At 34.7% G+C, this 576,716-nt stretch overlaps 1 long non-coding RNA gene and 1 other non-coding gene across 2 annotated transcripts; both read left to right on the forward strand.

Moving 5' to 3' along the window:
- The first annotated feature begins 233,716 nt into the window (after nucleotides 1-233,716).
- Nucleotides 233,717-233,823, forward strand: LOC111561513. Its single transcript, XR_002744164.1, has one exon. It is a non-coding gene; the product is annotated as a U6 spliceosomal RNA (small nuclear RNA).
- Nucleotides 233,824-417,158: 183,335 nt separating this feature from the next.
- On the forward strand, nucleotides 417,159-417,971 carry LOC123386837. Its single transcript, XR_006601280.1, has 2 exons — nucleotides 417,159-417,238; nucleotides 417,726-417,971. It is a non-coding gene; the product is annotated as an uncharacterized LOC123386837 (long non-coding RNA).
- Nucleotides 417,972-576,716: the final 158,745 nt, after the last annotated feature.

Consider the following 576,716-nt stretch of genomic DNA (forward strand, 5'->3'; position numbering starts at 1 on the left):
CTCTTTTGATTCCAAGTTTTCTGCCAGACCCTATTGTTCATAAGCTTTAATTTTGAAACTAGAGGCTGTGGAAATATATTGGGTAGGCTGGAGGTAAAGTCTAAGAGAGCCTCTCATGAAAAAAAGAACTAAAAGGGCCATTCCATCCACATATGAGTAAAGGCAAAATGTATCTACCCTTCTTCCCTCCTCATGTGACAACATGGATGAACCTGGAGGGCATTATGCTAAGTGAGATAAGTTAGACAGAAAAAGACAAATCCTGCATGGCATCACTTATACATGGAATCTTAAAAAAAAAAAAAAGGACAAGAAAGAAAAAAAAGTTGAATTCATAGAAACAGAGTAGACATGTGGTTGCTAAGAGCTAGGGTTTGAGGAAAAAGGGATAGGTTGGTAAGCACACAAACTTTCCGTTATAAGATGAAGTTTGATAATTTAATATAACATGGTAAGTATAGTTAAAAACACTGTATTATGTAATTAAGATTTGCTAAGACACAACTTAAATGTTCTCACTAAAAAAAGAAGACGAAAGGTAAATATGTGAGGTGATAGATGTGTTAATTAACTAGATGGGGAAAATCCTTTCACAATATGTATGTATATAAAATCATCATGCTGAACACGTGAAATATCTTACAGTTTTACTTATGACTTATACCTCAATTAACCCCAAAATAAATAAAATTACAACTAATTTCAGATTATCTAATGTTCTGTCTCATGAATGTGATTTTCACATCCTTATAAATGAAAATGACTGTTTTGATTCTGTGTGGGTAAACAGGAACATCAGCAATATTAGGATTTTTCCCCCAAAGAATGGTGATGAATTTCTGACACATCCATCCCTTTTAGCTAGAAGTCATATAAAAATGGAATTCTTTTATAGTATGTTATAGTGCTCCATGGGCAAACAAAATTGCCTTCATGAGATTAAATCTTGGTCTACTTAGCTCCTACTCATAAATATGTTGGTTTCCATTTACAATAAATGAAAAAAAAATACCTGTTCTCTCAAAACCCATTCCAATCCTTGTTTTGCAGAATGTAGAGATTCTTTGTAGCTAGGGTTCCAGATGTGATTTAGATCTGGGAAGTCAGATATCTTAATATAATACTTTGGTTTGGATCTGAGTCACGAGGCAAAAAAAGAATATGTTTGGGGCATCCAATCGTTGGCATGGATCATGACAGTGAGCCCCCTAGGGGCTCTGTGCCATTGTGGAATTAAAAGTCATTTTGGAAATCCATCCAAGAGTATGTCTTCAGCCCTCCCAGAAATTCTGTGAGCTATGTCTATACCTATTAATAGCCTTTGGCACTTCCCCAAGAGTGGAGTTTCTTGTTTATAGTTTCTTATATGTAGGGGTGTATCAAGAGGATATGTCGAACACTTGAATCTACAAATTAAACAGAAAACTAAATGCAGTAACACTTTATTCAAGGGAAAAATAAGTTGATTGACCAATGACCTAGACATTTCTATTTTTGTTCTATTTAATTATATAGACTAATATATAATTTCATCAAATAAAATAAGATATTTTAATATAAACAACACATGTGGAAATCTACTAGAATGCTTTCCATACTCATGTTACCTGAGAAAAGAGGTGAAGGTTAGTCTCATTAACCTTGATAATAATTATAGCAAATAAAAACACTTTTAATGTATCATTGGACCTTGGAGATTTGTCATTATGAAATGATCTTTTTTTCCTTATGAATGTGAATGGTTAATATAACATAGTATGCTGCCTATTGTAACACTGCTATTTTAAGAATTTGTTACTGACCTCCTTCCTTTGTCTCTGAAAGTTTTGATGGTTCATCCTATTAGCTGAGCTACAGCAACAGTGCCAGGAAGAAAAGGAAAAATTAATGTTAATAGATTTTTGTGACATTTATATCACTGCTAAGATGTGTATGGTCACCTTGCTAATTGCAGCACGTTTTTTCACTGTTTCTGTTATGAGTTACTTATGTGTATATGTTTATCTTCTTCTCAGCCACCCCAATGTCATTTGCCTGTTGTTATCTTCATACAGGGAAGTATATGTCACAGCAGGAGTGTTATCACCATTGGACTAAAAAAACCTATTGTTAGTGATGCAAAGAAATGGAACATAACATAAATTTAGTTCAACGGAATGACGACCTTTTCTCCATGATCTGCATGTTCTTATTTCTTATTGCAATATCCAAACCAATGTGTATTTTCCCAGAAATCTGTATAAGTATCTGAAGAAATGTGTAGTATTTAATTAGCATCCCGAAACCTCACTTATTTAATTGATGTTTGTGTATAGTACTTGTTTGAACAATTAGAATCTCCACATATATAAACCTAGAATTAAAAAAAAAACATAAAAATGTATTTCATAAGAAAAAGAGTGAAGGAATTTATAACTAATCTTTGTTTTTCTAGAAATGCCCTCACAAATCTACGTGGGTGTTTAGATGTGGGTCCATTCAGGCAGAAAGGGAAAAAATAAAAGAAAATCATTTAACAACCTATTTTGGAATAGCAAAAGCTTAGAGTTTGAATGTGTCTCTAAAAGTGGATCAGAATCAGCAAGGGTTCTCATTTTATCTAAAATAGTTTCCTTAAAACTTGGGTACTTCCAGTGCATCAGAGATTCCACCCCTTTCAAAGCTTCTTCTGATTTAATCAGAGTCTAGAAGCCAACGTAGAGGAGAGCTCCACAATGTGCGTTCTTGATGACTTTAATTAAATCCTTAATCTATGCTTTATACTGAACTCCCTTTGCCAAGAAACACTGAACTCAGAAAAATTCTGAATTTCTGAAAAATTTTTTGTACCTTTTTTCTGTTTGGACAGATGTTAGTAGGTGGCGTATGAAAGACTCTAAAAAGACCTAGTTTAATATAGCTCCATGTAAGCTGTTGGAGAAAGACAAGAAACAGCGTATTTTGTTTCATATGATAAAGTTTTCTAGCAAGAGAACCAATAAACAAATCTACCTGTTTTAAGAAACTATGTTCTAAGTAAAAATGAATTCATTTAGTTATATGTTAAAATTACATAAATGATAATATCATAAAGTTCACTGGAGGCTCTGGTATTGATGAAGGAGTTTCCTCTGGTTTATTAAAAATGATGAATGACACTAAAGTGGAAAAGGAGTTATTTTTAGCAGGAGGCTTTATCTTACCAGCACTCTGGCCAGGGGTTAATGTGTGCCTTTTCAGGTGAAGCTAACTCAGTTCAGCATCACTTTCTCATTTCCTAGGAAATAGGACAGCGGTCAATAACCCTGCTAACTCTGAGTCCCATCAGTGGGACTACGAAATGGCCATCGGTGTCATTGTTTTTATCATAGAAAGGCATAGTTTAGAAAAGAAGGAATAAAAGAAAGAGAAGCAAAAATGTAAAATGAGAAGTTGGTAGAAAAGAAAAGGTAGGCGATAAGAAAAAATTTAATTATTAGAAATACCAATAACAATTGACCTTGGGTCACTGAGATTTTCCAGACCTAATACGTAAATTTATAAGAATTAGTTCTGCCAAGTAATCCTTATTTTTGAGCTCTTTGTAGGCAGGTAGAAAAAGGGCTATGCAGAGAAAAAGAAAAGAATGAAGGGAAGTGTCTCCCAGAAGAATGAAATGTAGTTAAAAAATGTCACTCTAGCTCCTAAAAACATAGCAGATTTTTTTCATGACAACATCTATTCAAACTATGACAAGTTTGGTTAGATTGCAGAATACATTCAGAAGTTTTTTCTAGTGTATAACTAACATTTTTGTGGATTACAACTGTTTTCCCTCAGAATCAGATCTGATGGGGCATACATAGGAGCACATTAGCTTAACAAAATGATACCTACTCCATTGAAGATATCTTGGCTATTTTATTTCAGACCAAAATTAGAAATAAAATGGCAAAGCATATCATAATATCTCCATACTTTAACCCCTGGCTAATTCTCAGTCTCTAACTGACTTTAAAAGGCTAATTTTGAGGGGAAGAAAGATACTGGCTTAAAATGAGTATTCTGAAGGACTAATCGCTGGCCTACAAAGCACTTAGAATGAAGATATTAGAACTTCTGCAAAAGATTCTATATTTTATGCATTGCTTTATATATTCACAATGTTAGTTCACAATTCCATAGTGTGGGCATAATCTGTTGTTGTTTATTAGTTTGTTTTGGGTTATCTTTATAATGGGGCCCTAAATGTGACAGCTATGAAACATCCTAGTTGTTATCAGCACATTTTGGCAGTCTCTTTGGTAATGTTGGTTCCAGTCCTTGCTCTGTTTGTATTTTAAAGAAACAATGGGAAATAGGATGATTGCTCTTATCACAAACAACAGAAGGACACAGAGCAGAGCTGCATATTGTATTAGAGATGTATTATAGCTGATTTAATTCAGTTGATGAGTAAGCAAGGTCCTGTTGGTTCACATTTTTTGTCTGCTCTTTTCTTTTCAGTCTGATAATCTCTTGGGGTTTGGAGGTTTTTGTTTGCTGGGGGTTTTTGTTTTTGTTTTTGTTTTTAGTTTTTCCTTTCTTTGTTCTATAATATTCCCGGTCTGTTTTTCCAAAGTTGAATAGCACACTCATTCTGAACATTTAATCTACTCTAGATTTTTTTGTTTGTTTGTTTATTAGGATTTCCTATCCCTTATTTGTTCCATACCTGTACCATTTTTAGAAAGTTATAATTTCCTCGCATATTATAATAAGACCATTCTACATTCCTATGAATTCTTCTCCCATGTTAGAGACAGCCTCCACACTCATTTGTTTAAAATGAAGAAGTATAAAAATTTTACCTTGAAATTCAGTTATTTTCAAGACTTTCAAATTTCCCATCTGGGAACCCACAAACGTTTTTCCAGAGGACAAGCCACAGGGCTGGCAACAATTTTCTTTTCAGCATGCAAATGAGTTCAAAGACTAATGATCATCAAGCCACGCCCCATAGTTCCTCTCACTGAGCATTCCCCAGCAAACTTTTACAGTTCCTAGGTGAGGGAGCTCTTCACTGTAACATGTATGTTGGATGTCATGTCGTTGGCACAGCTATACTGCACGACTTGTTCCACTGTCTCTGTTTTCCATCAGAGTGAGAGGGTGTGTAGGGACCTGAATACCTGGTGTGACTTCCATGTCCAGGTGGTCTGCTCACAGTAACCCGCCTGTCCTCAGCTATCTTTTGTGCATTGCTAACTGTTACAATCTCCTACTTCCCAGTCTGGTGCATTCTCCTTGCTCTCCATAAATGTCCCTCCAAATTCCCAGGAGGTGCCTGAAAAATGTCTTCCTAATTTGGTGAGAGAATATGACTGTTTGTTATATGAATTTTTCAGATGAAAGAAGTTACCATTCTTCTATATAGTCCAGTCACCTTAGCATTAATGCATACCTGCTGATTTTGTATCAATTCCTGATACTAACACTCCATCTTATTTTGAGCTTGAACTGAGCATGAATAGGACATTCCTTAAAACTGATGGACAAAGTAAAGTGTTTACTGAGCAGCAATTTTGTGTCATATATGTTTACATATATTATTTCATTTAATTCCCCAAATGACACTGTAAGATAGGCATTTCTGTTCCTGGGCTTATACATGAGGAAATCAATATTGAGAAATAAGTGATGGAAGCAGACTTAAAAGTTTCTATGTGATCAGAAATCTCATGATCTTTTCATTAAAACTTGCTTTCTCCTTATTACAAAAAAGAAAGAAAGAAAGAAAGAAAGAAAGAAAGAAAGAAAGAAAGAAAGAAAGAAAGAAAGAAAGAAAAAAAAAAAAAGCAGAAACCTTCCTTTAGCCCAAGTCTGAGAAGAAGACTGAGTGAATATCCTTTTGTTAGGAAATAATTCCCATTTCATTTCATCACTTGGCAGATTACCTTGGTTGGTAAGGCCACTCATCCTAAAACAGTCCTAACATGTGTCCATAGAAGCCATCATCTCCTATTTTTACTCCAGCCTTATTCCAACAACGTTTATTTCCTAAGCAATGATCTATTTTCATGTTTGTTCTGAACAAGCATTATAAATTTTTTCCCGTTAATTGGGTTATGTATAATTTTAAGTCAAACAGATCACAGTGGGCAATAGATCTTGTATTAAAATCATAACAAATAATATTTCTGGAGCTTACTGAAACTGTATTATTTAAAAATTAGTCATAATTTCTATGCTATCTATATAATTATAATTCCCATTTACTCTGAATACATATATGCTTGTACGATCCGTTTAAAATAATCGTCCAAAAGATGAATAGGTATCCTTCTGATTTGACAAGGATTCAAATATCTTAGAAATTGTTCCAAGAGGGATTATCTTCAGTATTAAGAACTACTGCTTGTTATTGGGTGTCTGTGTTCATGCCAGGCACTGTCCTAAACAATAAGAACCTTATCTCTAATCCTCATAAAACCCTGCAAGGCGGATGTAAATAGCCTCATTTTCTAAATGTGAAACTCGAGCTTAGACTTTAAATAACTCATGTGAGGTCACAAAACTGTAAGTGGCAGAATCAAAAATCAAACACAGTGCTGGTTATGAAATTCCATGTAGTAAGCCATCCAAGCAGGTCTTTTTAATTGGTTCCATCTTTTTTTGTCCAATGCTTCAGTGCGAGTCAGGGACATGAGTCCTGAGGCCCAGAATCAGGGATGGGTATATAAGACTCTACTCAATTGTGTGACCCCGTTTTACCTATAATAAAACAGGATATTTTCTGATACTTATTTGGTCCCCAATGTTTATATTTCACATGATTGTTGGTGCTACGCATTTAGCATTCACAACATTCCAACACCAAAAACCAAGTTTTCTAATTCCAAACTTCTGCCTGTTTCACTACACTGTTCTCTTTCTGAAATTATTTTTTAATTTCAGGTGATAAATCAGCTATTTTTCTTCTTTGGATATAATTCAGTTATACCAAAATGTAGAGAATAATATAGCAAGAAGTCATATCCCCACCACAGCATTTATTTTGCTTCTGACTGTACAATTTGGGCAGATCTAAGTGGGGCTAGCTCATCCCTACTCCCCTTAGCGTCAGGTGGTACAGCTCAAAGCCTGAAATCATGTAAAGTTTTGCTTCCCACAGATGACGGTAGCTGTCAGCTGGGAATTTAGCTAGTGCTGTCAACCAGAACACATACATATATTCTCTACATGAGGCCTAGGTTTCCTCACAGTATAACGTCTCCATTTCAAAGGTGAGCATTCCAAGAGAGAGAGCCTGCTAGAAGCTCCAATGCCTCTTCTAACCTATTTAAGAAGCCCCATAGTATCATTTCCACTACATTCTTGCATTCTATTCATTAGAGACAAGCCTCTACATTCAGCCCATATCTAAGGGGAGGGGAATTAAACTCTGTCTTTTTATGGGATGAGTATTAAAGAGTTTGTGGAGGGGTGTGTGGGTGGCTCTGTTGGTTAAGCGTCTGACTTTGGCTTAGGTCATGAGCTCACGCTTTGTGAGTTGGAGCCTCATGTTGGTCTCTCTGCCGTTCACACCGTGCCTGCTTCAGACTCTGTCCCCTTCTCTCTGCCCCTCCCCTGCTGGTTTTCTCTTTCTCTCAAAATAATAAATAAATTTAAAAAAAATTTAAAGAGTTTGTAGACATATACTGAAATTATAGATATAGATGTATATGTATAATTATACATATTCTGTACTGTAATTATAAATACTCTATCGTAAATGTTATAAATTAATATATTATAAATATATATTTTTTAAAATAAGATATAAATACTCTATTGTGCTATTGTGTTTTGTTCAGCATTATGCTTTTAATTTGTCCTTGCTGATTTCTTTTACAGAATATTATTCTATTCTAAGAATATCCTATAATATCAGTATAAACTTAGGTTTATTTTAACATATGAGCAGATAGATACATAAATAAACATAAATTTGTGCATACTCATGTGTTAATATACATACACATATTTCTTAGCTGTCTGCTGAAAGGGCCTAGAAACAATGACACCTCAATAGCAAGTGCTCGGATATTGGTATCTAAATAATATCATCCGGTACAAGGAATCAGAGTTTCTTTGGAGGAGTGTCTAATTTTAGGGTTGAAGCAGGGAAAAATATAAGCTGAATTTGGGGCATGTGTATGCCAGAAAATAAAGAAGTACTCAAAAACAAAAAGCTAGGGGAATGTCAGAGAGAGGAAGCAATCTGAAAGAGCTCTCCATGGCCAAAGCAGGTACAATTAGAGCAAGAAAATCAATAGCAGTGTATTGGATTATAACCTAAAGTAATAACAAATACAAATATGTCTGCAGCAGTAAAAATAAATGACTGAATAAATAGACAAGTGAAAGGAAACAAGCAAATTTTCTTTCAGAGGAAGTCTAAATTATATAGAGAGATATTACGTCCTCCAGGAACAGGTAAAACTTAACCCCAACCCATCTTACTTGAAAGTAGGTAGGTCCAAGTTATTTGCTTCCAAAGAATAGAGTTTGAAAAGGTAAAGTAACTTTCACTAGAAACCTGGTAGTGAGTACCTCAGCCAACAGATAAAGATTAATATTAACAGTGATGTTACACTGATATCATGTACCCCCTGTACAATGTGATAAGAGAACACTTCACTGTGATATTTTCCCACAAAATCCACAGTCCCAGTATCATCATGACAAAAACCCAAATTAAGGGAACAGTCTACAAAATAGGTAACCAGAACTCTTTCAAATTATTAAGGTCATGAAAGATAAACACAAAAGAAAGCACTAAAAAACTGTGCAAAATCAGAAAAGACCATAGAGACCAAATGACTAGATGAGTGAGGTATTCTGGATTGGATCCTGTAACTGCAACAACAACAACAACAAAAGGCAATAATAGAAAAGCTGGAAAAATTCAAATAAAGTCTTTAGTTTCTTTTTGCACCAATTTATTAATTTCTACCATGATTATGTAAGATTTTATCATTGTTGCAAGTTGGTTGAAGGGCCTAAAGGATCTTCTTGGGCTATCTTTGCAACTTCTCTGTAAATCTAAAATTATTCCAAAACAAATTTAAAAACTGGAAAAGAAGACTATTCCACAAGTTGTTTTTCTTACCCCTTTTTTTTTTCCAAAATGAAAACCTAGATTCAGCTTTCTTTGCAGCTGAGGGTTGCCAATTATGGAAATGAAACATAGAGGGAACTTTTATAGTGCCACTTCTCTTTCCTGTTTTACTTCTTAAAATTCAATCAGCGACTCAAGGCAATCTTAAGTTCACTAAGAAGAAAACCATGTGTTAAGTAAGGAATGATGGAGAAGGAAAGTAAAAGAAGCCTGATTTCTTTTACTGATAAGTGTTCTGATTACATGATGGACACCTTAATTTTATAGCATTCATCACATCTTCATCCTTGTATAGGTCTCTCTGTACATATGTGAGCAGAATTGGTATGTAATAGGACACACACACTCTTACCTTTACTAAGTAATACCAAACTTCTCTACCTGAGCATAAGAGTTCAAATTTTCTCATCTCTTCATTAGGGCCTCAGAATTGTCAATATTTTCTTTTATGTATTTTTTTTACTTTTTTTTTTAATGTAGCCTTCCATGATCCAAACGGAAAATACATTATTAGATTCTGTATTTTTTTAGTATGAGCATAGCTTATTTGATGTTTATATCTCAGGGGTATTTTAACTATTTATTTTAGAATTTCTCTTATAACCCAAAATATAAACTTACTTACCTGTATTTTCTTTTCTGATTTTTAACAGGTAGGAATTTATGTCAGCTGAGATTTACTATTGTTACAAGTTTTAAGATGTGATTTAACTTAAAAACTTTCCCTAAACTGACAGCTCACGGACTTAATGTCATTTATTTAAATAAATGACATTTGACTAACATTTGACATTTATTTGAATAACCTCCTGACTTGAAATAATATCACATACTTAATTCCCATTCACACAAGTTTTGTCTCATTTCTCTGTTTTGTTTAACTGCCTGATTGGTTTATTAGTGCACTGATGTATTCTTTAAACTATTACAGCTTATAAATAGTAATAATTATAATTAATCTTAATTGAATACTGAAAATGTGCCACTTTTCTAAATGATTTACATATGTTATTTCAATTAATCCTTGCAACAAAATTATGAGGTAGGCACTATTGATTTCCACATTTTATAGATGATTAAATTTAATTATAAAACGATGGAGGCAAATTACCCAGATTATATATTTAGGAGACAATTTTTGATTTAAGCGGTTTTTTTATAATTTCTATTTGAAATAAAATATATTTTCTGTACTCTTAAAAGCATTACAAAGTGAGATATATGTAATAGTAATATGCTCAAGTGATCTTAAAAGTGGGGTTTCTGAAACCCTAAAAAAATGACTATTGATTGGTATTTGTTACTATTACTATTAGATTTCAAAATATGTTGCAAAGCTACATTACTTAAGATACTGTGTAAATGTTATGAGGACAGAAAAACAGAAAAATAGAGGAAAAAAAGAGTTCAGATATAAGCCTACAAATACGTTGTCATTCGTTTTTCAATAAGGGTGCCACCACACTGGTCTTTTTCCATAAATGGTTGCTTTCATTAAGCGTCTATATAGGAAAAAAATGATGACCTTTGTTTCTTGCTACTCATCCTAACCAAAAAATAAAATATAATTTTAGATCATAAGCCTAAATGTGATTGCTAAAATAATAAAGCTTCTGGAAGAAAGCTGAGAGGAATATCTTTGTAGTTTTGTGGTAGGGGATAATTTCTTGAACATGAAATAAAAGGCATCAAATATAAAAGAAGATAATCAGCAAATTGGACTTTACTAAAATAAAAATATATATTTATCAAATATACCATTAAGGGAATAAAAAAGGCAAACTGTAGATGGGGAGAGCATCTTCAAAAAGCAATATCCAACAAAAGACTCGTATTGGAAATATAAATATCGCTGCTTCAAATCAATAAGAAAAATTAGGGGTGCCTGGGTGGCTCAGTCAGTTGAGTGTCTGACTCTTGATTTTGACTCAGGCCAGGATCCCAGGGTGGTAAGCATGGAGCATGCTTGTGATTCTCTCCCTTTCCCTCTGCCCTTCCCCTACTTGCATGCATGTGTGTGCTCTCGCTCACTCTCACAAAAAAAAAAAAAAAAGATAAAGAAAAATTAAAAGAAAGCAGACATACATATACATTTAGGTCTTTGATAGAAGGTATTTAAATGGCCTTGATGTTTTCTATGAAAGAAATTCAAATTAAGACCACAATGAGATCCTAATTACTGCCCATTGAGATTGGCTGAAAAACAAAAAACAGACTGTTAATTTCAAAGTTTGGGAAGGGTGTGGTCAGATCACCTGGAAATGGAAATGGAAATCATAAACATTGCTGGTAGTAGTAGAATGTGAATAGCTACTTTGGAAATCTGTTCAGCAGTACCTACAAAGTTAAACGTATTTCTATACCATGACCTAGCAATTCTTTTCCTAAGTATATAATGAATACTCAACATAGATGGGCATCTGTTTAATAAAATGCTTAATGACATGTACAGCAGTTTTATTCATAATATAAAAAAATTGGGGGAAAAAAACAAATTTCCAGCAAAAGGAAAACACATAAGTAAGCTTAATTATTGTGTTAAATTCATACAATGGAATATAACTCAGCCACTGATATACTAAGCATGGATGAATTTCAAAGATATGTTTAGAAACAGAGGCTGGAAGCACTTGTTTCTTTAGTACATACTGTGTGACCTGCTTATATGAAGTTCAAGGACAGGCAAAAGAATTTTTACTGGTTTTGTGTGATTCAAACACAGGAGACTCTACCTATATATAATTGGTTTATGCAATTGTAGGGGCTATAGCTATGCAACTTCATCGGCCATTCAGTCATGGGGAAATTTCAAGCTGGAAGCCCAGGCACAGGGTTTGAAGTTTGTCTATTTTCTACAAGCAGAAGTTTCTCTCTCCCTTGAGGGAAGTCCTAAGCTCTCTTTTAAAGAACCTCTGGTTGATTAAGTCAGAATGACACAGGGTAACATAAAGCCAACTAGTTAGGGACTTTAATTATATCTATAAATTTCCTTCACAGTGATACTTATATTAGCACTTAACTAAATAACTGGGAGAAGGTGTGTGTATGCCACAAAATGGCTGCCATATCCCTTCTGTCCTCTCTCACTTATCTCTTGTCCACCTTATCTGGAAATATACTAAAAACGGAATTGGGGAGAATGTAATTTAGCCTATCCAAGAGACACCCCATAAAATTATGAGTCTCTGACAGTGACTGAAAGTCACAAAATTATTTCCTTGTGGGTGGTAGCTATTGACCAGAAAGGAGCAGGAATGCTTTTGGAATATGAGAAATCTTTTATAGTTTGACCCGGCTGGTGGTAATGCAGATATTCATACATGTAAAAATTTAGCAAACTGCACACTAATATTAGTAAAGTTTATGTTCTTTATTGTATACTTGTTATAGCTCAATTTAGAAAAAAATGAGAAAAATAGTAGGCATAGACTTAGACAAAGGGATTGTGAGGGTCAGATGAAGAAGGGAAATAGATCTCATAGATTGAACATCTTGTAAGATGCCTTGGAAATAAGAGAAGCTTCTCTTACTATACTTGTTATACTGAAGGACTTCAGTATAATGAGCATAGATTTGGGATCAAGTGAGAGACAGTAGGCTATAGTTCCTGGATAAATAAGAAAAGCACAGAATTTGAAAAGGCCTTATAATCCACGTAAAAGAATTTGGACTTTCTTCCAAGGGTAATAGAAGGATATCAAAATAATTTAAGTAGGGTAATCACATAATCAAATGGATTTTTATAAACTCACTCTGGCTGCTGTGTGGAGAATTGATTGGTAAGCAGCAAGAACGGAGTGAGGGATTCTAGGCTTCACAAACTATAGAGCTGTGACATTCAGGATGTCACTTAACCTGTCAGTGCCTCTGTTTTGTCAACTCTAAAATTACCTGTTATCAAGTCTGCTTACTTACCTCACTGGATTGCTCAAAAGCTTGGTGGGTACGGCTGTTTACAAATTGTATTTTAAAAGTATTTGTTAAATGAAAGAAAGAATGAATGAATGGATTTGCACAAGATGCCTAAATTGTTAATGAAGTTGTAACGTAGCACTGGCTGCATCACCCTGTGTCAGAAACTGCTCATTTCCCCTAATATTTTTCTCTCCTTTTTTTCTAAAATGATAACATGTTTAGCCAGGCATACATACAAAAAAAAAAAAAAAAGATCTTATCACCCAAGCATTTAAAGATAGATGACTAAGTTCTGTCCAAATAGGATGCAAACATATGTGATCTGTAGCAGTTTCCAAGAATTTCCTTAAGAGACATCTAGAACAAAGCATTCACATTCTCTTCTTTCTCTCTTTTTCCATCTTGTCCTAGAATGCACATGCTGCCTTGGAAAATATGCATTAGAGATGACAGAAAGGTGAGCTGGAAATATCTGGAGTCCCTAAACCACTTTTCTACTGCTAAACTATAAAGTTTCTGATATTTATACAGGTGAAAAATAAATTTCTCTCTTATTTAAAGCTGCTTTAACTCCAGGTTTTTATATTACTAGCTGCTAGAAATAATGCTAAGGAATAAAGAATTTGGTACTAGCAATGAGATGTTTAGATTGGTGAAATCTGAACCTTTCTCACTGGCTTGACTGAGTTATTCATGTGGCAACAACTCGGATACTGCAAGCTTGAAAACCAACTTCATTCTTTTTTTTGCGATACATTTTGTGATACTGTCTCCTGAATTTTCTAAGGAGGCTGTGGGTTGATAAAACTATAGTGTTAGGAGAGCTAATAGAAAAGAATTTAAATTTGGTGGGTTTTGACTAGTTTTGCTACTTTCCCAAAATACTTACAAAGTGAGATGAACACATATGCAAGTAGAAATCTAAGGAGACATAGTTCTACTAAAGATAGCATGCTCTGCCTGTGACAAGCAATCCAGGTTGGTAAAGATTGTGGTGACTTGGACACTTTCCAATTTCAAAGTACCTCCAAATGAAAGCCTTAGCAAAAGATAAGTCAAGAGCCTTGCTGTATGAAGGTTAATAGCCAACTGACAAAGACGATATCAAATGTGTTATTTTCACACTGAGGACCGTTTACATAGATGGCTTTAACTTAGACATCATTATATTGAAACAGCTGCGTGAAGAAAACACAGAGGACAGTAGAAAGGACCAAAGTTTAAGTTTAAAGTCTATGTCTAGATTGGATTTGTAACTGTGGTTACTTACATACGAAATTAAGTATAAGCTAACTAAGATTCTGAGAGAGTCATATTGTCAAAGAAATCAATCGAGTCTGTGATTTTTCAACTAAGCAACGCATAGGTCCTGAAGACTAAACTGGCAAGAGGTAGCCTGTGAAAGTTTGAATCCCTAACAAAGACTCCAATGACAGTCATCATTGTGGTCAGGGAGAACAACAGACAATATATTTCCTTCTAGAGATCAGAATCAGGTACTACCAGATCAAGAAAAAAAAAAATCAAAGATGTTACTGAACTATCAGAGAATAGAGGCTTTATAATGCCTACTTAGGAGAGTTTTATAATGTCAATGGATTTCTGACTATTTCCCTTTATTTTCTTTCCGAAATGAGTTTTTACTGATGTTATCCTGTTCTCACTCTGCCATTTTATCCTAGGATAGACACAGGCATCTTGTCTTGTAGTATAGAAGTTAATGTACCATGAGAAGCTACATGTCATCTACCCTGACATGATAGAAAAAATGCCACCAGGGGCGCCTCGGTGGCGCAGTCGGTTAAGCGTCCGACTTCAGCCAGGTCACGATCTCGCGGTCTGTGGGTTCGAGCCCGGCGTCAGGCTCTGGGCTGATGGCTCAGAGCCTGGAGCCTGTTTCCGATTCTGTGTCTCCCTCTCTCTCTGCCCCTCCCCCGTTCATGCTCTGTCTCTCTCTGTCCCAAAAATAAATAAAAAAGTTGAAAAAAAAATTAAAAAAAAAAAAGAAAGAAAAAATGCCACCAGAATTCCTAAAGTTTGAACTATATGCAGTAATTGGATGGACCATTGGATTGAATTGCTTGAGGACAGAATGAGTGTGTTGTATATGTGGGAAGAAAACTGTGGGCAGTTATTTGAATGTCCAAAATTCTGGACTGTTCAAAATGTTGGACTGTCTGACCAAAAGAATGTAAAAACATATATCCCATGGCAGCTTCTGGAGACTTCCCTCAAGAGGCAGCAGACATAAGGCATTTGCTTTCATAACTGTTCCATTTCTCCATTTTGGTACCTAAAATGTAAATGGGAATGTTGCTGGACTATAAAGAAAATGGGCACCCCTCAGGAATAGGGGAATGGTAATCTGGAAGAAATCTGAATTCTGAAGGATTGTTAGGGCAGAATTCACATTTTTTTTGAACTGTAAATTTCCATACTTTTATGTAGCCATAGTTATTTTGGACTTTTCTATATTTGTAGTCAAAACCTAATGAACCAAGAGAGCCTTAAAATTCCCCTCAGCTTGAGCATTACCCCTTTAAAATACCTTCCCAGCTTTTTAGATTTTACAACCAAGGGATGTCTTTCTTAAGGACTTGGGAGCCATTCCTTTTAGATATAATCAAGAAAGATGACACTCCCAATTTCTGTGAGAGGGTAGGACCCTAATGTTGATAAATACCAATTAACAAACACAGATGACTTAATCACACTGACCACCCTCTTCCTAACATCCTTCGATATTTTTCTACCTAGCTCAGCCAATGTTTAAAAACTCTCCTGCTTTTTGTTTCAGTAAAGTTAATTTCAATTTCTTTTCCCTATTGTAGTTGTCTTAAATATAGTCTCCCTTGTCTATTTAACTTTATCCAGTACATATTTTCTTTGACACTAGTCCTGATTAATATATCTTCTGTGTAAGGAAAGACTCCTGTCACAACATGCCAAGCTCTCTGTTCATTATATCCATATTGACATATCCAATAAGAAATTTTACCATGCTGGAGGAGGAAAAAAAAATGGAATAAACGTGTCCAAGTGGAAAAACTCTGGAAGAAACAGTGAGGTGAAAAGATAAAAGGCAAAACCAATGCAAAGTAATAATGGAAGAATTGAAAGAAGTAAAAAGAAGAGGAAAACCTAAATAATAACATTACAATGGTGCTTTAACAAAAAAGGTGATTGTTTAATTCCTTCACCCAGACTTTGTAGGTATCAGCCACAAATGGAAAATTAGTGAATTCTTTCCAGGTTTCCAGATAATCAGAATACATCATATTATTCTCAAAGAAAAAAAAGTAATATACCCCTACAGCTCTGTATTGAAGTTAAACACAAATATTATAAGAGATTAGTGGCATGAATACATTTCCCGTAAAATGAGACAATAAAATAAATATGGATATAGCTTAAAGCTCCTATCTCCCTCACACTTATATGGTGTAGGCTATTTATGATGGTTGTTTTTATAACAATTACTATAATGCTATTTAATTATGATTGTTATTATGTAAATTTTATGCAAATTGACGTGATTATTATGGAAATTGAAGGTAAATCTCATTTGTATTCTATTAGTAATGCTTTGGATGAAGATGTAGGTTAATCACAAGAGAGTTATTTGAGATTAGCTTTAAAGAAAGGAAGAGGTGAGTTTCTATTGAAATCTCTAAAAGCATCCATACAAATAATAGTAAATGCATAGACTTCAGTCCTTTAATTTCATCTTTTTGATGAAGTAATGAATTGATCAGTACATATATCAATGTACTTCCTGTGGCTGGAACTTAACCTATGCAACTCTAGAAATTTCTTATTTTGGAAAGAGAAATTTCAATGCCTTATTTTATCTCATATGGGGTTATAACATCTTAATATGCCATGCATTTTTGCTTTTTGACTTTTAAAATACTAAAGTTTAGGATCCAAAGTTTAAGTTAAGTTTAATAAAATGAATAGATAATCACTTATTCAACCAAACATAAACCTTTTTACACTTTCTTTTTAAAAGATTCTACTATTTAAAATATTTCTACAGTAAAATTTTATTTGCATAATCAAAACTGTAACATCATATGGTAGAACAGATGGCTAGTAATAATACCTTATTTGTATATACCATAACAGTTTACAAAGCAGTTTCATTTACATTATTTCAATTAAATTCAATGAGATGATTAATGGTGATTTTGTTTTCAGTAGTCTCTTTAGTATAAAAGCAAGAAAGGGAACAAATTCAATGTTCACTCTAATTTTCAAAAGAATTTTTTATTTTTACAAATGCCGATACAATAATTTCATTTTAACATTAAACTTAAAAAAATCTTAACTTTGTGCCTGAAGTTTACTGTATAGAATTACTTACTTACCTAATTGTTCAGCATTTAATGAGTATCTGTTATTTTCCACAGATAGGATTAGGGAGTTCAAATATTTTAAAGAGAATTTTTAACATCTAAAATTTTTAATGATAGCACATAGAGAAGGAGTCATCAGCTCTGTTCTGAGTCAGGATAAAGAACTTGTAATGAAAGGTTACAAATATTTATACTAAATTGAAGAGTTGATTTGACTTATAGGAGAAAGGGCAAGAAGGAAGCATTCATATTGGGCAGAATATAGGGTGATCTTTGGTCATTTAAATTTTTACAACCTACACTGTTCCTCGGTGATTGGCATCAGATGCAATGAAAATTTGTGACTGACTGTATCTCTGGTTTTCAGATTATCCAAATAAATCTAGTCAGCATCTGAGAAACTATTAAGATAGGCAAACTTGTCCATTTTGAAGGTGCCACTTGGCTCCTACAATTGTTCTACTCAGAGCATAGGTGTCCATTGGAAATTTAATGAAACAGAGAAGTGACTTAACAAAGAGGAACCGCTGATAAAATGAAAACCAACCTTTTACAGTTCTCAGCAATAATCTTTTTTTTTTTAAGATTTTTATTTTTAAGTAATTTCTCTACCCAACGTGGGGCTCGAACTTACAACCCTGAGCTCAAGGGTAACATGCTCTACCAAGCCAGTGGGGTGCTCCACTCAGGAAAAATCTTACAAATTTATTTTTATTTCAATTTTCTTAATTCCACAGCATTATTACAACTGGCAGCAATAATAATATCTACATTTTTTCCAAATATTGATTGTGCCTTGAGAATGACTATGTGATTCTACCCATGATGATTCTACCCATTGGGATAAAGCCTGTTTCACTACCAACTTTACAGAAAATAAAACCAAGTTTTTGACAGATTAAATAACTTGCCCAAGTGTCCCATCTGATAATGGAAAAGCTAGAATAGGAAATCATAGCTGGTCTGACTACAAAGCTTTTTTTCTGTCCCTCAGTAAGTTATTCTTTCAATTCCTTTTGAATTCTATTCAATTCTATTCAATTCCTTTTGAAAGACAAATTGTTAAGTAAAGAACTTGGTATTCAAAGTGCTAGGGGAGTGGGGCTTTGGGAGTGAGGTTTATGACCAGGCATATAAATAGCTGCTGGATTCCTCATGTTGCAAGGATAGCAAAGTCAGCATCTGAACCTATTTGGTTTTTTTTTTTTTTTTTTTGTTTGTTTGTTTGTTTGTTTTGGGGGGGTGTTCTGTGAATCTAGGAAAGAGGCAGAGATCCACCTTCTATTATTAAACCATAAGTCATCGTGATTTAGATTAAACCAATGAGATTTTCCCATGTAAAATCATAGAAAATACAGAGATAGCCAAGAATCCTAGCCCTAAAACAGCAGTGCCAACTATCCCAGGATAACATATTCAGGATGGTCACCCTCAATAATCTGTTCTCATTGTAAGAAAATAGTGGGATTACTCTTGTCCAGTTCTTCTTGGTTCCTACCTAGCTTTGAGCCTATTTCAGTTTTTTTCTCGTAGGTCTTGGACTCTGGGAAGGCTATTATTTTATAATTTCATGGAACTGAAGGATTACTGTGTTTTAATTGAAACTAATATCGAAGAGGCAACATGATCTTATTTCCTTGTAACTAGAAAAAAATCCACTAAATTTTGTATTATGTTTTCTATTAGCCTTTTTATTAATTCTTATCATTTATTTATCTGAAAGGCTTTCAGTAAATTGTTCTTTCTATTCAAGTTATGCAGAGTCTCTTGCTGCTGCTTTCCACCAAGAACCCTTGACTGACAGAGAGAAGAAAGAAGGGATTCAACATCTCATTTTAATGCATCAGCTATTGGGTGTTTTATCCCTCACTTTGCCATTAGAATGTTATTATGGGAAATTAATCAATGCAGAGTCTTAGAGAATGTTCCCTTGAAAATCATAAGCAGAGTTTTACTTTACTTTCAATAGTTTATTTCTCAATTCTGGTTTATGTTAAGGATTCTTTTTCAAGTTTCTTTGGATACAGGTGAATATAAATTAAGAATAAGTAATTTAAAAAATTCTCTACAATAAGGCATACTTTATTTCCCTCCTCCCCTTGTTTTAACTTGGATTTTGCAAATGGGATTCAAAATTGGTAGAGATATTCCAATAAGACAAATTTCCTCATAAATGTAAACTTATTTATGTATTTTGTTAAGAATTAGAGTTTACTCCAGGACAGATTACATGTTAAACTGCAAAACAGGTTTCAATACTTTTAAGAAGATGTAAATCATATCAAACATCTTTTCTAACCACAACAGTATGAAACTAGATATAGATTATAAGAAAAATCTGGAAAATACACAATACATGTTGGTTAGCATCTTTTCTAACCACAACAGTATGAAACTAGATATAGATTATAAGAAAAATCTGGAAAATACACAATACATGTTGGTTAGCTTCCAACATGCTACTAAACAACCAATGGGTCAACAAAGAAATCATAAGAGTAATTTTTTTAAAAAATGCCTGGGAAAAGGAGTGTCTGGGTGGCTCAGTTGGTTGAGCATCTGACTCTTGACTTTCGCGCAAGTCCTAATCTTTCAGTTTGTGGGATTGAGCCCTGCATTGGGCTCCATGCTGACAGCACAGAGCTTGCTTGGGATTCTTTCTCTTATCTCTCTTCCCCCTGCCCCCACAGTCTCTCTCTCTTTCTCTCAAAATAAATAAATATTCATTTTTAAAAAATACCTCCAAACAGATAAAAATGGAAACACAATAGTTAAAAATCTTTGGGATTCAGCAAAAGGAGTTCTAAGAGGGAAGTTTATTGCAATGCAGGTCTACCTCATGAAACAAGAAAAATCTCAAATAAACAATCTAAACTTATACCTTGAGGAACTAGAAAAGGAAAAACAAATAAAGCCTAGAGTCAGTAAAATAAGGAAGTACAAAGACCAGAGCAGAAATAAATAAATAAATAGAGACTAAAAAAGATAATAGGAAAAAAAAAATAAATAAAACCGGGCTCAATCTTTGAAAAGATAAATAAAATGATAAAACTTTAGCCAGACTCATCAAGACAAAAAAGAGGGCTCAAATAAATAATATCAGAAATGAAAGAGAAGTAACAACCAACACTACAGAAATGCAGAGGATTATGAGACACTAGTACAAAAAATTATGTGCCAACAAATTAGACAACTTAGAAGAAATGGATAAATTTATAGAAACATACAACATTCCAAAAATGAATCAGAAAGAAATATAAAATTTGAACAGACCAATTACTATCAACAAAATTGAATCAATAATCAAAAAAAAAAAAAAAAAACAACAACAAACAAAAGTCCAGGATCAGATGGCTTCGCAGAAGAATTCTACCAAACATTTGAAGAGGTAACACCTACTTTTCTCAAACTGTTCCAAAGAATAGAATAGGAAGAAAGTCTTCCAAATTCATTCTAAAAGGCCAGCCTTACCCTGATACTCAAACCAGACAAAGACACTACAAAAAATAAAACTGTAGGCCAATATCCTTGCTGAACATAGGTGCAAAAATCTTTGACAAAATATTAGCAAACCAAATTCAACAATACATTAAAATGATCATTCACCACAGTCAGGTGGGACTTATTCCAGGGATGCAATGATGTGTCAGTATCTGCAAATCAATTAACATGATGCACCACATTAACAAAATGAAAGCTAAAAATCATATGGTCATCTCAGTAGATGCAGAAAAGGCATGTGACAAAATTCAACATCTATTCATGATAAAAAAAAAACCTCCCAAAAAGTGGGTTTAGAAGGAACACATCTCAACATAATAAAGGCCATATACGACAAGCCCACAGCTAACATCTGTGGGCTTGTATCAATGGTGAAAGCTGAGAGCTTTTCTTCTAAGATCAGGAACATGACAAGGATGTCCATTCTTATCACTTTTACTCAACATAGTACTGGAAGTTCTAGACATAGCAATCAGAAAAGAAAAACAAATAAAAGGCATCTAAATTGGTAAGGAAGAACTACAACTATCATTATTTGCAGATGACATAGCCCTATATGCAGAAAACCCTGAAGACTCTGCCAAAAATTATTAGAACTAATAAATGAACTCAGTAAAGTTGCATGATATGAAATTAATATACAGAAATCTTTTTCATACATCAACCAAAAAAGTAGCAAAAAGAGAAATTAAAAAAAAAAACACAATTACAATAGCACCAAAAGGAATACAATGCCCAGGGATAAATTTAATCAAGGAAGTAAAAGACTTGTACTCTGAAAATTATAAAATATTGCTGAACAAAACTGAGGGTGACACAAACAAATGGAAGGATACATAATGCTCATGGCTTGGAAGGTTTAATATTGTTAAAATTTCCATACAATCCAAAGCAATCTACAGATTTGCTGCAATTTCTATCAAAATACCAATGGAATTTTTCACATAACTAGAACAAATAATCCTAAAATGTGACTGGAACTATAAAAGACTCTGAGTAACTAAAGCAATCTTGACAAACCAAAAACAAAACTAGAGGTGTCATAATTCAGATTTCAAGAAATACTAAAATATATAGTTACCAAAACAGTATGATACTGTCACAAAAATAGACACATAGATCAATAGAACAGGGTAGAGCGCACAGAAATAAACCCATCCCTATATGGCCAACTAATCTATAACAAGGGAGGTAAGAATATACAAATCTTTAGTAAATGGTGCTGGGAGAGATGAAGAGCTACATGCAAAAGAATAAAATTGGACCACTTTCTTACACAATACACAAAAATACATACACAGTGGATTAAATACCTAAATGTGAGACCTGAAATGATAAAACTCCTAAAAGAAAACATAGGTAACAATGTCTTGGAAATCAGCCTTAGCAACATTTTTCTGAATATATCTCCTCAGGCAAGAAAATCAAAAGCAAAAGTAAACTATTGGGACTTACACCAAAAGAAAAAGTTTTTGCACAACAAAGAAAACCAACAAAATAAAAAGGCAATCTACTGAATGGGACAAGATGTTTGCAAATGATATATCCAATAAGGGGTTAACATCCAAAATATATGAAGAACTCAAGCAACTCAACACACACAGAAAAACAAATAATCCTATTTTAAAATGGGCAGAGGACCTAAATAGACATTTTCCCAAAGACATACAAATGGCCAACAGACACATGAGACGATGCTCAGCATCACCAATCATCAGGGAAATGCAAGTCAAAATCAAAATGATGTATCACCTCACTGCAGTCAGAATGGCTAGTGTCAAAAAGACAAAAAAATACAAGTTTTGGCCAGCATGTGGAGAAAAGGAAACCCTGTGCACTGCGGCAATACAAATTGATTCAGCCACTATGGAAGACAGTATGGAGGTTTGTCAAAAAATTAAAAACAGAAACACCATATGATCGAACTAATAATTGAATCGTTGTATATTTACCCAAAGAAAACAACAGAAAAACTGATCTGAAAATATATATGCATCCCTTTGTTTACTGCATTAGTTATAATAGCCAAGATATGGAAGCAACCCAAGTGTTTATCAATAGATGAATGGATAGAGATGTGATATATAATGTATTATATATAATGGAATATTACTCAGCCATAGAAAAGAATGAGATCTTGCCGTTTGCAAAAACATGGATGGACCTACAGGTTATTACGCAATGTGAAATAAGTCAGATAGAGAAAAACAAATATGATATGATTTCACTTATGTATGGAATCTAAAAAACAGAAAAAATGAACAAAGAAACACAGAAAACACAGAAACAGACTCCTAAATACAGACAAACTGGTGGTTGCCAGAGGGAAGGGGGTTTGGTTGAATTGGTGAAACAGGTGAAGGGGATTAAGAGGTACAAACTTCCAGGTGTAACATAAGTAAGTCAGGGGGATGTAATGCACAGCATAGGTAATACAGTCAATAATATTGTATTAACATCTTATGGTGACAGACAATAAGTACAGTTACTCTGGTGAGCACTGTGTAATGTATATTGTATGTGAACTATACTTCAATAAAAATTTTAAAAAATAATTAAGAATGTTTTACTAGAAATGTTCATTTCTATTCTATTTTTATTTGCTCAGCAGAATGTTTCTGAAGACATAAATCTCCTTCTTATAGGAAGGAGAAAGTGTAATTGATTTAGTTGAAATATAGGCAGACTTCACAATCCACATTGTCAACTATTTTCAGCTCTTCATGGCAACTCCTGGACTGTGGGGATGCTGTTATTTTACCATCTCATGGAATAGCAGGATTTTTTGGTTTGTTTCATAAAACTATCATCAAAGAGGAGAGAGAACCCAATTTCCCTCATGGCTGAAAAAAAAAACATATTATCATATTTTCTATGAGTGCTGGAGGAAAAAAAGAATCCTCATAGATTTTCTAAGGAAAGAAAATCCCACCATTAGTGACAGTCTTGAATAAAAAGGAAGCAACATTTTTTAGTCTGTTTGTTTTGCAATTGTAACTTACAGACCCTGGGGCAGTTCTAAAAAGAGTATATCTTGGGTTTCCCAAGCAAGCCTGCTAGCATGGGCTGATAACTTTCAGTGAAAGACCTCTTAAATTATCTATATTTAATACTTCCTCTGAATAACTCTTAACTAAAAAAAAAAGGAATGTTGGAGTTTTACTGCGCAAAGAGAATGTGCTGCACATGAGCAGTGGAAAGCAGAGTGAGACAATTATAGATTAAAATTATTTTATTATGCATTACATAGCAATTTTATAATTGAGGATAAAACTGGTGACTATGTCTATTGTAACTAAGAAAGCAGAAGCTTTTTAAAGGGTTTTTCTAAAAAAATAACAGTTTCAGGAATTTTTTTTTCATATCTGGCTGACTGTAACAAAAGGAATGGTTGTAAGAGTTTTAAAAATAATATCTCAGTAGTAGTTTAAAAATCTTCCCACGGTGATTTTTCTACTTCTCTGCCTCTTTTTCTTTTAATTATCTATTATGAAAAGAAACGTAAAAATTAGAAAAGTATGATGAAACTCAATGTATTTATGTATTAGTCAATTTCAACAATAATCAGCATTACCAATCTTTGTTTATTTATACTCCAACCCATTTCCTCCAACAGTCATCAAATCTCTACCTAATAAATATCAGCCCATCTCTACCCAACACTATCTCATCCCCACAAGTTTATTTTGAAGCAAATATAGACTTTTCGTCATTTTTTCCATAAGTCTTTGAATATACTTCTCCAAAAATTACCCCCTGAAATATTCAAAATACTACCATCACACTGAAAATGAACAAATAATCCTGTAATATCTCAAATATCTAGTGAATGTTCAACTTTAAAATGTTTTTTGGCTTTCCTTTTATTCTGCCTCCTCTCTCTATCTCTCTCTCTCTCCCTCTTTTTCTGTGTCTCTCTCTTCCCGCCCTCTCTGCTTGTTGACTGAATTAGGACCTGAGTAAGTAGCATACATTGCAACTGATGGAAATATTTTAGATCCTTTAAAATTCTTTTATTTTTATCATTGTTTTTTCCATGTGAGTTATTTATTGAGGAAACAATTATTTACTCTGCAGAATTTCATACCATGTAGATTTTACCATTTTATACACATGCTATTTTATAAACTGTGCCCCTCTCTCCTATATTTCTCTATACTGGATATGACCTAGAGGCTTAACCAGACTCTAGGTCACTGTTTAAGATTTTTATTGTTGATCCTTGGCTTTTTTTTTTGAAAGAGTGATTGTATACTTCCATTATAAAATATCTGTCTCTCTTTTTGTGATGTAAGCTGCCATTGATTCTCATTAATGCCCAGATGTGTTAATTCATTAGGGATTATAACATTCTGATGTCCCAGTAAAATTCTCCTTTTATTCTCTGAAATATTTCTATAATGTAAACATCCCCTCATCTACTACTTCATTACACAGAGGTACAGTTTTTAGAGAAAAGGCAGAATAAATCCTAGATTAGATTATATTATGTTACTTTTATTTTCTGAAAATTGCAAATTAGTTCTCTACCATGCGTGAACAATTATGTTTTTTGTTTGTATGTTTGTTTGTTTGTTTGTTTGAGTATCCCTATGAATCAGTAGATATTTGTGTTTGAATCCACAGCAGTTATTATTTTTAAAGATGTTCAAATTCTCTGAATTTTGATCATTAGAACTTATCCAATTGACTCCTACATACTTAGATAGTCTTTGATGACTTCCTTGTTTGTTAGTGTGAAAATGTTCATCTGATACATTTCCTGCTCCAGATCTCAAATCAGCCATTTCTTCAAGAAGTCCTGTTTTGCTTTAAAAGAAAATAGTACTTGAAGAAAGGGGAAACTCGCTCATTGTTCTTAGGACTTTTCAGTGGACAAAACTATTTTTGAGGGGCACGTCTGAATGGCTCAGTAGGTTGAGAATTTGACTCTTGATTTCAGTTCAGGTCATGATCCCAGGGTCATGAGATTGAGCCCCACATTGGGCTCCATGATAATTGTGGAGCCTGCTTAAGATTCTCTCTCTCTTCCTCTGCCTCTCTCACTTGCTCACACTCTCTATATATAAATAAAAATAAAAATAAACCTACTTTTTTCTAGGAAAAAAATATTTCCTGAGCTCATAAGAATACCTCCAATTCTTATTTAGGACTGTAGGTTTTTTTCTTAACCTCAACAATCTTAGATCTTTATATCTTGTCTCCCATGCTAAATATCTTGGTTTTTAACAACACCAACACAATTACTCACTTTCTTTTTATCTTAGCATAAAAATAAATACACTAATTCATAACATAAAAGCTGAAAATAGTTTAAGACTGTTTTTAGTCTGTTAGTCCTTAGGGTATATCCCATTAAATATATATCCAAACTATCATACTCAAAGGCACTTGGAATTGTCCCTGTATTAGTTTTTTATTGTTGCTATGAAAAATTACAAATTTAGTCGCTTAAAACGTGACAAACTTATTATCTTACCATTCTGTAGGTCAGATGTTCAATACCGGTCTGAAATCAAGGTGTTGGTAGGGCTGCTTTCCTTTCTGGAGGTTCTAGAGGAGAATCCATTTCCTTGCTTTTTCTAGCTTCTAGAAGTATTCTACTTTGGTACCCTTCTTCCATCTTCAAAGCCAGTAATGTTACCGTCTTTCTGACATTTTTTTGTCTTCACATCTCTTTTGAACAAACCTGGGAAAGGTTCTTCACTTCTAAGGATTCATGTGATCCATATTGGACTCATCCAGATAAGCCAGAATAATTTCTGCTTCCTAAGATTTGAATCCCAAGGTCACATGCTCAAAATCCCTTTTGCCAGATAAGGTAACTATTCATAGGTTCTGAGCACGAGGGCCTGGAAATCTGTGAGGGAGGGCCATTATTCTGACTATCACAGTTCCTTTTTTGAGGCTATGCCACCAACTCCATATATAGTTTCATTTGTTTTATTTTCAGAGATTGTCTATCCATATAAACAATATTTTTATAATACATTTCTAGGATTCCAAAATCAAACCTATAAAGCAATATATATTCAAAGGAACCTACCTTCTGTCTACTCTATTTCCTCTTTCCCCTACAGATAAATATTTTTGTAATTTTTATAGTACATTCTTCCATTGGTTTATTATTTAGTATAATATATTGTATTCATTAATGTATATTTATACTCCTCTCATATTGTTAGATAAACAGTAGTATATACTTTACTACACAATTTTTTCTAAACATTATATCTTGATATAACTCCTTCATAGTATACAGTTAGTTCTCATTCTTTAATACGATTGCATAGTACACCATTACGTGGATATTCATGGTTAATCCAACCGGTATCCTTTTAATGGGAACTTGATTGTTTCCAGCCTTGTGATAATGCAAATAGTGCTACAGGGAAAAGTACAGCCTTTTCACATTTTGGCTAGTTTATTTCTAAGTAGTGAGATCGCTAAATAAGAAAGTATATAGGTGTGTAATTTGGCTATTATTTTATGCCAACTCCCCATTCACAGAAGTTGTAACATTTTATATTTCCCAAGTCAATCTGATATGGTTCATAAGACATGAATCTCTGACCTGTGTTTGTGAACAGCAGCTCTAAAACTGGGCAGTAAACCTTTCCTATAAAGACACAGATAGTAAATATTTTGGGCTTCACTGGTCACACAGACTCTGTTGTAACTACTCAACTTTTCTACTGAAGTACAAAAGTAACCATAGATACTATGCAAACACACTAGTGTGACTATGTTTCAGTAAAACTTCACTTATAAAAACAGGCAATAAATTGGACTTGGACCACTGACTATGGCTTATTGACCTCTTCTCTAAAACAGATTTTTAAAAAATATTTTAAAGTAAAATATCCAGAGATATTCCATTTTGTACAAAGTAAATTTTTGTTGAAAAATACAACTTAATGCCATAAGCATTTGAGTCGACAAATGGCTTACTTTCTATTCTGTAAAGAGTAAAACTTAAACACATTTCATAGACTCTTAGAAAAGGGAGACATCTAACACCTCTAGGATCTGGGTCATTGTGAGTCTTTCTCTATAAAGGCAGACTTACTGATTAACTATTTCAAACATGTTTATGTAAATACCTCTAATGCATACTGGAGACTTTTTGCTGTGTATTGTCCACAGAAGATATAAAAATAGCTAGGGAATCAGCAATTCTGTGGCCTAGAATCCTGAATATCTATGGGTATTTTATTTTAGGAAAAAAATGAAATTCCTGATGAGCCAGTAAATATATATCTGATGCAGTCTCCAGTTCTTCATAGAACTGCTCAGACAAGGAGTTATCTGAAATTTTCTTGAAAACTTCTAAAGATGGGCAAGGAGCTAAATGACAGGGCAGTCCATTGTGTGGTAACTGTTAGAATGTACTGACCTAGAATTTGTTGAAATCAATTTACTCATAATTTTACCCATAGAGACTAGTGTCTGGATTCCACATGATACATACGGTTCTTCCTTCTGGCAGTACTTTAAATATAGTGATTTAAACTGATTGAAATCATAAATTACAATTTTTTGACACTCACTAGAGCTTTCTATATTACTCAGTTCTGCTAGTTGAATTAAATATTACATGAGACCATATGTTGTTTTCCTAAATTGTTTATTCCATCCAGACTGGCATCACTGTCCTTAAACACTGTACTCTTATTTGTAATTTCAAGCTTTGTAACTTACTTTACTAGCAAGCAAATGTTTTCCATCCCAGCTCTAACTCTCCCCCTTACTTCCTCACGTCTTATTGAGAACTTGTCCTGTGTCAGGGATTGTGCTGAGGCCAGAAACTTAATAAGTAGAGAATATTTGATGCTTTTTAAAAATATTTTTAATTGTATTATTTGTATTATAATTTATATTATAGAACTGGTTTCTACATGTGTTTTGAATATCAACTCTGTTTACAACCTTAAAACAGTGTGAGGAGTAAGAGGTGCAAAAAAAAAATTCAACATGACACGGTAAATGTTAACCGCAATGGATGTGATAAATGCAGTGAAAAATTGGAAGATTTTACAGTGGAGGTGATGATGCTTGGTCTTGAAGAATAAGTATAAATTTGCTGATGTACTGAATAAATAAAGTCATGGAAAACAAAAGAGGAGCAGGATATGATAATAGATTTCAAGATTTTCCAGTTCTAGTATGGAGGAACTAAGTTGAAAACTTTGAATTCAAGTCTCTCTTTCACTTCCTAACTTCTCTTATTTGGATAAGTCATCTAACTACTCTAATACTTTTGCAACACCTCTGTGTGTGTGTGTGTGTGTGTGTGTGTGTGTGTGTGTGTGTGTATTATTCACAGATCATATACAAGGAGCACCGTACAACCAAGTAAACTGAACGCAAAGAGATCCAATACACATATAAACTGTTGAAAGACAAAGAATCTCAAAAGCAGCAAGAGAGAAGTGACTCTTCATACACAAGGGATCCTCAATAAGATTACTAGTATATTTCTCATCAAAAACATTGGAGGTGAGAAGGGAGTGGGTTGCTACATTCAAAGTGGTCAAAGAGAAACAAAAAAGCATCATCCAAGAATTCCACATCTGGCAAAACGTTCTTCAAAAGTGAGGGAGAAATTAAGACATTCCTGGGTAAACAAAAGATGAGGGAGTTTGTCACCACTAGACATGCCCTTCAATAAATGTTAAAGGGAGTCCTAATGATTAAAACAAAAGGTAACTAGATGTACCTCAAAGCTGTATGAAGAAATACAGATTTCAGTCAAGGTACATACATGGGAAATTATAAAAGTTAGTTCAATTGTAACAATGGCCTATTATTTCACTTTTTGGTTTTTTTTTTCCATTAAGAGACTAATATATTACAAAAAAAAAAAAAAACATATGAGGGGCACCTGAGTAGTTCAGTCAGTTAAGTGTCTGACTCATGTTCTTGGCTCAGGTCATGATCTCACAGTTTCTGGGATCAAGCCCTGCATAAGGTTCTGTGCTGACAGTGCAGAGACTGCTTGGGATTCTCTCTCTCTTTCTCTCTCTCTGTTGTCCTCCTGAATGCACATGTGCTCTAATTCTCATTCTCTCAAAATAAATAAAATAAAATAAAATAAATATATAAAAAATAAAAAAGAACACACAAGTATTTATTTAAAAGCTAGTATTCTTACAACATTGATTTGTAACTTCACATTGTGTTTTCTACATAATTTAAGAAACTAATGTGTTAAAAATTAGTTAATATTTTCACCCAATGTATAAAGATGTAGTTTTGTAATATCTAAACTAGTGAAAGGGGTGGAGACCAAGTTGTAAATGAGCAGTTTTTGTATGTTGTTGAAGCTAAGTTGATATGGATTCAAATTAGAGTTTTATAACATTAGCATGTTAAATGTAATCCCCACAGTAACTATAGAAATAGCTATTGAATGTGGAAAAAAGAATTAAAACACTTCACTGCAAAATATCAATAAAAGAATGGTAGGAAATGAAGAACAAAAAAGTTATAAGGAATATATAAAACAAATAGAAAAATGATGGAAATAAGTCCTTCCTTATCAGTAGTTACTTTAAATGTAAATGTATAATAAAAAGCCAGACACTGGAAGAATGCATTACAAAGCATCTTCTCCAGCTATACTGAACTAAAGTTAGAAATTAAAAAAAAAACAGAAGGGCAACTGACAAATTAACAAATTTATAAAAATTTTAGTATATGTGCTGCCAAAGTGAGTGCTCAAATTTGTAGAAATTAACCAATAAACTCTTACACAACCAACGAATCCAAAAATAAATCACAATGGAAATCAGAAAATACTTAGAAAAAATGAAAACACACTATGCCAAAATTTATAGTACATAGCAAAAAATTCTAAGGGGGAGATTTATAGTTATAAACATTTATGTTAAAAAAGAAGAAAGATCTCAAATCAACAACCTATATTTAGAACTTAAAGAACTAGTTAAAGAACAAATTAAACCCAAAGTCAGCAGAAGGAGAGAGATAATAATGATCAGAACAGGAGTAAATAAAAAATAAAAAGAGAGAATAGAGAAATAATAGAGAAAATCAATGAAATCAAAGTTGGTTTGTCAAACAGATCAAAAAAACTGAGAAAATGCTAACGAGATTAAGAAAAAATGACTATAATTGCTAACATCAGATACGAAAGTGGGGGACATTACCACTGATTCTACAGAAATGAAAAGGAGTATAAGAGACTACATGAGTAATTGTATACCAGCAGATAACTTACATAAAATGGAGACATTCCCAGAAACATTAACTCTATCAAGACTAAATTACAAATAAACTGAAAATCTGAAAGGACATGCTGCATAAAGAGATTTAGTTGGTAATCAAAAATCCCCCAACAACAACAAAAAAGCCCAGAGCCTGATGGCTTCACCCATAAAGTCCACCAAACATTTAAAGAACTAACACCAATCTTTCACCAACTTTTCCAAAATAAAAATGAAGACTTGAGAATATTTTCTAACTGAAGATGAGGCCAGAATTACCTGACACCAAAGCTAGATAAAAACACTACGAGAAAAGAAAACTACAAACTAATATCCCTTATGAACACTGATGCAAAAATTCCTAAAAAATACTAACAAACAGAATTCAGCATGTTAAAAGGGTTATGCACTATCATCAAATGGATTTTTTTTCTGAAATGTAGATAGTTCAATGTATGAAAATCAATCAGTGTGATACACCACATTTACAAAATGAAGCGGGAAAATACTTATGATCATCTCAACTGATGCAGAGAAACCATTGGGTAAAACTCAATATCCTTTCATGATATAAACATAGCCAACTAGAAAAAAGAGGGAAACTGCCTCAACATAATTAAAGCCATATGTGAATCCACAGCAAATATCATACTCAATGGTAAAACACTGAAGATCTCTTAAGATTTTTTAACATCAGGAACACTTTGCAGATTATATTATGTGTAGAAAAGCATAAATACCACACACACACACACACACACACACACACACACACAGAATTAGATCTAATAAATAAATATAGAAATAGAGGATACAAAGTCAACACACAAAAATCAGTCTGTGGGACTCCCCACAGAGCCTGCTTGGGATTCTCTCTCTCCTCTCTCTGCCTCTCCCCTACTTGCACTCTCTCTCTCTCTCAAAATAAAAAAAAATAAGCTTAAAAAATGGTTAAGATACTAGATTTTATTTCACAATAAGTAAAAAAACCTTGTTTTTCTAAAGTAATAATTATAGTATTCTGCTAGACAACAAAATATAGAGTGTATCAAAATAATTCAAATTATGTTAATTTTGTCATTAGTTTAGGAAATAAATTTCTTGCAACAGCTAAATGTTATTAAAAATTCTAAAATCTATACAAGCAAGAATCTTTTCTTTTTCATTCATTGCTATATAGTTATCACAGCATAGGACTTGGAATACGGTAAGTTCTATTAAATAAAATTATGAATAGTTACATAATTTATAGATTTGTTAAGCATTCTTTGAGTATTACAAAATTTGTAAGTATATTATTGCATGTTTGTGTCCATGCTTAAGAAACATAATAATTGTATATGCTTATATTTCATATTATGCAATGTAAAAGTATTTACATTAATGTTTAGTAAGTTCATGTACTACCTTTTCCTAGGTCTACCTTACCATCAAAATATTGATTCCCCATGTACTTTCAAGGCAAGTGATGTGGCAGTTTGTTTCCACTTACTCTACCCATTTAATAATCCTAAATTTAAAACGAATCCCTTGGAAATACTTATTGCTGAGTCATATCTCAGGAGTCTGGGTCTGTGTCATATATCCTTATACTGCTTCCGTGGATTACAAGTGCTGAGCCTTCTGTTTATTTTTTAATTAACAAATGCCTTTTTAGTAAACAAAAAAGGAAAAAAAAACTAAAAGATCTGTCATTTAGGGATAGTTATCATGGGGAAAACACAATATAAAAAAGTGGAATATACAGTTTAAGTGCCTGAGGTTCGCCTTGAGAGTACACTGTTGAACTCCCAAGTAACTGGGGACCTAGAGACTTCCCAGGCAGCAGTCTCCAGGGAATCTGGAGTTACATTTCACTCTTAAATTTTTTTTTAACGTTTTTTATTTATTTTTTGAGACAGAGAGAGAGAGAGAGAGAGAGAGAGAGAGAGAGAATGAATGGGGGAGGGTCAGAGAGAAGGAGACACAGAATCTGAAGCTGGCTCCAGACTGAGCTGTCAGCACAGAGCCTGACGCAGGGCTCAAACTCACGGACTGTGCAATCACGACCTAAACCAAAGTCGGCCGCTTAACCGATTGAGCCACCCAGGCGCCCCCATTTCACTCTTTAACATTTACTTAGGACTTTTCTTTGTTAGGGTAAGCAAAGAGAAGCACATTTATGCTAATGTACCTTTATATCTGGATTATGAGTTGAACAAATTTAATCACTGCATTAGTCAAAACAGAATTTATATTTAAAATTTGACAAAATGGAGAAAAATAATTGGCTTATTAATGCTTTTTCTTTTTTAGCCACAACATTTTTACCTCTGATATTACACTCTGGAGATACAGTTGAGTTATTATTAAAACTGATTTTAACGAAAATGTGCTAATGATGAGTTCACTGAAGCTGTGTCAGAGCGAAAATAAGCAATCTGTATCTAACTTTATGCTGATGATACAGTGGGAAATATGTTTGGTTAAAAAACCATCTGTTATTTTCAGGCATTTTTATGGGATTTTATGGTGGATAACAAAACTATCGTGACTGTAACCTAAAAAAAGGCATATGTTATTAACAAAAGTAAAAGCCCCATATGCCCCTACATATTTGTTAAAGAGCTGATTTTAGTAAACTATTTGAAATGGCATTAGTTGCCTTCATTGTTGTATTCATTAATGTGTGTGCTTCATTAACCTATTAGACTTCCACCATCAAGGTCATTATTTTATTTTTTATTTATCTCATTTTTTTGTTTAAGCATCAAACTTTTTTTTCAAAAAATGTTTTTAATGTTTATTTATTCTTGAGGGAGAGAGACAGAGCACGAGCAGGGAAGGGGCAGAGAGAAAGGGAGACAGAGAATCTGAAGCAGGCTCCAGACCCCAAGCTGTCAGCACAGAGTCCAATGTGGGGCTCGAACTCATGAACCGTGAGATCATGACCTGAGCCAAAGTAGGATGCTTAACTGACTGAGCTACCCAAAAGCCCCTCCTTAAGCATCAAATTTATTATGACTCTAGTAAAAGTGCTTTTAAAATAAATTTTCTTCCTATCATCATTTCTAAAATACTAGCATCTCACAACTTTTTAATTTTTGTTTAGTTTTTATTTATTTAAGTAATCTCTATACCCAATGTGTGTCTCAAACTCAGGAAAGGTCATTATTTTAAACCCAAACTAAAAGTACAACAGGAGAGTGAAACTTTGGTTACTCGAAAGTCCCCAGGTATATTATAGTGAGAGAATGAATGCCTTTCTTTCATTTGGCTTTAATTTACTTTTCATTTGGCTGTCATTTAATTTAATTTACTTTTTCTTTCTCTCATTTGGCTGAAGGCAGGCCACCCCAAGATGAGCCACTTTGGCATGAAGATTTTTCTAACCCTGTGGGCTCAAGAAAAATGTTTACCCCTCCCTTAACTATATAGAAGAACCTAAATTGGGAATCTTCCCCAGAAAAAGGTTTATCAGCAGAGACAAATTTTATCTAAGTGAACCATCTCTATGGCAGGGCAAACACCACATTATCAAATATCTACTCTTCTTATTGCCCTCTAAAGTACATTTGTTTCCTCTGAAGTCTCAGACCCCTACCCCCTTCTCTTTAGTTCAGAATGACATGTACACTCATTTTGCCTGATTGTCTTTGGAATTTCCATGCTGTTGTGGATTTCCTGTATGTACACAATTAAATTTTATTTTCTCCTGTTAATCCATCTCATGTCAATTTGATTCTTAGTCCGGCTAGGACCCTTGAAGGGGATAAGAATTCTTGGCCCTCAATACTGCAATATGAAAGAAGTCAACTCTCAGGTCTTTTATGAATCTAAGGTTTTATGATTCCATTAACCATCTAGAATAGAATAGAAAATATGTGGTTTATAGAGTTCCCTTGTAGCCATTTTAGCACTATACACTATTCATCGTTTTAGAAATTTATTTAGGAGTAACTTATAAACGGTGACTTACACACACACACACACACACACACACACACACACACACCACTGCAAATTTGGTTAACAGTTTGTAAACAGACACTCAAAATCCTTTTCCTCCTAAGCTTGTGTCCATGGCAGATCAGAGAACTGAATAGGCAGTCTTGATCTTTCTGGCTTAGAGCTTTTCTGCCAAGGATTAGCATCTGAACAGAAAACCTACTCAGTCTTGCAACACCCAGTGATGTAGGAGAAACCCTCTGGCATCAGTGTGTACTGTCTGTTTTCCCATGGCATCCTCTTAGGAATGTTGTGCCTGCAGATTTCCCAGTCCAAGGTAGACCTGACTGGAGACATCCTCCCTCCACTCTCCTTCCACGCGCTCTCCCTGGAGAGTCCTCAGTGGCACTCTTCTGTTCTCCTGCTTCATTACACTGGAGTTTCCTTGGAGGGTAAGCAAATTATGCTACCCTTGGAAGCTCACTACATAAGACAATTTTATTTGCATATTCTTTCATTTAAGTATATTTTTGTAAAATTACAGATTTCTTCTGTCTACTTATCATCTCCAACTTTGTCATCAAAATAGAATCCTCCTTAATAATTGTCCAAATATATTTATTTTCTATAGCATATTTAGTAAAAAGGATTTTTTATTCTTGACACCATCTCCGTGTTTTTTAGTATTTTTTTTAAGAACTCTACACTGTAATGACTTAATAAGTGAGCAAAGAAGCCCTCTGCAACCTCATATATCAAAATGTGGCTAAGAAATTATCATTCTAAAAAATATTGAGTATGATTGATTATTTTCCTTGTTTCTTATTAAAGGGAGACAAAGATGCAATTCTTTCATCCAGCCCCTACTGAACACTGAGGGACAGAGAGAGAAAGAGAGAGATACACCAAGAAGGGAAACATATGCTCTCTGGACATGTTCCAGAGGTAGGAATCCCACTCTAATCTCTTTCTGTAAAGAGCTAGGCATTTCTAACTGTTGTTTTCCTTTATTTTTAAATTTTCAGTTATTGTACCCATTTTTTCCTCCTCTCATTTTTACCCAATAGTTCAGTATAGGAAATATCACAATAACAAAAATCCCACACATACTCAATTTCAAATCAAACCAAAGTTATCTGAGACATAAAGATCTTGATCTTTTTAAAAGGCAGACATTTCTCTGGCCGGCCTGTCAAATATAAAGTCAGTGAGCAAATATATCATATCAGTGCATGTGTGAGTTCATACAGACACAAAAGGAAAAGGATCAGAGAAAATAACTAAACTGGAAGAGAAATTAATCACCTTAAACATATGCAGGACTTTCAATAATAAAATAATGCATTAGTTTCTTACATTAACTACAAAAATATCAACATTAGAAATATTCTTGGGCCACTTGGGTGGCTCAGTCTGTTAAGCATCTGACTTCAGCTCAGGTAATGATCGTTCAAGCCCCACATCGGGCTCTGTGCTGACAGCTCAGAGCCTGGAGCCTGCTTCAGATTCTGTCCCCTCTCTCTCTGCCTCTCCCTAACTCATGCTCTCTCTATCTCTCAAAAATAAATAAAACTTGAAAAAAAAATTAGAAAAAAAGAAATATTCTTTTTCTAAGCCTTTCTCATATATATATATATATATGTATATACATATATATGCATTTACATATATATAATATAGATATAGATATAGATAGATATAGATATATAGATATATAGATATAAATATAAATATAAATATTCTTTGCTGATTAGAAAAGAGATTCCTTTTTTCATGTTTATTTATTTTCTATAGAGAGAGCAGGGAAGGGGCAAAGAGAGAGGGGGACAGAGGATCCCAAGCAGGCTCCACAAGCAGCGCAAAGTCCCACTTGGGGCTCAAACCCAGGAACTGTGAGATCATGACCTGAGTCAAAGTCAGACGCTAACCTGACTGAGCCACCCAGGTGCCCCAGAAGAGCAATTCTTATAATGAAAATGAAAGCACCTCTGTGATAACTTCAGTTCCATTTTCTATTGAATATTTCCAGGATGGAGACTGATTAACTAAATTTAGGAGTAATATTTCTTTTTCATTAATTGAATTTTGTATAAAATCATTAAAATGGCTCCTTGCTAGAATATGAATGATATTTGGGGGGTGGGTGGAACAGACTTTGGCAATAATAAAAGGCATTTCAACTGTATAAGAAGTTAACAACCAATTTTCTTGATGCCTCCAATGATAATGTTCATCAGTTCCAAGTTCATTTTCATGGTATAATACTGTTATTAGAATTAGCATAAATTTAAAATGATGGGTAATTCATATCTATTAGACACAAAAGTCATCTTCTATTTACGAAATTCCTGTCACTGTTAAGTAACTCGCAGGCTTTAAATTAAATTTCCTGATTTGCATTAAGTTTAAAACTGTAAATAGCTTTTTAGAATACATAATTGAGTTGATATTGAGTTTGTAGACAAGAGCATCCTATTAAAATACAGAAATTTCTATTAACATTTGAGCTATGATTTCAGAGACACCAAGGGAAGACACAAGACAAGCAATATATTAGTAATATGCACAATGTTGCTAGGTTCTTTCCAACAAGACTCACCAGAGAATCATAAAGGAAAGGGAATCAAATAATAGTACAATTACTGTTCCCCATTGAGCCATATTTTACAGATTACTACAGATGTAATTGGGTGATAGAAAATACAAAGAGAAACAAAAAAAATTAATATTGACTGAAGGAAAAGAAAATCAGCGCTTTGCTAGTCAAATACAGAGATGTTTCCTACTCTTATTTAACACAATAATTGCAGAGGAAACAAATAAGCCATTTGATCTGCATAATAAGTTGATTTAACTAATTAAGTGAAACAGTGATTGAGATTCTGGTATTAAGAAAAATCTGGGGCACCTGGGTGGCTCAGTTGATTAAGCGTCCAACTTCAACTCAGGTCATGACCTCATGGTCCATGAGTTCATGACCTCGCAGTCCAGGAGTTCCAGCCCCAAATGGGGCTCTGTGCTGACAGCTCAGAGCCTGGAGACTGTTTCAGATTATCCCTCTCTCTCTGCTCCTCCCCAACTTATGGTCTGTCTGTCTGTCTGTCTCTCTCAAAAATAAATAAACATTAAAAAATTTTTAAAAAGAAAAAAAGAGGGGGCCTGGCTCAGTTGGTTAAGCCTCTGACTTCAGCTCAGGTCACGATTTCGTGGTCACGGGTTGGAGGCCCCCTTTGGGCTCTGGCCTGGAGCCTGCTTTGTGGATTCTCTCTCCCTCTCTCTCAAAAATAAATAAAACATTTTTAAAAATTTTAAAAAAAGAAAAAGAAAAAGAAAAATCTAAGACATTTACATCTTGAAGTTGGGTTGTTAGCAATTAACACTTGAATATTCTTACCCTTTGGGGTCTGTAACAACATATTTTCATGATTCTTCTGATTCTCCAACCACATCCTCACTACTTCTTTTTTCTTTTTTCAGTTTTCATCTTTAGCCTTTTTCTTTTTTATCTACTTCTGTGATTTGCAACTGTCACTTCTATGCAAAAAAAAAAATCTTTAAATTTGCATCTCTATTTGTGAGCCTCTTCTCTAATTCCAACCCATATTTACTCACAAGAATTTATGGAAATTTGTCCTGCATGCTCCAATGTCACTTCCAATACCACATGGACAAACTGAATCTCCTTATCATCTTCCCTCAAATCTTTTCCTTCTCCTTGTGTTCTATTTATAAACCACTATTATTTTTGTCATATATTTGGCATTTGGAACCCTGGTAGAGTTTTTCATTCTCTTTCCTTTCACATTTAATAATTGCCAAGGCTTATCATTTGTTATTAATATAATACTCTCTCATCTCATTCCATTTTCTGTATTTCTACTATCATTTGGTTTTTGATCTTATACCTTTAACCATCCCTGCACATAGGCACCACATACCTGCAAGGTTTTTGACAAGATAGGAAATCATACATTTGTTCCTAACTTGCTCTGGCATAACTTAATCTATTGTCAGACTTGTCTTCATTATCCCGCACCAATCTTTTAGCTGTAGAAATTGTATCTTATCTCTCTGGCTCCGAAGATAAACTCTTGTTTAAGGGAGTTGACTTATAAGCACTCAGTTCAAGTACTGGGTAATGGATCAAAACCAGCAAATTTAGCTTTTGTAGGATCCCAGTGTCTGCTCTGTATGCCTTCTAGTATCACTGTGTGTTTAGATCTGTCACAAAACAAACAGGAAAGCTAACATCATGTCTGTAAATTTCTGGGGAAGAAGAGACCTGCTACTTGAGTGCATTTGCCTTCTGGATCTAGCAATATTCAGTGGGATCCAGCAGTATTCATTGGGGTCCCCAAAGAAAATGTCTTATCATTCCCTACATATCACTCTTCAGACTTATTCTTTTCCTCATTTATAATCAACCAAACTGAATTTAGAAATCTAAATACAATAGTAAGGATTCACTACCTAAAGAAAACTTATTTTCTTATTTATATATTCTTATTTATTCTCACTTATTTTCCATAAAACCTCCTGACCCAGAGCTGATAATAGAAATATTTTATTTTGTAAAGGTAATACTAACTGCAGTCCTTTTGGTAAACTCCCTACCATTTATGCCTAATTACCCAACAGTGTAATAATGATCATGTAAATCAGCAAATGTCATGTTAAATTGGCTGTAAATTTTGTTTGATTGCAACATTCAGCCTTGTGTCTACTCAGAGTTTACTATGTATTGCTCATTTACTGTGGCCATATACCTCCAACTTAAATCAATCAAGAAAATACTTGGAACAGTAGTAAATAACTCAAGAGAGTAGTAGTGCAGATTCAATCTACAAATTTTAGGAAATTATTCAATTTTTGTTAAAAAAAAAAAAGAGAGAGAACATTAGAATCCACAACAGGATTACAGAACAATCAATAGCCTAAATGCAGATAGTTCTTGGCACAAGATATTTGAGCTTCGAGGATTATAGCAGATTATGATGATGATTCATATTCGATTTCTTAATTCAGAATACTTCATGGGACTTAACGCAATAATTCTGTCTAGCTATTGAATATTGGAAACTCTCAACACGGTCCTAAGCCTTTGTTTGAATTATGCATAAAGAAAACCACCCCAAAATTTAATGCCTTAAAACATTAATCTATTATTTCTCATGTTTCTGTGGATTGGCAGGATAGTTCTTCTGGTCTCATCTGGGTTCACTCACATGTCTTTATTCACTTGGTCATCCTGGATCTATGGAGTAAAAGGTGACCTCATTCTTATGTCCAGAACCTCATCAGGGATAAGTGGGTCTCTGAGACCTCTCTCTCCTCATGGTCTCTTATCACTCAGTACTTTTGCTCATCCTTCTTTATATAGTGTAAAGTCAAAACAAATCATAAGCCAGCCAGATCTCTTTGGATCATGGCCAAAGGCCATGAACACTGGAAGTCTTGGTTAATTGAGGACCTCTATTATCACAATCTACCTGATACCTCATCTTTTCATTCTCTTTACCACTGAGCTCTAGATATATATTATTTTACATGGAAAGTGTTTCTTGAGCATTCACTTTTTTCTAGGTACTATTCTAGACTGTGAGGACTAGATGTAGCCAAGATTAAAAAACAAAATTCCATTCACTTTGAGTTTACAATCTACTGGGGTGAAGGATATGAACAGGTGAAAACCTTCATAAAATAACTTTAAATGGTAATAAGGGCTAAAGGAAAATAAAATTACTATCGAAGAAGAAAAAAATCTCAAGGATCCTTTCTGATGAAGTAATTGTTAAGGTGGAACACTTAGGCTTAACTCCCCAGATTTCTATGGAAGTAGAGTTGCAACAGTGCTTCTCTGGCCTCCCTCTGGCTTTTTACTCACACCTCTCTTCTTCATACCTCCTCATGGAAGAAGCTTAGTTTGGCAGAAGGAACTGGACAGTACAGTTCCACATACAAAAAGAAGGCATTTCTTGCTCTTTCATGCCTTGAAATTTTATAGGATAAGACCATACAGAGAAGCCTGCAATCGTGCACTCTATGTCTGAGTAGGTAAGTTCAATTCTGGGATGTAGAATTAGCACACCAAACTTGTCTTCAGGCTCAATTCACATTTCCAATTATCTTTAACAATAATGATGGTAATTTTTTTTATTTCCATCTGTCTGACTTTCCAGCCTATGAGTTGATTCTGAATTTGAGAATTGAGAAGATGAGTGTCATTTATTGATATCCTAATATCCCAACAGAGACATTTTAATTAAGAATTTCAAATATAAAGAGTTTGCCAAGCAAAGGAATAAAAGTGACTTTTCAATATGGGTGTACCAAAGGCATCACAATCTCAAGAATTACATAGACAAATTTATAATATCCATAAACAGCCCCTAAAAAGTATGGTCCTCTTTCCATATTTCTTAGGACACTGAATGGAAATACTATTCATACAATAATATAGACCAGAGCCTAGAATTCATTTGTGATCATTTTTCTTCTTCATGTGTCATTTAGTTTAGTAAATCTCACTTATCTTCTAAAAAGTCTTGAATCTTTTTTTAATTTGAAATGTTATGTTTCAAGTTTTTATTTAAGTTCTAGTTGGTTAACATATAGGGTAATATTAGTTTCAAGAGTAAAATTTAGTGACTCATCACTTAAATATAACACCCATTGCTCAAAACTACAAACTCTTGAATCTAATAATCTCTTATTTCCATTTCAACCACCATTTTGCTATTAACTTTCAACTCAGCTTATTTTATAAATATACTGTACTCTATAATGAATTTATACCTTATATGCCAAAGTAATTTACACCACTCCCTGTTTGTTACATTTTTTTCCTTAAGAATGTTTCCATTGTTTTATGATAAATACTCAAAGCCATAACATGGTTGAGAAAGCAGAAATGTTAACCTGTTCATCAAATTTTATGGTCCCTTTCCACAGTGTGGGCTTGTCAAGGTAATTACCAAGGATGGGATTGCATTTCCCAGTTTTCCTTTCTTTCTTTCTTTTTTTTTCTAAACTCATTCTCACTAATGGAATATGAGTGGAAGGAATAGTTGTCCTTTGTAGGTCAGGGTTTTATGGAGTCACTGGAGCTTCTCAATTCTCTCCCCTTCCATGTAGATACAGATAACTCGCAAGATCACAGGGATGGCAGAATCACAAGAAAGAAGTAGTTGGGTCATGAATCACACCATGCAAAAAGCCATTCACTAATCACAAACAGCTATTATGGACTTCAGGTAAACAAAAAATAAACTTTGTTATGCTAAGCCACTAACATTTGGGGACTGGCATATTTGAGTAGCTAGTATTATTCTAGTTTATATAGCCTACATAGCCTCAGATGGTCCAGCTTATCTTCTGTCTGCAGCTACACATTGTGCTTTGTCCTGTTTCACTATGTTGTCTTCATTGGATTTTATTCAGTTTCTTGAATGCTTCTATCAGAGGACTTTTGTCCATGATATGCCTTCTGCCTGGAATGTTCTCTAACACTTTTATAAAGCTTACTTCCAGACATCGGTAGTAGATATTGTCAGTAGTCTGTCCAGATCTCCTAGGATCTCTTTTTATGAATTCTATGCACTTCTCCAACCTCTTTCTGTATGCTTTTGTATCTAAGAGCCCACATCTAGTATTTCCTTTGAAGGGCTGCTCACAGTCTACTGCTATTTGTTGTTCTGTCAGAAATCATACACTGGTTTGACTTTTGCCTTCTTTCCTATCCTGCTTTTCCCACTTTTGGGAATACTCCCTTCATAAATCACTTGCAGAAGAATATTTATCATAATATCTGCACTCTGATGAATCTGATCTACAGCAGTATCTCTTAGATCTCAGTTTAAATGTCACTTATTCAGAGCAGTCTTTCCTGATGTCCCAGAATAGATCATGGTCCCTATATTAAGATGCTTTTTGACACTGAGAATTTGACTATAAGGAGTATTTTGTTTTTGCTTAGTACTTGGAATGGATCCGACTGTTAGGAAATACTGAATGAACAAATGAGGCAAAGAAAGAAGGAAGAAAGAACTAAAAGGGAAAGGATAGAATTTCCATTAGTGGTGACATAAAAGAGAACCTAACCTTATAAGAAAAAGAAATTCACTGTAATGTCTGCAAGATATTTTTTAATCTCTCATCCCAGTTGGGAAATCAAATTGCATTCCAATCAACTACATAAATTACAGGAAATGATTTTGAGGAGTTAATTTGGGGGGTGCTTATCATTTCAAGTGTTTTATTAACTACTACCAACCATTTGTTTTTGTTTTTTTTTTCTCCACTGGACCAAATTAGGATTTCTTATAAGCTGTCAACAAATGGCACCTTAAATACTTTTTTTTCCAATTAATAGTTTTTGTTGAGCTCTATTCTGTACTGGGCATTTGGTTAGCCATTGGGAAGACAGGGATGACATAGATATGTAGAGTCCTTAATTTTATAAGGCCTTAAATATAGTGGTTTGGTTATAATTATTCTTTAATATGTGATTATTATGTAAATATTAGGAGTCCTCAAAGGCTCATGTCCTTCCAATGTTTTTTGGGTCCTAATTGTAGTGATGTGAAGTCTTTCTGATTTTCTATTTAGCTATTTCTGAACTCCCAGACCTTTCCAGGGTGGCCTCTAAGAAGTGCTTACTACAACGGTTAGAAATATCTCTGGGTCAGTTTACACTCTCCCAATTCTCTGCAGTATATACTGTGCAGAGAAGTAGAGATGAGAGGGGATTAGAAAGAGATTTATGTTGTACTCAGGACCCTAGGGAAATGGTTGAGACTCCAAATGGACAAAGGAGTAGAAATGTTTTGGAGGCATGCATTTACCTGTAGACCTAGGAGAGTCACCTGAGAGTGAAAAGGTAGTGAAAGGCCAGGAGAGGTTGACTGGACTTCTTAAAGATGAGGCATGAGGATTGGGCTGTCCAAGACCTTGTATAATTTGCAAAAGGTAGGGCAGCCTGACTGAGCAGCCGAAATGCTACACTGGAGAGCAGAGTTTGCCTGAGGTGTTATAAAGCAGCTGAGCAAGGAAATCTGCTGTGCCTGGAGACTGCAATGTGGGCAATCCACCTGTGAATAATCAATTTTTGGCTGATGACTGTATATGCCGCTGGGTGTTTTTGAAATACTCATTCTTACTAGGATAGGGTCTGATAATAATTATAGTTGTTCTATAATCCAGTGCATCTCTCAAAAGTGATTTTTATTAAGCAGAATTACACTCTGTTTTAAATCTAGAAATTCAGGCTCACATGTTATGTATTTGTAATTATTCTAGATCTTTCCTTTTATACCTAGGCAACTCATTATTATATTGTAGTCATTTATATTAATAATGATCATGATGCACAGCTACAAACACTCCTGCAAGGTATTACAATATCAACAGCTGCCAGTTTTTAGGTGAAATGATTTAGTTCATGGGAGTTACTATTCCTTGGGGATTTGCATCTATTTCTTAAGTATATAAGTTAAACTTGCTGAAGCTATCCAAATAGAGTTTGCAGAAGTTTCCCTTTGCATTCGTTATGAGTTACTAAAAGTATTCAAACAGGAAACGATATTTTTATGTGTTCAGAGATGTAGGATATAAAAGAGTTCTTGTTTATTTTAGAACTGCATACAACTGCATACAACATTCTGTACAGGTAAGAACAAGGAAAATTATTCCATTTTAATTTTTTCAAATCAATGTTGAGACTATTTCTACACCGAAAAGGGGAAAAATTGAATTGCTCGAAAGTATTCAAATGAGTTGAATGGATATAGGACAGTTTGAGGCGATCCAAACATATAGGTCACTCCTTTTTGTAACTGCATGAGTTTCAATTTAATATACAACCATCAGTAGTAAAATAGCATTCTGGAGAACAAGTAGGAATAACACGTTTTGTTTAAATTGTCTGATGTAGAAATACATTTCCATATAGTACAGTGCTCTCTGGATTAATCTTAAGAAAAGAATAGTTAAATAAAGTAAAATAAGGTCAGATTTTGCCTAGAATTGATTGAGGATAATTTTGACTTCCCTAAGGGGAGCAGTTTATAGAAGCAGCTGAAAAGGAGCAGATGATGCTGCAGTTTGAGTATCTGGAAAATGATCTGAGAAGATTTAAGCAAAAGCTGGAAGATCAAGGAAGCAGAGGGAGAGAGCATCCTGAAAGAGGGCCAATGGAGGGGAATCCATATGCTGGAGCATGACTTTGTCTTTCTATGGTCTGTCATCTACTTTTGTGACGATCCTTCTGACAGTGAATGCCTTACCACTATATTTAGTGATGGGCAAAACTTCAGCTGGAAACCTAAATTTAAGTTGTGTCATTTTAATGCACTTTTAAACAAATAAATTCACGAATTATAGGTAAAAATGACTTCCTCACAAAAGAGGTACAGATCTAAGGGATCATGTAATATTTTTTACAGTCTCTTTCCTTCTCTTCAGCTATAGGTAAGGGCAAGTATTTTCATTGAACGTTCTTAAATTACACAGAACTTCTGTAAATTATCTAATTTGAGTTTCAAATCAATATCATCAAAAATAACTTCTTTGGCCTGATTTTATGGGTGAAAACATTAAAACTCAAATGTTAAAAGACTTTTTCAAGGTCACAAAAACAGCATTTGATCAAGGCAAGAAATGTGTGTGTGTGTGTGTGTGTGTGTGTGTGTGTGTGCATGTGTGTGTGTGAGAGAGAGAAAAAGGGAGAGCAGGAGAGAGAGAGAGAGAGAGCTTCTTCTTTTAACCAAGAGATAAATAGAAGTGTTTATCACTTTTACTTTATTATGAGACATAAGAATTTCAATAATTTTCTTTTTCCCTTCACTTTTTGTAAAAAAAGGGAAGAGAGTAATAATTTCAAATTAATGAAATCCAGACACAATAAAAAGTTCATACTTACAGATTATATACAAGATAAGTATCTTGGGGAAGTTTTCATTTCATTATACAGTTATCGTATTTTCCTCCTAATCAAAACATACCTTTTTTAGCCTATTATATTTTAAGATCTTTCCTTTAAAGTCTTGAATGTACACATTAATGCACATGCATGCTGATATGTATGTGTACTCTCTGGGATGAGAATTAAGCATACCAACCACAACAATTGTAATAATAACAAATGCTGCATTTTTTTTGTACTTTTACAATGTGCAAAACTTTCTGTACTTAAAAAACCTCTTTTAATATTTATAAGACTTACAGGACAGGGAATATCCTTCTATAATAGATAGCTAATCTGTGGCTCAGAGAGGCTGAGAAACTTGACGTATTTGGTCTTATTTTTTTTATTTTTTTTACATTTATTTATTTTTGAGAAACAGAGTGAGACAAAGCGTGAGCAGGGGAGGGGCAGAGAGAGAAGGAGACACAGAATCTGAAGCAGCCTCCAGGCTCTGAGCAAGAGGTCAGCACAGAGCCTGATGCAGGAATCGAACCCACGAACTGTGAGATCGTGACCTGAGCCAAAGTCAGACGCTCAACCGACTGAGCCTCCCAGGTGCCCCTACGTAGTTGGTTTTATAAGTCAAATATACCAATTAAGCCAATAGGATTCTACAACAAATAAAGTAAAATTGTTTATTGATCTACAAACCACCTAAAGCATTGATCAGACAATACGAAGTATATGGTAAACACTGTTGTTTGAAAAGTGATGCCTGTCATATATAAAAAACGCTTCTTGTATTTTTATTTCTTTCTTTTCCAAACAAGTGCCACAGTGACAGATGACAGCACAGGCACGAGGAGAATGTAATACAGTGTGTTTTGTGTTTTCAGGCCACTGGCAAGTTCTCCAAAGGTCAGGTATTGAACATGACTACGATAATTCTAAACCAGCATTTGGAGCGATCAAATCACATAAAACTCAGCCACATGAAAACAAGTCTTCAGCCGTAAGGGAAACATTTCATTCCCTTACTTCCAAATCCCTACACCTATCACACTGTCATAGAGTAGAACAATTGAGGATTAATAGCTACACCCACAAAGAGCTACACCTACATCTGTGTCACTGGAAATAGAAGAGAATGACCCCCCCCATTACCAAATTTTTGCTGTTTCCTGCCAGTCACTGGAGCCTCCTTTTCCTTTCTCATTCTTTATTTTATCATGACACTTGGGGGTCTCCCTGAGTGACGATTAATGCTGCTCAAGATTGGGTAGCAGCTCTGTTATCTTTACATTTATTTCTGCGTCTTCGGGGACACATTTGATATCCCCATAGGCTTGTGAACAAAGAAATCACAATCTACTTTTTGAAGTAAATTCTTTGTATTGCTAAGATAAATTTTTAATGGCTATTAAAAGGTACTCAATCGCATACAATCATGCAATATTATTGGTTTCTAGGGGGGCTTTCAGCCTGTAGATGTATTTAGTGTTTCCCTTCCCCAGTATCTATTTTTTTTCTTTAATCCACTCATAATTTCCTATAAAACTTGAATTTATATTTTCTTAAATATTAAATTTTTTACTTTCTATTTATTGATGGTTTTAATATATTCTATATTGCATTTTAGCTCTTCCTTATCATTTTAATGGAAACATTTAGTTTTCTTTCTTTTTTAGAATGACTTCTGCACACTGTCTTCATTATTAAAATAGTTTCTAAAGTGATTCATGGATAGCTTTTATTTGTAAAGGATGATTTCCCAGCTCCCACCCTGCTCCCAAGGGATCTTGAAGAGCAATCCCTTTATCCCTAAGTATTATTCTTGAAGAATGAGCAAGGCCTATATAAATTGCTGTCTGACTGAAAGATTAAGCTTGAGAAAGGAGGGAAATAATTTAAGGGCTGAAAGAAGGCAAAGGAATAGAACAGAAGTACAAAAAATATAAAGAATTACTGATGTGCAGAGGTAAGGTAATAGAATAAACATGGAAGAGTTGGAATACCAAATGAAAAAGGTGTTGGAGATTTTTGTCTCAATTACTTCAAACATTGTCCCATCGCTGTGCCATACTCAGCATTCTTCTATCACTCTCTGTAAGTACTTAGTACTGATCTTCATTTTCCTTTACCATTTTTCTCATCCTAATTCTACCCTCATCTCTCTTTGTATGTGACACTACTTCATACAAAACACAGATGCTTCTTAAGACCTTGTTTTGTCATTTGTTTCCAAAAGCTGCTCCTTGGATTCATCAACAGGTTAAAGGTCAGGTGCTGAGACTGGTATGTGGGTATTTCTTGTGGCAGTTTTGATCATTGTTGAAAAACACGAACATTGGGGCACCTGGGTGGCTCAGTCGGTTGAGCCACTGACTCTTGCTTTTGGCTCAGGTCATGATCTCACACTTTGTTGGATCAGAGCCCTGCATCTCACTCTGTGCTGACAGCATGGAGCCTGCTTCAGATTCTCTCTCTCCCTCCCCCTGCTTGCATGTGTGTGCAGGCTCTCTCTTTTTCTCTCTCTTGAAATAAATAAATAAACTTAAAAACAAATTATCCTTCCAGCATACTTTCCTAGTAGTATAACTTTGCAGCAATAATTATATAACACTGCTATGGTACATCTTATCGTGGAGAACAGAGTTGGGTAAGATGTATAGTGATTATACTTATGCATTTTGCAAATGCAAGACAAAAATTAGTAAATGATAGATATGTAGTCAAATTAGTATTCAGAAAGACTACAGATGCTCATTAGTTTTAATTATTTGGGAAATTCCTTATTATCATTTAGAAATGAAAAAATTATGAGACTCAATTTAGGGTATGTTTCCCCAAATCTAGAAATTAGATTCTTATACATTTTCAAGACTGTACTTAATATATGCCTACAATGTGTTTGAAAGTCAAATATCTATGTTTTACATGGAATGGAATGGATGGAATGTATGGATTGATGGCCAAAGTCCTATAAAATCTTACATAATCTCAATTTTGGTTGTTTAAGTGCTGTCTCCCTACAAATTTTATAAATGGCCAGGATCTTCAAGGCAGGAAACAAGTCAAGGCATCATGTTATTGCGTTGAGATATTAAGATCTTGAGATATTGAGTAGACCTTTCCTTACACTGTTCTACTGTCCCATTCTTGTCCTTTTCTTTGGAGAGGGTTTAAGGTAGAAAGCACCATTGCCTCCATCTTTAAATTCACGTGCCTAAAACATTTAGTACCTACACCACAACATCAGTAAGTAGGGCCTGAAGGATCCTTACCTCATATGAATGCTCTTGTCATGTTGCTTTCATTATAAGATGCTGATCCTTAGATTGTTTTCTCTAGCTACACAGAGAAGCAAAGCTCCAGGTTGGAAGATTACAGTTCAGTTCCTTCTCAGGTGCTTCAAGCTTCTACTTCTCTAGGTCTTATGCCATCAAAAATAGAATGTTTTCTTCATCACTTGTCAAGTGTCAATGTTATTAGAAGTGAATAAAATTGACTATAGGCCATGTCCAGCAGTACCTTCCTTCTCTAAGGTAGTAGAAACTGACCAGTTCATCCTAGTGATTAGCCCATAAGGAAAGGTTTCATTACCAGGAAGCAAAATGGTATAGGAGAGAATCAATCATCAAGTATACTGGGATCAGGATCTCTGTTTTTCATGTGGACGATCCAGATTTGTATCACTACACAAACAACTTTAGAATTCATAACCTCACGTATTACATGAAGTTGTAGTATTTTACCAGCATTTTTCAATAGAGATTAAGAAGGAGAAACCATTTAGCTGAGTAATTATTTAGAAAACGTCTGTTTTAACTACCGTATGTAATCCATTTATCCATCAAGTGTGAGATATTTATATATAATTTATGAACCCATTTTTACGAACCAAACTTTTAGAGAAGTTCTGGAAATTTTTAAGAATATTACTTGAATCAAGATTGAAGACTTTTTCCTCCCTCAAAAAAAAAAAAACCCTAGTTTTTAAAGGACCCAGGCATTCCATAAAAAGAAATATCGATCTATAATATTTTCAGTCTGTGAGTGTGTGTTAAGGAGGAGCCAGTCACAATCACAAATATTTACTTAATTATCCTCTGAGAATTATGATAAAAATTATACTCAGAGACAGAGAGAGAGAGAGAGAGAGAGAGAGAGAGAGAGAGAGAGAAGATCAAATCCCAAGGATATGGAAACACTATTCTTTCATATCAGTAAAGAGTTCAGAAGAAACCTTTAGTTTTTAAATGATAATTGTTCTAAGAAGTTTCCAAAGGAACTGTAATAAATAGAACTGTTGGTAATAAAGCTTAAACGTTTTAATAATAATCCAGGCATATGCCTATAAAGAAAACATTGGTTTAACTTTTATTACTCTTACAACTTGAATTTCCTACATTGCATTTTACTGGAAAATAGTTTGTATGCATTGTATTTTTACATAGATATGAAAATTACATAACAGTGTACATTGTGAGCCAACAGTGAAAAATAATATTATTCTATCAAAACTGCAGTGTAGACATGTACTATATGCCTATGAAAGGTGCATCAGGAGCACAGGGCATTTATTTTAAGAATGGCACTGTACACCTTCACTAAAATGGAGTGCCATGTTTTGAAATATAGCCTTTTTATTTCGTTGTGGTAGACATGCCCTACACACATTTTATACAGTGCTTTTGCACCCTTATTGTGAAGTTGCTATTGCTTTGTAGATGGAATCAGTGGTGCAGATGGGGACAGACTTCAAATTTTCAGCCTCCCGAGTCTGAACTATATTTTGAAATAGGTTTCTTCCTAAATATTGTATGCATGCTGAAAGCGCACAGCATTGAAAACGAGACAGTCTTAAAAACATCACACACACTCACATACATAATGGAAGGAATGGATATTTGCTTCCTCAAGAAAGAAAGAAAAGTACGTTTATTTCAGCTTTTTAGTTTCTAAAAATATGTGTTTCTCTCCCCTTTCCTGTGTCTTCTGGGTTCACTCAGTTGGAGAGCATGATTTCTATACTGTTAATGGTGAAATACAGTTTGCTAGCTTTTCCTATAACAAAGCTTTTTTTTTTGAAAATGCTTACTTACCACACATTTTATAGAAAATTTTAGCATCATATCTACTTCAAATATTTATGTATTATAGTAACATACTATGGCTCATGGGTGCCACAAGCATACTGTGTGTTAGAGACCTCTGTTTTGGGGAACTGGATTGTTTGGTGGTTAGTGTGTTTCAAAGGCATGTGTAAATGTAGCCCTTTTCATCTGTGACCCAAACAGTGGAAAGAGAATGGCCTACCTTGGCTCACTCGTGCTCTCTCCATCCACTCACCTCCAATGACACCAACTTGAGAGAGAGGGAGTCCCTCAATAAAGAGAGGGAGTCATTTTACCTTCCCAGCTGAATGAACTGTGTCAGATTCGCCATTTTGGAAAATGTAAAGTGTATCTGAATCACCCGGGGATCCTGTTAAGTGGCAGATTCTAATTCAGTAGGTATGAATGGGATACAGCGTGCATTTCTAACAAGGTCTCAAGGAGCAAGGAACTGAACAGCAAAGATGTTTTACTCTAACTGCCGCTGTGACCCTCAACCCACCCGCAAGGTTGTGAGCCTGTGGTAGACGCTGCCTGTTGAGTGAAAAGGGCAAAAGGTATTTTTGAATACTGGAATACATAAAGATATAGAAAAGCCAGAAGTGAAGGAGGAGCCAGGAAAAGCGAGGTGAGAAGTGACAGGGCAGAAATCGGAACTATAGAACAACTTGGAAAAAAATTGGTATCCATGCTCATGTAAAAAACCTACAGCTCACCTACTGAAGCCGCAGCCAGTTGTATGGCCTGGAGGAGAAGACTGGATGGCCAAAGGAGAGAAGCAAGAAAATCTCAGCAAACTGTAAAGCACAGTGTTGGCAAAGAGCATCCTTTTGAATTACCTCAACTGCCTAGCAGCAGTTGGCTCTGATAGTCTGAACACGCATGCTTGAGAGCCAGAATTCCAAATTTAATATACTTTGTCACGTAGGTGTGGTTTACTACCCAAGCGGGTTCTTTGTCAGTGCATACACTTTTCAGTCAGTGAGTTTCCCAAGGCTCAGAATAGCATTTCCCCAAAACTGTATGAAAAATATTCCCTGTGTCTGAAGTCAACTAAATCTGCAGTGATTGAATATAAACTAAAGAGACCTAGGAAGAATTGTAAATGATTCAACTATCAATAAAGGACTTTTTGTAATTATGAGAATACCATAAAGTTGCAAGTATTCAATTTTCCAGACAAGAGAACTATGCTTTTTTAATTAGTAAAGCACCTATTTTTTTTTCTTCCTTTTAAATGCTCAACTTTCCTCTTGACATTTTAAAAGTGAGTTTGGTGCTTATGATTGATAATAATAACTTTACATTTAGCCATCTTTCATCAGTTTATCGATTTGTCTATTTTCTTATGGCTTTTTTCTTTGATCTCATTTAGCATTTGGGTGCACTTTATTGATTTCACCCTGTGGTCAATTTGCATTCAAAGTTTGCATTCAGTTCAGTAGAAGCACCTATAATACGGAGTATTAACGAGGAGTTTCAGAGACCAATGGCTGAGCTATCTGCTAAGGCTGCCTAAAGCAAATCATAGTGGATGAAGAGGAAATAATTCACATGTGCTAATTAAAGGTTATTTAAATAATGATTTTGAAGATAATACTGCTAAAATGAAATTATTTTAGAATACATTTCTATCCCCAGATCTGGAAGGAGACCTTTGTGCTTTTATGTATGGGGTGGGGAGAGCATGTGAAGGAGGAAGGGGCTTCGGCCTCGGCCCCTGTGTCATCCATGCTTTCATTTCCACTACACATAACAAAACAGAAGAGACTCATAAATATGAAAAACAAACTGTGGGTTACGGGAGGGGGTGTGGGAGGGGGAATGAGCTAAATGGGGAAGGGGCACTAAGGAATGTACTCCTGAAATCATTGCTGCACTATATGCTAACTAATTTGGATGTAAATTTAAAAAATAATAAAAAATAAAACAAATTAAAAAATTCAACTGTAAGTTGTAGAATTTTGCTATTCCTTCAATTTTTCACCTTTCAAATTAATTGCATCAAATACATTTTATTTTTAAGATGTTCATTCAATTCAATTACTAATATGTATAATCAAAATGTACATCATGGCAATAAAGTAGAATTTAATTTTACTAAGACATCATTTGCATTATGGAGCTTTTCTGCAAAAAAAAAAAAAAAACCATTGGCCTAAATTTATTTTAATATGGGGTTTTACCTTATACTTTGGTATTATTGTGTTAAAAGATGAGATGGTGTCCTGGGGGGAAATGCATCTGGAATTGATCTGATCTCTCTCTCTCTCCCTCTGTCTCTCTCTCTTTCAGAGGTAATTCAGTGACAAGCCCTTTAGAGAGATGAATGTAAGGTAATGTTTCTGAACATGAAGATTTGTGTGTTGGGGGAGGGGGGAACCTAATTAACCAACTTTAACTACTTCTATTCAAACACCTCAGGAAGATAACACCAGTCACAAATGTTAAATATCTGTTTTGCTTTACTTTGCTTACTGATGCATTTATTCAACACTTGCTATGGCAGTTTATCTAAAATTAGGTCCAAAGTAATTTAGGCAGCCATACCCTATGTGAAAGACTCTGTAGAAAGCTTTAAATCATAGTGACAGCCATTAGAACTTGCTTAAAGGTAATGCATTTCTGAATAACTCCAGAGGAAACAATAGGGGAAAAAAGCAATAAGTATATCCATAAGGTCTCATAAGAAATTACTCAGCATTTAGCTATGTGCGCCTTTGAAACAAATGGAATTAGGTATTGTTTTCTGTATGTATATATCTATCTTAAATAAAATAATAGCATATATTTGGTGGGCATTTATTCTGTGTCAGGTATGTGTCTTGATGCTTAGATAGCATCATAATATTGAATTCTCAAAATTTCTAAATTAAACAAAGTATTTATATTGCTACCTTCATTTTACTGATGAGGAAAATAGTAGCACAGAGAGTTCAAATAATTTGCCTAAAGTCACGTAAGTGGCAGACGTGGGCTTTAAATGTCATCAGTGTGATTCCAACAGCCAGGTTCCTGACTTCTTGCTGTTTTCATTTCAGTCCTATCACTGATTTCTGTGTCAGTATCATAAAGTCCTTCACATCGGTTTTTCCAGCTGTCACAGGTGAACCAGAGTCATTCTAAAGTGTTTATGGAGACTTCTAGAGTTAGCTCTTTTGTAAGTTTCTAAATCTAGAAAATACAGTAGACAAAGGACTTAATTATCTGGTTATTATGTGAATATTATAAATATGTCCAAAACTATGAAATAATGCACATCTACAATATATCAATTTAACAGTCGAGTGCTGCTATTTTAAGTCCAAGGATGTCGATAAAGTGGTCTAATTTAGAAATATGGGGAATAAATTTATAGTACCATAAAAACAGTCTCAATGTCTTATTCTGAAAAAAAAAAACTCAGAAACTCATTTGATTTTGGAAGATATTTCCTTTGAAGTTGTGTCAAATTGGAGGGCTAGAACATATTAGAATATGAATATTGCAATTATTAAAAATGTTTATCACAAATCTTTCCCCCATATTAGATGCTCTGACACAGAATTTAAAAGAAGGAAAGCTGCTTATAATCTCACGGGGAAAAAAGAGACATTTTAAAAGACTTTCTTACAGAGTTAAGTGTATATGAAACTTTGAGGAGTCTCATGGGTAATAGTCCAGACTGACATCCCTCAAAGAGAGCACCTGAGAGATATATATAAAAAAAAAAAAAAAAAAATTGTTGGACTCCAGAGAAAAAGTTGTAAAGTGTTTTCAGCCTTAGAGTTTTCCAAAGGCAAAATAAAATTAATCTAGAGATATCTTTGCAATTTGCACATTTATTTTTTTTTAATTTTTTTTTTAATTTTTTTTTTAACGTTTTATTTATTTTTGGGACAGAGAGAGACAGAGCATGAACGGGGGAGGGGCGGAGAGAGAGGGAGACACAGAATCGGAAACAGGCTCCAGGCTCCGAGCCATCAGCCCAGAGCCTGACGCGGGGCTCGAACTCACGGACCGCGAGATCGTGACCTGGCTGAAGTCGGACGCTTAACCGACTGCGCCACCCAGGCGCCCCGCAATTTGCACATTTATTTACTTTTATTTATAATCACAGAGCATGACTTCCCTTTCTTGGGGGAGAAAATGGGATAATGACTCATTTAATCACTGAATGAAGAGTTAACTTGATAAGTTAAGGAGAACAGGCTTATTTTGCTACCAGGTAATGGGACATAGTCTCTGCTTTTATTTATTTATTTTATATTACAGGACAGTTAAGGATTACTATTACCTGCTAGAAGAATTCCAGATTCCTTAAAATGGCTTCCTTCATGCAGGCTCTGCTTTGGCCTTGCAAAAATAACTATTATCTTTACCCCAAAATACACATATTGATGTCTTGTTGCTTTTGACTATGGTGAGCCTCAGTCCTATTTTTTAAGGTTCAATTAAAAGTTCACAAAGCCTTTGTTGATGAATTATTTTAGTGGAAATAATTGTTCCATCTCGGAATCTCTAAACTCTGCTCAATCTTTTACTAGAACACTAATTTCATTTATCTTTCAGAGTCCTTACATTTTATATGTATATTCCACATAGTTCTTAAATGCTTATAAATGGGCCGTATTTACTGTTAAATTTCTTTGTTGTAAAGGTAATAGTATGTTTTCTAAATTTTACTGTGTAAAGTGTGAAAAATTATGCATATTTACGCCCTCCAGAATTATCCTCATTCATTTTTCTGCTTTTGTTATATTTATTTATCCTATACACATTTGTGTATCCATATTCATAAGTATCTACACAATAAAATGGAGATGATAGGGATACACAATTTTTTGTGTTTTTTATCACTCAAGATAATTAAATGACTATATTCCTTTATATGTACATGGCACATATTCTTTAACAGCTGTATGAATGTCCATCTTTAGTGTGTATTTTGTTTAATCAGTCTCTAAAGACTGTTTGGAAATTTTTTTTAGTTTTTTTTTTAACTTTATTTGAGAGAGAATGGAGGGGAGAAGGGCAGAGAGAGAGGGAGAGAGAGAATCCCAAGCAGGCTCTGCACTATCAATGCTGAGCCCGACGCAAGACTCAATCTCACAAACCGTGAGATCACGACCTGAGCCAAAATCAAGAGTTGGACACTTAGCCCACTGAGCCACCGAGGGACCCCTGTTTTATAATTTTAAATAAAATAAATGTAATATAACTGTACATAAATATTTTCACAGATTCTGAAATTTTGTAAAGATTACTTCTGTGTACAGAAGTTTGAGTTTTGAAATGTATTGCAACTTTGCTGTCTAAAACTTTGATTCTACTCTGGATTCAAACCATCACAGACTTTCAAACCCTCATCAGTAGTAACAAACAAGCATAATGTTATTTTAAACAATGTACATTTATTGTTTTGTGGATTCCCTGTTTGTATAATTTAGTCATTTTTAATTGCTGAGGCTTTAAAAATTGCTTTGACTATTATTTATAAATTAGTGCTAAATATTTTACTTCTCAGAAATTATAAATATTTTTACTTCTTTTAATTAAAGAATCCTTTATTTAATTCCTATGATGAACAAACTTTTTCAAAGTCATAACAAAGCAAACAAAAATCTCCTAAGTTTGGTTGTCTAATATCTTTTATGGGAAACAAAGAATGCTAGCTCTTGAAAGACCAAGTTCTAATACGCGTCAGTGTTTTATTCACTGTAACAGTAACATAATAGGCAACTAAAATAGTTGCTAAATGAATAAACAGAAGAATGAATTACTGAGTGACACTTTTTCTTTATCTGATGCTTGTGTTAAATACACCTCTATGTATATAAAAATTAAGCTGGAAATTCTTAATGACCAAGATCTTGAGGGAAAAGGAGTATCTTTGTTTATTGTATCATCCTCTAAATAAATTGTAAAAATAAAAGACAACATTTCTTCATCTCACATTTCAAATAAACAAGGTAATATTTTAAAATTCATTGAAACCATTACCCTACAAAGAAATATTAATCACACATGAAGTACTTTAGATATTATGTAAAAATACCATGATACATATCTAAGAAAAATTTACTGAAGTATTTCTATATATCTTATAAACTGCACTGACAAGTATGATATTCTGTGAATCTAATGTTTTAAAAAGCTTGCTTAAAAATAGTAAGCGTATATACAATAGTATATGCAATAGTAAGATAGTATGCCCTGTGCCACTTAATTTTAAAACTAGAAGATACAGATGAAGAGGTCATAAAATTTTTAGTCATTGCTAAAGTCATTGCTTTGAATGTATTTCAAAGTCCATGGAGATCATATAATCAAATAATACATAAAGAAATTAGATATATGTACAAACTAGGATGGAATGGGATTCATTTAACAATGCAAATTATCATATCTAGAGAAAAAAACGGTTTGAAAATAACATGTTTGGATACTGAAGAAACTTAGAAACCAGCAACACTGAGTAATATTGAAAAAATTCAGAGTGTAAAACTAGATCTTAGTATATCTCAGAGTGTAGTATTAACACCACAGAGCTATTCATCATGTTGAGAATATGGTTCAAAACCTTTAATGTGGCTTACTAAGCCTAAGCAAACTGCCTCTTGAGAACATCTACAGCTCCTCCTCTCTACTTGTCCCACTTGGAATATCAAGAATGATTCTTTGAAACAGACTCTTAATTTTAGAGAACAAACTGATGGTTGGTTACCATAAGGGAGGTGGGTGAGGTATAAGTTAATAGGTGACAGGGACTAAGGATGGCACTTGCTGTGATGAGCACTGGATGATGTGTGAAGTGTTGAATCACTGTATTGTACATCTGAAACTAATATTACACTGTATGTTAACTGGAATTTCAATAAAAACTTTAAAAAAAAAGAATACACACACTAATTTTTTTTTAAATTCAGTGTCTGTGACTGTAAGGAAGATCAAGCTCTACCTTGGAAGCACTAAGGTTTTAGTTTTTAGTAATAAACATGCTGATTAGAAATCTATACTTTTGTTGTATAGACATATATACAGAAATATCTTCCCAATAGTCCATTGACTGTAATGGCAAGGCAAGCAGAGTGTTCTGTGCAAGGTGCAAGGCTCTAGGCTGGTCCTCAATTCAGGTCAGGTATGCAAGGAGACTCATGCATCTCCATTTACCCTTTCTCTTGAAATGTCCATAATGTTCCCATTTTGTAATGTAACTTTAATAGAATTAAAATTTTAAATGACTAAGGTCAAAAAAAAGAATGATTCTTTGGCTTTTGGCCTGTGCAATAGGTGAATTTTTTAATCAGCTCAGATGGTAGTGTTATTCTCTAAATAGGGACCACAGGGATAAGACTATAACGCTTTGTGGATCAGACATGTGTTAGGTTTTGTGCTTGGTATGAGTTGGCATCTTGTAAAATCAAATTGTGATACCCAGGAGAAAGTTAAATAGATGAGCCTGGAACCTTTCTGGAAGTGACATAAGCTTTGGTAATGATTTACTTCTATATTTTAGTAGAAGACAAGCTGATATTCAGCTAGTATCTATTTGGCCATATTGGATAACTACAGATGGCCTTTTTTTCAGAACATATGGGATTGTGTCATACCTGTTGTTAATTATTTTGAATATGTTCTTCAAATAGAAGATTGTGACTGGATTTTCACAGAAAGAAATTAAGATGCAGATGGCGGTAGTCTGGGTCCAAAACCAATCCCAGTCCATATCTTACTTTGCCTTAATGCACAGGAGTAAATGCATGGACTTATATAGAAATGGAAGTCTGGCATCCATATTACCTGCAGCTTATCTCCATCTGAAAGGTAAAATCTACTAGCCCTTATAGTTAATGTACCTAATATTTTAACTGTAATTTTCCCAAGGTGGAAGTTAGAGTTATGTAACTTTTCAAACAAATTTTTTTCTAAGAAAGTTGTTAAAAATTGTTAATAATTCCTTATCCATTTGATTATTGGCTGTCAAAATATCTTCCCATTTCTGAACTTGGGGAAAACACTGATCAAGGTGCTCCTCTTTTTTTAATTTATTCAGTTTGGATTTTATATAACTTTAGTAATTTGTGACAAAGCATTTAGTTTTATATGCCCTGGTAGGAGGTTCGCTTTACTTCTTTATTTTTTAGATATTACCATGTTGCAATAGGTTTCCTAGAGTGATTTTCTTCCTTCTATTTCCTACTGTGTTTAAAAGGTTGCATAATTTCTAAATGCACTTACTGGGCGCTCTTGCATCTGATATACTCATCTTTTACTAGAAATCGACCTTCTCAAAAGAAATCATATTCAGTATATGAGGTCATTATTATTCCATATTTTAAAGTCCAGTATATGTTTTACTTCAGAACCTGATTTTCTCGCCATGTGGTTTCATTCAGTTTATTCATAATGTTTATTTTATTCAGAACGAGTTCTAAAGATGGAATGATTGCAGTTGGAAGAAACCTCACAGCACTGTCTTGTCTTTCCCTCTATCACCAAGTACTTAAACTCTAAGTTCGTAAAGGAATATTTCATTTTAAAAAATAAAAGCTTTTACCCACTCACTCTCAAATTTTACTTCTCCCCAATTGCATTCATTATAACGTGTTTATTTGTTAAAACAGACAAGTAGATTTTAAATTTCTAATTTTCAACACAGAGTAAATATATTTCATCATTTTTACCAATTACTATTTTTAGTATATATATAGTGTTTGTATATGTATGTATGTATTCATGAAGAGTAATTGCTATCTGCTGCAGAGTAGGTACCAACAACTTCATAAGAATTTCACTCTTCTCAGGAATGATTCCATAGGAAGTAACATGGGAGGATTCTAAAGGAGGCATATTTCTAATAGCCAAGCTACTATTTGAAGAGCAGAAGAACCTAGGTCCTAATAGCCAGTTGTATCATTTAATTATAATAAAACTAATTGAATATTTAAAGTATACAAAGCACATTAATACATATAATACATTCTATTTTCATTTATTCTTCACACCAACCTTTAGAATAGGGATTGTTATTCCCATTTCCAAGACATCACATCATCCATGGTTGGGGTCAATGTTAAGAATCTGCTGCATTCAAATCACATGAATAACTATAAAAAATATTAAACCATATTGGTAGATAAAAGACCTACCTGTTGTTTCCTACTAAGTGAAATTCTAAATATCTACATAGAATATCTAAATGGAACTTATTTTAGGATTAAAATTGTATGTCATTTATCTCATGCTTATTTCAATAACAATCTAAGATCTTGACTCTCTAACTGTTCTTATGAATCTAGTGAATATAATAACCCTCAGTTATCTCAGTTCTTCAAAAGGAACATTCAGGGAAATAAAAGTGATAATCATAGTTTATATTCCTAACTTCATTTTGGACCAATTAGTTAGCACTAATCCTAACATTAAACTATTTAAGTCTAATATTGTCAAAAATTATCAAACAATTTTTAATCTAAAAATTAAAGGCAGATGGTGGTGGTTAGACATTAGCAAAATTGAGATGATCTTTATCTACTCAGATTATTTTTAATTCAACTATATAGTATGCATAGGAAATAAATATTAATTTTCCCTCTCCAAACTTTTAAGTTTTTCTCTTAAATCTATATTTCTTATCATTTGAAAAAAATTGCATTTTGAATAAACATTAAGTATGTGAAGTTAAGATTTAAAACCATATATGTAACCAACTTTTGGAATTAGTGTGATTAATAAGAAAAGCACATTCATGATTCTGAACCTATTGAAAATATCTTTTCACATATCACTTTTATCATGAACATGATAACACTTATGCTAGTTTACAAACATTTATGTAATTGTGATTATATTGTAATTTTAACTAAAGATGTTTACACCATATATGGAAAGGTGTTACTGAGCAATTAGATAATTTCTTTACCTCTGTATTACATATTTACATAGTTAGTAAATTGTCTGCATAGAAATTACCATACAAAATGTACACTTAAAAAATATTTTATAGTAAATTATGTAGTTGAAATAAAGGATGTTATTAGAACTTAGGGTAACTTAGAAAAGTTTCACGTAAAACATACATTTTCTAAGAAATTCTGCTTTAGGAACAGCTTGTGTTCTTGAGAATCTCTCATTTGCTTACAAAGTACCCATCTGCAAATGGAATAGACTCTTGTCATCTATAAGGTAAATATCCTATGAATTTTGAGACTCTCCAAGTATATAAAAATGCTTCATAACATTTAATTCACCAATTAAATGCAGTGAAATCAATCTGAAAAACGAAAGCAACCTCTGTAGACCCTTAATAATTTTATAAACAGGACTAAAGTCATTTATAAACTATACAAATATATTCAGAATGAGCTCTCACCAAAACCAGTTCCTATATCTTTTTAAATTTTAATAGTTCATATGAATTATTCATGTCTAGATGAACCATTGCCAAATTAGAGATTCCTTTTTTGCTTTACATATTTTATCTATATTTGCTAGCTAAGAACTATCACTTTATGGGTCTTAATTCAACAAAAATTACAGGGTGCTTACATGGGCCAGACACTGTACTAGGCTCTGTGGCTAGCTGTGCTTATTCGCTCTCATAGAATTTCCATTCATTCGTTCTTCCCTTCCACTACCATCACTAGCACTTTGCTTTATGTTGTGTTTACAATAAAATTCAAACATCTTTCGTGGTCCTATAATGTCTTAATCCATCTGCCTCCTCCAACCTCCTCCTTCCTCTTCCCTCTGTGCTTCTGCTATAGCATAGCAGTCTCCTTTTCTATTCCCACAACACAGTCATGCTTAACTCTTTCTCACCTCTGTTTCCTCTGGCTAGGGTTTTCTTTCTCAACTTTTTCATGGCTAAGTTCATAATGTCGTTCAAGTCTCAACTCAAATGTCACATCTCCATAGAGATCCTATTGACTATAAAGTTCCCTTTTCCCTTCCCCATTAAATTATCTACCCTTTACTCAGCATTTAACACAATTTGTGCACCTGTTTCTGTCTCTCTGCCATACAAGAATATAAGATGGAGAAAACAGGAAGTATAGTAAACATTCAATAAGTGATTATTTGATTAACAAATAAATGGAAATTGGGTAGAAATAAATTTTTAAATGTTCCATAATCTTTTTTGAGAAATGCTGCTTTTTATACCTTGGAGATTCATAATACAGATTAGCATATTAAAGGTTCTGCATAATTTGTAGTAAAGAAACCCATTTTATTTGTTTGATTCAGAGTTTCTGAGGCTTTTTGAACATGAAAGCTTTATTTTGTTTGTTTTTTAAATAGTATCTATTAACATGTCTCTTAACTATTGTTCTTTAGAACACTTGATGGCAAACATTAGTCTTTTCTCATCCTATTGAGATTTTCATAATTCAAAATACAATTTAAACATGCATTCTAACAAATATTTGAAAAGAAAAGTTTAAAGTATTGAGAGGGTCAGAATTTGTTTTCTGAGTGACCCAAGTTTAGTTCAAAAAGAAAAAGGCATTTGCCATTAGCTTTCTTGCCCATGGTTGACAGCTGATGGAACAGAGCATGGAGTAATATGTTTTCCTTTTGCTTTCTAAATTTATATTAAGCCCATAGCAAATCTGCAGCAAATTTAATGATGTTGTGGGGAAAATGTGTAATATAAAATATTTTATTATAAAAATACCAAAACATTAAGGTTACACTATATCTGCTTCCACGTTTGACAGCATGGAGAAAAAGTACTATACTTACAGGGAGGGATGCAGAATGTTTTTAGAAATGAAAGTGAAAACCTGAACTGAATCGACATTTTCCCTAGTGCTCAACTCTGAGATGTTTGTATTGTATTTTGTGTTTGACAAAACAGTTTTTTATGTTCAAATTTGGGGGAAGTTTAGCCTGTTCTGGCATAATGGATTAAGTTATAAGATCTCTTGCCATTTCTGAAATGGTACATTGAAAGATATTTCTGAAATGGGATGTTAAAATATATTTACTATAATTCCCTCATGAAAGAGTTTCAAATTTTTAATAAAAAAAGATTCAGCTTTAAGAGATTTGAAAGTCTTTTTCAGGGTCATATTTTTATCTACTTTTCTTTTTTGCAAGGATGATGCGTCAACAAACTTCCATTAAAAGTATTAATTACTCAAAAACTGAATCTTAAGGGGTGCCTGGATGGCTCAGTCTGTTAAACATCCAACTCTTGATTTCAGCTCAGGTCATAATCTCATGGTTGTAAGATTGAGCCCCGCATCAGACTCCACACTGAGTATGGAGCCTGCTTGGGATTCTCTCTCTCTCTCTCTCTCTCTCTCTCTCTCTCTCTCTCTCTCTCTCTCTTTCTCTCCCTCTCCCTCTCCCTCTCCCTCTCCCTCTCCCTCTCCCTCTTCCCCTCTTCCTGGCTCACTCATGCACACATGCAGTCTCTCTCTCTCTCTCTCTCTCTCTCTCTCTCAAAACAAACAAAAAAAAGAATCAAGTGAAATAAAGAAATTCTGCCCTAGGTTTTAGATTTTATAGAATTTCTATCAACTACTAATTTTCAAGACTTTAAAAGAAAAATAATGTCTATCTCCACTAAATCCAGAATATTAGGCTGAAATTCAAGCTACCTGAATTGTTATCTGTTTAAAAAAAAAAGCATGCTTACAAATGGTTGTGTTCCTTGAGAACATGTAGCATAAATACTGCTTCCTTTCTAAAATGAGCTTTAGGTAAGCCTAAAATAAACTAAACCATGTCAGCTGATACTTTTAACCAGATTATTTGGATGATTTAATTAAGCTGGTGGCCCTTTTAAGAAACATTAAGAAAGGCTAAGGGATTGTCTAAGATTCTTTCCAAACTCAATTCCCACAGCTACAAATAACACTAAAGTTCATTCACAACTCTGGGTTCTACCTAAAACCGCTAAGGGTTCCAAGGTGCATATAAGATAGAAGCATTTATCATTCTTATTCTTTTCTTGCACTCTCATTTTGCACCAGGCCCCATCTTAACCACTTTGATTATGTTCTGTTTTGATTCTCACAACTCCAATGTGGACATGAAATACTGTTCCCATTTACGGAGTCAGAACTCAAAAGCAGGCCAGAATTCAAAAACTGCTCTACAGAAACGTAATTGCTTACTCATAACGCATATTGAGGACTAGAGATGTAAGCGTTGAAATAATGTAGAAAGAATTAGTACTTGTAATCAGATAAACGTGCAAATGTCAAGGAGGGAATTATAGATGGGAAAGATCAAGAAGCAAATGCACACTAAGCTTTTTACTTTGGAATACTGGAATTCAGTATGAAAGGGCGAGAGAAGGGTCTCTTTTTAAAGACAAAAAGAAGAGCGCTTTCAGAAAAAAAGATAATAAAATTTTAACAGTGTTAAAGGAGGTATTAAGGTCAGAGTTTTGTACAATTGGACTATATTTTTGAGTTAAGAAGCACTGAGATATCACTAGCACTGCCACGTCATATTCAAATGAGAAACTGAGACCTAGTGAATAATTGGTGATAATCATTTACTGAGCATTTGTTGAGCCCCTACTGTATTCCATGAAGTCTGCTGGCTGTGTTCACATAAAGACACCTGCCCTACTCTTAGGGAACTCGGTGCTTAGAATGTGAGAAAATGGGTGATTATGTTCAACATGATAAATGTAGTAAGAAGTTATGCTCAAGAAGCAGAACTCGGTTATAGGTCAATTCTATTTCAGTAGAAGTTAGTAGGCAAGATCCAGATTTCTTTTTCAGAGAATGTGATCATTGAACCGTGCTTTGAAGACTGAGTAGGGTAGGCAGGTCACATAATGAAGGAAGAACATTACAGGTTGAGGGAACCTGTACGTGCAGGTTGAAGTACGTGCAGAAGCATGGGGCATGAAATACATCAGTGTCTGTGGAAGGCCATATAACATTGGTATGGGCTAACATCAAAAACAACTATTTCCCATCATTTCCTGGTTATCTTTTTGTTTCACCTCCTTGGTGTCATGTAGGAATATAAAAATAGTGTAGCTTTTAATGTAGTATTATATATGACATCTTTAATTTTCTAGCCTATAACTAGAGGAGTTCATTAGAACTTAATACATTTTTATTTCTAATGGTACACACCTTGTTTTACATCACTACTTGCAGGTGTAGTGGCTATGTTTTTATCATACAATATATAGTAAATCATATTTATTCTTCACTTGTATTTGCTCTTATTTTGAAAATTAACTAGAATTCCAAGTGGGTTCTCAATGTATTAAGTTCAAGGTCACAAATGCAACCATTCATTGTAGCCAATGGAGTGAACTCCCTAAGTGAAATGGCAGGATGCCAAGTGCATGTGCATACTTTGTGTGGTTGGTGAAGATGAGGCAGCCTGAGGAGACCGTGTACCTCAAGGAGAGTTTATTGTTACCATGGAGGAAAGTGAAATTGGTTCCAATTAAAAGTACTTTTATAAAAGCACTGAAATATCTTTTTTTGTTTTTGAGAGAGAGAGTGTGTGTGTGTGTGTGAGTGAGCCAGGGAGAGCGGCAGAGGGAGGGAGAGAAAGAGAGAGAGAGAGAGAGAGAGAGAGAGAGAGAGAGAGAATCTTAAGGAGGATCCATGCTCAGCACCAAGCCCAATGTGGGGCTGCATCTTACAAACTGTGAAGTCATAACCTGAGCCTGACTCAAGAGTCGGACACTTAACCTACTGTGCCAACCAGACACCCCTGAAATACCTTTTAAATATTCTAATTGATCAGTATAACAGGACTAGCTTAGGTCAATAACATTAAGATGTCCTTCATTCTTATATTTTTACATTTGAGTAAGTTATTTACAGAACTTTTAGATATTGAATATTTATCTTTATTTTCTATATTTCTATAGAAATTTTCTATTCCTAGGTTTCTTTTGATATGCTATTTGTTTTGATAATTTTATTCTCTTTTCTTTTCTAAAGGTGCTCTACAATCCCTTCTATGTATCAGTTTGAAAAGAGAATTAAATGCATAACATTAAGTTCTAATAGTTTTAACTTAAGTAGACTGTGGTAAGAAAAAGCCATTTAAGTATTCACTGAGGACATCATGGAACAATACAGAACACTGAATGATACTTAATCTACAACACAACATCTATTAGGGGAGACACAAAAACTACAACTTGTTAAAGAGCCATACAAAAACCTAACCAAGTGACTGATGTGCAGTGAAATATTTCCACCATTGGCATCAGAAATAATTAGGTGTATCTGCAAGCTTACCAACTTAAATTTTAGGAAGGCCATATGAGACATGCATCTCATCCCTACTCCCATAAATCTGGTGATATAGTGATTTATTATCAGGTTGACAAAGAGTTAATAGCAACGCAGCTACACAACCCTTAATTAATGCATATAAATTATCCTGTACTCACCACAGTCTATAGTGCTGGATCTATTCTAGTTCAATATGTCACTTAAGAAAAGCACTTAAATACCTAAAACTTTACCAGAAAATATTATAATGAATAATCACCAATGTACATGGCATTTAGAGTAGAGATAAAGCATTTGTCTCTGTGTATGTCATGTATGTGTAGGCGTAGATGCACATACACACTGATAGATATGAAAATATTCACATTGCCAATATACAAATATATATTCATGAATAAAAAGAATAATCCAATTCTATTACTATTTAAGGCTTTAGGGATCATTCACGATGGTGATCAGTCCTGTTATATCTTTCAGTCAGTGTCATCTCTTAGTCTCCATTATTTTGCTTCTCTATAGCAAGCATGACCTCTTATGAAAATTATTTTAAATATGGTTTTGTTACGTATTTGATATAATTTTTCCAGATAATAATGCCGTTAAGAAATCTATCTTATTTCCTTTAATATCATATAACACTTTTCACTATCCAACAGAAGCACAGGGGGAAAAAAGTTTTTGACTCCAATTAATCTATTACAAACCAAGATAATAATGGTCATTTTTTTCTGCTTTCACTTTCTTCTCTTTGCCTCCACAGATATATAGTCTATCTCCCTTGCATCAAATTTAAATAAGATTTACAAGATTTAATTCACTCACAAATTGGTAAATAAGACTATGTTTTCTAAACACATGTATTTCTTTTTTTTTAATTTATTTATCTATTTTGAGAGAGACAGCGATAGCACGAATGGGGGAGGTGCAGAGAGAGGGGGAGACAGACAATCTGAAGTGGGCTCTGCACTGAAAGTGTGGGGCTTGAACTCATGAAACTGTGAGATCATGATCTGAGCTGAAACCAAGAGTCATATGCTTAACCGACTGAGCCACCCAGGTAGCCCTGTATTTCTTTTTTAAGAGAATAAATTTTGTGCCTATTCACAGTCATAACTTAAAGACGTGAAATGGAAAAAAATAAAGATGTGAAATGTATTCACATTTTACATGTCATACATTTCCAAAATGCCTTTAATTGAAAAATTACAAATGAATAAAAAACCAGCCATCAAACAGAAGGTCATTGCATATTTTCTACAACCATCATCAGCTACTATTTGAGCATCTGTGACTGCACATTCACCCGCTTCATTCCTTGTTTCCCCTGTTCCTCCATAGGCTTCTTTTCTGCCTCTCATACCTTGAATTGCAATATTCCCTAAGACTCGGTCCTGGCCTTTTTGTCTTCTCTTTCTGCACCTTTTCTGGCAATATTGTCTCTTATCGTGATGTCAGCAATCATTTCAAATTATATCCCTTGCCATTCTGACAGGTGTGAAGTGATATCTCATTGTGGTTTATTTGCATTTCTCTGATGATTAATGATGTTGAGCATCTTTTCATGTGTCTGTTAGCCATCTGGATGTCTTCTTTGTAAAAGTGTCTTATCATGTCTTCTGCCCATTTTTTAACTGTATTATTTGGTTTTTGGGTGTTGAGTTTGATAAGTTCTTTATAGATTTTGGATACTAGCTCTTTATCTGATATGTCATTTGCAGATATCTTCTCCCATTCCATCGGTTGTCTTTTAGTTTTGCTGATTGTTTCTTTCACTGCACAGAAGCTTTTTATCTTGATGAGGTCCCAGTACGTTCATTTTTGTTTTTGTTTCCCTTGCCTCTGGAGACATGTCTAGTAAGTTGCAGCCGTTGAGGTCAAAGAATTGCTGCTTTCTTTCTCCGCCAGGATTTTGATGGTTTCCTATCTCACATTTAAGTATTTCATCCATTTTGAATTGATATTTGTGTATGGTGCAAGAAAGACGTGCATTAAAGAGGGCACTTGTTGGGATGAGCACTGCGTGTTATATGTAAGTAATGAATCACTGGTTTCTACTCCTGAAACCAATACTACACTATATGTTAATTCACATGAATTTAAATAAATAAATTAAATAAATAAACAAATCATTACATCCCTTACTTCAACTTCCCCCCTTAGATATCATCCCAATAGCTTCCTCTTAGAAATGCTTACCTGAAGATTAAGTTGTCCCCTCAGTGTAATCAGCAAATTCATTAACCTCTATCCCCAGTCCCCTCCTTTGGCTGATCTGACTCCTGTCCATGGCATCATCCTATTCTCAGCTACTCTGCCCACAATTTTCAGTCTGTGTTGTTAGTAAACAAGGAGTTCTCAGTAGTGCCTGAAAAACCCAGTGTGTTATTCATTGCATGGGACTCTGGCTCCTACCTTGTCCTCTTTTTTGACCAAAGCAGCTGCACTTTCATTTATTTGATACCTAGGTTTTCTGGATAAGATTGTATTTGTCAGTAAAATAAACAGATGAACAAATAAGCAAACCTGAAAACCACTGACATTTGAAAAATCTTGAAGCCATTCTTAATCATTTATTAACCACACAACTTCCCTCCCATTAACAATCAACATTTCAATGCTTTTAAACCCATATTTGTTTCTGCTGGAAAATTTGAAGTATTTCCCAATGCCAGATAATAAAATTGCCATTCATTAATGCATTCCCTGAATGTGTTTGGTCTCTGAGGATGGCTGTAACCTGTCTCTGGCCTTAGCTTATCCAAAACCTATCCCTACGCAAAAGTTATTCTGTTCTATCTTTTTTTGATCAGAAATCTCCCTCTCCATAAAGTAAACTGTATCACCCAACTTTACATGTCATACTTGTAAATTCTTTACATGTCATAATTCTATTCATTCTTCAACTAGTAGCACAAAAAAACCTTCCCTGGAAATCCAGGGGAAAATAACATATTTCTTCTTAGAACTTCTATAGAATTTTTTTTACATTTCTCTATTTCACAAATTCCAGTTTATGCTGAATTATAAATATTGATGAACATGACTTTTGATATCTGCTACTCTCCTGGGTCAAGGGGATCTATTTTTATCTTATTCATAAATCCTTTCATACCTATCAGAATGACTAATATAAAAACTTAGAAATATGTTCAATAAATCAATGTATTTCTTTTAATGCCTTTATTTTTCAGACAAAAAGCAAAGAATATAAGTATAATAAGTTTATTTGCCTTCTTTTGTAAAGTTAGTTGGTGTCAGGAGAACTCATATTTTTGAATTCTCCATGCTCATTGCAAGAATTACTCTTTGATATTCCTTGTGATATGCACCTGAATTCTTCACAAATATGTTCGTAGCAAATTTAGTGTGAATTAGCCCAGGCAAGACTCCAAAAAAGGAAATTTCAGCAAGCCATTGGTGTTTTACAATTCAACTTTATAATGGTTTATTTATCGAATAAGTTTTCATCAGAAACAAGCTATAGATTTAGTCACCAAAAGGTCTTTCCCACAGAGTTTCTAATAAGGTCATCAAAATCCATCTGTTGAAGAAGAGTGTATTATCTCGACAGTGGGTGTTGTGTTGAGTTGGTTTTATTGAAAATTACACTTTGGTCTCTCCTCGTTCTGCAGAAAGCAAGATCTCATCACTAGGCTTACCAGAAAAGCAAAGAAAAGAAAAGAAAAGAAAAAAGAAAAGAAAGAAAAGAAAAGAAAAGAAAAGAAAAGAAAGAAAAGAAAAGAAAAGAAAAGAAAAGAAAAGAAAAGAAAGGAAAGAAAAGAAAAGGAAAAAGAAAAGAAAAGGAAAAAGAAAAAGAAAGGAAAAAGAAAAGAAAAGAAAAGAAAAGAAAAGAAAAGAAAAGAAAAGAAAAGAAAAGAAAAGAAAATATATATTTCTGAAAGTATCCCTACAATTGAAGTCTCTGGTTGGCTACTGTTTTCAAATGGTCTATATACACTTCGGATGTTGTTTTGTTTTGTTTTGTTTTGTTTTGTTTTGTTTTTTTCTGTTTTCTAATTTCAATACCAAATGCATTTCCCAATTGACGTATTGTTCTCACAATTAAGAACTGAAGTTGATAGTATTAACCAGTGATTGCTAATGGAGGATAATAATGATCAGTATAATCAAGGTGACTTTTACAAATACACATTCCAAAGCTCTAAGGCCAGGTCTGCTATAGCGAATTACCAGGGAATGTAATTTACATGCACACACACATATATACATATCTTTAGATGTATAGATATTTAAAATGCATATCCCCCTCATCTCCCAGGGTTTCTGAACAGAAACTAGATTTAGCAAACATAGATAAGAATTTACTCTGTGCTCCTTTAGAGAACAAAACTGGACAGGTTGCTATATGTTGATAGATTAAGGTTAAACTCTAGAGGTAAAACAGAAAGAAAACTATCTAGTAGTAAGGTAATGAAGTGAGCTCTCTTTAATTTCCCTAAACTCTGGCAAGATACACTGTTAAGATTACTAGAGTTGTTTAAAGACTGTTCAGAGAATCGTCCTCCAGATTTTCTGTAGTTAAAAAAATTCTCTTAATTTAATTATAGAATTCTATGATTTAATCAAGGTATTATCATTGATGACATTACATATCACTGAAAGAAATTAATAACATCAGTTAATAATTTCTTTTGCAATTTTTTTCATTAATAAGAATTTATTTTTTAAAAATTTATTTCTCCTAAAATAGATTTCCAAAATACATTTCTAAAGATTTTTATCCCAAAACAAAAACTTAAGGTCATGAAATTTCCAAGTAGAAACTGGATATGCCAGGAAAATCACTTGTATGAGGAACTATTTTGCTCAGTTGTTTACATGGCAAATATTTATTTATCACTTTTCAATACAAGATACTAAGCTGGGCACTGGGAATACAAAGAAAGATAAATTATTTTTTGTGGTTCTGAGGCCTTCAGATTAGCATATTTGTTTTTATCTTTTAAATTTTTTCTTCACAATATAGTTTTCTATTTATATGTTAGTAATTTTTTCAGTGTATCTTATGGCAGCCATAACAAATTCCCAAACTTTTTCTTTAAAAGAAGGATATGAACTGTAATAAAATGTTTTAGAGGATTATAGATTATAAAATAAAATACTTAGCATATAAATTTCTATATTTAATTGTTAATTCATTATTTGTGCCGCTCAAGCAGACGGTGTGGTAATTTGCCTATAAAAAATATGTTGATCAATTTTGTGAAAAAGCCTAGCATACAATTTGTTCAAATTTTATGACACTATAAACTGACTTAGGATAAAAAAAATTAGTTACAGAATAAATGTGACAAGCATAAACAACTCTGACTGGCAAAGACTGCCTCCCATCATAGTAAGAATAGTAAAGGTAGAAAGAATACCAAGGCTTCTGAAGAGACCTGAGAGTGGGCTTTAGGAAAATCATTAAGAAAAACACACAGTCTTATTTGGAATTAGAAGAGCAAGGATGGGACATTTCCACGTGATTGGAGTTGATGGAGTTAACTAGGGAAAACCTCAGCACTTTATTTGTGCTCCTATGGACTTCCTCATTCTGAGCAAAGTCAAACACATTTTATCCATTACCATTAAAAGAGTTTATTTTACATTATTTATATTGAGTAATGGTCAGAATCCAAAACAGTCTGGACAGAATGGAATGGTAGGTGAAAATTGGTGAAACTTGATATAGAGTCCTGAAATTAGTTTTAAAAATCATCTGTGAGATGTGGCGCTAGTTGGTTTGTACAGGTGTGGCTCCACTGGTCATTTATAGCAGGCTTACAGTGTCATTGGTCAAGAATCTGTTCTGATTGGTCAGTGCCTCTGACCTCCCTAATGTTAAATGTTTTGCCTATCTCTTCTATAGGGAAGTATAAATGACAATTGCTAGTTACTATAAAATTATGAGTTGTCTCTGGATATAATGCACCCCTTTTCTTTTAAGAGCTCTAAAAGCACGGGTGCATGCAACAAATATGGTAGCAGAGCAAATAGAAATGACTTGGGTTTTGTTTTCTTTTGTTTTCTTTTGTTTTCTTTTGTTTTGTTTGTCTTCAGATTTGCTGTGACTGACAGTTTGATAAGGATTCTAAAAAGAGTTCTGTGATTCCAGAATTTGGAACAAAGGAGAGAAAAGTTCGATCATACTTCCACGGGTATTTTCATCAGCTCACACTGAATCTGGTGTCTTTGTTTATAAGTGTCTTCTACTGGTACACTGTTGGGAGGAGGTGATAGCAATGACATAAGAGTATTCAGGAAGAAAAAAGAAGGATTTCAACCCTCCCCTTCACCCCCCCACCCCGGGAATAAGAAGAGTTAGCAGAATTAAACTGAAACATATAAAATCTTCCTCAGAGAAGTGGATGTAAGAAAGACATCCACTTTCTTAGAAAATGTGAAATTTGAGTGAAATGCCCATCATCCATTTTCCCCTCTCCCCTCACCCATCAACCCTTAGTTTGTTCTCTGTATTTAAGTCTCTTATGGTTTGCCCCCCTATCTGTTTGAAACTATTTTTTCCCCTTTCCTTCTCCCATGGTTTTCCGTTAAGTTTCTCAAATTCCACATATGAGTGAAAACAAATGATATCTGTCTTTCTCTGACTGACTTATTTCACTTAGCATAATACCCTCCAGTTCCATTCACATTGTTGCAAATGGCAAGATTTCATTCCTTCTTGTTGCCAAGTAGTATTCCATTGTATATATAAACCACATCTTCTTTATCCATTCATCAGTCGATGGACATTTGGGCTCTTTCCATAATTTGGCTATTGTTGATAGTGCTGCTATAAACATTGGGGTACATGTACCCCTATGAATCAGCACTCCTAGTAAATATATAAATAAAGTAAAGTAAAAGTAAATAAATTTATTAAAATAAATAAAATAAATTTATTAAAATAAATAAATGATTATTTATTTATAAATAAAATAAATTTATTAAAATAAATTTGTTAAAAGTAAATAAATAAATAAATTCCTAGTAGTGCTATCTCTGGGTCATAGGTTAATTCTATTTTTAATATTTTGAGGAACCTCCACACTGTTTTCCAGAGTGGCTGCACCAGTTTGCATTCCCACCAACAGTGCAAGAGGGTTCCCCTTTTTCCACATGCTCGCCAACGTGTTGTTTCCTGAGTTGTTAATTTTAGCCATTCTGACTGGTATGGTTTTGATTTGTATTTCCCTGATGATGAGAAATTTTGAGCATCTTTACATGTCTATTTGCCATCTGAATGTCTTCTTTTGAAAAGTGTCTCTTCATGTCTTCTGCACGTTTCTTCACTGGATTATTTTTCAGGTGTTGAGTTTGGTAAATTCTTTATAGATTTTGGATACCAACCCTTTATCTGACATGTCATTTGCAAATATCTTCTCCCATTCTGTCAGTTGCCTTTTAGTTTTGTTGACTGTTTCCCTTGCAGTGCAGAAGCTTTTTATCATGATGAGCTCCCAATAGTTCATTTTTGCTTTTATTTCCCTTGCCTTTGGAGACATGTCGAGTAAGAAGTCACTGCCGCTGAGGTGAGTTCTTAATCACAGATACAATTCAACGGGAGCACTAGATGAAGATCTATTGGAGGTAATGAGGAAATGCTGTGTTAGGAGTTCAACTATGTGATTCTTCAGTTGTCATTCGAACCTGAGATTATTTTGTTCTCTGATTGGTTAAAGCAGTTGTTCCCAACTGGGGGGGGGTAATTTTGTGCTTCCAGGAGACATTTGGAAATGTCAGTATAGATTTTTGTATGTCATAACTAGGGTGGTTCCAGTAATATTTAGTGGGTACAGACAAGAGATGCTATTACACATCCTGCAATGCACAGGATAGTCCTCCACAAAAAAGGATTATCCAGTCCCAAATATCAATATGGCCAGGTTGGAAAATAGTAGGCTAAATGAATAGAAAACTATTTGCATTCAGTAAAGTATAACCTATCTCATGTTCATGGGGTACTTCAGTGTCAGAAATATCTGCATTGATTAAGGGGAAAAAAAAAGATACACTCTCAACCACTGGTTTTGTAATACAGTGTTCTACGTTTTTCACATTTTCTGAGAAAAAACTAATCAGTGTTCAAGTTCTAGGGTTCACTTTGTATCATTTTCCCCCCTTTTTACCTTACTTGACATGAATACCTTTTGTTTCCTGACTCTCCTGTTTTGTCATTTTTTTCAAGTTCCATTTCTACAACTGAATTAAGAATTTTCCTATTCTACCTCCTATAGTGACAGTGATACTTTGCTTTTCCCAAAATGCTGGCCAACTTCCAAATAAGTAATTATATTTTACCTTTCAGGATTTATCATGTCGTTTCTGTTCTGAAATGTTGGGCAATTTTCTTACATGCTTGAAGTATGTAATCTTTAGTTATGGTAACATTTCAGGTGACAAAAAAAGGGCAGGGGAGACCAATGCTCATGTGGTGCACATACTTTTTTTTCTTTAATTTCTGCAGTTCTGGGGGTTCTTGAAAAAGCATGGGTATTGATAGCAGAGATTCATCATTTCTGTATATGTCTCTTTGTTTTCCTTATTCATATTATGGTGTTACTTAATTAGTAATAGCAATATCAGTTTAATTTAACAAATAAATATAGAGATTTTTTATTGTTATAGGCACTTTAAAAACATGGACTTATTTAATCTTTATAATAACAAATGAGGCATAGGTATTATTATTGTCTCATTTTACCAATGAAGGAATAAAGGCACAGAGACACTAAAGAACTTGTCTAAAGCCATTCAGCTAATAAATTACAGAGGTAAGTTCAAACCCAGGTAGTCTGGCTCCACAATACACACTTTTAAACACTAAGGTGTGCTGTTTCTCCCAATTTTATATTACATATGATATACTTACATATCTACAGACACACATATACACATATATACACGTTAATGTACATAAACTATTTAAAACAGAGTTATACAAACTATGTGCTATAATTCTTAGCTTATTTTATATGCACGACAATCCTAGGAGATTGGTACATTTATTATTGACCTTTTTGGGGTTGAAATAATGGGTTCTGAGCAGTTAAATAACTTTCCCCAAGTGACACAACTTATCAGAGTGGAAGAATTATGATATGAAGCCAGGAAATTTGGCTTTAGTCCAAATCTGAAATACTATAGCTTCCTATTAATAAGCCATTAACTGGCTTTCCTACCCTGAGTAATCTTTCAGTATAAACTTTAACTGGATAGTGTTCTTAGTCATAGCAAGTTGTTTTCTTAACCTGCTACCCCGCTTCTAACAGTGAGTATGGAGGGGGTACACAGGTAAGTTTCTTAGCCTCATAATCTATATTCCCTTCTTACGTTAGCTGAGGGTGTGTTTCTTTTCTGAACATTATTCCATGCCCTTCTGAAGTTCAGGTAAAATTCTAGCAATGCAGGTATGTCTGAAAAATATATTTAAAATCATTCTATTTTAGTTATGATTTCTCTGTCTTGTATCTCCTTCGTGTTATTTCACCAACTGCTGCTTATGCAAACCATGAAGGTCTTGTTTCTAATAATTAAGAACTGAAATCACGTTTTTAACTTTTTAATACAATATTTGCCATGATGTTCTTCATAATATCTGCTATTGGAAAAATAAAACTAAATACCAGCAAGAAATGTAACTGTTAAGCCAATTACAGTATACCAGTAGGATGGATTAAACTGCTGATCTTAATATATTTATGAAAAATCATGGGAAGCATATTTGTTATGTTACCACATTTTAAAAAAAGGATCAAACATAGTATCTACTCTTTAAAAATAAGCATAGCAGAAAAGATCAACGTACATAAAATATATTTTCTAAATATGTTACTGGAAACTGGATATTTTTCCCTTTAAATGTTAATGCTAAATTTTCAGTGCTAAAACATTTTTCTCTTCAGTTGATTAAGACGACATTAATACAGATTTTTAGAATTCTTCAAAGCCATTTATTTGAATATTTAGGCATTGAATCTATTTTGTCTTCTAAAAGTATTCACTTTCATACAAAATAATGAGTAGAAAATATTTTAATTCATTCAAATTATTGATACATTGAGATATGTGAAAACTTGTACTGGGGATGTTCAAGATAAAAATAATAACAAGGTATGGCCTCTGCTCTCTAGGAAGTCACAGGCAAGTATAAATGTCTCCAACACTCAGTAGATTATAAAAGTTTTATGAAAGTGGTATAAATAAAAACCTGTGGGAACTTAGGTAAGTACAGTTCTGGAGTGGAGATCTGAGGAGGCTTCTATGAAGTATAGCGTCCAAATATAATTTTGACCGATGATGAGGATCTCAGAGAGAGAAGAGGATTTTTAAAAGTAACAAGGAATCCAATTTGTAGTTTCAATATTTTATATACCAAACTCTAGCCATTTTTCAATGTCAACTCCACTTAACTCTTCTAGTATTTTGGCATCTTTTTATTTTGCTTTACAGATCCTGTTTTGAAACCTTATTGTATTTTGTTCTACTACTTTTTTTATTAGCCTAAGTGACAGGATATGAGCATAGGCTTCATATTCATGAACTACTCATTCTTCAGGTCTCATTATTTTCTTTTTTTAAATTTTTGTAACATTTATTCATTTGAGAGAGAGAGAGAGAGAGAGAGAGAGAGAGAGCGAGCCTGAGCAGGGGAGGGGCAGAGACAGAGGGGGACACAGGATCCTAAGTAGGCTCCAGGCTCTGAGCCGTCAGCATAGAGCCCGACTTGGGGCTGGAACCCATCAACTGAGATCACAACGTGACCCAAAGTCGGACACTTAACCGATTGAGCCACCTAGGTGCCCCTCATTATTTTCTAATCTTGAGTTATGATTTGCTGTTGAAGGACCCAAAAGCTAAAGGGGCTTCAAAGTAATAATAACTTGTTTTTCATAAAACATCCCATCCAGTGTTATTACTAATTTTGAATGATCGCCTTTGCTATAAATCAGTAATCACAATAAGTGAAGAGTTAATCTTGCTACACCTCCAAATAAGATTACAGTTCAAAATTACATTTTTAAAAAATATACCAGTTATACAGAAGCAAATGATAATAACAAAATGTTTACTGAATGGCTGACCTAAAGAACTATAATGAATGCTTTTTGGATTTGGACTTGCATTGTATTATCAACTGATTCCCTAAACACTCTTCCTTTAGAAATCCTACTTAAGCATTTCCACTTAATTTGGTCTTTGACAGCATGGTTATTGGGAGAATAAGAGTTCTTAATTTGTCCTCCCATAAGTTATGTCTAAAAAAGTTCCCCTTGAAGATGAAATCAAAGGGTGGAATGAACTGCTTAGGTTATTGATACCTGCCATCACCTAAATCTCAGAGCAGCATATCCTAAATCTTCAAAGGCTCTGCTGACATTTTCATGCCATTTTTATTTCACCCAGACCAAATTTGAAAGTATTTCAAGAGCAAATCCAGTCTAGTCATATTCCTATTTCTCTCTCTCAAAAAAAAAAAAAAAAACCCACAGAATTGGAACAGTAATTCACACACCCTCTCCAAGTGTTTAAAACTTAAAGATAGTTCACTATCTAAATCACTGGGCAGTTTTTACCAGTTTTATGGCAGTCGTATTCCTTTAAACTTCTTTGCCGGATGTTCATTTTGTTCGCATACTTAGTGCCTTGTCATTCTGACTACCCCTGGCTAATGCTCTCTAGCTTAAAAATACGGTTTGAAGGAAATTGGCTTCTGGCTCTTATCATAATAGCACAAATGGCAAGTCTCCAGATGCCCTATAGTGCCATAACACAGAGTATTTGCATACTTCCTCTTACACGATAGACATCAAGAATACCTGACATTGTTAGAACACAGCTCAGAAAGCTGGCAGAAGAGTGGCCCTTACTGAAGTGTCTGGGATATTGAACTGAAAACTGAGATCTAATATATGGTTGAATTAGTGTTTTAAGAAGTAGGAACCGTTCAGTCTACATTATGGAAATATTCCACACATTCACTTAGCGTGCTTATTTAAGGCAAAATTCTTCCCCGTGGTGTCCTTTACCAATGCTTTTGTTTCTTAATTCCTCATACACTATCTGTATACAATCTATATCATATACTCACAGAACAGTTGTTTCTGAAAACCAAAAGAAAGGGATATGAAACAAGACATTATATGAAATACATATGATTACCAAAATGATCTTGGTGAACAACCATGTAATTTAAATGTGTAAAGTTTGTTGTAAGTATTCTGATTATTCATATTCTCTACAGTAAAGTCCACTTACTTCAGAAGATGAAAATAAAATTATTTTTATGTAAGGGGAAAAGCCTTAAAATCTCCTGTTTCTAAGGTCAAGGATCCTCTGCCATTTATGAAACCACTACAACTTTTTCCATTTCCAACATCAGTAGAAACAAGACAGTCAAAAAAAACAAAACAAAACAAAACAACAACAACAACCCTGATTTCACAGTTATTGTTTTTCTCTGATTTGATTTAGCTTGTGGTTTTTATACCTATAATTTCAAGAACTACAAGATTTAAAAATTGCAGGCACACACAAGAAATGTAACATTGAACATCAGTAAATGACAGTCTTGTGTTCATACATTTTTGCCATATCACTGGCTACCTGCTATGTTGCAGACAATTGTAGAATTTTTAATATAGTAATAAGTCAATCATAGCTCTTGGACTTAGAAATGAAAACACCATGCCTGAGGAATATTTCCCACACTTTCAATAAGAATTAATTTAATAAGAAAATATGATATCTATGTCGCTGATGATTTTAGGCTAAACAGCTCATTTAAATGTATTTTGAGAGTAAACTTTCTGAACTTAAAAATAATTCAAATAATTTTGAATTATTTAATGTATAATTTAAATGTATTTTGAGAGTAAACTTTCTGAACTTAAAAATAATTCAAATAATTTTGAATCTTTTAGTTTAAAATAAAATTCTGCCAAATTATTTAGATAGCTAAAATAAAAAATGACTCTACCAAATACCCCAAAACTCTTACATAGAAGTTGTTTCCCTTCCCTTGATTATCTTCCTTTAATAAGCTTTCCCCTTAGGTCTGAGATTCAGAGCATGGAGCCAGAAGGAAATTCACTGTGGTCTTAGTACGGAAACAAAGGGCTTGCCGAAACCTTTGAGGTAGTCTTGAGAAGTGAGTCACTGTGCACCGATGATTTCAGTCTAAATAGCGTATGTCTTTATGCAGTGTGTTTATATAAGTCTTACCTTATGAAGCAAAGGAATCAGGATTGTGTGGGTTGGGCCACTGGAGGAGAGACTAAATGGAGCCTGTTCAAAATCCTCAGGTCTGATTTGTACACGAAGCATCTGACGGAAGCAAAAGAGCAGGTATTAATGGATGAGAGCAGGACTGGAAATTAATGGCTATAACTCTGAGAACTATTTATCTTGATATTTTAGTGTTTAAATTTTATAGCAATAAATAAAGTACAAACATTAAAAAAAAAAAAGACTGTGCTTTTTTGTTGACTTGAATCCCAATCAGGGAAAATAAAATGCCTGTGAGTTTAAAATGAAAGTGGATTTGGTTTTGCTGATCACTGCTGGTAGTAAGCAGCCAGCTAGATATCTCAAATCTCACTTTCAAAAAGCCTATTTTCCATTGGTGATGATCAATTTGCCCCTTGCTTATACTTATCAGTGGGTGTTCAGTTGTTACAGCAGATTGGAAGTGATTCAGTTCATTTCTTGTGTATTTTCAAAAGCAGAGAAGGATTTCACACTCAGTGGTGTGCTGCCTCACCAAAAGTAAAGAATATTGCAGCTTATGGGAGTGATAATTAAAGCCAATAATAACCTAGAAGTCTCCCTGGCTCTGCAATGTTGGGAGTAATACTTTACCATTGTATACCTGTCGGGTTGGAGATGTTCTCGCTGGCTCTGAATCAGGCTGAAACTGCAATTCAAATGGGAAATGCTGAAATCATATTCCTAAGCTTTCATGTGGGGAGTTAAAATATGCAAATACAGGTTGCAATGATGAAGGTAGTGTATAAAGGTAATGTGTCATATAGGAAAAATAATGAAAGGCTACCCAACAGATGAAACAAGATAAGCTCACAAAAGAAAATGTCTAGAATGTTCTAAACATTGTGGAAATAATATAAACCATGTCAAATAGTCTCTTACTGTAATGAATATTTACTCTTTATTTCCCTTATAAGTTGGTGAAAGAGTCATGCCTTACATTAAGAAACACACTAGATGAGGTATCCAAATAAGACTCAGACGAAAGAATAATATTTCCCAAAGAGTAAGTAGAGAAGTCATTGTATTGGTTTGGAATGCTTCCAATATAAAAATAAGAGAATCAGGATCCATCAAGACAGTAACTCTGTATGGACAGTTGATGGGATTCTGACTCTCCAGTGTTTAATTTCACATTTCACACTTTTGTAAAGAAGTAACCAGAAATGTTTCCAGAAGAAAGTACTTTATTTTACACTGTGCTATGGATTTGAAATTACTGTGTATGGGAATCAGGGTAGAAGGTAAGGAGGTAAATTTATAAAACTTTTCGTAGTTTGAATTATGAGTTATAAGATATAAGAGTTTGTAGAATTATGAGTTCTCTTGATAATGTCTTTGTCTCTGACAATGCAGACTTCGAAAGAAACATACATTAGGATAGATCTAACTTCTATATAAATCCTTTTGTTAAAAACAGATGGCTACTTACCCAAATACTGTGTGTTGCCTAAGTATGATCCTTTCAATGTGTTAATATAAATATAGTAGGTTTCAAATCCAGTATCTACCATAAAGACTGTTCAAACTTGGGAAAGTCCCTTAACTTCTTAGATTCAATCTCCACATTTGTAAATAGACATCATAATAATAATAATAATAATTTCTAAATCATAGGATGGTTATAATCATTAATTTATTTAATATATATTAAGTGCTTAAAACAAGGCCTTGTAATGTTGTTATCCCAAATATTACCTGTATTACACTAACTCTTATAATTGAATAAAAACCCCTCTTAAATAACTATGCCAATATATTTCTCATACAGTTATGACTTAATATTTTTTCATTTATTTATTAATTAGAAAATCATTTATTATTTATTCTTTTTTTAAGTTTATTTATTTTGAGAGAAAGACAGAGTGAGCACAAGCCAAGGAGGGGCAGAGAGAGGGAGAGAGTGGATCCCAAGCAGGCTCCACACTAACAGCATGACACAAGGCTTGATCCCAGGAACTGGGAGATCATGACCTGAGCAGAAATCAAGAATCAGAGGCATAACTGACTGAGCCACTCAAGCACGTCATTATTGTTTATTCTTCATGTGCCAGTTACCATCCTAGCCCAGTGAGATATTAAGATGAATAAAAATATATCTCCATCCTTTATCATCTAGCCTAAGCCTAGGCTGTCAGAATACACAGAGCCAACTTAAAGAAGCTTTGAGAAGATGGAAGTTTATTTCCCTCTTGGGTAACATTCTTAGTCAGCAGACAGATCTATTCCACATGGTTATTTAGGAACCCAGTTTCTTTTCATCTGTTTTCACCATCCCAAACTACACTGTCACAGTTAGATAGCCACCACATCTGGGTTGTAGATGTTGGGAAGTAAAAAGAGATATGGAAGAGGCATGCCCACTCTCTTAAGGGACCTTGAGTGAAGTACACACTTTATATCTGCTTATCTTCCATTTGTGAAACTTTAACAAACATGGCAACTCTAACTGCAAGGGATACTGGAAATGTAATATAGATAGGCAGCCAAGTCTCTGGCTATTTCCAAGGAAGATGGGGAAAAGGGATTTTGTTTGACAGCTAGCAGTCTCTAACATATAGCCCTCCGAAACTCACTGTCTCCTTTAGGAGAACAGTGATTACAATGCAAGGTGAAACTGCTAATCCAATGATATGCATATAGTCAATTTAAACAAGTCAGAAAGAGCTGCAAGCTGCAATTTAAACGAGTGTCTTGTTAAATTTCAGTTTCCTTAAACTGAATATATATATATATATATATATATATATATATATATATACACATATATATGTATATAGTAATATAAAATAAACACATTTCAACAATTTCATTTGGTTCATTAACTAATGAAGAAACCAATAAAATGTTAAAACCAAATCAAAGGAGAATTCAAAGAACACAAACAGTTGGGCAACCCAGACAGTTGAAATGAATTTACAAGTGGATGCAAAACTGATCAATATCCACAAGGCAATAATCAGTTACATCTCCACCAGACACAATGCAATTTGTTTACATTTATAGATAAGGATAATTTGCATTACTATCTTATTTCTATAATTTATGTAACTCTAAATAGTTGAAAAGACCATGAAAAGTGGAGATAATCAGAAGATCACTCTCAACAAGATATCCAGTGATCACTCTTGCCTATTTCCAGGTTATTCACAATTTTTTCGGACAATAGTTAAGGGGCTTTGATGCTTCCCCTACCCCCCTATTTTGGCATATCTTCTCACAAGTCAAAATTTAATAATGTAAATTTATTGTGAAAACATTTGAATCCCTATTTTAGGAGTAAATAACTACATGTTGTTTATTACTGTATTTAGTATATTGTTGATGCCCACAAATTATTATCATTATTATTAGTCATTGTAAATATTACACATTTTCTTCATTACTATAAAAGCAGACAGTATGATTCAGTAACTAATCAAGGCAAAGCTTGTGAAAATACAAGATCCATGAACATAATATGGAATCTGATGGAAGAGTAATCTGCTTAAAAAAAAATCTTTATTGTTTGGGATTAACTGCCCTGTCTGGGTTTTTGTCTCTCAGCAAATGTGTAAATCTCTGTTCTCAGGAGGTACTTCCAGAAGTCCATCCAATGTCACCAATTGTTTGCTTATTACAAGAAGACCAAACGTTCATTGGTTCTAGCAACAAAGGAAAAGAGTACATAAGAAATGAGTGTGTATTCTATGTACAAAGAAGTGGTGGGGGTAGGGTAGATGTTGAAAGGTAGTTAATAATGGCAGCACATAGAGGGTTCACTTGGGAAACATATGGAGAACACTAAGCATTTGGCATATTAAATCACAGCAGCAATAAAAACTGTGGCAAAAGATGGGGAAAGTCTTTGAATAATCTAAGTTTGTCTTCTTGTCCAGTAGTTTTCAAAGCTTTAAATCTTAGGATCTCTTAACTCTTCTAAAAAATGTTAAGAACATCAAAGAACGTTTTTTAAAAAATTGTGGGTTACTTCTGTTGAAATGTGTTATATTAGATATAAAAATGGGGATGGTTTAAACTATGAATAATTCATTTTAAAGTAAGAATAATAAACTCACTATATGTTACCTTCAATAACCTTTTTAGAAGAATTAACTAGATTTTTAAAAACAAATATTTAGTAATGAGTGACATTGTTTTAATTTTTGCAAATATCTTATTTAATGTTTGCCTTAATAAGAGATAGTTGGATTCTTATATCTGCTTCTGCATTGTTGCTTGGGTTGGATTATATGAAGAAAATCCCACTAGACATAGTTACATACAGTAAAACCTTAGATTGCGAGTAACTTGTTCTGTGAGTGTTCTGTAAGACGAGCAAACATTTCCAGTAAATTTTTACTTGATAAACAAGAGATATCTTGCAATATAAGTAGCATGTGATGCTGAATGTAACATGATCACAACTGAGCCATTGGTTCTTGAAATTCACTTTGATACACAAGTGCTTTGGATTACAAGCATGTTTCCAGAATGAATCATACTTGCAAACCAAAGTTGCACATACTTAGAAAAGGGAGAACCTCCGGAACCCTGTAAAAGTCTTTGGGGCTATCCCCACTGGGGTCACTGGATGTCATTTTTAGAACTGCTACTTTAGTCCATTTATGCTCACCCTTTTCTAGATAACATAACTTCTGTCTTCAACCTCATCTAAAGATCTTCCTTATTTTATTGAAAAAAAAATATAATCTCTACCAACATGAACTTGTGCTCATACACTCTTCCAACTTTCCTTTTCCTTCAAATAAGTACCTGTGTTCCTTAATTATGATAGTCTGCTTCAGCCCTTATTCTCACATCTGCTGATGACTCTAGGATATTGCATCAGCATTTCTCCTCTTTATGTCTGACATCATCAATGATTTCCTCTAATACATAATTTCCATCAACATATAATCATAGTGTTGATTTTCCAATATTTAAAATAAAATAAAACAAAATAAAATAAAATAAAATAAAATAAAATAAATCAAATCTATCTTGAGTCTACATTCCTATCTACTACTATTCTATTTCAGTTACGACTTAGAGCAAAACCCCTTGTAGAACTTGCTCCAATTGTACCTTGTAGAACTACCTCTAATTTCACTCCTTTTATTCTCAGATGAACTCTCCCTAATAAATCATTTTCTCTACTTTTAAAAAAATATTTTTTAATGTTTATTTATTTTTGAGACAGAGAGACAGAGCATGAACAGGAGTGGGGCAGAGAGAGAGAGAGAGAAAGAGAGAAAGAGAGAGAGATATATATAGAGAGAGAATCTGAAGTAGGCTCTCGGCTCTGAGCTGTCGGCACAGAGCCTGATGTGGGGCTTGAACTCCCAAAGTGGGAGATCATGACCTAAGTTGAAGTTGGACGCTCAACTGACTGAGCCATCCAGGTGCCCCTCATTTTCTTTACTTCTTTACAAAACTGCCACTGTGATGGTCAACAGTGACCTCTACTTTACACAATTTAATGTTGATTCTCAATAGGCATATTATTTCACTTAGAAACAGTGTTTGATGGTTGGCCACTTGCAACTAAATCAATCATTTTTTTCCATTTGGCTTTCAGGAGTCTCTCAAAAGTTTTTTTCTGCTTCATTTGCCTCTCACCCCCAGTCCCATGTTGACTCTCCCATCTCTTCTACTTATTATATATTTGGAGTGTCTTAAAGTTCAGTCCTCAGATTTCTTTGGTTCTCAATCTATATTCATCCCTGATAATGCCAAATTTTAGCTCTCCCGAACCTCAAAATCAAATATCTAAGTGATAATCCACAATCCACTTGAATATCTAGTGAGTATTTAAAATTTTAACATATCAAAACCCATTCTAATGATAATCCCTCCTCCATTTTATTCTTTATCTAATTTTCCCCATTTTGATAAATTCCACTCTATCTGCCAATTATTCATGTCAAAAACTTGAGTTTCATTCTTGGCCTTTCTCTTTTTACTACATCCTATATCCAATTACCTAGCTAAGTTCCCTTTACCCTCCATATCCAAAGCTACTATTCTAGTCTCATGTACCATTAAATATATTAAATAATCTTATTGGCATTATTGCATTACTATTCTGATCTTCTACCTTCTGTACTTGTCCCCCACACTCTAGTCTTAAAATAATAGATCTGAAACAAAGATCATGTTTTTTTCTCACTGCAGAATCCTCTAATATTCTCTGATCCCATGGAGATTAAAAGCTAAAGTCCCTCTTAATCCACTTTACCTATTTTGCCTGGCTGCCCCAACTCCTCCCTGCTCTGGTAACAAACAATTTGTTTCCTGTTTATGAATCTGTTTCTGCTTTGCTTTGTCCATTTGTTTTGTTTTTTAGTTAATGTACAGCATAGGGAATATAGTCAATAATATTATAAATTTATATGGTGGCAGATGGTAACTAGACATCATGGGAATCATTTCACAATCTATAAAAATATCAAATCATTATGATATGCACTTGAAATGAATAGGATATTGTATGTCAATTATACTTCACTTAAAAAAAAAAAGAAAAAAGCTAAAGTCCCATCAAAAACCTCAAGGCCTTAAAAATTCTACTCTTCCCTTACTTTCTGGCTTCATATCCCACCACTATTACTTTATCTTCCTCTGTTCCAACGACTCTGGCACCTTGCTGTTCTGAAGAATACTAAGCATGTTTCCAACTGCCTGATATGGCCTACTCTCAGATCTCCACATGATACCTTGCTCCTTTCAGGTCTTTGTTCAAAGGTCGCCTCCTCATTGGGACCTCCCCTTGCTTTTCTATTTAAAATTACAATTCTTCTCACAGTTATCCCTGTTCACTGTGTCATTTTTCTCCCTATAATTTATTAGCAATTACCATTTTTAACTGCTTTTTTTCCCCCACTGCTATATCTTCAGCTTAGCACCTAGTAAAAGTTTAATCAATCTTTCTTGGAAAAATCAGTCTCTCAACATGTCTGCTCCCTTCTCAGTAAACCAAGGCACTATTAATATAGTAATATAAACCCATTTACATCTGAGAGAGAAGGTCTCAGCCACAATCATGGCCAGAACTTGGTAAAGTCATTATTTCTGTTCAATTCTAAGAGACTTATATTCTAAATTATGCAGGAGCTCAGAAAATACTGTTTTTGAAAATATTGCTTAGAGAATTCTAACCCAATCAGAAAAAAGTCAAAATTAGTAATATAAATAAGAGGAATTCTTATATATAGAAATGTGTTATATAGATACAGAGAGAGAGAGAAATATATATACATAATAGTTAAAAATAATTATTGCAATTGATAGTCACAAGATTGAAGGAAAATAAGTAATTTAGAATTGCAATATAACTAAAGTAAAATACTATGATTATGACAATAATCTTGGTCTATGTTTTCTTAAAAAGCCAACAAATAGTAAAAAGAAAGAGAAAATCATTAGGAATATATATCAGGAATAGCAAAGGAAGTAATTCATTAGGATAAACATGAAAAATCAAACCTTATTCTTTGCTTTTTACATTTGAAAATTAGAGAATTTTTGTGTAAGTACCTATTTTAAACACTTAAAAGACTCATTTTACATACTTATCAAATCAATTTAGAAGACATATTCCAACTGTGAGTTGACTAGATAATTAGAAAAAAAGTATGAACAAATAGCATCAAAGCACAAAAATACTAGCATCTAATCTAAAAAGAATAAGCATAAGTGGTTTAATTTCCTTCAGGTTATATAAGAAGGGAATTCCAATCATACCCTACTTATAAAAGAAACTTCTAAATCTCCACCTTGTAGTAAGGTTGCAAATAAAAATCTAGAAGATGACATATCAGAGAAGTTAAAAATACAATAAAAAGAAAAAGCAGTAATGGCAAAACTGTTCTCCTGTGTGTTTCCTAGGGTGAGGTGACGAAGTATTACAAGCCAGACAGCTTAGACAGGAGAAAGCTACTCTCTCACAGTGTTGAAAGCCAGGGGTATCAGCAAGTCACACTCCCTTGAAAGGTTCCAGGAAATTCTCTGTGCCTCTCTCTCCGAGCTTCTGGTGGCTTTAGGCATTCCTTGGCCACAATCCTTGTGAAGCATTATCTTCTCCCTGTATCTTTTCACGTGGCATTTCCCCTGTGCATGCATGTCTGTGTCCAACTTTCTTGTTTTCATAAGGACATCAGTCATACCGAAGTAGGGGTCTACCCTACTCTAGCACTACATCATCTTAACCAATTTTATTTATAATGGCCCTATTTCTTTTATTTGTATATGTATATGTACACATATTTTTTATTTATTTATTTGTTTGTTTGTTTGTTTATTTATTTATTTATTTATTTATTTATTTATTTATTTATTTATTTTCACAATGACCCAATTTCTAAATAAGGCCACATTCTGAGGCACTGGTGATTAAAGCTTGAACATGAGATTTTTTTTTTTGGGGGGGTGGGTATAATTCAATCTCTAATATCCTGCAAGTAGAATTCAAGACAGACATAATATTAAATGAGAACATAAGTTTGCATTCACAACTATAATCTGTAATGAATATGTGAGTGGTAGTTATGTGTCAAATAACATAACTGCAAAATAAATTTTTAAACATTTTGGCATACAAAGAAAAATTCAAAAGAAACATAAATTAATTGGGAGATAATTTTAACAAATATCCCTCACACTATGACAAATATGATAATCAAAGTAAATAGAGAAATGTACTTAGATAATATAGAATAAAGTTAACTAATAGATTTATAATCAAATTACTTCACTACAAATGAAATAAACTTATTTTATTTTCAGGACCTACCAAACATTTTAAAAGCATGGATGATATAAGGAAAATAATATGTATATACTGTTAATATATTCTAGGTTCTGTTAAGTAGTATCTGTAGTATTCACATTACTTTACATAGAACAAGAAATCTATGAAAGTTTAAAAAAATTTTCTTTTACATTTATTCATTTTTGAGAGACAGAGTACAAGCAGGGGAGGGGCAGAAAGAGAGGGAGACACAGAATCTGAAGCAGGCTCCAAGCTTTCAACACAGAGCCCAACACGGGGTTCGAACTCACAAACCGCCAGATCATGACCTGAGCCGAAGTCAGACGATTAACCGACTGAGCCACCCGGGCACCCCTAAGAAAGTTTAAAATTTAAAAACTGCAATCAGGATATTTTAAAAAATAGGTTGTAAGGCCAATCAAATATGTATTAACAGATTACTGCAAATTCACAAATGGACTTATATCTTAAAATTACACTACTTTACTATTCATAAAGAAACAAATTACTTGATCCATTTAACTGAAGAAGTAAATAAATATAACTACAAGAAATACACAATACAAATACAAATAATTGACCAGAGAACAGACAATAAATAGAATAAGGGTATAAGGTAAAATGTAGTAATGTATGGAAATATGCTTTAAAAGACAAGAAACAGAGATAAAGTAAATTTGTGAGCAAATGGTGACTATATTTAAATAATTATTTTAAAATTTCTGTATTTATTATCTTTCTAGTTGAGCTGATTCTGAGGAAATTCAAGTTATTTTAAACTTCTCATTATACTCCTTGTTTATTGAGTTGAAAAATTAAATGCAGTGAATTATCTGGAAAATAGAAATAATTGACAGACTCTATATCCAATGTAGAGAGACCAATAATCATGGGGAAAATTACTTCTACAGAAAACCATGGACCCAGAGAATTCCTTAGGTGAGTGTTTTCACACTTTCAAGCATGGTTATTATCCTATAATGTGTTTCAGAGGATGAAGAAAATATGAAAAGACATACAGAGATCCCTTTATTTAGCTATATTAATTTTTATACAAAGTTTAAAAATATAAAACCAAAAATATCCGTGACTAATGTCACTTAATGTAAATGTGGACGTTTTAAATAAACTACCAATAAATTGAAATCAGCATTACATTTAGTATGTATAAAACTGTCTTTTAATTTCTGTTTTAATTTTGCCTGTTTTAAATCCATGACCACTACTTCTGCTAACAGTACTTTGTTTCTGTCTTATGAAAAATCATCTTCCTTGTCATGTGGACTTTTTTTGAAGCTGTGAACCAGCACTCCCTACTGTTTTCTCACAAAAGTGAGAAAACTAAGAAATCTGGCTTATCAGACAATTTCATTCTTCCTGGTTACACATTTTCTTTATATATCAATAAATTCACCCACACGCACACACTTTTTTTGCAACCTCTTATTGTTGAGTCTGTTTCATGAAACCAAACCCAAAAATATAAAACCATTACAATCTACCTCAATCAAATAAGACTTAACCTAAGAATTTAATAATAGTTTATTCATTAGAAATCTATGATCAAATAAATAAGGCAAATGAGAAAATATCACCCCAAGAGATTCTGAATGTTATTTAATACTCTTTAAAAATATTTATAAACTTAAGGAAGGAGAAGTGCAGGAGTGTTTCCTTAAAACTGTATAAAATATGTATTTTAAATCAGAAGCCAACATGAAGCTTAATGATGATGCACAAAAAGTCATACTTATTAAAACTAGGAAGACAGCAAAGATGTCTGTAATTGCTATTATTATTTTATATGATTCTAGTTGTTCTGGCCAAAGCATTAATAAATGAAACATGTAAGAGAGAAAACTCTTAAAAAGGAAAGTATAAAATTATGGTTTTCAAGTGACACAGTGATATGTCTAGGAGCCCTAGAGAATCAACTCAGAACTATTAGATTTAATAAGAAAGGTTATCAAAATCTAGATATATAATAAATATACTTGAAATGGTATCTCTAATCTTCTGCATTGGGGATAGGTGTCTGTAGGGGGCAATAATGGAAATGTGTGTGGATAAGTTTTAATATTCAAGTAATATGGTGTGAGAAACCATTACCCATGTTGAAGGGAGTCTACTGTACCACCATGTTATTCCTGAGAATCCCCCAGGAAAGGTGTGTTTACATACCCCACAGAATTATACTTGTAAAGTATGTATGCTTAACAACTCTGTCCTTTCTATGAATAGTTTTCCAGGCTGCTTCAGCTCTTCTCACTCTATTATGCTTCAAATTATTCTATTAATTCCCCAAATCACTGCTAAAATAAGACTACCTTGTTTAACAAGTTTTATCAAATGCTTGTGGACAACATAAAGGAATTACAATCCATATAATGAAATCTGAAAACCAGATAATCAGATTTTATTTCTCCTTTAGTCCACTGGCTAGAACCCTCCCCAGAGCTCTCTTTTCCTTGGGATTAGTCTGAACACTATTCTCTTTTTAAAAATCTGTCTTCCAAAGTGCCTGGGTAGCTCAGTCAGTTAAGCCTCCACTCTTGATTTTGGCTCAGGTCATGATCACACCATTTGTGAATTCAAGCCCTATGTTGGGCTCTGTGCTGACAGTGCAGAGCCTGCTTGAGATTCTCTCTCTGCCCCTCACCTGCTTGTGCTCTCTCTCTCTCTCAAAATAAATAAGTAAAAATAAATAAACAAACAAACAAATAAATAAGTAAAGATAAAAATCTGTTTCTCCCTAGGCTTATAGATTCTAAAAACTCAACTTCTTAGTAGGGTGTCCCTCTTTCCTCTCCCCCCTCCAACAATGAAATAAGAATGAAAGACAAAACTGTATAGCTAATTATCTTATGGAGATGCTCATGTCCCAAAAGAAGATCTAATTTATTGTTAAACTGAATGCTTTAATACCTCAATGAGAAGCATTGGTCTTTGGACAGCATCCCATTTTCAGAACTTCCTTTATATTTGCATAAACATAACGGCTTGCTAGTATGGTCACTCTAAAGAAGAAAGAAGAATATGCCTCAAAAACAAAAGCTAGTTTTTACCTTTAAAACCATGGGGAAAGACAGTGCAGACAATTTGAAAACAGCATTTTGCCTTGGCTACTATCCAACATGTATGCAGACCTGTTGGGCTTAATCTCAGAATAGTACCCTTCCCAGTAAAATAAAATAAAAATTTTAAATGAAATAAATTAAGTGATATTGTACTCTGGGTATAACCAGAAATGTACAATGCATAAAGAGGTCAAATTACAGCTGCCCCCAAATAAATTGCCACCAAATAGCCATAGAAGGAAATGTGTAGAAACACGTGAATAAAATTACAAATCTTTACTGCAAAATGTAAAGAGAACTTGAATAATTTATGACTCACATTTGTATATATTCTTGCCAAAGTTAAGTTGGAAGGTAATTTCAATAAAAAATTTCACTCATATTGACATGGGCAAAGACAATTAGCTGAAAGAATAGCATTCTATAATTTATTGGTAAGATTTTAGATAATTTCAAATTTCAGTATATTGGAAAAAAGAGTAAGGTGGGAGAGCTAGTTGTATAAGATATGATCTAGATTCTAACAGTATAATAATTAAAATTAGTCCTTCCATTGGCTTAAGAGTAGATAGGTGGTTAGCAAGACCACAGTAAAAACACAGAAATAAATACTGGATAGATAGAGAGAGAGATGGATGGATGGATAGAAGGATGGACGGATATATAGGTAGATGGATAGATAATAGATAGCTAGATGATAGATAGATAGATGATAAATAGATAATAGTAGCTAATATACATATATATGATAAAATGAATGGGGTAACAAAGCTCTTTCCATAAATAATTTTGAAACCAATGTTTGACTATTCTTTTAAAAATAAATTTATTTTCAAGTCACATATAGGAGAGGAAAAATTTTTCCTTTACCATTCTAGGTTCTTTGGACTTGTCTATTAATTACATTGATATAATACAGATTAACAGGAGAAAAACATATTTAATTATTAATATTCAGGATCCCCATTAGAATATGAGACCCATAGGCAATAAGACAACTGAGGCCTATATTGAATTCTGGGTTAAGGAGAAGAAGGTAGTGGTCTAAGACTTGAGACTAAATGGATGATAGTTTATAGAAAGATAGGAAGAGCAAAATGTTTGGTAAGGAAATGTTTGCAGTGCTGTGCAGAGAATATATGACACAGGAATTTGATCTCCAGACCCTTCCCTCAGCTTGCCAACCCAGTCCATATTCTTTGTAGTTATCTCCAGGGGTGATAGTTCTCTTCCTGGACAAGACTCTCAATCTAAATTATTTTGGGCAGTGAAGGGAGAGATAAAAGCTCTTCCTGAGTCTTTTGTGCATCAGTTGATCCATATGCCAAAGTGACACATTTTGGGGAGGCTTATTCTGAACCCCTTCGTTAATTTCAGGTAGATTAAAGGGTTGATAATAAAATAAAAAGCAAATTAAAAAAATAAGATGCTATTGAAAATTTATATTATAAAGACTGGCTTGACTACATAAACATTTCTGCAAATTTGAAAGAAAACCATATGAAGAAGCAAGAATATTATATACAAAACAAAGGAAAAACTGGGGCGCCTGGGTGGCTCAGTCAGTTGAGTCCGACTTCGGCTGCATTCGAGCCCCATGTCGGTCTCTGTGCTGTCAGCTTGGAGCCTGGAGCCTGCTTCAGATTCTGTGTCTCCTTCTCTCTCTGCCCCTCCCCAACTTGTCCTCTGTCTCTCTCAAAAATAAATAAATGCTAAAAAAAAATTAAAAAACAAAGGAAATACTAAACAATAAATTAGGGAAATATTTGTAATACAAATGATAAATCAGTGATATTATTAAAATATAAAGGCATCATAAAAATGGTATTTTTACAAAAGTAGAACTCCGATAGAAATAATGGGCAAATTACACATACACACAAACATGAAGTAAATATGGATAGCAATTATTTGGAGGAAAAAAAATCAACTGCCCTTAAAAATCAAACACAGTTAAATACATAAAAAGCAAGTACAGCAAAGCCTTGGTTTGTGAGCATAATTTATTTGGGAAACATGCTTGTAATCCAAAGCACTTGTATATCAAAGCAAATTTCAAGAACCATCAGCTCGGTTGTGATCATGTGACGTTTATCATCATGTACTACTCATTGCAAGATGTCACTCGTTTATCAGGTTAAAATGTATTAGAAATGTTTACTTGCCTTGTGGAATACTTGCAGAAAAAGTTACTTGCAATCCAAAGTTTTACTGTATTTTTCACCTATCAGTGTCCTTAAAATACATATTTTGAAAAAGTAGCTAAGCTCTGAAAAGTACAAAGTAATTAGTTGGCAATTCTCTTACAAAGGTGATGAGAATGTGAATAAGTGAGACTTATTCACAAACTAATTATTCACAAAATAATTATTCGCAAAATAATCTGGTAATTTCTATTAGAAGCCTTACACATGTTCATATTCTTTAACTCAACAGTTCCATTTCAGTGTTTAAAAAATTCATCGGAATCTATTTAAAGAAATAATCATACATATAGATAAAAATTGCATATAAGCACTGAAAGCATGTCTGTGTGCTAATAATAGTAAAAGGGTTAAATATAAAATAATGGTCCAGAAATAGTGAAATTAAATTAAGTTAAAAATGTTAAAAATATCTTATTATAGAAATTTAAATATCATTAAAATGATATATTGAAAAAATGCATAAATTATAATATCGAATTTGGAAAATTTAAATTCATTACAGAATTGTGGATTATATATTTTTATTATATGAAAAAAAGGCATTGGTTCCTTTCCTACCACGCTGATTATGCCAACTCAGTCTCCTGTGCTGTCTGCCTTTCATTTCCTCAACCTCTAAATTGTGCTGTAAATCAAAGCTCTGTCTTAGGAATTCCTCCCTCCTTTATCTGTGCTCATTCCTTGGCACATCTTAAACTACTTTCAGGGCTTTCAAAACTGTCTATGTACTGAATATATGTGTAACCTTGACCTCTCCCCTGAAAATGAGGTAAATATACCTAAAACTATTCGACATTATCATCAGGATATTTAATAGGTGTCTCTAACTTAACATGTGCAGCAGCAAAATTCTATCATCCTCTCCAAATCTATAAATGCCAACTCTATCCTTCTAGTAGTTCTAGACAAATACTATGGAGTTATTCTTGCCTTCACTCTATAGCTCACCAATACTACCATCCAATTGATTATCAAATGTCGTTGCTTCTATCTTCAAAATGTATCCAAAATTAACCATTTGCCACCACATCAACTACTATTATATCACAGATCTGAGTTGCAGTCAGCTCTCACCTGTGTTATTTCAATAGCCCCTAACTCATGTGCATTCTTTCAGTCTTGTACCCACAGCACTGGTGACTGGCTACAATACGGTTATATATCTCTTCTGATCAAATAATCAAACGGCTTCCCATGCCACTTAGAATAAAAGCCAAGTTCCATATGATGGACTACAAAATCCTGTAAGATTGGGCACCATCCTCAGTTCTCTAATGTCATCTTTTACTACTTTCTTTCTTATACTAGCCTTCATTTAATTTCTTATGTACACTGAGGATACTCCTTCTGGAATAGCTTTCCCATGTATGTCTGCAGGCCATTTCTAGCAGGTCCATGATCTACCTTCTCTTTTTCCTGTTTCTCGCCATTTTCTCATCCACTTCTCACCATTTTGCAGACTATACATATATTTTTTTGTTTCCTTGCCTACCATTTGCCTCTCCCGGCTAGAATGTAAGCTCTACGAAGGCTGAACTACTTCGGCTCAGTACAATATCAGACTCAAATTTCTGCTCAATAAGTATTGGTTGTATGCATGAATAAAAACTCACATCACATTAGTATACAATACAAGCCAAAAACATCAAAGTAAAAATTCTACAAAGGAAAATTAAGTTTGAAAAGTAATAATAATTATAATATAGTTTATATCAAACTAGGTTACAGAATAAAATGTCAATAAAGTATGTCATAAATATATAAAGGCATTCAAAACATTCACACCTGAATATTTATACTGCATAAGTTCCAAAAGTCTATATAATACCCACTCTTCCAGATAATCAGAAATATAACAGTGGCCACTATATTTCAAATCAATTTATAGTGACGATACCAAGCCTCATGAATATAAAGATTATTTCTAGTTCATCAAAAATAAATGCCTCCTCTAAAAGTATACATTTTTTATTCTTCCAAGTTTTTATTTAAATTCCAGTTTGACAGCATCACAAACTATTTAACTATTCTTATTTAAAACATTTTATTGTACTTTAAATATTTCCAATTCTTTTTGTCAAGCTAATTTCTAGATGTTGCTCCACATTCAGTATTCAGTATTCAGATTTTTCCAGATCTTTAAGTTGTGCTGCAGAATGCATCTTTATTCTAAATAAGTTTTTGAAAATCAAATTATTTTAGACCTAACACTATCTTTTTTTTTAAGTATACTTATTTATTTTGAGAGGGAAGGAAACAGAGCATATGAGCAGGGGAGGGGCAGAGAGAGAGGGAGAGAGAAAGAATCCCAAGCAGGCTCTGTGTGTCAGCATACCACCCAATGTGGGGCTCAAACTCACAAACTGTGCATGACCTGAGCCAAAGTCAAGAGCCAGACACTTAACTGACTGAGCCACCCAGGTGCTCCTAGACCTAATACTTACCTTAAATCATTAGTTTATGATGGTAAGGTCCAAACATTAGAAACATAGTTAACATATTGATAAATAATTGACACACTGTGTTATACGAGATCCACATATGTAAACATAAGTCATATTAGAAGAAAGACCTTATGGTTAGTAGACTTTTGGTTTTACTGGATCCTATTTCTGGAAATCATCCATGACTCTGGGATCTTCTTGGGAATTCCACCAAAATCTCTCTCTCTCTCTCTCTCTCTCTCTCCCTCTCTTTCTCCCTCACTCTCTCTCTCTCTTTAAGTGCATTTAGAGGAAAGTAGGAGGGTCTTTTCTATTCCCTATATCTGTTTCCTAGACACTTAACATGGATATCTTCATTCTGTTAGAGTTTATGGTAGCTTAATGAATCTGCACAATTATTATGTTATTTTCCTGAAAATAGACACACTTAGCTTACTTCAGATAAAAAGAATGCAAAGTAAATATATATTGGATTATAAAAAATCAAAAATGTTGCAAGACTTAATAAGAAATAATATTTATTATTATTCAGAATCTAATAGGAAATCTAGTAGTTGGATAATAATGCCTTATCAGATATATCATTTGCAAATATCTTCTCCCATTCAGTAGGTTACATTTTCATTTTGTTGATGGTTTCCTTCACTGTGCAAAAGCTTTTTAATTTGGTGTAGTCCCAATAGTTTATTTTTGAGAAGACTAATCCAGAAAAATGTCCAAGAGATTACTGCCTATGTCTTCTTTTGGCAGTTCTATGGTTTCATGTCATATTTAGGGAACCCTTATGCACTGTTTGTGGGAATGCAGATTTTTGGTGCCACCACTATGGAACACAGTATGAAAGTGACTTTAAAACTTAGAAAATAGCAATGCCATATGATCCACTATCCCATTGCTGTATTTACCCAAAGAAAATGACAAAAAAAAAAAAAACACTATAATTCAAAAGGATATATGTACCTATATGTTTATTGCAACATTATTTGCAATAGCCAAGATATAGAAGCAATAGCCTAAGTTTCCATTAATAGATTAATGAATAAAGAAGATGTAGTACACACACACACACACACACACACACACACACACACACACAGTGGAATATTATACAGCCATAAAAAAGAATGAACTTTTGCCATTCAAGCCAACATGGGTGGAACTGGAGAGTATCACCCTAATTGAAATAAGTCAGACAGGGAAAGGAAAATATCATATGATTTCATTTACGTATGGAATCTGAAAAATAAACCAACAAACCAACAAAAAACAGAAACAGACTTATAAATATAAAGAACAAACTGGTGGTTGTCTGAGCAGAAGAGTGTGGGAGGATGTGTGAAATAGGTAAAAGGAATTAAGAGGTTCAAATCTCCAAATATAAAATAAAAATAGGGATAAAAAGGGAATATATATATACATATATATATATGGAATATGGTCAATAATATTGTAATAATTTTGTATGGTGACAGATGGTAACTACACTTATAGTGAGCATTGCATAAAATATAGAATTGTCAAATCACCGTTGTACACCTGAAACCAATAAAATATTGTATGTCAACTATAATTCAATAAAAAGAAAGTGACAACACAGAAAAAATCATCTACTGGCTGGATAAGAGTTCTGGTAATCCAGCAGTATTTCTGGCATTTGGCCTTGAAGAAATGGAATTTCAGTAGGTGTTACTGAGGTTGGAAAGACATTCTAAGTGCTTGGAAGTATTGAAATGTTATACTGAGTTCGGATCCTGAAGGGCTTTGTATCATTTAGTTTATTGGTATGTAACAATACATTATAGTACATATTAGTACATACTAGTATGTACTTAAGTACATACTTAAACAATAAGCCTTTATTATTACATTTAAGTCTTTGTCTCATCTAGTTGGTTCTCCTGATCAGGGTTAGACTTGGCTGACCTCAGCTGGGCTCACGTATGCATCTATGCTCATATTATGTGCTGGTTGGGCTGGCTGGTCCAGGATGGCCTCACTCAAATGTCTCGTGTAGGTCTGCTGTCAGCTGGGACAATGGAGTTTCTCATCCCAGGTGTTTCTCATCACCTGGTAGGCTTATTCATATGATGATGTCGGGGTATAGAGGGAATAGGAGCATGCAAGGTATTTTGAAACCTGGATTTGGTACTGGCAAACTGTCACTTCCAGAACATTCTATCTGACAAAGCAAATATCAAAGTAAAGAAATAGTATTTATTTACATTTTGATGAAAGGAGCAGCAAAATCACATAGCAAAAGTGTGGAGCCAAAGAGGAGAAAGATTTGCTAACCATTTAGTAATCAATCTATCACAATGAGTTTCAAATTAAGGTTTGTGGTATGAATGAGTAGTAGAAAGTTTTTCCATCCTTTGACATGCAGAGGGAGACAGGATCAGAGCTTTGAAATTAACATGGGACCAATGAAAAGTGGATTGAAAGTGGGGATAAACTGCAAGTGAAAAAAGCAGTAGTGATATTATTCAAATATGCATTAACACGATAATGAGGGATTAAATTTTTTTTTTTTAAGGAATAGATAAATTGAGCTGGAAAGGTACAATTGACCAAAGCATGGAACTTCTAAATAACCCAAAGAATAAAACCATTTCTAAATTCTTGCATCTTGGTGTTGGGTAGACTTTCCAAACATGAAAGTCAAAAAGAAAGAATATAGTTCCAAATAAAATATAATGGGACTTAATTTGGCCATGTGTCATTTGATTTTTTTTTTTCCTTCAGTGTGGGGGGAAGAGTGTAATTCCTGCTGGAAATCACTATAGTCACTTAGTAACATAACACTCAAATTCCTTTACAAGGAATTTAGAAAGATTTACAGTCCTTCTACAAATTTACATTTACTCCCATTTCATTCCCTCTGTTTTTTTTTTTTTTTTTCTCTGCATGGGGAAATTCATACCTTCTCTTCATAAGCTTTTCAAAAATATTCTTCAGGATATGCTCTGGAAGACTTTCAAAATTAGATTATCCTCTGGAGGGAAATTAAATCTATGGATTCATAGATTGAAAAAAGAGCTAAAATAGTCTCAAAAATCTATAGATATTTTCTTCTTATAGGAGTCCTCCATTTCCTTCAATTTATCAATAGCTACTTCTAGAACAATACAACTTCTTATTTTTAAATCTGTACTCCTTCAGCAAGAACTGTATCTTATCTTTGTTTTTATTATTGATATCACAGAACTAAGAGGACAAAAAGGTATACTTCCCTTGAATTAGCTCAAGTTCTTAACAAAATTTATATAGTATTTCCTTAAAGAACTCTAAATTCAGTCTTAGAAAACAGTAATCATAAAGTATTGAGTTTTCTGTTACAAGGATATAATGGGTTGAAATATGAAAGCCCAAATTCATATCTTGTGGTCCTAACCCCTAATGCCTGAGAAAGTGACCTTATTTGGAAATAGAATTGTTGCAGATGTAATTAGTTAAGACAATGTCATTAGTATTGGCCCTAACCCAAGATAATTGTTGTTTTTTGTAAAAAGAAAATTTGGAGGGGCACCAGGGTGGCTCAGTTCGTTAAACTTCCAACTTCAGCTCAGGTCATGATCTTGTGGCTCATGGATTCGAGCCTCATATGGGGGCTCTGTGCTGACAGTTTGGAGCCTGGAGCCTGCTTTGGATTCTGTGTTTCCCTCTCTCTCTGCCCCTCCCCTGATCTCTCTCTCTCTCTCTCTCTCTCTCTCTCTCTCTCTCTATATATATATATATATATATATATATATATATATATATATCTGAAAAACAAATAAATGTTGAGAAAAAAATTAATAAAGAAAACAAAAAGAAAATTTGGATACAGAGACATACACATAGTGAGAGCACCACGTGAAGGTAAAGGCAGAGATCTATAAAGCAAGGAATGCCAAAGATTGCCAGAAAACCACCAGAACTTAGGAGACAAAATTGGAACATATTCTTCCTTATCACCTCAGAAGGGAGTCCCCTTAAGAATACAATGTAGAAACACTGGCTAGTTTCCAGGCTGCCGCCCTGGAGAATTCAGACTCGAGACTGCAACATCAATTCATCAAAGTCTCCAACCCGCTGGTCTGCTCTACAGATTCCATATATGCTAGCCATAACCATGTGAGCCAATTCTTTAAAAGAAGTTTCTCTCCTCTCAGAGATAGATAGATCAGTAGATACATAGATAGATAGATCGATTGATCGGAAGATAGATGGTGGATATAGGTAGGAGGGTAGGTAGGTAAATAGGAAGATAGTTAAACCAGATACAGACATGTCTAGATAGATATCAATATCTCTCTATGTATATATCTATATCTCTCTACATATATCTATATCTGTATTTGAGGGATTTACTATTGGTTCTATGTCTCTGGAGAACCCCAAGTAATACAAAGGAATTATGCACTAGGTTAATGAGAAAGTTATAATTGCTCTCATTTTACATATGATAATACTGATATTTGATAATTTTAGTAACTTGCCCAAGGTCACACACTCATAGGTGACAAAAAAGATTCACACCCAAGTCTATGATTTCACTGCTCATTATTTTAGGCACAGTGATATTCAGTTACATCTTAATTCAAATTGTTTTCTATTTTTTATGTGACTTGAGGGAGGATATTTCCCCGTTACTCTTTCCGCATCTTGAGGAAAACTGTAATTGCACTTTTTAGAACACATACTTACAATTTCAGCAATGTAGATGTGGAGATGTGGTGACTCAAAAGACATTTCAGTCAAACTGCAAACATCATTAAAGTTAGTCCTACTGTGAACTCCTACCTGATCCCCATACAGACAAGGCAATGCTTCTTTAGAATGTTGGAATTAGTCACAACCTTTCTTCAGAAATTCTTTAGACTACTCACATCAATCTCAAGATGAGTCTTCATAATCTTAGCCTGTGTCCTGTATCCAATCTGGAAGTCTTTCTTTTATGTATCTAAAAATATACACATGCACTTTGAACAGCCTTTTCTAAACATTAAGAGTTACTTCTGCCATGCTGTGTTTTATAATAAATATATATATTTGGTCATCTGTATGAACAAAATATATTTCTCATATATATCTGGTTTTCATCCACAGTTCCTGGCTCACATCTCCTAAATTTCTCAGAATTTCCTGATTAGTAAGATCAATTGGAGCATCTGTTGTTAAAATGGTCTCTTGTCCTTAGTTTCTGAAAAGACCCTTCAGAGCCTTAAATGTGAAACAGGTGCGTTGTTAACCATAACAGTTCCCTTTCCCCTACAACTGGGTTTATGTTGACGAAGGTGACTTTTGGAAAGTACCTATGGATGGGGAGAGGGTGGTTTCCAGGGGAAACATCCCTGGGAATAGAGGGTTGGAACTTTTCAAAGTCCAACCTTCTGATTTCCAGGAAGGAGAGAGGGGTTAAATCTTAAATCAATCATGAATGGCCAGTGATTTAGTCAATCATGTTTATGTAATAAAGCTTCCAGAAAAAACCCACAAGAATGGTTTGGGGGAGCTTCCAGGTTAGGGAATCAGAACATTTCCATATGCCATTGTGTCAGTTCCAAATTCCATGAAGACAGACGTTCTTTTGTTTGGGACCCTGACCTCTGGATAAAAAGAGAATCGTAGTAAAAATTTGGCAATGAGAACGTACATTTAGCAGGGGCAAAGCTGAATTTGAACAGCTCATATAAATTCAGCCACCCCTAGCTTTCAAACCAACTGACAACTTGCCTTGAATCAGTGCACTCTGGTGAGGCCATAGCAGGGACAACTGCAAAGTAACATGAAAGGGTCACCTTGACCTTACATGGCCAATGTATGTAGAAATGCTTAAGAGGCAGGTGTTCTGAGGATGAAATCACAGAAATTATCATTGATAAGGTGACATTAGTGACATGAGAATGAGTCACACTAGAGCATTCACAAGTGACAGGCTGGTGCCAACAAAGCAAATTGCAAGAGAGTTTAAAATAAATGTTCAAAATAGTCAAGATAAAAATGAAGAACTAAATCCATAACACAAAAAGAAGACAGTTTGAAAATGGCTGTTTTGTAAACAATCACAACAAGCAGATATTAGAAACTGAATAAGCAGTATTTAAAATAATGTACAATAAAAAATATTGATCCTGATGATAATTTTGAAGTTTCTCTCTAGTAATAACTGATAAAAAGAAAGTTTCATATTCTGAACATGTAATCGTGTGTGTGTGTGTGTCTGTCTGTCTTCTGTGTGTAGGTGAAAAATATACTTTTACTGGCATAGTGTAATTAAATAATGGTAATCACTTTGAAAACCATTAGTTGCCATCCCCCTTCCTAAAAATGAGAAAAACCATAATTACAGATTCCAGAAACTATGTTGGATATAAATTCTGGCTACAAAATTTAGTTTTAAGCATCAAAAGAGACTCTAAAGAAAATAACATATTTTGATTTCCAGATTTTTATTCCTTGGATTATGCTTTCTAAAAAGAGATACTTTTTGAGGAAGCTTATTGAGCCATCATTGACTATTTGGAAGTAGTGGTCATGTTGTTTTTATAAATGAAATATATGTTTTTCAACCTTTGGCCCATGAGACACATATCAAGGCCCAACCTGGCTATCCTCTTCCCTCCTATGGATCTTTGTAGCCTGGAATTAATTCTGATAATCACTTTGAAGTGATTCAAAGCAAGTTAGTCAGCCTACCAAATGTATATCTTACTTCTTGTGTACATTCTACTATCTAGAATAAAGCCTTAAGTTAGATTTTTTTCATATTAAATATATGTGATTTTTATTCATATTATTGAACATTTAAATATGTTATTATACATGGATATAAGGAGAGGGAAATCACACTACCTCTCCTTAATAACTTCTAGTGAAATATATTCTTTTAGCATCTAAGAAGAGCATTTGATTACAAAAATGCAACAACTATTAAATGATTTTTCCCCTAGATTTATTTTCTACCTCATCTGGCTGATCATATTTCCTTCAGTGATTTTAATTAGTCTTTCCCAAGGCATGTGGCTATGGAACACTTCGTATAAAATAAAAGAAGTAACACCTATAGAATAGGTTAGTAGAAATGACTTAGACTGCATTGCTGATTTCTTCAAGGCTCTAAGGATCACTTCAAGGGAGAATTGCTAATTAACCATACCAGTAGTCCTCTAATGGAGTGACAGATTGGGTACCCGAGGGCTAAATCAGTGGATGAGAATATAATCACATGATTTTAAATTCTATATAGTACATTTTCTGATACTTAAAATGATCTTTGTTGCTTTGGCTTGAAGCTATTTAGATGTATGATGAAGGATATCTCTAAAGAAATAAAAATTAAAATTGGAATTGTTACCATGCCTTAGACTATCATTGCTATCTACATTTTCTTACTCCTTTCTATTTATATTCCCTCCTCCACACAATGGTTTTACTTTAATTCTTAAATCTATAAATTTCTACCAAGAAGGCTTTCTAAACAAAAATGAATGGATTAGTCTCCATGCTTCATCTTGATTAATTCATTTTCTTAATGAGTGGAGTTTCACCATAATATGAAAAATCAGGAACATTTTCAGTTTTATCTCCAGCTTTTAAGTTTCATATTTTCAAATAAAATTTAAGAATGCTATTTCTTTAAGTACCAACCATTTTTTGAACATTTAGGTAGAATATAAACTTAATGCCCAATAGAACTTCTTAGGAGATTAATCTTTCTTTCTTCTTTTTAAAAATAGTTTATTGTATTCTATCCTTAAACAACTGAGGTTAAGTGCATGTAAGAAGTTTAGAACATGCTGGTGGAATAAGAATGGCAGCTGATGATTCCATTATTACTGAAATATAGAGTCACCAGATAAAAAGATAAAAAGATACCTTCTTTTGCAACTCAATTTTTGGGGATTTTCTATGAGGGAAATGAAAAAAAAGCATATGTATCCTATTCATATATCATATATAAATATATAACATATTTATATATTATATTGTATTCATTTAAAAATGTATACTATATAAGTAAAAATATTACATACAATGAGTGTTTTGGGAAACATATATATAAACCTAACAATATAAAATACATTGTATTCTACAGATGACCATGTTCTTACTTATATTCTTGCTTACATGTTTTATATTTATCAAGTGTACTAAATATTTTGAAAGCAAAATTTCCTTCCTTTTAAGATATCCAGCACTTAAAGTTCAAGACTTAACTGAATATATTATTTTGTCATGCAAACTTTTGTGGAAAAGGTCAAAATTATTAATGTGTTGCTCAGTCTTTGTCTTCTCTTTGCTCCCTGGGATTCTGACCTAGTCTGGTTCTCCAGACTTGCATGGCAAAGATTGTGCAAAGACAAAAGAGTAGAAAGGATGAAGGCAATTCACTCAGAAAGTGGCCAGAGTAAAGGATGGACCACTTTCCATTCCAGCATAGCAGAAGGCATAGCAATCAGTTAGAAGGAGGGACTGGGAATAGATGGGAAAGTGAATTCGGGTGAGGTAGCAGGGTGAGAGCCTCTCAGCAACTTTTAAAGTATAGAAAAAGAAAGATATTTTTAATACGAATTTCTCTGGACAATATACTTGGATGTCCTCTAATCTTATTGAGATGTGATTGCAACAACTGGCATTTATTCAGCTCTAAGTTTGGATCAGATAGCACTTATTTTGATACAGCAACATATTTTAGTTCAAGTAGAGTGGTTATATTATCAGCACCACTCCCTACACACCTTCCCTAAGACCAGTAAATAGACCTTAAAAGGTACAGCAATATACATTAAGATGTTATATTAAAAATCACACTGTAATAACTCTTTGCACAAGAAGATGATAGTTCTATAAATACTTTTATTACTTGGAATTATTTACTAATTTTTATTAAGTAGTATTATTTATGTTTTGGCATTTTCTGGCTCTATTAAAATAATTCTTTGTTTTTAATGTTTATTTATTTTTGAGACAGAGAGAGACAGAGCACGAGCAGGGGAGGGGCAGAGACGGAGAGGGAGACACAGAATCCGAAGCAGGTTCCAGGCTCCGAGCTGTCAGCCCAGAGCCCGACGCGGGCTCGGGCTCAGGAGCTGTGAGATCATGACCTGAGCCAAAGTCAGACACCCAACCAACTGAGCCACCCAGGCGCCCCTCTATTAAAATAATTCTTAAGACAAGATTAGGACAGTATGCCCCACGAGGGGATTAATAAGAGAGTATAGCAACATGTTGGATGTGGAGGTGGTTTTAAAGCAATACTGGGTGATTCTTAAATCCCCTCACCTTGCAAGCTGCACAGTCTGAGTATATTGGTTTTCTTCAGGTACGTTAGGGCAAAAAAGAACATGAAAATTGCCTTTATTATTTATTGAGTAACTGGAGGGAAAAGAAGCAAGGAGAAATCATTGGTATTTGTGTGGCAAGGACCACCAAACCAGGCATTTTAATTTTCCTGATTAAGACCACCAGAAAGCTCATTCCTGATGAAGTGAAACTTGCTTTTCGGGTCTAAGTAAACAGCTGCTTCAAATCATTAGTGACCAAAATGTCTGAGTCAACTTTCATTTATTTAAGACTTCAGATTTAAAATGCCATTTCAAAAGTGATTGCATTTTTATTTAAATGATAATAAGGGCAGATTTTAATTACTGAAAAGAATCACTTTATATTATTATTGATGTCTTATGCATCGAAACCACCATTTTCATATTGCAAGAATAATATTGCGAGAATAATATTGCGAGAATTGCGAGAATAATATTTAATATACTTTGCATTATAAAGTAAATCCTCTTGAACTTGGAGACATTTATTTGTTCGGCCCTTTTGGCAAAAGAAATCCAACATTCTGAGTTAGTCTGATGATTGTGTGGGGAGTATTGCCACTGAACATCGACCTGTTGGAACTACTTCTTCACAGCATTCAGGGTAATCACTGCTCACATGGCATTGAGACAGATCCTAGTCCTGTAAACAGTGTTCAAAGCTGATGCCTTGCACTGGAAAGCGGTTCCTGCCACATAAATCATAGATACCATAAAAACTGCCTGACAGGAGAGGTGAAATTGATAGGCGATTTACCACTGAGAGAATGATTGACAGCAAGACAATGCAAAACATCCCTGACTGAGGGAAATGTGTCCTATAGGGGACTGCTTTTTCAAACCCCAAGAAATGGTTTCTACTAGAATAAACAGGAAAACACTCTTAGCTTAGATATCTCTCCTAACGTGACTAATTATAAGAAAAGGGGGAAAAAGTAGAACTCCATATACTGAGGGATAAAGGTGACTTGAATTTTGCTTCCTAGTAGTGATTCTCAGACCTGTGCATACATCACAGTGATTAGTGGTGCTTATGAAACATGAAGATTCCTCATCCTCACTGCAAACCTAGAGAATTGTAAACTCAAGGGTGGAACCTCGGTCTCAGCATTTTTAAAAACTTCCACAGATGACTGTGATAAACAACCAGATTTGAGAACTACAACTAAGGAATACTTTAAATTTAAATATTTAGCTTTCATCCAACAAAAAGTCTGTGTTTATCATCTTCATTTCCTCAACACCATTGATTTTATACTAATATACATTCATACCATAATAACTTCTTTTTTGTATTATCATGGCACACGCTTTCTAATCTCTAGGACAGATGGAGCATTATCATTTCTCTTTTCTAGTAACTTCAAACATCACCTATTATCTAAAGACCGAGATTCAACCTCCTTTGATAAAATTTGGAATGTTTGACAATTTTTCCTCCATTCTTTCTTTAAATACTTATTTATTGTATGAGATCCTCAGCATTCCATGACCATGCACAGCAATTTCAAATAATGAGGTTGGAATGGAAAGAATATCCATTTCATTATTTTTGTCAATGATTGTATCCCAGAAATAAGAGGTATTTTCAATTATCTAGAAATTTAAAATAGGAACACACACACACGTGCGCGCGCACACACAAACACACACACACAGACATACATAAAAGAGTTAAGAATGAGCATTTGGGACAGTGTTTCAAAGTAGTTAGGATTAATAGAAAGGAAAATAAAATTAGGAAGGGATAACAGGTTGAAATGACTTCAAACAAACAGAGGGAATAGAGGCCAGATGAGCAAATTGTGCAAGCTCAATGGAAAAATGGAAGCAATTGAAAATATGGATGGATAAAAATACCAGAGAGAAATAGTATCAATTTTGTTATAAAATTTTTCTGTAGACACCTGGGTGGCTCAGTCGGTTAAGGACCTGACTTCAGCTCAGGTCATGATCTCAACGGTTCATGAGTTCAAGCCCCACATCAGACTCTCTGCACGGAGCCTGCTTCAAATCCTGTGCCCCTGCCCCTCTACCCCTCTCCTATTTGACTATACTTGCAAACATGCACTCTCTGTCTATCAAAAATAAATAAACATTTTTTTAAAAATGTTCTGGAATTGTGCAAAATAGGCCTAAATTAGTGAGTTATTGCTGTGGTTGAAGTGAAGATTATTGGCTTTGAAATGATATAGCATCTATGCGATAAGAATGTAGAGTTATTCATATAACATGTTAGGATGATAACAAGAGTTTGGGTAAAGGGTAAAACAGTGAACAAGGGACTAAAATGTTCTTAAAAGGGAATATGTGGAAGACTGGAGAATGACTGTGACAAAATTGCAACAGGAAGTATAAAATGATATAACGTAGACTTTAAATAAGGAGTAGTTTTTGAATGTGGTAGAATGATTTCCTGAAATGGAGAGAGACAATGAAGATAATTCCACCATTTTGTCTTGGCCTTAACATGGTATGTGTGGAAAAGTCAATTACTTATAATTAATAAGTTTTAACATGTCAAAAAACACAAATTAATCATTTATTATATGATTAAAACTATGATATATTTTATAAGTAAAAGGGATTGGATAAAATGATAAATAAAATGAATATTTTACCTCTAAGATGAGCTTGTAATCTAGTTAGAGAGACAGATTTTCACACACTATAATGTATGGACAAGAAGTTGAAATAAAATTAGTTGAAAATATTGATTATATCTTAAATATAAAACAATTTTGCACCAGGATTCCAAATCAAAAATCTGCTATGATGATGTAGAAAACCCATTTTTAAGTCCAGGTCAGTGATACAGGAGATGATTTGATTCCCAAAGCAGGAAGTTGGAAACAAAAGCTATAAATTTATAACTCATATCTGTTATTATTTAAATAAAAAATATTAAAGGCCTAAGTTGGCCCTGTGAGTACAGTTAGCATCTATCTTGATGGAAATGGAAACATCTTAAAGGACGAAAACAAGAAATCATAGAGCTAGAGAGAATGAATGGATTCTCACCTTGACTAATTTATTGTGTTAAAGAGAAGATAAAAAAATTTATAATTTTTACTTGTTTGGACTTATGAAGAGAAAAAAAAACTCAGAATGTATTTATTGAATTTATTTATAAAATAACCACTTACAACTTGTTTTAACACACATGTAACTATTTGCAAAACATCAACAAACAAACAAAATTGTTGTAGGTGCTACTGGGTTAGTAAGTATCAAAACTGTAATTAACGGGACCTTTGAAAGTGATTCACATCAGGCTTGGTTCACTTCTGTCATTAATTATTTCATTCAACATTTAAACAGCCATGTTATTATTAAAGTTTAGTGGTGGAAACCAATTATAAAATCACACAAACAAATGTGGAATAGTAATTGTGTCAAGCCAGTCCTGAAGAAGTCGTGCTTGAGCTGACATTCTTAAGGATGAGAAGTAACTAAAGAAAGAAAGAGACATGACAAGGTGTAAATTCCTACAGTGTAAGGAATTACTAGCAAGTTCACAGAACTGGAAGACACCCACGATGACCGGGCCCAGAGAGAATGGGGAGTTTAGTGTGAAATAAGAATGAACACGAGGCAGGGCACAAGCTACATAGCATCTTTTTGGCCATGTCCAAGATATTTTACTTCCTATTTGGACAAATAAGAAACTATTAATATCAGTTATCAATGAACTCAATGACTCTGCATGACAAACAAAAACACATCTCAGCAGCATCTAATGGAAAGATTATTTAGCTCATACAACTATGCTTTTGGCGGGGGGGGGGGTATGTGAGGGGCAGTTAAAATTGTTTCTATGTCTCTTATTCTTGTTTTGGCCCTGGGTTTGCCTGGACAGGTTCTTTTACTGATAGCAGAGGCACTAGAAGGCAAGTGGAATATCACAAGTCTTCTGAAGACCTGGGCTTGGAACTGGATCACATTTACCTCTGGGTTCAATTGTTGGCCAAAGCAAGTCATATGGCTGGAGACAAAGCCAACAGATAGGAAAATAGTCTCCCCTCCTGTACTGGGGAAGGAGAATTAGTTAAAAATTCTGAATATTAATCTAATGTACCACACTATGAGAAAGGTTAGAAATGCATATATGTGTGTACACTTGTGTGTAAAAGAAAGTGGGGAGAGGGGAAAGAGAGAGAAAAGTAACATGATAACATTATCTTTTAAACACTTTTTATTAAAAATGGAAAAATAAGTTTTATCTACTTACCTACCCAACTTCTATCTAGCTTCCTAGGTATCTATCAAAGAGCTTCCTATAGTACTCTTTGTGAGAAATAATGTTTCTTTGGACTTGGATGTGAGAAGTGGTGAAAAATAAAAGTGAATAAATTTGGAGAATATTTAAGAGATACAACCAATAAGACAATGATGCCTTGATTATAGAGATAGAATCATAGGAATTTTGTGAAGATAGTGGTAAGTGTTGTGGGTTGACAAATTGAATATATGATGGTGCCATTCATTGGAAAGAAAAAAGCAAAAGAAGGTCAGATTTAAAGCCCTGGGTCGTGTTCAAAAGTTCTCCTTCAGAAATATATGACGGAAGGTGCTTTTGGCACATACAGAAAGAGATACTAATCAGAAAACTGGATTTTAAGATTTGAATCTTAGAAGGAAACCTCCGCTGGGGATAAAAAGTTTTGACTAGATGGACTCACCTAGGAAGAACATTGAGAAATATTGATGAGCTAGATCTTCATGAAAAGCCCATGTAGAGGAAGGTTGGTCTACAGAGAAGTCAGAAGAAGCAGTTTAGAAGGTTAAAAGAAAGCCAAGGAATTGTTGTGTCATTGGAACCAAGTAAAGAGTGTGCTTCCAAAGAGAAGCAGGGAAACAAGGATCAAGGGCTGCTTTCGGGTCAAATAAAATGAAAACTTAAAGGTTTCCATTCAATATACGGATTTGCTGACATAAAGTAGGGTAAAGAAAAAGGGGATTAGGCTTAAAATTGAGATATAGGGTGGTAGCTTTTACGTAAAAGGTATTCTAGCTTTTATATTTTAATTAATTTTCTGTACAAAAAACCAGTGCCCCCTCAAAAAAAAAAAAAAGAATAAAAAAAGTCAAGCCAATCAACAAACAAACAAAAAAACCCAGGGCTATGCATCTCGTGTCAGTGGGATTTTTTCCTTCTCTCCTCCCTAATTCCTTTTTATGTAAAAGTAAACACTCTACAAAATCTTGCTAGAGCTAAAAATAATATGTGTACAAAAAAAGTACAGATTGGTGTCTTAAGGGAATGTCACATTCCTCTAAGAGCAAGTACAGAAAATAGTAGCATGCCAACAGAAGCAACTGACAGTATGTTGAGGATCTGCTTTTGGACAGCAGCATAGAAGATGTCAGTCACGTGAGTGAAAAAAAAAATGCCCCAATAAAACACAACAGGCATATGTGAAGTATTAGGCTGAAGTGTTAGATATGTAAAATCATACATTTTAAGTTCTTAGTACATATTGAGGGTGGTGAACGCTACCTTTAATCAAGAGGTCAACTTTCTGTTTTAAATGCCTTTACATTAGGGGCTCCTGGGTGGCTCAAGTCAGTTATGCATCCAACTCTTGATTTAGGCTCAGGTTGTGATCTCACAGTGCTGAGACTGAGCCCTGAGTCAGGCGCTATGCTGGGCATGGAGCCTGCCTAAGACTCTCTCTCTCTCTCTCTCTCCCTCCCTCCCATTCTTTGTACCTCCTCTGCTCATGCTTATGTGCATTCTAAATAAATAAATAAATAAATAAATAAATAAATAAATAAATAAATAAATAAATAAATAAATAAAGCCTCTACATTATGTTTGGAACAAACTGCCCTAAAACTATTGTTTAAAATAAGAAATATGTTGACATTCAAATGAATGTGAAATCTTTGTTTTTGACTATAGAGAAGCTACTGTGATCCATTTGATATTAATGATATAAATACTGACTATGAATACCAGAAATGTTCAGTAGGATATGTTTTATGTTTTACATGATTTGGATTCACAATGAATGTTGAACAGAGAAATAGGGTGCTAGCCTTTTTCCCAGATTATCAAAGTTAACACTACTCAGAAAACACGCTGATGCACACAAATCTTTACAATTCTATTAGAAACCAATATGTTGAAATGTTCAAAAATTTTGTGTAATAGAACATATGGAGCAATTCAAAGAATTTAGTTTAAAAACCCCCACGGATATATTTTTACATCCATGATAATAGCATTGTACATTATAAAATATAGATTAGGTTCCTTAAAATGATATTTAATATATAAAAGAGCTACATTAAGTACTAAAAGACTTTTTCACACTATATCTCAAAAACCTATAAGTGACTAAATTAATGAGTAACAAATAAGTGGTGTTGAATAAATATATTCCATAAAATCATGTTCCAACAAAACGAGAGACTTCAGTGTTTCATTCTGTATTAATTCTGAACTGCCAGATGGCAGGTAGATAATATTTGAGTCAGAAGAACTGGTAAGTAATATGTTTAGAGGCTGAAGAACACTTTCCATTTAATATAGAGAGACTATAGGCTTCAGTTTAATTCTTTTGGGGGGCGGGATTCAGGTTAATTCTTAATTTTTTAAAAAAATTAAGTTTACTTATTTTTGAGAGAGAGAGAGACAGAGCACCAGCTGGGGAGGGGCAGAGAGAGACAGAGACACAGAATCTGAGGCAGGCTCCAGGCTCTGAGTTGTCAGCACAGAGTCCAACACAGGATTTAAACTCAGGAGCTGTGAGATCATGATCCGGGTGGAAGTTAGACGCTTAACTTACTAAGCGACCCATGCACCCCAAGGTTAATTCTTAATTTTGAATTTTAATCTCTTGAAATGCTTAAACTATGTACATTTGCTTTAGATGGTTCTTAAAGAGTTTGAGCCATTCAATATGATCTGTTGTGATTTTAAAAGTTTGTTATTGTTTTATTTTCATTTATAGGATAGAAGTGAACTTGGTCACATAATTTTAATATAACAGATGGGTACAACTGTTAATTTGAACACTAAATGCTGCCTTTAAGGTAATCATGTTCCTTAGTTCAATCAATTCAAGAACCTGAATAAACATTTATAACAGTGTTCCATTTATGTCATCTTTGGTCATATTCTTCCATCCTTTCAACCTATATGTTGTGCTGTGCATCATGGAAATAAGTGATAGCTTCAGATTCTTTATTCTTACAACATAAGAAGTGTTAAAAAATCTGTCATGTAAAACACTAATTCTGATTACACTAGGAGCACCTAAAGTTATTGGTATGTTAATTGAATGTGGTTTGGGGAAAAGTGTCATCTGCCTTACAGCATTCATTTGCATATTAATAACAAAACTTTGTTCAGTAGAGACATTTTCTGACGAAAGCGCTAACATAAGAACTTGCTTAGAGATTATATGATCTCAAATTATGATCTGAAATAGTCATAATTTCTAAAGAAAAAGTCTTCTCAGACAAGCTATTTTCATAAAGGAGCAGAGAAACAGATTGACACTACTGATACCACATCTATACCTACCAAAAGAGTAAGAAAGCAGGGTTCTAAGGCATGTTACTGAACATTTCTGGTTCTTCTGAAAAGAAAAGGAAAAACAAAACAAAACAAAACAAAACAAAACATAAGGAAAGGAAAGGAAAGGAAAGGAAAGGAAAGGAAAGGAAAGGAAAGGAAAGGAAAGGAAAGGAAAGGAAAGGAAAGGAAAGGAAAGGAAAGGAAAATTCTCCCTCAATGATTTTATAGAGCTTTATGGTGGGCAGGTAAGGTTTCCATGTGTTCTTGCAGGAAGGACTCTTGTGTGAGCTTTTCCCCAAGAGGTGGGCATAAGGTTGGGAATACTGGAACACACACCCACATGGCCAACAATGACTATGAGACTTTGAATTAGTGCCATCAAATACTCAGAAATATTTAAACTGCTACATATGTCTGGAATACTTCCCAACTGTATGTCTAGATCCTACCAACAGACTCTCCTGTAGATTCTATTTCAGAGAGTTCCACTTCTAATTTCCTTGGTCAACTTCGCTCCATTTAGATTTTTAAATAAATGTGTAAAATTATGTAGATTATACTGATAACTTCGGCAAAGGTTTTCAGAAAACTATGCTTTCTAAAAGATTTCCTTTTTTAAGAACCTTCATTATTTAATCCAGCTGCCTCAGACTGTGCTTTGCAATTATGTAGTTTCCTTTGGTTGAATACACACTCATCTTATCTCATGAAGATCATAATTTTGTATAACTACATTGTGGTTTTATAATTTGTATTACATAACATTCCTTGTGATTTTATATTCATTCATTTTTTTACACTCACTATTTTATTCTTTTGGGAAAGGGGATAAAGTTTGTACTCAATTTGCAATAGCTTACAATTGCAAATATATGGGTATTAGCATACACTATTAACTAGTACCCTGTGGGGTTTTATTAGGTATCATTATATATGTGGCTTAGAATTTTCTTTTCAAGTTAATTTCCTTCAAAATGGGCATAAGATATAGGAAGTTTGACTCCCCAATTTATAATTAGGTTTAAAAAAGATGATACTAATGACCCAACAATTACTCATGGCAATGTATTTGCATTTAAGCTTTCATTCTCTCTTACTTGTCATTGGCATAATTTTACCAGGTAAGTCAAAAAGAAGAAATTAAACTAAATCCTTAACTTGACCTTACTAAAGCACTGAGCCAAGTAGGAAAAGGAATAAGTAATACATGAAGTTTCAAGTCATATTATATTACATTCAGAAAATTATCACATCTTCCTGCTGGACATCTCTAGTTGAATGCCTTAGAGATACTTACATGCATAACACTAAGTTTATTTTTTTTCCTCCTTCCCCAGACCTGCATACCTTTTCATTTTCCCCTATCTTGTTGAATAGCACCATCAGGTATCTAGTTACTGATGTTAGAAAGGTGAGAATTGTTCTCATTCTTCTCTCTCATCTCACTGGGCATAAAGCTCTATCCACTTTGCTCCTTAACGCTTCTTGAATTCCTCCCCTACTCTCCATCCTTACTGCAACTGCTTTATTTCAGACCTCAATCACCTTCCTGCCTCCCTGCCTTTCACTAAAAGCCCCATGATGGGTTCCCATGCCTCTGATCTTATTTTTATCCAATCCAATTTCCTTGCTGTTGTAAGAGTGACCTTTACACTGCACAAATGTGACCGTGCCATTTTTCTGCTACAGATCCTTCAGTGGCTTCTTTAACTTTCAGGCTGAAGTCTTCAAAAGACTTATGGCATGAAGAATCTTTCGTATCTTAACAACTTCTACCTCCCAAGCCTGATCTCTTGCCATCCTTTCTGTAGCTCTCTAATCAAGCCATACTTACCTTCCTGTCTTTATCACATCATTCCCTGTTTTCCTTCTGAGCCTAGGTACATGTTTTTCTTTCAGCCTAAACATGGTTTCTTTTTCTGCTTAGCTAAGCCTTATCCCTCCTAGTATTGAAGGTTTTTTTAACCCTTTCTTGCTACCCTTCTGGGATTCCATTCATTTTCTATGAATTGCCATAACATCTCAAATTTAGTTTAAGTTAGCACTAATTAACTCAAATTATGTGTGCCTTCCATTCATTCAATCTACATATCCTAAACCAAGAGAATTTGTCTTTCATATTGTCTCCTCTAATTGCTAGCACAGTACTCGGCACACAGTTCAAAAACCAAATGTATTTGTTGAATGAGTGATTAAATGAAATAAACCAGATTAATTTATGACTCATTTAATTTTTCTTGGTTTTTCTGTTCAGAGATTTTTATAGCAATACAAACAAATTTATATGCAGCACAATTGATATGTCTGTCTGCCTCATTGAAAAAGGACTCCTACTTGAAACCATTCTATAAAAATAGAACAATCATTTCTACATTATACTCCTTACCATTCACACTGTACCCCAAGCTTAAAACCTCAGAAGTATCTTTGACGCTTTAACTCTTTAATTGTTCACACCTAACGTCCAATATGTCCTTTTGATCCTATCACCAAATATCTTTTTGGAGGCTTTACCTACCTCTTCTTTTAATTCCTACCCCCATTGTATTAGCTCCTGCTTATCATTTCTTGTGGAAATTGTTCCCCCTAAACAGTTTCTCTTGGGTTTCGCCTCTGGGTAGACCAAAAAATACACTTATGCTCTGTAATGTCACTGTGGTTGTAATTATAAATTTGAAATTTACTAATATTATTCATACTTAAAATAATTCAATAGTTTCCTCTTTTACAGTGAAACATAAAAAAATTTTAAATAAGGTATTACAGAGAAAATGCCATAAATATACCAAATCGACTTCATTTTTCTCTTGGGCACATGGCTAAACTTTATCTCTCAGATTCCATTACTGAGAGGCAACATTTCAACTCTTGTGGATCTTGTATCATAGCATGGGTAAACAATGTCATCACTGACATTCTCTGTGATGTCATCACATTTATTATCTGTAAAACAGAGATAATGGTCCTTACTATGTATAAGGTTGAGGATTAAATAAAATGATTTGTGAATGTGTACTTGGTATATTTTATGCTCTTAATTAAGTTAATAGATGTGGTTATTATTATTACACTAATATGAATTGTACTATGGAAATTCCTGACAAGGTATTAGATGATATGGACTCTAATGTTATTATAACCTCAAACAATTCTAAATCTTTAATCATGGTGATCTCTCAACTATCTGACAAAATGCTGCTTATATGAATGTCATCTATTTTTATTTGGGGTGAACAAGGAATGCAGATACACTACTGACCATTTAAATCTTCAAATATCACCCTCTTTCCCCAAAATTTGTAAATAATTAACAAAATGCAAATTGCTTTTTGGTTATGGACCAAGAGGTAGGAGGGGGTGTTAGTCCAAATAATGTACAAACTGACAACTGTTACTTGAAAGAATGAAATTTGCTCTGTATGCTGTTAAGTCTCCATTGTAGTTGGTAGTGACTTTAAAATCCAAGTTACGTTTGCTTTATTTTGTAACTGGTGATTTGATATCCTCTCAAAAAGCTATAATCTAAGATATAACTATATATGGAGAAAAAGGAAAAAAATGGATAATATTCTGTTTAAGTACATATAAGAAGATATTTTAAAACCACTTCAGACTCTGATATTTCTAATTTTATGAGTCAAGAGACTTAAACACTGTCACAAGTACATGATTTTCACTTACAGGTATATTATAGCATATTCAAAACTACAATTGAATTATGAATAATAGTTGTGATTTTAGAAGCTGAGAATAAAAATGAAATAGTATAATATTTACTTCTCCTTAGAGTATATTTAGTCTAGTTAAAGCATGCTGGTATAGATTTGAGCAGGTAATAATTGACTGTATTTTAAGGCTGGAGGCAAAACCCAAGGTACTAACTCAAGCAGGTCATTAACACACTGGTAAAAATGCTCACAGGATATATTATGTCTATTTGTGCATTGTATACATTATATACATTACTGAAGATGCAAAAATTGCTAAATAATACAATTTGGTATAACGTGATAATTTATTAATATTATCTTATAAATTGACCATTTTTCTGTCTGTTATTCTTTCATACTTAATTTTCCTCTTGATATACACCTTATTTCTTTCAATAAAATGAATAACTACAGAGTTGTTTCTAGAACTTTGTCTTTAGATGCTATAAAGTCTATCAGGCAAAAATATAATATTAGATCTCACAAAGTTTATAAATTTATGTCTTACTTGCTAAATGCTTATTGCTGATTGAATTACAAGTATTTGGCATTTAAAATTTTTTTAATTTTTTTTTATTTTTGAGAGACAGAAAGAGACGGAGCATGAGCAGGGGAGGGGCAGAGAGAGAGGGAGACTCAGAATTCGAAGCAAGCTCCAGGCTCAGAGCCTGACGTAGGGTTTGAACTCATGAGCTGAGAGATCATGACCTGAGATGAAGACATATGCTTAACTGAATGAGTTACCCAAGTGTTTAGCGTTTTGATAAGCAAGCCAATATATTAACTATTTTAAGCAATTAGAGTGCTATACTTCTTTTTATTGTTTTTCTTTTTTGATTTGTTTAGTTACATTTATTTATTTATTTATTGATTGATTGATTGATTAAAATTTAAATTCAAGTTAGCTAACATATAGTATAATAATGATTTCAGGAAGAGAATTTAGTGATTCATCACTAACATATAACACCCAGTACTCATCCCAATAAACATCCCCTTTCATGCCCCATCACCCATTCACACCATCCTCCCACCCAACACCCCACCAGCAACCATCAGCTTATTTCTTGTATTTAAGAGTCCCTTGTGATTAGTCTCCCTCTATTTTTTTGTATTATTTTTGCTTTCCTTCCCTTATGTCCATCTGTTTTGTTTCTTAAATTCCACATATGAGTTAAACCATATATTTGTCTTTCTCTGAGTAATTTCATTTATCATAATACCTTCTGGTTCCATCCATATACTTGTAAATGTTCTTTTTGACTCCCAACTAATACACACACACACACACACACACACACACACACACACACACACACACACCATATCTTCTTTATCTATTCATCAGTCCATGGACATTTGGGCTCTTTCCATACTTTGGCTATTGTTGATAGTGCTGCTATAAACATTGGAGTGCATGTACCCTTTGAATCAGCATTTCTGTATCCTTAGAATAAATAACTAGTAGTGTAATTGTTTGCTCATAGGGTAGTTCTATTTTTAACTTTTTGAGGAACCACCATACTGTTTTCCAGAGTGGCTGCACCAGTTTGCATTCCCACCAGCAGTGCAAAAGTGTTCCTCTTTATCCATATCCCTGCCAAAATCTGCTGTTGCCTGAGTTGCTAATTTTAGCCATTCTGACAGGTTGAAGCGGTATCTCATTGTGGTTTTGATTGGTATTTTCCTGATGATGAATGATGTTGAGCATTTTTTTCATGTCTCTATTAGCCATCTGGATGCCTTCTTTGGAAAACTGTCTATTCATGTCTTTTACCCATTTCTCCACTGGATTATTTGTTTTTTGGGTGTTGAGTTTGATAAGTTTTTTTATAGATTTTGGAGACTAACCTTTTATCTGATATGACATTTACAAAACTCTTACCCCATTACATCAGTTGTCTTTTAGTTTTGCTGATTATTTCCTTCACTCTGCAGAAGCTTTTTATCTTGATGAGGTCCCAATAGCTCATTTTTGCTTTTGTTTCCCTTACCTTTGGAGACGTGTTGAGTAAGAAGTCACTGTGGCCAATGTCAAAGAGGTTGTTGCCTGATTTCTCCTCGAGGATTTTGATGGCTTCCTGTCTTACGTTTAGGTCTTTCATCCATTTTCAGTTTATTTTTCTGTATGGTGCAAGAAAGTGGTCCAATTTTCTCAACACCGTTTGCTGAAGACTGACTTTTTTCCATTTGGATATTCTTTCCTGCTTTGTCTAAGATTAGTTGGCTATATGTTTGTGGGTTCATTTCTGGGTTTTCTATTCCGTTCCACTGATCTATGTGTTCCTATGCCAGTACCATACTGTCTTGATGATTACAGCTTTGTAATATAGCTTGAATTCTGAAATTGTGAGGCCTCCAGATTTGGTTTTCTTTTTCAGGATTGCTTTGACTATTCAAGTTCTTTTCTGGTTCCATACAAATTTTAGGATTGTTTATTCTAGTTCTGTGAAGAATGCTGGTGTTATTTTGATAGGGATTGCATTAAATATGTAGATTACTTTGGTTAGTATCGACATTTTAACAATATTTGTGTTTCTAATCCAAAAGCATGGAATATTTTTCCATCTTTTGTGTCTTATTCAATTTCCTTCATAAGCTTTCTATGAAAACTATAGAATTTTTCATTTCTTTGGTAAGGTTTATTCTTAGGTATTTTATGGTTTTTGGTGCAATTTTAAATGGGATCAATTCCTTGATTTCTCTATCTGCTGCTTTATTATTGGTGTATAGAAATGCAACTGATTTCTGTACATTGATTTTATACCCTGTGACATTACTGAATTCATGTATTGGTTCAAGCAGTTTTTTGGTGGAATCTTTTAGGTTTTGCACATAGAGTATCATGTCATCTGCAAAGCGTGAAAGCTTGACTTCCTCCTTGTGGATTTGGGTACCTTTTATTTCTTTGTGTTGTCTGATTGCTGAGGCAAGGAAACCAACACTATGTTGAATAACAGTGGTGACTGTAGACATCCTTGTCATGTTCCTGACCTTTGTGGGGGAAAGCTTTCAGTTTGTCCCCATTGAGGATGATATATATATATATAACTATATATATATATATATTTCATATATAGCCTTTATGATTTTGAGGTATGATCTTTATATCTCTACTTTCTTGAAGGTTTTTATCAAGAATGGAGGCATTTTGTCAAATGCTTTTTCTGCATTGTTGAGAGGATCAGATGGTTCTTTTCTTTTATTAATGTGATGTATCACATTGATTGATTTGTGAATATTGAACCAGCCCTGCATCCCAGGAATAAATTCCACTTGATTGTGGTGAATAACTCTTTTAATGCATTGTTAGATCTGATTTGCTAGTAATTTGTTGAGAATTTTTGCATCCGTGTTCACCAGGGAAATTGGTCTGTAGTTCTTTTTAGTGGGGTCTTTGTCTGGTTTTGGAATCAAGGTAATGCTGGCCTGTTAGAATGTGTTTGGAAGTTTTCCTTCCATTTCTGTTTTTTGGAACAGCTTCAAAAGACTGGGTGTTGACTCTTCTTTAAATGCCTGGTAGAATTCCCCTGGAAGGTGATCCAGTCCTGGACTCTTGTTTGTTGGGAGATTTTTGATTACTGATTCAATTTCTTTTTTGCTTATGGGTCTGTCCAAATTTTCTGTTTCTTCCTGTTTCAGTTTGGTAGTTTATGTTTCTAAGAATTCGTCCATTTGTTCCGGATTGCCCAATTTGGCATATAAATTCTCATAATATTCTTTTATTATTGTTTGTATTTCTGTAGTGTTGGTTGTTATCTCTCCTCTTTCATTCATGATTATATTTATTTGGGATCTTTCCTTTTTCTTTTTGATCATTCTGGCTAGGGGGTTATCAATTTTGTTAATTCTTTCAAAGAACCAGTTCCTGGTTTCAGTGATCTGTTTTACTCTTTTTTGTTTTTGTTTTTGTTTTCTGATTTCTATATCATTGATTTCTGCTATAATCTTTATTATTTCCCTTCTTTGCTGGTTTTTGGGCTTTCTTTGCTGTTCTCTTTCCAGTTCTTTTAGGTGTAATGTTAGGGTGTGTATTTGAGAACTTTCTTCCTTTTTTAGGAAGGCCTGGACTACTATATACCTCCCTTTTATGACCACCTTTGCTGCATCCTAGAGGTTTTGGACTATTGTTTTTATTTTCATTGGCTTCCATGTATTTTTTAATTTTCTCTCTAATTTCTTGGTTATCCCATTTTTTTTTCTTGTGGTTGATTTCAAGTTTCATAGCATTGTGGTCTAAAGATATGCACTATATGATCTTCATATTTTTGTACTTGTTGAGGGCTGATTTGTGATCCAGTATGTGATCTATTCTGGAGAATGTGCCATGTGCCCTCAAGAATATGCACTCTGCTGCTTTAGGATGAAATGTTCTGAATATATCTAAGTACATCAGGTCCAGTGTGTCATTCAAAGCTATTGTTTCTTTGTTGATTTTCTGTTTAGATGATCTGCCCATTGCTGTTAAGTGGGGTTTTGAAGTCCTCTACTATTATGGCATTATTATTAATGAGTTTCTTTATGTTTGTGATTAAGTGATTTTTATATTGGGTGTTTCACGTTGGGGGCATAAATATTTACAATTGTCAGATCTTGGTGGATAGCCTTCTTAATTATGATATAATGCCATTCTTCATCTCTTGTTCCAGTCTTTATTTTAAAATTTAATTTGTCTGATGTAAGTATGGCTACTTCAGCTTCCCTTTGATGACCATCAACATGATAAATGTTTTCCATCCTCTTACTTTCAACTGCAGGTGTCTTTAGGTCTAAAATGAATTTCTTGTAAGCAGCATATAGATGGGTCTTGTTTTCTTATCCATTCTGATATACTATGTCTTTTGATTGGAGCATTTAGGCCATTGACATTTAGAGAGAATACTGAAAGATATGAATTTAGTGCCATTATGTTGCCTGTAGAGTTGGTGTTTCTGGTAATGTTCTCTGGTCCTTTCTCACCTTTGTTGCTTTTAGTCTTTTTGGTTTTGTTTCATTTTTTCTCCAAAGAGTCCCCCTTAAAATTTCTTGCAAGACTGGCTTAGTGGTCACAAACTCCTTTAGTTTTTGTTTGTACGGGAAACTCTATTTCTCCTTCTATTTTGAATGACAGACTTGCTGGATGCAGAATTCTTGGCTGCATATTTTTACAATTCAGCACTTTGAATATATCCTGCCACTCCTTTCTGGCCTGCCAAGTTTCTGTGGACAGATCTGCTGCAAACCTGATCTATCTTTCCTTATAGCTTAAGGACTTTTTTCCCTTTGCTGCTTTCATAATTCTTTCCTTGTCTGTGTATTCTGTGAATTTGACTATGATATGCCTTGGTGATGGATGGTTTTTATTGACTGTAATAGGGGTTCTCTGTGCTTCTCAGATTTTGATATCTGTGTCCTTACCCATTTTGGAATGTTTTCAGCTGTGATTTGTTCACATAAACCTTCTGTCCTTTTTTCTCTCTCCATCTTCTGAGACTCCTATGATTCAGATGTTATTATAATAAGTCACTGAGTTCTCTAAGTCTTGTATCATGATCTTTTGGTTTGTATCCCTCCTTTTTGCTGCTTCATTATTTCCTCCAATTTTAACTTCTATATTGCTGATGCACTGTTTTTCTTCGTCCATCCTTGCCATTGTGGCATCCAGTCGAGATTGCATCTTGGTTATAGCATTTTAAATTTCATCCTGACTAGATTTTATTTATCTACACAGAAAGGGATTCTATGCTTTTTTCAACCCCAGCTAGTATTCTTATTATCATGGTTATAAATTCTAGTTCAGGCATCTTTGCTTATATCTGTTGCTTAAGCCCCTGGCTGTAATTTCTTCCTATTCTTTCTTTTGGGGTGAATTCCTTTGTTTTGTCATTTGGAGGAAGAAAAAAAAAATTAATAAAATAAAAAAATTTTTTAAATTAAAAACAAAACAAAAAATCAAGTAAATGAAACTAAATCCTAGATGTGTTTTGGTCTGCTTGTTGAAAGAAGCTATATAGAATAGAGGAAAAAAGGAAAGAAAAGAAAAAATAAGATAAGAAAAATTTTAAAATTAAAAAAATTATAAAATAAAATAGAATAAAATAAAATAAAGAAAATGCAATAGAATAAAAAATTAAAATAATAAAAAATAAAGTAAAAAATAAATACATAAAAATAAATTTTTCTATTTCTGTATTCAAGAAAGATGAAGAAAAGAAAGAAAAAAGAAAACATTTTAAGCAAAAACTGAAGCAAAGAAAATGAATAAATGAACCAGCAAACAGAATGAAACCTGAATGAAGTTACATCCAGTTTCCCCTAGAACTCAACCTATGAAGCATTCTATAGTCTGTATGCTAAGCAGGTGGAGGGACTTATGCTATTCTTCTAGGGGATGTGCTTGGAGGGCACAGTAGGGCAGGACTTGGTGTAACGGCTCTGTTCTTGACTAGGTGTCACTGCTTAGCTTACTGGGGTGCATAGGAGAGGTTGAAATGGCTTCTCCCAGCTTTCTAGTCTCTGGCACAGTAACTTCACACTTTCACCAACCTGTGATCAAGCACCCCTCCCTTGTCTCAGGCCTCCATGCCACTCCTCAGATTTACCCTGTCCATGTCCAAGCTGTCCACCTACCAGGAGGCACCTCCCTCCAGAGTTTTATCTCAGATGACATTGTGTTTCAAAACCCCACACTTCAGAGTTTCTTGTGGCTTGGATCCACACCAACTCTCTGGGGGAGGGTATTGTTGAGCAATGGCCTGTTGCCAGCTTGCTCCAGAAAGCATTCCTGCTATCATGCAGTGGCAGAGGTTCAGCAATTATGGCAAATCACGACACACAGTCAGCACCAGATTTCACTGCACTCTGGCATTTTTTGTCCCAATTCCAGCAAATGTGGCTGCTTTCCAGGGTCCGCTGGGCCCTTTGCCTGTGGGGAGGCCATATAGCCTATACCAAATGCTCTCCAAGCCAGAGGAACCAATTCACCCCCTGTGGGAAATGGACCCATCAGACCATGCTGCCTGCCTCTGGGGGATTCACCCTACCTCACCAGAGCACCACCAAGCACTGATCTCTGAACCTTCAGACTCTGTGTTCCACTGTTTATAGAATCCTGTAATTTCTTTCCATCAGTGGTTTTGGGGAACAGATTTCTCATTCAGTCCCCTGTGATTCACTCTTTTTCTCTCCAGCTACTTTCAGGGGAGTGTTTTCTTGCATGATCCAGATGTGCCACACTCTCTCCCTTCCTCTTTCTCTGTCCTCTGTCTGCAAAAGCAGCTCCCTATCCTCAGCGACTTTTCTCTCCCCCAGTTCATCTCTCCATAGTGCATACCTGCTGACTTCTGTGGCTCAAGTTATGCAGATTGTTGTCTTAATCTTCGGATCAATTTCCTAGGTGTGCGAAATGGTTTGGTGCTGATCTAACTGCATTTCAGGGAAAAGACAAGCTCAGGGTCTCCATGATGTTCTGCCATCTTAACTCTTCCTGAGAGCTATATTTCTTAAACATGAAAATCTTGCATGTAAAATTCAATTTATTAAATACTTTTAGAAAATAAATCTTCCTCCTGGCTACTCTCCTTTATACACTACTTACCAGGACCATTTTTCATCCTTTCTCATCGTTGCTGGAACTTATTAGAGATTTTTAACCTCTTCCATCTCATTCTCCTGGCACTTATGACTGTTTCATCTGTTTATGAAACCAACCATTTCCTCATTTGAAATCTCTGCCGTTCACTTATTCTTGCACACCTCTATTCCTTACTACATCTCAGCATCTTAAAGACTTCCTACCTTCCTCAGGGGTGATAGCACTTAGTTTAATTTTTCTCTAAGAAGTCACAAATATAAATATTTCAGTATCCAGGCATCTAATGTAAATATTGTGGGTGTTAACTATCATCAAAGAGGAGTTGCAGAGCCTACGGCAAGAATATAGAGCACATTCCATCTAACCACATTCAAATTCAAAACTTATAAAACTTTGTACTTTTCAAACTAAACAGGGATCCTATTGCTGGGTACCAGTTCGTAAACCCTAGGCATGGTATAAAGTACAGACTCCTTAGGATACCCTATACTGCCCTTAAATATCTAGCCCCAACCCTTAGACCCAGCCCATCTTCTCACCATTTTGTGATACACACAAGAATCCAGTTGCACCAAAATTTTCACATCTATCTCTCTCCATCTTTTCTATCAGACTTCGAATTTTCAGAAACTCATCTCTTTGCCTGGTTTCTCTTTCCCGGCAATCTCTTCCATATCTGAGATTGCTTAGAAAACTTCTCGAAGCTTATTAGGATAGTTATACTTAAGATTATATTAGTATAGTCATACTTAAAACAATGCTCTGATCAGATAGAATAACTTCGCAAAAAGGAATTACCTGAATTCATGAAAAGGCCATTTTATATGATTATAGACCCGATGGTCTATTTTGTGACTTTAAAAAATAAATCTCTTTTGATGGAATCCAAAACATATTAGGTTCTTGCCAATTTATGCTCAGTGATGAAAAAAAGATTCTGGTGTATTAATTTTTCTCCCTAATCCATTGCATTATATTTGACAATAGTACATTTGGGAGAAACTAGCATAGAATTTGGAGGGCTATATACTAAATTCAACTTTGCCACAGATTTTGGGACTGTGGGTAAGTTATCATAGTAACATAGTGGCTTAGACTATATTATTTTAAATTTTCTTCCATATTCCAACAATTTTCCAATCGTTTAAGAACTTTTACTAAAGCCTTAAAGTTGAGAACAATAAATACTAAATATCCTCATATTTGAAGCAATGATACTACACATGTCCATGTGTTATTTACTAAAAGACGTCAATGTATGTTAACTCAACTGGAATTTAAATTAAATTAAATTTTTAAAATGTTAAAAAAAAAAAAAACTTCTCAATCTTGAAGTCATTGTTCAAGTTTTATCTCTCTTGAGAAGCATTGACTCAAATAAAGCAAGTGACCTGTAACCCAACGGCTACACAACGATTAAAGAACTTATCTAATTACTTATTTATCTCTGACATCCCCAATGTAAGACTGGCAGTTCTTAAGTATGTGAATGTCTACCTATAACCTTAGAATATTTTGTTCTCATTACTTTTCAGCTAGATATTGACACAAGTCTTTTGTATCAATTAGTTATTCCTTTGTGCTATAAGGTTTTGTTTGCCTCACATAATGAGACAAGAAAGGTCAACCACAGTGCCATCAGAGAACATTACTTCTATCTTGTCAATTAGCTTTCATTAGTTTATACATATTACCTCAAGGTTATAAGACAGCTGCTTCACTGCCAGTATCACAGCCATATTCTGGGCAGGAAGAACTAGAATGGCCAAAAGTAAAAGGGTATGTGCTGGCTGGGGTAGTTCTCTTTAGAGGATTGTTTTTCTTAAATAATCAAATAGTTACTCCCAATTATATATACTGGGACAAAATTATGTTACATGAACACTTATAGCTGCCAGAGAGAGCTAGGAAATAGCAAATTTTTAGTTGGTTCCATTTGTATCCCGAATAAAATTGGGCTTTGGCAGTAAGGAAGGGAGAATAACTGTTGGTTTCCTGATATGTCTTCTGATCGTCATTGTTCAACACTCCTTTGTGACCCTCATAGGAACTTTCCACATGATAATTTTGAAATAATGTAAATCAAAATGAGAGGGAAATCATGGGGAAAAAAAGAAACTGCCAGGACAAATAAAAAGAAAAATGCAGAACAACAGTTTCACTTCTGGAGTTCATTTAGAGTATACAGAGGCATACACTTATCTTTGGAAGAAATGGCATATGCAATAAGAACACCATATACTTAAAGCACTTGTACATGTCATGACTGAGAAAGTCTCTTTCTGGAGTCCTAGTGGGGCTTAGTTCAGTTAGTTAACAATTCTTGTTAGTGTTGTTGCTCATCCACACTGGTTTGGACTGTTTCCCATTTTCTCATATGCGTCTTCTTTTCTTGGTGATATCTAGCTACTCTGCTACCAGACAATAGGTAATAATGGATTAATATCATATCCAGTCTAAATAACATATTAACACATTAACAGAGGTACTTGCAAGCTAGGCTTTAACACAAGGATATGAGTAAATCTCTAACACAAGGATATGAGTAAATCTCAATCCCTGGACAGGTCCATGGCAGAAAAAACTGTGTGGGTATGATTTTTAGCAACTTCAACTCTGAGACAAAGTAATATTCACATAGGTCAGCTTACTTTGTTCCCTGAGATATCTAACATGGATGACTTGATCTGAATTCTCTCCTCTGTGCCATAGTCTCACATTTAGGTGTACTCTTAATCAGTGCTAAACTTATATCTGCTGTGTGCAACCATTTATACATCACAATTGAATAATCTCCGTTACTTTCTTCTCCTATGCTCTTAGGTATAGAGCTCCTAGAAAACATACACAAGCAATTTTTTTTTTACCTACTATGCATTCCATGGACCACCAACCACACGGATTATAGGTTTCCTGTTGATGTACCCTTTTCTGGGAACTCTCTTCCTTGTTCAGATTGTTCCAGAGAACTCACATCACAAAGAAAACTGCCTTCTCTGAATATGCATGGACCAAACCCTGAAAAGCCCTGACCTTGAGTTCTCTGCCACAGCATCTGCACCTGGATTATTGCAACACACTGATAACCAGTCTCCTGATGTCTAGGCTCTCAGTTTTAATTTGTTATCTCCAGGCTATTAGAGATTTTTTCTGAAACAAATATCTGAAACATATCATTCTCCTCTATATATGCTTAAATGATCTAAGTTGTTCAAAATATGTAAGCATGGTATCAAAAGGTGTCAAGTCTAGCCTATAAAATCTATAGAGACAATAAATAGATTAGTGATTGCTTTGGGAGGGAGAGAGGATGGGGATTAACAATAAATGTGCGTGAGGGATCGTATTGGGTGATAAAACATTCTAGAACTGACTTATGGTGATGCACAATTTAGTAAATTTGTCTTAAAAACATTGAATTGCTTTTTTTTTCACTTGAAATGGGTGAATTCTAGGATATGTAAAATATGCCTCAATAAAATTATTTCTTTTCACATGTACATTATGCCTTTCTTAATAAAATGACTTCTCAGTAGGAGCCATTTTCTGCTACTTTGAATTTGGGCAATTCCTTGGAAAACCATATGGAAGTGGATTTCAGTGAATTGATCAAAGTTTCTTTCAAATCCATAAGTTGGATTAGAAGGATGTGTGGATAAATAAAAGGGCAATATTAGTGAAGGCCACTTGAGATGAGGGCATAGTCACCTCTCACCATTCAAGTTCCCTTCCATCTTTCCATGCACAATTCCTTTCAGATTGTTCAAGTCTTCTCTACCAGGGAAATTTTCCCAAGACAAAATCTGTAAAAAAAATTTAAGGAAAATATAAAAAATAATGGCAGAGATACTTATGGGATGTAGTAACCGCCTCTATCTTCCCTAGCTTTAGGGTTAGAATTTGAAAAAGATAATAGCCCTGAGACAAAATGTGGGCTATGGCCTGCAGGCAGAATGTTTTCCTCAAATTCACCTGACCTCAATGCCCACAGTAAAGTCTCATCAAGAATCCAGGGCCCAAACTAGATATCACTAAAACAACTTCCTCCTTTTGTGAGAGGAGCTTGTCATTGAGATCATAACCTCAGTGTAACCATGTGAGTTCTAGACTTAATATGTAAACACAGGTATTTGGACACCAAATGGTGTGTTCTTTTCAGGGAAAAAATAGATGCTAACAGTATCAGTACACATTGAGCTGTTGAGTATGAATTCTTCCAATCTGCTGTCCATTCTTCCTGAACAAAAGATGTAGTCCTGGAGAAAACCTTGTCTTCTTGATGGATGTATTCCATGGTCCTGATTTAGAATATGCCCTTGAAGTTCTTGGCTTTTAAAGCCTGCAGGTCATGAAGGTAAAGGTCAGAGATTTGCACCTTTGTGGGAGAAGGCGTCCTGTTTCTCAATAATAATACCTTGGTTCCTAGTAATGATAAGTCAATGGATATGCAGGGAATACAGGGTCCTTTCAGTAATGAGACACTGAAATAGGTACTTTCAGGGTAGAGTGAACCAGTTGAGAGAGCTTTCTAGACACAAGTTTCATAATCTTATAACTCTCTTTCTCCAGTTGCAGGTCAGAAAGGATAGGAACATTGGTCTGCTAGAAGGCCATGACTATTTTTCTCTATTCCTTTACCTCATATAGAACTCTCAGAAGTCAATCTTGCATATCTACATGGTTCAAAATTATCTTTGTTTTAGAGCTTTGTGTCAGATCATCCATTGTCTTTTTATTAAGAAAAATAAAACATTTTGCTAAGTAATATCTACAATGGCGACGTGCAATGCTTTTACACTTGCTTTTCTTCCTTATCCTGATTTTTTTCCTTCTAGCACTTCAGCACGTAAAAGCATGTTCCACAGCACTATACAAATGATAAATATCATCCCCATTCCTCTCGCTCCTCATTTCTTTGCTAAACCTCTGAAAGTGCAAGATACCATTTTACACTGGCACTCTGCGTATTACTGGCTCTGACACATCTTCCCTGTTTCTGAGAGAAACACAGGAAAATAACAGGGCATCTTCTGGGACCATTATGTGTCTGGGGGAAAAATATCCAGAGGTTGTCTGTAACCTCTAACAGTGCATTGTCCATAAGCATGGGGTGTTGAAAGAGCTATCTTTCTTGATTAGGAGGTACTTTCATTTGAATGGTCTCATATGTCCTCTTCTATACACAGGCAGCACTTACGCTCCATTACAACTGTGACTACTGGGTTGTAACAATAAATATGATTTTATTTTGTTGAACAATTCTCATCATTGCCAATATTGATTCTCTTTGATAGTATAGAATGGAACAATATGAGATATTTGGAAGAGGGTGATTAAATATATACACAACCATTTGACTCTATTATATTCACTTATAAAAAAAGACAAAATGTAAGAAAAAAAGACAAAACTTAAATGTGAGAAGATACAGGAAAGTGCAGGTAAAAACATGAGGATAAACACAGTGTGAGGCATGCCCAATGTTGAAAAGTTTCAAAGAAGAATGGTTTAAGAGCAAACTGAGGGTCGATGGGGGATGGGAGAGGGGAAAATGGGTGATGGTCACTGAGGAAGGCACTTGTTGGGATGAGCACTGGGTACTGCATGGAAGCCAATTTAACAATAAATTATATTTTAAAAAAAGAATGGTTTAAATAATAGCTTTTATTTTATGACTTACACAGATGTTTACTATTTTACTTCTGAGAGATGTTATATTATGTTATGTTAAATTTAACTCTCTGGAATGTTGAGCAAAGTTATTTTTAACCTCAAAGGAAGAAACTTGGATTTATAAACTTAATTATTCAAATTTTTATTTTTATAAATGTATAAACTTTTCAATCACCTAATCTAATACTAAGAAACAATGGCTGATTTTATTTTTACAATTGCAAAAATACTATTAAAAAAGAGGCAGCATAATTTTGTGTTAACATGTTTTCTACCATACACTGGGAAGATATATCATAGTGGGTAAAGGCCATTCCATTTGAGACAGTCAAGGTTTTGCTTAGGAAAGCATAAAACTTCTCAACCTTATTGCTTTCATAAGTATGATTCCATCATAAAATTGATTAGAAGATATGCTGTGAATAATTTGGAAAACCTATTTTTTTAATTTCTTTAGTCCTAGAGAACATTTGTCACAGGTGCATTTGCTGCCCATTTTCTATTGTTTTATTTTTATTTATCATTTTTATACATCCTTTTTGGAAGTGCCTTTGAGTTTCATGGTTAGATCACTCAGTGGAAGTTCACTGGATACATTCCAAAATCTAATTACTGGGCTTAATTGAAACACATTTACATTTGTACTGGATGGCATTTTCTTATACCACAGATAATACTTCAGTTTTTCTCTTCCAAGTAAACCTCCTCCCCCAACCAAGCACACACACCTACAACAAGTAGCTGAGCTGTGACTACCTCCTGCTTATAATTACCAGAAAAATAGAGAAAAATCACAGATTGTCTCTTTCCTGCAGTGTTGCTAAAGGAACACCTCAATCTTAGGGAAAAAAATATGTTTGGTGAAATTTGGAAATAATGAATTGTCAAGATGCCATAAATAAAGCGAAAGTAAGTTTCTATTTTACTTCAAAATATGTAAGCACTTTTTGTGAGGTGTGTTTAGAGTGATAGTTTAAAAATATTTCCTGTAAACAAATATGAAACACTGCCATTTGACATTTAATATAGCATATGGAATAATATATATTCCCTGAAAGAGAAGGAAGGAAAACAACCTTTCTGGGCATATATATTTATGGTTGAAAATTTTATATCTTATATGTAAAAAGAAACATATAAATTATTACCTAAGAAGATGGCAATGGAGAACACTATCAAAATCACAATCAAATAACTGCAAAATTTAAACACACAAGTCAATTAGAATGAAACCAACTTTGCTGAGGACTTGTTCTTATATGGATGCCACTGGCAGTCAATTTCGACACTATCTCTTTTAAGTTTCATAATAACATATTAGGATTGTTGCAACCAACATCTTATAACTGAAAAAATGAAGCTCAGGAAGTTCGAAATCATGTCTACATAAAAACTTAAGAGTCAGGGTCACATCTATTAGTTCAAAGTCCATGTTCCTTTCACCACATTATGTCAAAACTGGTCCCTTTATTATCCATGCAATTCCTCCCAGCCAGTTGGAGGACATTGATCCATGTTACTGCATAGATATTGGTTGTATATTTGAAAAGGTTGGTTACAGGGGGACTTATAAATTATAAGATATGCATAAATCAAATGTTTAATTTAAAATGAATCCTGTTAATTTTCTAAGTCCAAGAACCTTTCTTTGAGTGCAGTTCCAAGAAATGTTTTATAATTTCTTTTTTGCCTAAACCACATGAATAATACATTGTGTAAAATTTCAAATATTTGTTTCTTTAATATGGAATGAGAGAATTAAGAATACTTGAGAAGAAATTTAAATGTATAATCTTTTGAATTTTGTGATTTTTTCCCCCTAATACATACTGACTTAACCACACCAAATTTGGCTGCCTAATTTTTCAGCAACTACTTTTATTTGGAGTTTTCAAAACAATCAATTTAAATTTAACTGGACCATTAAAAGTAATTGCACTTATATATCAGTGGTCTAATTTCACTGGTGCATTTAATATTTAACTTATAATAATAGGATAATTTTCATAAACAGATGTAGAAAAAAACAAATGACTTGGTAGGCATGCAAATTGAATTGTTAGCAGAAAAAAATGCAGAGGTATATAAAAGTGCTAGCCATAAGCATTTAATTTACTATGATTATCAACTGATATACTTTACAGAGGGAATGATGTCAGTTTATCTGGTGAATCAGTTAACTACTAATTGAAATATATAGAATATAGTAATATAAAAAATTAGTTCATTAGCTTAATGCATTTTTAGGTATTCATTTTATTCTCTATATTAATTATTAATGCTAACAGGTATTTAACTAACATCGTGGAGTTAATAAACACAATAGTTAAAGAAAGAAGATAATTAGTATATGTTGAGTACCTCCTATTTGTCAATCATTTTTTAGACATTATCTAATTTTATACTTATGCTCAGAGGAAATATCATTAGCTTTAGTTTGAGCAAATGGAGGCTCAGTAAGGAATGTCATAAAACTAGTTCAGAATTAGAGTATATGCTATTTTTGCACTAACAGCATTCAAAATTCAACAGATGTTTATCTAATACTCACTTTGTTCTAAGTATTTCTCTAGGTGGGTTGACAGTAGTAAGAATGACTACAAAGGCTTTGCTTAATGGAGGTTGCTTGTTAGAGTAAAATCAGAAATTAAATAAGTGAAAAAAAAAAGATAATTTTAGGGGCGCCTGGGTAGCTCAGGCAGTTAGGTATCTGACTTCGGCTCAGGTCATGAACTCACAGTTCATGGGTTCGAGCCCCGCGTTGAGCTGTGTACTGACCGCTTGGAGCCTGGAGCCTACTTGGGAGTCTGTGTCTCCCTTTCTCTCTGTTCCTCCCCCATTCATGCTGGCTCTTTCTCTCTTTCTCTCAAAAATAAATAAAAGCTTAAAAAAATAAAGAAATATGATAATTTTAGATAGTAATGAGTGCAAAAGAAAAAATACACTGTGATGTAATAAGTTTTCAGTAGAATAGGTGATATTTCATAAGGTAGATTCTTAGAATTTTAAAAAACTGTTAAAATAATTAAAATAATGTTTATGGCATTGAAATCTTTATTTTGAAAATATTATTAGGGTTATTAATAACATTAACAAAAATTTCACTACTTAAATACATTTTAACATATATTACCCTCTCAGTTAATGAGTATAAAACAAGTGATTTCAAATTTCTTAATGTAATATAGTCAAATAAACAGTATTTTATTTTTTATTATTTATTAATTTTTAAAGCTTATTTATTTATAGAGAGACAAAGAGAGTACAATTGGGGGAAAGGCAGAGAGAGAGGGAGAGAATCCCAAGCAGGCTAAGAGCTGTCAGTGCAGAGCCCGACATGGGGCTCAAACCCACAAAACTGTGAGATCATGACCTAAGCGAAATCAAGAGTCAGAGGTTTAACAGAGAAAGCCACACAGGTGCCCCAAATAAACACTATTTTAATTTGTGCCAAAGTTGGAAGCTTTATTTTCTGTGATCTTGTGATTTATAGTAAGAAATATATATTTGGTCTTTGTTCTCATTTCTGGCAGAGCTCCTAAAACCCTTAGGCTAGAATACCTAAATAAGGAGAGATGTAAAGGTATCTTTTGTTATATTAATGAAGTGACTTTTAGACCCCACCTAAGGAGGTGAGGTTGCCATGGAACCAACCACGTGATTAGAGGGTTTGAACTTTCTGTCCCACCCTGACCTCCCAGGAGGCAATTAGGGAATGGGGCTAGAGGTTGAATGAATAACCACTGGCCAAAGATTTAACCAGTCATAACTGTAGTGAAGGCTGCATTAAAAAAAAAAAAAAAAAAAAAAAAAAAAAAAGGAGAGAGAGGGTTTGAAGTTTCTAGGTAGTGAACACGTGGAGATGCAGGGGCATGGTGCCCTGGGAGAAGGCAAGGAAGCTCTGCACCTACCCCACTTCCCATACCTTACCCTTTCCCCATACCTTGCCTTATATGTCTCTTCCATCTGGCTGCTTCTGAATCATGTGTTCATAATAAACTGTTAATTTCGTGAGTCACAGAACTCAGCAAAATTAATTACACCCAAGGAGGGGCTGTGGGAATCTGATTTATAGCCAGTTGGTCAGAATAGAATAGATAGAATACCAATAGAATTGGTATCAGAATACCTAAAGATTTTTATATTGAAATTCGTGATTTATAATTTCACATTGAAATTATGATTCTGGTAATTAAGTATTTATAGAATGCTTTAATGGATACCTAGGAAATTAAGGATTGAACAAATTACTAACCACATTTTTTTAGGGTACCATATGGAACTTAAAATATTTTGTCTAGTGTTAGGCAGTGTCTTCTATTTGTATTATAGGGCACTGGTTCTGAAAAACTTTCATTATCGTATTATTAAAAAGTGCAATCAATCAAAAGGAACTCCTGTCACATGATACAAGGTGGATGAAATTTGAGGACATTAAATTAAGTGAAACAAATAAGACACTCATAAAAAAACAAATACAAATACTTTATGATTCTTCTTATATAAGGTGTCTAAAGAGATCATTTTTTTTAAGAGAGAGTGCCAAGTGGGGGAGGACCAGAGAGAGAGAGAGAGACAGAGAGACAGAGAGAGAGAGAGAGAGACAGAGAGACAGAGAGACAGAGAGAGAGAGAGAGAGAGAGAGAATTTCAAGCAGGCTCCATGCTCAGTGTGGAGCCTGATGTGGGGCTTGATCCCATAACTGGATCCCACAATTCTGGGGTCATGACCTGAGCCAAAATCAAAAGTCAGATTCTCAACTGACTGAAGCCACCCAGGTGCTCCTAAAGGAGTCAGTTCTTAGAAATAGAAAATAAAATGGTGGTTACTGGGGCCTGAGAACAGGGAAAATGGTTAATTTTATCTAATGGGTATAAACTTTCATATATGCAAGATAAAATGTTCTAGATCTCTGTTTCACAAAAATGGAAATATACTTAACACTACCAAACTGTACTCTTAAAATGGTTATGACGGCACATTTTATGTTCTGTTCAAAAAAAATTGTTACGTGTAAATATTGTTTATCACAATAATGAAATAGAAGCAAAAGAAAAAAGAGAGTAAAAATTATAACTATGCAAATAAATCCTGGATTTAATTCCATAATAACTGAAGAGAGGTGAGAAATTAACACTGGTAACAGAATATTTTTCTCTTGGCCAAATGTTTATGCAAGACCTACATGATAACCTATTTATTAGAGTTCAATTACATACATAACAAATTTGAAATGCATCTTGATTGTCATTATTAGAAATTAAGAATGAGTAACAGAGTTAAAAAATTTTTGATATCTATTGTATGTATAACTACTGATATCAACAGTATATATAATCTCTGATATATATACTGGTTAACTTACGCCAAAAGAGATATAGGAGAAGTCTATTGGGTAGGTCACAGAATCAGTAGGAAGGCTGGTGAGCCGGTTCAGGAAGGAGGCTAAAGGACAAGGCAGAGAGAAGAGAACAACACTGCTTGAACTCATAGCATAGAATAGAAATGCTTGTGGCTGAAGGTGCTGCTGTTGTTGCCATGGCCCTGATAAATCTGGCCTTTCATTTCCATACCACTGGAATTTTAGTTTTATTCTAGCCATAGTTCCAGGGGAAAAAAGCACTGATAAATTTGTCTGTCTCTAAGATTATTCTCTAAAATTTTTATGTTGACCCAGCACCCTCAGAAATCATCTTGAATTATATTTCATGGAATTTTAACAGGCTGCTAATGCATAATTATTTTAGAGAGATAAGACTTTCCCTTCTAAGTTATTATTATTATTGTTATCATTATTGAAGTATAGTTGACATACAATATTATATTGGTTTCCGGTGTACAAATAGTGATTTGCCATTTATATACATTATGAAATGCTCACCATGTCTAGTCACCATCTGTTACTACACAAAGTTATAAAATGTTATAACTATATTCCCCTTGTTGTACTTTACTTCTCCCTGACTTACTTACTTTATGACATGAAGTTTATACTCCCCCTACCCTCCTTCTAGGTTTTTATTATTAAAAAAAAATATGTTTCTCCAGATGGGTGCTGGAATCTGGAGTTACCAGCTAGGGTCAAGGAATTGTGGACAATGAGAGACATTAGGAGAAATGGTTTCTCTTCTCAAGAAAACTCCATTAGCCAAGGTTGTCAGAATCTTCAAGCCAGCAGAATAATCTTTCAGCAGGAAGGATAAACTAATTTGGGTTTCAAAATACTTCAAGCTTCTTTAATCTCCTATATTCCATTTTTAATAATCAGTATTCAATTCCCTCTCTACACATCTCTTATGTATCACATGAGAGATCTGATGAGCCTGGGAATAATTTTACTTTTGTAATTTGACAGTCTTCTGGAGCAAATGTTGGCTTCTTTTACAGAGACTCTTTGGGTCTTTTTAAAAGGAACCCAGAAAGAAAAGAAAGGAACTTAGAATGGGCTTCTGTTTCAATCTTTACCGTGAGTCAGATTTTAGGTTTCTGAGCTTGTCATTCTTATAAAGTGTGATGGAAATGATTGAAAATGATCATTTTAGTTTCCTCCTGCCATTGGTACTGGTTGATCCCCACCCAGATACCAAAGACTTCCCCCCTCCCCAGTGGGTACTCTATGTCAGGTGGCCATACAAATAGATTAAAGGGTTCATTTCCTTCTGTATGCTGCAGAATCACATATCTCTACCTTTAATGCTGATTGGGTGTTCATTATCTTCAGTCTCCAAAATTCCAGAGACAAAGTCCAGATTTCTCTATGTCCCCAGAGGTCTGTTTTTAGAAACCACTTCAATTTCTATACTAGTCATGGTTTGTAGTTACAAATAACAGAAAAAAATTAAACAGAAAAATACTTTTCTTGGAAGGGTTTCAGGTCGACCATACGTAGAACAAGTAGGAAAGCTAGAGAACTAAACTTGAGCAACAGCCAAGGCAGGCGAGGCACAGTCAGTATGATACCACAGGGACAATATGCATCCCATAGAGTTTTGAGCCAGCTGGATGTTGGCCATTGCCTCCGGAACTGCTGTCGCTGAAGGCTGAGCCTTTCTTGTATTCACTGTATTATCCGTTTCTTTGTGTATGCTTTGCAGATTTACTTCAAGTACGTACACTTGCTAATTAGAAAAGACACCATTTAATCATGACTTACTACGTACTATATGTTAGATATTTGCTAGCTTTTTATATTCATAGCTCATCTAAATATGATTGTCAGGGTTGACGCGTCCTCATTCTGAATAAGAGGAAGTTTGACCCAGAATTTAATTTTCATAAAAACCATGTAACTGATATGGGTGTAGCTGTCTTTGAACTTCAGTTCTGTCAGACTCCTAGATTCATGGTCTCTCATCTCACCTCCTCCACCACTGGCTATATTCCCCGGCTTATTTTTATTTTTGCTTTTGGATGTAAACTGGCTTTCATGGTGTTTTTGTACTACAACCCAAGACAAATGCTTGTGTTTGCTTTGGCTTTAAGCCAGTCCTGGTTGGGTCTACTCCTGCCTATTATGGATGATACTATGTTCTTCGTAGGGGCAAATGTTCAGAAACAAACTAGTTTAAAACATAAGCAACAGGCATCAAAAAGAATGTTATTAGGGAAATTATACAAGGCCCAACTAATTTCCTCCAACTGCCTGCTACAGTGCTGGGAAAGGTAGTTGGGATTTATCTATTCTGCATTTTTTTCTAATCAGGAAATACTTTGGAATATAAATACCTATAATTTTGGTTCCATGAGAAAAAAATATTAAATTGGTAGGATGAAGGAGAAGATTAAGACTTGAATATTTGTAAGAGAATGCTAGCACAACTTTCATGCAAAAGAAAACAAGCCCAGATCTTTAAGTGCCCATGTAGTGTAATCAAATACAGGTGGTGGTTAAGTCTACAATGGCCCACAGGCAAGGCAATGAACTCAGTTGTTCTGTTCTGTTCGGACTTCATCTGTCCCAAAGGTTACGGACTTCATCTGTCCCAAAGGTTTACAACTTCATTTTGTGAAGGTGTAATTTAAGTGAGACAGAGATGAAACAGAAAAACAGAAAAAAAGAAGAAAATAAATGGTAAAGATGGAAAGTTCAACTAATCTTGCTTTTACTTAAAAAAAAAAAGAATCTACCTTTTATTACATGCTCTTTGAATTATTAGCATTTTAGGGTACCTAAATATACCTGCTTTAGAAATTGATTCTCTCCTCTAATAAGATCTGGACCTTTAAAAAAAATATTATTAGATAAACACCATAGTAACTATGTAAGTAAGATCATGAACTATTTGTATTCATACAGACTAAGTTTGAGTATCACCTCTACCACTGACAAGCGGAGTGATCCTGACTGGTCCTTAAACCTAGTTTCTGCATTATGCCATTGGGTTTGTTAAAAGATGAAATGAGATAATGCTTGCAGAATACTTATATTGGTATACGACATACTGTTAGGGCTTCTCAATAAATGTTAACTGTCATCATCACCATCATTATATTAGAACGGTGGTTAAATTAACCATTTAAAGCCAATTGCCAACAACATTATTTAATGACTAATTACTAAAACAGTAGATAGAACCAAGATAAATTCTATCTGCATTCTTGTTAACAAAGAATTGAGGCATGAAACAAAAATCAAAGTGTTAATCATTACAGTGAGGAAAAAAAAGTTTCATTATTAACAGTGTTAGCACTAATATATGTATCACAGGGCATCTATGATTTAGTTTTGCTTTTTTTTTACATTGCTATAAATGAAATTGCATTCTGCGTATATTTCAATGACTTAGTTTTATTCAAACCTGTGATTTTGAAATTCATGCATGATGATATATGTAGCAGCAATTTGTCCATTTTTCATTTCTTTATGTATTCCACTGCATGAATACTCCACAATTCATTCACCCCTTCTTCTGTTGAATGGAAATTCACATTGTTTCTAGGTTTCTTTTTGTTGTTGCAATTCTCTCTCTCTCGCTCTCTTTCTCTCTCTCTCTCTCTCTCACACACACACTTGAAAGAAAGAATATACACTTCCTAGATAGTGCCATTTACCACCTCTCTTTTGCCTAATGGCCCACAATTTTCCACTCTATCTCCTACATCATTAATCTCCCCATGCCCTCCCCAACTGATTATGCCCATCACCATACAAATATACTGTAATCTCTCCCATACTTAAAAGTGCCTTTTTAAAATTCACATCCTTTGATCCAGATACTGCTCCATTATTCTTGTTTCTTCTATTCAAAAATTTCCAGAAAGTGTTATCTATACTTACTGTTGTCTGGTCCCTCTCTGCCTTTATCTCTTCAACCCATTCTGGTCAGGCTTTTGCTCTCATTTCTCCAATGAACCTGCTTATGAATGTCACCATGACACTAATTCTCACATTTTATCCTTTTCCACTGGCAGAATTTGATCCAGTTGACCATTCCCTCATTCATAAAACACTGTCTTCATTATTCTTCCATGTCACACTTTCTTGGCTGACTATTTTACTTTGCTATTTCTCAGTAACTGTTAATATCTTTCCAACTTCTACAAGTTGAGGCATCCTAGGACTCAGTCCTTGTCCCTTTCTCTCTTTTATGTTTATTCTCTTTATGTCTTTATACAGGAACATGGTTCTAATTGTCATTGATACACTAAGAATCTCCAACTGTACATCTTCAGTCTGGACTACCTCTCATTGACTTTAAGACATATATTTAAGTAACTTGATAACATTTCTCATTCAATGTCTAATAAGCATTAGAACATAGTATGTCTAAATTCATTTTTTCCTCACATACCTGTCTCATCAGCCTCTTCCTCATTAAATAAGTGGTCACTCTATCCTTACAGCTTGAACCTTGATGCTACCCTTGATTTCTCTTTCAAGCTCATGTCCTTATCTACTTGTCAGTGAATCTCATTGGCCTACTTTAAAACATACCAAAATATGAACATGTCTTACCACTTCTGTCATTAGTGTCCTAGGTCAAGTCACTAGACTACTTAAATCTCTGTTTGAGTGTCATATTCTCTGTGAATCTTCTCTAACCACCTTATGTAAAAATTCAACAACTATGCACACATCCAAATATTCTCTTCCATGCTACATTTTTCTCTTTTGCATTTATCAATCACTAGCATATTACATTATTTGCTTATTCATTCTCTAAATTGTTTCTCTTTTTTGTAATATAGTTCCACATGGGCAGGGGTTTTGTTGTCTTTTTTTTTTTTTTTTTTTGGCTGGATATACGGGGCCTAGTATATCACTGTCATATATTAATGCTAGAAATTTTAGTTGGAAGAATGAATAAATGAACAAATGAAATGTACAAGAATGTGGTCAGTCTCATAGTCATAACAGTACAAATTAAAATAATCATAAAATCTTATCAGTTTTAAATTAAGACAAAAATGAACTCAGACTAATCATTGTAGAAGGAATAAAGCAATATGAACAAAAGTATTTCAAACATGTGGTTCCTACACTCAACAGTTCTATGTCTGGGAATTTATCTTGAGTACAGGTATGTTCACTGCAGTGATGCACATATATACACAAACAAAATAAATGTATTTAAATAAACTAAATAATTGCTTAACTATTATACTATGCAATGTGTATTTTATTGGACACAGGTTGATCTCTTTCTCTGTCTCTTAATAGTCTTTATTTTTTTGAGAGCATTTTGAAGTTCACAGCAAAATTACGTGGAAAGTGCAGAGAGTTTTAATATACTACCCCCTGTCCCACACTCCCCACTGTCAACATCCTAAGTAGTACATTTATTATAATAGATGAATACACATTGACACATCATTATCATTATCACCCCAAGTCCATAGTTTATACTAGGAATCACTCTTGGAGTTGCATATTCTAGGTTGATTAATTTTTAGGGGAAAAGGCATGTCACACAACAGTGTAAAGCATGCTATCCTTGTTCATTAAAAATACGATTTCTTAGAAAAAAGTCTTAATCTATGAAATAAATATTAACTTTGGTTATCTCAAGACATTAATAATAAAGATTATACTTTGGGCTCTTTGTATTTTATACATTTGTTTGTATAATGGCATTTCATATTCTTCTAAACATGTGCTAACATTTGCTTCTAGATTTATCCTATCATTAGTAATTAATCCAATTATATGAGTGTCATTTTAAAAATAATAAATTTAGAAAACCTACAAAATTATTAAAACTGTCTCTAAATTCATGTAACTGAATTATTTAATACAGTTATTAATGTGTCCACTTTTGTGTCAACATTGTAGTGTAAATGTAACTTAAATCGGATGTTTACAATGAATTAAGATGAGTTTTCAAGTTATTATATCATCAAATGAAAATCTAAAGTCACTGATGATCTTAAACTGATCCAATGTCTAGAAAATAGGATTTAAACTGCAGTCCAAAAAGAAAATACATATAATATCTATTAATCCACTCTCCCTCTTGAATTCAGTGCTGTAAACATTTTTCTCAAGTCAGTGGAGAGGATAACGGCTTTTGGAAAGATCAACTCTCAGTGGAGAAATATTTAAGACACCGTGTTACCTGGTTTGCCTCAAGTTATCAATCCCCATAAGTTGCAAGAAACTAATCAGAAAAGTCTAAAAAGCATTAGTTTCAAGCATGTGAAGTAATTTTTAAAATCTAAAAAAAATGTGAAACCTCTAATATTTCTTGTTAATGTAGGCATTAATGAGACAGTGGAGAATACATGTTTGGATATAAAGAGAGAAAATAATTAATATAGAGTTTGCTTTTGTTTTTGTGATTTCAACATTTCTACATGAAACTTCCTTGAAAATTGTGAATGGTCAGTTCTGTGGCCCGATTGCAAAAAAAATCATATCATCATGTAATTTTATAAATTTGTTTTTAGGGGATAAAGTGATGGTCTCATATAAATTCTCAGAGTGCTTCCTGTTAGCTTAGAGAAGATGGAATCGAATGTAAACTGCCCTTTAAAAAAAAAAAAAGTTCAATACAGTTGTTGTTGTTTTTTTTTTTTTTTTTACTGCTTCTAAGGAATTACTAATCTATCTCAAAATCACTCATTTTATTCTACACTAATTATAGAAGATAAACATTTCCAAAATATCTCAGGCATTTGGTCAGTAGAACAAAATAAATAGTTGTAGAAGTGCCATTATTTTAGCAAAACTGCAGACAGCTATGAGTTTAAAGACATGAGTTTTAAGAATAGTTCTGCAATCGAATAGCTGCTCCACTTGGTTAAGTCAGTTACTCAATATTTTCACCAGATTTCTCTGCAGGAAAATTACTGATTTAATATCATATTATTGAGATATTATATTCATCAGCATTTCATTAAAAAACACAAATGTACACATGTGAGATTTCTAGATTAGATTTGTGCGTGCATGCCAGTCCTTTGTAAGCTTCCTTGATATTTTGGTTGGACACTTTGCTGAAAGACAATTTACCGTCATAATAATTGGGAGATAGATTCTGATGGCTGCATTGAAAAATGAAAACCTTGAGAGATGAGTATTTATCTTGTGATATGTGTTTTTTCTGTAGTGAAGAATGAGTTAAAATTTGATATTAGCTAGCAAAGCAGCATCTAGAATAATTTAAAATGTATCACCCCCAAGATACTCTTTGGGAGATCTAGTTACTACACAATGAAAAGAAGTCAGTGGGTTACAATAAGATAGCTTTGTTTTGTCTGTATTTGGTAGACTCTGTATTTTATGTTTTCTGTAAATATGCATAAACACAATAATTTCAGAATTTTATTTTGTTTTGTTTTACAGACAGAAGGCATGATATTTTTCCATGTACACTTAAAGGGAAAGAATAAGTTATTTGTGTTATCTGTCAGTAAGAACCACACTTAAAATTTTAAGGGCAAAGTTACGTGTCGCTAATTGTGTGACTCCCTGCTAGCTAATATAACTTCCCCAGTGGGATAAATAACTATTGAGCTAAGGAGAAGAAAAGCATAAACTTTACAGTACAATTGCATTATTCAAAAGATGTCATAGTCATAAAAATATTTTTAAAATTAGTTGTTGAATAAGCATCCCATGTAATAACGCATAGAGTAGAGCATGTGTCTCTGTAAAGATATTGCAAAATACTTAATTATCCAGAATTATACACAGAAATGTGTTTGCTATTAAAAATATAACTCTAATAGAGCATGTAACTTATGCTGACCTTGTTGGCGTATAGATCAATCACACCATGCTGTGAATTTGCTGAGGTGCAGAGCTCAGTTTTAACTATTTGTTTATATCCCAAGCAGTGGACACTATACTTGATACATAATTGAGCTACTATTGTGTTTCAGGCTCTTTTAGGTATTAAGAAGATGAAGGTAAGCATAAAAGACAAGACTAGTACCAGTTCACTCTTGTAGATTGCAATCTAGTCAAGGAAATATACAATTAAGCATTCAAACAAAGGTAACCTATGGTCATGACCAATGTTACCACAGTCAACTTTTTTTTTTGTAATAGAGGAATTTAACCTGATTATTAAGGTAAGTAAAACTTTTCTGTGGTAGTAATGATTGACATGAAATCTGAAGGGTACTAGGGGAAAGAAGACATTTCAAGCAAAAGGGACAACTTGTTCCTTTCTTCTTGTGTCAGGAAGAGTTTGTATGGCACAAGAGATTTAAAGAAGTCATATTTGATTACAAAGTGGACACTAAAAAACGATCTAGACTTTAAGCATCCAACCATTTCAGTGTAAAGCAATTCCTAAAGGAATCTGAAAATTCAGTTACCAAAAATATTCTTCAAAGTTGTCCTCCTCTTCTTTTGGGAAATAGTCTAATATTTCTAACACAGTGGTTCTCAATATGTGATCCTCAGATCAGTAGCATTAGCATCACTTTGAGCTCTTTAGAAGTGCAAAATCTCAGGCACAATCTCAAATCCATGGAATCAAAAATTCTGGGGGGAGAGGCAAAGCAAGCTGATTTTCAACAACCCTCCATATTGATGCATGTTAAAGTATGAGAATAATTAACAATCACTGATCTAGGTTATTTTGACTGGAAAGAGGTTGATGTATCTAGATATATACCCCCTATTATGAAGGATCATAAATTACAGAAGGTCATAAATTATTGATGGACAGAAACTGACTCCTGGCTGGGAAAAGTAAGGAAGAGCGTAAGGATAGATAATCTTGCATGGGATGAAATTAAAATTACTTTCCAGAGAAGAGTCAAACCTAGAGAGAAATGCAAAAGCAAAACAATATAATTCACATATTTTTCACAGAATTCAGGTATACAAACTCCTTGGGAATGTTTAAAAATACAAATGTCTAGACTTCACCAGCATTCTTCCCTCCAGAGTTTATTTTGTAAAAATTTCCAAGGTTGAGAAATTTAGCTTTAGTATGACTAATCCTGCAATACATATGCCTATCCACGTGATGGCAGCAGTGTACCAGAATCCAATGATACCCAGGGAGGAAGATTTTTGATTTTTTTTTTTTTTTTTTTTCATTTAGATAACTCTGATGTTTATCGGATTTGGGATTACTGCTTATTCTTACATTCTGGTAATTGGCAATTGAGAAAAATTAGAAATTTCAGTACTTCATTTTCAGGATTATTTTTATTTCTCCAAAGCAGTTCTTATCGAAACAGCTATACTGTCAGTAACTGAACATCTCCAAAACAATTATTACTGAAACAGCTATACTGATAGTAAAAGGACAATTTATGACTAAAATATAATAAACTAGTGATTAGAAACACCAATAAAACTATTTTTTCTTATTTTTTCCCCAATATACTACTATAGCCTTTTTTTTGCCATTCTAGACTCTGTTAATACACTTTTAGGTATAGTATTATTGTCAGATTTGCAATAAAAATCATCTACAGTCTACATTTTGATCAGAATCCATTGATCTCTTTAATTTTAAAAGCAGAATGGAATTTTCTATAGTTGCTACCATCTTTTGAGTCAAATGCCTACAGGATATGGACGTGTGCTCCAGCAAAACAGTTTTTGGCACAAGATTGTGGCATCTCACTCTATATATTACCTTATGGATAACTATATGTAGCAACAAGTATGAAACCCATGGAGAGAGGGTCTGATGATCTTTGGGTAATGTAATTAAGCTACACAGCTTTTCCCCAGGCTATGATTATTTAATTACTTTACATTGTTAGTGATTCCATTTGAAGGTGATTTTTTTCATCCTCTTATAGATACAAAATAATAATTGATGAAAAGAAATACATAATGTTCTGGTATGGAGAGGAAATGGTGGTTATGAAATTAGCTAGCCCTAAAATTTTCCCCCTTCAGTGACAAGCGAGTCACTGAAAACAAAGAAGTTCAAACTGCTACCTCTGTGTGCCAGAGAAGGCTTTGATCAATGTTTTACAATGTGTCATTATCAGGGAACACATTCTTCACAGTAGGTAATTAGCAGGTGATAATGAGAATCAAGACCAATATTTCACATAGGCCCCTAAAAGCTATACTTCCACAGGAAGAAAGAGCTGAGAAATTGAGTTACAAAAATGGTTTTCTGCATAGGAAATAGAAAAGTAAGTTCTTTTTTAAAATCAGAAAGCTGGACAAATGTTAGGAAATCAGAATCTGCGAGCAATTGATAACACTATTGATCATGAACTGTGGATTAGCTATTGCAAGTGGGTGTGTTGGTTGAGCTAATTTTTTTTTTATGTTTATTTTTGAGACAAAGAGAAACAGAGCATCAGTGGGGAAGGGGCAGAGATAGAGGGAGACACAGAATCTGAAACAGGCTCCAGGCTCCAAGCTGTCAGCACAGAGCCCAACACTGGGCTTGAACCCACGAACCGTGAGTCATGACCTGAGCTGAAGTTGGACATTTAACCAACTGAGCCACCCAGGTGCCCCAGTTGAGTTAATTTTTAAAGTAACATGGACTCTTGTTACATACATATCACTGATCCTGAACAAATATTTTAGCTCATTCAAAATCAACAACAAAAGTTAAAAGTTACTGAAAACTGAGCACCAGCTGAATCTACTAGACAATATCTGATGTAATAGATGACATGATTCGTGTTAAGATCTGCCACTTAGAATCTCTAACATCAGATTACCAGACTGGATCACTAGAGTGGAATTGTTCAATTAAGATCACTCTTGGGATTAAAACAGGGAGGAAGTATAACATGGTGGTTAAATTCTAAAGCTCTGGAATCCGAAGTGTTGGGTTTTCATTGAGTCCCATATTCTCAAACTGGGTGACTTTTGACAACTTCTTTAAACTTTCTGAGCCTCTGTTGTTTCCCCTCTATCACTAATGGAGTGAATAAAAGTGAATCTTTCCTACAGAGATGTGAGAAAGACTGGCAAGCATAAAGGTAAAATCCTTAGTAGAATGCTTAGGAATGACAGCTCTATAAATCGTAGCCGTTATTTTATTTTTATTATTATTATTATTATTATTATTATTATTATTATTATTATATTGGTACTATTTTACTATAAGCATAATGTGTCTAGCACAGCTAACATTGACCTAGATACTGCCCACAAAGAGCTGGAATATCAAGCTGTTATCTACCACTAAAAAGAAATGGAATATCAAATTAGATAGCTTTCACCTGACTTGGAGAAGTGTTTTGAGGAAGTGGAATATGTGGCAGGTTTGTTTTGATAAAGCGTGGTGTGGGTAGGGAGAGACTGAGGAGCAGCTTCAGTGCATACAAGAACTGTTGCCTCAAGAAGTCAAGCTTAGATGAATCCTGGGAATTAAGCAGAACATTATTACATGATAACATTGGACTGTCAGAAACAGAATGAATCAAAAGACGAATGCAATGTTTTCTTAAACACAGAGTGGAATTTAGGGAGCAAACCTGAAATCATGCAGGAAGAAAACTTTGGTAATTAAATTAATACTAATTGAGTGATAAGCATTTGTCAAGGACTGTGTCAGGAGGGGTGACAAAGTGGCACTTCTCCTAAGTAACACTGTTGGGTAGAACTTTGATGCATCCATTAAAGACAACAATCTCTATTCAACCTCTAGAACAATTTAAAAATGTGCAAATATACATCTAATTGGTATAAATAAGCACTAGATATAGATATAGATGATAAAGATATAGATTATATAGATGTATAGATTAGATAGATAGATATAGATACAGATATATAGATATATAGATAGAGATAGAGATACATAGATATAGATAGATATCTGAGTTATGGTATAGTATTCATATATGGCATTTGTGCCTATTTTTTGCAGGATTACACAGATTATTTCATCACACAACAACTTGCCTTTTCTCACCAACATTTTATTTTTTTTTTCTCACCAACATTTTAAAAGCCTATTAACGAAACTATTTCCTTCTAGACAACTCTTATTACCTTAGCTAAAATAGATTATGATATACCCAATGAATTTCCAGATAAGATAAAGCAAAGTGACCTTCCACAAGATTCTACAGTAAATCTGTGAAAGTTATAGCTCTATATCTCCCTTAATTGACTCACTATAATAATAATAAAAAAAAGAAATAATTACCTTTTATAACCACTCTGAGATTGCTCACTACGACTCTAAAATTGTTATAGTAACTGGCGACTGAGAAAATGCCAAAGGCATTCACGGAAATCCAGAGTTCATCACAAGGTTCTGCTTTATTAGTCTTTGCTGTTGAGTAAAATGATGCTTAATGAGAGGGGAAACAGGGCAGGGGAGAAAGGTAGGAAGGCAGTGCTGTGTTTTGGATAACTATGGAAACAGTTGCTAAGAAGCATACACATCTGCAATTCTTTTCCAGGACCCACTCCCCAGCCCCTAACCCTTGCTCTGCTTCTGGGATTTTATATTGCCATTTATTGCTGCAATTGGTCAGTGAGCATTTTAGAGAGTACATAGGCTAATGATGGCTGATCTTACACTATCTTGGATTCTAAAGACCAGCGCATATCATTATGATGAGATAGAACTGCTAATGAGAGAAGTAGATGTTAATTTCTAGTGAGAAGACGGCTTTCCAAACTATTTCTATCGCTTAGCGTATTCCTTTGACATGATATTAAACTTTTTGGAAAAAGAATGCTGAATGTCTTTACACCTAGCCCATGTCACCTTTGTTGTCAGCTAGAGAATACAAAGTAAATTTATCTTTAAGAATAGTGGAAGGGGTGGCTCAGTTGGTTGAGTGTCTGACTTTGTCATGATCTCGCAGTTTTTGAGTTCAAGCCCTGTGTCAGGTTCTGTGCTGACAGCTCTGAGCCTGGAGCCTGCTTCGGATTCTCTGTCTCCCTCTCTCTCTGCCTCTTCCCCAGTTGTGTTCTATCTCTCCCTGTCTCTCAAAGATAAATAAACATTAAAAAAATAGTGGAAATTTATCCCAGCAAATTATTATGAATTGCACAATGTTCATAATGTGTTCATATGAGTGTTCGATGACACTCTTTGTGACAGGTTGCTTTTGTGTTTATTCATTTAAAAGTTGCTTTTGCAATGGGAAACACATACTCTGACAATTTTACAGGCCAATGAACAAATCTATATTATTAATTACCACTGTCAGAAAGTGTCTTGATATTTGATTACTGGCAATGGTTCTTGCTGAACAGATTCTTGGTAATAAGATCCTTGATTCTCTGAAAAGGTAGCCTGACGGATTAACCAACCTGTGATTTATCCAATCAAGGACACTCTCAGGAAGATTTGAGTGTTTCCCTCCCTTTCAATCATAATAATGAGACTTGCTAGCCCAAGATCAAGATAGACATTTTTCCTATAAACTCTTAAAAGAAGAATGAAGCCCTACTCACTAGTTCTTATTACATTGAGATATTTATCTAGAAATAAAAAATTGTGAGAAAAAAAATCTTGGTTTAATGAAACTCAACAAATGTCTACTAATTGCTAGTATTATTCTTTCTCAAGATAGGAGTGTTAGTTAAGAAATTATATTATTTTTCTATGGCTGATGTAACCAAATTACCACAGACTGGGTGACTTACAACAACATGTCTAAAGAATGTCAATAAATATAAAATATATAAGTGATAAGAAAATGTAACATAGTTTCACTAGCAGTATTTTTCTTTCCTAATGTTACATAAATAATAGTGTTTTTCACTGATGGCATTTGAACTTTAATAAAACAGTTTATGCATTTTGTTTATCTAGTCTCCTTACTTCTGGGTAACCTACCACCCCAACACCATGTTGGAAGGTCATTTACAGTACCCCATATTTACCACAAGGGTGAGTGGTGGACCAAGTAAGTCAATCAGAATGTTACCATCCCTTCGCTATTGGGGATGTCACTCACGTATCTCCCATTCTCAAAACAAAGGTGAGTAATGATCTAGGTCAGCCACTTAGAATATTTAAACCCTTGGTCATGATTTATTTCTAGATGGACTGGAGAGTAAATTGGGATCAACCAGAGTCTTTCCTAAGATATAATACATTGGTCTTAGAAAAGTTTATTCTGCTGGAATCAGGAGCACCTTGAATAATTTTTACTGGAAACGATTAAGACTATCTTCTTTGAACATGTAGAGGCAGATAATGAGAACAAGATTTAAAGAAATGTATACAAAAGCACATATGAGAAATGGAAAAACATAAGCATTCACATGAGGTCCACTGAGGTCTTGGATCTAGCCATGCCTGAAGAAATGATGATTATGATGGCCATAGCTGATTTCATGCTTAATTTTAAAATATAATTTAAAATCTTTTTATTGGATTAAAAAATATTGTAGTACTTTAATTGAGTTCATACTGAGTTATAACTAAATTTTGGTTGATTAATGTCTTATAACATTGGCTTTTCTTGTTCATAAATGCAATATTTGAATTTCCTTATATTGTTTCCATTTGCTGTAATGCTTCATTAAGCTATAGTCTTGCCCTAACTTGGAAACACATAAATAGGTATTCATTCATATTAATATATAAAGTAAAAAATATGAGAAAAATCTCATACTTAAAAGGCAAAGAAAAAGCATCACAAAATCCAGAAATATAATTTAACTTTTTTTTTAAATACCCTAACGTATTTCTATAATACATTTACTTTACATATATTGGACAAGTATTTTTTGATCATCTATTCATATGATAAGAATTTTTCAATTATTTTAGAGGGAGGAACTATGAATTGGTGTTTCCTTAGCATGGTTGATTTAAATTTGTATTGTCGATAGTTTAAACATGAAGTATATGTGAACCAATTTCTTCACTTACAGTTTTACAAGTTTAATAACTGAAAGAAATTTCCATAGACCAGCTTTTGGCTCCAAACATTGTTTGGCTCAAATCAATTGGCTCAAATTGGCTCAAATTTTGTTTCTCCTCCACTAAACCACAGATTTCCAGAACTGAGTGCCATGAGGGTAAGAGTTTTTCTGGAAGCCATTCTTACACCAGAATTGGTGGCAGTAACTTAACTATACAGGGAAATGGCTACAATTTATATGGGAAGTAGGATTAATTGCTGAGACACTGTCCTCAACCGAGTGAAAATATCTTATTTTTACAAACTTAAAAAATATATAAATCTAAGTGAACACATTGCTGAGGTCCCTCCTATGACCCTGAACTGAGACCATACAAGTGAGTCCTCAAATTCAATCTTCATGAGCTTCCTAGTAAATTTATTTCCAGGTCTTACATAATAATTTTTAAGTATCTCTTGTTTCCTTTTAAATGGTTATCTGAGTACAGCCATTTACATTAATTTTATAAGAAGCCATCCTGCTCCTATATTGTCTATAATATTAATAGATACAGTAGAATCACATTCTTGGGATGATTCCCACTTGGTAATGGTACGTTCCTCCACCACACCTGTCTCTTCTCAGTGGTTGCTTTTGACCATCATCACATTTCTGTAACTGTGAACTTTCCAACAGATTGCTGGTCCACAGAGCAGACAGGAAGGGCAACTTCAGCTGTGCTCTTGTGGCCCTTCATTTCAACATTTTCTCATTTGTCTTCAGTCCATTAAGTTCCTATTATTTGGGTAATTATCACTGTATAATCATAATTATTCTTTTTCCTTCTTTCCCTCCCATGATGCACAGAGATAAATGGTGAACAACTCAAGTTATTTCCCCCTCCCCTGAGACAGTTTGGTGGGAAAGAGGAGCTTTATGTTAGCAGATTTTCCCAGCACTGGTCCAACACCCTGGGATGCCTACTGAAATGCTTAGTCTGCTTCTCTTCAAATTTGAGAGTTATATTGAACACTGGTAGTGCCCTACCTAGATCCTCTTGGATCCTTTTAACAGGTTCTATGCATGTATCTTCAGTCTCTTTGTGCTTTGTTCCCAATGGTTTTATAAAGGGTTACGATTTTATTCTACAGAACTCACAGAAACAATAGCTATCTCTTTGGAAAGACTAAGAGCTTCAACCCCTAGACTAAAGCACCCATTTTTTTCTCTTGTGAAACCCCAAATAACAGAATATACTTTTTCTGACTTTCTCAATCTTACTCTATTTCTGAAAATGGATATTCTTGTCTCACACATATTCGTGTTTCCATGTTTCTTTGTCTTGCGACCAACATAAGTTCCTGAAATACATAAAATGTATGCTAATGGTCACGGGCAGGAGCAATCACAGCCATTGAAATTTTTCTCCTTTCCTTTTTTCTATTTTCTGGTCCTCTTATTTTGGAGCCATTGATAGATCAGAAGATTATCCTTGAATATTCCAGAAAGATAAAACTGGCTGAGATTTCATTTATATTTCTTGAAGCAGCTTATAGCCAGTGATTGGTGCAGGAGTGTTGATGCTCAATTCCATGTCCCAAAGATGGGCTGACTAAGGGAGAGACTGAATGCCAGATGATTGGAATTGGAATCATCTGGAATCACTCTCTTGCTTAGCTTCTATGTCTTACTTTCCCCACTCCTTTACTGGTTTCTCCCGAGATCACTTCCTTAATGAATTACTTTCATGTTAATCCCCATCTTATAATCTGTTTTTAGGGAACTTGAACTAAGACAGTAGTATTTTTGAAAATTTACTAGCATTCTGCCCTTAAGTAACAACAGAACTTACTATTTCTTTCCGTGACTGCAGTTTTCCAGTGTTTGTCCTGGGGTTGCAGCTATTTCCTTGTTTGTCATTATGGCCAACACACACACACACACACACACACACACACACACACACACACACAGCAACCACTCCAAAGCCAGGACAGAAAAAGCAGGACATATGGGTGTGGATGATCTCTGGTTAGTTTCCTATTGTTGATTCAGTTTGGGACACACGGTCTTAGAATATTGGGTACTTAGGTACTTAAGAAATGTTAGCAATCAATAAATGTAATCTTGTTATATTATTAATTAAGAGAATGTAAACACAGCTACAAAAGGAGAGCAGTCCCTACTGGGAGATTTTTCTCTTTATTTTCTTCTATCTTTATCTATCTACCATCTACCTACCTACCTGTCTGTCTGTCTATCTATCTATCTATCTATCTATCTATCTATTTATCTATCTATATCGTTTGCCTACTGCTGACAAACAGATGGGTTATATGATGTACACCTCTCAAGTCACAAATAAAAGGACAAATTGGCCTGTGGCCATTTGATTTTTTTCCCATTCTTCTACACTGCTAATTGAAAAATCAACAGTATTGCCAGTAGCTGACTTGGTTGAGTAGTTTAGCTAGCTGAAATTGGCACCTTTAGTCCACTATGCTGTTACCAGACAATAAAAAAAGCCTAAATGCAATTAGGCCTATACATGTTGTAGAGCTTCTCCTTATGACATATATATGCTTATCTTATTTAAAAACCTTTAGGTTTAGTACTTTTTTTAAGTTTATTTTATTTTGAGAGAGACAGAGACAGTGCAAGTAGGAGAGGGGCAGAAAGAGAGGGAAAGGGAGAATCCCAAGCAGCCTCCGCACTGTCAGCAGAGAACCTGATTCAGGGCTTGAACCCACAAACCATGAGATTATGTCCTGAGCCAAAACCAAGAGTCAGAGGCTTAACCAACTGAGCCACCTAGGTGCTCAGGTTTAGTGCTTTTAAAGTGAGTGGTTGATAAGTGACAAGTGGAAAAGAAAGGTTGAAGTAATGGTACTAAATAAAAACATCTGAAGTGCACTTTATTTTGTAGTGCCATCTAGTAAAATAATATTTATTTGAATATTTCCTATTCAGAGAAAAAGAAAATTGCTAGGAAAGTGGGAGAAGATTCCACAAAAATGCTCATGATTTCTTCTTGGAAGGAACTTGAACTCCCGTTAAGTGGTTCCTGATCTTTTTTTCTCTTCTCTGATACCTATCTTCAGATACATCTTATTCTAATAAGCAGACATAAATTTGGATTGATATTCTCTCTCATTGTTTCTAAACCACTTAATCTACATCTTGTCTTAATAAATATAAAAATATTTCCCCATTTTTGGCACACACTCACATTGGCAAGAATGTGAAATAACAAACTCACACATTTCTGGGAGCAGTGTAAAGTGGTACAATCAACCAAAAAACTGTTTGGCAGAATCTACAAAGTCAAACCTTATGACTCAGCAATTCTCTTCCTAGATATTTGCACAAAATAAATAAAAATATTGTTCACAGAAAGTCTTTCACAGCAATGCACATAGAAGTCTTACACATAATAGCTCAAAATTGGAAACAATTTGAGTGTCCATTAACAGGAGAATTTGAAGCACAAATAAAGGTGAAAACTAATGCTACAATAATCAACAAAGTTGACAGAACTCAAAACACATGATTAGTGAAAGAAAATTGATGGGAAAGCATACATGTTGAATGATTCCACTTATATGAAGTTCTAGAATAATTAAGACTAATGGATAATGATAAGCAGGACACTTGCTACTTTGGGAGAGGTATTTACTGGACACAATCATTAGGAAACCTTCAGGGACTATAGAAAAGTCCTAGGTTTTAAGCCAGATAGTGGTTACACCAATGTACAGTCAAATGCTCTACCCCTGAGCTATACCATCTCTGGTTACACCAATGTATAAATTTGTCAAAAATCATAAAATTGTACACATAAGATATTAACTTTTATGTATGTAAAATATACCTTAATTTTTAAAAAAGTAATGAAGATCTTTAAAAAAAGAAGAAGAAGAATTAAATAACTGTGCAAGTGCTGTGCTAGGCATTTTATATGTGTTAACAATCTCATCCTTATGACAGTCCAGTGAACTATATGTTCTGTCTACTATATAAAGATATCAATTATCAGGTACATTAATTTATTTGACCAATTTATATAAAGCAAATGGAAAAGTCAGTATTTAATCAGAACTTATTATTTTTAAAGCTATTGCTTTTTCCGTTATAATCATGGACTAGGTAATTAAATCTTGCATTAAAATAAAATTGCAAATAGGTTAAAAAGAACACAGAAGAGTTTGTAAAAGACATAAGATTATGAATAAACACAAACACAAGATAAGCTAAAAACAACTATTGAGAAAATGGGAAATAAACAATTAACAAAAACTCTATTAAAAAAGGATTCACTGTTGTTTTTGAGAGATTGAAATATGAAAAAATAAAATTTACAACATCAAAGAAAATGTATTATAGCTGAAAATAAAAAAACAAAACAAAACAAAACAAACAACCCAGAGAGAAAATACCAAAAAGGAAGATACAGGAGGAAGGTGATTCAACACAGGAATCTCCACACAGGCTGCAACTCACTTTTTGTGATTTTTGGTAAGTCATTTAACCTTTGCCTCATTTTCTTCCACATGTAAAAGTAGAAATTCTAATAATGACTTTCCTATAAGACTGTGGGGAGGATTAATTAGGTAATGTTCACAGGAGCTTTGAAGATTAAAAGCCTCAAATAAGTGCTAAGTATAAAATACAAAACCAAAGAGACACAATCAGAAAATACACAAGTCAGAAAGATGAAAGGAGAAAAATAAGCTTATAAAAGAGATGGAAGTTAAACTTTGGAAAGATATGAAAAGGGACACAGGATTTATGAGTTTGGAAAAATTTAACTCTAAATAAACCCATACATGAAATACAATATTTTTTAAATGATGCTGATATATATTAATTCATTAAGAATATGACATTCTCAAAATACAGATCAGTGTTTGTACTGCAACAGAAACTGTTAATATTTTTCTTTGCAAGATCACAAGATGTGCTATTTTCATCATCCCTATCACTTCATAACTGTGTCCTTCATTCTTGTCAAATCTGCTGTTAGGTGTCACATGCCTATCCTGTGTAAAACCTTTGTTCCCAGTTTCTACTTATCCCTACATCTACTCTAAATGTGTGAGATTCACAAAGTCAGCCCAAAATAAGATGGATGGGACTCAGTGACCACAAAGGGCTTCAGTGAACTGTGAAACAGGGAAATGAGCCAGTTGCCAGAAAGAAAAGATTGGATGGAGTGAGAAACTCTAAAGCCAGTTGCTGTAGTGAACTTCCCTCTATAATCTCCTAAAACTAAATGAGAATTTCAAGGAGAGAAAAATACTGTGACTTAATCAGATGGTAGTTCTGTAAAAAGTTTTGGGTTTGGCATGAAGAGTTTAGTTTACATATGAGTTTGGAATAGAACTAGAATATTTAACAATAGATACCACACGGACATTGACCAATTTGAACAGATGCTGGTAATATAAAAATGAGTTGGTACATTCCCAGTGGATATTAATGCTGAGTAGGACCAGTGGTAAACGAAATAGTGAGGTTGGCTTAGTTTAATTTCAGGATCTCCAGCTTTTCTCCGTCAATGACATTTTCTTCTAATTTTCACATACCTGGTCCCTGACTAGTGTTCTTTCACCTGCAAGCTTCCTACTAACCTTTCAAGTTCACTCACTACATCATCCTCCTGATCTTGACTCTATGATCTACATTACCTTTTGGCATCTTATGTTATCAAAATTCCAATTTCTTCTCATGTAAGACTACTTTAAGGAAGAATGTGATCTGATAACATACTTTACACTAAGATATTATAAAGGTACAAAGCCCAAAGGTAAGCCACTCCTTTCATGACCCATCACAAACTGAATTGAAATGGATTAAATGACTCTAAAGTACTTTAAGATAATTCAGAGGGATTCTTCTCTAAAAGCAAAGTAGGCAAGGGGCACCTGGGTGGCTCTGACTTCAGCTCTTCTCATTATCTCATGGTTCCTGAGTTCAAGCCCCACATAGGGCTCGCTACTGTCAGTGCAGAGGCTGTTTGGAATCCTCTGTCCCCCTCCCTGTCCCCCTCCCTGCTTGTGCTCTCCCAAAAATAAATAAATATTCAAAAGCAAAATTGGAACTTCTGAAGCTAAAAATTTTAGCGGGTACTTTGGGGGTAGATTAACCTAGAGACCACAAAGCAAACAACTGATATATCCATATGCGTATTTCTCCTTAGGATGATCTGTAAAATAAATTTCATAAAGATAACACTTATTTGATACCAATGCTTAGCCTTTTCATGAATCTTTCCCTTATTCCTACCTCTCTTCAAAAGTCACTCTATAGTAATTTATATAGTTTTTTTGTTTTATCTTCTGGACTATGAATGACAGTATCCTATCTAATTCATATTTGTATACAATGGTAACAAATCTAGTATATCTGTCAGATTAGATAACTGATACTATATTACCAACACAGTACTAGGCCTTTAGTGTTTTTTGATGTTTGAATAATGCAATGAATAAAGAATGGGTAGGTGAAGGAAGTATGGTCATTATTCAAGAAACTATCCTTTGATGTTGCCAAAGACAAATTAGGATGTCAGATTATCTCCCAGATCACATCTCTGAACATGCTTCTTTCCAGCTTGAACAGCTTCTTAGACTCCCATGGCATGCTAAAACTCAAAGTTCCCAGATAGGAATTAAAAGCATTTCAGGGTTTGGGTTCAAATACACTCTTCACCTTTATTGGCAATTATATACACTTAGGTGCCCAGGGAAGACATAATAGTCAAACAAGATTTTGATCATTTCCTCAACATGCCATTAAATTTCTCATCCTTCACTACATTTTGAATGCAGTTACCACACTCTCCTTCTCACACACCTGTCCAAATTTATAATGTTTAGTAGTGCTCTTGTGAAATATTTTTCTTCCCCTCTTAATGCGCTTTTCACTTCTATTTCATGTTATTTGTGGTTTATTTCTACTGAGGGCAAGGATCATGTCATATTCATCCTTGTACACCCTATTTCATACAGTGTCGTACCTGTGATGTGACCTCCTCTGAGGGATCATGGTGAACTCAGCTCAGTAATGCCCATCACCAGACTTCAAGAAACCAAGGAAACTGCCCCAAGTCCCATTTTGTATGAATGGTTGCATTCAGAATTACTCTGAGATCAACAATCTCTTAAGATTACTTCAAAGTCAAGAAGTAATATAAAACTGGCAAGCCTATAGTAAATTTGGAAGAGAAGTATATCATAAATTATTTTTTATGAGTGAGAAAATTATAGGCATCTTCAAACGCTCACCAAAATATCTGAAAGAAATATTTAAAAAACAGTTTGAAACAAGGTATAACTGTGCCAAGGGATTCTGTGTATGATTACGATGAACAGAAAAAAAACACTCAATTAATATATTTACCTAAACAGCTAGTTTCCTCCTGGAAGGAAAATGGCACTTAATTAATTTGGCTGAATAAGACTCCTAACTGAATTCTCAGCTATGCTGCTAATGGAGTCACCTCCAAGACCAACTAGAAATACAGAAGTTATTGAAGAAAAGAATTGGAAAGATTATGTATAGTAGACCATCTAATTAAAGGCAATTATTCGATAAAGTCATTGTCCTGTTTTAAATGTATTATTAGAGATGCCTACCTAGAAGGGAAATGGCACACAAGCAATGGGATTAAATGTAAGAATCTAGTTTAGGTTCTATTGGTTTGAAAGGAACCTGTTAACTCCTGGCTGTCTTTGGCCTCATCCCACGTTCTCCTGTTAGCAGGTGCAAAGTGGGTCACCCTTGAATCTTATCCTTTCCATCTTATATAAAATGAAGATATTGGGTTGATAAAAATGCATAAAAGGAAAGAAAAACTTCTAGCCATGGCCAGGAGCTATTGAAATCCTTTTTTCCCTCCTGAATATAACATTTTAGAAAGCTTCAGAAGAAATGTTTTCAATAGTGATAGCAAATGCCTTCCTTTGATGTTAGATCAGAGGTACCCGACTTTAGTGGTCAAAGTCATAGAGTATCTAGATAAAACTCAAAATATGAAGGGGCAAATACAAATACAAAATAAATACAAATACAAATAAATACAAAAGTAGGTAAATTTCATTGACTAATGTTACATTGGACTTGCAATTCAGGGACTTTCTGCTAAAGGGACTTAGGTCACCTATGTCTTTAAATCATACTTCTGCTTGGATAGGGTTTAGAAAGTACTATAAATAATTATACAGTGACAGATTAACTTATGAATATCACCAGATATTTTCTTTTGACACTTTCTTATGCCTGTGCCAGATAAACATATTTGTTTGGCATGCAGTAAGGAATTTATGACCTTTAAGGAAAGCCTGATCTGTAGCAGTACGAGAGCCAGAGGGCTAGTTGTATAAAGGGAGGGTTTAGAGCTATTGAAATATGCATCAACAAACAAAAAATAAAATACTTTACATATCTGGCAAATATCATCTGAGGCAACAAATCATAATGTGTTTATCTATTATGTTGCAAAGTGTCTCTGCTTTATATAAAGTCTTCCTTCACTGAAGCAACTGGAAAACTTAAGGTGCTTACAGAAACAAGGAAGAGAAAATAAAGACTCAGAGAGCATAAAACAGATCCAAAACTGAAGGAAAACACTTTCGAGAGAGATTTTTGTTTGTTTTGGGAGAAGAAAAGAAGTTAGTCACAACTTCAGTTATGGTTTATTCAGTACTTAGAAATTCTAACAATCTAAAGAGGAGATGTGACACACTGCTTACCTAAGGCTGCTCTCTCCCTACAGGGCTTACCTCTCAACAGTCAGCTCACCATAGTGGCAATCTGATCTAAATTTAGAGAACGTTCTCATTTCCCTCACGCACAATCATGTTAGAGGTACAAGATAACAAGTGTGGTTTAGCAAGTATTTCCCATGTGTAGTCATGGTTTGATTTTGAAATCATACATAACCCTCATCACTATGGAATCCAATACTACAAATACAAATAAACATTGTGACATATTATATATGTGATATTAACTATCAGCGATGTATGTGGTAGTTAATATCCATCAAATATGAAAAAAAAATCAGTAGGTAGTATTTTGGTTCAAATTTAAACAAATTGTTTTAAAATGCATCTATTTCTAAGGCATTCTTAGAGAAACAACATGTTCTTATATAGAGTGCTGACTGGTTAGGGTCTGTTCCGTAAGATAATCTCTTATAAACATTTTTTTTTGTACTAAATATGTTTTAAAACAAAATTGTTATTTTTTTCCAACTAATTCTGTTACTGGGTGTAACATATGCCACTTCACAAGTTTCCTCCCTTTGAAAGTTAGGTAGGTGTGGTGTCTAAATGGGATTTCTCTTGATTGGTTGGGGATGCCCAGATGTGGGTCGATGATGGGGTGGAAACCTCTGGCCTGGGAGGTGAAAGAATTCATCTGAGGCAGAACAAAGGAGGTAGAAGTTTACTGAACACACCACAAGGGTGCAGAGGACAAGACAGCAAGGAGAGGCTGTCTGCAAGGAGGCAGTGGGAGGGGGCTGCTTTTAAGGAGGGAAGGTGAGGAGGTATGGTGATGTATGGAACTTTCCCTTTTGGGGTAACTGTGACTAGTAGTAAATAGCCCATTGGCCAGTTAGGGCCTATGGCTATTTTGGGGTGGGTAGACTGATGGCCTGTATGTACTCAGCCAGGGGGGTCACTGTGGCCCTTTCTGAATTCCACTGCTCAAGCCTGTTTGCCTAAAAGCAGCCTCCACAGTAGATGGTTTATAACTTTATCATATTCTAGCAATGCCATATTTGAGTATTCTCAGAAGGAAAAACATACCATTTTTTCTTGTTTTCCTTGGGGATGCAGCAAGGGGAGCTTCCTAGAACTGAATTTGCTTATAGAAAATGTGCATTTTAAGGGATGATAGGTATTATAAAATTTCCATTCATAATCTTTTATACCTTTTATACCTTGGTTAAACACCAAATGACTGATGATATTATATCCTACCATGTGTGTTGAAGGGTCTCCCAGTTGGGTGGAAAGGGGGTGTGTGTGGTGAATTAAACATGTTTAAGAAAGAGACAAGACCAAAATGGAGCCATGTGCCTGAAACAACACATTGTTTGCTAATACCTTTTTTTTTTTTTTCCTATTCCTTTTCTGTCTTAAAAACCTTTCTTATTCTACAGCTGGACAAGCTCCTTTCAATTTGCTGGATGGGAGTCTGCCCAATTCAGTTTCCTTGGATAACATTATTTTGATCTCTAAATTTACTCAGCTAATTTTTGTTGTTAAACAGCTCAAACTTTCTATTCTACCCTCACCAGACCTAGTAGAATGGTCTACCCACAAACAGTCTGCTGAGTTAGGTTGTTAAATAAATTGGGTTCTAGTTTGGCCATTTTATACACAATGTTCCCCCTTTCCTACTCACTACCTCTTGTATCAATTTAATTTTCCATTTATATGCCAGTCTTTTCTACTAGAAAATAAATCCCTTTTTTCTCTGTTTTACTCACTTTCATTTTCTTTTCAGTTCCTAGCACAATTTTGAAAATTCTAAATATTCAGTCAGCAAATGTTTGCTGAATAAAATTATCTATGGAAATTTATATCCTAATATACATACATACACTAATATATGTGTTTATATACATGAAGACATATAAATTGATGTAAAAGTTTATGGATATGCAAATATGTATATATAATTTCATAGAAGTCTGGAATATTTCCTGAGTCACATGATAATATTTTAAGCAGGTATTGAGTTCCAAATCTCAAAAGCCTCAACAAAAATGACATTTTTGTTTTAGGGGATTCTTTTTGTATTTTCAAAGACAGCCAACCTTAGATGTTTCTATCTGCAAAAGAGCCTAGTTTAGACAGAAATGAAAAGTGTAATGCAAACTTCTTCATGCCAAACACCCTTGTTGGTTTTTCCTTCCTTGTAATGTTTTCTGGCTCTGCACACCTGGATAGAACCTGATAGTAACTTCCTGGCATCATCTTCTGGGCTTGCTCAGAGTGGAGCTGTGATTTTTCTCGTGTTACAGCTGATGGTTGACAGCTAATCCTAATGGAAAAGCAATGCCACCTTTGCTAATCCTAACAGAGAAGCTAAACCACTTTCGCTTTCAATCTGAACATCCAACATCAGATGAGTTTTTTAAAACAAGACGCCACTCTAAATTCTATCCCAGTACATACAAGATTGTGTGTGTTTATATATATGCATAAATATTCCAAGTCATTTGCAGTGTTTAAGAATGTATTTGAAGTCACTTTTCCCCATGTTATAAAAAAGATAACCATTTTTACAACTCTATTTAAAGGTCCCACAAAATCTATCACAAACTATTAAAAGAAATGACAACTATGCCTTTGCCATGCACTAACCACTTTATTTCTTTTCTTAAATTTTTAGATTGTGGTTTATAATTCATAAAAGGAATGTGAGTTCATATATCGTTTTCAAAATTTTGTTTCTGAAACAAGGTATATAAGGAATCATATAGCTAATTTATATTATTAATAAAAAGTTATTAACAACTAAGATTTATGTACTGTTTTACACGTTAGAAAATATTTTCTCAGACATCTTTTAGAACAATCCACAAAAGAGAAATATTTTATTAGAATATATATTTTGGCATTATAGATGAAATCACCTACACATGAGAAAGTTGGGCGCATGGAGTAGATTGCTGGGAACTGAAAGGGAGGGCCTATACTGGCCAACTCCATCTTGTTCTGTGTCCTTCACCTTGACCACGCCTCCTCCTCTTGAGTAACCTCCCGCTCACCTGCCTAACAGGACTCGGACCCTTCCCCAGCCAATCGGCTGAGGCCACAGCCATTACCTCACAGGCATTACCTCACCAACTGCCCCTAGGCCCCAATAAAACCTTTGTCCTTTTGAAACTCGCTCTCTCTCCCTGGTATCTCACCGCTGCGTCGGTGCAGGTAGGGGACTGAGCTCGAGCTAGCTCAAATAAAGGCTCTTTTGCTTTTGCATCGGACTCGGCTCCCTAGTGGTCTTTGGGGATCACGAATTCTGGGCATAACAGGAACAACGTATACTGGATCACTAAAGCTAAAGGGAGTTCCTGGAGAGATGTTTTACTTAGCCAGACACAAGTGTTTGTCAATGGGCTACAGGTTATAAGGAAATTTGGATCTATCTGCCATTTCCTTCTGCCTTTGTTTCCCACATCACTACGGAGGGGTGATGTTGGGGCTCCAGGAAACGGAGTCTATAGGTTTCTGGAGATTAGGCTATTGGTAAGATTGCCTTTTCTTGCAATTTACTAAGATATTTGTAAATAGATGGAGACTCAGGTCCTGCAGGACTATGATCTCTATCAGTTAACCCTTTGTTTTTCCCCTTTCCTTTGTTCTTGGGCCAGGAGTGACCAAGGAATATTACATGTATCCCACCTGGGGGGTGAGCGTGGTGTTTGCTGCCTATCAGCTTGCCTTATGCTCCCTCATCAATTATCTCATTATTTATTACAACAATCCTACAAGTATGTAATATTTGTTATTAATAAAATAAGAATTACTACTATTAGTATTACTAGCATTCCATAAGTGAGGAAATGAGGCTTTGAAAGCTTAAGCAGCTTGTACAAGATCACACAGCTAATAAGTGTGGGATTTTAAAAGAATCATCAAAACCACCTTTCATTATGCAGTGCAATAATAAACAATAATGTAGACAACATGGAGCTAAACGGATAGCATACTCATTGAAATCTCAGGTGCAATATAAAATGAGAAAATGTTGAAATCAATTAAGGTATATATCTGAAGACAAAAGCTAAAATTATGCATTTTAAGTACATGGCACCATTTTTTCCCACACTCATAAATATACAAATATTAAAGAACTAAATAGAGAGTTATTCCATATCATAGATAGGAAGACTCAACATTGTCAGGATGTCAGTTCTCCTAGGAAGATTTATAGATTCAGTGTAAATCTCAGCAAATTATTTTGTGGCTATTGACAAACAGATTCTAAAGTCTATATGGAGAGACTATATGGAAAGAGATCCAGAATAGCCAGCACAACATTTAAGGAGAAGAACAAAGTTAGAGGTGTAACACTACCTGACTTTAAGACTTACAGTAAAGTTACTGTAATCAAGGAAGTGTGGTATTGGCAAAAGAATTGACAGATAAATTTATGGCACAGATTAGAGAGCCTAGATATAAACCAAGGAATAATAGCCATTGCCTCTTTGACAAATATAATAAAGATAGTCTTTTCCACAAATGGTGCAGGAACAACTAACTGCATGCAAGCAAATAAATAAATAAATAAATAAATAAATAAATAAATAAATAAAAATAATAATAATCTAGACAGAGACCTTAACCCTTTATAAATTTAACTCAAAATGGATCCTGGACCTATATAAAATGCAAAACTATAAAACTCTGTTTTGTGCTGGTCTCAGCCTTTCCACAGTGACTTTATCAGCTAAAAATGCCTGGAAGCATTCACCTGGGCTCCCACAAATATTTCTCTTTTTGGAATCTGTGTCCTGGCTGAACCACCCCCTAGGATTCTTATGATTACAAGGTACCCTCAACAATAACCACTAGGAAACTTTGAGAAAAGAACAACAAAACATCCAACCAAACAAAAAAAGGGTTTCTTACTCACAGCCCTGGAGGTACTTGGCATGCCTGGGACCACACAGTGAGGTTGTGGGTGGAAAGAGAAAAAGAATGTGGGTCTGGGGTTCTACTTTTCTTGGGGTTGAGGGTGGGGTGGCTAGGGTTTTGCAGGTTCACCTTTTATTGGTGAATTTAAAACATAAAGGCAGGAATTAAAGCCTGCAAAGGGAAAAATATGCTGCCAGTTGTCAACTAAGTCAACCAGAAATGTCTAAAACAGAGGAAACTTCAGGGGTGGGATGGCTTTAACTAGTCTGTGGTAAGCAATGTATTTATTCAAGGTAGTTGTCTTTAAAGTGGATGCCTGAGTAATCAAAAGCTTAATGTCAGGCACTTCCATTACAATAGAAACAAAACAAAACAAAACAAAAAACCAATGGAACAACAACAACAACAAAAAACCCAAACCAGTGTCAGGATCTTATACTACAAACTCCTCGAAGATAAAGTAGGAGAAAACCTAGATGACCTTGCGTGTTGCATTAACATTTTAGATCAACACTAAAAGCACAATCTATGAAAGAATTGATAAGCTGGGCTTTAAAATTTAAAACTTCTGCTCTGTGAAAGACACTGTCAAGACAATGAGAAGACCAGCCACAAATGGGAGAAAATATTCACAAAAGACATATCTGATAAAGGACTGTCAACCAAAATATACCAAAAAACAAAACAAACAAACAAACAAAAAAAAAAACTCTTAAAACTCAACACTAAGAACATAAGCAATCTGGTCAAAGAAATGGGCAAAAGGCCTTAAGCGATACCTCACCAAAGAAGATATACAGATGGCAAATAAACATATTGAAAGATGTGCCATATCATATATTATTGGGGAAATGTAAATTAAAACAACAATGAAATACCACTATACACTTATCAAATGACCAAAATCTGGAACACAGACATCACCAAATACTGGCAAGGACATAAAACAGCAAACACTTTCATTCCTTGCTGGTGGAAATGCAAAATGTCACAGCCACTTTGGAAGACCTTTTGAAAGACAAAACAGACTCTTACCATTCAATTCATTAGTCACACTACTTAGTATTTACCCAAAGGAGTTGAAAACTTATTTTCACGCAAAAACCTGCTCTAGATGTTTATAGTAGCTTTTTTTCATAATTGCCAAAACTTGGAAGCAATCAAGATGGACTCAAGTAGGTGAATGAATAAACTGTGGTACATCCATACAATGGAATATGATCCAACACTAAAAGGAAATTAGCTATCAAGCCATAAAAAGACATGGAGGAAAATTAATATTAACTGAAAAAAAAGCCAATATGAAAAGCCTACATATTGTATAATTCCAACTATAGGACATTTTAGAAAAAGGCACAACTATGGAGAAAGCAAAAAGACCAGGGGTTGTCAATGACTGGTGGTAGGAGGGAAAAATGGAGCACAGAGAACTTTCAGGGCATTGAAAGTATTATGTACGACACTGTAATGATGGATAAATGTCATTATACATTTGTCAAAACCCATAGAATATACAATGCTAGAGTGAACTACATGCAAACTATGTGGTGAGGGAGCATAAGGCAAGCTGACAGGCCACAAACACTAAAACCCCAGAATTCACTGCCCTGACATCCACGAATCTGATTCAGGACACGCACAGGTCTCAGTCCTGGTTCTGACCCTAAAAGTAAACCATTTGCTAGGGTTCACACCCTTAAATCCAAGGGTTGGCCTATAGCTATTTGTAGAGGGGAGACCTGCAGTGTCCAATGCATGCTCATGAGGCTATTCATGGTGAGGGGAAAAGAGAGGCTGCTAGTGAAGGGGAAGAAAAAATAGAAGATGGAAGGTGGAACATAATGTGGGTAGAAGCCCAGAGTTACCACTTTTTGAAAGGCCAGCTTCTGCCACAGAACTCCAAAGACTAGCGAAACATCATCTTCCAGAGCATTATAAAAGTATATGTGTCAAGTAGAAAGAACATCTTTAATAGTTTTTCATCTTGATTTATAAATTTTTAAAAAAAAATTTTTTTTCAACGTTTATTTATTTTTGAGACAGAGAGAGACAGAGCATGAACAGGGGAGGGGCAGAGAGAGAGGGAGACACAGAATCGGAAACAGGCTCCAGGCTCTGAGGCATCAGCCCAGAGCCTGACGCGGGGCTCGAACACACAGACCGCGAGATCGTGACCTGGCTGAAGTCGGACGCTTAACCGACTGCGCCACCTAGGCGCCCCTGATTTATAAATTTTTAACATTTAGATTTATAGTTTGTGAGACTCCATTTTCATTTTTGTTCTGGGCTCCACAGACATTCAGGATAGGCTTGCCGCGAGTATTGGTAAATACTTCTCTCCAAGCTTTCCTTAAATATAGGCCTATGGGAAGAAATGAGGCAAGTACTATTATATTGAATCTACTTGTTCAATAAGTTGAAAATTCTTTGTTGACTCTCACACAATTCTATGTGGAGTTACTTTCCTGTGTACCTGTCTGTAGCTCTGGAATCTGTTGAGCAGTGCAAATGATGGAAATATAGCATGTGCAAGTTTCCTGTCTAATGAGCTACAATCTAGTATCACAAATATGTTTAACTTCTGCAATGTGGAATTACTATTTGCAGTATACAAAGAGCAATTTCAAATGTAGATAGTCAATCTACTATATGTATGCTTTAGATTGGGATGGTGATACATTCAGATAAATAACAGCAACAAATCATCCGGGTGATGATTCAAATATCTTAGAGTCAAAGAATTTCACCCATTTTGTTTGTTGATGATTGTATTGGTTCACACACTTTGTATCTACTTTTAGGTATTGTTTTCTTACACAGTTGCAGGGTTTGGACATAAATGTTTTATTAACATTGACATCCTTTACTACTGCTTTAGTTTCACAACTACTGTGTTCATTGAAAAAAAAATATTGGTATAGAAGTCCAATATTTGGGAAAAGAAAATCCCTCAACAGGGTGAAATAAATGTTAAAGATAAAAATTGGGGGTTGACGTTGGTCCTCTATTAGGTAAATAACCTCAGAGCCACAGGTATGTGTTGTTTAAAATATGTATTGTTACATTTAAATATTGCCTAAAGATTTTAAGGCTGTATATAATATATAGTGGAATTGACAATGAGTATAAATACATGGACTCAGATATCTTGTCAGGTAATAACACTGGAAGGTTGATGACCATACACTAAAATCATGACTGAGTGCTAAGAATTACAGGGATTTTTTGATGCTGAACAAGTGAGAGAGAATTCAGGAACCTCGGTGCAAGTGTTTATAAAGAACTAGGCAATCAATTGCTCATGTGGAGCTCTGTTTTCTTTGTTCTCTGCATCAAGCTTAACCTGAGCTCGTCTTCAGATCTATGAATAGGCCAAACAATCACATTGGAATAGAACAAATGCCCTTAGATGATCCAAGAACTAAGTCATGGAACCAGTACAGAAGCTATTTTCCCAAGTTTAGGCAAGGAATATCGTTGTTGTTAGTAATACCACCCCAAAGGCCGAGGAAACTCCATTAATGAAAAGGTACCACTGTGGGTAAACACAGAAGTTCCTATTAAACTGGCAGACTAGTCAGATTTTCTGTGGGACCATCTTGCTGTCTTGAATACAGTAGTGCATACATTTGAAATGCATTGACAATTTCACATGAGGTTATAAAATTTAGATATCCAAAAATATCATATGTGGGACATTATTTTGTGTTGAAAAATATATTTAGAATAACAACTTTTGAAGTCTTATGAGTAGATCATGTTTTTGAAATGTTTAAAATAATAAAAAAGATTTTCTAATTATCATTTGTATTACTTTTTCTGAAGATCTCAGAGCAATCAAATTATGCAAGGTCTTCATAAATTTCTGAATTTTTATCATGGTGTAGGAACAAAAAGGTCCATGTGAAATTGGGTAATAAGTATATAAGAAACAATGAATTAAATTTAAAGTCATATATGCATTCATGTTTGATTAAACTACATGATATATTACTTTAGATGTTGAGACCCACAGAAAATTGTTTCACTAGATTGAAAAATGTGCAAAGGCTCTAAAGTTAATAACACTTCAAAGTTGAAAAGCTATATACTTTAAATTGTATAGGTTATTTCTGCAATATGCTGTTAAATTTTTAATTTTACAACTATGTACAAACTTTAAAATGATCTCACGTTTGGATACATACCAAAAATTAGGAGAAGAGGCTTGTTATTGTAAATATGGCAGAAAAGTACATATTATTTTTCTGAGGTGTAATTTTTTTTTTGTAATCTAAAATCTGAATTTAGAGAGTGAAAAAAAATTCTCAGGAAATATTTTCTACTCTATCAGCTCTATGTGGTATTAAAAAGCATTTGAAGTCCATTTTAAGCTTTCAAAAAATTTTTTTTTTAATTTTTTTAACATTTATTCATTCTTGAGAGACAGAGCATGAGTTGGGGAGAGGCAGACTGAGAGAGGGAGACACAGAAACCAAAGCAGGTTCCAGGATCTGAGTTGTCAGCACAGAGCCCGACATGGAGCCTGAACCACAAACCATGAGATCATGACCTGAGCCGAAGTCGGACACTCAACCCACTGAGCCACCCAGGCGACCCTCCCCCCCAAAAAAAATTATTTTAAATTTAATTTTACACATTAAATAATAATCTTATTAAAAATGTAGAATTGAGACAGATTTAAATACAAATAGCTTCTGGATGTAAAATCAAATTTTCGCCCTCTAGGCCCTCCCACAAAGATGACTCAAAGTAGAGAGCCCACTTAATAATGTGGTGAGTAGCATTCCATTGCCACCAGTCCCCAGAACAATTGCACTGTAGAGCAGGTCACTGCTCAATTTTAGGTTCTGACCAGCCTGAACTGATTCTTTTTTCTTTTCTTCAAAATAATTTCATATTTTTTTTCAAATATTACACATTTATTTTTATTTACCCTTTATTTATCTATTATTCATTTACTTAAAAATAGTTCCCTCTTTTCTATCTTCTCTTCCCCCACCCTACTTTTGTTTGGTAATTTATGTAACACTACTGTTCTTCCTGCAGTATTTTTCCAAGAAGAAAGGGAAGTCATTAACATCTTGTCCTATTGTCACTTTCATAGAAACAAACCTTGCCCACTGGTGATGGTTGATCATGTATTTGCTTATGAGTTAACTTCTTCAATGTCCTCATATGGTTACCTTAGGATACCTACCTCTTTTTAAGAGGTGCCTTTTTGAGCACTTTGTGTGTTCAGACCTTATAATGATATGAAATAGCTCAAAAAAGCAATCAAGGGAAGTGGATACTGCCATTTTCACAGATCAAATTTATCAGTAGAGTTGTTATGAGATTAATATAAATACACACTTAAAATATGTGGTCATTTGTATCTAAATTACAGTTAATTCCTTATAATGCTAAAATATGTTAAATGCTTTATTTAATTTGGTTAAGATGGGGAATATCTTAACAGTGTAATAATTTTAAAAAATTAACTGTGGGATGATAATGGCAATTATACCAAAGCTGTGGATGCAGAACTAATCTAAGATATATGGTCATTTTCTTGGTGGATCCATTAAGTATAGAACTACCATATGTTATTTTACCAAGGAAATGACCGGAATGACATTTTAATATTTAATTCTAATATGATACAGTCTTGTTTATAAAAAGTTATATTTTGATCTCAAGTAATATTTGATTTAATAAGTGAGTTAACTGTGCAGGTTAATATACATATTGCACAAGGGCATGCTAATGCAATTAAAAATTAGCTCAGGCAAAAATTATCATGAAAGATTTATAGAGTGCTAACAGCAAAGATTATTTCTGTATTTACTATAACTAACATTGGTTCTTCTAAGACGTGTTTCATATCCATGTTTTTTTGTAACTTAACTCTTTCTTAGTATTAAATATTATTTGAATTCAAAGATAAGTCTGCATTTTAACAAAAAGTTTCTAAGTCAACATTTACTGAGGCCATAGTGGTTAACTTTCATATTGTTATTTAAAGCTTAAGAAAAAAGAAGTTAAGGTTTCTTGAGAGACTCGTTTGTAACTATGCACGTCTCTAGCCATTAAGTTGATGACTAGATTAGTCTTTTTCATAAGGAAAGGCTATATAAATTTTTCTCTCTCACTCCCTTTCATTCTCTCTCAGATGTTTTTTTCTCATCAAAAGTTTCAGAATTGTTCATTGTTTTGCCAAAGTATGTATATTTAGGCACATTTTTCTTCTGAAAGCTGTAACAAGGCAGAATTGAAAGTGATTTTCTTTAGTCATCTAGAGAGAAAAATAGGAATTGTCATACTGTTATTTGATAATCTCTAGATTAATAGTCATATACCTTTGTGAAAAACAGATATTTTAAAATATCTATTATATTTATTTTTCCATCTTATCAAATGTGTTCAGTTACTATCTACTTGTCATTGACACTGCTTACTGTCACATAAAGAAAAATCAGAGACGTTTCTCATGTTCACTATTAACTTATTTTTAATAAAAGGGTAAAGTTGTTTTCAAGTTTTAGGATGTATAATGATCAATTGTTTTTTGGTAGGGTGCTTTTGTGTTGTTTTTGTTTTTGTTTGTTTGGGTTAGTAGCCCACAAGCAGGAGATCTGATTTATTAGCTGTTGGGTAAGAACCAAGATGTGTGTTTTACCATGCACTTCATGTGGTTCTGATGAAGAGAATTTCTAGAGCACATGTGACAAAATAAGGTTTAAATAAGAAAGAGAACATGACTTTTAAGATCAGAAAGCAAACAAAAACCTGTTTGTGTTCTCTGATATCACTCTTCAATTATAGGATTTAATTCTAAAAAATCAGCTAGGAGTCCTTCATTGTCTTTGCAGATCATCAGTTCTCATAAGTTATTTCCTTCCATCCCCCCATTTATATGCTTCATTCTGCCTTCCCTGAGTAATAGATTACATTACACTGGGCAACCATTATCAGCACCTTTAAGTTCCCCATCCCTGTCTGTCTCAATTCAGAAATGGTTGCCAAATGAAACAATGGGTTTGATCGGGAGGATATAACCTAAGTCATATTTTTGAATCTTGGCTAAGTCTGACAAGGAAAGGCTCTGAGTGAAAATCTTATCTCCTGCTATTTAGGATATAGAAACATTGACTTTTCCATCTCCCCCAGTCTCCTGATTCTCAGTGATTTCCATTACAGACCATGGGCAGAGAGACCCTCACTTTCACTATTGCCAGCAAACTGGCAGATTCTTGCCTGAACTTATTATCTCTTTCTTATAGAATTCTGCTAAAAGTGGTAGGAACGGTCAGAATTCTGTGTTTTTCTATCCTCTTCCCCTACAAACCACAAATCCAAAGGCATTTCACATGACTCCCAGTTGTTATAGGTCATAGTTTATGAAATGTTTTCCCTTAGCAAGTGTCACAAGCATACCAGTATATAGCATATCTTTTCTTCACCTGCTGTCCATATACCAAGACAATGGTACATATTTTTAGTTTTTATTGTTGCAAAGCCCAACTTCCAGGTACCAACTTCTGTATTAGTATTTAGGTTATACTGCTGGAACAAGAGATCTCACAGATGTGGCTTGAATGACAAGGGAGTTTACTTTACAAAAAACAGTACAGAAGTTAATTTTCCAGGGCTTGAGAAACTAATCTGCTCTAAGAAGTCATTTAGGTATCCAGATTCCTTTCATCTTGCTCTGTCATCTCCAGGTGTTCTATCCTGGAGTATGTCACCATTGTTAGCTGGCATCCATATGCACCTTTGAGACAGAAGAAGGTGAATAAGGAAATCCATGTTTGGTGGTTTTGACAGGGAAAAAATCTGTTATAAGATGGCCAACAGAACTGATAGGGAAATTCCAGTCCCCGACCTAAGACTCCCCTTCTGGGTTCTTCTTCCTACCCTGCTTGCCAAGTATGCCAAATTACTACTAATGCAGAATGCGGAATGTGGAAATAACAGACTAGAAATTGTTCCCTCTGCTTATGCTCTTGGAGCTCAGACCTCTGGAGAGTGATCTCCTCTGACCCCACTGGTGTAAAATAAACTTCCTGCCTTCCAAGATCTCCAAGTACCGCTTGTTTCTTCCACTGGGTGATCCAGACCATGTTCCATAACAGTTTTACATTCAAGGTGCTGATCTAAAACTTGTTAATTTAATTTCCTTGCATATACCACTGGCCCGAAGTGAGTACATGGATGCATCTACACTAAAAGAGGCTAAGAAATACATCTTGCTTGGTTATTATGTTGTAACTAAAACTTGGGTGTCCCATTAATAAATGGAATAAAGAGAAAATAAATGTAAGAGCACAATTAGCACTCAATGTCACAAAATGGTACTTGTAAAGGATAATGAGAAAATTGAATAAAAAGTGGATTTGCTATGCACATGCTAGTTTTTTTTAATTATACTATCCATTATTGCTGCAATACTCTTTTCAGATCCATTTTCATTGTGCAATATTTCTCCTATAGAAACTACAGCTTGGCTTTAGTATTTCTTATTCTATGAAATACATGGCCTTCTGAGCAGCCTTCTAGCTCTCCAATGACTGCTTCAACTACTTGTCTATCCTCACCTCTCAAATAATTTTACTAAGCTATTAGTAACACCCACTCATTCCTCCCTTTGTGGGCTTTTTGTTGTTGTTATTGTTAAGCAGGCTTTATGTCCAGCACAGAGCCCAACACGAGGCTTGAATTCATGACCATAAGAGAAGACCCAAGCTAAGATCAAGAGTCCGACTTTTAACCAATTGAGTCACCCAGGCACCCTGTTCCCTTTGTGTTTTTAATCATGGAATTTTTTTCCCTAATATCACCACTCATTTATCTTCATCATCTTCAAAAGCTTATTTGAAATTTTCCTTCTCCATAAACTACCATAGTAACCCTGTATAATTTGCTGTTTCTTACATCATCACTTTTTACTATTTTAATTTGCACTTGTGAAGATGTTACCTTTCATAATTTTAACACATTTTCACATTTATATGCCATTTTCCATCTAGACTGCAAACTTTTCCAAAACAAAGAAAAAGTACTTATGAACACACAAGAATAGCATGGTATTAATGTTCTTTGCTAAAAAAGCATCCTTCTTATGAGAGAATTTTTTTTGGAAAAATCACAAGGTTTGAAGACGAAAAGGCCCTTTCTATATCTACCATTTAACCAGTTGTGTGATCTTTGACATGTAACATGATACTCTCTTTTTTGTTATTGTTGTTATGCTAAAAATGAAGTCAATACCTCTGCCAGCAGAGTTCTTTATGACTAACCTTGGTGACTACAGCATATTGCTTATTCAGTTTTATTGGTTAGAATACTTAATGATATCCTGTTCTTTGTAAAAGTTCATATTATTTATAACTATTTTTTGTTTTATAACTATTTTACATGATTTTGTTTGTTATAATATAAGGCAACATTGGCATGTATATCAATGAATACTACTATCAGTATATTAACTTATTTTTCTGAGTTTATTTATTTACTTTTGAAAGAGAGAGAGACAGAACACACAAGCAGGAGAGGGGCAGAGAGAAATGGAGAGAGAGAATGCCAAGCAGGTTTGGCTTGATCGCACAAACCATGAGATCATGACCTGAGACCAAATCAAAAGTTGGACACCTAACTGACTAAGCCACCCAGGCGCCCCTCAGTATATTAACTTCTAATGACAACACTCTACTACTTTTTCTACAAGCCTATAGGACCATACAAAAAATGAAAATTCATGGGTGCCTGGTTGGCTCAGTTGGTTGAGCACCCAACTTTGGCTCATGTCATGATCTCATAGTTCATGAGTTCAAACCCTGCATGGGGCTCTGTGCTGATGGTTCAGAGCCTAAAGTCTGCTTCAGATTCTGTCTGTCTTCCTCTCTCTCTGCCCCTCCCCTGCTCATGCTCTGTCTCTCAAAAATAAACAAATACTTAAAAAATTTTAATGAAAATTCACATATTAGCCCTATTAAAAAAAGAAATTTACTACTTATCTTACTAAATAAAAAACCATTTGATTAAAGCAATAGATTATACACTGTGACCTAAGGCCCAACAATCTCAGATTTGTAAAACCCAAAGTGAACCAATTCCATATATAGTTTATACTGACTCAACACTTTTATGCAGAAGAATTAATGCAAAATAATATGTTAGGGTTATTTGATCTTTAATGTCCCTTCCAGCAATAACACTTCATGATTCATACTGCAAAATATGAAAGTTTCTTTATATTTCCAAATATTAGTATAACATTCACATTATCATTTTTCTAGTAGATTAACTTAAACCTGTCATATAAAGAACTATACATGAATTTTTTAATTTAATATCTCTTACGTTACAGATAATACTTCTCACAGACATCAAAGCCATGCAGTTTTTGGATCCTATACTATCCATCAAGAAATACTAAAAGTAACTAGCCATTCTGAAAATAAGCCTGGGCACTTTTTTGACTCTACATAATAGGTATTTCATTTTCTATTTTAATGCCCTGAATGCACAATGGTTCTGTATGTACAATAACATTTGTATAGGATAATAACTAGAAATATTAATATTTATTCCTTTCCCTTCTAGTTGTTATTTTTTCTTAGTCAATCAGACACCAAATTTATGTGTCTTATATACATATTCACAGAGGTTCTACATTCTCCTACCAAATTTCTTATTGACTAATCCCAACTAAAAACAATTGACCTTTTGTAATATCCTAAATTTGTATCAGTACAAAATGAAACAGAGATGAAAACATAAGAAACTGTGTTTCAGTTGATAAATCTCAAGACACTTGACTCAGATGGTTAAATAGTTGCTAATAGTAATCTACCCAGGACTAACCTAATTCATGGAATATTGCCTATCCTTTATTGTAAGCCTGGTCCTTCATCTGTTACTTTGGCCTACAAGAAATTTTTATTTTTTAGAATATTTTTATTAAGTTAGTTGGAATTGGATTTGTGACATATAATCAAAGAGCCCAAACTAATCCAATTATTTTTATAACTTTTAAACAGGAGAATAAAAAACCATTGGGGAAGCCCTAGAGCAAAGTAGAAGGTAAAACCAAGCAGACAGATGTTTCAAAACCTCTAAGAAGGTTTAATTTATTCTAGTCCTATATTGAATTAAAGAAATGAGCACCAACAATGGGATAGGATAACACTCTCGGGGATGATGATATTGTAAAGAGACTTTACATTTTTTATTCTAATACATGCGACTTGGACTGCACAGAGACAAGAGTATATGACAATATGACAATAGAACAGACCCTAAGTTAATCATGGTTTTAAAAAATGTTAGCAGACAGGTTATTTAAATTAACTATGATTGATATATTTAAGAAGCTAGCAAAATAAATGTAGAAAGTTTAAAAATGGAAAATATCACTAGAGAACTTGAATCTAAAAAAAAAAAAAGGAAATTCTAGATCTGAGTGATATAGTCACTAAAATTACTAAAAGCAAACTATATACAGGACAAGACTGAATTGGTACAATGAAAGATAGCAATACAAGTGGTAAATCTGAAAATCTGGGAAAAATATAAATACGTTAGTTTGAATCATGTGGAAAACAGAGAAAATACATGTCCTTTATCTCATAATGAAAAGCATCCTGAAAGAAAGGGAGAGAGAAAATGGAGCAGAAACAATATTTGAAGAGTTGAATGTCTGAAAATTGTCCAAAACCACTGAAAGACATGAACCTTCAGATTCAAGAAGAAATTACAAATAATAAGCAGCATGAAGAAGGAACAAGAAAGGGGGGGGGGAAGGAGGGAGGAAGGAAGGAAGGAAGGAAGGAAGGAAGGAAGGAAGGAAGGAAGGAAGGAAGACATCTTATAACTAGCTAGTGGGGGTGGGGGAAGGGGGAGGGAAGAGACTTTACTATCAAAGGAGGAAAAAACACTGGCAGATGATTTGTCAAATTAATGATGAAGGATAGAAGAGATCACATTTCTTTTTTTTTTTTTGAGATCACATTTCTATAGAAAGAAAATACCTACTATACTTGAATTCTACATTCAGTAATAACCTACAAAAGTGAAGATAAGACTGTGTTTCTGACTAGGATATAGAGCTGCAAGAAATCAAGACACCGTGTATCATACTCTAACACAAATAAGCTAGAAAAACTACAGTGTCATAGTTCTCTTGAATATATCAGAAAGCTGAGTACAACAAGAAATCCATATAAACTAAGATGCAGACTGCACAAACTCTTCTTAGTAGTGAGAAATCATGACTGTTTGCATTCTTGGTGAAACAGCAGGAGGAGGAAAAATTTTACCATAAAATGGGGTATGAAAAAAAACACCCGGGACTTCATCATTTATTGATGGAGTGAGACCTCATTCATGTTTTGGAATTCCAAGCACTTCTAGCCACAGAGCAAGATTACACTAATCACCATTTCTAACACTCAGGCCTTCACTGAAAGCTTGGGAATAATATGCTGAAAGTGGAGTGAAGAAGCAAGGCAAGAAAACTGACAGAAAATCACTCTGAGGAATTCTGGGCAGTTACCAAACGCAAGACAGCTGGTGGCATGGTAGTCATGCCGAGACATGAGAATCAAAGCTTTTGGCTTTCTCTGTAGACTTTTCTCTGTAAAAGATATGGTTTTATTTTTATATTGTGTATGAATTTTATTGCTAAAAATAACTATTAAAAATGATTGCTAAGCACTGTCATGAACTTGAAAGCACACTGTGCCTTTCTATGAAGGTTACCTAACACCTGGTAGGCTATTCTGTCTTCCACTTGAACTTGGTATGCAACCAAGGCTATTCTTTTACTGTTCCGATTTTTAGGTAGATTTAAATTTCATTAGATCAGATTGTTTTGTTTTGCTTTTTTGTAAAATGGAACCCTTTTCCTTTTGAAAACTGCAATAGTAATTTGTAGGGAATGTTAAGATACAGCTTTGTTTATGTTGAGGGCAAGTTAATACATCTATTTCTTTTCATTCTATTCACTTGTCAAATGTTGACTATTGAAATGCTTTTTTTTTAATTGGTATGATTCTTCATAAAGACTTTCCATTTAAAGTGAGCAGTTTATAACAATCCTTAAAATCCCTTTGCAGTCTCTTATTCATTCATTCAACCATTTGAATCAACAGGGATTTGTTTGAATGTGTGTTATTGTATGAGCCTTTGTTCTAGAATGAGGAGCCCTGCTGGGTACATTGCCCTCTTAGGTCGGTGGAAAAAAATAGTAAATTTTCGAAGATACAAAAGATGTTAGAATGATGAGCTAAAACATTCCAGAGACAATAAAAACCTTTTTACTTTTATTTGATTATTGGATCATCATCTATTTCATCATTCCCACGGCTTTTTAAGGTGAAAGCCAACTATGAATATGCTAAAAAACAATGTTGAACATATACAGCTATGGTGTATGGATGTCATCTAATCTTCACAATATCTACCCATGAGATAGATAACATTACCTCCATTTTCGGGTTGAGTAAACATAAGCTCATGGTTAAATAACTAGCTCAATATCCCAGAGAAATCCTAGTTTCTCTGACAGCAAAACCCACAGCTTTTTTGTTACAGTGTGCCCTTGCCTTTCCTACTCTAAAGTGACAAATTTCACCTGAGACTACTGGGTTTATTTTTAGTCAAATTAAGTGAGCTTGCTTACCAAGCAGTATGTAATGCATGGGTCACAAATCAAGAAGAATTTATAGTAAATATGGACTGTGCCTTGCCAGCCTCGGAGATGCTTACTACATGGATTTGCATTCAAACATTGCTCCAAGTGAAAACATGCCTGATTCTAACACTGGTGTACATAATAATGATAGAGCTCTGAGTGAGTTGTCAGAGGTCTTTTGGATTGGTAGGGAATTAATTCATTCTACATTCTGAAATAACAGACACTCGTTTCTCTTAATAATGACACTTGAGAATTCATTAAAGTAACAAGTCCATATTGATTGACAGTGTTGATTACTGAACACAGCTCTCTCTGTGTGACCCGTTCATTTGTTCTCTTGCTTTGTTCTCATATCTTTTGCCTCAGTGGAAGCTCTATTTCAATATGTCTGTCTTTTGAAGATGAAAAAGAGAAGTTTTACACCATATATTTTTTTTCTCCTTTAGAAGAAAAGTTTAGGGTAGGAATACTGCCAATATTGCCAATATTTTATTTTTGTTTTCATTTTTATTTTTTCGTTTCTCTTGGATTGTAGGTTTGGTATGTAGACCAGATCAGAGCTCAGTGACTGAAATGGCTGTAGCACAGCTGGTCCACAAATGTCAGCAGGGAGGTGTTGGGGCATACATGTTATTAACTGCATCACTGATTTAACCATGGTAACTGATATTATTTCAAGAGTTGGGGGAAAAAATAGATCCACTTGGCTACAGCTCTAATAGACACAAATTCAGTTTTTTAAAAACTGGCATAAGACTCATTAATTTTAATAAAAACCTCTTTTCTTCACCTCAAGAAAGGCTTTCAGTTTCTGTCATAACTTGAATCCAGATTTGTGATCTCAGGCTTCTTACCTCTGATAATTCATTCAAGAACATCTTGCCTACCAGTATCTTTGTTTCATCATTAATGAATAACATCTGATCCGAGACACATGCATTTACTATGTGTTGGAACATCTATTTGAAAGTCTCCTCTTTTAAAGCCAAAGGTGGAATATTTTTGCACATCCCAGTCCTCTGGAGGTTCTGTCTATGTCTACAGTATGCTGACTAGGTAACATTCTGCCAAGCAAACCTAATTTCCTTCCTTCCAAAATAACTCTAAATGTTTGTATTATTCCTTTCACATTTTTGTATCAAGTCAGTCCAGAGAAAGGGAATAAGGAGTTCAGGACACTGCTCAATTTTATGCCTTATTGCAAAAATGTTTTATTATAATTTCTATACTATTGAAATAATTGTAATATAACTGCATTTAGAGTAGCATTATGGTTATAATTCACACTGCCTGGGTTCTAATCTTAATTTTGCCACTTATAGCTGTGTAACCTTGACCAAGTTAATAAAGCCTTTTGTGTCTCAGTTGCCTTATGTATAATATAGATAGTAATTGTACCTATCTCTGTGGCAAGAATGAAATGTGTTAATACATGTATAGAGGCACAGGATTTAGACTTCTTGGCACATATTTAGACTTCAACAAATGTTATCCATTTTCATGGCTGTTGCTGCTGCTCTTGTCATTAGTCAGGCACTTAGTATCCATGTGTCATGGGTTCATAAGAGGAATTCCCTCAAACTGTGTAGAAAGTCACTTGAGACATCTAGAAAAATAGTGACTACCCCCCTGTAGAGATGGAACAGGTCTTTACAGCAAAATTCCTTTTCTTCTTTACTTATGAATTTTCATGTGGTAATGTAATTCTTCTCTTTCCTCTACATTTTCCTTTATGCCATTTAAATGTGCACAAGGAAATACTAAAATCATGCATATGTCCGAGATTTTACTCTGTCCACTTCAGCAATTCCAAGTATACTTGAGAAGAATTCCAAAATTATTTTTTTTGGCAAATTCTGTTATCCTGGGCTCAACCAGGACCTGAGGATTTTGAAGAAGGAAGGTTTTTATTAGTGATCAAGAGTAATATTTTCTCCTTGATAAGTTGGGATAAAAAAATATGTGTTTGGTACTAATGTCTATAATTCATAGCATTTTCTGGTTTCAAATTCTTATAATATTTAATCTTCCCAACTAGCTAAAGTGGAAATTAAATAGCTTCCTTAGGGGTTGGATGGGCTGTAATGGCTAAAACAAAACAAAACAAACAGTAATATCTCTCATTGGGGGAGAAGTGGAACCAACTGGTGGACATTTTAAGATTACTATGTAGCAGTAAGGTAGACTATGTGACAAAATAATCCAAATCTCTGAGCTTTTCAAACATTTGTTAGGGGTTTGCAGAGGAAAGTAAAGGAGTATACAACTTCTAAGTACCCCCTCCCTTTTCATATTCAAACATCCATGCACCAAATATTTAGAAAGCTATATAAGTGTATTTTTTCCTCCCATTAACTGATTTTTGACATCCTTTGAGATAACCACAGATAATCTTGGTGTTTCTTAACCATTGTTGACAACCACTGGGTGATGATGATTCAGCTAAGGAAAGAAAATTAAGGTCCTTATTTCCAGAATTCTCAAATCAAGAAAAATATTTGTTCTAAGGACAAAGTTTGAGAATTGGAGCAAAATTCTAGCTACTTTTGAAATTATTTCTAAAAAGGACCCCAAAGACCCAGGTACATATACTCTTTCTGTCTTGCTGTTTCCATCTCCTAAAGAGATGCTATCTTCTTGGCTCAATTTCATCACCACACAGTATTTAAGAAAAAATATCGAGAAACTCATGAAATAACACAAAGATAGGTGGTTAACCATGTAGAAGTTTCGTATTTTTTTTTATTCTACACATGCTTATTATAATAGGGATTCTTTCACTTTTGGAATGTTAGATTGCATGGTGCTCATCCCAGGAGTAGACTCTGAAATGAAAGTTTGAGGGAAAGTGGTTTATTTGAAAGGTGCAAGAAACGCTGAAGGAATGTGATAAATGAGACAAGGAAAGGAAGGCAGCAAATAACGAAGGTATTATCAAGTAAGCAACCATTATGGGGGACTGGAGCTTAGATCTACAGAAACTTCGGGAAATGGTATAAAACACCCATCTCAGAGTTATTCCATATGAGAGGCAAGTAAGCTGGAGTCTTTATTTCCTAACTGCTGTTAGTCACTGATGGATGGTTGCCTCTTGGGGAATGGAGAAGAGTATTGTTAATTCCTTGATATTCTTAGCCTGCCAGTCTTGCCACAATAGTTTTCTTCCCCTCATGAGAAAGCTTGCTGGCAAAGAGATTTAGATACTTTTAGTTGCAAGTTGGACAGTAGGCTTTAAAGTGATATAAGCACGGTATAGCCTCCTTTGTGTCTTTTAAATAAAAGGTATTCTATCTCGAGCTGTTCTTCCCATGTGCTTGCATATCACACTTTGGTTTTCATTAACTATATCATTACACTGTGATTGGTTATTTATTTGTATTCTTCCTATTGTTCACCTGTGAAATTCCAGTGCACTACCTTGTAGTTGCTCAATAAATATTTCTGGAATAAATAAAAGAAGAATGTTTTCAGAATCAAGAATGACATTTTACGGTCTTCTGTTACTGATTTTTCCTACTTACCCACTTGCCTAATTCTAACTTATGAGTAGGATTATTCTAATATTTAAAAAAAAATAATGTTAATTTATTTTTGAGACAGAGAGACAGAGCATGAATGGGGGAGGGTCAGAGAGAGAGGGAGACACAGAATCCGAAGCAGGCTCCAGGTTCCGAGCTGTCAGCACAGAGCCCGACGTGGGGCTTGAACTCATGAACGGTGAGATCACGACCTGAGCCAAAGTCAGCCACTTAACTGACTGAGCCACCCAGCCACCCCTGATTAATCTAATATTTTAAACACATTTTATAGTGACTTCTCTTTAGAAGCACGTTTTCAGTCACTCTGTTCTCCTACCCTATGACCGTTTAATTAGAGTTTTCAGCAAAGGAAATAAAACGTCATGCACATATTTGGAATACCCAGACTGAGAGAATAAATTCATTAAACACCAAAAATGAGGTAGTGTAATTACATGAATAATTATCCATTTCCAGGTAAATGCACTTTGTTGGGATGCTTTGAAATTTGAAGGTTGGCAATGCAGAGAAAAGAGAACAGGTTGTGATTGAGATTTTAAATGAACAAAAAGTGTCCCTTCCAATTTGAGAGTGATCTAGGAATATACTTGCAGCAGAAGTGCTGGCCAGTAGAGCTGTGGATGAGTTTCCATGGAGGAGTAAGAGACTCTTTATTCAACTTTTTGCTTTTTGTTGTCAGTACTTACATTTTTACAAGTATAATATTTCCAAATTAATTGAGGCTCAAATAATTTCTCCTCAGTAGTTTTATGTCTTTGGTTCTTAAACTTTGTGCTCTCTATATGTGCAATGGCTTATGTTCTAAAACATAAAATCTCTGGTTATATCAACTACACAGCTGCCATTCAAAAATGTAGTGCTGAAGAACTTTAACTTTCTTTTAAGTAAAGGCACTTTCTAAGGTACTCAAAAGTATTCATTTACACTTATAGCAAATACATTTCAAACCCTGGAGAAGTGTGTGTGTGTGTTTGTGTGTGTGTGTGTGTGTGTGTGTGTGTGTTTACATATCTGTCTATCGATCATCTATCTATCTACCATCAATGAGGAAGACAAAGTATTTGAGGAGAGTTACCTTACTCTTGGGGAGGAAGAGGTGATCTCTTTATTGTTTCCTCTTCTCCCATGTCCTGTTACTTTAAGGCATCCCTCTTATAATACTTGAAATTTGAGAAGCCTGCAAGTTGATAAGAGAGCCATGAATTCTTTGCTAAATACAAAAGGCAAAGATCTCATAGCTTTGAATAGTAGAGCTTCTAAGTTGAGGATACATAAAAAAAGGACACGATCAGAAAATGATCCCTTTAAGTGATTTCCAGACACTGGTTACTAGTTATTTCAAACTTTAATTTAGTAAGCAAGGAGGTAGCAAACAGGGAACAATAATGACCAACACTTGCTGTCATTACTATTTAATAGATGCTGATATAGGCATTTTACATAAATTTTCTCCTTAAATCATAGCCACAACCGAAGAATAGACATTATTCACATTTTAGGAGGGTGATATTTGGAAACTTAAATAACTTGCCCAAGATAATATAGCTAAGAGTCCAGCCAGGCCTCCAACTCAGGAGGTCTGACTCCAAAAATCATACCCTTAATAAAATTTTGTGTATAATTTAAAGAGGAGGAATATAGGAGATATCTTAAAATAAATTATCGGGATCCCAGGCTTCAAATGTCCCAAAAGTGTAATTAAGGACTCTAGTAGAACTTACTGAAGCACACACCTTAGGGACATTGAGAAGTCATCATTAAGTGGTAAGGACTTATATGAAGGTTATAAGTTTGTGAGTGGAAATCTTGAAGGCTTTGAGAGATTAAGGTGACATTGTTTTTGCAATATTAGTTACATTGGTAATTTCCTTTCTATCTGGTAATTGGCCAGATAGAAAGGACTGGAAAAGACTGGACTAACATGTGTTCAACTTCCTAAGAAATAAGTACTATTAGCATGTGTGTGTAATACCATGCTTTTTGCAGTTCAGCTCCTCTGCTCACATTTTGGTCTATAATTACTAGTAAGCAAGTAAGTGATAGAGGGATGGCACAAGAGTGGGAGGAGACCATAAAAACATCACCACTTGCAGAGCGCTCCAAAAGTCAGTCATTAAGCAATATTGTCTGAGAGAAAGAACATTATTGGACTTCAGAAAAATGCTTTCTAAGGCAAGGAGTTAATTTCAGACTATCAGGAGATCCAAGATCCCTTGATACAGTGAGAGATACCTATAAAGTCATGACTGAAGATGTCAAGAGGAAGTGATGATGAGTCTCAGGTATATCTCACATATATGGTTAACTTTCAAAGCATCATGACACGGAGTTTCATTGCAAGTCACACTTAATCGGCAAAACTAATTTTGGATCTCAGACTATATAAATCCAGAGATGAACCCCATATGCTAGAGAAGGCCAAAATCCTAAGTAACCTGTCACCTGTCACCTACAGCAGTGGTTGTCAGTGAGAGATCTACTTTGCCACTGAGAGACATGTGGAAGTGTCTAGAGACATTTTTGGATATCATAAGTAAATAAGATGCTACAGGCATCTATTAGACAGAGGGTATAGATGCTTCAAACATCCTACAATGCACAGGACAGCCCCTGACAATAAATAATTACCTGGCCCCAAATGCCAATAGGTCAAGGTTGATAAACACTGACATATTAATAAAGACTTATTTGGAGGCACCTGGGGTGGCTCAGTTGGTTAAGCATCCAACTTTGGCTCAGGTCATGATCTTGCAGTTTGTGAGTTCAAGCCCCACATTGGGCTCTGTGCTGACAGCTCAGAGCCTAGAGCATGCTTCGGATTCTGTCTCCCTCTCTTTCCTTCCCTCCCTGGCTCGTGCTCTGTCTCTGTCTCTCAATAATAAATAAAAATTAAGAAAAAAAAATTAAAAAAAAGACTTATCTGGAACAATTTCATCCATGAAGGCTTGAGGTCAGGAAGTAAAAGTCTATTGAGAAGGGACAGCAGGTATTGGGATGGTGAAGGCTTGTGCCTCTATTTGTTTAATGACTGTACAAAGCTAATTATTGAGGATTGAGCAGAGATTGTTGGATTATTGGGAATCCTGGATAGGTAACTGAACTTTGGCTTTTTTATGAGAGCTTGAGTAACAAAAATAATAATTCTTAATCTTGTATGAATCAGTTTAGGCAAATAAGCTATAAGTATACAGATATATCATATAAATTATTCAAAGTATACTATAAAACAATATTTACATATGCTTTCAAAAAAGTATTTTCAGTATTGGGGTACCTGGTGGCTCAGTCATTTAAGCATCTGACTTTCGATTTTGACTCAGGTCATGATCTCATGGCTCGTGAGTTTGAGACCCACGTCAGGCTCTGAGCTGACATTGAGGAGTCTGCTTGGGATTCTTTCTCTCTCTCTGCCCGTTCACCACTCATGCTGTCTGTCTGTCTGTCTGTCTGTCTCTCTCTCTCTCAAAAATAAATAAATACACTTTAAAAAAGTATTTTCAGTACTAATGATGTGTTAGGTAAAAGGCAGAGAGAATGGCATGTAAAGACATTGTTTTTAAGATTATTTTTCTACATGGTTTGCAAAAAAATTAAATATCAAAAATCCCAATGAATTGCATTGTTGCAAGGCATTCTTGCTTTCAGCTCACAAAACTACAGTAGGATGTAACAATAATGGTTTTCCCTACAGGTTTGGAAAAATAATAACAACATATCTCAAATATTAAAGAATCTTAATAAAAACATCTCAAACTTTTCTCATAAGGAAAATCATTTCACTGTATATTTGGAGAATGCACTTTGCACTAAATTTTTAACTGAGTGATAATCACAGCAAAGTTTCTAATTCTGATTTATACATTTGATTTCCTAGTCAAATGCCAAATGTCTTGTTTTCTCTGAGATTTCTATCTCGAGTAGTACTATGAAGCATATTTTGTAATTGTGCAAACAATTAGTACTGTTTGTAGTTGAATGCAGTTGAAGGTAGAAAGGCTCTAAATTAAGCATTCTGAATTTGGGGATGGAGAATGGAATTCTGGGGTCTTTAAATCCTCTAAAACTGAATGCAAAATTCCATGTTTGAGTGAACTTTTTTTGCCTATGTAGAAACGGTTTATAGTTTTCACGGGACTGTGTGACAGGGTCCATGGACCAGTTACCTAAAACTATTACCCTGGAGGAAGGTTAGAAAGGGCTTAGCTTAGTCAGAAAGCCTGGTTCTCTCTTTTTTATAGCTGGAAGTATAAAATTAGAATTGCCATTTTCCCTATTGGAGCAGAGAATAAGAAAGGTGAAAATTTCTTTTCACTGTAGACTCATAAGAAATATCTATCTTTCAAAAAACTCATATTTTTACAATACTTTGGATTCCTTTTTAAGCCTAAATTAACAAAATACTATAGTTTTAAAACACTTCTATCTACTTCTTCCAAAGATCTGAGGATACACACACACACACACACACACACACACACACACACTGAATTTAGTGAGTCCAATTTTAAAATAAAAATAACTACAAAACAACCATTTTAGGTACAAGCTGTGGCTCTAAACACTGCAGTTGTAATCACTTACAATTAACCTATTGTTAGTCCCTGTCTCTGAAACAAATTCATAAAGTTAGCAAAAATATATTGACGTTGTAATTCTCTTTTGATTGTTATTTAAGAATGTTCAATTTATTTCCTTTAAGGCATTCCTGTAGCAATCAGTTTGGATCTCTATTATGTTAAACATGTCATTCTGTATTTCATTATAATTAATTGCAAACATGTCTCTCTTTTCCACAGGTTACCTTCCCGAAGTCCAGTATAATTTCTTATTCATGTTTCTTTCTCCTTTATCAGAGTACCTTTCGAAATGAAGGTGCTTCAAAAATGATGGATTTTGTATATTCTAATAGCACTTCAGATTTGGTCAAACTAGTTCTTGAAAAAAACAGAAAACAAAAAGAAATCACTGTGTCAGATAAGAAGAAAGATCTAATCTGTTAAAGGTACAAATGTGTAATCCAGGTGGAGGAATAAATCTGATCCTCCAATATCTTGAATACAAATACATAGTGAGGTAGAGTTTCAAACAAAGGTCTCCTTTCACTAGGACATAAAGAAAGACACATGTGGGAAAAGGTAATATTTTGACAAGTATCTGATTAATAATCACATAAATAGCTTTGCTACTTAGAAAACTTTTACTCCATCTGACCTAAACTTATACTTGGAAAAGTGGTAAATTCTATTTTCCATTTCTCTTTTTCCTTGTCTTCTCTTTTCACAGGAGAGCTGTGGGCAGCAAATACAAGCATCAAAATATCCAGATATTGCAGGCCAATGAATTAAGGACACACTCATTTAGCCAATTTTGCTTCCACAAGATGTACATTTTAATTGTAACTCATAATATTGAAATTTTGTAAAGTTAAATAAATGTAAAATTTCTTTCCCGTGTGCAAAACTTTACTGGGGTAAAACAAAAATTCACCATTCAAAATGTCAGTGTGCCAACTGCAGATTTATGGAACATCCTGAACTGGACTAAGGAGGACTAAATCAAAAACCAATTTATATAATTATTTGATAACTATTCCAGAGCCTTCCCAGGCACTGCAGCTTATTAGCAGGTGCTACATTACCCCAGCCAGCTGTCAATACCTGCTGTCACCATGCACATGCAAAATATACACAGAAATACAGCAAATATATTCCCCTGATATCCTTCACCATTACATTTTGAAACTAGATTGTGTAAACCTTATTATCTTCATTCTGATTCATTACTCTAAATGAAGATCTACATGATGCATGCTTTTTAATGTTGATTTTTCCAATCATTGTTATTATTGATAAACACTGGCAAAACTCACTTTAAGATACTTAGAAATTTGATCATTGATATGTGAGTAAAAACTGTTGATGAATTTTCCACAACTTAAATCATGGGGAAATTTTCCATGAAATTACATTTATTTTCACAGTGTGATTTCCTCTTTTTAGTTACACACTTTTCTTTGATCTCTATGTTACTTGTAAGACCATGGGTTCACTCGCTCCAGCTTTCTCTTTTGTAAATTCTCTATAAAAAATATCTATGGGATAGATACACTAAGAAATAAAGTTAAAACTGATGGAATTCTTTACCCTTCTAGCAAGATAAGGTACAAAACAAAAATTGTCAAATCTTAAAGTTTCCAGACTTTGTTTTTTTGAATTAACTCGCATATTGTTAAAGCACTTATTTTCCCCAAGCTATTTTCATCTGAGATCTCCCATGAGGGGTTTATCTTCCAGTTTCCTTCTCAACTGGCACATACACAACTTTCCAAATTCCTTACTCGACAGTTTGAGCAAACATTATGTTTATTCCTACTCAATTGATCGAATTTCCCCCCAACCATATGTTTAAATTCATGTCTACCATAAGAACAGATTTGAAAGTGATTTTCCTGCAGGTGGTGGCTTCATATCAAAGTCAGTTTCCTTATACAAATGCTGGATCATGGGAGTTGGCTCCTGTCTGACTAGTCACACACACAGCAATGAGGTTCAACAATAGTACTTAGACAGAATGAATCTGAGGAAACGATCTTCTTAACAAATAATTCATTCTACTTCCAAGGTCAGTTTTTGTTAGTGTGAGACCTTTTCTCTGAAGGGTTTTATTATATCAGACAGTTTCCAATGGGAGCAAAAATAGTCTTTTAGGTATTTTGAGCTCTATCTCACTCTCCATCTACCTGATAATCAGATATTACAGATTAATGTAATAATGCATCTGGAAGAGATTTGAAACTACCGTTTCATTTTGTTGCTTTTGTCCTGGTGCTTGAAAAATAAAGAGACTCTCAAATTACAATTTATTTCCTTCTAGGTGAAAAAATTAATAAATCGACAATGTATTCTGATCCTTCCCTGCACATTGGGGTTTCAGGTCGTGAAATGAGAAAGTTTTTAAAATCCATTTCTTCCATTTTAGTCAAGTAAAAATGGCATCTTATATTAAATGATGACTTTGTTAAATGATTGATTTGTTCTCTAGGTATAACTGCATAGATCTGGTTTTCTTTTCTTCCAACCAAGCGACAAGGAGAGATTTAATAATCTCCTATACATAAGCCAACTTAAATAAAATTGTTTTACCTCTATTAAAAAACACTCTTAGGTAAATGTTAACCTCATATCTCTTGATATTGAAACCAAGATATTTAAATAACTTGGCAGGGTCTCAAAGCTATATATTTATACATGTGCCATAAGGCTTTAAAATAGAGGTTAATTGCAGTTGCTAATTGCAAAGCCCATAATCATGTTGCAGATGGAACTCTGTGGCCTGAAGTAATATAGAAAGAGTACATGGATTAAGAAAATAAAATTATAGTGGCACTTTCAGCCACTGACTTGGAGAAGTTGATGGGTTGTGGTGCTCTGAGTCATGGAAAAGATGAGATAATACTACTACTACTACTAAATATATTAGTTCCATTAGAAGTATTAAATCTGAGAATAATATTAATACTATAGAGATGTTTAACTATAACATTATGCACCTGGATAAAATTTTGCTTATTCTGTTGAAATAATACCACTCATGTCATGAGATAGCATCAAGTACAACATCATTAGCTTGTTAAGTTAAAGGTACTTTCTGACATCATTCAACACTAAAAAACCTTTTGTATGAAAAGCTGGGTTTATAAGTTTTGCAGCATATTCCAATTTATACAGCACTTGTATTACGTTGATTTTTTTATTTGCGTTAGTAGGAAAGTAACTTTTCTTTGTTTTTGTCCATAAGGTGACAGGTGATTTGCTTTTAACACATAATTTCCACTTTCAGCTTTGCTCTGATAAGGGGTCAGATTATTATGGTCACTTGTTCCGGAGTTGGCATTATGTTGTTTTACACTGGAAGTGCCTTTACATTGTTTTATCATACGTGTAAATTATTTTACCTCAATATAGCTTTATATTATTTAGTTTTCTAAAAGACTGTACATGCTCACATATGCTTACAAAACCCAGGTATCTAGGTATTCAGTAATGCCTATAAATTTATTAGGTATCATTTTACTTATAAGTTACTGCTTTAATGCTGTGGTTCCCTGTTAAGAAATAATAGGATCCATATTATTATATTCTCTACATGATTGCATTGATTTTTATCATAATTTCCATAAAAATAAAAATCTTTTGGAAGTTTTGTTACTTTGCTTTCTACAGAGGTGATCCCCCTCTGCAGGAAATAAGCATAAAACTGGACAAAATCCTCCCCCCCCATCATAATTATTTCATAGTACAAAAGATCAACCAAACACAGACAACAAATTGAGAAATAATTATTCTTCAAAACTCCAACAGTATTGGGTGAGAAAGGTGGCAAATCTGTAGCCTTCTTGTTGGGCTTCCCCACCAGCTTAATCAGAGAAAGCTCCAGTTTTAACTGTGGTGGAGAGCAAAACCCAGCAACTTTGAAATAAGAGATAGAAGACTCCGTTGAAGACTGAGAGACAATAGAGTAGCAACAACAGGTTTCTGTTGTTGTTGTTTTGGCTGAAGATAGCTGACTGGGACTGAGGTTATAGGCCAAGTGTATGGTGGAGGGAAGAGCAGCCAGAACATAACAGGGAGATTCTAGAAGTGACACAGAAACAGAAATGCTGATATGAGTTCTCCAAATATTTCTGGATAATATCTAAACTTTGCAAATGTGAAGAAACCGGAGAGAACCCTGAAAAAAATAGAAGCCCAGTGAGATTTAGGAAGTAACTTTGACTTTGAAGGTGTTTCTCTAGTCACACATAGCTTAGTTTGCTAAAGGCAGAAGCATTATAGTGTTGAGGTTTATGAGCACAACATCCACTTGAATTATTGGCTAATGACTAAATTATGAAGACATCAGTATGAGTCCTCTTGCCCCTCTCCAAAAAAAAAAAAAAAAAAAAGAAGGGCTGAGCAGAGATAACTATAGCTGCACACTATGAGAAAGTGTGGTTATATAATTTAATTACTGACAAGAGAATAAAACAAAGAAGCAAGAGTGCTGAGAGAAATAAAAACCGAATCCAGAATTCCTATAATTTATCATCTAAAACATCCCAGTTCAGGCAAAATTCCTACATATACTGAGAAAAGAAAACTGTGACACTTGCTTAGGGGAAAATAACAACAACAACAGCAACATATAACAATAACATTAAAACAACTCAAAATGGTCTCATATGGTGTATGTTGGAATTAGTAATGAAGACCTCAAAGTGACTATTATAAATAAGTCCAATAATTAAATATGTCCAAACACTTAAAGAATTTTATAATAACAGTTAGAATATGAATAGGGACTCTAAAAGAGAAATGATAAGTATAAAAAAGGCCAAGTGGAAGTTTTAGAGATAAAAGTTATAATAACTAAAATGAAAAAATTCAATAGAAGACCTCACCTGTAAACTGGAGATGGAAGATGAAAAATATGAACTGAAGATAAATTAATAGAATTATCTATTTCAAAGATTAAAGAGAACAAAGGTTGAAAGAAAATAAATAGTGCCTCAAGATCTTTGTAACAATATCATGTATTTCAACATACATGTGATGAGTGTCTCAAAAGGAGAGGAGAGGGAGAAAGGAGAAGAAAATGAAGAAATAGCCCAAAATTATTTGTCATATTTAATCAAAAACTCGAACTCATAGAGCCACACTCAGACACGTAATACTCCAACTGCTCAAATTCAAAGACAAAGACAAAGTACCCCAAGTAGTAAGAAAAAAAAAAACTGACCCACAACGTGCAAGGAAAAATGAAAACATCATTGTCTGACTTCTCAACAGAAATAATAAAGACTAGTAAGCACTAGAATGAAATATTTAATGTACTGATTGTTAAGGAAGACATAAAACTGTCTTCTGTGGCAGATAAAATAGATACAAAATAATCTTGTATGTGGAAAATCATAATGAATCAAAAAAAGTTTATTAGAACAAATAAACAAGTTTAGGAAGGTTGAAGATTACAAGATCAATACCCCTAACCCAACTGCATTTCTGCTTATTAGCAAAATAAATCTGATAATGAACTTTAGAAATTCCACTGAAAATAGTTATGAAATAGAAACATTGATGATAAAATTTAAAGAAGACAAGTAATTGGATATACATACCATGTTTAATATTTAGAAGATTCAATATGCTAAAAAGCAAATTCTTCCCAAATTGATCTATCTACAGATTTAACACAAACCCTAACAAAATTTCACTAGCTTTTTCTGTTGGGGGAGGGATAGAAATTTACAAGCTTAGCTTATAACTTATAAGGAAACATAAAGAATCTAAAACAACCAAAACAATTTAGAAAAAAAAATACTGTTGGAGTACATAACTCTCTGACTTTCCAGTTTTCTATAAAAGCTAAAGTAATCAAAGGAGATTAGTATTGGCACAAGAATAGACTTATAGATCAACGGAACAGAATAGAGTCCAAAAATGGCCCCCACATATATGGGGAGTTCGTTTTGAACAAAAGTGTCATTGTAATTAAATGAGGAAACAATACTCTTTTAAATAAATGGTACAGAATTATTTGTATATCTATTCGCAAACAAAAAATTAACATCAATCTCTCCTTCACACCATATAAATAATCAGGTTAAAATGAATTATTGATTTAAATGTAGGAACTAGAGCTATAAAATTTCTAGAAGGATCCATAAAAGAAAACACTCTGAGACCGTGCCATAGTAAAATATTTCTTCGGTAGGATACAAAACAGCACAAAAAATAAAAGAAAAATGACTAAAAAGATTTTATTAAAATTAAAACTTTTACTTATCAAAAGACATTCCTGAAAACAGAAAGATAAGCAACAGTCTGGAAGAAAATATTTGCAAAACCTATATCTTATGTATACAGTATATAAAGAACACTTGAAACTCAAAAATAAGAATTCAAAAATTTCCATTAAAAGGAAAAAATATTTTAATTGTTAGCCTAGCCCCACCTTCCAAAAGATGACTGAATGGCGAGAAACACATGACAAAATGATTCATGTCAATCATGTGAATAATTCAATATTCAACATGATTAATCATTAGGGAAACAAATTACAATGACAAGAGATACTACACTAGAATTCATTGAAAGAAAGAAAGAAGAAATAAGGAAGGAAGACTGGCATACTAACTGTCAGTAAGAATGTGAAGAAACTAGAACACTAATGATTTGCTGGTGGGAACATAAAATGCCATGGCCACTTGGTAAAACAATTTGCTAATCTTTCAACGTTAAATTTACATTTACCATGTAACCCACCCACTCAACTCTTCAAAGTCTATTCTAGAGAAATGAAAATATATGGCCACTAAATTCTTTTATGGAAAATTAATAGCAGCATTATTCACAGTAACAAACATCTGGAAACAACCCAACAATCCACAAGCTGGTAAACGGATAAGCAATCTGTGGTATATTAACATAATGGAGTACTATTCAGCAAAAAAAGAAGGAACTACTAATGCATGCAGTAACATAGATCAATCTGAAAAATATGCTATGTGAAAGAAGTCATATATAATTTATATGGATTTTCTGGGAAAGGCAAAATTATAGAGATAGAATCCAATACCTGGTTGTCTGGGACTAGGTATCAGAATGGGGATGTACTGCAAAGAGCACAAGAGGATGCCTGAGGTTATAACAATATTCTAAAACTGCACAAACTGTATGCATTCATCGAAATCATTAAATTGTACTTATAAAAGAGTTTAATTTTTTGCTATATAAATTATACCTTAAGCAAGCTGTTAAAAATTCTCTATTAAAAAAAAGAGAAAGAGAGTGAAAGAAAGAAATTAAGGTTTGGGGTTCTGATTATTGCATTATTTATGTTCATACAGTTTAACATTTTTTGATCACCTACTATGTTCTAGGTTCCCTAAGGAGATTAAAAAAAGAGTCTCTGTCCTCAAGTCACAATAAATGACCAAAATAGGACTGAGTAACTTTGAGACAAAAAATGAGATAAAAAGTTAAAATTGAGATAGGAGTTGCTATAAAAATAAAATTCATTGATTTTAATTGAGCATTCCAAAGAACACTTCAGAATGAAGAATGTGCCTGTTAGTTGTTGAAAAAAATGATCGGATTTAAAAATGCAGAGTTGATGTGGAGAAGACATTTACCAAGGAGGAAGCAGCAGGAGTAAAAGCATGTAGGCTCTAAACATATCACATCATGTTGCTATCAAAAAATAATAGGGATGTCTCTCTAGTAAAGTAAGAGCCTGTAATTTTCTTTTAAAAACAATTTTATTAGGGAGTATACATTGGCAGCCTTTTTTTATTAAAATAAATGAGCAGTATAAATTAAAGTTACAATGTCAAAAATTTAATTACTCTGATCTTGTTTATAATCTCCCTTGGGTTTCAAATATATTTTTAAATATCCCAACCATGCACCTGTAAATCATATTTTTAGGCCATCTGTAATTTTCTCTAAGACCTCATAATATAGGTGATATTTACAATGGAAAATTATGATCACGTAAACAAGAGAAAACCAAAGAAATATAATTATGCAAAATTATAAATAAGTGTACTTCTTTTTAGGAAATGAAGGACATAGCGATATTGTTTAACAAAACAAACTGAAAAGCATCTATTCATGTAGGAATATTATTATTTAGCCAAAAATTTACAGTGGAGTTTGTCTAAGGTATTACACTCAACGTTAAGCTACCAATAAGCAATTAGAATGACTTTACTTAGTTTACGGAATAAAGTTTATCTGTACTTACTTAGGCTCAGAAATAAATAAATCTAGTTAGAGTAATGGAGAATGTAGAATAAGTACCTGAAAGATTGCCTAATGGAGTTACTGCTCCAGCGGAGTCTCCATATTTCTAACTTTTTATGGTTTACTCCATCACGCAGCTTCTGAACGTTTCACTTTGAAAATCACTCTGAGGTTAAGTTCTGATCACACATTTTTTAGTTGACCTGAAAATGATAATTCAGGCCTGATATTTTGGAAGTGTTGGTGTTAAAAGATGATTTATCTTTTTATAAACATAATTACTTTGTTGATCACAATCAACGCTGTCATACAAGATAAATGGGCATGGTGTGTAAAGAAGATATATTTTAAGTCCAAGAACTAACTGCATTGATTGCATAGGTTCACAATTGAAAAGTAAGTTTGCATACTTCCTTTATACTTTTTATATTTTTATATTTTCTAGATTTTTATATTTACATTCATTTATTTTGTCTTCTGAACACAATGTAAAGTTATAACATACCTATTTCTATTAGAGAAGACCTTGAAATTTACAGAAGGCTAAAAGAAAATTTAAGTGCTTATTTGTGTTATAGCAAATCTTTTTTTTTCTTTTTACTCTTATTGCTCTGAATAAGATGGCTTCGATTGACTGAAATAAGCTGAATAAACTAGAGATGAAAGAGTCTCAAGAACTTTCTGGGTCTTCCACTACACTGTTGGCATCATCCAAAAATAAAGATGCAGATGAAAATGAAAAATAATTTCAAAATATTACCATGATGAGAAAATAAAAATAATAGGATAACAATTAATGTTAATTTTTATGAATCATATATAGAATTGGGTAATTTTAGCTGCATTTACTCCCAAGCTTTCATTTTTACCCTTTTGCTAATAATCAACATCAATATACACTGTATAAGCCCCATGATTTGCCTTCTACTGGCACTATATTTTCTTACTAATCTTTGTTAAATGCTTAGGAAAAATACTAAAGTCTTAAATGGAAACATAAAATACAGCAATAATTTTTTAAGTGAAAAGACAATGGCAAGTTTTAACACGGGATCATCATTTCAGATAGTTAAAGTCAGATAAGAATTGAGACAGAGCATGTAAACTAAAATATCTCAAAACTATTTATATGAAAGCTAAGGAAAAGAACATATAACTGAATTATTCCAAATATGCTATATATGCCTAGTAAATGGTACTACAGAGCAGGTGTTTTTCATTATGCTACGACTTTTCCGGTATCATTACAGTTTAATATTTTTTTTTCTATATGTATTAAATTTGAAGCATAATAATTAATCAGGTAAAAACATATATAGAATTCCTAATGAGTATATATTTACCATCTATGCTCACCTTTAAATAATTGTGATATGACACTTATATGTACTCTGCACGTAAAACCATATTTTTTAAGCAAAATAATGGAAAATTGTTTGAGCATTAGACTTTTATGTGTCTACTTATGAGATACTCTGACATAGGCTGTCAGTGAGATATCCAAATAGAAAGTACACATCTCTATTCAGATTGGAATGCAAAAAAATGTACTTAAATACATTTGCATTACTCTATGAACTCCTTTGCTATAGATAAAAATCATATTCCCAACTCTACTCTCCAAAAATTAAAATCAAACTTCAGAGGTCAAAATCCTGGTGGAATTCTATAAACCTGTGTCAGACATCAGACTTGTATCCCAGCTTAGAAGACAAAAAATTTCCAGTGTATAGGTAAAAGCTTACAACCTGACAAATGTATAGTCATTTTTTTGCCCAGAAAGAACAGAATGGAATGTTACCACTTACATTTACTTATCCAAATAAAGAGAGGGGGATAAAAGAGGAGATAATGCAAAACTATAGTTAATCAAAATACACCATATTTAGATTGCAATGGGCTAGATTGCTTTTTTTCTTACCTCACTAACCATGTTTTACTAAAGTGAATTCTGAAGTTTAATTGACAGTATTAGGGCACACATGCTTTCTGAGGTGGCTCAAAATGGCTGAGGTAATATTTTGAGAAATATTCTCAGATCAAGCTATTATTATCATCTTTAAAACAAACTTTTTAACTTATATAATAATAATGGAAGGTCCAGGTTTTGTGGTACCCGAAATTTATACAATTTTGGAGACTCTTTTTAAGTAAAATAATGCAATTGTACAAATATAAAATTAAGTACAAAAGCAAATCTTAACTGAAAGTGGTCTTAACTGATTGTCGTCAAATTTATAGCTGCTGTAAATTTTACAAAAATGTATGAACATATTTCTAGAGCCCTTGAAAGAAACCAGTGCAAATGAGGGGCCCCCAAGCTTGATCTTCATTAGCTGTAGTACAGACCTTCCACGAATCTATAAGCCATTTGAAACATACTTCCAGGCCTAAAGATGTGTAAAGATACAATCTGGATGCTATCCAGCTAGATGTCAGAAAGGAAGTCTTGAAATTGGATGGGATGACAGGAAGGAGAGGTTGTTCACAATTGAATAGGGCTTTCAACAGGGCACAGTTATTTTGTAGAGTTATTCAAGGAGCAGTGGAATTGAGCAGTATAGGATTATGAGTATGGGAAACATGGCAGCAAGATCTTTGTACTTGTTGTGATCATTTTTAAATAACATAAATGAAAGAGGCAAGACCTTAGACAACTTAATCCCAAATGTCCAAGCAAAATGCCTTCTATTTCTGGGTCTACTGGTGTCTTGATGGTGGAGACCATCAATAGTCTGAAAGGCAAGCTGGTGGCACAGAAAAGAAGAGAGGGCTGGTGAGGCACATCTTTGCATCTTTAAGGCATACCATCTTCAAATCCTGTTAAGTGTTAATATATAATGACTCGGTTGCTAGAAGTATTTTTACCCTGACAGTGTTGAGTTATGTAGACCAATAGTTCTGAGAACAGAGCAGTCAAAAATCTTTTAATCTCTTGTTTATAAAAGTTATTAGTCGGGGCGCCTGGGTGGCGCAGTCGGTTAAGCGTCCGACTTCAGCCAGGTCACGATCTTGCGGTCCGCGAGTTCGAGCCCCGCATCAGGCTCTGGGCTGATGGCTCAGAGCCTGGAGCCTGTTTCCGATTCTGTGTCTCCCTCTCTCTCTGCCCCTCCCCCGTTCATGCTCTGTCTCTCTCTGTCCCAAAAATAAATAAACGTTGAAAAAAAAAATTAAAAAAAAAAAGTTATTAGTCCATTGCTGGAATTTAAGAGTGGTTCTTTTTCCTCTCTCTAAAACATACCATCTTATCTATTAGAAAGTAAACATCTTGTCACTCAGGAAGAAAACTTGCTGTAATTTTATTTGGCTCAAAGTATATTCCCCATATATGTTGTTCATTTATCCAATTTGATAATAGGTGAATCCATCAGGATTCTTTAGATAAGAAAGGTTAATGTACAGCTTGTTCCAGACATTCTTTCCTATTACTTTTATCTTTTCCTATTATATTCTTAGCTCCCCCCCCCAATTCTACTCTTTGATTACTCATGCAATCTTGCATTTAAAAAATATATCTCAAGATTATTTTTTAACATGCACCCCAGTACTGGCTCAAGTTATGGATAATTAAACATTCCTACTGCAGAAAGCATGACAAGAATAAAAATATAATACCAACAATAAAAATAGATTTAATTTATTGATCATTTACATGCTGAATGCTTAACATCCACTATTTGGTAGCTATTATTATTTACTCCCATTTTAACAGATGAAGAAACTATGTATTTATGAGCTGGAATAGCCTACTCAAACTTATACAATTAAAAATATAAAATTCCCAACACTGAGGTCATGCTCAATATGTGCTATAATCTAAATGATTTATATATTAATATATTTAATTATTATAATAATACTAGAAATACTATTTATCTCTGTTTCTTAGATGAAGAAACTGAAGCAAAGTGAGGTTAAGTAACTTGGCCAAGATCCCATAGCAACTAAATGATAAACTCAGGCATCATACCTAGCTGATTTGGCCATAGAGCCCATCCTTTTAATTACCGCACTTAAAATTTGCGTACTGAGAAAATAAATCGTAACATTAATTGATCTCAAAATGTGCATAATTAGCCATTCTAAGAGAAACAGCAAATGAAAAATGATAAGAGTTCAGTTCTTTTCTCAACAGATAACAAACTGCAAATGTGTTCTTGTAATTCACATCGAGGGTGATAAACCTAAATCTGATTCTAGACCCAAGTCAAGATCAAAGGAAGATCTAACTCTAAGAAATAAGATGAGATAACATTATATTTGACTGAAGTGTCAGGTATAGCACAAAATATCTGAGATATTTGCTTACTATTCTAAAATTCTTTAAAAACAATTTACATAATGAACTAACAAACGTGTAAAGGATAAGCATTTGAAAAATTCAACATTGACACATGACAAAAACTCTCAGCTATGTAGAAATATAAGGAGCTTCCTTAATACAATAAAGGACATCGACAAAATATACAGCTCAAAATATATTTAATGGCAAAAGAGTGAATAAATACATTGCCTCTAAGTCAAATTCACTCTATGATTTTTGTATATTCATATTTTATTCTGAAAATTTTCTAAAACTATGTATTGGTTTACTAAACTATTTTGTTGATTTCTAAGGATTTCCTACATTGATAATCATATTGTCAAGGCGTGGCTACCATACATTTCTTTTTTTGCCCTATTGTACTCTCTAGAAAGTCCAGTAAGTTGTTGAATGGAAATGGTGAGACTTGATAGGCTAAAGTAAACAAAATGCTCCTAAAATGTCCACCTGGCTGAAATATCAATTTATGTACAGGGCATGGTCAGTTGCAAATAACTGGTTAAGTACTAAGGGTAATGTGGGTGTGCTTTGGTCCAGGGTAGCACTAGAAATTAAAATACTTACGCTATGTGGTTTTATAAAGCATGTCTATCTGTATCATTATATTTCATTCCACTAAAAATCCTTTTTTTTTTAAAGTTTATTTATTTATTTTGAGAGAGAGAGAGAGAGTTGGAGCAGGGGAGGGGCAGAGAGAGAGAGAAAGAGAGAGAGAGAGAGAGAGAGAGAGAGAGAGAGAGAGAATCCAAGTAGGCTCCTTGCAGTCAGCACAGCACCACACACAGGGCTCAATCTCATGAACCATAAGATTATCAACAGTTGGACACTTAACCAACTAAACCACCCAGGTGCCCCTAAATATCCTTTAAATTAAAATCATATAATTTGTGTTATTAATATTTGGGGGCAAGAAGAAACAGCTCAGTTAGAAGTCTTGGCCAGTATTATCTAACTTTGGCTTTTATTCTAAATCCTATGCTTATGTATCACCGTTAGATTCTCTGTATATGCACTAGGAACAATAGACATACACAATACTCAATGCAAATTGTAGCAATAAGACAATAAATAAAAAATGGTTAGATGAGGGAGTAAAGGATATTACATGTTGCTTCTTAGAGAAAGTGAGTGTTGAACCAAATCTTGAAGGAATAAACTAGTACAGATTTGTTAATAGGAGTTTTAGAGAGTCTGGATCACTGAAGATTATTAAATAGAAGCTAAGTAAATATGTGTGGAACTGAAGTTATTTCAGGAGTGTGAGAATCCTATGAGCAAAATCATAGGAAGGGGAGAAAGAATACTTAACATTTCTGTAAAGGTGCTAGTAAGAAGCCTGGACAAATTAAAGGGAACTGCTAAGTGGAGTAGTAGAGCATTACCTCAAAGATCTGGAGAAAGGAAACAGAAGGGGAGGTTTATAAAAGAAGGTTCAGAAAACACATGCATTACCATTTAAAAAGAGAATAAACTGGGAGTTGATGCCTAGACATTGAAGCTAGACTATACAGGTATATTTTGCAGTAATTGTTGTTATAACAGTGGGTAATTTTGTTAGCTCTCCAGGTCTCAGTTTCTTCACACTAAAATGGGACAATAGTATTGTTACAAACGTTGTAATACTTCAGTTTAAGAATTAAGTTGTCCTTACATACAATGTCTATAAAGCCATGAGCAGAGCAATAGTTAGCATCATATAATGGCTTACATTAACAAATAGGAAATAAAATGGAGTTCTGTAGTGTCTGCTGAAATGATTGCACACAATAGTTGTCATTAAATTTTTTGACACATCAATACTGTATTTGATCTACACTATAAGTACCTTAACTAAAAAAAAATAGTGGCTTCTCTAAAGTGATTTCATTTATGTGTTTCTTTTAGTTCTAACGGGGTTATTGGCACTTATCATCATATGGCAGCACATATTATTGCTGCCAGACTGGTTTCAAAGCAAAACATAATTTTTCACTAAAGGCTCTATAATTTAATATTGTCCAAGATATAAAAACTAGTTGTGCATAGCAGTGACTTTAAAGGTATTTTATAATTTAATTGGCCTTTTCTTCTTTCTTTTTGAATTCATTGCAGATTAAAGTAGGCATTATGGTTTCGATGGAACAAAAGAGTTATCTTCAAAACATGTCACAAAGGCCTGGGAAGCTGGCAATAAAAAGCTGCTAATAAGAACCCGCTAATAAGCGGCTCTAAGGTACCTCAGAATAACATTACCATGAGCTTCTCCATCCCCCAATCCAACTTACAAACATCAAAGAGAAAGAATACCCAACAGAAATGCATATTGATTATTACCTGCTTTTTTGTTGTGGGTATCTTTTGTCATGCACAGTTTGAGGAGCTGAATGTGTATAAAACAAGGAATATAGCTTAAGAGTAATGAAATGTGAGTCCTATTGTTAATATAATATTTCTATCCTACTTCACAGGCTGTAAGAACTGAGATAATGCTTTTATTCTTGTCTTCCTTCCTACCTTCTGTCTTTGCCTCTTTCTTGCCCTCTTTTTTTTTTTTTTTTCAACAGAAACCTGAGTTGATAAAGTTTTACTTCTAGAATTCATGATGTGGGAGTGCATTCCAAATAAAATCACATCTGTAATAGGGTTGATGATAAATCTTTATAGATGGGGCCCAAAGGTGAAACTACTAGACTGATTTGGCTAATCATTGGATACGAGTTATATTGCGGCCCAGTAACTATTTCCTCACCATTTTCGTTCAAGAAAATCACACATGTGCCCACTCTCAGACGTGTATCTTGGATGAAGTTCCATATGCCTTTTGACAAGATTGGACAAGTTTACATGGAAAAGGTCTCTTAGAATCAAACCATCATATCCTTGGGACTCACATGACCAGGAAGATGCTCATGTGACCAAGCAGAGTTAATTAAAAACAACGCCTTTTGCTTGAAATTTAGGGAAAGGAGTTTTCCCCTTACTGCTGGCAAAGAAGTTAGGGTTTTGAGGACTGGGCCTTCTGCAGCCACTGTGAGACCATAAAAGAATCTGTAGGAGTATTAATTCAACTTGGATGAACGGTAGGAAGAAATTTCCCTTAATTTAGTTTACTACCTTTCACACTTCTTTTGAGATTTTGCAACAGGAAGAATGTTGATGTTTAACAAAATACTTACTGAATAAAAAATATATCTTTATTTACTTCCTTCAGAGTAAAAGAAAAAAGTTACTTATCAGTACTTTTTGGGTGCTAAATTATAAGACACTCATTTTTCTTTGTATTGAAAGGCAAATATATTATAAACCTAATTATAGATATTACTGAAGTTTAACAATCCTATTGTGATTAGCAGACCTATATTTCTGATAGGGTTTTTTGTTGTTGTTATTTCCTTATTATTATTAACCCATTCTCCTAAGTGCATCTGGGTATGTTGTGAACACAAGCAGCCAAGTATATAAAATATAGCAAATATCCTTTAAGTTGAAAAATCAGCTGTCATCTTTTTGTGTGGTCTTTTAAATTTCAGATCTCAAGCCACTAAATTTGAAAGAGTGAATGAACAGCATTAAAATATAAATTGGTTATTTTAAAGCTAGTTTTTATAGGAAATTGACAGTGAATTCAGCCACATATATGTCACATAGTAATTACTACTTAACTCTAAATATTTTCCTGAAATGCAGTCTTTAATATATGTTCCCTATGGTTTATCAGAGTCTAAATACCTGTGGTAAAAATCAGAGTTAGAAACATAGTAAATGAATAATTAAGCGATGCCTACACACCATACTTCTAAAATAGTGAATTCCAGCTCCAGAAATGACAAAGTAGATTATATTGGAATAACCAGCCAAAAGATAACCATTATAAACTCTGGTGGTGGGAGGAACAATTATACAAAGCTATTAGAGAGCTATCCAAAGCAGGAAAAAACTTTAGGTTATGTAACACTTTACAACATATGTTAACTGGATGAGATCTAAGTACACATATCTTTCTCGTGAGGATATTTCCTAGGTTATTAATATAGAGGCTAGAAGTCAAGTAGAAAGACACATTTCTATCAGTTTAATGTTTCACAAGACAGAATTTTTGGTAACTAGAATGTCTAGAAATTAAGGAGGTAAATCTCAGAAAGAATGAAATCCAGTAGGGTCTATCCCCAAGTATATCCATAAATTCCTTTAAAACCATGGCTTACCTCTAAGCTAAACACACATGTGGAACATTCTGAAGATCCATGTGGTATACATACATACATACATACATACATACATACATACATACAAAGTCTGGAGGACTGAAAGACCAAGAAAGGATTTCAGCTTTTGCTCAAAGGAACAGGAGTGGCAGGAACAGGAGTTTTGAGTCCTGTCAAGTTAGAGGTATTGACTAAAAACCTTGAATTTTCCAGAGTCTGCCCTAATAGAGCATAAAACCAAGCCTCTGCAAGTTCAAGATGAATTGCCAGTAACTTAATTATCTGCCAAAACAAAAAGAAACCATCATCAGTGAATACTAAAATCTAAGAACTCTACAGAGTGTTATTTATAAAGTCTAATATACAATAGAAATGTATAAAATACACTGGTAAGACAATGTGACCAACTGTTCAGGAAAAAAAAAGACATTATAAACACAGTAAGGAATAACCCAATGTGGAAATAACAGTAAATATCTTTAAAGAAAATGTTCAAATATGTTTAAGGACTTAAATGAAAACATGGTTAAATTAACTGAATATAAATGCAGAAAATCAATAGTGGACAACCCAATGGAAATTATAAATTGAAAATTGCAAATCTGACATGAGAAATAAAATTACTAGATAGGCCTGATAACAGAAACAAGAGGACAGAAAATGGGCTGATTTTTAAGATAGACTAATAGAAACTATATAATGTCAAGAACTAGAGAAAAATGACTTAGAGAATGAAGAGAAGCTCAGGGACTTGTGAAGCAACAGTAAATGTTTTCAGACATGTAGAATTGAGCCCAAGAAATAGATGAGTAGAAAAATTGGGACAGATTTTATCAGTGTGATGACAATCATCAAATAACAAACCTAAACAAACCAAAAAACTCTGCAAACCACAAGCAAGGTAAATTTTTAAAATGAGCTGCACCTACTAAATCAGCTGAAATGCAAAATTTAAAAAATCCAGTCAAGTTCTCCATGTAAGACCTGTTCATTTTACATTATGCAAATTTTATGTGAAAACCATATGTGAACAATAATGTGTTTTAACATATAGATTCTTTAGGATCATAAATTCTAAAAAACAAGATCATAAATTTTAAAAAAAGAAGATATGTTCATCTTAATAGATTCATAACAAAAACTCTCAATAAACTATGGATAGAAGGCAAATTCTTCATTAAGATGAAGAGCATCTTAATGGTGAAATATTGAACATCTTTTCATTAAATCTCCCAAATAAGGAAAAGAAATCTCTCACAGTTTCTCTTCAGTATTGTATTAATTGTGCTCATCAGTGCAGTGAGGGGATAAAAAGAAATAGTAGAAATAAAGATTGAAAATGAAGAAGTAAAAGTTCTTTATTCCCAGATGACACAATTGCTTGCTTTTGTGGATGACACAATCCAAAGAAATTTACAGAACTATTACTAGAACTAGTAAATGAATTTAGCAAGACCACAGCTCAATATATTACAATCATTTGTGTTTTGTATATTGGTAGCAATGAGAGAAGAATTTAAAATCCATTAACAGACACATCAAAGTCCATATTATACAGATAAATTTAGCAAAAGATGTGTAAAAGCTCCACATGGGAAACTAAAGAGATTGCTACCAGGGATCAAAGATAACCTAAATAAATGAGAGATGCATCATGTTCATCAACTAAAAAAACTTAATGTTGCTACGATTTTAATTGATCTAAAACAATTAAATGAATTTTAAGTTAAAATTCCACCAAAATTTTAAAATCTTAAAATTTATTTGAGATTAAAATGTATATGGATATTTAAAATATCTTGACTAGCCAAAAATAATTTTGAGTAAAAAAAAAAGTTGAAAGACTCAAACTGCATGATTTCAAATCTTAATATTTCTTATTATGAAGTGACAGTGATCAAGACACTGTGTTCTTGGAGTATGGACAGAAAAATAAATTGACGGAACAAATAAAAAGTACAGGTACACATAAAAGGTCAATTCCTGTTTGATAAAGACACTAAGCCAATTCAATAGAGAAAGAGGAGTATTTTCAAAAAGTGGTTTTATGCCTGCTGGATATCCACATCAGAAAAAAAAAAAAACAAAAAAAAACAAACCTACATCAAGTTTGACACAAAAATATTTGTAAGATGAAATTCATACAATGTACAAGTAAAACAAGAAAGCTCCTACATGAAAACATGAAATACATCTTAACAACCATGGGGGAAGATAGAATTTCTGAGAGAGAATCAAAATGCACTAACTATGAAAGAAAAAAAATACATAGAATTCATCAAAATTAGAACTTCTCATCCAAACATATTTTTTAAGGCCACAGAGAAAATATTTACAATGCATGCATTTGATAAAGGACTTGTAACAATATAAAGAATTCACACAAGGCAATAAAAAGACAACTTAATTTAGGGGCCCCTGGGTGGCTCAGTCGGTTAAGCGTCAACTTCAGCTCAGGTCATGATCTCACAGTCTGTGAGTTTGAGCCCCGCGTGGGGCTCTGTGCTGACAGCTCAGACTGGAGCCTGCTTCAGATTCTGTGTCTCCCTCTCTCTCCGCCCCTCCCCTGCTCATGCTCTGTCTCTCTCTGTCTCAAAAATAAATTAAAACATTAAAAAATTTTTTTAAAAAGACAACTTAATTTTAAAATAATTCAGCAAGAGATCTGAACAGGTATTTCACAAGTGAAGATAAACAGATGGCTAATAAGCACACGGAAAAATGTTCAAGATCATTAATCATCAAATTAAAACCACAATGAAATAATTTCAAATCCAGAATTGCTAAAACCTGAAAGATTGACAACACTAAATGTTAGTGAAAAAACAGGGTTATGGGAAGTCTCATGTATTGCTGGTGGAATGTGAAATGGTATACACCCTTTGCAAATATGGCAATTTCTTAAAAAGTTGAATATATACCTATCTATGACCCATCAATTCTAGATATTTACATAAGAGAAAAAGAAAAAGTATATTCACTAAAGACTGTACAAAAATGTTTGCAGCAGTTTCATTAAAATTAGCTCAAAAATAAATACTCAATTACCTTCATTAAAAATCCTGGGCAAACAAACTGTAGTGTATTTCTTCAATGGCATACTACTCAGCAGTTAAAAGGAACAGGTTACTGATATGTGCAGAAAATATAGGGGGGAATCAAAAATATATGTTGAACAGAAGAAGCCAGGTGCATAACAAACAGAATATTATCTCTGCTTCCATTCATATGAAATTCAAGAATGGGCAAAATTAAACTATGTGGTGGTGGGTAGTGGGTGGTGGGTGGCTGGATAGGTGAGCAGTGATGTGCACATGTATGTTTAAGCACATCTCTGTGGGGTGTAAAAGTGAATTTTAAAAATGTGATTTCCATGTTGTAAATACCGACCTTGCCCATTTCAAGCTACTGTCATGAAGTTATTGAAGACAGAGTCGGGAATGTGCAGTAAGACAATACAAATATGGTTATTTCTAAAACACAGAAGCAATAGACAAATAATCTCAAGAGCAGAACAGTAAAATGTAGTAAAATAATGAATCTGATTTTTGAAATTAACTACTAATTTTTTTTAATTTATTGAGCTGTAAGTTCATATGTATAACTTGCTTTTTAATAATGCCTATTTAATAGCTCACAAAAATTCCTGAAATAGGGTCAATCTCCACTTGCAAATTTTATAAGCCATTCTCAGTATACCCTTGGAAGAGGAACATTTCTGAAGCAATGGTAATGTTCTACATCTTAACAGGGAGGATGGGTCATGGTTGTGTATGTTTATCAAAACTCATCAGTTCTCCACTTAAGACCTGCTCATTTTACATTATGCACTTACTACTGAAAACCATCTGTGACCAATAATGTGTGTTAAGATATAGATTCTTTAGGATCATATATTCTTACTTTTCCCTGAGTCTATTGAGTGATTTTATCTGCTTATTTCTAAATCAGTTAAATTTTTTGGAGTTATAATTAAAAATATTTTTATTAGGGAAAATACGTAACAAGATATACCATTTAACCATTTTTGTATGCGCACGTCCCTTAATCACAGTCACAATGTTATACAACCACCACCGCTGTCCATTTCCAAAATTTTTTCATCATCCCAAACAAACTCTGTTCTATTTAACCAATAACTCCCCATTCCCTCCTCATTTTAACTCCTGGTATTCCCAATATGCTTTCTGTCTTTACAATTTACCTGTTCTAGATACTTCCTAAACATAATCCAAATATAAACAAGTGATTCACTTATGCAACAAATATTATTTTTACATCCTAGTATATGCCAACATTTTTAACATTGTACTTACAGAAATGAGCAAAATATTTAAACATTTTTGCCCTCATAGAGTTTACATTCTTCTTATGGTAGTTTAGATGATAGATATTTTCTCAGTCTGTCTGTCTCTCTCTCTTTCTCTCTCTCTCCCCAGGATTTTAGTGACACATGGTTTCTAATGAGAACATACCAGAACTTGGAAGCATGACTAGAGATAAGCCCTTTTATTTCATGTTCTAAATAGCAGCTACCCTGCAGGAGATGAAGACTTAAAAACGGACACAAACATTAAGGTTAAGTTTTTCCATCATCTTGGTAATTTGTTTTTCAACTCGAGTTCCAGAAAAGACATAGATAAGTTGATTTTGTGGTATCTGGTTCTTTATCCATATCATATTATGATTAGTTCATTATAGAGAATCATTATATTTTTAGCAGTCTGTTACCTAAAATTGTGAATTCCTAACTAAGCTAATAAAACATTTTGAATTTATAGTGCTTTAAACATTCATGTTTATGACAACCTTGTGAGAGACAACACAACAGGAAATAATTTCATGTCTTATCCGTGAGGAAACAAAGATTATATGATTTACCCAGCATCAGATGAAAGATGTGGTACTCAAATCAAGATTAATTTAAGTATTGTTATAATGGACTCTATTGTCTGATATGTGTGACATAACTATCCTTGGCCCTAGTAGATTTTGAGAGCATTTGAATAATGGATTATCAAAAATATTATGTAATAAAAAATTCACAAATGAATTGCATAGTATTTTTTTAATATTTTTTTAATGTTTTATTTATTTTTGAGACAGGGAGAGACAGAGCATGAACAGGGGAGGGTCAGAGAGAGGGAGACACAGAATCTGAAACAGGCTCCAGGCTCTGAGCTGTCAGCACAGAGCCCGACGCGGGGCTCGAACTTAAGGACCGCGAGATCATGACCTGAGCCGAAGTCGGCTGCTCAACCGACTGAGCCACCCAGGCGCCCCTTGCATAGTATTTTTAACTTAAAATTTATGTTATATTTTACTTGCTTTTAATTTTTTGTTTCATTTAAAAACAGGTTTCTAAGTACCATGCATTTAAATGATAGTATTTATGGTCTGAAAATGCATGGTAAGCATAGTGACTCACTATGTCACAAAAGTTAGAACACACTGTCCAACTTTCTATGGTCTATATGGCCTGAATTGTGATGACAATGGGTTTTAATATTATTTATGTGCTTCATTAAATTAAAAGATTATATTCACAATAGCATAAGTAAAAAGTAAACATTGATTTTATGTTAGTGAACAAATTAATCCCACAAAGTTGATGCCAACATCGATATGGTAACATATACAGTGCTTCTTAGAATTTGTGTGCAGATAAACCAGCCTTTTCACAGATATGTGTGTAAAAGATCCGATGTGAACTACTTAAAGAAGGACAACGTAGACCTTTTGAGACTACGTGGCTGTTTTGCAAAAGGTCAGTAAAATAAACAAACTTCTTTTTCAGACATCTTGTTATAGGAATCACAGGCTAAATTTATCATAGATATTCTCGAGGTTGGATATTTGATTTACTGTTTGGCCTAAGACGTTTAACATTTGTACATATATACTTTAAAAGTATAACCATAATTTTGGTTAATTTTGAATACTTTTTATATGATACTCAATAATTTATCAGGATTAAACTTGTCATTGGCAGATCACTTAACATAATAAATATACGGGAGATTAATTTGAAGAACTTAAAGTTAGTAAATATTTCCTCCCAATATATACTCTTTACTTATCTACATTTTCTGTATAAATTAACTTATAAATTAGACAAATTCCAAAATTATTTTTATATACCTAAATAGTATATTTTGTTAAGAGCCACATTCTTAATTTTTTATACTTGTCAATATGAACTCTATATTAATATTGGCTACATTGTTATACTCTCTCTCACCTCTTTTTTTTAGGTTTGTTCCACCATGAAAAAATTCCAAGTCTCTGATAGTAGTAATAACTGGTTTTCACTTTTTTTTTTTTTCATGTGCCAACTTGTTCCCAAGTCTGACAGCTGCTGGTCTTCTCATTAGTATCACTTTCATATTTTCATGCTATAAGAGTTGGCATACCAGACAAGAAGCTACTTTTTCATCAATTTCTTTGTGGGATGCTTGCCAAAATACTGTAGCCCATGCTCTTCTTTTGCACCATTTCATGTGCCCAAATAGCCATGATGTATTCTGTTTAATACTCTCTGGCAAAGGTTACTGGAAAGAACTATGCAATTATCTTTCAGCAATACACCATTTACCATTGTGAGAGATACCCTGATGTTCCCATATGCCCATAAGGCTTTTCTAGTTTCTTTTACTTTTTCAGCCAACCTACTCATAATAAAATTAATACATTGTTAACATCGGGTCCATGGCTATCTCCTATGCCATCCATCTGGACTTGTCTTCTGTAATAGGCAAGATTTTATGAATGGTTTCAGTCTGTGTTCCCAGACCTGAAATATTTTGGACAATAATCCCAAAGTTAAGAACTTTATAAATAAATTTACAACGGGTATTTCTAAAGCATTGGCCATATTATCAAATTTGACCTTTGATATCTTGATTATCCTCAAAATGAGAGGTGTTAAATTACACAGACATCTTCTATGTTCTTCATTTGATGATCCTGGTTTTTTAGGTTTTTTTGTTGAATAGTTTACACGTACTGCTCTTGCCACTGACGAAGTAGAACAGAGGTGACATATGGGCAGGTTTATTTAAGACAGCTTTCAGGAGAAGAAGAGTAAGGGGAGAAGCCAAGCAAATGTGTGGTTTTTGCTAGAGATTTGCTTTAGCAATATTCCACGGGGACATTTATACCACTAACTGGACCAGAGTTGTTTCTACTTTGAGCCAAGGGAGCCAGCCTTCAATATCATTGTGTCAGAATGTCATTGGCTGTGGTCTTCTGAGAGAGGCTGGGCAGATGATCCACCAGTTGAACAATTAAGTAAGCTCCTGTTTGGCCCGAAAAAATTCTCCAGAAAAATAAAGCTGAAATGTCCACCACAGGTGAAAAACGTGGCACACATACAATGGAATGTTATTCAACGTTAAAAGTGAAGGAAATTCTAATACATGCCACAACATGGATAAGTCATGAGAACATTATAATAAGGGGAAAAAAACCAATCACAGAAAGGCAAATACTAAATTATTCCATTTATATGAGGTTCTTAGAATAGTAAAAACCATAGAGACAGAAAGTAGAATGGTGTTTGTCAGGGATTGTGATAAGTAAACGAAGTGTAACAATAGTGGGTGCCTGCCTCTCTGCCTGCACCTCTGTGATGAGAAGCAGACGTAAGTGACCAGGACACAGCTCTGTGCTATCTGGAAGATAGGATCCTTGTTGCCCACCTAGACTCTGGCAAGATGTGTACAAAATGCTCCAGCACACATACATAGTTCCCTTTCATGGAGCTGAGGGAACACATGGGTAATTGCTGAGGAGCTGAGTTGAAACTTGCCAAAATTAACCGAATTTACTATCCAGTCCTTCCCCTGGAAGGCACAGGTCGTTAATAGGCTCCATAGTCCAATATAGTTACATCAAACAGATCCTGCCAGTGTAATTACTACCTGGGTGGGGAGACAGAATCCTGGTACTTCCTACTCTGCCATTGTCGCAGAGTCCTCTCACATATCGTAGCTTTTAAGATTTCAAAGACATTTCAAGACAACATACACATACATTTGGAACAACCCAAGATTTAAAACAAAGTATAATTAAATGAGAATATATAAAGTTCTGTTATAAATTTTAGGAGAGATCAGAAAGAAGCTAGTTCAGTGAGTGCATGCTGATTCCAAAATTTTAATAATGTGTCTTAGATTTTGCATGGAAACATAAGCCTTGAGTAGATGGAAAAACAGGTATCAGGTTACAATATAAAGGGTTAGAGACAGTCATGACCTTAAATAGTAAAAGATCTGTTTATGGAAACTTCATTGGCTGGAGCTGATGCTATCATGTTAAAGTAAAATGAAGACAGACTGAAAAGAACTTTCATCAGTTTTATTCCAAGGACTCCGGCAAGTTCTTGAATGACTTAGTGGGGGAAAATGTGTGCACATGTGTGTGTGTGTGGGAGGGGTGTGGGTGTGTGTAAGATTGCTGAATGAATATTAGAAAGGAGAAAGTAAAGACTGAATCTCAATTTGAAAACTATGGAAAGCCATTAAACGTGATATAAAAACAACAAAGGTGTCAAAAATAATGCTACCTAAAATAGAAGTTAAGTGGTAATTCATATACACTATATTTATATTTTTAAAATTTGCAGATATGGATATTGGTGTCATAGGATTATGGATAGTTTTACTTTTTAAAAAAAAGTAATGTTTATTTTTGAGAGAGAGGGAGAATGTGCACATGAGCAGGGGAGGGGCAGAGAGACAGGGAGACACAGAATCTGAAGCAGGCTCAGGGCTCTGAGCCCTGAGCTGTCAGCAGAGAGCCTGATGTGGGGCTCAAACCCATGAACTGTGAGATCATGACCTGAGCCAAACTCATTGCTCAACTAACAGAGCCACCCAGGTGCCCTTCAATTTTAAGTATTTTCAACATATAAATATCTTTAATATTTTTTTGTAGAAGTATATGTGAGAGATAATGGAGACATAGAATTGTAATGGAAAGAAGTACAAGAGCTGTTGAAAAAATACATTATATATAATTTTTTATATATTATATATAAGAAAAATATAAATAACTTATGTAGCTAGTTTTTTGTCACTCATATCAATATTATAATTTTATTTGCTATACACCTTCTGGGGCAAGTCAGATACTTCAGGAATGCATATAGAGAATCAACTGAGCTTGGGTATGTTGGCTCTGCTTGCTTTCTATCTTAATGTTTTGACTGATCATATTAGTTTTATTCTCTAGTATGTTTTAAATTTCATCTATGATTAGGACCTGAGGAAGATGGCGGTGTAGGAGGACGCTGGGCTCACCAAGCGTCCTGCTGATCACTCAGATTCCACCTACACCTGCCTAACTAACCCAGAAAACCACCAGAAGACTAGCAGAACGGAGTCCCAGGAGCCAGGCGCAGACAAGAGGCCCACGGAAGAGGGTAGGAAGGGCGGCGAGATGGTGCGCGCTGCATGGACTGGTGGCAGGGAGCCTGGGCGGAGGGGCGGCCCACCGGCCAAGGAAAGCCCCTGAGTCTGGATGGCAAAAGCGGAGGGGGTGGACGGTGTGTGTTCTGACAGCAAGCAAGACTTAGCATCTCGGAGGTCATAACTGAACAGCTCTGCTTGGAAAGCAGGAAGGCTGGAGGACAAAGGGAGGGAGAGTTGCTAAGCCACCGGACAACAGAGCTCAGTTTGGTGGGGAACAAAGGCGCTAGCCAGCACCATCTCCCTCGCCCATCCCCCAGCCAAAATCCCAAAGGGAACCAGTTCCTGCCAGGGAACTTGCTCCCTCCGCGCAAACACCCAACGCTGTGCTTCTGCGGAGCCACCCCTCCAGCAGCGGGTCTGACTCCCTCCTGCTGCCACAGGGCCCCTCCTGAAGTGGATCACCGAAGGAGAAGCCAGCTAAGCCTGCCCCTCTTGCCCCCGTGCACCTTGCCTACCCACCCCAGCTAATACCCCAGATCCCCAGCACCAGAAGCCTGAATGTGCAAGTAGCCCAGACGGGCCACGCCACCCCAGAGTGAACCCTGCCCCTAGGAGAGGGGAAGAGAAGGCACACACCAGTCTGACTGTGGCCCCAGCGGTGGGCTGGGGGCAGACATCGGTCGGACTGCACCCGCACACCAACTCCAATTATACACCACAGCACAGGGGAAGTGCCCTGCAGGTCTGCACCACTCCAGGGACTATCTAAAATGACCAAACGGAAGAATTCCCCTCAAAAGAATCTCCAGGAAATAACAACAGCTAATGAACTGATCAAAAAGGATTTAAATAATATAACAGAAAGTGAATTTAGAATAATAGTCATAAAATTAATCACTGGGCTTGAAAACAGTATAGAGGACAGCAGAGAATTTCTTGCTACAGAGATCAAGGGACTAAGGAACAGTCAGGAGGAGCTGAAAAACGCTTTAAACGACATGCAAAATAAAATGGAAACCACCATGGCTCGGATTGAAGAGGCAGAGGAGAGAATAGGTGAACTAGAAGATAAAATTATGGAAAAAGAGGAAGCTGAGAAGAAGAGAAATAAAAAAATCCAGGAGTATGAGGGGAAAATTAGAGAACTAAGTGATGCACTAAAGAGAAATAATCTACGCATAATTGGTATCCCAGAGGAGGAAGAGAGAGGGAAAGGTGCTGAAGGTGTACTTGAAGAAATAATAGCTGAGAACTTCCCTGATCTGGGGAAGGAAAAAGGCATTGAAATCCAAGAGGCACAGAAAACTCCCTTCAGACGTAACTTGAATCAATCTTCTGCACGACATATCATAGTCAAACTGGCAAAATACAAGGATAAAGAGAAAATTCTGAAAGCAGCAAGGGGTAAACGTGCCCTCACATATAAAGGGAGACCTATAAGACTCGTGACTGATCTCTCTTTTGAAACTTGGCGGGCCAGAAAGGATTGGCACAAGATCTTCAATGGGTTCAACAGAAAAAATATGCAGCCAAGAATCCTTTATCCAGCAAGTCTGTCATTTAGAATAGAAGGAGAGATAAAGGTCTTCCCAAACAAACAAAAACTGAAGGAATTCACCACCACTAAACCAGCCCTACAAGAGATCCTAAGGGGGATCCTGTGAGACAAAGTACCAGAGATATCACTACAAGCATGAAACCTACGGACATCACAATGACTCTAAGCCCATATCTTTCTATAATAAGACTGAATGTAAATGGATTAAATGCACCAACCAAAAGACATAGAGTATCAGAATGGATAAAAAAACAAGACCCATCTATTTGCTGTCTACAAGAGACTCATTTTAGACCTGAGGACACCTTTAGATTGAGAGTGAGGGTATGGAGAACTATTTATCATGCTACTGAAAGCCAAAAGAAAACTGGAGCAGCCATACTTATATCAGACAAACTAGACTTCAAATTAAAGGCTGTAACAAGAGATGAAGCAGGGCATTATATAATAATTACAGGGTCGATCCATCAGGAAGAGCTAACAATTATAAATGTCTATGCACCGAATACCGGAGCCACCAAATATATAAAACAATTACTCATAAACATAAGCGACCTTATTGATAAGAAGTGGTAGTTGCAGAGGACTTTAACATTCCACTTATAGAAATGGACAGATCATCTAGACACACGGTCAATAAAGAAACAAGGGCCCTGAATGATACATTGGATCAGATGGACTTGACAGATAGATTTAGAACTCTGTATCCCAAAGCAACAGAATATACTTTCTTCTCGAGTGCACATGGAACATTCTCCAAGATCACATACTGGGTCACAAAACAGCCCTTCATAAGTATACAAGAATTGAAATTATACCATGCATACTTTCAGACCACAATGCCATGAAGCTTGAAATCAACAACAGGAAAACGTCTGGAAAAACTGCAAAAGCATGGAGGTTAAAGAACACCCTACTGAAGAATGAGTGGGTCAACCAGGCAATTAGAGAAGAAATTTAAAAATATATGGAAACAAATGAAAATGAAAATACAACAATCCAAACGCTTTGGGATGCAGCGAGGGCAGTCCTGAGAGGAAAATATATTGCAAACCAAGCCTATCTCAACAAACAAAAAAAACCCAAATACAAAGTCTAACAGCACACCTAAAGGAACTAGAAGCAGAACAGCAAAGGCAGCCTAACTCCATCAGAAGAAGAGAAATAATAAAGATCAGAGCAGAAATAAACAATATAGAATCTAAAAAAACTGTAGAGCAGATCAACGAAACCAAGAGTTGGTTTTTTGAAAAAATAAACAAAATTGACAAACCTCTAGACAGGCTTCTCAAAAAGAAAAGGGAGATGACTCAAATAGATAAAATCATGAGTGAAAATGGAATTATGACAACCAATCCCTCAGAGATACAAACAATTATCAGGGAATACTATGAAAAATTATATGCCAACAAATTGGACAACCTGGAAGAAATGGACAAATTCCTGAACACCCACACTCTTCCAAAACTCAATCAGGAGGAAATAGAAAGCTTGAACAGACCCATAACCAGTGAAGAAATTGAATCGGTTATCAAAAATCTCCCAACAAATAAGAGTCCAGGACAAGATGGCTTCCCAGGGGAGTTCTACCAGACGTTTAAAGCAGAAGTAATACCTATCCTTCTCAAGCTATTCCAAGAAATAGAAAGGGAAGGAAAACTTTCAGACTCATTCTATGAAGCCAGTATTACTTTCATTCCTAAACCAGATAGAGACCCAGTAAAAAAAGAGAACTACAGGCCAATATCCCTGATGAATATGGATGCAAAAATTCTCAATAAGATACTAGCAAATCGAATTCAACAGCATATAAAAAGAATTATTCACCATGATCAAGTGGGATTCATTCCTGGGATGCAGGGCTAGTTCAACATTCGCAAACCAATCAACGTGATACATCACATTAATAAAAGAAAAGATAAGAACCATATGATCCTGTCAATAGATGCAGAAAAGGCCTTTGACAAAATCCAGCACCCTTTCTTAATAAATACCCTTGAGAAAGTCGGGATAGAAAGAACATACTTAAACATCATAAAAGCCATTTATGAAAAGCCCACAGCTAACATCATCCTCAATGGGGAAAAACTGAGAGCTTTTCCCCTGAGATCAGGAACACGACAGGTATGCCCACTCTCACCGCTGCTGTTTAACATAGTGTTGGAAGTTCTAGCATCAGCAATCAGACAACAAAAAGGAAATCAAAGGCATCAAAATTGGCAAAGATGAAGTCAAGCTTTCGCTTTTTGCAGATGACATGATATTATACATGGAAAATCCGAGAGACTCCACCAAAAGTCTGCTAGAACTGATACATGAATTCAGCAAAGTTGCAGGATACAAAATCAATATACAGAAATCAGTTGCATTCTTATACACTAGCAATGAAACAACAGAAAGACAAATAAAGAAACTGATCCCATTCACAATTGCACCAAGAAGCATAAAATACCTAGGAATAAATCTAACCAAAGATGTAAAAGATCTGTATGCTGAAAACTATAGAAAGTTTATGAAGGTAATTGAAGAAAATATAAAGAAATGGAAAGACGTTCCCTGCTCATGGATTGGAAGAATAGATATTGTCAAAATGTCAATACTACCCAAAGCTATCTACACATTCAATGCAATCCCAATCAAAATTGCAGCAGCATTCTTCTCAAAACTAGAACAAGCAATTCTAAAATTCATATGGAAGCACAAAAGGCCCTGAATAGCCAAAGTAATTTTGAAGAAGAAGACCAAAGCAGGAGGCATCACAATCCCAGACTTTAGCCTCTACTACAAAGCTGTAATCATCAAGACAGCATGGTATTGGCACAAAAACAGACACATAGACCAATGGAATAGAATAGAAACCCCATAACTAGACCCACAAACGTATGGCCAACTAATCTTTGACAAAGCAGGAAAGAACATCCAATGGAAAAAAGACAGTCTCTTTAACAAATGGTGCTGGGAGAACTGGACAGCAACATGCAGAAGGTTGAAACTAGACCACTTTCTCACACCATTCACAAAAATAAACTAAAAATGGAAAAAGAACCTGAATGTGAGACAGGAAACCATCAAAACCCTAGAGAAGAAAGCAGGAAAAGACCTCTCTGACCTCAGCCGTAGCAATCTCTTACTCGACACATCCCCAAAGGCAAGGGAATTACAAGCAAAAACGAATTACTGGCACCTTATGAAGAGAAAAAGCTTCTGCACAGCAAAGGAAACAACCAACAAAACTAACAGGCAACCAACGGAATGGGAAAAGATATTTGCAAATGACATATTGGACAAAGGGCTAGTATCCAAAATCTATAAAGAGCTCACCAAACTCCACACCCGAAAAACAAATAACCCAGTGAAGAAATGGGCAGAAAACATGAATAGACACTTCTCTAAAGAAGACATCCGGATGGCCAACAGGCCATGAAAAGATGCATGAAAAGCATGCTCAACATCGCTCCTCATCAGGGAAATACAAATCAAAACCACACTCAGATATCACCTCACGCCAGTCAGAGTGGCCAAAATGAACAAATCAGGAGACTATAGATGCTGAAGAGGATGTGGAGAAAAGGGAACCCTTTTGCACTGTTGGGGGGAATGCAAATTGGTGCAGCCACTCTGGAAAACAGTGTGGAGGTTCCTCAGAAAATTAAAAATAGACTTACCCTATGACCCAGCAATAGCACTGCTAGGAATTTACCCAAGGGATACAGGAGTACTGATGCATAGGGGCACTTGTACCCCAATGTTTATAGCACCACTCTCAACAATAGCCAAATTATGTAAAGAGCCTAAATGTCCATCAACTGATGAATGGATAAAGAAACTGTGGTTTATATACACAATGGAGTACTACGTGGCAATGAGAAAGAATGAAATATGGCCCTTTGTAGCAACGTGGATGGAACTGGAGAGTGTGATGCTAAGTGAAATAAGCCATACAGAGAAAGACAGATACCATATGTCTTCACTCTTATGTGGATCCTGAGAAGCTTAACAGAAACCCATGGGGGAGGGGAAGGAAAAAAAAAAGAGGTTAGAGTAGGAGAGAGCCAAAGCATAAGAGACTCTTAAAAACTGAGAACAAACTGAGGGTTGATGGGGGGTGGGAGAGAGGGGAAGGTGGGTGATGGGTATTGAGGAGGGCACCTTTTGGGATGAGCATTGGGTGTTGTATGGAAACCAATTTGACAATAAATTTCATATATTAAAAAAATAAATAAAAAAAATAAAAAATAAATAAATTTCATCTATGATTTCCCTGGTTATAATTGAAGAAGCTTACTTATTTATTTTTTTATTTAAGAGAGAGAGAGTGCAAGTGGGGGAAAGGGGCAGGGGGGGAGAGAGAGAGAGAGAGAGAGAGAGAGAGAGAGAGAGAATCTTAAACAGACTCCACACTCAGCACAGAGCATGATTCAGGAGTTGATCCCATGACCCTGGGATCATGACCTGAGCTAAAGTCAAGAGTCGGAAGCTCAACCATCTGAGCCACCCATGGTGTGCCCTGAGGAAGTTTATTATAAAGAACGTATTGCTTTGAAAGCTAAGACAATTTTAATTTTATGCTTCCATTTTAAAAAATATTTATAGGGGCACCTGGGTGGCTCAATTGGTTGAGCCTCTGACTTCAGCTCAGGTCTTGATCTTGCAGCTCGTGAATTCAAGCCCAGCAACGGGCTCTGTGCAGACAGCTCAGAGCCTAGAGCCTGCTGCAGATTCTGTGTCTCCCTCTCTCTCTGCCCCAACCCACTCACATTCTGTCTCTGTCTCTCTCAAAAATAATAAAAAATAATAAAAAAAATAATAAAAAAATATAACTATAAATAATGCACACAAAACATCCACAAATTTTAAAATGTATTATTTAATTTTGTAAAGCTATTTTGAGTAATTCTAAAGTTTAAGGTCAACAAAAAAGAAATTTGGCCACTATCATCTGTAGTGAAATGGAAGAAGTGATCAAAAGAAATCAGTCCTCAGTATATAATCTACAGTATAGTGACAATAATTAATACCACTGGATTAAAATATTTCAAAGTTACTAAGAGAGTAGATCTTAAAAGTTTTCATCACAAGAAAAATAACGTATAATTATATGAGATGATGAATGCTGACTTACTATGGTGATCATTTCCCAACACATAAATACATTGAATCATTATGTTATACACCTGAAACTAAATAATGTTATATGTCATTATATATCAATTAAAAAAATAAATGTGGCATTTCTTTGTCTACTGTTACCAGAATATTGTATATGCCTCATGTACAAAAGCATGTATGACTTTTAGCCAATAGTATTTTAATACTTAAAGTGACTTCTATAGTTATGTTCCATAATATTTTCTTCAATATAAATGGAAAAAAGTTACGACTTTTTAATATAAGAGAAAATGATGCATGGTTTCTCTTTATTCTATGACAACTACAAGGATGGTAATGAAGAACTATCCCCAAAATGGTTAAACTGTATTTAATTTGCATGTGGTTAAGGTAATAGTTAATAGAATGTATATCAGTAAATCCTTAACAATCCATTGACCCATTTTCTGGCCTCTTATTCTTATTTTTTCTAAAAGGTTTAGAAAATATAATCATCATAATGATAGGAAAAAGAAAACCTTATCTAACTTGATAAATGTCATAAACTGAGTTCCTTTTAATAATAAAACAGAGGCGCCTGGGTGGCTCAGTTGTTTAAGCATCCGACTTCAGCTCAGGTCATGATCTCACATTTGTGAGTTTGAGCCCTGTGTAGGCTCTTCAGAGCCTTGAGCCTGCTTCAGATTCTGTGTCTCATTCGCTCTCTGCCCCTCCCCCACTTGTGCTCTGTCTCTGTCTCTCAAAAATAAGTAAATGTAAAAACAAATTTTTAAATAATAAAACTTAAATTTAAAATGTGTCTTGATGGTTTGTGTGATTTCTTAAAATTGTTTGTACACAGTTTTTCTTGGATAAATTTTAATCAGCACACTTTCCATCCACAGTAATTTGTAATATGTCATTCTAATTAACAAGAGAGGATATACACTGTGAATTATATCTATGTTAAATAGATGTGCATGTTAAGTTGAGTGTCACACATAAAAATGAATGATGAGCAGCTCAGTCTTCTCAGTACTGTCAGAATTACTCAGTATTTTAGCACTTTGAAAGCCTCATTTAACCACCATCTGTGCATTGTGTGGTTTATACACCTTTTACTTCTTCCTGAAAAGTTTGGGATTTCTTTCTCATTACCTGTCATAACCAATCACTGACCAATGGAGTGTGATATACATCGATTCTGGTGGAAAGATTGTCTTAAGTTAGCTCCACTTCAGACATCCATTGTCTTACTGAACACCGAACTTATTTTACTTGGCCAAGGGAAGTCTGGACCCAGCAAAGTTCAAAAAGGTGAAACTAAGTGCAATGGTAAATGATGGCAAATCAGAAAGAGACTACTCTGAACTATCTTAATTTTCTCATTTAATAAAACTGGCAATATCCTAGCGGTGAGGGTTTTAGAAGGGCAGCATAGGAATTTTAAGTTCTGAATAGCAGAGAACATTTCCCTTCTCTTTCCCTTCCTCATTTTATTAATATTAAGTAATCATATAAATGAAAAGGTTTTTTTTAATTTTTCACATTTATTCATTTTTGAGAGAGAGAGAGAGAGAGAGAGAGATACAGAGAGACAGAGCATGAGTTGGGGAGGGGCAGAGAGAGAGGGAGACACAGAATCTGAAGCAGGCTCAGGCTCTGAGCTGTCAGCACAGAGCCCAATGCGGGGCTCAAACTCACAGACTGTCACATCATGACTTAAGCCGAAGTCGGACGCTTAACCAACTGAGCCACCCAGGCTCCCCAAATGAAAAGTTTTTTTAAACACTTTGTTTTATTCAATTCCTATAACATCCTTTGGATTACATAAGCCTGATACCATTACTCTGCTGGTATATATAATAAAATCAAGGCACAGAGAGAGCATTATATATATTTCAAGATTACAGTCTCAAAGTGAACTATATGTGTATGTGTGGTATAGGCCATCACTTCCCACTCATTTGCCCACAGTAGATGTCACTATGAGTCATGATATAATTCATAAATTACAATTTCTAGAAAAAGGAAAATCTAGCCCAGTGAACTAGCATGCCAGCAATTTTCTTCTAAGGGAAGACTGGGAAGCTGATGAAAATCTTTGATTTAATCTATTCTACTCTTTCTTGCAGAATTCCAAGATACCATAACCTGGAGATTAATTTTCCAGCCAATTGTCTGCTGAAAATATCGTATCTTCTCCCCTTCATCTCAACACTTATATCTCTCTTTCTTCTTTCCCACCCCCAACCTTGTTTTCTTTTGCATTGTAGAGAATTAGCTAATATTGTTTTTATCTTCTATTCTCCAAATCTTTCAAGATTGTTTTATTATAAATGGGGCAACTTTAAGAACTGAATGTTCTATGAATGTTTGAGATCAAATTGAACTAATTAAAAGTGACAAATATTTCCAAACCATTTAAAGTACCTATTATACCTCCCAAATTATAAAGCTTAGGATACGGTCCTGATTCTCCAAAACATTAATGTTATATGACTACACACACACACACACACACACACACACACACACACACACTACTATAATTACATTTACTTATCTAGTAAAAGCAGGATAATATAAGCATATTCCTGTCTCTAGACAGAATAATGGAGTGACTCATGAGATAACATTATTTGCACTTTTAGAAGAAAGCATTGTAATCACCAACCTGACTTAGTAGTCTCTAGTCTGCTTTAATAATTTTAATACTTGCTTTTTAGTGCTTTCAAAAATAGAATTTTTATTAGATTTTTTATTATTAGTAACAATTCATTTGAAGTCTGAAGAGAAATTATTTTTAAGTAACTATTATTTTCTTTGTTACCTATATCAGATTTTTTTATAGTCTAGACATCAAGCAAATCTTGGATTTATTACAGATTTCTCTAAGCAATTACATAGTAGTATTTTTAAATCAATGATAATGATGCTTTAAATTTTACTAAGCAGTTAACAGTTTGCGCCTATTATGCTCTCACTTATCCCCATGACTTTTTGGTTATTCAATATTAAGAGATGTCACAAGATTCTTAATTTCCTCATTTAGTTTAGGAGTGGTTCAGGTCTGATTTTTCCTTCTTTCTTTCATGAACTCTTATGTTTTATACCAAATGGTGGGATCATATAATCCTTTAGAACTCATTCTTCTGTATTTTTCTTACCTTAGGTTTTTTGAAAGAGTAGTATATACTCAATCACTCTAATTCTTAATTTTGCGTTAATTTCTCAATGTACTGCGATTGGAGTAGTTTTGCCTTATTTCATTGAATCTGTTTTAACTTAATTTCCAGAGAGCCTCCTTATATATCAAACCAAATAGATGTCATTCAGTTTCAAACTTTCTTCCTATTTTTCCTTTTGTAGCTTGAAAATAGTATCTATTATTTCTTTATTAAAATCCTACTCATTTTGTGTCAAATATACAACTGGTAGATATCCAAATTTCTACATGAAACTCACAGCTTAATGTTTCCCCCTAGATGTTCTGATGGCTGAACTCCAATATATACACCACATTTATCACTTTACAATCCCCAACCAGTTTTCTCCTTATCTTGGTTTCTACTAGTGGTACAGCTATCAGTCCAGTGGCCCAGATGGAGGCCATCCATATCTTTTACCCATCGGCTATATCCAGTTAGTTACTAAGTACTATAAATCCTCTAAAGAGAGCTTTGATACTCTTTTTAATCCATTTTATTTGTTCCTTCAAGAAATACGTATTAATTACTACTATGTTCCAGCTATTTCTGTAAGAGTTGTCAATATTAGTGAGAAAAATAGGCAAGTCCTGAAAGTGATGAAACTTTCAATAGAAGAAGGTAGAAAAATAATAAACAAATGGACAAATCAATGAATTGTTTCAATTATCTATTGTTGCTGAACAATAGATACATTTTAGCGACTTTATAACTAGTTCATTTTACTCACAACTGTGAGGTCAGGGATTCAGGCAGTGGTGCCTTTTCTTTGCTGCATGATGTTTGCAGCATCAGCTGAGGTAGCTCCAACAACTAGAGAGATTTTAGATAGCTCAACTGGGTCAATTTTCTAGGGCCTCAAATCTCCACTTGGCATTTGATAGTGCTGAAATGTCTAAAATGGCTTCTTCACTGGTACCTGGGCTGGCCTGCATCACTCTCTTTACACGGACACCTTCCACTATCTCAGAGCAAAGTGGCCGGAAGGCAGTCAGATTTCTTCCATGATGGTAATTTTCTAAGAGTAGTAAAATGGAAACTATTGGTCCTCTTATTAAACGATGGGGCCAGAATTGAAATAGCATTACTTTTGCCATATTGTATTGGTTGAAAGCAGTCACAGGCTTGCCCAATAGTATATGGGGACATTTCTGGTTTATTCTGGGAGACAAATGCTCCCACCAGAAACATTCAGAATTCTGTGGACTTCCCTTAAATCCTGCTTTGGTAATCTTTTTTTTTCCCCTAATGTTTAATTTTGAGAGAGAGAGAGAGAGAGAGAGAGAGCGACCACACATGCACACGCATGTGTGTGCTTGAGCTGGGTTGGGGCAGAGAGAGAGGGAGACACAGAATCTGAAGCAGGCTCCAGGCTCTGAGCTGACAGCACAGAGCCCTACATGGGGCTCACACTCAAGAACTGTGAGATCATGACCTGAGTTGAAGTCAGATGCTTAACCAACTGAGCCACCCAGGAGCCCATGCTTCGGTGATCTTGAAGCTGAATGAGGTGGTTGACTAGGAGCACTGCTTTTGTCTGAACTTGCTTTCCTTTCTTCCTCCTTCTTTTTTTTCATCAGCTCAATAGCCTCATAATGAATCTCCTTGCCTCTAGCAATATTTTCTTTCCCTCTATACTACACATTTCAGACAGAGAAATCTTTCAGATTGAAAATATGTCTCATCAGTTTTTGTTTAAAACCACTCAGTGCTTCTCCAAAACTTTTTTGATAATGGTTGAATTTCTGAGCTCTCATTGCTTTCCCCATGAAGTATTCTATATTCTAGATCTCTGATCAAACACAGGCTATGTTTTCATCAGTTTTCTGGATGTGTCATGTTTACTTCAGTACTTCTTAATTCTTTTTTCCTGACTGTAATTCCTAAATAGCTTCTCCATCCTTTTGGTGCCATTAGATATCATAAAGCATTTTTTCTTGCAAATTATAAATGGTATCTCTTCCTCTTTAGTGAATAATGCCAGCACGAGGATGTACAACTTGCCAGAGCATGTGCCAATTTCGACCATATGGTAATATGTCAACATTGCCAGATACCCTTGTGTGGCGATTAATACTTACCAATGTACATGGAGGCACAGCTCTGATATCCTGATGCTGGCTTTGAGTTCACACTCACTTTTCATAACCTGTATGAGTTATCACCTTTGGAAAATACCCCCTGACATGTCTTGGGAAGAAATGATACATCTCTCTTTGTAGCTACTATTGTACCTGCATATATATACTCTTACTCAAACACTTAGTCACACTGTGTTGTTACTTGCTTACATGTAAACACCTATTTTAGAAAGGCAGATTTTTTAAAAATAAAAATTTTAAGTGTTTTTATTTAGTTTTGAGAGATAGAGCTCAAGCAGAGGGAGGGCAGAGAGAGAGAGGGAGACACAGAATCTGAAGCAGGCTGCAGGCTCTGAGCTGTCAGTACAGAGCCCGACGTTGGGCTCAAACTCATGAACCACAAGATCATGAACTGAGCCGAAGTTGGACACTCAATTCACTGAGTCACCCAGGCACCCCATAGGAAGGCAGATTTTCTTTCCTTTCCTTCTTTCCTCCTTTCCTTCTTGAGAGACTCCTTTTTCAGTTCTGTAGCCCTAAGGCCTGGTGATACTTCTGGAATCTGGTTATCATTGTAATAGCAAACATTAATATCACTTTCAATGTGCTAAATGCCCTACTAATGCTGTGCATATTTTACCTCACTTAACACACAAAATGTTATGAGGAATATGATAACCTCATTTTACAGATAAACAAAGTTAGGTCACTTGCTTATATTACCATTGTAAATATTTTAAAAGCCGGCTCTTAGACATCAGTGTTTACAAACACAAGCACACTTGTGTGTGTGTGTGTGTGTGTGTATAACACATAAATATATGTGTGTTTACACATATAAATATGCATACATATTTATATATTAAATATTTATGTATTATAAAATATATACACACATAAATATTTGTTATATACTTATATATACATATGCATATACAAAGTGTATATTTACATATTATATGTAATTAAATATAGAACTTACAAATATATGTGTGCAAATTTAAACTAAAAAGTAATTGCAATGATTGTTTAAAACATGAAAAAGGGATTTTTAGGGAACAGTATTTTCCCAGTGCTAATGTTTATAATTGGAAGTGCATGGTGATGAAAGGGAGACCAAATTTGTTAGTTTTATATTGCTGCCTCTGAGGTCTCTAAGGACAATGGGCTCCACCTACTTCATGTATCTAAAGCAATCACTCCCACTGTAACACACCTCGGACCCCTCAGCAGCTGGCTCTACCCAAAGTAAGGGATTACCTTTTCTGAATTCTCAAATCATTGCTAGGCCAAGTCATGTTTCCAAAGGGCTACATTAATGTAGAGGTGCCACCCCCCCCACACCCTTTTCTTTAATTGCACAGTTATCTTATGAGTTAGAGGTAACTCAGAATTCTAGGCAGGAATAATAGAAGTGAAAAGGCACTTTGGCATGAAGAAGATGACATTCAGAAAACTGGCATTAGGGCTAAGTGCTGAGTGAGGAAAGAGTGAACAGAGGAGGTCATGTCAGAATATCAAAAGCTTAGAGTACTAATCAATGCAAATGTAAGGAACTGGAAATTAATTCTATTTTCTTTGGGGGGATAACTGAAAGTCATTAATTGAAATTTTCAATATGGAAATATCTTTCTGGCCACAGTGTGGAAGATAGAAGGGTAGAGAGTAAAAGTGGAGGCAGGGATCATTAGGAACCTTTTGAAATCTTAAAGAAGAAATAATGGCTCTGAACTAGAACAGGATTACTGGTAAGTGTACACCTTCCACGGCTGCAAAACCAATGCAGCAGCAGCTGAGAAGTGACAGAAGTCAGAATATTTCTGGTGAGAACCCTGAGGTCCCAGATTCTTTGGGAACTGTCTCATGTAGGGACTTCTGTTCCTCTGATACCTCACATGAAACTGAACCATGAGATAAAGTATGTTATGTGAATTCATTGCCGTTTTCAGGCCAGATGAAAAAAAAAAACTTCAAAAATTAAAAACAGATTAATTGTTTTGAACAATTGAAACTGAACAGCTCAAGTCTTCAAAGTACATGTCATCAGACTATGTTGTATATAAGCCCTCAGTGTTGCAATTATTTATCACCCAATAGCTACTGCCTGTCATTTATATCACCCTCTCTCAGCCACTACTCCTGACAGCATCCTTGATGATTCCTTGCATTATAGATGTTGCATTATGATCCAGTTGACTTGTTTGCTTCAAATAACTTTGTCTTTCAGTCCATTCCGTTAGCTACCACATCCGTGCTATCAAATCTGCCATCAGCAATAATTGTACACCTTTTGTCTCACTTTCAAGTATTCCAATCTTTGGGCACTGCTTCTTAGAATTCCAGTTTAGTATTTCTTAAACCTGTAATCCAATAGTTCCTTAACCCTAATAGTGTCTCTTATCCACTGATATCCCTCATGTTCACATCCATTAGCCCCTTCATGTTCTCATTTGCCTTTTTAGCCAATTGATTTCAGTTTGCATCATTAAAATCACTTCATCGCATGTACCTCAATTCTCTTTTCTCTTTTCTTATCATTCTTTCCAAGAACAACCTCAGATATTGTTAAATATAGGGTTTGCATCTACCACCTCTTCTCCCAACCAGCTAAAAATGGCTAGAGAAAACTTTTAAGAGAAATATACACTGGCCTCACTTTAAATGTGTTACCACAAACCGCAGGTGATTCCTTTTAAGGTCCTGGCAATCCTGCAGCATTTCCCAAGGCAATTTATGCTCTTACTCTCTGAGAGGACTATTTCACACCTACTCTTCACTGTATTCTTATTTTACTTGCTTCTAATTTCCTTGAGAAATGTAAGTGATCTGAAAGGAACTTATTCTCAACATCCAGAGCTACTATCCTACTATTTCTGTATCCATATATATTCATCTTATGGTAACGGATGAATTGACTTTACTCCTATCTAAGGCTAAAATCACTGAATGGACACCAGAACCTGTGGCCTGCTGAATTTGAGCAAGAAATAAACTTGAAATTTGATAGCTCTTGAAATTGAGGGTTGTTTCTATAACAAAACCTGAGTTATTCAGACTAACTCATGAATATGAAAATACCATTATATTATTTTCCTATTGCTGCATAACAAATTACTACAATTTAGCAGCATAAATCAGCACACATGCACTATCTCACCATTTCTGTGGCTCAGGTGTCCAGGCACAGCTTAGCCGGGTCCTCTGCTTGGTGTGTCCCAAAGTCTGTAAATGAGGTTTTTTCAGGTTATACCTTCATCTGGAGACTTGACTGGGAAATAATCCACTGGAAAGTTTCTTTGAGTTGTTGGTAGAATTTGTTTCCTTACAGCGGCGTCACTATGGACCCCGACTTAGTGCTGCCTGTTGCCTGAAGTTCTCTCTTGGATCCTTGAGACTGCACACAATCACTTGAAGATAAACTTCTCCAACAGAATCCCTCACCACAAGGAGGGTCTCTGGCTTCTTTTAAGGGCTTTCACCTGACTGAGTCCTTTGAAGGGCTTTCACCTCATCAAGTCTTTTCTTTAAGGGTTTCCACCTGACTGACTAACACCATGGAGGAGCTCTATCTCTTGATTAGTTCACAATAAACCTGGACCTTAATTATTTACACAGAATCCCTTTACGTTTGCCATGTTCTATTGATTAGTAGTTAATCCCCTGCACTCAATAATACCCAGTTTTGAAGTCCAAAATCCAAAATTATCCTTGACACCTATGAACACTATACCATACTTAATTTTTTCCATTGAGTTTACTAATGAAAACTGTTTAACTTTGTCACTTTTTCTCTATGTTTGATTCTCATCACTGTAATCCGATCCCAGTTACTAAAATATTTAAATTATACTCTGAAAATCTCTAACAGCATTGTATATCTTTACCTAATCATATTTTTGTCTACATATTTTGTATTTAATTGATTATATTAGGAAGAATTCTAAGATGGTCTTTACGATTCCTGTAAAGATTCTTGTGTTACAAGGCTGGATATGACACTAAACTAAACAGAGCAGAAGCTTGAGGGGCTTGATATTCAAGCTTGAGATTTTCTTTCTTTCTTTCTTTCTTTCTTTCTTTCTTTCTTTCTTTCTTTCTTTCTTTCTTTCTTTCTTTCTCTTTCTTTCTTTCTCTTTCTTTCTTTCTTTCTTTTTCTTCTTTCTTTTTCTTTCTTTCTTTTTTCTTCTTTCTTTCTCTTTCTTTTTCTTTCCTTCTCTCTCTCTCTTCCTTCCTTCCCCCCTCCCTCCTTCCCTTCCTTCCATTTTTCCTTCCTTCCATAACAAAAGATTTGGAAATTGATTATCTGGTATTCCAATGGTTTGATGCACATAGAGTTTTGCAATTACATTGGATTATGGCAAGCCAATAAAGTTCAGAGTCATCAAAGTTCAAGCAAGTAGCATGGAGTGGGCAAAGAGCCAGACTAGCCAATCTTACATGGGCAAGAATAATGGTTGTCAAGGTAAGATAAATACACAAGCAACTGCAGCATGAAGGATACCTCTATGTGACCTGCTTTTACAAAGTCTGTCGGTTTTCATTAATAACCTCAGAGTATTTTCTAGTGCTCCAGTCCTTATAAGGAGATGTCTTTTCAAGAATATATAACATGTAACTTAATCAAATGTTCACTTATGCCAGACAGCACACACAAAGGACCTTTACTTATAATAATTCTTATTTTCTTTACCTGGACCACAAATGCACCAAAGTAGATTAATTATTAGTTAATGGCAAACTACAAACATGGCCCATATATGCCCTCTTTTATTTGGACTTATTCTATAGCCCTATGATTCTGCAGTTTTTCTACTCTATTTCAGACAGGGTGGGTAAATTTAATTCTGAGGTGATGGGTTAGCCAGTCAAGTGTTTCCAAATTCATAAACTGCATTTTCTAAAATAGCATTTGCCAATGACAAAGCTGATATGTTAATTTCGTCTGTCTTCTTTCTGCATCCATCTCTTAATTAGTTCCTAACTCATGAAGAAAAGAGGAGTTTTATACAGGTATCTCTCAAACTCCATATATAACAAATTGCTTTTGATTGCACCTTGGGATATTGGTGCTTATTTTTTAATTAGGGTGGTCATATAATTTACCATCCAAACATGGATGTTTAGAATGAAAGGGAGCATTAGCGATAATTAGTCATCCTCTTTAGTAACTATGGAATACTGCATCAATTAGTTTTGTGGCATACGTACTACTCCAGGATATAGTGACTTGAAAGAGCTATAATGTATTATCTCATTTTCTGTGGTTTTGCTGGATAGCTTTTCCAGCTTCATCAGTATTTCTAGTCTGGGAAAACTAGGCTGAATGATGTAAGGTGGGCACACGTATGTCTAATAGATGTGGGTAGGCCTCCTATGGGTTGGCATCCCTCTGCTCAAAGTGGTCTCATATTCGCCAGCAGGCTAAGCCCAGGTATCACATGGCAGCCCCAGGTTTCAAATGAAGAGCACAGGAGGACAAATCCCTAAGTATAAACATTTTTCGAGTCTGCTTTCCCAGATCTCATTGGCCAAAACTAGTCATATGAACCAAACCCAGAGTTCATATGGAAAGGGACTATTCGAGGAAATGGATAGGAAAAGACAAAATAAATGAAGACCACTACAAAAACAATCTAGTACCACTATCCTTAATTGCTCTTCTGGAAGTGTATCTGACATGTTAAAAGATACAGCCCCATTCTAAATATTAGCTTATTTAACTGAACAGAAGTCTGAATCATTTCCTTTGATTAGAAATAAAACTAAAAGTTTTAGGTTTGTAGTAGTTTCATAGTCATTCAAGAAATGTCACATTTTTGTTTTTAATTAGTCAGATGAATTTTGCCTCCAACCCTACATCCTAACAGAGAGAAATTTGAAAACTCGTGATACTTGAATTTTCTCCTTCTGTAACAATGGGCCAAATTATTGAGATTTTACCAAATGCAAATGTAATCGGGGTGTCCTCTCCTGGCTCAGTGTGGTTACCACTAAGATAGACAAATGATGTTCCCTGTCATGGTGCCCTCAGGTATACTTACTCTGCTGTTTTCATTCAAGCTGGGGGTAGAGAAAAATGTATGACTTTGGTAACCTTGGCTTATCAACCTACTCTTCTCTCTTAGATGTGCTGGTTGGTCATTTCCTCTGAGATGTTGCTTCCTCCCTTGGAGAGCCACCAGAATCAAAGAACCAAATGCTGTTTCTCCTGCAATCATCAAACTTTTTACTCTGTCCAGCTCATTGGAATTTAAAATAAGTTTCTGGCCTGAAGAAAGTCTCCAAACTCTATTCCCTTCAATAGGGTTAGGATTTCCTGGTGGAGGTGGAAATGAAGTCTTTTTTATTTTTTTAATATCTATAAGTTAAATGATTTAACTTAATTTAATTAATTTAATTGTGGGAAGAATTTGACATGACATCTGATTTCTTAACAAACTTTTAAGTGTGTAATATATTACTATTGACTATAGGTACACTATATTATAGCAGATTTCTAGAACTTATTCATCTTGCTTCATGGGAACTTTAGCCTGTTGATTAGTCTTCTGGAAACATATATGCCACTCTTTGATTCTATGAATTTGATTATTTTAGATACCTCATATAAGTGGAGTCATGCAGTATTAGTTTTTCTGTGACTGGCTTATTTCACTTAGTGTAATGTTCTCAAGGTTCATCAATGTTGTCTCATAGTGCAGAATTTCCTTCTTTTCTAAGGCTAAATAGTATTCTATTGTATGTATATAACACATTTCCTTTATCCATTCATCTGTCAATGGACATTTGTTTCTACATTTTGACTTTTGTGACTAATGTTGCAATGTTCATAAGAGTGCTAATATCTCTTTAAAATCCTGATTTCAGTTCCTTTGTAAAATTACTTTGAAGTGGGGATTATTGGATGGTATTGTGGTTTTATTTTTTTAATGTTTATTTATTTTTGAGAGAGAGAGACAGACAGAGCATGAGTGGGGAGGGGCAGAGAGAGAGGGAGACACAGAATCAGAAGCAGGCTCCAGTCTCTGAGCTGTCAGCACAGAGCCCAATGCGGGACTCAAACCCACAAGCCGTAAGATCATGACCTGAGCTGAAGTCAGATGCTTAACCGACTGAGCCGCCCAGGCATCCCTGTAGTTTTATTTTTAATTAATATTTTTAGGAAACTCCACTCTGCTTTCCATAGTATCTGGGGAATGAAGTCTTAAAGACCTTCTTCTTCTTCTTCTTCTTCTTCTTCTTCTTCTTTTTAATGTTTATTTATTTTTGAGAGAGAGAGAGAGAAAGAGAGAGAGAGAGAGCAGGGGAGGGGCATAGAGAGAGAGGGAGACACAGAACCCAAAGCAGGCTCCAGGCTCTGACTTGTCAGCACAGAACCCAATGCGGGGCTGGAACTCACAAACCACAAGATCATGACCTGGGCCAAAGTTGGATGCTTAACTGAGCCACCCAGGCACCCTTTGAAGACTACTTCAAATTAAATTCTGCTACATCCAAAAAAAAAAAAAAAATCGTTTCCTAATTGCTTGAGAAGAGATAGGGGGAAAGAGGAAAACATAAATGTGTAACTTGAAAAATTATCCAGTTTCATGCTCATATCAAAATGGCCTTTTTATTTATTTTTTAATACTGATTTTTTTAAGTTAATTTATTTATTTTGAGAGAGAGAGGGGGAGAGAAAGAATCCCAAGCATGTTCCATGCTGTCAGCGCAGCTGATGTGGGACTTGATCCCACAAACCATGAGATCATTCATTACCCAAGCTGAAATCAAGAGTTGGATGCCCAACTGAATGAGCCACCAGGTACCCCTCAAAATAGCCTTTTTAGAATTTATAAGATAAACTTTTCAACAGTATTTTGAGTAATAGCAGCATCATTGAAAACCATGGATTCCCTCCATGCTTTAAATTTGAATGGAAAAATACGTGGAAGTATAAACTCTTGTACATTTATTTTCCTCTCAAACTCTCATTAATTGGCACAGTATTCAATGTTTTACTGGGAAATAATGCATTGATGAGTAAGTAAAGCTAGAAGAGCCAAGTAAAGAGCATAGTACTGCAGTACTTTTTGGCATGTTCTTAGATTTTTAGGTTTCTAAATATCATGCTAGGTGTACAAAATAACATTTTTGATTTCTGAGTTGAACTGCTAAGAGAAAATGCTGTGGGATGGAAGAGAAGTAAATAAGCAAAGATAAAAAAAAAAAAGTATGCTTTTAAGTGTTTACAGAGAAGAAAATTTTCAAAAAAAAATTAATAGAAAAGTCGATAGTAAGCCTCCTGTGTGATAAAAAGTGATGGTAAAATAGAGAAAAGAGATTGATTGGCGCCCGTTTACCAGCAGTAAGCCTGGGGGAAGCAGACTACTTCTCTAGGCACCAACAAATCCAGCAACCTGTCAAGTACTCACTCAACATGGCATCTACTTCCCAGATAACAGAGGATAAGGGCAAAATCACCATTACTTTTGGTATTTATGCCTTTCAGGACACAAGTAACTCTGAGCAATTAAATTAAATTATACACATAACTTTTTGATCTGCACATTTGTTTATTTTAACCTGCATAAAGTGAATCCTGGATTATAAAAGCATTGGATTGTTGTTGTTGTTGTTGTTTTTAATTCTTACAGCTTAGTTCTACATTTCTAATTGTTCTTCTAGTTTAAGCAAATGTGCATACTGGATAGCATTTGTACCCATAAACATTTGTTAAAAGGGAATTCTATTTTTTTTTTCAACGTTTATTTATTTTTGGGACAGAGAGAGACAGAGCATGAACGGGGGAGGGGCAGAGAGAGAGGGAGACACAGAATCGGAAACAGGCTCCAGGCTCTGAGCCATCAGCCCAGAGCCCGACGCGGGGCTCGAACTCCCGGACGGCGAGATCGTGACCTGGCTGAAGTCGGACGCTCAACCGACTGAGCCACCCAGGCGCCCCAAAAGGGAATTGTATTTAATTCCTTTCCCTGAATTTGAATTAATATATTTTTATTACCCCAGAAATATTAGTTTATTCCCTAAATATGACTAGGTGGATACTTGAGTTAACTGCTAAATTAGTAGATGTGGAGATTTCATTTTGAGTGCAATTTTGGAAACTGTCTTACCTTGTTCTCCTAAGAATTTGCCTGGTCTCATGGAAATTTATAAGGACCTCATATTTTCTTTGATAAGTAAATATTCTATGTTCTTTTTTCTCACCCTTTTTTAAACCTTACTTAGGATAATTCACATAGCATAGCATAACAAGCATGGTACTTTTGATTAAGCTTTAGTCAGAGATAGCGACATTCATCATTTAATTATATTTTCAATATTAATTACACTTTTCTTTCTAGAACTTAGCACAATTTAAATCCATTTACCATGTTCCAACATAGCACAGCTATTATTGCTGTGAACTTTAATTCTTTTAATATATGTTTTATACCTGTTTAGATAATATTTTACCATATATTATATTAGTATATTTTAGACATACTTTCAATGTTTATTATTCCTTCTTAAATCCAGAAGTTTTTATCTAGGATCATTCTTCTGATTTAAAAATCCTCTCATTCAAAAATTTGATTTGGTGAATGTTCAAAAATTTTATCTATAAATATGTTTATGTCACGTTCATTTTTGAAAACTATTTTACAGGCATACAATTTTAAGATGGCAGTTCTTGTTCTTCTCATTCAACAGTTTGAAAATACCAGCCTACTGTCTTTGAGCTTATACTGCTTTTGTTAAGAAGTTAGTTGTGAATCAAATGATCATTCCTTTGGAAGTACTCATTGATTTGGTGGTAAATAATACACCATTTACTATTAAGATTTTCCCTTTGTCATGTTTTTTAACAGTAGTCTTATGATGTGTCTCTATATGGTTTTGTTTTTCATTCTTTCTTTTTTATATATCTGATTTGGTTTTTTTTAGAATTTAGATCTGTAGCTTAATGACTTGTTGGTTTTAGAAAACTTTCGGTTACTTTCTTGTCAGATACTTCTGCACCGTTCATTTTCTCCTTTTCCTGTGGGTACCTATTACATATATATTAGACATTCTCACTATAGAAATATGTATATACACACACACAATGTACTTAGCCATACTGAGGGCCTATAAGTGGGACTGTGATACCCCAGTAGGATGGAAATAGGGAAAGCTGCCATGTGATCAGAAATGTTAAGAGTTCGGTGCTCGCTTCAGCTGCACATATACTACAATTGGAATGATATAGAGAAGATTAGCACGGCCCCTGTGCAAGGATGGCACGCAAATTCGTGAAGTGTTCTGTATTAAAAAAAAAAAAAAGAAATATTAAGAGTTGGGAAAGCCAAGGACACTAGTCACTAATACTGTTTTCTTAGTCATGTTGGATAACGGTCATCATCAAATCTCCAATAAGGATAAACTGGGAGTGGATATCTCTTAAAATATTTTTATTTCAGATTCAGATAAAAATCCTTCTGTAATTTTCACTAAATCTGGGATTTTAATGCTTCAATAGGATGAATTTTTGTTCCTTAAAATTATGTTATTTATGTCACTCAAAATTGTTATTCTCATGGGTAAGAATAGGCAAACTTCCTCACAAAATGCTGTCTTTATAGGGTAATTTTAACTAAGCTATATATTGCATTATTTACTTGAACACAACTATATGATGATTAACAACAAAACATTCCATTTAATTTAATAAAAGCTTGTTGGAATTATTATCATATTGTGCATATATTAAATATTTAAATATTTAATATTTGTATATATACATTGTGTGTTAATATTAAAATACATAAATTACAAGGTATGCCTTTATATGAAGTACATTTTATTTGATCGGTAATAATGCTATGGAGGTAACAACTTATTACAGATATATGAATCTCAGCAGGGGGTAGGGTCTGGTGTCACTAAAAAACAGGAGACTTATCCAGAGAGGTAGATTCTCAGTCATCAGGTTCTAATCCTTGTTTGTAACAATAAATATTTGAGAATTTGATATGCTATTTTTATCTTAATTTACTAGATATTAAAAAATAGCACTCAAACCACCTTGGCCACGTACCATTCACTGGGATTTTTATTATTATAAGAAATGAATCACACTCATGAAATGGTGTTATATCATTATGGATGGATTGATTGTGTTTTGTATGTCTTGAGAATTTAATTGAGTTTGTTGATTTATTTCTACTAGTACACTCAGAATCTTTTTCTATACTTTTCTTTTTTTTTTTCTGTAAGCAATGAGAAATGGGCATCTCAATGATTTAATATGCCCTAAACTTGAGCAGATTAGATATGCCTTAAATATATGGTGAGAGTTTAAAAGCCTGATTATACAGATTAAACAAAAATTAGTAGGTTTAAGATCACATCGGGGACAATAGACTTTGCTCTTTCCTACTGATAATTAATGTACCTATTATCTTAGGTTGCATAGTAGTAATATTCTATTTTCAGCAATTCCTAAACCACCAATGTATTTGATGTATGTATCCCTGAGCTCTGAGGATCTTCTCTGTAAACACCTCCCAAAATAACCACCATTTTTCTTTCCACTCTTCAAATAGCTTGCTCCCCATTTGATAAATCTCCAAAGTTCCCTTTCACTTTTCAAAACTTCAATAAATTCTTCTTTGTCATTTTAAAAAAGATGGTGACAAATAAAAAAAAAAACAGGAAAAATTGTAGCCACATTTTCCCTTTATTCTGCTTTACAAAACTGTCAGCCTAGGTATTATTTAATTTTTTATACTACTAATGGGTAGATGGAAGTTAGAAAATAACAAAAGAATGTAGAGGCCAGTATATAATTTTTCAATATATAATTATCGTATCATTTATAATAGAAATGATAATTGCATTTCTAATTGCTATTGTCCAGAGTCATGTTTATTGAAGTGATTAGAAAGGTCTCTGAACACGGTGCAATCTGAGATCATTTCATTAATCTAATTAACAGGCAAAGAGAAAAAGAGCCTCTGACAAAGGAAAGATTTTGGAGTTAATTTTATTTTTAGTTCTCCATATCTGACAGTCATTTCACTTGTGAGATAGAAAACATGGTATGGTTCAGGAATATATTCAGGGATATATTCAGGGTATATTCAGGGATGCCTTGAATAATGAACAAGAACAGGATAAACCCCTATATTATAGGCAAGATATAACAAAATCACAGTTATACCTTTATATTTCGTGTGTTCCTGATTCATTCATACCTGTTTTTCTCTTTATTATTATATCCCCAGGGCCAAACATACTACCTGATAATAGCAGGGAGTTATTTAATATTTTTAATGAATGGTTAGCATGCATGGTATCTGTATATATATCAAGATCGATGAAGATACTAGATCATTCATGCATATAATGCTGGATGTTTCAAGAGGGATTGCTGTTTACAACAAAATCAACTTTATTCTTTCCTGCTTATACCGCTTGTCCAAATCCAATCTGTTAGGCTAGTTCACTCTCATTGTTTGGATGAATTGTTGAGCAGAACTTCTGAATTTTCTGGACACACAGATAACCAAATTTCCTCTAGTCATCTCAAACAACAAAAGCAGTTTCATTTGAGAAATTAAAATGTCTAGTAATATATTAATCAAAGTCTAAACTTCACTAAAAACATCTGTTCTCCTTTAAAAATATGGTGTGAGGGGGGGCCTGGGTGGCTCAGTCGGTTAAGCGGCCGACTTCGGCTCCGGTCATGATCTCGCGGTCAGTGAGTTCGAGCCCTGTGTCGGGCTCTGTGCTCACAGCTCAGAGCCTGGAGCCTGTTTCAGATTCTGTGTCTCCCTCTCTCTGACCCTCCCCCGTTCATGCTCTGTCTCTCTGTCTCAAAAATAAATAAACGTTAAAAAAAATAAAAAATAAAAATATGGTGTGAGTTAGAGGAGGTCCTGGGATAGAAAAGGGGTGTGTGATTAGCTTCTTCTCTTTGTTCATGACTTGTTTTCTGTCTTCTTTTGTTATTAACCATTCTTTCTGGTGCTTTGAGTTGGAAAAAGGAAAGTATGGAGGATAGTGTTCATGAATAACCGCCAAGAACCAGGGACTGAAGGGTGAGATACAAAACATACAGCCAGAAAAATCATCACCCGTATCACAGAACTGAAGACGACACTCTCCATCTAAAGAGAATCCTTAGCCTTCAAAATATTACATGTAGACATTAATCTGCTGTAACCAGCTTCCAAGCTCAGAGAAGAGTCCTCACTCTAAGAAATGACAGTTCAGTTAGTTTTCCCTAGTCCTTTATCCCTTATCCTTCTCTTTTGTTGGTTTAAGGTGAGTAGTTAGCTCAAAATTGGATACCTTATTTTTAACTATGGGTGTGTGCTCACTGTCTGCTTCTGTCCTTGGGCAGAACTGAATCAGAATTACCTAGAACTGCTAATTTTGCCAATAGCAGGATATATAATCATTAGCCCATTTATTAAGATTTCTGAGTTTCAAATGTCTCATATGTAAAGTGGAGATAATCACAGAAGTTTTTCATATGGATTTCTGGTTTTTGTTTGCAGGTAAATTTAACTTATAGAAACAAAAAGATTAATACAGTGCCTGTGGTTCCATAAACAGTAAATAAACAGTAGCCACCGTTATTATCTTTAAAACAATGCCTTTTCCTCCAGTAGTATTTCTGAAAATAGAAATAGGGTTAAATTCTTACACCTTTACTATTCCTTTTGCTGAAACATGTTTAAAACTTTGACTCCATACTCTTATTTCACTCTCATCATAAATGCTATGCAATGGAGCAGAACTCATATAATATTTTTTAAAACAAAAACATGCAAATTATTTTGACCAGTCCAAATCTACAGTTAAATGGTTAAGTTTTAAAAGGAAATGAGAAAAGGTTGAACTGATATTACCAGAAGACTAATCCATATTACTGAATATGATAAACTACAATTTGCTAAATCATTTAAAGGTTACTTGTCCTATGTAATTTGGTAGATAAATACCTGTCTAGAGAAGTTTAGATGACTGATTTCATCCCAATGTATTTATTGATCAATAGCAATATGAAAGACTCAACTAGATCTAGTAGAACTAAGTACTTTCACCAAGGAATCAATGCAGAAAAATACCTGAAACCTTCATTCACTTAAAAAAAAATAAGATAATCAATTTTAATAAAAAAGGATAAATGCACTAGCTACTGAAACAAAACTTTTTCATTATAGGTGTGGAATTTCTCTCTTGGACACAATCTGTTTGAGATTTATTTTGCAATTTTTTTTCTAGGCTGTTTTGAGACTTCCCAAAATGATTAACTCTGCTTCCAATTTCCCCCTGACAGGCACAGACTTGCTCTTGATCCTCTCTGGAATTGTCCCTTTAACAGACCAGAGGCAAAAATCCCTGTCTTTCTGAGCACTCTTTTTCAAAGATATGGCAATCTACAATAATAACTTCTTCCCTCTTCCCTAATCTATAGTTTGCCATCAAAACACCCATGCTATAACAAATCAGATATTTACACATACTTCATATGTATACATATATACGTGAACAACCATGATTTAACAAATTAAACACATATATTATATATAATGTATATTTTCCTTTGAATTAAAAGCCCAAAATTTGGAATACAAACATTGAATTTAGAAAACTAGCTCTATGAAATTAGTTTATCTCTTCCCCAGAATTATGTTTGTTCCCCTAATTGGTTGTACATTTTTTTTATCTTGGTTACAAATGTGCTATGTATTTTTTTGGAATTCAATCAGCAGGGAGCCTTCAAAGTAGTTTCTTCAACTTATAAAAGTATTTCTTGTGAATATGGTAGGGGTCATCATGCATGGCGATGCTTTATCATGATGTCTACAATTTCAAAAGCGCATTCCCTACCCTGTCTTCCTCTTTGATTATCTTTCTGCCTCCATGTAGAGATAGCCACTTTTAGAAAACAATGGAGCATGAAACAATTGAAATGTTATTGTATCTTTTAGTTTAAGTTTTCAAAAGTGCCAATCCATTCGGAAGGGGGGAGCAGAAGATAGGTAAAATCTTGTCAGGAGTGAATACTGGAATCATAGTTTTGACCTTGTGCCGAAAATATTTTAAAATCCCAATAGCAACTCATTTGAACCATATATACTCTCCCGTCAGGAAGAATTTGCTTGGGATCTCATGGCACATGAGTCTTTAGGAAAAGTTCTAGAAATGTTCAGAATGATGAAGAAAAAAAGCATGTATGGTTTATTCATTTATTGTTATGCTCCAAAATGTCTGAGTGCTAGACTTCTCTTGCTTGGAAAAAAAAATGTTGAGAACAGAAATGTGTCAACCAGTGTCCTGTGGACTAGTTTTTGTTTTTATTTTTGTATTTAACTCTCCTTAAACCCAGCCTTAGATAAACTTTGCAGCTCATTCACTTTTGTTCTTATCCGTGAGGTACTGGTTTCAAAATATATGCTTTTAAAAAGAGGTTCTCAAGTTATCAAGGACAACATGGAACTTCCAGACAAAATGCAGTAAGAGCAGATAAAAACAACCTTTACCTGAACTCTGCTTTCTGACTGACCCTGAAAAATAGGTTGTATTGTAATTCATGCAAAAGTTTTTCTTACAAGTTCTTTTCCTATTAAAACAAACAACAGGGACACCTGCGTGGCTTAGTTGGTTCAGCATCTGACTCTTTTTTGGGCTCAGGTCATGATCTCACACTTCCTGAGTTTGAATCCTGAGTTGGGGTCTGAGCCCTTGGGCTCCTGTGCTGGCAGCTCAGAGCCTGCTTGAGATCTTCTCTCTCCCTCTCTCTCTACGTCTCCCCTAATTGCACTCTCTTAATAAATAAATAAATAACTTAAAAAAAAAACAAAACAAACAAACAAAGCTGTGATATCCAAACTCTAAACCTAAGTAAGCCTATTTGTTCTAGTAGCACAATGCAAGATCAGTCCTTGTAAATTCCATCTATTATTTCTCCATAGTAGTATACCAAAGAACCTAGTTATAAGATGGTATCTTTTATAAGATGGTTTTACAGAACCCTAAAACCTTGTGCAATAATACATATCTCTAAAATGTTATCACTATCATAAATTTTCCCATATAAAAAGTAATTCGCTCTACAAATCTCAAATATATATATATATATATTTTTTTTTTAATTAGATTCATTTCTTCTCTACTTTTAGGAATCAAGAATGCAATACTATTAATGTAATGGAACTTTTTCATCTACATGTTTACATGAAAGCATAAATGCCAACTATTATGCAATTTATTTCATTGTATAAATATTAATTTTTCTAATATAAAGTATTCATTATGAAGACTCGCTTTTTCACAATAACTTACTAGATAATCATAAAAATTATATTATGGTGGGAACTTTGACTTAGGATATTAAATAATAGTACTTTGAAATCTAATCATTTCAGCATTTGGTTTTGTCTGTAATTATTGTTAAACTCTGGTTCTCAAAGGTAAGATCTGGTAAACAAAATCAGAAACTTCACAGCTCCTACAGTCAGAAATTGACTATCCTGGGTCAAGGAATACCAACAATCTCCAATACTCTTCGTGTTTTTTTGTTTCTTTTGTTTTGTTTTGTTTTGTTTTTTGTTTTTGTTTTTGATTTTAGAGAGAGAGAGAGTGCAAGTGAGGGAGAGACAGACAGAGAGGGAGAGAGTCTTAAGGAGGCTCCATGCCTAGTGTGGGCCCCAAGTCAGGGCTTTGTCTCTCCACTGTGAGACTATGACCTTGACCTGAGCTGAAATCAAGAGTCCAATGCTTAACTGACTGAGCCACTGAGGCACCCCATCCAAGATTCTTTGCATTGACAGAGGGTAGAATTATTTTCTTTGTCTTCGATCCAAGTAATTCATCTTCACAAAGCACGTTACCTGGTTATTGACTATTTTAGGAAGAAAATAATTAAAAATCTTTATGTTGATTGTAAGTTCATCAGATAGAAGTGTTTTCAAAAGACTTCTGCAATGTTTAATTTTTTTTTAGCCTTCAATGAAACAGGAAGATCTTTTTTACTCTAAAATTCAGCCTACAGGAATAATTCATATAATTTTGAAAATTTGCATAGCTTTCTACCCATCAGCTTATCTTTCAAAGTGAGAGCTCAGCAGAAATAGGTCCTATTTTCAGGAACATACATAATGATTATAACAAGCTTTGATTGAATAATATATTTAAAACCCAGGAAAGTTTGGTCCTGAATGAACTCCTTTCAGTCTTTTTTTTTTGAGAGTAAAGTTTCCTTTTTCTGTAAAAAAAAAAAAAATCAACAACAACAACAAAAACCAAACCAAAACAAAAACAAAACAAACAAACAACCACCACAACAACAACAACAAAAAAAACTAGCATGTGTTCTCAATCTCCAACTTCTGGTTCCAGACATAAATTCTGATATGTTAATACATTTTACTGGAGCAAATATCTTAACCTACTCCTATTTCATTATAAAGTATGTGAAAGAGTTCTCATTTAATACCTTCTCTCTCTCAATGAGTTGATAACTGTCATGCAAGGAAAAGAGAACATTACTAAGCATTGCTGGATGAGTTTTTGTCAAGAATGACTGTTTTGAAGTGGAAATAAATGAGTCCTGGGGTCTCCTTTTTTATAAAGTATCAGATGTGTAGCCAGGCATCACAGGTGTTCCACCTGTGTGTAGAGGTAGAACTTTTTCCCTCACATTAGACATTTGCTAAATAAAGAATATTTTCTCCACCTTAAGGATACCATTGGCCTGTTTTGTTCTCAAGTGAATACCCAAACTAATTTGTTCATGCCATCACTGTACACACAACCAAATAGCAGGAGCTGCTAGTACTTACTTTAAGCATCCATCACTTTAAAATATATGAGGCAATATCAGAAGGTCTTTAGGAAAATATATTTGTCAAGAAATAAAAGGAATACCTAAACGATATTACAAATCACTAAATAATAATCCAATAGAAAGAAATGTTGAAAAACTGAATAGAAACCTCAGGTAAAATGATACCCAAATAACCCATAATCATTAAGAAGTGTTTCAATCTACAAGTCACGGGAGACTCCACTACAAACAAACCAAAAATAGCTTAAATTAAGGAGACTGTCACTTATAAGTTCTGATTAAAATGCAGATCAACTGGAACTGTTAACACATGTTAATAAAGGGAGTTCAAAATTATTTGGAACACCTGTTATTATCTATCAACTGTGAGCATATGCATACCCTCTGATATATACATCACAGAAATGTACACATACATGCTCCAAAGAACAAGAAATGTTAAGAATGTCTATGACACGATTATTTTAAATAGTTCCCAATTAAAAACAATCTATACGTCTGCTTCAGTTTGCTCAAACATCCATATTCCTATTTACTACCATAACAAAATAACATAGACTGGGTAGCTTAAACAAGATAAATTTATCTTCTCAGAGTTATGGAGTGTGGACTGCTCAAGTCAAGGTTTAGACAGGCTTTGGTTTCTGGTGAGAGTTCTTTTCCTGGCTTGCAGATAATTCTCTTGTTGTGTCCTTATTTGACATAGAAATAGAGAGAGAGAGAGAGACAGAGACAGAGACAGAGACAGAGACAGAGATTTCTTCCTCTTCTTTTCATTTAATTTTTAAAAGTAATCTCCACACTCAACATGGGACTCAAACTCACAACCCAAGATCAAAAGCTGGATGCCCTACTGACTAAGCCAGCCAGGCTCCCCTATTCCTTTTTACATAGGTAACAGTCTTATCAGATTGGGGTCCCAGCCTTAATGACTTCATTTAACCTTAACTACCTCCTAAAGATCTTATCTCCAGAAAGAGTTCTAGGAAGTTAAAGCTTGTTAAAGCCTCAACATATGAATTTGGGAGGGAGAGCACAATTAAGTCACCAGCATTCTATATGCCCATCAACATAAAACAAAAGAAAGCAAAGCAAACAACAACAAAAATCTTTATATAGTCATTCAAGGATTAACAGGTACCAGCAAAAATACAAAAATCAGCAAAGTAGCTACTGCTACATACAACAACATAGATTCATTTCATACATAAGAAACAGCTAGGACAAAAGATGAAGACAAAAAAGAAAAATCATGAAGTAGAGTTCTATTTTTTTTTAAAAGGCAAACATATTTATCCTAATACATGGTGTTAGAAGTCAGGAAAGTAATTACCTCAAATAGGACAAAAGGACATATATTAGAAGGGAAATGTTAGGGAGCTACTGGTAATGTTCTAACTCTGGTGGTAGTTAAACAGTTGTATTCATTTGTAATAATCAGGCTGTACACATCTGATTCATATACTTTTGTACAGATAGAGTCTTTCAAAGAAAAATTTCTTTAATTTTTTAAAAGTCTTCATACAGCTTTACTTTTCATTTACTCTAAGATACAAAATAGTTTATGCACCATTATAACTTAAAAATTAGCAAGTTCCCTTCAATAATGTGTAATCCTTGGGTCCATTTATTTTGCAATTCAATAAAAAGTTCCTTGTTTTTCAAGATAAAGTGTGTCTATTAGAGAATAATCCATATTTCTCAAGCCTACCTTTTGATGATATAAGACATACTTATAATTGAATAAATTGAAGATTATTCCTTCCCTTTATTATTCATTACTCCATGGGAAAGAATTATAAACATTCTGGCATTCATATTAATTTTTTCTGATAAGGAAAGCTTCAGTGTACGTAGCTATTAACATATACCTTTGATATATTGTCAATATTAATATAATCATGAGGAAAATCAAGACAGTTACCTACTATAATAGCTGTAGATTAAAGTATTCTGACTAAAACCACACATTAACTTAGATCCCATTAGGTATGGTAGTGACGACTTTATACTACCTGTTTTTTAATGATGACATTTCAGATTACCCCAAATTTGGGGTGAGGGGTGAAATGATACTTCAATAGTTTGATTTAGCAAAGTAATACATACTTTCTCAACACAGACATTTTTTTAAGTTGATTTCTTTATTTTGAGAGAGTCAGAGAGAGTGTGAATGGGGAGGAGCAGAGAGAGAGGGAGAGAGAGAATTCCTCCTTTCAACAAGGAGCCTGATGTGGATTCAATTTCACAAATTGCAAGATCATGACCTGAGTTAAAATGAAAAGTTGGACACTTAATTGACTGAGCCATCCAGGTGCTCCAACATAATTTCCAACATAACAGGGAGGAAACAGAAGAAATAATATAAAACATTTAATCCCAAATCACATATTCTTTAAAGCCCAACCTTGGTTTTATATTTGAAACTGATTTTTTCCTTCCTCATCCTGTAATCTTTCTTTTGTTGTAAAACAACCTATTTCTGTGATGCCTTCCACCCACAGTAGTTTTCACATATTTGAACCTTGAGCTTTATCTTCTCTTTTATGATGATTTCATTTCTCTGATAATGTCTGTGCTAAAAAAATCTTTCTGGACATCTGGAATATTTGTGTTGCTGTTGAATTCTGCATTAATGAAGGCACAGTACAGACAACAATTCTATAAACACTCTTTAAGGTGAAGCTCTTTAAAGTGAAGTCATGAATTGATAGAAAGGCAGAGACTGATGTAAAAAAACAAAATCATCCAGATCAAGGATTGGATTCCCTATCTCTTCTCTTAATTTAATATTACCTGTGCTCTGAAGTGAAAATTGAGCAGCACTCCTTGTTATAATTCATCTATGGGATAAATATGTGACTTGTGGCTGCTTGGTTATATTTGTGAAGGAAGACCTTGTGGTTTTTGTCCATGACATTCTTCTACCTTGAAATATCCTATAACTGCCATTGAATATGTCTGAACATAATATAAACCTAAGAAGTCAAGACAGTTGGAAAAAAGAAATGAACATGTAAGGAACCCAAGATGGTGACATAGGGAGATACTCTATAGGAAGAACCTTTTCTCAGAAATACATCAAATCTATAGCTACATATGGATCATCTCCTTTTGGGGAAAAAAATAACAAATAACAAACAAACAAAAACCCCTGAAACTAGAGGAACTACTCTCCACAATGAAGGATAAAAGGATGACATTGATATTGAAATGAGTCTTGGCACACCTTCAAGAATGGGGGCATTTCAAGAATAAGTCAGGTGTTGTAGACAAAGATTCAACAAAAGCCAGGGCAAGAATATATAATGAAGGGGGCACCTGAGTGGCTCCGTCGATTAAGCATCTGACTTCAGCTCAGATCATGATCTCGCAGTTCATGAGTTTGAGCCCTGTGTTGGGCTCTGTGCTGTCAGCTGAGAGCCTGGAGCCTGCTTCAGATTCTGTGTCTCCCTCTCTCTCTCTGCCCCTCCCCCGCTTGTGCTCTGTCTCTCTGTGTCTCTCAAAAATAAATAAAAACTTCAAAACTTTTTTTTAAAAAAGAAGATATAATGGAGGAAAGAACAGTCTCTTCAATAACTGGTGCTGGGAAAACTGGACAGCTACATGCAAAAGATTAAAACTTACCACTATCTTGTACAAAATCAACTCAAAATGGTCTAATGATTTAAATGTAAGACATGAACCCCAAAAACTCCTAGGAAAAAAACACAGGCAGTTAGCTCCTCGACATCATTTTTAGCAGTGTTTTTTTGGATCTCAGTCTAAAGGCAAGGGAAACAAAAGCAAAAATTAACAAATGGGACAATACAAAACCAAAAAGCTTCTCTGTGATGAAGGAAACCAACAAAATAAAAATGCAGCCCTCTGACTAGGAGAAGATATTAGTAAATCATATTTAAGGGGTTAATATTCAAAATATATAAAGAATGCATACAACTCAACAACAACAACAACAACAACAACAACAAATAATCTGATTTAAAAAATGGACAGATGATCTGAGTAGACTTTTTTCCAAAGAAGACAGCCAAGCACATGAAAAGATACTCAACATTACAAATCATCAGGAAAAGACAAATCAAAAACACTGTAAGGTATCACCTCACACTTGTCAGAATGGATATTATAAAAAATACAGGAAATAACAAGTGTTGGCAAGGATGTGGAGAAAAGAGAACCCTTGTGCACTGTTGGTGGGGATGTACGTCAGTGCAGACACTAACTAGGTAAAACAGTAGGGAGGTTCCTCAGAAAATTAAAGATAGAACTACCATGTGATCCAGCAATTCCACTACTGGATACTTATATTATAAATATTAAGTGCTAATTTGAAAAAATGTATGCACCCTTATGTTTATTGCAGCATTATGTAAAATGGCCATGATATGGAAACAACCTGTGTCCATTGATGGGTGAATGGACAAAGAAGATGTGGCGTATATATACAATAGAATACAACTCAGCCATAAATAAAGAATGAAAGCTAGCCATTTGCAACAACATGGTTGGACCTTGGGGATATCACGCTGAGTGAAATAAGTCAGATAAAGAAAGATAACTATCAAATGATTTCACTTATATGTGAGATCTAAAGAACCAAAACAAGCAAACAAACAAAACAAAAGACAATCCAGACTCATAGATACAGGGAAAAGATTGGTGGCTGCCAGAGGGGAGGAGGGCAGTGGGCACAATGGGTGAAGGGGACTAAGAAGTATAAACTTGCAGTTATAAATAAATGTCATAGGGATATGATGCACTGGGAATATAGTCAATACTACTGCATTAACTTTATAAGGTGACAGAGGGCAACTAGACTTGTAGTGGTGACTAGCTTGCAAGGTATGCAGTAAGTGTCAGACCACTATGGTGTACACCTGAAGCCAATACAGTATTGTGTGCCAACATACCTTGATACATAAAAAAGAGAGATGAATGTGCTATCTCAAAAGCAGTATTAAATATACCCTTAAAAATATTTCATCAGCATCTGTCACTGACTGTTTTATATAGTTCTCTGTAAGTACCAGAATATCTTACCACAGGTATAGATTTGACTTTTCTTTTTGGACAATTGAACACTACATTTTCACAGCAAGTGGACACCAAATTCTTTAACTCAGGTCTGTGTTTTGTAATGTGATACATGGGGAACATTTACTGTTCAATAGCCCTCAAAACTTTCACTTCCATTTGGATGGTAAGCCATCATGAAAAATATCTTTAAGGCCTGACATCAGTTCCAGAGTCCCCTGTGAAAATAGCATTCTCAGCTTTGTAGCAGAGGTAGGGAACAGCATATTCCATGCAGGTAAGGAGGTGAAACAGATGGTTAGGAAAGTGACTCCTTACCTGAAGATCTAAAACACAGACATTAAAGTCCATGTTGTGAATTTGGGAGTTTTTAGAATAATCAAAAAAGAGATGAATTATGGATAAAAGAGGCAGCATGAATCAATGCTGAATCTTCATCAAACCTGAACTCAGTATTATCTTCTCCAATTGCATATGCATGACCCACGACTTCCTCTGTCTTTCCTGGAAAATCACCACTGGCTTCTTCCACCCTAGATAATGTGCACACTTCTTCACTCTGATCCAGGCCAGAAAGGAAAACCAAAGTGTTCTTTAGAGACACACCTCTTTCTCATCACTCATATTCACTTTGTCTCATCTACAATGTAATCATAGGAGCCATCATTCATATCTTCCTCATCTCTCTTTAGAATGATACAAATATATATATATATATATATAGAATGATATGAATATATATATAGAATGATATGAATATATATATATATATATAGTAGCAGATCATCATACAATTTCTAGGTTTAACTCTCTTCAGAAAATTCAGTGACATTTTTAAAGTCTTATTTCTTAAAATGCATCTTTGTATATGGTATTGAATTGTGTAAGATGTGCCATTGACATTCTGTCATCTAATACAAATTCTAAGCCTCCATTAATAGTGTACATGTTATTTCATGATTTTATATAACACTCAGAGACCTACTTCTGCATACCTGCCTTGGTTTCTAATTATCATTAACTCCATGTTATTGTCTAATTTTCCTATATCTCTAAACCTATGGATTACCTGTGGCTAGGTCTGGATTCTTAAATTATGTTTTAGTGTTAAGAAACCGAAACCAGTCTAGCTATCTTCAAGAGACATAGTACAGGGAAATAAGCATTCACACAATCATTGGGAGTGCTGAAGAAGGCTTTAGGCCATGCCTTCATCAGTGTCCATCTCTCTCTCTGGAATGCATGGCTCTATCCACTTGAAACACTCATATGCTATCTTTTAAGAGTCATCCCAAACATCAGTCACTCTCTGAAACTTGCTCTGATTTCCATAGGTCCACTTGGACACATCTCAGTTCCTATTTTACTTTTTATGTATCTTCATTATAATTTTCATATCAAATTATTATAATCCCATTATATTTGTTTCTGTGTTTGAAATACAGCCCCCTTAAATTTGAGACTTTATGAAGGCACATACCATTTTTTCCAACTATATACATAAATATCTATGACCTGGATGAGTATCTGAAAGAAAAGGAAATTAATAAAAATGTATGAATGTATATAAAATATAGTCACAACTATGAGCCAGAATCCAAAGTCAATAGCCATTCACTTTCTCTACCAAAAATGTATTTTAAAAGATAAAATGGATCTTTATATGTTTGGAACTTGAATCTTTTTTTTCAATGTGAAAAAATGTGCTATTTACCAATCATACAAAATAACAATTACTGTCACATTTGAATGATGGAAAATTATTTGATCAAAAAAACTGAGTATTAACCATATGCAAGTCTAATCTGTAAGGTTTCATAATTATCAAAATTTGATAAATTTTATCTACTAAATGATTGGCTCCTTGAGAAATATAACATGAGTTTCTCTCTATTTGCCTTGCATAGGTAATATAATGTCTAGCACCTATTAGGCTCTAAATACTTCACAGTTGAATAAAGGAATAACTTGAATAATGAATAAATGACAAATATAGATCATTTAAAACTATAGTGAAGTGAAAGATACTTAATGAGCAGATAAAAACATGGACTTTTTTGCATTACTTATTGTTGTTTATTGTTTTTATTGTGTGTGTGTGTGTGTGTGTGTGTGTGTGTGTGTGTGTCTGTGTGTGTGTGAGTGCCTGTTTCAATCCCTATTTTCATTTATTTCACTAGGCAGTATATATTATTTTTTGTTTGAGGCCATTTTTCTTATGTTTATATCTGTTAACCTACTAGAGCAGAGTTTGTGAGTTTGTAAAAGAAATCTCAAAGTTTTTCTGAACCACACTGGGTATTTTGAGAGGTAAAGGAAGATTGGACTTGTGCTCTACCTAAAGGTGAAACAAAGGAGAAAATAGGTCTTTTAAGGTACGGTAACATTGAAAAATAAGTTTTCTGAATTTGATTAAAAAAATATAAATACTTTTTTTAATTTTAATTTTTTTGTTAGAGAGAGAGAGAACACGAGCTAGGGAGAGGAGAGAGAGAGAGAGACAGACAGAGAGAGAGAGAGAGAGAGAGAGAGAGAGAGAGAGAGAGAATCTTAAGCAGGCTCCCTTAGTGTGGAGCCTGGTGCAGGGCTTGATCCCATGACCCTGGGATCATGACCTGAACAGAAATCAAGAGTTGGACCCTCAACCGACTGAGCCACCCAGGCACCCCCCAGAGTATATTAAAAAGAAAAAACAATCAAATTATATAAGCAACAAAATTGTAGGTTAATTTTAAAAGGAAAACAAATGAACTGTTGGTATCTAAAATAGTTGTGATCTTTTTTTGGTCCTATCCTGGAGGTGATATTGAGAAAACAACAGCCAGGTATAATACATATAAGTTAATAAATATTTATGTAGTGTTTGTGGTAAATTGCATTGGGTCATTGAAGAGGAAGTTGAAATACAAAATTAAGGTAAGTATTTTATGTTCACTCTTTAGGTTTGAATGCTAGTGATTTTGTTTGCTTCTTAACTATGGGTCATATATTTAAATATGATGAACCCTAGGAAATATGTCCATTCTTAAGGACTGGCTCAAGAGAGGATAATTTCCTAAGAGCCTTAGCCAAAGAGAGTTTTCAAACATAAAGTGTTATATAGGTTTATCAATTTTGAGTTTCATTTTAGAGACCCAATTTGTTTCTAAGGGAAGTAAAATTATCTTTTCTATGAACAATTTTATCAACTTTATCTTCATAACTTAGGAGACTTATTTTGGGGGAAAGAAGAAAAAGAAAGAGCTTGCTCACAGATTTTTCTAAGATCTAACAGCTCTAATTAGGATAATAATCTCTCTTTATGGGAATTGTAAAGAAAATGGGGACAATGCAACTCCAAAGAAGTATTATTAAAATGTCAGCCTCAAAAAAGTCACATATTTTAAAGCATTCAGTTTCCTTGTCTCAGCATTACTTCCTCCTATCCATCTTACTAATAAAAGTGTCTTTTTGCTACTTATTTATGTCTTTATTATGGAAGAAATATACATATCTTATGTGTTCTTTTGTAGACTTACTATTTTAAATTTATTAAAAATGGACGATGGATAGCTGACTTGCCAAAAGCAATTACTGTGTTAACACTTTAGTAAAATATCTTGAAATTGTTAATAACTTTTTTTCAAACTAAGAGTTTATAATGGAGAACTAAAAAGAATGTGACCCCAAAAAAATGTGTTCTTGAAGAGCCTAATATAGTCACGAGTCATAAATATAAGTCAGACCATTATAATAAAATATGATGGCAGGAAGTTATTATAGTTGTCATGTATATGTACTATAGCTATTATAGAATCAGGTTTGGGGAAAATTTGATGTGGTTGGGACAGTGTGTTGGGAGAAAGAGCTCTCTTTCAGAATCGGTAGTACAAAACACAACATCTTCTGAATATTCACATTTTAAAAAAGGATAAAAAGATGTAGATATCCACATTTGATATTTAAGAGTGACAGCGCTACGTTTCATATATAAGATTGGTTTGAATTAATCAGGTAAAGGTAAGATGCTTGTTCAGATGAGACTGTCAATATACATTATGTAGGAATTTGGCTTCATATTTTAATTAATATTAACCATGAACACATCTTTTTTTATAATAGTATATATTTATCTTATTAGTATAATGGGGAAAATGTTAGAAATAATACTCAACAAGGAAAATTTATCTTATGAGAAAATATCTTGAATGAAAGGAAATATTTTCACTGAGAAACAAGGAGGGTTTCATATTTTTAGAAGAAAGAGTTTGTCTTAATGAAGAAAAATATTATCTTCTTAAAACTCATAAAACATATCTATTAGTTGTTTGGCTTTAGCTAAATATGATAGTAAGTGAAGAAAGTGAATCCAGTTTAAATAGTCAACTTGAGCTTTATTAAATCCCAAAATAAATATAAAGTTAGTATCCATTTGTCCCTTTTATATATCTTTAGATATGTTTGTTCTGCCATTCAAAAAATTCAATGAAGTGTCTGAAACCTTCTTACTTGGCATTTTATTATTGATGTTTTAAAAATGTTTTTCTATCCCAGTGAGTTGAAGAGCAAGCTATCTAAATTGTCTTTTGCATCATAAATCTGCAATGATTAGTGTGTTACAGGCAGAAAGGATTATAGATTATAAACAATGTTATATGACCACCAAAAATGTCTCAGAACTACTGCATTTAAAAGAATGTTACTATTCTAGAGTCTCAAGAATTCTTAGATTATGTACATCAGCAAAATGAATCCATGTTTATGTTACATTATGTGCTATGTTATGCTGTAATTGCTTGTATTCATAAACATCTGAAAATGTGTTTTTTTTACAAATTAAGAATTACTTTATATTATAAGAATTTCTTTTTTTTAAGTTTATTTATTTATTTTGGGGGCAGAGCAGAGAAAGAGGGAGAGAATCCCAAGCACGCTTCCTACTGTCAGTGCTGAGCCCAACAGCACGGTTCAATCTCATGAACCGTGAGTTCATAAGTTAAACTGAATCCAAGAGTTGGACTTAACAGATTGAGCTACCCGAGGACCCTTATTACAAGACTTTTTTAATGACATAAGAAAAAGCATAGTTTTAGTTACTTAAATGATATCCCCTTTACTAGTTCATAGTCCTGGTATATATATGATTCTGTGATACTTCTATCAGCAGGACATTCATTCATAAAACTATTTATTTTAAAGATGAATGTTTCTGGAAGGGTTAAGATTTTTCCAACTTTAGTTGTCAAAGACCCTCATGGAGTTAATTCAGAGGTAACTATGTAAAAATTTTAACTTCATCCTTTGGGACAGCAATGAGTGAGAGTCTTCCCATGGGAGTAAATTTAAATAAGTACATATTGGAAGAGATTAACCAATCCAACCAAATAGAATGGATTGCATATTAAATTTCACTTCCAGTAAATAATTCACTCACTGTTCACTAAATAGGTGGCCTTCTTTAGTTGTTAATTTTCTTCCATAGAACTTATTAAATAACCTCCTCTAGGTAAGTCTGATAAACTATTTTTAAATAGCTTATTTTTTTTTAATTTGAACAAGAAGCAAATGAATATAACAACTCAAGAGGTATAAAAGAACATATATTAAGAAGGAAATCTCTTTCATCTATTGTACTCTTTTTATCTAATTTCCTCCACTGGGGGAAATCAGTGCTATCATTTATGTATATTTTCAAAGATATATACTTTGCATATACATTATTTTGTGGTTTTTGTTGTTGTCTAATTTTGTCTTAAAACAACAGTGGACTACAAATGCCACTACTCTGCACTTTAAATGATTTTTGGAAATCATTTATAACGGTTCATATAGAAAGGCTTTATTTAAAAAAATTGAATATTGAATAATTGACTATCATGTCATTGTACAGATGTCATACCTGATCTAATAGGTGAATTTGGCCTATTGACTAGTATGTTTTTAATTCTGTCATCTACTTTTAGTTATTTTTTAATTTTTTATGGAGGCATAATTTAAGTACAGCAAAAATTCTTCATGAATTTTGACAGGTGTATATTATTTTTTATATTTCCATATCTGCCACAATATATTCTGTATTTTCTTGTGTGTGTGTGTGTGCCTGTTTGTGTTATATTTAATGACTAGGAAGGTTAGACTTTGTATAATGGTTAATGCTCTTCCAGTTACTGTTGCTTCATGTGAATTGCTATAGTCTTAGTGGCATCAACATTTTTATCATTCTCACAGATTCTGTGGGTCAAGAATTTGGATAGGGCAGGACAGGGATGGCATCTTTTTGCATATAATGTCCCACCTGGAAACACTCAATGGTGGGACTGATTTGCCAACTGGGGGCTGAAAGCATCTTGAAGTATCTACACACATCTGGTGATTGATGTTGGCTGTTTGCTGAGACCCTATCCGGAGCTGTGGACCAGATTACACGTGACCTCTCTGTATGGCCTACATCCCTCATAGCACAGGGGGCTGTGTTTCACCCACATTTTCCTTTGACTGAGTTAAACAGTTAAAAGGAATCATTGCTCACCAGCAGTCCTTTTGCAGTAGTTTCCTAATTCATTGTTTAGCATTTTAGTTAGCCCTCTAGGAGCTGTCTCAAGAAGCACTCAGCTGAGTTTAATCCCACTGGTCTCTCAATTCTACTTCCAAACCAAATGTTAGCTGGGTATTCGCAATTCCCTTATAGTGCTCTTTTATCTTGAGCCCTTGCTAGTCATTGTCTGGCTGTTGTAAGTATTGGATATTTCTGTGGGGAAGTCAGAGACCAGGCTTGTAAGATCATTGTTTAAATACCTGAAGGATTCTTTCTTCATCCCTTTTTTTCTTTTATGGGTGTTAATAATTCTGTGTATACTTCCCCCTAGAATATGGTTTCCCACTTCAAACTATAGATTTAAGTATTTATTGGTTCTAGAAAGATTTCTCAAATTGTATTTTATTCCATTAGGTTGGATTTTTATTTTATAAAAACAAAAGGTTTGCATTTTGGTTCCTCTATCAGTTTCTGTATCTATTGATTTTTTTCCTAACCTTCTTCTTTGATTTGCATTTTCATTTGTTGACGTCCTTTAATCTTGACCTCACTGCCTCTTATTACTTCTTAGCAATGTCTATCTCCTTTATACAGCTACCAATGTGGACTTCATTTCTAAATGAATTTATTTTTCTTTTCTTTTTTTTTAATTTATTTATTTTAAGAGAGAGAGAGAGAGAGAGAGAGAACACGCCAGCAGGGGAGGGGAAGACAGAGAGAGGGAGAGAGAACATCCCAAGCAGGCTCCGAAATGTCAGCGCTGAACCTGAGCTGGGGCTCAATGTCTCTAACTGTGAGATCAAACCTTGAGCCAAAATCAAGAGTTGGTCACATAACCGATGGAGCCACCCAGGTGCCCTCAATTTATTTTTCAATTGTACTAGTTTTAAATTTCCTTCTACCATCTTGCTTTATAGTCCCCAAATTCTTGAATTTCTGCTTTATGGAGGTGCCGTTTTCACCTTGATTTCTGTGTAAAAGCCTATTTATTTCCCATGATAGTATTTTTTTCCTGGGGGCTTTCTTGGTCTGCTAGTCTTTCTTTTCTTCCCATTTTATTTTACCAAGAATTATCTTTTTATTGACTCTGCACTGTTTCTTTTTACTTATTTATTTATTTATTTTTTGAACAAGGTGATTGCTACCTGGAGCAGCTGTCTAAGGGAAGTTCCTGTTGGAGTAGGCCTGGGCCAATTTCCATATTTTAGGGACTTTCTTTCTTATGATATAAAGCTTCATGGGTGATTGATTGATTTGTTGGGTCTTTGCTTTTTCTCATCTAATAGATTTCTAAACACAAAGAACTCCTTAACAAGCAACATTTTCTTCATTCTGTACCATCAAAAGACTGTTTCCTGGAAATATGGATGCATCTGTGTTAGTCTATGCAATTGAGCCTCTCCTGTTCTCTTTGATGACAAATTAGACCCAGCAAAGTTCCCAACACAAATCTACAAATATTGTTTTCATTTTTTCTGAAAAGATGGACCCTTTACTTGGAAAACTATGTGTAGTTTCCTTGTCTGAGATCAGGAAAGGAGTACTCTCTTGGTTCCTCCCTGCCTCTCTAATTACAATAGTCCTTCCTTGGGTATTGTCATTCAGGTATACAGATATCTTTCCGCATTATATGTGGTAAAGTTTGTCCTTTAATTTCGTGTTTTTATTTTTTGATTATTTATTTAAAAAAGAGGGCAGCATCATTTTGTCACCTTTTTATAATTTTTTTTTGTTACAAACCTGGTCATTTTATGCCTCTACCTCCTAACATTTTTTTTTTCTGCATCAAGAGCCAAATGATTATGATTTTTGCTACAAACTAGTCATTTTATGACTCCACCTCTTAACATCACTTCAAATGTCAAGTCTTTCCCGACTCTTTATCCTGAACTTTTCACCACTGACAGACTTAATCACCACATCTTCAAACACCTTGTAAGTCCTTAAATTTTATGACTATCACAGTATGTATACATAGTTTTACATGGCTATCTTCCTTATAAACTCCCTGAAAATGAAGACAATAACTCATCATTTCATCCTCTAATAAAGGAATTAAGCCTAATGTGTAATACACACCTAATAAATATTTCTTGAATTGTTGAAATATGACATCTAATTACCTAGTTTATACATGAAAACACTAATTATATTTGTTCTCCTTTGGAAATATCCTATATTTAATTATATTAAATTGATGGTGATGTTTTGATTAATGATTTTTATTTTTATCTCCATTGTCAGTGAGGAATCATTACAAATAATTCAGTTATAAAAAAAAAAAAAGGCCAGGTCTCGAACTGCATAACCATCAGCTATTTTTGTTTCCCTCACTGTACAGTTAGTTGATCCAGTCTTGTCATGAGGTTTTCTTATAAGTGTTGTGTTATTCAATAGATATAAAATGTTTAATAGGAATTTAATTCTATTTCCATTTCCTTCTGAAGAATACAAAAGATGCTTTCAATGTAGACCCTGTTCTCAAAAAAACAAAGTATGGTGAGAAATGAGGCTTGTACTCTCTTAAAAATTTTTTCAAATGTAAAAAAATAATGCAACTAAGACAAAATTACAAATTGTCTATCATCCAAACATCTTTATATAATCACAGCTAATGTTTTATAATGTTTTCTCCCATATATTTTTCTTTCTGTAATAACGCAGGAAAGAATAGCAGAGTAAATTATAAAAAGGCTTTGGAGTTAATAGAAATGTTTGCCTGAGTAACTTATCTACTTAAACCTCATTATTCACATCTTCAAAGATGGGTGGAAAATATGACTACTGTATAAAGCAATTAGCATGATATCTCAGTCATAAAAGCGCTAACATACCCGTTTGGGGGCCCCAGGGTGACCCAATTGGTTGAGCGTCCAACTTCAGCTCAGGTTTTGATCTCCCAGTCCATGAGTTTGAGCCCCGCATGGAGGTTGATGCTGTCAGCACAGACCCCCCTCTTTGGATCCTCTGTTCCCCTCTCTATTTGCCTCTCCCCATTTGTACTCTCTCAAAAACAAACATTTAAAAAATAAAATAAAATAAAATAAAATAATAATAAAATAATATACTTGTGTGTATCCTTGGGGTAGACTATAGTCCAAAATTTATAAGTAGTACAATTAATTTAATCATTTTCCTTGATAAACATTTTTTATTTTTCCAGTTGTTGGTTTCCTTGGCTTTTTGTTTTGATTAACAATTAAAGTTATAATTACAAGTAATGCTGGTGTGACCATCCTTGACTATCTTTATATAGCTATCTTTATATCCCTGCAAACAGTTTTACAACAAAATTCCAGACGATGAATGATTGGATTTTTTTTCCTTCCCACCCCTTTATAACTGCTGAACTTTTGCTCATTCACACAGCCTTTTAGCAAATACTCCAAGGGAAAGTAGTTCTAAATATAGGCCTTCCCGGTTTATGCTTCCCTTTTCTTCAATCTTATTCCCATGAGTCCCTGTTTTCTAGGTAGTTTTCCAATGCCTACAAACACATTTTTTTTTTTAATATCTTTCCCAGTTCTTAGCTGCAGATTTGATTTGCAACAAGTTTGTTCACCATTACCACCAAGAAAACAAATTATTTCTTGACAGGGTAAACAATTCTAGTCTGATTATTATTTTAACACACTACTATAGAAAGTTAATTCCATTATTTTTGGATGGCATTGTTATCATTTGGAAGTCTGCTAGTTATTGAATATTCACTTTTTTGTAGGTAAATGTATCTTGTCTCCTCTTGCTTTTAAAATTGCTTTCTTTTTCTTTTTAAATATCTAAATGGTGTGTCTAATTATGGAGTTTTCAAAAAAATAATTCCAATTTAATTTATTGTGCTTCTTATCAATTTTGTCATATTTCTGTATTAGAAAATTCTCATCCACTTGTTTCTCAAATTTACCTTCCCTCAATTCTCCCAAGTCTTTTATTCTAAAACTTTAATTAGACATATGTTCATTCTAGATACCAAATATCTTAAATTATCTTTCATATTTGTAACTTATTTTTCTCTTTTTGCTACATTAAAAAAAATCCTCAACTAGATATTTTGGTCCTTCAACTCATTCTTAATTTTGTTCTGTGTTGTTAAACTCATTAATTTTGCATTTTGTTCCAATAAACATGTTTAATTTTCAAAAATTTATTAGATTGATTTTAAGATCTCCCCATTATTAATGAAAAGCTCTTATAGCACGCTCATGCTTATGAATTCATCTTGTATTTCCTTTTTTTTCCCAAACATAGTTGTCCTTATATGCAGTGAGAGAATACTTCAGATAATCCAGTCCACCATGATCCTGAAAGCACTTGATAAATGATAAAATTGCACTCTGAGTCAAATACCTTTATCTTAGTCCATTTAGATGCTCTAACAAAATATCCTGGACTGGGTGGCTTGTAAACAACAAAACTTTATTTCTCATATCTCTGGAGGCCAGAAATCTGTGATTAGGGTGCCAACATGGTTATGTGAAAGACCTCTGTTAGGCTGCAGAATTCTCCTTGTATCCTCACATGGCAAAAAGGGCAAGATGTTCAGCCTTCTTATATAAGGGTATTAATCTTATTCATGAGAGTTCTGCCCTTATGATCTAATCACCACCCAAAGACCCTACCATCACATTGGGCATTAAGATTTCAATATATGGATTTGAGATGGGACACAAACACTCAGGCCCTAGCACCATATCTGTACAAAATTCCAATCCTATATTCAGAAATAACTGTGCTATTTTATCTATATTCACTGGATGCTTTCCTGTTCTTCCAGTTTCCATATGGTTTTCATTTGTTTGTTTTCTGACCTCACTTCATTTTCTATGTGTCAAAACTAAGTAAACAATAATTTTATTCATTCTCTCGGGATTGTACTCAAGATTTCAAACCTTCATAAATGTTCTCATATTGTTTGTACTAATTCTTCATCCCTAAATCAATCCAATCGTTTATTTCTTCTACTCTTATAAGAACTTTCCAACAAGCGAGGGAAATCAAAATATCTTATGATTGTATAAATTAGAAATGTTATGATATTTATTTATTTTTGTGCTTAGTTTGCCATCAATATTTTACTCATTTCCAGAGGGTTCCATTTCCACATTTTTTGGTTAGAAAGTTACTTAAAAGAACCTCTAGTACTTCTACCCTTAACTTTCTAAACAAGTGGCTAATTACACTATATCAATTGTTTTTTTTTTTTTTTCAACGTTTATTTATTTTTGGGACAGAGAGAGACAGAGCATGAACGGGGGAGGGGCAGAGAGAGAGGGAGACACAGAATCGGAAACAGGCTCCAGGCTCTGAGCCATCAGCCCAGAGCCTGACACGGGGCTCGAACTCACGGACCGCGAGATCATGACCTGGCTGAAGTCGGACGCTTAACCGACTGCGCCACCCAGGCACCCCTATCAATTGTTTTTAATGAACATACGAAGATAAATTATGTTAGCTATTCTTTACTTCCAAATTAATTTTTGTTTTTATCATGTTAAACTTTTTTTCCTGTTTAGAGCATAACATTAACCAAGGTAATTTCCTCTACCACACAGATTGGAAGCTTGATATACTTCTGAACAATATTAAGTATTTCGGTACAAAAATGAGTAAGGCAAGGTGCCCAAATTTCCTGAGAGAGTCATGTAAGTTAAACACAAACGTTTAGGAGACTATGATAGTACTACAAAACAAAACAAAACAAAACAAAACAAAACAGTACTACAAAACATCAGGAAAGAAGCACCAAATTTTATACACAGTGGGAAGAATAGTTTCACACCCAAGATTAGTTTTGAAAGGAGTCTTACAGGACCTGTATGGCTTCATTAGGGTGGAAAGGAGTCTAAAAAGATATTCTAAACATAGAAAAATATGCAAAATCAATATCATCTGAGACAAAATGCCATGATTAAAGAGATGAACACAGTTTGTATAGTTAGCCAATAAACTGTATGGGGAAGTAGGATAAGAAACTTATCTCACTTTATCATATAAGCATACATTTTTATGTATTTTTATTTATTTTTTATTTTTATTTTTCAATATATGAAATTTATTGTCAAATTGGTCTCCCTACAACACCCTGTGTTCATCCCAAAAGGTGCGCTCCTCAATACCCATCACTCACCCTCCCCTCCCTCCCACCTCCCATCAACCCTCAGTTTGTTCTCAGTTTTTAAGAGTCCCTTATGCTTTGGCTGTCTTCCACTCTAACCTCTTTTTTTTTCCCTTCCCCTCCCCCATTGGTTTCTGTTAAGTTTCTCAGGATCCACATAAGAGTGAAAACATATGGTATCTGTCTTTCTCTGTATGGCTTATTTCACTTAGCATCACACTCTCCAGTTCCATCCACGTTGCTACAAAGGGCCATATTTCATTCTTTCTCATTGCCACGTAGTACTCCATTGTGTATATAAACCACAGTTTCTTTATCCATTCATCAGTTGATGGACATTTAGGCTCTTTCCATAATTTGGCTATTGTTGAGAGTGCTGCTATGAACATTGGGGTACAAGTGGCCCTATGCATCAGTACTCCTGTATCCCTTGGATAAATTCCTAGCAGTGTTATTGCTGGGTCATAGGGTAGGTCTAGTTTTAATTTTCTGAGGAACCTCCACACTGTTTTCCAGAGTGGCTGCACCAATTTGCATTCCCACCAACAGTGCAAGAGGGTTCCCGTTTCTCCACATCCTCTTCAGCATCTATAGTCTCCTGATTTGTTCATTTTGGCCACTCTGACTGGCATGAGGTGATATCTGAGTGTGGTTTTGATTTGTATTTCCCTCATGAGGACTGATGTTGAGCATCTTTTCATGTGCTTGTTGGCCATCCGGATGTCTTCTTTAGAGAAGTGTCTATTCATGTTTTCTGCCCATTTCTTCACTGGGTTATTTGTTTTTCGTGTGTGGAGTTTGGTGAGCTCTTTATAGATTTTGGATACTAGCCCTTTGTCCGATATGTCATTTGCAAATATCTTTTCCCATTCCGTTGGTTGCCTTTTAGTTCTGTTGGTTGTTTCCTTTGCTGTGCAGAAGCTTTTTATCTTCATAAGGTCTCAGTAGTTCATTTTTGCTTTTAATTCGCTTGTCTTTGGGGATGTGTCAAATAAGAAATTGCAACGGCTGAGGTCAGAGAGGTCTTTTCCTGCTTCCTCCTCTAGGGTTTTGATGGTTTCCTGTCTCACATTCAGGTCCTTTTTCCATTTTGAGTTTATTTTTGTGAATGGTGTGAGAAAGTGGTCTAGTTTCAACCTTCTGCATGTTGCTGTCCAGTTCTCCCAGCACCATTTGTTAAAGAGACTGTCTTTTTTCCATTGGATGTTCTTTCCTGCTTTGTCAAAGATTAGTTGGCCATACGTTTGTGGGTCTAGTTATGGGGTTTCTATTCTATTCCATTGGTCTATGTGTCTGTTTTTGTGCCAATACTATGCTGTTGATGATTACAGCTTTGTAGTAGAGGCTAAAGTCTGGGATTGTGATGCCTCCTGCTTTGGTCTTCTTCAAAATTACTTTGGCTATTCGGGGCCTTTTGTGGTTCCATATGACTTTTAGGATTGCTTGTTCTAGTTTCGAGAAGAATGCTGGTGCAGTTTTGATTGGGATTGCATTGAATGTGTAGATAGCTTTGGGTAGTATTGACATTTTGACAATATCTATTCTTCCAATCCATGAGCAGGGAATGTCTTTCCATTTGTTTACATCTTCTTCAATTTCCTTCATAAGCTTTCTATACTTTTCAGCATACAGATCTTTTACATCTTTGGTTAGATTTATCCCTAGGTATTTTATGCTTCTTGGTGCAATTGTGAATGGGATCAGTTTCTTTATTTGTCTCTCTGTTGTTTCATTGCTAGTGTATAAGAATGCAACTGATTTATGTACATTGATTTTGTATCCTGCAACTTTGCTAAATTCATGTACCAGTTCTAGCAGACTTTTGGTGGAGTCTACTGGATTTTCCATGTATAATATCATGTCATCTGCCAAAAGCGAAAGCTTGACTTCATCTTTGCCAATTTTGATGCCTTTGATTTACTTTAGTTGTCTCATTGCTGATGCTAGAATTTCCAACACTATGTTAAACAACAGCGGTGAGAGTGGACATCCCTGTCGTGTTCCTGATCTCAGGGAAAAAGCTCTCAGTATTTCCCCATTGAGGATGATGTTAGCTGTGGACTTTTCGTAAATGGCTTTTATGATCTTTAAGTATGTTCCTTCTATCCCGACTTTCTCAAGGGTATTTATTAAGAAATGGTGCTGAATTTTGTCAAAGGCCTTTTCTGCATCGATTGACAGGATCATATGGTTCTTCTCTTTTTTTTTTTTTTATTAATGTGATGTATCATGTTGATTGATTTGCGAATGTTGAACCAGCCCTGCATCCCAGGAATGAATCCCACTTGATCATGGTGAATAATTCTTTTTATATGCTTTTGAATTCTATTTGCTAGTATCTTATTGAGAATTTTTGCATCCATATTCATCAAGGATATTGGCCTGTTATTCTCTTTTTTTACTGGGTCTGTCAGGTTTAGGAATCAAAGTAATACTGGTTTCATAGAATGAATCTGGAAGTTTTCCTTCCCTTTCTATTTCTTGGAATAGCTTGAGAAGGATAGGTATTATCTCTGCTTTAAACGTCTGGTAGAACTCCCCTGGGAAGCCATCTTGTCCTGGACTCTTATTTGTTGGGAGATTTTTGATAACTGATTCAATTTCTTCACTGGATATGGGCCTGTTCAGGCTTTCTATTTCCTCCTGATTGAGTTTTGGAAGCGTGTGGGTGTTTAGGAATTTGTCCATTTATTCCAGATTGTCCAGTTTGTTGGCATATAATTTTTCATAGTATTCCCTGATAATTGCTTGTATTGCTGAGGAATTGGTTGTAATAATTCCATTTTCATTCATGATTTTATCTATTCGGGTCATCTCCCTTTTCTTTTTGAGAAGCCTGGCTAGAGGTTTGTCAATTTTGTTTATTTTTTCAAAAAACCAACTCTTGGTTTCGTTGATCTGCTCTACAGTTTTTTTAGATTCTATATTGTTTATTTCTGCTCTGATCTTTATTATTTCTCTTCTTCTGCTGGGTTTAGGCTGCCTTTGCTCTTCTGCTTCTAGTTCCTTTAGGTGTGCTGTTAGATTTTGTATTTGGGATTTTTCTTGTTTCTTGAGATAGGCCTGGATTGCAATGTATTTTCCTCTCAGGACTGCCTTCACTGCATCCCAAAGCGTTTGGATTGTTGTATTTTCATTTTCGTTTGTTTCCATATATTTTTTAATTTCTTCTCTAATTGCCTGGTTGACCCACTCATTCTTTAGTAGGGTGTTCTTTAACCTCCATGCTTTTGGAGGTTTTCCAGACTTTTTCCTGTGGTTGATTTCAAGCTTCATAGCATTGTGGTCTGAAAGTATGCATGGTATAATTTCAATTCTTGTATACTTATGAAGGGCTGTTTTGTGACCCAGTATATGATCTATCTTGGAGAATGTTCCATGTGTACTCGAGAAGAAAGTATATTCTGTTGCTTTGGGATGCAGAGTTCTAAATATATCTGTCAAGTCCATCTGATCCAATGTATCATTCAGGGCCCTTGTTTCTTTATTGACCGTTTGTCTAGATGATCTATCCATTGTTGTAAGTGGAGTGTTAAAGTCCCCTGCAATTACCACATTTTTATCAATAAGGTTGCTTATGTTTATGAGTAACTGTTTTATGTATCTGGGGGCTCCGGTATTCGGTGCATAGACATTTATAATTGTTAGCTCTTCCTGATGGATAGACCCTGTGATTATTATATAATGCCCTTCTTCATCTGTTGTTACAGCCTTTATTTAAAGTCTAGTTTGTCTCATATAAGTATAGCTACTCCAGCTTCCTTTTGACTTTCAGTGGCATGATAAATAGTTCTCCATCCCCTCACTCTCAATCTAAAGGTGTCCTCAGGTCTAAAATGAATCTCTTGTAGACAGCAAATAGATGGATCTTGTTTTTTTATCCATTCTGATACCCTATGTCTTTTGGTTGGCGCATTTAATCCATTTACATTCAGTCTTATTATAGAAAGATATGGGTTTAGAGTCATTGTGATGTCCGTAGGTTTCATGCTTATAGTGATATCTCTGGTACTTTGTCTCACAGGATCCCCCTTAGGATCTCTTGGAGGGCTGGTTTAGTGGTGACAAATTCCTTCAGTGTTTGTTTGTTTGGGAAGACCTTTATCTCTCCTATTCTAAATGACAGATTTGCTGGATAAAGGATTCTCAGTTGCATATATTTTCTGTTCATCACATGGAAGATCTCCTGCCATTCCTTTCTGGCCTGCCAAGTTTCAGTAGAGAGATCGGTCGAGTCTTATAAGTCTCCCTTTATATGTTAGAGCACGTTTATCCCTAGCTGCTTTCAGAATTTTCTCTTTATCCTTGTATTTTGCCAGTTTGACTATGATATGTCATGCAGAAGATCGATTCAAGTTATGTCTGAAGGGAGTTCTCTGTGCCTCTTGGATTTCAATGCCTTTTTCCTTCCCCAGATCAGGGAAGTTCTCAGCTATTATTTCTTCAAGTACCCCTTCAGCACCTTTCCCTCTCTCTTCCTCCTCTGGGATACCAATGATGCGTAGATTATTTCTCTTTATTTTTTTTTCAACGTTTATTTATTTTTGGGACAGAGAGAGACAAAGCATGAACCGCGGAGGGTCAGAGAGAGGGAGACACAGAATTGGAAACAGGCTCCAGGCTCTGAGCCATCAGCCCAGAGCCCGACGTGGGGCTCGAACTCACGGACCGCGAGATCGTGACCTGGCTGAAGTCGGACGCTTAACCGACTGCGCCACCCAGGCGCCCCGAGATTATTTCTCTTTAGTGCGTCACTTAGTTTTTTAATTTTCCCCTCATACTCCTGGATTTTTTTATCTCTTTTTCTCAGCTTCTTCTTTTTCCATAATTTTATCTTCTAGTTCACCTATTCTCTCTTCTGCCTCTTCAATCTGAGCCGTGGTCGTCTCCATTTTATTTTGCAGCTCATTAATAGCATTTTTTAGTTCCTCCTGGCTGTTCCTTAGTCCCTTGATCTCTGTAGCAAGAGATTCTCTGCTGTCCTGTATACTGTTTTCAAGCCCAGTGATTAATTTTATGACTATTATTCTAAATTCACTTTCTGTTATATTGTTTAAATCGTTTTTGATCAGTTCATTAGCTGTCGTTATTTCCTGGACATTTTTCTGAGGGGAATTCTTCTGTTTTGTCATTTTGGATAGTCCCTGGAGTGGTGCGGGACTGCAGGGCACTTCCCCTGTGCTGTCTTGAATAACTTGCATTGGTGGGCAGGGCCGCAGTCAGACCTGATGTCTGCTCCCAGCCCACCGCTGGGGCCATGGTCAGACGGGTGTGGGCCTTCTCTTCCCCTCTCCTAGGAGCAGGATACACTGTGGGGTGGCGTGGCCCGTCTGGGCTACTTGCACACTTCTAGGCTTGTGGTGCTGAGGATCTGGCATATTAGCTAGGGTGGATCAGCAAGGTTCAGGGGGGCGGGAGGGGCAGGCTAACCTTGCTTTTCCTTCAGAGATCTGCTTCGGGAGGGGCCCTGCAGCACGGGGAGGGAGTCAGACCTGCCAGAGGGATGGATCCGCAGAAGCACAGCTTTGGGTGTTTGCAGGGTGCAAGCAAGTTCCCTGGCAGGAACTGGTTCCATTTGGGATTTTGGCGAGGGGATGGGCGAGGGAGATGGCGCTGGTGAGTGCCTTTATTCTCCGCCAAGCTGCACTCTGTCATCCAGGGCTCAACAACTCTCCCTCCTGTTGTCTTCCAGCCTTCCCGCTTTCCAAGCAAAGCTGTTAACTTATGACCTCCCAGATGCTAAGTCCCGCTTGCTGTCAGAACACACTCCCTCTGGCCCCTCCGCTTTTGCAAGCCAGACTTGGGGGCTCTGCTTTGCCGGCGGGCTGCCCCTCCACCCTGGCTCCCTCCCGCCAGTCCGTGTAGCCCACACCGCCTCTCCGCCCTTCCTACCCTCTTCCATGGGCCTCTTGTCTGTGCTTGGCTCTGGAGACTCCGTTCTGCGAGTCTTCTGGTGGTTTTCTGGGTTATTTAGGCAGGTGTAGGTGGAATCTAAGTGATCAGCAGGACACGGTGAGCCCAGGGTCCTCCTACTCCACCATCTTCTCTCAAAATAAGCATACATTTTTTAAACATGTTGATCTCCATATTAAAGCATGAATTCTCAAATCATGGTAGCTCTTCAGTATTTCGTGGTTATTTATTCTAGTACTTGACTAATTATAAATGTTCAATAAACATTTTATTGATTAAAATGAACCATTATCTCACTTAGATCTAAAGGACCTCACATAAAAGAGTGCAATTAAATTTTGAGATTAATATTTTGTTTGTGTGTCACTCACCGTTAAAATATACCTTTCTTTTTAAAGACAGAGATTGTATTTTTACAGTAACTCCCTCATTTATCACATCAAAAGGTGTAAGTTAAAGAAAGTCCTGAAAGGTTATACAAGAACAGACTAATAAATCTTGATGGAATTATTGAGAAAGAAAACCCAGTTTCCAAGGGTTATATGTTTGTATAAGTATATGAAACATGGTAGATAAGAAAGTGATAGAATACAGTAGATAAGAAAGATAAGAAAGTAGATAAGAGTAGATAAGAAAGAATTTCCAGGACAACTGAGGTAGCAAAAGAATAGAACACAGAGCAGAGGAGGAATGGAAGTTGTGAAGACTGTCAGTGAGATCAGGTGACTGAAAGAGGATGCAGCACATTGGCCTGACAATATATAAATAATATCAAATGTCCTACAAAAAAGTTTTTCTAAGTGGAATTTTAAAAAAAACAACAACAAAACATGTTTTAGAAAGGTGCTAAAGGGAATGACATCCTGTAAGATTAAATGTTGAGAGTGATGAATAAGTAGACTGTCTGTGACAGCAAAAAGTGAAAAAAAAAATTAAATATGTTGTGAGGAAATGAGTTTTCCCAACTGTAAGCTCTTTCTAAGTATTTCAATCCTCTCAGTGTTTTGAACTATGGTTAAAGTCATGTTCAATTTAGGTTTTAAATGGCAATTATTCCAAGTTCTTCTGTGAGAGATTCCAAGACCTAACTCATGGAGCAGGGGAGATTTATTAAGTGTTCAGTGGATATTATTGCCCCAACCATATCGCACATACATACAAGTCTATATTGCTTATTTTATCCAAGAAAAAATTTAATTTTAGCTAAGAAATGAAGTTTCGAAGTCACAGAGAATTCATATTATTTTTCAAGAAGAGTTCATTTTATTTCTCAAACCATCAATAAAATCAGGATTAGACTTTATGCCCTGCTTCTCTCAAATGTATGGTGACTGTTGACTTTTGCTATAGTAAAAACATTTTCTTTGATAGTGCAATAAAATTAGATGTACTCAAAGACTTGAGCAAGCAATGAATGTTTTAAGTAGAAAAAATACAATTTTTAAAACACTAGCATTAAGATTAGAAACGAGTTCTGCTCCAAAAAAGGAATATGTGTCAGCAAATCTATTTAAATAACACAATATTAGTAGCATCTGAACAGAAATATGTGTCATGTCTGAGCTGTAATATAACCTGTGTGGGAGAAGAGATTAAATGTGGGATTTTTAAATACCTTTCCTTTAAAAAAAGGAAAGAATAAAAGAAATCTGATATGCTTTCTTAAAATTAGAGCCATGTGGGTAGTCTAACATCTGCCTCCTGCTGCTGCTATCCATAGTTGTTAAAACTATCCTAATCAATCTGGCATTAATCTTACAATTAACTATAGGGATGAATAGATAGATGATAGATAGATAGATAGATAGATAGATAGAAGATAAATACAATATTATCTATAGTGTATGTGTGTGTGTATATATATATGTGTGTGTGTATACATATATATATATTCTTGTTAAGTGATACTAAGTCCTGTTTTATGTCCTCGCCTGTGAAGAGATACTTGTGTAGAACAAAATCCAATCTCCACACAGGTTCATTCTGATAACCTTTATGCGAGGTATTATTGGGGGATCATAATAGAGATCTCTATCCCAAGACCCTCCCTGAGTAATGGATAAAAAAATACAACTGCGTATCTATCTAAGGTCACCTTTTTATTTATTTTATATCTAATTCAAATGTTTATTGATCTACTCAATCTATATGTCAAAATAGATAATAGTATCTATCTAAAATGCTTATGCACCCAAATACTTTTCATTTGTGTAATTACTAATTATCATTTGACATCTCTGTTCTTTCTGGTGTGTAAGCATGGGGCTTACATGCACCCATGCTGGAGTCTCATAAACTTGATATCTGAGCAGTTTTATAAAACTGGGTCTATCAGTTAAGATGGCTTCACAGAATAGTGGAAACTGGATCTTGATTTTCTCTTTCAGGTCTGTACCATAAGGACAAAATATTTTGGCTACTTCATGTTAAAATATAAGCTTTTATTTACTTGCGTTCAACATGAAAACGTGTCTGCCTTTGGAAATAGATGAATAATGAACTTGTGCAGAGTTTTCAACATGGGTATTAAAAAAGAAAAACAACAACAACAAAAACAAACTCATGTCCCCTTTGCCTGTTGAAAGAGGTCCAAGATTTTAAGAAAGCCCAGCTATATATTTCCTCAGTTAAAAGATAAAATTAAGAGTATGCCTGCTGGAACAACATTTTTATGCATATCGCTAAGTCTCTTTGATCATTGCTGTTTTTCTCAACACCTGCCCCCTTTTCTTACAACAAAGTTTGAAGTAAGAATGCAGTGATGTTTAAATAGGGATAATACCATCTTATTTAACTGCTTACTAAAGAGCTAGTTTAATCAAAATTATTTGACATTTAACAGCAATTTGAATAGTAGTGACAGTGAATATAAGCAGAAATTTCGTATTATTTTCTGAAGGAATTAGTATTTTTTATATAAAAGAGATGTTATACAAGGGAAAACACACGTTAGAACTATTATATTAATTTCCAAACATATAAATAAAACCCAACTAGCCACTTAACTGCTACTGTTCTTTTCTTTTGGCACAATTTAGCAATTACTGAATTCACCCTCTGCTTCTTTCTTTAAAGAGCATGTCTATAAAATTAATGAACCTTCTACTCCCTGTTGAACATACAGATTTCACGGAAGCAGGAAAAATAATCATCATTCCAATGAGTGTAGGCATTTGTATAGCTATACCTTTATTTATATCTACTCTGTATTCATATTAAATTTGCTTATTTTTGAAAGAATATAGTCATTTTTTAAATACATAGATTTGGTGAAAAAAAGTCCCTAACTTTCTGCCTTCTAATTACTTAATGAGACTATGAATATGGATAAGACACACCTACATATACACATGCCTGTATGTGCTTTTCATTTCTACAATGGAAATAATATGCATGTGCTTAACATCTTTTTTTTTTAAATTTTTTTTCAACGTTTTTATTTATTTTTGGGACAGAGAGAGACAGAGCATGAACGGGGGAGGGGCAGAGAGAGAGGGAGACACAGAATCGGAAACAGGCTCCAGGCTCCGAGCCATCAGCCCAGAGCCTGACGCGGGGCTCGAACTCACAGACCGTGAGATCGTGACCTGGCTGAAGTCGGACGCTTAACCGACTGCGCCACCCAGGCGCCCCCATGTGCTTAACATCTAATATCATCCCTTGTTTGCCACCCATGCGTTTTTTTGTTGTTAATTACAGAAGCACCCTGATTTCACTTTGGGGAACTCTTTTTTTTTTTCCTATTGAATCAAATCTTGGTGAGGCTTCAAATCAAATATTCTATGTTCCTCCTGCTCAAAGTGTAGATAACCCCCACAGAGGCCAATGAGAGGATTTATCCCTAGATTTTGAAGCTTGACTGATTGCTGTGGGCTGGGAGCATTTTCTCACTTTATCCAGTGTACCATGCAAATATTTTCTTTTTAAACCTGCTGTGAGAAGGTTGAGAAACAGTGATTATAGTGTCTTTACTTCTTTTCTATAGTACTTCTTAAATTGTTTATTTATTTATTTATTTATTTATTACCTCTCAAGTAGGATCTGGATATTATGCTAATTATATGGCTATAAAGCTGGAATCTTGATGGATTTCTGAGGATGTGAGGAACAAGGAAGCAGAGATTTTAACTTCACTTTGACATTAAAATTTTTTTTAACGTTTTTTTATTTTTGAGGCAGAGAGAGACAGAGCATGAACGGGGGAGGGTCAGAGAGAGGGAGACACAGAATCTGAAACAGGCTCCAAGCTCTGAGATGTCAGCACAGAGCCTGATGCGGGGCTCGAACTCACGGACCGCGAAATCATGACCTGAGCCGAAGTCGGCCGCTCAACCGACTGAGCCACCCAGGAGCCCCTGACATTTTAAAAAATTAATCATTAATGGCTTTGACTTGAATGATTCTGTAAAGAATAAGAGGGAAATACTTTATTTCATGAAACAAAACTTCTTCCTTCCCAATTCCTGCAAATAGGATAAAAAAGATTCGCTGAAAAGAGTTAGTCTTTTGGTTCTAATGGTTCTTGTTAAGAGATTGTGAACAAAAAAAAATTAACATTTCCACAGTTGAATCACCAAAGGGAAGAGCAAGTCATAGATTTGATAATTTGCTTCCTATTTTTATGAGAGACACAATGATGCAATGTTTATATTCTTCCTCAATCCAAATGGATATTTAAATACTTTTTTCTCTTATCCAATTTTTTTTTTTTTTGAGAGAGAGAGAGAAAGATCATGCACAGGGGAGATGGACAGAGAGAGAGAGAGAGGGAGGGAGGGAGGGAGAGAGAGAGAGAGAGAGAGAGAGAGAGAGAAGAGAGAGAATCCCAAGTAGGATCCATGCTCAGCACAGAGCCTACTCGGGTATCTATCCCATGACTTTGGGATCATGACCTGAGTAGAAAATCAAGAGTTGGAGGCTCAACAGACTAAGCCACCCAAGAGCCCCTATTATCCAAATTTTTAAAAAGATGTAATACGGGGACTGGGACAGCAATTCATCTTACTCTTAGTCCAATATCACTCTATGGTAATGATAAATAATCTCATCTTTATTTAATATTGTTCAGTTATTGCAGACTAGGCAATCGATTGATATTTATGTTCTGGTCCAGTTTCAGTCCTTAGCAATTTGAATTTCTAGATATCCATTTTATGCCCTATTCATCATGTAAAGCATGGTAAAGGTTTTATGTAAGATTGTTGGTAAAATGGCCTGTGTTCCAGGAGTGCAGTGCAAATAGTATAAAGCTTTGTACCATTGAACATATTTGAGAAGCTGTATACCTTTCAATGTGTCATATGTGACAAATCACAATGAAATTTAGAGAGCAAAAGGCCTATAAAACATTGCCCAATCATACTGTATTGGTAAAGTGGAAAGACCCCCTATAAAAATTCAAACCATACTTTGGTATCTAATTAATGAGACCCATCTAACATATAATACCTACATTTGCCGATGCTAGAGTTTTTTGTAAAATTACTTATCAATAACATGATAGCATTTGGTCTGTATTAGGTTTGTTGTCATATGTCATATAAACAGTTGTGCAAATCTTTGAACCATAACTAGTTCTCTACAGAACTTGATGTATCAACAAATCAGGGCAGATTTTTTTTTTTTTTTTTTTGATGTGACAAGTTCTGAGAAAGCAATTTGGGCAAATAAAATCTCTGAACAAATCCTCCAAAGCATTTCCAATTACTTGGTATGTCATTGATGGATTTTTATTTTGCTCTTGAAATTAGTAACATACACAATTTGAACCAACAACTATCCCACTCCTTACTCTGAATGTGTCAGCCATTAAACTGAAGCATATTTATTTCACCACTTGATGAATTGAAGAATAAACAATTAATCACAGATATTCCTTTCCTTCTTCTAACCCTTGATGAATGCTCTTGTATACATGATGTCATTGATGGATATTTATTCTACTTCTGTAAATAGTGATGCATAAAAGTTTAACTGCAGATACATGCCTCTTCCACTGTTAGGGCATAAAAATGTAATTGCCACACATTGCTGAGAGATAATGGACTGCATCACTTAGAACCTAAGTTACTCCGTGTTACTTTCTTTTTTAGGAAGATTCATTAGCCCAACTAACTATTGTTTTTGCCTGAGGAACTGCAATAGAGAGACACTGAAGAGCTTTTTACTCATCGTACTCTTAAAGCTCTTTAGGGCCTCACAGTTGGGGCTTTGGTTGTTCATATTATATTCCAAATGTCTAAATCTCCTATCATGGATATTCGCTAAATTGATAAGTTAAATATTCACAGGAATAAAGATCATTAGAATGAATCACTCACTCATTCATTCATTCACTCATTCATTCATTCACTCTTTAAAGAGTAGTCTACAAACCTGTAGACCTCTTTCCATTTAGATTTCAAAGCTCCTCCACTCTGGCTTCTACTCCTACTCTTCTTTTGGTATTATTATTCTATTTTATATATCATATTTTCAATCCTTGGTTTGTCTTATCTGTCCTTTCTGTGATGTTTGATCATGCTGATCACTCTATTTTTGAAATTATTATCTTTTCTTTTATTAAAAATATCTTTTTTCCCTTGAGCTTTGTTTTTAGCCATCTTCTCAACCATAACTTCATCTATAACTTTTATGTAGATTACTCTTTTTCCGGTTTTAAGCCACCTAATTCATTCTCCATATACCATAAAAATCATTCTTCTGAAATGCAAATCTCTTCATGTCACATTCTTGCTTAAAGTATTTTAATACTTTTATTAACTATGTAGTCAAATTTCAGTGTAGTATGCAAAGCTTTTCATACCATGACCTCCATCATTATTCCCAAGATCATCTCCTTACTGTCTCATATTTAAATTTTACATTTCAGACAAAATTTATGGTACACATTGGTTCCCCAAGTAAGCCATGATTTCTCATGTCTTTTGACATATTCGTTCCCTCTGTTAGATAGCTACTTCTTCCTTCTTTTCCACCATTTGCATGTTTATCCAGCAAAGATGGCTCATCTCAGATTTTACCTCCTCAACTTCTCTGGCAGAATAGTCATTCCCTCATCTTGCTTTTCTTAAAAAATGCTGCATAACACAATGTCTCACTTCCTTTCTATATGAAGAAAAGACTTCCATATATCATGAAAACAATAGTTATGCCTGAGAATAAAAAATATTTACTTAACCTCTAAGTAATTTCAGTTTCTGTATAGATATATTTCCTTCACTAAATTATTTCAAAGTAGTGAGTACATTTACCTATTCTTATATCCACAAAAGCTAGATTAGTACCTACCATGTAATTGTTACTTAAAAAAAATACTGAAAGACTGAAGTAAAGGATAAAGCCAAAAGATACAAAGATTTAGAGGCATGGCTAATGTATTAATTTCTTCTTCAACTTTAAGATTTTAATGATGATGGAGAAAAGAAGATGTGTATGGAGAACAGATATCTATGTGGTATCTAGAAACAGAAATAGGCTTTTTTATATTATTATTTATGAGAACAACATGAGTTCTTTGAAGAGGACTAAGCATGTTTTACAAAATTATAGAAGCCTGGGTATGTTAAGAAATTTATTAATAAAGTGCTTTAACTTGAAATATGATGGAGAAAGAAAAATATCAGAACGATTTAATATTTCTATGAAGAAAATATTTTCAATATCATGATAAAATTAGGCATAGCAGAGTATGAAGTATATTTAGTAAGTCTCTCAGTAATTTTCAGTAAAATCTAACATAGGATGGTGAAGTGTATAACAATCTCATTGCAAGATATCTCTCTACTGGTACCCAACATGTAAGTGATTTATAAACAAAGTGAACAGGGGAGGAGCCAAGATGGTGGAACAGCATGGAACTTTTTCGTGTGTCTCGTGTCCATGAAATACAGCCAGACCACATTAAACCATCCTGCACGCCTAGAAAACTGATTGGAGGATTAACACAACGATCTGCACAGCCTGAACCACAGAATTCAGCAGGTACGCGGCGTGGAGGGCTGAACTTGGGGAGCGAGAAGCCGTGGGAAGGGAGGCGCTTTTGCGGACGGAGAGAGGATGGAGACGGTAGGGGGGGAGAATACGAGAAAAGCACCCCTCCCAATAGCAGCTGGAGAGAAAGTGGAAAATTGGAAACAGCAGCAGGAACTAAACTAAAGGGAGAAAGGAGAAAGGAGAAAGGAGAAAGGAGAAAGGAGAAAGGAGAAAGGAGAAAGGAGAAAGGAGAGAGGGTTTAAATTCCATTAAGACTGTAAACAAGGGGAGCACAAAGTCTGCAATTCGATAGCTGGTGATACCTGCGATAGCTGCAGCTCCATACCTGGCGGTGCTCTGGTGGGAAGGGCGAAACCCCAGGAGCAGGGTGGAGTCCGGGAGTTTCTTGGGCCACACGGGGAATAGTGGTTCCACTGCTGGAAGGACATTTGGTAGAGACTGTTGAAGCCACCTGGTCCCAGCAGACCCCAGAGAATGGCCACATTCGCTGGTGCTGGAATAAAGATGTTAAGGGTGAAGCCTGGTGCCAGATGTGTGTTGTGATTTTCCATAATCCCTGAAACGCTGCTGCTACATTGTCTCGCGTACTGTTTCTGGGGCGGGCTGGCATCTGGCTTCAGTCTCGGGGCACCGGCAGCAGCAGGGTCCAGCAAGCGTTCCTGGGTGCAGCTGACATTCGGCCATGGCTCATTCGGCCATTGCTCAGTGAGACCCTCCCACAGAGGGGCAGAAGGGGTGAAAGCAGCAGTCTTTCAGAAGTAAGGGCCCGGAGAAAAGAGCCGCATCTGAGAAAAGCCAGGAGAGAGGTACTGCCTGGGGCTTGGTCACGGACAGTGAAAACGTGGGGAGTGGACGAAAGCTGAAGACAGAGGACGGGTGCACGATTGTTGGTCGGAGAGAACAGAGTTCCTCCCGGGTAGCTGGGTGACACCATTTCCAGTGCTCTGGCGCATGCACATACGCACCTTCGAGCGCCGGAACACTCCACGCCAGTAGGCTAGCAGCGCCATCTAGTGGAGAACAGAGCCATTACACTGAGCCCCGCCCAACCGGTCAACCTCGCTCTTCAAGAACACAAGTCTCACCGCCTGCTTAGTTTATGGACTATAAAGCGCTTCACAGTCTGATTTCTAGGGGAAAATGAAGTAATTTTAGTCCTATTTCAATCTGTTAGCAGGTCCATCTATTAAGTTTTTTCTTTTTTTTCTTTTTCATTTTTTTCTTTTTCTTGAATACAGAAAGAGAAAAAATTCATTTTCTTTTCAATTTTTATTAAACATATTTTTCTTTAATTTTTTAACTATATTTTTTATTTTTGTGGACATTTTTTCCAATTTCTATTTTACTTCCATCATTTTATTTTAGCCTACTTCAGTGTATTCACTTTTTCAAATTTTCAAACAATTTCCCTTTTTTCTTTTTTCTCTTTTTCATTTCTTTTCTTTTTCTTGAATTCAGAAAGAGAAAAACTTCATTTTACTTTCAATTTCAATTAAAAGTATCTTTCTTTAATTTTTTTCTATATTTTTTGCTTTTATGTAAATTATTTCAAATTCTATTTTAATTCCATCATTTTATTTTAGTCTACTACAGTGTATTCACTTGTTCAAATTTTCAAATGCTTTTCTTTTTTTTCTTTTGTCTCTTTTTCATTTCTTTTCTTTTTCTTGATTACAGAAAAAGAAAAATCTCATTTTTATTAAAAATATTTTCTTTAATTTTTTCTACTATATTAACTTTTGGGTAAATTTGTTCAAATTCTATTTTACTCCCATCATCTCATTTTAGTCTACTTCAGTGTATTCATTTTTTCAAATTCTCAATTTTCTTTCTTTTTTCTTTCCCCCTTTTTTTCTGTAATATGTCAAACCACTTTCACACCCAGACCAAAACACGCCTAGGATCTAGCATCATTTATTCAATTTTGTGTGTGTGTGTGCTTAATTTTTTAATTTTAATTTTTTACTTTAGTTTTTTTTTTTTTTTCAACGTTTATTTATTTTTGGGACAGAGAGAGACAGAGCATGAACGGGGGAGGGGCAGAGAGAGGGAGACACAGAATCCGAAACAGGCTCCAGGCTCTGAGCCATCAGCCCAGAGCCTGACGCGGGGCTGGAACTCACGGACCGCGAGATCGTGACCTGGCTGAAGTCGGACGCTTAACCAACTGCGCCACCCAGGCGCCCCTAGTTTTTTTATTTTAATTTTTCTACCTCATTCCTTTTCTCCATTTAAAATGACAAAATGAAGGAATTCACCCCAAAAGAAAGAGCACGAAGAAGCAACAGCCAGGGATTTAACCAACACAGATACAAGCAAGATGTCTGAACCAGAATTTAGAATCATGATAATAAGAATACTAGCTGGAGTTGAAAATAGCTTAGAATCCCTTTCTGCTGAGATAAAAGAAGTAAAAACTACTCAGAATGAAATAAAAAATGCTATAATTGAGCTGCAATCACAGATGGATGCCACGGAGGCAAGGATGGATGAGGCTGAACAGAGAATCAGCGATATAGAGGGCAAACTTATAGAGAATAATGAAGCAGAAAAAAGAGGGAGATGAAGGCAAAAGAGCACGATTTAAGAATTAGAGAAATCAGTGACTCATTAAAAGGAACAACATCAGAATCGTAGGGGTCCCAGAAGAGAAAGAGAGAGAAACAGGGGTAGAAGGGTTATGTGAGCAAATCATAGCAGAAAACTTTCCTAACCTGGGGAAATACATAGACATCAAAATCCAGGAAGCACAGAGGACCCCCATTAGATTCAACAAAAACTGACCATCAACAAGGCATATCATAGTCAAATCCACAAAATACCGAGGCAAGGAGAGAATCATGAAAGCAGCAAGGGAAAAAAAGTCCCTAACCTACAAGGGAAGATAGATCAGGTTTGCAGCAGACCTATCCACAGAAACTTGGCAGGCCAGAAAGGAGTGGTAGGATATATTTAATGTGCTGAATCAGAAAAATATGCAGCCAACAATTCTTTATCCAGCAAGGCTGTCATTCAAAAAAGAAGGGGAGATAAAAAGTTTCCTAGACAAACAAAAATTAAAGGAGTTTGTGACCACTAAACCAGCCCTGCAAGAAATTTTAAGGGGGACTCTTTGAGGGGAGAAAAGATGAAAAAGAAGACCAAAAGCAACAAAGAATAGAAAGGACCAGAGAACACCATCAGAAACTCCAATTCTACAAGCATCTAATGGCAATAAATTCACATCTTTCAGTACTCACCCTAAACATCAATATGGTAACAGAATGGATAAGAAAACAAGATCCTTCTATATGCTGTTTGCAAGAAACCCACTTTAGACCTGAAGACACCTTCAGATTGAAAGTAAGGGGATGGAGAACCATCTATCATGCTAATAGTCAACAAAAGAAAGCTGGAGTGGCCATACTTATATCAGACAATTTAGACTTTAAAATAAAGGCTGTATCAAGAGATGCAGAAGGGCATTATATCATAATCAAGGGGTCTATCTACCAAGAAAACCTAACAATTATAAACATTTATGAGCCAAATGTGGCAGCACCCAAATATATGGATCAATTAATCACAAACATAAATAAACTCATCGATAGTAATACCATAATAGTAGGAGACTTCAGCACCCCACTCACAGCAATGGACAGATCATCTAATAAAAAAATCAACAAGGAAACAATGGCTTTGAATGACACACTGCACCTGATGGACTTAACAGATATATTCAGAATATTTCATCCTAAAGCAACAGAATATACATTCTTCTCCAGTGCACATGGAAAATTCTCCAGAATAGACCATATACTGGGACAAAAATCAGCCCTAAGTAAGTACAAAAAGATCGAGATCATACCGTGCATATTTTCAGACCACAACAATATGAAACTCGAAATCAACCACAAGAAAAAATTTGGAAAGGTAACAAATACTTGGAGACTAAAGAACATCCTACTAAAGAATGAATGGACTAACCAAGAAGTTAAAGAGGAAATTAAAGAGTATATGGAATTCAATGAAAATGATAACACCACAACCCAAAACCTCTGGGATGCAGTAAAGGTGGTCATAAGAGGAAAGTATATAGCAGTTCAGGCTTTCCTAAAGAAGGAAGAAATATCTCAGATATACAACCTAACCTTACACCTTAATGAGCTGGAAAAGAACAGCAAACAAAACCCAAAACCAGCAGAAGACAGGAAATAATAAAGATTAGAGCAGAAATTAATGCTACCGAAACAAACAAACAAACAAAACTAGTAGAACAGATCAATGAAACCAGAAGCTGGTTCTTTGAAAGAATTAACAAAATTGATAAACCACTAGCCAGTTTGATCAAAAAGAAAAAGGAAAGGACCCAAATAAATACAATCAAGAATGAAAGAGGAGAGATCACAACCAACACAGCAGAAATAAAAACATTAATAAGATAATATTATGAGTAATTATATGCCAACAAAATGGGCAATCTGGAACAAACGGACAAATTCCTAGAAACATATATACTACCAAAACTGAAACAGGAAGAAATAGAAAATTTGAACAGACCCATAACCAGTAAGGAAATCAGACCAGTAATCAAAAATCTGCCAAAAAACAAGAGTCCAGGGCCAGATGGCTTTCCAGATGAATTCTACCAAACATTTAAGGAAGAGTTAACACCTATTCTCTTGAAGCTGTTCCAAAAAATAGAAATGGAAGGAAAACTTCCAAACTCTTTCTATGAAGCCACATTACCTTTATTCCAAACCAGAGACCCCACTAAAAAGGAGAACTATAGACCAATTTCCCTGATGAACATGGATGCAAAAATCCTCAACAAGATATTAGCCAACCGGATGCAACAATACATTAAAAAGATTATTCACCACAACCAAGTGGGATTTATACCCAGGATGTAGGGCTGGTTCAATATCCACAAAGCAATTAATGTGATTAATCACATCAATAAAAGAAAGGACAAGACCATATGATCCTCTCAATAGTTGCAGAGAAAGCATTTGACAAAATACAGCATCTTTCTTGATAAAAACCCTCAAGAAAGTAGGGATAGAAGGAGCATACCTCGAGATCATAAAAGCCATATATGAATGACCCAATGCTAATATCATCCTCAATGGGGAAAAACTGAGAGCTTTCTCTCTAAGGTCAGGAACAAGACAGGGATGTCTAATCTTGACACTGTTATTCAACATAGTGTTGGAAGTCTTAGCCTAGCAATCAGACAACACAAAGAAATAAAAGGCACCCAAATTGGCCAGGAGGAGGTCAAACTTTCATTCTTCGCAGATGACATAATACTGTATATGGAAAACCCAAAAGATTCCACCAAAAAATTTCTAGAATTGATTTATGAATTCAGCAAAGTTTCAGGATATAAAGTCAACACACAGAAATCAGTTGCATTCCTATACACCAACACTGAAGTGACAGAAAGAGAAATCAAGGAATCGATCCCATATACAGTTGCACCAAAAACCATAAGATACCTAGGAATAAACCTAACCAAAAAGGTGAAAAATCTATACACTGAAAGCTATAGAAAGCTTATGAAAGAAATTGAAGAAGACACAAAAAATGGAAAAAAGATTCCATGCTCCTGGATAGGAAGAAAAAATATTGTTAAAATGTCAATACTACCAAAAGAAATCTACATATTTAATGCAATCCCTATCAAAATAACACCAGCATTCTTCACAGAGATAGAACAAATAATCCTAAAATTTATATGGAACCAGAAAAGACCCTGAATAGCCAAAGCAATCTTGAAAAAGAAAACCAAAGCAGGAGGCATCACAATCCCCGACTTCAAGCTATACTACAAAGCTGTAATCATCAAGACAGTATGGTACTGGCACAAAAACAGACACTCAGATCAATGGAACAGAATAGAGAACCCAGAAATGGACCCACAAACATATGGCCAACTAATCTTTGACAAAACAGAAAGAATATCCAATGGAATAAAGACAGTCTCTTCACGAAGTGGTGCTGGGAAAACTGGACAGCGACATGCAGAAGAATGAACCTGGACCACTGTCTTACACCATACACAAAAATAAACTCAAAATGGATGAAAGACCTCAATGTAAGACAGGAAGCCATCAAAATCTTCAAGGAGAAAGCAGGCAAAAACCTCTTTGATCTTGGCCACAGCAACTTCTTACTCAACACGTCCCCGGAGGCAAGGGAAAGAAAAGCAAAAATGAACTACTGGGACCTCATCAAAATAAAAAGCTTCGGCACAGCAAAGGAAACAGTCAGCAAAACTAAAAGGCAACCAATGGAATGGGAGAAGATATTTGCAAATGACATATCAAATAAAGGGTTAGTATCCAAAATCTACAAAGAACTTATCCAACTCAACACCCAAAAAATAAATAATCCAGTGAAGAATGGGCAAAAGACATGAATAGACACATCTCGAAAAGAAGACATCCAGATGCCCAACAGACACATGAAAAGATGCTCAACATCACTCATCATCAGGGAAATACAAATCAAAACTACAATGAGATACCACCTTACACCAGTCAGAATGGCTAACATTAACAACTCAGGCAACAACAGATGTTGGCGAGGATGTGGAGAAGGAGGATCTCTTTTGAATTGCTTGTGGGAATGCAAGCTGGTGCAGCCACTCTGGAAAACAGTTTAGAGGTTCCTCAAAAAACTAAAAATAGAACTACCCTACGATCCAGCAATTACACTAGTAGGCATTTATCCACAGGATACAGGTGTGCTATTTCAAAGGGACACGTGCACCCCAATGATTATAGCAGCACTGTCAACAACAGCCAAAGTATGGAAAGAGCCCAAATGTCCACTGATGGATGAATGTATAAAGAAGAAGTGGTATGTATATACAATGGAGTATTACTGGGCAATCAAAAGGAATGAAATCTTGCCATTTGCGACTACATGGATGGAACTGGAGGGTATTATGCTAAGTGAATTTAGTCAGTCAGAGCAAGACAAAAATCATATGACTTCACTCATATGAGGACTTTAAGAGACAAAACAGATGAACATAAGGGAAGGGAAACAAAAATAATATAAAAACAGGGAGGGGGACAAAACAGAAGAAACTCCTAAATATGGAGAACAAACTGAAGGTTATTAGAAGGTTTTGGGAGGAGGGATGGGCTAAATGGGTAAGGGCACTAAGGAATTTACTCCTGAAATCATTGTTGCACTGTATACTAACTAATTTCAATGTAAATTAAAAAAAATAAAAAATAAAGTTAAAAATATAAAAAAATAATAAACAAAGTGAACATACACACACATGTATTTATAAACATCTGGATACTTCTAGAACATTCATTTTTTTCTAAAATTAGTGAATTTGATAAAGTATTGACTTAATGGCCTAAGAATTTTCTTCTCTGTAAAGAAACAAAGGAAATAGCAATAACTATTGGAACTTTGAAAATATTACTGTAAGCAAAGAAAAATTGGTCACTAACACTGAAGAACCAGGAGATATTGACCAACTTTTGTACTAGTTATCAAATTAAATTCTTCACATCAGATAGTCTAAGGAAGTGATGATGATAACAACTTACAACAAAACATCTTGAGAGGAAAGAGGAAGATCCCACCAATGTCAATAAAATATTCAAGGTGATTCAAAGTTGTAAGAAATCAAAACAACACAATTTATTACAATCGATCATTAAAAAAAGAATAAAAATAATTTTCTAAAAGAAAGAAAAACAATAATCGGTATCTAATCTCTAAACATTCAGAGATCTTGGATTGGCAAGAATCTGTAAAATAAGATGAAGCTTCGATCTTCAGCTACCTAGAATATAAACTGTCTCCAATACTTTCTGAATGTCTAAAAGTTAAATTTTGTTGTAGTGTCCTGGGAGTATAAAGCCTATGTGTCAGTCATAAGCATCACAATACATTGAGGCAAGTAGACAATTCAACTGCAGTAATTTATACAGAGTCTTGTTATGCTTTATTTTCAGAGGCCAAATTTGTTTTAAAAAAAAATGAAATCACAACACAATATATAGCTTGTCTTTGAGAAATGGTAAAAGGAATTTGGTATATTTTATAGGATAAAAGATGATTAATGGGAATACTTGTAGATTCTTAATTGTTTAAAGTCATTTAATTTCTAAAAATTGAATTTATCCAATGTTGCTTCAGAGGGTGAAGGAAATAACGAGTCTGGTTTCAAAAAAAAAGAAAGAAAACTTTCTGATAGTTCTAATCAAACAAGACAGTATTTCTTGGAAACCACTTTTTCTCTCACTAGAAATATACAAGAATGTGTCGAGTGTTCACTATGTCAAGAATGTTGTGGTAGTATTTCTGAGGTATATGGATTCTTTATTTTTAAGTCTCAAACTTGTGGATAAGTAATTTATTTTCTGTATTTTTATTTTTTAATATTTTTTCTCCTTTAAATAGAATTAAGTTATAGAACACTAAAATTTGAAGAGAAAAATAAGGTTAATTGACAATGTGTAGCTTCAAAACTGGTTCTCTACTCAGTAGTGGCTGGAATGCTCTATCTTTCCACATATATTTTTTTTTTAATTTTTTTTCAACGTTTATTTATTTATTTTGGGACAGAGAGAGACAGAGCATGAACGGGGGAGGGGCAGAGAGAGAGGGAGACACAGAATCAGAAATAGGCTCCAGGCTCTGAGCTGTCAGCACAGACCCGACGCAGGGCTCCAACTCACGGACCGGGAGATCGTGACCCGGACCCGCTTAACCGACTTAGCCACCCAGGCGCCCCTCCACGTATATTTTGAATAACACTTTAGCAGATTGCTGTGATGTTGAGGGGGGTGGGTAGGGAAACTCTAGCTTTGCTTTTTCTCTATGACCTAGATAATTTATTATCAGTTGAAAACATAAAGCTAGTGCATATTTCCACACTCAGTATGTAAGTTCTCTTTTAAATTTGGGATAACCATTTTGAAATATGGAAGGAGAACTGGAAAGATGAGGTGACTGCCTTCAAAGAGACAGAGTCATAAATAATGTGCTGCCATTTTTCCTTCTTCCCTTTCTTGTCATCCCATTCCCTTTCAAATATTTACTATGTTAAATTTTCCAGGATTGAATTAGCCATAGGAATAGAAAGAATAGTAAGAATGTATGCTTCAAAAAAATAAAATACTTTATTATTTAATAATGCAGACATGAAAGCCATAATGTTAGTAATTTCTGATAAAACCTTATATTAGGGAGGAAGTGATTGACTCCAAAGGAGGGAGTGATTGACTCTTGGGAGATACATTGACTGAGTTGGATCTTGAGCATTAAATTATAGTTTACTGGGGAAATAAAGAACCAAGAAGAATTCTAGGAATGACGGCTTTTCTGTTTAAGGTCATGAAAGTGTGAGATCAGATGGCACATTGAGTAAAGGGCCAATTTGGGATGGCTACAGAATATAGTGAGAATAGAATAGATATTGCAGGAAACTAAGATAGAAAACAGGTGGATTCTAGAACCTGTAAAAGGATTGTGTATCTTGCAGAGGAGTGTGGATTTTATTCTGTAGTTGATAGGGGCTTATCAAATGGGTTTGGGGAGATGAATAGGATGGATAAATTTGTCACTTAAAGAGAAGACTCTAGCAGATGATTAATTGGTAGTGGATGGTATTAGGGGGTGGGAATCTACTTAAAATCTGTTCCTATAGCCCCGGTTAGAGGTGATAACACTCACGTCTAGAGCACTGCAATGGAGAGGAGTAAAGAGATCCAATACACTGAAGCAGTGTTGATAGGATTTATAATAGTCTTTTGGAAGTTGTGCATTGAATGAGGTTTAAAAATGATCTCAGGTAGTTCCAAACATTTTTGGTGGTAGTATTACACAAGATGGAAAATATTAGAAGTGGAGCTGGTTTTGGAGGATAAGGGCATACTGTGGATAGAGTGACTATTCCTTAAGTAACACTTAGGTATACTTATGTTACATAATAATCACTAATACTTTTCTTCTCAAGACTCTACTATTAGGTCAAATTTAGAATATATTGAATTATTTGATATCTGGAACTAAATTAGCCCTTTTTAATGATTTTTTAAATGCCCCTATTCTACATTAATATTTCTTTGCCATGTATTTAGTAATTACTTAGAGTTTAAAAGAGTGGATCAAAATCCCAATTGAATATTGGGATAAACACAAATACAGAGATGTCTTTAGTTACTGAATGGACCTCACAAATATTAGATTTGTAAAGCTGTCATCATACTCCTCCTAAATTTTCCCTTTATATTCATTTCATTCACAGTCATTCTATTTTCCAATATCATCAAGTGTCTTTGTATTAACAGTTCAGACATGGTTCGTATTTGACTTTTGCCAGATTACTTATATAACTTTAGGAATGTTTAGTCTTTAAATAACATTTATGAGATATTTGATGTTTCATCCATTTGCATGTAACATTAGTTCATCCCTCTCACCTGGAAATTAGTATTTATAACTAGGTAAGTTAATAAAACATATAAGAGAGGGTACTTCTTGGTTTTGGTTATTTCAGAGTCACCTTTACTGATTAAAATACATATTCATTGGCCCCTTCCCCAAACCTCAATATTCCTTTGTCCTCATTTTTCTTTTTTTTTCCTAATTTTTCCCCCACATATTCTTTTCCAGTCACATTGACCTACTTGCTGCTCCTCATACCTGCTAGGCAAAGCCTTGATTTAGTAATTCTGCATTCTTCCCTACGATATTTTACAAGGCTTTCTTCAAATGTCACTTTCTCAGTGAAGCATACCTGGTAACTGTTTAAATTGAAAATACCTCTTGAACTTGTTGTCTTGAGCACTGGATGCTATATGTAAGTGATGAATCACTAAATTCTACTCTTGATGCCAATATTACACTACACATTAACTAACTAGAATTTAAATGAAAATTTGAAACAACAATAAAAACACTTCCTGTTCCCTTTCATACAATCTTTTCATTTACATCATCTTCTAAAATATTTTTAATTTTTTTAATTTTTTAATTTACATCATCTTCTAAAAATATCTATTTATTATCACTCTATAATATTCTATACTCTACAAATTTTTATTTTCCTTTTTTGCTCTCTGATATCTCTCAAGTGCCTGTAATAGTGCTTGGCTATTAGTAATAGTAAATGCTTCATAAATAAATGAATTTATTCAATAAAAAACTCTGGTGTTAGAAGCCAAGAAATTTTATAAACTCCACATGCAATTATGTTGCTTTTTCAGGCTTGCCAACCCCTGACCTAGAGAGGAGCATAATATGAATGTAAACCATAACACCTTTTTAATAGGCAACAAAAAATAGTTCTAGCCAGAAGACTTGTTGATCTTTCTTATTATATTAAACTATCTCTTTTGTTTTGGGGTAAAAAGGATTCATCTTTCAATAAACACAAAGCTGTCTGATCTGATGCTATTTTACAGATAGAATAGATTACAGTTGAGTTTTCCACAAAATTAGCAAAGCTTGTTTATGTTTGTATCTTAAGAAGATATGATTTAACGTAATGAAAAAAAAAAGATAGGATGACTTACTTGCTATTTGTATAGCTGTTTCTTGCTATTTATATAGCCATTTCTCTGACCTTATCACTACTTAAAATTTGATTGCAAACCATAAACGGAGCTTTATCTTGTCCATAGTATTATAACTCTTGGGTCATCAGTGCAATCTGTAAAGACAGATTCTTCCTATATATTTGCCTCACATGGTACTGTTTCTAGGCTAATAAGAATAGTAAGAGTTGGCCAGGATGGGCCACTAAGCAAGCAAGTTAGTGTAATGAACACAACAATGAATACTTAAATTAGTCTTCATGATGGCAAGATGACCAGAGTATGTTTACAAATCAGATTAGATATTGTGGATTTACTAAATCTCATAGATATTATTGTGGAGCATGTAGATAAACTTGATAATAGATGATAGATTGATCAATTGACTGTCAGATACTTTTTAAAAGAACCAGTGTTTTATATATTTGTCTTAGGTGTAAATATAGTTACTGCCAGACCCTGAGCCTGACTTCAGTTTTCCAGATTGCCGTTCAAAACTTGTATTTTGTTATCTTAGCTCATGTTGCCTTACTTGGCACCATATTACAAACCATCTAGGGAGAAAACTGAAACATTTGTCTATTTTGACAAGTGGAATAGATACTTATCTACTTAGATTAAATTATTATATTTAATTCTGCCTAAGCGTTGGGAGATGAAGATGTCCTTTTATATTTTCAAAATGATATTTGCAACTAGAAAAGTGTAGGCAATGTATGGTATGTGTCAATATTCATAGCTCAAACACTACAGCCTAACCCTCTTAACTAGATATGCAGAGCCTTAAATATTAAGATATTATGGAGAATGTACTTGAGAAAGGAAGTGATCAGATGTTCTCTTGACATAATTAGATGTGCTGATATTTCTGGAAAGAAAAATAAGGGATATTATATATGAAATACATCAATTCAGCATGCTATTTCATAATTGTAGTTTTTTAAAACTTACTTGACTCTGGGGCACTCTGAGAACAGCAGCTGATTTATTCTCTATTTCTTTAAGTCCTAGACCTCTAATCTTCCAACCTGGCACACATAGTGAAGAGAAGCAGCAGCTAAAAAATGATAAGGGGATAGTACTGTGTGTATTTCAGAATAGAAGCAGGGCAGGATAGAATGCATAAATCCTCAAGTCTTATGGATTTGTAAGAGCAATGTGCAGTTGAAGAAAATTGTAGAATGCCACTTTTTCTGTGCTCTCCATAAGTTTTAGCTACATATACTTCCACACCCATTTTGTTTTTTTAAAATTAAACCTTCAAAGGATGGAATGGTAAAGCCACCACCCAAATAAAGGATTGTAAGTGAAATAAATATAAAGCTTTGTATGCCTTTTATGCTTTATTTATGGTGAGAACTGAACTTGCAAATTTAGATGTTTTTGAAGAATATTATGTCCATAAATGAAACCGATTCTAAATTATGAATCCCTTTACATATCCTGATAGGCAGAATAATGGCCTATCAAAGATATCCACACTCTAATTCCAGAACATAAAAATATGCTGTGTCACATGGAAAAGAGGAATCTGGGTTGGAGATGGAATTCAGTTTGCTACTCAGCTGACCATAAAATAAATAGGAGGATTATCCTGGATAATCTGCAATGGACCCAGTGTAATCACAAGGGTTCCTAAGGGAGAAGACTGAGGCAGAAGTCAGGTCAGGGTGACCCCCTGAGAAGGACTTGATCTGACATTATTATATTTGGAGATGGAAGGAAGGGTATGCAAGAGGTCTCTAGAAGCTGGAAAATCCAAGCAAACAAATTCTAGATTCTCTCTTTGAGTTTCCAGAAGGAATGCAGCCCTACTGTCACTTTGGTCTTAGCTTGGTGAAACTTCTGACCTATGGGACTATAAGAATAAATCTGTATTGTGTTAAGCCACTAAATTTGTGGTGATCTGTTACAGCAGTGATAGAAAACCAACATCATGCCTTCAATAAGTGTATCGCCACTGTCTTAACCTTTATGGGTTAAACTACTTAAACGTTTTTTGACCCTCTAAAATTTTATTTAATTTTCCTGCTCTATAAGGAGTGGCAGATTCTTGATGCATATATTTCAGGGAAAAGCTTTACATATAAAACAGGTAAAATAAAGCACCAAACAAATTCTTAAATCTATATTGTATTCCACTCAAGAAACATCGACCAGTAACTGAATTTGAACAATATTGTCATTGAAATCATATTGTGAGAAAGTTTGGATAACCTCCATTTTTAGGCCAAAAATAATCAAAATAAAAAAAAAAGTTAAAAAATTTATTACTTTGAAATTTTGCCTTACAAAATGCAGGGCCTTTTAATGAGCCCTTTGGTAATGACCTACTTTGTAAATGCTTCTCTCAGAATTTGATTTGTGTGTAGAGAAATATATATTTCACATAATTGCGCAAAATTTCTCTTACTTTATTTAGCCTGTTGTAAAAAGTTTTTGAAAATTTTTATTTTCACGACGAATCCTGGAGCCTATAGTTCCGCAGGCTTGATTCCATATTTCTCCCTGTTCAGTGACAAATTTATAACATGCATTCAACAGTAAATTTTGCAGCATGCTGCAGTGGGCTATATGGTACCTCTTACTACATCTATTAATTTCCAAGAGTATTTTTCTTTAGCCATAATTTATACAAGCCTCTGTATTATTTATCACCAACTCCCTATCAATCATCTAGTTTAAGAATGTTTATTACTAGGTTTATTTGAATGAGGGAAACAGAAAGGCAGTAAGGACTTTGGGTATTAATGTTAGGCTTGTGGGAGGATGCATTACCCTTCTCAAAGCAAGCCGACATTTGGTGGTTGACTTGCATAAATTGTTGGCAAATGCAGCGGGATTCTGTGTTTCAAATGGTCGCTAAATAAATAAACTTGTTAATAAAATTAACCTACTAGGATCAAAGCAACATGTGCTTAAAGGCACAACCTTCCCACTCCTTTTTCAAATTTAGCCGAAGTGATCCTCCAAAGGACTCACAAGAATTCATTTACTCCACAGAACACACATTTCCTTTAAATAACCATGAATGGATACTGGTAGGAATCCGTCACATTTGGATGAAATAGTAATCTGGAAATGATCCACCACCGCAAAGTAGAAACTAATAATCTTTAGTTATACAAATGGAGAATTTTAGAAACGGAAAGAAAAAAATGATTCAATAGCCAGGAAGTGTGTGAAGTGTGTCTAGTTAAGATGGTGTTGAACTGTAAATTTAAGCCTAGCTGCCCCTCCCCCATTATCTTACTTTAATGTAAATTTAGAAAATTAGTTTAGAGTATGGACTTGAACTGGTTGTAAGGTTAGCACTTTTTTCTTCACCAAGTGAGGCATTATGAGAGAGATCAAATCTAGTGCTTTGGGTCTGTAAACCAGAAATTAATCCAGTGTGAAAGAACAGCCTCCAAAGGCAAGGTTCTTCTCTTCTATACTTTTAATTAACTAGATAATTATGAGGCTTATCACCAGCATTCCTAAACTAGTGATACTAAGGATCAAATATAAGTTAAGCTGTATTTACATTTGAATTTACATATTTCATTTACATGACATGTTGATTTCTCAAGTTTTCACTTGACATTAAAAAGACAATGTTCCAATCAACTCATTCATAGGGAAGAATTTTTAAGCAGTAGTCGTAACATACCCATTACCTTATACTTAGGAGGTAGAAATAGTTGTTATTAGTTTGCTAATTGTTAATCTGCTCCCTATCCCATCCCTGTCCTTTTGGAGCCTTGTCCATTTGACTTACAAATCATAAGGCTTAATTCCATTAACTGAGATCTTCTGAAATACACAACACTACATGTAGGTACCCAGCAAATTATTTTTAAATATATCAATACATTTTCCAAGGTCTTTGAAAAAAATCTCCTAAGCTTTTGCCAAAATCACCCTCTGCTCAAGAATTTTTAGAAATAAATTCTCCTTTTGTCCTGTGTAGAAATAGTTGAGATTAATTAGTTTTCTCTTCTTTCGACCATTCTTTAAACAAGTGATGTAAGGGCTTCTTGTTACAGTCATGAGTAAAAATCACAATTTAAATATAGTTTAAATATAGCATACATAAAATTAAGTTGGCAGAGGATTTTGAGGGACATCTCCTTAAAACCTAGAGTCCTTATTCTATTTACAGAACTTATAGCAAGTTTTTTAAAAAGACCATACTTAGTGACTCCCCTAATATGTTGCCTACTAGTTTTGTTAATAAAGAATAATCATAACAGCATTCTTTTAGATAGCACAGAACTCATATTTACCTTACAAATTTCAGGATACATATTTGTTTGATTTTGAACTTTAAAGAGATCTGTTTTGCACTAACAGCTTCATTTCATGTTAAAGGTATATTAGTTTTATAAAAGTTAGAAATAATACCTGTCTTTTCAACACTGAGCTACAGAATAGAAAGATGTTTAAAATGCATCCTTCTATTTTTATCAGTGTATATTGCATTACTCCGAGGAGATTAAGGCACACTTTTCCAACTAGCTTTCAAATACTAATCCTGACAATATCCTTATAATTTGTTATGTTGCTTAATTAAAATGACAGTTAAGTCTTATCCATTGCTCATAACACTAGGGATAAATAAAAATAAGACAAAACGCCTCTTCTCAAATGAACGTGCACTCTTATGTTGGCTGTGATTATTAACCCAATGAATTCCTTTGAAAGCAATCTGCTCTCAACTTCCTCTGAGAGTGTCATAAATATGATAATACTGCTTTATATTTACATAGCACATTCTGATTTTCATATCACTCTTAAACACATTTTATTATAGACTTCCAATAATCATACAAAATGCACTTACTAGTAATTTCTGAGTTATCATCCAATAAACGTTTGAAGAGACTGAATATTCAATGAGAGTACATGATATCCTCCATGTAAGGAGACTTTTTGGCAAATGACAAAATCAGAGCTATAATCAGGTTCACTTGTTTCAACATATTCCAGTGTTGTTCTACTAAACTCTCCTTACTTAAGAGAGAGAGGAAAAATCCTTTTCAGTAAAACCATCATGAAGAGGATGATGTTGGCAAAAAATTGCAATCATTAGCCACGCTAAAATCAAGGAATACTACACAAGGCTGGGTAGTATGTAAATGACCTAAGAGTCACCAATTATTAACTCGTTATCTGACATTCAGAAGGTGCTCAAACATAAAATCTTCAATTCTCTTACCTCTAAAATTGGGGCATTGCTTCAACAATTCCTATCTGAAATGAAATTCTATGGATCAGCAACAGAAACGAATTGAGTCTCAGATATTGCTTTCATTTGGGAAATCAAATGTTTTGTCAATAATATCAGCAATGTTTATAATGACTTATCATTGAAAACTTAGTACATGGCAGGTAACATGTTAAGGCTTCAGATCCATAGATGAAGTCACATTATGATCTCTATTTTATATGTGAGGAAAAAGAAAACTTCAAGTTTAGGTAACTGACTCCCAAATCATTCAGCTAGTAGGTTACATGAAGCTGGAATTTGAAACCAGATTTTTCTTACTCCAGATCCTGCTCTTATATTACATGTCTTTTTTTTTTTCTGTTGTTCCTATTTTACTGAGTGCAGCCATAAAAGTCTAGTCTAATGTTATTTAACTTTTAAATAAAAATCACCTATCAATTCATCTAGCAGGCAGATTTATTTTAATCTGTTCACTCATATGAGGACTTTAAAAGACAAAACAGATGAACATAAGGGAAGGGAAACAAAAATAATATAAAAACAGGGAGGGGGACAAAACAGAAGAGACTCATAAATATGGAGAACAAACTGAGGGTTGCTGGAGGGGTTGTGGGAGGGGGATGGGCTAAATGGGTAAGGGCCATTAAGGAATTTACTCCTGAAATCATTGCTTCACTATATACTAATTTGCATATAAATCTTAAAAAATAAAGTTAAATTATAAAAAAACATCAAAAATTTTCTGTTATTTATCTATGGCATCACTTGGCTGTAAATTAATTTAATTTCTGTCAGGACAGATTTTTAAATAGTAGAATGCTTACTTTTTACATTTGCATTGGGAATTTGACCTGTTTACACAGAACTAGTTTATAAATGGACTTCAAAAAGAGTATATATAGCTTGCAATGAACATTGTGAGGACGTAGTTAGAACATTGTTGTTACTAATGGGTGTGTCATGTTTATCTGTTGCTTATCATTTTTTTAAAACTAAAAGGCTTGTTTTATTGGAACAGTTTTAGATTTCCAGAATAATTGAGAAAATAGTACAAAGAGTTCTCATATATGTCCTCAAACAGTTTCCTCTGTTATTAGCATCTTGCATTAATGTGGCACATTTGTTACAACAAATGAACCAATATCCATACATTATTATCTATTAAATCCAGTTTACATTAAGGCTCAGTCTTTGTGTTGTTCTATTGGTTTTGACAATAGATAATGTCATGTATTTGCCATTACAGTACCCTACAGCATAGTTTTACCCTAAAAATTCTCTCTGCTTCACTCTTTATTCCTACCCCTCCCACTCTGAACCCCTGACAGCCATTAATCATTTTACTGACTCCACAGTTTTGCTTTTTCCAGAGTGTCATATAATTAGAATTATGCCCTATATAACCTTTTCAGGCTTGTTTCCTTCACTTAGCAATAAGCATGTCAGTTTCCTCCATGCCCTTTCGTGACTTGATAGCTAATTTCTTTTTATTGAGGAATAGTATTTCATTGTAGGAATGTACCACAGTTTGTTTATCCATTAACCTATTGAGAACATCTTGGTTGCATTCATGGGTTTGTGTATGTGTGTGTATGTGTGTGGGTGCCGTTTTTTAAATAAAATTGCTGTAAACATTTGTGTGTAGGTTTTTGTACAGACTTAAGTTTTTAATTCAACTGGGTAAATAACTAGGAGTATGACCGGTGGATGGATCATATGGTAAGACTATGGTTTTGTAAGAAACTGCTAGTCTTTCCAAAGTGGGCATATTATTTGAAATTCACATCAGCAATGAATGAGTGTTCCTGCTGCTACACATCCACTCTAGCAGTTGGCGTTGTTAGGTTTTTGTTTGTTTTATTTTGTTTTGTTTTGTTTTGTTTTTAATTTTAGCCATTCAATAGGTATGTAATCGTATCTTGTTTTAATTTGCAATTCCTGATAACATGATTTTAAGCATCTTTTCATACGTTTATTTGCCATCTGGGCATCTTCATTCATGAGATGTCTGTTCAGATCTTTTGCCTTTAAAAAAATTGGTTTTCCTCCTTGTTGGTTTTGAAGAGTTCTTGTATATTTTGTATACAAATCCTATATCAGATATGTTATTTAAATATTTTCTTCCAATCTGTGGCTTTTCATTCTCCTAAGATAATATCATTTCTAATAAAAGCATTACTAGATATTTCACATAGTTCAATAAAAATGGCATCACTATCATCTTTTAGATGCCATTAAGTAACTTATTCATTGATGAAAGTAATATAAAAGAGAGCTCCAAATCACAGTTTTGTAAAAGTACTGCCATGTTGTAACATTTTTTATCTAATGTTTTATTATAAAAGATTTATGATCTCAGTAAGAATATTTACCTGCATTGGAATGCATCAGTATATATGTATTATATATTATTATAGCATGTACTGTACATATTTTATAATACACGTTATATATATATGAAGAGAGAGGTTAGTTAGAAATTTTGTTATATGTTTCATATTGATATTATATTAAATGTATATCATACAGTGTTTGCTTATCAGTTGTTTGAGAACCAAGAACAACATACAAAGCGCTACTGTAAATTTAAGCTGTCTTTCAAGTTGGTCCTCTACCATTTGTTAAAATGAAGGTAAGCAGGGGCACCTGAGTGGCTCAGTCGGTTCAGTGTCTGACTTTTCGGCTCAGGTCGTGATCTCACGGTTCATGAGCTCGAGCCCCGCTTTGGGCTCTGTGCTGACCACTCCGAGCCCGGAGCCTGCTTCAGATTCTGTGTCTCCTCCTCTCTCTGCCCCTCCCCGATAATGCTCTGTCTCGCTCTGTCTCTCAATAATAAATACACGTTTTAAAATACTTTTTTTAAAAATGAAGGTAAGCAGAGGTATGTCTAGGTGTGATTCCTACGTTTCTCAATTTCCGAGTAATTTCAAAGCATCGGGAAATAACTGCATATAGTCATTGCTCCTCACAACATATTTGATAGTTAAGCTTTCAGGCTACAGAAGTAAAATTTGGGTCCATGTTTCACCATTTATCAGCTGGATGACCTTAAATAAGTTACTTACCTGTCTGTGCTTCAAGTTCCTTCATGGGTAGAATGGTGATATAAATATTACCTGACTTACAGATTATTGCAAGGATTACAGTACAGTGTTTAGAAAGCATTCATATTATGCACTCAGTGATCTTATTTATGTAGCTGTCAAAAGTTATATGTAATGTAATATAAAATACAAGAATATATTGAATACCAGAGAAAATACTTGCTAACTCAAAAATATCATATATGTTTGGAAGTAAAGGAATTCGAAAGTCTTATTTTTTTATTTAAGTGGTATATTTTCCAACTTTAAACTTATTTCTTTGACATATATTGAAATGAATATATCAACAAGAATTTATAGGCTGATAATATAGATAGGTAATCCTTTGTGCACATAAAGCAAATAATTTTATTATAGTGGCTGTGATGATTCACAAAACAAACATGAGATGATACTACAACAATGTATCAGTAGAAGTTTGCAATATGTGGTCTCAGACAGCTCCAAGGCATACATAAAATGACACTTAGACTGTGTTTGACATTTGGAGAGGAAAGAAAATGGTCTTTGAATCAGTAATGGGGAGAAGAGTTTCCAGATAGCTCTCCTATACGAGACCAAATTGATGAGTTTTGAGCCCATGAAAAAGGGGAGCCAGAAAATGATGCTCTGAAGCTGTTTTCATGTATTTAAGACCTGGGAAATGATAAAGCCTAGTGTTAGAGAAAGGGACATGAAGCATGGCTCAAGTATGGGGGAATCTTGGGATTTTTCAGTTTGAGGCAATAGAAGCATCTTTGACACGAAAGGTTGCATATGTTTTCCTTTGTGTTTAGTCCATCTGTGTTTGCTAATTTTCAGTTAAAGTTAGGCTCTTACCTTTCTATAGAAACTGGGAGAGAGTGGTCACTATCTTCTTCTGTTTTACACTTCAAAGAGATGATCCCCAGGCCCTTGAGAAAGACATTTCCTGGGTTGTAAAACTGGCAGGAGTCTGGAAGAAGATTTACATACATATCAAAGGGGCAGAGAAAGAATTTACAGTTACAAGTTTTCTAAAGTAAATGATCTTTAAAAAAGGGAAGTCAGAGGCCCAGAGAGGAAGAATCTTGTCTAAAATTTAGTCAAGCTCAAGGGAACTTCAGGGCATCTTGGTCAGACCTGAGATATTGGACTTGCACAAATATAAATATGTCAGGCAGTCTGGTCATCAGCTGAATCGTGAGGTACAATATGTCAACTCTAGAAAGTTTTCTGTTTTATGCTCATTTAAACTTCTCTGCAACTTCTCAGCCCTTTGTGTAAACTCACACTTCAGTAGCTGAAACTTGGATGGTGGGCTAACAACCTCAGTGTCGTCTGGAAGCTTGTAAGAAGTACGGTCTCTGACTCCATCTCTGATTCCTGAATCTGCATTTTAGCAAGATCCCCAGGTGACTCCTGTGCTCCCTCAGGTTAGAGAAGCACTGCCACACATTGTTTGTCTCCCTCCATTCATCCCCATCAGATGTTTTTTCTATTAGTTCCAATTCCACAGGCACGTGGCCTTAGATTTATATGGTTACAACTAGATAATCTAATAAATGACAGCAATATTGTATATCAATTGGGAATAATGTATTTATGAGAGAAGAAGAGCAACGGACTTCTTTTCTTGCAATCAATGTGATTTTTTCCCCCTGATTGGGTTAAACAATGACAAGAGGTACTCTATTTCTTGTCATTGTTTAACCCAACTGAAAAAAAATATTCAAATTAGCTAACAGGTGAAAATATCTTTTGTACAGCTGTTTAACCTTTACCAAGAAGCTGTGTACTCTATCTATTGGCAGGGGAGTTCCACATTCATACATTTTGATAAGAATGGATAAAACAGTGCATTGTTACCATGACAACAAAGATATTGAGATATTTTCCCTGCTTTAGTACAGTATCTTTCTTTTTTCTTTTCCTTCCTTTCTTCTTCTGCTGCTGATTCTTTTTTTTCTTGTTCTTGTTGTTCTTCTTTTCTTCTTTCTTTTTCCTTGTGTTCTTTATAGCTGTTAGATGAAGATTTCTGGTGAATTTTCTTGCATTTATTTATATTTATTTTTTCTTTCTTAAAACAATATAATATTTAACCTACCTTCATAAATAAGCAGATTTATTTCTTTATGTGCTTGGCCATTTTAGAAATTGAGAACCTGACTCAATGAATTATCAGTATTTTCCCAGTAAGTGTTGGAGCGAGGATTAGAATCAATCCTGGCTTCTAGCCCTTGTGCTGCCTCTGATTGGGTGCACAACTTATTTGAACCACTTGTTAGTGGTGGGATTCAGTTTTTCATTCATAAAGTCAGGAGCTTTAGTAGGAAAGTGCTCTCAATGTGGCTTCTAGATCAATAGTCTTGGTTTGTCATGAATATGAATCTCCTCTTAAGTGAAAATATCATCCTTTACACTACAAGTGGTTTCTTTGTACCTTACACATTTTTTTATCAGTAACATTTTTTTCAACTTGTATGGACTGGACTAAAGACTGGCAATCATGATATACCTGATATATAGCATGTGATGTTTTGTTCAGTACTTTAAACAGTTCCTTGGATGCTCTGATATTAAAAGCTTAGATCAGGTGTACAGAAAGTGAAAGAAGCTTCTACAAAGCAATTTCACTTTTACAACACCTACTCCCCAAAGTATGTGTATTTCAGATAATCATACAATCTAAAACACGTGAAGAAACAAAACACATAAGTCACACTAAGTGCAATATGAGGATGGGGTATCTAAACTTGAAGGAGAAATGCCTCTAAGGCAAATACATCAGTTAAACAGTTTATAGTAGGTTGAATAAGGGCCACCCAAAAATGTCAAGTTCTAATATCTGGAGCTTGTAAACGTTACATTATTTGGAAAAAGAAACTTTGTAGATACAGTTAAATTATGGATTCTGAGATGAGGACATTACCCTAGATTACCTGGGTGAGCTCCAATTGTCATCACATGTATCTTATAAGGGAGAGGCAAAGGAAAATAAGAGAGGAGAAAGGAGTGTGAGCATGCAGGCAAAGGCAGGAGTGATGTGGCCACAAGCCCAAGAATGTCAGAAGCTAAAAGAGGAAATGAGTGGATTCTCTGTTAGAACGATAAGAGAGAGTACAGCCCTGCTGAATTTTAGACTTGGAGCTTCTAGAACTGTGAGAAAACAAATTTCTGTTGTTGTATGCCACCAGTTTGTGAAGGTTTCGTACCATAGTCTCAGGAAATTAATGCTTGGTACATTGTTAGAAAGAAATCTTCTATAAAAGTAAATCTGCCACCTCCCAAAGAAAAACAAAAGGAAGTGGAAAATAATTCAAGTCAAAAAACAGCAAGTAATCACTGAATCTGAAGCATACTAGTTAAAATAGTAATTTCAACTCTCCAATATCATCTGCTACCTCAGAATTTCATGGAGTAGAAGACAAGAGGACTAGTAGGAAATCGGGACCCAGTTTGAAATTGCATACCTCTTGGACTTGTTCCCAAATCAGAGTAGAAGTAGATATGGACAAGTTCTGGTAAAAGGACTCTCCCATAAAGGGAACATGTTCTTCTAATTAGCAGCAATGAGAATGTGGAAATTCTCCATTCCAGGTCTGTTTCCTACAGAATTCTCATTCTGTCTTACTACACAGAACTCCACAAACTCTTTATGAGACTGATCGCATTTTAATCATGTATTCATGCTTATAACACAGCTAGCACATGGTTAATCTGTCTTCTCATTAAATCTTCTCAACAACCTTGTGAAGGAAGTTTGTTTTGTGAAATTTGCTTAGAAAATGAAAAAAAAATAGATCTAAAGCTTTTAAATAACTTGTCTCAAATCACACAACAGTTAAGGTGTGAAACCATATTTCAAATCTAGTAGTTAAGATCCCGTAATACACTTTCTTAATGACTGTGTTGCATAGAAAATACCTGACGGTAGAAGGTTTACAATATCCTTTCTTTATTGGACCAAGACTGATCTGGCCTTCAAAACTCTGGAGGGGCACCTGGGTGGCTCAGTTGGTTAAGCATCCTACTTTGGCTCAGGTCATGATATTTGGGTTCATGGGTTTGAGCCCCACATTTGGCTCTGTGCTGACAGCTCAGAGCCTGGAGCCTGCTTGGCTCTGTTTCCCTCTGTCTCTATTCCTCCCCCACTCACACTCTTTCTCTCTCTCAAAAAATAAACGTCAAAAAAAATTAAAATTCAAAACTCTGAAAAACTGTTTTGACATACTCCATGGGCACTTCTGAACTGATATTGCCCATTGATATATGTATGACTAAAGGATATGAAACAGATTCGCCCTATTTGATTTTTAACTGGAGACTTGTACTATCTTTTCCTCTCCATCTCTTTGTGGAGAATTACTGCATCACCCATTTCACAAATAGTAAGCATTTTTGGTTACAGTGTGGAGAATCTTACTAGTGTAACAAGCATTTTTAGATATGAATGTGACAGTAGAGATACAGAGTTCAGTTTGTTGACCTTGACACATTCTTTTGGCTTATTTTCAACTGTTTGACATCTGAATCAAGTTGTTGTTTTCTTACATGGTTTCTGACTTCTGGAAATTGAGAAAAATAATGAACCTTTTTCTAGCTGAAACCCGGATATAACCCAAAGGTGGAGTAACAAAGCTTCTTTAATGGATACATCTAAGATGTTGGGTAATGACTGGATCTTTCATGAATTTCACACCCTGAATTTTTAGGTGGCCATTCTTTAAAGGGACCAGTTTAAATCCTCCAACAAAATCATTCTTTAAGCTTTGCCTTGAACCGATTTTATTTATTCTGAGATTCATTTCCTTTTAGGTGTCTTAGTCTAATCCTTCCTTTCCTTCATCCCTAAGCCTATTTATCCTAGGTTTACTATATATTCCATATAGTAATATATCAATAAATGAATATATCCAAATTTTAATATAAATATTAAATAAAGTAGTATATTTTATATATTATTGTGTATATTCATCACTTATTATAACCAATAGGGCCATTTAAAAATATGACTATGCTTACATAGAAATATCATTTACCTATCTATATAAGTGTTATTACAATTATAATACACATATATCTAAAATGACACTTTGACCCTGTTGTGTTATGGAACCTAGCATGCCACTGTAAAAGCTTAAGTATGCATGACCAATGGCTTCTTAGTTGCCATCTGTCAAATAGACATTTTCCTTTAATGTTTTTCTGGGATCCTTCTAAGGGCAATGTTGTTTCACATATTATACACATCAAGCCTAACCTTTGCCAGACTTCTGTTCCACCTGCTACTCTTGCTCTCCATCTTAGCCTTTGTCTTCTCTTGTTCTGTCTGCCCACATTGATGTCACCTACACCACTCTGCTCCTACCAACCTTTGTCTGAGCTGTCTACAAAACAGCATTGTGAGTCTCTGAAATGTCCTGGCTGAGAAGACCCTGCTGAAATTATACATGAGTCTCTGGAATACCCTTGCTGAGAAGACTCCACTACCCATCTTTTTTGGGGGAAATTATTATTGATTACAGGCTGTCTTTGGTAGTATAAACTACACAAAAAGAAATCAAAATCACCAAGTTACATTTTCTATTGAAGATATCTTATAAAAACATAATACATCTAGTTTCTAATCCTGGATCTGCTCTTACTATAGATATTTCTTTGAACAAGTCACTTAATCTCTCTAAGTCTCAGTTTTTGATTCCACAAAATGAAGATATTAGCCTTGCTTATTTCACATGGTTGTTGTGAGGATAAAATGGGAAAAATATTTATGAGAGGAAATTGCAAACTGTGGAAAAAAGGATACACTTTTGAAGATTTATTATAGAATCAAAACTTGTAATTCTTGTAATTCTACAATGGTAAGTTTCTTTTTATCCTTATTAAATTTCAACTTAAATGTTACACTTTATAGTATATTGAGCCAATTAGCATGTCGGTAATAATATATTTTATGTTGTGAATAATTATTCACTCCTTTAATAAACATTAGCATGTACTATGTAATAGGTATAGTAAGATAAATGAGTTTATACTCTTTAAGGATCTTAAGTTCCAATGGCGTATAAAATTAGAAAAGACCAATAACAGCAATGCAAGTTGAGACATTCAATGACAGACCTAAATGTAGGATGCTTTTATTTTATTTTTTATTTTTTTTAAACATTTATTTATTTTTGAGACAGAGAGAGACAGAGCATGAATGGGGGGAGGGTCAGAGAGAGAGGGAGACACAGAATCTGAAACAGGCTCCAGGCTCTGAGCTGTCAGCACAGAGCCCAACGCAGGGCTCGAACTCACGGACCGTGAAATCATGACCTGAGCTGAAGTGGGCCACTTAACTGACTGAGCCACCCAGGTGCCCCTATAGGATGCTTTTAAAATACAAAGATTTTAGAGGCATTTTGATATTTTGAAGAAAGTTGCACAGATCCCCAAGAGAAGAAAGAGATCTGTTAGTTATATTCTGGTCCAAGTAACTTGAATGTAAATATATCTAACAAAAACAAAAACAAAACAAAACAAAAAAAACAGGAAATTTCATTGTGTTACATAATTGAATGTTCCAGTGATGAATTTGTTTCAGTCATGACTGGGAGTAGGAACTGAAAAATTACTATCAATACTATCTATCTCTGCTGTTTTCTTTTGCATTGATTTTATTCTTTGTTTAGATTTCCCTCTGTGGTATGTAAAGTGGCTACCAGTGGTTGTAGGCCTATATCGTGATTATAGCTGAAGGTACTAGAAAAGGGAACACTTTCTTCTAATGAGCTCCAGCAAAGACTTGGAGAGGACCTGCTATTGCTTTAGTTTGGATCACATGTCCAACCAGGAATGATTACTATAGACAAAGGCATGGGTTCTCTGACTATCCAGCCTGAGTTCTATGCCCATTCTAAGGTGGTTGATCAGAGTTGGATTAAGGAGAGCTTCTTCAAGTAAAAAAGGATTAATAAGTACAAGGAATTTTATGTGTGTATTTATGCATGTAGGTATGTAATTGTTTGCTTAATGTGTCACCCCTCTAGACAATAAACAACTCTGGCCAGGGATATTGGTCATTTCGTTTATCATTACCGACTCAAGTGTTTCACAATGCCTGATACACAGGAAAGGCTTGCTAAATATTTGGTTAATTAATGAAGTAAAGGCAAAGATCCACATAATATGAAGGAAGGAATTGAAGAATAAATCAAGAATAAATTTATTATACATTTACCCATAATTTTCTTTATATTCTATATCCAAACTTAGAAGTTCTTTTGAAATATTTCATTAAAGACTCCACTGATGTCAATAATTAATATTTTCACTTTAATTTATAATTATGTTTATGTTTTAGCAGCAGTTAGTTTAACAAGTTAAAAATTCTCAAAGACATGGAACTCCATGTGTCCATCTCTTCAACCAAGGCAGTTTAACTAGCTTGATTGAGTGTCTGACTTCAGCTCAGGTCATGATCTCATGATTCATGTGTTCGAACCCCATGTTGGGCTCACTGCTGTCAGCACTGGGCCCACCTCACATCCTCTGCCCCCCTCTCTCTTTGCCCCTCTACTCTCTCTCTCTCTCTCAAAAATAAATAAACATTTAAACTTATTTAAAAAATCATATATTTTTGCTTCAGGATTTTATAGGCAAGAGTGATTTAATATTTATTCATTATGTATGTACTAGATATTAAGTGGAAAACAAAGGAAAATTCCATTTGGCCCTCATCATGAGTGGATTCCAGATGGGCAGGAAAAAATTATTTCCAGTCAAATGGGACAAAGGAAATCGAATAGAAAGAGAAGTGTGGGCTCATTGTAATAGTTGTCCAAATGCTTACCTTCAAGGAAGCATGCAAAATTCAGATAATGCTCCTTAGAATCAGTATCTATGTTATATTGTGAAGACTTAGAGTTGAGAACACTGTAGCTCTTTCTTGGTGATTCATTATACTTAAGGTAGTGTGTGTCACAAATGAAGTCTTCCTACAGTAAAAGAAACTGGTGGTAGAAATAAAATATTTGTGTAAAGATTACACAGCTCTGCAAGTTGAGGTTTGCAGCTCAATTCTAGAACAAGCTGGAAATTGAAGTAGGAGTCAAAAAGCTGAGTCTAGCCTTTCAAAATTAATGGCCACACAGTCGGGGATAGATATTAAAGTTGTACATTAGCATTGATTTATAAACAAATAATTCTATTTGCCACCAATGTATACACCATAGCCAGTGCATGAAGCACCAAAACTATTCCAGGTTGTATTAACCCACATGGAGCTATGCTAGGCTGTCCTCATATTTTAATATTAGATTTTGGAAAAAAGTAAGAAGAGGTCAGGCCTGGAAAATAATTGAAAAAAAAATAGGTTAGATACCTCTATAAAAACAACAAAAATTGTGTTCATCTGTTGTCATGGTGGGTGTGAGGGATCTCTACAGCCTAGAATATCTTCTAGAGATTTTTTTTTAATGTCTGAATGTTTACTACTGTGATGCCAACTCAGTCAAGAGTTTTCTTCCTGTTAATTGACATATACAATTTACAGTTCCCCTGTTATGAGATCCAGGGAGAGGTGTAAAAAAACAGCAAGAGAGATGAGATGGAGTGTCCAATGAGGTGAGAAGAGAAGCAGAAGTATTGTGTACTAATGGCCAAGCAAAAAATGTCCATCAAGAATGAGAGGATGATCAAATGTCATCAAATCCTGATAATAAATCAACGGAGAACTAGCGATTGTTCATTGAATTTAGAAACCCAGAAATCACTAGCTCTGTTATTGATAAGAGCACTTCTGTTGAAGTTAAAGCATGAACACTTGGTGGAAGTGAGTTTAAGAGAAAATAGGAAAGGGGCGCCTGGATGGCGCAGTCGGTTAAGCGTCGGACTTCAGCCAGGTCACCATCTCCGGTCCGTGAGTTCGAGCCCCGCGTCAGGCTCTGGGCTGATGGCTCGGAGCCTGGAGCCTGTTTCCGATTCTGTGTCTCCCTCTCTCTCTGCCCCTCCCCCGTTCATGCTCTGTCTCTCTCTGTCCCAAAAATAAATAAAAACGTTGAAAAAAAATTAAAAAAAAAAGAGAAAATAGGAAAATATAATTAGAAGTGGTGAAGATAGACAATTCAAGATACAAAGCAATTGGGCAGTGCCTGGCAGGAAACTGGATTCAAGAAAAGTTATTTGTTTGTTTGCTTATTTTTATGGAAGAATAAAATAATATTTTCATGCTGTTAGAAACAATCCAGGAGAGAGTATATGGCCAGAAGGAAGAATTGCTAGAGCAAAATGGTTGAAAAGTAAGAGGAGATAGGATCTGGTGAAAAGGTGGAGAGATTTGCTAAAGATGAACATAAATAATTCATTAAGGTATGGGCCAAGAAAGTAGAGAATGTGGGTGCAAATGTTACTGAGCAGAGAACCACTTGGTTCCTTCTACTCTAAAATAAGAACAAGAATTTTCATTTGGTCTTTGGTCTCAAAATTATTCAAATGACTTCCATTCTCAAGTTGTAGGCATTTGTTTATTCCTTTAGATTTCTTAGGAAAAATCCCTCTTCTGGGTCCTGGAAATGTGTTTGTGGCAGACATTGCTAGTTGATTACATAATACATATTTTCCATTTTTCCTTACCAAGAAAACCTCAGTTGATTTGGCAGAACTATACCAGCCAAAATACCAAGAGCTACTATTCTGGCCAGTGAGAAAGAGGCTGAAGGTACCTGAAAAAATTCCATATCTTTTGATATATGCTTCCCACTATTTTTCCCCCTCTTCTAAGAAATAATGCTCTAAGTGTCATTGCAACAAGAATCTTGAAGTCATGAAGTGGTAAGCATGAGTATGAAGACATATATATTAAGAAAAGTGGAAGAGAAAGAAAGAGGCTAGATCCCTAATAATATTATTGAACTAAGATACCATCTATGGGATATATAACTCCATACCTTTATTTGCATGATATTAAATAAATTTTTGCCACCACAGGGAAGTTTGTTTGTTTGTTTGTTTGTTTGTTTGTTTTTGAGTCAGTTTCTTAAAAAATTTCCTAAGCAGCTTTGGGCATTCTTCAGAGTTGTTAATTCTGTGAGATCTGAGTGATTTGGATATGCTTTTCCTAAGGCCCTCTCTTTGATTTCTTGAATAGATCCTGAGAATAGGTTCAGAAAGGCAAGACTTGTGTTGAAAACAACTAGAAAAATGCCGACCTTCAAAGATATTTCATATCTTTCTTCTCAAAATGGAAGGCTGCCTATGGGAAGTCAAGTTCCATTTTCTATAAAGAAAGGGGAGTGTATTCTGATTGTCCTAGAGTCAAATCTCCTTTTATCATTCTCTCTTCTTTCCAAGTATAAATGAACACACATACACACACACACACACACACACACACTTATGCATATACACAGATCTATAGACACTAGATCACACTAGTTTTTTATTGAATTTGACTGACAAAATCTAGGTAACCAATATTTACATATTAGTGGGACCAAGTACAATAAGGGAAAGACTGGATGTAATAAGGAATGAATTTTTTAAAATGTTGGCATTAAACAGAAAGGAGACATTATGCAGAGTGATCATCAAATTCAAGCTCACTACCTTTGGGCTAAAAATAGGTCTCTAACAGAAAATGGGAGAGTAAGCAATGTCTGGAAATATTCTCCTCTCTTTGAGTTTATTGTTTATATTGTAAGTACTGGGTGTGTGTTGTTGTTGCATGATAATTCTCTAGCTGCCCCTCTTATTTCTGCACATCTTGTGACAGCTTTTGTCTTTTGTTCTAGTATATTTTCAAGGATGTTTGTATAGCAAACAGCCTAGGATGATAGAGACAGGTCTCCCTCTGGAGCAAAGACAGATTAGTTTATTACCCAGGAAAATAAAGATAATGTCTCCTCTGGGACATAGTTTGGGTAGTTTGCTAGCAGTCCCCTTATAAGGTGGGCGTTTTCCCTAAGCCCAGAGTTCCTCAATAAGGAGGCAAATCCTCCAGAAGTGAGCACCCACCTGGACTACTCTACATGTCTCCCATGATACTTAGGGAGTAAAAGGGAACCAGTGAAAACATGAAGCACATTCAGCCTGCTGTGGCATGAAGAAAGTATTCTGTGTCTGAGCCAGGAGTCTTGTGCTAGCATCCTTGAAGCTATGGCAAGCTAACCTGTTGGTTTACAAGTGATATAAAATCTAAATTCTTCACAGTTCTTGGCACATTGATAGGATTATTCAACATCTTCACCTCAGGAGAAAATGTTGCCTAAAAAATACTTCCCACATTTGCCTCTTAAAACTTTTGGCATTGTAATGAAGAAATCTATAATACCACACCCTGTAAATTACCTTTCTCGTGAAACCTTCACTGGTGCTATGTTCTGAATTAATTACTGTTATTCTTTCTCTCTTTAGAACTTGGCAATTAACATGTCATGTAATTAATCCTACTCTTAAATATGAACTGTGTATATGATGTCTTTCCATCTGATTGTGAATAGTGCGGAAGAATGGGGAAGAATAGTATTTTGTTCATCTTGGACCTTGCCAAGTACTTTATCTAAATATAGCAATAACATATACTTTAGAATTATCAAAGAGAATTGAATTATTAAAAAATTCCTTAATTTCATTTGAAAAATTAAACAACACATTTCCGTAACACTTTAGAGTTTTCAAAGGGCTCTCATATATTATCAAATGTAATTAATTTTATTCTAACTTTCATGTACAATAGGAATACTATATCTAAGGAGAAAATGAACTGTGAGAACCCAAATCTTCTGACTTCTAGCTTCATATATTTCCTTTGGAATTGTCATTACCCTGAAAACTACTTAGTTGTTTGTTTTATCTCGAATTTTGTATTTCTCATAAATAGTAAATAAAGTTGGCATTTTTTCTTTTCTTTTTTTTTCCTCTTGCATTGCCTGAAGGCTTTCTTCCAGAAAAGTTCAAAGCCGTTACTCAATTTAAGAAATGTTACAAGAAGAAAGATACTAAAAAGGTCTAGAGCTGTATGTTATGAGCCTTCTAAGAAGAAAGAGGCAGTTATCTCTGTATGCAAAGGTGAAGGAAAATGTCACAATTGTGTTAATAAAGAGTAATATTAACACAACATTAGAGTAGATTAAAAGTCAGAAAGGAGAATTTTTGTGAAAACTTGTCATGTTGTAAATCATGTAAATTTTCTACTGTAATTATTATTATTCTTTTAATCCCCACTTGATAATGCTCTTCATAATCACTACAACATTGCTAAAGGAGAATAGAAATGAGTACAATTATCAAGAAATAATAGGGTTTAGAACATATTATGCTGGCTCTTGCTCTTTTAACTATTACAGTAGACATGATGAATTAACACATTTCACTGAGATATCCCAGCAGGCTTTAAATTATTTGACTGAAAATTAATCCCTCCTCTGTTTATTGATTGTATATACATGTATGTGTGTGAATGTGGTATGTGCATTTGTGGAGGGGGAAGTGTAGTAGGAGAAAATTTCATATGCAGCAGTATTTACCGACACAGCTGATTATTCTGAATCCTACTCAGAAAACAAAAACAAGATACAAGATTGTGTAGGGTACTTTATTCGGTAAAACCAAATTAAGCATCAAATAAAAACCTATCAAAACAATTGTCTATGTATTCCCTCTAGATTAGAAAATATCCAGGGTAATTTACAAAATAAATTTCTACATTTTACAACAGAGATAATAAAAGAACCGAGAATGTTAAGTGCCTTGTTATCATAGAAAACTGAACAAAAGGCTAGACTAGTACTCTATGATCTATAAATCCTTCATATTTTTCATTAAAAATCTACCTAAATATGTTTACACATATTATAGAGATATTGTAGAATATGAAGGTGCAGTTTCAGGAATGATAATTTCCCAAAATATAGGCAGAGTATATCACCAAACCATCATGAAAAATCATGTCTATAGTGATTATTTTTTACTATGCATTTGCTTTCATAGTGACATTTTTATTGAAATACAAAGCTGAGTACAATAGCAGTATGATGTTATTTTTCTAATTAATAACCCAGAAGTAAAATTTTGATAATATATCTCCAAGGGGGGAAAAAGGAATGTTTAAACAATCCCTTTTACATATATATATTTTTTAGGACAAGACACTGTTATATATTTGTATTGTTGAGTTTCAATCATGTAGAAATAAGAGAGTTTTATTTTATGAGACTTAACCAGAAAATTGACACTCAAGTGACAGTATAGCCCAGGCTGGTGATACACATGACCTGAGGTCACCTTCCAGTCCCTTTCAAAAGATAAAACCCGCACTCAGCTCCAAGTGGGCTTTAATTTAGAAGGCACAGACAGGTTCTTCACCCTTAACTCCACTTTTCCTGAAACTATACTCAATCCATCAGAAATCCTTTCTCCCCCCACTGCCTCTAAAATATATCTGTAATCTTATCTACCGATGACAGTAGTTAAATTTTGGCCAACTTATTATTATCCCTTGTCTTATTGCAATAGACAGATACCAACAGATATAGCTGTGTCTGCCTTTTCATCTATCAGAAACAAACGAAAGCAGTAATGCTTTTGTTTTTTAAGTCAAGTTTTTCTCCTTCCCTAGTTAAGACTCTGGTATCTCTCGAAGTAAAAGAAAATATTCTTACAATGGCCCACAAGGTCCCCTTGTGTTCTGATTCCCTTCTACTTCTCTGATTTCATGCAGTACTCATCTTGTTTCCTCAACTCGCTTCTTGAGCCACAACGATGCACTTGCTGTTATTGGAACACACCACTCGCACTCCTACCTTAAGGTCTTTGCCTTTCTTGTTCCCCTTGTTTGGGAACCTCTTTTCCTTCCTCCTGTACAAGACTGTCCCTTTGTAATCTGGCAAAAACCCAGCTGTTGTAACCACAACTGGGTATATTGCAACACAGTTTGATGCTCACTATCCAATTTTAGCATCAGAACCCACAAGTTAAGACTCAATGCTCCATAAAACCACCCTTGCTTCAGATGCAAGCCATACTTCGGGAGTCCCCAGGACACTCATATTTCTGACCAACTGGCTATAAATTCAAGACTTTCTTCAGCCCTCTAAGGTTCAGTTATGAACTAGAATGGCTCACAGAACTCAAGAAAGCACTATGCGTAGTGAGAGGCCTGGGAGGGTCTCAAATGCAGGGATTCCATGCCCTCTCCCCACGGATTCAGGATGCTGTGTCACCTTCTCGGCACAACAACATGTCCACCAACTAGGACGCTCTACTGAACTTCAGTGCCCAGAGTTTTGGGGGGGTGTCTTTATTATGTAGTCATGATTAATAAAATCATCAGCCATGTGACGAAATTCAACCGTCTGTGGAGGATGTGCAGGCTCAAAGTCCCAACTCTCTAATCATATTGTGGGCCTTTCTGGAAGCATGCTGAAACTATCTAGTGACCTAGCATAAGTCACCACATTTGCATAACAGAGATGCTCCTATCACTCAGGAAATTTAGAAGCTATGTGCCAGAAACCTGAGACAAAGACCAAAAACTCTTTATTATTCCATACCTCACATCCTTTAAGTCATTTGTCAAAGGTCAAATGTTCAGTAAAGCCTCTCTGATCAACTAATAAAGAGTCTGACTCATTTTTTCATGCTTGACCATTGATTTCTTTTAAAACATTTATTTCCATTCCTCTTTGGCCCCCCTATCAGGACAGGCTGACAAGAAAGCCCAGGTGTGCTTCTTCTCAACCTTGCATCTAGCTTGAACATGGGAACTTTTCCCTCTCCCTCCTTAAAAGGGCTAATCTACTTCCTCTGTATCGAGTCAGCCCAAGCCTTCTGCCCACTCTTCTCTTCCCTAGGAATACCTTGTATGAATGATAAACTTTCTCTCAAATTCTCTTGGTGTATGAAGGGTCAACAGTCTCAACATTTGAACTACACTTCGGATGGGGACCCATCTTGCCTCTGTGTGTGTGTGTGTGTGTGTGTGTGTGTGTGTGTGTGTGTGTACATCAAGTTACTGAACTGTAAAACACTATCTTAATTAAAACCACCTCTCCTCCCGTCTTCCTACAGTAATTCCTAGTGACTTTTCCTAGTTTTGTCATAGCATTTATTAACATCTGCCATTACAAATATTACTTTCTTTGTTTACTGTGAATCATTCCTTCTAGAATATAAGCTCCACAAGGGCAAGGACTTATACTTGTTTTATTACTGTGATTCCACTATCTAAAACAGCTATATAATAAAATATTTATTCAAATAAAGCACTTAAACTTTTACACTTACATTTGTCAAATGAAAATCATTTGACAGCATCATTTTATATTGAATTCTTAGCTGATTTAGAGACTCAAAACAATACTATTTACTTAACCCACTCTTCTGTGGGTCAGCAGTTTGCCTAGATTCAGGTGGCCCCTTCTTTTAATCTCAGTGAGGCTCACTCACAAGTCTGTTCAGCTGCCAGTTGGTTATCACTGATCTCCTCTTCCTATATTTCTTGAATATTACCATTCACTCTACCACATATGAGTTTCGATGATTATAACTGTCTTCTTTTTCTACTTATCTGATACACATCTTCTTTTTTCCTTCCACTAAATCACTATCTAAAGTAGAGTAGATGCAACCTTGTTCTATTATCTTCATTTAGGAATTATCACTATGCTTTTTTTTTTTAAATTCTCTCAATCATCTCTGTTTACTCAATTAAAACAGCTAGTTATCTTCTTAAGGTTGTTTTTTTTCTTGCTCTTCCCTTACTGTGTAGGTTCTTTGGGAAAGTGATAGAGATCACTCCTTTTATTTATTTATTTATTTAATTTTTCAAATACTCACAGCTTCTAGGTTACTGCCTCATAGACAATGATGTGAATGATGTCAATAATGGCTGAAAACCAAAAGTTTAAGCTTGACAATCTGTGCCTCACCTCAGGAAAGCACTAATCTCAATTCTCCTTGGTGTCTGATGTAATTGAAAAAGGAGGAAAAGAAGACTCCAAATAGAAGGCTAGATATCAAGGAAGTTAGATCTGGAGAATCCTCAAAAATATACAATTAGATTTAACTAAAGTTTAAGACTATTTGCAATGGTGGTGGGACTGTTTGGCAACTGAAACAATTACTTTTTGCTTTAGTAAAAAGGCAGTTTTACTAAGATGTAAGAAAACAGAAAAAAAAATGCAAAATTTATACCATGGTATAAGAAATGACAGATAACTTTTCTTTCAGAGTTTTGACTCAAAGAAAATAAAATATGAGAACAAAAGGATATAATTATGCTGAAAGATATTCACAAAATGACCAATAGTATAAAACAAATAAAAAAAACTATTAGCTAAGCATATGTAAATGTCAATAAATTATAATCAAAGTTAGTTTGAAATAAAAGAGTAGGAAATTGGTAAAGTGACTGATAATGAATGATTCAATTATATTTTGGTTATGGCTGCTGTCCCTTAGAAATGAAAAGGATAGGTAGGAATAAATAGGTAGACGTTTGTTAAAGTAAAATTTTCACTATTACATTTTTCTTCTCCCTTTAAATCTTCTCTCTCTCTTGTGATAGCTTACCCAATTCAAAACTACCTTTTAGATTTCTTGTTGAGATTTCTTATTCAATTTTGTTTGACTTGATCACATAAAGATAGTAATAAAAAAAGAAATATGAAGTTATAACAGAAATACAAGAGAGTCTCTTGATCTATATTTTATAAAATATTCTATTCTCTCTATTAAGTTGACATGCAGTCTCAAAAATATTTTGTATACCTAAGAAAAACTATATCCTCTGCATGCTTTCAATGTATGAAGCCAACATGAATGGAAGAAAAGTGTGATTCCTGGAGATGCCCCAGTGATTAGTTAGAAATGTTTTGGCTGTGACCAATTCTTTATACACAAGTGCCCAGCTATCCTTTTAAGAAAAATAGCAAACACATCAGTCTTTCTTGTGCCCCTGAAACTATTTTCCTTTGGTGTCCAGAACACTCATTTTCAAATACATACAAATTATGTATCTAAGATATTTACCACCTATGTAAAATAAATGCTTGATTCTTTCATTCATTTCCCCCATAGGAACAAATGGAAATAACGGAATGAGAAGTGGAGTGGGACTTATTTCTAGGAAATAGACTAGTGGGAGCTTATACCATACATAGATGAGCTTTAAAAAAATGAAATGTAAGTTTATTTTGAAGTCACAGGCAAGTGAGATTAGAGCTATATAAGTTACATATTCATAGTGCTCTAAGTTTGAAGAAAAGCACATGTATTGAGTATATACTAACAGGTAGGCACAGTGGCTTTTATATATGTATCCATTTAATGTTCCTATAATATAAGAATTGATTCTTTTAAATTTCATATAGAAGAAAAGATGTTTTCAGGTCATAAAGCTAATACATAATGGGGCCAGTATTTGAACCATAAATTACCTAAACCTGAAGACAATTATCATTCCCATTTGCTTTGTACTTCATTCAAAATATGCATTAGATCCATAAGAGAAGTAATAAAAAAATATACTATGAGTGTAGACAAATAGGAATGATTAATTCAGTTTGAAATTACTGAAGAAATCTTGGGGGTGGGGTGTTAATATATAATGTAGTCCTTAAACCAACTGGCCCAATGACATTCCAGACAGAATAGAGCATACTCAAAGGCAGAAAAATGCTTTGTGTGTGCAATCATGATATATTCCACACAGCTGGTGGGCAGGATGTGTCAGAAAGTATAGGTGAGCACAAGACTGGGACCATGTAATAAAGGCTGAGACTTTGAAGTTTATACTACAGGTAAGTGGAAACCAATAGGCATTTCTTAGGAGAAGAGTGACATAATCATATAAATTGAATGACTAAATAAGTAAACATGTATGTCAAAGGTCAAGCAGTTTAGTCTTGAGGTTTTTGCATTAAATGGCTTATACGTTATTCTAGAGTTTTTCATGATGTTACTCATAAACAAAAAGCATTTCTTTTAAAATGGTTCGTTAACATGACAAATACAATGGCTTATTTTTATTTCAGACTAATACTTCTATAACAATCTACCTGAAAGTATTATTGCAATGGTGAAGTTTTCTAAGTTAGAGAGGTGTTTGAGGCAACAGCTGTTTAAGTGACAATTTTTGAATTCCACCTTCATCTCTTTACTCATTAGCTATTCACTTAAAGTTAAAAAAATTAAAACCCATCTGCATTCTCTCTCCTCCCTGCCCAATGCCAATTTTATATTTCCTGATGTGCCCGATTTTGTATTTGCAGAGGTATGTGCCTGTTACCTAATGAACATGTCATCTTGTTCACGGAACAGGTGACAGATCCTTTCCATTTTGCATAGCGGTTCTCACCTAAATTACTCTTGAGAAAACACTCTTTGAAGACACAACCAGATGGTTTCCTTCACATACTTGAGGAACAGATTGGCAGTTTTAGCTCTATTTCAACACTTGTTGAGTGGCTATTTCCTATCTTACTCATGGTTTAGGGTGCCTGTGGATTTACGTCCAAAAACATACACGGAAAATAAATTCTCAGTAAGTTCTTCTTTGGCAAGTCATTATACAGCAGTCTGGCAGACTGAGTTCATGTACTGAGCAACTCCTCAGTGCTGCAGAAATGTTTCATCTCACTGGGGTTATTTGCTGCAATTGAAATGAGGTCAGGAAGTCCCTTGAATTTATCATGCCACACCAATTACTCTGATTTCTCTTCTAATGCTGGGCAAGATGATGTAATTAGTATTGCCAGAAAAGGCATCATTCGAGGGGTCATTTTTACAGGCTTGTAGCTGGAGTAATTACTACTATCTGAGCTATAAATGAAACTCCTTCTGCTGACCTTTACCACTCAACTCCTAACACTTCCTTTTCATTTTATGCCTTCCTGTCCCACCCCCATCCCACAACCCATAGGTGTCAGTGCTTCACAGGGTAGTACTACTACTTGTATTCTCCAATATAAAGCCATTCTCTTGGTCTCATGTTTTTAACTTTCATCTGCCATTGACTGGAAGACTAGCTAATGCTGATCATTTTGTTCCCTAGCATTGCCAATGCTTAAGCAATTTCTTAATAACAGTGATTGATTAGGAAATGACTTCCTTTATTCCACTGGCTCTTTGAGTCACAAGGATAAAAACATAGCTCTTACAATCCAAATTTAGTGTTTCTTCTTCCAAATATTTTAAAGATTACTCTTGGTTTAACTTTAATTTGTCATTATGAATCAAGAATATTATTTGAATTCTCCCAAGTGTTTGAAATTTTACACTTGAGTTTTACCTATTGCTCAATTTGAGCAGAAAGAATCCATCTAGTTTTTATCAGGATGTAAAGGAAGATCTATGTGGTACGTGTTCTGCTCACCACCACTCTAATGATGTCCACGTGCTTATTGGCGGATCCTGTAAATATGCTACACTACATGGAAAAGGTGACTTTGCAGATGTAACTCAGCTATAGACATTAAGATAGTGAGACTATCCTGGGTTATCTATACGGACCGCATCTATACAAATTAGCCCTTATATCTCTCACTGGAGATAGAGATATGTGGCAGAAGGAGAAATAGAGAGTTTGAAGTGTCAGAAGGACTTGACCAGCTATTGCGGTTTTAAATATGGAAGGGGCAAAATGACAAGGGCCGGTGGCCTTGAAGAGATGACAACGGCTTCTGGCTGATAGCAAGAAAACAGGGACTTTTGTCCTACAACTGTCTAGGAATGAATTCTGCCAAGAAGTAGCCTGGAAATGAATTACTCTCATGGCCTCTAGATATAAACAAAGCCCTTCAGACACCTTAGTTTATACCTTGTGAGATTCTAAGTAGAGGACTCAGGTGAGTTATACTGTATTTGGACTTGTGATCTACAAAACTGTGAAATAAAAATAAGTGTTGCTTTAAGGTGTAAAATTTTTGACACCTGTTATAGCAGCAATAGAAAATAAATACATATTTTGGAACCTGAAATAGGAGTATGCGGTAACAAATACCTAAAATGTGGAAGTTGCTTTGGATTTTGGCAGTGGACAGATTTGGAAGAATTTTGAAGAATGTAGCAGAAAAGCCTAATTTGCCTTGAAAAGACTGTGGCTAGAAAAAAATGGACAATAAATGGTTTAACAATGAGAATTCAGAAGGAAGTAATGAGAATTATGAAAAATTGCAAATCACCCTATAGAAAGCCGTTTTGTTAACAGACTGTCAATGGAAATCTGGACAAGGATACTTCTGGTGAGGAGTCGGAAAGAATTGAAGTACATGTTACATAGAGACTTGAAAGAGGAGGACTTTTGTTATTTAATTCCAGAAAGCTTACTATAATGGTGTCCTGAGAACAGGCAGAAATCAGAACCTGTAAATAATAAACTTAGATGTTCAGCTGAGGAGATTACTAAACAAAGTGTTCATGGTGAGTCCTAATTTCTTCTTGCTGTTTATCATAAAATTCAAGAGGAATGATATAAATTGAGGGAAGAACTATTCAGCTAAAAGACATTGGAACATGAAGATTTGGAAAACTCTCAGCCTGTCCAGAGGGCAATAGGTCCAAATGTTCAGTCATACAAAGTCTCTTTGAAGAGATCAAAGGTTTGACTTACAGATTCCCTCAATCAAACCAGGACCCCATGGGAAGTTTAAGATCTTTTTCCTTCAGTCATTTCAACAGAAACTAAAAACAGTTATAGGAATGTCTCCAAAAGATTTGTGGACATAGCTTCTATTGGAATAAATCCTTCTGTAGCCTCCAAAGTTCTACCACCAGGAAACAGGCTGATAAAATTAGATGCATGCCACCTTTCATGAAGAAGAAATAATGACTCCAAAGATAGATCTGGGAGCCAAGAATTTAAGAAGGATTATTCTTAACCCTTGATATCAAATATAGTTTTCTTGCTTTCAGTTTGAAAATGCTTGGATTGCTGAATCTCGTCTCCATTTCCCCACTTTTTAAGTGAGAGGATCTATAACTGCTATCTATGTATGTCCTACTACCGTATGTTCGCAGCAGATAACACATGTCTTTAGTTTCATAGGTTCGAAGACCAAGGAGGAATTGTGCCTCAGCACTTGTGTTTGATAGATTATATCAAGAACTTCATCCTCATGATTTAGATGATTCACTGTCATCACATTATTTAGATGATAATTTCTTTGCTGATGAGATTTAGATGTAATTTGAAATTTAAGCTGATGCTGTAATGGGAGGACACTTTTTGGGAATTTACAATAGGATGAATGTATTTTGCATTTGGGAGTCAGCAGGTAGACAATTATTGGCAGAATGACCTACAAAAGAAATTCGCCTCCTAATCCCCAGCGTCTGTGAATATGCTACATTATAGGGAAAATGGGATTTTTGAAGATGTAATTAAATCTATGGACCTTAAAATAGAGAGATTATCTGGATTACCTTCGTGGCCCCAAACTACTCATACAGCCTTTAAAGGCAGAGAACTTTCTCCATTTGCAGTAAGAAAGACATGGCAGAACTAAATCAGAGAAGGATTAAATCTGCCATCGCTCTCTGAAAATGAAGGGATCCAAATGACGAGAGATGCAGGAGGCATTACAGATCTGAGAGAAGCTTCAGACTGGCAGTCTATAAAGAAACAAGGACCTCTATCCTAGTGCTGCATGTAACTAAATTCTGCCAAAAACCTGAGTGAATCTGGAAACAAACTTTCTGCCAGAGCCTCCAGATAAGATCTAAGACCAGGCAAAATCTTGACTATATTTTTGACGTACAGAAATTTAAGATAATATATTTATGTTGTTTTCAGTTGCTAAATTTGTGGTCATTTGGCATAGTAGCAATAAAAAATTAATATAGTCCATACTTCAAATGCAATGATGAAGATGTCAAAACTTCTCTCAGTCTGGATCAGTATCCATTGTTATAATGCTATCTGTTTCCATTGGAGCAAATTCATGATCACGCAAACAGAAGTGTATGTATGGGAGACTGATGATAGTAATGACCCTAACTCTTTACCCCTTTCTCTATTCAAGCCCTTTGCCATGTGAATATGAATTTTATGTCACTAAAAAGACAGAGTCAATTTCTCCACCCATAGATTCTGGGATCAGCCATATGATTTACTTGGCTCTTGCAATGAGGTAGAAACGATGATGTGGTGAGTCAGTTTTGAGTCTAAGCCTTAAAAGGATGCTTAATTTTCCTTTGATCTCTCTTGTGTCTCTGACATCACTAAAAGAATATGCCCATGCCTAATGCTCTGGGTTGGGAGACATGTGGTCAGCCTCACGTTGCCCCAGTTTTCCCAAACAAGATCATCCTAGATCTTATAGCTAGTCACTCTCATAGCATTTGAGTGAGTCCAACCAAGCCAGTAAAATCACCTAACTGCCCACCTGGGTAATTAATAATCACTTATTTTTGTGTGCCACTGTGGTTTTGTGGTTATCTGTGTAGGAGTGCTGACAACACTGACTATATCTTTGGCCCTCCATCTTGTTCCTGGTGGAGCAATGACTTCCCTTGGGGCTACGTGCTCCAGGCCCCATGGAGGTCAACGTATTCCTGACTGGAATTCTGGAGAAAGCTTGTTCAGATCTTTAAAGTGGCACATAGAAGGCTCCACTTTAGGTGGAACTATTAGAGACTGACTGGTGCACAAAAAGTGCCACTTTGGATGACTATACTTTGACCTCACCACAGTGCCTCTAGCTATAAAAGCTGTGGGTGAAGGTCTGGACTTGGTGGAGAATCAGGGAAGAGAACAGCTGCATATGACCTAAGTTATCCATTAGCACCCCTCATCCCATATCAGTAAGTTACCCTAAATAAAATTCTGTGTAAATGGTATAGAGTGGTTTACATTGTTTTTCAGTCTCAAAGTGCCTTCTCAGTTTGGAGGATATATTACTGACCCTCCTCCACCTTCTAACATCTGTAATGTGGCATTATCAGCCAACTGATAACTGGATAATAGTGTTGATTATTTATATAAATTTATCTTTCCCATTAGACTGTAAGCTCCATGAGGGTAGGGACAATAGGTCTATTCACTCTTTTATTCTCAGAGTCTAACACTAACTGTAACATTCTTCATTTTTAATGTTTTTGTTCAATTCAATTAAATCTCTTTTGATCCTTACAATTTAGTGAAGTAGTCGGAGTTAAGTTAGCAATTGCTATTATCTTCAAGATTACAGAGAGTTTAACTGAATCACAAGAAGGTTATTTGACTTTCCCAATATAACTCAGCCTGAAAAGAATTCAAAGATGACTCTCAATGAATTCCCAAGAGGGAAAAATTCCTTGCGGCCACTAGTTTTGATTTATTTTTCAAGTATCCTATCTCAATGCCTCTTAGAGAGTGGATTAGAAAAAGGCCCTCTTAAAACTAAGATAACTTGTCTTAGCAAAACTTTCTATATATTATACATCCCACATGCTTTTTTGCTTACTAGAATCACCCAACTCTTGGAGATATACTTCTGGTTTAAGAATATGGGTTAGTAATCTTTAAGTGGCTAAAGAGAATTTAAGAAGCAAAAAGTCAAACTTTACTATATTTATCTTACTTCTGTGTAAATGATATTTATAAATATTAGTAGCATATTAAAAACTAGAGAGACCTCAAAGCTTTCTTCTTTCTCCAACTACCATTTCATAGCTCATCTCATGTTCATCTCAACAGCTCAAGAAGGGGTAGTTTAAATGTCAAAAAGGACAAAATGAAATCTAAATTCATAATCAGGCAACAGTGTTATAGAGTGGAGGCTCTAAGGAGACAGATTTAGAGACTGAAAATAAAACTGGATAACAGGACAATGTTCTCCTAGGCATTTGACACTTAGACTCTTAGTTTGTGGCTCTACTTATCTCTCTCTTGATATTTCTTGGAACTGGTAAAATACAGCAATTAAGACAAATGTCTTCCTGCTTAAGAAGATACCCCTTTTCATTCTGTAGCTTTAAAAGGCAGGTTGGGAATTAGCATGGAGCCTAGAGGAAAGGAGGTGAGGAATGGGAAGTTTAGAGCAGGAACATTCTTAGGCATAGAGACAGGCTCTTTTCCTTATATTAAGGTTTAGAGGGCTTCTTGCCATTAAAGTGCTAACACACATAGGGCTTGAAGCTGCCCCTCTAAGTTGTCAGTGTTCAGGCTAAAAGAGAAAGAGCATAATTAACACTTAATTAACAGCCTAACCCAATTCCTATACAGTAGAATATCAGTTACAAATCTGAGTTCACTGTCTCACCTCCACAAAGTATGGGGAATCACCATGACTGGCGTCTGTACTTAACTGTCAGAGGATTGTCTTTTTCCTAATAAAAATTCAGGTGCTTTGAATTTGCAGCGTTCTTCATTCATTATGAAGAAACTTCACATTTGATACGATAACTTATTGAGTATATATTGTTGTCACTTTATGATTTGAGGACTCTAACCTAGAAGGATTAGTTGACTTTCCCCAAAGCACACATCTTGGCATAATCTAATCTCTACTTATTCGAATGGAAAGTCTAATATTCCTTTCTGTCTAACGCAGCTATTTTCCTAGTATTCCACTCAATCTTTGCTTATATCAGCAGAGTAAATTCTTAGCCAGGCAATCAGAATTAGGTTTATTTAGTCAGTTCTTTCCTTTAGGTGATCTCAGCTCCTTCAGTCATAACATGAGTATTCTGTTTTAGCTTTAAACACTGTGATGTTCTGCTTCTTCACATGTGTGTTATTGAATTGGATCATTTTGTTCATTTGTTCAGGTGTTCTTTGAACGACCAAAGTGAAACATTAAAAATTATTTTTTAACTTTCATCTTGTGTTTAGGCTCAATTTATATTTCTTGACTTTATTATTATTTTTTAGCTTTTTTATCTACATAGAGCAAAATATTAAGGTTTCTTTATTACTTTCCATGAAAATGATGCTTATTCACATTGTCTTTATAAATATGAATATGTTGTGCTAGAAACTCATCAATTACCCATTGTTTTCCTCTGTATGTCTTTTTAATATCTACTTTATCTTTCTTTACCTCTCTCTCTAGAAATCATCTGTCTCATTTAATCTCTCTAACAATGTCTTCTATCTCTATAAATTACATAAATAATTTTATCTTAATATTATTCCAAAGATGAAATATATCCACTTATGAAAGGTGAGAGGCAACCTTAGATAATATATTCTGCCATGTTTTGGACTAGTTAATATAGAAAAACATTGCATGGTAGTTTGGGATCTTGTCCCTTTGAATTTTTTTAAAACTCAGGTAACTATCCCAGCACTGCAGTTCCATACTATTTCACAAAATCCCAGGATGTTTTATCTAAGACGTGCTTTGTAAGAAGACACAGAAAAGCCTTTATTGAATTTTGTATTGGCTGAAGAGATACCTGGAAAGTCTATGTCTTATTTTCCTTCTCTCCAATTCTTATAAATGAGTTGGAGCCATGTGGAATTTTAAATAAAAAAGTGTGTTAATAAAAAGCATTATAAGAAATCATTTTGTTTTACACTAAATATGAAAGATCATGCCGCTGATCAAAAAAAAAAAAGCCATTCTTGATACAATCACAAGGCAGACATCAAAAGGTATAACAACGAGGCTAGTACAAACAAAGTTTATTATAAACTGGGTTAGAAGATAGGGTAGAATAAAGAAGCAAAGCCCAAACTCCATCATAGGAACATACATAGAATTTTATTCTGATTTATCAGCCTCTGAAACACTGTCTTGCAAGTACTATGTTGTACATGAAACTACTCACTTTTATCTGTAAACACCTAATTTTCTGCACATACCAAATCTAGTTCACTTGGTAGTTCTCATCCATAAAATAATCAGTTCTGATACCTGCTCCATAACTTAGAGAAATTGCCAGAGAAGTAGCAATTAAATCATTATTGTAACCTATGATTTTAAGGAATGAAAGGAGAATAAAGAAAAGCACATACCAAGACAAAGTCAATTGTTACTTTTGTAACAAAAAGAGAGAAGGATTAGGACTGGGGAGACCACAAAGACTAATATATGACGGTAACTTCTGATGTAACTTTGGGACACTGATTTGTCTCTCCGATATCAGAGTTACTCATTTTTAAAAATGAGAATTAAACTTTCTGCTCTACTTATTAACTGGGTTATTGTGGATTGCTTTAAAAGTAAATATTTTAAAAAACTATACATTTCTAAACAATTTCTCTCTTTTTTTCTTTTGTGTATAACAGCAAGTTAGGATTATCTGGGAAAGATAAATGATGGTTACTTGTTGGGAATTCTATAGAAGTCTATAGAGGTGAGTTGAGATACAGTAGACAATGATTTCATAAGTCAGCTAAATAGTGTGCTATAAACAATCATAGTAGAAACGATGAAATATCAGCTCCTTTTGGGCACTTTAATAATGAGATGATTTTAAATGGTTTCAGACCAATAGAGAGAAATAAAAGGAATAAGGGAAACAAGTGAGCACATAGGATGAAATATACAAAATAGATTCCTTAGGTGAAGAGCAGGATGTGTGATCTGGATTGATGAAAGAGGAGGGTGTGTAGGATCCCGATGTTGACAGGTGGTGTAAAGGGGGCAACACTGTAGATTTTGAAGGCTATGATGAAATGTTTATAACTGTCCAGTACTCATAATTTTTAGAATTTTGTAGCTTGTGATCTAAAGGTTCAGAAACATAAGGTTATAATGACTAAAGACACTTTGTGCTATCAATTTTCTCTTCTCTTAAACAAGAACAAGTGACCTATGATATTTTTTCTCTTTGCCTGCCCTGTATGAATTGCAGCAGATAATCTGTACAGAAGTAATGCCACTACCCATCATTTAATGCTAATGAGGCAAACATTTGAGAGCCAGGGATGACTCCAATTTTGCAGCATGGCTACAAAAGGAATTATCGGTTCAGTTATTGACATCTTGGTCTACTACTATGAGACTTTAAAGGATCTCATGTGTCATGATACTCTTAAGGCTTTTGGTAACAGATGGATTATTGACTTGAAAGCAATACAATTCCAATGAAAAAACTGTTTTCTATCAATGGAGATTTAGGGAGTTATGTATGGCTTCCCTGTTTTCTTATTTTGGCATTGCTCTAAATTTAAATGTTTATACTTTAATTATATCTAGTAATGTAAAGTATATAATATATTAGTTGATTTAGGTGAGTATAGACTATGAAATTATCTATAATGCTATAAAAACTGTGTGATGTTCCATGTAGATATTTACTTTTGTAATCAGGTATACCTATTGACTACCCATATTTATAGAAAATGTATAGATTTAATACATTATTGTAGCTATTTTATTCTGTTAGCTTCTTATTTTTATTAGTCTAATGATGCTTTAAAGGCATGATACCAATCCACTTTCTGATATTTATGTGCAACATTTAAGTGCAACTCTTCATGTATTAATACATTCACTTCAGCGCAAAATTAGGAAATCTAAACTTTCAGTTAAGTGTTATTTTTTTCTAATTTCCTGGTAGAATTTTTGATGGTTGATTTATATCCTCCATTAAAGTAATATTTTACTTATTCTAAATACATATATTAGTGCCCCTTAAACCAGATACACTTAGTTATTATATTACTACCTTTCAAATGTCTCTTTAAGCCATTTGCTTATTTGCGTAACTTCAGATACTGTCATGACTCAAGACAGCCAGAGTTCATATTAGCATTACTTATTAAAATAGTAAATTAAAAACCTGCACACAGTTTTCTTCTTCTACAATCACTGTTAGTAATGCTATCCTATAGATCAAACTCTCAATAGCCACCAGATCTTCCCAGAATAGTTTGTTATAAACTGTGCTTTCCAAAGTAGGATGTAGAAAACTTAGCTGTCATTATTGAATCATGGAGATAATGAAAATCTTACAGGGCAAGTTTGACACTGTGAAAAGTTAAAGTAAGAAAGGCTGTGGATAATTTTATTAGTCCTCATCTTTGTAAGGTATATCATTACGAGTTTTGACATATTTTAAAATTTCAAAAATATTCTAGGACAGACTGTATAACTACTGCATGCATAAATAGAAGACAGTGATTCTAAACTAAAACCTGTATAATTTCAAGGAAAAATATGTTCATTTCAAAAATTTCTGCAAGTTTTGGAGGAATATTTATGTTTTCAGAGGAATCAAGAATGGCATGTGTCTGTTTAGAGAAATGGTTGATATTTTTAAGATGAAAAAATATTTAAAGGATCCTTCTGTTTTCTAATTTGGAATCCCAACAGAGAACAGCATCATTAGCTGCTGATTTGAAAATGTGTTAAGCCAACCAGTAAATAGGAAAATCTGACAGTGTCCTGTTTACTATATAAAAATGGTAGTAATAATCTCTTGTTAATAGCTTGGTATTTTTTAAAAGTGTATTGATGCATAAATTGATGACCTTAATAATCAATAACAAAAATCAAGTCAGGATTATAAATATGGTAGCCTTCATAGTTTATTATGTAAGGCAAGATTTTTAGTGTTATACATTTGTAGAATATCTAAGTTTCTACTTATCGAATATATCTTGAAAGAGTTTAACTGTACACAAGGTATATGGGAGTTAAAAATATCAACGTATAATTCTTATCCTCAAGGTTTTTATTACACAGATTGGGAGACATGACAATATAAATGTTAGTAATGATGCAAAAAATAATAAAGCAATCATATGTATATATTTTAAATATGACAATCAAAAATTAGATGTGAAAAGTCTACATATATAGGATTAATCGCTAAGTGAGCTGTGCAGATACTATTTGGTACAGCAGTTCAGAGAGGTATGTAAAATAATTTCAAGCAAAAACTGTTAGAGAAGGCCACAACCAAATATAATTTGACTTAAGTAAGATTTAACCTCAATGAAAGCACTGGTGAAACAATGTAGATAAATATATGGAGTTGGGAATGAGCAATGACAGTTGGCAGGTATTGAGCCCATTTGACTAGGAAACATATGTACAACTAGAAGACAGGGAATAAAAAATAATTTGAACCTTGATAAATTTAAATTCTGGCTCCATAGATTGAGCTTTGTTCTCTATATTCATTTTCCATGGAGATGGATTCTTAAAATCCATCATGGTGGGGGGGGGGTGCCTGGGTGGCTCAGTCAGTTGAGTGTCCAACTTCAGCTCAGGTCATGATCTCACAGTCCGTGAGTTCAAGCCCTGCATCAGGCTCTGTGCTGACAGCTCAGAGCCTGGAGCCTGCTTCAGATTCTGTGTCTCCTTCTCTCTGCCCCTCCCCTGCTGATGCTCTGTCTCTCTTTGTCTCAAAAATAAATAAAAACATTTAAAAATAAAAATAAAAAAATGTAAAAGATACATGGGGACTACTTCCAAGAGCAAAAGAGAAATCAGATGGCAGTGGGACTGAAGCACCATCTCCCTTGCTTCAACCCATTCTCTGTACCATTTCAATGAGTTTTGGGTAAGAATCTGAAAGCTAAGGAACAAACAACAATAACTTGAAAATCAATTATGTAGATAATAGAGAGTCAGGGAAATGTTAAAAGGATGGATATGTTATGAGAAATTTCTAGGATGCACTTGGCAGAAAAAGACTCAAAATAGTTCAATAACAGATTTATTTAATCATATTAAGATGGAGAGGGATAGACTTAGGTTAGGTAGTCTACAGGAATATGGCAGATTATCTGGCTGCTATGAGTCCTAAAGACTGAATCTTACTGGGTTTGCTTTTGACACTGTTGGACCAGTCATATAGCTAGAAGATGGAGTGCTCTTGAGACCTTGGCATCTAGAACTGCAATGAGGGAGGCTGAAGTATCATAATTCCCATCCCAATTAGAACTACACAGAAAGGAATTCATTATATGAAGAGATTCAAAGCAAATAAATGTATCCAATACAGAGGAAAATGTATATATACATATACATATTGTGTATATACATATATATACATATACATATGTATACATGTGTGTATATATGTGTGTGTGTGTGTATATATATACATATATATACACATATATATATGAAAAGCATTAAACAACCATGTGATCCCATGTGTGACTTTCCGAAGGTGATGCCTGGGTACAGGTGGACACAGGTTATTACAGCAGCTCAGGAAAAAGTATAGACCTGAAGTAGTTGTAACAGGCTATGGAATAGAAAGGCATGTGTGCCATAAGAAAAATAAACATATTCTTTCTTCTTTTATCCACTTGTATCATGTCATGAATCCACCTCAACAATTTGAAAAATATCTGTTAGATTTTCTCTTAAGAGATTAGGATAGTCTATACAGATTATCTTCTGATTTTCAGGACCCATTTTCAGGACCCATTTACCCTGAATGACCCATTCAGGACTCATTTGTCCTGAATGTCCAACCAATTCAACCAATTTTATTATCAAATTTTATCTTTCTTTTTCATTTTCTTTCTTTCTTTCTTTCTTTCTTTCTTTCTTTCTTTCTTTCTTTCTTTCTTTCTTTGAGGGAGGGAGAGAATGCACATGTTTGTGGGCACAAGCAGGGGAGGGGCAAAGGGAGAGAGAGAAAAAAACTTAAGCAGGCTCTATCTCAGCTCAGAGCCCACAGGGGGCTCTCTCTATCTCATGACCATGAGATCATGACTTCAGCTGAAATCAAGAGTCAGACATTCAACCTCCTGAGGGATCCAGGCACCCCTGTTGTTATCCATTACTAATTTGCTGTTTACCTCAAATCCTCCATTGAGGATCAATTCACATCTTTCATTTCTCCTTTCTCTGATCTCTCCCGAAGTAGTACTTCTTAAAGATGCCTTCCTTAGTTGCTTACTCTAAAATCTCACTATTTCTGGGGCACGTTGGTGGCTCAGTCAGTTGAGCTTTGACTTTGGTTCATGTCATGATCTTGCGGCTCCTTGAGTTCAAGTCCCGTGTTGGGCTCTGTGCTGACAGCTAGAGCCTGAAGCCTGTTTTGGATTGTGTGTCTCCCTCTGTCTCTCGCTGCCCCTTCCTCACTTGTGCTCTCTCTCTCTCTCTCTCTCTCTCTGCCCCCAAAATAAAAAAATAAACTAGAAAAAATTTAAAAATAAAAAAATAAAATCTCACTATTCTCACTATTCCTAACATTTCCTCTCTTCTGTAATCTGATTTTATTGTTAGCACTAATTACTATCTAACATAGTGTACAGCATTTTATATATAAATGTGAAAAAAATGTATGTATTCGTAAAGTATATAATGTGTTTTATATAAAATGAATATATATTTTATATATATATATATTTTTTTTTTCCTTAGGTATATAACGTATTCCTAAGGCATACATTTCCCTCTGGAATGTAAACTGAATGAGGGCAGAAGTTTTTAATTCTATTCACTATTATATTCTCAGTACTTAGAACATTCATTATCACATAGTAGGCATGCAAAAACTATTTGATAAATAAATAACCTGTAACTGATTATTTGATTTTATAGCATCTTTTGAAATTTACATTGTTTTCATTCTAAAATAATTAATTTAATTATTATTTGGTTAACCCCCACTAAACACTATACACTTTAAAAACTGTTGGATATACAGAAATTATAATAAAACACACACACACACACACGACAAACAAACAAACAAACAAACAAACAAAAAAAGAACTATGGTCCTTACAGTTTAACTATGGTCATGGATCTTACAGCTTAAGGAGAATGCAGGCATTAAGCAAATTTTCAAACAAATGTATAACTGTAAAATATTATAAATTCTAGGATAAAATATATAGCCTTTAATTAATGATAAAAGAAGGTTTCTGTAAGAAATTGGCTTTTTAGTTGGGGCATAAAAGAAAGCTAAGAGTTAGGCAAGGAATGGAGGAGTTAGGCAGGCAGGGTCAATTGTAAACTGAAGGATTAGTCACACGCAGGAAAACTTTAGCCTATGGAGGAACTAAAAGTCAATATACCTACATCTTATAGTGAGGGAAGGACTGGAGAATGATGAATTATGCTTGGAAAATGTTAAAGATACTAACATTCAAATACAGTTGTCAGTGATTGTCAGCCATAACAAACCCAATATTTCCTTTCCTTAACAGATGATTTGTAATGTCCTTTTATTATCTGAAGATTAATTCAATCATTATATAACCTACCTATCCTCATAATTTCAAAATTAATTCAATATATCAGTAATATTCTTCTTGAATTATAAAAGAAAAAAGGAGAGTAACGTAATAAAATATATTTAAATCTGTGTGTACATTTATAATCTGTGTATGCTGGAACCTAACTCCACTAGAAGACGTACTGAAATAATTAGTAGCTGGCATCTGTGTGTAGAGTCGCCATGAACTGTCAAATTTACAAATCAGATAAACACAGGTTATTTTTGTTGTGGCTCAGATATCACATGATGTTATTTCAATGACAATTGAAAATAACTTTTGGTAAATTTCCATACAAAGGAAAGTATACTTTTCCACAAATTGCACTGCAATTTCACTCCCAGAATCTTAGTATAAATTACACCATGCAAAAACAATTTGTGTTCATTTGTATTGTGCAGGTTAGGTTCTAAGCTCAAATAGATACAGATATACTTTTCCACAAACATGAGTCTTCTTTGATTCACTCATAAGTCACACAGAAAGAGGGGAAATTCTTAAATGTGGGGGATGTCCCACAAGTAACAAGTGGTCTGGCATCTCTGTGTGATGCACAAAGTACCAATGGGGGGCAAAGTACCATCATTTTAAGTATCGGTAAAACTCTTCAAATAATTTCCAAAATACTTCCAATGAGGTAGAGCTAGCTGGGAAGAGACGTGCTGATGTTTGGGTCACTTTTTTTTTTTTTTTTTTTTTTTTTTACGTAGAAATACTTAAGTTCCAACCCATCACGAAATTGAAGAATTCAAAAGTGCATTCTGAAAGCCTAATAGGATTGAGACAATAGGAAAGTATGCTAGGAGAATAATCTTCAAAGACACTGACTGCTCTAATATTACTAGAACAAATGCCATAATGTTCTGCTTCCGAAAACCACACCATTTATATCTCTAGCATATGTTCAGGATGCCTTTTAATTTCTGGTTTTTGTTTCATTAGTTATAAAACATAGGAACACAAGAGTCGGAGCCAGATTTGTATCTTTGGAGTCTTACATCAATAGGAAATATCATAATACAACACCGAACAAAAACAAATAGCTTTGTTGGCTAAAATGTACCTCTGAGAACTACAAGTGAGACATTTCTGCCCTTTTCCCTTCCATTCACTGCACTCCTCATCTTTACTAACTTGGAGGCAAAGATTAGATAATGACCCCGGTGTGAAAAGACAAAGGGCGGGAAGCATTTAAGGACTGAATCCAAAAGATATTTCTCATATCTCCTGGTTCTCTGATTATTACTTCAAACTGGTGAATGAGCTTTGTGATCTGCCTTCGACCACCAAGAGCCAACCAAATAAAGCAAAAGAACAAGAAAATAGCTTATATACTAAGTGAATTCATTTATTTCTTGCCTTAGGCTAAACGTTCTAAAGAAATACTCTGTTTCTCTCCTCTAATTTGGTTGGGGTATGATGTTTTACATTAGAGACTTTTGTTTGTAATGGTGTCAAATTCCAGGTAATTTTTACCCACCATCTCACTACCCATCTCCCACTCCATGTAAAATAAAGAAACATTGAGTGAGTAGTGACACGGTATAATCGTTACAAATATGGACTATACAAACATATAACATAAGATAAAATGTCTTTTGTATTGAGATGAAATTCACATTACAATTAACTATTTTAAAGTGTATAATTCAGTGGCATTTAGTCCATTCACGATGTTGTGCAACCACCACCTCTCTCTGGTTTTAAAACTTTGCATAGCCCCAGACCACCCTGTACACTTTAATTACTAACCATTTCCTTATTCTTCCATTCCCTGGCAACCAATAATCTTTCTATCTCTATAGACTTACTTATTCAGGATATTTCATATAAAAGGAATCATGTAATCTTTTATGTCTGACTTCTTTCACTTAGCACAATGTGTTCAAAGTCATAGAAGTTTTGTGGCATGTATTAGCACATTTCTTTTTTATGGCTCAATAATATTCATATATATATATTCATCTTCCAATGAACATGTGTGCGTGTTTCCACCTTTTGGCTGTTATGAATAATGAAACTCTTGTACAAGTTTGTGTGGACATATGTTTTCATTTATCTAGTTGTAGAATGGCTGGGTCTCATGGTAGTTCTATGTTTAACTTTTTGAGGAATAGACCAATGGTTTTCCACAGTGGCTATATGAGTTAACATTCTTACTAGTAATGTAGGAGAATTCCTTTTTCTCTACATCATTGTTACCACTTGTTATTTTCTGGCCTTTTTGATTAGTCATTCTAAAGGGGATGGAGTTATATCTCATAGGGCTTTGATTTACATTTCCTTAACGCTCAATGAGGTTGAATATCTTTTAATATGCTTATTAGCCATGTGTAGATCATCTCTGGAGATAAATTTATTCAACTTTATTGCCCATTTTTTAATTGGGTTGTTTATTTTTGTTGTAAGAGTTCCTTATATAATCTAAATATTAAAACTTTATCATATAGTATTTGCAAAGATTTTTTCCATTTGTAAGTTGAATATTCATTTTCTTGATAATGTCGCTAGATGCACTAAGGATTTTAATATTTGGGAAATCCAGTTTATCTGTTTTTATTTTGGTGTTTGTACTTCTGGTGTCAAATATAAGAATCCATTGCAAAATCTGAGGTTATAAAGATTTACCCTTATGTTTCCTTCTAATAATGTAGTTTTAGCTCTTCTATTTGAGTTGTTGATTCATATTCAGTTATTTTTATTATGGAGTGAGGTACAGATCCAGACTCATTTCTTCAGAATATGGGTATCCAGTTGTCCCAGCAACACTACTTGAAGAGACTATTCTTTTCCATTCAGTGCTCTTGACATCCTTGCTGAAAATCAATTAGCCATAGGTGTTTGGATTTATTTCTATACTTCCAAATATATTCCATTGGCCTAAATATCACATTGTTTGATACTATAGCATTATAGTAAGCTTTTAAACTTAATATGAGTCCTTTAATTTTGTTCTTCATTTGCCATATTGTTTTAGCTATTAAGGGCCCTTTGCAATTCCAATATGAATTTAGGGACTGGCTTTTCTGTATCTGGAAGAAAAAGGACGTTGAAATTTTGATAGAAATTACATTGAATCTGTAGAATGGTTTGAGATTTTGTCATCTTAACAAAATTAGGCCTTCTAATCCATGGGAAATATTTCCATTTAACTACATCTTCTTTAATTTTGTTCAGCAATATTTTATTCCCACATTTGGTTAAATTTATTTATAGATATTTTATCCTTTCTAATGCTATTATAAATGAAACTTGAGTAAATCTTAACTTACTTTAATTCCTCTTTGTTATTGTGTAGAAAAACAACTGATTTTTGTGTGTTCTTATACCCTACAACTTTGCTGAATTTATTAGTGCTAGTATTTTGTGGACTTTTCTGGAATTTCTTTATATAAAATCTTGTTATCTGAAAATAGACATAGTTGTCCTTCTTCCCTTACAAATTGAATGCCTTTTATTTCTTTTTCTTGTCTAATTGTTCTGGATAGAACTTCCAGTATAGTATTGAATATCAGTGACAAAAGTGGAAATCCTTTTCTTGTTCTTGATCTTAGAGTAAAAGCTTTTAATCTTTCATCAAGTATAATGTTAGCTGTAGGTTTTTCAAAATGCCCTTTACCATGTTAAGGAAGTTCTCTTCCATTCCCAGTTTGCTGACTGTTTTAATCATAAAGAGTATTAAATTTTGTCATTGCTTACCTGCATCTATAAGGATGGTTATTTTCTTTTTCTTTATTGTATTAATGTGTATCACATTGATTTTCCTTATGTTGAACCATCTTTACATTCCTGGGATAAAAACCACTTGGTCATGGTAGTGTGGAGTGGCATCCAGTTTGCAAATATTTTGTTGAGGATTTTAATGTCTATATTATTAAAACGTATTGGTCTATAGTTTTCTTGCAGTATCTTTTTCTGGCTTTGCTTTCAGGATACTGGTGGCGTCCTAAAAGAGGTATTATTTTTTCTCTTCTATCTTTTGGGAGGAGTTTGAATACAAGTGATGCTAATTCTTCTTTAAACGTTATAAAATTCACCAGTGAAGACATCCGGTCCAGGGCTTTTCTTTGCTAAAAGTTTTTTGATTACCGATTTAGTCTCTTGTTACAGATCTTTGGACATTTTTTTTCTTGAATATTTTATTTTTTCTTGACTCAGTTTCAATAAGTGTTTTTCTTTGTTCATTTCATCTAGTTTATTTAATTTGTTGGCATACAATTCTTCTTAGTATTATAAGCATTTTAATTTTTGTGAGATCAATAGTAATACCTCCACTTTCATTTCTGATTTTAGATATTTGCCTCTTGCCTATTTTTCTTAGTCTATCTAAAATTCTGTCAATTTTGTTAATATTTTAAAGAACTGAATTTTGGTTTTGATAAATTTCTCTATTTTTCTTTCCTCTACTTCATTTATCTCTGTTCTAATACTTATTATTTTCTTCCACCTGCTAACTGTGGGATTAGCTTTTCTTTGTCTTGTTCCTTTATGTGTAATGTTAGATACATGATCTGGGATATTTTATTTTTTAACATAGGCATTTACTAATATACATTTCTCTCTGAATACTGCTTTTGCTGAATCCCATAAGTTTTAGTAAATTCTCTTTTCATTTTGATTAAATTCAAAGTGTTTTCTAATTTCCCTTGTGATTTATTTCTTTCCCCATTGGTTATTTAAAAGTACATTGCTTGGGCACCTGGGTGGCTCAGTTGCTCAAGCATCCAACTTCTGCTCAAGTTATGATTTTGCAGTTCATGAGTTCGAGCCCCACATCAGCCTCTGTGCTGACAACTCAGTCTGGACCCTGCTTTGGATTCTGTGTCTCCCACACTCTCTGCCTCTCCCCACTCATGCTCTCTCAAAAATAAATACATATTTTAAACATTTTAAGTGCATTGTTTAATTTCCATAATTTATGAGTTTTTAAGTTCTTCTTTTGTTAATGTCTAGTGTCATTCCATCATAAGCAAAGAATATATTTTATATGATTCCAATCTTGCTAAATTTATAGCGGTTCTTTTGTGGCCTAAATATGGTCTATCCTGGAGAATGTCCCATGTGCACTTAAGAGCAGGTTTTCTGCTGTTGTTACATGAAGTATTATTTATATGTCTGTTAGGCTCAATTGTTTTATAGTATTGTTCTAATATTCTACTTCCTTATTGACCATCTGTCTAGTTGTTCTATTTATTATTTCTAATACAGTAACAAAGACTCCTCCTGTTGAGTTATAATTGATGTATTATTATAAGTCAATTGTGGACATATTATTATATGTCAATTGTGGAAGTTTAAGGTGTATTCAACCATTATTTTAGAACTTTCTACTTTTCCCTTCAATTCTACCAATGTTTGCTTTATACATTTTGGTGCTCTGTTGTTTGCTTTTATATGTTTATAATTGTTGTATCTTCTTTATAAACTGACCTATTATTGATGTATAATATCTTTCTTTGAATCTTGTAATAATTTTTTACTTAAAATAGATTTCCTCAGATATTAGTATAGCTACCTCAGCAATCTTTTGTTTACTATTTGCATGGACTCTCTTTTTATATCCAGACACTTTCAACCTATTTGGGGTTTTGGGTCTGAAGTGAATCCCTTGGAAGAAGTTTATAGTTGGGTTAATTTTTTTTAATCCACTTTGTCAATCTGTCTTTAATTGGAGAGTTAATTCATTTACATTTGAAGTGTTTACTTATAATGTGAAATTACTTCTGGTGTTTTGCTGTTTGTTTTCTATATGTTTCTGAATTCCTCCAATCCTTTCTACTTTTGTTTTTTATTGTCTCTAGTATAATATTTTGATTTCCTTCTCTGTAATTTTTAGTTCTATTTTCAGTGGTTACCATGAAGATTAAGTTAAAATGCTAAATTTATTCTAATCTAATTTGAATCAATTTTAATTTAGCTTCAATAGTCTGCATTAACACCACCCTCCCCATTTCTTTATGTTCATTATTACAAATTATATCTTTATGTATTATGTCTTAGTCTTTTAAGGAGATATATCAAAATACCATATTATTAACAGAAAATTATTACTCATGGTTCTTGAAGATGGAAGTTCCAGATCAGGGTGACAAAATGTTTGGATTCTGATAAAGGTCCTTCTGATTCAGACTGCTGACTTCTTACTATATCCTCACATGGTGGAAGAAACTAGGGAGCTGTATGGGATCTTTTTTAAAAAAAATTTTTTTAATTTACATCCAAATTAGTTAGCATATAGTGCAACAATGATTTTAGGGGTAGATTCCTTGATGCCCCTTACCCATTTACCCCATCCCCCTCCCATAATCCTTCCAGTAACCTTCTGTTTGTTTCCCATATTTAAGAGTCTCTTATGTTTTGTCCCCCTCCCTATTTTTATATTATTTTTGCTTCCCTTCCCTTATGTTCATCTGTTTTATCTCTTAAAGTCCTCATATGAGTGAAGTCATATGATATTTGTCTTTCTCTGACTGACTAATTTCACTTAGCATAATACCCTCCAGTTCTGTCCATGTAGTTGCAAATGGCAAGATTTCATTCTTTTTGATTGCCAAGTCTTTTTTATAAGAACACTAATCCCATTCCTAAGAGCTCCACCGTCAGGATTTAAGCACCTTCCAAAGACTCAACTTCTTAATGTGCCTGTGTGGTTACCTTTACTTGAGACCTATATATTTTTGAATGGCTTCAAGTTACTATCTAGTGTCTTGAAGGACTCTCTTTATCATTTATTGTAGGGTTAATCTACTATAGTTGAACCCCCTTAGCTTTTCTTCATCTGGAGATGCCTTAACTTCTTCATTTCTAAAGGACAGCTTTGCTGGATACAGAATTCATTTTGGTTGACAAGTGTTTGTTTCGGCATTTTAAATGTATTATCCTACTGCCTTCTGGTCAACCTGGTTTCCAATGAGAAATCAGCTGCTAATTTTACTGAACATTTCTTATACATTATACATTGTTTTTCTTTTAGGGCTTTCAAGATTTTCTCTTTGTCTGTTGTTTTCCACAGTTTGATTATAAGACATCTCAGTTTGGATCTCTTTGAATTTAACTTGCTTTAATTTGTTGAATTTCTTGAATGTGTATGTTTATTTATTTCATTAAATTTGGAAAGTTTCTGGCCATTATTTCTTCAAATAATATTTCTGCTTCTTTCTCATTCTTGTTTCCTTCAGGAATTCCCATAATACACATGTTGGCATACGTGGTGGCCTCCGATAGATTCCTTAGAATTTGTTCATTTAAAATTTCTTTTTCCTGTTCCCCAGAATGGGTAATATCAATTGTTCTATCTTCAATTAAACTGATTATTCTGTTTGTTCAAATCTGCTGTTGACTCTTCTAGTAAATTTTCTATTAGGTTATTTTACTTTTCAATTCCAGAATTTCTATACCATTCTTTTTTCTAAATTTTATATATTGATATTCATTACCTGTATATGCATCATTCTCCCGGTTGCCTTTAGTTTTTTGTACTTATTTTTATTCAAACCTTTGAACATATTTAAAATAGTCAGTTTAAAGTGTTTTCTAGTGGGGCGCCTGGGTGGCTCAGTTGGTTAAGTATCTGACCTTGATTTTGGCTAAGGTCATGATCTCACAGTTTTGTGAGTTTGAGCCCTGCATTGGGCTCTCTGCCCTTCCCCTGCTCACACTCTTTCTGTGTCTTCCAAAATAAACAACTAAACTTAAAAAAAAAATCCTTAAAAAAATCTTGTCTAGTAAAATTCTAAAATCGACTTGTTTCCCCCCTGCCCCCCAAGAATTGTTTCTATTTCTTTCTTTTGGTGTTTTTCTTTTTTCTTGTCTTTCTTTTTTTCATGAATGAGCCTTATTGTCCTGTTCATATGCACGCTTTACGTATTTTGTTGTTGATAAGTGTATATTTTGAACATTGGTATGTGGTAACTCTATGAAGCAAATCCCCCCACCCCAATGGATTGTTGTTTCTTGTTGAGAGTTGCAGTCATCCATTTGTTTAGCAACTTTTCCAAACTATATTTACAAAGACTATATTCTTGCCACTTGTGGTTCCTGAAATCTCTGTTCCATTCATTATCTCTGTAGTCAGCCAGTGATTGCTTGCATCCAACAAGAAAATGGGTGGGGGTGGGGGTGGAAATTCTGTCTCTTTCAAGTCCTTTCACAGATGTCCCTCAGGAAGCCACTTTTGTTTGTTGGTGTTGAGACAAGGGCCAACATTTGTTCTGGCCTCTGTGACCTGCCAGGCAAACTGAAACATACAAACTTGAATTTTGAGGGATAAGATCTTTATGTTTTATTTTGGCACCAGTAAGCTGCACTGCACTGAGAACACAGGCAGAAGACAGGTCGTGGGGTATAGGAGCTGCTACAAGAAATACCAAAAACTATTGAGCCTCTTCATCAAGCCACAGGTATTTGACTAGACTCCAGAGTTATAAAATAGTTGATTCTAATTGTTTTTTACAACACAACTTAGTTTTGGTGGAGGGACTAATTCTTTGAGCTTTCTATTCTGCAATCTTCCTTGACACTACTAAACACTCCTTTGAATCCAGGATTAAGATTTTTTTTTTCTTGAACCAAAGTTGACTTTCAAGAAACTCTTGCTTAACTTAAACTTATACATTCTTTTCTCTTTCATAAGAAATTATATTGCTGAGAATTAAGTGATAATATCCAACTAAAGTCATTATATCATTATCTACAAAAACCCACCTTTGTAATTATGTACATGTTTAAAGTAATTCTAAATATACACGCTTTCACATCGAGATTGGATCGTCTCTCAGTCACTTCTCTTTTCAATGTTATTTCTTTGGAGTAGAAGATAATTTTACCACATAACCACGGTATTCGTTGGTAAAACAAAAGCAAAGTATTTCCATGATTTTCCTCTATTTTAGTGGGATAACTCTTGCCAAAATTCTGCATGTAAAAGGTGCTTACATAGCGGATAAAACCATGGGGGATAAAACACTAAGAAGCCATCCTAACTACTATATGAAGGATTTAAGTTCAAGAGGAAGATTGGTTCCTTGACAGTAAGAGTTATGACATATCAGATAACATTTTATGATGGCTTAAGTGATCCTCTGGAGAAAGGCCATGATTAAATACCTTTGGAATCCCCACGCAGAATTTTTAAAAATGTTTTTTTCTATGAGAACTCTTCTGGTTTTAAAACTCTAATACATATGCAATCAGTTTTAGAAATCTGGGCTCTGCGGATTACTTTTCGAGAGACCAGATGCAAAAGGCATCTGTGCCCAGCTGTTCTATGAGACACGTCTGCTTGTAAGGTGAACCAAAATCTGTAAATGAAAATAGGGATATTCTGAAAGTAAATACTTTAATGGTAGAAAAACCATCAAGATTTCGCTTATGTTCAAAAGATAATTCTTATCTTGTACTTTAAAAAGTTTCGCACATATTAAAGGAAAAAAAGATCAAGAGAAAATGCTGGTAAATATGCTCCTCTAATTTTATATCTAAAACATGTCAAGATAAAGAAATTACTTACCATTTAGGTAAAAATAAGTCTTGAGACAGCTGAATCTAGGATACTCGACATATTTTGTTGTTACCCAGTCTTTTAAAAATTTATTTATTTTTTTAGATTTTTTTAATGTTTATTTATTTTGAGAAGGACAGAGAGATAGCACAAATGGGAGGAGCAGAAAGAGAGGGAGACACAGAATCCCAAGCAGAATCTGTCAGCACAGAGCCTGATGTCAGGCTTGAACCCACAAACTACAAGATATGACCTGAGCCAAAGTCGGACGCTTAACCAACTGAGCCACCCAGGCACCCCAATAATTTTATTTTCTAATCAAAGTAAAGTCAGTAACTTTTTTTTTTTGGAAAATGCAAATAATATCTGAAAATAGTAAATAGCACTATAATTCAATCATCTAATTATGATTTATGCTTAGAAGGTCTTTGTTTTCCTAGCCCTATTTTCTTCCAAAATTAAAATCATACCAACAATAGAATTTTATATCCTTTTTTAAAGCCATACTTAGCATTTTCCTTTCTATGTAAACGTGTATGAATATACCTAAACGTAACATAATTGTTATCTGACTGCATGCCATCATATGAAGATATTATAATCTATTTAAATATTTCCTAATTTTAGATATACCAGGATTACTTAAAAAAAAAACTTTTTTTTTTACATTTATTTATTTATTTTTGAGAGACAGAGCACAAGTGGGGGAGGGGCAGAGGGAGAAGGAGACACAGAAGGAGTAGCAGGCTCCTGGCTCTGTGCTGACAGCTCAGGGGACTGGAACTCACAAACTGTGAGATCATGACCTGAGCTGAAGTCAGACCCTTAACCGACCAAGCCACCCAGGTGCCCCTACCAGGATTACTTGTGAGAATTGAAATTACAATGTCAAAGGAAATAGATATATATTTTTGTTAAGTAAATAGCAGTATATTTATTTATTTTTGTTTTTATTTAATTTCTAGTTAGTTAACATGCAGTGTAAGATTAGTTTCAAGTGTACATATATTCCCAATTTTAAATAACTAATCAGGTACACGTGGGTTTTCAAAAGTTTTTTCCGCATATATTAAGGAGTTTGTGGGTTTTAAAAATACATATAATTTATTGTTGAGATATGCATATTAATACATCCCATAATAAACTTTGTATGATGATCACTTTTAATTTTATTATTTTATTCTATATCTTTGTATTCTATTTCAGTTCTTTATGCCTATGTTTATAAGTATTCTTTCTTGTGGTCAATTTTTATAAGGTTTTAGATAAAGAGCAGCCATTTGTATTACATAAAATTATATCTTTTTTCCAAATTTGTATGTGCTTTTAATACGTTATATAACATTGATTTTATATGTGACAATTTTTAAAAATTTACTCATCATGGGGCACCTGGGAGGCTCCATGGGTTAAGCGTTCGACTTCAGCTCAGGACATGATCTCACCGTTTGTGGGTTTGAGTCCCCCTGTTGGGCTCTGTGCTGACAGCTCGGAGCCTAGAGCCTGCTTTGGATTCTGTGTCTCCTGTCTCTTGGCCCCTCTCCTGCTCATGCTCTGTCTCTCTGTCTCTCAATAAATAAATGTTTAAAAAAATTTTTTTTTAATTTACTCATCAATTCTCTTGGTCTAAGATTCATCTTTTGGAGGGTGGGGGTAAAAGTCAAGATTTAAAAACCTTTTAATGTTTGTCTATTTGTTTACACATGGAAGTGTATTTTTGTCTCTCCTATGGTTATTTCTTTTTTTAATTTTTTTTAATTTTTATTTATTTTTGAGAGAGAGAGAGAGAGAGTGTGTAGTGGGCAAGGGGTAGAGAGAGAGGGAGACACAGAATCTGAAGCAGTTTCCATCTGGGCTCAAAGTTGTCAGCAGAGAGCCCAATGTGGGGCTTGAATTCACGAACTGAAAGATCATGACCTGAGCCGAAGTCGGATGCTTAACCGACTGAGACACCTAGGTGCCCCTCTCCTATGGTTATCTCCATCTGTTAATTTTCTAAAAGTATTTTTGTTTTCATAAAATTTTTGCCATTATTTTGTAGTTATATTTATGGTTAAAATTATATTACACTACGATTATTTCCTTTGTTATATACATTGTTTGAGCTCTACCAATTTAATTTATTTGATATGAACAGTATTGTTAGGTTATTTTGTAAAATTTTAAATTAATCAGTCTATGTATTTGTTTTTGTTTTAAACTTTTTATTTAATTATATTTCACATGTATCTCTTGTAAGACAACTAGTGTTTAATTTAAAAAGTTATATATGCACATTTGTTTCTTAAAGAAAAATTCAGTGGATTTGTATTTTCAAAATCTATCAAGGAGAAGAACTTCTGAAATGGTGGAATAATAATTTCCAAAAATATGCTCCCGTATAAAAACAAAAAAGAACACTGGCAAAAAATTGTCAATCTAAACTTTTTCCTAATGCTAAAAATTAATCAAAGGCTTGTAAAAATTTAAGGAATATTTATTCAAGAATAACATCTGTTTCTTTGTAATAATAAACTTTTCACAGTGTAACCTCCCTATTCTTATCACCCTGGTAATAATGGAACTATAAAAATCAGTATTCTAATAGCCTCTGGAGGTCACAGAATGGGTTTGAAGCTCCACAGGTTTCTAATCCCCAGAGAACTGTCACTATATAACCTCCCTGGAATTTCCCTAGAAATGGATTTCCCTAGAAAATCCCCATTCACAGGGCAAACCATCAATTGACCTGACCCAGAGAGTACACAGTGAAAAATAAAATTTTAACCCAGATATTTGTTAAATTAATCAGCAACAACTGTATAAAACTGCAGTTGACTGTGACAGTAATACCAGTTGGGGCAAACAAGAATCTGGTAAAAAAAAAAAAAAGACTTTAAAAATAATATCCTGGAATGAGATTTCATTGGGGGGGGGCGCAGTTAGAAATTCTCTAGCATATTCCTGGGATCTATCAGTTTACCTACATGTTCAGAGTTGCTGAGGAAACACATGAGGAAACACAAGAAGGCATTCCTTTCTAATTTCTAGCTGATCTTGAGGATCCACAAAAGTATGAAATGATTTGTAAATAGAGTTGTAAACTAACTGCCAGAGCATTGAATGCATGCTCCAACAGACATATAGAGTTCCTAAAATGAAGATAGAAGACTTACTGGCTTAAGGAATTGAAGAAATATGTACCCACTCTTTAGCTGATCACTAAGGTAACTATGCACAGAATTCAGTGGCTGCTATTTGGCAAAGAATACAGACCTTACGTAAGTTAGTTAGTTAGTTAGTTAGTGAAAAACAAACAGCAATAAGAACAATCCCTGGGTAACAAGGAGGGGATCCTGATTTCCAGAGTTGGCACATTATATTATTAAGAATGTACAGTTTTCAACAACAACAACAACAACAACAAAGTATGAGTCCCAGAAACAGGAGAGTATAAACACAGTATATGCATCTGCCCGAAAAAGAGGAGCCTATGAAAACAGTCCCTGAGCAACCAAAGATATTATTGCACTTACTACCCAAATATCAATATGTAAATCTGCTATTTTAGTGTTTTCAAATAACTAAAGGAAACCATGTTAAAGAATTCTAGGGAAGTATCAGAATGATGGCTCATCAAATTTTAAAAAATCAATAACTAAGTAGAAAATAATAAAAGAAAAAAAAAGAGAACCAAATAGAAATTCTATAGCTGAAAAGTATGATAAATGAAATGGAAAATTCACTAGAAGTTTTCAACAGTAGAATTTAGCAGGTACAAGAAAGAACCTATGAACTTGAAGGTATATTAATTGCGATTTTTCAGTCTGAGGGATAGGAAGAATCCAATAGGAAGAATGTAAAGATTGAACACAGCTTCAGAGTCCTGTGGAATACCATTTAGCACACCAATGCATGCATAATAGGAGTGTCATAACTAGAAGAAAAAGAGGCAGATATAATAACTGAACAAGCAAAGTATATAAACTTCCTAAAACTGATTAAAAATATTAACTTCTATATCCAAGAAGGTCAATAAACTCTAAGTAGAATAAACTCAGAGACCACACTGAGAGAGGCAAGCTTGTCACAATGGCATGATAGTAGGCTTAAAGAGATGGAGTTGCTACTAGAAAAAGTAGATTCAGCTATTGGTGCTAGGAGACAGTCAGGGATAGTGAGCAGAATGCTGCAGTAAGCAATATCTGAATATTATGGAAACAGATAACAGACAGTCCTCCAAGGAAGAAACTGAATGACTTACCATGAAGTAAGGCGTATATCTTGACAATTGCTTAGATCCAAGGAGATAGAGAAACATGCAATATTCAGAAATCTATGAGACAGGCAGATGACATGATAAGGGAGTTCTCTTAAAAGGAAGGGCCCTACCTATTAGTTCTATGGAATGTAGGGTATCTTTCTGTAAGTCTGTATGGAGGAGGAATGAAGAGGACAGTAGAGGGGAATTGGATCTCCAGAAAAAGGACAACATTTATAGTATAATCCCTGAAATAACCAAATTGAAGAAACAAGCAAAAAGAATAATGATACTGTGCTAAGATTCCAAATAAAAATTTTCAAATTGTAATCTTTGGCCCTGATACTAAAGTCTAGGTCTTAAATATTCAGTGGGTTTGAGTCTGTTTGTCAGGGTCAAGTGTTCTCTCTTTCTTCTCAAAGAAGAAAAAATAAAATACTCTGAATTTTGTGTATAAACCAATACTAGATTTTTCTAGGTTGTTTCTAATTCAGTGCTAGTTCCTATATTTTCACAGTAGATCTGAAACCTACTGATAATTCAAAAACATGCCAATTAGTTTTAATAAGTAGTTAAGTCATTCCCTACTTTTTAGCACACCTAATAATTGCATGATGTTTTTAAACCTTAAAAAACGTATATTCAAATATACAATTTAAATTCTTCTATATTCTGGTTAAGACACAGAATCTTATAATGTTAATAATAGTAAAAAATATACTAATAATAAATTTAAAGAATTCTGTGTTTTATGTATTTGGGTTACTTCATGTTGGGTGCATAAATATTTACAATTGTTACCTCTTCTTGTTGGATTGCTCCTTTTATGATTATATAATTCCCTTCTTTGTCTCTGTTTACAGTCTCCCTTTTAAAGGCTATTTTCGTCCAATTTAAGTACCTCTTGCTACTCTGGTTTTCTTTTGGCATCGATTTGAATGATAAATGTTTCTCCATCCCCTGAAGGTGTCCTCCAGTCTGAAATAAATCTTTTGGAGGCTGAATACAGATGGGTTTTGTCTTCTGATCTACTTTGTCTCTTTATGTCTTTTGATTGGAGCATTTTGTCCATTTACATTCATGATAGATATGTATTTATTGCCATTTTGTTACTTGTTTTGTGGTTGTTTCTCTAGATTTTTCTCTGATCCTTTCCTCTCTTGCTCTCTTTCATGGTTTGTTGGCGTTCTTTAGTAATATACTTGGATTCCTTTCTCTCTCTCTCTTTTTTTTTTTTTTTAACATTTATTTATTTTTAAGACAGAGAGCACAGTGGGAGGGGCAGAAAGAGAGGGAGACAGAATCCGAAGTAGGCTCTGCCCTGTTAGTGCAAAGCCTGATCTGGGGTTCAAATCCATGTACCATGAGATCATGACCTGAACTGAAGTCAGATGCTCAACCGACTGAGCCACCCAGGCACCCCTGGATTCCTTTCTCTTTATTCTTTGCATGTCTATTACTGGTTTTTGATTTGTTCTCATTAGGTTTGTATATAACATCTTCTGCATATAGCAGTCTGTATTAAGCTGATGGTCACTTAAGTTTAAACTCATTCTTTTCTCCTCTTCCCTACCACCTCCCCCCATTTTAGGTATATAGTGTTATAGTTTACATCCTTTTATTTTATGAAAGAAATAATCTTACAATTGTCTATTCTACCCAAAACAATCTCCAGATTTAATGCAATCCCTATCAAAATACCAAAATAAATTTTCACAGAACTAGAAAAAACAATCCGAAAATTTATATGGAAACACAAAAGATCTCAAATAATCAAAGCAATCTTGAAGAAGAAAAACAAAACTGGAGTTATCACAATTCGAGACTTCGTTATACTACAAAGCAGTAGTGATTAGAACAGTATGGTACTGTCATAAAAATAGACACATAGATCAATGGAATAGAATAGAAAACCCAGAAATAAACCCACAATTATATGGTCGAGTAATTCCACAAAAAGTGAATGAATGTACAATGGGGAAAATACAGTCTCTTCAACAAACAGTGTTCAGAAAACTGGTCAGCCACATGCAAAAGAATGAAGCTGTATCACTTTCTTTTACCATATAGGAAAAAAAAAAAAACAACCTCAAAATGAATTAAAGACCTAAAGGTGAGACCTGAAACCAAAAAAAAATCATTGAAGAAAACACAGGCAGTAATCTAATATCCACTGTTGCAACATGCATCTAGATATGTCTCTGAGGAATGGGGAAAAAAACAAAAATAAACTATTAGGACTACATCAAAATAAAAAGTTTCTACCCAGTGAAGGAAACAATCAACAAAATTAAAAGGCAACCTACAGAATGGGAAAAGATATTTGCAAATGATATATCTGATAAGGGTTAGTATCTAAAATAGATAAAAAAAACTAGTGCAACTCTACCCAAACAACAAATAATCCAATTTAAAAATGGATAGAAGACATGAAGACATAAAGAGATGTTTCCTCAAAGAAGACATCCAGGTGGGCAACATATACATAAAAAGATGCTTAATATCACTTATACTCAGGGAAATGCAAGTCAAAACTACAATGAAATATCACCTCACATGTATCAGAATGTCTAAAATCAAAAACACAAGAAACAACAGGTGTTCACAGGAATGTGGAGAAAAAGGAGCCCTCTTGCACTATTGGTGGGAATAGATATTGGTACAGCCATTGTGGAAAACAGTATGGAAGCGCCTCAAAAATTAAAAATAAAACAACCCTATGATTCAGGAATTGAACTATTGGGTATTTACCAAAAAGTTACACAACACTAATTCAAAGCAATAGATGCACTCATATGTTTACTGCAACATTATTTACAATAGCCAAACTTTGGAAGTAGCCCAAGTGTCTATTGATAGATGAATGGAAAAAGAAGGTGTGATATATACGGAATGGAATATTATTCAGCCATAAAAAGAATGAAATCTTGTCATTTGCAATAGCATGGGTGGAGCTAGAAAGTATAATGCTAAGCAAAATAAGTCAGTCAGAGCAAGATAAATACCATATAATGTCAGTCACATGTGGAATTTAAGAAACAAAACAAATAAGCAAAGGAAAAGAGAGGTAGAGAGAGGGAAAGAGAGAGAGAGAGAGGGAGAGTGAGAAACCAGAAATAGACTCTTTACTATAGAGAACAAACTGATGGTTACAAGAGGGGAGGTAGGTGAAAGGGAAGGGGGAAATAAGGGATGGGGATGAAAGAGTACACTTATTATGATGAAACAAAAAATGAAATGATAAAAACATTAAAGAATTCTCTTCTTTGATTCATTTGTCAATATTTATTGTTTATTATTCATTTCTTATTTTTTGGTAAATTTGAAAAAAGAAAAAAAGTGGAGTGATGGCTAATTAACCCTAATCCTGATAACTGAGAATTTTGAAAAATGTATATATATATGTGTGTATGTGTGTATATATACATATGTGTATATATACATGTATATAAATATTTTTTTTCTGGAAAAAACCATTAAGTATAGTAATATCTAAATAAAAGAGCATAATCAAATCTTTTGGGGGGGGTGATTAAGTCATTTAGAAAAGTCCAGTTTTCTGAACTTCAGTTTTCTTATCTGTGAAAGGAGGAATTTGGACCAGCTTTAATAATTTTCAACTTGGGAGCGGTCTGTTCCATAGGAACATCTGGACATAAGGAGGTCATATTTTTGTTTCATTGTTTGTTGTAGTTTTCTCCATGACTGGTGAGATATTTTGGGCATTTCATAAGACCACCAGGAGTGCTAAACATTTGTTATGTTAAAGATGGCTCTGCCCATCAAGTAATTTCACAGTGTCTGTCGATTCCTTGTAGCTTTATAAAGCCTTAGTTTCCTAACCCATAAAAAAGGGAATATAATAATGACCTAGACAAAATGCCAAGAACGCTGTATTAAAAAACACTGAACTGAGTGTCTTTGAAGTCCTTTTCAATTTCATTGTTCATGGATCTGTGAATACAATACTTTATAGTTATTTAATCTTTAAAAGTATGGTTGTTCCATTTTTAAACCATATTCCCAATATCCTCTGCTCAGCAAAGCTTGTATCAGAGTAAATGATCTATGATTTAGAGCTTTTCTGTATCTTTTCCAATGTTTTGCTATCAGTGACTAATATTTAAGAAATTTTTGAGTTACTGAATGAAAATTGACTAATGATTTACTTTTTTAGCATATATTTCTAGTAGAATAAAATGGTATTTCACTTAAAAATTCAGACTTTCCCTGAGTCCTATGACCTTTCTCAAAACTAGTTATATTATACTATTTTGTAAAAACTTCATGTTAGCTCAAATTTGCTTTTGATTTTGCTAGTTTGCTATTTTCTCTTTTCATTTTTGTCATTTCTGAGATCAATAAAAATACTACTTAAAATATCAAGCTTTGTGTTAGTAAACACTGAATTTAAAGGTGTAAGTGATTTAGGGCTTGAATATATATCTCAGTAGCTTATAATTTCATCAAAAAAATCCCTTGAGTTAAAATTTTCTTCTTTTCTTCTAAGCCTAAAGGTAAATATTTTGAGAAGTTTGGCCAAAATCAATTTAGAAGGTTTTCTTTTTATTGTACTTACATGAGAATGAAAAAAAGTTAATTTTCTCACTCTGACAAAAATCCCTCTAGCATCTGTTTGCACTCACATTACTCAAGAGAAGTTAGTTATAAACCTGAAACTTGATAGGACTGGAGCTCTTAGTGTGGAAGAAAAAAAATCAAAACAAATTTGTAAATTTTTTTCAAGTTTTTTGGAAGTTATAATGGTTTATACTTATAAGTTTGTGAAATGTATTACAGATTTTTGTTCAATTTCTCTAGTGAATAGCATTGCAGATTAGTGGGCTGAATATAGAATTAACGTTAGAAATTCTCAAATCTAACTTTGATCTTTGCTGTCAACTTCCTTTAGCTTTGCTCTCTCAATCTCTATTCCTTAAAAAAAGGGGAGAAAATAATAGTTGTTAGTTTGGTACCCTGAGCTGTTGTGAAATGTGAGTAGCTATTTTATCAATAATTTTCTGAGGATATATATATATATATGAGTTTACTGAGTCTCATTTAGAAGTTATATTTAAAACACATTAAGATAATCAACTAGAATCCATAGAAGGGGATTACTTTCAATTCAGCTACCCTTTACATGCAGTCTGCATGGTCCCCTGGGAATAAAATCTTCATCCTATTATTCCATAAAATTTACAGTGATTTCTTTTTTTTAATTTTTTAATATTTATTTAATTTTGAGAGAGAGAGAGAGACAGAGCAGGAGTGGGAGAGGGGCAGAGAGAGAAAGAGACACAGAATCTGAAATAGGCTCCAGTTCTGAGCTGTCAGCACAAAGCCTGATGCGGGTCTTGAACCCATGAACTGCAAGATCATGACCTGAGCGGAGGTTGGCCACTTAACCAATTGAGTGACACAGGTGTCCCAATTACAGTGTTTTCTGACTCCGATCTAATTCAAATCCCTTTTGACATAATTTACTTGGCTCTTACTAGTGAGGGCCAATATAAGGAAGGAGTTTTGCCACTGAAATTTGTAATCTTTTCTCGATAGCAAAAACCAAAGTCAAAACCCTTTCAATAATTCCTGCCTAGTGACCTAATGCTAGAATTTAGACTTCTGAGTTTTCAGTTTCACTGTTAGTATATTTAATTTGGTAACTATAATATCATAAACATAGAGTTGTGAATAAAGTTTTCTCCACCATCTAATTTATTCAGTAGAATTGATAATCTTGAGAGTAGTCCTTCAGTTTTGGCTCCCAATACACATTAAGGTTTTAGATCAAATGAGAACACATTGACATCAGTGACATACCATCTCTACTCCTTCTGCGATAACAGCAAAATTCACCACATTGAGTTCTTAATATAGCCGCCTGAATTGCATCTAATCTACTTTCAACGTTATTCTCACTGACCCATATGTTTGGCAACCAAAACCAATTACAAGCCTTATTAAAGCTTGATACAATAGAAATGTTATTTTACTGGCACCTTATTTTGTGCCCATGCTACTTTAGATTTACATTTGTTCACTATGGGCCATATGATGCCCTATCATGGGGAAAAATGAAACCGAAAATTCAGTGGAATCTACTTGAGAAAAACAAGAGTGCAATTTGCCACACAGCATGCCCTCCGATATGCACAAACAAGAACTTGTCATAACCATCTGTAGCTCTGTTTACACGAAGATACACGCAGGCCAAAAACCAGGGGAAGTCTGTCTGCATTAATAAATGTGTGGAAGAAGAGCTTGCAAGATATACATCTTTAACAGATACAGGAAAGTCTGTTTTCAAGTGCAAGGGAACTTGGAATCAACAAAAGTTTACCATCAGCCCAAGTTTGTTTTTATTTTTCAAGTATATGCCATGATATCAAACAAATGTACTGGTAGCAGAAGTCATTAAAATAATGACACATATTATTGGCACATACATCCATTTCTGACAATTTGATTTGCTGGTGCTTTAATAATGATAATATGATAATGATAACATAGATTGAAATTTACTGTGTGAAAGAAATAGGGTTGCTTCCCTTGCTCTATCATTTTAATCCTCAAAACTATACATGTACTAGTAGTTTCCTCATTTTACACATGGAGGGACTAAGGTGCTTACCCAAGGTCGCGATGTTGGCACACAGAGACAGAACTGCTGTTAGATTCTAGGCAAACAAATATATCTCCCCAAAGTCTGGCAATGAGTTACAAGAGAATGAAGACTCCAGGTTAGGGAACTGTTAAAGGGATAACTGCATCCTGTTACTCAGATATTTATTGAGTAACAGGCAATGGACATTTGTAGCTAACACAATGTTGATTATGCTTGGGGTATAACATGTGTCTCTTCACAGAAAATAATCTTAAGATGTAGATGCCAAATCTAGGACTGTTTGTACTGAATCACAAAATTCATTGATATTTTACTTAATTTTAAAATAATTAACATTAAACCTCTCCATCATGACCTGTAAGAACATAAATGATATATGTGTATTCTCAACCACATTGTCTACTCTTTCTATCCTTTGCTCATTCCTTCATGGTCACGTTGTCTAGGTCCGTTCCTACCTTAGGATGTTTGGAATGCTGTCACCACAGATATTTTCATGGTTCTTTCAACTCCTTCCAGATATTGCTCAACTGTTACCTTCTCTATGAGATTTTCTCTGGTTATCCAATCTAAATATGTAGTTTTCCTCCTTGTTATGTACTTTCCATGGTTTATTTTATTTGTTAGCATTCATCATGATCTAACAAAATGTATACTTACTTGTATATTCACTTTTTATTATCTGCATCTCTCACTAGAATGTAATCTCCATGAGGGTAGAGAATTCTGTTTGTAGTGCTACTTCAGAAAGTTCCTGACAAACGGATACTCCATAAATTCTTGAATGAGTGAGGAGAATGGATGAATGAATGAGTATATAATATAATCTCTCATTGTAATTATCTAAGATTTGTCATTGTAATTATCTAGGATTCATTCGTTCCAGAAAATTATTTCTCAGAATCTCTCTTCTCTTAGATATATTCAGTCTTTCCATATCATATTCTAAAGATGTCATATTCTGAAGTGACCTCTCTCTGAAACTTGTAGCCCCAACACTTAGCACAACAAGTGTTATTAAAAAATGACCAGGGCCCATTCCAAGGTACACTCCTTTTTGATCAGTTTTTTTTAACTTTTCTATGAACAAATTTCACATTTAGTCATTTTGGCAAAGACACCAAAGCATACATTTATCTCGTTAATATATAGAATTGTACTGTGATCAATTCATCACAGAATTCACAAACTCTACAAAAATCTTCAACCCTAAGCTTGTACTTGAATATGTCCTACTGGCTTTATTTCAAAGATTGGCTAAAAATCCTGTAGAGTTTTGTATAATTTTACAATAGCAAGACATAATTTATAAGAAATATTTTCTTAGTGCCTGGGATTCATATTTTTGTACATTTCAATTTTGGCTATTATAGACACTCAATGTTTATCATAAATGTTGCAAATGTTCATGTTTGTAATAGGGATTTCTTTTAGTACTTTCATCAAAATTAAATCCAAAGCACTTTTATTACAAACAACATAATAGCAGGACATTTCACTGATGCTTGATTAATTAACAAATGCAGAGAAACCTCCCAGGATACCCTCCTCCTACAACCCTGTTCAGCAATTTCCTTCATTCTGTTTATATGAAACTGTTCCAAAAATAACTCATGGAGAAGTTAAAATTTTATTAATTTCATAGAAAAAATTAAGTTTTCCTACTACTGCTTTAAACATAATAAAGCATGAACTAGCAAATTCTCACATTTTAAGGATGCCAACATGACCCCTAAAGTGGAAAAAAAATTTTTAAAGGGGGTGCCTGGGTGGCTCAGTTGGTTGAGTGATTGGTTGAGCACCCAACTTAGCTCAGGTCATGGTCTCAGGGCTTGTGAGTTTAAGCCCCAACCTGCATCTGAATCTGTGCTGACAGCTCAGAGCCTGGAGCCTGCTTCAGATTCTAGATCTCCCTCTTTTTCTGCTCCTCCCCTGCTCACACTCTGTCTCTCTCTTTTTCTCTAAAATAAATAAACATTTAAAAAAATTTTAAGTGGTAAAAAACATAACTCATATCAAGGATGATAGTCATTAAGAACTCTTTTGGGGCACCTGGCTGGTGCATAGCATATGACTCTTGATATTGGGGTCATGAATTTGCGACCCACATTTACTTAAACATTTTAAAGACATAAAGAACTCTTTAAAAATATTTGTGATATGTCTGAGTGGAAGAATATCAAATTTCTTTTGTTTCAGACCTCACCCCTCTTTCCCAGTTGGAAACTCTCTAACAATAAATTAGTTAAAATGATCTTTTAGCAGCTACAGACAAATAACATTAATTAATGTTAGCTATGTAAAGTGTTCATGATTTCCTTTGACCCCTAGCAAAAGGCACTACAATCACCAATGATTTTATATTGGGAGCAATTTTCATGACCTGTACTGCTTTCCTCTGATGTAGATCACTCTAATTATAACTTTTCTTTTAGAACTCTTTAGAAAGGCTTTCCTCATGGATCTCCCTCTTCCAGTATAGCTGCATCCATTTTTCTTTTCTTTTTTTTTAAGTTTTTATTTATTACTAAAGTTTATTTATTTATTTTGAAAGAGAAATAGGGCAAGAGAGAAAGAGAGAGTGAGAGAGAGAGAGAGAGAGAGAGAGAGAGAGAGAGAGAGAATCCCAAGCAGCCTCCGCATTGTCAGAGCAGAGCCTGACGCGGGGCTCAGACTCACAAACCATGAAGTCACGACCTGACCCGAAATCAAGCATTGGACACTTAACCAGCTGAGCCATCCAAGCACCTCTGCATCCAGTTTTCTTATCCACTATTCTCACACACTCCAGAGGAGCTACCAATAGGCCCCTACTAATTTGATCTCAGTTAGTTTTGTAGCCCTTAGGGCAGAAAATTCACAGTATCAGATGATTTTAGTATAAAGCAGACCTTGGTTTGAATGTCAGTCCTGTTAAATTGTATCGAGCAAATAATTTAATTCAAAGCTCTGATTTCCTCATCACTAAATGTTTGTAATGAGCAATGAATGAAGATAATATATAATCATATGGCATGTAGGAAGTAGATGATAAAGACTATCTCATTAATTGTTGAGCTATAAATTAGTTATGACCTTATTTACAAGTTCATACTCATTATCACCTTCGTAATGGTTAAGGTACAGATAATAATAAAATATTACTTATCAAGTAGTAGAACTATTACCTTTATAATTAATTATTGACATTGTCTGAAGATAATATTCACTGACATTAATACTATGACTGGAGTAACCTCCAAACTAGTCTGTATGTCTGAAGTCAATTCGCTCCAGAAACAGACTCTGAGAGTGACGTTTGTGTGCAGGTTAATTATTGGTGAGTTCTCTCTGGAACAGTATCTGTGATGATGTGAGGGAAGCTGCACTAGTAGAGGGAAAAGGGAAACTGTGATGCATTTGCAAGACAGTTTCTATAGAGACCTTGGCTGATCCTGTGAGGGATTCTAGAGCAGGGACGGGCCTTCAGAGCTGTTCTCTCTCAATCAAGACAAAGGGGGAAGGCCTTTGTACCCCAACATAGATTTTCAGAGAGGGAGCATAGTTCTCCCTGAAAGGGAGACAGCTCCCTTCTGGGCAAGTTAATTCCTAAAGAGGGACTCAGCTGTGAGCTGTCAGTAGCCAATATTTCTGGTAACTAGAAGGATGAGTGCCTGGGTTCTAAATGGGGGTTCTGGGTATTGTCCTAGAACATCCACTGCCAAATTGATACATTTCATAGGTGTGTGTGTGTGTGTGTGTGTGTGTGTGTGTGTGTAATGTATATGTGTGTGTGTGTATACACACACACACACACATATATATATGTATATATATATATATATATATATATATATATATATATATATATTCTCAATCATTATGTACTGTTTAGCATTTTTTTTAAGATTTAATTTTTTTTAAAGTAATCTCTACACCCAACATGGGGCTGGAACTCACAACCTTGAGATCAAGAGATGCATGCTCTACCAACTGAGCCAGCCAGGTGCCCCTGTTCAGCATTTTAATATAAAAGTATGAGAACAAAATCAAGAAGAAAACATGCTTTTTAAATTGAAAATTTACTATAAGTGTATGAGTGTAGATGATATAGATGTATCATATTTATCTATCATCTATCTATCATCCATCTATCCATCTACCTTTCATTTTCCTTCAGAATTGTAACTTAAAAAAAACCCATAATTTCAATATTAGCTTCCTTCCAGTAATCCTTAGTAGAGAGTAGGATAGTTTTCTTGACAAGTCTCACTTTTGTCCTAAAGTAATGATCAGAATCAAGTTTGAACAAAGACAAAGAGCCTACACATATGGGCTTTGAATATAAATCTTAATAATTTCAGTTCATCCACATGAGAAGACTTTATCAAAAGTAGTACTTTGTTTATTATACCAACAATTTCATGACATTTGCAATTTACATATAATAGCAAAGATCATTTACTTATTTATTTAAACTTCTTAATTTTGTTCTCTTGAAGGCATTAAGCATATTGACTTTTTTCCATGACATTAATATTTATATCTTTCATATCAACACTCTTGAATCTTCATCTATGATATTTAAAAAAAAAGTAAATGGATGAATTTCAGACCCCTGCCGTTGTTTGTAGGTCTATATTTATAGAATCAAAGGGGTCATTGCTTATCTTGTCCTGCACATTGCTGAGCTAATGTTAAGTATGCATTTCCTTTGAAGTCAGTGGAGTCTCAGTTCTTAGATATTCTTTTTTTATGGCATAGAGCAAAGTAAGAAATTTACTATCAAGAATATCTTTGTAGAATATCTTAAGTCATATTTTTATGGTGTTTTTTTTTTAAGCCAATAATTGATTTTGCCTAGCTAGGAAAGACACAATCTAAGTATAAACAAAGTCTTTCCTTTTTATTACGAGAGAATTAGCCTCCTGTTTTTGATATGTGAAGAGCCAGTCTACTTTCATCTCAGTCTGAAGTTGGTCTGGATTATTCCAGGCAATTATCTTAGTGTTTTATGTTATGTTATTAGTTTAAAAAATAACTTGTAGTGCAGATATTGTTATCCACTTTACAAATACAAAAAAAAGTTGAGGATCTGAGAGGTTGAGTTTCTTGTTTTAAGTCAATAGTTAGGTCATTCTAACCTAGGCGAATCTGAATTTGTCTGGGGTCTGTCATGACTTCCCTTAACCCTAAATGTGATTACAGGATAACAATGGGATAAAAAGATGCAAATGCATTTTTGTGAATTAATTTACATGACATCCATTTGTTCTTGATTCTTAAATGTTCTAGACTCCTGACGAAAAAGAGAGTACTCATTCTTTTCAGTAACTGAGTAGAAGTTGTAAGTTATTTATTTTTACCTATTCCATACATATAAATGAATACACACACACACACACACACACACACACACAGTCTACACACAATAAATGTCTGACATATAGGGAGTCTGTTTGAAGGAGGCATATTTTATATTGTAAGATATAAAATATAAATATATTTAAGTATATTTAAAACATAAAATATAAAAATAAGGCATAAGTATATTTTAATGAATACAAATACAGTAAAATCTTGGATTGTGAGTAACTCATTTCTGCAAGACGAGCAAACATTTCTAATAAATTTTAACTTGATAAACAGGCAATAGGAGTAGTACTTGCAAAACGAGTAGTATGTGATGCTGAATGTCACATGATCATAACTGAGCCAATGGTTCTTCTCTCCCTCTCTCTCTCTCTCTATCTCTAGCTGCAGAGGAGGAGAAATCCCTCATTTCAAATAAGGCTAGGTGATGTGAAAAATATGGGAAACAGTGCTAAATTTTGTAGAAAAGCACCACCCAAATAAGGCTGTAGCAGTGCAAGCAATGAATCTGTTTAACGGCAATGCAATGTCACATTTCTGTGAAATCCTCAAACGGAGGCAAAAGCAAGCGTCGTTGGATAGGTTCTTTGTTAAAGTTGCGCAAAAAGAAAAAGATTCCATTAAGCCAATATACAGCAGCGATTCCATTAGTGATAGTGAAAGTTTTCCTACACAATAACCCTCCTCTCTTGTCTCCCTCACATCATCCACAAAGGTATTCAAAGGTAAGTGCAGGTTAATTTGTTTATTTTTCTTTATATTTTGTATTTTCTTTATTATTTTGTATCTTATGACAGCATAGTAGCCATTTTTACATTAATATTTTTGGATTGTGGAACGAATCATGTAAGTTTCCATTATTTTTTATGGGGAAATTGATATGAAACTGCTTTGCATTACAAGCATGTCTCTGGAAAGAATTATGCTTGAAAACCAACATTTTACTGTATCACATTTGAATTTTTAAAATTCTTGGTATTCTAACTATGATTTGTGTGAACTGGACAAATTATCTAATCTTTTTAAATCTCAATTTTAGATCTGTGAAATGGAGATAATCATGATAAGATTACTCTAGGAAATATAAATAATACTTCTTGGCCATCTTTTGTTTAGTAATAAATAAATTCTAGTCATTAGCAAAATTATATATTGAAAGATGTTTATAATTTGAAGAAGTTTAAGTAGACTTACTTCACTGTGTCTCAATCTAGTTAGTAAAAATAAAATTTAAGTTATAAAAATTAAGTGACAAAAGACTTGTAAAAAAGCACAATTCTTTCATTTGCACATGTTTTTACATAGAAATACAATCATTTCTACAGTTTTAATGAAGTTACATATTTTGGAAACAGTTTTGATTAACTATTTTTTCCAATTGCCAAATCATATTTATAAAATTGCAGAAAGTCTCTCAACTTGATTGGAAAAACACCAGAGAACTAATTAAATATAACATTAGATTCATCATCCATTCAACATTGTAGGCTGCATGTAAATTAGATTAAAAACAAAATTCAACTTGCCAATCTGAAAAAGGATTTTCCTCTAAACATTCTCAAAAGAACATATATATTAATAGAATATTGCATATACTTATTTTTAGAGAAAACATTTTTTTCTAAAGCCTAACAAAACACTAAATTATCCCTATCAAAATTCACAGAGAGGCATTGGTAACAATGCTATTCAGATATTAAATAGGACGCTTTGTTATAAGTTCAATTCTTTTTCAATTGTTTTTTCTCTTTGCTTTCACACTTAATGCTCAACAATATTCATAGAGTAGATGTTCTGTTCTCAGAACATCTCAGAACCATGAAAACTATAAACAAATAGAGTAGTAGAGTAGGAGAATAAAGACATGTGATGATAACATCAGAATAATTCCTAAACCCTAAGAATAATACCTGAAATTTTTACAGGATTAAACAGTTGAACTCAGTGTTATAGTTCTGAATCAGACACAAACTGAAAGCAGAAAGAAAAGCAAATACAAAGACACTATGGCAGGAAATATAGAGCATATTTATAGAATGCCAACAATTTGGAATTGTTATATAAGGTGTAGAGATGTATTTTCCATGAGACAAATCCCCATGACTCAGGCATCCTCACTGACATAGGCTTCATCCAAGAACCCAGGAGATACAATGTGTCATATTTTTTTTTAATTACAAAATTGATATATTTTGGATATAACCAGTTTGGACCACTGTTCCTTTCTATTCTAACTTCTCTGTGATAACTTTCCCTCATGCCATGTTACACTGAAGGGGTGATTGCTATTTCTGTTATATGATTAATGGGAACTGGAGTGGGTATACACTGCTTGACTTAGTTGGACATATTTTTGTGATTTGAAATCACTTGTACATATTGCTAAGTTATTGCCAGTCATCTTGTTGTAGGAGTGGTTTTCAAGGGTTCTTGCTGTACAACATATAACCCCATGTTGAATTACAACATGAAGGTATAACATTAGTTTCTTTCCTAGGTTTTGTGATGCTTCTCTTATTTGTAATATTTTTTTAAAAATTTTCAGTGTTTTCTGTGCCTAACATATGCATTTTAAGTAAATACGCACTTTCATACCTACTTGGAATCTTATTTTTCTCAAAAAAGCCTCTCCATCCACAACCCCTCAATTGTTTAAATCTCAGTCACCACAAAATCTATCTACTGAGAGGATCATATGGTTCTTATCCTTTCTTTTATTAATGTGGTGTATTATGTTGATTGATTTGTGAATGTGGATCTACACTTGCAACCCAGGAATAAATCCCACTTAATCATGGTGAATGATTCTTTTAATGTACTGTTGGATTTAATTTGCTAGTATCTTGTTGAGAATTTTTGCACCCATGTTCATCAGGAATATTGGCCTGTAGTTCTCTTTTTTAGTGGGATCTTTGTTTTTGGAATCAGGGTAGAGCTGCCCTCATAGAATGAGTTTGGAAGTTTTCCTTCTATTTCTATTTTTTTTTTGGAACAGTTTGAGAAGAATAAGTATTAACTCGTCTTTCATTGTTTGGTAGAATTCCCCCGTGAAGCCATCTGGCCCTGGACTTTTGTTTGCTGGTTTTTGATTACTGACTCAATTTCTTTGCTGGTTATTGGTCTGTTCAAGTTTTCTATTTCTTCCTGTTTCAATTTTAGTAGTTTATATGTTTCTAGGAATTAATCCATTTCTTTAAAAATGTCCATTTTGTTGGCACATAATTTTTCATTATATTCTTTTAGGATTATTTGTATTTCTGTGGTGTTGGTTGTTATTTCTCCTCTATCATTTGTGATTTTATTTATTTGGATCCTTTTTCTTTTATTTTTGATAAATATGGCTAGCAGGTTATCAATTTTATTAATTTTTTTCAAAGAACCAGCTCTTGATTTCATTGATCTGTTTGTTTGTTTTTAGTTTCTATACCACTTATTTCTTCTCTAATCTTTATTATTTACTTTCTTCTGCTGGCTTTAGCCTTTATTTGTCGTTCTTTTTCTAACTCCTTAGGTGTGAGTTTAGGTTGTCTATTTGAGATTTCTTGCTTCTACATGTATACCTGTATTGTATATTTCCCTCTTAAGACCACTTTTACTGCATCTCAAAGGTTTTGGGCTGTCATGTTTTCATTTGTTTTCATGTATTTTTTAATTTATTCTTTAATTTACTGGCTGACACATTCATTGTTTAGTAGGGTGCTCTTTAATTTCCATGTATTTGTGGTCTTTCCAAATTTTTTTCTTGTGGTTGATCTCAAGTTTTATAATGTTGTGGTCAGAACCCTGTGGTCAGGGTACGATGTAAATCATTTTGTACTTGTTGAGACCTGATTTGTGACCTAGTATGTGATCTATTCTGGAGAATGTCCCATGTGTATTTGAAAAGAATGTATATTCTGCTGCTTTAGGATGAAATGTTCTGAATATATCTGCTAAGTTCATTTGTTCCAGTGTCATTCAAAGCCATTTTTCTTTGTCGATTTTCTGCTTACATGTCTGTTATTGATGTAAGTGTGGTGTCAAAGTCTACTACAAATTTTGTATTATTATCAATGAGCTATTTTATATTTGTTATTAATTGTTTTATACATTTGAGTTCTTTCACGTTGGAGGCATAAATATTTACAAATATTAGTTCTCCTTGTTGGATAGTTTCCTTTATCCACTGTATTATGATACAGTGCCCTTCCTCATATCTTGTTACAGTCTTTGGTTCAAAATCTAGGTTGTCTGATATAAATATTGCTACTCTGGCTTTCTTTTGACATCTATTTGCATGATATATGTTCCTCCATCCCCTCAATTTCAATCTTCAGGTGTCTTTAGGTCAAAGTGAGTCTCTTGTAGTCAGTATATAGATGGGTCTTATTTTTTTGTTTGTTTGTTTTTGTTTTTTAATCCATTCTGTTACCCTATGTCTTTTCATTGGAACATTTGGTGCATTTACATTCAGAGTCATTCTTGATAGCTATGTATTTAGTGCTATTTTATTATTACTTTTGTCATTGTTTCTGGAGATTTTCTCTGTTCCTTTCTAGTTTTTGTCACTTTTGGTCTCTCCTTCCCACTCAAAGTCCTCTTTAATATTTCTTGCAGGGCTGATTTAGTGATCATGAACTCCTTTACTTCTTGTTTGTCTGGGAAACTATCTCACCTTCTATTCTGTGTGATAGCTGCTTGATAGAGTATTCTTGGCTGCAGATTTTCTCCATTCAGAAAATTGAATATATTATGCCTTTCACTTCTGGCTTGCCAAGTTTCTGTGGAGAGATCTGGAGCTAACTTTATGAGTCTTCCCTTATAAGTTAGGGACTTCTTTTGTCTTGCTGCTTTTAGGATTTTTTCTTTATCACTACATTTTGCAAATTAACTGCAATATGTCTTGGGGATGGTCTACTTTTGTTGATTTTGGTGGTAGTTCTTTGTGCTTCCTAGATTTGGATATCTGTTTCCTTCCCCAGGTTAGGGAAGTTTTCAATTATTTCTTCAAATAAACCTTCTGCCCCTTTTCTCTTTCTTCTTCTGGGATTCCTTTGATACAAATGTTATTAAATTTTATGGAGCCACTGAATTCCCTATGTCTACTCTCGTGATCCATCATTCTTCTTTCTTTTTTGTCCAATTTCATTATTTTCCATAATCCTATTTTCTGCATCAGTTATTCATTCCTCTGCTTCTTCTATCCTTGTGGTCATTACATCCAGTCAGTTTCAAATATCAGTTATTGCATTTTTCATTCTTCCTGATAGTTTTCTAACTCTTTTATGTCTGTAATAAGGGTCTTCCTGATGACTTCCATGCTTTTCTCAAGGCCAGCAACTATCCTTATGATTGTTGTTTTAAATTCTCCATCAGACGTATTACTGATATCTGCTTCAATTTGATCTCTGGCTGTGATCTTTTCTTCTTTCGTTTGGGATGAATTCCTCCATCTTGGCATTCTGTCTATGTCTCTGTCTTCTTCTCTGTGTTAGAAATGCCTCTTAACTTTCCTGTTCCTGAGTGTAATGACTTTATAAAGAAGAGGTCATATAGTGTCCAAGGCCTGGAACTGCATATGTGTTGTGTGCACTTTGTTACTGTGCTTTGGCTCTTCTATCCCTCAGGTCAGTTTTCTGCATAGTTTCTCCTTGCCTGCAGTGGAGTGTGTTTGGACTTTGGCCAGAGTGTGGTGAGTTTTAACTAGGTGTGCTCTGGTCTGCTTGTTAAATTATATCTTATGCTACTTCTCCTAAACTGAAGCCTTGCAGAACTCTATGGTTGGTAGACATGGTGTGTGCAGGGGTTTGTGCTAGTTTTCTGGGGAAGGGGCCCACTGAGCTGGTCCTTAGGCACACTTGCCTGAGAAAAGCAGTACCAGCAGAGCACAGGGTGGCAGGACTTTGTGTAAGCAGTTTAGACAGCCAGTGATGGTACAGTGCTTTTTACTGAAGATGGTTTATGCTGAGGAGGTGGGGGAGGGAAATGGAATCAGTCAGATTCTTTGTCTCTGGAGACCAGAGTCCGTGCTTGCTGCTCTCATGGAAGCACTCCCAGAAGAGCAAATAGTTTTCCCTTTTGCATCCCATGCTTTTTTCAAATTGTTATTTTTATGTTGTCTGTCTCCAGGTTACTTGCCTTCCTGGAACAGTGCATGCACTTTGTATCCCAGCCAGGCCTGCTGACTTTGAAAGCTCCAAACTTTAGGGACTTAGGGTGGAGAGGGTGCCTGTGCTTGTCTTCTGGGGGAGGGTCTCACCATACTGTGATGAATGCAAGTTTGACTGAGAAAGGCAGTTATGCCAGAACGCAGGGGCATGAGGTTTGGAGCAAAGCAGGTTAAACAGCCAGTGACTGGGTTAGCTGCCCTCAGCAGGTGTCTCCACTCCTATGCCGAGGGGAGGGGGAGTGAAAGACACCTCTCACAGATGCAGGAAGAATGAAGTCTCTCCCTAGGCACCTTAGGCAATCCTCAAATCATGCTGTCTGCCTGGGGTTGCTTGCTTGCTTTCTCACCAGGTGTAGGGCAGTGCCCTCAGGTCTCTATCCCAGTCAAGCTTACAGACCTCTAAAACTCCAGTCTTTGAGCCTGGCTGATTGCAAAAACTCACAAAATCAGCCTTCTCATTTTCCCCTCCTATGGCTTTGAGGAAGTGTTCTTGTGCATTCTCTTGCATTTCTCCATGACCAGGGCTCCCTCCCCACTGCAGCATCTGTGAAATGTTTCTCCCTCAAACCATATCTCTGCACTTCCTGCCTTCCTCAATGTGGCCTCTTGTCTCCCTCTATTTGTGCAGTTTGTTCTGTCAGCCCTCATGTTGACTTCTTGGGTATTTAGAATGGCATGATAGTTATCTGGCTGTGTTCAAGGGATCAGGCAAGGCTAAGGTCTTCTTACTATGTCACTATCTTAGCTCCTCAGGCACCACAAAATGTATATTTTTTCCTAACCATTAGTTTTACAGATGACGAGACATGAAGAAACATGGGAATGAGATTATAAATATGGGCAGAAAGTACTGTGTGCCACTGAACCATGTTTGAATGGCTGATAGGCCAAATTATGTCCTCTGTCTGTTATTGTACTATACAGAACACAAGCTGAGAATCATATTTACAGGCAAACAATTATAATCAACTTGAAATTGGGGAACACTAATTTTGAGCTCCAATTTTTACTTCCCCCAAATCCATTTCCAGTCCACTCCCATTAGTAGACCTACATTATAAAAAATGTGTCTATTAAAATTATTATTTTTAAATTTCATCTATAAGAAATTATGGAACCCTTTTCTCTCTTGTTATATAATTGCTTAAAAGTATCATTATTTTGCCTTTTGACTTGTAAAACATAAAAGACTATTTACTATCTGGCTCTTTACAGAAAAAGTGTCCCGACTTCTGCTATAAGCAATGGTGAGTCATTGGAGTTCTTTTTAAACCAGATGATGGTGTTACTAGCTCTGAATTTAGCAAGGACCTAGATGAAAAAAATGCAGAGGTTCTCAACAAAGAGAAAGACAGAGACAGAGACAGAGACAGAGACAGAGAGAAAATTTAAATACAAGGACTTTGGTGTAAAAGTTCCTGGCACATAGTAAGATGCTAAGTAAACAATGGCCCCCTATAGTTGAGATAGAATAAAAGTTTTAGAGAAAGGTTACAGAGATATACAAAATACTGAATAATTCATCATCCAGACTATTTAATAAAAAATATTTAACTCCCATCCAAAATATTTCCTTTTACTAAATTACTGGACAAGTCGTGTATATTAAGTGCTTGACATGTGAGTAGGCTACCTCTGGAAAAGTTTGGATGAAGGCAATTTCCAACCATTCTTTTTGTGTAAATTTAATCCAGCACCTTAGGGCAAGAATCCTTAGGTCTGAATAAGAAGTTTTTCTCAGTCAAGGTAGGAGAGTAGAGATAGCTGAAGATAAGTGAGCCAGAGACTTAAAAGCCAAAACGAGAACATTTACGTGAAGTTGATCTTGACTTGGTGCTAGTAGCAAGTGGAGTATCCAACTCTGAAAACGTTTCTCTAATCTCTTGAGTTAAACAGCATACTAACAGGTTTGCAGAGAGTGACTGGAGGAGGGTGCTGCCTTTTTTTCTAGTCTTAACCTATGTGACACCTTTAATTTCAACCAGCTACATATCTATCATTGTCTTTATGTATGCAATGCATTAATTGATTGTCAATTTCACACCAGACACTTTTCCCAGCTCTGAAGACCCTCTTTTGGCTCTTATGCTGCACAAAGATAAATGGGAGAGTCATACACCTAACAACCCAGAGATCAGTGCAATGTAATTATGTGGATAAACACAGACATGAGAACACGTAAGATAGCTATTTGCCTGAACCATGGGTGAAAGGGGAAAGTTTCCCAGAGCGTGTGAGTTCTAGCTGAGTCCAGAAGAGCAAGTTGGGGTTATTCAGATAAAGTGAGAGAAGGACATTCTAGGCAAGGGAGAATATGTTGTACAGTGAACTAGAACTCATTATAGTTTGTACAGGTCATGATTGTAAAGGTGATTGGATATAATAAAGGTGAGAATGGATAGGTGTGCAGAAGGAGTAGGACACTTCCTCAAAAAGAAAATAAATATTAATAGGCTAAGAATGGTTATAATTTAAGTAAAGAGTGAGATATTTTCTATTCCACTTTCCCCGTTTTGTGATTTTTTCCTTGATATTAAAAAAAATGCTGGAAATTTGCCAAAAAAGTATGTATATATTTATACACGATGACAAATACATGATTTCTAAAAGCTATTATGTATTTCATGAGTAGAAGAAGTTCATACTATCATTTTAAAACAAAAATACATGTGTTTCCTGATTTAAAAGCAATATCAGGCTGAACCTCTTGTTAAGAAGGGAATATATGGTTCATACTTCGAAGCATCATTAATACTTCCAAACCCCTACAGTTTCTTTTTTTTTAACTGGGAGTCAGTAATTTAGTAGATACATAAAGTACATCTATAACAAATACGCTTAGAATAAATGTCTTAAATGATGTTGAGCATATACAGGTAATAACCTCAACTATCAAATCTATTATTTAATAAACAAATCCTGGGTTTTATTAACATTTGGTAGTAAGTCTCATGAATTTTTAAATTTTACTAGTTTACATAATTGTAAATAACTGGGTTGTGTGTGTGTGTGTGTGTGTGTGTGATTTCTCTGTTTAAAAAATAAGGAAGCAAAAAAAAAATAAAAAAAATAAAGTAGCATTTCAGTGTGGCATCTCAAGATACCAGCTTCAAAGGAATGTTCTGTTTAATATAATTGATATGTGCCTTTATATACAGGGGCAGTCTGTAAGTACAACCTACTGTTGCTTTTGTGTTCTTCTGGGAAAATTACTTTTGCTATTTTGCTTCATCCTTTCTTGAATGAGGATACATGCCTTGTTCTGGATACTTCTCTTGGACTCGACACCTGATAAGGTTCAAACTAATAGCAACTCTCACTCCTCTTCTCAACTATTATTTTTATTTGCTCCTCTAAGTAAATGTTCTCTCAAATCCTGAAAATTAGCCCAACCTGGTCCTGACCTGGTAAACCCACTTCCATGGGCACTTACTCCAAATGTACCACTTTTTCAGAGTTCCTGTTGAATTTGTCCTAATGTTAAAGAGATAGGAATGATATTGCATTATGAAAGTCATGAAGAATACATTCTGTAATGAAAATGTCATATATCATTGATCATTTTCTTTATATTGAAGACTAATTACTTTGCTGCTAAGTGAACTTTGCCTAAATGGACTTCCAATTAGTGTCTGGTGATGAGTATGACCTGAAATGTCATCCTCTTTTGGAAATGCTCAGGGAAATGGGAGTTTACTTCCTTTATTCCTGGATAACATGTAATACAAACTGAGCAGAGCATTTTATTGATAGAAAATTTTCCAACATTTACTTATCAGCACAGATTTTTGTGCCTTGTTTCTAGGTATTTGTCAGCTGCAGAAGACAGACATAAAACAAATAATTCAAATAAAATGTGACAAATTTCATAATAATGGTAGATATGCTAGACAGTAGATATGCTAAATGAAAGCTTAGGGAAAGGAATGCCTCACTGAACTGGGGCTGTAGTGAAATTGGGGTGGTCTTTAGAGATGGAAGACTTTCATCAGAAAGGAATTTGGGAAGAAACAATTTAGGCTTGTGGAACATGTAAAGTGTTGTGACATGGAAGGGTGTAAATTTGGAAACAGCTAGTTGGTGTGCTTAAATATAGAGATGGTGTGAGGGGTGGAGATTGGAAAGAAGTGAAGAAAAGGGCTGGGAAGCTATTTAAATTATAGAATCTGAAATTCATACTAAGGATTCTTTTTTTCCTAAATGTGATGACAAGCCATTGAAAATATTAAAACAGAGGAGTTGCATAGAAGTATGTGTTTTTGACAAAGGTCATTCTCGTGACAATTTGGGAAGTATCTATCAGACAAAGAACTTGCAGTTAGATAGATCAGTTCTGAGTCTATTTTTTGTAGCCTATGTTGATCCAGTGTAAGTCATAAGGCAGTGACAATGGAAAAAGAAAGAGATATCCAGTGTCCCAACTGATCTATTCTTAAATTGTTACTGTCTTAAAATCAAACTAGATACTAGATTCCTCTTTTCCAAGCAGAATTTGAATTTTGTCATAGTCATGCACAAAAGCATTCAATGATGTTCAATTACTTATCAAGTTAAATCTTTGTCTTCACAGCAAGACTTACATCTCACCTTTTATTTTATTTTTGATTTTTTGTTTCTTTCTTCTACAATCAGCAGTCTAGTCAAACCTGAACTCTTTCTGTACCTTAAAAATATGTTCACATAAACTTCAGCAAAGTATTTGGCTTCATTTGCCTCATGTTTATAAACAAAATAACAGATCTACCTGTACAACTGTTAAGAATATTAGATAATAGAATTCTATTTTTGAACGGATTTAATAAATTTAGCACTTTATATTATTATTCCTATTCCATATGTCTACAACTTTTCTCACGTTCTGTTCTATATGTAAAATTCTATTTACCCATCTATCCCTGTCAAAATTTGATCTCTCCTTTAAGACCAGAATCAATCCTTAGCTGTACCTTCTCCCTAAATTCCCAATGAAACTGTCGCTTTGTGTTACACTTGTTCCTGAATTTCTCATTACATTCTGTTTTGTATTTAATTATGTTTTTATTTGTCCTCATCCATTTGGCTGTTTTTATTGAAAGAGGAAGTCATGTTTTGCTCATAATAGAAGGAGCATGTTGTAGGTCATAAATATATTCAGTCAGTTTTAAAGGCCATGTGAGAGATTAGAATGCCATTCAATTACATCATGAGGATGCTAATCTGATAGGATCCAGAAGAGGTTGTTTTTGAGATATTGAAGTGGGCACTCCCAAAGCCTAAATGGTTTCATTCTATTTTCTATGTGACTGCAGCAGGACTAATAAATGCTCATTTTGAACTAAGTCAAGTTTCTTACATACTTGGCCATGTACAACTTGGGATGTGAAGGATGGGTAGAAAGTCTAATTATCAATTTTTATTGAGTTTATTTTCTGGCAAATTGTGTATGAGAACCCATTTTTTATGCCTTGAAAAACAGCACACTGCCTTATTGAAGGAGGACTATCAAACCTTTGTCTATAGCTAAAGTTGGTGTGATGATGTTGTATAACCACAATACCCACACAATAGAACATAAAAAAAAATAAATAAAAATTGGGATATGGTATGGCTGATAGTGAAAACATTCCATGGATACAGGGATATTAATAACTGGAAATTTAGAAGTCAGGAGTGAATCACATGTTATATCAGTTGATTCATTAAAGGAAGTCTTTTTCTGGAGAAGTAGATAGGCTGCTTGAGGCAAACCATTTCATGGGTAAAAATTAAAGGTACTGATTACTCCAACACCATACTGGGGCAAAGGGGGTCTTTCTGAAGTAGAATTTATGCAGGGTCTCTATTAGTTTCTTAGAGCTGTTGTAACAAAGTAGAACTAATTTGAGTAGTTTAAAACAACAGAAATTTATTATTTCACAGCTCCAGAGGCCAAAGTTCAATATCAAGGTGTTGGCAGGGCTACCCTCCCTCCAAAGCCAATAGGGAAGGATCCTTCCTTGCCTTCTCCAGCTCCTCATTGCCCCAAGTGTTCTTTGGCTTAGAGATGCATTTCTCCAACTTATGCCTCCATATTTACATGGCATTCTCTCATCTTCCCTCTTTATATACCAGTCACATTGGGTTAAGGGCTCACCCTATTCCAGTATGACCTCATCTTAGCTAATTATATCTGCAATGTCACTATTTCCAATTAAGGTCACATCCTGAAGTTGTAGGGCTTAAAACATCATACCTTTTGGAGATCATGATTCAAGCCATAACAGGGTCCACTCACATGATTCAATCCACAAAATTGCACCTGCTTTTGTTAAATATTTTGATTTCTTTACTCAAATGTTATTCCTTAATAATTCTGGAAGAGTTTTTCTCCATTCAAGACTCTCATAATGGGAGCCTATAGGTAATACCTCATCTAGGTTTACTTTGGGGAAAGTGAATCCTTCTGTTCCATGTGGAGATTGACCTAATAGCTTAATGGTTTTCTTTCTTCAGAAACTTGAAATCCCATAGAAGGAGATAATAGATTAGGAAGCTTTTTTTTTTAAGACTAGGTGTCAGAAATAGGTAAATCAATATAATGAAATGTATTACCAGTTTACCAGCATTTCAAACTGCTAAAAGTCCAGATCATCATCTATGACATTTAAATTAGTACATATAAACCTAAAACCATAATTTTTGGCTAATAAATTTGGCAAGGGAAATTTCCAACTCTTTAAAGTCTACCTTAAAAACAACTATACCATAGTAAATTTGCTAAGTGAATTACTGGTTGCTGAACTTTGCTTAGGAATTAAGTATTTGTTTTAAAACCTGAGAAGACATGAATATTATAATTAAATTGTGTTTAATAAAACCTTTTTTATGAGAATACTTCTGTGTCTAGTCAATACCATTTCATGACTTTCATATTTATAGATACATTCTAGAAGATTGAAGTGAAGCTAGTGGAGAGGTAATGACTATGACCACTTGGACCATGCCTTTACAGTGTAAATACTGGACTTTTTAATCTTAATAAATAATTAAAGATGTATCTACTGTAGCCATTGTTTACGATATTTTGTTTTGATTTGGCCACTGATACACCTTATTTTAAACCTTGCTAGCTACACTGCCTTCATCTGAATCTATCAAGGTCTCCTTCAGAAAACTCCAACATGAAAAGAAGCTACTGAATTTACAGAAATATAACATAGAATGTGACAGAGATGAACAAGAAGTAGGCTACTGTTGTGAAATAATTCTGTATCTTGTTTTCAAGGAAAAGACATCATTACAGAACAATATTGTAAATAACTTAATTTTGATTTATTAAGTGTTTACAGAAAACATATTAGTATGAAAGTACAGTCTACTCTCCATTTATTGTTCTCTTTGTCTCCCTAGTATATAAAAGTTAGTTGATACATAGTAGACACCCCCTCTTCCCCAAAAAAGCTTTTTTAATTTAATTGAATGCCAATCAAAAAGTCTATTTTAAATATGACAATGACTAGAAATCTAGAAATTTGGGAACTTTTTTTTTCTAAGCTTATTAAATAAGACTAGTTTCTGGGGTATACTAACTGCTTACTTTCATAAAAATATTGCATTATGTGAAGAAGAGATTACTAACAAGGTAAAAGAGGGAAAATTTCTGCCTATTACTGAATCAATTAATCAGATTTTATTCTCCCCCTTAGAACACTTTTTGATAATGATTAGCATCTGATGGATAATAAGTACAGATTCATAAGACATTTTATCAAAATGTATAATGTAAAGAAATTTCTAAAAGCCCTAGTGGGAAATCAATAAGGTGTTGGTATACTGAATTTCATTTAGAGTAGAACATTAAACTATGGTTATTGAGAATAAATAAATATTTTACTTCTGCAGAAGGAACAAAAAGGCATAAGGGCATTCTTGTAAACAGTTAAGAAAAAAACATAAAGAAGCGATTTCAGAAGTTAATATTTAGTTTTAGAAAGGGTAAAACAAACAACATGATTCTAAACATAGGACTATTTTTAACAAAAGCTGTAATGACAAATGCAGTCTTCTATATTTAGTATCACTATTATATGTAACTTTTAAGTTACAGAATACTTAATACAACTAAAGTCAGCTGTCAATGGAAAATACAGTTGTGTCTGTCATTAAATTTCAAATAAAATCATTCTTCAGTAATATAATTTCTTGTAAGTGTGTAACTGCCTAATTTTAATACATTTGAGAAATATTATCTAAAATTGAACTAGAAGTAGGAAATAGGAAAGTAGGAAAGAAAAAGGAATATAATATTAGAGCTTTGTAACTTAAATCCAATATACCTTTGATGTTATTGATAGAATTAGCCTTGCCAACACTTGCATGATGCTTGCGATCCTAGGAACAAGCAATCCATTGGCTGGTAGAAAGACCTCTGAGCCCATTTGAAACCAGGAAAATAAATTATTATAAGACTTACACACCGAGTCCATGTGTTCTGATCCCAACCCCACTTTTGCATCATCTAGAATATTGAGTTCGTTTTCATTAAAAATATGTTGAGGGGCACCTGGGTGGTTCATTCGGTTAAGTGTACAACTCTTGAGACTCTTGAATTTGGCTCAGGTGTGAGATCAAGCCCCACCTAGGGCTCTACACTGACAGTATGAAGCCAGCTTGGGATTTTCTCCCTCTCCCTCTCTTTCTGCCCCTCATCCTCTCTCTCTCTCTCTCTCTCTCTCTCTCTCTCTCTCTCTCTCTCTTTCTCTCTCTCTCTCTTTCTCTCTCTCTCAAAAATAAATAAACTTAAAAAAAAGTACACTTATCTTTAAAAAAATATTTTGAATACAGGAATGAATCCAAGATGTTCTTCATTTTGTCTCCACAATCCAATTACTAATTTTAAAATGCCAAATGATTATTGATGTTATGAAAAGGCTAAAACAGACAAAATTAAAGATAATAAACAATGGGGGCACCTGGGTGGCTCAATCGGTTAAGCATCCAACTTCCGGTCAGGTCATGATTCAGTGGTTCCTGATTCAAGCTCCGCGTCAGGTTCTGTGCTGACAGCTGGGAGCCTGGAGTCTGCTTCTGATTCTGTGTCTCCCTCTCTCTCTGCCCCTCCCCCACTCACACTCTGTCTCTCTCTCAAAAATAAATAAGCATTAAAACATTTTTTTAAAAAGATAATAAACAATGATGATGAAATAATTACTCCCATATAGCCACAGTCTGACATAGCTTTGCAAAAACCAGGAGTTCTATTATGCATTATAAGGGGAGAGTACCAAAGGTCCCCAAACTTGAAATATATTGCTATGAATTTACCAGAAAATACCACCTATATTTACTTCTTGATAAAAACAACACAACTTGATTGATAAGAAATCATAAAGAAAGCCATGCCAGGTCTGGAAAGGGTTCCCATTCTCAGTTTTTATATAACATATTCTCAAACTTCCAATACTGTTTGATAAAATCTAAATATATATACTGCTAATTTCATTATTAATGAAAGAAGGTAGAGTCATTTCAATTTAAACAAACAAAAATTAACACAAGATCCTTCCAAATACTCACATCATCAAATACATTTTAAAACCAAGAAATAAGTAAGATTTATTGTTTACATTACAGGAAAAATAAGAGAAGCTCTTTGTATATTGCTAATAATGTATTCATATATTCTTCATATATAAGGCAAATACTTTTCAGCTCACATATATAATGATATTTTGTGATTTATAAACGAATCTATAATGTATAAAACACTGCTAAATTTAATATATGAAAAACAAAACTAGACCTTGCCCTAAGGATCTTCTAGTCTAATAATTTTGACCTAATTATTGTTTTACATTTAGATTATTACAATATTTGTTGATTAGCCGTATCTTTATTTTGGCAATAAATAATGTAACATTATTGTTTCTGGTGGATAAGCTAAAAGAGGGAAGATACCGTGGCATTTTTACATACCTGTCTATTTCTACATTTACAGAGGACAAGCTTGAGTTCCTTCCATTATACTAAACTTCCATGCACTCCTAATCTAAATATCTTATAATATATATTTAGTATAATATGAAAGCAACAAAAATTAAAAAAATAAAAGCAGCAAAATAAAATAACAGATTATCTTCAAAGAATAACAGCATAATTTACAGGTGGCTTCTTAACTTAGCAAAGTTGCAGGATACAAGGTTACTAGCCAAAAAGGCGAAATAATCTGAATATCCATCAAATAAGGAATGAATAAGCAAAGTATATTGTATCCAGACAATGGAAAGCAACTCATTATTTAAAAAGAATAAGCTAGTGATATATTAAACAATGGGGATGAATCTCAAAATAACTATGTTGAATGAAATAATTCAGACAAAAAGTACGTATAGTATAGCTCATTATGTATGTATTTCTAGAAAATACAAACCAATATACAGTGACAAGAAGCAGATTGGTGGTGGCCTTGGAATGAGTGGCATGCAGAGGAGCACGAGGGAGAATTGAACAAACTTTTTGACCTGATGGATTTGTTCTCTATCTTGACTGTAGTGACAGTTCACTGGATGCATACAGATGCCAAACTTACAGTTTATCACATGTTATTTGCCACTTACGTGCCACTTCCACCACAATAAATTTATTTTTAAAAAGAGGCTGAAACATTGCAAAATATACTTAGTTCTTAGGGAAAACAAGAAAGTGAAAGTCAATGAATTTGCTTCTGTTTTAATGGAGGAGACATAAATACAAACAGGTGAATTGCTGTCAGCTTGGGAAGTGCTAGGAGAGGAGTGTGGACAACATTTTGTGGGTTTCAAAGGGAGGAGCAAATACCTCTACCTGGGAAAGTTAAAGAGAAACTGCTTACTTAGTTGAGAATTCGTTAGTATTTTGGTTTTGCTTGCTTGTATACCACTGAAATCCTAAAAATGGCCAGTTGAAGAGAGGACAGAAATAAAAGCCTTGGAATGTATTGAATCCTTTTCCAAAAGGCAATGGTTCTTGGTGGGGTTGGTCCTGCCCTTAGGAGTTTTTGGAATGTAGTGAAACCAAGGGGGTGACTAGTGAAGTCCTATTGACATATAGTACATAGGACTAGAGTTGCTGGATGACCTCCACTGGTAGGACAGTTAAAACAAACAAATAAACAAACCTAACAAAAACAAATACTAAAGAGTCTTTTTAGGGGCGCCTGGGTGGTGCAGTCGGTTAAGCGTCCGACTTCAGCCAGGTCACGATCTCGCGGTCCGTGAGTTCGAGCCCCGCATCGGGCTCTGGGCTGATGGCTCGGAGCCTGGAGCCTGCTTCTGATTCTGTGTCTCCCTCTCTCTCTGCCCCTCCCCCCATTCATGCTCTGTCTCTCTCTGTCCCAAAAATAAATAAAAAACGTTGAAAAAAAATTTTAAAAAAAGAGTCTTTTTATCTTCCTTCCTTTCTTCTTTCTTTTAACTCTCTCTCTCCTTATCTATGTATCTCTATCTATCATCTATCTATTATGTGATCATAGGCAAAATGCTTTAATTCTCTATCTTCTAGATTCCTAATTTATAAACTTATCCCACTTCATAGGATTGCCTTAAATATTAAATAAGATCATATGTAAAGAGTTCAGTAAAATGCCAGACACATCATTCACTAAATTTTAGTTATTATCTCTCATGCAGTATAAGGTTTACTGAAGGGAAAACATATAAAAGGTAAAATGATACGGATTCCCCAACATGTAACCACCTCTGGCTTGTTATTATTTTGAAAAAAAAAATCATTCCTGTTTTGTTTTGTTTTGTTTAAGCACATCTGAGGGGCATAACCTAAGGAAATAACCTTACATAATGTAAGCAAACAAACAAAAAAGTTATTTCATAAATGGGAATGAATTAGGGTTTTTCCATTTTTACAGCCATAAAAAAATGAAATCTTGCCATTTGCAATAACATGGATGGAGCTACAGAGTACTATGCTAAGTTAAATAAGTCAGTCAAAGAAAGACAAATATGATGTGATTTCACTCATATGTGGAATTTAAGAACAAAACAAATGGGCAAAGGAGAAAAAAAAGAGAGAGAAGCAAACCAAGAAACATATTCTTAACTGTACAGAACAAACAGATGGTTACCAGAGGGGAGACAGGTAGGGGGATGGGGAAAATAGGTGATGGAGAGTAAGGAGTGCACTTGTGATGAACACTGGGTGTTGTATGGAAGTGTTGAAACACTATATTGTACACCTGAAACTAATATTACATTGTATATTAACTCACTGGAATTTAAATAAAAACTTTTAAAAAATCCTCTTCTTACTCAAATTTATTAGAACACAGAGAAAAATGGTTTGCTAAATATCCTATGGTAACATATGCATTCATGATTAAGGCAAGAGGGAGTTACCATTTATCTGTAACATTATAAAATTACAAATAAGATAATTTATATTTGGCAAAATATATTTAATATTAGTTTTTATGGTATAGAATAACAAGAAAGTTTTTTAACTTTGAAATGATGTTTCTTATATGAAGAAAGCTATATATAACATAAAATGAATGATTCAAATCTACTGATAGTATTGAAAAGGAATTAATCCATAAGACAAAGAGCACCCTATGTGGAAGTTGGAGCCCTTGATCTCATTAATGTAAAAATTAGAAGGCAAAATCACAAATTCTGTTTTGTTCTATGTTAGATTAGTCTGCTGCCAGTTGAAACCCAACACAATTCTAAATAATACAGCTACAGGCCTAGGAGTCTTTAGTGTTTAAAGATGGTAATTGTGCTGTTGAATTAGTGCATATCGCCATATGGCTCATGCAATTCTATTAATTAATATCTATGGCATGCCATGGGGTTTGTGCCTGGTAGGCAGTATATGAATTCAAGTTATTATGTTATTTCAAAATGGCCAAAGGACGCTACAGAATAAAGAATTGTGTGTACTTTGAAAATAGAGTAAAAGGCTTGGCGGAGTGCAGAAATACTTCAAAGAAGAGACTTCTAACCCTAGGGTAAGAGAGACTCATCTGTGTGATGCGGGAAAGGGCACGGAAAACAAGCATTCTTTACTTCTGAATATTTCATTTATCTAATAGGGCAAAATGCATCATTTGATGACTTTTCCTTCAATCAGTTTATTTCCACAAACACACAAAGCTTATCAGCCAAAATAATTAAATCAATCAATCAATCGATCATATCCATTCTAGAAAAAGATCAATTTATTTCAAGTTAGTATTTAAAACAAATTTAGCTGCAACATAGTGACAGCTATGCTCTCTTTAAATTGAATTAGCTTAAAAATACTGGCCACCACTGTTGCATCATCATGGCTTAGGCATTTAATCAAATGCTAGAAGAATACTTGTTCAAATTAAATATAGATTTGATTTACTAAAGAATTGTAAGTTCATTTTATTTGACCAAAAATTATATATTCAGACCATATCTCAAAATACGGAAAACAATGATAGAAGTCCACTTATAATGAGCTACATGTAAGTTAGCTTTTCATCCAGCTACAAATTAAATGAACTTTTATAAATGTGTTAAAATTGTATATTTGATTAAAAAGGGAAGTAAAAGAAGGAATGACAGACTAAGAAATACAGAAATAAAATATTGATGATCCTAGCATTTAGAATTCACTTATTTGAAGATTCATTAAAATACACTTCTTCCTTTTGTGTATATCTGAAAACTTCATTAAGACTTTTAAAAAATTAGTGATGGGCTCAAGTAAGATGGGTATTATAATTGAAAAAGCTTTTAGGAAGCAGGGAGGTTAAAGAACACCTTACTAAAGAATGAATGGGTCAACCAGGCAAATAGAGAAGAAATTAAAAAATATATGGAAACAAATGAAAATGAAAATACAACAATCCAAATGCTTTGAGATTCAGCAAAGGCAGTCCTGAGAGGAAAATACATTGCAATCCAGGCCTATCTCAAGAAATAAGAAAAATCCCAAATACAAAATCTAACAGCACACCTAAAGGAAATAGAAGAAGCACAGTAAAGACACCCCAAACCCAGCAGAAGAAGAGAAATAATAAAGATCAGAGCAGAAATAAACTATATACAATCTAAAAAAAAACTGTAGAGCAGATCAATGAAACCAAGAGTTGGTTTTTTGAAAAAATAAACAAAATTGATAAACCTCTAGCCAGGCTTCTCACAAAGAAAAGGGAGATGACCAAAATAGATAAAATCATGAATTAAAATGGAATTATTACAACCCTCAGAGATACCCCCTCAGAAATACAAGCAATTATCAGGGAATACTATGAAAAATTATATGCCAACAAACTGGACAACCTGAAAGAAATGGACAAATTCCTAAGCACCCACCCACTACCAAAACTCAAACAGGAAGAAATAGAAAACTTGAACAGACCCATAAACAGAGAAGAAATTGAATCAGTCATCAAAAATCTCCCAACAAATAAGAGTCCAGGACAAGATGGCTTCCCTGGGGAATTCTACCAGACATTTAAAGCAGAAATAATACCTATCCTTCTCAAGCTGTTCCAAAAAAAATAGAAAGGGAAGGAAAACTTCCAGACTCATTCTATAAAGCCAGCATTACTTTGATTCCCAAACCAGAGACCCAGAAAAAAAGAGAACTACAGGCCAATATCCCTGATGAATCCGGATGCAAAAATTCTCAACAAGATACAAGCAGATCGAATTCAACAGCATATAAAAAGAATTATTCACCATGATCAAGTGGGATTCATTCCTGGGCTGCAGGGCTGGTTCGACATTCACAAAGCAATCAATGTGATACATCACATTAATAAAAGAAAAGAGAAGAACCATATGATCCTGTCAATCAATACAGAAAAAGCATTTGACAAAATTCAGCACTGTTTTTAATAAAAACCCTCGAGAAAGTCGGGATAGAAGGAACATACTTAAACATCATAAAAGCCATTTATGAAAAGCCTACAGCTAATATCATCCTCAGTGGGGAAAAACTGAGAGCTTTCCACCCAAGATCAGGACCACGACAGGGATGTCCACTCTCAACGCTGTTGTTTAACATAGTGTTGGAAGTGCTAGAATCAGCAGATAACAAAAGGAAACCAAAGGCATCAAAATCGGCAAAGATGAAGTCAAGCTTTCACCTTTTGCACATGACATGATATTATACTTGGAAAACCTGATAGACTCCACTAGAAATCTGCTAAAACTGATACATAAATTCAGCAAAGTTGCAGGATACAAAATTAATGTACAGAAATCAGTTGCATTCTTATACACTAATACTGAAGCAACAGAAAGACAAATAAAGAAGCTGATCCCATTCACAATTGCACCAAGAAGCATAAAATACCTAGGAATTAACCTAACCCAAGATGTAAAAGATCTGAATGCTGAAAACTATGGAAAACTTATGAAGGAAATTGAAAAGGATACAAAGACATGGAAAAACATTTATTGCTCATGGATTGAAAGACTAAATATTGTTAAAATGTCAATACTACTCAAAGCAATCTACATGTTCAATGCAATCCCAATCAAAATTGCACCCAGCATTCTTCTCAAAGCTAGAACAAGTAATCCTAAAATCATATGGAACCACAAAAGCCCGAATAGCCAAAGTAATATTGAAGAAGAAGAAGACCAAAGCGGGAGGCATCACAATCCCAGACTTTGCCTCTACTACCAAGCTGTAATCATCAAGACAGCATGGTATTGGCACAAAAACAGACACATAGACCAATAGAATAGAATAGAGACTCCAGAATTGAACCCACAAAAGTATGGCCAACTCATCTTTGACAAAGCAGGAAAGAATATCCAATGGAAAAAAGACAGTCTCTTGAACAAATGGTGCTGGCAGAACTGGACAGCAACATGCAGAAGATTGAAACTAGACCACTTTCTAACACCATTCACAAAAATAAACTCAAAATGGATAAAGGACCTGAATGTGAGACAGGAAACCATCAAAACCCTAGAGAAGAAAGCAGGAAAAAAACCTCTCTGACCTCAGCCACAACAATTTCTTACTTGACACATCCCCAAAGGCAAGGGAATTCAAAGCAAAAATGAACTACTGGAACCTCATGAAGATAAAAAGCTTCTGCACTGCAAAGGAAACAATCAACAAAATTAAAAGGCAACCAACGGAATGGGAAAAGATATTTGCAAATGACATTCAGACAAAGGGCTAGTATCCAAAATCTATAAAGAACTCACCAAACTCCACACCCAAAAAACAAATAATTCAGTGAAGAAACGGGTGGAAAACATGAATAGACACTTCTCTAAAGAAGACATCCAGATGGCCAACAGGCACATGAAAAGATGTTAAATGTCACTCCTCATCAGGGAAATACAAATCAAAACCACACTCAGATACCACTTCACGCCAGTCAGAGTGGCTAAAATGAACAAATCAGGAGACTATAGATGCTGGAGAGGCTGTGGAGAAACGGGAACCCTCTTGCACTGTTGCTGGGAATGCAAATTGGTGCAGCCACTCTGGAAAACAGTGTGGAGGTTCCTTAAAAAATTAAAAATAGATCTACCTAGTGACCCAGCAATAGCACTGCTAGGAATTTACGCAAGGGATACTGGAGTGCTGATGCATAGAGACACTTGTACCCCAATGTTTATAGTAGCACTTTCAACAATAGCTAAATTGTGGAAAGAGCATAAATGTCCATCAACTGATGAATGGATAAATAAATTTTGATATTTATTACACAATGGAATACTACATAGCAATGAGAAAGAATGAAATATGGCCTTTTGTAGCAACGTGGATGGAACTGGAGAGTGTTATGCTAAGTGAAATAAGTCATACAGAGAACGACAGATACCATATGTTTTCACTCTTATGTGGATCCTGAGAAACTTAACAGAAGACCTTGGGGGAGGGGAAGGAAAAAAAAAGTTAGAGAGGGAGGGAGGCAAACCATAAGAGACTTAAAAACTGAAAATAAACTGAGGGTTGATGGGGGGTGGGAGGGAGGGGAAAGTGGGTGATAGGCATTGAGGAGGGTGCCTGTTGGGATGAGCACTAGGTGTTGTATGGAAACCAATTTGACAATAAATTTCATGTTAAATAAATTTTAAAAAATTAAAAAAAAAAAAGAAAAGAAAAAGCTTTTAGTGGCATCTGGGTGGCTCTGTCAGTTAAGCATCCAACTCTTGATTTCTGCCCAGGTGATGATTTCATGGTTTGTGAGATACAGTCCCACCTAAGGCTCTGCACTGATAGCATGGAGTCTCTCTCATTCTCTCTCTCTCTCTGTCTCTCTCTCTCTTTCTCTGCCTCTACCCTGCTTGTGTATGAGCTCTGTCTCTTTCTCTCAAAATAGATAAATAAACATTAGAAAAAAAGGTTTTAAATGTAAAGGAGTTTACAATTACATTACCATAAAGTCTACTAAACTGTATAAAATACTGTGATTTTTTTTTTCCATAATATACTATAATGTCTTTGCTTCCCATACTTTAGGTGACTACTGTGGTCTAATCAAATATTTTCTGTTTTAATTAATATTTCTGTTTTCACATTATACTTCTAAAAATTTTTAAAAAGCCATTAATTCTGATACACTATACAGGAAAATTTAGAGTATTGTCATCCTTTATTGTCAAATTATACTTTCTAAGTTGTCTTATGTGTTTGATGGGTGATAGCTTTTTCCTGAGTATATGTAGTGTCAATATGAACTATTAGATTCATCAAAAGAGAAAAAAAATGGCAGTGAGAAAAATTGTGTCAGAAGATAAAAGGAAAAGAGAAAGAAACAAGGAGAAAGAGAGAGGAAAATGAGCACAGGTATACATGCATATATATATATATATATATATATATATATATATATATATAGACTGAGAGATAGTATCAAAAGTAAATCAGCTAATTTTACAATGATCCTTGGGTATTACTAAATTCTGACTAATATGAGTATTATAAGAATTTAACTAATTTAGCATTGCCTGGGTGGCTCAGCTGGTTAAGCCTCCGACTTAGAGTCAGGCAGTAATCTCATGTCCTGAATTGGGCTCTCTGCTGTCAGCATGGAGCCAGCTTCAGATCCTCTGTCCCCTTCACTCTGCCCCTCCCCACTTGCGCACGTGCTCTCTCTCTCTCTCTCTTTCTAAAAAATAAACATTTAAAAAAAGAATTTAAATAATTTACTTTTATATCCCAACTCCAAATTTCCTATTTGATTCTTTGTTATTTTCAGAATATCACATCATGGTTTATAAAATATCTGTAAGTCACCATGACATATTTTGAAAAAGAAAAAAATGAAGAAGATCTGAGATAGTTATAAAAACTCATTTTGGATACTTAATTTCAAAATGTGATGAAGTATGCTTATAAAACATCTCTTATAAAAGCAGAAATAAAAAAGTAGATTAGTTACGCATGAGGGCAAGTGCTTAAATTATTTGTCAAAATTTAAAAAAAAGAAAGGTCTAGTAATCAGGCTATGGCTGAGAAAACAATACTCTTTCTATACAGAACCCTAAGAGAGAAACTTTTTACATCTTATTAATATTTCTCTCTTCTTTTAATGTAAAAAATGTGACATATTATATTGAAATCATGTAAAAACATTGCCAGATTTGATTTTTAAAGATTTAACTATTTTTCTAATCTTACAGCATAGATATTGATCTTCTTCACTTTTCAAGAGAAAAAGGAGGACATTACTTTCTGTCCTAGAAACTGAACTGTCTAAATAATGTTTTGCAAGTAGCAATCTCTCCATCTAATAAATTTTAGGACATCACTATCAATATCTTTAAAGGAATCATTTGTATTGTTTACAACAATCAACGAATAAAATGTACTTTATGTCAATTCCCATATGTATGTATGTGTATATATATATATATATATATTTATTATATATATCCAAAAATATATCTAAAGCATTTCTTTGCAATATGTTTCCAACACATAACTTTGCAACATTTTTAATGTTCAATATAAATTTCCCTGAGGCTTTAAATAAACACTTAAAACAAACAAACAAAAATAACATACTACAGGTATATTTTTTAAAAAATTAAAAATAATAGCAGCTCCTGGGTGGCTCAGTCGGTTAAGTGTCTGACTTCCGCTCAGGTCGTGATCTCATGGCTTGTGAGTTCGTGCCCAGTGTTGGGCTCTGTGCTGACAGCTCGGAGCCTGGAGCCTATTCAGAATCTGTGTCTTTTTCTCTCTGTCTGCCCCTCCCCAACTCATACTCTGTCTCTCTCTGTCTCTCAAAAATAAATAAACATTTAAAATATTTTTTTAAAAAAATTAAAAATAATAAATTTTGCTTTTTCAAACTAAATCATCACTGGGAAATAATAGGCCATAACATAAAACTACGTGAATGTGGAGCAGAAGCAAATGAGAGGAAATAGGTACAGCTTATTGACCTTTTTACCTCAATAAAAATAACCTGAAAATTGAGAATTACAGCATCTTTAAAAAACATGGAAAAATGAACAAAGGAGATAATAAAGTGGAGATTTTCACACAACAGTGTTGGAGGACTTGGACTGTACATATTGATATTGTCATTTGCCAAGAAAGTGATAGAGTATAAATAATATTCCATATGAATAAATATTCTAGTCTGTATATCTGGTTTATACTTATCAATAAACAGTGACTCCCCAGGAAACAAAATGTGATAACATTTCCTGTGGAATCCATGCATATGAAGCAGCCTTTTATTTTCTTTCCCTGGTACATTAGTTCAAAAAAGAGGGGCCTGACTAATGTAAATAAACATTTTAGTGTTAAGAATAGGCATATTTTCAGGGTACCTGGGTGGCTCAGTCAGTTCAGTGTGGACTTCAGCTCAGGTCATGATCTCACAAATTTTTTGAGTTCAAGCCCCATGTCAGGCTCTATGCTGACAGCCCAGAGCCTGGAGCTTGCTTCAGATTCTGTGTCTCCCTCTCTCTCTGACCCTCCGTGGTGCATGCTCTGTCTCTCTGTCTCTCAAAAATAAACAATAAAAAAAAAGAACTAAAATAAAAAAAAAGAACAGGCACATTTTCTACTACACTACTGACATAATATAACAGCAGTCAACTAAAAAACTGAAATAAATTTGAACTAGTACTAATGGTGGCCAATTTCATATGAAATGTTCGGGTAAAAACAGCCATTTCTACTTCCCTTGTTAACAGATTCCTGAGAAACTTTGAATCTGACTAGGAAGCTAGACTAAATTATATGACTGAACAGTGTTGAGGCAAAGCCACATATAAATCTTAGATTGACCCAGATTATAAATGTACTAGACGTTCAAATGAAAAATATCTGGAGTAGAGAGCTGTAAGGAAAAAAAAAAAAAAAAAAAAACTAGAAAAGCCCTGCAAAATCTAACAATAATTCTGGAACCTGGTAAGTATGATGCCTAAGCAAAAGGAATCCCAGTTTTATTTGTGTATTGCCACCCCAGGCCCAAGTGTATTTGGACATTTTGTCATCTTACTTTCATATCATAGAAAGTTCTCTTTTTTAGGATAATATATAATAAGTCAATAAATACATATAATTCAATAAGTCAATAAATACATATAATTATATTTATATTTAAATATTTTTTTAAATTTTTTTTTCAACGTTTATTTATTTTTGGGACAGAGACAGAGCATGAACGGGGGAGGGGCAGAGAGAGAGGGAGACACAGAATCGGAAACAGGCTCCAGGCTCCAAGCCATCAGCGCAGAGCCTGACGCGGGGCTCGAACTCACGGACCGCGAGATCGTGACCTGGCTGAAGTCGGACGCTTAACCGACTGCGCCACCCAGGCGCCCCAATATTTAAATATTATATATAAATAATGATTCATGATAACTCCAGACCTTTCTTTCCATTTGATTAGTATAGTGCAATATTGATAAGGTCAAGGTGAAAATCAGGAGTGTGTACTATCATTCTGATTATATTTGAAAACCAAATAAAATATGCTTAGAATGATCAGGCTTGTATTATCTGTACTATTTGTGCCCTCCATTGGAATATAATTGAGAGTTAGTATAGGTTATTACAAGATAGAAGCATGTCTTCATTTATCATTGTCTAGTTTTTTCTCTCAATGTAATATCCTTTTCCAGAAATCTATCAACCCTCTATTAGGAACCCTTCAACCAAATTGAATTGAATAAATCATCTATAAAATTTGATGGAAAATGTCACACAACTGCTTTTTCGCTCTAATGTTGAAAAAAATATGGTTTTTAGCAGCAAGTTATACTGGAAATGGTATCAAACTGAAAGTTTCCTAATATACTTGTGAATTTGCAATGGCCCTTATGCAAATCCTGTATCTTTAATGCTGTGTTGGAATGCACGTGTGATTCAAGTTAAACATGCTTTATCAATTTTCATAAAAATCAATCTCTGTCACTTTCATACTCAAATATAGCCCTATGTGTGACACATCCCCATCCCTTCTATTTTAATATTCTAATAGCAGTGTTGTAATCTAAATTATCTAATATAAATTTTAGTAAATTACTTAAATATGTGAATGGAAAGCTCTATGAAAGTTTGAGTCATTACAGTAAAATAAGCATTTTAAAAAACAGGAACTAAACCTTAACCACTGTCTAGAAACTTCAAATGTAGATGTAAAAAGAGAGAAACCATATCAGTTTGTGTTCTAGAAAACACACTGGTTTTGCTACCATGCATTTCAGGAAATTAAATAAATAAAACATTAAGAGAATATTCAATAAGGACTTAGATTTATAATTTTTTAAATTTTTTTTCTTTGTAATTTTCAATGGAAGAAATCAAGAGAAATGGTGCTTGATAAAAGTGTGACAATATATTTCTAGCTTTCAGGGGATTTGTCTGGTGAAACTTTGTATTGGATGTAGCAATCAATTCTCCATTTGTACCTCCTGTTACCCATGATTGATATTGCTAATTGACTATAACTTCTTTCCCAAAGAGTATATATTTGACCTTAGAATCTTTTTCAATGTAGCACTTTAGGCAATTATTGTGAAACAATAAGAAATGGCATTCAATAAGAAAACCATTTGCCATGTTCAGCCTGTTGCCAAAGAAGTGCAAATGGTCAATTGAAAATTCAATATTCAAGTAAGGGACCAGAGGTCTTATGAAGCCCAATTTTGCAATAATGCAACTTCCAGGTCAGTTTTCTCACTGTAAGTCCCAAGATTATCTTGCAATGAGCTGGCCACTAGTGAGCAGAAATTTTCCTCTGAGGGAGATTAGTCATGGCCTTAGTTGGGCAAAACACACTTAGCACCTTCCCGCTGAGAAAAGGTGTAACATTTGCACTATAATTTAGGAATACACACAGAGGCATACACACATTCATGCACATAATTCAACCTTATTGTATCTATACCTGCAGACGACCTAAACTGTGAATATGTTTCCCTTCCTCAATATTATGTTTGGGACAAAGTCCTATCTGTATTAGCCAGAAAATACAGTGGATACTATTGATAATATTAATTCCTAGACTAAGCTAGTTCTGTGGGTTTGGAGGCTGCTGACATTCTAGGCATTCTTTTTTTTTAATATAAAGGTTATATATATTATATATATATATATATATATATATAATATATATAATATAATATATATATATTATATATGGAGAGAGAGAGAGAGAGAGAGAGACTATCTAAAGCAGATGACAGGAAACTTCCAGATACTCTTTCAGTTACTTATTTAAAAATAGCAAGAAAAGTGGTTAAATAAAGAGTAAATGGCCAAGTATAGAACTCTGAAGAGAGGAAAGAGTCACAGGGAGTCAGAGAAGAGCATGTCAAAGTTATATAAGGAAAAACTGTAAACTATCATGTAATTCTAAAAGCATGCAGTGTTTCAAGAATTAAATGAGAGTGGATCAAGGTAATGATTGAGGCTACATACATTTTTCCTCTTGAGGCATCCGAATATATTTAAAAAAATAAATTCATAACATTACTGGGAAATTTAAAAAAATCTACAAATGAACAGCAGCATTAAGAAATTCCTCAAAGATTGAATATAGAATTAGACCAGGGGAAGAAACCCCAATAAAAATACATTTAGACCAAGATTGTTGGAAAATATAAAAGTGGTTCCAAAGGTACTGTATACTTAAGGTGACAAATACAGAGAATAAATTGGGGGTGGGTAGGTAGTGTGAGATATACAAAAGCAGCTATTACATCTGTGATGGTTGATTTTGCATGTTAACTTGATGGATGGTTTGGATGAGATCAACATTTAAATCAGTGAAATTTAAGTAAGCAGATTGCCCTTGAGGGTAGTGGGCCTCCTCCACTTAGTTGAAGGCCTGAATTGAATTAAAAGTCTGGTCTCCCCTGAGCAAGAGGAAGTTCTTCAGGAGACTGCATTTGGACTAGAGCTACAATACTGGCTCTCCTGGCTCTCTGCCTAGTCACCCTCAGACTTGAATTGTACCATCAGCTCTCTTGATTCTCCAGCCTGGCCACCACCTACACTACAAATTTTGCACTCACTAGCTTTCATAATCAGGTAAGCAAATTTCTTATAATTAATATCTCTCATGTGCCATATACATATAGTTTTATCATTTCTCAGGAGAACCTTGAACAATACAGATTTGGGTACCAAGAGTGGTTTTACAGGAATAGAATCTTACTGATGAATCTTCTGAATTGGTTCTACCATTTCTATTGTCTGGTTGCTCCTAATGTCAGTGGACAAAGTGGAGGGGAAAAAAAAAAAAAAGATGAGTTCAGGGATTCTAGTTCCCAGTTTAAGCACCTCATAAATGACCTAAAATCTTCTGTCCCTTTTGAAAGAGCCCTTTACATCTTGTAGCTAGGGGCTAATATCTGATGAAAGCCAACTCCAAATCTCATTTAGTCAGTGGCAGAATTATAATGCAAATTGAATTCACAGCTTCACAGGGTGTCTGCTCTTAAAGCCACAGCAACAATGGGGAAAGAATGGTATTCTGAAACTTGGAATAAGGGCATGTGGAAAGACCCTGATGAAGTGGGGGAATAAGACCCTAAATTTTGATGATTCTTTGCCAGTAGAAACAGCCTCTCTACTCCTAGTAAAGGCAGACTTTCCATCCTTAGTAGAAGTAGCTCTATTCCATCTGAGAAGATTAATCCTTCATTGCCTAAGGAAACTATAATGACCTCCCAAGACAGTTGCCTTGGAAGGCAAGAATGCTGATTCTTCTTAGGACCCACCTATACCACCTCTCTTTGCTTATAGACCTATAATTTACTTAAATCATAGCAAGCTCATAAAGATGAGAAAAAGTGTGATCCATGATGGAGAATGTTTTACCTCCAAAGAGCTACTTGAATTTTCAAATTTATATGGACAAAAATCCAGGGAATATGTTGAAAATAGATATTAAGTATATGAGATGGTAGCAGGAGAAACATAAAGATAGATCTGGATGAATTTATTGATATGGATTTACTAAACAGAGATTCTATATTAAATGTTGTAACTCAGAGAGTTAGGACTCTAACAGTTTGGTTGGTTAGCTGAAACAGAGTCATAGCCCCTCAATCAATTCTCATACTTCGGTCAGCCTACAGACCCAGAACTCCTTGAATTAAGAAAAGGCTGAGTCAGTCCCCTTGAGAAAGGATCGTGGTACACTGTCAGGAACTTATACTATTAATATTTCACAGCCTTCCCCAAAAGGATCTATAACCTTTTACCAGACAGTACGCTGGGGGAAATAATTAACCAGATCTCTCAGAGACTACTAGGCATTGGCTTTGAAGCTAATTTCAGGAGACCTGAAATATCACTGTGGTCCCTCAGAGTAGAAGCTTATGGAAGTCAGGTGATCAATGGAGTTTTAGCTCAGGTCAGTGTCACAGTGGGCCCATGGGTTGCAAAACCCATTTGTGGTTATTTCCCCAGTTTGAGAATGCGTAACTTGAATAGTTATACTCAGCAACTGCCAGAATCCACACACTGATTCCCTGACCTGTAGAGTGAGGGCTATTACAGTGGCAAAGCCCAAATGGAAGCCACTACAACTTCTTCTACCTAGGAAAATAGTAAATAAAGAGCAATATCACATTCCTAGAGGGATTACAAAGATTGGGGCTGCTATCAAGGACCTAAAAGATACAGAGTGATGATTTCTACCACAACCCCATTCAATTCACCTACCTGGCCTATCCATAAAGACTGATGGATCTTGGATAAAGACAGTGGATCTTCATAAACTTAAGTAGGTGTGGTGACCCCAATTTCAGTTCTTGAACCAGATGCAGTTTCATTGTTTGAGCAAATTAACCCATCAGCCAGAATCTGGTATGCAGATATTGACCTGGTATAAATGCCTTTTTCTGCATCCCTGTCAATAAGGTTCACCAGAAGCGACATTTTGACTGGCAAGGGCAGCAAGAGACCTTCACTTTCCTGCCTCATAGGGACCTTGATTTGCTTTCCTTTCCATAAGATATCGCATTGGTCCATTACACTGATGAGATAAATTTGAAGACCTTGATACATCCCTATAGGTAAGTCACAATGCAGACCTTAAGGATTTCGGTAGGGGATTTCTACCATCCTCTGCAGAAAGCTACTTTTCCCCTGAGAAACAGTTTTTAGCCTCCTACTGGGCCTTTGTGGAGACTAAACCCTTAGCCACAGGCCACCAATTCTCTATGCAATCTAAATTGGCCTTCGTAAAATGGGTGTTAACTGAACAACCGAGCCATAAAGTTGAGTGTGCACAACAGCACTCTACCATCAAATGAAAGTGGTATATATAGGAGATTAGACTTAGCATGCCCTAAAGGCAAGAGTAAGTCACTTGCAGAAGTGGTCTAAATGTAGATAGTCCCCACTTCTGCCATAGTGCCATCTCTTTCCAAGCCTATAACTGTCACCTCATGGGGGGGTCCCCTACTATCAGTTGACAGAGGAAGAGAAAACTTGCGCCCTGTTTACAAATGGCCTCACACAATGTGTAGGCACCATCTGCAAGTGGACCACTACAGCACTATAGCCCTGAATGACAGGGTTAGAGGAAAATGTTCCTGATGGAAAGAACTTGAGTAATGCACTTGTCATTTTCTTTTCTTTTCTTTTCTTTTCTTTTCTTTTCTTTTCTTTTCTTTTCTTTTCTTTTCTTTTCTTCTTTTCTTTTCTCTTCTTTTTTGAAGGAGAAATGGTTGGATGTGCAATTATGGACTGATTTGGGGGCTGTGACCAATGATCAGAGACTTAGAAGGGATGTGATCAGAAAATGGTGACAAGAAAATCTGGAGAAAAGGAGGTACATGGATAGACCTCTCTGAATGGATGAAAACATAAAAATATTTGTGCTCCATTTTAACGAACACCAAAAAGTGACCTCAGCAGATGAATATTTTAATAATCAAATGGATAAGACGATCTGTTCTGTGGATACTAATCAGCTTCATTTTGCAGCCACCTGGCCCGATGGGTTCAGTAACAAATCTGATAGATACTAATCCAACTATAACAATAACCACTTTGAATGCCAATGGTTTAAATGAACTAATTAAAAGGCAGAGATTGTCAAAGTGGATCAAAAAACAACACTCAACTATATGTTATCTACATGAAACTCACTTTAAAATATGATGACACAGGGGTGCCTGGGTGGCTCAGTCTGTTGAGCGTTCGACTTCAGCTCAGGTCATGATCATGGTTCATCAGTTCAAGTCCTGCATTGGGTTTGCTGCTGTCAGTGCAGAGCCCACTTCAGATCCTCTGCAGCAACCCCCCATACCTCCCTCACTCATGCTCTCTCTCTCAAAAATGAATAAACATTTTAAAAAATATGATGACACATATAGACTAACAGTAAATAAATGGAAGAAAATCTACCATGCACACACAAATGAAAAGAAAGCAGGAATAGCTATATTAATTTCAGACACAGCAGACTACAAAGCAAGAAAAGTTATCAAAGAATAAGAAGGACATTATATAGTGATAAAGGGGACAATTCTCCAAAAAGACATAACAATCCCTTATATGCATATTCTTAACAACAGAGGGTCAAACTGTGCAAGACAAAAACTAATAAAATTGCATAAAGAAATAGATGAATCTATAAAATCATAGTTAGATAATTCAATACTCCTCTATCACATGTCCAATAGGAAGAAAATCCATAAGGACACAACACCACCATCTATCAATTAGATATATTTGATATCTATAGACTACTTCATCTAATTACAGCAAAATACACATTCTTCTCAAGTTTGCATGAAATATTCACCAAGATAGATCACATCCTGGGCTATAAAACACACCTAAATAAATTTAGAAGAACTGAAATCAAACAATGCCTGCTTTCACACCATGATGGAGTTGAATGAGAAATCAATAACAAAAAGATAATTGGAATAATCGCAAAATACTGGAGATTAAACAACACACTTCCAAATAACACATGGGTCAAAGAAGAAATCTCAGGAGAAATTTTACAATATTTTTAAATAAATGGAAATGAAAACACACCTTAAAATTTGTGGGATGCAGAGAAAGCAGTGCTTAGAGCATTATAGCACTGAATGCATACACTAGAAAAGAAAATTCCAGAATCAAAAATTTAAGTTTCTATCTTAGGAAACAAATAAACAGAGAGAAGAGAGGAGGAGCAGGAGGAGGGCAATTTCACTGAAAAACAAGCAGAAGAAAACAAATAACTATTAGAGCAGACCGCAGAAATTGAAAATAGGAAATCCATGGAGAAAATCAAAGAAACTAAAAGCTGGTTGTTTGAAAAAATCAATAAAATCAATAAGCCTCTAGCCAGTAAGCCAAGATTCTCTGTATTCCCCTGTCTGTCTCTCCAATCGTGGGGCAGCTGTTTGTCCTACATCCTCCCTCCTCTTATAGGTCCAAGAAGAGTTGCTGATTTTTCAGTCTTTTACCTGCTGGTAAGGCTAAGTGTTGACTTCCAAGCTTCTTACATGTGGGAGAAGAAAATATGCTCTTTTTTTCAAATTATTTTGGTTATTAGGTGTTTTGCATTTTTATATAAATTGTAGTATCTACTGGCCCATTTTTTCAAAAGCCTTGCTGGAATTTGGTAGTGATCATTTTGAATCTATAGATCAATTTGGACAGAATTACCATCTTTAGCACATTGAAATTTCCAAACCATAAACCTGAAATGTCTGTCCATTTATTTAGATCTTCTTTCATTTTCCTCATCAAAGGTTTATAATTTTCTTGCATTGTTTTTGCTAACATTTTCCAAGCATTATATTCTTTTTTAGTATATATTCTTTTTGATGCAACTGCAAATAGAATTGTATTCTTAATTTCAATTTTTAATTGTCTACTGCTTATAGGTGGAAATACAATTGCTTCAGTATATTGATCTTGCATCCTACACCCTTTTACTACATATTCTGTGAACTTGCTGTACTTAAATATCCTCTTGGAGCGCCTGGGTGGCTAAGTCAGTTGGTTGTTTGTCTCTTGATTTTGTTTGTCTCAGGATCCCGGGGCTGTGGGATCTAGCCTTGTGCTGGGCTCTGTGCTGAGCACAAAGCCTCCTTAAGACTTTCTTTCTTTCTCTCTCTGCCTCTCTCCCCCACTTGTGCTCACTCTCTCTTCCTTTCTCTCACATAAAATAAATAGCCTTTGAATAAAATCTTTTTTTTTAATCAGCCAGCCCAGCTGACTCTGAAAATATATTTATGCAATTCCCTACATCTAGTAAAAATTGAGAAAATTAAACGATTTCTTCATAAGACTTCTCTCAGCAAACAAAGAATAGGGGGACTCTGCCTTAACTGTGTAAATGCCATCTACTAGAAATTCAGAGCTCACTATCACCGTTATTATGCAGCCTTGTAATACAGTAATTGTCAATACAACAAATTATTTAATATACAAAAATATTAGAACTTAACAAGTGAAGCTTTTATTATTTATAAATAATAAATCTTCCACTTAGAAAATCCAAAAAAACCAATAAACATAATACTGGAATTGGTAAGAAAATACAACGGGAGAACTGCACAAAAGTGATATGAAAATGAGTACACTTTTTATGTATTGCTATATGGTAGCAATAATTAGTAATTGGAATAAAAAATAAATATAATGATTGATTCTATAATATACTTAAATGTAAACTTAAGTAGAATATATATATGAAAAAAAGACACAATAGCAACAATAAGCACTATAAAACTTTACCAAAAGGCATACAAAAGGACCCAATAAATGGAAAATGTATGTCATATTTTTATCAATTTTGTTATATTTTGAAAATGTATGTCATATATATATATATATATATATATATATATATATATATAGAGAGAGAGAGAGAGAGAGAGAGAGAGAGAGAGAGAGAGACTATAATGACTTTCATTTATATAGTTTGGTGAAGAGGCAGGGAAGCATTACCTGAACAGTGCCATCCTGGGACAGGATCTCTAAAACCCCAACAGGTGAGTTTGGTTTCACTGCTTGGATCAATTGGCCTGACTTGGATTTGTTGCTATGCAAGTTGAAACCATAGCAATTAATGAAAAATATCAATGGTTCTGTGACTGTGGAGGGGAACTTTTCCTGTCAGAAATCATAAAATGTGATGGTTAAAAATGTGACATTGTTTTAAGACTAAACCACAAGATTGTTGGAATAGTGTAAAATATAAATAAACTGTGTGTATATTTATCTTTTATCTATTAATTTTTTAATAAACTTTTTTAAACATTTTATTTGTTTTTGCGAGACAGAGGGAGAGAAAGACAGAGAGCATGAGCAGGGGAGGGGCAGAGAGAGGAGACATAGAACGTGAAGCAGGCTCCAGGCTCCAAGTTGACAGCACAGAGCCAGACGCAAGGCTTGAACTCACCAATTCTGAGATCATGACCTGAGCTGAAGTGAGACGCTTCACCAACTGAGCAACCCAGGTGCCCCTATTAATTGTTATATTTATATGGGAGATGGTCATATGAAAAACAGTAAAATGAAAACTAATTGAGGATGAGATGACCTCTGGTATTTTTTAGCAAAGAGGAATATATTGGAGTTGTGTCATTGGTAGCTAACATAAATAGAGTGATAGTAACCTCAGGCAAATATGTATGTACATAACTAGACCTTATGGACAAGAGGAACTATAAGGAAAAGGCTATAGTGAGTTGCCATTTTTGCCAACACATGTGTGAGATAAACCAAGAGTCCTGACTTGGAGTTTAACTATACACAGTGGAGATCTCTTCAACCATTGAAGTGCTCATGGATAATCCTCAGCTATGCAGGCTTTTTATGTTGTTGATATCATAATGCAATGAGATGCGCAGAAATAAAGGGAGCTGCATATGAATGAGTCTGAGATAAAAACAAAGGTGGGGAAATATACAAGGCAATCTGCACTTGCAAGAACTGAGAAGGACTTTGAGGAGACATTTTGCAACAAAGAAGAAATAAGTATGCAAAAGATCTTGTGTTGTGCATAAAAAAAGTTTCTTCTTTAGAAATTTCATCTATCCTGCAGATACGTGTGCCTCATACTGGTATGTTCTTGACTAGAATAGCTAAACATTTTTTCATCTATTTGTCTCATTTCTTATTTGATTCTGTTACTATACAGAAGAGAAACTTGAATGGGAAGCATACGTGAAGTATTGGGATACAGTAGTAGGCAGAGTGGGTCCCTGATAACACAACCTGACATACACTCGAAAAAGGAGAGCCCTAACCAGAGTAAAGAATGGCTGAGCAGATACAAGTAAAATGGATTTCACCAATGGATTCACCAATATACAATATTATCAAAGACCAGGCTTGTGTATCAAAAGACTAGTTTCAGGTATGTTAAATCTGAAAGGATGTGCTACCCTCAGGGGAACAAGAAAAAATATTGATTTTCAAATAAGAAAATGAAAGCACAGAATCTGGGGATCCAACACAGAATGCTGCTTCTGCAAACTTTGATTATGGTGAACTTAGAGAAACAAGGTAAGAGTGACAACCGTGGAAATCTAGCAAATCATCCCTGCAAACTCCTCTCAGGCAATCCTGGAATTTGTTGTAAATAAGAAATTGTTCCTCCAAGTGAAATGGAGCTCTTCCAGTATTACAAATGGCATGAGCAGACAAAAATGAGAAAAAGAATTCTACTTCTCTTTCTGAGAGGAGGGATACACGATGATGATGATGATGATGATGATGATGATGATGATGATGATGATGATGTAAAAACCTTGATGTCTAAGAAGCAGGTCCCATTGTCCCTAAGTATGTTGTGGGGATAAACCAGGTATGTCTGGAAAGGTAGTATCTTTAATCACACTAGAAAGGCAGTTTATAAGCCTGAGGACGATAAATTTTGCCTCTGCCTCAGGGGTTCGGGGCCAGTGTTTTTCTGATCATGAAAGTTGAAATAAAGGGGAGATTCAAAAGAATCGCAAAGAAAAATGGCTTGGTGCTTTTGCAAAAGAGTCTGTTCTAAAGAGAAAACTGAAGAAATCTCTATGAACCCTTAACAAGATAGAGACTTTACAGCAAAGAAAATCTGATTGAGGATAAAGTTTTACAAGTATGTGTTTGGTATTGGGGTGGTAGATAGTAACATTTAGAAAATTGCATTGACAAATTATTTAGTGAAGACATTTAAAAAGAGGTAGGTTTATATGAAAAAAATAACTTTAAAACTTGTATAACTTAATATTGGTTATTCTGGTTGTGAATCAGTTTGTTTTTAACTATTAATAACTGTTTTAAAGTTTATGTATTGAATATACTTGCTGGCATATAAACTTGTCTTTGGGACTCAGATTTCTGCAAATGTGTGTAGAGATAATCGAATTAATCATTAGTGTTCAAAAGAAACATCACTATAAATTCTAGCCAGAGAAGATGTTTGGGTTCAAACTACAGTAGCTAAAATACACTGTTTTGTTATGTGCAGGATAATTTGTATTTCTCAAATATAGTGATTGTTATTGTCTCAAAATAATTAAATTACAATGTTGTTATAAATCGGGTACTTTTAAATCATATTTATATTTTATTTTGTTTTCAGATTCAAACTTATTTTGAGAAAGACTAGAGAAATCTTGCTTGCTGAGATAAAATTAAGGAGAGTACATTATATAAAATGTAGCCCCCCAAAAAAAAATCATGAGAAAGGTTTCTCTAAGGTTTAATATTGGATTTTTTTTAAAGGTTTCTTTTTTCCCCTGGTGTCATTTTAGAATTTTGTATTGGTTTTAGCTTATAACTTGGGAGCTGAAAAAAGAATACAGATAGCTCACACTGTGTAACTAAAAGTGACTTTTCTGCATGTGATAATAATTTCAAATGAAAATTTTTATTAGTGGAGTGTTTAATAATCAAATTTGTAAATCTAACCCAAAATTTTAAAGGTGATAGATATGAATATGTAACAGAATAAAGTACTTGATTTTATGTTTGTAATTGGCAAACTTCTTGATCTAAAAGAAGCCAAAATTCCTATAAGAATATCTGATTCCGTGTCTTAAGTTAGAAAAATTCATTAAAAACCAAACTCTATTGGAATTTTCAGATACCCAAAGATAATTATACATATATTTGGTGTTAGAGGAAGTAGTAGTAAAAAGAGAAAAAAAGAACCCACTATGCAGACTGTGAATATTTGTTCCTCGAAAATAATAATAATAATAATAATAATAATAATAATGACAGTCAATTAGAATAAACTGAGGATATAAAAACAGTCATCAATCAATATATAGTTCTTTTTTTTTTCTTTTTTTCAACGTTTTTATTTATTTTTGGGACAGAGAGAGACAGAGCATGAACGGGGGAGGGGCAGAGAGAGAGGGAGACACAGAATCGGTAGCAGGCTCCAGGCTCCGAGCCATCAGCCCAGAGCCTGACGCGGGGCTCGAACTCACGGACCGCGACATCGTGACCTGGCTGAAGTCGGACGCTTAACCGACTGCGCCACCCAGGCGCCCCAATATATAGTTTTTAATGTTTTATTTTATTTGTTGAGAGACAGAGAGAGAGAGAGCGTGAGGATAGGGACAGAGAGAGAGGGAGACACAGAATCCGAAGTGTGCTCCAGACTCTGAGCTGTCAGCACAGAGCCCAACACAGGGCTGGAACCTACCAACAAGAGATCATGACCTGAGCTGAAGTCAGATACCCAACTGTCTGACCCACCCAGGTGCCCCAGTCATCAATCAATATCAATGATATAAAGGGAAAAGTAACATCCATTGTGCTGTAGAGTATTTTAACACAGAAATGAGTTCCTAGTTGTTAATAATACATGCTATGTATTGATGAATCAAAATTATATGATTTTATATTTCTGCTTAACATATATATTTAAAATACTGCATAGAATTGGGATGATATGATTATATCATATTTTAACTATGTGTATATATATATGTTTCTGTAAGTTTATCTTGAGAGTTAACATGTGGTATAGATTAGGTATGAAGAATAAGAATAGAAAGTTAGGGGCACCTGGGTGGCTCAGTCGGTTACACATCCGACCGACTCTTGGTTTGTGCTCAGGTCACAATCTCATGGCTTTGTGGGCTCGAGCTCAGCGCTGGCAGCGTGCAGCCTGCTTGGGATTCTCTCTCCCCTCTTTCTCTCTGCCCCTCCCACACTCGTGCTGTCTCTGTGTCTCTCAAGATAAATACATGAACTTAAAAAAAAAAAAAGAATAGAAAGTTAGAATTTTCTTTTTAAAAAATGAGACATTTAGACAGGCTTATAAAAGTAGGAGAAACACTGGGTTTTACTCTTCAGATTATGAGAGAGAAAGAAATCGTTTTGATTTGTGCTAATAGAAATAGAAATTCTTAAGCCAGCGAATTCAGGAGATTATGTCTCCAAAGCTCCCACAGCCTTGCAGAAAACAACCATCAAAACAAAAGGAGAACTTCAGAGGAATTTTTGTAAACATTAAAATGGGATAAACTGAACAAAAAGTAAACATGTAAAAGATCTACTTTTAGTATTAACCCAAAAGATAGATGAAAGTAATCTTTCACATTTCTTTTTATTATGTAATTCAATGGTTACTAAAGTCTGTATTATACATATACGTATATATTTAAGTTTTGGAGGTTATCATTCTTTTTTTTTTTTAATTTTTTTAATGTTTATTTATTTTTGAGAGAGAGACAGAGACAGAGACAGAGCTCCAGAGACAGAGCAGCAGAGAGAGAAAGAGACACAGAATCAAAGCAGCTCCAGGTTCTGAGCTGTCAGCACAGAGCCTGACGCGGGGCTCGAACTCACCAACCGTGAGATCATGACCTGAGCCGAAGTTGGACGCTTATCCGACTGAGCCACCCAGGCGCCCCTGGAGGTGATCATTCTTAAAAACAAATTCCTGATATATTTAAATTAATTTTATTTCTTTTTTTAAATTTTAATGTTTATTTTTGAGAGAGAGAGAGTGTGAACAGGCGGGGGCAGAGAAAGAGGGCGACACAGAATCTGAATCAGGCTCTAGGCTTTGAGCTGTCAGGACAGAGCCCGATGTGGGACTCAAACCCACAAACCGTGAGATCATGACCAAAGGCAAAGTTGGTCGCTTAACCAACTGAGCCATCCAGGCGCCCCTATTTCATTTTAGACTCTTTTTTACAATTCTAAAGTTGTGCATTACAATATTTGAGGTGTTTACATAAATTGTGTGTACCAACTAGGAGCATATGTTTACTATGTAAAATTAAAAACTTTTAAAAATAGTTGATTAACAAAGCAGGAATATACTTTCCTTTCATCTAGAAGTCCAGAGATAGGGCAACAGAGGCTGGTATGATGGCTACACAGTCCTTTTACTTGTATACCCAGTACAGGTTTTTTTCCTGCTGTACTACCCTGGTGCATGGCTTCTATCCTCAGGCATAGTTCATTATTCAAGATGGCTGCTCAAGCGCCAATCACACCTCCCTGTTCCAAGTAAAAGATTAGTTAAATGACACAGCTGCAAAAGAGCATGCAAAGAATGTAGTTCTTTTAGCTCAAGTCACTTCTGCTTCAAGCAAAATTGTGATTATGTTACTAAGGCTAGAAAGGAGAAGAAGGAGCATCAATTGCCATCTGGCTTGACATTCAAAACAATTGATCTGAATTTCTATGTCTAAAGTGTCTCTAAATTTTCAGAGTTTTTTTTTTATTAATTATTTCATAAATTAGTTTGAGATGTTAGCATTTTATTTACGGAGAAATTCAGTTAGTTGAAACTCTTTCTTGCATAATAAAGACATGTTTAAAAGATGAATGGTTCTATTTTTTACAGCACAGCTTAAAGAGAAATCTAAACTGTTAAAAGCAAATTAGTAAATATGTCAAGATTAAGCCAGTAATATGATGTGGGTGTTCTAGCAATCATAATTCAAATTTTTAAAAAGAAGTTGAGTCATTTTTTATAAAAACCACACAAATATAACAATGTTCTTGATTTAAATATGTGCTTTTGAAAAATAAAAAGTTCCACATGGAAATAAACATAAGCAAAGTGGGGAAAAAAAGGACAAAATAAATGAAAATATGAATGACTCCTATTTAAGGCCTAAAAGCACAGGTATGAAAAATCTTTCAAATTTTATAAGAAAAGTTTCTAAAATTAGGTAAAAGTAATTAAGACAGAATTTATTAAAAAGTAAAAAGGTAACTGGTACATACGAAAAATGCTCTAATACAAATATAGCAAAAGGAATTCACATTAAGTTACATCAAAAAACTATTTCTCACCCGTCAAACTAAGAGAAATTTAAGTTTGAGAATACAGTTTATTGAGGAGCTGTGGAGAAATAAATCCTTTCATATATAGCTGATGGGATTTCCAAAATCCCTGTGGAAAAAGAGTCAGTGATATCTAACAACATTATAAAGGCATTTCCTCTATAACCTAGTAATCTCACTTATATAATATCCTCAAAAAATCTACCTCCACAATTGTGATTAAACAAATAAGTTCACTTATTAAAATATTGTTTGGATTAGTAAAAGATTAAAGACAATCCAAATACTCCTAGAACACAGGTTGAGTAAATTACAGCACATCCACACAATAACCTACTATCCACTAAAATTATAATGAAGACCCCCAGGTAGTAAATAAATTAACTTCCTAGATACATTATTAAGTTCAAGTTTAAAAAGCAGTGACCAAACAGTGGAGACATCAGGAATGGAGGAGGTCTTCTCTGACAACTTTTAATATCTTTGCTAACTTTGAAAGATATAAATGTGTTAATTATTTAAAAATCAAATCAAGGGGAAAAATTAACAAATTAAACCACAAAGGAAACAATGAAGCTAAATGTGTATAAAATTAATATCCCAGCCACACAGATAAAAGTTATTTAAAGCAACTTTGAAAGATGGTATTCTGGACACACATGGTGTTTGTCTGTTTTGTTTTACTTTTAATAAGGTCAAATGCAGTTCAGAGAAATTTTAAGTTTCACTGAGAGCATTTATAAGTAGTGATATTGGTTTTACAACTTTGAAACTATATATTTAAAGATAAAAGAAGTAAGTGGTAAGTATATTTTAGAAAATAAAAATTTCAATATAAAAGCACAAAGATATATTTTAAACTTGAGAGTAATAACAATTAAAAAGAAAACTATAATATTAAATTTGAATTTAAAATATCAATACAATGGAGCACCTGGGTGGCTCAGTCATATTAAGCGGCCGACTTCGGCTCAGGTCATGATCTTGCGGTCTATGAGTTTGAGCCCCGCGTGGGTCTCTGTGCTAACAGCTAAGAGCCTGGAGCCTGTTTCAGATTCTGTGTCTCCCTCTCTCTGACCCTCCCCCGTTCATGCTCTGTCTCTCTCTGTCTCAAAAATAAATAAACATTAAAAAAATTAAAAAAAAATATCAATACAAATTTGCATTTTTACAAACACTGCTAGAACCTAAAAGGAGTGACATTCAATAACAGGCAGATCCTGATCTCTGAGTATCAGCAATCCTAAAAATAACTAGGTATCCTTAGAAATGTCTGTGTAGATCTGGGACAGTGAGTGTACAAATTGACTTAGGCCACTGTGATGTGTAAGAAAGTGAGAAAATCCTCAATGACTAATGAGGCTGTCAGTGAGGTCTTCTCCCTCAAAAAATTAAGCCCACAAGTATCCATATTGGTTAAATTTGGGATGATTTGATTACAAAAAGAATACTTATAATTAACTATAACATTAAATACATTAAAAGCAATGATTCCATAGGATATACTCATGGAAGTTCTGCTTCTATGATTGTCAGATAAACTCATGATAGATTGACCTTCCTTGCAAATTAAAACTGCCTGGAGTGGGGTGCCTGGGTGGCTTGGTCGGTTAAGCGTCTGACTCGGCTCAGGTCATGATCTCACAGTCCGTGGGTTCGAGCCCTGCATCGGGCTCTGTGCTGACAGCTCAGAGCCTGGAGCCTATTTCAGATTCTGTGTCTCCCTCTCTCTCTGCCCCTCCCCCGTTCATGCTCTGTCTCTCTCTGTGTCAAAAATAAATAAAAGTTAAAAAAAATTAAAAAACAAAAAACAAAAAAACTGCCTGGAGTGCCTGGGTGGAACTGCCTGGAGTGCCTGGGTGGCTCTGTTGGTTGAGTGTCCACCTATAGATTTCAGCTCCAGTCATGATCTCATGGTAAGAATGAGCCTCATGTTGGCTCAGTGTACAGCCTGCTTAAGATTCTCTCTCTCTCTCTCTCTCTCTCTCTCTCTCTGTCTCCCCCCCCCCCCCGCCCTTCCCCTGCTCATGCATGCATGAGTGCATGCTCTCTCACTTTCTCTCTCTCTCAAAAAAATCAAAACACTATTAATTCTGTACAAATACAAACAAGACAAAACAAAACAGAAAAAAGGCAAAAAACAACTACCTGAAATCTCAGAAATTAAAGGAAGGCACATTCTGGAGGGGAGTTGACAGTTATAAAAGGGGTGTTAGATAGAACCCCTAGATTCTCTCTCTTGGTTTACTTGCCCTGTATATTCATCTCCCCTTCAGTGAGGGTACTACCTGTGGGTATGATGGGATGGCCCTTCTATGATATGGTAATGTTATGTGGCAAAGGTGAAAAGACTTTACAGCTGTGGTCAAAGTCCTAAATACATTGATTTTGAGCTAATCAAGAGAGGGGTTGCCTGGGAGGGCCGGGCTTAATTAGGTAAAATTTCTTAAAAAGGGACTGGCCCCTTCCTAGAAAAAGAAACAGATACTCTCCTGCTGGTACTGAAGAAGAAAATAGCTGTGTTATTCACTAGGTATTGATAGCAGTGGCCTCTGAAAACAGTCCCTGACTCCTATAACCACTAGGAACTAAATCTGACCAATAACTCAAATGAGCTTGAAAAAGACTCCACACTCCAGAAGATACTTCTTGGATAACACCTTGTTTCAAAGTTTTTGAAACCGTAAGTAGAAGACCCAGAGCCATGTCCAGACTTGTGATCCATCTCTATGTGACATAACAAATGTCTCTAACTTAAGTTACTAAATTTATGGTGATACGGTAGGCAATGATAGAACCTAATACAAAGCAATGGTCATGAGATTACTGTCCCATTTTTATGACTTTTGGTCTGAGGGTAAGTTTGCAGTTGGTACTAAATGGATAAACTGATAAAAACTGATAAAAGACTGATAAAAAATTAAATGAACAAACAAGAACAACAACAACAAACAACTTTAGTCTTTCTGGTCTAAAGAGCCAGAGGGTAAAGTTTTGAAGGGAGAGCTTCAGAGGGAGCTAAGATATCTAGGCAGCAAAGGATGGACTCCAATGATGCTGGGCAACTGGACTGAGAATTAAAAACAATACTGTTGGAGTACAGAAAGTCTCAATAAACAATATCTCTCTTTTAGCCCAGTATGGATCCATTGAACATAGACACAGACAGATTAAAAATCATTGCTTTCCCAGGGCGCCTGGGTAGCTTGGTCCATTAAGCATCTAACCTTGATTTAAGCTCAGATCATGAACTCACAGTTCATGGGATCAAGCCTTGTGTCTGGCTCTGCTCTGACAGTGTGGAGCCTGCTTGGGATTCTTCCTCTCCCTCTCCATCAGTCCCTCCCCACTTATGTTTCTCTTCTCTCTCTCTCTCTCTCTCTCTCTGAAAATACATTAAAACTATATACATTTTTTAAAACATTAATGCTTTCCCTAGAGTGGAGACCATGTCCTAGAAGAATGGGCTTGCTAATATTTACCCTCTGAAATTATACAGATCTACTGATATAGATGGACAACAGCAGGACTTCCTTATAGGGTCAGGTATATTATTTAGCTCTAGAAAACAGAGTTAGGGAAGGGCTAAACTGAGCATGTTCAGTTTATTATCCCAAAATCCAAAATCAGGTAAATGATTTCTCCTTTCACTGAAAGGACAACTCTGTCCTTTTTGAAACTCTCCTTCTCTGAATTCTCTGAAATCCCAATTTCAAGTTTCTTAATCCTTTTATTCATACCATCTTTATCTGCTTCTCTATTTTCTACTTCCTGCACACAACATGTTTGTATTTTCCAAACTTCTAATCATAATTGCATTTCCCTCCTGTCCTTCCTCCCTTCCCTTCCCTTCCCTCCTTTCCTTACCTTTCCCTTCCCTTTTCTTCTCTGTAAGCACTCATTTGACACACAGCATTCTTTTATTTATGGCTTTGTAGATCACCTCTATGTAAACCGATAATTAATTCACGAAACGTTCATCATGCCATTGTGGTGAACAGATATGCTAAGCACTGGGGATAAAAAGATGTATTTAGGGAAACCAGGTTACTTTAATGAAGACTTTTTTAACTTAACCATTGATAACTTGAAAGCAAATATAGTAGTAATTTAGTGCATGTCCTCTGGAGCCTGGCCTGCCTGAATATCCACCTCAGCCCTATCACTTCTAAGCTACAGAGGCTTTGATATATTACTTATTTTTTGCTCTCTGTGCATGTGCTCATTCTAAGACTTCAATAATTATTTAAGGTTTATATTTGCATATGCATTTTAGATTATAAAGCATTCAGTATATCATATATCATTTAAGAATAATAAACTTAAAGGAATTATTATGTCTTATTTTAGGAAATAAAATCAAGGCTTATGAAACTTTTAAAAGGTTAAGAAAATTTAAAACAGCATTTTAATTTTAACCTCTGACTTCTAACTCCTTTATTTGTTTTTTGGTCTTTGGGTTTTTGGTTTTGTTTTGTTTTGTTTTGCTCACAGCTGCTGCCTTAAATTTACCTTGAGCTTTGCTCTCTCTTCTAGACTCTAATTCCACAACTGTTACCTGATCTCATGGACACCACAAAAATCAATCTCAAAATAAACATATTCTAAACTATATCATCTATGCCCAAAATCTGCTTTTTGTCTTGAATTCCTTAGCTTTGAGTAACAGGAACTTCCCAGGCAAGAAATTTCAAAATAATGGAACATCTCCCGTCCCTCTCTTCATTCTCCCCATACACATTTCATTTACTAGAGGGCCCCCATCTCCAGTCTAGAGTATGGCTTCAGTCATATCACACTTGCCAATCCCACTGCAATAGTCTTAGTCAGAATTATTAATTCTAGCTAATATTAACTATGAATTGATTTTTCCTGTGTGAAGTCTCTGTAGAGATTAATCTGTTCTTCTCAGTGCTTGCTGTGAGGCTAACTACTATTTACTGAAATTCATTTTCTAACCAGTATTGCATTTAAGCCCTTTGCATAAATTATCTCATTTAATTTTGACAACAATCACAAATATATAATTTACTGGCCAGCTTTGCAGGATGAGGACGTTGAGGCTCTGCTCCTTCCATTTACACAGAGGGAACTGAAACATATTTGTGTTCCAGGTTTCCAGTTCCAAATTTGTGTGTTACTTCTCTGGTTTATTTTTCTTTGATCATTTTACTTCCCTGCTTAAAATAACACATAGGCTCTCACTGCCTCACAGATTATCCCCCAAATCATTAGCACATTATTCTAACATTCTTTGATCTGGTCTCAATACAATTCTAGCCCCATTTTTTTAGTTCTTGTATACACATTCTACTCAGAACCAAACATTAGTCAATCAATCCACACACTCTATAAAGCCCAGCCTCCAACCTGGTGAACAAATCTGTCCTTCTTTCTTAAATTGCCTCCCTTCCTGTTTCTAGCAGTCCAATTGACAAATCCCTTAAAGATTTAGCTAAATGCCTCTTCCATAATGGAACACTCCTTGAGTTCTTTCAACACAATTGCTAATCTTTGTTCTGAACTTTCACAGCATCTATAATCTTCTAATTTTTATTTGAAATTATTTTATTTCTATTTATTTACCTTCCTAACATAGAATATGTCTGTATCTAACCGTCTTTGCATCCTCCAGGTGCCTGATGCAAAGGACCAAGATAAGAGGGACTGCTATCTAGAAATTACTTTTCATTTTGCATTAATATATGACAAGATATTAGGGCCACCTGGGTGGCTCCATTGGTTAAGCATCCAACTCTTGATTTTGGCTCAGGTCATGATCTCATGGTGTGTGTACATCGGGCTCTGTGCTGACAGCACACAGCCTGCTTGGGATTCTCTCTCCCCCTCTCTCTCTGCCCTTCCCCCACTCACTTTCTATCTCTCTCTCAAAATAAGTAAAAATAATCTTTTAAAAATTATGGTAAGGGGCGCCTGGATGGCTCAGTCATTTAAGCATCTGACTTTAGCTCAGGTCATGATCTCAAGGCTCCTAAGTTTGAGCCTCGTGTAGGGCTTTGTGCTGACAGCTCAGAGCCTGAAGCCTGCTTTGGATTTGTGTTTCCCTCTCTCTCTGCATCTCTCCTGCTCACTGTCTCTCTCTCTCTCTCTCTCTCTCTCTCTCTCTCTCTCCTTCAAAAATAAATAAACATTAAAAAATTTTTTAAACATGGTAAGATATTAGTCAGTGATGGTAAAACAGAGCCAAGTATATACTATTTTGCGTGGACTAACAAGCACCAAAGTTCAGCCAATAGACATAATAAATAAAGCTATGAATTTTAACTCCTCTGACAGAAAAATTTCTTATAAATGTATAAGGCAATTGAGCTAAAAATAGTCAATGCAGCTGAAATGTTTCTAATAACTCCTTAAAAATTTTGCATTTTGTTGTTTTATTGGAGATCAGTTATGGACTTTTTTTCTTTAAAATGTGCTTTCAGAGATAATTTTGTTAGTAGACTCTATATTGTTTACGGAGGAAAAAATCTATAAAACATCAGTATTGAAAATTTAACCATAATTACTTACAATGAGGTTTCTGAATGAAGAATAATAAAGGAGTATAGACAAGTCTCTTAAATATTATATATAAACTATTTACTTTTGCCACCACTTAAGAACTTAGCAATAAGCAGACTTTATTTGGAATGGCACACAAAATGCTTTAACTATTAAAGAGTCTAACACTACCCATTAAAGCTGTAATGCATATCTAAAGTTAGAAAAATCCCTTCCCATAGTCTAATTTTAGATAAAATAATGGATTTTTTAAATTTTTGTGAGAGAATATTTTTGTAAATATTTTCTTGTCCTAACTTTATAAAACTAAGTTTAATCCTTACAATTCAATATTTGGTTAGTTTAGTTTAGTTTGTTAATAGGTTAAAGTTAGTTATGTTATATCTATATTGCTATAATAAATCATTTTCAAGTTATTCAGGGCTAATTTATTCACTCTGAATTTTCTGAATTTTCAGAATTTTTTATTGAAAAAAAATTTAGTGATAATATTGTGTATAGTGATATATTTTGATGCGCTTTATAATTTGCAAGATGTAAAACGTGCTTATTTGAAGGGGTGCTAATAACATAGGAGTATTTGAGATTTTAGGTCCATTCTTATGATAATATACAATATGTATGTTCCAAACTAATAAAGAATCAAGAATGTAAAATTAGTTCTCTAGTAGCTACCATAGTGTAGCTACTTTATACTAAAAAAGAACTTTATACTAAGAAAGAAAGAGAAAGAAAGAAAGAAAGAAAGAAAGAAAGAAAGAAAGAAAGAAAGAAAATGTATAAAGATAAACAAAAAAAAAACACACAAAAAAGGAAAGCTGTGTTTTTGTTTTAATTTTAGGAAAGCTATGGTTTGGACAGAGTAATTGTTTATATGCTAGGTACCCTTTGAAAGTTTATAATAATTAATTCATCTACTCATCTTTTGAAGAAAGTACTATTATTAAATGAAATACAGATGTGCTCAGAAGGGTTGAGTAACTAACTCAAGATTCCACAGTTGGTAGTATGTGAAACTTGAATTCAATCATGTACTTTGACGCTCCTATCTGTTCCCTCACAAAGGGTCCCATCCTATCTCTCATTCAGTGTATTAATGGAAGCTTTCTGAGCATGTAAAATGAGTTGAAATAAATTTTAAACAATTTTTACACAATATTGTGTAATTTTTACACAATATCTGAGTTGTTAGCCTGCAATACACCTAAACAGGAAAAAAACAAAAACAAACAAACAAATGGCCACATTCAAACATTATTATACATGAGAAACCCTTCCTGGATACCAGGATTCTTATAGGAAGTGTAAGTTCAGATCCAGTTGATTGAGGTACATCTGTTTAATTACTTCTGCTAATTTCATGGACTTATTTATGTAAAAGCTCATATTTCTCTATTACAGTTTTCATCAATTAAAATTATATAGCTGTAGGCATTTTGTTATTATTAACTATGGTAATGATACGGTCTTCAAAATATGAACAATAGCTACTGACAAGTTCCTTATTTTCTTCTTGTTGGTGATTCCAGTGTACAGATTTGGAGTAAGAAAAGAACTTCTAGGTTTAACAACTTCAGCTGTATTTTTTCTTCAGCTACAGCTGAAGCAATACATTGAGGCACAATTGGTATACAAAAAACTGCACATAATTGATGTATGCAATTTGATGACTTTAGAAATATGTACACACTCATGTAACCATTACCACAATTAAGGCTACAAACATATCCATCATCTCCAAAAGTTTTCTTGTGTTCCTTCCTCATGTGTGTGTATGTGTGTGTGTGTGGTAAGAACATGTAACATGAGATCTACTCTCTTAACTAGTTTTTAAGAACACAATATACTATTGTTAATAGAGGTACTATTTCATACCCCAGATCTCTGGAACTTACTCATTTTGTATAATTATAACTTCACACTCATTGAACAACTCCCTATATGGACCCTCCTCCCATCTCCTAGTAACTCATTTCATTGTACATTTCTATACCTTTGGCTTTTTTAGATGCCTCACAAAAGAGAAACTATGCAGCATTTTTCCTCCTATGGCTGACTTTTTTCATATGACTTAATGTCTTCCAAGTCATCGTGTTGTTGCAAATAGCATGATTTTCTTCTTTCGTAAGGCTGAATAATATTCCACTGTAGTAGGTGTATACCGCATTTTCTTTGTCAATTCATCTGGCTTATTTCAATATTTGACTAATGTGAATAATGTTGCAATAAACATGGGAGTGCAGACATCTCTTCAAGATAGTGATTTTATTTCCTTCAGGTATATACTGAGCAGCAGAATTGCTGGGCCATACGGTAGTTCCATTTAATTGAGAAACCTCTATACTATTTTCTATATTGGCAGCACCACTTCATATTCCTCACCAAGGGTGCACAGAGGTTCCAATTTTCCCCTAACCTCACAAATGCTTGTTATCTTTAAAAATATATATATATATATTTACACACATATATACATACAAATATATATGCACATATATACATACATATATACATACCAATATATATGCACATATATATACACATATACATATACACATATATTATTATATATACATATACACACATATATATACACATACATATGTGTATTTATGTATATATAATAATAACCATCCTAACAAAGGAGAGGTGATATTATGGTTTTGATATGCATTCCCCTGATGATTAGTGATGTTAAGCACTTTTTCATATATCAACTGGCCATTTGTATACTTCTTTGGTGAAATGTCTATTGAAATATTTTGCCCACTTTTCATTGGGTTCAATGTGCTTTTTGCTGTTGAATTATAAGAATTCCTGATATATTTTGGGAATTAACTGCTTATCAGATAAATGGTTTGAAAATTTATTTTTCTACATAGGTCGTCTTTAAACTATGTTGATTGTTTCCTTTTCTTTGCCAAATGTTTTTAATGCATTATAGTTCCAGTTATCTATTTTTGCCTTGTTGCCTGTGCTTTTGGCATGATATCCAAGACCAATGTCAATGGCTTTTCCCCTATGTTTTCTTCTAAGAGTTTTAAAATTTCAGAACTTCCATTTAAATCGTTAGTTAATTTTGAGTTATTTTTTGTGTATCAGGAAAGATAAGGATCCAATATCACTAAGTCTTACTCTTTTTTGCTCCTGTCCATTTCCTACATCTTTCATCAATGTCTTCTTCAGAGTGGCCTGAGTTTTGTTACTATTTCATTTTGTTCCGTTTTCTTATTGCCTTAGTTAGTGCTCAGACCAATTGTCAGTTATACATGTTTTCATTATTTTTCAGAAGAAAAATGTAATATTTTCTTATAATATGTAATATGGTGAAATTTGATCATTAATATAGATATTATGAGAATACACTGTCTAGAATATAATAAAGTCTCAAAGAAGGGAGTAACACATTGTAAACTAGGAGAATTGTACCAGGGAAACTTTATTAAACTCCAAAATGTTTTCTCAGTCCACAAAGATAAAACTTTTCGGATGGACACTGGAGGAAAATTGATGCAATGGCAAGAGCAGTTAAAACAATGAAAACAATGTAAATTCAAGGGATATTAATTCAAAAAGGGTCTTGAGAATAGTCTGTGGGAAGAGAACAGCATTGTGAAGTAAATTAATTAAATTACTTTGAGAAAAGAGTGAAGTCATTCTATTCTCTAAATAAGGGAATTTGAAAAAAAATGGCTTTGGGGAGGAATTTAGTACATTAAATTCACTATGTTGAAACATATATGTCTGTTGCACATCTATCAGAAAATCCAGGAAAGAGGTTTGAGTGATGAACAGAAATATGGAGATATCACATATGTGGGAGTTAAGGCCTTCAGATTAGATGAGTTTCTGAAGGAAAATACAGAAAAGTGAGAAGATCAGTTGCTGAGGATATTCAAAATTAAAGAATATTCTGAAACAAATTTTACACAAGATGTCTGGGAAAGGAAAGTCAGAGAGATAAAAGGAGAATCAGAAAAGAGGAAAATGCAATACAAGAGAGATTTTTCATGGTAAACAAACAAAAGACATTTGATAATATTCTATTTTTGCAGGAAAGAAAATAAACCAAAACAAAACAAAGAAAAGCATCTATTAATTTAGTAGCACAAATTCAATGATGGGAACACTTGCACAATGGGTAGAAGCTAAAGTTAAGAAGAAAAGACACTGAAATGAATAGCTTAATAAGAATATTCTTTGAAGGATCTTGGCTTTTTGGAGTAGAGTAGAGATAGGTTGTCACGTATCATAGAATACAATGATTAATGGGGACTTTTTTCTTTTTAAATATAGAAGTGTATAATAAGCTATTTACTGTATAAAAAAATAGAGTGTGACAGACTCAAGAACCCATAAAGGAGGCACCAACCAGTAGGCCAAATCCTTTGGGGAGAAAAGAAGACATGCTCAGGAGCATAGAGCTAAAATTAGTCTTAGATAGGAAAAGAAACACCTCTTCCTCTGAGATTTCACAGAAACATATGTTGGGCAGTTCACTTTTTAGCAGACAGTATAGGAAAATGCACTATGTTGAGGTAGAACAAGGAACTTACTGTCTTATAAGATTTACAGATTCTTTTGATGGTAAGGCACAACACACTGACACTCCAATAGATGAAGTGAAGGCAGAACTTTGTTATTACAGCTCCAGATGAGAGAAAGGTGTCATATGGGGCCACACAATCTGGGTATTTTTGAGCTGGAACTGTAGGTGTCAGCTGATGTATGGCAAGTGAGGTGGTGTTAGTTAAGGTTTCAAGGGCTCCTGGCAGTTTGGCTAATTTGAATGATTTCTCAGTCTCCATGACATACAGGTTGTCGCTATAGAGGTTGTCTATCAGAGGTAGTCTCATAGTTGATCCAGGGGCAACTGGAGGTGATGTACAGTAGTTGGAATTACGAGAGCCTGCTAAAAGAGGTGCTTGGAGTGTGGACTCAGTTGCTCAAGAAGGAGAACTGACTAGGCCTCTTGCAAGAGCCTCAAAACTAAATCAAGACAGAACTTGAAAAGTAAAAAGCTTCATCACACATATGGAAAAGGTAAACATTAGAGAATGTATCTGACAATGGACTGGCTGAGGGAGAGAACACAAAAAATACTTGCCAAGCTTCCAATAGCTGACATTATTTCCAGGCACTGTTTTGAGCATTATGCATATATTATTTCAATCTTGGCTACCACATGAGCTAGATACTGTCATACCTGAGGCTTACAGACAAGGAGTCAGAGTCACAGAGACCTGAAGTAATATACTCAAGATCTTACAGGTCTTACATTGGAGACAAAGGAACTGAGACAGTGTTAAACCTAGAGCTTTGGCTCATCACTCCTCTCTTAGCCATGCTCACTAAATGCTGATTGTCTTGCCAAGATGGAATATGTGAAGTCTATAAAGGTGTAATTACATCTATGCTCAGAAACATGTCATTTCTCCTAGAAATGCTAAGCAACCCAGATGTAAGAAAGAAGGAATTGGGGTTTATAGGACAAATCACTGACAGGAAAAAGATGTGGATGTTGTGAGTTAGGGCTTGAGTGATCTAAATAAATAACACATGCTCCGTTACCCAAGCGTGGAACAAATTAAGAGAAAGGTGCAGGAGTATGAGTAATAAAAACAAAATCTCACCTTCACTCTTCCTACAAAAGAAGATGATACAATATGGCTTTCCTTCTGCAAACAATGAAATTGCTAATTTTTCATCCCTGAGCTAGGTATACTTACCTGTCACTGGTGTTAGCTGATTAACTAGTTTCTGTTCTTCCTTTTCCAGGCAGACTTCCTTTCATATGGAGAGCAATAATTGTGCGAGATCCATGCAAGGCTGGTTCCCAAAAGTGAAGAGGCTGAACTAAGCATACCCAGTTCCTTCTCTTAAACTCAGAGATAATTCACTCCCCTTCCCTAAGTAAAAATGTTAAAGGATAGAGAGGGCCAGAGATGTAGAAGACCCTACATGGAGACCAAAGGAGCAGAAAGTACCTGACCTTTTTCCTATCCTCTTATAATTTTGAGCCCAGGTGATGTAACTGATCAGGGAGTTAGCTTATTAGAGAAGGAAGGGAAGACATACTTAGAATATGGATTGCAAGAAAAGGATGTATTTGAGGGTTGGGAAGCTCTGAGTGGGGGGAGGTTAATAAGGATATACATTTGTAGTAAAACTAGAAGGCAGGAGGTGGTGACAGAGATAGATGTGAGAAAGCTTTTTATCAGAGGAAAGGGTAGCTTTTTTGTTTTGTTTTGTTTTCTTTCTTTCTTTTTTTTTTTTCATTGATAAGGACATGAACAGGAGGGGCAAATAGGTTTCATCTTGAATGCTAGCCCCAGCTGGTTGGTATGGTCGCTTAAACTATTATGGCGAGAAGACTGAAAACAAATTTTCAGAGTGTGTTTAAAAGAATGCTAGCATTGATTTTTCGGTCATGTATAGTTATGGAAGGGAGAGCAGAGGTTTGTATGCTGAGTGCTTGGTATAAGTGGAAAAGGAGGAGTAAGATTTGAAGCAAAATGTAGATGAATTTTTTTTTTTTTTTTTTTTAGTAAAAAAAGGAACAGAAAATCATGCTCTTTGTTAATGGGTCGTCTACTTAATGCAGTTTCTCATAATTTTGCATAAGTAGAGTGAAATGAATATTTGTAAATGAAAAACAAAATCTACAGTATATGGATAGAATAACTTAAATGGTTAAAAACATTCTTTTTCTAGAAGACTGGCATAAGGCACTAAGAGGCACTAAGACAATGCAGACATTTTCTACTCTTCGACCCCAAGATAAAACGCACTGTTAAAATATTTACTGCCCTTCCTACTGATCCTGCTTATTGGAGACTTAAATCTTGTTTGTTAAGTGACTGGCTTTATCCAGTTAATTATGAATGAGTTGCCACGTGTCTCCTCTTGTGCATGCTAGTCTTCCAGAAGACAGCATGTCCCAGATAGGGGTAGCACCTTCAATAAAGGTCTAAAATAAAGAAGCTAAAAGGCAGAGCCACATTGTACCCCAGTAGATATCCGTTTTTATCAGTTTTTAGACAGTTTGTGTCTTCAGCATTGCTTAGACTAAGATATCAGACTTGAGTTTGAGAAACTTAAATGCTGTTTCCTTCACACAGAGGAGAATGTAATTAAGTTGATTATAACTCATGCTTTGCTTCAAGTGTTGTACAGATAACTGATGCTAATGAGCATCAAAACAGTCATTCCTCAGTGACCATCAGGAGTCTAATTCTAGTCATTCCGTGACCGATAATATTAATGTGGAAAGTTAAGCAGATGAACCTATTAAGCATATTGAAAACTCAGCAATAGTTTCTAAATAGATGAATAACATAATGTGCTAATTCATCAAGACTCTCATTCTGGTAAGTTTAATTAAGCATTCTTTCACTTAAAATACACACAATTCAGTTTACTCTTACGTTTTCTGAAGCACAATGCAAATGAACTTTTTATGAAGCAAGATCTAATAAATTACTTCACTAAGTGTTTCTTTGCTTTTCACACTTAATAAACGCTCCAGTTTAGAAATGTCCATTGTACTCAAAGGAAGAATTGTCATTCATGATTAGAGTATGCTTAAAGTTTATAAAATTCTTAGTTTGTCCCCAATCACACTCCATGTTGCCTCTCCAAAATATGAAGAAAATGGATGAATCTGGGAAGTGCATATCCAAGTGGCAGTGATGGCAGAGACAGAAAAGAGCATGGGGAAGAAAAACAAAATAATGTAAGAGGAATAGCGTGTGAAAATCGAGTAAATGATACCTTGTTTTTCATTGCATAAGTCCTGGGTTAATGGCTTCTTCGTTGAAAATATTTTGAAGGGCTACTTGGATTACTGTTCCAGTTTATTTTACCCTGTATCTTTAAGCCATGTAAAGATAGTAGTCTGTACAGACTACCCAGGTCTTTTCTGGAAAAGAAGAGATTTTCTGCAAGGATGATTGTGTTTGCAAAACAGAAATTTATATCTCCTTTTCAGTGTTTTTCATGTTGTATTTCATTTTTGCTTGTGTACCTATATTCTCAACTAGACTGTTCAACTAGACTAACACAGGAGATATTTATTATGTGTGCTTATATTCTCAGTGTTTAGCACAGTGCATAGTACATGGTAGGTGTTTAATAAATGTTTTTGAGAACTTTCTAAGATTTCTCTGCTTTTTTGAAAATCATAGGTTAGAGGACTCACTTGACTTTTGTTTTTGACAGCTTTGGGTAAATCTGAAGTGATAAGTCAGTAATTAGAGGGTTCAAACTTTGTCAAGTATATATCAATGATTTTCAATATAATGATTAAAAAGACTCAAACTTTTTTTCATGGGTTGCTTACTGATATATTTGATTATTCTGGTCCCTGGTACACCCTGATTTTAAATTCATTATTTCATTAACTACCGTCAAATCTTTGCAAATAAACCTGATTATTTTTTTTAATATCAGTTTTTTTTAATGTTTACTTATTTTTGAGACAGAGAGAGACAGAGCATGAATGGGGGAGGGGCAGAGAGAGAGGGAGACATAGAATCAGAAGCAGGCTCCAGGCTCTGAGCCATCAGCACAGAGCCCAACGCGGGGCTCGAACTCACGGACTGTGAGATCATGGCCTGAGCTGAAGTCCGACGCTTAACCGACTGAGCCACCAGGCGCCCCTAAACCTGATTATTTTTAATAAATGAGTGCATTGAGGTAAAGTACATTTTGTTTGCTAATTTGCCTTTTTGCTAATTTCTCATGGAAAAATTAAAATTATCCTTTGCTTCCATAATGAAAATAATTTTGTATGGAAAAAGATGAAGCTCACTTAGAGATTTCCTTATCTTCCCATCACTAATGCATGACTTTATTAAGTCTAAAATTGACCATTACAATAGGAGACTGATATTTAAGTATCACCATATGTAAGTATCTGTCAACAGGAAAGATGATGGGAATATAAGTATGTGTCACAGAAACAAACTACATAAGAATCTTGGAAAGAATACTTTTCAAGCACAGTTCAATACAAAGCTGATGATTTCTGATGGTGTAAAGACCAAAGTGACCGACTTTGAGAATGATGGGATATCATTCAGTTTAAAGAATTGTCATGATATGCTTCATAAGAAACTTGTGAAATAGAATTCTAAATAAAGAGCAGAGTTAATAAAGAAGAAGAAACATTCTTGAAATGATCCCATGTGAGACTGATTTGGGTCACAGCAGAATATTCAATAAAGTTTTCATTTGGAAGATTTGGAAAGACAGACTTCGGGAAAAGCTTGGGATATATGCAAAGATTGAGGTGTCTGTCTAGGTCCTTAATGATTCTGATTTTATGGTGTATCACATCAAGTGAGCAAAATGGAAGAATGACGTTTTCCTACTTTTGAAGAAATTTCGCTATACATACATGTGCATACACACACACAAACCTATACACATATATATGCACAGTGCCACACATAAGCGTTACATTTAGTAAATGTATAAATACACATATGTACATACGGACGCATTTGTACATATGTACAAATGTACATTATATAAATGTATAAATACACATATGTACATATGGATGCATTGAAAGTTCATGTATGCATATCCATTCGTGTATTTTTATGTGAATATCCAAATATACAAGGTATGTGTATGCATGTGTATGGTAAACTGAACAAATACCATGAATATTAAAGGAGAAAAGCAACATATGGATCCTGTGATATGTTACTATTTTGATTCCCTTTCCCAATTCAATATCCTTTTCCAGGAAGAATTTTCAATTATTTTCAAATAAGTTAGGAGCTCCATTAAAAGACCTCCCCACACATTGAGACATTCCAAAGCATAAATATAAAATTTGAAATTTAAATTTGATAGAATGTCTAAACTCTCCTTTAATTTGTCCAGTTCTTGTATTGTCTTTGTAGTGATACATTCCAATGCCTTCCATTGCACACAGTTTTTTATAGTCACAACTTAATTTTATTTTTTATTTTTTTTAATTTACATCCAAATTAGTTGGCATATAATGCAATAATGATTTCGGGAGTAGATTCCTTAGTGCCCCTTACCCATTTAGCCCATCTCCCCTTCCACACGCCCTCCAGTAACCCTCAGTTTGTTCTCCATATTTATGAGTCTCTTCTGTTTTGTCCCCTCCCTGTTTTTATATTATTTTTATTTCCCTTCCCATATGTTCATCTGTTTTTGTCTCTTAAACTTACTAAAAGCTTAAAATGCTGGCAATTTTAGTGCTTCATTTGAAGAACATTTAGTAAATATTTCAAATTGATACTGAATATTATGAAGCTTCAACTTAAAGGACTTACTGTCAAAAAGTCCAATACCATTTTAGGACACTTCGTTTGATTTTACATTTATCTTTTGAAAGGCTCAAACAATTCTAAAATCCAATTAATGAAGAATAACATAGAAAGTATTACTGCCACTCTGAAGTACTGCTTAACATTCAACACCAACCTCATAACAAAAATTCGTATTTCTACAATTCTGTCTGTGTTTAAATACAACTGCAGCTTGTATTTTGATTTTAGAATATCACAGTTTTGTATATAATTATAAACTGAGTTTCTACTACAACCTATTATCCTTTTTTTTGTGTCTTTAGGTTTTTCATTAAGGGCTTTTTAAACATAAGGCTTCACCCTATCAAATTTAAAATTCTTATTACTATAAATAATTTTATCTTTCATATTGAACTTTTTAATCTGAAGTTATAATAGCTTGCCCAGTTATCTCTGGTGCTGTATCTTTGAAAAAAATTCAAAGTATTTATTTCAACTTCATCAATTCAATGCAAAAATATCAAACCACTCCTGCAATTAATAGAACTGATTTTCTCCTTGGAGAATCTGATGTCACCAGTATGAAAACTGGTATTCAACTGCTTGCAAATTCTTCTTTTGAAAATGAAGCCAACACATTAACACTCATTGTTTCATGTTTTATATGTGCAAAGGAAAACTTAGATTTAAAAATCAATGAAAATAATTTAGAAGGGTCAATTTAAATAAAATGTCAGGTTTCATGGAATGATACTATAAATGCCCCTTCTGTAGCTGCATATATATAACAGCTTTGGAGAGAACCAGTCTTAAATTAACTACTAACTTTTGAAGCAAATGCTGATGCTTCTTTACCAGATTTGTTTCTTCTGACTTTATGTAGTCAGTGATATCCTCAAGTTTCCTATCATTGATGAAATCAATTTTCTTGGAAAATGGACATCTAGTATGTATTTTTTAATTAAACATGCACTTTTGTTTTTAGTTCACTGATGCAGAAAACAGTTATATAAAAAAAACAACAAAAAATATTTTTAGACTTATAGCACAATGTGTGCCTAAAGCATCAGAATGTAAATATTCAGACTACTATTTGGTCCCTGGCAGTGGTTCCCAATCTCAATTTCCTGCATCAATTTCTTGTACGCAAAATTGTCATTCCCAAGTTCTTTTCCATTGCCTAATGACATGTCCACTGGTGCACCAACGTTGGGTGGGGCTTGGCAGTGGAAATGTGCAGCCCTGGCAGGGAGGAGTATTTTATCACTGCTGTTGTTTAGAATTACCAGAGCATAAAGGCAGCAAGAAGCAGACAACAGACCAATTTTTAGCCAGGTTTATTATTTTAAAATCTCTATGTGCAATGCACCCTTATTGCCTGCATGAAGATAGTCTGATCCCCCATCATCTCAGTACCATTCTATGATGGCTTGCTGTGTCTTACAGGTCAGCATACTGGCCGCAGCACAGGTCGATGTTATAACTAGTGGCCAGCAAAAGGCAGAAGTGTTGAAGACTTCTCACATAGAAAGGGCAGCTTTCCTTGGCTGCTGATCTTGAAAAATTCTGCATGCAGTATTTAGGACAAAGGTGTTTTTTAGAGTGTATTTGGAAAAAAGGTTGAGTAAAGAGAGTTGACTTTTTGCTGGTCTGGCAGTCTTTTAGATTTAACCAAGTGAAAACTCTGTTCATTACTCATACATCTCAAAGTTTCTAAACAGAGACATGGCAGAGATTGGAAGCACAAAGTGGACATAGGTGACACCCCCAGGCTTTTAATGCAACTATTAAAAAAATATTTAAGCAAATGGAAAATATGTGAAAATGATAAATAATACATGATCTTGGGGCCACAAGGTCAATTTTTCTTTTTTTTTCTGTTTTCAATTAAAAAACAATTTTTTTACATTTTATTTTTGATAGAGACAGAGCACAAGTGGGGGACAGTCAGAGAGAGAGGGAGACACAGAATCTGAAGCAGGCTCCAGGCTCTGAGCTGTCAGCACAGAGCCCTACACGGGGCTCGAACTCACGGACTGTGAGATCATGACCTGAACCGAAGTCAAATGCCCAACCGACTGAGCCACCCAGGCGCCCTGGTCAATTTTTCTCATTAAGAAAAAAACACAAAACATAAGTTTGGGATCCTTGAACAAACTTATAAAGATATTCTCTCAGTGTGATCCTGCACCTGGAGAGTATAATACGGCAAGAAGTCAGGATACTCAGAAAGAAAAAAAAAAAAAAGAAAAAGAAAAAACAAAAAAAACAAAAACAACTATTTTTCAGAGAACTGATCAATATCCAGAGGGGAAAAAAAAGTGTGATGGCGAATTTTTTTTCTACGGTTCTATACTCAACAAATTGGCCTGCCCTGAGCTCCACTACACCCAAAAAATTCTGAACTGACAAGTCCTTCCCTTCCTTTCCCTTGTGCAACTTACAGGCTACTGCCTTTAGAAGTCTCACCCTTGCTTTTCTCACCAAGACTGTGATCCAAAGCCTGCTCCCGCTCTCTTTCTGTCAGTCTCATCTATTTATTATCTGTCATCTATCTATCTATCTATCTATCTATCTATCTATCTATCTATCTCTCTCTCTATCTATCATCTATCTAATCTCTCCATCTATCCATCCTATGCTTTAAACAAATTTTCTCTGAGTTACTCTTTGACAGATAATCTGTAGGCATCATTGGATCAAGTTTCCTGACTTGTTTGGTAATAAACTTCGATTAATTCTCACTACAAACATATCTCATTTTATTGTGAATCACTTTTTTGTGCTTCAGAGATACTGTGCTTTTTACAAATTGAAGGTTTGTGGCAATCCCTGCCTTGAGAAAGTCTACTGGCATGGTTTTCCAACAGTAATGTCTTTGTGTCATATTTTGGTAGTTATTGCAATATTTCAAACTTTTCACTATTATTACATCTGTTATGTTTACTTATTATCAGTGATCTTTGATGTTACTATTGTAATTGTTTTGGGGTGCTATGAACCATGCCTATATAAGGCAGTGAACTTAACAAGCGGGTGTGTTTGATGTGTGCTCCACTGACTGGCCATTCCCCATCTCTCTTCCCTCTCCTGGGCCTCCTTATTCCCTGAGACACAACAATGTTGAAATTAATCCAATTAATAATCCTAAAATTTCCTCTAAATGTTTAAGTGAAAGAAAATTTGCATGTCTCTTACCTACAATCAGCAGCTAGAAATAATTAAGCGTAGTGAGGAAGGCATGTCAAAAGCTGAGTTAGACTGTAAGCCAGGCCTCTTGCACCAAACAGTAAGACAAGTAGAGAATACAAAGGAAAAATCTTGAAAGAAATGAAGAAACCTACTCCAGTGAAGACACACATGGTAAGAGAGCAAAACAACCTTAGTATTGATGTGGAGAAAGTTTGAGTGGTCTGGTTAGATCAAACCAGCCACAACATCCCTTTAAGCCAAAGCCTAATCCCGTGCAAGTCCCTAAACCCTCAGTTCTGTGAAGGCTGAGAGAAGACTTTCTTGCAGAAGAAAAATCTGAACTTAGGAGAGGTTGGTTCCTAAGGTTTAAGTAAAGAAGCCATTTTCATAACATGTAGTACAAGGGAAAGCGGCAAGTGCTGATGTAGAAGCTGCAGCAAGTTCTCCAGAAGGTCTAGGGAAGATAATTCATGAAGGGGGCTACACTTCAACAACAGATTTTCAATGTAGACAAAACAGCCTTCTACTGGAAGAAGATGTCATCTAGGGCTTTCATAGCTAGAGAGAAATCAAAGCCTGGCTTCACAGCTTCAAAGGACAGGCTGACTGTCTTGATAGGGGCTAATGCAGCTGGTGATGTTAAGCTGAAGGGAATAGTATTCATTGTTTTCCAAAAATCCTATGGCCTGTAAGAATTATTCTTAATATACTCTGCCTGTGCCCTATAAATGGAATAACAAAGTATGGTACATGGTTTACTGAGTATTCTTAGCCTACAGTTGAGAACTACTGCTCAGAAAAAAATGATTCCTTTCAAAATATTATTACTCATTGACAATGCACCTGGTCTAACCTGCAGGTTTAGAGGGTTGAGTCCAATTTTGAAAGAAGTTCTACTGTGGGTAAAATGCTATCAAACGACATTGTGTGCTTCAGAGAAATCATTCATGAAGGGAAGAGTCAACCAATGCAACAAAGTTCACTGCTGTCTAATTTTAAGAAATTGTCACAGCCACCCCAACCTTCTGCAGTTACCACTCCATTCAGTCAGCAGCCATCAACATCAAGGCAAGATCATGCACCAGCAAAAAGTTATCCCTTACTGAAAGCTCAGATAATGATTAGCATTTTTAAAAATTTTTAATGTTTATTTATACTTGAGGGAGAGAGAGAGAGACAAAGTGTGAGTGGGGGAAGGTGGTCAGAGAGAGAGGGAGACAGAATCTGAAACAGACTCCAGGCTCTGAGCTGTCAGCACAGAGCCCAATGCGGGGCTCAAACCCACGAGCCGTGAGATCATGACCTGAGCCAAAGTCGGATGCTTAACCGACTGAGCCACACAAGTGCCCCAATGATTAGCATTTTTTAGCAAAAGTGTATTTTTTTAAAGTATGAACATTTTTTTTAAATAAAGTATGAACATTTTTTAGACATAATGCTACTGCACAGTTAACAGACTATAGTAGAATATAAACATAACTTTTATATGCATTGGGAAACAAAAAATTCATTTGACTCTTTTTTTTTAATTTTTAATGTTTATTTATTTTTGAGAGAGTGAGAGCGAGCATGAGTGGGGGAGGGGCAGACAGAGAGAGAGACACACACACAGAATCTGAAGCAGGCTCCAGGCTCTGAGCTGTCAGCACAGAGCCCAAAACGGGGCTCCAACTCACAGATCACGAGATCATGACCTGACCTGAAGTCAGATGCTTAACTGACTGAGTCACCCAAGTGCCCCTCATTCGACTCTCTTGTGATATTCACTTAATTGCAGTGGTCTGGAACAGGACCAGCAATATCTTTGAGGTATGCCTGTATGTCTCTGACATTCTGTTTTCTTTTTTGCAAAGTATAAATCAGAACCATCGTAGGCAAACCAGAATCCACAGTTACCTTAGAGTTAGCAACGTGAGCTTTTCAGTTCACTCCATCTGCTACTTAAATTATATCTTTCTGGAAATGTCAGAACATTCTCGATTGATGAATGGGAATTCATCAATTCCAAATTGGTCTTTTGGAAGACCAACTGGATGCTAAAAATATCACATATCAGGGGTGCAATAATATTTGATGTATTTAAAATACTTATTTTGAGCAATCCTAACTATAACAAAGACATATGTCTTTATTTATGCTAAAGGAAAATCAGAGAGGTTGACAGAAAACAGTGATGGAAACAACTTAGTTGATTTCTTCTCTCAAAGTCCCTTTCTTCCCCAGTCCTTTGTATCAGTTGTTTAAATCTTGGGTTTCATTTCATTCTTAATTTACTTATCTGGTCTGACTTTCATTTTAGCCTAGTAGCTCTCACTCAGTCAATTAGTAGATGGAATAAAGCTTAGACCTTTATTCAACTGCTCAAGGGATTCTCTATGTTCTTTAATAGCAAGTGCGTCTTCATTAGTATTTATTTCTAGCACGGGAGAGACAAAATCTGTATAGATGCTAGAAAGCAAGTTATAGCCAGAATTAAGTGAATGGAAGACTGGTGTTGAAAGGTATAAACATCAAGTATAAAATGACATTATTTAAGGTATTATTAGAACTCTGAGTAGCAGAATGGAAACAAGTATTTAGGCCAATGTCAGCAAAAAACTTCTTAATGATGATGACTTCTTAATGGTGATGAGTGTGTAACTCTCTCTCCAGGGAAGAAATGGAAGCTATCATTTACAAACTCTGTAGTTTAACTGGGTAAAGGATAAGCCACTAGACAGGATCCTTCTGGGAATAAGATGCACTGGCAAGTAACATGAGATAGTTTCAAATTAAGAATGGAGAGTAAATTTATGACTCTGTTTATACATAATGTTATCCATAAAATTAAATTGTCATTACTTTTCTGAATGATAAGAAAAAAATTACAAACGAAAGTACTTATTTAAATATATTTGATTGAAAATCTCAGCCAAGTTGTCCTTTTTGGAGTTACCTTTTTAATAGCTATAGTTGCCCTACACATTTTGGCTTATTTTACCACTGTTAAGTTTCCACATTCTCAGTGAAGGAGACACCAAATATTGGAAAGCCACCACACTTGCTGGAAGGGGAGCTGGAAGTCCTAATCCAAGTCAATTAAAATATAACACATGTCAATCATTAATATTTTCAATAGCATGAAAAGTAGCACCACCTATCAATTATTTTTCAAAATGGAAAACAATGAACAAATTATGTCAAGATTTCCAGCAGCTTGTTGATCTCAGCAAAAGCACTTTAATTTTGTTCTTTGACTATGAACAATAAGAAATTTTCAGGGTTGCGCTAGAAAATATCGTTGTTTTCTTTCTAGAGAAAAGCCTTTCTGCGAATCAAGGCTAGAGTTAGGCACAAACAGAGCAACATATAATTTCACAGAATTCTATTACCCCTTTGACACTTAGGAGAAAATATACTAGAAATGGTTTCCTGCCAAATAGAGAATATATGCATTGCAAGATTTTGTTTTGAAAAATATCTTTAATCAGCTTGTGACCAATGTTTCCAAGAAAGATTCACGCCAAGTGTGTTGTCAGAGTTCTTCTCACACAGGTGTCTGCTAAGGATGCGAAGAGGAAAAAAACAAAACAAAACAAAACAGAAAACATGTGGACTGCAGCTTTATTATGTGAGACAGTTACTCATGGAAGAGTTTATGTTATTTCTAATAGAGAAAACCAAGTGGTAAACCCTCTTAAAAATTTTAGTCAGCTAAGAAACATGATTTCATCTTTATGTGTTACTTCTCATTAAGCGTTCAGCAAGTATGTCTGAAAGATGATTGAATGAAAGTAAGCTAACTGCTCAAAACATGTTTTTCAAAAAACCCAGATAAAATCAATAATTGGATGAGCTATTCAGAATGTGTTTCTAGAAATGGACAATTGTTAACCAAACCAAAACAAAACAAAAAAACCAAAACAAACAAACAAACAAACAACAAACACCTAAATTGAAATCCACTAGTGAATAGCACCCTTTTGACTAGGGTTTATCATGTATTTGGAACTGTTTCCTCTGTTTTCCTAAACATTATTTAAATTTACAAGTAAAACAGAATTATGCAGAACATGAAAGAAAATATTAATGTGAAGTATCTTTTTGCTGAAGTCGTAATTTTGTAGAAATATAGGATCGATCAAAAACTGAAAGGTAAATGAGGTAATACTATTGATTTCCTAATAACTTTATTTACTAGACATGAATTTAAACATTCCAACATTATACATCAGAAAAATACTATGTAATTATAAGGGTAATCCCACTGAAGTAGATGCTATTTGTAACAATTGTAACATACAGAACCCTGTACTTACACAGTGTGTTACACAAACATTTGAGGTTGCATTTTTGTTTAAAAGCATTGAAAATCTCTGCTGAATTATTTCTATTGTGAAACTTCCTACTTGATACAATCAGTCTGCCTTTCTTTGATCACACAAAATATTCCTCATGGGTTTTGTTGTTAAATATAGTGTCCATAGGCTGGGAAATAGTTCCATTATTCAGGATCCAGGGCATATGTATGTTCAGAATATGTTGTGCCTCCCCCCTACCCCACCATATTCCTAACTCTGATAGCTATTTATATGAGCTAAATATAGATGGTGCTTAAACTGTAAGCATGTTATCATGTCATGTCATGATCCTTAAAATTATAGTTAGTATCCAAATAAGAAACACACTAGGTATCTATTAGGTTGTATTAGCATGGAAACAGTGAAATGTGAAATAGAATCCATTAGATAATTCTGGAATGTGTGGGTTTTAAGAATTCTTGAGTCTTTGAAAAACCAACAGTTTCCATAGGTCAGTTCTGACATAAACATAAGAAATATTTAGGTCAAGCTACGGAGCTGGTAATGTACCCTGTTGTTCTTTAATCCTTTACACATTCAAGGCCTGGGAGAAGTCAGGGCAGGATTTACTTGAGTTTCACTTTGCACTTGGCTTTCCCACTCAGTAGCATTAAGGTGAAACTCCCAAAAGATAACAACAAGCTAAGATGAGCTCATCTAAATGCAACCCAGTTCTTCAGGTTTAGATAATAGCCACTGCCAAGATAATTTATGGTTTTCAGCATTTGTTAACATTGGTAACCAACCAGGCCCTAGCAACTGTATTAAGTCATGAGCTGACACAAGGGCAAAGTAATTTGCACAGGCTGAAAAAGGAGAGTCACAGAGAACTTTAATAATGTAAGTTTTATTTGAACTTTGCCATCACCCTAGTTTACAGAAGTTAACTCCTACCCTCAGTTTCAAAAGACAAAGATTAATTGACCCTCCTTATCGGAGTGTTCTTCGATTAGAAATGTTCTTTTCTCACCTATATCTTCTATCATAGATGGTGGTCGCTCAATAAAAAGATGTGCCCTGAACGAATGCTTCCATTTTTCAGAAGAGCAATATGTGGCTACAGGTTACTGCTTTTGTAAAGCTATTACTTTTACTGTCAACATGACTGCTGCCCTAAGACGTCTCATTAGGTGGAATAAATTGAAGCAAACGGGCACAACAGTTGACCAAACACCCTCCTCCCCAGATATATCTGCTGCAGCGATTAAAAAAATAATAAAAAATAATAAATAAATAAATGAATGAATGAATGAATGAATGAATAAATAAATAAATAAATAAATACAAACTTCTGTTATCAGACATTTTAAAGGAAACTGGAGAGTGGAAGTTAACCCTAAGTGTCCCTCCAGGAAATAGGTGGTTGGACAAAACCAGGAGAATCACAAGATCTAAAGAACAGAAAACAAGATCTTCTATTATATGGTCCATTATCACAGAAACATATTAAGAAAACCACTCAGAGATATAAAGGCAAACCAAAAATTTCACGTCTAAGAAAAGCAATTGATTTGTTTATGAAAGTTATTTTAAACATATCACTTACCTGGGTGACAGACTCATTTAAATTCTAATTCCTGAGGGAACGTAGATGAAACCTTGAATTGAGCCAACGCTGAAGTTTGGGCCTACACTGCCATTTATAATCAGGGCTTTAAGTCCCTGGTTTGATTTCTTATTGAGGGATGGTCAAATCTCTTAAAATATGCAGCCAAAAAGAATGATTAATTTGTATAGAATATTTAGTGAATGAAAACTGCCCAAGAAGCCCTGTATTAAGCTAATCCTTATCAACATTAGCATTACCCCCTACTTATTTTTAGGGCCACTCACATAATGCCCCAACAACTAGCTATGTCTCGTATAGATTACAGATTTTTCTTCTTTAGGATATTAGATACATAAGCAATTTTATTTTTCATCTACCTGCCCATAATTTAAACTCTCATACTCCTTTTTTTAATATTTTGAGGGGAAAAATATTCTGTATGATTCTACTTGTTTGTCAATACGTAAACATTATAGGTCAAATCGATTTCCCCCCAAAAGAATATTTCTTTCTTTGTTTTTTTTTAAGCTACCCAGTTTATGGTACTTTGTTATAGCAGGAAAATAATATAATAAGTTCAACAAAATAAAATTATGTTTATTATAAAGACTGTTAAACCTAGACTTTTTTCATCTCTCTCTTTTCCCCTTAAATATTTCCCCCACATGTTCTTGTGCAACAGGAATAAAGTGTTGTTGACTTCCCAGAGCCAACCCAATAATGTAAGAGCCAGGCCATGTCTTATGGCTGGAGAAAATGCCTGGTTCTTCTAACTCTAAAACATAAACATAAGCCCAAATACAAGACTTGCAAGAAAACTCTAGGCATGGACTAGACATTTCAGTTACTGACAAATCATTGTCAGGACAATGCTGAAGTACCTTAAATATGGCTGATCAGAATGGAAGCATTCAAGAACTAACAGAGGTCAAAGAAGATACAATTTTTAAAGGCTATGTATGACACAGGTATGGTTCAGTCAAACTGTCTAAATAAACTATTGGAGTCAGACTTAGTGAAAACTGAAATTTCATTGTATGACCCTATATATAGGAGGAAGTCATGTAGAAGGTATTTGGATAAAGAGACAGACTATAGAATGAGATTCAGTGCTAGAACACAGTCATACAAATTGTGTTAACACAAAATGAGAGGCTAGAAAATAATTTTCCTAAATCATCCCTGTCACTTTGATTACCAAAAATAGCTAAGAACACAGTGTAATTCTCAACCCTACGGCTGGCTAATTTTTGGATTACTTTTTTTTTAATGTTTTATTTATTTTTAAGACAGAGAGAGACAGAGCATGAGTGGGGATGGGGCAGAGAGAGAGAGGGAGATACAGAATCTGCAGCAGGCTCCAGGCTCTGAGCTGTCAGCACAGAGCCCGACGCGGGGCTTGAACTCACAAACTGTGAGATCATGACCTGAGCCGAAGTCGGACGCTCAACCGACTGAGCCACCCAGGTACCCCGGATTACTTTTTACTTCTTAATTCCACCATGACTAACACAGAATATGTTCTAACCTAAACCTATAGAAGAATACCATTAGTAGATGCAGATGGCAGGACACAGGCCAGTGAACTTAGGAAATCATGGGAAAACTCATTATCTAGGAAATAATATTCAATTTTCAATCTGTGTTTGTTACTCCTGGACTGCCAGCCCAGTCTTACCTTTGTTGAAGATGGATTCTCACCAGGGTAAGACTATCTGCAACTTTGAATACCAATGTAGCTTATTAGCCTGATACTCTTCTTACTGTGCCTATCATATATCCACTCTTTTTTCTATATTTTCCTCTATTTCTTCAAATTCTCTAACTCTACTCTTTGTAGTACAGTTTGCTTTGGCTTTTCATCTTGTGTTTCTTAAACTCCTACTAACACCATCATTATAATTAACACGAGAGAACATAAACATACTTTTGTGATAAATCAATGCCAAACACTTTGTAGGTATTTTGTAAAGCATCATTCCCCAAATTTGGCAATTTTAAAGACTTTTTTTCTATCTTTTTTCATTCTCTACATTTTTAGTTGCTTTCCTGATTTTGGATTTTTTTGATGTCCTTACTACCTCCAACTCTTACTTCATTTGTGTAATAGTTCTGTTATTTGCTATCTTACTTTTGTCTTCTTGCCCTAGTCAGGAGTCTCACTCAATGTAGTTTTTCATTGTAATCTGTGAATAATTGTTTGGGGAATGTTCTAGAGTCTAATTAAATTTGACATTAATTGCTTTCTAACTCTGTGAGTTGCTACAACTGAAAGTGAGCATTTCATGGAATAATGGAGGTTTCTTAGGATGAAAAGTGATTCAAAACAGTGAGAATCACATTATGGTCTTTTCTACAGAATCTGACATCCCATAGTGTAACATAAAATAATAAAACACAAAAGCAGAACTAAATATAAAATATTGGCCGATGTCATAAAATGAAAAACCCAAAGTAAATACAATAGAAATATCTCTCTTCAGGTAATCATTTAGTACACATGTATTTTTTTTTTAAACCTATTTTAAGCCAAACACCTTCCTTAGTGCTACAAATTTAAAGAGACATGCATAAGCTGTGATTCTGGGCAACCCGCTATATGACAAAACTGATGTAAATGAAATAAAAAAAGTCTATTAAAGTTAAATTGGTGAATATGCTGAGCATAAAACCATTAAATGTTCAGAAAATGAACATATCAACTGTGGGCAAAAATGGATTTGGAGTGAAGTGGCTACATGAACCTTCCCACAGATTACAACGAAAAAAACTAAATAAATTATTTTCAAAAACTCATCATTTAAAGGCTCTAGAAAACATCCAAACACAGCCTGGAACCCAAGGAGAGTTTACTTTTGAAAAATTTCAACTAGAAGGGTAAGATTTGTGAGTCTGTGGCTTTCTGATTAGGATGGTGGCAAAAGCTACAGGTTTACTGATGTTGTCAGAGAAATATGGGAATGAGACCAAGTACCTGCACATAAAATCTGCCTAAATCCAGGAATGCAGCTACATTATGCAGACACAAGGGAGAGTCCAAGGGGGCCAGGGATAAACAGAGGTACCGCCTCTTAATCTTTATAGATTAGAACGACAGCTATGCTAAAACCTGTTTCCTGCTTTTGTTTTTCTAACAGAGTGCATTTCCCAAGCTTACACGATTTGAAGAACAAAATGGTGACATCTCGCAGACTTGATGCCTTAGAAGATAACAATAAGTTAGCAGAACAGCTGGAAACTTGGAAGCCTTAGAAAGAAAGAGTCACAAAGGGGAAAAGCCCCCAAATTTGACTACATATGTGTTCAAGTCCTTGGCTGACCCCCAAATTATGCAGGCACAAAAGAGAACGTTCACCTAAAAAGCACAAGAATTCCTAAGAACAAAGCAAAGATATGATAAGCTACATAATACAGGGAAGGAAGAATTTGTAGTTTGAATGTAGGCAAGCGCAGTATCGACTAGAACAAAGAAACAAAGGATCACAAAATAGACTATAGAGATGCAGCAAGGTATTACCAGCCATGCCCAGTTTCTGCATCTCAAGACAAATATCCTCAGATATTTACATCTGGTAACTAATTTGATTCTCAGAATGACCTTATGAGGTCAAGTAGCAACATCACCATCCACATTTTACACGTGTGGACATGGAAAACTCTTGGGTTTTTCTTTCCCCTAGAAATTGCTAGTAAAGTTTATACCACTTAGATGGGAGAACTTAAAAATACACAACCATAATGAATGCAGATTTGCCTGAAGCAAATTTATGGGCATTTTATTTGGCAAATAATATGAGTAACAGCTTTCACAGCTCTAAAACAAACACATATTAACATTGGTAATATTTCTGTGATCTGAGAAGATAAATAAACTGAAATATATTAGACCTACATCTACATATATCACTAAATTTGTATTTCCAACTTACATATTTTTGGTTTTTGCTTTCATCTACATTCCAATTATTATAAGATTATGATTTATAAAGTGTAAATGGTAAAAATATTTTTTACTTTAAAATATTGTGCTGTAGGCATACAGCATATCAATCAATTCCTTCATACATGTTTTGATAGATCTTATGCTGCTGTTTTAAAAGTTTTGTCTGTCAAACCCCATTCATTTAGAAGTGGAGTACTTTCTATAAGATCAGAATACAAATCAAATTAACAATTTTCATATAAATATCAAATTATTTCTAACATTTAGAACAGGAACTGTAGTTAATTCTTGAGAGAGAGAGAGAGAGAGAGAGAGAGAGAGAGAGAGAGAGAGAGAATGGGAGCACAAGTCAGGAAGGGACAGAGAGAGAGGGAGAGAGAGAATCTTAAGCAGGCTCCATGCTCAGTACAGATCCTGATGTGGAGCTCACTTCCATGACCCTGGGATCATGATCTGAGCTGAAATCAAGAGTCTTACACTTAACTGACTGAGCCATTGAGGTGCCACTCAAATATGTAGACTTTATAAATCACACAATTGATAAACTTTTTTTTAAACTTTTTTTTTAATGTTTATTTAATTTTGAGAGAGAGAAAGAGACAGAGCATGAACGGGGGAGGGGCAGAGAGAGAGGGAGACACAGAATCGGAAGGAGGCTCCAGGCTCTGAGCCATCAGCCCAGAGCCCGATGTGGAGCTCGAACTCATGGACCACAAGATCATGACCTGAGCTGAAGTCGGACGCTTAACCGACTGAGCCACCCAGGCGCCCCACACAATTGATAAACTTTAACAAATTTAATCCTACCATGTATGTATATGTTTTTTCAACTTGATGACCTAAAGAAAAAATTATCAGATTATTTTGATAGATGTTGGAAAATATTAGATAAGATAAAATACTTATTTAAGGGGAAAAATCTATTTCAAAGGCAAGACATACATGAAAAATCCTTAAGATAAAAGTTATATCTAAAAAGTATCCAGTAAGAAACATATTTAATGCAGAAACTTTAAGCAATCCTTCTAAAGACAAGCACAAGACAAAAAGCCCTTTTTGACTGCTATTGTTAACAACAGTTACAGATATCCTGACCAATATATTAAGATGAGAAATAGAATAGGATGTGTAAAGAATGAAATGGAATAGAGAACACTGTCATCATTTATAAATAATATAGTTATACTAAAAAATGGTAAATCAATGAACAAAAATGTTTGAAATAATAGAGGAGATTTTATCAAGGTGAATGTACAAAAATTCATAGATTTCATATTTGTCAGCAATAACCAATTAGAAAATTTAAGTAGAAATATACAAATTATAAGTAGCAACAACAAAAACTTGTAGATTATCATAAAATTAAATTTGTGCAAGAAAAAATTAAAACAATTGAACAGTTGTTTAAACACTGCGCAATTTGAATATATGAAGTTGTAAACTATCTTTTTGGATAATAACATTATAAAGGAGAAAAAAGATAATATTTATAATGTAAAAATTGATAGATGAATACATTCATACTAAAGATTTAATTCATGAAAGGATACTAGGCCAAATTTCTAATGTCTAAATAGAAAAATATTTGCTAAGTATAAAATAAACAAGGTATTAATTTCTGAAATAGTGTGGAGCTCTCACCATTGAAAGTGCACAAGGAATGAAGATGAAAAAGCAAGAAAGAAAACACAGGGGGAAAAAGATGAATATTAGAAACACGCAATTGAAAGAAGAGAAAGCAATACTTACTAATATAGACAAACATGCCTCATCTATAAAAAATCCAAATTAGTATAATAAAATAATGATATGTATAGAACACTATAAGTTTAAATCAAAATACTACCTAGGGGCACCTGGGTGGCTCAGTCAGTTGAGCATCCAACTTCAGCTCAGGTCATGATCTCATGGTGTGTGAGTTTAAGCCCCACCGGGCTCTGTGCTGACAGCTCAGAGCCTAGAGACTGCTTCAGATTCTGTGTCGCCCTCCCTCGCTGTCCCTCTCCCCCTCAAGCTCTGTCTCGTTCTCTCAAAAATACATAAATGTTAAAAAAATTAAAAAAAAATACTACCTAAACATATCCTTTTTTAGGATTCACCAGAAACTAAAGATACACACATGTAAAAAAGTATATTGAACATCCTAAAGTAGGATTATGGGAGATTAAGAGCAATGAAAATTGAAAATGGAATGGGAGGGAAGGGGGAAGTGTAACTTAAGAGGGGGCTTTGTTTGGGCCAATCATGATAGTAAGCCATGATCAGAGAAAGATGAATACCTAAGAGGGTTTTTTTTTTTAATTCCTGAGGTCCTTAAACAGAAAAATAAGACTTTAAATGAAAATATTGAGAACTGACTCCTAATCTACTAAAGTAGAAGAGCCAAACACAGGGATCTTTAATCTATAATTGAAAAATTAATTTATTACCATCACAGAAACAATCACAGAATTTTCAATTAAAAGGTATACTTTTCTGAGCACCCCAATATTGGTTTTTAAACTCTGTTCTCTGACATAAGTAATCAGAAAGAAATATTCATGAGTCCATACTGATATAAAGAAATTGTTGAATAACTAAATGAAATGAAAGAGACAATTCTTTCTTACAGAAAATCAAATTATATATGTCGATACTACCTCCTCCCAAGTATGATTTGGTTTCAGTCACTTCCCAAGAAGAATATGAAAAGTAAAAAACAAAACAAAACAAAACTTTATAGTCGAGATGCTTAACGGACAATACCTTAATTGAGTGATCAAGGTTAATATCAATAGCAATAAGTCATACTGATAGTATACATACTGATGTATCCTTTGATAATGCTATGATGGAAAGGTCACTTCAGTGGCATAATATTCTTTTAAAAAAAGAACCCTAGTATAATCATGAGAAAAACATCAGACAAACCAAAATTGAGGAACATTCTACAAAATACCTAACCCATACTTTGCAAAACTATCAGGCTCATTAAAAATTAAGAAAGTCTATGAAACAGTCACAGTCCAGAACTGATGAAAGAAACTTTACTAAATGCAATATGATATTATGAATTAGATCCAGGAAAAGATAAAGGACATTTGTGGGAAAAGTGAAAGAGTAAAGTGAATTAATAATATTAATCAAGAATAAAGTTAAATAATAAAAGTGAATAAAGAGTAAAGTTGAATTAACATTATTGTTCTAAATATTAATTTCTTAATTTTGGTAAATATACCATGATAATATATAGTACTAAGTGGGACCAGACGGAGGCATATGGGAACCTTCTCTACCATCTTTGCAACTTTTCTATATATTTTAAATTGTTACCAAATAATAAATCTTAAAAAAAAAAAAAAATGAGAAAAAGGACATGGGCATGCGCATGCGCGCGCGCGCGCGCACCCGCACACACACACACACTGCTCTGAAGAGTTGGCCAAGGTGTACTTATTTTAATGTTAGACGAATAACCCTTAGTCATAGTCAAGAGGAAAGAAAAATTGCACTGGAAAGAGTAAACAAGCAAAGAAGACTTTGTTGAAGACTCTTGAAATAATAGAGATTTAACTCAAGTCCCCAGAAACAAAAGGTGGGAGAGTGTTTAAGAGCTAGGGTGAGTACATAGAAAAAGTAGTGGGGGATGGTAGGTGAGAAGTGAGAGGTTGGTCATTGTGATAAGGTCATTGGTTTGCTAATTGTTTAGGTCCTTAAAGAAAGGAATTCCTAGACTGTAAAACTGGCATGAGGCTAGGAGGAGATTTATACCTACAAAGGGTAAGAAAAATAATTTGCAATTACAAGTTTCTAAAGTAAATGCTCTGATAGAAGAGAGGTCAGGGGCTTATAGTCAGGAAGAAATCTGTAGCAAACTTCAGACGAGCTGAGAGAACATAAAAGCTGTCTTGATCGTTCTTATTCTTTATGTTGCCATGTAGAGAGCTTTCCTTTCCTATAAAACTCCATGTCTCCCTTTGCTCCCTTACTAACTCCTGCTTGGAGAGGAAAGCTTAGCTGTCTGATTGGCAAGTCTGCGAAATAAACATAGGCATCAGTCCTCAGCCTCTTATGTGTGCTCTTGCTCAGCTCTGCCTGATTACTTAGTGCCCACATCCTGCTCTGTTGTCTGTCAGGAGTCAGCTCTGTAGATGCTGGCCTATGGTTTCCAGATGTAGTATTTTGAAAATTTTATTCACATTTTCTTTTCCTCTATATCTTTACCATTGTTTGATCCTCCTGACATTGATACTGTATTTGGCTCCACTCTTGGTTTAAGCAATAGAACACTGAAGGAAGTGACAGGCTTTAAGAGGGATCATGTGATTCTAATTGCCCCTTTTACACTTCTGACTTTCACTGTGAGAATGCATGCTCTGGGTAGCAGCAGTTCTTAGAATGAGAGACAAGCGGAACAGAGCTATATCTGACTTTCAGTCCAAAGCAGAGCCACTCCAGCTAACCCGCAGACTACGAAGAGGAGAAATAAATCCCCTATTAATTCAGCCACCAAGACTGTGGGGTCGTTAGTTTTACAGCATTATCACGTATGCTACACTAAGACCAAGTAAATACGGATATCTAATTTTGGACAAAATCTGAAGGCAGCAAATACTCTTAGCAAGTTCCCTCAATGTAAATGTAAAACCAAGTCTCCTAAATCCAGATTTTATCTTTAATAATGCTGAAATGATTTCTATCTGTGAAATTATTTTATTTCTCACTTGATTAATATTTTTCATTTCAGACAAATTCACTAGTGGAACAATTAAGAAAAAGAAGACTTAAAGTAATTTTAGAATAAAAATGTTTACAGGCTCCTGGTGGCTCAGTTGGTTAATTGTCTGACTTCAGCTCAGGTCATGATCTCGAAGTTCGTGAGTTCGAGCCCCGCATCAGGCTCTGTGCTGACAGCTCGGAGCCTGGAGCCTGCTTTGGATTCTGTGTCTCCCTCTCTCTCTGTTCCTCGCCTGCTCGCACTCTGTCTCTCTCTCTCTCTCTCAAAATTAAATAAATATTTAAAAGAATAAAAAAACAAATATTTAAAAAAGAGTATTTTTACTCTTATATAAATTATTTTAGAAAATACAAAAAGCAAACTATTTCCTAATATGTCCTTAGGAGGATAATCTTTACAGTAAACTTTATAAATACACAGAAGGTACTTAAAGGGCATTCTCATTTATGATTTTAAGTGAACGCCGATTTAAAAGGAAATAATGTTGTCAATAGATACAGAAAAATACCAGATCAAATTCAATGTCCATTCCTAACTAAAACTCTTATCAGACTTAAAAAAGGAAATATCCATACTTTGATAAAGATATACATAAAAACCTATAGTAAACATCATAATTAACAATGGAATATTTACAGCTTTCATTCTCAGTGCCAAAATAAAACAAGGATGACTAATATCACCTCTAGATACTGGCTATATTGACCATACAATGGAGTTTTTAGCCAGTACAATAAGGAAAATAAATGAATAAATAACATAAGGAAAGGAAAGAAATATAATTAATTAATTCTCATTATTTGAGAATTATTCTTAATATTACTAAGCATATTTAAACCATATTTTAGATAGTGAAATAAGCCATACAGAGAAAGACAGATACCGTATGGTTTCACTCTTATGTGGATCCTGAGAAACTTAACAGAAACCCATGGGGGAGGGGAAGGAAAAAAAAAAAGAGGTTAGAGTGGGAGAGAGCCAAAGCATAAGAGACTCTTAAAAACTGAGAACAAACTGAGGGTTGATGGGGGGTGGGAGGGAGGGGAGGGTGGGTGATGGGTATTGAGGAGGGCACCTTTTGGGATGAGCACTGGGTGTTGTATGGAAACCAATTTGACAATAAATTTCATATATTGAAAAAAAATAAAAGTAAAACATATTTTAGATAAAGAGTTAGCATAACATAATCAATAATATTTCCATACACCAAGAAAAAAAACTTGGAAAATAAAATTTAAACAATATATAAAACAAGTTAGGAAGGTTTTAGCATCTATAAAGTACTAGAATTAATAAGTAAGCTTTACAGGGTTGCTGGATCAAGGTAAATATTTACAAATCAATTATATTTCTATATGTCCAAGAATCTACTGGAAAAGAAAATTTTAATACATTATGGAAAAGCACACACTAAATTCAAGTTCAGAAAGATTTCAAATAGAGAAATTTAAAACTTATAAAGTATGTCTTCTGTTGAATTTTCTGAAACCTAGTAGACATCACTTAGCACTAACCTGAATGAGAGATCACTGTTTTCAAGAATAAATAATTTATCTTTGGAAACTGTCAGACCTTGACTTTCCTATGTTTTCAGCTTCAATTCATTCCCTTAATAGCATTTTAAAGCAATCAGTTATCTAGATACGTGTAGCAATATTAACTACTATGAACTGAGTGAGCCATGTCTCTGCTTCTCCATAATTACATATTAGATGTCTGAATTACAGAAGCAAGATTTCAGCTTCAAATAACCTAAATGAAATGTTGACTAGATAGATGCATTTTGCCTTTAGGGTGTACATTTCCTGCTCTTTTTCTCCAGGAGACTTATTTCCACCTTACAAATGATCTCAGGAAAAAGGAGAATAGAAACTGGTACATACAGCATATTAAAACTGATGAAGTATTAGGTAAGTGGCCACTACATAGAAACATAATTCCATCAGTTTTGTTGTGTTACTCCTCACAATGTTTATCAAAAATTCACAACTGTTGCTTTTGCTTTCTGGACCAGTCACAGTTGATTGAGAAATGTAAAACTAAAGAGAGAATATACTCTGCAAGTACTCACTGGTCAGTCAAGGAGGTTAAAAGATTTGAACGATTTGTGAGATCGGATATCACATCAACAAGACTGAGAGTCCTAAAATATGCCTTCTTTAAACTAAAAATAACCCCTCACCTCCATGCATCTTTCCCTTACCTATGCTAATGTCTGTTGGGCCATTGGTTCAAATATTTTATTCCAAGTTTTGTAATATTCTATAGTAAATGTAATTTTGAGGAACCATTGAAAATGTGTGGTTCGCTAGAATAAACTGTTTTTTTTCCTGAATATTTGGGTAGGGGTTAGAGGACCAGATACTGAACAGAGACGGCCAAGTATTCCACTGTTGTAAGTATTGATGGTAGAGCTCACATTCTCTGAAATGTCGTATTATGATCCCTACCTGTTTTTTTTCATGATTATAAATAATGGGGCTGCTTAAACCACTCCAATAGAGTCTTCATATACTTCGTACCCTCAGTTCTGAGGCTTCAATTTTCAAAACTCAGTCACCAGCCTGTCATTTTCTTTCTCAGGATAATTTATAGTAAGGATATTCATTTTTTGGGGGGGGGAAATATCTGGTCTTATCACAGCATGTGTTTGAGCCCCATGTTCCAGTGTAGTTCTCAGAGTCTGATTTATCTAACCTTAAATAGTACCACACGACAGACTCTAAGATTCCAGCCCAGAGCAGACTAACAGAACTAGTCTAGTTAAAACTTAGTGTTCTCTCAAATGTGAGATGAAAAGCATATGTATTCCACAAGACCCTTCTCACTTAAAATCTTATGTCAATAAATGTGGGGATAATAAGAGTTCATACCTCCCAAGATCACTGGCCCTAAAACCAAAATTTTTAGGCACCCTCAACTGTAAGCCCATATTTTGGAATTTATAATACTATAAAACTTTCTCTAACACTGTTAAAGATGCACTCAGTTTACATTACTAAGAACAACTTCTAACTTTTAAATCTGTAGCATCTAACTTTCAGATTCATGAATTGGTCAGAGTTTATGCCAAGAAAACTACAGGTGCATTTGCTTTACATTTCTGTAACAGAAGGGCTGATTACAGAGCTTAGGAATTTTGCTTTTGTTTATCTTATTGATGTCCCTGCTTTATGGAGGCAAAGTAATCATATTAATTGGTTGAAAACACACACCCAACCTGCAAGCACAAGAACAAATGGAAATCCCAAAAGTACCCTGTGGTAATCTTTTATTTTTTATTTTTATCTTTTATTTTATTTATTTATTTATTAAATATAATTTATTGTCAAGTTAGCTAACATACACTGTATACAGTCGACTCTTGGCCTCGGGACAGATTCCCATGATTCATCGCTTACATACAAGATCTAATGCTTATCCCAACAAGTGCCCTCCTCAATGCCCATCACCCATTTTTCCCTCTCCTCCTTACAACCCCCCCCCCCGCCATCAATCCTGTTTGTTCTCTGTATTTAAGAGTCTCTTATGGTTTGCCTCCCTCTCTATTTGAATCTATTTTTTCCCCTTTCCTTCCCCAATGGTCTTTTGTTAAGTTTATCAAATTCTACCTATGAGTGAAAACATAAGATATCGGTCTGACTGACTTATTTCATTTAGCATAATACCCTCCAGTTCCATCCACATTACAAATGGCAAGATATCATTGTTTCTCATTGCCAAGTAGTATTCTATTATATATATAAACCACAACTTCTTTATCCTCAGTTGATGAGCTTTATCATCAGTTGATGAGCATTTAGGCTCTTTCCATAATTTGGCTATTGTTGAGAGTGCTGCTATAAACATTGGGGGTACATGTGCCCTATAAATCAGCACTCTTGTACCCTTTGGATAAATTCCTAATAGTGCTATTATTGTAGGGTGATTCTATTTTTAATTTTTTGAGGAGTCTCCACACTGTCTTCCAGAGTGGCTGTAGCAGTTTACATTCCCACCAACAATGCAAGAGGGTTCCCCTTTCTCCACATCCTTACCAGCTTCTATCGTTTCCTGAGTTGTTATTTGTAGCCAATCTGGTGTTAGATGGTATCTCAATGTGGTTTTGATTGGTATTTCGCTGATGAGGAGCGATGTTGAGCATCTTTTCATGTGTCTGTTGGCCATCTGGATGTCTTCTTTGGAAAAGTATCTGTTCATGTCTTCTGCTCATTTCTTCACTGGATTATTTGTTTTTTGGGTGTGGAGTTTGGTAAGTTCTTTATAGATTTTGTTACTAGCCCTTTGTCCGATATGTCATTTGCAAATACCTTTTCCCATTCCATTGGTTGCCTTTTAGTTTTGTTGATTGTTTCCTTTGCAGTGCAGAAGCTATTTATTTTCATGAGGTCCCAATAGTTCATTTTTGCTTTGAATTCCCTTGCCTTTGGGGATGTGTCAAGTAAGAAATTGTTGCGGCTGAGGTCAGAGAGGTTTTTTTTCCTGCTTTCTACTCTAGGGTTTTGATGGTTTCCTGTCTCACATTTAGGTCCTTTATCCATTTTGAGGTGTTTTTTTTTTTTTTTTTTTTGGAATGGTGTAAGAAAGTGGTCTAGTTTCATTCTTCGGCATGTTGCTGTCCAGTTCTGCCAGCACCATTTGTTCAAGAGACTGTCTTTTTTCCATTGGATATTCTTTCCTGCTTTGTCAAAGATGAGTTGGCCATACTTTTGAGGGTCCAATTCTGGAGTCTCTATTCTATTCCATTGGTCTATGTGTCTGTTTTTGTGCCAATACCATGCTGTCTTGATGATTACAGCTTTGTAGTAGAGGCTAAAGTCTGGGATTGTGATGCCTCCCACTTTGTTCTTCTTCTTCAATATTACTTTGGCTATTTGGGGTCTTTTGTGGTTCCATACAAATTTTAGGAATGTTTGTTCTAGCTCTGAGAGAATGCCGATGCAATTTTGATTGGGATTGCATTGAATGTGTAGATGGCTTTGGGTAGTATTGATATTTTAACAATATTTATTCTTCCAATCCATGAGCATGGAATGTTTTTCCATTTCTTTGTATCTTCTTCAATTTCCTTCATAAGCTTTCCATAGTTTTCAGCATTCAGATCTTTTACATCTTAGGTTAGGTTAATTCCTAGGTATTTTATGTTTCTTGGTGCAACTGTGAATGGGATCAGTTTCTTTATTTGTCTTTCTGTTGCTTCAGTATTAGTGTATACGAATGCAACTGATTTCTGTACATTAATTTTGTATCCTGCAACTTTGCTGAATTCATGTATCAGTTGTAGCAGACTTCTGGTGGAGTCTATCAGGTTTTCCATATATAATATCATGTCATCTGCAAAAGGTGAAAGCTTGACTTCATCTTTGCCAATTTTGATGCCTTTGATTTCCTTTTGTTGCCTGATTGCTGATGCTAGAACTTCCAACACTATGTTAAACAATAGCAGTGAGAGTGGACATCCCTGCCATGTTCCTGATCTCAGGGGGAAAGCTCTCAGTTTTTCCCCATTGAGGATGAGATTAGCTGTGGGCTTTTCATATATGGCTTTTATGATGTTTAAGTATATTCCTTCTATCCTGACTTTCTTGAGGGTTTTTATTAAGAAAGGATGATGAATTTTGTCAAATGCTTTTTCTGTATTGATTGACAGGATCATATGGTTCTTCTCTTTTCTTTTATTAATGTGATGTATCACATTGATTGATTTGTGAATGTTGAACCAGCCCTGCAGCCCAGGAATGAATCCCACTTGATCATGGTGAATAATTCTTTTTATATGCTGTTGAATTCGATTTGCTTGTATCCTGTTGAGAATTTTTGCATCTGTATTCACCAGGGGTATTGGCCTGTAGTTCTCTTGTTTTGCTGGGTCTCTGTCTGGTTTGGGAATCAAAGTAATGCTGGCTTTAAAATGAGTCTGGAAGTTTTCCTTCCCTTTCTATTTTTTTGGAACAGCTTGAGAATGATAGGTATTATCTCCGCTTTAAATGTCTGGTAGAATTCCCCAGGGAAGCCATCTTGTCCTGGACTCTTATTTGTTGGGAGATTTTTGATAACCAATTCAATTTCTTCGCTGGTTATGGGTCTGTTCAAGTTTTCTATTTCTTCCTGTTTGAGTTTTGGTAGTGGGTGGGTGCTTAGGAATTTGTCCATTTCTTCCAGGTTGTCTAGTTTGTTGGCATATAATTTTTCATAGTATTCCCTGATAATTACTTGTATCTCTGAGGGATTGGTTGTAATAATTCCATTTTCATTCATGATTTTATCTATTTGGGTCATTTCCCTTTTCTTTTTGAGAAGCCTGGCTAGAGGTTTATCAATTTTGTTTATTTTTTCAACAAACCAACTCTTGGTTTCGTTGATCTGCTCTACAGTGTTTTTACATTCTATATTATTTCTGCTCTGATCTTTATTATTTCTCTTCTTCTGCTGGTTTTGGGGTGTCTGCTGTTCTGCTTCTGTTTCCTTTAGGTGTGCTGTTAGATTTTGTATTTGGGATTTTTCTTGTCTCTGGAGATAGGCCTGGATTGCAATGTATTTTCCTCTCAGGACTGCGTTTGCTGCATCTCAAAGCGTTTGGATTGTTGTATTTTCATTTTTGTTTGTTTCCATATATTTTTAAATTTCTTATCTAATTGCCTGGTTGACCCACTCATTCTTTAGTAGGGTGTTCTTTAACCTCCATGCTTTTGGAGGTTTTCCAGACTTTTTCCTGTGTTTGATTTCAAGTTTCATAGCATTGTGGTCTGAAATGTGCATGGTATGATCTCAATTCTTGTATACTTATGAAGGGCTGTTTTGTGACACAGTATGTGAGCTATCTTGTAGAATGTTCCATGTGCACTCGAGAAGAAAGTATATTCTGTTGCTTTGGGATGCAGAGTTCTAAATGTATCTGTGAAGCCAGTCTGATCCAATGTATCATTCAGGGCCCTTGTTTCTTTATTGATCCTGTGTTTAGATGGTCCATCCATTGCTCTACGTGGGGTATTAAATTCCCCTGCAATTACCACATTCTTATCAATAAGGTTGCTTATGTTTGTGATTAATTTTTTTATATATTTGGGGGCTCCCATATTTGGTGCATAGACATTTATAATTGTTAGCTCTTCCTGATGGATAGATCCTGTAATTATACAATGCCCTTCTTCATCTCTTGTTACAGCCTTTAATTTAAAGTCTAGTCTGTCTGATATAAGTATGGCTACTCCAGCTTTCTTTTGACTTCCAGTAGCATGATAGATAGTACTCCATCTCCTCACTTTCAATCTGAAGGTGTCCTCAAGTCTAAAATGAGTCTCTTGTAGACAGCAAATAGATGGGTCTTGTTTTTTTGTCCATTCTGATACCCTGTGTCTTTTGGTTGGAGTATTTAGTGCAGTTACATTCAGTGTTATTATTGAAATATATGGGTTTAGAGTCAGTGTGATGTCTGTAGGTTTCATGCTTATAGTGATGTCTCTGGTACTTTGTGGTCCTTGCAACATTTCACTCACAGAATCCCCTTAGGATCTCTTGTAGGGCTGGTTTAGTGGTGATGAATTCCTTCAGTTTTTGTTTGTTTGGGAAAACCTTTATCTCTCCTTCTATTCTGAATGACAGACTTGCTGGATAAAGGATTCTCGGCTGCATATTTTTTTCTGTTCATCACATGGAAGATTTCCTGCCATTCCTTTCTGGCCTGCCAAGTTTCAGTAGATAGGACAGTCACTACTCTTATGTGTCTACCTTTGTAAGTTAGAGCCTGTTTATCCCTAGCTGCTTTCAGAATTTTCTCTTTTTCCATGTATTTTGCCAGTTTCACTATGATATGTCCTCCAGAAGATGGATTCAAGTTGTCTGAAGGGAGTTCTCTGTGCCTCTTGGATTTCAATGCCTTTTTCCTTCCCCAGATCAGGGAAGTTCTCAGCTATGATTTGTTCAAGTACACCTTCAGCCCCTTTCTCTCTCTCTTCCTCTTCTGGAATTCCTATCATACAGATATTGTTCCATTTGATTGCATCACTTAGTTCTCTAATTCTCCCCTCATACTCCTTCCTAGGTTTTTTTTTTTATCTCTCTTTTTCTCAGCTTCCTCTTTTTCCATAATTTTATCTTCTAATTCACCTATTCTCTCCTCTGCCTCTTCAATCCGTGCTATGGCCATCTCCATTTTATTTTGCACCTGATTTATAGCATTTTTTAGTTCATGAGTATTTCTTAGTCCTTTGATCTCTGTAGCAATAGATTTTCTGCTGCCCTTTATGCTTTTTTCAAGGTCAGTGATTAATTTTATGACCATTATTCTACATTCTTGTTCTGTTATATTGCTTAAATCGGTTTTGATCAATTTGTTATCTGTCACTACTTCCTGGAGTTTCTTTTAAAGGTAATTCTTCCATTTTGTCATTTTAGGTAGTTCCTGTGGTAGCTCCAAACTGCAGGGCACTTCCCCTGTGTTGTCCGAAGACACTTGTGTTGGTGGGCGGGGCCGTAGTCAGACGCGATGTCTGTCCCTGGCCCACTGCTGGGGACACAGTAAGACTGGTGTGTACCTTATCTTCCCCTCTCCCAGGGGCAAGACTCACTGTGGAGTGGTGTGGCCCCTGTCTTGGCTGCTTGCACACTGCCAGGCTTGTGGTGCTGGTTCGATGGGATCTGGCCAAGGGTGTATTAGCAGGGGTGGATCTGCAAGGTGCACAGGGGCGGGAGGGGAAGGCTTAGCTCGTTTTGCCATTGGTGGTCCCCTGCAGGAGGGGTCCTGCAGCAACCGGAGGGAGACAGGCCATTAGGAGGGATGGATCCACAGAAGCACAGCATTGGGCATTTGTGTGGTGCAAGCAAGTTCAGTGATGGGAACTGGTTCCCTTTGGGATTTTGGCTGGGGGATGAGCAAGGGAGATGGCGCTGGTGAGCGCCTTTGTTCCCTGCCAAGCTGAGCTCTGTCTTCTGGGGCTCAACAACTCTTCCTCCTTTTGTCCTCTAGCCCTCCCCCACTCCGAGCAGAGCTTTTGACTTATAACATTCCAGATGTTAAGTCCTGCTGGCTGTCAGAACTCACTCCGTCTGGCCCCTCCACTTTTGCAAGCCAGACTCAGGGGCTCTGCCTTGCTGGGCGGGCTGCCCCTCCACCGCCCCGGCACCCTCCCGCCAGTCCGTGCAGTGAGCACTGCCACTCCACCCTTCCTACCCTCTTCTGTGGGCCTCTTGTCTACGCTTGGCTCCGGAGAGTTCCTTCTGCTAGTCTTCTGACTTTTTTCTGGGTTCTTTAGGCAGATGTGGGTGGAATCTAAGTGATCAGCAGGACGCAGTGAGCCCAGCGTCCTCCTATGCCGCCATCTTCCTCAACTCCCCAGAGTTGCCTTCTGTATCAAAAAGCATTGCTAGCAAGTATCAGGTTTCTCAATTAATGAATGAAATATATGTACATAGTAATAAAAGACTATAAACATGATCTTGAACATAGAACCTTTGATTGATTCTTAAATTTATTCTTAATTTCTGTTTGTCACTAGAACATCAGGTTTCTTGTGTGAAGAATACAAACCCTTATAAATATACATTGATAGCCTTTAGATTATCCCCTAAGTTCTATAGATATTCCCTAGCATTGAAGAATACAAACCCTTATAAATATACATTGATAGCCTTTAGATTATCCCCTAAATTCTATAGATATTCCCTAGCATTTTAACTAGAATTTGGAAATGGCTTTTCAAGATCATGTGAAAGTTAATTGATCTCGCCTTCTCTGTCAAATATTTCTATTTTTTCCTTGGCTATTTTTGAATGCGGATTGGAACCCAAAGAACAGTAGTCTTTTATAAAAATCAGTCTTCCTGCATAATATCTAATGGTTAGATTTATCCCTGAGGAAGGATGTAAATTCATTGCAAATGATACTTTAATGGAGCCCAGCCTTTTTGTCATGCAAAGACATCCAAATAAATGTGGCAGCCAGCAGCAATTCCTATGGGAAACAGTGCAACATGATGTAAGTGATCTTGTCAGAAATAAGCAAATAAATACCTCTAGCTTCACCATTCTAACAATTTTATCCCATCAAAGAAATGCAGAACATGATTTACATGTTGTTGATAATCTTTTTAAAGAACAAGTCCAAGTGCTAGGGCTTGTTTGCACTTATTGTAATAGATGTGACAGATGTCTTATTCATGATATGCTAGAGAAAATATTAACTCCCACAAAGTTGCAAAATGCTTATAAGTGAATATACATTCATTTACTTTAGATAAATGACTCCCTTTCATTGCCGTGGGTTATGTTAATTTTTTGGGTGTCTCTTCTAAAACACTCTATGCTATCCTTTTTACATATAGTTTCCTCCACATTTGATCATACGTTATAATAATAAAACCCACAGCTCTGAAGGAATTGATAAAGCTGTGAAATTGAAGACAAAGAAGAAGATGAAGAAGTAGAGGAAGATGAAGAAGAAGAAAAGGAAGATGTAGAAGAGGAAGAAGAAAAGGGAGGAGGAGGAGGAAGAGTAGGAAGAAATGGAAGGGAAGAAGGAGGAGAAAGAAGGAGAGGAGGAGGAGGAGAGGTCAGCATAGAATAAAGATGAAAATATATTCACTCTCAATCACCTTGGGTAACAATGGCAGGTAGCTCCTTCATAAGAGAATTCTTTAAATGTAAGAACCTTTTAACCTTACTGAATTAAAATGGGGAGTGAGTTTGTTATAGTGATTTTAATGATAATTACTTGAAATTATTTTGAAAAGATAACAAATGTAACAGTCTACTAATTCACTGCTGAATTACTAAGGGAATGGTGTGCTGTGAGAATTTCCATGGGCGATACTATAAAGTACGGGGACTTGTAAAAGTTTTCTCTAATTCCAAAGTCCTTTTGAAAGTAGGACAAGTTGGCTACTCATGAATCAGTGAGATACCTGACTGGAGTTAACATTCTCGTCAGGGAAGAGAAGCAATTTCCGTAAGTAATTGTTGTAAACTTAATGAGATTCTAAATAGTTGCAATAGCAGATAACAGTAATTTTATACTGGAGTTAATCTTTTCAAAATAAGTCTCATTATAGAAGTTTGCTATGCTGTTCATGTATTTTTTGTCTATTTTATTCTGAGATATATAATCCCTATAGAAAAGCATATAAATGGTGGTAGGTGAATGGGTAAAGGGGTCAAAAGCATGGTGACTATAATTGATAATATTGTATTATATTGCTACAATAGTGGATCTTAAGATATTAAGAGATCTTAATAAAAAAATATAACTATATATGGTGACGGATACTAACTAGTCTTATTGTGATCATTTGTAATACATACAAATACGGAATTATTATACTGTATACATGAAACTAATATAATGTTATATGTCAATTGTATCTCAGTATAAAAGAAAAGCATATAAAATAAGTATATGTAATCTAAAGAATAATTATAATGTGATCATATATGTCCTACCTCACAGGTCAAGAAAAGGAACATTGACAAAACTTCAAAAGCCAACTATGATCACCCTCCTTACAAATTCCTTCATTCCTCCAAAATTAACCAGTATGTGACATTTGTAATAATCACCTTTTCTCTCTTTTTTAATGTTTTATTTATTTTTGAAAGAGACGGAGACAGAGTGAGAGCAGGGGAGAGGCAGAGAGAGATGGAGACACAGAATCCAAAGCAGGCTCCAGGCTCTGAGCTGACAGTACAGAGACCAATGCAGGGCTTGAACTCAAAAACCATGAGATTATGACCTGAGCCAAAGTCAGACACTTAACCAACTGAGCCACCCAGGTGCCCCAAGCATCTTTGCTTTTTAAGAATAGTTTATCTCAGGGGTGCCTGAGTGGCTTAGTCTGTGAAGTGTCAGATTCCAGCCCAGGTCATGGTCTCACAGTTCGTGGGTTTAAGCCTTGCACTGGGCTCTGTGCTGACAGCTTGGAGCCTGGAGCCTACTTTGGATTCTGTCTCCTTCTTTGTCTGCACGTCCCCTACTCACATTCTGTCTATGTCTGTCTCAAAAATAAATAAACATTAAAAGAAATTTTAAAAAGAATAGCTTACCTCATATGCATTCCTTCGTAATAGAATTTAGATTTTTTGAACATTTTAACATTTATCTATGTTGCATGTAGCTGTGGTTATTTCATTTTTAGTACTGTATTGAATCCCATTGTATGATTATACTAGAATTTATATATTCATTTTGTGTCATTTCCAGCTTTTATAAACAATACTGAAATGTACAGGTGTATACGTATATCTGTGTGTTTGGTAGGGATGGGGATGTGTGTGCAGAGTGGGGTATAAATGTTCTACAGAGCACCAGTCTTCAAAGTGAAGCCCCTGGAGAAGCAGCAATGGCATTACCCTGAGGACTTGTTAGAAGTACATATTTTTTTAGTTCTACCTCAGAAACTGAACTTGAGGCCACGTTATCTGTTTTAACAAGTCTTCTAGTTGATTCTGACACACACACTCAGTTTGAGAGCCATGTATCGTTGTAAGTGGAATAACTGGATTATAGGATGTGTACATCTATGACTTTATTAGGTAATTCCAAATTGTTCTTTGAAGTGGTTATAGCAACTGACAAAACTCCAGTGGTGCATGACAGTTCACATACATCGTGAACACGAAGATACACTGTCAGATTCTCTTTCAAAGAACTTGTAGGCTCAGTTGCTGTCATGGCTGACAGTGGACAGCCTCAGGTGTGAACTCCTTCCAGGATTGCCTCAGCTGCACAGAGCCTTCTCACCATTGTCACACTATTCCACAAAATGGCCCACATCCAGTGACTTATTCAGGTAGAAGTGTAAATGCCTAGCCATTTCAACCTAATGCAGGACAACTGTGATGGGACATTTTGGCTGCAATTCTGCAGCGCCCATGGAGACTGTCTTCTGGGGTTGCTTCCCAGCTTGGCTTTCACAGCTTCCTATTTAGCCTCTTTTCTTTCCGTTCTTCAAAAACATCCTGAATGGTAAAACTGTCTCCATGTCTACTTCGCAGAAAATCTTAACTGCTACCATATTCTCTTAAACTCTTGGCAATCAACTAAATCTAACATTTTCTCTGTGCTTTGGGGTTTTAATAATACTTAATTACACTTTCCTGATTACTACTACTGCTGAGCAACATTTAATTTAGAATTTCTCTTTTGTGAAGTTCCAGTTCAAGTGTTTTGTCCAATCATCTATTGTGTTGCAAGTCTTTTTTCTTGTTAACTGGTAAAACTTTTCGCATGTGCTCGATATTGGATCTTTGTTATTACAAGCTTTACAATATATATTCTTACTTGTATTATCATTTGTATTATTATTAATAGATAATTACCAAATTTTCATAAGGTTGTAATGTTCAATCTTCACATTATGCTAGTCAATTTTGCATTTTGTTTCAGAAATCTTTTCTTAACCCTAGGACATGAAAGACTTGTATGGATTTTTAGGCAGATTAAATGGAATAATTAGTTTGGGGGTGATATAAATCTTTACCATTTTCTTTCTTTCTTTCTTTCTTTCTTTCTTTCTTTCTTTCTTTCTTTCTTTCTTTCTTCTTAAAGTGAAGTATATTTAACATACAATGTAAAATTAGTTCTGGGTATATAACATAATGATTGAAAATTCTATACCTTACTCAGTGCTCATAAAGATGTTTATTCTTTTTTTTCCCCCCGCCAGGCTTTTTCCTGTTTACATTTCACTTTTGGGATTTTCTATTGGGATATCCTCAAGCTCACGGATTATCCTTCCTTAGCCACGTCCAGTCTACTAATAAGCCTATTAAAGTCCTTCATTTCTGTTACAGTGCTTCTTATGTCTAATATATCTTTCTTATTCTTTTTTAGAATTTCCATTATCCATGTTTTCTTATATGTTATCTACTTTTTAGACATTAGAACTCTTAGAACGCTTAGAATATCAATCATAGGTGTTTTTTGTTTGTTTGTTTATTTTTGAGAGACAGAGGGAGACAGCATGGGCATGGGAGGAGCATATATGGGGACAGAGAATTTGAAGCAGGGTCTGCAATGACAGCAGAGAGCCTGATGCAGGACTTGAACCACGAACCATGAGATCATGACCTGAGCAGAAATCAAGAGCCAGATGCTTAACCGACTAAGCCACCTAGGGGCCCCCCAGTCACAGTTCTTTATTTACATTCTTATATCCAAATTCCCTGCCATTTCTGAGTCTGGTTCTAATGCTTGCTGAGTCTCTTCTGTGTTTTTTGCATTTTGGTATGCCTTGTAATTTTTTGTTGAAGTCTGAACATGATAAACTAGTGAAAGCATATCAGGTAAACAGGCCTTTAATAATGTGGTGGTAAGGTATGTGGGGAAGGGAGTATTCTATAGTCCTATAATTAGGTTTCAATCTGTGAAATTCACAGGTGCATATCAGTTGTTTCCCCTTGCCTGAGGTGGAAAGTATGGCTGGTGGGGGATGGAATTCATAACTTCTTTTTCTCTTCATGGAAGGCAAGAGCAGCCTGGAGTTGGGTATTTCCCTTTTACCAGGTAGGTTAGGCTCTGATTAATATCCCAATAAGTAAAGCTCTGGTAAAATAGTTTCTCTTAAACGCAAGCCTTGTTAAGAACGGAAAGATCTGGCTATTTCAAATTGGTTAATTTTCCTCTCTCCCAATAGAAGCCAGAATCAATTTTTCTCTGATATTCACTGTGAGAACCTGGTTGAACTTTAGCAGGTAAACTTACAAATTGTGGGTTGCCTTCCCCCTCTTCTCCAGTTTTTAACGCAGTAAATTATCATACACTTAATGGCACTGGAGAAACCCAGTTGTGTCACTTTCTAGTTATTACTCCTCTATCCTCTCCAAAACTAAATACTGTTCTGATCTAACACCATGAATTGGTTTTGACTAATTCTGAACTATAAAATGGTATCATATAATACGTATTTGCTCATGTCTCTTTTCAGTCAATATTACGTTTGCAACTTCATCAATATTTTTGCTTATATCAGTGCCTCATTAATTTTTAATTTCTGTTTTTTATTTCATTATATGAATATAGAAAATATAATTAACCATTCTTCTTTTGATGACTTTATCAGTTATTTCCAATTTTTGGCCTAGTGTAAACATCTTTTTTGTGAGTTTTTGTGCCCATACATACATATATTTCTGTTGGATTTATGTATGACTCTAATAACACATGTATGGATTTGACTTTAGTAGACAATGACCAGTCTGATTGATATTTAACACTTGAATGTATATATATAATGCATGTACATATAAATATATAAATTTCTCTTCATTTGTACTTCATTTATACTCCTTTCTCTTCATTTATACTCCTACAACTTTTAAAGTTAGTAAAACTACTAAATTAATACAATATCCTCCCCTCTGGTCTTCAAAATCAACACTAGTTCCTCTTCAATAATACCACCTGACTGTGGACTCATTAATATTTTTAGAAATGAATATATGATCCTTCCTTATACTTGCACCACATCTGAATGTGCTGTGCCCTACTCTCTGCTCCCCCTCTTCCTGTACAACCACCACCACAACCACAGCATTTGCCTAGTAATTGCTCATGTTTGTTTGCATTTGTAGTATAATTACATAACATAGCAACAATTATACATATATTACTCTGATTCTTTTATAAATGCTTCTCTTTGCCACAAGAGTGTAAATTCTGTGATGGCAGAGATTTTGTGTTATTCTCCTCCAACTTTGGAACCCTAATGCCTAGAACAATGTGTAGGACATAGTAAGGGTTCAAAATAGATGGGTGTTGAACGAATACATTCCTGCCTGAATGCATGAATAAATGAGTGCTATTTACCCTACATGGAAAATCCTTTCTCTTCTCCCTCTTCCTTCTCTGACTTTGTCAAGTAAATTAAAATTCATCCTTCATATCTCAGCCTATACATTGTTGGCTAAAATATCTTTCTAAATCAAAACTTCATTAAAATGCTCTCCACTGATTCTTTCTTATTCTAATTTAGCATATTATGTAGCAATGTTTATCTTTTGTTTCTCTTCCCCACTAGTTTGTAAACTCCTTGTGATAGAGGCTGTGTCACAGTCATAAGAAAATCCCATTTCCTAGAACAATGACTAACATCACAGAAAAAAAACCAAAAAACAAAACAAATCTTTTCCTGACTTGGATCTAGTTTTTTCATTTAAAATATTTAAGCAATGTCTTTATTTTTTATTCAATCTAATAGCACCATGTAATTCATTACATTAGCATCATGATAAATATGAATTAATTCTAGGAATGACAGTGTCAGAAGTAATTCATTGTCTGAGAAGTAAGATGAAGATAAAGATGAAGATGAAGAAAAGCAAGAGGAAAGGAGGAGGAGAATAGGATGGAGGAAGAGACAAAGGAAGAGAGGGACTAGGAGGAACAGAACATTTGTAATATAAACATAAAAGCTACTTTCTCCCATCTTCCTCTTTTCCCCTGTGCTGACCTCAGCCTTCAATAGTCCTAATGTTTATTGCTTTTTCACTCTAAAGCTCCAACCATAAATAAATTGTTCTAAAATGTATCAAGAAACATAATATTTTGAAGTATATCTAACTCACTCCATAACTAAAAAATCCTAAGATTTCTTAGATCTCTAAGATTTCTCTTAGATTTCTTAAATCTCTAAGATTTCTCTTTTTCTTTCTTTCTTTCTTTCTTTCTTTCTTTCTTTCTTTCTTTCTTTCTTTCTTTCTTCACAGCTTTATCTGAGTCAGTAGTCTTACAATTAACATGGAACAATCTGCATTTCAGAAATTTGAATAGCTTCCCATTTCTAGAAATGACTGAAGACTGAGTAGATGAAATAAGCCGGTGAATATATTTCATCTGACCTTGATTTTTATTTATATAGATACTATAAAATCATTTCAGAGTTATTTTATCCAACTTCAACAACTTGCAAAAATTCATTATTAATATTGATCAATAATTTTTTTCAGAATTTTAAGAATTCTACAATTTAATCTTTGTCATCTATTATAAATAATTAAATGTATCTGATGACCCTAAATTGTACAACTGTTATGAGTTGTTTAAAGAGAGAGAGAGTCTTGATTACAATTCAGAATATCAGTTTTAGTTGAAATGGAGATTATGTCCTTTATACAAAGATAATATTTTTTCACAAATGGCAAAGATGATACTATTTAGTAGCATGACAACCATAGTACACAAGCAAGAGTAATGGTAAACAATCAGTAGTTTATGAGGACATTATTAGAGTGATTTAAGGGTTAAGAAACCTCTGAGAAGCTGATGATCAATAACTGTCAGTATTTATATTGATCAACTATATATAAAGCACATGGTAAAGTATTTGAAGCCCATGCTATTAAATATATCCTCTGGGCAACAGGAATGTCATTACAATTTGAAGAAAAAAGATGAGATTGACTCTCATTTGATTTATTATGAGAGTCAGTTATTTGAAAGTTATTTCAGTTATTTAAAAGCTGAAATATTTTAATATTAATGATTGCTTTCAGAATTAAAGGCATATATACTAAAATTATACGTGCCAATAACTCCTTTCTTTTCCAATAAACTAATACAGACTTATTAATTGCATTTGGAATATTTTCTCTTAAAATATGTACTAGGGTAAACACAAAAAATAATTATAAAATAAGGTTTATATGGGAGTCAAATGGATATGGCTAATCAAAAAATAAATATTTATTATTATTATTTAATATCATATGAATCCAAGTTATTTTTTATATTAGAGGAGCTATAAGAAAAAGTAAGCCCTCTATAATAACAGTACAATTTTATTCTATTTCATCAATAAGTTTTAAATTATTCAACAATATATTTTTCTCAAACAAAATTTTTTTATTCAATTATTTCCCCACAACTTTCATATTATATGTTTACTTCCATTAGAATCTTTACCTTTATCTAAAAAATATATGTTTTTATTCACTTCTTGAATTCAATTCAGGAAACAATATTTAGAAGAATTTCTGTCATTAAGAAAATATAAACCTAGTTCTTCATGATTTTCCCAAAATAACTGTACACTGTACCTAGGAGTCTTTAAAATGTTGGTCAATACTGAAGTGTTATTTTTTCTATTCTTGAGTATAGACAGAAATCATAATTTTATATTTATGATTATAGTGACACAGCAACTAATTATAGTAATTCGATACTCCTAACACAACCACCCAACACATTTTATGGTTTTATCTCTACAGTACTTTAAAGTGAATAAAATGCAGAAGCCCTACAACTTTGGATAAGTTAATGCTCTCCTTGTTCTCACGTCATGGTGAGCATCAGTGCCAGAAGTCAAATACACACATCTCATATTGTATAGTTCTAAAAAATAAAACTGTGGAACATATTAAAATATACTTCTTACTCTTGCAAATGTGATTAAGATTATATCTAACCCTAGATCCAAGTTACCTGGGAAGAAATCTCTGCTGATCTCTAAACTTTTATCATAAAAATGATGTCTTATTGTCTCTTCTTTCTGTAGTTGTCAATCCCCAAATGATTATCACATATTTTAGCAAGAGCTGGAGATTTTATCTTTAAACACTCACTCAGGGTTTTCAGTTGATATGTCCTACTGTGAACATATATACAATCACCATGATATTCCTCAAAAGTAATATAAAAAAAGTAATATCCAACTACAGATCATGTGATGTGAATGTAGTCATAGAGGTTACTGAAAGTAAGAGATAGAAAGCATGATGAAATATCAATATGTTAACATAAGATCCATGTTTACTCAGCTATGTGAGAAACATCACTGACAATATTGTAAAAACTCAGCCATGGCAGTAAATTCTAAAAAGAAAACAGCAGAGTAGTGAAGAGTAAGATAATGATGGATAGCCAAAAGCTATATTAAATTGCATTAAAAAACTTGAAAATGTTGAGAACCACTGATTTACTGGATAAGTACTGGGTTCGAAATTGACTAGTTGTCAGATCCATGTTCGAATTCAATTTCTATCACATAAGAGCCACATTATTTTTGGTTCTGGTGTATATATTTACCCATCTTTCTCTTGCTAGTGCCTGCTTCCTGCAGCTGTATCCCACCACTGCCCAAGGCCTTCTATACATTGGAGAGTCTGCCTATGTGGCAAGGACCTGAAACTCCAATGGAACCTTGGTCCAAGGGATACGCCTCACTTCCAGTCAAGTTGCCCAAATTGAGAGAGCCATAGTATCTGGGAGGTAAGAAGGGCATGTTATGGGGATCAGGGAGTCACTGGGACAGAAACTAAGACAAGCGTCCATCCTTCTTGATCCTACGCCCAGGCAGCCAGAGCCCTTCTGCTTGCCCTGTTGCTCTTACTCCACAGACTGTCCCCAGGTGATGTAAAATAAGTGCAAAATGCAGGCACCACCCATGTGGACCTACCCCAGGCAAATAGGATGAAGAAGGAATTATCACTCTTACTAGCTAAGTACCTACATAATATCCTCTATTTTGCCTCTTGGCCTGCAAAAGCCATAAATATTTACCATTTTGGCTCTTTACAGTTCTGTGATGTCAGTGGAAATCCATTTGAGTGTTCCTCCTCAGCAATCACACACAGATAATGAAGGACTTTTTTTTTTTTTTCAAGTGACTTAGTGCCCCATGACTGAGTCCAAGCTCAACTATCTGGAACAAGGATTGCATTTTCTTCCAATGTGTGATTTGTTTTCTCCTTCTTTACTTTCCTATCTACAGAAGAATAAATTTTTTCGAAGATGGGGGAAAAATTGAGGCATATTTGAGGTAAGGAAACCCTAGAGTCAGACTACCACATAAAATAACTTTATTTCTTGTTCTTTCCATTTTTCTAAATTAATTGGATTGGTATAGAAAGATACTTAGATAGAGATGAACAAATTATCCTCTTGCAGATCAAGAACGCTACATTTAACATCAAAGTTAATAGAACAAAAAACTGAATGTTTTCCCCTAAAATCAGGAAGCAGATTAAGAAGTCCTCTCTTATCACTTCTATTCAATACGGTACATAATATTCTAGCTAGTTCAATAGGCAAAAAGCAGAACAAAACAAACAAATTAAAAACACTTTTCTTGATTTCAATATAGCATGATTACCTATGTGGAAAATCCAAAATATCTTACAAAAAAGCTACTAGAACATGTTATTTAAGCAAAGATATACAAGTTTAAAAAACAGAAATCAATTATATTTCTATAAGCTAATAAAAAAATCAGAAATTGAAACTAAAACAGTCATCCCATTTATAATAGCACTAAAAAGTATGATGTTCTCAGTGATAAATATGACAAAAGATGTGCCACACTTATATACTGAAATCATTGTATTTAGGGGTCATCTTTCTTTAGTTTTCTTTAATCCAATTGAGTTTAGGTGGATTATCTACTTTGAAAGCCACTCTCACAATTTTAGTATTTGTTATGGCAACACACTCCTCTACTATCAGAATGGCATTTGTTATCATTTGCTGTATAAAAATTACCTAAATCTCCACTTCAGCAGTTTGCTGGGACTGCAGACATCCCAAGGCTCTACTGGGAAAAGATATGCTTTCAAGATCACTCACCTGTTTGTTTGCAGGGTTTTGTTCCTTAATTGCTGTTGGCCAGAGGCTGCCCTCAACAGTTTACAGTATGGCAACTGGCTTCCTCAGAACATCCTGAAAGACATTGAGAGAGAGAGAGAGAGAGAGAGAGAGAGAGAGAGAGAGAGAGAGAATGAGATGGAGCAGGACAGAAGACACAATCCTTTGTATCTGAATCTTAGAAGTGACACTTCATCACTTTCGCCATATTGTGGCATGATTACCAGGAAGAAGGGTTTGTGTTGGGAAGCATTTCAGAACTGTCTACCACAGTTTTCTTCTGACTCCCAATAATTCATGTCCCTTCCATGCAAAAGACATTCATTTCCTCTCAAACTATAAAATTTTCATCCCATGATGTCATGTCAAAATTTAAAATCTCATTATCTAAATCAGATACAGGTGTGGATAAGCCTTCTAGAGCAGAAGTCCTCTAGATTTGTAAATCTTTGGAAAAAAAAAAAGAAACAAGTATCTGCTCCCCTCACCCTACACAGACTTAATATACATTGGTAAAACAGGCATGAGATAAATGCTATGGATACTCCTGTTCAAAACGGTGGTGGGATCAGGGATGAGGGGATAAGAGACACAAAGAACCTGGTGGTTTCTAGCAATTCTGAAATTCACCTGGACAAATTTGGGTAATTTTATTAGATTCCAAGACCTGTGAGTAATTTCCTGTGGTTCTTAGCTCCACTATTTGGACTCTTCTAGTTGCCCTCTAGTCATCCTTTCTTTTCCTTTCTTCCCATGTGTTTATAGCTTAGTTGCTCAGTTAAGCTCCCTGCTGGTAGAGCTTTGGGGGTCCTAGAACCTCTTTTATTTTTATTTTTATTTAAAATTTTTTTAAACATTTATTTATTTTTTGAGAGACAGAGAGAGACAGAGCATGAGCAGGGGAGATGCAGAGAGAGGGGGAGACACAGAATCGGAAGCAGGCTCCAGGCTCTGAGCTGTCAGCACAGAGCCCAATGTGGGGCTTGAACTCACGAAGTGTGAGATCATGACCTGAGTCGAAGCCGGTCGCTTAACTGACTGAGCCACCCAGGCACCCCAAACCTCTTATTTTATACTCTCTTTGTCCCTTACAGTCCAAGCTGGCTGTTTTTACAGATAGCTTTCTCAGAAACTTTATCAGTGCCTGTGAATATCTTTGGGATTTACTCCATTAGATAAAATCCACACCAACAGTTTTTTTCAAGATAATGAAATTTTTTTTTGCAAAATTTTTTCCACCTTGGGATCCTGCTCAGATGGTTGAGGAATAAAGCTCTTAAGCTTCTTAGTAGGCCTATTCTTCAAATGAAAGTATCTTTCAGCAAACCCTTTACTTTTTAAAGAGCACTTTGTATGGTTGACGAATACTGTGATACTTTTATCATTCTGAGGTCTTCATAAAAGGTTGTATGTTTTTGCTAACATGCTATTCAAAATCTTTACAGTCTTGATACACTATTTCCAAAGCCATTTGCACACTTTTGGTGTTTGTTATGTTATTATCCAATAAAATGGTATGTTTGTATACCATTAAGATATATCAAATGACATTTGTTTTCTATTCCTTGTAACAAGTTACAAAATCAGTGGCTTTACCCCACAACATATACTACCTCCCAGTTCTTATAGGTCAGATATCCAAGTACAGCCTAACAGGGTTCTCTGATTTAGGTTCTCTCAAGCCTGCGATTATGGTGTCAGCCTCAGACTCAGTCATCTTAAGATTCAAGTAGGAAAGGATCTAATTTCAACCTCATTGACATGGTTGTTGGCAGGACTCAATTCTTTGTAAGCTATTGATCTGAAGCTACCTTCAGCGACTTGCATGTGGGTTTTTCCAAGGCAGCTCACAATAAGGCAGCTGGCTTCCCCCAATAAAGCAAGAGTGAAGAGAGTGCAAGCAAGACTGAAATTATAGTCTTCTGTGAGCTATTATTAGTGACATTCCATCTCTTTCATTGCATCCTATTCATTAGAAGCAAGTCAAAAGTCCCAGACTATATCAGATGTTACACAAGGACATGAATACAAAGAGGCAGAGATCACTGGGAGCCATTTCAGGAGTTGGCCACTATACAATCGCTGTGAAATTATACAGTTACTTTGCACATAACTTTTGGGAAAAAGCATTCATTTTCACATTATACCAGGGAGTTATAGAGGGGGGTGGGAAATATTTGTTCAAGAGATACTATCTATGTAAAGACAACTAAAAACTCATTGGTGAGTTTATCGTTTCATTATCTTTCTAGTAATGGAGAAGAGAAGACAAGGTGACACTGATGAGCAAATCTTAACTTCCCAATGTATTGAGATTTGGAAGAAAGAACTTCTAGAATGTGCACGGACCTAAAGATATTATGATTTTATGAAATACCAAAACAAATTTTTACTCTTACCAATCAACCAACTTTTCACTTTCCCTTCCCCAAATTAGCTGCAATTCCTATTAAGATTAAAGATAAAGCTACCAATCAAGCCTAGACTTTTCACTATTTGGGAGGGAAAAAAATTGTTTTAACCCTTCTAATTTTTCAGCAATTCTGTTTAAGTGCTAATATATATGAAACAGTTAAACAGATAAATAAAATTGATGGAATGAAAGGTTGTTATGGTCTAAAATTTTGGGTCTTTTCCAAGTTCATATGTTGAAATCTTAACCTCCAAGGTGATGGTTTTAGGAGGTGAGGCTTTTGAGAGGTTATTACGTCATGAAGGTGAAATCCTCACAAATGGTATTAGTGACCTTATAAAAGAGGCCTCAGAAAGCTAGCTTGCCCCTTTCCACCAGGCGAGAATGTAACGTGAGAAGGTGCCATCTATGAACCCAGATGCTTTCCTCACTAGACACTGAATCTACTGGCACTTTGATCTTGGATTTCCCCGCCTCGAGAACAAATAAATATTTGTTGTTTACAATCCACCCAGTTTATGACATCTTGTTATAGTAGCATGAATAGACTAAGACAATCTAAAGTATTATTTTATTTGTTGGTATTAAGTCTAAATATATACAGTAGAAGGACACATAATAACTTTTATAATTGAAGGTATTTCTCAGCAGGAGAGAAAGAGGGAAGTACAAAGCTGTAGAGAATATATTTTATGTTTCTGCACCATTAGGGCTTTCTGAGCAAATCTTACTGAAACCTGGAACTTGAACTAAAATAAAAGATAAGGCTTAGAGGTTAATTTATGACTGAATAGATAGTGAGAACTCCAGGGAGAGGTATGTGTTATATTTCAAGGGAGGAGAAGTCACAGGATCATAAAGACATCCTTTTGGTTTTAAAGTTGGAGATACTGGTCTTATTTTTGCCCCTGGAGGGATTTATTTACTTACTAAATAGTGAAGACTCAGAATTTTTCTCATTACATTTTCAAGGGTATTTCCTCAGAAGCTGAGGAGGGTAATAGCTGCCTTTTTCTCCTATGTAAACATCAAGAAACATCAAGATTCTTTTTTTTTCTTTCTTTCTTTTTGTTTTTTGTTTTAAGGTATCCTTGCCTACAGTAGACCCTCCTACATGTTGGATGATATTGGGTTCTGATCGCATCATACAGAGGTAAGAATGGGGACAAGAGGAAATCAATACAATTATTGCTGTAAGTAAATAATAATTGTTTTGCTTTAGAAATTTCATGTTTGAATTTAGGATGATATTAACAAATACAGATATATAGAATATGCTCAGATAGAGGTACTCATGAAAGTTATAACTGTATCTGTATTATCTATTTTTAAACAAAATTATCTATTTTTTAACAAAATTTTAACAAAATATTTTTAACAAAATATTTAACAAAATAAGGTCTAATATAAATATTACGAATTACAATATTTATATTACAAATATAAATTTTACCATGTTTAAAATCTGGTCAGGTATATAATGACTACTATATTGGCTTCATACTTGTAAAAGAAACAAATAAAAAATAATGTTTTTGGTCAACATTTTGGTAAGGATCCCAGGGAAGGTGTGTGGAGGATGAGTTAAAGAAAGCTTTGACCTTCATATACATACATTCTTCCACAGTGGAAATACGAAGGCAGTAATTTCACTTTAAAATATATAAGGAGTCTACTTTTCAAAGGAGCAGGGTTAACCGCTTTGTACTTAAACCTTCTAGGATGTAATTTAGAGTATTTAATATTTTTTTTTAAACATTTATTTATTTTTCGGACAAAGAGAGACAGAGCATGAACGGGGGAGGGGCAGAGAGAGAGGGAGACACAGAATCGGAAACAGGCTCCAGGCTCCGAGCCATCAGCCCAGAGCCTGACGCGGGGCTCGAACTCCCGGACCGCGAGATCGTGACCTGGCTGAAGTCGGACGCTTAACCGACTGCGCCACCCAGGCGCCCCTAGAGTATTTAATATTTTGATCAGAAATAGCATCCTTGGAATACTACAGTTTTAATTAATTTTTTGAAATAAAACAATCACTTTTTCCTAAACAAAACTTATTCAAAAAGGCTGCTATTTTCTTAGAATTAATTTTAAAAGTTTTGAAATGGATGATTTTGGCTGTAAGGATAATATTGTTACAAAACTGGCCAAGAGGTCAAGTGGGTGTGTAATCAAGAAATTTATAAGTCACATAATACTCATGGAATTTAAAAATATATATTTACTAAGTAACTAGAAGGGATCATATGCTTCCATTTATAGCAGATTACAGTGCTAATTTCAAAATGGGAACTTCTCTAGACTGGTATAACTTCCCTTGAATAGTTTAATTACTAATTGTATACCCACAGTCTATCTATTAATTCCTTGAGCTGTTCTCAAATCCCATCACTAGTCATTATTTTTAACCATAATATGATTGAGGATTTACCTGTGGGGATCTATTAAGGGAAAGGGAAAATTTAACCTAGAGCTCCATGATTCTTAAGTCATTCGTCAGTTTACCAGTAAATCAGTTACTAATATGTTCAGCTGGAAATACATCATGGAAATTTATTTGAATCACCAAAAAGAAATCAAGAGACACATGGTAGTCCAGTAGTCATACTGTGTGCCCTAGTGATATAATAGATAACTCATAATCTTTTCTAATCTTTATTCTACTAACATTAATGTGCTAGCTTCTAGTGCCACGTTTGATGCTTCATGGTTTCCAGAAGGCTCAAAATCATACATTGGTGTTACAGATAGAAGATAGAAAGGGGAGGCAAGTAAAGACTGAACCCAGATGGGGTGGGGGGACTTTCTAGACATCCTCAGCTTACATTACACTGGCCAGAAATGTGTCACATGATTGCCCTAGCTCAGGAGTCTGAGAAAGATAGTATTTTGGGCTCAGAATATTCTTCATTTTGCAAATTTAGGGTTTTGTTATTAAGGAAGAGTGGGAAATTGATACTGGATAAGCAATCCAACAATATGAATTAAAATAAGCATCTTCTTTAGGTCATGGTAAAATACATCTCATTACATCTCATTAAAAGAGATATTAATTTGCACAGAGTATAATGATAATAGCTAATATTAATTGATAGCTTACTCTTTCAAGAAAAAAAGATGTCAGTACTTTGTAAGTGTTAAGTAATTAAAAACAAACACTTTATGCAATGAAAATCATTACCCCAAGCATGCAAATGAGAACCTGAGACATAAATAACTTGTTCATATTACTCAGCTGCTTTAGTAGTGAATCAAAGGTTAAAACAAAGTATTAAATTCCCTAACCTTAATGTCCCCATTTGTACAATGGAGAGTACAACTGTATATATTCTGCGAAATATATTCACGTGAAGCTACATATATTCATGTGAAAAGGAACAAGTAATACGTAGATGGAAATATCTTAAAATACTAAATTCTCAGTAAACTTCAGCTGTTACTATTATCTCAGCTGCTTCATCACATTTTTTAAATAGTCTGAAAAAAAATAATGTGTGTGATTAGCTTTTTCATATATACTCAGTTCTATACTTGACTATTTAAAAGCTTTCTGTAAATATAGTTACAAACAGATCTTTTAAAAGTTTAAGATAGGTCAGTTAAACACACAAAAAAGAATGACAATAGAAATTGATTTTCGTACTGATAATTTAAAAATAAAGTATTTTCTTCTTTGAAAATCTTGTGAAAGTACTGAAAGGTACAAAGCTATCCATTTTATAGCACTTTCCATAAAAACAAAACAAAACAAAAACCCATCTTGTTTAATCTTCACAATAACAAAATAAATAAGCCAGTTGTTCTCATTTCCATTTTTTAATGATAAGATTAAGACTGCATGATCAAACAATTGCCTAATTCAAAAGTCTTAGAAACTGGCAGAGGAGGAACCAGAATCCAGTCTACTGTACTAAATTCTAAACCCAGTGCTTTAAGTACAAATTGCAGTGAATACTATAATGACAACATCTTACCATCATATTTCTATTGATTCAGAAATTAGATAAGAAAATAAGCATTCATTGAAATGCATTAAGATGAGAGTTTTTTGGCTGAATAATTTTTGAATACCCTAACTGTTCATATGAATACAGAATACTTTTTATACAAAAGAGTACTTACTTGGCTTTTAGCTTTTATATGTTGAAAATAGACTTAAACACAAGTCAATAAAAGGTTAGTGAAATAATTCAAACTCTGGTTTTGCAACTGATTTTTTGAATGGCCTCAGGAAAATGATCTAACACATTTGCATGTTTCCTCATTTGTAAAATGAGAAGTAAAATGTTTATTTTCCTACCTCCATGGGTGTTATGTGAACTAATTAGTCAAGTGTAATTAGCAAGTAAAGGCAGGTTATGATTAGTTTCTTTTGCAGAATAGAGAACTGGCCAAACTTCCTAACATTTGCTAATAAGTAGAATTGACTGAAAAACAACACAGGTTTGTTGTAAGATATTTCGGTAAATTTAAAAGTCCTTTAACAAAAGAAATAAATATTGAATTGGGTGTGTTCTTAAGAAAGAATTACCTCTATGTTTCCAGTTAGTTAAAGAGAGATAACAATGAAAAAGTTTATTAGAATTTCCCTATTACAAACATTTGTAAGAAATCATAGAACATAAATTCTAGGCACTAAAGTGGACCTTTCGTTTCCTGGAAGCCTACCTCTTCTTATGTTTGAATCTTCTCTATAAATTATCTATCAAGCCTTTCCTTTCTTCTAAGATTTCCAATGCACCCATTACACTCAAACATACATATTTAAATTTTTACAAAGTAAAACATACATCAGCAAAGTGCATAGAATACAGATGCTTAAGTCATAAGCCACAGCTTAATAAATCATCAGAATGTACATACACATGTAACATCAACTTGAATAAAGAAATCCCATTTTTAGCATCATCTAAATCCCTCTGAAATCATTTTCCAATCTACATTATCTTTATCTTCCCCAAAGTAAAGTTGCCAGATAAAATACAAAATGCAATGTTTGGTACATATACTAAATAAATTTCCATTATTTGCTTAAAATTCAAATTTAACTGAGTATATTGTATTTCTTTTACTTCCTCTTTTCCTTAAGTCTAACAAAATAAATTAGTTTGGCCTTAAAAAAACTTTATGTAAAGTAAAATCAATATATTATAAATACTTTTCTGTGTGATTTTTTTTATTCTACTTTGTGGGTTTTATCCATTTTTACTATAATTCTTCAATAATATCTAATTCCCAAAGTTCAAATTTCCCAAATTGTCTCAAAAGTGGTTTTGATACTTGGTTTGTTCAATCAGGTTCAAAAAGCAAACAAACAAAGAAAGAAAACATTGCATTTTGTGAATATTTACTTTATGTATCTTTTTTCCCATTTTTTTATTGTGGTAAACTCACATAACATAAAATTTACTATCTTAAACATTTTTAAGATTATAATGTGATATCATCCCACCATCATATGGATACATTTTTTATTACATATTTTGAAATGCAATTGGTAGGTCATTGAAGATACATATATTCAATTTTAGTAGACATTTCCAGAGTTATCCAAAATAGCCATACCAATTCATATTCATATATTATAAAAATCTTGGACAGCAACATGCAGAAGAATGAAACTGGACCACTTTCTTACACCACACATAAAAATAAATTGAAAATAGATGAAAGACCTACATGTGAGAAAGGAAACCATCAAAATCCTACAGGAGAAAACAAGCAGCAATCTCTTTGACCTCAGCCACAGCAACTACTTACTTAGACATGTCTCTGGAGGTAAGGGAAATTAAAACAAAAATGAACTATTGGGACATTAAGATAAAAAGCTTCTGCACAGCAAAGGAAACAATCAACAAAACTAAAAGGCAACTGACGGAATGCGAGAAGATATTTGCAAAGACATATCGCATAAAGGGTTAGTATCCAAAATCTTTAAAGTATTTGTCAAACTCAAAACCCAAGAAACAAATAATCCAGTGAAGAAAGGGGCAGAAGACATGAATAGACATGTCTTCTTTTCCAAAGAAGACATCCAGATGGCTAACAGACACATGAAAAGATGCTCAACATCTCAACATCACCCATCATCAGAGAAATACAAATCAAAACCACAATGAAATACCACCTCATATCTGTCAGAATGGCTAAAATTAACAACTCAAGAAACAAGAGATGTTGGTAAGGATGTGAAGAAAAAGGAATCCTTTTGCGGTGTTGGTGGGAATGCAAACTAGTGCAGGCACTCTGGAAAACAGTATGAAGGTTCCATATTAAATTTTATTTCCAAATTAAAAATAGAATTACCCTATGGACCAGAATTACCTTATGGACCAGTAATTGCACTACTAGGTATTTTTCCAAAGGATACAAAAATTCTTATTTGAAGGGGCATGTGCACCCCAATGTTTATAGCAGCACTACAACAATAGCCAAATTATGGAAAGAGCCAAAATGAATGGATAAAGAAGATGTAGGATACACACACACACACACACACACACACACACACACACACTCATGCACACACACACAATGGAATACTACTCTTCAATTAAGAAGAATGAAATCTTGCCAATTACAACAACATGGATGTAACTAAAGTGTATTATGCTAAGTGAAACAAGTCGGTCAGAGAAAAGCAAATATCATATGATTTCACTCATATGTGGAATTTAAGAAACACAACAGATGAGCATCGGGGAAGGGAAGGAAAAATAAGGCAAAAAGAGAGAGAGAGGCAAACCTTAAGGGCTCTTAAATACAGAGAACAAACTGAAGGTTGCTGAAGGGGAGGTGGGTGGGAGGATGGGCTAAATGAGGGATGGGTATTAAGGAGGGATTTTGTAGGGATGATAGGGTGTTATATGTAAGTGATGAATCACTGGGTTCTACTCCTGAAACCAATACTACACTGTATGTTAACTAACTTGAATTTAAATAAATAAACTTAAAAAATATCTTGCCCACTCTTTGGTTTACCTTTTCTCAGTTGCTCACTTTTTCAGTGAACAGAATTATTTAATTATAATGTAGTTTAATTTATCAATATTTTTATTTATTGTTAGTTTTCTTTGTTGTTATTATATGTTTAAATAGTTTTTCTTTTCTTTAAGGAGTCACTTACTTACTAGACCTTCATGGTTAAAACTTGATAACTTGTATAGCAGGTTCTAAACATCCTAGCATTGTATTTTATCTTGAAGGATATTTTTTTCTACATTTACATTACATCTCTTCATTTAAAATCTATATCTAAGTAGCCAGTTTCCATTAAAATTTTTTCTTGGATATGTTTAAGAAGTACAGTGAGTATATAAATCAATTTACAATAAACTGATATTTACAAACCTTTCCATAAACCCATAAAATAATACTTTTACGTATTACTTATGTAGGTCTTGTGGTAGGCAGAACAATGATCTTCCAAAGATAATTGTGTCTTGATCCCCATAGTAAGAAAATGTGTTAGCTTCCATGGAAATAAAAGAATTTTGCAGATACAATTAAGCAAAGGATCTTGAGATGAGGAGATGATCCTATATTATGAAGGTAAACCATGTGTAACATGAAAGGTCCTTAGACAAGAAAGGCAGAAAGGTGGGAGTCTGAGAGAAGATGCCATACGGCTGTGTTTGAAGATAGAGGATTTGGCCATGAGTCAAAGAATGGTGGCAGCCTCTAGAAGCTAGAAAAGTCAAGGAAATGGATTCTCCTCTAAAAGGAACACAGCCATGCCAACACTTTGACTTTATGACTTCTCACTTCTAGAATTGTAAGATAATCAATTTGTGATTGTGAGGACAAAAAGTGTATAGCAATTTATAAAAGCAGCAGTAAGACAGTGATTTGATAATGGTACTTAGACATAGGGTGCCACTGTATCATATACCTCAAAATGTGAAAGTTGGTTTGGAATTAGGAAATGGACAACAGATGGAGGAATTTGAGGCCTTGATAGAAAAAGCTAGATTACTTTAAATAAGTTGTTTGTTGAACGATAGTTATTAAAATTTCTAGTAATGAGCATACACATGAAAATGAAAAACATGGTAGAGAAAGCCCCCAGAGGAGGCAGGAGAGTCAGGGTTAGTGTAATGTAATGTGAGAAAGAGTTGATGTGTCATTGCTAGTTTTAAAGATGCAGAGAGGTACCATGAACCAAGGAATAGTTGTGGCCTCTAGGATTTGGAAGAGTCAGGGAGACAAGTTCTTCTTTAGAGCCTCTAGAAGGAAAGCCTGCAGACACATTGATTTTAGCCCAGTAGAACCTATTTTGGCCTTCTGACCTTTTAGAACTGTAATTTGTTACAGTAGCAATAAACTAATACAGGCCTTTAAAATTTCTGTAAATAATATTTTGTAGTTTTTTTTTTTTTGTATAGAGGTTTTGATAACTTCTCAAGGTATTTTTTTCTATTTATTTATTTATTTTGAGAGAGAGAGAGAGAGTGTGTGTGTGAGTGCAAGTGGCGGAGGGGCAGACAGATAGGAAGAAAGAGTTAGCACAGAGTCTGATGCAGGGCTTGATCTCATGAACTGTGCAATCATGACCTGACCTGAAATCAAGAGTCAGACCCCCAACTGACTGAGCCACTTATGCACCCTTCCAAGGTATTTTTAATGCAATAAAATATTACCCATTAAAATCCATCCTTAACTTTAACTTTCTTTATCTTTGATAGATATCACCTGCATCGCCTACTGAGGTAGGGTTTGTCTAGGTTTTCCACTGTAATGTTACTCTCTTCCTTCCCTCCTTTCCATACCATATTCTTTGGAAGGAAATCACAGCCCATATTTAAGGAATAGGGGGGCGCCTGGGTGGCGCAGTCGGTTAAGCGTCCGACTTCAGCCAGGTCACGATCTCGCGGTCCGTGAGTTCGAGCCCCGCGTCAGGCTCTGGGCTGATGGCTCAGAGCCTGGAGCCTGTTTCCGATTCTGTGTCTCCCTCTCTCTCTGCCCCTCCCCCGTTCATGCTCTGTCTCTCTCTGTCCCAAAAATAAATAAAAACGTTGGAAAAAAAATTTTTTAAGGAATAGGGAGTTATGCTTCAACTCCTTGAGAGCAAAATATCTATATAAATTGTTTGAAGTCCTATGCATGGGAAATTTGTCTCTTCTTCCCCAAATTTATTTATTCAATTACTTATTTATATCGGTATGGACTCAGTCATGGAGTTATGGAGCATCTGAAGAATACTGACTTAGGAAGTCACCCATGAAATAGAGAGCCTTTGTGGAAGTACAGGTTTTTAGAAGAGAAGTTCCAACAGTCCATTGGAAAAAAACATTATTTATATATTATATAATATTATAAATATTATATAATAATATGTTTGGATGCACTGGAGTGAATAACAGAAACAGCTTAACTGCTTATATCAAACCTCTTTTAAGGTGGCACAGTTTAGGCTAAGCAAGTCCTTTCTAGTCCATAATACTACCATGTGGAAAAGGAAAAGCAGGTGAGTGAGTGCCCAGCTTCCCCATCTGTGCAAATTAGTGCCAAAGACACTCATTTCTCTTTTGTAGCATTCAGAGTACTAAACTGGAAGCTCCATGACTGGGGTGAGGGAGGAGCTCAGGAGACCAGCAGAACAAATTCTCAGAGGGAATTAAAGGGACATGGTCCTGATGACTACATTGTGGACTCCATCAGGAAGCCTACCCATGAGCTGCTGGAAAAAAAGCCCGCAGATCCCTCCAATAGGCCTGTGGGCACCCCCAGTTCCCCACATGCCTCATCCACATACACCTCCATTCTGAGGCCAATATACTGTGCATGCTCCCAAGGGCAGTGGCAAAAGCAAGCTTTGTCACATAACCAGAAAGCACAAGCAGAACCATGGATAAGTCACAAACTTGAGCTGTAATGCCACCTTCAGGGAAACAAAAGAGGTTATACGCAGCTGTCCTGGTGCACTGAATCAATTTTGCCCTACATAAAAAAGAAGGAACAAGTCATTCGTACAACAGCTGTGAAAGCCTTAGACTATCCAACAGGAATGACTGAAGATATTTCTCCCCTGAAGACAGAGAATAAAGATTGGGAGAGGTAACTGCTACTTCAAATGTGAGGATAGCTATGCAAAATTCCATGGAACATAAAAAAAAAAATCAGACAAACGTGGCATCACTAAAGGCTCATTAAAATCCTCCAGTAACATAACTCAAAGACATGGATCTACAATTTACCCAATAAAGAATTCAAAATAACTGTTTGAAGGAAACTTAATGAACTAGAAAAAAAAACAGAAAAAGACAATTCAACATCAGGAAAACAATACATGAGGTGAGAAAATTAACAAGGTGATATATATATCATAAAACAAAGAGCCAAACAATTTCTGGAGATGAAGAATTCAATGAATAAAATAATGCAACAGAGATCAGCAACAATGGAATAGACTAGACATAAGAAAGAATAGGTGAGGGGCTCCTGGGTGGCTCAGTCGGTTGAGCATATGACTTCAGCTCAGGTCATGATCTTGAGGTTCATGAGTTCAAGCCCTGTGCTGGGCTCTGTGCTGACAGCTTAGAGCCTGGAGCCTGCTTCAGATTCTGTGTCTCCCTCTCTCTCTCTCTCAAAAATAAATAAAACATTAAAAAAAGAGAAAGAATAGGTGAGTTAGAACATAGAAACTTTAAAATTACCCAGTTGGAGAAGCACAAAGAAAAAAAAAAAACATGAGAATTGAAGAAAGCCTACATGATATATATGACACCATCAAAAGAATCAATGTATGGAATTACTGAAGTTCCAGAAGAAGAGAGGGAGAACGTGAAAGAAGATTTATTTAAAGAAATAATGGTTGAGAATTTCTGAAACCCAAGAACAGATTTGGACATCCAAGTTCATAGGTCATGACACTGACAATTATTTCAATCCAAAATGATCTTCTCTAAGATACGTTATAAGAAACTATCAAAACCAAAGACAAAGAGAGAATTCTAAAAGCAGCAAAAAAAAAAAAAAAAGAAGATTGTAACCTATAAAGTATTCCCCATTAGGCTCACATTAGATTTCTCAGCAAAAACCATACAGGTCCAGAAAGAGTAGGTAACCTTTTTAAGGTGAGGAAAGAAAAACAAACAAAAACAAAAACAAAAACAAAAAAACTCCCAAACAAGAATATTCTATTGAGCAAAGGTTTTCTTCAGAAATGAAGGAGAAATAAAAACTTCCCCAGACACATAAAAGCTAAGAGAATTCATCACCACTAGCTTTGCCTTATGAGAAATGCTGCAAAAAAATTAGTTAAGCTGAAATGAAAGGATGCTAATTAGTAACATGCAGACATATGAAAATATACAATACACTGATAAAGGTAAATACATAGTTAAATTCAGAATATTTCCATATGGTAATGTGGGGCTATTTCAGCAATTTCACTATGGTATAAAGGTTAAGGTGTAAGAGTATTAAAAATAACTATAAACACCATAACATCTTAATGAATGCACAGTATAAAAAGAGGTATTTAAAAATGTCTTATGACATTAAACACATGAAATAGGAGAAATAAAATTGTTGAGTTTTGTATACAAAGTTATCAGTGTAAAAAGAATGTTATATCTAAAGATGTTTTATGTAGGTCTCATGGTACCCACAAAGCAAAACTTATAATAGATTCACAAATGATAAAGAGAAAGGAATTAAAGCATACAACTATAAAAAAATCACCAATTCACAGAGGAAGGCAACAAAAGAAGAAAGAAAAAAAAAGAGGAACTACAAAATAGGCAGAAAGCCATTGATAGTAAGACATTAGTAGTCTTTAAATACCAATAATAACTCTAAATATAAATGGATTGCATTATCCAATTAAAAGGCATGGATTGGCTGGGTGGATTTAAAAAAGACTCAACCATATGCTGTCTACAGGAGACTCATTCAGTTTATTCATCTTTAAGGGCACACATAGGCTCAAAATGATGAGATGAAAAAAAAAAAATTCCATGCCATTGGAAACTAAAAAAGAATGGGGGTATCTATACTTGTATCAGACAAAATAGACTTTAAGCCAAAAAAATGGTAGCAAGGAAACAAGATGATTATATAATGATAAAATTATAAATCCATCAAGAATATATAATAATTTTAAATAAATACATATCCAACATTGGAGTAACTGAATATATTAAGTAAATACTAGCAGATATGAAAGAGAAGTAGACAGCAATAAATAATTGCAGGGGACTTCAATATCCCATTTCAACAGATTATCCAGGAAGAAAATCAACAAAGACATTAGACTTGAATGTATATTTACCTCTCTATATAGATATACATCTAGAACCCTTCATCCAAGAAGAGCAGAATACACACTCTTTTCAAGTGTGCACAGGACATTCTCCAGAATAGATTATAAGGTAAGCACAAAACAAGTCTTAACAAATCGAGAAGATTGAAATCATAACATGTATCTTTTGTAACTACAATGGTATGAAACTAGATATCAGTAATAAGAGGAAAGCTGGAAATTCCACAAATATATGAAAATCAAACATCATGGTCTTGAACAACCAATAGATCAAAGAAGAAATCAAAAGGAAAATCAATAATTATATGAAACAAATAAAAATGGAAACACAACACACCCAAACCTATGGGATACAGTAAAAGTAGTTGTTAAGGGGAAGTTTATAGAATTAAATGTCTACTCTAAGACAAAAAAGAAAGATCTCAAACAACATAAATTTATACCTCAAGGAACTAGGAAAGAGGAACAAATTCAGCCCAAAGTTAGCAGACAAAGGAAGTAACAAAGATCGAAGCAGAAATAAATGAAATAGAAAACAGAGAAACAATAGAAAAGATCAAACAAAACTAAGAGCTATTTTTTTTTTTTGAGAAGAGAGACAGAGTGAGAGAGCACAAGCCGAGGAGAGGGGCAGAGGGAGAGAGAGAGAAAAAGAGAGAGACTCTTAAGCAGACTCCACACACAGCATGGAGCCTGAGGAGGGGCTCAATCCCAAGACTCTGGTATCATGAACTGTGCTGAAATCCAGAGTAAGACGCTTAACTGACTGAGCCAGCCGGGTGCCTGGAAGAGCTTTTTTTTTTTTTTTTAAAGATAAACAAAATTGAAAAGCCTTTAACTAACCAAGAAAGAAAATGAGAAGACCCAAATAAATAAAATCAGAAATGAAAGAGTAAACATTGCAATTGACACCACAGAAATATATAGATTCAAAAGAAACTACTCTGAACATTTAAATATCAAAAAATAGATGACCCAAAGAATGGATGCATTATAGAAAAATACAACTTACCAAGATAGAATCGTAAAAAAATAGAAAGTATGAACAGACCAATAATGAATAGAGAGTGGATAAGTAATCAAAACCCCGCCAACAAAGAAAAACCCAGAATTCCATGATTTCACTGATGAGTTATACCAACTGTGTAAAGAAGAATTAATGCCAATGCTCTTCCAAAAAATTGAATAGAAGAAATACTCCCAAACTCATAAGTCCAGCATTACTCTGACACCAAGCCAGTTAAGAACACTACATGAAAAGAAAACTACAGGCAAATGTCCCTTATTGGTATGAAGCAAAAATTATCAACAAAAATAGGCAAACTGAATTCAGCAGTATATTAAAAGGATCGTACACTGTGATAAAACAGGATTTATTGTGCTATGCAAGGATGGCTCAACATATACAAATCAGTAAGTGTGAGAAACCACATTAGTAGAATGAAAGATAAAAATCAATGACCATCTCAATAGATGTAGAAAAACCATTTGACAAAATGTAACTTCTTTTCATGATAAAACCTCTCAACAAATTGAATATAGAAGGAACATTCCTCAACATAATAAAGGCCACATATGATGAACCTACAGCTAACACTGTACTCAACGGTGAAATGTTGAAAGTTTTTTCCTTTAAGGTCAGAAATAAGACAAGGGTGCCCACTCTTGTCACTTTTATTCAACACTAGCCAAAACAATCAGGCAAGACATAGAAATAAAAGGCATGCAAATTGGAAAGAAAGGAGAAAAATTTTCTTTGCTTGCAGACTACATTATCTATATATAGAAAATCCTGTAAGCACTGAAAACATTATGCTAAAGGAAAGAAGACGGTCAGAAAAGTACACACATTGTGATTCCATGTGTATGAAATGTTCAGGAAGGGCAAATCCATAGAAGACAAATAGTGACTACCAGGGAGTGGGTAGAGGAGGTAATGGGTAGAGGGTTTCTTTCTGGAATGATGAATATGTTCTAAAATCTATTGTGATAGATATACAATTCCATGAATATACTGAAAGGCAGTAAACTGTACACTTAAATGAGTGAATTGTATGGGGACGCCTGGGTGGCACAGTCATTACGCACTGATTTCATGTCATGGTTCATGAGTTCGAGCCCCATATCGGGCTCTGTGCTGACAGCTTGGGGCCTGCTTCAGATTCTGTGCCCCCCTCTCTCTCTCTGTCCCTCCACTGCTTGCGCTCTCTCACTCACTCTCTCTCTCTCAAATATAAATAAACATTAAAAAAAATTTTAATGAGTGAATTGTGTAGTATGTGAATTATATATCAATAATCTTAATCAAAAAACTTAAAAGAAAGAAAATCCTAAAAACTCCACTAAAAAACTGTTACAAGTAATCAACAAATTTGGTCAAGTTACAGTATAGAAAACCAACATACAGAAATCAGTTGTGTTTCTACACATTAGCAATGAAACATCTGAAAAAGAAACAGTTCTACTACTTCCTTTTCAGTCCTTACTATGTTTTATTTATCATTCCCACTGCACCATCTCGGGCTTCCAGGAAAAGTGTTGAATTTGTGAGACTGGAATTGGTTCTGATCTTGAAAGAAAAACATGTTAGCAGTGGATCTTCTGTACATGTCCTCAATCTTTGGGAGACTGCTGTCACGCACTGGGGCAAGGCCTTCATGTTTTGTTTCTCCTACTATGCCCCCAACCTTCTGTATACTATCCCCATGAACTACAAAAGCCCCATGGGGAAGTGATGGTGAGTCATTATAGACAAACTTCATGCATGTGGTGCTCAGCTCTCATTTCTTTCACAGTGCATTATCATAATGCTAACATTAAAGTCTATTCAAGGTTTGGCAGGTTTCTTCCTGTACCTGCATGTGGCATATTCCTTTCATTTCCGCCTCTCTGCCAAGGACAAATGCAGTCATGAAAATTTTCTATCCTGAGAAAGACTTGTCACTTTCTCAAATTTAGTTAATTTAAGGTCCTTTGCTTAACTATCCTATGGGTTGAAAAAAAAATCTGATGTTTTAGCTTTCTGACTTGTTATCATTGTTAGGAAGGAAGCATCTGTCTCAAGTGACTTTCTACATCCTTATCACAAGCAAAAGACTGAAAATCAGTTTTTAAATCTGTAGTTTATCTTGCAAAGTTTGTTATTATCAAGAAAAAAGTGTTCAAAGAAAACATAGATCATTTTTCTAGAGCTATGACAACATGTATAAGACATTTCATGCATTTAATAAAAGTTTTTAGCTTTTGAAGTAAAAAAAAACTAACAATGAATTAATACCATATTAAAGGACATTTAATTATAAAACTATACATATATTTTATAGAAAAATAATTTATAAACATTGCCATAGGAAAGCAATGTATTTTCAAATTGTTACTGGTAAATTTCTTTAAAAATTTTGTTAACGTTTATTTATCTTTGAAGGCACAGACAGAGCACAAGCAGAGGAGGGGCAGAGAGAGTGAGAGAGAGAGAGAGAGAGAGAGAGAGAGAGAGAGAGAGAGAGAGAGAAAGAGAGAGAGACAGAATCTGAAGCAGGTTCCAGGCTCTGAGCTGTCAGCACAGAGCCCAATGCAGGCCTTGAACTCACAAACTGTGAGATCATGACCTGAGCTTCAGTCAGATGCTTAATTGACTGAGCCACCCAGGTGCCCCTGTTACTGGTAAATTTCTATTTGCAAATTTGAAATGCACTTATGTTGTGCATGTAAGGCTCTTTACTCATAATAAATGTGTTGTGGACACTACAATTATAGTTGTCAATCAAGCAAAAGAAACGTCATAATTTGATTAATTTTTTCAAAGCAAGAATCAAAGTGATCTAAAGAAAACTCTTTGCAGCTGTGGGGATATTATGAGCTTAGGTCCACCCATTCTCCTCAACTAGAGAACACTGAAATAAAAGAACAGTCATTCATTGTTGTTTGTACAAGGAATAGTGTCTAACAATATTACTATTAGTGATGTAAAAACTATACAAAATAGCAGCAAAAAAAAAAAGACATGCTTCAACTTAAGGATTCAGATAATGATTTCAGATGATAATTTTGGCAATCCAATTGGAATGAGGGAAGAAACTCTAAATACTTTATCCCTTCACTTTAAATATCTAATCCTTTGAGGGCAGTAATTTTTTATTAGAGTTTCTAAAAATACCTCAAATGGAACTCTTTATGTGGAGATGGTTTTGTAAAGTAGTGCAATTAAGTAGCTGATCACATAAAGAGCTACAATCTTGGATTTACTAAAAAGATAAGGAACGTGTTAGCTGCTTCCTGCCGGGAATCTATGACATTATATAAGTGGAGAAGTGACTAAAGCAAGATATCACAGTTGGTTGCTTGAAAAAATCCTGCAAATTCTCCCATGTTATCTTTCTGTTGTTAATTGCTTTGTGTACACACTCTAAGGTCTAAAATGGTGCATATGTTTCACAACCATTTGTTGAGAAAATTAATAAATCAATTAGCTCATATTGTATACTTCCACACTTTTCTTTTCTTTTCAGGTTAAGTTGTACTAATATTTGCCCTCAAAGTATGCAGTTATATGCTATATCTCTAAGGGAAAAGGGGTGAGTTTAAGTAAATCTGGAACTATTGGATTTTCTTAAAGATGAAGTGAAACCTTTTCAATTTTAATTTCATGAGTGACTCTAACATTCATTTTATTCAATAATGCCTTTTCTTAGTCACTACTATTAATAATTTTTCCTTGAAGTATTTATTTTTGGGTAATAAAACTAAGATAATACAGATCATGATGATATATGAAATAAAATAAAAACAGCAAAAATAATGACATTTAAAAATAAATTTGTATAGATTCAAACTTGATAAACTTTTGTTTTTCCAGAAGAAATTCTGCCTAAACATTGTTCCTATGTTATTAATCCAGTATTGTCATGTTTTTGTTTGAATAAATTTGAATGAAAAAAAGACAAATAGTAAACCATTAAAATCATCTCTTATGGGTCATTAAAATCATCATGAAGAAAAAAATTTTTTATGCTATGAGGAAAAAAATATTTAACACGCTTGCCATGTATTAAGAGAAAACTATTTTATATCCCCAGAGAAAAGCACAGTGCCTTTCATGAAGTCAACTTTCATTACATTTATTATATGGATTACTTTTACTTATATGTATTAATTATGTTAACTAATTGTATTACTACTATCTAATAGGATGATGTTATTTGCACATACTATTTTATTCCAGCAAGAGATAAAGAGCAAAATAACTGATTTGTGATTCATAAGAATATTTGGAACTGGTTTTACAGTTGCTGCTAGTGCCTACACTTGTTAAGACTTTCTTTTGTGTGTGTGTGTGTGTGTGTGTGTCATATAAGAGTTATACAATACTGAATTAAATACTATGCTTATTCATTCAAAAGTTTTGTTGACAGGCTTCTATGTGCCAGGAATTCTTCATAGTTTTGATCAGAACAGAGTAGTTTCCTTCAGGCAGCAATAAATATTACAAAGAAGGCAAAAGAAATAGAGACATTTCCTTAGTGAAGGTGACCAAGAATGAACCATTTGAAAAAGTACAAATTAATTGGGATATGTATGAATAGCAGACACCATCCATTTGAAGATCAGAGGGAAGAATCAACAATTGAGTTAATTAGTCAGGTTCAAAGAGTAGAAAAAAGGCCAGTGTCTGTTGCAATTTAATGAATAAGAGGGAGACTGGCATGAGATAAAATCTGCCAAATTATGTAAATAATAAGAAAAATAACAGTTTGAAGATATTCTAATTGCAATGGGACCATATTAAATTTTAAACTAGAACTCATCAAAATGTGGCTTCAAATTTAAATAGCTAACTCTAGTTTCCATCTTTGGCATTGAGAAGGCAAGATGAGAGACAAGTTACAAGGTTATTATAGTCATTCGGGTGAGAGTTGATAGTGACTTACACTAAGATTATACCGGTAAAGTTGGAAAGAAGTAGATTTTATGAATATGTTGTGAACCTAGAATCTATAGGACCTGACCATAGATTGGGTTAGAGTTTGAGAATAAGAGAAGAATAACCAAAAGAATACTCATTGAAAACTCCATAAGGTAGGTGCTATAAAAAGAATTTGGTCAAAGAGCAGCAAATGGTTTTGGTTAGAGCAACAGGATGGATGATGGTTCCACTTACTTGGATCTGGAAAGCTGGGAAATTAGGAAGTTATTATTTTCATGTTGTATTAATTAACAGGCAAGAAAACAGTCACCACAAGCTTGCTGGGAACCTGGGATTATTCAGTGTCTTTAATGCAATATACTTTGAATATACTATAAAGACATTTTCATCTGCACGTTCAAGATGCCTGATTAATTTGGACAATGTCCAGAGTACATCTTGCCCAGTATGTATTTCAAAGACAAATTAATGGATAATTTGATACCTCAGTGGGGAAAACTTGCTTATGCAGTATACCTAGTGTTTTTACAAGCTTAGAATAATAACTGTTATTCATCATACATTAAAGCATTTGGACACCATTGGCTTTTAAATATGACTATAATTTAAATGTCTCTCTCTTTTTTAATGCCTGTATCTACTTTGTTTCTCAAAGTGAATATCATAGGACATCAAATTAACAAAATTAGAGAAAAAAACAGTTTAGAAAAATCTCTTCAGTATTTAAGGATCCACTTGATCTTTGGCCTCTTGTTTGCTACTCAGGACAAAACAATTTCTTTGTTTCATGCTACTATTTTAAATTTAAAAGCAAGGTTGAAAAGTATAAAACAACTAATGCAAGAAAAAGAAGACCAGGCATACAATGTGTATTTTTCTGTGTATTATAATGTGTCATTATCACTTCTCAAATTATAGGTGCTAATTTTAAAGAGTATCTTCTATTCATGTCAATTTTAGTTAAATTAAAAAATAAGACTTATGCTTAAAATAATTGTATTATTAATATCATTGAATCAATTGAGTTGATACTAATTAATTTAATATTAATCAATATTATTGATACACATGGGTTTCAAAATAAATAGTTATATTCTTGATCATGAATTTATCACTTAATCATGAATTATATGTGCATATGCACACAGCTCTCATTCCTTAGTTATTGATATTAGTCTCTTCTAGACAAATATATACATATATATATATATATATATATATATACACACACTTTTTTAATGTAAGAAAAAAAAGAAGTAAAATGACATAGGTGTGTTTACTGCCATGGGGATTAATTTATGGCATATTAAGTGGAAAAGCATGCTAGGAAATAATCATGTGATTCTTCATTAAAAAAACACTGTTCTATAAAACATAATTTTTTTCACAAAATACTTACAAACTATGCTAATCTTTCCACTTAGAGATAAGGAAGCTGAGATTACACAGCAAGTACTTGGCAGAAATAGGATTTGAATACAAACCAGTTTGTGCCAGAGTCAGTGCCTTCATTTTGCTACATTGCTGTAATAAATGTGTGTGTGTGTGTGTGTGTGTGTGTGTGTGTGTGTGCAGTTTAAAAGGATATACAGCAAATTGTGGTGATTGATACTTTGCAGACTTAATATTTTTTATTTTATCTGTATTACCTTTATGGTACAGTATAACTGATTATATAATAATGCATATTTCAAACAGAAAGATTTATTAAAAATGCAATAAACGCTTCATTTTTCTTCTTAGAGAAAATACACACACAGTATATTTTGCTTATGTGTCAAAAATATAATGGGTATTGTGTTTGAGACAATTCTATTACCTTGATCATTCCATAGGATTTTAGTTAGGTATTGAAAATACCTAATGTCAGAAAAATACCTAATGAATATATTGTGCTTTTGAAATTGACAATGGATTTTTCAAACTTGAATTAGCTAAATAATTTCTTTCTGTAGAATCAGTGTGAGTACACTGTAGTTTACCAGTTATTTGGTGTTTTTCAAGTTATTTATTCCCATATACATTACTAGACTTTAAGTAGAAAATTACCTTAGAATGTTTGAAGTTTTGGGTCATTATTTCCTTAAGATTGTCAATGATAACTTCCTGACCCACTTGACTCTACACCAATGTTCTCTGTTGCCACAGTAGTCAAAATTGAGACTAGAACAACTACTTATATTTAAAGTTTTCCGAGAAAGCAAATGTTAGATAAATTCTGTTCACTTGCATTAATGTAATAATTTAGAAAAAAAATCCATTTGTGTTTTTCATTTTTTTCTATTTATTAGGTTATAAAATCCCTCCCTTTTTTTTTCTTATAATGAAAATGAAACCAGAAGTAGGACCCATAGAAATTATAAGCATTTTCACACTTAATTGAATAGTGGAGCATATAAAAACCTCACTATAAATTTCTTAATGGGATTTTCCCAACTTTCTGACAATTTCTTTTTGTAATTTAAATACTTATCGTGAAAGGGTTCGGGCGCCTAGGTGGCTCAGTCTGTTAAGCGTCTGACTTTGGCTCGGGTCATGATTTCACGGTTTGTGAGTTCTAGCCCCGCATTGGGCTCTGTGCTGACAGCACGGAGCCTGAAGCCTGCTTCAGATTCTGTCTGTCTGTCTGTCTGTCTGTCTGTCTGTCTGTCTCTCTCTCTCTCTCTCTCTGTCCCTCTCCTGCTGGCACCCTGTGTGTATCTCTTTCAAAAATAAACATTAAAAATTTTTAAATACTTATTGTGAAAGGGCAAAGAAAAGGTTAATTTAGCATCTAATTCTGAGTGGACCCGATCTGTGTTACCATAATAGTCCAGTTAAATAACACAAGGTATGTAGGGTTTATTAAGTCCTAACTCCAGAGTGTAAGCACTCTCCTAAAGGAAACATGATGTGATGTTTCTAACACTAGTTGCATGGCTGAGAACACATTTATAAAGACACTCATTTCTTAGTATGTGCATTTAGATAGAATAATCCTAGCCTGCACATGAGATGGCTCAGCTGTGCCCCATTAGGAATGTCAGGTGGTTCAGGAACCAAGTAGGATTCTCTGCCACTAACAGTTATACACATCTTCTAGTATGGTTAATTTTGCCTCAATATACGCACATTTTCCATCACTGGTTTAAATAAGACTCTTAAAATGTTAGCGAAATAGTCCCTTAGACTTTCTAAATGCTGGAAGGATATGTGTTCTGTGGTGGCGATGGTAGGTGGGGAGGTTAAATTTTTGTGCTTATTAATGCAAAACATTAAATAATTTATTCCAAGGAAAAAAGTACCTCATTTTCTTTCTATATATTAAACATATTTGGAAATTTCCAAAAAAATCAGTAATAGAAGAAATGCATATTTGCATAAAGAGAAATTTATAAAATCTTATGTGAATTAATACTTCTATGTATATTCCTGAAATCTATGCAGAATTATTTGTTAGCTTAAGCTATCCAAATGTAAAAAGGCCTCCTTTAAGTGACAACTATTATCCCATTAACTTTTTACAGTTAGTAACTTAAATTGTTTCATTAAATTTAATTTAGTATTTAGTGTTATACACCCTATAATTAATTATCATCTAATCTGCATACTTACATCTATCAACCATAATTTAAGGAAGCAGCATTTTATCACTCTTGTCAGATTCCATTTGATTCTGTCAGTGATTCAAATTCACTTCATTCTTATTAACTTATTTAGGAAAGGATTTTGTGAGACATAAAGGAATGACAATAAGACAAAAAAAGAAACTAATCCCTGTAACTGTACATGATATTCAGATGGCAAACAATTTGTAGAAAATAACAGTGAAAAGAAAGTCATAATATTTAAATCTTCTTTTTAATTCCAAGTTAGAAAAAATTCTAGCATTTGGTTTAGAGACAGTAATCATAAAGGTCTGCATTTTATTTATTTATTTATTTAAAAAAATTTTAATGTTTTTATTTATTTTTGAAGGAGAGAGAGAGAGCATGAGCGGGGGAGGAGCAGAGAGAGAGGGAGACACAGAATTCAAAGCAGGCTACAGGCTCTAAGGTCTCAGCACAGAGCCCGAAGAGGGGCTTGAACCCACAAACTGTGAAATCATGACCTGAGCCGAAGCCAGATGCCCAACCAACTGAGCCACCCAGGCACCCCTAAAATTCTGCATTTTAAATTTTTTAATATTATCAGTTAAGACCAGATTTTCTTTTCTTTTTGTCTTTCTAACATTTACGGGGGGGCCACAATTCAGCCCATAACAAAGGTGAAACTTCCACATTACAAGGGAGGAGACATAAAATAAGAAAAAGTTTCAGTTATCTAGAAGAGACGAGGCAGCATCAGTGTTGAAAAAATAGCAGACACATGGCTAATTCAGTGATCATTATAAGTATGAATGGGTAGAATTCCTCTTCAAGTGGAAAATGTACTCAAAATCATATTGAAAATATATAATAAAAACACAGATTTAAAATAATATACCAAAGCCAATACAAAAAAGAAAGAAAAAGGAAAAAAGAAAAAAGAACTCCTGAGCACTATTGGTAGGGATGCAAATTCACATATTGGTGGAAAACAATATGCAAATTCATCAAAAATTTAAAAATAGAATTACCATATGATCCATATTCCACTACTGGATATTTACCCAGGAAAACAAAAAAACTAATTCAAGAAGATAAATGTACCCCTATGTTTACTGGAGCATTATTTACAAAGTAGAAATATACATATTATATATATATATATATATATATATATATATATATATATATATATAGTATATATGTAATATGTATGTGTGTGTGTTATATTTATATATATGTTATGCATATGTTATATATATGTTATATATATATATATATCAAAAATATGTTATATATATAGAATGTTACTTAACCATAATAAGGGCTGAAATCTTGCCATTTGCAACATGGATGGACCTAGAGGGATAATGCTAAGTGAAAAAAAGTCAAGCAGAGAAAGACAAACACCATATGATTTCACTCACATGTGGAATTTAAGAAGCAAAAAAAAAAAATTCACAAACTTTTTTTTTAAAAAAGGCAATAAAACAGACACTGAAATGGAGAGAATAAACTGGTGGTATCCAGAGGGAAGGTGGCTAGGAGGATAGATGAAATACACAAAAGGGATTAAGAGTACACTTATCTTGCTGAGCATTTAGAATTACATAGGAGTGTTGAATTATCATGTTGTACACTTAAAACAAATATAGCATTGTATGTTAATTACACTTGAGTTAACTAGCTAAATAAATATTCAAACAAAATAATAAAACATAAAAATCAAGGAATGGGAACTATGGAAAACATATTTAATAACATTCAAAATTAAGAATCAATATATGGCAAAAAGACAATTAAATGATGAAAAATAATCAGCATGTGATAAAGTGTGAATATGTTTGGTGAAAAGTGCTTTGAAAGCAAGAAGAATTTTAAGTGCATGTGTAAAGGACAAAAAAAAACCCTTTTATTGTAACATGAAATTCAAAATTGGAAAATACCATCATATATATTAAAATTAAAGCCAAACCAAACCAAACAAAACACAAAACAAGGTAGGGAAACTTGGTCACCTGGGTGGCTCAGTCGGTTAAGAGGTTAAGCGGTTAAATGTCTGATTTCGGCTCAGGTCATGATCTCACAGTTTGTGAGTTCCAGTGCCTAGTCAGTTCTGTGCTGACAGCTCGGAGCCTTGGGATTCTGTGTCTCCCTCTCTCTCTGCCCATCCGTCCCTCTCAAGAATAAATAAACATTAGGAAAAAAACAAGGTAAACAACAATAGCATTGCATGGGCTGATTTTTGCAAAATGCTGCGTATAAAATGTAATCTGAATTATAATTTATATATAATGCAAGGAAAATGGTGCAGAAATATTCACTGACTGCCATTGAGAATAAGATTCTACTTTTCTTTCTGCCCAATGTTTCTGGTATGTATGTCTTTATTGTTTTATGAAATCCCCCTCCCCTTCCCCCCACATAAAAAGCCAAAGATAATTTATAACTTTCAAGAATTATGGAGGATTGTCTGGAAAAAAAAGAAGGTCTATTTATATGTGTTTTGAAACCCTAGGGTTTTATTATTTTCATAAAGACACACAATCAGAACTGTCCGAGTGTGATTTTACGTGGAATCAATTTCAACATCCTTTGTCCTACTTGGCATTTCCAACATTTTCCTCTTGGAATGAACCCAAAGATTTCCTTCTCTGATAGATTCTGCTAGCTAAGCCATACATATTTTGGGGTATGCACATTTTTTTACTTTGTATTCAATTTACACAAAATGAAGAAAAAAATGGGAGAGGATAAAGAATAAGCAATAGAAAAAAACATATTCAGTGGTATAACCCTATCTATGTGAATGTTTACACTTCAGTTTTATATAGAATCTTAGTTGCTATATCATCTCCCAGGCTGCACAGGCAATTTTATATCAAGCTTCTCAAAACTGTTTGTTATTAATATTGACAAATCATGAGACCAATGTTGCTTTGAAGAAACTCTTCTCTCTTAAACCACACTCTATAGATAAAATAAGTCAACATCATACTACTGTCATCTTTCTCTTTATAGAATTACTTTTGACACGTTAAAAAATGTTTTTCCAAATATGTTAATAGTTACCTTTGATAAGGTAAAACGGCCTTTTAAATTTACCTTTTTAAAATTACCTTTTTAAATTACCATTTTAAAATTCTATTTAAAATATTAATGAGAGTAATGTTGGCTGTTAAAAACAAATGTTAAGTCTGGAACATTCAGATAGAGCCAAGTATAGATAATAATTTCCTGTATAGCAAAACAAAACCCAAAAATAACCAGAAAGGTACTGAAGATAGATTAATATATAGCCACTAATATATATGTAAATAATTTGAATATATTATATTTAAATAAGCTTTTTACTTTGGAACAGATTCAGATTCATGAAAAAGTGGTGAAGATAATACAAATATTCCGTACACCCCATGCACAGTGTCCCCTATTATTTACATCTCATCTCACACATGTATAGCAAATGTATCACCATTAATGAAATAATACTGATACATTATTATAAGTCTATACTTCATTCAAAGTTTTTACTTCTTTATGTGATGTACTTCTGGTGTCCAGGATCGGACGCAGGAAGTATTATATTTAGTCATCATGTCGCCTTAGGCTCTCCTCAGATGTAAGTTTTTCAGTTTTTCTTTGGTTTTGATGACATTGACAGTTTGAGTACTTACCAGGTCTTCTGAAGAATGACTTTCAATTGGGATTTTTCTCATGCCTTTATCATGATTAAAATGAAGTTATATTATTTTGGGAGGAACATCACAGAGGTGAAGTGCCATTCTCATCACATCATATCAAGAGTATATTACCAACCTGACTTTTCACTGTTAACCTTGATCAACTGGCTGAGGTAGTGTTTTCCAGGTTTTAGTACTGTAAAATTAATCTTCTTTTTCGCTTTTCATACTGTACTTTTTGGAAGACCCACTTACGGAAGGGGACATAATGCTTTAATCTCTCTTTTTTTTAAAGAATGATGCCAATTTGGGGTTTAGCTTTTTTTTAAGTTTATTTATTTTGAGAGAGAGAGAGAGAGAGAGAGAGAGGCAGAGAGAGAAGGAGTGAGAGGCTCCATTGAGCTGGTCCCACAAACCATGAGATCATGACCTGAGCTGAAACAAAGAGCTGAATGCCCAGCCAACTAAGTCACCCAGGAGCTCCTAAGCTATCTATACCTTCTTGATAGTGAAATATCTATATAAGTTATTTGGGATTTTTCTGCACAGAATATTTGTCTATTTGCTCCCATTTCTTTATGTATTCAATTCATAGACAATTATTGTGTATTCATGCTATAATTAAATATTACTTTATTTTTTGTTCAAATTGTTCTAGATTTGGCTATTGGGAGCTCTTTGGGTTGGGTGCTGTGTTCATCTGAAATATTCTGATTGTTGTAGAGTTTTGGAACATTTCTTTGCTTTTTGGTACTGTAAGATTCTCCAGGTTCATCTCAGATATTTCCTGCCACAGTCCTAGAATCAGCCAGTTTTCCAGGAAGCCCTGGTGATTTTATCAGAGAATAGTATTCGAAAAATTCTTTGGGCTTAGTGTGCTTCTTTCTTCAGCCATCTAAGTTGAGAGAGCAAAGAAATGTATGTGTGTATACTAACCTGTGTATATACATATACATATAAATAGCTGCATATATAATTACCTGTATTTACATTGAATGAAAAATGAAATCATATTGATGTTTCCAATTCTAGTCTGCTACCACATAATTGATTAGTCACATATTGATCTATTTTCAAGCTCAGTAATTCTTTTCTCAGTTTGTTATATCCACTGATGAGCCCATGAAAAATTCCTATTTTATATTACACTCATTTGGACTTCTGATATTTTCATATAATTTCTCGCTGCTTACTCCACCTATCTACTCATGCATATTGTGCGCTTTTTTCATTAGGGCCCTTACCGTATGAATCATTTTAAATTCACTGTCAAATAAATCTGACATACTTATAATATCTGAGTTAGGGTCTGATGTTTACTTTGTCTCTTCACACTGTGTTTCCTCTTGCCTTCTAGCATGACAATTTTTTGTTCAAAGATGGACATGCTGTATTGGATTCTAGGGAGGTTACTCTTCCCCTCCCCTGTCAAGACCAAAAAGGGACATTTAGAGGATCTTTATCATAAGAAACAAATATGGTTACTTGATACTAAGCACAGAAAAGTGAGGGTCTCCAATAGCTTCTCACTAGCATACTATTGCACCTTGAGTCTCCAATTAGTCAATATTATCATTTATGTGTTCCTATCACTTTATGACTGTAGAGGCACCTGCCCTGGGTAAGCTGACCCAGCTGTGTCTCTAGGTGAATTTGACTTTCCAGATTTCAGGAGGGCAATTGCTTTGATTCAGTTTTCTGTTAGGTTAAAGAAAAGTCTTTAACTTTCAGTTTGGCCTGCTTTGTCTTGTTGTAAGGATGGGAATTCCAGGTTCTTTACATGCCGGATATGCAACTGGAAGTCAATATTATTTAATCTTAAAATAATTATAATGAATAATATTTTTAATGACATGGGAAAATATCTATGATGTATTCAGGTAAAAAGAGTGAGTTAGAATTTTATAGGGAGTATATAAAGCATGATCTCATTCATGTAGGACAATTGTTATGGAAATATTAAAATTATAAAAATAGTTATTTCTAAATATTATACTATAGGAGATGCTTTACATCATTTTACTATAATTGTTTCCTAATAAGCATCTGTTAATGTGTTGTCACAGAATACAAATTATAATCACTACATATATAATAATATATTTATATATAACATTTATAATTTTACATTTATACAGTTACATATAAATGTATGAGATATTTTATATATAATATATAAGAACATTATATATAATATTTATAACTATATAATCATAAATAATTACATTTATGTATAAATATTATATATAAATACATAAAATGTATATATAAATATATATTTAGTCATTATATGTAACATTTACTAATATGTACACCAATGTTTTCATAACATTAATATTGTCATTGTAATAAAATATTTGAACATTTAAACTACATTAAGCTAATAATCAGTTGATTCTTCCCTTTAACAGTAAAAAAAAATATATTACTAACCAACATTTATTAAATACCATTAATTTACCAGGCCATTAATCACATATTAATATATTAATGAATTTTTAGGCTGTGATAGTTGAACAAGGTTGCTAGACACTGGGTCTTCAAGTTCGGATAAAATATAAGTACTGATATTTAGAAAATAGGTATATCTATGTCTGTCTATCTGTCTATCTGTCCATCTATCCATATTTTTATTCAAGTAAGTAGCTGGTGTTTTGGCTAGAATAAAAACAGGCTGTGTAGAATTGTCTGTGAATGCTTTGTGAAATATTATACAGAGACCACTTAAGAACAGAAATTCTCCCTCTCTTAAAGTGCTTGTTGCTTGACTTTCATAACAAACACAGCTCCTACAGTGTCCCATAATTTACAGCACTTAGCTATCTGTCATACATAACGAGAGGAGATTATGTAATATATCTGACAATAATATAGCAAGTGTCAAACTAGATTATCAGCTCCATTAAGATTCAATCAGACACAATAAATGAGATGCATGATTAATTTCACCATATGTTGGCTGTAGTTTGACCTCCTCTGGAGCAAATTTTATATATATATATATATATATATATATATATATATATATATATATATATATAACTTCATGGAGAAGTTCCATTTTAAATAAAAGCCAACAATAATTGTGCCTAGTTTTTGAGTTATTTTAAATATTGTGATGCATTTCTTATCTGAACATGGGGTATGCATTGACTTCTACATATCTCATATATATTTCCCTTAAAAGTGACAGGTTAGATTTTTCATCTATGACACAAGGAAATAAAGCTTGTTTTGTACATCTATAAAATAAGTGCCTTACATGAAGGTGAGGTTTTCTGGCAGAGCCAAATGGGCCACATGGCCTATGATTTTATAGTGCCAGTAAATTTTTCTGGTTATAAGTGTAAATATCTCTCATCTTAAAGAAAGGTAGGGTGGGGGGGGGGGTGGGTGGGAACTAAAAGGAAGCCATAGAGAAAATGGCTTAAATTTTCTGCAGACACTATGTGGTTTTGTTTTAGGACATCTTTGTTTGATAGTTGTTTGTTTTGTTTTGGAGATATTTTGTCTTACATAAAGTCATTATTTTAGAGTTTTACTTCTGCCATAAAATGAGAGGTAATATCTATCTCTAAATGTTTTATTTAAGATTACATAGAAAAGATCACTATTCTGAGTATCAGAGACCCTGGGTTTATATTCAAGCTCTTCTCTAACTTACTATTGGTTTAACCCTCATCAAACTATTTAATATTTCTGAGTTTTAGTTTCCTTATCAGTAAGTGAGTTTGAGTAAACTGATTTTACATTTTTTTGTTGAGTATTATATACAATGTGTATATGAATAAACTTTCTAAATTTTAATGGGCCATGCAAATGCAAAGTAAAATTGTAGCAATGATATATTATCATTTGGGTCTACTATTATAACTATAATAGTATATTCAAAATATTTTTGTCAGTGGTATAGAAAGCCATTTATGTCCAAAGAAAATTTGCTGAGGGTTTCTTCGTAGCATTTCAATTTTCTTTCTTACATCTCCTGCAGGGCAAGACTACCACATTATATCTAATGTCAAATTTTGACATCACACAAAAGTAAATCACTTCCCTTCTATACAAAAATATCTATAATAAGAACTAACCTTACATGAGTGACTACCTTAATTTCGGAATGCTCCTAAGCTTTTTACATGGATTAAGGTATTGAAAGCTCACAACCTTATAAATTAACTTTCGTTTTTATCACCTTAGTTTTACAGACGAAGAAACTGAGACAGACGGATTAAGTAACTTCTCCCAGTCAGTCATCCTGTACATGAAAAAGGAAAGAATGGAATAAGAAGCTCTCACTCTAGGATCTACCGTATTGATCAATATGCTACACAACCTTTAAAAATCTAGAATGAAGTGTGGAACTGAAATCTGATACTCTGATTTTAACTTGTTTTTTTTTTTTTTTTAATTTCAAATTTTATGTCAGGCTAAATAGCCACACTATGCCATTAAGAGGGGAAAAAATCTCAGAGCTACAGGAATAATTGTTGAAGGGGCAGGATTGATGCTAAATGCTTACACAATGGCTTTTATGTAATTCATTTAGTATTGTAGTTATTTTAACCTCCTTTGATTAAGAAGGATACAATTTAAGAATTACGTAAATCCTATAATCATACAGCTACCAAGTGAAGTATCTGGGATTTAAGCCAATGTTTGTTTTGCGTCTACCCACTACCCCATCAGTAATTTTAGTAAAAATATATTTTTTAAAAGGCGGGTAGTTGTTTCTTGATTGTATATTACATTCTACAACACAAGATAGATTAAATGTTCCCTAAAACTTCATGATAAAAATGATTTTTAAAGCAAAAATTGTTCATTTTAAAATTAAGCATTTACCAATGTGTTTTGAAGGACACATTAGGAATTTACAAACTCTTCTAAAGTACCTGACATTATAACTCGATAGCCGGTGTTGAGATTCAGAGTAGGATTTAGATTCACTCTTCTTTCTTCTGTTAATATCAAGAAGTATTGAGAAGACAAACTGAGATCAAATATATGAATACATGCTGAAGGCTTTATAATAGTGGAAAACAGTAATTTACTATGTCTAAAGTATGAAGGATACTAAGGTTTAACAGAGTTTTTGTTAGAAGATTAGAAATCAATTTCTTTTATTAAGAGAAAGTAATGATTATAACTTAATTGAATACATAGTAGTTGAGGATTAATAAGGTAGTTTAAAAGATGCATGAGAATCACCATTGGAAAATTCATTTAAAATCATATTCTCATGCATAACAATTATATATTTTTTTTAATTTTTTTTTCAACGTTTTTATTTATTTTTGGGACAGAGAGAGACAGGGCATGAACGGGGGATGGGCAGAGAGAGAGGGAGACACAGAATCTGAAACAGGCTCCAGGCTCTGAGCCATCAGCCCAGAGCCTGACGCGGGGCTCGAACTCACGGACCGCGAGATCGTGACCTGGTTGAAGTCGGAGCTTAACGGACTGCGCCACCCAGGCGCCCCAACAATTATATATTTTATTAAGTAGATCTCTAGCAGGGCAAAGAGTATTGTTGTTTTAAACTTCCATATGATATTCTAAGAAAGAGGGTCCTGAAGCATCTATTGCTTGTTCCAAAATCATTCAGTAAAAATTCTTTCAGGGGCACCTGGGTGGCTCAGTTGGCTAAGCATCCAACTCTTGATTTGGCTCAGGTCATGATCTCATGGTTCGTGGAATCGAGCTTCATGTTGGGTCCTGTACTGGCAGTACAGTGCCTGCCTGGGATTTTCTCGCTCCCTCTCTATCTCTGTCCCTCCCCTACTCATGCACTGTTCTCTCTCTCTTGTAAAATAAATAAATAAACATTAAACAATTCTTTCAGCCATGGAATGTAGTATCCTTTGTACCATTCAAGGCTTTTAGTTGAAAACAAATAGAAATGCAAACAAACAACCAAAATAAACCTAGAAACTCACATTTTCTGTCAGCCTATTGGCATTTTTGGCAGTCATTATGAGAACATGTTCAGTTAGTTGTTGTTCCTTGACCCTGGGTTTTAACATGAGAAATATGTGGAGGAAACTTAAAAATAAAAATTGATGTCCTAGCCTAAGGCAGATCTACTCCACAGCAGACCCAACAACCCAAATTTATTGCTCATGAGAGACCAATAAATAATATCTGGGGAGCTATTTGTTATGAAGCACTATTGTAGCAGTGGGTGACTCAATTCAGAGGCTATTAGGGAGCTATGCTCAAATCAGACAGCTGTACTATTCCAGCCAAACACACCTGGATACTGTGTTTGGACATTTGAACAGAATTCTAGCAACTAGAAACTAGATGCTAGAACCATGCCTCATGCAGATACCTCTATTTACTAATGAAAAAATCAGTTATTTGTACCATCTGCTTAACTGTGCTGCTCTTTACTGAAATCTCACATGAGATCCCAAAAGATGTTCTCACACTAACTACTGGTGCTATGTATGCCTGTGTATGCTAGGTCACACAACAAAGAGGACTCCACAAATTAAATTAGATTTATAAACCATAAAATTAGAAGACTATCCCAGATTATCTGGGTGGATTCAATGTGATCACATGGCTTTCAAAAGTGGAAGAAGGCAGAACACTGTGGTCAGAGAGATGAGACTAAAAAAGAGGCAGAACATGCTGGAGCATGAGAAAAATTCAACCTACCACTGCTGGTTTTGAAAATAGAGGAAGGAAACACCAGACCAATGAATGAAGCAGCTTTTTAATTGTGGACAGCCTACTGACATCAAAGAAAACAGTAATCTTGCTCATGTGATGGTCAGAAACTTAAGTCTACTAACAATCTGAATGAACAAGAACATCAATTCTTTCCCTAGAGTCTCCAGAAAGAAATGCAAACCTGCCAACCTTGATTTTAGCCCTATGGGCTCATTCCAGACATCTGCAATACAGAAATGTAAGTTAACAAATCTGTGTAATTTTAGCCACTAGGTTTGTGGTAATTGGTTGCAACAGCAATAAAATAAACTAGTACATCTTTGTATGCTTTATAATAAGTGCATACCTGTATATTTTGGCGTATCAATGCTGTATCATATTGCTTGACACTCCAGTACTGAGAAAAGTAGTGCCACTTTAGCATCCTCCATATCTAGTCTCTCCCCACCTCTAAGGATCAGCCTAGTGCACTGTAAGTTTACATAGTTGAGGTAAGGAACAGCTTCGGTTTCATTAGTAGTATTTTTACTCTCCATGCCTTTACATTTATATTGTAAAGAAATTTGAAATGTTTGCAATCAGCTCTACAAGTAACTATAATAAAATGTTCTATGTCTTTTCTGTGGGTAATTGTGTAAAAACGAAAAGCCCAAACATACGCATTAATTATAGTGCTTTAATAATGCAAACATGATTCACTGCAAAACCAGCAATTCCATCCACAGAGTAGTAGAAAGCCTGTTCCATAAAATATATACCATTCCATTTATACTTTATATTTGGACTATATATGACTCGCATCAATGTGAAATGATTTCTCCCTCTTGATATACAAAAGTGGTCTTACAAATATTTATCAGGTGCTTAACATACAACAGGTATCCATCAGAGAATAAAACCCACAAGGCATATTTACATTTGGGCCTTATTTAAAGTGTGAAAAAATAGTCCATATCTTAACTTACTTCATATTCACATACTACATTACTTTTCAGGGTTTTTTTCTAGGGTATCCAATTAAATTTCATTTTCATTTTGGCAAATAAATTACATGTCATAGTTATATCACTGAATTTTCCAATATATTCTCATATCTAAGCCTAGCTTATTTTTGTTTTAGTGTAATGTAAGATTCTTTTTTTTCTTAGATCCTATGGAATTCTTAAATTCTCTTTCTTAGATTATTTTTCATTTTACTCTAGTCCCCATGAAAGTTATTTCTTGCTTTCAAAGCCAGAGTTGAAAATAAACTTATGGAATGCTTCAGCTTTGGGAAAAAGTCTTCTACTATTTATTTGATTGTATCTTTCCATCTTTTTCTTTTCTTTCTTTTTTTCTTATTCTAAAATGTCCATTAGTCCTTTGTTGGTCATCTGATCTGAAATCTGTTGTCTCTCGGATTTCCTCTCATACTTTGCATCTCTGTGTTTTTGTTCTTAATTCAGAGATAGCCTCATAGTCTTTACTCCTAGGGGAATTATATTTTTAATTTTCATTAATTCCTTCTTGATTTGTAACTGTCTCTTTCTCATAAATGTTTGTTCTTTTCTAGGAGAAAAATTATCTTCTCATATCTCTTTAAATTTATTAAGTAGAGTTTTTTTTTTACTTTTCTCTTAATTTTTTAAAAGTTATATGCCTCTCTCTAAATTATCTACCTTTCTTCTATAGTCGACGTATTTTTACTAGTAAGTTAATTTTTCATACTAATTTTTAAAAATATATGGTAATTCTTTTTTGTCTGATTATATTTATGAATGAAGGTCTTAGTTTATTCCTGTAGGCAGCTTGCCCAGTTTCTTCCGCCTTGCTGGCTGTTTCTCTGAACCAGAGTGCTATTTATAAGTTCACTTGCAGCAGCAAGACATACAAAATGCCATGTTTTACTTTAGGATTCAGGTAAACTTAACCTCCCTTCACCAAAAACAATGACCAAACCATACACCACAATGACCATATGCTGAGGCAGCAACCCCATTTTGAAAGTCCAACCTCGATTTCACAAGAAGGTATTTACCTGATTTTCTGTCTGGAGAAAAAGAAAATATATACACTCCAGAGGTAAGGGGAGGTGGTAAGAGAACTCAGTAAGTATGCATAAGAGGGTGACTGCAAATCATTGACAAACATTTTTAAATTTTTGATAGAGATAACGTTTTTTAAATCCGGGTCTCCTTTATCTTTCCAAGAAGAGCAGAAACATGGTATAGCCTTTGTTGTCTCTTTTTCCTTTGAAATATACAGAGGAGATCCCTATTCTGTAAATTTCTTTCCCAGCAATAAAATTTCTCAAGCTATGTTCCCAAATTTTACAGTGAATAAAATATATTTATATAAAATACATATGTTTTATGTATATGGTTTAATCTATATTATTTCTCTCTGGGACTATATTGGCATTTTGAATCAGTCAATATTTTACTGTCTAGAAATGTTTCACACTCTGATATATAGAATAGAATCTCTGTTCCTCTCCCTAGTATACACTCTCCTTGTGACTATGACAACCCCTAACAATCTCACATATTTCTCCATGTCCCTCAGGGAGTGGAGAGATTTCAGGCCAATGGCCATACTATATCAACAGCTGGTCTCATCATTTTCCACCGGGTATAATGGTGATAATATACACTACGTATTTTCTGTGTCTAACTACAATTGAATTAATTTGAGTGCAGGAAACATGTCTTCCATAGACTTTGTGTTCCTTGGAGTGACTAGCATATTATAGATGATAGTTAGCTCTTAATAAATACATGCTGAGATGGATCCTCATTCTGTAGGGTATGGCATTAGCATTGGGAGCAACTCTATTGGCTTATCTTTGCTCTAACTTATCTTTTTATCCCATGGTAGGTTATGATATTCTCTCAGCAAATCATATAATAGAGAGGCAGAAGATACAATATGATGGATAGACACTTGGGGTCTAATACTTGCTGAATGAAACTTTTACAAGATATGGAAAAGAGAGTCTTTCAGCCTCACGACTAGAAGAGAAAACACCTATTTCCAGCTTAGAAGTTGTTGGTTCAGATCTGAGTATAGTTTTTAAATATTTCTTAAATTTAAAAAGTATAAATTTCTTTTGGTAACAAATATGAGTGTTCAATGAACAATATGGGAATTCAGAAGTTACTCAACTAAAGGAGACCATATATTCACTTCCATATACCTAGAGAAGTGTACAAGCTTCATAAAATAGGCCTCTGAGCCTCACTTTTCTTTATCTAGTTTATAAATCAAAATGAGATGATGCAAATGGGATTTTAAGCATTTGTAAAACTTATAAGTGATGGATCATATTTTCAGTTCTGAAAAAGAAGTTACAAGACTTACATTTTCATGCCATTTATTCCATGTACTAGAATTTTTTTTTACGTTAGCCACATTACTTATTATATTTTCTTAATTGTCAATGTATACTCTTTTAAATTTTTCTAAAGATAATATGTTTTATAATTTTTAAATGTACTTTATGGAGTAGTATTTAGATTTTGTTTTCATTAAAGCTATAACTTAACTGTAGTCTTTTAAAAAAAATCCAAGTCCATCTTAGATTCTGGAAAATATATTATTCCATTCTTCCACTGTTTTCACAGTTATTTATTCAGTATCTACTAAGGTTCAGACTTCGTAAAGGTATCAGATATGTAACAATAAGATAAAGCCAATCCCTATTCACTGTAGTAAAGTAAATAGACAATATTAAAAAAAATTACTTATTAAAGAATATTTATAGACTTGACATTAAAAAATAAATCAGAGGTCTTTTTTTTCATATCAATACAACTGTGATGTCTGATATCACCTATTTCAATGACATCTTCTTTTGCTTTTTACTTCTCCTCCTTATAGATAAAGCCAAGAAATTGAGGGCTGATACAGATCAGCTGCGTCTTCCTACCATGTTGTTGAAACCAGAGCTGAGACCACCCTCTTGATGGTCCAGGAAGAGTGCAGCTGCTATTACTGTCACCCAAACTGGAGGCTTAATATCCAGGTAATTCTTGATATTTGAGCGTTTTCTTTCTGTATGTCTTATTAAAAAAGAATCAATTCTGATTGTTCTCACGTCACAGAAAAAAAAACTAAAACCAAACGAAACCAAACAAGGTTGGCATTCATATGTGGGCATTTAAATGTGAAGGATCCTGAAGAGCAGTTGGATGCTCTTTGTGCTTTAACCAGATTGACCTGACATTCCAAGGTATTGTACTTCACTGATATAATTGTTTCAGTTTTTACATATCAAAGTAAAACTTCATGATACTGTGAAATGTTCTTCATGATATACTGATAGTGACGGAATGGCTGGCTCTTAGCCATCTTTCTTCTTCCATGGTGGATTCCCCTTTAGAAGCTCCTGGGCCTATACTTGTCATCCTTGCTCACTTCTCCAGATCATCTCAATTCACTAGAGACATTCTAATGAAATTGGATCTCAAAAGTGGTGTGATAGGAGTCTTAAAACTTTTCCTTCCAGGGGATTTGTTGAACCTCTGCACAATGGGCCACCTCATCTCAGTAATATTAAAATCCTCTAACAATGAGGGAAAAGAAAGGGCAGGTTATACCATGCCAAAAACATCCCCAAGACATCCTGCCTCCAGAATAATGGAGACTCTCCTGTTATGGTGAGATCAAAATTTGTGACTACTCTTGTGGTACAGGCACTGATTTAGAATCTGATGCAAAATTTCTGACTTGATGGCTTATCAGTCTAGTCTGTATTTCTCACACATGCAATACTTTCCAGGATGGCTATGCTACTAGAAATAATAATACCCTTGAAATGTTTGAATGTTAATTTCTCTTGCTAAAAATAATAAAAATTTTAAAATGGCTATTTTATGAATTCTCCCCTCAGCACAAGTAGGGTAAGTGCATATGGGTAGTAGAAAATGCTTTAAGTCCAAATAAAAAAAATAAAAACAAAATAAAACAAATATTCTGGATATATAATTTCAGGGAAGGATTTGTGAAGGCACTCATGTCATAGAGTTAGGGAAAATGAATAGGGTATAACCATGAAGAGCAAGGATTGAGAAACTGTTCCAAATACTGTACACAAATACCCCAAGGTGAGAGGCCATGAGGTGTCAGACAGCTAACAGTCATTGAATCTGGCAGAGGTGCAGAGATCAGGGAGTGCAATTATTAAAAAAATAATTCTATAATTATTAATAGGGATCATACCACGAAAACCCTTGAATTTAATGATTTACAGTTTGAGCTTTACTCTGAATCAATAAAACAGGTGAATATCTTAAAGACAAAAGAAGACAAAATTAAATTTTAGAAACTTAACTTTATAAGAGTGAATAAATGTCATACAAGAATGGAGAAATAATGAGATCAATTTTATTTATAGAAGCTGTTTTATATTTATGGCATGTCTTTGGGCGGAAGGTCCTTCTGAGGCTTACGTACAGTGAATGCCTCAGGAGTTAGGACTGTTGGAAAATGTCTGATTTCCTAAATTAATATGGTAATATGTGCAAGTAATTCTGTTAAAGCAGAGAAATGGAAAAGACTCTTTCCTTCCTTGACTATTTTGATACTATTTGTATCAAGCTCATTGGCTATGTTTTGTATATGATATAAGCTCACTTTGTAAAGGAAAAATATTATTCCTGTTAAAAGAAACCTAACATTCTTTGCATGTGAAGCAAATATATGAGCACAGGCTGGGAATGATTAAGGGATTGGAGAAGATAAATCAAAACCTATAAAATGGAACAAATAATTCAGTTCTTAAACAGAGGTGAGTTAAACTTATCAGTAGAAAGAAGTGTATCATTGCCATCTGTAATACAAAGTTTTCTCAAGTTAATAGCCCACTTCTTTGGAGAGTCAAAAGTTATTTCATTTTAGTTTCATTACTTATTAATTAAAATCACAGGTAGATTTCAGGTCACCTGGATGGCTCAGTAGGTTAAACTTCTATGACTCCTGATTTCGGCTTAGGTCATGATCTCATGACCCATGAGTTTGAGCCCCGTGTCAGGGTCCGTGCTGGCAGTGCAGAGTCAGCTTGGGATGCTCTCTCTACCTCTCCTGCTGCCCCTCCCCCACTCTTGCACGTTCTCGCTCTCTCTCTCAAAATAAATAAATAAACTTAAAAAATAAAATCACATCCATTTGTATCCATCCTTATTAACCTATCTCTGCCTACCTTCCCCCCAAAATCTTCCTATCTTTTAATTCCTAGCTCAGAACTATGCTAATAAATAAAGACATCAGGAGGTCTGCCTATGTGGGAAGATAGGGGAGTCCAGGTCAAGAACTGTTGTGGAGATAATCTATGTGAGGCAGATAGACTGCTGATTATGTATGTATGGGTTGCAAAGAAGCTTGATCAGGTAGACTTGAGGCAATTTGTTCACATTTAGCTACAAAATCCAAACATTTGGGTGCATGATATTACAATCTGTGATAGTCTAGGAAATCTGAAACAGGAGGATATTCAAACTTAGGCCATTATTTTATGAGAAAATATTCAAGCTGGATATATCAAGAACTGTTTTCTTTGCCTGTTATTACTACTACCAGTTCTATAGTCTTCTCTGTAACAATTTACTCACTATAAAATGACAAATTTAGAATAAATATCACCTACAATCACCTTCAACCCTAGAATCATGTGATTCTGTATTGTAATTTAGGAAAAATGTATCTATTTTTAAGTTCATATATGTGTTTTATTCATATAAGTATGTAGGTAGAGCAAAAGCATTGATATAAGAAGAACATCTATATAAAGAAAAAAATGTTCCAAATGAATGACAATGAAATATAATAAAATTGTTATATATTTATAAATAAATATATATATATAATTATAATTATCAGGTTCCTATTCTTTCAAAAAAGATGTTATTGTTTGCATATTCATAGTTAATATTCTGATATTATGATTTCAAATAGACACATTTAAGCAGTTTGCTTTTAATATTTCACTGTGCTATATAACTAATACATAATTTGGGAAAATATAAATTTTGATTCTAAATTTATTCTCAATTTGCAAGTCATGGGATATCCAGGAATAATTTTGTAGACAATTGTTTCCCAGCTTTTCTTTACTTGAAAAGTGAGCAGATCGAAAATAAGAACACTAATTTGTCAGTACACATTTAATTGAATCAATACACTAGCTATGAACTAATTCCATAGTATTGACATATTTTCTCAGATGACCCGTATGAAGATTTGTACATAGAAAAGTGGTATAAAAAGCATGTCGCAAACAGATACACATAAATAATTAGCTAAGATCTCACCTGTAGAGAAAATTAAAGCTTTGGAAGCAGGAAACCTTACTTTTGGTTATTATAGGTTCTGCATTTAAAAGAGTAAGATAAGTCATAATATATTGTGTCTTTTCCCATGATACGGCTCTTGAAACCAAGGGAAATAGTATGACTCTTAAGAATAAGCAATTCAGCAAAATTTAGTTTTTGTTTGTGTTTCTTTTCTTTTCCATTTATAGAAAAAACATGCAACAGAAGAAATAAATTTGACTATGAATGGTGGAAATATTATAAGTACATCAAATTCAGAAATCTTTCTGTCACTACATTAAAATGTACTGATTGAATGATTAGTACTTTGCAAAAAGGACATAATTAAATGTTCTGACAAAAATATTTCATATCAATAATTCAAATGCCTGTCTTAAAAGGTTTGTTTGTAGGGGAAAAAGTATTAATTTACAGCAAATAGATTCTCCATATTCTCTTGAAACTTTTTTTTAACTAGTTGTCACAGCATAAATATACATACATTGCTTGAATGCACAGGTTGATAGGGTGAGAAATTCATGGTGAATTAATAGAGATACAAATATAATGAGTCTAATATAACCTATGTAGCTTTACCTGTTAGATATAATAAACATTTACTTGTATGCAGCTAATAATTAGCATAAAAAATAGAAAATATCTAAAATAAGTTGATAGCTGATATTTCAAACATGCTAAGAAATACTTGAGAGAAATGGTATGTTATTTCTTTAAATGCATTTTGGAGGTTAATGTTTATTTTCTACTGTCACACAAAACAAGGATCTATATTTTCCCGATGCTTAAGGCATTTAAATATCTTAATCTCACCCTGTTCATTATGCAGAAAATGAGCCATGTATAGATTTGTGCCTAATTGACCATGAACAAATTAAAGAAACTACTTCAGGCCCCTCAAAAGTGTTAGGGCTATTAAGTCTGAAATAGAATACAGAGAATAAATGATCCCCTACCAAAGTCATTTCAGGGCCTCTCAAGGAGTTTTGGTTTTGTATTAGGTTGGGCCCAGAAAGGTTAACCAAGAAACTACAATAAAGTGTAAGAAAAGTCAGTACTGGGTGCAAAAGTTGGACATTCTTTCCTCCACACTACGTTTGGAGAGGGAGTATGGAGAGTGAGTTTACAAAGGGAGTTCTTCATCATTCTTGACCACACTTGTTCAGTAGAAAGAGAAATTCAGGGGTTTACACTCATAGTTTTAAAATGTTTATTTATTTATTTTGAGAGAGAGAGAGAGAGAGAGAGAGAGAGAGAGAGAGAGAGAGAGAACAAATAGAGGGACAGAGAGAGAGGAAAAGAGAAAATCCCAAGCAGGCTCTGTGTTGTCAGCTCAGAGCCAGATGCAGGGCTCGATCACAACCGTGAGAGTCTTATGCTTAACCAGCTGCCAACCAGGCGCCCCTATGTGCATATTTTTTCAAGTCTAGCAGAATATTCTATGATTATGAGAGGCTTGAAGAGAGCAATTTAGAGCCATGCACAATTTTCATTGACCAAAGAAAAATGCATGATGCTAATTAATTTTTCAATTTTGTTCTGACTACCCAGAGACTCTGAGATAAATGTTAGTTAACTGTCCTCTATTATGAACTCTTTTTTTTTAACATTCTTTTCATCGGTTATACTCACGACAATTATCCCAAGTGTACATATTATATTTGCATAACTCAGCATATTATTCATTTGATGAAGTTTATTAACTATGAATAAATAGAGGTGTGATTTAGATCTAAACTGAGTAGATCTAGTTTATTTCTGGGATACTTATGTTGAATTGATATTATACTGTGCTACAATAAAAATAATTTAAAATCTGCTAATGAAGTCCTTAATCAAATGGCCTGTCTTTTTAAACCATTAGGGAAGAAGTTAACTAATTGTTAGTTATTACTAGACCTACATGAGTATGAGAGATATTAGTTAACCCCAAATAAAAGAAAATTGGTTTATTTAGTGTTTGGCTTTCCTCATACCCAGTTTAATTATTTCGAGTTTTCAATACAATCTATTCGTTGTTTGTTTTCCTGTGACCATTAATTTTATAGTCAAGGCAAAGAATTTTAGATTTGTATAACATATTATTTTCATGTAATTTTCATACATTATTTTACATCCTCCCCACAACCCACACGCAGTACGGTAGAGTGGGGCATATTTTCTAATTTATTTACCAATAATGCAAATAGGAGTAAGTTGACTTGGTAAAAATCCCATGGTTACCTAGTAGAACATTTGTGATCAACCATAGTCTTTTTAATTTCAAACCAGGGGCTTTTTTTCCCACCTATTTTTATACAACATTTACATGCAATTTCTGCACAACTTCCAAAAGATGTGCAGACACTTTCTTTGTTTTGTTTTCACCCTTGTGAGATATTCATAATTCCCAGAATTGTACTAATGCAATCAGAGTGAAAAAGTAAAAGTCACAGTTTTTAAAAATTTTTGTTCTGAGCTATTGTTTTTTGTTTGACTCTTCAACTTTATTAGTCTCACCAACACAATAAAATCAAGACAGATATACAATATACAATATATACAATACCTAGTACTATAATGCATTATTAGTTATAACCTACTTGGTTACTAAATAGAGTATTTCCTCTTTCAGTCTAAAGTTTCTAAGTTTATGTACCAGATTTATACCATTTTTCTGCCCAGAAATATAATCCATAAAATACATATTAGAAAAATTTAGAACTTTGAGCAAATCATACAGTATAAAATATTTGGAGATGTACCAAAAGCAGATTGAAAATAATAAAATATAATTTGTCTCCTTAGGAGAAGCAATGATTAATATTTTATGTCCTATTTTAATATTTAAAATTCATATCAAATATTTTATATTTAATATTTATATTTTATCATCTTAATTTTATGTTTTACTGCATTCATTTTTTAAGTTGTCCATGTTATTCATAAATATTTATAATATTTATATATGTCTATAAACCTATGCTATTCATGCATGTATAAAGACGTTTACAAAATTAGAAACATTGTTTTAAATATTGTATCCTCCACGTAACATGGTTTTGTGAAAATTTTTGTGTTATTCATTTTTAAAAGACTATTAAAACCATTTTTAGAATATACAAATATATTAAAATTTGATATGGCAAGATTGACGTAGTCATTCCGCAGTATCTGAACTTTAAATTGTTTCTTTCAGTATAGGAATACTTCATATCTTTCTCTGTGTATACCAAATTTCCATTATTCCTCTCACAAAATATCTACGTTTCCTCCCAACCAGTGCATTCCCTAAATGGAATCAGAGTGTTCTCCAAATTCATTCTGATGAAGTTATTTCCCTAATTACTAACTATTTTGACCAAGATATAAATCCTTTAGGATCTTTTCAGGTCCTGCCAGGTGCTGCACGCACTGGCTGGCCCCTGATTGCCTTCCTGTTCTCATAACCAACCCCAACCAGTTCTCATTTTCCAGACACCTTGTCCAAACTCCTTCCACGCCACAACTGACATTGTTCTGTCTCTAACATCTCCACTGGTGTTACGCTAACTAACCACAGTTAAAATACTGACACCAGGGGCGCCTGGGTGGCGCAGTCGGTTAAGCGTCCGACTTCAGCCAGGTCACGATCTCGCGGTCCGTGAGTTCGAGCCCCGCGTCAGGCTCTGGGCTGATGGCTCGGAGCCTGTTTCCGATTCTGTGTCTCCCTCTCTCTCTGCCCCTCCCCCATTCATGCTCTGTCTCTCTCTGTCCCCCAAAAAAAAAAAAAAAAAAAAAAAAAAATACTGACACCAAACAGCTAATACTCTCAAAGATTTTGTACAATCTTGTTAAACTTATTGGTTGACAAAAAACTGATTCCTATGAACTGTATCATGTTCCAAATACCTATGTTGGAGTCCCAACCATCCATGTGAGGTATTGGAGATAGGGCATTTAATGAGGTGTGATTAAGGTTAAATGACACCATAAGGGTGGAGCCTTAATGTGCTGGGAATGAAGAAAGGAAGAGACACCAGAGCTTTCTGTCTGTCTCAGCCGTGTCAGAACACAGTGAGAAGGAAGCCATCCAAAAGCCAAGGGACGACTTACCAGAAATTAACTTCAGCTGGAAACTCACCCTAAACCTGATAGTATATACAAAATATTACCCAAAATGCATCACAGATATACATATAAAATGTGAAACTATAAAAATTTTAGAAGATAGTCTTGATGACCAGAGGTTAAGCAATGACTTCTTAGACATAATATAAAAGCATGTTCTATAAAGGGAGGGAAAAACAGATAAGCTGCACTTTATTAGACTTTTAAAATGTTTGCAATATATACATGTAAAAAATCATAACGTTGTACCCCTAAATTTACCAATGTTGGGACATCTGGGTGGCTCAGTTAGTTAAGCGTCCAACTTATTTTAACGTAACAGAGAGGGTCAAACAAAAGTGTGTTTTTTTGTACATGTAAACACATAAATCGTTAAATGACAGTTTTAAAAAAGCCTCAAAGGATAAAATGCGTACAAGCTAGAAAATATTTAAAAGACACATGGCAAGGTAACAGTGTGCTGGAGCTGGCTTGCATTGGCTTGCCATGTGTCAGTTTTGTTCCTCTTTTCCCAACTCTGCCTTCATAAGTGATATGAGGTTGGAATCAGCCACAGTAGGTAATTGATTATACCACAGAAACTAACAAGCATTACAAATCAAGGCTCACCCTCCCAAGCCTGTTAAACATTTACCAGCATATGACTGCTTATATGACTACAGAGCATGCGATAGAGGTAGACAGGGAAAAATAAAACAAAACAAAGAGAGAGAAAGAGAAAGCCTGAATCATTAAATATTAAAATACTTAATCGTGCCATATTGCCATTATTGCATAGTGGAATTTATTGTCTTTTTAAAATTATAGACGAAAGAAGAAGTAGCCTTTTTGTGTCTTCTAAACATATATGACTTGTGTCATAAAAGTAAAAAATAAAAATTAAGCTCACTTTAAAATGTGCATATTTGTTCTACCAGTTCTATTCCTAGACTTTTTCCTAAATGTTTTAGGAAAGTTTATTTAGCCATATTTATAACAACAAAGTATAATGCAATCTGAACGTAACACATTAGGGTATTTGCTGATATGGAAAAGCATGCATAGTCTATGATTAAGTGAAATTAAGTCCAATTAAATATTTTCATTTAAATATATTTGATTGGTTATCTTGCCTCATTGTACTTCCTTCCCCAAAGTCCACTGATGACCATAGAGACATTTTTTAAAAATTATTTAAAAATATGAATAGAGAAAATAGTGGAGATAAGAGGCTGGAAGACAAATCAACAAGTAATTGCCTACACAGCTGCCTATAAGATGCAGAAACATAAGCTTTACAGTAAGCCCAGAAAAACTCAGATATCAGAGGAAAAATGTAACAAGCCAAGAAACGAGAAAATAAGTTTCTAGGGTTGTGATATAGCACAGGAGAAAAATTAGGAAAATTTCCAGGTAAAATATCATATTAAAATGATATTGCAGGATAATAACTTGGTGAGGAATCAGTGCAGGGATCCAGGAGGAAGTGGGGGGGGAAAGATTAAATTAATGGATTAATTTATTACTTGAATGTGCTGTGAAGAGTTTTACACTTCGACAAAGAGCTTGGGAGTAAATTAATGACAGATCCATAAAAATTTAAATATTTCTACATAGTAGACAACTATTACCTTTGGGAAGCCAAAAAGAGTATATAAGAGATAAAATGAAACCCAATCATAGTGCATTACATAGCTGAGTGGAAAATATTTAATATAGAATCACAAGAATATAAATGGTCTAGCCAAATCTGATAAATGGGCTAATGGGAAGTGATTGTAGGCATACACATATCGCTTGCCTGTGTGTATAGGGGAGGTAAGAAAGCTAAATCTTCATTTTCCATGATATAATACCAAAGGATAGTGTCAAAAATCAAAAAAGTAAGGTGTTTGCATTTAAAACAATATGTTATCTAATAAACAAATAGCTAACTCTAGCACAGGGTGGGAGAGGAGCATCTGAAAGACTTGAGAGTGGGTGCCTCTGTGAAATGAACACAAGAGTGAAATAAAGAAATTATTCCTTCTAAACCTTGAAGATCTTGCTGGCATTTAAAACCAAGAGTTTTTAACTTTGATAAAAGTTTAAAAACTATAGACATGAAGTAATAAATGTTTAATAAGCTTTCCCATCATCGATGTGTCTAGATAATTGCCAAAGCCTAAATGTTCCTTTGCTTTTCCTCTTGCTCTCTTTGAGTTTATTCTCAAAAAGGATCCAGAGTGATTCTATAACTATATGGCAGACAGTGACTGCCCAATGGTTCCCAAGTTATTCAGAGTCAAGATCAAGGAATATAAAATGGTTTACAAGCATGCAGCCACATGTTACATCTCCAACCTCCCTCTACCACTTTCTGACTCCCACTCTTCCAGTTACACTGACCACTCCCATGAAGCATGTAATACATTTAGACCCTTGGCACTGTTCTTACCCGGCCGACTCCCCCCCCACCCCCCCCCCGCCCCCCGCAACTCTCTCAGTTTTACCCTGTCACCTTCTCAGTGAAGTCCTCCCAATGCTGTTGCATCTTGTAGCCCTCTCACCACTCCAGCAGTCTTGATATCCCTTCCTTGCTTTTTTTAAAAATTTGTATCACTTAACTTCTAGCAAATATTACATTTCATCCATTCATGTTTTCATTATTACTCCAGACAGAATGTATTCTCTACAAGAGCAAGGATTTTTCATTGCTTAATCTTCAGTGGCCAGAACAGTGCCTGATATACACAATTCAATAAATATTTAATCAATGAATAATTGAAACAGCTATAGGTTTAAGAATGAACAGTTGTTTGCCAATGTATAAAATAGTTGTGTCTGTTTATTATTTGTTACAGAAATATAAGCATTTTTATTTTATTATCTGATTTTCTATTTTATCTACAAAATAACATACATGCACTGGTGATAACAAGTTATAAGGAATTAGCATTTAAATGAAACTATATCAGCAGATTCAGAAGTGCTGACACATACTGATCTATAGCTTAGGTAGAATGTGAAGAACAAATACAGAACAAATGAAAAGTGATATTTTAATGTGAGAATTAAAAATTGTATTAGAGCACTAATTTTAAAAAGAAAGCAAAGCTTTTCAATATTAGTCCAACAATTTACATCGTTTATGTTGCCTTCTGCTTGTTTTCCTTATCTACGTACATAAATGAACATGATAGTTACTGGTATTATTATTGTTGCTTTAGTGAGCACTTATTGATCACTACCCGTTTGCCAGGTCCTCTGCTAAGTACTTTATGCACAGTCTACCACTTAATCCTCATAACATGATGTGGGCTCTATTAATTTGTACATTTTATACATAAACATTTGATATTAGAATGTTGTTTGCTTCCAAATACAACTACATTTCATTAATTCCAAATACTATAACATAATTAATTTTTTCTCTTCTTGAAATCACTTATTTATGTAATAACTGGTTTCAACCTTAATATATCTAGGTCCAAAGAACTTTATATTCCCCCAAATCTGCTCCTGCCACCCCTCAATCTTTTTTCCCCATACATGTATGATTGATCAGGCAATAGTCCTGGAATCACTCTTGGTTCCTCTTTATTTCCACTCTCACATAGATCCTGTTGCCCCTGCCATCATAGCACATCCACGGTCTGACCACTTCTTGACACTCTACTGAACCCCTACAGTGCAAGTCGCCACATTCTCTAGACCAAATTATGTCCCTGTTTGTGGAGGTAAAGGAGAGAATGTGACTGCAGGTTGATCCCGGGAGCTAGATCTGGGCAGTTGGAGGCTCCTCATCCCCTCCCCTTTAGAGGAATTTAAGCCCCACCTACTGTTCCCACACTAGCAGCCATTTCAAGAATGTCACAGTACTAAGAGATTTTTGAGTTTCTGAGACCAGTGGATTCAATATATGGCTAAACCCGGTCAAGGCTTTTACGTAAACTTTTAAGATTCCGGCAAGTGCATGGGGAAATCTACTTGTCTTTCAGATGCTGGAGAGGAACCTCATATGTAAATTTCCTTGCCTATTATCATTATTATTATTATTATTATTATTATTATTATATTATTATTATTATTATGACACATATCTATTCCATCACCACAAAGGTTCTCTCATATAGCCCTTTTGGAGCCTTAGCCACTCCCCTCCCATTCCTACTGACTCCCTGACACTGACAACCACTAATCTGTTACCACTTTCCATAATTTTGTTATTTCAAGAATGTTGTATAAATGGTATCAAACGATATGTAACCTTTAGGATTTACTTTTTTTTACAGAACATAATTACTTGGAGATTCATCCAAATTGTTGTGTGTGTCCATAGTTGGTTCCTTTTTATTGCTGAGTAGTGTTCTGTGATATGTATGTACTAAAAAATGTGTTTAACCATTCATTTATTAAAGGGCATCTGGGTTGTTTTCAGTTTTTAGATACTATGAACAAATTTGCTGTGAATATATGTGTGCATTTTTATTTTATGTGATACATTTTTATTTCTTGAGATAAATACTTATCAAAAGTATAATTATTGGGCGGCATGGTAGCCACATCCTTAATTTTATAAGAACCACCAAACTGCTTTCCAGAGCGTACTGCTACATTTTCACCAGCAGTATATGAATGATCTAGCCTTACTGCATCATTGTCAGCATTTGGTGTTTTGCCATTTTTTATTTTAGTCATTGTGATAAGTGTGTAAGGATGTCTCACTGTGTTTTAATCTGCATTTAATCTGTGTTTTTAATCTGCATTATTGACTAATGATGTGCACTTTTTTTTTTTTGGCCACCTTTCGGTCCTTTTTGGTGAAATGTCTATACACATCTTTTCCCCATTTTCCAGGAATCCTTTGTAAACTGTTATTTGTTTACTGTTCAGTTTTGAAAGTTCTTTATAAAACCTAAATACTAGTCTTTTGTCAGCAATGTGGTTTGCAAATGTCTCCAGGTCTGCATCTTGTCTTTTCATCCTCTTAATAGGGTCTTTCACAGAACAATGTTTTAAAACATTCCCCCACAGCTTTATTAAGATATAATTGATATGTGACATTGGTAAGTGTAAGGTGTACAATGTAATGGTTTTTACCACCATGTATACCACATGTATACATTGTGAGCATTTTTTAACTTTGATGAAGTCCACTTTATACATTTTTTCCTTTATAGATCATGCTTTTGGTATTATATTTAAGAACTCATTCTTAACCTCTTTTCATAAAAATTATATTCTAAAATTTTTATAGTTTTACCTTTGTATTTATATCTATGGTATATATTAAGTTAACTTTTATGTGATCAGGTTTAGGTTGAGATTCATTTTGGGGCATATGGGTACCCAGTTATCCAAGACTATTTGTTTAACACAGTATCCTGGGTACCCAGTTATCCAAGACTATTTGTTTAACACAGTATCCTTTCTCCAATGAATTACTCTTGCAACCTATTCAAAAGTGATATGGTTTGTGTGTGTGCTTGTGTGTGTGTGTGTGTGTGTGTGTGTGTGTGTGTGTACGCAGATACTTGTAAGATCTAGTTCTGTGTTCTATATTCTGTTCCATTGATTTATGTGTCTGTGATCTATCCCTTCATCAATACTACATGGGGTCTTAATTACTATAGCTATATAGTGAGTCATATAATTGCCTGATATTCCTTCAGTTTATTATTTTTCAAAATTGATTTAGCTATTCTGGTTTTTGTTTTATTGACTTCCCAAATAAATTTTAGAGTCAGCATTTCTGTATCTAAAAAAAAATCTTGCTGCATTTTTTTTTTTATCTTGCTGCCATTTTGATTAGTTTGTTAAATCTCTAGGTTAGTTTGGGAAAGAATTAACATCATTAATATATTTACTAACGAGTATATTTAACTAAATTTCTTGTATTTATATAAGAATAGATATACTAATATTTTACTGATAACAACTAATAGTTTTACTAATATTTTAATAAATCCATCATTTATTTACCAATCTGGAGTGGCCTGCCTCTTTCTTTAGTCTCTCCCTGCCCTTGTAAATAATGCTACAACAAACATAAGAGTGCATATACATGTTCCTATTAGTGTGTCTGTTTCTTTTGAGTAAATACTCAGTAGTGGAATTACTAGATTTTATTGTATTTCATTTTGAGTTTTTTGAGGAACCTCCATACGTTTTCCACAGTGGCTTCACCAATTTACATCCCCACCAACAGTGCAGGAAGGTTCCATTAATATCCACATCCTGGCCAAAACTTGTTATTTCTTTTGTGGTTTTTTTTTCTTTTTAAACTATCCAAACTTAGAGATATAAAGCAGCATGTCCTTGCGGTTTTGATCTGCGTCTCCCTAATGATTACTGATTTTGAGCATCTTTTCACGTGTCTGTTGGTCATCTGTATGCCTTCTTTGAAAAAAATGTCTATTCAGGTTCCCTGCCCAGTTTAATCAGATTATTTGTTTTTTTGGTGTTGAGTTTATCTACTACTATTTTTTTTCCTTGCTCATTCCACTTAATGTATGGATAAATATTGGTATTAAATTTAATTATTGCATATTTAATAAGTACCAAAATATTCCTTAAACTAAATTCATCTGACAACCAGTGAAGCTCAACATTTTCTTAATGGTGTGCATTTCTCAAGGTTTTCTTATAAGAAATGTCTGCTCATAGTTGTTGACCGTTTTTCTGTTAGAAATCCAATGTTTCTTTCTATTTGTGGGAATTCAGATTTTAATAGTAGTTTTTGGGGGCAACTGGATGGCTCAGTCAGTTAAGCGTCCGACTTCAGCTCAGGTCACAATCTCATGGTCCATGAGTTCAAGCTCCATATGGGGCTGCGTGCTGACAGCTCAGATTCTGTAGCCTGCTTGGGGTTCTGTGTCTCCCTCTTCCTCTTTCCTTCTGCTCACACTCTGTCTTTCTCTCTCAAAAATAAATAAACATTAAAAAAATTAATAGTAGTTCTTTGTCCTATTTCTGATCTATTTTTAATTTCAATATTTTTTCAGAAGTTTTACTCTTTAAATAGAACTGTTAAACAGAATTATCTATTGTGTAAAATTGATTGTAAATCAGATTGATAGAGCACAAATTCCAGTTTTTTCTGCCAATTAAAGTTTATACCACTTTTAAAAAAACATTTAAACAGTCTGGCTTTTTCTTTTTTCTTTTTGGCCTATATACCATGAGGTATGAATCTGAACATGTGTCTTCCAATTTATAATCAGTTTTTATTCCAACTTTTATTAAATTTTACCTGTATTATCATAATACTGGTGTGTTGTATGTGTGCGAGTATATGTGAAGCTATTTTGTGGTTTAACTATATTTATATATTGCAAATATTGTTATTTATCTAAGTGTGTATTTTCCATACATTAAACAAATGTAACTGGTGTTAACTAAAATTTTAAAATTTTCTAGAGAACAATTAGCGTGCCTTTTGAAATATTATTTTTTAAAATTTTTTTTCAACGTTTATTTATTTTTGGGACAGAGAGAGACAGAGCATGAACAGGGGAGGGGCAGAGAGAGAGGGAGACACAGAATCGGAAACAGGCTCCAGACTCTGAGCCATCAGCCCAGAGCCTGACGCAGGGCTCGAACCCACAGACCGCGAGATCATGACCTGGCCGAAGTCGGACGCTTAACCGACTGCGCCACCCAGGCGCCCCTTGAAATATTATTTTATACTTTTTACATCTTTTCTTCTCTAGATAAACTTATGATCCTGCTTAAATTTTGATTGAAAGTACTTAACATTGAAAAAAAAATTAAGAAGTCATACCCAGCACAGAGCCCAATGTGGGGCTTGAACTCACAACCTTGAGATCAGCATCTGAGCTGATACTGAAGCAGACACTTGATGGACTGAGTCACACAGGTGCCCCTTAACATTGATGGGGTTTTTTGTTTGTTTGTTTGTTTTTGTGAGAGAGAGAGAGAGAGAGAGAGAGAGCGAGCGAGCTCAGTAGGGGAGAGGGGCAGAGGAAAAGAGAGAGAGAATATTAAGCAGGCTCATGCTCAGAGCAGAACCTGATGTGGGGCTTGATCAAACAACCCTGGGATCATGACCTGAGCTGAAATCAAGAGTCAGATGCTCAACCGACTGAGCCACCCAGGGTCTGCAACATTGAAATGTTAACTGAAAATTAATATGGGGAGAATTTTCAAATTTCTGCTATTAAATAGTTTTCTAAACAAGAACCCCTGATGGACTTCACATAATTCAAGTTTCTATTTTTTTTAATTTAGTGATTTTGAGTATCTCACTAAATATTTCAGTTTTTTGCCAAAATAAATGAGATTTACTAATGTCTTTTTTAAACATTTGCAATCACACTTGATTTTCAGACTGATCCTTTCATTCATTCAGAGATACATATTTCTCAAGTAAATATTTATTTTGCTCATACTATGTATCAGTCACTGTTCTAAATATATTGCCTTCTACTTGGGGAATCATGAAAGAAAGAAACGAATGAAAATCATATTATCAGAGATAATAGTAGTGGAAAGAAATGAAGAAGGATAAAAGAGAATGACTCAGAGTAGGAATATTTTGGATAAAATGATGAAGGAGGTTTTCATAGCTTGCATTTCATTTCTAACATTTTTATTGAAATTTTTACATAGTTTTTAATCTTTTATTTTTCTAGTTAATCATCTATCATTATACATATAAAGTGCGTTTATGTCATTATAACTCAAGGCTCAAGTTCTGCTCAAACACTAAATACAACTTAGTTTTTGGCATTTTTTGTGTGTTTTTTGTTATTATTCTGGGCTCCCATCATCATCTTCCTGTTTGGCTGATATGCTGATATAGTTACAGGATCTTCATCATATTTCCATGACCTGGAGCCCTTTTACATGACCCAGATTAGTTCAACCTAATCAGTGTGATATATTAGTAGTTAATTTGCCACTTTTCACTAAAATGAGGCAGAATTTTTTTTAATTTTTGTTAATTTTTTTTTATATGTGTGTGAGAGAGAGAGATACACACACACATACGGTGCAAATGGGGCAGGGGCAGAAAGAGTGGGAGACAGAATCTAAAGCAGGCTCAGCACAGAGCCCCAGGCCGGGCTCAAAGCCACAAGCTGTGAGATCATGACCTAAGCCAAAGTTGGATGCTTAACCTACTGAACCACCCAGGTGTCCCAAAATGAGGCAGAACCCTTAACTTATTATCTATTCGTTTTGGGTTTTTTTCTTGAAAGGCTATCTTTGAAATTTTTTCCTCAAAATATTTATCAGGTAGTTGCATTGAAGAATGTATGCTGAAATAATAATGACAATGATAGTAATATATACTAATGATGATTTAGGTATTTGCTAGACATGCTTTTAGTGTTCTGCATGTTCTTTATCCCTTCATTCATGCAGTGATTTAGTGGATGGCATCATTATCCTAATTTTATAGATGAGGAACCCAAGTCACAAAAAGAAGTAACTTTTAAGGTAGTATCACAGCTTCTACTCTACGGTGGAGCTCACATCCTAAATGAAGCATTGACACCTGAGAACACAATTTTCAGTTCTTTTTTGTGGTCTTTAAAAATATAGACTATTTGAGGAAAGAATCCAACATGAGGGAGAAATAGGGGGACCCGAAGTTCCCTCGTCCCACCAACACAGCAGTGTTGAGGCCAAAGGACTTGGAATTCCAAGAGTCCAGGCTGCAGTGACAGAGAGGTCTCCAGGGGCCCACGGGGACAACCTGGCGGGCCACAGGTGCATGATTGTGAACTGGGAGAGATAAAACAGATGGCATAGGCACGGATGGGAGGATTCCCTTCTGTGGAGAGACAAAAGGAAGAGAAGAAGATGCTGTGGGAGTGTAGGATTATATTTGGACAGGATAAAAACCATGGACCAGGGATCATAAAAAAAACAGAAAAAGATCCAATTTCTAACTGCGAGACTTTCTCCAGACTCGGGTCGGCTGCCCTGTCCGCACACCTGGGGAGGTGGGAAGCCAGCCCCGGGCTCACTAACCAGCTCAGAGGCGCAGTCCGCAGTGGGAGAAAGCAATCTCCTCCCTGGAGTTCTGTGGGAAGAAGGTGTATAGCCATTCCAAGGACAAAGATCCCTGCCTGCACCTGCCAGCCAGAGGCCCTTTATTGGCAGGGCGGAGTGGCACTTCCCCAGAACCGGGGTCTGCGGCATGGGATCCTTTCAGAGATCGGGGCTTGAATCCCAGACAAGCCCCAGGGAGGTACAGGAGACTGGGCAGCAAAAACAGAACAAAATAAAACAAAATGGCCCACTTGTGCCCAGGCAACACTATAAGGACAGCCTGAACAGAGTAGTTTGGGATATCCCATCCCAGAAGGAGAGACTGGGATGTTGACATTTTTTGCCCCATCACCAGCAAGGTGAGGCTTCAGGGAATGGACAATGGGCCCACAGTGGAGGTGGGACCCGCCTCTGTGCCTGGCAACTGTGTATCTACTACCAGAGCAAGATTGAAGCTGACCAACCAGACCACCCTTCCTCCAGACCAGCACCTACCAGTTCCAAGGCACGCAGTGGTTTTTCATTTTCCGATTTAATGCTTGGACAATTCTTATATTATATACTTTTTTCTTCCTTTTCTCCTTATTTCTTCCCTTCTCTAGTCTGGTTATTCTGGTTGTTGGTTTGTTTAAGCAGACATATGTAATCTATTCTCTTTACACCTGTTCTATATCTCCTTCTTTATTTTCCTCTCTCTCTGGATTAACCTTATAGTTTCTCTGCCTGGTAAATTTTCTTTTCTTTGTCCCCACCCCTGTCATTTTTCTCTGTATGAGATAAAGCCTCTTCCACCACCGCTGCCCCTCCTTTTTTTTTTTTTTTTAATTTTTCCCAGGGTTACTTCAACAAACAAATCAAAGCACACCTGGTGGAGAGTCCAAACCATCACTAAAAGTAGGGAGATAAAGCAACCAGTCACAACAACAGAGAGCAAGTAACACACTCCAAAAACACCTCCTGAAGGGCCAAGTCCTGGATAGTGTATGACCCCTCTTTAAAATAGTAGTGCTCGCAAGGCAGGACACATAACTAGTTTTTAAAACACATAAGGGACAGAAAACTAGCCAAAATGATGAAAAAGGAGAATTCTGAAAGGAAATTCCAGGAAGGAATCACAACTAAAGAATTGCTCAAAACAGATACAAACAATGTATCTGATCAAGAATTTAGAATAATAGTCATAAGATTAATCACTGGAAGCCACAGAAGTGATTAATAGCATAGAAGACAGCAGAGAGTCTATTGCTGTAGAGAGCAAGGAACTAAAAAATAGTCATGACAAATTAATCAATGCTGTTAATGAGGTGCAAAATAAATTAGATGAGGCGACAGCAAGGATTGAAGACGCAGAGGGGAGAATAAGTGAAATAGAGGATAAAATTATGGAAAAAGATGAAGGTGAGAAAAAGAGAAAGAAAAAAATTCTAGACTGTGAGGAGAAAATTAGAGAACTAAGTGATTCAATGAAATGTAATAATATCCGTATCATAGAAGTTCCAGAAGAAGAGAGAGAGAAAGGGGCAGAAGGTTTACTTGAACAAATCATAGCAGAGAACTTCCTCAATCTGGGGAAGGAAACAGACATTGAAATCCAGGAGGCACAGAGAACTCCCTTCAGCCATAACAGGAATTGATCTTCTCCATGACTTATCATAGTGAAACTGGCAAAATACAAAGATAAAGAGAATTCTGAAAGCAGCTAGGGACAAACAGGCCTTAAACTACAAGAGTAGACACATAAGGGTAGTAGCAGCTCTGCTCACTGAAAGTTGACAAGCCAGAAGGGAGTGGCAGGAAATCTTCAATGTGCTTACCAGGAAAAATATGCAGCCAAGAATCCTCTATCCAGCAAGGCTGTCATTCAGAATAGAAGAGATAAAGGTTTACCCAGACAAACAAAAACTGAAGGAGTTTATCACCACTAAACCAGCCCTACAAGACATCCTAAGGGGGACTCTGTGAGTAGAATGTTGCAAAGACTACAAAGGACCAGAGACATCACTACAAGCATGAAACCTGCAGATAACACAATGATACTAAATCCATACCTTTCAATAATAATGCTGAATGTAAATGGACTAAATAATCAAAAGACATAGGGTATAAGAATGGATAAAAAACCAAGATCCATCTATATGCTGTCTATAACAGACCCATTTTAGACCTGAGGACACCTTCAGATTGAAAGTGAGGGGATGGAGAACCATCTATCATGCTATGGGAAGTCAAAAGAGTAGAGTAGACATACTTATACCAGACAAACTAGATTTTAAACCAAAGCCTGTAACAAGAGATGAAGAAGAGCATTATTCATAACAACACAGTCTATTCATCAAGAAGAGATAACAATTATAAATGTTCATGCACCTAATCTGGAAACACCCAAATATATAAATCAATTAATCACAAATATTAGTAATCTTATTGATAAGAATACAGCAATTGCAGGGGACTTTAATACTCCACTTACAACAATGGACGGATCATCTAGGCAGAAAATCAATAAAGAAACAATGGCCCTGAATGATACACTGGACCAGATGGACTTGACAGATGTATTCAGAACTTTTTATTCTAAAGCAGCAGAATACACATTTTTCTTGAGTGCACATGGAACATTTTCCAAGATAGACCATATACTGGGTCACAAAACAGCCCTCAATAAATATAAAAGAATTGAGATCATACCATGCACATTTCAGCTCACAATGCTATGAAACTTGAAATCAACCACAGGAAAAAGTTTGGAAAACCTCCAAATGCATAGAGGTTAAAGAACATCCTACTAAAGAATGAATGGGTCAGGGCACCGGGGTGGTTCAGTCAGTTGAGCGTCCGACTTCGGCTCAGGTCATGATCTCGTGGTCTATGAGTTTGAGCCCTGCATTGGGCTCTGTGCTGACAGCTCAGAGCCTGGAGTCTGCTTCAGATTCTGTGTCTCCCTCTTTCTCTCTGCCCCTCCCCCGCTCATGCTCTGTCTCTGTCTCTCTGTCAAAAATAAATAAACATTAAAAAAATTTAAAAAAAGAAGAATGAATGGGTCAACCAGGCAATTAAAGAAGAAATTAAAAAATATATGTAAGCAAATGAAAAGAAAACATGACAGTCCAAGCCCTTTGGGATGCAGCAAAGGCAGTCCTAAGAGGAAAATACATCGTGATCTAGGCCTATCTCAAGAAACAAGAAAAATCCCCAATACAAAATCTAACAGGACACCTCAAAAAATTAAAAATAGAGCTACCTTATGATCTAGCAATAGCACTACTAGGAATTTACCCAAGGGATACAGGAGTGCTGATGCACAGGGGCACAGTTACCCTAATGTGCTCTCAACAATAGCCAAATTATGAAAAGAGACTAAATGTCCATCAACTGATGAATGGATAAAGAATATGTGGTTTATATATACAATGGAATATTAGTTGGCAATGAGAAAGAATTAAATCATGCCATTTGCAGCAACGTGGATGAACTGGAAGCTATTATGCTAAGGAAGTAAGTCGGTCAAAGAAAGACAGATATTATATGTTTTCACTCATATGTAGATCTTGAGAAACTTAACAGAAGACCATGGGGGGAGGTAGGGGAAAAATAGTTACAAACAGAGAGGGAAGGAGGCAAACCACAAGAGACTCTTAAATACAGAGAACAATCAGAGGGTAGATTGGGGGGTGACAGGCATTGAGGAGGGCATTTGTTGGGATGAGCACTGGTTGTGGGGATGTTCATCTCTGCCCCTCCAGAGAAAGAGAGGGAGAGAGAATCCCAAGCAGGCCACACACTGTCAGCATGAGCCCAATGACAGGCTAAAACTCATGAACCATGAGATGATGACCTGAGCCAAAATGGGAGGGACGTTTAACCGACTGAGCCACTCAGGCACCCCAACAAATACCATTTTTGATTATTGGTGAGTAATACCAAATTTTGGATGACTCACGACTGTTTAACATTTTGGTTTTATTCAATATTTTGGTATCTATAAAATGTCAGAATGACGAGTCTTGTATACATATTTGGCAAATGCATCTAGTTGTTGCCTTATGATAAATTCATAGAAATAAGATTGCTGGAATACAAAATAAGTACATTTTAATTGTCAATATATGGAGCCAAATTGGCCCTCCAGGAAGGTTGTAACAATTTACAGACTCAATGGTACTATTAATACTTGATGACACTTCCTATTGAGAAATAATTTTCTAAGTTTGATTTACAATTAGTATCTTTTTTTTTTTTTGTGCTCGCTTCGGCAGCACATATACAATTAGTATCTTTTTTGTGCAACATGTGATTTTAATTAAACATATTTTGGGAGTCATCTTCACTTGCAAAATATTAATATTATAGACTGTGAACCTGGAAAAAAATGTGCTCTAAAATGTAAACCAGAAGTGACAGACGTAAAATTTTCCTGAATATACTGGAAAACTACCTCAAACTAATTGTGGGAGAATATGCCTCAAGACTAGAGCAGCCAGTGATTTCAAAGGGCCTTCCTAACTCAAAGCCAGTGTTCTTTTACATATTTGAGGTACTGTTCCCTATTTGATTATAAATGCAATTTCCTTTATGAATGAATATAGTTTGGGAAAGAATGATTGTAATTTTCCATATGAATATAAAATTATAACATTATAAGCTATGTTGATTTGGTAAAAGAAACCATAATGAATTTGAATATGTTTAAAATACTGTCATTCCTTTTTCTAAAAGTGTATTACTTTTTCCAGACAACATGAAAGCATTTCTCCCTTAGCCTCTCATTTCCCCTTTGTGCAGGTTGGTTACAGAAGAAATCCAAGCTGAACTTTAATTATTTCCAAGTTTATTGTGGTGAATTTTAATGTATTTATAGACTGGGATGATTGTATACTACCTTTAAATTGAAAAGTGAAATCATTTTTTTTCTGAATAAATCATATTCAAAATATGACAAGAAGATATGAGGCTATCATAGATGAGCTATGATAAATCATATTTCAACAATGAACAAGACAAACAGTGTCATCCTCTCCTTTTACTAGTAAAGTATGGCACTTATTTCATGAGAAAAGTAATTACCTCAGTGACATTAAAGGCTTCTTTTCATATTATTTCTAGCCTTTCTGGAGGTCTTTTCCAGCTATGTTCCATTTGCAACATTTTATCCACTCCAGCACTGAAACGCAACTTACTTTAGATGACGTGAAAGCACATTTTGTTTTATACTGTCCTTGAGAACTTTTCTCTGTGCATATTCAAAGACATAGCTATAGAGGTAGTAATGGATCTCTTCAAAGTAACTCCTCAATCAGCTTTCAATTAACTTTTCTTTTTTGTTTCTTCTATTTGATTCTTTTTCTTCTATTTGCTAGGCAAGGAAATAATATTATCCTCCCTGCATATACTTGTAACAGTTTCTTTATAATGGAATTTTTAAAAAGAATTATTTCTGTAAAAAATTAGTCTTTTTAAAAAAAATTTCCAGAGTTATCGTTTCAATTTGGCAATTTATTCATATTCTGTTTGAAAAAGAAAAAAAAATACTAAAGGAAAGAGATCACTATCCCTGTATAGAGAGAGCCAAATGATTTTCAGCTCCTTAGCTTAGGAAATTCAAAGGTAGATTTTAAGTTTAGCATTGGGAACATACTATATGCATTTATATCAGCTTGGTCCCTGTCCGTCCATTTTTCATCACGCTTCACTAGTGTTCTGCAAATCGATGCTTGCTCACGTTATGTACAACTTAATATAGCCAGAGTGGACTCTCCAAGACCATGCTCCAAGAGCTCATGCTCTTCTACTGGCCTGAGTTGGCCTTGCCTAATCACACCATTCAGATTTGTACTGACTTCCTGTTCATTTGATATGAAATACTAACATTGACAAAAATCACATAAAACTCAAAGTGTACAACTACAACAGGATATCCTTGGCAAACTGGCAAATGAATATTTCCACTAAAGAGTAGGATTTGTTATGGCAAAAGAAAACCTGAAGTTCTAGAAATTTGACATCAGTTTCTTTAAATTTGGTAATCATCCTAAAATTTCCTTGGCATTACCAGTGATGAGTTATAAATCTGAGATACATGTTTTTAAACTATTAATAATAATTTGTTTTAGCCAACCTTGCTAGGGGGAAGTGAGAATTCTTTCTGTAAGAAATGGTATCACAAAACTGTTGCCAGATGAAGACATAATCAAAGATAATGCAGCCAAAGATTGTAGAAGAGAAAGGTAATATACAAATGTATAAGAAATGTAACTGAAATGTTAAATTTATTTGTTTGGATTTGATGATTTAGTGATGAACCAGATGGCTGTATCATTCTGTTCAGTCTGGTTAAACTTTAGACAGGTTTCTTCCTGTCTCCCTTTCTTAGAGCATTTCCTTTAGAAAACTTGCAGTTGTAAATTCTTTCTCTGCCTCTTTAAGATGTAAATCCTCTGTGTCCAGGAATGTTTTTCTCAAAGAAAAATGAGAGCAATCAAGAAAGATAGGGCCCCTGTCTCCCAGTCTCTATGGGAATGTAGGAACCTAACTTATATAAGCAACAATTAGCAAACACATTGACCTAAACACTGACCAACCTCCCCACCAATGTCCTCCAGAGTGCTCTTTCACTATTCAGGACAGTGTTTAATTATCTCCTTGCCTTTTTTTTGGTTTGTTTTTAGCAGAGTTGTGTTCAATCTCTTCTATTGCAATAGTCTTGAATGAAATCTTCTTTGCTGTTTTTAACAAGTATCCAGTGTGATTTTTCCTTAACAGTATTTGTCAGTTTTTTAAAATGCATAATTTGTTACAATTGTTTCTCTTTCTAAATAAATATTCTCATTTATACCTAATTTATATTTATAAGTCTTATTTTATTTGTTGTTTTGTTTTTTTCTTAAGGGTTTCTCTCAGTTTTATAAGCTCAAGACTCCCCAAAACTGAATTCACTTTTTCTCCTGCCCTTCACCATGTTTTAAAGTATCTAAAAAATATAGTCAGTTTATACTCATCTCATGTCTCTCTTCAACATGCACTCAGGCCTGATACATTTTTGTCCTCACATTTTCATTCACCAAAGTATAACCAATATATCAAGAACTAAATCAACTATCTTTTTTTTTTGAAAACTTTCTATGAGCCCTCAATTGGCACTAGTCTTTCCTGTAGTTTCATAGCACTGTTTATAATTTTGTAATGCAATTTATTAGTCTGACAACTAATGGAGTTATTTGCATGTTTCCCCATCTTTTCATAGGAGAGACTGTAAAAGATTTTACAGGGCATCTGTGTTATCAGTCTTTTTTTTTCAATATATGAAGTTTATTGTCAAATTGGTTTCCATACAACACCCAGTGCTCATCCCAAAAGGTGCCCTCCTCAATACCCATCACCCCCCCTCCCCTCCCTCCCACCCCCCCATCAACCCTCAGTTTGTTCTCAGTTTTTAAGAGTCTCTTATGCTTTGGCTCTCTCCCACTCTAACCTCTTTTTTCTTTTCTTCCCCTCCCCCATGGGTTTCTGTTAAGCTTCTCAGGATCCACATAAGAGTGAAACCATATGGTATCTGTCTTTCTCTGTATGGCTTATTTCACTTAGCATCACACTCTCCAGTTCCATCCACGTTGCTACAAAGGGCCATATTTCATTATTTCTCATTGCCACGTAATACTCCATTGTGTATATAAACCACGATTTCTTTATCCATTCATCAGTTGATGGACATTTAGGCTCTTTGCATAATTTGGCTATTGTTGAGAGTGCTGCTATAAACATTGGGGTACAAGTGCCCCTATGCATCAGTACTCCTGTATCCCTTGGGTAAATTCCTAGCAGTGGTATTGCTGGGTCATAGGGTAGGTCTATTTTTAATTTTCTAAGGAACCTCCACACTGCTTTTCAGAGTGGCTGCACCAATTTGCATTCCCCCCCAACAGTGCAAGAGGGTTCCCTTTTCTCCACATCCTCTCCAGCATCTATAGTCTCCTGATTTGTTCATTTTGGCCACTCTGACTGGCGTGAGGTGATACCTGAGTGTGGTTTTGATTTGTATTTCCCTGATGAGGAGTGACAAGCATCTTTTCATGTGCCTGTTGGCCATCCGGATGTCTTCTTTAGAGAAGTGTGTATTCATGTTTTCTGCCCATTTCTTCACTGGGTTATTTGTTTTTCGGGTGTGAAGTTTGGTAAGTTCTTTATAGATTTTGGATACTAGCCCTTTGTCCGATATGTCATTTGCAAATATCTTTTCCCATTCCGTTGGTTGCCTTTTAGTTTTGTTGGTTGTTTCCTTTGCTGTGCAGAAGCTTTTTATCTTCATAAGGTCCCAGTAATTCACTTTTGCTTTTAATTCCCTTGCCTTTGGGGATGTGTCGAGTAAGAAATTGTTACGGCTGAGGTCACAGAGGTCTTTTCCTGCTTTCTCCTCTAGGGTTTTGATGGTTTCCTGTCTCACATTCAGGTCCTTTATCCATTTTGAGTTTATTTTTGTGAATGGTGTGAGAAAGTGGTCTAGTTTCAACCTTCTGCATGTTGCTGCCCAGTTCTCCCAGCACCATTTGTTAAAGAGGCTGTCTTTTTTCCATTGGATATTCTTTCCTTCTTTGTCAAAGATTAGTTGGCCATACATTTGTGGGTCTAGTTCTGGGGTTTCTATTCTATTCCATTGGTCTATATGTCTGTTTTTGTGCCAATACCATGCTGTCTTGATGATGACAGCTTTGTAGTAGAGGCTAAAGTCTGGGATTGTGATGCCTCCTGCTTTGGACTTCTTCAAAATTACTTTGGCTATTCGGGGCCTTTTGTGGTTCCATATGACTTTTAGGATTGCTTGTTCTAGTTTCGAGAAGAATGCTGGTGCAATTTTGATTGGGATTGCATTGAATGTGTAGACAGCTTTGGGTAGTATTGACATTTTGACAACATTTATTCTTCCAATCCATGAGCACGGAATGTTTTTCCATTTCTTTATATCTTCTTCAATTTCCTTCATAAGCTTTCTATAGTTTTCAGCATACAGATCTTTTACATCTTTGGTTAGATTCATTCCTAGATATTTTATGCTTCTTGGTGCAATTGTGAATGGGACCAGTTTCTTTATTTGTCTTTCTGTTGCTTCATTGTTAGTGTATAAGAATGCAACTGATTTCTGTACATTGATTTTGTATCCTGCAACTTCGCTGATTTCATGTATCAGTTCTAGCAGACTTCTGGTGGAGTCTATCGGATTTTCCATGTATAATATCATGTCATCTGCAAAAAGTGAAAGCTTAACTTCATCTTTGCCAATTTTGATGCCTTTGATTTCCTTTTGTCGTCTGATTGCTGATGCTAGAACTTCCAACACTATGTTAAACAACAGCAGTGAGAGTGGACATCCCTGTCGTGTTCCTGATCTCAGGGAAAAAACTCAGTTTTTCCCCATTGAGGATGATGTTAGCTGTGGGCTTTTTGTAAATGGCTTTTATGATCTTTAAGTATGTTCCTTCTATCCCGACTTTCTCAAGCGTTTTTATTAAGAAAGGTTGCTGAATTTTGTCAAAGGCCTTTTCTGCATCGATTGACAGGATCATATGGTTCTTATCTTTTCTTTTATTAATGTGATGTATCACATTGATTGATTTGTGAATGTTGAACCAGCCCTGCATCCCAGGAATGAATCCCACTTGATCATGGTGAATAATTCTTTTTATATGCCGTTGAATTCTATTTGCTAGTATCTTATTGAGAATTTTTGCATCCATATTCATCAGGGATTGTTATCAGTCTTTGTATCACCTTCATTTCCTTAAAGAGTAGACACAGGAAAATCTGTTGAAATAAATTGCTGCAACATGATTTTCTTAGATTTAATTTGAAACCTGATTCTCATGAAAAAAAAATTGAAAATCTCCCAGGATAATAAGTTACTTAGAGAGAAAAGTAATAATTGAGAGAAGAATATTCATGAAATCCCATCATGTATCTCAGGGAGATAACCTCCTTTGATGGCAAAGGGAACTCAAATACTTCCTGTTCTTTTGAAACTTTCCCTGACTTTTATAGGATGATTTAATCTTATCTTTTAATCTCTTGGCATGCTGAGTATCACCCTAGCTATCTGACTTCCCTACTAAACTAGAAATCCTCCAGATCATGGAGAAAGTTCTTATTTGTCTTTTTATAATTGGTGCCTAGCATAGGTCTTTTCAAATAATGAAGTGCTAATTCTGAAAAGAAGGAAAGAAAGAAGGGAAGAGGTTGGGTTGAAAGAAAGAAGGGAAGAAAACAGAAAAAGACAGAGACATAACGACACATTGCCCCAAAGTAGTCAGATGTATCCCCAGGCCTGTCTGATCTTCAAGCTATGACTTCTTTTTTAGGTCCCAATGTCTCCTAACCCAGGACAAAGATCCAGCTGCAGAGAAGACCCAATTCTGTCGACAAGTAAGAAAGAAAAAAAGAATGCAAGCACTCATAAAGACAATGAATCATCTCCTTTTCCCATGTAAATTACACAGTAATCAACATAAATAGGCTTAATAAAAGATGTATAAAGAAGTTGCTTTGAAAAAATTCAAATAAGCTGCTTCTCACCACTTGATACACACATACAACTCAAAATGTTTTATCTTAAAACACAGAATACTTCTCTATATCCAGTGATACACCCTAGAAAAACATGTTGTCTTCTCACGTGCATTTCCAAATCTTTCTTTTACTGTTATGTGTCAGTGTAATCTTTTCAGTGGCATAATTTATTTGAATATAAATTCTCACCAAAATTAATACTTACTTATGAAATTTAGAACATACAAGTGAACAAAAAGAAAACTAAGACTACTCAAAATGATTCAATCTAGAAAACTCTGTTAGGATTCTGTTACAGTAATTAGACTAAAGAGCTGGTAGTAGAAACAGAAATGGATATAATCATGATATATATGATTGTGTAGTTTTTCTGTATTGATAGTATATTATGATGGAGTAGAAATGAAAGGTAGGAATCAAAGAAAGCTCCTGTTTTTGGCATAAGCAGCTGAGTTTATGGTGGTAGTTCCTTTTTTGGAGGAGAAAAAGGTTTAGTAAGGGACACATCAAGAATTTCGTGTTTTGATGACGTTCCATTTAAAGTTTCCAACATACAAGTCAAGATGTCAAGTAAGAAGTCTCATATTTGAATTGATAGTTAAAGGTAAAATAATCAAGGCTGGTCATTTGAAACCAGAGGAGGAGTAACTTAAAATAATATTTTGTTTTTAAGATTGCTTAAATATGAGAATATTTTTTTAAATAGGCGGCTATCATTCATTCAGTTCCTTTTTTAATGTTTATTTATTCTTGAGGAGAGAGAACAACTGGGAGAGGCACAGAAAGAGGGGTACAGAGGATCTAAAGCAGGCTCTGTGGTGACAGAAGACGGCTCTATGTGGGGTTCAAACTCATGAGATCATGACCTGAGCTGAAGTTGGATGCTCAACTGACTGAGCCACCCAGGCATCCCTCCTTTTTGATAGTATACTATATATTGTTCAATTGACAATCATTCTTATTTTATAGTTTTGAAAATTAAAAAATAATAATAATAAAATTGTTATTTTTGAATGCTGATGCCCTCATTCTGGTTTTCTGAAAAATTCTACTTTGATACTTAAAAAAAAAAAAGTATGTATATATTGAAAATAGTCATATGCAGTTGACTTGCCAGGACAGTTACTTTTCTTCTTTGTTTCTTTATTTTTAACATTTTTTTTTTTTATTATTTATTTTTTGAGAGACACGGCACTGGTGGGGGAGGGGCAGAGATACAGAGAGGGAGACACAAAATCCAAATCAGGTTCCAGGCTCTGAGCTGTCAGCACAGAGCTCAGCATGGAGCTCAAACTCACAAACTGAACCATGAGATCATGACCTGAACTGAATGAAGTCATGTGCTTAACCTACTGAGCCACCCAGGTGCCCCTCCTCTTTGTTTCTAAAAGCACATTTTATGTTTTAGAATACTGTAACCAGCTTTTAATGGGTTATATACATTGTTTCATATGAGAAAACGGGTATCACATTAAATTGTAGTGAGCCACTGAGCTGTTTGATATTACATAGCTGTTACTTTAATCTGCAAGTAATTATTATACTACATGTTATGAGCCAGATACTCAGCTGAATGCCTTGGGGTATTAAAAAAATAACTACTCTTGGGGCGCCTGGGTGGCTCAGTCAGTTGAGTGTCTGACTTTGGCTCAGGTCACCATCTCACAGTTTGTGTGTGGGTTTGAGCCCTGCTCCCGGCTCTGGGCTGACAGCTCAGAGCCTGGAGCCTGCTTCGGATTCTGTGTCTCCCTCTCTGTCTCTCTGTCCTTTCCCCACTCATGCCCTGTCTCTCTCTGCCTCTCAAAAATAAAGAAACTTAACAAAAAAAATTTAAAGAAATAACTACTCTTAAATTATACTAGTTACCTCACTAATTTACTAGAGCAAGAGACTGAGGCATATATATTCTTCCAAAGAGGTACATTCTGTAGAAGAGTACAGTTAAGTTCTATAAGAGGTCTGAAGATAAAGGGTAAATTTGAATAACTATTTATTGTAATAGTACAGTTATTTTTGTCTTGGACAGGACACTGCATTCAAAAATATTAATATTGGGGCGCCTGGGTGGCGCAGTAGGTTAAGCGTCCGACTTCAGCCAGGTCACGATGTCGCGGTCCGTGAGTTCGAGCCCCACGTCAGGCTCTGGGCTAATGGCTCAGAGCCTGGAGCCTGTTTCCGATTCTGTGTCTCCCTCTCTCTCTGCCCCTCCCCCGTTCATGCTCTGTCTCTCTCTGTCCCAAAAATAAACGTTGAAAAAAAATTTAAAAAAAAATATTAATATCAATGTACTGGTTGAATATCTTATGGTAGACTAAGCCTCATAATGCTATCAGAATTTCCCATATTCAGAATGACCATTATTGTAGATTACCGACATATTTGTACAAAAGTATATTCCCCGTTTCGGTCTCATGACTGTTTCTAATCTTGGATTATTTGATGATGTCATAGCCTAGTGTCTGTGATATCTGAATTGATTACTGAGGAAAAAAGGATCCATAGTGACAACATGCATAGTAAACTAAAGGAATAGTCTGCTGATTACACAGAAGAAAATTTCTATTTACATGCAAATATGTTTGTAATCAGCAGTGATAGGAAAGGAAATGTATTCCAGTTTTCATTTTCCTAACTTTCCCTAAGCCCCTACCTCAGAAAATGTTTCCTCATATCAATGACAAAGCCTATCTCATTTAACAAAGTTATAGCCATATTTATTTTACTTGAAACAAAGCATATTAATGAGTCTTACCTTTTCTCATTTCTTTCTCAGTGTAGTTCTTGAACTTTTGGATTATCTGTAGCTGGAATTATTTCCTGGTCAATGTTTTAGTCTCGGTACAACAGCTTTCTAAAAATAATATCTCAAAGCCTTACTTTTGTTCCTTTTAAAAGGGGGGCTAATACTGACTACACAGGTTATTCCGGCCATACCACCCTGAACACAACTAATGTCGTCACGCTTAATTTTTAAAATGTGTATTTTAGTAACTGAGCACTTGATATGTCATGTAAGTTCAAAATTGGTGGTTGTTTTACAAAGAAAGTGAAGTGCAATAGGGAGAAAGCTACAACGTTAGCATAATTCTAGAAATAGGAAATTGGAGGTTCATAAACATTTAAAGGCAAGGAACTTTTCACTAGCAATCACATCCCAGAAAAAAAAAAAATGTCAAATGATCTTATTCCTGATTTAAAATCTGGATGAAATCCTGAGGAAAAAATTCCACCTTCAACTTGTATTTAGGAAATCCACAAGGATTCATTTCTTTGACAAATGACATTAAGCATGGTCATTATTCTAAATTCCTTTATCTGAGATAACACAAGATAAATATTTCACTGGTATGAGGCTAAACAACCACAGGCTACAGCGGATTAGAGGGGCGCCTGAGTGGCTCAGTCAGTTAAGCATCTGACTCTTGGTTTTGGCTCAGGTCAGGATCTCACTGTTCAGTTTGTGAGGCTCCAGCCCTGCTTTGGGTGTTGAGCTTTGCGCTGACAGCAGGGAACCTGCATGGGATTCTCTCTCTCCCACTCTCTCTCTGCCCCTCCCTTGCTTGCACTTTCTGTCTCTCAAAATAAATAAATAAACTAAAAAAAATAAAGTGGATTAGAAATACTTAGAGACAAGGCAAAGTTGTCAAAAATGGTTTAGGGACCTTTTCTGTTAGTCTGTGGGGCAAACATATTTTCAAAATAATACTAGCTTCAACAAATTTTGCTGAGACAAATGGATAGTGATGCAAAATTAGAAACTTTAAAACCTACTTCAGAGCATACACTAAGATTAACTCTACATGGATCATAGACCTAAATGTTAAGAGCTGAAATAGTCAAACTCTTAAAATAGATGCGTAAATCTGGATGACCTTATTTTATTTATTTATTTATTTATTTATTTATTTATTTATTTATTTATTTATTTATTTTAATTTTTGGATGACCTTATTTTAGGCAATGATTTCTCAGATATGATACAAAAAGCACAAACAATGGAGAACATTCGTAAGTCGAAGTGAAACAAAATCTTTAAAAACATGTGCTTTCGAAGGACACTGCTTAAGAAAGTGGACAGACAACCCAGAGACAAAGAGAAAGTATTTGCAAATCATAGATCTGATAAAGGAGGATAGTAGTCAAACTTCTCCAGAGAAACAGAATCAACAGGATGGGTGTATATACAGAGATTTATTTTAAGGAACTGGCAACATGATTGTGAAGCCTACAGGGTAGATTTTCAGGCTGGAGACTCAGGGAAGAGTTGTAGTTTGAGTCCAAAAGGCAGACTTGCTGACAAAATTCCTTTTTGCTTAGGAGAAACCTGTCTCTGTTCTGTTATGGACCTTCATCTAAGTGGATGAGGTCCATTCAATTATGGAAAGTAATCTGCTTTACTCAAAGCCCACCAATTTAAATGTTAATCTCATCCAATAAAACACCTTCACGGGAACCTCTAGAATAATGTTTGACCAAATCTGGGCATAGTGGCCCAGTCTGATTGACATATAAAATTAACATCACAAGGACTTATATCCAGAATATATAAAAAACTTACAAGTGACCAATAAAGACACAAATGACCTAACTAAAAAGTGGGCAAAGAGCATAAATACACATTTCTCTAAATAAGACATATGAATGGATAATAAGTATATAAAAAGATGATCAACATCATTAGTCAGTATAGAAGCATAAATTAAAATTGAGATAACATACATGATAGACTGGCTTTAAAAAAAGGAAAAAAAGACAAGAACAAGAATAAGTGTTGGTAAGAATGTGGATAAACTGTAACCATTATACATTGATGGTGAATATATAACAGTGAAACTGCTGTGGAAACAATTTGTCAGTTCCTCAAAATGTTACATAGAGTTACCAATGGCCCAGCATTTCCACTTCGAGGTATGAATGAAGGAGCACCCAGGGGGCTCAGTCTGTTAAGCCTCTGACTCTTCCTTTTGGCTCAGGTCATAATCTCTTCGTTCCTGAGATCAAGCTTGCCCCGAAGTGGGCTCTGAGCTGACAGCATAGACCCTGCCTGGGATTTTCTCTCTCCCTCTCTCTGCCCTTCCCTGCTCATACGTGCATGCACGCAGGTGCGTGTGTGCGCGCTGTCTCTCTCTCTCTCTCTCTCTCTCTCTCTCTCCCTGTCTCTCTCTCTCTCTCAATAAACATTAAAAAAAAAAAGGAATGAAGTAGTGGCATATGTTGCAACATGGATGGGCCTCTAATAGAGTATAAGTGAAAGAAGCCAGTGACAAAAAAGGCATATATCTTATGATACTGTTTATATAAAATGTCCTGAATAAGCAATTCTATAAAGACAAAGACAATTACTGGTTGCAAAATACTGTGGGGAGGAAAATAGAGAGGGACGAAAATGGATATAAGGTTTCTTTTTTGTTGATGGAAATGTTCTGAAATTAAGATTTTAGTGATTATTGCATAATTTTGTAAATATACCGCAAAACATTGAATTGTACATTTCAAACAGGTGAACTTTGTGGTATGTAAAAAAAACCTGTTAAATAAAGACAAAGATATCATTTGTCTTTTTTATTCTTATTCTTTAACAAGTCTACAATGGGATTTTCTAGAGGTCACTTAAGCTATCATCACAGATTAATATAGGAGCAGAAATGAGAACATATAAGAATCCTGATGTCTTCTATTAATCCATATCAAAAGAGATTGGTAAAAAAAACAAAACAATGATTTTGAGAATGTAAAACAATATCTTGAAAAACACTCATTTTTTCATGAAATTCTGTTGTTTCTGGTTTACATACTTTTATTAATGGACTTAATACATATCTTTAAATGTTCTAAATTTTAATTTCTAAAACAGAAAATATCTAAAGGTGTAATCCACATAAGCCAAAGTGCTTTGGAATCTTCAAAGATTTTTAAAGAGTATAAAGGAAACTTGAAAGAAAAAATATCTGAAAACTGCCGAAGCAGGGAAATAAGTAAACAAATAAATGGTTGAGATAGTGCAGGAGTGTCACCATTTCGGATGCGATGACAGGAAGATGAATGCAAACTGTATTGTAGAAAACTCCTCTTTCCCCCATGTATCCTGATGCCTAAATGTTGCAATGAAATTTTCTGATGATTAGAGAAAGATGAAAATGTGAAAAGGGAAATTATTTTTAGTTTTGTTTTGATTTGACTTAGTTGAATGATCATAGAGCCAATCGAGCAAAGAGTGCCATTTTTTCAGACATCTTTGTTTCTGCAAAAGCTCTCCATGAAATAATTAATGGTAATAAAGCACTTTGAAAATGAATCCATGAAACAGTTGTCTTTGTGATCAAAAGTAGCTGTGCTTATAAACTGACTAAAAGAGCCCATTTCAAGGACAGCTTGAGAGAGATTTTCCAGCTAAGAGAGAGATTTTCTGAGAAACTGAGTGCTAAGTTTAGTCAAAAGATCATTCCAGGGGCGCCTGAGTGGCTCAGTCTGTTGAGTGTCCGACTTCGGCTCAGGTCATGATCTCACAGTCCGTGAGTTCGAGCCCCGTGTAGGGCTCTGTGCTGACAGCTCAGAGCCTGGAGCCTGCTTCAGATTCTGTGTCTCCCTCTCTCTCTGCTCCTCCCCTGCTCACACTCTGTCTCTCTCTCAAAAATAAATAAAGATTAAAAAAATTAAAAAAAAAGATCATCCCATTAAGTAAGAAATACACACCTTATGTGGAAATATGCAGCAGAGAAAAGAAACTTTATCATGATTTCTAACATCTCTTGTTCTTTTCTATTATAGAATCATAGGCAAATTCTAATAAAACACTGATGAAATTTCAGATTGAGGCTTGACTTTGCCACTTAAAAATTCTGATTTAAACTCTACTCCACTATGTCCCAACCCGAGAATTGATGAAACTAATGAAAATCTTATAAAGATGGTGAGAGAATTCAATAAAAAGTTCAATTCAACAAATATTATTTTTCTTTACAGTCTGCTTCCCATTACACAGATGGACTGGTCAAGGCGTAAAGGATTATTAACTTGCTGAGGATGATACAGATGCTAATAGGTGTCAGTGTAGGTACTAGTTCAAATCTTCTGTCTCCCTCTCCCTGTCTTATTTTAGAGAGGGAGAGAGAGAGCACAAACAGGGGAGGGGCAGAAGGAGAGAGAGAGCACAAACAGGGGAGAGGCAGAAGGAGAGGGAGAGCACAAACAGGGGAGAGGCAGAGGGAGAGGGAGAGAATCTTAAGCAGGCTGCATGCTCAGCTTAGAGCCAGACTAGGAGCTCAATATCATGACCTAGGATCATGACCTGAGCTGAATCAAGAGTTGGATTCTCAATCAACTGAGACACCCAGACGCTCCAGTTCAAATCTTCGTTCAAATACCCCAGATGTTTTATGATACCACGCTTTATTTTGTTGGAGGAGGTCACTGAGAGGATATGACTGCGAAATGTCCCACAGGCTGGAGTTGAGTAATCAGAAGCTCTTCGCCCTTTCCCTGTACTTGGAATATACATTATTATCACCATTCCCATAGCCAGGGCTGTTTCAAGGACATAGCCTTGAAACAGTAAGGTACTGTTGAGAACTTCTGGACTGATAACATGAATGAACCCAATTAAAGCCTCTACATAAACTTTTATAATTCTGCTGGCAGGTGCAGAGATCTACTCATCTGAAGGTCACCCAAGAGAAGCCCGTGAGTAAATTTAATTGGTTGCTAATATCATTGTAGAAGTGTTGTTATAAAAAAAAATCCCAATTCTATAAGATCTGGATCTGAAAATCTGGTCATTTTTCTCCTGTGTTACCTCAAGGCAATAAGTGTCTGGAGTTTAATTATGGCTGCCCTCTTTGAGGGAAGTGATTTCTCACAGCGATTTCGGGAACAGTTGGGTTCTCTGAGACCCTTTCAAGGAGTTCATGAGGTCAATACTGTTTTCATCGTAATACTAAAGTGTTACTTTTTTCTCTGGGTTGATATTTGCACTATTGTACCCAAAACAACAGTGAGTAAAAATGTTGCCTCTTGAGCAGGAATCAACATAGAGGTACTGCTATTAGTAGCCCTCATTTTCACGCTATACACACAATTTTAAAAACCTGGTTTCAGTTTCAAATGTTCTTGTTGAGGGGCACCTGGATGGCTCAGTTGGTTAGGTGTCCTACTTCAGCTCAGATCATGATCTCACAGTTGGTAAGTTCAAGCCCCGTGTCGGGCTCTGTGCTGACAGCTCAGAGCCTCCAGCCTACTTCGGATTCTGTGTCTCCCTCTCTCTTTCTGCCCCTCCCCCACCAGCACTCTCTCTTTATCTCTCTCTCTTTCTCAAAAATAAATACAAGGTTAGAGTGGGAGGGAGCCAAAGCATAAGAGACTGTTAAAAACTAAGAAGAAACTGAGGGTTGATGGGGGGTGGGAGGGAGGAGAGGGTGGGTGATGGGTATTGAGGAGGGCACCTTTTGGGATGAGCACTGGGTTTTGTATGGAAACCAATTTGACAATAAAATTTCATATATTTAAAAAAAATGTTCTTGTTGAAGCATTAAAAATACTAATTTTATTGGGGTGCCCGGGCAGCTCAGTCGGTTAAGTGTTGGACTTCAGCTCAGGTCATGATCGCACGGCTCTGAGTTCACGCCCCACGTGGGGCTCTGTCCTGAGAGCTGAGAGCCTGGAACCTGCTTCAGATTCTTTCAGTCTCTCTCTTCCCCTCCCCTGCTTATGCACTGTCTCTCTCTCTCTCTCTCTCTCTCTCTCTCTCTCTCTCTCTCTCTCTCTCTCAAATATAAACATCAAACAAATTGTAATGCTAATTTTATTAAAGCCCATCCCTTGTCTATGTATTTAATATTCTGTGTAACAAACTGAGAAATGTGCACAAAGTGCTTCTGCAGTATACCCCTCTACCACGTTTGTCTTGGTGAAAAACACTTGTATGATTTTTAGAGTTTCACCGGACTAGTTGCTCTATTCACGGAACACCATTTTAATAGAAAGAAAGATTGACAGACAAACTGTGGTTATTCAGACTGGGTGTCTGGCAGACATTTTCTCTAAAGTGAACAATGACAGTCTGCCACTTCAAGGAAAATAGCTAATAGTGTTTGATAGGAAATGCCTCAATCTTTGGAATATCTGCATAACTTAGTATATCAATATTTTCCAAATAAGCTAAGTCAAGGTAAAAAACCATGCATGAGTATGAGATTCATTCAAAAGAAAGATTAAAAAATGATGAAAGGTTCTAATCACTGATACAATTTGACATTCCCAATTGAAACAAACCTTTAGGAAGCTACCTACCACTTATCACTTGAAACTAATTTTCTTATAGAACAGAGAAAAAGAAGTAATGTTTATTTGTGAACAGCATATTTTTATTCATATTAATAATAGATTGAATAGCCAAATAGACTTGTGTAATTATTGTCCACATTAAAGACTGTATGTTATTCTTTCTAAAACAAAATTGATTAGTTTGTGTAGATATGATACAACTGTATTTGGTTTATAAATTACCTTATCTATTTGTCACAAGGTATGTCCACTTACCTTGAAACATATATTTGTATATATAGTACCCTATAATTGATACATAAACATATACTTCGCCTTGAGAGGGCATATGAATAAAAGTGATTATAGCTGCTTTAACATTCAGATGGAAATTTGTGAAAGTTATGTCATCTGTTCCCTTTCAGCTCTTCAAAATCAGATGAGGTGTTTGTTTAAATGCAGATTTCTAGTCTTGGTACAGAAACAAATTAGCCCCTTTATGAGGATGCTTGCAAGATTATTTTCAACTTACTCCTTTTTTTTTCATTTCATTTTAACAAAGAAAAGATATACTTACAAGTAATTAGATTTGGTTTTAGTTAATTGGGCATTTTTAGTCATGCAGTTGATGTCTATCTTTTTAAAGTTGTCATTGCCAGAAACAGGACTTCCCCATAGCAAATGGGTATAAAATCTTGATATGCAACATTATCCTTGTTTCTGGAAGCACTTGATGTAACTATCTTTATACTTTAGGTGGGTTTTTTTTCTTTATTACAGTACTATTGCATTTTTTAGTGTTACATTGTGCACATGAAACTACCTGCTTGTTAGAAACAATGCAGAGAGGTGCTCCTGGGTGGCTCAGTCCCTTAAGCATCTGGCTCTTGGTTTTGGCTCAGGTTAAGATCTCACTGTTCATTTTGTGGGGTCAAGAGGGTTTGCTTGGGATTCTCTCTCTCTGCTCCTTCCCTGTTCCCTCTCTCAAAGTAAATAAACTTTAAAAAATGCATAGATATATGCAGTGAAGAGGAAAATCTCCATATATTCTACACTCCAATTTCCTTCCAAAATAATAATTCCAGTTATTAGACAAGTACATTACATTCAAAATTTTGTTTTTCAAAGTCCTTGGTTGCTGTTTTATTTTTAAGTATTAAAACTGTAAAGTTTCAGAACTCTTAGAAGTGAATTTATACACATCTAGTTTAAAATGAAAATAGGAAAAAATAAACATATGAAAAATAAATAGATTATCATCATGAATTTCCACCATCCATTATTAACATTTGCTAGTAGTTTGACATCTATTCTTCTTGTCATTTTCTATGAATAGTCCATTCTAAAAATGAACCAACAAATACATGCATACTTACGCATGAAAGCCAAATAGTCTTTGACATCTTCTCACTTACTCATGTAGTTGGGTTCCCAACCTCTTACACAACACTCAGGTGATTTTCTTTTTTAGCTTGTTGATGTGATGGATGACATTAATTGATTTTTGCATGTTTGGTCAGCCTCCTCTACTTGGGGTAAGTCCCACTTGGTCATGACATATAATTATTTTTAAGCATTGCTGGATTTGATTTGCTAATATTTTGTTGAGGATTTTTGCATCCATGTTCATGAAAAATATCGGTGTGTAGTTTTGTTTGTTTGCTTGTAATGACTTTGGTTTTGGTATTAGGGTAATGCTGATCTCATTTGGTTAGGGAATATTCCTTCTACTTCTGTCCTCTGAAGAAATTGGTAGAAAACTGGTAAAATTTTGTCCTCAAATGTTTGATAGAATTTACAGTGAAGCTATCTGGACCTGGTATTTTTTTTTTTTTTTTTTGGCAAATGCTATTAATTTTGATTCAATTTATTTAATTGAATTTATTCAATTTGTTTAATAGATATGATAGCTTATTTATTCTTGTGTGGGTTTTGGCAACTGTGGCTTTCAAGGAATTGATCCATTTCATCTAGGTTATCAAATTTGTGGGCACAGTGTTGTTCACAGAATTTCTTTGTTAACCTTTTAATGTCCATAAGATATGTAGTGATGATCCTCTCTCATTTCTGATATTAGCAGTCTGTGTTGTTCCTTTTTCTTCGTTTAGATAGAGATTTATTGATATTTTTAAGGAAACAGCTTTTTGTTTCATTGGTATTCTTTATTGATTTCCTGTTTTCAATATTATTGATTTTTCTCTTAGCATTTCTTTTTTTCTGCTTATTTTGCATTTAGTTTACTCTTGTTTTTCTAGTTTCCTACAGTGGAAACTTAGGTTATTGATTTTGGATCTGTCTTCCTTTCTAATACTTGCATTCAATGCTACACATTTCCCTCTAGGCACTGCTTTTACCACATCTCATAGATTTTGAGAAGTTGTGTTTTCATTTTCATTTAGCTCAAAATATTTTAAAACTTCTCTTGATATTTCTTCATTGACCTATGTATTATTTGGAAGTTGTGTTGCTTAGTTTGGAATTTTCCAGTTATAGTTCTGTTGCTGATTTCTAGTTTAATTCAATTTTGATCTCAGAGCAGATATTGTATGACCTATTATTTCAAATCTGTGAAGGGGGGTTTTATAGCCCAGAATGTGGTCTATCTTGATTAATCTTCCATGTGAGCTTAAGAAGAATGTGTATTCTGCTGCTGTTGGATGAAGTAGTCTGTGAATGTTAGTTATTTCCAGTTGATTGATGGTGTCATTAAGGTGATTGTCCTTGATTTCTCTTTCACTTTTTAAGGATAATTTTGCAATACTAGGTTAGTGGTTCTGTTTTGTTTTGTTTTCTCTCAGCACTTTAAATATTTCACTACATACTCTTCTTGCTTACATAATTTCTAAGTAGAAGTCAGGTGTAATTTTATCTCTGTTTCTCTATATAAAATGTGTTGGTTTTTTCCTCTGACTTCTTTCAGTACTTTATCTTTGACTCCTTGTAAAGTTATGTCTAAGTACATAACTTTGACATAATGATATGTCTAAGTACAATTTCTTGGCATTTATTCTATTAAGTGTTCTCTGAGCTTCCTGGATTTTTGGTTTGGTGTCTGACATCAATCAGGGGAAAAAAAACCATTTCTTATTGTTTCAAATATTTCTTCTGTTTCCTTTTTTCCCCCTTGTCTTTCTGGTATGTGTTGATTGATTAATTACAGTTGTCCCACAATCCTTGGATACCCTGCTGTTTTTGGTGTGTGTGTGTGTGTGTGTGTGTGTGTGTGTGTGTGTTAATTTTTAATTTTTTGAATTTGTACGTTACTATTGACATATCCTCAAGCTCAGAGTTTCTCTCCTAGTAAAGACTTAGTATTACTAAGTCTTTTGAAGGTATTCTTTATTTTGATTATGGTGTTTTTGATCTCTAGCATTTCATTTTGGTTCTTTCTTAGTATGTCCATCTCTCTCCTTGCAATGGACATCTCTTCTTGCATACCATTTACTTTATTCATTAAATCCCTTCACATATTAATCATAGTAATTTTAAATTCCCAGTCTGATAATTCCAACATTCCTGCCATATCTGGTTCTGATAACTTGATTTGTCTCTTCAAATTGTGCTTTTGACTTTGGTATTCCTTCTAATTATTTCTTGATAGTTGACATGAACTACCAAGTAAAAGGAAGAGCAAATAGGCCTTTAGTAATGTGAAGGTGAGGTTTTGAGGTGAGGGAATTATTCTGTAGTTTTATGATTAGATCTCAGTCTTTTAGTGAGTCTGTGCCTCCAAACTATGAATTTCACAAGTGTTTTTCAGTTTTTTTTTTCCTATCCCCTTATGTGGGATGGTTAGAGTGGGCTGGAACTGGTTACTTCCCTTCCCCAATTAGCTCTGACAAGACTCTAGTAGGTTAGGATCTGATTTACTAGTTCCTCCTGAGAACATCTCTTGTTAAGAACAGAGCACCCTGGTGTTTTTTAAATATACCTTTTCTCCTTGCCCTTGGAAAAAAAATTGTTGATTTCCCCACCTGTGTATCTTTTTACTTGTTATTATAGGGTGGCAACCTCTGAGCTCCTAATATGTAGAGCCAGAGATGAGACTGATGGCCTCTTCTGATTTCATGTTTTTTTTTTCAAAGAATGTCAAAAGCTAAAGTCCATATATTATGAATGTTTCAGAAAAATGGGTTTTCAAAGTATAAGATCAACATGTATGAGATAGAACATTTTAAATCCACATAGATATTCACCACTAAGACATATGGTGGCCCTCTGACTCTGGGTTTTATAGACCTTTATATCAAGAATAATAATGCATTAGAAAGGTGTATTGTAGCTGGTGTGGATATGTTACAAACTGTCCAGTTCCTGATGTATAATGAACTGTTCTTTACCAGAGAGACTGCATGTTTACAATACTCAATTAATACATCTGGCTGACTTTAATTGCATTAGCTTTGTCGCACCAGAGGTGGCATAACTTTCATGTGAGATAATTAGGTTTGCTCAATTTAAACAGACACATTAATGCAGCTCAGCAAGGCTCAATTAAATCTGTTTTCAAAGCAAAATCACAATGTGAGGCATTGTGGGTAATGTTATGCAAATTGTCATATTGGCAGAGAAACTGAGTAAGGTTTCTGCAGTGCCTATTGGCACAAAATGAATTTCTCCATTTGGAATATCAAGGCAAAAACAGCAAGATGACTGTGTTGTGATTTCCCCCTTTTAGTGCTTATCAAAGTAATACAGCTGTTGGCCTTGTCAAATGAATGGATTTTTTTCACTTTGGTCTTTAAGTAATTTTTTAAAAGTTTTTATTTTAACCAGAGTATCTATTGTTCCACAATCTAAACACAATTTGTCTTCCACTAGACATCAGCAATAATCAAAGTTTTATCTTCTTTATATTGCCTTCATTTCCAATAAGGGTGTTTATCAGTAAGCAAGGGAGACCACATATAATCTTATTGAGATACTTACAATGAACCTTCTCAATGGGTGACAGCTACTATTTATATAAATATGTTTATGTGTGACACATCTTGGCACTTGAAGAAAACATAAATGCTCCTACTTGAGTTAAATATGTGAATTTTACTAAAAATATCCACCATTGCCAACAATATTTGCAGCAATAAAAATGTTTTATTGACTTCATAATTTAAATATCTATTCTAATAATTGGATACTGATTTCAAAGAGTTTTTAAATTATTAATAAATTAAAAATTAACTTTAAATTTTTGAAGTCTGATATATGATTGCAAGAAGTCAATTCTTATTTTGTATGTTATATACACATATTCATATATTTATATATTTAAATAATTATATGATATATCAATAATTATATTATATATAACTGATATTTAAATATGTATAAAACATTACAAAATGTGAATGAATTATGTAAAGTATTATATAGCATATGAATATTACATATGTCTGTTGAAGAATTACCAAATCTTCTATACCTTTAGCCTATTACATAGAATATTCTCTCATTTTATTTTTTTATTTTTTTTCCTAAGTTTTTGTTTAAATTCCAGCTAGTTAATAGACAATGCCATATTAGTTTCAGGTGTAGAATTTAGTGATTTATCACTTACATATAACACCAGGGGTCACCACAGCAATTGCCCTCTTTAATCCCCATTACATATTTAACCCATCCCTCTGCCCACCTCCCCTCTGGTAACCATCAGTTTGTTTTCTATAGTTAGAAGAGTCTGTTTCTTGGTTGCCCCTCTTTCTCTTCTCCCACCACATGTTCATTGCTTTGTTTCTTAAATTCCACATATGAGTGAAATCATGTGGTATTTGTCTTTCTCTGATTTATTTTGCTTAGCATGATACTTTCTTGCCATTCATGTTGTTGCAAATGGCAAGATTTAATTATTTTTACGGCTAATATTCCATTATATAATATGTTATTAATAGTTTAAAACTCTATTTAAAATCAGTATCCAATTATTAGAATAGATACTTAAATTATGAAGTCAATATTCCATTATATATATATTTATATATATGTATGTATGTATATATATATTTATATACTTATGTATGTATGTACACACACACACACACACACACACACACACACATATATATATATATATATATATATATTATGCCACAATTTCTTTATCCATTCACCAGTAGATGGAAATTTGGACATTTTCCATAAGTTGGCTATTATTGTGATAATGCTATCAACATCAGGGTGCATGTATCCCTTCGAATCAGTATTTTTTGTATCCTTTGGGTAAATACCTAGTAATGTAATTGTTGGATTGTAGGGTAGTTCTATTTTTAACTTTCTGAGGAAACTCCATACTGTTTTCCAGGGTACATTTCCACCTCATTCATTCATTCATTCATTTATTTTTAATTTTTGGAGAAAGAGAGAGAGAGAGCATGCAAATGAGGGAGAGGGGCAGAGGGAGAAAGAGAATCTCAAGCAGGCTCTGTGCTCAGCATGAAGCCTGACACGGGGCTCAATCCCAGAACCCTAGGATCGCTACCTGAGCCAAAGAGTCAATCGCTCAACTGCCTGAGCCACCCAGGCTCTCCTCATTTTAATCCTATAGAGAATTTGAAACCCATTTGGTATTGTTTTCTGCTGAATCACTTTGAAAACATATAGAAAATTATATTTTAAGAGTCTATTAATGTTCATTTTACATAATAGCACATTTATGATTAATATTGTATAATGTTTAACAACTACATTTTTTCAACGTTTATTTATTTTTGGGACAGAGAGAGACAGAGCATGAATGGGGGAGGGGCAGAGAGAGAGGGAGACACAGAATCAGAAACAGGCTCCAGGCTCTGAGCCATCAGCCCAGAGCCTGACGCGGGGCTCGAACTCACTGACCGCGAGATCGTGACCTGGCTGAAGTCGGACGCTTAACCGACTGCGCCACCCAGGCGCCCCAACAACTACATTTTTGAAAAATTATCTAATTTTTAAATTGGGCAACATCAATACACAAAAGTGAGCAAATTGTTAGAAATAAAGACATAACCTGAAACAAGAATGCTTGTGGTAGAGATATGATATATAAACAGAGATCTAGTAAATTGTTCTACATTTTTCCTTATGGCTTTACTTCTGTGTAGAGTTTATGCAACTTTTATATGAAGGTCCTTAGAAGAAAATAAAACTTTGAAAAATGATTCCTAGAAATACAGTATCATTTTGATTATTTACATGAAATTGGAACATTGGATTAATTTAGATAATCTTTGTTTTAAAGACATAAAGCATTTACAGAGAAAAGATTCATACCAGGGGACATGATCTCACTTTTGATATTAAAATTTAGAAAACTGATGCTTGATGTTAGTGCTTATTAATATTTTGGATAGTATATAAAAAGGCAAAATTATTCTGCCGATATAGAAAGACAGTGCAATGAGATTGAGGGAAGTTTTTATACAATAAGATTTGGTAATGTTAGCAATGACTGATAGTAAAAGTAACAGTAAGAAGCTAAGGGCTTCTTATTTTGATGTCCATGAAGTCTTTGTGAATACATGCTATCACCACTGAAATATGAGCGCTACTGTAGCAAAATGTGAGAGTTCATGTTAAGTTGTACAAAAGCATTGTGGTCCAGAGGCGCCTGGGTGGCTCAGTCGGTTAAGCGTCCGACTTCCAGCTCAGGTCACGATCTCATGGTCCGTGAGTTCCAGCGCCGCGTCGGGCTCTGGGCTGATGGCTCAGAGCCTGGAGCCTGCTTCCAATTCTGTGTCTCCCTCTCTCTCTGCCCCTCCCCTGTTCATGCTCTGTCTCTCTCTGTCTCAAAAATAAATAAACAAAACAAAACAAAACAAAAAACAAAAACAAAAAAAACACAAAAGCATTGTGGTCCCGTTGAACTTTTTTAGTGGTGGTGGTGGCTTAATTTTTTTTTTTTAATTTTTTTTTTAACGTTTATTTTTGAGACAGAGAGAGACAGAGCATGAACAGGGGAGGGGCAGAGAGAGAGGGAGACACAGAATCTGAAACAGGCTCCAGGCTCTGAGCTGTCAGCACAGAGCCTGATGCGGGGCTCGAACTCACGGACCATGAGATCATGACCTGAGCCGAAGTCGGATGCTTAACCGACCGAGCCACCCAGGTGCCCCAATTTTTTTTTTAAATAAGAGAATGGATATATAGATATAGGTAGATAAATAGATATATAAATATCCCACCTGAGAATGTTAGGGGTACAGAAAATGTTGCTTTCTATTGCACTATATTTAAAGGAAATAAATATTAATTTTTGAATGGGTGAGAATTATTTTTGTCTCAAAAACTAGAGCTTTTATTTTACATGCAATTCTGATTCTAATAATTCCAAACAGTTGAACTAATTAATATGAAATCTGTATATCCATTAGTCATCTGTAGGGAAAGAAGTGTTCTACATGATAACATTTTCCACTGTTGAAGCTTCCTACTTATTTATTGGAATACACTGTGCCTAAGACTGACCTCAAGAAATTTCTGGTTCATTTGGGGGGATTTTTTTTTAACGTTTCAACTTTGAGATAATTGTAGATTCATTGCAGTCATAAGATATAATCTAGAGAGATCTCGTATACCTTCACTCAAAGATAATTTTTTGTATAACAATTGTACCAAAACCAGGAAGCTGACTTTACCTCAGATTGTACCAGTTTTACATGCAATATGAACGGGTGTATTTAGTTCTATGTGATTTCAGCACATGTGGAGATTCATATGACTACCACCACTACTGTTAAGATATGAACAATTCCATCATGTAGGGGCTATTTTTAAATAAGCGTTTTAAAATATGATTATTTAAATGATTTTGATCAATAATTTCTAAAACATATGACCCATGCCACTGTTTTATTTTAAGATTACATATGGACACACAGCACACAACTTTGATAACTTAGAATAAACATTATGAGCATGCATGTTCTCAATATAACATTTATCCAACTGCCTTATATACAGATATTTTAGTTTTCCTCAAAAAATGTCATTTCTCCTGTGACCACATTTACTTTTCCAAATTTAACCCTTTATTTGCTCTACCTCTTAAATACATTAAGAATGGAAAATTGAGATACCAAAACCTGTTGAGCTGCTGGTGACCTCAGAGATAATGTATCAGTGTGTACAAGAATGATGTGCAATGTTTTTATTTAAAGATTTTGTTCACAATAATTAATTTTGGGAGTAGAAAATGCAGGCGTCTGGGTTTCCTCTGCAATTTTGTAATACTCAGGAAAAATTTACTGAGGATTCACAAAATCTCCATAGACACTAGACAGCAAAAATATATATATTTTAAAATATTTTTAATGTTTATTTATTTTTGAGAGACAGAGAGAGACAGCATGAGTGGTGGAAGGGTGGAGAGAGAGAAGGAGACCCAGAATATGAAGCAGGCTCCAGGCTCCGAGCTATCAACACAGAGACTGATGCGGCGCTCGAACTCCTGAGCCATGAGATCATGACCTGAGCCAAAGTTGGAAGCTCAATGAACTGAGCCACCCAGGTGCCCCGAGACAGCAAAAGTATTTAAAGACAATCTATACCTGATGGGCTAGAACTGAACAAGATACAGGTTTCCATTTCATTTCTCCATAGTAATTTCAGTTATTATAGCAAATTCAGTTACACATCCACTCCACTGTGTTTCCAAATGACCCTTTCCATTAATTTATCTATTAGGTCTTTATTGTGTACTCACTATGTATCAAATATCAGGTATGAAATGAGGAACTATTTAGTGGAATAAACAGGCAGTAATCACAAAATTGTGACTAGTGTCATGGATGGGTGCATGAGAGTGTACAATAAGTGAGTTAACTTGATACTCAGGTCAGAAGAAGGTTTCTCTGAGAAGCCATACTCATATTAGACTTGAGTAGTAAGTAGACACTGGTCAACTGAAGAATCAGGAAAATATATTCAGACTGTGAGGCAGGAAATGATAGACACATTCAAGGGACTGAAAGGACTCCCTTATATCTATATAGTAGAAAAATAAGATGGCCGTCTACTGTGTAAAAATAAATGAACATTTTTGAAGCATGTAAGAAGAAAATTGCCTCACAACTGGGTTTCAGTTTTCAAAGCAATTACCTAGTCAGATCTCATTTGAACCCATATATTCAATGCCCAGGCATACATTTATTGAGAATACACTGTTTTAAATTGTGTTAATCTGAGAACATACCAGTGGGAATTGTGGTGAAGAGTGTTCTTTTTGTTAGATGAGTGCAAATTATATTTCAACTTAAGCCATTTTAAACCCAATTACCACGAATGGTTCATTTTCTGAGATTTCAGAGAAAAATATATCATAGTAGAAGAAAATATTCTCTAAGAATTTGTTATAGAGAGAATTCCTCATCTAGCATTTTTAGAGTTAGCAATTGTGGAAATGCAAATATACAATGCATTCCTATTCAAGAGTCCCTAAGACCACACTAATAGCTTCCAACTAATTTGTTATATATATAAAATCATATAAAATAGTTCTCATCAGCATGGAGTTACTGCTTAAATGATTAAAACAGTGATTTTCATGTCTCTTATTATACTTAATTTGTATTAGTTTAAAATTGGATATGAGTAGCAAAGAAATTTATCTTAAGCTTTAGATAATTCAGGTACTTTAAAAGGTTAACTTCAGTAGAAAAAAGCAAAATATAAATTTATTTTATTACTAACCCTGCAATTTGCATACAATTGCTTTAATAAGATAAGAAGCTGTTGTGTAATTTTCTTTAATCTTCAAGAAAAATATACCTAATTACCAAAGTTATACCTTTGTTGAATATTAGAAAATATTTAAAATAATTCTAAAGGGTTTTCCCATGACATGAAAGAATTGATTTGACTCATGGATATCTTCTTGCTATGGGAGCCTCATGACTTTCAGTTTAAATAAGAAAAGGACATTGGCTATCCTTACCTAAGGGCTAAATATGGTGGTCTGATGATCACCTTTTTTTCCTTCTGTAATTCATGTTTTATTTATAGACACAAACATTTAATATTGACTCTCTTATGTTAGTTACAACATTTATATATATATGCTTACTGAAAAATATGTTGAAAATTAATCCATGAGGAAAACAGAATTTGAGAGAAGAATCCTGTTGCCAGAGAGTCTTTCACTGATATTAGTATTATCATTTTTTAGATGTAGCTATTCTAGTAAGTGTGTAGTGATATCTTACTGTTTTAATTTGCAATTTTCTAAGAACAAATAATCGTGATTTTATTTTCATATGCATATTTTTCTAAATGTATACCTTTTTAGATGAGGTATCTATTAAATATCATGCTCATTTATATAAGATTATTTACCTCCTTTTCTTGTTTTGGTTTGTTTGTTTTAAGAAATATTTGAACTTTTGGAGAGAAATGCCTTATCGGGTATATGTTTTGCAAATATTTTCTCCCAGTCGTGTCTTTTGATTATCTTAGAGGTATCTTTCCTATACCAGTTTTTAATTTGAATAAAGACAAACATCAATTTTTTTTTTCTGTCATGAATTTTGCTTGTCTAAAATTCATCCACCAAAACCCATATTAAAGCTATATAGGTTTTCTCATGTTTCTTTCTGGGAATTTATAGTTTTGTGTTTTACATTTGGGTCCATGGTACAATTAGAGTTAATTTTGATAAGAGGTGTGAGGCATGTAACTAGGTTCACATTTTTTGTGTATGGATCTAATTGTTCTAACAAAGAAAAGGCTTCTTTTTCAATCGTTATTGCCTTTGCTCCCTTGACAAAGATCAGTTGACCATAAAAGTGTGAGTCTATATGCAGGAACTTTTGTGTTCCATTGATCTGTGAGTCAATTCTTTCAACAGTACCACACTGCCTTGAGTACTGTATGATCTGTATTTCCTTTCTTGTAATGCTTTTATCTGTTTTTGGCATTAGGGGTATGGTGGCCTCATTTAGGGAGTTAGGAAATATTTTCTATAGTACTATTTTCTGAAAAAAAAATTGTGGAGAATTGAAATTGTTTTTCTTAAAACTTTGAAATAATTGGGATGCCTAGATGGCTCAGTGAATTAAGCATCCGATTTCAGCTCAGGTCATGATCTCCAGTTCATGAGTTCGAGCCCTGCATTGGGCTCTCTGCTGTCAGGTGGGGCCTGGTTGGATCTTCTGTCTCCCTCTCTCTCTGACCCTCCCCTGCTGTGCATGTGTGCTTGCTCTCTCTCTCTCTCTCTCTCTCTCTCTCTCTCTCTCAAAATAAAAAGTAAACATTAGAAAAAAGTATAAAAAATAAAAATTTGAAATAATTGACTAGTGAAAACATCTGGACCTGGTATTTTTTTTAATTTACTAATTATTATATCAATAACTTTAATACCTATAAGCCTATTTGGATTTTTTGCTTCTCCTTATTTGGGTTTTGATAGTGGCTTTCATTTCATTTTTCCCCTTTGTTTTCCTGTTTTCAATTTCATTTATTTATTGTCTATTTTTCCCTTTCTCCTTCTTTATATATTTATTTATGTGAGTATACAATACTTACAAATGTATGACATAACATACATTTGTTTAATGGTCTAAATTTCTTTCTACATGCCTTTCTCTGAATCTCACAAATTTTGATAAATCATATTTTCATTCCACTTAGTTGAAAGTAATTTTTAATTTCCCTTCAGAATTAATTCATGTGCTATATGGAAATGTTATGTTTAACCTCCAATATAAAGAGATAATCTAGCTAGTTTTTGTTAGTTTCTTACATATATTATTTTTCCTATCCTTGAACAACTTATTTTAACATTTCTTGCATGGTACGTCTACTTATACTGAACTACCTCAGTTTTTGCTTATCTGGAAAACTTCACCTTTGAAGGATAATGTTGGTGAATATAGAATCGTTTATTGAAGATTTCTTTCTTCCAACACATTAGATTTTTCATTCCATTCACTTTTTGCTTGCTATGATTTTTGAAGAGAAGTCCAATGTGATTCTTATCATTTCATTTATTATTTTTTTTAATGTTTATTTATTTTTGAGACAGAGAGACAGAGCATGAACGGGGGAGGGTCAGAGAGAGAGAGGGAGACACAGAATCTGAAACAGGCTCCAGGCTCTGAGCTGTCAGCACAGAGCCCGACGTGGGGCTCGAACTCACGAACCGCAAGATCATGACCTGAGCCGAAGTGATTCTTATCATTTCAAACTGGAACCTCAGAATGTGATCTTATATGGAAATAGGTCTTTGCACATGTAATTAAGATAAAGATGGAGATGAGGTGGTATTGGATTAGAATGGGCCCTAAATCCAATGAGAATGGCCTTATAAGAGAGAAAAAGACACATGGGGACATACAGAGAATAAGACCGTGTGAAGACTGAGGCAAGGAATAGAGAGCTATGCCTACAAGCTAAGAGATCCCGAACATTTCTAGCAACCTCCAAAACCTAGGAGGGAGGCATAAGGCAGTTCCTTCCTCAGTCTCCAAAAAGGAACCAACACTCCTGAATCTTGATTTTGTTTAGGGGGACATCTGGCCTCCTGAACTGTGAGAAAATAAATTTCTGTTTTAGCAATGGTTTTACCAATTTGTTATGGCAGCCTGAGGAAACTAGCACACTTTCAAAAGGCATTTTTCATTTCTGTTATAACGTTTTTGATTCTTAGAGTTTCCATCTCCCTCCTTATATTATAGGTCAGTTCTTGCATATTGTCTATTTTTGCTATCAAGGCTCTTAACATAGTAGTTATAGTTAGTTTAAATGTTCTGTCAGATAATTCTAACATTTTTATTACATATGTATCTGGTTCTGAATCTTGCTTTGTCTCTTCAGGCTGTGTGCGTGTGTGTGTGTGTGTGTGTGTGTGTGTGTGTGTGTGTGTGTGTGTGTTTCTGTGGCTTTTAGAATTCTTTGTAGGTTTGTTTGTTTGCTTGCTTGCTTGCTTGCTTGTTACTGCTGAAAGCTTGACATGATGTACTGGGTAATAAGAAGTGAGATAGGTCTTAAATGTGAGGATTTATATTAATCTGATTAGGAACTGGGCTACATTCAATGTTTACTGTAACTATAAGAACAATAGGTTTAAATTTTTCTGGGGTATTTGTTTTTTCTTTCCTTTTGAGATTCTGACCTTCTTTCTACATCTCCCTGCTCAGACCGTTTGTGTCAGTTCATCTGCAATCCATTTTTATTACTAGAGCCCTGTTAGAGTGGTGGTAAACTGTGTGGGAAGGGAAGCATTTAATCTAAGGAAATCTCACTCTTCTAGGGGACCTGAGTAGCTGGGCTATGACTCTTTCACAAATGTCTTGTAGCTTCCACTTACCCAACCTTAGGTGAGACAGAAAGTCCAGAGAGGGTAGGAGTAGGAGAAATCCACCTTGCACACATGGAAACTGACACTATGAAGGTCTTACTCTGAATAGTAGGCTTTCTTTTGGAGATACTCAGGCACAGTTCATAATAGTTAATCTTCCCCTTTTCCTGACAGGACTAAGAGGGGATCTTTGTCTACCACTCACCGTGAGAATATGGTAGAGTTCTTAGAAGTAGAACCCAGGAAATTTACCACCCCTCCCAAAAGCTAAGATCTCCAAGAATTCTTGATCTCATGTTGATGTATATTCAGCCTCCAGCACGCTGTCCAATTATCATATAATTTCCTGTCAGTGTATAGCTTCAGTGGTTTCTGTTATAAGTAAAGCAATCTCTGCTATTACTCTTGATTTGCTTCATTCTAGAGATTTCAGGGGTGGTTGTTTGCCCTGAGAGTGCTATAATATGGTGGGTTCAATAAAATCATTAATTTTCAATATTTCAGCTTTTTATTGTAAGAGTGGAAGTAATGACTTCCAAAATGTTTACATGTCTGATCTTGAACTCAAGTTGGCCTTTAATTTTTCACTGATTTGCCAGATCTATAATACTTTCCTACTGACAACTTTTTAGTCTTTTGTCAAGCTTGCTTCCTTGTTCTCAGGAAGAGTAATGTTCAAAATGATCATTACGTGAGCTTTTTCTGGTCTCGATTGCAAAGAGTATATGTTTTAGTTTCTAGAACATGTTTTGTAATTTTCCTTTCTTTATATATTTCTTTCTTACATTTTGTTTCCATATTTCATAATTTTAAACATTTCAACCATGCTTATTTTGGTATTATCTAATAATTCTATTATCCAACATTAAAAAAAATTAATCCTGGATACTGGCAAATTATCTTTGTTTTAATTTTTAGATTTAAACATATTTCTTGGATTCTCTGGGAGAATCATAAGAGGTTTTATTATGACTGTGTTCTAAAAATATGTTCAGCTTTCTAATCTCTGTCTTTCTAACTTGTAGCTAAATTCATTCATTTATTCATCAAATATTTGATGAGTGCCTGCCATGTGGCAGGGATGTTTTATATTGTGGGGATATATCAATAAATACCAATAACCACAACATCAAAAAATCTTGTCACCATAGAGCTTATCTTTCAATGGATATTAATATACATTGAATTATTTCTTTTGCTTGGGATTTCCCTCTGCAATACTGATAGTACACATTAAATCTTCAAAGCCACATCAAGGAGGATTATGTCTCATAGGAACTGCCTTTTTTTTTCTATATAGAGGTAAGGCTGGGGCAAACACTTTTTTTTTTCTTGCTATCACCTTTTTGATAACTGAGTGGACCTTATAGTCTACCTTTTTGATAATTGAGTGGATCTTAGAGCCTACCCATTCATCTATGGTAGAGACCTTTGAGCAAATTAACTTCCTGTGGAGTTCTGAATTCTAAACTTGAAATCTTTGTTGGGTTCAAAGTCTTGTCCTTTATTCACAAAGCAGCTTTTTAAAACCAAGGCTTTTTTCTTAAAAGCAGCCTTTAAAAACCAAGGCTCTTTTTAAAACGTCCTTAGGCAGCTATAACCTTACTTTTTCATTTTGATTTCTTGCTCTCTCTTTCAGTGTATGTCACATCTTATTCAGATTTTTGTAGTAATTTAGATGTGAGACTTATACATTAAGAGAGCATGAAAGACAGACTATTTATTTCTTTATTTCCCCTTTTGATACTTTATATTTTGTTTATTGCCAAATTCAAAATTTTCTCCTAAAGAGTAGTATAAATTTTCTATTATGTGAATGGCTCTATGCCTTTTGAACATAAGGGAATCCAAATGTTTGCAAAAAGCCTATTCAGTTACCCAGTTCCTATTTTGGGGGCATAACCTGATCCATAAAGTAAAAGAATATAGAAATGTGATATAATGTGCATTTGAAAGTTCATGGTTTCTTGTTTTATTTTAGCTAACAGTCTTCATTTATAAACTACTTATTTCTTATTACATTTATTTTTTCTAATGGCTTATATGTAAATCATTATTTAAAGTCTTATTTAGGTTTTGCTTTAAAGCTATTTTAACATAACTCCAAATGTAAATACTGGGTAATATCCACATGTACTATACTCAGAAAATGGTATAATTAAAAAATTATAATTTCAATTATTTTTTCTTATCAAACATTTGGAACTTAATATGTGCCTTTGCTTACAAAGCAGAAATTAAGTGGGCATTAGTGGTCTAAAGAAATTATAGTTTAAAGTGTTTCTTATTTTTTACTGAACAAGTTGAATGGTATATTTATTTCGTCATAATTATCTGATTTTCCACTTACATAAAGAATGCATGTATCTGTGCATTATTAATATAGTTGCATTAAACTTAACAGAGGGAATTTACTATGTGTATAAAATTTATTTGCATCTTAATTAGAACTCTGAAAATCTGATACAATATTGCATTATGTAAATTAATATTGTCTACATACATTGCAGTTGAATGTGTGAGCCAAAATCCCTTAGGTAACTCTTGGCAGCAAACTTTTCCCTTTCCTATGCACACGTACAGAATACACTTGAGTTTGAAATGACAGATCTGCTCACTTGAAGGGAGAATATAAGACTTTCCTTTATATATCAGTGCTTCAGCTTGAGCAAACATCTTGTACCACTTTAAACTTGACTACAAAGTGTTTTATAAGCTTCTCTATAGCCTTTGCAAGTTATTGAGGTTAATGGTCAATGCAATTGCCATCTCTTATGCAATAAACTACTTTATTTTGTCTGTGAGTTCTCTAAGGAGTAACACAAGCATAAAGGGTGTATTCAGCATACATGAAATATAACCCCATTAGAGTAGCCAACTAAATTACAGAATCTCTGAAGCAGAAAAGCTGCCAACTCTGTAAAATGACAGTCTTTCTATTCTTGAATGAAATGAAATGATAAGGCTGCTGATTTCAATAAAAGAATTTGAACCAAAAATCCAGAGTCATACAAAATGAACCTAATAAAATTGGAATGGCAGTACACATAATCTATTTGATGATTGCATTGAAGGGGAAAAAAAAGAAACTGATCAGAATGGCTATGAATAATTTAGCTCATTTAAAAAAGAATGATAAGAAAAACAGCAGTAGAGATAAACTACTTCATCTCAAGGATTACTATCCCAAGGCACCTGTTAAAATATGGTGTCAAAATTGCATTTATCATAGTCAAAGCCTTGGCTATTAAAGATGGTAATGTTTCTAGACTGGAAAGAATTTTTAACTAGGGACCTAAAAATATGATGCTTAATCATATTACCAATGAGGTATTTAATAATGGTGATTTATGTCACTTTGAATTTTATTTAATGACTCATTTTATTGAAGTTGGAGTCTCTATAACTTTTATATATTTGGTGTTTTGTAATATTTACTATTCAATCCTTCTCACCCCTTTCATTATATTTTTATTTTTTTCTTTGTTGTTTTCCCCACAACTACAAACCATAAATTCCCAATTAACCTCCAACTAAAAATTAGCACTTATTCAAATTCAGCTACTGAGGATTTCAATGAATGAAATGAAGAAATTCAAGGACAGAGTTCAGAAAGCATGACACTTTTAACCCATTTCCTTTCTACTGATATATTTTGTGCAGGATCAAGCTTGCAAACAAAACAAAACAAAACAAAAGATGTTTATGTATTTCACTCTTCATTCATGTGGATAGTAATATAAAGAAAATTTTAGCCTACTGTATAAGCTCATATATTTTTTCAGTTTAATATATATACCACTGAAATATATTTATAAAATGGCCAAAGATCTGGAGTTTGCAACATGTTTCACACTCCCTCAACCCCACCCTCCGCCCATATAAAAGTCCCTATTTCTTACACATTCATGAGTAGGTTATGCATGACTAGGAAAACTGAAAATATTTGGTAAGATATGAACTTTTTATTAAAAAGTTTATTTATTTATTTTGAGAGACAGAGAGAGGTGGGGAGGGAAAAAGAGAGAGGGAGAGAGAGAATCCCAGGCAAGCTCTGTATTGTCAGCAAGGAGTCCTATGCGGGGCTTGACCCTACAAACTGTGAGATCATGGCCTGAGCCAAAATCAAGAGTCAAATGCTTAACTGACTGAGCAATTCAGTCAGCTTACCAAGTAAGTTATTGACCAATGCGATTTACTTCTCATTAAAGTTGTATAGTTTAAGAACCTAATACATGCCATGAGCTAAGACAAGCATAACAGAAGTCCCTATCCTCAAGGATTTCATATTAAGATATAGAAAGGCATTGTCATTTATTGATTGCTGGGCAATGTTAAATAGCCACATTTCACAATGCTCAGCAAAATATATGCTAGCATTCCTATTTTATAGATGAGATAATATGTGAACACAAAAACAAACAAAAATTGATGGAATAAATGCTAGAATAATGTATTTCAGATGCTATCTATTCCTTGTTTTACATAAAACATCACCAAGGCATTCAAGTTGGCATTCAAGTATGGTCTTTCAGATGAGGCAGCTATAAAGTAAGTGGAAGATGGTATCTTGCTATCTAGTTATCTATTACTGGGGAGTAGTAATTACCATAAATTTAGTGGCTAGAAACAACACATATATAATACCTCACAGTTTCTAGGAATCAGAAATCTGGGGATGGCTTAGCTGGGTCTTCTGCTTAAGAAGACACAAGGCTGCAATCAAGATGCTGGCCAGGCCTACAGTCCCATGTGATGCTAAATGGGAAAGAACCAAGGAAGAATAAACAGGTTCCTGATGGAACTCCGTTCCATGTAGTTATAAGATTGAGGTCTTTGTTTCTTGATGATTTCTCCCTAGAGACTATCCCCACGTCCTAGAAATTTCCCACAGTTCCTTGCAATATAGGGAGCTTCAACATACTCCTCAAAGCCAGTAAGGAGGAGAGACCCCATTAAGGTGAGCATTACAATTTTATGTAATATAATCACACAATCACATACACAGTATTACATACATTTTATCATCTCTACCATATTCAATAGGTTAGAAGAAAGTCATGGGTCCCAGCACATTCAAAAGCAGAGGAAACATATGAGGGCTTCAATGCTAGGGGGCAGGGTCATGGGGGCACATTAAAAGTTGATCTGCCACAGATGGTATTAAATGAAGAAGACAGCCTCTGAGGGAACTACAAAGAACATATAGGTAGGAAAGACAAAGGTGGAAAGAAATGACATTTTTTTAAAATTTTTTTTTCAACGTTTATTTATTTTTGGGACAGAGAGAGACAGAGCATGAACAGGCGAGGGGCAGAGAGAGAGGGAAACGCAGAATCGGAAACAGGCTCCAGGCTCTGAGCCATCAGCCCAGAGCCCGATGCGGGGCTCGAACTCACGGACCGCGAGATCATGACCTGGCTGAAGTCGGACGCTTAACCGACTGCGCCACCCAGGCGCCCCTGAAAGAAATGACATTTAAATTTGCCTTGGAAGAGTGCAGTTGGTTATCTTTCTGGTAATGCTGAAAAATAGTTGTTTCAAAACATAAAACCCAAAGAACACTCCGAGGGATTGACATCAAAAAAATAGTAATAATAAAAATAACAATAATAATAGCTGTTATCATTTTGCTAACATCATATATCACAAAATGTGTTGAGGTTATGTATATCGTTCCCAAATTTAGCAAATAAAAATACGTATGTTCAAATATTTGGGACATATTTATACAAAAATTTTGTTATTTATTTGAAATTCGAATTTAACAGCCATTAACTGTTTTATCTGACAACCATAGTTATACATGTAATATCTTACCTATTACTGACAAAATATATGCAGTCAATACTATTAATACCATTATTATTTTCATCATCATCCTAAAGATGATTTAACTGAAACTTAAAAAGCTGAAGCTAGGGGCGCCTGCGTGGCGCAGTCGGTTAAGCGTCCGACTTCAGCCAGGTCACGATCTCGCGGTCCGTGAGTTCGAGCCCCGCGTCAGGCTCTGGGCTGGTGGCTCGGAGCCTGGAGCCTGCTTCCGATTCTGTGTCTCCCCCTCTCTCTGCCCCTCCCCCCGTTCATGCTCTGTCTCTCTCTGTCCCAAAAAAAAAAAAAAAAAAAAAAAAAAAAAAAGCTGAAGCTCTGTCAAAGTACAGAGTTTTTTAAGTGGTAAGGCTGGCATCCAATATAGTTGTAAATACAGTTAAGAGACTGCTCTTTGACCTTCATGATTTACTGCCTTTCATCTTAATAATATTGTTTAATATTTATTTCAAGCAGTAACTTATTTACTCAGTGAGTTAGAAAACTAAAACCAGTATCTTAAGGAAAAGAACTGGAAACTAAATGGACAGCTTGTCGTGACAGAATCAGGAGGTGAAGAAGCTAGGCAAGAAGAGCCATTCCTGCGGCCTTTTAGCAGCGGCAGACCTGACAGAAGGCTAGAGGGAGAAGAAGGATGCTGGGGAATCAGCTATGTTAAAGCAAGAACCATGTGTGATAGTCTTCATAGTCCTTGGCTTATTTGGTTGCTAGTCCCCTGGTTCTTAAGTCTGTCAAATCTATGCTAAATTCAGTTTGAGCCAAGGTCTCTTTAACTTGACTCTTTTCTCCTATTGGCATTGCTTTAATATTTGTTATAATCTAGTAAATTCTCTTCTTCTCTCCCCTGGGAGAATGGAAGCTGGTATAAAACCCAAAATAAACATCCTTTCTCCTGAGAAGATGCTGCATCCCTTATGTCTGATAGCCTTATAAACTCTTAAAAAACACATTTGGTTGGGAAGCCTGAGATGGATGTACCAGGTAAAGTGTTTCTGAATCTAATCTCTCACTGTCATTAGATGGAAGAATTTTACAAATGTTCAAAACTGCCCACAGTGGCAAGAGGCACATAAGAAGAAAGTGTTAGGGGATGAAGGAACATTAGAGTTGATAGCTGAATATTATATTAGGCTTTTTTTGTCATCAAAATTACAGTAGATCACATAAGCTCTTACTAACTTTACTGTAGTTGTTAAAATAATACACTACTTCTATATATAGACATCCCCAGTATCTCTCCTTTCTCTTATCCCACTCCACCTCTTTGTCCCTTCATTTCTTGCTTATCCCTTATACTCATTCACTAACCAAAGCTTAAAGCACATAGTATAGAAATGGCGGCGACCCGTTTGTGTCAACATTTTCCAAAGAAAACAAGAAAATAGGATCTTTACATGTGACCGTAAGGATAATTTACTTTATAGGTTATACTTTAGAAAAAAAAAAACTAGCCTTCAAATTTCTGTGTCTAAATACAACTAAAATTTATTTTCTGCTAATTATTTGTTCCCACAATGGGCTGGCAGGACATTTCTCTATCTATATGTATAAAAGGACCTAAGCGAGAAGAGACTGCATCTAGGAAAAGGGAAGCACAGAACCACATATTCATGTATTGGTTCTTAAAACCCCTTCCCAGGAGTAACACAAGTCACTTTTGCTTCATTACATCATCCCCAAATTATATGGGGACAGGAAATTGCAATTCTATTCGAAGGAAAACCAGAAATGTTTGGTGAAAAGCAACAATGATTATTATCCAAAATTATGAACAAATTTAATTTAACAGACTTCTATTAAAAAGTTACCTTATTGAATGTTTACGGAAGATTAAAAAAACAGACGGCATTTACACGTGGAAATGAAAGAAAACACCAAGCTGGGTGGGCATGAAAATGGTACTGAGACAGATGTATCATGAGGATATATATAGTTATAATTTTATCAGATAAATTCCCTTGAGAAAAATAAAAAAAGTGGCTATCTTGATACATCAGTTAATGTGCACTTTCTTTTCCACTAATTGGAGTAAATTTCTTGAAAGAGGTCTTCAATCAGGCTATTTGAGAAAGAATAAGAAAGCAACTGATATGCTCTCTGAACTACTTTCATACTTGCTTATTCTTAAGGCAATCAACACAAAGCTGTTATCATTTAAAGGCTTTATGAGAAATGTGTGAATTCTCACTTCATATATGATTATCAATTTGCATTAAAAAAATCAAAATGTTTATGGATGACAGAATGTTTTCTTCTCCATGAACCTAAGCTGATATCACTGGGTATAATTTTTATGGGAAAGAATTTTGAAAACTCAATCATAGATAAAAGGTACACATTTTTCATAATTCTTTTTTATATGACTTGTTTCCAATATGAAAAAAATATGGAGTAAATTGACACTATAATTTGGAGGGTTTGAATATATGTGAGTTTTAGTGTGGATATCACAGATCATCATAGAATTGCATGATTTTATAGCTCAGCTCTCCCTTCCCACTTACCTGCCACACATAAGAGAAAGATTATTAGAAAAGATTAATTCAGTAGCTTCACTCTACAATATTTCAGCACAACTATTATCAATAACTGTTCATTGAATCCATACATCTTACCAGGACACTTACCAGGCATTTAGAAGATATAATGTCAAAAATACATATATTTAATTTTTGCCCTTAGGTGTGTTTTTAGTTAATTTTTCTCCTTGCATGTTTACATGACTACTCTGTGTGGGTTGCCACTCATCTTGTTTATGGTGATTAACCATTGCATGGAGCAGAGGAAGCCAGAACACATGATGGACCTTTGTTCTCTGAGATTGGCTCCAACAGTACAGCCTGTCACAATTTTCTAGGGTGTTGAGGGGAAGTAAATCATCTCCTTTTAGGACCTCAAAGTCATAATGCTATGTATGTGTGGAGGGAGGGAATAGAAAGTGCAGTGACAGCAATCTCCCTGGGGCAGTGAAGAAGAGAAGCAAGCCAACTGTGGGCTTGTTTTAACAACGGGTGATGGAGGTAATAAGTACAGATGGGATTTTGGGTTGACCTTAATTCTGAAAGCCTCAAGAGGCCACTATATTGAATATAGTTCATTTTTTCATTTCTTTGGAATCATGTTCTATAACCTAGAGTCTTGACCTGTCACATAAAAGCATGTTTAAAAGAAGAAAAAGAAAAAGATTGTGTCAGCACTTTTGTGCTTACTTTCCTGGAACAGAAGTAGAAAAGGTGTAAAATGGTCTTGGTTTATGTAAACAAATAGCATTTCAATAAATATAAGAAAAGAAGTTGCTGTATGCAAGAGGAAGGATTTTTACTTGATTTTTTTCCCTACCATATCATATGTTACTAATTGGCTTAAAAAAAAATATATATATATATATATATATATATTTGTTTTCTCTAAGCCTAACTTTGTAACTATTGAACTAGAGTGAGAAAAATTAAGAAGCAAATTCCATCTAATTGAATATACATCTCCTCATAACCACTCAATATATGCAAGAAGAAAAACCAAGGTTTGAAATACAGGGTATTCTCTTAGACACCTCTTACTATTTCTATATCAAATATTAGAGTTGCATAAAAAGCCAAACCACTGAATATTCAAAACATACAGTAATAAAGATATAAATCACTCCATGAGGTGTAGATTGTGATCAGCTGAAGTTCTGATGGAAGAAAAATGGATAATAGACTATAACTTCTTTTGTATAAGTGTTGTTGGTGTCTAATTTTATAATTTAGCACTTAGGTTACTAAAAGTAGGACTCTTAGTGTTTCTAAGGAGCAGTTACTGTTTTTAGAGATGGATGCCACACATGTCAAACAGAGATGGATATGATGAGTGTATACTTTGAGAGAGGGAAACAGCGTCTTTGTATGAAGAGTAGTTACATGTGGTTAAGACCAAGCATTTTTGTTTTGTTTTGTTTTTAATGTCAAATGTAAAAGAAGGGAATGTGTAGATGCTAAATAGTCATTAAAGGGGTGGACTGTGCTAGCTTTTAAGCTATCATGTCTCAGTTCCAAACCTATCCTTTATTTTGTGATAGGAATTGGGATTCAACAAATGCCATTTCTCCTTTGCCAGTTGGATTCCTGGTAGATTTCATAAATAGGTTTTCAAAGGAAACTGAGAAGCTAGAATATGGAGAAGGATATTTCCTCCTTGTGTATTGCTACCTATTCTTACTAGGGTCACTACAACAATAATATAGTTGGCTTCAGTTTTCAGGGTTTTTTTCTCCCTTATTTCAGAAACTGCCTTACTATGTACCTTAAAGGACAATATCACCAGCCACTCAATTACTGCCTCCCCCCCTTTTTACTTGGCTATACCCAATTCACGGGCAGGTATCATGACCTTTTATCTGTGTCATAATTTTTGTAATTAGCAAAGAGCAGAACCTCTGTTTCAAAGCAGGTATAAAGTATTTCTTGAGTGAAATTAAAATGAGAAAAAAATAATTAGCTAAATAATGGCTTTGGTTATTTTCTTCACTTTTTGCACAGTTACATTAATTTGTTAAACATATATTCATGCAGGGACTTCCATGAGCTAGGCATTCTCTTGGTTTTGGTAATTTCTTGGTTAATAAAATTTATACTGACGTAAATCTGAGAAAATACGAATCAAATTAAATTTCTTACTATTTATGTCACTAATAATTTTTAATCTTTTTTTAATCTTTTTTTTTCCTTGTTTCAGGTTGGGAAGTTCCTATTCACCTATCTTTGAGCTCCTTCATTCTTTCCTCAGCTCTGTTGCATTAACTGATGAAACTGTCAAAAGCATTATTCATTTCTATTGCTATGTTTTTAATATTTCAAATTTCATTTTGGTAAGTTCTTATCTTTTCCACCTTTTTGCTTACATTATCCATCTGGTCATACATGTTGTCTACTTTGCCCATTAGAGCCTTAACCTACTAATCATAATTATTTTAAATTCCTTGTCTAATTATTATTACAACATCCATGTCATATCTGAATCTGGTCCCAATGATTGCTTTGCCTCCTCAAACTTTGTTGTCTCTGCTTTTTGACATGTTTTGCAATTTTTGTTGTTGAAAGCTGGACCTTGGGGCGCCTGGGTGGCTCAGTCGGTTGAGCGTCTGACTTCAGCTCAGGTCACGATCTCACGGTTCGTGAGTTCGAGCCCCGCGTCAGGCTCTGGGCTGATGGCTCAGAGCCTGGAGCCTGCTTCTGATTCTGTGTCTCCCTCTCTCTCTGCTCCTCCCCCATTCATGCTCTGTCTCTTTCTGTCTCAAAAATAAATAAACATTAAATTTTTTTTTTTTAAAAAGAAAGCTGGACCTGGATTGGGTAACAGGCATTGGTGAATAGACCTGCAATATGAAGGTTTATGTTAATCTGGCTAAGAGTTGGATGTGTCCAATGTTTGTTGTAATTATAGGCATCAGAGACTTCAATTTTCTCTAGTGTCCTTATTTTGGTCTCCCTTCCTGGCTTTGGGGCTTTGTTTTGTACTGCTTCTAGGAGGGCCTGTATCTTGTAGCTGTAATCCATTACTATTATGTTGTTGGTATGGTGGTAAAGGGTGGGGAGAAGTAGATCTTCCGATTACGTCATAGTCTCTTATTGTGCCTGTGTTTCAGTAGTAGAGACTTTACAAGTGTTTCTGCCTCCTTTAAAGGAGTCTAGATTTTTCTTCTCTTCTCATCACTCCTCTCCTTTGCTGTAACATTCCAATATATTTGCTCCAATGTCTACCTGTGTTAACTTGGATATTTTTTTCTCCTTAGTTAAGGCTATAGCAGGTTAAAGTGAGATGGTGTGCCTTTACCCTAGCTGGAATAAGGGCCCAATATTGCCCATTGGTAATATCCTTTCCCCTGGAGACTAGGCCTTTATCAAGGAGAAGGATCTGAGAGGGTTTCACAGAGGTCACTCTTATCTTTCCTCTGCCATGGCCACAAGGAGGATCATTCTTAAATCCTGGCTGTGAGAACCTAGAGTTCATAGAGGGAAAGCAAATGAAAGTGTGGAGCCCCACAATGGCTGCTGCTCTAGTCGATACTCAGCCTTTAAGAATTAGTAAAAAAATAATAATGAAGTAATTTTTTACTGTTCCTTCCAGTATATGGTGCCCAGCAGCTTCTGTTCCAGGTAAGCAAATCTTAGATTTTGTATCTCTGTGGATGGACCTTGTCCATCCAGATTTCATGGTGGCTGTTTGCCCTGTGACTTCAGTTCTCTAATGGGTCCAAGAAAAGTCACTGATTTTTGTTTGTGTGTTTGTCCAGCTTTTTCTTGTTTTAACACCAGGAGTGATAAGTAACTTCCATACTCTTTACATATCAGGGGGTCAAAGAAAAATGATTGATTTTTGTTTGTGTGTTTGTCCAACTTTTTTAAAAAAAATTTTTAAACATTTTTATTCATTTTTGAGAGACAGAGAGAGACAGAGCACTAGCGGGGTATGGGCAGAGAGAGAGGGAGACACAGAATCTGAAGCAGGCTCCAGGCTCTGAACTGTCAGTGCAGAGCCCCATGCAGGGCTTGACCCCACAAACCATGGGATCATGACCTGAGCTGAAATCGGATTCTTAATCAACTGAGCCACCCAGGCGCCCCCAGCTTTTTCTTGTTTTAACACCAGGTGTGATAACTTCCAAACTCTTTATATATCAGAGTTGAAGGGACTACACCCATCCTTAAGAGGGAAATTAAAAATATCTTTTACAAAGGATTGAGTATTAAAGTTGAGAATGAAAATAACATAGTTTCATAAACTATTAAATGCTACGTAAATGTTTGATACTCTTACCAGATTTAACTTAAAATGTTTTAACAATTGATAACCTTCCCTTTTTTCTCTCACAAAGTGAGTGGATAAGTACTTGCTCTTGGTTCTTTCTAACATGACAGATGACTGTTTTTCTTAGTCTTTTTAGTCAATAATTTTTTTGTATGGACTTTTATCTTGTCTTTAAATATCCATCAGAAACTGTGACCAATTGTTCACTTTTTTAGTGCCTGTGTTGAAACTACTAGAAACAACACTTTGTAATCATAAAAATCAATAAGGCTTTTGATCTAACCTCTTCCAATGTCACTTCTCCATCTGGAGTTTTAGGTGCCTTCAGGATTCTTCTGATTGAAAGTATTTCTTTTATACATATGCTTTTTGCTTCTGTTACTTGAGGGGATGATTGATCCAGATCAACTTGTCAGCATTTCTTTTTATTTGGTCAGCAGGATGCCTGCTCTTTTCTTACAACTCTGGAAATATTTCTCAACTTTATAGACATATAGTAGATTTATGTTGCTTGAAGTAAGTTTGAACATAAAATTGTGAATTGTGATTAAAAAAACCAATAAGAGTTAGTCCTAATTAGAATGATGAAGTAGAGAGGCAGTAGAACCCAGAGCCAATAAACTGCTGTATGTCTTGGACAAACAGTGAACCTCTCTGAAACTATTCCCCAGCATCAAAAGAAATGTCCAGCTTCGACATTCTCTCTGATTATTTAACACACATATGTTGAGAACCAATTCTTTGCCAGACACCCTTCTAAGTACTAGGAATACTATGACGAAGAGCAAAGGCAAAGTTCCTGCACTCACGGAGATTAATTCTCAGGGCATGAGGTTAACAATAAATAAAGAAAAAGAAATGAAAATACAAAAAAATAACATGTGGTTATGAGTATTCTATGAAAGATTAAAGTTAGGTGGTTTGATAGAGTTGTTGGGTGCTATTTTAGATGAGGTGATTATGGAAGGCCTAATGTCTACACGACCAGGATCCACCCCATAAAGATAAAAGAAATGCTAGTACAAGCTCCTAAGGCAGGAATAAAATCAGCATAATTTAGACTTCCTGGAGAAGACTAGTTTTGCTAGAGGGTAGTGAGCAAGAGAGAACCATTATAAATTGAAAAATAGAGAAGGCTAGGGTCTCATTATGTAAAAATCTGTAAGTTAGGTAGGGAGTTTAGATTTTATTGCAGGTATAATCAGAAGCCATTAACCAATTTTGTTTCAATTCCATTATATAGTACTACTTCTTTATTCCTTACCCTTACTCTTTGAAAAGATGGAGGTTAAAATATGGTTACATGATAACAAAATAACAAAGCTGCATTATATCTGTGAAACAATTCCTAGTATAAAGTAACTTTAAGTTAATTATCTCATTGGCAGATTACTAAAGATTGCAATTACTAAAGATTGTAATCTGCCAATGAGATAATCGATTTGGAGGTGTATTGTAGTCTGTATAAAGATTGGTATATAACTTTTGTAAAAGTTGTATTAATTGTTTTATACATGAAAAAAGCCTAGCTCATGGTTTTTAAATAATGTGTCACAAATTGTTGAATCAAGCAGTGGCAGAGATGTGGACTGAACTTAAAGTTTTAGTCACTAAGTACTCAGCTCACTATAGTAACTACCCTGCTCAGACCACAACCTAGAAGTTATCTGTAATTCTCTAATGCTCTTTGGGCCAGGAAGCAAACCAAAGCATTCTCTCATGATGGTGGCAGTGGTAGAAGAGACAGAGTAGAAAACCATGATGCTTATTAAAGCCGGAAGTGGTATTCTATTGCTTCTGCCTACATACGGTTGGCCAAAAAGAATTTAAATGAGAAACCTAGAGTTAAGGAGCCAAAATTTGGATCGACAATTGAACCTTCCACACCATCTATTTACCATCGGTAAACCTGTTACTGAATTAAAATTTTATTGGAGTTTTAAGTAATAACAACACTTGATTAGTAGAGGTTTATAAATATGCAAAGTATTTTCACATGCATTGTACAGTTATCCATATTGTCTCATTTGATTCTCAGGCAATTCTGCAATGTGCATATTTTCTCCATTTTACAAACAAGAAAACTACAGATCAGAGAGGTACAATACCTTTTCCCAAATCACTCAGTTATATTTGAAAAGGCTTGGAAAGGACTACTTACCCTTGGTTAGATTCTAACAATGCCCTCCCTCCTTCTCTACTGCATCATGTCTCCATAACTTATTAAAACAAAACAAAATAAACTTTGGAAATTAACGTGTTATAAATTGCCTAACCCTGAACTAACTGTTGCACACTTAGTGATAAATATGCAATCAATTTAGTAATAAAACTTCATTCTGTAAATTTCACAGTGATTCTTATAGTCTGCTTTGATAGGTGATGTGGTTACTCTTGTATTCTAATTCTTTGACAACATTGCTGCCAAATCAATATCCATCCCAATGTGTTATGTAAGAGGTCTGAAAGAGATGCCAAAATAGAAGTACTCCATACTTTCAAAGTATTATCATGATGATACTTGTGTCTAGAAGCAAGACAATAAGGGATTTTTTGTAGTAAAAATTAGTATCAACAGGTTAAATTTGGGATTATGAATTGTATTTTTTAATTTTAATATTTGTTTTTGAAAGAGAGACAGAGCATGAGTAGAGGAGGGGCAGAGAATGAGGGAGACAAAGAATCCAAACTGAAATCCAGGCTCTGACCTGTCAGCACAGAGCCAGACATGGGGCTCAAACCCACAAACCATGAGATCATGACCTGAAGCTAAACCGATTGAGCCATTCAGGCACCCTTAGATTTAGGATTATAAAACAAAGTTTTATAGAACAAAGTTTTATAGAACAAAGTTCTGTCCTTGTTCTGGTCCTTATCTTAACAATTATTTAGGAAAACTTACTGGAATTAGTTTAGGATTATAAAACAAAGGAAATTATTTAGGAAATTATTTAGGAAAACTTACTGGAATTAGACTTAGGATTATAAAACAAAGTTTTATAGAACAAAGTTTTATAGAACAAAGTTCTGTCCTTGTTCTGGTCCTTATCTTAACAATTATTTAGGAAAACTTACTGGAATATTGTAATATATAAATTTTTGAGGGGTGTCTGGGTGGCGCAGTCGGTTAAGCGTCCGACTTCAGCCAGGTCACGATCTCGCGGTCCGTGAGTTCGAGCCCCGCGTCGGGCTCTGGGCTGATGGCTCAGAGCCTGGAGCCTGTTTCCGATTCTGTGTCTCCCTCTCTCTCTGCCCCTCCCCCATTCATACTCTGTCTCTCTCTGTCCCAAATAAATAAATAAACGTTGAAAAAAAAAATTAAATTTTTGATATAAAATTTTTAATATAAAAATTTTAATATATAAATTTTTGTCATTTGAGGAAGATATAGGTTATACAATTTTTCAGCAAAGGACATCATTTTCTAATGTAGTGAAAATGGGGAAGTTTTTCATGTTTTACTTGTAAAGAAATAGCTGTGTTACCACCATCCAATCTACATCATTGTAAAGAGAAGAGGAATCTCTCCCAAGCATACTTACATTAAGGGGACTCAGTTGGCTTTCTTTTAGTTTCAGTCCAGCTACACTGGCTATGACTGGGGTTGACCAGGACCTAGGGAAAATTTGCAACTGTGGCTAGAGATGCAATGGTAGGAGGCTGAAAATTTGCACCGAATATTCAGTTTTTTATATGAAAACTTTGCTCTCTCTAGTATTTTAGACAAAGTTCATCTTGCCATGCCACTGCCTTGGCTCTGCTCCAGAGTGTAATTCACAAATAAAAGTTGCCTGAAAACTCTTTTTTAAGTGTAATTAAATCCCTGATTTGAGGGATCAGTCATGGTCTGTTTTTCCATTATTTTCACAGTACCTAGCAAGTGTCTGACACCTGGTAAGCAATCATAAATATTTAATGAATTAAATCAGTGAACCTGTTGAAGGTTACATAAGGGATAAGGAATGAATACAAGTCTAGTGGAAATTATTAGTGTTATGCTTTTATAAAAAATTATAAAGGAAAATAATAACTAAATATAAGGTTTCAAAATGTTGTCTAGTTATCATGGATTACAAAAAAAAAAAAAAAGGATTCTCATGCAAATAAAAGAAATAAACAGTTTCCTTGAAGGGAGAAAGGTGATTACTTGTGAAACTTGGAAGATATAAAATACAAAGCTCCAACAGCACTGTTGTATAAAATGAGCACCAGGAGATAGGAAACCCTTCCATAACCCTGTACGTGGGTTGTGACCAAGGGTCTCCTCCTCCTCAGTGCAGATGCACATCACTGTGCCTCCTCCCTCAGTGCCTCACTTCTTTCTCTTTGGTTTATAGGGCCCACACCTCTCTTTCATGTCATATGAGGTCTATCCACCTTCCTGCATTATGTTCCTCAGTCCCTCAAGATTTTAACACCCGTCTCATTGTCATCTTCTTGTCACCATGGGAAACTACAACATCCACAGATGGTATCTCAAATGACTCAGCCAGTGGCCCCGACTACAGAGATGACCTGTACCCATGTGCAGAGGTTGTGGAAAGGACACAGTGAAAAGAAAAATAACATAAATGAAAACCCAGCCACCATTTGAGAATGCTATAAGAAAATCAGGGGCTGTGGAGAATTTACAGGGTTTGAAACACTAAGAATTAGATTCAAATACTAAGAAAGAACTTGTAAAGATATTAGAGATTTTCTGTTGACAGGGGCACAGTAGCTGTATTTGGGAAGTCAGGAAATTGTAGGACATTGAGTCCAATTTAGGGGATGTATAGAGCCATTGGGGTGATTGTAAAAGTTTTGGGATTTTATTTGTTTCTGAAATAAACAGGTCTATAAAATGATTAGTACTGATGGTTTCTTAAGGGAAACTGGGTAATCAATTCTAATTATACCTTCCTTTTTAAGATTAATCTGTTAGTCTGTAAGCAGTCAGCAGGTAGGTCAAGGGATGGACAGTCTTATCAAAAGCATGAGATGCTCTGCAGATAAATAAACTTTACTTGGGATTGTCCCCATTTAGGAGAATAGTGACAAGAAAGATAGAGTTTTGAGTATCTCCAATTAGTATTAGAATAGGTTAAGTTACAACTGGAAAAGGAGCAGTATTGTGGAGAGTATTTGCTTCTTTAAATGGTTTTTCAGGTTGAAGACATGCAAATAACTACAATTTCTATGCTGGCTTTGTACTGTTAATATTTTATGTTGCATGGTTACAAGCACAAATTCAGACAAATCCAGACTACATGTGCATGTGTCTGGGTACCTACTAGCTGTGCTCTCAGACAAGTTATAGACTCTGGGCTTCAGTTTCCGTATCTCATATCTGAGAAACTCTACCACATAGAGTTGTAATGAAGATGAGGTATTATATGCACAACATTTAGGAAAATGCCTGACATGTAGTTTTTAAAAAAATTTTTATTGCTTATTACCATAAATAATTATCTTCCTCTTTTATTAAATAGACTTTCCAAACTATGATTGAATCACTTTTCTATTTTTAGTGTAAGCTATACTTGGTCACAGTGCACTAGGAATTATTTATGGGCATCTCTAAAGAAGATTTTTGGGCTTGTTTTTGCACTAAAAGGAGGAAATCAAGGATTTGTTTTTAATGGTAGATATTATATTTCAGATTTAATGTTCACATACAATATTTTAAGAAATTGACTTAGAGATTATTTTATATTTGTAAATAAATGCTAAACAAGAAGGTGTTTTATTGTTTAGAGATTTTAATCCTTAGCAGGGAGTAAAGTAGCTAAAATAACCATCAGAGGCCTCTCTTCAGACATTTCAGAAGTAAGTGGACCAATTAAGAATTATGCATTATACCCATAAGAACATTATTGAATTTTGGTATTTTTCCTTTAAAATTATTTTGATGCATTAATTAGTTTTGATATTTAGCGTTATGGTTATAAATGTTGACAAAGTGTAAAATTACTGTTTAATTTTCTCTTTTTCTCTATGTAAAAAGGCATTTACTTTTGTACAAATGAGTGGATTTAAAATTTTTCCAGTGACTCCAAACTTGCATTATGGTTCAAGAATGGGACTTGCACAGCTTCAGTGTTTTAAACTATTTTGAACTGAATTAAGCAATTGCTATTGCTGGTTTTTGAAATGTTTTGTGGTCACTGGAAAAGAAAGTATCTGTTTGTACAGTACAAAGTTTAATACATACCTCTTTATGTAAAAATATATCTTCAGACCATCATGGTGGCATAGGAATTTCTACTGCTAATCTCCTCAAAAAATATCAATTTGGATAATTATCTATGTATGAAAATTCACAGTATTGAACAAGGAACTTAATATCTTGGTCTCTGAAATCTGCTGGCCAGGATTTCAGTCTGAGTTCCATAATTTCCCAATCACATGATCTTGGAGAAAATTAGCTTCCTTTATTTATTGTCAATATGGAATTCACAGAGTATTTTATAAAGAGAAGTACATGAGATAATCACTATAAAATTGTAGACTAGTGTCTGGCATTGTATAAGTACTAATTAAAGGCAACTATTATTAATAACCTGAATGGAACTCTTTAAGGGAAAATGCCATGTAATTTATTCTGTAAAATGGTCATCCATTTGCTTTGACTAATATATATGTGCCTATATTTTTACTGCTACTTGGTTTCAAGTCTGCTTTAAAAATCACATAGATTTTACTTTTTGCCACATAGTGAGAATTTTATCTTAATAAACTCTTTCAAATTTGATGTTTTAACTGATACGGATTGTCTTGCATTTATTTTGTCAGCTTATTTATGTTTTACTTTTTAAATTTCTTGCTTTCCTTATTTTATGCATACATATACATTCATATCTTCTCCAACCTTGTGATTTATATTAGTTTTTTAAACAAAGTTTTCCTTAGCCTATATTTTTTCTGGCTGATAAAATTAAGATGAAAAATATTATTTTACAGTAGCCTATGTAACAAAATAAGTCAATGTGCCTTACTTTTGCTATATCCCAGCCAGCTGAAAAACTTTCTCAGTGATCTGTCATTTTAGATACAGGTATTTTTTTTCATTATTTTTATGTTTAACATATGCCATCTATTTTTTTTACAGATTTATAAAAATGATTGCAGAATTTTGCTATTACCTTTTCTTAGCAGTTACTTTTAATTACTTAATTGTTATTGCCCTCCTTCTTTAGCTGTTCCCTTTGTTTTATCTCTATTGGATACATGTCATATTTTAGATAAAAAGGTATAAAAAGCCTTCATAGTGAACAGTATGTATCTAAGAATATTTTTATTTTGTCTTGAGTCCACACAAGAAAAACTACTTAGCAAGACTTGACATTTTGAGGTCATATCTTTTTCTACTCAGTATTTTGAAACTGTCTCATGAATTCTGGCACTTTGTGCCACATTATTAGAACAACTGACTTTCTTCATTTATTAGTATCCATGTGCTTGTCTGTTTGTTTTTCCATTCCAGATTGCATAAATAATGTTTCTCTTATCTTTGTTGTTCAAAATTGTATCATAGATCCCTTTTATTGAACAAACCATGCAATCACTTATCAATATTTCTTTAGCTTGAGATCTTTGGTTATTTAGTCATTTGCTTCTGGTAAAGAAATTATTGGTATCTTTTCACTTCATTATTTAACCTTGGTATTTATCATTCTTCTTTTTCAATATTTGAAATGATTTATCCTTTATTCTCTTCATTCTAGGAGAGATTTTCTTATTTGCCTTCCAGGTTACTGATTCAATGTCTTTGGCATCAAATTTTCTCTTACTTTCCCACAGTGTAGATTTTTCCTTACTGTCATCTTTTACTTATCTTATTACCTTTTAATCTTCTCTGCTTCATTCCTTATGACTTTTTTCCCTCATATATAAAGATAATTAATTAAGGATACAAATAATATTCTGAATTTGTTATTTATTCTTGCATTATATAATTTCAGAAGTATTTTCTTCTTGTGAGTCTTCTAGATACTAATACACTTCCTTGTAATATAGACATTTCTTCCATATTGTGGCTGTTACTCATTGCATTACTTAGTTTAAACTAAGTGGTATAGAAACAGAACCAAACAAATGCCTCAACACAACAGAAATTTATACTTTGTTCTCAAAACAATAACTGACAAATGTAGAGGGTGGCAGATCATCTCTCCTCCATGAGTTTATTCAGTGACCCACACTCCTATTTTGTATATCTCCACAAATACATAAATCTTTCCTGTCCTGTCTATGCACCTGACAGCAGAATTAAGAACAAAGGATTGAGTGGATAAGAGGTTTCAACTGACCATAACCGGAAATGGAACACATCATTATTGCTCCTATGCTATTGATGGGAACTCAGTCACATGGATACATCTAACCACGAATGAGTCTGAGAAATAAGGCCATCTATGTGTGCCAAAGAAGAAAAAAAAAAGGTTTGGTAAACAGCTAGTAGTCTGAGAAACTCTCAAACAAAGCAATATATGGTTTGTAAATATATAAACCAGGTTGAAGTAGACTCAGTAGGGTATCATCAGAAATGGGTATTAATTTGCAATGCTGCCCCTTTGAACCTCCTGGTAAGATCATTCTTCTTCACACAGGCATAAAATATCATGTGTCTCATAGATTTTCCAATCATTTGCATATATTAGTGAATATATTAGTATTCAATGTTTAAATAAATAAATACTGTCTAAGCTAATATCAAAAGGTAAATTGTTCATCCAATTTAAAAGTTCTTCCTAGGGAACATCATGGAAGTATTTTTTGTGTCTCATGTCCATGAAATATAGCCAGATCACACTAAACCATCCTGCACCTAGAAAACTGATTTGAGGATTAACACAACAATCTGAACAACCACAGAATTCAGCAGGTACATGGCACAGAGAGGTGAACTGGGGGAGAGAGCAGCCATGGAGGGAAGGGAGCTATTTTTGCTTGCAGAGGGAGGACAGAGATGAGGGGGAGAGTACGGGAAAAGCACCTCCTCCAAAAGCAGCTGGAGAGAAAGGGGAAAAGTGGAAACAGCCTCAGGGACTGAACTTAAAATGGAGAAAGGAGAGGGTTTAAATTCCATTAAGACTATAAACAGAGGGAGTGCAGTGTCTGAAACTCTGCAGCTCAATACCTGGTGGTGCTCTGGTGAGAAGGGCAAATCCCCAGAAGCAGAGTGAACTCTGGGGGTCTTTGGGCCACACGGGAGAAGCAGTTCCCCTGCTGGGAGGACATCTGGTAGAGGCTGTGTGGTCACTCCACAGGCAAAGGCCTCAGGGGACCGGGAGAACCACCATATTCGCTGATGCTGGAACAAGGTCATTGGGGTGAAGCCTGTACCAGATGTGTGATGTGATTTTCCATAATCTCTGAAATGCTGCTGCTACATGACTGCGTGAACTTTTTCTTGGATGGGCTGGCACTCAGCTGCAGTCTCTAGGCATCGGCAGCAGCACAGTCTCACAAATGTTTCTGGGTACAGCTGGCACCCGACCATTGCTCGGTGAGACCCTCCTGTAGAGGGGCAGGATGGGTCAAAGCCGTAGTCCCTCAGAAGTAAGGGGTCTGGAAACACAGCCACATCTGAGATAAAACTCAGGAGGGAGGTGCTGCCTGGGGCTTGGTCATAGACAGTGTAAAAGCAGGGAGTTTATGGAAGCTGAAGAAAAGGACAGGTGTGTGGGATCACTGATCGGGGAGAACAGAGTTCCTATACTAGAGACTGGGTAGTTGGATGACACCATTTTCACCGCTCCTGCGCATGTGCATACACTCCTACAAGCACCACAACAATCCACTCCAGTAAGCTGTGCAGCACCATCTGGTGGAGAACGGAGCCATTACACTAAGCCCCTCCCAACTGGGCCAACCTGGCTCTTCAGGAACACAAATCCCTCCACCTGCTTAGTTTACGGACTATAAAGTGCTTCGTAGTTTGACTTCTAGGGGAAAACCAAGTAATTTCAGTCGTATTTCAGTCTGTTCTCTGGACCATCTATTCAATGTTCTTTTTTTAACCTCTCTTTTTTGTTTCTGTTCTTTATCTTGAATACACAAGGAGAAAAATTATTTTTATTAAAAATACTATTTCTACTATATTTCTTAGTTTTGTGTAATTTTCAAAAAATTCTATTTTACTTCCATCATTTCATTTTATTCTATTTCAGTGTATTCACTTTTTCAAATTATCAATGATTTCCTTTTTTTTCCTTTCCTTCCCCTTTTTTCTCCAATCTATCAAGACCCTTTCAACACCCAGACCAAAACATGCCTAGGATCTAGCATCATTTATTTGTTTTGTGTGTCTATGCATGTTGCTTTTTATTTTTTGATTTTAAATTTTTTAATTTTAATTTTTCTACCTCATTAATTCCTTTTCTCCCTTCAAAATGACAAAATGAAGGAATTCACCCCAAAAGAAAGAACACGAAGAAACGACAGCCAGGGACTTAACCATCACAGATACAAGCAAGATGTCTGAACCAGAATTTAGAATCATGATAATAAGAATACTAGCTGGAATTGAAAATAGATTAGAATCCCTTCCTGTGGAGATAAAAGAAGTAAAAGCTAGCTAGGATGACATAAAAAAATGCTATAATTGAGCTGCAATCTCGAATGGATGCCGCAGAGGCAAGGATGGGTGAGGCAGAGCAGAGCATCAGCAATATAGAGGACACATTTATGGAGAATAATGAAGCAAATAAAAGAGGGAAATAAGGCAAAAGAGCACAGTTTAAGAATTAGAGAAATCAGTGACTCATTAGAAAGGAACAACATCAGAATCATAGGGGTCCCAGAAGATGAAGAGAGAGAAAAAGGGGTAGAAAGGTTATGTGAGCAAATCATAGTGGAAAGCTTTCTTAACCTGGGGAAAGACACAGATATCAAAATACAGGAAGCACAGAGGACCCCCAACAGATTCAACAAAAAACGACCATCAATAAGGCATATTAGAGTCAAATTCACAAAATACTCAGGCAAGGAGAGAATCATGAAAGCAGCAAGGGAAAAACAGTCCCTAACCTACAAGGGAAGACAGATCAGGTTTGCAGCAGAACTATGCACACAAATTTGGCAGGCCAGAAAGGAGTGGCAGGATATATTCAATGTGCTGAATCAGAAAAATATGCAGCCAACAATTCTTTATCCAGCAAGGCTGTCATTCAAATAGAAGGAGAGATAAAAAGTATCCCAGACAAACAAAAATTAAAGGGGTTTGTGACCACTAAACCAGCCATGCAAGAAATTTTAAGGGGGACTCTCTGAGGGGAGAAAAGATGAAAATATACATATAAGTAACAAAAGAAACATATTAGAAAGAACCAGAGAACACCACCATAAACTCCAACTCTATGAGCATCATAATGGCAATACTTTCATAGCTTTTAGTCCTTACTCTAAACTTCAATGGACTCATGCTCCAATCAAAAGACATATGGTAGCAGAATGGATAAGAAAACGAGATCCATCTATATGCTGTTTACAAGACACTCACTTTAGACCTAAAGACACCGTCAGATTGAAAGTAAGGGGATGGAGAACCATGTATAATTCTAATTGTCGACAAAAAAAAGCCAGAGTAGCCATACTTACATCAGACAATCTAGACTTTAAAATAAAGACTGTATCAAGGGATGAAAAAGGGCATATCATAAATAAGGGGTTTATCCACCAAGAAGACCTAACAATTGTAAACACTTATGCTCCAAATGTGGTGCACCTAAATATAAATCAATTAATCACAAACATAAATAAACTCATTGATAATAATACCATAATAGTAAGGGGCTTCAATACCCCACTTACACAATGGAAAGATCACCTAATCAGAAAATCAACAAGGAAACAATGGCTTTGAATGACACACTGGACCAGGTGGTCTTAACAGATATATTCAGAACATTTCATCCTAAAGCAGCAGAGTATACATTCTTCTCTAGTGCACATGGAACATTCTCCAGAATAGAGCATATACTGGGACACAAATTGGCCCTCAACAAGTACAAAAAGATCAAGATCATACTGTGTATATTTTCAAACCACAACTCTATGAAATTCAAAATCAACCACAAGAAAAAATTTGGAAAGTAACAAATATTTGGAGACTGAAGAACATCCTACTAAAGAATGAGTGGGCTAACCAAGAAGGTAAAGAAGAAATTAAAAAGTACATGGAAGTCAATGAAAATTATAACACCACAGCCCACAACCTCTGGGATGCCACAAACGTGGTCATAAGAAGAAAGTGTATAGAAATGCAGACCTTTCTAAAGAAGGAAGACAGATCTCAGATACACAACCTAACCTTACACCTTAAGGAGCTGGAAAAAGAACAGCAAATAAAACCCAAAACCAGCAGAAGGCAGGAAATAACAAAGATTAGAGCAGAAATTAATGCTATCTAAACCAAAAAAAACAAAAAAAAAACAAAAAAACAAAAAAACAGAAGAGATCAATGAAACCAGAAGTTGGTTCTTTGAAAGAATTAACAAAATGGATAAAACACTAGCCAGTTTGATCAAAAAGAAAAAGGAAAGGACCCAAATAAATAAAATCAAGAATGAAAGAGGAGAGATCACGACCAACACAGCAGAAATAAAAACAATAGTAAGAGAATATTATGAGCAATTATATGCCAATAAAATGGGCAATCTGGAACAAACGGACAAATTCCTAGAAACATATACACCACCAAAACTGAAACAGGAAGAAATAGAAAATTTGAACAGACCCATAACCAGTAAAAAAAAATCGTATTAGTAATAAAAGAAACTCTCAAAAAACAAGAGTCCAGGGCCAGATGCTTTTCCAGGGAAATTCTACCAAACATTTAAGGAATTGTTTAACACCTATTCTCTTGAAGCTGTTCCAAAAAATAGAAACGGAAGGAAAAGTTCCAAACTCTTCCTATGAAGCGAGCATTACTTTGATTCTAAAACCAGACAGAGACCCCACTAAAAGGAGAAGAATAGGCCAATTTTCCTGATGAACATGGATGGAAAAATCCTCAACAAGGTATTAGCCAACCGGATTCAACAATATATTTAAAAAATTATTCACCACGACCAAGTGGGATTTATACCTGGGATGCAGGCCTGGTTCAATATTCACAAAGCAATCAACGTGATTCATCACATCAGTAAAAGAAAGGACAAGAACCATATGATCCTCTTAATAGATGCAAAGAAAGCATTTGACAAAATACAGCATCCTTTCTTGATAAACTCCCTCAAGGAAGTAGGGATAGAAGTTTCATAACTTGAGATCATAAAAGCCATGTATGAAAGACCCAATGCTAATACCATCCACAATGGGGAAAAACTGAGAGCTTTCCCCCTAAGGTCAGGAACATGACAGGGATGTCCACTCTCTCCACTGTTATTCAACATCGTGTTGGAAGTCTTAGCCTAACAATCAGACAACACAAAGAAATAAAAGGCATCCAAATCAGCCAGGAGGAGGTCAAACTTTCACTCGTCACAGATGACATGATACTCTATATGAAAAACCCAAAAGATTGCACCAAAAAATTGCTAGAACTGATTCATGAATTCAGCAAAGTTGCAGGATATAAGATCAATGCACAGAAATCAGTTGCATTGCTATACATCAATAATGAAGCAAGAGAAAGAGAAATCAAGGAATCGATCCCATTTACAACTGCACCAAAAACCATAAAAAAACTAGGAATGAACCTAACCAAAGAGGTGAAAAATCTATACGCTGAAAAGTATAGAAAGCTTATGAAAGAAATTGAAGAAGACACCAAAAACGGAAAAATAATCCATGTTTCTGGATAGGAAGAACAAATATTGTTACGATGTCAATACTACCAAAAGCAATCTACATATTCAATGCAATACCTATCAAAATAACCAGCATTCTTCAGAGAGCTAGAAGAAATAATCGTAAAATTTGTATGGAACCAGAAAAGATCCAGAATAGCCAAAGCAATCTTGAAAAAGAAAACCAAAGCAGGAGGCATCACAATCCTGGACTCCAAGCTGCATTACAAAGGTGTAATCATCAAGACAGTATGGCACTGGCACAAAACAGACACTCAGATCCATGGAACAGAATAGAGAACCCAGAAATGGACCCACATACGTATGGCCAACTAATCTTTGACAAAGCAGGAAATAATATCCAATGGAATAAAGACAGTCTCTTCAGCAATTGGTGCTGGGAAAACTGGACAGTGACATGCAGAAAAATGAACCTGAAACACTTTCTTATACTATACACAAAAATAAACTCAAAATGGATAAAGGACCTGAATGTGGGACAGGAAACCATCAAAACCCTAGAGGAGAAAGCAGGAAAAAACCTCTCTGATCTTGGCCGCAGCAACTTCTTACTCAACCCATCTCCAGATCTAAGGGAAACAAAAGCAAAAATGAACTACTAGGACCTCATCAATATAAAATGCTTCTGCACAGCAAAGGAAACAGTCAGCAAAACTAAAAGGCAACCAACAGAATGGGAGAAGATATTTGCAAATGACATATCAGATAAAGGGTTAGTAATCCAAAACCTATAAAGAATTTTCAAACTCAACACCCAAAAAACAAATAATGCAATGAAGAAATGGGCAAAAGACATGAATAGACACTTCTCCAAAAAAGACATCCAGATGGCCAAGTGACACACGAAAAAATGCTCAACATCACTATCAGGGAAATACAAATCAAAACCACAGTGAGATATCACCTCATAACTGTCAGAATGGCTAACATTAACAACTCAGGCAACAACAGACGTGGGTGAGGATGGGGATAAAGAGGTTCTTTTTTGCACTGCTGGTGGGAATGCAAACTGGTGCAGCCACCCTGGAAAACAGTATGGAGGGTTCTCAAAAATTAAAAATAGAACTGCACTATGACCCAGCAAGTGCACTAGTGAGTATTCATCCAAGGGATACAGGTATGAGGTTTTGAAGGGGCACAGGCACCCCAATGTTTATAGCAGCACTATCAACAATAGCCAAAGTATGGAAAGAGCCCAAATGTCCATCGATAGATGAATGGATAAAGATGTGGTATGTGTGTGTGTGTATATGTATATATATATATATATATATATATATATATATATATATATGTGTGTGTGTGTGTGTGTGTGTGTGTGTGTGTGTGTATACACACACACACATACACACAATGGAGTATTACTCAACCATCAAAAAGAATGAGATATTGCTCTTTGCAACTACACGGATGTAACTAGAGGGTATTATGCTAAGTGAAATTAGTCAGAGAAAGACAAATATCATATGACTTCACTCACATGAGGATTTGAAAACAGAACAGATGAACTCAAGGGAAGGGAAGCAAAAATAATACAAAAACAGGGAGGGTGACAAAACACAAGAGACTCTTAAATATGGAGAACAAACAGAGGGTTGCTGGAGGGGTTGTGGGAGGGGGAATGGGCTAAATGGGTAAGGGGCATTAAGGAATCTACTCCTGAAATCATTGTTGCACTATATGCTAACTAACTTGGATGTAAATTAAAAAATAAAGAAAATAAAAAATAAAATAAAAAAATAAAAGTTCTTCCTACTCATCTTCAACATGACAGACTTTGAGGTCTATAGTGAAAAGAGTGAGTGCTGGTCTTTTTTTACTATTCCTCAGGCACATAGTTGCAACTATTAGTTACTATTAGATTCACAGAAATCAAGAGTCACATTCTTAGTTTTGTAGATGAGGGATAGGTGATATGTAAAGATCCAAGCCAATTCCTGGTTTTTAGTAAAATTTAGTCTTCTGAATTTGTTCCCTATTGAAGTGCAATCTTGTTGGGTTTTTTAATTGTCAATGTCTTTGCTCTATGTAAATCTTAATAAATATAGTTCATGGGTGGAAATACATTTAATGCTATTTCTATCTATTTCTATTTGGATTTTACACATTTCCTCTTAGCCTCCTGGTTTTAATGAAGATGCAACTTCTAGAAAGTTCGAATTCTCATCAGCACTCCACAACTCGTCCCAGTTGCTACTGACTTTTTTTCAGAATTCCACTTCTCTTTCCCATTTCTTCTCTGGAATATGTAAATTTTATCTAAATGCAGAAATATGGCAATGTTACAGGACTGAGGGCTGAGGAAGTGTTATTGTCCAGTTTCTAGAATGCATAAATACTGAGTCAGATGATAGATACTGGGAATGTTAGGAAGCATAGCCATAAGCTTAACATAATCAAAATGGTATTTCATAAATGATGTTTCGATGTGTCATACATGAAGCCTGAGTAAAATTTTTCTTAATCCAGATTCATATGCCTTATCATTGGTGCAAGTTTCTTTTTCATTAAATTTTCTGACAGCCTTAATTTTAAGCACTACTATGAGTTTTCACCCTTTTTTTCAGTGATTTCACAGGTATTTTTTAAAGAGATTACCTTGTCCTTTTTTATTTAAATGTTATTATATAGTATATTAGCACAGTAGTGCATGTATATAATTTAAAAGTTAAAATAAAATTTCTAACTGAATAAATGTGCTGTAGTTTATCTAGATTTTAGTGCTGTTGGATTCACAAACAAAAATGAAAACACAGTTCTAAATGATAGCTTTATCTAGTTTCTCATCAGACTTATCTAAGGCAGTCTTACTCACAGTGTTTTAACAAACAAATTGATGTCAACTGGAAAATTTTGTCACTGGTCCACAAAAAGTAATACAGAAATTGGAGAAAGCATTTACAACTGCTAATAGAAACTGACATCACTGTAACATTCAAGAATATGTGATCATTTTCCCAGAAATTCATTTTTTATACAAGTATTCTATAATGTGCAGGGGGAAAATAGTCTTTCACCACAGATGGTTTGAGAAGTACTGTCTTGGAGATATTCAGAACTACTACCATTATGTTTCATTACCTTGTTTTCTGAGTCAACCTCCATGTTTAGGCCTCTTGGATCATTCATCATTAGCCAGATTTTTATCTCAAAACTGCACTATATACATCCATTAATCTAACCCAGTCTTGCACTCTTCATCATCCCAAACTCTTTCACTGGGCTGTCAGGAACATATGTTCTGTTGTCAAGACTCCCTAAATCCTCAGCCTCTCTTCTAAATATTTACAAAATCACATTCATCTACCTCTGCCCAGCACTTTCTAAAGTACATTGCTCCTGCAATTTTCTCTGTCACTTTCATAAATATTCTCTATTCATTGATTTTCCACATTGACATATAAACATGATCTGATTTCCTCCATCTAAAATATCTATCTGTCTGTCTGTCTATCCTCTCTCTTTCTCACATATCTACCTGATCTTCTATCTATAATTATCTGTCTATTCTGTCACCATTTTCCCTGTCAAACTCTGCTTTATTCTATTCTTCCCCTCCATAGAAAGAAGGAAGGAAGGAAGGAAGGAAGGAAGGAAGGAAGGAAGGAAGGAAGGAAAAAAGGAAGGAAACTGTATTTCCTCATTTTCTTTTTCTTCTTCACCTCATCTCTGCTGCTACAGGGAACTGCTTTTGTCAAGGAAACGTATAATTCCTATTTTGGCAAATGTTGCTTTTCCATTCTCATCTTATTTGACGTCTCAGTAGTATGTAGTGTCAAATACCACTTCTTATTGCAGTTCAGTTTATTATTTTGTGTTCTGCCTTCTTTATTATATGCTATTTTCTCCTACCTTATTGCCCACTCCATCTCAGTGTCTGGTGCTGAATCCTGCTTTCATGCCATTCAAATCCAGGTGAAGAGTGTTTCAGCGCTCACTCATCAAACCTACTTCCTTCCTCACATAATTTCATGTGGTTCCATGACTACAGATTATATTCATACACTGAGACTTCCAAAGGTTTGTCTATCTCTGAAATCCAGACTCATATACCCAATAGCTTCCTTGGCATCTCCTCTTAGATAACTATATGTGTTGAATTAAGACATTCCAGTGGAATTCATGATTTTTCCCCTGAATGTGTGGTTCCCCATCTTTCTTGTTTTTGGTAAATGCACCAACACTAGCTCAATTGCTTAAACCAAAAGCCTGAGAATCTTTGTTGATGTTCATGTTTTCTTTCTCCTTTCTTTTAGCAAACATTTTCAGCCCTGTCTCCAAACGATATCACAAATGTTTTTACTTTCCTCCCACTGTACCACTAATATACTTGGTCTGATGATGATTATCTCTAGACAAGACTACCAAACTATGCTGATAGCCTTTTCTCTGGTCCCTATATAAGCACCCTTCCTCCACTCTTAAAGCAACAGAGTAAATAAGAATCATCCAACATTCAAGAATCTAAAATTCTCTGGATTTTTTTCTTTACACTTGTAATAACACCCAAATTCCTTGTAGTGGCCTACAAGCATTTAGTCCTCCTCCTCTCAGAAAGCACCTAAATATTGCTGCCCCTTCCTCACTACTATTGTAATTGGCTCTTTCAGATAACCCCGAACACTTGTACTTACTGTCCCTTTCACCTGTAATACTCCTCCCTCAGAACTTCGAATAGATGGCTTCTTAGTACATGCATTTATGTCTTATCTGAAAAGGCATTTCCTCATTGCTCAGTTTCACAATGCTGTCTTCTATTTTCATCAAAGCACATATCCCTAGCTGATAATACCTTGTTTTGTGTGAGATTTATCTTTTCTTGTTTATAGATTGTCTACCCCTTCTCAAACAAAATGCATGTTCCTTAGTTCAGAGACGAAGTTTGTCATGTCCTATACTTAAAACTGCGTTTGGAATATAGTAGACAACCGATAAATATTTTTTGAATGAATAAAATTTAGGAACATCTGGATTGGCAGCTAATGCCCAGAAGACATTTTAAACAACAAATAAGCTGTGTCATGTTTTATTTACATATTATCATTCAAGTTAATTTTAGTATTTACCTAGAGATTGATATAATTATGCTGATGTAAAATAGTCTCTACTTTGTTTATTAAGAGACAAGAATGATGGGCAGAAAATGATGTTACATAATGAAGTATTCCTGGTTAGCAAAGGAAAAGAAATAAAAAAAAATGTATTGAGTATCAAAAGTTCATTCTAAGTGCAGTTATTATAAACAAGTGAAATCTAATTTAATAGACCTTGCAATTACAACAAGGTTAAAGGGAAAAATTATCATTTATTTTTACACGTTATTTGCCTTTAAACTCTGAGGACATGGAAGAGACTAAGTTTACTGACAAAGCAAAAAATAAAGTAACTTCATTAACCATGCTAATTTAGATTCCTCTAAAAAATGCCAAACTATATTTTACAACTTTTTCAATTACAATTAATCTATTTTTGAAGTTCTAATTAAATGCCTGAATGATAAAGATGTTCTTGTCTTACTTTTTAAAGAATTAGTGGTTGTTTCATTGACTACAACACGAAGAACACATTTGGAAAGCCATTCCTGGATTCAATAACAAAGTTCAAGATTTTGAATGGCAATGCAGTCTTTATGTAATAGTAATCATGTAAACTTAAAATATATATATATATATATATATATATATATATATATATATATATATATATGCTACTTTAACACACCTAGAAAACTGATTTGAGGATTAACACAACAATCTGCACAAACTCAACCACAGAATTCAGCAAGTATGCAGCGCAGAGAGGTGAACTTGGGGAGTGAGAAGGTGCGGGAAGGGAGGCACTTTTGTGAGCAGAGAGAGGATGGAGACTGGGGGGGGGGGTAAAGTACGGGAAAAGCACCCCTCCCCAAAAGCAGCTGGAGAGAAAGTACAAAATTGGAAACAGCCGCAGGGACTAAACTAAAAAGGGAGAAAAGAGAAAGGATAGGGTTTAAATTCCATTAAGACTGTAAACAAGGAGAGCACAAAATCTGCAACTCTGCAGCTCGATACCTGGCGGTGCTCTGGTGGGAAGGGCAAATCCCCAGGATTAAAGTTGGGTCCGGGAGGTTCTCAGGTCACACGGGGAAAAGCGGTTCCATTGATGGAAGGACATTTGGTAAAGACTGTTGAAGCCACCTGGTCCCAGTAGACCCAGAAAACAGCCACATTCGCTGGTGCTGGAACAAGGTCGTTAAGGGTGAAGCCTGGTGCCAGATGTGTGTTGTGATTTTCCATAATCCCTGAAAAGTTGCTGCTAACTATCTCGCAAATTTTTTTCTGGGGCGGGCTGGCACCTGGCCGCAGTATCAGGGCATTGGCAGCAGCAGGGTCCAGCAAGCGTTCCTGGGTGCAGCCGACATTTGGCCATTGCTTGGCGAGACCCTCCCACAGAGGGGTGGAATGGGTCAAAGCCGCAGTCCTTCAGAAGTAAGGGAAAACAGCAGCATCTGAGACAAAACTCGGGAGAGAGGTACTGACTGGGGACTGGTCACAGACAGTGAAAATGCAGGGAGTGGACGAAAGCTGAAGACAGAGGGTGGGTGTGCGATTGCTGATCAGGAGAACAGAGCTCTGACAACTAAAGAGTAGGTAACTGGGTGACGCCATTTTCACCCCTCCCGAGCATACACATACACACCTATGAGTACCACAACACTCTACCCCAGTAGGCTAGCAGTGCCATCTAGTGGAGAACGGAGCCACTACACTGAGCCCCATCCTACTGGGCCAACCTTGCTCTTCAATAACACAAGTCTCACTGCCTAGTTAGTTTATGGACTATAAAGCACTACATAGTCTGACTTCTAGGGGAAAATGAAGTAATTTCAGTCCTAATCCAATCCATTAGCAGGTCCATCTGTTCAATTTTCTTTCTTTTTTTTTCTTTTACACTTCTTTTCTCTTTCTTGAATACAGCAAGAGAAAAAATTCATTTTAATTTTCAATCTTTATGAAAAATATTTGTCTTCAATTTTTAAATATATTTTTTACTTTTGTGTAATTTTTTTCAAATTCTATTTTACTTCCATCATTTTATTGTAGTCTACTTCAGTGTATTCACTTTTGCAAATTTTCAAACGATTTCCTTTTTTTCTTCTTTTCTCTGTTTTCCATTTCTTTTCTTTTTCTTGAATGCAGAAAGAGAAAACCTTCATTTGTACTTTAAATTTTTATTAAAAATATTTTAAAAATTTTCTTACTATATTTTTTGATTTCATGTCAATTTTTTCAAATTCTATTTTACTTTCATGATTTTATTTTAGTCTACCACAGTGTACTCACTTCCTCAAATTTTCAAACAATTTCCTTTTTTTCCCTATTATTTCTTTTCTTTTCTTAAATACAGAAAGAGAAAAAAAATCATTTTTATTTTTAATTTTATTAAAGATATTTTTCTTTAATTTTTTCTACTATATTCCTTACTTTTTTGTAAATTATTTCAAATTCTATTTTACTCCCATTTCTCATTTTAGTCTACTTCAGTGTATATATTTTTTCAGATTGTCAAATGATTTCGTCCCCCCTGCCCTTTTTCCTTCTCTAATCTGTCAAACCACTTTCAACACCCAGACCAAAACATGCCTAGGATCTAGCATCATTTATTCGATATTTTTTCTGTGTGGGTTTTAATTTTTTAATTTTAATATTTTTTATTTTAATTTTTTTAATTTTAATTTTTCTACCTCATTAATTCCCTTTCTCCCTTCAAAATGACAAAATGAAGGAATTCACCCCAAAAGAAAGAACACAAAGAAACGACAGCCAGGAACTTAACCATCACAGATACAAGCAAGATGTCTGAACCAGAATTTAGAATCACGATAATAAGAATACTAGCTGGAATTGAAAATAGATTAGAATCCCTTCCTGTGGAGATAAAAGAAGTAAAAGCTAGCTAGGATGACATAAAAAAATGCTATAATTGAGCTGCAATCTCGAATGGATGCCACAGAGGCAAGGATGGGTGAGGCAGAGCAGAGCATCAGCAATATAGAGGACACATTTATGGAGAATAATGAAGCAAATAAAAGAGGGAAATAAGGCAAAAGAGCACAGTTTAAGAATTAGAGAAATCAGTGACTCATTAGAAAGGAACAACATCAGAATCATAGGGGTCCCAGAAGATGAAGAGAGAGAAAAAGGAGTAGAAAGGTTATGTGAGCAAATCATAGTGGAAAGCTTTCCTAACCTGGGGAAAGACACAGATATCAAAATACAGGAAGCACAGAGGACCCCCAACAGATTCAACAAAAAACGACCATCAATAAGGCATATTAGAGTCAAATTCACAAAATACTCAGGCAAGGAGAGAATCATGAAAGCAGCAAGGGAAAAACAGTCCCTAACCTACAAGGGAAGACAGATCAGGTTTGCAGCAGAACTATGCACACAAATTTGGCAGGCCAGAAAGGAGTGGCAGGATATATTCAATGTGCTGAATCAGAAAAATATGCAGCCAACAATTCTTTATCCAGCAAGGCTGTCATTCAAATAGAAGGAGAGATAAAAAGTATCCCAGACAAACAAAAATTAAAGGGGTTTGTGACCACTAAACCAGCCATGCAAGAAATTTTAAGGGGGACTCTCTGAGGGGAGAAAAGATGAAAAAAAAATACACACACACACACACATATATATGTGTGTGTGTGTGTGTGTATATATCTACGTATATATATATCTACGTAGATATATATACACACATATATATATACGTAGATATATATCAAAAGCAACAAATATTAGAAAGAACCAGAGAACACCACCATAAACTCCAACTCTATGAGCATCATAATGGCAATACTTTCATAGCTTTCAGTCCTTACTCTAAACTTCAATGTACTCATGCTCCAATCAAAAGACATATGGTAGCAGAATGGATAAGAAAATAAGATCCATCTATATGCTGTTTACAGGAGACCCACTTTAGACCTAAAGACACTTTCAGATTAAAAGTAAGGGGATGGAGAACCATCTATCATGCTAATGGTCAACAAAAGAAAGCTGGAGTAGCCACACTTATATCAGACGATCTAGACTTTAAAATAAAGACTGTATCAAGAGATGTAGAAGGGCATTATATCATAGTGAAGGGGTCTATCCACCAAGAAGACCTAACAATTATAAACATTAATGCATCAAATGTGGCAGTGCCCAAATATATAAATCAATTAATCACAAACATAAATAAACTCATTGATAGTAATACCATAATAGTAGGAGACATCAGCACCCCACTCAGAGGAATGGACAGATCATTTAATCAAAAAAAATCAAGAAGGAAACAATGGCTTTGAATCACACACTGGACCAGATGGACTTAATAGGTATATTCAGAATATTTCATCCTAAAGCAGAATATACATTCTTCTCCAGTGCACATGGAACGTTCTCCAGAATAGACCACACACTGGGACACAAATCAGCCCTCAACAAGTATGAAAAGATCAAGGTCACACTGTGTATATTTTCAAACCACAACTCTATGAAATTCAAAATCAACCACAAGAAAAAATTTGGAAAAGTAACAAACATTTTGAGACTGAAGAACATCCTACTAAAGAATGAATGGGCTAACCAAGAAGTTAAAGAGGAAATTAAAAAGTACATGGAAGCCAATGAAAATGATAATACCACAGCCCAAAACTTCTGGGATGCAGTAAAGGCGGTCATAAGAGGAAAGTATATAGCAATCCAGGCCTTCCTAAAAAGGAAGAAAGATCTCAGATACACAACCTAACCTTACACCTTAAGGAGCTGGAAAAAGAACAGCAAATAAAACCCCAAAACAGCAGAAGACAGGAAATAACAAAGATTAGAGCAGAAATTAATGCTATCTAAACCAAAAAAAAAAAACAGAAGAAATCAATGAAACAAGAAGCTGGTTCTTTGAAAGAATTAACAAAATGGATAAAACACTAGCCAGTTTGATCAAAAAGAAAAAGGAAAGGACCCAAATAAATAAAATCAAGAATGAAAGAGGAGAGATCACGACCAACACAGCAGAAATAAAAACAATAGTAAGAGAATATTATGAGCAATTATATGCCAATAAAATGGGCAATCTGGAACAAATGGACAAATTCCTAGAAACATATACACCACCAAAACTGAAACAGGAAGAAATAGAAAATTTGAACAGACCCAAAACCAGTAAGGAAATTGAATTAATAACCAAAAATCTCCCAAAAAACAAGAGTCCAGGGCCAGATGGTTTTCCAGGGAAATTCTACCAAATATTTAAGGAAGAGTTTAACACCTATTCTCTTGAAGCTGTTCCAAAAAATAGAAACGGAAGGAAAAGTTCCAAACTCTTCCTATGAAGCGAGCATTACCTGATTCCAAAATCAGACAGAGACCCCACTAAAAAGGAGAACTATAGACCAATTTCCCTGATGACATGGATGCAAAAATCCTCAACAAGATATTAGCCAACTGGATTCAACAATACATTAAAAAAATTATTCACCACGACCAATGGGATTTATACCTGGGATGCAGAGCTGGTTCAGTATTCGGAAAACAATCAACGTGATTCATCACATCAGTAAAAGAAAGGACAAGAACCATATGATCCTCTCAATAGATGCAAAGAAAGCATTTGACAAAATACAGCATCCTTTCTTGATAAACTCCCTCCAGGAAGTAGGGATAGAAGGAGCATACCTCAAGATCATAAAAGCCATATATGAAAGACCCAATGCTAATATCATCCTCAATGGGGAAAATCTGAAATCTCTCCCCCTAAGGTCAGGAACAAGACAGGGATGGCCACTCTCATCACTGTTATTCAACATAGTGTTGGAAGTCTTAGCCTAGCAATCAGACAACACAAAGAAATAAAAGACACCCAAATCGGCCAGGAGGAGGTCAAACTTTCACTCTTCGCAGATGACATGATACTCTATATGGAAAACCCAAAAGATTGCACCAAAAAACTGCTAGAATTGATTCATGAATTCAGCAAAGTTGCAGGATATAAGATCAATGCACAGAAATCAGTTGCACTCCTATACACCAACAATGAAGCGAGAGAAAGAGAAATCAAGGAATCGATCCCATTTACAACTGCACCAAAAACCATAAAAAAACTAGGAATAAATCTAAACAAAGAGGTGAAAAATCTATATGTTGAAAAGTATAGAAAGCTTATGAAAGAAATTGAAGAAGACATCAAAAACTGGAAAAATAACCCATGCTTCTGGATAGGAAGAACAAATATTGTTATGATGTCAATACTACCCAAAGCAAACTACATATTCAATGCAATACCTATCAAAATAACACCAGAATTCTTCAGAGAGCTAGAAGAAATAATCGTAAAATTTGTATGGAACCAGAAAAGACCCAGAATAGCCAAAGCAATCTTGAAAAAGAAAACCAAAGCAGGAGGCATCACAATCCCCGACTTCAAGCTATACTACAAAGCTGTAATCATCCAGACAGTATGATACTGGCACAAGAAAAGACACTCAGATCCATGGAACTGAATAGAGAACCCAGAAATGGACCCACAAACGTATGGCCAACTAATCTTTGACAAAGCAGGAAAGAATATCCAATGGAATAAGGACAGTCTCTTCAGCAATTGGTGCTGGGAAAACTGGACAGCCAGAAGAATGAACCTGGACCACTGTCTTACACCATGCACAAAAATAAACTCAAAATGGATGAAAGACCTCAATGTAAGACAGGAAACCATCAAAACCCTAGAGGAGAAAGCAAGCAAAAACCTCTTTGATCTTGGCTGCAGCAACTTCTTAATCAACATGTCTCTGGAGGCAAGGGAAACAAAAGCAAAAATGAACTACTAGGACCTCATCAAAATAAAATGCTTCTGCACAGCAAAGGAAACAGTCAGCAAAACTAAAAGGCAACCAACAGAATGGGAGAAGATATTTGCAAACGACATATCAGATAAAGGGTTAGTATCCAAAATCTATAAAGAACTTATCCAACTCAACATCCAAAAAAGAAATAATCCAGTGAAGAAATGGGCAAAAGACATGAATAGACACATCTCCAAAGAAGACATCCAGATGGCCAATCGACACATGAAAAATGCTCAACATCACTTATCATCAGGGAAATACAAATCAAAGCCACAATGAGATACCACCTTACACCTGTCAGAATAGCTAACATTAACAACTCAGGCAACAACAGATGTTGGCGAGGATGTGGAGAAGGAGGATCTCTTTTGCATTGTTGGTGGGAATGCAAGCTGGTGCAGCCACTCTGGAAAACAGTATGGAAGTTCCTCAAAAAACTAAAAATAGAACTACCCTACAACCCAGCAATTGCACTACTAGGCATTTATCCAAGGGATACAGGTGTGATGTTTCAAACAGGCACATGCACTCCAATGTTTATAGTAGCACTATCAACAATAACCAAAGTATGGAAAGAGCTCAAATGTCCATTGGTGGATGAATGGATAAAGAAGATTTGGTATATATATACAATGGAGTATTACTGGGCAATCAAAAAGAATGAAATATTGTCATTTGCAACTACATGGATGGAATTGGAGGGTATTAGGCTAAGTGAAATTAATCAGAGAAAGACAAAAATCATATGACTTCATTCATATGAGTACTTTAAGATACAAAACATGAATATAAGGGAAGGGAAACAAAAATAATATAAAAACAGGGAGGGGGACAAAACAGAAGAGACTCATAAATACGGAGAAGAAACAGAGGGTTACTGGAGGGGTTGTGGGAGGGGGGATGGGCTAAATGGGTAAGGGGCACTAAGGAATCTACTCCTGATA

The sequence above is a fragment of the Felis catus genome, chromosome B4, assembly GCF_018350175.1.
Source record: "Felis catus isolate Fca126 chromosome B4, F.catus_Fca126_mat1.0, whole genome shotgun sequence".
In the NCBI taxonomy this organism is placed as follows: domain Eukaryota; kingdom Metazoa; phylum Chordata; class Mammalia; order Carnivora; family Felidae; genus Felis; species Felis catus.